We start from the raw sequence: 573,209 nt of genomic DNA, 5'->3' as shown, positions 1-573,209 counted from the left end.
GAGACTTCCCACAGGTAAACAGGTTGGGTTCTTGCCCTGTGCAGCCCATTCACGCTGCAGTTTCATGTCACTGTATCCTGTGGCCTATAAGGATCTCACTGTCATATAGACACTGTCTTGGGGAAATACTACTGAGAGTCTGACATTGCCTTTCACCTTGAAGCAGAGTGCAGGCGTACTGCCAAGAATGTGAAGTCAGCCTGAGAAGGTGGCATCTTACTTAAGAAAAGTTTCTACATAATCCAGTGCTGGTGTAATTAACCTTTCCACTCTCTCTATACAGCCTGACTCCTGAACTTGCATGTCCAGGATGCATCTCTGTACTATATTAAGGTTGCAATTTGGAAATGAGGTAGGAAAAGGGTGTAGGACCCATAGGAAAGGTGAATATGTATCAGTGATTGGAATGAAATTCAGTCTCAGTGTTAATTTATGAATAGTCATTTACTTTTATGTTCTGTAGAAACTTTATTTAAACCAAGACCCACAGTTGTTTGCATTTATCGTCTGGCTGGAGTAGATTACAGAAAAGCTTCAAGTTAAAGGACTAAATTTGATTCATTTTGGAAGTCACTAATTGTTATTGTTCCCAGAGATTTCATCCTACTGTAGTACATTAATTAAATCTCTATATGTACATTTGGAAAATAGTTTGAATATAGAGTATATTTAAATGTCATAAAACATGCTTTTCAGTGACAGAAGAAAAGTATGTTTTAATGGGAAAAGAAAGCCTAGGTATTAGATTATATTCTTCCATTCTTTCTCTGGCTTCTTAGTCTTGATAATTTCTGCCAATATTTATTCTATCTTGAAATTTATTATGCGTGTCATTCGGTTAAAAAAATTTAAATACTGTCTTAAAATTTTTCCTACTTTTCTTTGAGTTTCACAGTGGTATTGACTCTGTTGTGTGGTGGCAGAGGTGCCGCACAATCTCTCCACCAATATGTCAGGGTCTGTCTCACAGATTCCATCACTGTCTCATTACCTACTAAACAGCCTCAGTTCTCAGTATATGCAGTTTGAAAGCTTTTATTTCTTCTCTTAAAGAAGTAAAGAACTACTTAAAATAACTGTGGAGTCTTCAAAATGTTAGCCTGAAGATTAAAATAAAGAGGTTCCACCCTGATCATAGTGTATCAATAAATCTATATTTGGAATTTATTATTAACAAGAAGTGGTTATTCTCAAGCTGAATGAGAATGCTAATTTGAAAAGAAAAAGGTACAGGAAGAGAAACTGTGATTTGAATGGCTCGTAACCTAGTGAAATAGGCAAATGACAATGTTCATAAGGGATGACACTGACGAGATGTGTTTTCATCCTTGTGCATGCTGCTGAGTGATTTTAGTGACCAGCTCTTACTCTCTGACTAGTGTGCCATCCAAACTCTGTTCATTATGTGAGTATAGGCTACTAGGTTCACATACGTTTACTTTGCCAGTAAGTATTTCTCAGATAAAAGGGAAACTCATGACTGGGTACAGTGGGTGGGAGCCAGGTTGGGGAGCCCTTCCCCCTACCAAATCACCACAGCTCCCACTTCACCTTCTAAGGTTTCTGGAACCTAGTCGGGCACTCATGCCCCGTAAGACTTACGGAATACAGAATAGACTGTCTTTGTTACTTTTGCCAGATATGTAATGTTTTCTTTTATACTTTTCTTGTGGGCTTCACTATAAGTTATATTTGTGTAATGTGATGTGTTAAAATTTCAAATGTACACCTTTATGCATAAAATTATTTCTTCTTTGTTTTTTCCCTTGTAATTAAACTATTTGAGAATGTCAATTATATCCATTATGTTTGTATGGAAAATATTCTAAGTGTGCTCCTACCACTAACTGCTTATCACTTTTCTTATTCAGATTTTATTAACATTTATGTTAGCCAATATTATACTAGTGTTTTATACACATCAATGAGATTATATTCAAACCTGATTAATATTTTAAGAATTTTAGAATAAACTAGAAATGATCGCATTGTATAAGAACTGAGTGCTAAACGTAGGTAAAGTGACATTCCTAATAACGTTTCAGAACTGTATTGCAAACCACAATGCCCAATAGGGAAAGAGAGAGAGAGACAGAGAGAGAGAGAGAGAGAGAGAGAGAGAGAGAGAGAGAGAGAGAGAGAGGAGAGAATGAGTCATAGAGGCAGACTGGGGGTGTGGGGTGGTGGGAGGGAAACTGAGGACACAGGTTCTGGGAAACTTACACTTCTGGAGGCATGGGTGTTGGAATGCTGAATGACTGAAACCTAATCATAAACAGCTTTGTAAGGGTCTGTCTCACAGTGATTCAATTAAAAAAATTTTTATTGTTATAATAATTAAATTACTTAATGCATAAACATATGAGTATAGTTTCCAGTGATCTGATGCCATGTATTTTGTCGTATGACTGTGCTTGTGAGTCTGAAGTAGCTGGATGAAGTGCTAGTTCCTAAACCTTATTCTTGGCAATACTTGGGCTGTGTAACAAACTCCTCAGAGAGCTCCCAGAAAGATACAGATACGAAATAAACTAATGATGGGTATTGTCTTTTAACTTTTATGAACTAAAATGTTATTTTATATATTCATTGTTTTGTAATACTTTTAAATTTTATGTGTATATCTTTGACCTGCCATAGCTTTGACAGCATATGTATGAATATCTCTGTACATTTATCTTTTGAAGCATTTTATCTTAGGGTAATGAAATGGCTACTTTTTGAACTTAGATTTCATAACTGGATATATTAAAACATTTTTAAATTGATAAAAGTTTCATAGGCTACCATCTCACCTCCATCAGGAATTCCATGAATCCTATTGTAAGTAGCACTATAAAACTGTCCTCCCGTTGTACATCAATTTGATCTAGCGGGCACCAGTAACAGCTCCCAACAAATTGTTAGATTTGTTACTGTTTTTGGCATATCGAATGCGTCATGTAGCTTTCAAGGCTTTGCCATGCGAGCAATATACTCTTGGTAGCTTGCTGTATTCTTTGAGAGGGGTAGAAGAATTATACCCAGATCTGCTGCGTGCAAGGCAAACGCCCTACCCACTGTGCTATTGCTCCAGCCCCCTATTGTTAATACTATGTGAAAATGAAATCAGAAGAGAATGAATTTGTTGGTTACTGGATTTTTGAGTTCTTATTCTAAGTGACTATGTATAGTCAATGAATTTTAAGAGTTGTTCCTAAATTGCTATTGTAGCTGTAGGCATCTTGAGGACAATAGTTAGTGTAATTGAATGGTGGTATTTTCAGATTCTGTCATAATATTCACTTATAAATACCCTACAGAAGATCAGGGTAGCATGAAAAACATAGTAGATTAGCTGCAGCAATGAAGAAAAAGAGTTAAAGTTATATATAAAGAACTATTAGTGATAGACATGTTAAAATTTATTAGAGGTCAGGTAGTTACAATATTGTTAACGTTTATGGCTTAGTATAGGAAATTACGGCACCCCACCCTCACCAAAGTGCCCATGAGCCTTCATCAATGCTACTAAATCGTCTCTAGTCTGTTCCCTCCCCTCCCACAAGTGGTTTCGTGTTCCTGTGCCAATAGTTGGCTATTGTTCAGCACCGTCAATTCATTTGTTTAGTGAATTGTACTCCACAGATGAGTGAGATCATCTGGTATTTATCCTCTCTCTGATTTATTTTGCTTAACATTACACCCTCCAGTTCTGTCTACATTGCAGTGAACTGCATGATTCATATTTTGTTACCGCCAGATAGTACTCCAAGTGATATTTTGAATGCAATTTGATTCCTGGTGTGAGTATATTCTAGGTTATGAATTTGTGATTTTTAAATAGAGATTATTTTCTATTACATTTTTTGCCTGTGACAATTATAAGATAAACACTTAAAATCTTCCTTTTCTGTAGCTCCTTATTTTTTCAGATCTTGCTTTCTGTTTTTTTCATCATTTCCATTTTCTTTAAACTAGACTGTAGCACTGTCCTCCCATTGTTCATTGATTTGTTCAAGCGGGCTCAGTAACGACTCCATTGTGAGACTTGTTTTTACCGTGTTTTGGCATATCCAATACGTCACGAGTAGCTTGCCAGGCTTTGACATGTGAGCGAGATACTCTCAGTACCTTGCCAGGTTCTCCCAGAGGGGGGGAGGAATTGAACCCAAATCGGCCAGGTTGGTCGCATGCAAGGCCAACACCCAAGGCTGTACTGTAGTCTATATACATTAAATTCTATTAAGTGCAATATGAACATATATTTCATGTCTATGATTGATACTAATAAATTTCTACTGTTCAATATTCTTATATAAAATGTCAATAATAATACTTCTTGTGATAAAGTACAATTAAGTTGATGTTAGTTGAACTAAGCTACCACTTATTCAATAGTTACGTATAAATCAGAGCTAAAACTTTTTGGTTTGTATGTTTTTTGACTACAGCCAGCAGAGTTTATGGCTTACTCTTAGCTCTGCACTCAGGAATCAGTCCTGGCAGGGCAGGGGATCAAACTCAGGCCGGACACTTATAAGGCAAACACCCTAGATATGCTGCAGCGCCAGGGCTAAAACTCTTCCCATGATGGATTACTTTCACTCACTTTTATTAGAAATCCCACTGCCCTTTTGTGTTGGTTTTACAAGGTTATAAGAGATCAAAACACAGGGCACTGCATAGCCTGGGCACTGCATATACTACTACTGGGACTACATTCTCACTCCTGAAGATACTTTATGAAAATTGTGCAATCTTTCTCTTGACAGGAGATATGTACTTTTAAAGGATGGAACAGAAAAATGGAAGTTCTTTCACTGGATTTATCCTATTAGGATTCTCTGACAGGCCTCAACTGGAGTTCATCCTTTTTGTGGTTCTTTTAATCTTTTATATCTTCACTGTGCTGGGGAACACCACCATCATTACATTGTCCTATCTGGACCCAAATCTCCACACCCCAATGTACTTTTTCCTCTCGAACTTAAGCTTTTTAGACTTGTGTTATACTACCAGCACTGTCCCTCAGTTTCTGTTTAATCACAGTGAATCTGATAAGTCTATCTCCTATGCTGGTTGTGTGGCTCAGCTGTTCATCTTTTTAGGGTTGGGATGCACAGAATGCATGCTCTTAGCAGTCATGGCGTTTGACCGCTACGCCGCTGTGTGCAGGCCCCTCCACTACACTGTCATTATGCACCCCCGTCTTTGCTCCCTGATGGCTTCAGCCTCATGGATCTTTGGGTTTATCAACTCCTCGGTGCAGACAGTTCTCACCTTCATTTTACCACTATGTGGGAGGAATAAAATAGACCACTTCCTTTGTGAAATTCCTGCACTGATTAAGATTGCCTGCGTTGACACCAGTAGCACAGAGTCTGAGATGTTCTTTGCCAGTGTTGTTATTCTTCTCATACCTGTTTCATTGATCATGTTCTCCTATGGTCAGATCGTGAGGGCCATCTTAAGAATTAAGTCTGCAGCGGGAAAGCGTAAAGCCTTTGGGACCTGTGGCTCCCACTTCATCATGGTCTCTCTATTCTATGGCACAGCCATCTATGCCTATCTCCAGCCCACCAACAACTACTCTCAGGATAAGGGAAAGTTCACATCTCTCTTTTATGGTGTTTTCATCCCCATGATGAACCCCATCATCTATACACTGCGGAACAAGGATGTGAACGGAGCAATGACGAAAATTCTTTGGAAGATTCGTGGCTTGATGTGTGTGTGAGAAAGACACTTAATGGAAGGATTTTTGAATGCCAGAGTCTGTAAGATGTAGATGTTAATGTATCCTATCAAAATTACCCTAACAATTTTCATTTGCTGTCATATATAAAAATCAGAGTTGGAAAAACGTAAGGTTGTGGATTCATTTCAATTTCTAGAGTTGCTGGGAATCTGTTCTCATAGCATTGTATTATAGTTATCATTTTAAACTGTGCTACAGGTCTGTTTATTTATTTTTACCTTGTTGATTCCCGTTTGGGATCATTATTTCATTTGACTGGCAAAAAGATATAAAATATATACTAAAAAGAGACGGTTAAAATTGGAGTATGGGTCACTAAAATGCTTTGTTGAGTATTAACATTTTAGCATTTATTCATGGCTCTATTCTAGGCTCTATTCTAGGCTTGATCTCCAGCACTAAATAGAAAAAATAAACACTCATGCATTGCTGGTGGGAATGCTGTCTGATTCAACCCTTATTGAAAACAGTATGGAGATTTCTCAATAAAATCAGCACTGTAGCACTGTTCTCCCCTTGTTCATCAATTTGCTAAGATGGGTACCAGTAATGTCTCCATTGTGAGACTTGTTGTTGCTGTTTTTGGCATATCGAATATGCCATAGGGAGCTTTCCAGGCTCCACTGTGGGAGCGGACTTAAAAAAATTAGAAATGAGCAACCATACAGATGGAAAGGAACTGCGGTTGGGAGGAAGGCAGGGGTCAAGGATCTTGGGCACATGGGTGGTGTAAAGGAATGACTTAGCTCTTGTATACAAACTACAGAGTCAACAACACTGAAAACGCGAGATTCAAACGATGACAACCAAACTTAAAAATGTGCCTGTCAAGGTAGCACTCTGGGAAGCTGGGAAGGAACTGGAAACGCTGGTGAACGAAAGCTGACATTGGTGGTGGGATTGCTGTTAGAATACTATATAAAACTCAATTATCAGCAACTTTACAAATCACAATTCTTTAATAATTTTTTAAAAAATAATACTTGTCATGATCTGAAATATCCAGGTTTCTCATGGAGTTGGGGATGGGTTTCCTCCACCCATCTCCCTGTTCTTCCAGAGCCTGGAACTCATGCCCAGGAAATGCCTCTGGACCAGATAAGCTCATTAACAGGCCATGATCCAGGGACTCAGAAATAAATCTCAAAAGAGATCAACAACTTGCAGAGATGCATCCAGAACCAGCACCAGGGTGCTGAGTCATCGAGGGTACCCATAACCACTATCCAGTTAAAAATTTAACTCCAGCCGTAGTTCCCCATTCAAAAATTTTGAATTCCTGGACCATGCTGCTGCATGACATCCAAACTCTACACCACTGATGCACCAGGGGTGGCACATGAGATTGGATGGGATATAAAGTAGAAGGCAACCAATCTCCATTAAGAAGATATAAACAAAAAAAATGAAAAAAAAATATAAACACACAAGGTTAAACCATGTAACAACATGTTAGTAATGTGTTTCTCTTCTACAAGGGTTTAATGGCTCCATGCTGAGATAAAACAATATTCACACACCTTTTTCTAAGGAAATAATTTTTAATCAGTTTTGGTGCATTAAAGCAAGCAACATAAAATAAATCATTCAGAAACTGCGATAGGGGCAGCCTTGAGGAATGGTTGGGAAAACTGAAAATAATAATAGTGGGAAGGTGCACTGGTAGTGGAATTGTTGTTGGAATATTGAATGTAACAAATCCTGAACAACTTTAAAAAGATAAAATAATAAAATAAATATTAATAAATAAAAAATTAAAATGCTACTGTGATAATAAAAAAAAACCTGTCACGTCAACAATGATCATTTCAGAAGTTTCAAAACCCAGGATGTTGTATGTTAGCTGTCAGGATAGAAAACCACATTCTCATTGTTAAGTTTCTGTCATTATGTAGAAACAGTGTGTTTATCTGAATCAAAACCTATATTTTTATGAAGTTTTTATTTTTGGGGGGTGGGGGTGTCACACCTGACGTTGCATAGGAGTTATTCCTGGATTTTCACTCAGGAATTACTCCTGGCGGTGCTTGGGGGACCATATGGGATGCTGGGAATCGAACCCGGCTAGACTGTGTGCAAGGCAAATGCCCTCCTTGCTGTGCTACCGCTCCAGCCCCTGAACTTTTCATGTAATGTGATGGTAGTAATGCCAAAATTCTAACCTCCATGGATATAAACATTGTTCATGATGTTAAACATATACAAAGGCCAGGAACCAAGCTTCAAAATAAACTTACGCTCATTTAAGCTTGAGTGCATGGCATGGGAATTAAATATCAGATTTAATTTCTCTAGGATGCTTATATTAATACTCACGGGCCATAATTTAATCATAGTTATTTTTTTATGAGATCAAAAGATCAACTTTGATGTAGGATTAATTAATTTTTAATTAATATGCATTTTATCTATTCTATAAAGTTTCTTCTGGTGAATCTAAATAAGCATCAGATAACATGTAACAGTGCTGACTCCTGTTCTGCACTCAGGGATCACTCCTGGTGAGTTCAGGGGACCATATCGGATGCCAGGAATTAAACTTAGGTCAGCCACATGCAAGGCAATGATCTGCCCATTGTATTATCACTCCAGCTCTAAAAGTATTTTTTAATTGTTTGTTACATTGCTTTTCTAAGGGGACCATTCAGTGCTAAGAACTGAACTCAGGGGTCCTATAGTTCCACTCTAGAAAATCAATTTAAAAAAGGAAGGAGAAGAATATGGCTCACAAACTTAAAGTAACGAATTCGATATTACACATACCTCTTCCTCTAGCTATGTACAAATATGTCAAAGGACAAACAAAAAAGCCACTCCCTTTGTGATTACAACTTACATTACCATTCACTGGTAACAATAATTTCTTCACCTAATGATTCTCATGCATAGCTTGTGAAATTAATAGTATGATATATGATTATTATGAGGAAGTCAAAGATAGACTAATTTCTGTATGGCTTTATCAAGATTCACTGGAGAAAGTTTTGCTGTGAGCTTATATTTTGTATTTTCATAGGACATTCAACTAATTCTGGGAAAAAACTCAGAAAACAGTCAACACTTTTTAAAAGAGAGCCATGTACATGAGAAAATGCTCTACATCATTAATCATCAGGGAGATGCAGATCAAAATAACAATGAGATATCATTTCACACCACAGAGAATGGCCCACATTCAAAAGAACAAAAGCAACCTGTGTTGGCGCAGATGTGGCTAGAAACGGACACTCCTTCACTGCTGGTGGGAATGCCGACTGGTTCAACCCTTTTGGAAAACAGTATGGACGACTCTCAAAAAATTAGAAATGGAGCTCCCATTTGACCCAGCAATACCACTTCTGGGAATATACCCGGGAGAGGCTAAAAAGTATAGTCGCAGAGACATCTGCACTTGTTTGTTCATTGCAGCACTGTTTACAATAGCTAGAATATGGAAAAAACCTGAGTGCCCAAGAACAGATGACTGGTTAAAGAAACTTTGGTACATCTACACAATGGAGTACTATGTAGCAGTTAGAAAAAATAAAGTCATTAAATTTACATACAAGTGGTCACAGATCAGATCACAGATCATCCTGTTATTCGTCGATTGCCTCGAGCAGGCCCCAGTAACGTCTCCTTCATCCTAGCCCTGAGATTATATTCAAGGCTCTTTAGGAGAATGAGCCCCATCATTGTTACTGGTATTTGGCATATTGGGTACACCACGGGGAGTTTGCCAGACTCTGCCCTGTGGGCAGGCTACATACGGTAGCCTGCCTGTTTGTCAAAGTAGGAATGAGATGTCATAATAAGATGTAGCGCGGCCGCATTTGCGGCCGCGCGGTTCCAGGAGCTGGTTTTTACAGTCTCAGAGTCTTGGCCGCTGATGGGATTACACGGCGCCAGGGGGCCAGTTGGTGGGTGTGACCCCCGCCTACTGGAATTTGGAGGATCTGGGTGGAGGATGCTCGACTCCAGTCCGAGTAGGCTTGGAGATCTCGGCCCCAGAACCCACATGGCTTTGTCCCTCTGCCGGTACCTTCAGGTGTGCGGAGAGTGGTCTCAGCATGGTGGTGGCTGGTCCTGGAGGTCTTCGGCTGCCGGGGCCCTGGCCAGGCGGGGAGGAAAGCTCAACCCGCTCCCCTCCAAGGGCCCGGGGAGGAATAGCCAGGCACGGGGGCAGGAGACTGCACTGTTCTCCTCCGGGAGCTGGTTTTTATAGTCTCAGAGTCTTGGCCGCTGATGGGATTACACGGCGCCAGGGGGCCAGTTGGTGGGTGTGACCCCCGCCTACTGGAATTTGGAGGATCTGGGTGGAGGATGCTCGACTCCAGTCCGAGTAGGCACAAAAATAAATATATTTAAAGAAATTATATATTATATATATCTTCTCAAGTGATCAGGTGATATATATTCAGACCGGAGTTCTGTCAGAAGTGAAGTATCTCGTGACTCTGATAGTTAAGAATTAAAGCCTTAAGGATCACTGAAAGACTTTAGAAAGCACGATTAGATCCCATCACTTAATCACTTAACTTCCCGTTAGTCGTCGATTTGCTTGAGCGGGCGCCAGTAACGTCTCCATTTGTCCCTGTCGCGTGCTAGTGTAGCCCAATGGCATCTCTTTGCTCCGGGAACATGGAGGGCCTCAAACCGATCGTTCATGACCTTGACAAAGAAGTCTGACCATCTGGTAGGTGGGCGGCCACGCGGTTTCTTGACATCCCGTGGAATCCAATCAGTAACAGCTCTAGTCCAGCGGTCGTCTTTAAATCTCATTACGTGACCAGCCCATCTGATTTTCGACAACTTGGCAAATGAGACAGCGTCCCTGATCCTTGATCGTCGACGGATGTCAGAACTCCGGATTCGTTCTCTCATTTGAGTGAAACGTGATATTCCAAGCATAGCTCTTTCTATTCTTCTTTGGGAGACCTGAATGGCGTTCTCATCTTGTTTGTGTAGGGCCCAGGTCTCTGAGGCATATGTTAATGCAGGAAGAACAGTGGAATCAAAGAGATGTGCCCGGAGCCGGAGGTTCTTCGTCCTCTTAGCTATTTCTTCGACGTTCTTGAAGGCGTTCCAAGCCGCTCTCTTCCTCCTGCGCAGCTCGGGTGCCAGGTCATTTGTCATGTTGACCTCTCGACCTAGGTACACATAGCTGTTGCATTCGGAGATGGTCGTTCCATTGAGAGCGAATGGGGCATCAGGAACAAGGCTGTTTCTCATAAACATTGTCTTCGTAAGATTCAGCTGTAGTCCTACCTTTCCACACTCACGGTCAAAGTCGGCCAGCATTGGTGCCGCTTGGCTGATGTTTGGTGTTATTAAAACAATGTCATCAGCAAAGCGGAGGTGGTGTAGTTGCCGACCATCTATCTTCACTCCCATTCCTTCCCATTCCAGTCGTCGCATGATGTTCTCGAGGGTGGCACTGAAGAGTTTTGGTGAAATGGTATCACCCTGCCGCACCCCTCTCTTGACATCAACGATCACTTCAAGTGGTACTACATGGAAAATATTATGCTATGAGTCAGAAAGAGAGGGGCAGACATAGAAAGATTGCATTCATCTGGGTAACATAAAGTAACAAAATAAGAGACTAACACCCAAGAACAGCTGTGATAAATACCAGGTTGTTCACTCCATGGCTTAGAGGCCAGCTGCACACTCTAGGGGTAAAGGCAGCTCAGATAGAGAAGGGAGCACCAAATAAAGGGTACTGGGAAGATCTGCCCAGGATGGGAGATACCTGCTGAAAGTAGTCTATGGACCGAACATGATTGCCACCCAATGTCTCGTCTGCAGACCACAGCATCCAAAAGGAGAGATAGAACAAAAGGGGGTGCCCTGCAACAGAGGCAGGGTGGAGTGGGGGGTGGGGGGTGGGAGGGATACTGGGATTGGTGGGGGTGGGGAATGGGCACTGGTGGTGGGATGGGTACTCGAAACAAACCCAAGCACAACAACTTTCTCACACACATATCAAATGCTTGTAAGTCTACAACTGTACCTCATAGTGTTTCACTAATAAAAAAAGATACATTCGATAATTAAAGGATATAGATTTTATCATGAGGCCCAAAGAAAGGCAACTTTTAAAAATTGACCAGAAAACTGCCAATCAATGCCCCTATTTTAGCTCACTCAAATTCAATAGCATATTGATAGTGAATCAGCTGTACTCAGAGATAGAAGTAACCAGAGTTGATCCATATATCAGAAAGAAGTCAGAAAAATAAAGCAATTTTATTTGTAAAAAAAAATTTAAATAGCAGGAAAAGCCGTGCTTTGTGTTGTTTATGTAAAGAATATACTCAGGGTAAAATGCCAGGATTCAGATTATCTGTGTGACCACTAGTTCCTATGTAGACTTACATGAGGTCATAACATAGACATAACAGAGCGGAACAGAACAGAACAGAACCATAACATGATTGGCTGCACTGGACTTCAATTGACTTGATTTGAGTATCAAGCAAAATTGGATTTCACAGTGTGTCTGTTGTAAATGCTTCTATACATTACATCTTATATATTGTACATACATTTTAATTTTTTCTAAATAAATACTCAATAATATCAAAAAAGAGAGCCATGAATAAATGCTAAAATGTTAATACTCAATACACCATTTTAGTGACCCATACTCCTATCTTAACCATCTTTTTTTAGTATATATTTTATATCTTTTTGCCAGTCAAATGAAATAATGATCCCAAATGGGGTTCAACATACATAGAAATAAATAAACAAACCTGTTGGACAGTGTAAAATGATAACTATAATGCAATGCTATGGGAATAGGTTTCCAGCCACTCTAGAAATTGAAATGAATCCACAACCTTACATTTTTCCAACTCTGAATTTTATATATGACAGCAAATGAAAATTTTTAGGGTAGTTTTGATAGGATACATGAAGATCTACATCTTACAGATTCTGGAATTCAAAAATCCTTTCATTAGGTGTCTTTCTCACACACATATCAAGCCATGAATCTTCCAAAGAATTTTCGTCATTGCTCCCTTCACATCCTTGTTCCGCAGTGTGTAGATGACAGGATTCATCATGGGGATAAAAACGCCATAAAAGAGAGATGTGAACTTGCCCTTATCCTGAGAGTAGTTGTTGCTGGGCTGGAGATAGGCATAGATGGCTGTGCCATAAAACAGAGAGACCACGAAGAAGTGGGAGCCACAGGTCCCAAAGGCTTTGCGCTTTCCTGCTGCAGACTTAATTCTTAAGATGGCCCTCACGATCTGACCGTAGGAGAACATGATCAATGAAACAGGTATGAGGAGAATAACAACACTGGCAAAGAACATCTCAGACTCTGTGATACTGGTGTCAACGCAGGCGATCTTGATCAGCGCAGGAATTTCACAAAGGAAGTGGTCTATTTTATTCCTCCCACATAGTGGTAAAATGAAGGTGAGAATCGTCTGCACCAAGGAGTTGGTAAAGCCAAAGACCCACGAGGCTGAAGCCATGAGGGAGCAGAGACGGGGGTGCATGATGACAGTGTAGTGGAGGGGCCTGCAAACGGCGGCATAGCGGTCAAACGCCATGACCCCTAAGAGAATGCATTCTGTGCATCCCAACCCTAAAAAGATGAACAGCTGAGCCACACAACCAGCATAGGAGATAGATTTATCAGGTCCACTGAGATTAAACAGAAACTGAGGGACAGTGCTGGTAGTATAACACAAGTCTAAAAAGCTTAAGTTTGAGAGGAAAAAGTACATTGGGGTGTGGAGATTTGGGTCCAGATAGGACAATGTAATGATGGTGGTGTTCCCCAGCACAGTTAAGATATAAAGGATTAAAAGAACCACATAAAGGATGAACTCCAGATGAGGCCTGTCAGAGAACCCTAGTAGGATAAATCCAGTGAAAGAACTTCCATTTGTCTGTTCCATCCTTTATAAGAACATATCTCCTGTCAAGAGAAAGCATTGAACAATTTGCATAAGTATCTTCAGGAGTGAGAATGTAGCCTCAGTAGCAGTATATGCAGTGCCCAGGCTTTGCAGTGCCCTGTTTTTTGATCTCTTATAATCCTCTAAAACCAACACAAAGGGGGGATTTCCAATAAAAGTGAGTGAAAGTCATCCATCATGGGAAGAGCTTTAGCCCTGGGGCTGGAGCATAGGGAGGGTGTTTGCCTTGTAAGTGTCTGACCTGAGTTTGATTCACTGCCTTGCCAGGAGTGATTCCTGAGTGCAGAGCTAAGAGTAAGCCATAAATACTGCTGGCTGTAGACCAATAACAAACAAACCAAAAAGATTTAGCTCTGTTTCATATGTAACTATTGAATAAGTGATAGCTTAGTACAACTGACTTATCAACTTAGTTCTACTTTATCACAAGAAGTATTATTATTGGGGCTGGAAAGATAGCACAGCAGGAAGGGCATTTGCCTTGCACACAGGCAACCCAGGTTTGATTCCCAGCATCCCATTTGGTCCCATGAGCACCGCCAGGAGCACTCCTGAGTACAGAGCCAGGAGTAACCCCTGTGTATCGCCAGGTGTGACCCCCCCAAAAAAGTATTATTATTGACATTTTATATAAGAAAATTGAACAGTAGAAATTTATAATAATCAATCATACACATGAAATATATGGCTCATATTGAACTTAATAGAATTTAATGTTTATAGACTATAGCATTGCGGTAGGGCGTTTGCCTTGCATGCAGCCAATGCGGCCGACCAGGGTTCAATTCCTCCGCCCCTCTTGGAATGCCTGGCAAGCTACTGAGTGCATATCATTCGCATGTCAAAGCCTGGCAAGCTACCCTTAATGTATTCGATATACCAAAACACAGAAAAAACAAGTCTCACAACGGAGTCGTTACTGAGCCCGCTCAAGCAAATCAATGAACAATGGGCAAACAGTGCTACAGTCTATTTTAAAGAAAATGGAAATGATGAAAAAAACAGAAAGCAAGATCTGAAAAAATAAGGAGCTACAGAGAGGGGAGAGGGGATATTTTAAATGTTTATCTTATAATTCTCACAGGCAAAAAAGGTAATAGAAGATATCTCTAAAAATAACAAATTCATAACCTAGAATATACTCACACCAGGAATCAAATTGCATTCAAAATATCACTTGGAGTACTATCTGGCGGTAACAAAATATGAATCATGCAGTTCACTACAATGTAGACAGAACTGGAGGGTGTAATGTTAAGCAAAATAAATCTGAGAGAGGATAAATACCAGATGGTCTCACTCATCTGTGGAGTACAATTCACTAAACAAATGAATTGGTGGTGCTGAACAATAACCAACTCTTGGCACAGGAACACGAAACCGCTTGCTGGAGGGGAGGGAACAGACTAGAGACGACTTAGTAGCATTGATGAAGGCTCATGGGCACTTTGGTAAGGGTCGGGTGCCGTAATTTCCTATACTAAGCCATAAACGTTAACAATATTGTGAGTACCTGGCCTCTAATAAATTTTAACATATGTCTGTCACTAATAGTGCTTTATATATATAACTTTAACTCTTTTTCCTCATTGCTGCATCTAATCTACTATGTTTTATATGCAACCCTGATCTTCTGTAGGGTATTTATAAGTGAACATTCTGACAGAATCTGAAAATACCACCATTCAATTACACTAACTATTGTCCTCAAGATGCCTACAGCTACAATAGCAATTTAGGAACAACTCTTAAAATTCATTGGGTATACATAGTCACTTTGAATAAGAACTCAAAAATCCAGTAACTAACAAATACATTTTCTTCTGATTTCATTTTCACATAGTACTAACAATAGGGGGCTGGAGCAATAACACACTGGGTAGGGCGTTTGCCTTGAACACAGCTGACCCAGGTTTGATTCTTCCGCCCCTCTCGGAGAGTACAGCAAGCTACTGAGAGTATCTCACCTGCATGGCAAAGCCTTGCAAGCTACCCATGACATATTCAATATGTCAAAAACAGTAACAACATCTCACAATTTGTTGTGAGACATTACTGGTGCCCGCTCGAGCAAATCGATGAAGAATGGAGGACAGTGCTACAGTGCTACTCACAACAGGATTCATGGAATTCCTGATGGAAGTGATATGGTAGCCCATGAAACTTTAATCCATTTAAACATGTTTTAATATATCCAGTTGTGTAATCTAAGTTCAAAAAGTAGGCATTACATTACCCACTAAGATAAAATGCTTCAACAGATAAATGTACAGAGATATTCATACATATGCTGTCAAAGCTATGGCAGGTCAAAGATATACACATAAAATTTAAAAGAATTGCAAAACAATGAATATATAAAATAACATTTTAGTACCATAAAAGTTAAAAGACAATCCCTATCATTATTTAAATTCATATCTGCATCTTTCTGGGAGCTCTCTAGGGGAGTACGTTATACAATCCAAATATGCCAAAATTAAGGTTTAGGAACTAGCATTTCATCCAGATACTTCAGACTCACAAGCATAGTCACATGACAAAATTAATGACATCAGATCACTGGAAACTATACTCATATGTTTATGCATTAAGTAATTTTTAATTATTCTAACAATTAAAAAATTTTTTTATTGAATCACTGTGAGACAGACCCTTACAAAGCTGTTCATGATTAGGTTTCTGTCATTCAGCGTTCCAACACCCATTCCTCCAGAAGTGTAAGTTTCCAGCAACTGTGTCCTCAGTTTCCCTCCCACCACCCCATACCCCCAGTCTGCCTCTATGACTCATTCTCTCCTCTCTCTCTCTCTTTCTCTCTCTCTCTCTCTTTCTCTCTTTCTCCTTTAGGCAATACAGATTCTGAAAGGTTATCAGGAATGTCCCTTTACCTACATTTAGCACTCAGTTCTTATTCAATGTGATCATTTCTAGTTTATTCTAAAATTCTTAAAGTATTAATCACGTTTGAATATAAGCTCACAGGTGTGTAAAAAAAGATAATATTGGCTAACATAAATGTTAGTAAAATCTTAATAAGAAAAGTGATAAGCAATTAGTGGTAGGACCACACTGGGAAAATTTTCCATACAAATAATGGATATAATTGACATTCTCAAATTATTTAGTTACAAGGGAAATAATGAAGAAGAAATAATTTTATGCATAAAGGTGTACATATGAAAGTTTAGCACATCACATTTCACAAATATAACATAGTGAAACCCACAAGAGTAGTATGAAAGAGAACATTATAGATCTGGCAAAAGTAACAAAGACAGTCTATTTTGTAGTCCGTGAGTCTTAAAGGGCATGAGTGCCCCACTAGGTTCCAGAAACCTTAGAAGGTGAAGTGGGAACTGTGGTGATTTGGTAGGGGTAGGGCTCTCCCCAACCTGGCTCCCACCCACTGTACCCAGTCATGAGATTTCCTTTAATCTGAGAAATACTTACTGGCAAAGTAAATATATGTGAACCTGGTAGCCTATACTCACATAATGAACAGAGTTTGGATGGCACACTAGTCAGAGAATAAGAGCTGGTCACTAAAATCACTCAGCACCATGCAACAAGGATGAAAACACATCTCATCAGTGTCATCCCATATGAACATTGTCATTTGCCTATTTCACTAAGTTACGAGCCATTCAAATCAGTTTCTCTTCCTGTACCTTTTTCTTTTCAAATTAGCATTCTAACTCAGTTGACAAATAACCACTTCTTGTTAATAATAAATTCCAAATATAGATTTATTGATACACTGTGCTCAGGGTGGAACCTCTTTATTGCAATCTTCAGTCTACCTTTTTAATACTCCACAGTAATTTTAAGTAGTTCTTTACTTCTTTAAGTAAAATTTCTTTAAAAGAAGAAATAAAAGCTTTGAAACTATATATACTGAGAAGGGAGGCTATTTAGTAGGTAAAGACACAGTGATGGAATCTGTGAGACAGACCCTGACATATTGGTGGAGAGATTGTGCGGCACCTCTGCCACCACACAACAGAGTCAATACCACTGTGAAACTCAACAAAAATTAGGAAAAATTTTAAGACAGTATTTAAATTTTTTTAACCGACTGACACGTATAATAAATTTCAAGATAGAATAAATATTGGCAGAAATTATCAAGACTAAGAAGCCAGAGAAAGAATGGAAGAAAATAATCTAATACCTAGGCTTTCTTTTCCCATTAAAACATACTTTTCTTCTGTCACTGAAAAGCATGTTTTATGACATTTAAATATGATCTATTTTCAAACTATTTTCCAAATGCACAGATAGAGGTTTAATTAATGTACTACAGTATGATGAAATCTCTGGGAACAATAACAATTAGTGACTTCCAAAATGAATCAAATTTAGTCCTTTAACTTGAAGCTTTTCTGTAATCTACTCCAGCCAGATGATAAATGCAAACAACTGTGGGTCTTGGTTTCTACTGAACGTAAAACTAAATGTCTATTCATAAATTAACACTGAGACTGAATTTCATTCCAATCACTGATACATATTCACTTTTCCTATGGGTCCTACACCCTTTTCCTACCTCATTTCCAAATTGCAACCTTAATATAGTACAGAGATGCATCCTGGACATGAGAGTTCAGGAGTCAGGCTGTATGGAGAGAGTGGAAAGGTTAATTACACCAGCACTGGATTACGTAGAAACCTTTCTTAAGTAAGAGGCCACCTTCTCAGGCTGACTTCACATTCTTCACATGGTAGTACGCTTGCACTCTGCTTCAAGGTGATAATAGTTGTGAAAGACAATGTCAGACTCTTGGTACTATTTCCCCAAAACAGTGTCTATATGACAGTGAGATCCTTATGGGCAACAGGATACAGTGACATGAAACTGCAGCGTGAATGGGCTGCACAGGGCAAGAACCCAACCTGTTTACCTGTGGGAAGTCTCTAAGGATGTATCTCCTGTACTGCTAATTAGCTGGTGTCACCAAGCTGTCCAGAGATAACAATCCTCAGGGATAGTAGATATCAAAGAAAATGCCACCAGATAGCTAATCTGCCTCTTCTATAATATCATATATATCACAGAGAAATGTCATATATTTCATCATTCCTTAAACTTGACAGTTTCCTTACATCTCTTCTCTAAATAATTTCAGTGTCTTTTTGAGAAAGTCATTTTTTCTCACATTTTAAAAATAGTTTACACATGGCTATAAATAAATGAAGATCTTGACTTAATTAAAGTTAAATTAGATTATAGTACAGCGGGTAGGGTGCTTGCTCTGCACAAGGCCAACTCAGATTCAACCCTAATCATCCCAGATGGTCCCCCAAGCCCCCTCAGGAGTGATTCCTGGGCGCAGAATCAAAGACCACGCCTTGAGCACTGCCAAGTGTGTCCCAAGAAGCAACAATAAATAGCACTGTAGCACTGTAGCACTGTCCTCCCATTGTTCATTGATTTGTTTGAGTAGGCACCTGTAATGTCTCCATTGTGAGACTTGTTGTTACTGTTTTTGGCATATCAAATACGCCATGGGGAGCTTTCCGGGCTCTGCTGTGCAGGTGGGATACTCTTTGTAGTTTGCCTGGCTCTCTGAGAGGGTCAGAAGAACCAAACCCAGATTGGCTGCGTGAAAGGCAAAGTCTGTGCTATCACTCCAGCCCACAAAAAGAAATAAAATTTAAATTTAAGGTAAATTTTAACATTAAAAACTTAAATTTACTCATGTGCCTTTTAGCCATTCGGATTTCTTCCTTGAGAAAGTTTCTATTCATTTCATGCCCTGCCACAGAGGTAGGGTGGAATGGGGGGGTGGGGGGTGGGAGGGATACTGGGATCCGTGGTAGTGGGAAATGGGTGCTGGTGAAGGGATGGGTATTTGATCATTGTATAATTGAAACCCAAGCACAAAAATTTGTAAGTCTACAAGTGTACCTCATGGTGTCTCACTAATAAAAATTTTTTTAAAAATTTTAAAAAATTTTTAAAAATTAAAAAAAAATATTCTGCCTCTCACTTTCTGTCGCCTAAGCTGAGCTGGTCTTTTCTCCCCACCCAGGCCAGTTTTTCCGCTGCTTCTTGAACCCGGATCTTGGATTTCACCCTGCAAGCCCCCAGGAGCCCCCCTGACGCCAGGAGACAAAGCAGATCTGAGCATCTCTGCCTCTCCCTATCCGTCGCCCAAGCTGAGCTGTTCTCTTCTCCCCACCCAGTCTTTACTCCCCCAACACACACCAGATATCCGTGGGGGTGTGGCCACTTTAGAAGTTGGCATGGCTTTTAAGAAGTAGGCGTGGCCTAATTTTGGGCAGGCGGCTGCTCACTTGGCCGCAAGTTGTTTACTCATACCAAGAAATCTAAGCCCTACACCTACACACCAACATGAAGAAACAAAGCAAATCCCCGCCACAGGGAGAGGACGAGGAAACAAGTTCAGAAGCCTCAGTAGGTGCTAGCCACCTAAGACCTCTCTGACAAAGAATTCAGATATGAAGTCATCAAGGTGTTCAATCAACTCAATGAAACAGTCAGACAGATATCCAGAAATTGAAAGGGGACATGAAACAAACAATCAATCGCACAATTGACAAAATAAAGGAAGAAATGAGAGCAGAAATTGAAAAGCTTCGCACAGGAATGGCACAGATCAGAGATTCCATAGATGAAATAAAAAACTCAGTCTGTGCCCTCAAAAATAGGATGACCACAGCTGAGGAAAGAATCAGTGAGCTGGAAGATCAGCTGCACCAAGCCAACTCGCAACAACAAACAGTGGCAAAGGACCTCAAAATAGCTCTACAGAGAATCAGAGTCCTAGGAGACGATTCCAAAAGAAACAACATTAGAATCATTGGACTACCAGAAGCTCAGGGAAACAATCCTAGTGAAAAAGCCATGGTTAAACAAATCATCGCGGAAAAATTCCCAGAGCTCCACAATGCAGCCATTCAGATTCAAGAAGCCCAAAGGGTGCCAGCTAACATAGACCCGAACAAAAATACTCCAAGACATATCACAGTTCGAATGACGAATGCTGCCGATAGAGACACAATACTGCAAGCAGCAAGGGCAAACAAGGAAATCATATACAAAGGAGCACCCCTTAGATTCACAGCAGACCTATCAGAGGAAACCCTCCAATCCTGAAGGCAGTGGCGAGATGTAGTGAAAAAACTCAATGAAATGAATGCTTCACCAAGAATACTCTTCCGGCTAAACTCTCACTCAAAATCGAAGAAATGGTACATTATTTTCTAGGAAAACAGCAGCTCAGTAACTTCATAGACTCAAAACCAAACCTAAAACAAGGGCTAAAGGGAATTCTATAAGACAAGACAAACCCTACAACCACAACACACCCTTACAGAAAGATGACACAAAACCCCATAACAATAATCTCTCTCAATGTCAAAAGTCTAAATTCACCAGTTAAGAGACACAGAGTGGCAAAATGGATACAGAGACAGAACCCAACATTCTGCTGCCTACAAGAAACTCATCTCATCAGTCAGAGCAAACACAGACTCAAAGTCAAAGGATGGAAAACAATCCTGCAAGCAAACAGCTCCTTCAAAAAAGCTGGGATGGCCATACTAGTATCCGACAACATTAATTTCACCTTGAAAAAGATTAGAAGGGACAGTGAAGGCTATTTTCTCTTCATCAAGGAATACATACAACAGGAAGAAATCACACTCTTAAATGTATACACACCTAATGAGGGAACAGCTAAATATTTAAAACAGCTGCTAACAAATTTTAAGGAGGACACTGCTAGCAACACAATAGTACTTGGAGACTTCAACATCGCCGTATCACCTCTGGATAGATCAACAAGAACAAAACCCAGCAAGGAATCATTGGCTTTGAAAGAAAAAATAGAAGAGAAAGGGCTTATAGACCTATACAGGGTTTTACACCCCCAAAAGAAAGAATACACATTCTTCTCCAGTGCGGACGGAACATTTTCGAAAATAGACCATGTTCTAGGACACAAAACATACCTCAACAGAATCAGTAAGATAGAAATAGTACCAACCATCTTTTCAGACCATGATGCACTGAGGATAGAAGTGAATCACACACAGACACGGAGAACCAAATCAAACACCTGGAAATTAACTCAATGCTGAATAACGAGTGGGTCAGGAACGAAGTCAAGGACAAAATCAAAAGATAACTGGAAACAAATGAGAATGAAGACACGAGCTACCAGAACCTATGGGATGAAGCGAAAGCCATGTTAAGGGGAAAATTTATAGCTCTGCAAGCATATCTTAGGTCTGTAGAAAGGATGCACATAAACAGCTTGACCTCACAGATCAAGACCTTAGAAAAGGACCAACAGAAAGAGCCTAAATCAGGAAGAGGAAAGAGATCATAAAACTTAGAGCAGAAATCAATGACATGGAAACCAAGGAAACAATCCGAAAGATCAATGAAACCAAGAGCTGGTTCTTTGAGAAAATAAACAAGATAGATAAACCACTAGCAACACTCACAAAGAAACAGAGAGAGAGAACCCTAATAAACCGAATCAGAAATGAGAAGGGGTATATCACAACAGAAACCAAAGAAATCCAAAAGATCATCAGAGACTACTTTGAAAGTCTGTATGCCACAAAACAAGAGAACCTAGAAGAAATGGATAAATTCCTGGACTCCTATAATCTCCCAAAGCTGAGTCAAGAAGATCTAGAGTACCTGAATAGACCTATTAACATCAAGGAAATCGAAACTGTAATCAAAAGTCTTCCCAAAAACAAAAGCCTAGGTCCAGATGGATTCACTAGCGAATTTTTCCAAACATTTAAAGAGGACCTACTGACAGTCCTTCTCAAGCTTTTCCAGGAAATTGAAAAAATGGAAACTCTCCCAAACAGTTTCTATAAAGCCCATATCTCTCTAATACCAAAAGGAAACAAAGACACCATGAGAAAAGAAAACTACAGGCCGATATCCCTGATGAACACGGATGCGAAGATCTCAACAAAATACTAGCAAATAGAATTCAACTACTCATCAAAAAGATCATACACCATGACCAAGAAGGATTCATCCCGGGGATGCAAGGCTGGTTTAACACTCGGAAATCAATCAACATAATCCATCATATCAACAAAAGAAAAGATAAAAATCATATGATCATATCAACAGATGCAGAGAAAGCATTTGACAAGATCCAGCACCCATTTATGATGAAAACCCTAGCCAAAATGCGGATAGAGGGGACTTTCCTCAATATTGCTAAAGCCATCTCCCACAAGCCTACAGCAAGCATCATCCTCAATGGGGAAAAACTGAGAGCCTTCCCTCTAAGATCAGGGACGAGACAAGGATGTCCACTCTCTCCACTGCTGTTCAATATAGTACTGGAGGTACTTGCAATAGCGATTAGGAAAGAAAAAGATATTAAGGGCATCCAGGTAGGAAAGGAAGAAATCAAGCTCTCATTATTCACAGACGATATGATACTATACTTAGAGAATCCTAAAACCTCCACCAAGAAACTTCTAGAAATAATAGGCTTGTATAGTAAAGTGGCAGGCTATAAAATCAATACCCAAAATCCATGGCTTTCCTATGTGCAAATAGTGAAAGAGAAGAAAGTGACATGAAGAAAACAATCCCATTCACAATTGTGCCCCAGAAAATCAAGTACCTAGGAATCACCTTAACTAAGGAAGTAAAGGACCTGTACAAAGAAAACTACAAAATGCTACTTCAGGAAATAAAAGAGGACACGAGGAAATGGAAAAATATCCTCTGTACATGAATCGGGAGAATTAACATTGTTAAAATGGCAATACTTCCTAAAGCACTGTATAAATTCAATGTGATCTCCATTAGGATACCCATGACATTCTTCAAAGAAATGGAGCAAACACTCCTGAAATTTATATGGAACAATAAGCCCCCACGAATAGCTAAAGCAATTCTCGGTAAAAAGAAAATGGGAGGAATCAACCTCCCTAACTTCAAACTCTACTACAAAGCAGTAATAATTAAAACAGCATGGTACTGGAACAAAGGCAGAGCTGTAGACCAATGGAACAGAATTGAATATACTGACATCTCCCCCCAAGCATACGAGAATCTAATCTTCGATAAGGGGGCAAGAAAAGTGAAGTAGAGCAGGGAAAGCCTCTTTAACAAATTGTGCTGGCAAAAATGGATGGCTACATGCAAAAAAGTGGACTCAGATCTCTGCCTAACTCCATGTACAAAAGTAAGATCAAAGTGGATTAAAGACCTCAACATCAGACTGAAATCCAGAAGGTACATTGAGGAAAAAGTTGGCAAAGCCTTCCATGACATAGAAGCTAATGGTGTCTTCAAAGATGTCACACCACTGGCCAAGCAAGTGAAAACAGAGAGAGACAAATGGGACTATCTTAAACTAAGAAGCTTCTGCACCTCAAAAGAAACAGTGATCAAAATACAAAGACAGTCTACAGAATGTGAAAGGATATTTGCCAAATACACATCTGATACGGGGTTGATATCAAGGATATACAAAGTACTGGTTAAACTCCACAAGATGAAAACATCCAATCCCAACAAAAAATGGTGAGATGAAATGAATAGAAACTTTCACAAAGAAGAAATCCGACTGGCTAAAAGGCACATGAGAAAACGCTCCACATCATTAATCATCAGGAATATGCAGATAAAAACCACAATGAGATATCATTTCACACCACAGAGACTGCCCATATCCACAAGAACAAAAGCAGCCAGAGCTGGCACGGATGTGGTGAGAAAGGGACACTCCTTCACTGTTGGTGGGAATGCCCACTGGTTCAGCCCTTTTGGAAAGCAGTATGGACTATTCTCAAAAAATTAGAAATTGTGCTCCCATTTGATCCAGCAATACCACTGCTGGCAATATATCCGAGAGAGGCAAAAAAGTATAGTTGAAGTGATATCTGCAATTGTTTGTTCATTGCAGCACTGTTTACAATAGCCAGAATCTGGAAAAAACTTGAGTGCCTGAGAACAGATGACTGGCTTAAGAAACTTTGGTACATTTACACAATGGAGTACTATGTAGCTGTTAGAAAAAACGAAGTCATGAAATTTACATAGAAGTGGTACTACATGGAAAGTATCATGTTAAGCGAAACGACTCAGAAAGAAAGGGGTAGACATAGAAAGATTGCATTCATCTGGGGAACATAAAGTAATAAAACAGGAGACTAACAGCCAAGAATGGCCAATATTAGTACCAGGAATTTTACTCCATGGTTTGGAGGCCAACCACACTTGCTAGGGGAAAAGGGAGCTCAGATAGAGAAGGGCACACCAAGTAAAGATGTTGGGAGGATCCTCCCAGGATGGGAGAAGCATGCGGAAAGTAGACTATAGACCAAACATTATTGTCACTCATTGCCTCTTTTGTAAACCACAACACCTGATAAGAGAGAGAGAGAGAACAAAAGGGAATGCCCTGCCACAGAGGCAAGGTGGGATGGGGGTTAGGGGGGTGGGAGGGATACTGGGATCCGTGGTGGTGGGAAATGAGCACTGGTGGAGGGATGGGTATTTGATCATTGTATAATTGAAACCCAAGCACAAAAATGTGTAAGTCTGCAACTGTACCTCATGATGTCTCACTAATAAAAATTGAAAAATAATTTAAAAAATAAATAAAAAGAAAAAGAAAAACCCTTAAATTTAATTAAAATGCAAGACAATCTCTAGGGTAAAAAGATGCACCACAGACTGGAATAAAATACTTGTCCACCAACTAGTAAATCTTGATAGAAACACTTATAAAACTCAGCAAGAAGGAAACAAACCGCCCCAACAAAAAATGAGAAGAGATGAACAGACATTTCTGTAAAGATACAGATCAAACACAATGACCACTCAATGTCTCTAGTACATACTACAACACACAAAAGGAAAGAGATAACAAAAGGGAATGCCCTGCCTCAGGGGCAGGGTGGGGTGGGAGGAGTCGAGGGGGGGTGGATGGAAGGATACTGGGATCATTGGTGGTGGAGAATGGGCACTAGTAAAGGGATGGGTACTCGATTACTGTATGACTGAAATGCAAGCATAAAGTTTGTAAGTCTGTAATTATACCCCAAGGTGATTCACTAATGAAAAATTAAAAATATTATATACGGAGGGTCAATAAGCACATGAAAAGATGCTCTTACCATTTATTACCTTATCCGATGGCAAATCAAAACAACAGTAGGTTATCATCTCCCACCACAAAGACTAGCATACATTGAAAAGAACAAAAACAAACAGTGCTGGTGTAGATGTGTGGAGAAATGAATCATCATCCATGTCAGTGGGAATGTCAACTGGTTCAACCTCTTTGGAAAACAATACAATCTCTCCTTAATAAACTAAGAATTGAACTTCCAGATAACCAGCAATTCCACTTTTTGACATCCAACCTAAGGCTCAAAAGCACTATTTTTTTAATGTAGGAGTATTGCTATTTATTCAGCCATTGATTAGGCTGATTGAATTGGGCAGAAATTCCATCGTATTTTTCCCCCCTTTTTGTAATTTTATTTATTGAATGACCATGAGAGCAGTTACAAAACTCGGGTTTAAGTCTTAGTCATAAAATGAAACACCCATCCATTCAACAGTGCCCATTTTCCACCATCAAAAACCCTAGTATACCCCCATCCCACACCCTGGGGTGGCCCGGCGACAATAACCTACTACGGGGTCCAGACACATTTCTGCCAAAAGCCACTGGGTTTCGAGATTTGTTTCTGACTCTGGGATCATGGCCGTTAAGCAGCTTGATCAGGAGCCAGAGAGGCCATTCGTGGGTGATGACTTGGGGTCTGGTTGGGGTGGGGAGGACAGGCCCGGCTCCACCTCCATCCCGTGAGGCCCAAAATGTCTCGTCCCTGCAGACACAAACCTGACTGTCCAACGGCCTCTGGGCGATGACGGCCACTAAGCCGCCAGGGGGTAGCAGGTGGAGGGACAACACCCATTCCTCCCTGGGGTGGCCCAGCAACAGTAACCTACTGTGGGGTCCAGACGCATTTCTGCCAAAAGCCACTGGGTTTCCAGATTTGTTTCTCAGTTGCTGGGATCATGGCTGTTTAGCAGCTTGATCAGTAGCCAGAGAGGGCGTTTGTGGGCGATGACTTGGGGTCTTGTTGGAGTGGGGAGGACAGGACTGGCTCCACTCCCATCCTGTGAGGCCCTGCGTGTCTCGTCACTGCAAGCCCAAATCTGACTGTCCAGTGGCCTCTGGAGGATGGTGGCCACCGGGCCGTCAGGGGGAACAGGCCAAGGCACGAAACCTATTCCCACCTGGGATGGCCCAGTGCCGGTAACCTACTGCAGGGACCAGATGCATTTCTGCCAAAAGTCGCTGGGTTTTGAGATTTTTTTCTGAGTCTCTGGGATGATGGCCATTAAACAGTTTGATCAGGAACCAGAGAGGCCATGCCTCCAATTACATAGCTGAGCCAGAGGTGGTTTGTGGGTGTGTTTCCCACATACCTAACTTTAGGCCATTTACTTTCTAGGTAAACTTTGCCCCAAGTTTTTGGGGTCTGGCCAAAGACACAACAGCAATTTTGGGGTATCTGAAAGTCTGACGTTGCCATCAGGCTGCTGATGCACTCGCCTCACAGGTACAGATTGACTTGCTAGCAGAACTATACCCCCAAGATTGTATTGTTTACCAAAGAGGTTGAACCAGTTAACATTCCCAATGACAGTGGATGATGATTCTTTTCTCCACACATCCACACCAGCACTGTTTGTTTTTGTTCTTTTTAATGTATGCTAGTCTTAGTAGTGGGAGATGATAACTTACTGTTGTTTTGATTTGCCATAGGATAAGATAATAAATAATAAGAGCATCTTTTCATGTGCGTGTTGACCATATATATTCTTTTTTAATTTTTCAATAGTGAATCACCTTGGGGTACAGTTACAGACTTACAAACTTTATGCTTGCATTTTAGTCATACAGTAATCGAGTACCCATTCCTCTACCAATGCCCATTCTTCACCACCAATGTTCCCAGTATCCCTTCATCCCTCCCACTCAACTCCTCCCACCCCACCCTGCCCCTGAGGCAGGGCATTCCCTTTTGTTATCTCTTTTCTTTTGTGTGTTGTAGTTTACACTAGAGATATTGAGTGGCCATTGTGTTCTATCTATATCTTTACAGAAATGTCTGTTCATCTCTTCTCCTCATTTTTTGATGGGGCATTTTTTTCCTTTTTGCTGAGTTTTACAAGTGCTTTCTATCAAGATTTGCTAGTTAGTGGACAAGTTTTTCCTTCCAGTCTGTGATGCGTCTTTTTACCCAAGAGATTGTCTTGCATTTTAATTAAATTTAAGTTTTTAATGTTAAAATTTAACTTAATTTTGAATTTTTATTTATTTTTGTGGGCTGAAGCGATAGCACAGACTTTGCCTTGCACGCAGCCAATCTCAGTTCGATTCTTCCAACCCTCTCAGAAAGCCTGGCAAACTACAAAGAGTATCCGAACCGCACAGCAGAGCCTGGAAAACTCCCCATGGCGTATTTGATATGCCAAAAACAGTAACAACAAGTCTCACAATGGAGACATTACAGGTGCCCACTCAAACAAATCAATGAACAATGGGAGGACAGTGCTACAGTGCTACAGTGCTATTTATTGTTGCTTCTTGGGACACACTTGGCAGTGCTCAAGGCGTGGTCTTTGATTCTGTGCCCAGGAATCACACCTGAAGGGGCTTGGGAGACCGTCTGGGATGATTAGGGTCGAATCTGAGTTGTCCTTGTGCAGAGCAAGAGCCCTACCCGCTATACTATCTCTCCTGCTCCAATCTAATTTAATTTTAATTAAGTCAAGATTTTATTTATTTATAGTCGTATGTAAACTATTTTTAAAATGTGAGAAAAAATGACTTTCTCAAAAAGACACTGAAATTATTTAGAGATGAGATGTAAGGTAACTGTCAAGTTTATGGAATGATGAAATATATAACATTGCTCTGTGAGATATATGATATTATAGAAGAGGCAGATTAGCTATCTGCTGGTATTTTCTTTGATATCTATTATCCCTGAGGATTGTTATCTCTGGACAGCTTGGTGACACCAGCTAATTAACAGTACAGGAGATACATCCTTAGAGACTTCCCACAGGTAAACAGGTTGGGTTCTTGCCCTGTGCAGCCCATTCATGCTGCAGTTTCATGTCACTGTATCCCGTTGCCCATAAGGATCTCACTGTCATATAGACACTGTTTTGGGGAAATAGTACTGAGAGTCTGATATTGCCTTTCACCTTGAAGCAGAGTGCAGGCGTACTACCATGTGAAGAATGTGAAGTCAGCCTGAGAAGGTGGCCTCTTACTTAAGAAAGGTTTCTACGTAATCCAGGGCTGGTGTAATTAACCTTTCCACTCTCTCCATACAGCCTGACTCCTGAACTCTCTTATCCAGGATGCATCTCTGTACTATATTAAGGTTGAAATTTGGAAATGAGGTAGGAAAAGGGTGTAGGACCTATAGGAAAGGTGAATATATATCAGTGATTGGAATGATATTCAGTCTCAGTGTTAATTTATGAATAGACATTTAGTTTTACGTTCAGTAGAAACTTTATTTAAACCAAGACCCACAGTTGTTTGCATTTATCGTCTGGCTGGAGTAGATTACAGAAAATCTTCAAGTTAAAGGACTAAATTTGATTCATTTTGGAAGTCAGTAATTGTTATTGTTCCCAGAGATTTCATCATACTATAGTACATTAATTAAACCTCTATCTGTGCATTTGGAAAATAGTTTGAATAAAGAGCATATTTAAATGTCATAAAACATGCTTTTCAGTGACTGAACAAAAGTATATTTTAATGTGAAAAGAAAGCCTAGGTATTCTTTCATTCTTTCTCTGGCTTCTTAATCTTGATAATTTCTGCCAATATTTATTCTATCTTGAAATTTATTATATGTGTCAGTCGGTTAAAAATATTTAAATACTGTCTTAAATTTTTCCTAATTTTCTTTGAGTTTCCCAGTGGTATTGACTCTGTTGTGTGGTGGCCGAGGTGCCGCACAATCTCGCCACCAATATGTCAGGGTCTGTCTCACAGATTCCATCACTGTCTCATTACCTCTAAATAGCCTCCCTTCTCAGTATATGTAGTTTTAAAGCTTTTATTTCTTCTTTTAGAGAAATTTTACTTAAAGAAGTAAAAAACTACTTAAAATTACTGTGGAGTCTTCAAAACGTAGACTGAAGATTGCAATCCACCCTGAGCATAGTGTATCAATAAATCTATATTTGGAATTTATTATTAACAAGAAGTGGTTATTCTCAAACTGAATGAGAATGCTAATTTGAAAAGAAAAAGGTACAGGAAGAGAAACTGTGATTTGAATGGCTCGTAACCTAGTGAAATAGGCAAATGACAATGTTCATATGGGGTGACACTGATGAGATGTGTTTTCATCCTTGTCCATGCTGCTGAGTGATTTTAGTGTCCAGCTCTTACTCTCTGACTAGTGTGCCATCCAAACTCTGTTCATTATGTGAGTATAGGCTACTAGGTTCACATACGTTTACTTTGCCAGTAAGTATTTCTCAGATAAAAGGGAAACTCATGACTGGGTACAGTGGGTGGGAGCCAGGTTGGGGAGGGCAGCCCTGCCCCCGACCAAATCACTGCAGTCCCCACTTCAACTTCTAAGATTTCTGGAACTTAGTGGGGCAGTCTTGCCCCTCAAGACTCACGGACTACAGAATAGACTGTCTTTGTTATTCTTTCAGGATATATGATGTTCTCTTTCATACTATTGTTGTGGGTTTCACTATAAGTTATATTTGTGTAATGTGATGTGTTAAACTTTCATATGTACACCTTTATGCATAAAATTATTTCTTCTTGGTTATTTCCCATATAATTAAACTATTTGAGAATGTCAATTATATCCATTATGTTTGTATGGAAAATATTCTAAGTGTGCTCCTACCACTAACTGCTTATCACTTTTCTTATTCAGATTTTATTAACATTTATGTTAGCCAATATTATCTATTTTTTACACACCTGTGAGCTTATATTCAAACATGATTAATACTTTAAGAATTCTAGAATAAACTAGAAATGATCACATTGAATAAGAACTGAGTGCTAAACATAGGTAAAGGGACATTCTTGAGAACCTTTCAGAATCTGTATTGCAAGCAGGCTGGGGGTGTGGTTTGGTGGGAGGGAAACTGAGGACAAAGGTGCTGGGAAATTTACACTTCTGGAGGGATGGGTGTTGGAACGCTGAATGACTTGAAACCTAATCATGAACAACTTTGTAAGGGTCTGTCTCACAGTGATTCAATAAAAAAATTTTAAAAATTGTTAGAATAATTAAAAATTACCTAATGCATAACATATGAGTATAATTTCCAGTGATCTGATGTCATTTAGTTTGTCGTATCACTGTGCTTGTGAGTCTGACGTAGCTGGATGAAATGCTAGTTCCTAAACCTTACTCTTGGCAATATTTGGGCTGTGTAATGAACTCCTCAGAGAGCTCCGAGAAAGATACAGATATGAAATTAACTAATGATGGGGATTGTCTTTTAAGTTTTATGGTACTAAAATGTTATTTTATATATTCATTTATTTGAATTCTTTTAAATTTTATGTGTATATCTTTGACCTGCCATAGCTTTGACAGTATATGTATGAATATCTCTGTACATTTATCTATCTAAGCATTTTATCTTAGGGAGTAACGTAATGCCTTCTTTTTGAACTTAGATTACACAACTGAATATATTAAAACATGTTTAAATGGATTAAAACTTCATAGGCTATCATCTCACCTCCATCAGGAATTCCATGAGTCCTGTTGTAAGTAGCACTGTAGCACTGTCCTCCTGTTCTTCATCTATTTGCTCGAGCGGGCACCAGTAACGTCTCACAATAAATTGTGAGATGTTGTTACTACTGTTTTTGCCATATTGAATATGTCATGGGTAGCTTGCAAGGCTTTGCCATGCGGGCGAGATACCTTCGGTAGCTTGCTGTACTCTCTGAGAGAGGTGCATGAATCGAACCCGGGTCAGCTGTGTGCAAGGCAAACGCCCTACCCACTGTGCTATCGCTCCAGCCCCCTATTATTACTACTATGTGAAAATGAAATCAGAAGAAAAGAAATTTGTTGGTTACTGGATTTTTGAGTTTTTATCAAAGAGACTATATATACCCAATGAATTTTAAGAGTTGTTCCTAAACTGCTATTGTAGCTGTAGGCATCTTGAGGACAATATTTAGTGTAATTGAATGATGGTATTTTCAGATTCTGTCAGAATGTTCACTTTTAAATACCCTACAGAAGATCAGGGTAGCATAAAAAACATGGTAGATTAGATGCAGCAATGAGGAAAAAGAGTTAAACTTACATATATAAAGCACTATTAGTGATAGAAATATGTTAAAATTTATTAGAGGTCAGGTAGTTACAATATTGTTGACATTTATGGCTTAGTGTAGGAAATTACGGCACCCCACCCTCACCAAAGTGCCCATGAGCCTTCATCAACGCTACTAAATTGTCTCTAGTCTGTTCCCTCCCCTCCAGCAAGCGGTTTCGTGTTCCTGTGCCAAGAGTTGGTTATTGTTCAGCACCGTCAATTCATTTGTTTAGTGAATTGTACTCCAAAGATGAGTGAGATCATCTTGTATTTATCCTCTCTCAGATTTATTTTGCTTAACATTACACCCTCCAGTTCTGTCTACATTGCAGTGAGCTGCATGATTCATACTTTGTTACCGCTACATAGTACTCTGAGTGATATTTTGAATGCAATATGATTCTGGGTGTGAGTATATTCTAGGCTATGAATTTGTGATTTTTAAATGGGGATTATCTTCTATTACCTTTATTGCCTGTGAGAATTATAAGATAAACATTTAAAATCTCCCCTCTCTGTAGCTCCTTATTTTTTCAGATCTTGCTTTCTCTTTTTTGCATCATTTCCATTTTCTTTAAAATAGACTGAAGCACTGTAGCACGGTCTGCCCTTTGTTCATTGATTTGCTTGAGTGGGCTCTGTAATGTCTCCATTGTAAGACTTGTTTTTACTGAGTTTTGGCATATCAAATATGTCATGCGTAGCTTGCCAGGCTTTGATATGCGAGTTAGATATACTCGGTAGCTTGCCAGGCACTCCTTGAGGGACGTAGGAATTGAACCTGGGTCGGCCAGGTTAGCCACATGCAAGGCAAACACCCTATGCAGTGCTATTGTCTATATACATTAAATTCTATTAAGCTCAATAGGAACCATATATTTAATGTCTATGATCGATACTGGTTCTCATTCTCCTAAAGAGCCTTGAATATAATCTCAGGGCTAGTATGAAAGAGACGTTACTGGGGCCTGCTCGAGGCAATCGACGAATAACAGGATGAAGAAATGAAATGAAAAATGAAATGATCGATACTAATAAATTTCTACTGTTCAATTTTCTTATATAAAATGTCAATAATAATTTTTTTTGTTGTTTGTTTTTTGGGTCACAGCTGGCAATGCACAGGGATTACTCCTGGCTCTGTACTCAGGAGTACTCCTTGGCGGTGCTCATGGGACTAAATGGGATTCTGGGAATCAAACCTGGGTTGGCCGTGTGGAAGGCAAATGCCCTACCCACTGTGCTATCTCTCCAGCCCCAATAATAATACTTCTTGTGATAAAGTAGAACTAAGTTGATAAGTCAGTTGTCCTAAGCTATCACTTATTCAATAGTTACATATAAAACGAGCTAAAATTTTTTGCTTTGTTTGTTTTTGGTCTATAGCCAGCAGTATTTATGACTTACTCTTAGCTCTGCACTCAGTAATTACTCCTGGCAGGACCAGAAATCAAACTCAGGTCAGAAACTTACAAGGCAAATGCCCTACCTATGCTCCAGCCCCAGGGCTAAAACTCTTCCCATGATGAATTTCTTTCACTCACTTTTATTGGAAATCCTCTTGCCCTTTTGTGTTGGTTTTACAAGGTTATAAGTGATCAAAACGCAGGGCACTGCATAGCCTGGGCACTGCATATACTACGACTGAGGCTACATTCTCACTCCTGATGATACTTATGCAAATTGTGCAATCTTTCTCTTGACAGGAGATATGTACTTTTAAAGGATGGAACAGACAAATGGAAGTTCTTTCACTGGATTTATCCTCCTAGGGTTCTCTGACAGGCCTCATCTGGAGTTCATCCTGTTTGCGGTTCTTTTAATCCTTTATATCTTCACTGTGCTGGGGAACACCACCATCATTGCATTGTCCTATCTGGACCCAAATCTCCACACCCCAATGTACTTTTTCCTCTCGAACTTAAGCTTTTTAGACTTGTGTTATACTACCAGCACTGTCCCTCAGTTTCTGTTTAATCTCAGTGGACCTGATAAGTCTATCTCCTATGCTGGTTGTGTGGCTCAGCTGTTCATCTTTTTAGGGTTGGGATGCACAGAATGCATTCTCTTAGGGGTCATGGCGTTTGACCGCTATGCTGCTGTGTGCAGACCCCTCCACTACACTGTTATTATGCATTTTCGTCTGTGTGCGCTGATGGCTTCTTCTTCGTGGATCTTTGGTTTTTCTAACTCCTTGGTGCAGACGGTGCTCATCTTTCTTTTACCACTATGTGGGAGGAATAAAATAGACCATTTCCTTTGTGAGATTCCTGCACTGATCAAGATTGCCTGCATTGACACTAGTAGCACAGAGTCTGAGATCTTCGTTGCCAGTTTTATTATTGTTCTCATACCAGTTTCATTGATCGTATTCTCCTATGGTCAGATCGTGAGGGCCATCATAAGAATTAAGTCTGCAGCGGGAAAGCGCAAAGCCTTTGGGACCTGTGGCTCCCACTTCATCGTGGTCTCTCTGTTCTATGGCACAGCCATCTATGCCTATCTCCAGCCCAGCAACAACTACTCTCAGGATAATGGCAAATTCACGTCACTCCTTTATGGCATTTTTATCCCCATGATGAACCCTGTCATCTACACGCTTCGGAACAAGGGCGTGAAGGGAGCAATGACGAAAATTCTTTGGAAGATTCATGGCTTGATGTGCATGTGAGAAAGACAATGGAAGGATTCTTGAATGCCAGAGTCTCTAAGATGTGTATATCTTCATGTACCCTACCAAAATTACACTAACAATTTTCAGTGGAATTTTTCTTTGTTGTAATATAGAATTCAGAATTGGAAAATGTAAGGTCATGGTTTCATTTTAACTTCTAGAGTGGCTGGGAACCTGTTCCCATAGCATTGCATTGTATTTCTTATTTTAAACTGTCCTACAGATTTATTTATTTTTATATATGATGATTCCCATTTGGGCTGGAGTGATAGCACAGCGGGAAGGCATTTGTCTCGCGTGCAGTTGGCCCGGCCCAGCTGGGTTCGATTCCTCCGCCCCTCTCAGAGAGCCCGGCAAGATAGTGAGAGTATCTCACCTGCACAACAGAGCCTGGCAAGCTTCCCGTGATATACTCAATATGTCAAACACAGTAACAACAATCTCATAAAATGGAGACATTACTGGGCCCGCTCAAGCAAATCGATGAAAAACGGGAGGACAGTGACAGTGATCCCCATTTGGGATCATTATTTATTTTGACTTGCAAAAAGACATTAATACACACTATAAAAGACATGGTTAAAATAAGAGTATGGGCCACGAAAATGCTGTATTGAATATTGACACTTTGGCATTTATTCATGGCCCTTTTGTGAACTAAGTTTGACTGTTTTCTGAGTCTTTTCTCAGAATTAGTTGAATGTCCTATGAAAATACAAACTATAAGCTCACGGCAAAACTTTCTCTAGTGAATCTTGATAAAGCCATTCAGAAATTAGTCTATCTTTACCCTCCTCCTCAAAATAATCATATATCATGTTATTAATTTAACGGGCTATGCATATGAATCACTAGGTGAAGAAATCATGTTGCCAGTGACAATGGTACCTTAAGTTGTAATAGCAAAGGGAGTGGGTTATTTGTTTTTCTCTTTGACATATGTGTACATAGCTAGAGGAAGAGGTATTATAATATCGAATTGGTTACTTTAAGTTTGTGAGCCATATTCTTCTCCTTCCCCTCTTAAAATGATTTTCTACAGTGGACCTACAGGAGCCCTACGTTCTGTCCTTAGCACTGAATGGTCCCCTTAGAAAGTAGTGTAACAAACATTTAAAAAATGCTTTTAGAGCTGGAGTGATAGTACAATGGGCAGGTCATTGCCTTGCATGTGGCTGACCTAAGTTTAATTCCTGGAATCCCAAATGGTTCCCTGAATTCATCTTGAGTGATCCCTGAGTGCAGAACAGGAGTCAGCACTGTTACATGTTATCTGATGCTTATTTAGATTCGCCAGAAAAAAATTTGTAGAATAGATAAAATGCATATTAATTAAAAATTAACTAAGCCCAAATTAAAGTTGATATTTCAATCTTATAATAAAATATCTATGATTAAATTATGGCCTGTGAGTATAAATATGAGTATCCTAGAGAAATTAAATCTGACATTTAACTCCCATGCCATGGACTCAAGCTTAAATGTGCATAAACTTATTTTGAAGCTTGGTTCCTGGCCTTTGTATATGTTTAACATCATGAACAATGTTTATATCCATGGAGGTTAGAGTTTTTGCATTACTACCAGCACATTACATGAAAAGTTCAGGGGCTGGAATGATAGGACAGCAGGGAGCACATTTGCCTTGCACGTAGTCTACCCGACTTTGATTCCCAGCATCCCATATGGTCCCCACTAGCACCGCCAGGAGTAATGCCTGAGTGCATAGCCAGGAATAACTTCTGTGCAACGCTGGGAGTGACGAAAAAAAAAAGAACCAGTGAAAAGTTCATATACATATAGGTTTTGTACATTCAGATAAACACACTGTATCTGCATAATGACAGAAATTGGACAATGATCATGTAGTTTTCTATCCTGACAGCTAATACACACCATATTGGGCCTTTAAACTTATGAGATGATCATTTTTGACATGACAGGTTTTTTTTTATTCTCACAGTAGCAATTTAATTTTTATTCATTTATATTTATTTTATTATTTTATTTTTATAAAGTTCAGATTTTCTTACATTCAATATTCCAACCACAGGCATGAAGGTACCGGCAGAGGAACAAAGGCATGCGGGTTCCGGGACTGAGATCCTCAAGCCTGCTCAGATCGGGGCTGATTATCCTCCACCCAGATTCTCCATATTCCAGTAGGCAGGGGTCACACCCACCAACTGGCCCCCTGGCACCGTGTAATCCCAACAAGGGCCAAGACCCAGAGACTATAAAACCCAGCAAATGCGTCCGTGCGACATCTTATTATCTCATTCTTACTTTGGACAAACTGGCAGGCTACTGAATGTAACCTGCCCACACGGCAGAGTCTGGCAAAATCCCCGTGGCGGACCCAATATGCCAAATACCAGTAACAATGATGGGTCTCATTCTCCTAACCCTGAATGAGCTTTGATCTCAGGGATAGGATGAAGGAGACGTTACTGGGGTCTGCTCGAGGCAATCGACGAACAATATTCCAACACCAATTCCACTGCCAGTGCACCTTCCCACTATTATTATTTTCAATTTTCCCAACCATTCCTTGAGCCTGCCCCTATAGCAGCTTCTGAATGATTTATTTTATGATGCTTGTTTTAATGCGCCAAAACTGATTAAAAAATATTTTCTTAGAAAAAGGTGTGTGACTGGAAAGTATCATGCTAAGCGGAATGAGTCAGAAAGTGAGGGATAGACATAAAAAGATTGCATACATCTGGGGGACATAAAGTAACAAAATAGGAGATTAATAGCCAAGAATAGCTGAGATCAGTACCAGGAGGATTACTCGATGGCTTAGAGGCCAGCCGGGCACTCTAGGGGAAAGGGCAGCTCAGATAGAGAAGGGAGCACCAAATAAAGGGTGTTTGGAGGATCCTCCCAGGAGGGGAGATGCATGTTGAAAATAGATTATGGACTGAACATGTTTGCCACTCAATGCCTCTTTTGCAAACCACAACACACAAAAGGAGAGAGAGAACAAAAGGGAATGCCCTGCCACAGAGGCAGGGTGGGATGGGGGGATAGGTGTGGGAGGGATACTGGGATTCATGGAGGTGGAAAATGGGCACTGGTGGAGGGGTGGGTACTTGATCATTGTATAATCGAAACCCAAGCACAAAACTTTGTAAATATACAACTGTACCTCATGGTGTTTCATTAATAAAAATTTTTTAAAAAGGTGTGTGAATATTGTTTTATCTCAACATGGAGCTATAAAATCCTTGTAGAAGAGAAACACATTACTAACATGTTGTTACAAGGTTTAGCTTTGTGTGTTTATATTTTCTTTTCCCTTTTTTGTTTGTTTGTTTATATCTTCTTAATGGAGATTGGTTGACTTCTACTTTATATCTCATCCAATCTCATGTGCCACCCCTGGTGCATCAGTGGCATAGAGTTGGGATGTCATGCAGCAGCATGCTCCAGGAATTCAAAATTTTTGAATGGGGAACTACTGCTGGAGTTAAATTTTTAACTTGATAGTGATTATGGGTACCCTTGATGACTCAGCACCCTGGTGCTGGTTCTGGATGCATCTCTGCAAGTTGTTGATCTCTTTTGAGATTTATTTCTGAGTCCCTGGATCATGGCCTGTTAATGAGCTTATCTGGCCCTGAGGCATTTCCTGGGCATGAGTTTCAGGATCTGGAAGAACAGGGAGATGGGAGGAGGTAACCCATCCCAGACTCCATGAGAACCTGGAGATTTCAGATCATGACAAGTATTATTTTTTTAATTAGAGAATTGTGATTTGTAAAGTTGTTGGTAGTTGAGTTCTATATAGTATTCTAGCAGCAATCCCACCATCAATGTCAGCTTCCATTCACCAGAGTTTTCAGTTCCTTCCCAGCTTCCCAGAATGCTACCTTGACTGGCACATTTTTCAGTTTGGTTCTGACGGTTTGAATCTCACATTTTCATTGTTGTTGACTCTGTGGTTTGTATACAGAGCTAAGCTCTTCTTTTACCCATGTACCCAAGATCCTTGACCCCTGCCTTCCTCCCAACGGCAGTTCCTTTCCTTCTGTCTCCTCTTCTGTCCTTGAAGTCTTTCCTTCTCTGTCCCTCTCCTCCCTATAATCTGGGGTCAAGAGTGATCTAGGTATTCCTCTTTTATTACATTGCATTCCTGTGCCCAATTACTATGTATATCACTGATAAGTGAGATCATCTTGTGTTTATCCTTTTTCTGGTTTACTTTACTTAATATAGTATCTTACAGGTAATCCAAACAGTTGCAGGATTTCATTGTTCCTTGCAGCTTTATACAATTCCATTATATGTGTGTGTATATATACATGTATATGTCATATACATATATGCCATATATATACATATATGTGTGTGTGTATATATATATATATATATATATATATATATATATATATATATATAGGCTGGAGCAATAGCACAGTGGGTAGGGCATTTGCTTGCACACAGCCAACATGGTCGACCTAAGTTCGATTCCTCCGCTCCTCTCGGAGAGCCCGGCAAGCTACCGAGAATATCTCACCCGCAAGGCAAAGCAGGGCAAGCTATCCGTAACGGGTTTGATATGCCAAACACAGTAACAACAAGTCTCACGATGGAGATGTTACTGGGCCTGCTCAAGCAAATCGATGAATAACGGGAGGACCATGACCATGATATATATAACTGTGGCTACGTTCTGGAGGTCTTCAGCTATAGTTCAGAGACTATAGAACCAAGCTCCTGGAAGCACACGACAGCATTCATGACTGCGTGACCTCTTATTGTCTAGTTTTCACTCTCAGAGAACCCGGCAGGCTACTGAGAGTATCTGGCACACATGGCAGAGACTGGCAAGCTCCCTGTGGTATAATCGATATGCCAAAACACAGTAACAATGATGAGTCTCATTCCCCTAACCCTAAAAGAACATCCTATGTGGCACTTGCTAAAATCTCAGGGCTAGGACGAATGGAGACGTTACGGTGCCTGCTCAAGGAAATTCATGAACAATGGGATGACAGTGATATAGTGATACAGTGATATATATATGGCATATATATGCCACATCTCCATAATCCACTCATCTATCATTGAACATCCAAGATGATTCCATATCTTAGCTCTTATACTGAGTGTTGTAATGAATAATGATGGGAACACATCCTTCAGAATGAGTGTTTCTGTGTCCTGGAAGTATGAGCCCAGAAGTATAATTACTGGTTTGTATGAACACTCAGTTCTGACTTTTTTTTTTCAGGAATCTCCATACAGTTTTCAATAAGGGTTGAATCAGACAACATTCCCAGCGGCAGTGCATGAGTATTTATTTTTGCATTTATTTAGTTTGCTTTTTGAATCACACCAAGTGGTGCTCATAGCTTATTCCTGGCTCTGTGCTCAGGAATCACTCCTTGCAGTGTCTTTCACTGCACTACCACTTTAGTGCAAGGATTCTTCTTTTTTTTTAATGTAGGAGTACTGCTTTTTATTCAGTCACTGATTAGCTGATTGAATGGGGCATGAACTCCACCTTACTTTTTTCCCCCATTTTATATAATTTTATTTATTGAATCACTGTGAGAGCAGTTACAAAGCTTTCGGGTTTAAGTCTCAGTCATACAATGAAACACGCGTACCTTCATCAGTGCCCATTCTCCACCACCAAAACCCCAGTGTACCCCCATCCTACACCCACCCCTTACCTGTGGGGCAAATGATTTCCACATTACTCTCTCTCTACTTTGATTACATTCAATATTTTGACACCAGACCCACCATTAACATTTGGGATTTCACCCCAACACTCAGATCTGCTGAAAAGGCAACAGTAGACAATTTTTTTCTATTGATGGTTATAAATAACATATGATGTCGTGTGGTTGCAGTATTGGCCACGCGATTTTGAAATTTCAAAATTTTAACACTTAAATCTGATGGGATTTCTGCCAAAACCTGCTGGGTTTCAAGATTTGTTTCTGAGTCTCTGGGATCATGGCCGTTAAGCAGCTTGATCAGGAGCCAGAAAGGCCGTTCATGAGCGGCGACTTGGGGTCTCGTTGGGATGGGGAGGAAAGGGCCGGCTCCACCTCTCTCTCGTGAGGCCCCTCGTTTCTCGTCACTGAGGGCCCAAACCTGACTGCCCAATGGCCTTGGAGGATGGCAGCCACCGAGCCGCCTAAGGAGAGCAGGTGGAGGGACAACACCCATTCCCTCCTGGGGTGGCCCTGCGACAGTTACCTACTGTGGGTCCAGACACATTTCTGCTAAAAGTCACTGGGTTCTGAGATTTGTTTCTGGTCTCTGGAATCATGGCCATTAAGCAGCTTGATTAGCAGCCAGAGAGGCTATTCATGGGCGATGACTCGGGGTCTCATTGGGACCGGGAGGAAAGTGCCGGCTCCACCCCCATCCCGTGAGGTCCCACATGTCTCGTCACTACAGGCCCAAACCTGATTGTCCAGTGGCCTCTGGAGGATGTCAGCCACTGGGCCGCCAAGTGGAACAGGCCAAGGCACGAAAACCATTCCCTCCTGGGATGGCCCAGCGCTGGTAACCAACTGCAGGGACAGGACGCATTTCTATCAAAAGAACTGGGTTTTGAGATTTGTTTCTGAGTCTCTGAGATTATGGCCATAAAGCAGCTTAATCAGGAGCCATAGAGGCGTTTCATGGGCAGCGACTCGGGGTCTCGTTGAGGTGGGGAGGAAAGGGCCGGCTCCAACCCCATCCCGCGAGACCCCACGTGTGTCATAACTGCAGGCCCAAACCTGGCTGAAGGATTCCTTTTTTATCACATCAGCAATGGCACAAATTACTCCCATTATTTTTGATATCTGCCATTCTCACTGTTGCCTTGATTTGGATATCTCCCCAATAAAAATGATGATAACACTGTTCTTTTTCATGTGCCTAATGGTCAAAAATTTACTTTCCTCAGGGAAATGCCTGTTTATTTCCTTTTCTTAGTTTTTGGTAGAGTTTTTGGATTTTTTGTTGTTGTTGTTCATCTTCATTAGTACTTTATATAGCCTGGATATTAACCCATTATCTGATGTTCTGAATGTTAGTATTTTCTCCCGTTCAGTTAGCTGTCTTACTTTTAGCTCATGCTTCTTTTGCCATAAAGAGACTCTTTAATTTGATGTAGTCCATTTGTTTATTCTTGAACCTACTGTTATCCCACATTGTATCATAACATTGAGGACCCTTTACAGGTCCAAATCTTAGGGTGTTCTACCTTTATTTTCCTGAATGTATGTTATAGATTCCAAACTGATCTCAAGGTGTTTGACTCTCTTGAGTTGACATTTATGTAAGGTGTGAGATATAGATCCAGCTTTAATTTTTTACACATGGTTATTTAGTTTTCCCAGTTGCATTTGTTAAAGTGACTGTCTTTAATCCTTTTCATGCTTTCAACACCTAAATCAAAAGTTGGCTGACATATGTATAGGGATATGATCTTGGATATATGATTCTGACCCATTGGTCAGAACGTACAGCCAATCCAGTGCCATGAAGTTTTGGTCGCCCTAGCTTTACAGTCTAGTTTCAAGTTAGGTAATGGGATACCTCTGAGTTTCTAAATTTTTTAGTATGGCTAAGGCTATTCAGGGCATTTTATGATTCCCTACAAACTTTATTTCTGTTGTAAGTTCATGAAGCATGTGATATGAATTTGGATAAGGAGTGTATTGAATCTATAGTAGTCTAGGTGGTATGGTCATTTTTACTATATTTTTCGTTCAATCCATGACCATTGAAAGTTTTTCCATTTCCTGTGACCTTGTCTTTCTTAAATGATTTAAAGTTTTCAAGATCTAGATTTATCACTTCTTTTGTTATGTTAATTCCTAGGTAGTTGATGTTTTGGGGTGCTCTTTTCAATAGAATAGATTTTTCCATCTCTTTCTGCTCTGATTCATTGTTTGCAATTAGGAATGTGACTGAATTGTATGTATTAACTTTGTAGTCAGCCACTTTGCTATATTGATTTATTGTTTCTAGGAGCCTTTTTTGGTGAACTCTTTAGGATCTTCTATCACTGTAATCACTGTCATCCCATTGTTCATTGATTTCTTTGGGCAAGCACCAGTAACATCTCCATTGGTCCTAGCCCTGAGATTTTGACAAGTGCCACATTGGAGGCTCTTTCAGGGTCAGGGGAATGAGATCCATCATTATTACTGGGTTTTGGCATATCGAGTACACCACGTATTCAGCAGCTTGCCGGACTGCTGTGCGGGCAGGACACTTTTGATAACATGCCAGATTCTCCAAGAGTGAGAACTAGACAATAAGAAGACTGCAATTGCAGCCGCATGATTCAGGGAGCTTGGTTTTATAGTCTCTGGGTCTTGGCCATTGATAGGATTACATGGCATCCAGGGCAGTTGGTAGGTGTAACGCCTAGCTACTGGAAGATGGGGGATCTGGGTGGAGGAGGCCCAGTCCAATCCAAGTTTCCTTGGAGATCTCAGTCCTGGGTCACACACATCTGCGTTCCTCTGTGAGTTCCTTCATGCGTGAGGCTCATCCAAGCATGTGGAGAGTGGTCTTAAGCATGGCTGTGTCTGGTTCTGGAGGTCTTCAGTTGCCTGGGCTTTATTTCAGGCAGGGAGGGAAACTCAACTAGCCCCCCCCCCACCACAAGGGGCACTGGTGAGGACAGCCAGGGGCAGGGACAGATCTTCTATGTGTATTATAATTTTATTTGCAAATACTGATTAATTTGGGATCTTTTAAATTTGAATCTCCATGATTTCTTTTTCTGATTTGATTGTTGGGCTGGAGAGATAGCACAGCAAGTAGGGTGTTTGCTTTGCATGCGGCCGACCTGGCCAATCTGGGTTCGATTCCTCTGCCCCTCTCTGAGAGCCCAGCAAGCTACTCAGAGTTTCTTGCCCACACGGCAAAGCCTGGCAAGCTACTCATGACGTGTTCGATGTGCCAAACACAGTAACAACAAGTCTCACAATGTTACTGGGCCCACTTGAGCAAATCGATGAATGAAAGGACAGTGGTACATGCTACAGTGGTTTGATTGTCATTTCTAGGACTTATAATATTGAAGAAAAGTGGAGACAGTGGACATTCTTGACTTTTACCTGTTCTCACTGGGAATGACTTCATTTCTTCTGCCAGTAAGAATGATAATGGTGGGTCAGAAGTGATAATAAAGTAAGTAGGGTGTTTGCCTTAAAGCAAACCTGGGTTGGATCCCCAGCATTCCTATGGTCCCCCAGGTTCACCATGAGTGATTTCTGGGTTGAGAGCCAGAAGTAACCCCTAAGCATTACCAACAATGACCCATAAACCTAAGAAAAATGTTTGTGTGCTTGTTATAGATGGCCACTACTATATTGAAGAATTCTTACAACAATATTTTATTGAGTTTTTTTAATCATAAATGGATAGTGGATCTTGTCAAAAGCTTCTGTGCATTGATTGAGATAATCAAGTGACTTTTGACTTTCCTTTATCTGATGTTGTATATTATATTAATTTATTTGTGCACATCAAACTATCCTTGTATCCACGAGTCTTACTTGATTATGGCATATGATTTTTTGATATGCTGTTGGATTCAGTTTGCTAATATGTTATCAAGAATTTTTTTCATCAATATTTATTAAGAATATTGGTCTGAGATTTTTTTTCTGAAGTGACCCTGCCTTGTGTCTTAGTGTAATGTTAGCTTTGATTCTTCAATATTTTGGAAGAGCTTAAGAAGTAAAGGCAGTAAGTCTTCTGTGATATTTTGCTACTATTCATCAGTAAACCCACCGAGAGCAGGACTTCGGTTCTTGAGGAGATTCTGAATCACTGTTTTGACTTCCTTCCTTGTGATTGGCCTTTCTACTTCCTCTTTGTTTAGTTTGGATTCTAAGCACCTTCCCATTTCTTCTAGATTGTCTATCTTAACTTAAGCAGAAAGTTGTTCTTAGTATTCATAACATCTTGAAGTTCTGAGGGGTCTGCTGTGATTTCTCTTTTTTTTTTGCCTTTAATAGGATTTATTCGAACAGTTTCTTTTTTGTTCTTCTAAGTCTTGCTAAAGGTTTGTCTATCTCAGTTATTCTTTCAAAGTACTGCCGCTTGGTTCAGTGATTATTTGCATTGCTTTCTTGTTTTCTATATTATTAATTTATGCTCTAGCTTTTATTATTTTCTTCCTTTGACTACCTTTTGGGTTTGTTGTTCCTTCTCTAGCCATATGTGATAACTGGATCACTATTTCACATCATGTATAAAAATTAAGAAAAAATGAATTAAAGATCTGGATGTAAGGCCCCAAGCCTTAAAATGCATTGAAGAAAAACAAAGGTAACACTTCAGTATAATGGGCTCTGTGATATATTTGGGTATTTGGTTCCAACAACAGAGAAAATAAAAGAAAAAATGAACAAGTGGGAATGCATCAGACTGAAAAACTTCTACACAGTCTTGTTCTGAACTAGACTGCCTGATATATATTATGACGAGTTTGTGTAGTAAAATAAATAAGAAAATTCTCACATAAAAGCATTTTTAGCAGAAGATGCTTTCTTTAGGTGAACATTGTAAATAAGAATGGAAGTTAAGTGTACTTGGAGGAAATGCATTTGTAGATAGTAAATTAATTATCTCTACAATCCCTCTAGGTTGGTTATAAAGAAAGGTAAGTTAATATTCAGTTTCAGTTTTATTGAAGCAGCTGAGTGAATTTTAATTTAAAATGTTCTTCACTTGAAAATTTTTTGTTTAAAAAAACATCTAAAGCTTTCTAAGATGAGCATTATGGTCCCTAGAACTTCCAAGGAATGCTTGTACTCTCCCAAATGTATGAAGTCATAAACGAGAGTGATTAAGTGGCCTCTGGCACTCTCCTTGATTATTACTTCTTTCTCTTAGGATTATCATCTCTGGACAGCTTGACACCGCAGCTAATTAACAGAATAGGAGACAGATCCCTAGATACGTTAGCCTGGTAAACAACTTTAGTTTTCTGTGCAGCAACTCCATAGTGCAATTTCACACCATTTTCATCTACTGCCATTAAGGATCTATCTGTCATATAATCAGGTCACTGTCTTGGCGAAATTTATACACCACATTCAATATTGATTTTACTCTTCTTCCTATCAGTTAGAGGCAGAATACAGCTGTAGAATTCCATGTGAAAGATAGACATATTTATCATGAGAAAGCATCATCCGCTCCGTACAAATTTCTGCCTAATCTGATGTTTGTGCTGTTCCCCTTTTCTTTCAATGCATATCACCTAAATCTTGTTTCTTCATATCTGAGCTATCCAAGCTGCAATCTCAGTACTATATTTAAGGTGAAAAAATTGCAAAACAGATAGAGGTATTGCTTAGCACCCAGTGACATGGTGAATAAAGGTGAGTAGAATGGAAGTAGATCTTTGTGCTGCTGTAGAATTGTAACTTACTATCTAGTCCTAATACTTCTCTGTCAAAAAGCTATATTCCTTTATATTATGTTCATGGGAAAAAGGAACATGGTCTCTCAGTTCACCAAAAGTCAGAACTGAATTTGAGCGTTCATTTTAGAAGCAAATAATTCAATATTAGACATTGAATCCTACTATATTCATCCTATCTCAACATATCCATGTGGAAAATAATTTAGGTTAATCTTATTTGAATATACTACAATTTATCCCTCAACTAACATCAGTAGTGTTTGTCAAAGTAGTAGACTTTAATTCTCTTCCCTTGGCTCCTTGTTCAATGTGAAATGACATAATTTTTGTTTTCTATGCTTAACTGTTTTGTTTGTGTCAGTGGTCTTTAAATATTTTTACTCCCACAAAGAGCTACACAACCAGTAAATGACATATGGAAATTCAGAATGCTAGGTTGAAAGTTACAATTAAAAGGAAGTTCCATTTTTGGCTACTCTGTCATTGAACTTTTATGTTGAGTTTATTGAGAAATGATGATCCTTCAACTGATTGTAAGCCCATTGAAGAGCAAAAATGATAGGGAGAGAGAAAGTGACTGAGTTTTTAAGTAAAGAGTGAGTTAGGCAAGTGACAATGTTTCTGGTTGTACTTATGTGAAGAGCAATGCCCATCAGGACCATCCCAGTACTGCTACACGAGCTCCAGAATGGATCCTGTCAGTACCCTATTTGTATAACACAGTGTTGGGATTCGGTGACATCAATTTCTTCTTTGACTCGACCAGCCCTCAGGTCAAGAGGGAATTCTTTCACAGGAGGTTTTTGAAAACTAGCCAAAGACTTATTAAGTGATACCAAAAAATGCTCATTTCCCCTCAGAATAGAAGTCTTCTGCTGAGATCAGTGCTTTATAGCTGTGCTATCCAATGTAGTAGCACCTAGACATTTGTACTTAAATTTAAAGGAATTACAGTGAATTGAAAGGTAGAGATCTGTGGAGTTTATGCCCAGTTCAATCAGCTTAATCAATGTCTGAGTAAATAGCAGAGTTCCTACATTAAAAAAGAAAAAAAGGTAGTATTCTGTTCTTTGCTTTTCTGGTGAAAATGGTCAGATATCATTAACTATTGTGAATTTTTATTAAGTATTGAATATGAATATTATCTATGATATTTGAAGTGAAGATAGATTATTTTCCCGTCATAGAGACTTCTGTTCAAGAACATTTTTTCTGGTGTTTATGGTATTAGTCTCCTGCTGAATTACTCTCATGATCATATCTCTTTTATTTTGGTTTCTTTTTTCTCACCTAGAGTACTCTATTTGGCTTGCTTCACCACCTTTACCATGAACAAGCCTCTTCAATAACTATTATGCCTTGGAGGACTCTTTTCAAACTCTTGTTTCATAAAACTTGGTCCAAAACACCATCCTTATTCATTAGACTTTCATTTAACATATAACAATAGGTTTATTTTCCCTACTTTGTACATCCTTGAATACTATCGAGGGTATCCTAATATGTCTGAATTCAGATCAGGCCTATGAAACAAGAACATTATTAAGGTAAAGGTAAAGGTAAAGGCCCTCCCGTTGATCGTCGATTTGCTCGAGCGGGCCCAGTAACATCTCCATTGGAGACTTTGTTGTTACTGTGTTTGGCATATCGAATACGTCATGAGGAGCTTGCCAGACTCTGCCGTGTGGGCGAGATACTCTCGGTAGCTTGCCGGGCTCTCCGAGAGGGGCGGAGGAATCGAACTAATTTAATAATATGTTATATTATTTAATATCGCTCCACCCTTTAATATGTTAATAAGAACATATTAAAGCAATAGATATCTGTTACAGAACTATTTGCTGTATTTGAAAATTTGGCAGTATTTTTTTAGGATTCATTCAGAAACAGGGCTGGAAAATTTCAAAGTATTCATTCTTTAAAACAAACCATGAAATTAAATACGTAATTTTATGTCAATCTCAGATATTAATTACTTGCTTTTAAAATCTTTAATTCCTATACTTTTATCTATTTATGCTTTCTTTGAAAATTTTAGAATTGCACATTTAATCGCACATTTAATGTATTATATACCATTTATATATTGATATATATATCATAATGCACAGTTAATGTATCATATACCACTTCACCTCCATCTTGCTATGTCAATAGTATTTCCACTTGGTAAAAAATCTTTCATTTGAAAAATTTTCTTTCATACTATTGTAAAATTGTGTTCTCATGAGAATAAGCTGTCATTTCCCATTATTTTCTTTTATGGCTGAAAAATAATATAATAATGCCATTTTTGTGCTTTTTATTGTTATTTTACTTAATTTTCTACATATTTATGGTTTTATTATTTCAAGCTTTTATATTTACATAGGTAATTATGTATAATTTTCATAATAGTGTTTGTGATATGACACATTTTATGATGGTTTTTAACGACAACATCCTCTCTTCCTGAAGCTGCAATGAATGGGTTTAGTATTCCTAGTCATCATTATTTATAGTTTGTTACTAATGACCTATCTATCCTACTACAGTTTTTCATTTGCTATTTACTTAAATATAGGTGAGGACTTCCAACAAAGCTTATAATTCTTTAAAGGAATGGGAATGAAATTTCTTTTTGGTTGTTTATTTTTTCTTTGTTTTGTTTTTTTGCTTGTAACTTTTATTTAATTATTTATTTTTAATTTTTTTTATTAGTGAATCACCGTGAAGTACAGTTACAGACTTGCAAATATTCGTTCTTGCGTTTCAGTCATACAATGATCAAGTATCAATTCCTCCACTGGTGCCCATTCTCCACCACCAACAATCCCAATATCCCTCCCACCACCCCTATCCCATGCCCCCCTCACCCCACCCCACCTCTGTGGCAGGGCATTCCCTTTTATTCTCTCTCTCCTTTTCAGTGTTGTGGTTGCAATAGAGGTATTGAGTGGACATTGTGTTCAGTCTATAGTCTACTTCCGGCATGCTTCTCCCATCTTCCTAACACCCTTTACCTGGTATTCCCTTCTTTATCTGAGCTGCCTTTTCCCCCAACATGTGGGACCGGCTTTTAAGCCGTGGAGCAAGCGTATACTGGTACTTATCTGTACTATTCTTGAGTGTTAGTCTCCCATTCTGTTTCTTTTTATTCCACAGATGAGTGCAATCTTTCTGTCTGTCCCTTTCTTTCCTACTCATTTCACTCAGCATGATACTTTCCATGTTGATCCACTTATATGCAAATTTCATGACTTCATCTTTTCTAACAGGTGCATAATATTCTACTGTGTAGATGAACCAAAGTTCCTTTAACCGGTCATCTGTTCTCAGGCACTCGGGTTTTTTCCAGATTCTGGCTCTTGTAAACAGTACTGCAATGAACATACAAGTGCAGGTGTCATTTCCACTATATTCTTTTGCATATCCAGGATGTATTCCCAGAAGTGGTATTGCTGGGTCAAAGGGGAGCTCAATTTCTAATTTTTTGAGAAGCGTCCATACTGTTTTCCAAAATGGCTGAACCAGTCGACATTCCCATCAGCAGTGAAGGAGAGTCCCTTTCTCTCCACACCCACGACAACACCAGTTGCTTTTGTTCTTTTGGATGTGTGCCAGTCTCTATGGTGTGAGGTGATATCTCATAGTTGTTTTGATCTGCATCTCCCTGATGATTAGTGATGAACAGATTTTTTCATGTGCCTTTTGGTCATTCGTATTTCTTCTTTGAGAAAATTTCTGTTCATTTCAAAAATTGTTCCTGGGCTGGAGCTAGAGAACAGTGGGAAGAGAACTTGCCTTGCATGGGTCTGACCTGGGTTCGGTCTCCAATATTGCCCCCTCATGGAAGGACTGATCCATGAGTTCAGAACCAGGATAAGCCCTGAATACAGTCCCACACTCCTCATAAAAAAAAATCCCAAATAAACGCAAGAGTCTGAGATGTTCTTTGCCAGTGTTGTTATTCTTCTCATACCTGTTTCATTGATCATGTTCTCCTATGGTCAGATCGTGAGGGCCATCTTAAGAATTAAGTCTGCAGCAGGAAAGCGCAAAGCCTTTGGGACCTGTGGCTCCCACTTCATCGTGGTCTCTCTGTTCTATGGCACAGCCATCTACGCCTATCTTCAGCCCAGCAACAACTACTCTCAGGATAAAGGCAAATTCACGTCTCTCCTTTATGGCATTTTTATCCCTATGATGAACCCTGTCATCTACACACTGCGGAACAAGGATGTGAAGGGAGCAGTGACCAAAATTCTTTGGAAGATTCATGGCTTGATGTGTGTGTGAGAAAGACACTTAATGGAAGAACTTTTGAATACCAGAACCCCTCAGATGTGTATATCTTCATGTATCCTACCAAATTACCCTAAAAATTTTCATTTGCTGTCATATGTAAAATTCAGAGTTGGAAAAATGTAAGGTTTGGATTCATTTCAATTGGCTGGGAACCTGTTACCATAGCAATGCATCATAGTTATCATTTTGAACTGTCCTACAGGTTTATTTATTTTTACATATGATGATCCCCATTTGGGATCATTATTTCATTTAACTGGCAAAAAGATACAAAATATATACTAAAAAAGACATGGTTAAATAAGAGTATGGGTCACTAAAATACTGTATTGAGTATTAACAGTTAGCATTTATTCATGGCTCTTTTATAAATTAGGTGTTGAGTATTCTCTGAGTCTTTTATCAGAATTAATTGAATGTCCTATGAAAATACAACCTATAAGCTTACGGCAAAACTTTCTCCAATGAATCTTGATAAAGCCATCCAAAAATTAGTCTATCTTGACTTCCTCATCATAATAATCATATATCATAGTATTAATTTCACAAGCTATGCCTGATAATCACTAGGTAAAGAAATCATTGTTACCAGTGAATAGTAATGTAAGTAGTAATCGCAAAGGGAATTTTTTTTGTTTGTTCTTTAACATATTTGTACATAGCTAGAGGAAGAGGTATGTGTAATATCTGATATGGTTACTTTAAGTTTTTGAGCCATATTCTTCTTCCCTTTTTAAAATGATTTTCTAGAGTGGAACTAGAGGACCCCTGGGTTCAGTCCTTAGCACTGAATGGTCCCCTTAGAAAATCAGTTTAACAAACATTTAAAAAATACTTTTAAAGCTGGAGTGATAGTACAATAGGCAGGTCACTGCCTTGCATGTGGCTGACCTAAGTTTGGTTCCTAGTATCCCCTATTGTCCTCTGAACTCACCAGGATTGTTCCCTGAGTCCAGAAAAGTAGTCAGCACTGTTGCATGTTATCTGATGTTTATTTAGATTCACCAGAAGAAAATTTATAGAATAGATAAAATGCATATTAATTAAATATTAATTAATCCTAAATTAAAGTTGATCTTTTGATCTCATAATAAAATAACTATGATTGAATTATGGCCGGTGAGTATTAATATGAGCATCCTAGAGAATGTGGCGGCTGCGCGACACATCAAAAAACACTTAATACCCATCCTCCGGAATTGTCGTACCATATTTGATAGAGTTCAAATATGGTAACACCTACGAGGACGATTAGAGGTCGCCCCAAAAGCCTCTATCCCTCTCAGAAAGACTGGCAAGCTACCGAGAGTATTCCGCTCGCACAGAAGAGCTTGGCAAGCTATCTGTTGTGTATTCGATATGCCAAAACCAGTAACTACAACTGATCTCATTAACCTGACCCTGAAGGCTTCACTGACATGGCAGCACTGAGAAGGATGAGAAACGAGAGGCCGATAAAATCTCAAGGCCAAACTAGGCTGCCACAATGAAGGAAGACAAAAATGATTGTCTGTACTTTCAATGCACGTACGAAAGCATCAGATGCATCCATCGAGGACCTGATGGTACAAGCACGAATGATCAAGTACGATATCATTGGTCTGACCGAGACAAGAAGGCACGAATCTCACCATGCCGTTTTCGACACCGGAGAAGAATTGTTCCTCGGAACATGTGATAAAAGAGGTGTCGGAGGCATGGGTGTCCTTGTCAACACAAACTTGGCCATGAGCATTGATTCATTCGAATGCCTAACAACCCGAATCAGACGTTTACATTTGAATAGATGTGACTCAATGCCGGCAGTTTCTATCTTCGTTGTCTACACACCAACATCTAATTATGGTAAAGGTAAAGGCCCTCCCGTTGATCGTCGATTTGCTCGAGCGGGCCCAGTAACGTCTCCATTGGAGACTTTGTTGTTACTGTGTCTGGCATATCGAATACTCTCGGTAGCTTGCCGGGCTCTCCGAGAGGGGCAGAGGAATCGAACTCGGGTCGGCCATGTTGGCCGCTTGTAAGGCGAACGCCCTACCCGCTGTGCTATCACTCCAGGAGAAATTGAGAAGTTCTACATGGAGCTGGAGAAGTTCTATAAAGAAGACCACACCTTCTACAAGATCATTGTGGGTGATTTTAATGCCAAGATAGGACCGAGAAGATCAGCTGAAGAACTTCACATCGGGACTCATGGCCTAGAATGGAATGAACAGGGTAAGAGACTGTCTGAGTTCATCATGTCGACCAAGACCATCTATGGTAACTCACAGTTCCAGAAGGCAGAATCTAAACATTGGACATGGGAGTCTCCCGGTGGACGATTCCACAACGAAATAGACCACATCATATTCAATCGACAGTTTTGCCTGACCGATGTTGCTGTTGTCCCAAAATTCTGAACGGGATCGGACCACCGTCTCCTTCGTGCAAAATTCTACTTCACAGAGCAGGGAGAAAGGGCTGCAAAGTTTAAAAAGAGAACTCCCAGAACGACCACCGACTGGGAGCTCTTTGGCACTATTGCGGCAACATGGGAAGATGCCATTGTTGACAACATTGACGAGGAATACAATCGACTGGTATAGCACCTCCATGAACGAGGAACGCCAAGTGCGAGGAACGCCAAGAGAAAGATAGCCACAAAAAACCGCCTGTCTTCAAAAACTCTTGAGCTTATTCACCAGCGTGGTTTGGCGCATGCCTCAGGCAACCGCAAGCTAATGTCCGAGCTCTCAAAGCAGTGCAGAGATGCGATCAAGGAAGAGCTCAAAGAGAGAAGAGCAGAAGTGCTGGTAGATGCGGCAGAAGCCAGGAAAAGTATTCGAAACGGCCGTCTGTCCTTTGCGAACTACACGACCAAGATGACTGCCCTCCAACGTCCTGATGGATCTATCACATCCTCCAGAATGGCAAATGGAGAAGATTATCCATGACGTCTATTCAAATCTCTTCGATAGCCATGTCCACTTGCCGACATACCAAATTCCATAGGATGGATATGTCGTTCCCAACGTTCTCCCTTCCGAAATCCGACATGCCATTTCGTCAGTAAAGAAACGAACAGCACCCAGCCCAGACAAGGTCAGACCTGAACACCTGAAGAACCTGCCATCAGTACTCATCGATACACTGGCTCGGCTCTTCACATGCTACCTGTCTGAATGCAAGGTTCCGTCCCAATGGAAAACCAGCAGGACCGTACTACTGTTCAAGAAGGGAGACATCCATGACATTGGCAACTATCGCCCGATCTGCCTATTATCTGTCATCTACAAGTTGTTCACTCGAGTCATCCTAAATAGGATTGGCAGAACACTAGATGAAGGACAACCATGCGAGCAAGCCGGGTTCTGCAAAGGATTCAGCACCATTCACCATATCCACACGATAACCAAGCTCATTGAGGTTTCTCGGGAGTTCAAGATGCCACTCTGTTTAACGTTCATTGATTTAAAGAAGGCCTTTGATTCTGTTGAGACAGAAGCGGTCATTGAAACTCTAGCCAATCAGGGCATTCAAGCCCAATACATCAAGATCCTCCGTGAGCTGTATTGCGCATTCACTACCAGTATCTCACCATTCTACAAAGAAGTAATCGTTGATGTCAAGAGAGGGGTTCGGCAGGGTGATACCATTTCACCGAAACTCTTCAGTGCCACCCTCGAGAACATCATGCAACGACTGGAATGGGAAGGAATGGGAGTGAAGATAGATGGTCGGCAACTACACCACCTCCGTTTTGCTGATGACATTGTTTTAATAACACCAAACATCAACCAAGCGGCACAAATGCTGGCTGACTTTGACCGTGAGTGTGGAAACTTAGGACCACAGATGAATCTTACGAAGACAATGTTTATGAGAAACACCCTCATTCCTGACGCCCCATTCGCTCTCAACGGAACGACCATCTCCGAATGCAACAGCTATGTGTACCTAGGTCGAGAAGTCAACATGACAAATGACCTGACACCCAATCTGCGCAGGAGGAAGAGAACGGCTTGGAACGCCTTCAAGAACGTCGAAGAAATAGCTAAGAGGACAAAGAACCTTCGGCTCTGGGCACATCTCTTTGATTCCACTGTTCTTCCTGCATTAACATATGCCTCAGAGACCTGGGCCCTACGCAAACAGGATGAGAACGCTATTCGGGTCTCCCAAAGAGGAATTGAAAGAGCTATGCTTGGAATATCACGTTTCACTCAAATGAGAGAAAGAATCCAGAGTTCCGACCTCCATCGACGATCAAGAATCAGGGACGCTGTCTCGTTTGCCAAGGTGTCAAAAATCAGATGGGCTGGTCACGTAATGAGATTTAAAGACGACCTCTGGACTAGAGCTGTTACCGACTGGATTCCAAGGGGTGTCAAAAGACCGCGTGGCCACCCACCTACCAGATGGTCAGACTTCTTCATCAAGATCATGAACGATTGGTTTGAGACTCTTCATGTTCCCAGAGCGAACAGATGCCATTGGGCTACACTAGCACGCGACAGGGACAAATGGAGACGTTACTGGTGCCCGCTCGAGCAAATCGACGACTAATGGGAAGTTAAGTGATTAAGTGATTAAGTGATCCTAGAGAAATTAAATCTGACATTTAATTCCCATGCCATGGACTCAAGCTTAAATGAGCATAAGTTTATTTTGAAGCTTGGTTCCTGGCATTTGTATATGTTTAACATCATGAATAATGTTTATATCCATGATGGTTAGAGGTTTGGAATTACTACCATCACATGACATGGAAGTTCAGGGACTTGAGCAATAGCACAGCAGGGAGGGTGTTTGCCTTGCACATTACCTACCGGGGTTTGATTCCCAGCATATCATGCGGTCCCCCAGAGCACCGCCAGGAGTAACTCCTGAGTGCATAGCCAGGAATATCTCCTGTGCAACGTCAGGTGTGACCCCCCAAAAAACAGGAAAAGTTCATATTTTTAATATAGGTTTTGATTCAGATAAACACACTGTATCTACATAAAGACAGAAACTTAACAAGGAGAATGTGGTTTTCTATCCTGACAACTAACATACAACATCCTGGGTTTTGAAAGTTCTGAGATGATCATTGTTGACGTGACAGGCTTATTTTTATTTATTCTCACAGTAGCATTTTAATTTTTATTTATTAATATTTATTTTATTATTTTATGTTTATAATGTTATTCAGGATTTGTTACATTCAATATTCCAACACCAATTCCACTATCAGTGCACCGTTGCACTATTATTATTTTCAGTTTTCCAACCATTCCTCAAGGCTGCCCCTATAGCAGTTTCTGAATGATTCATTTTATTTTGCTTGCTTTAATGCACTAAAACTGGTTAAAAATATTTCCTTAGAAAAAGGAGTGTGAATACTGTTTTATCTCAACATGGAGCCATTAAACCCTTGTAGAAGAGAAACACATTACTAAAATGTTGTTACAAGATTTAGCCTTGTGTATTCATATTTTCTTTTCTTTTTTTGTTTATATCTTCTTAATGGATATTGGTTGCCTTCTACTTTATATCCCATCCAATCTTGTGTGCCACCCCTGGTGCATCAGTGGCGTAGAATTTGGATATCATGCAGCAGCATGCTCCAGGAATTCAAAATTTTTGAATGGGGTACTACGGCTGGAGTTAAATTTTTAATTGCATAGTGATTATGGGTTCCCTTGATGACTCAGCCGGATGCTGGGTTTGGAAGCATCTCTGCAACTTATTGATCTCTTTTGAGATTTATTTATGAGTCCCCGGACCATGGCCAGTTAATGAGCTTATTTGGCCCTGAGGCAGATTCTGGGTGTGAGTTCCAGGATCTGGAAGAAAAGGAAGATGGGTGGAGGAAACCCATCCCCAACTCCACGAGAGCCTGGAGATTTCAGATCATGACAAGTATTATTTTTTTTAAATTATTAGAGAATTGTGATTTGTAAAGTTGTTGATAGTTGATTTCTATATAGTATTCTAGCAGCAATCCCACCACCAATGTCAGCTTCTGTTCACCAGAGTTTCCAGTTCCCTCCCAGCTTCCCAGAATGCTACGTTGATGGGCACATTTTTAAGTTTGGTTGTAATCGTTTGAATCTCACATTTTCAGTGTTATTGACTCTGTGGTTTGTATATAGAGCTAAGCTATTCCTTTACACCACCCATGTACCCACGATCCTTGACTCTGCCTTCCTCCCAACCCCAGTTCCTTTCCATCTGTCTCCTCTTCTGTCCATGATGTCTTTCCTTCTCTGTCCCTCTCCTCTCTATAATCTGGGGTCAAGAGTGATCTAGGTATCCCTCTTTCATTACATTGCATTCCTGTGTCCAATTACTGTGTATATCACTGATAAGTGAGATCATCTTGTGTTTATCCTTTTTCCAGGTTTACTTTACTTAATATAGTATCTTCCAGTTAATCCAAACAGTTGCCTGATTTCATTGTTCCTTGCAGCTTCATAGAATTCCAATATGTGTGTATATATATTTATGTATATACATATATTCATAAATATGGCTCATCTCCATAATCCACTCATCCACAACTGGACACCCAAGTTGATATCATATCTTAGCTATCATACTGAGCGTTGTAATGAATAATAATATAAGCACATACTGCTGAATGAATTTTTTTGTGTCCTGAAAATATATACCCAGAAGTATAATTTACTTTTTCTATGGTTGCTCATTTCTAATTTTTTAAAGTCTGCTCACACAGTGGAGCCTGGAAAGCTCCCCATGACATATTTGATATGCCAAAAACAGCCACAACAAGTCTCACAATGGTGACATTACTGGTGCCCGCCTTAGCAAACTGATGAACAAGGGATGAACAGTGCTACAGTGCTGATTTTATTGAGAAATCTCCATACTGTTTTCAATAAGGGTTGAATCAGACAGAATTCCCACCAGCAGTGCTTGAGTGTTTATTTTTCTATTTAGTGCCGGAGATCAAGCCTAGATTATCTGTGTGCAAGTTGAGCACCCTACTTGCTGTATTATCTTTTTGCCCCTCCCCCATTTGTATTCATGTAATGTGATTTATAATTCAGTCAATGATAGTTTTTTAAATGATAGTTTCTTTTGTACAATATTACAACACCATATATACCACCAGATCACCTCAGAGACCCCTCCAAACCTCTCCCTTACCCCTGTTCAACCCAGGGAAACTCAGTTGAGTAGACCAAGCCTTTAATTTTTTTGGTCATTTGTGGTTCCTTTACAGTGTTTCTTAATATGTGAAACATGAGACTTCATTCTGTGTTTGTTCCTCACATTCTGACTGATTTCACTCAGCAATATACCTTCCAATTCCATCTATTAGGTGGCAAATATCATATAATCTTTTTTTTTAACAGATGAACATTATTTTGTTGTGTATATAAACCACAGTTTCTTTATCCAATTTTTTGTTTTTGGAACTTTGATTTGTTTCCAGATCTGAGTTATCATGGGTGGTGCTGCAGTGATGAGAAGGGCACAAATGTCTTTTAAAAATAGTGTTTTTAGGGTTATTGCTGGTCAATCTGTACCTGTGAGGCAAGTGCATCACCAGCCTGATGGTGCCTTCAGACTTCCAGATACCCCAAAATTGCTGCTGTGCCTTAGGTCAGACCCCAAAGACTTGGGGCAAAGTTTACCAAGAAAACAAAAAGCCAAAATATATAGGTATGTGGGAGACATACCCAGACACCACTTCTGGCTCAGCTATATAATTGGAGGCAATGCCTCTCTGGTTCCTGATCGAACTGCTTAGTGGTCATGATCCCAGAGACTCAGAAACAAATCTTGGAACCCAGTGGTTTTGGCAGCAATGTGTCCGATCCCCACAATGGGTTACCGGTGCCAGAACACACCAGGGGGTAAAGGGTGTTGTCCCTCCACCTGGTCCCCCTTGGAGGCTCGTTGGCCACCCTTCTAGAGGCCATTGGACAGTCAGGTTTGGGACTGCAGTAACAAGACAAGTGGGGCCTCACAGGATGGGTGTGAAGCTGGCCCTGTCCTCCAGGCCCCGACAAGACCCGAGTCGCTGCCCACGAACAGTCTCTCTGGCTCCTAATCATGTTGCTTAATGGCCATGATTCCAGAGACTCAGAAACAAATCTTGGAACCCAGAGGCTTTTGGCAGAAACGTGTCCAGTTCCTGCAGTAGGTTACCCGCGCAGGTCCATCCCAGGGGGGAAAGGGTGCTGTCCCTCCACCTGCTCCCCCCTTGGTGGCTCAGTGGTCACCATCCTCCAGAAGTCATTGGACAGTCAGCATTGGGCCCACAGTGATGAGACACGCGAGGCCTCACTGGATGGGGGTGGAGTCAGCCCATTCCTCCCCATCCCAACAAGACCCCGAGTAACCGCCAATGAACGGCCTCTCTGACTCCTGATCAAGCTGTTTAATGGCCATGATCCCAGAGACTCAGGAGCAAATCTTGGAACCCAGCAGGTTTTGGCAGAAATCCCTCCAGATTTAGTTGTTAAAGTTTCGGAATTTCAGAATTGCACGGCCACTACTGCAGCTGAACGACACCATATGTTATTTATAACCATCGATAGAAAAAAAAGTGTCTACTATTGCCTTTTTGGCAGATTTGAGAGTTGGGGTAAAATCCCAAATAATAATGGTGGGTCTGGTGTCAAAATATTGAATGTAATCAAAGTAGAGAGTAATGTGGAAATCATCTGCCCCACAGATAGGGGAGTATGTGGGATGGGGGTATACTGGGGTATTTGGTGGTGGAGAATGGGCACTGGTGAAGGGATGGGTGTTTCATTATATTACTAAGACTTAAACCCGAAAGCTTTGTAACTGCTCTCATGGTGATTCAATAAATAAAATTTCAAAAGAGGGGAAAAAATAAGATGGAGTTTCTGCCCAATTCAATCAGCCTAATCAATGGCTGAATAAATAGCAATACTCCTACATTTAAAAAAAAAAAGTGTTTTTGAGCCTTAGGTTACATGTCAAAAAGTGGAATTGCTGATTATCTGGAAGTTCAATTCTTATTTTATTGAGGAGAGATGATATTGTTTTCCAAAGAGGTTGAACCAGTTAACATTCCCACTGACAGTGGATCACGATTCTTTTCTCCATACATCCATATCAACACTTGTTTGTTTTTGTTCTTTTCAATGTATGCTAGTGTTAGTGGTGGGAGATGATATCTTACTGTTGCTTTGATTTGCCATAGGATAAGATAATAAATAATAAGAGCATCTTTTCATGTGCGTGTTGACCCTCCATATATATTCTTTTTAAATTTTTCATTAGTGAATCACCTTGGGGTACAGTTACAGACTTACAAACTTTATGCTTGCATTTCAGTCATACAGTAATGGAGTACCCATCCCTCTACCAGTGCCCATTCTCCACCACCAATGATCCCAGTATCCCTTCATCCCCCCACACTCAACTCCTCCCACCCCACCCTGCCTCTGAGGCAGGGCATTCCCTTTTGTTATCTCATTCATTCCCTTTGTGTGTTGTAGTTTGCACTAGAGACATTGAGTGGCCATTGTGTTTGATCTATATCTTTACAGAAATATCTGCTCATCTCTTCTCATTTGTTGATGGGGCATTTGTTTCCTTCTTGCTGAGTTTTATAAGTGCTTTCTATCAAGGTTTGTCACTGGGTGGACAAGTTTCTTCTTTCAGTCTGTGGCACGTCTTTTTATCCTAGAGAGTGTCTTGCATTTTAATTAAATTAAAGTTTTTAATGTTAAAATTTAACTTAATTTTGAATTTTTATTTATTTTTGTGGGCTGGAGCGATAGCACAGAGTTTGCCTTGCACACGGCAAACCTGGGTTTGATTCCTCCAACCCTCTCGAAGAGCCTGGAAAACTACCAAGAGTATCCCACCGGCACAGCAGAGCCTGAAAAGCTCCCCGTGGCGTATTTGATATGCCAAAAACAGTAATAACAAGTTTCATAATGAAGACGTTACTGGTGCCCGCTCAAGCAAATCAATGAAGAATGGGAGGACAGTGCTAAAGTGCTATTTATTGTTGCTTCTTGGGACACACATGGCAGTGCTCAAGGCTTGGTCTTTGACTCTGCGCCCAGGAACCACTCCTGAAGGGGCTTGTGGGACCATCTGTGATGCTTATGGTCGAATCTGAGTTGGCCTTGTGCAGGGCAAGCGCCCTACCCATTGTACTATCCCTCCTGCTCCAATCTAATTTAACTGTAATTAAGTCAAGATATTTATTTATTCATAGTTATGTGTAAACTATTTTTGAAATGTGAGAAAAAATGACTTTCTCAAAAAGACACTGAAATTATTTAGAGACGAGATGTAAGGTAATTGTCAAGTTTAAGGAATGATGAAATAAATGACATTTCTCTGTGAGATATATGATATTATCAAAGAGGCAGATTAGCTATCTGCTGGCATTTTCTTTGATATCTACTATCCCTGAGGATTGTTATCTCTGGACAGCTTGGTGACATAAGCTAATTAGCAGTCCAGGAGATACATCCTTAGAGACTTCCCACAGGTAAACAGGTTGGGTTCTTGCCCTGTGCAGCCCATTCATGCTGCAGTTTCATGTCACTGTATCCCATTGCCCATAAGGATCTCACTGTCATATAGACACTGTTTTGGGGAAATAGTACCGAGAGTCTGACATTGTCTTTCACAACTATTATCACCTTGAAGCAGAGTGCAGGCGTACTACCATGTGAAGAATGTGAAGTCAGCCTGAGAAGGTGGCCTCTTACTTAAGAAAGGTTTCTACGTAATCCAGGGCTGGTGTAATTAACCTTTCCACTCTCTCCATACAGCCTGACTCCTGAACTCTCATGTCCAGGATGCATCTCTGTACTATATTAAGGTTGCAATTTGGAAATGAGGTAGGAAAAGGGTGTAGGACCCATAGGAAAGGTGAATATATATCAATGATTGGAATGAAATTCAGTCTCAGTGTTAATTTATGAATAGACATTTAGTTTTATGTTTAGTAGAAACTTTATTTAAACCAAGACCCACAGTTGTTTGCATTTATCACCTGGCTGGAGTAGATTACAGAAAAGCTTCAAGTTAAAGGACTAAATTTGATTCATTTTGGAAGTCACTAATTGTTATTGTTCCCAGAGATTTCATCCTACTGTAGTACATTAATTAAACCTCTATCTGTGCATTTGGAAAATAGTTTGAATAAAGAGCATATTTAAATGTCATAAAACATGCTTTCCAGTGACTGAACAAAAGTATACTTTAATGTGAAAAGAAAACCTAGGTATTAGATTATATTCTTTCATTCTTTCTCTGGCTTCTTAATCTTGATAATTTCTGCCAATATTTATTTTATCTTGAAATTTATTAGATGTGTCAGTCGGTTAAAAAAATTAAATACTGTCTTAAAATTTTTCCAAAGTTTTTTTTTATTTTCACAGTGGTATTGGATTGCTGTTGTGTAGTGGCAGAGGTTCCGCACAATCTCTCCACCAATATGTCAGGGTCTGTCTCACAGATTCCATCACTCTCCAATCACCCGCTAAACAGCCTGAGTTCTCAGTATATGTAGTTTTAAAGCTTTTCTTTCTTCTCTTAATGAAGTAAAGAACTACTTAAAATATCTGTGGAGTCTTCAAAATGTCAGACTGAAGATTGCAATAAAGAGGTTCCACCCTGATAAAGTGTATCAATAAATCTATATTTTGAATTTATTATTAACAAGAAGTGGTTATTCTCAAACTGAATGAGAATGCTAATTTGAAAAGAAAAAGGTACAGGAAGAGAAACTGTGATTTGAATGGCTCGTAACCTAGTGAAATAGGCAAATGACAATGTTCATAAGGGATGACACTGACGAGATGTGTTTTCATCCTTGTCCATGCTGCTGAGTGATTTTAGTGACCAGCTCTTACTCTCTGACTAGTGTGCCATCCAAACTCTGTTCATTATGTGAGTATAGGCTACTAGGTTCACATACGTTTACTTTGCCAGTAAGTATTTCTCAGATGAAAGGGAAACTCATGACAGGGTACAGGTGGGAGCCAGGTTGGGGAGGGCAGCCCTACCCCTACCAAATCACCACAGCTCCCACTTCACCTTCTAAGGTTTCTGGAACCTAGTGGGGAAGCCTTGCCCCTTAAGACTCACAGACTACACAATATACTCTCTTTGTTACTTTTGCCAGATATATAATGTTCTCTTTTATACTACCCTTGTGGGTTTCACTATAAGTTATATTTGTTTAATGTATTAATGTTTCATATGTACACCTTTACACATAAAATTATTTCTTCTTGGTCATTTCCCTTGTAATTGAACTATTTGATGATGTCAATTTTATCCATTATGTTTGTATGGAAAATATTCTAAGTGTGCTCCTACCACTAACTGCTTATCACTTTTCTTATTCAGATTTTATTAACATTTATGTTAGCCAATATTATACTAGTTTTTACACATCAGTGAGCTTATATTCAAACATGATTAATACTTTAAGAATTTTAGAATAAACTAGAAATGATCACATTGAATAAGAACTGAGTGCTAAAATTAGGTAAAGGGATATTCCTGATAACCTTTCAGAATAAATATTGCAAACCACAATGGCCAAAAGGAGAGAGAGAGAAAGAGAGAGAGAGAGAGAGAGAGAGAGAAAGAGAGAGAGAGGAGAGAGTGAGTTATCGAGGCAGGCTTGGGGGGTGTTGGGAGGGAAACTGGGGACACAGGTGCTAGGAAACTTACACTTCTGGAGGGATGGGTGTTGGAACACTGAATGACAGAAACCTAATCATGAACAGCTTCGTTGGGGTCTGTCTCACAGTGATTCAATAAAAAAATTTAATTGTTAGAATAATTAAAAATTACTTAATGCATAAAAATATGAGTATAGTTTCCAGTGATCTGATGTCGTTAATTTTGTCATATGACTGTGCTTGTGAGTCTGATGTAGCTGGATGAAATGCTAGTTTCTAAACCTTATTCTTGGCAATATTTGGGCTGTGTAACGAACTCCTCTAGAGAGCTCCCAGAAAGATACAGATATGAAATTAACTAATGATGGGGATTGTCTTTTAACTTTTATGAACTAAAATGTTATTTTATATATTCATTGTTTTGCAATTCTTTTAAATTTTATGTGTATATCTTTGACCTGCCATAGCTTTGACAGCATATGTATGAATATCTCTGTACATTTATCTATTGAAGCATTTTATCTTAGGGAGTAATGTAATGCCTTCTTTTTGAACTTTAGATTACACAACTGGATATATTAAAACATGTTTAAATGGATTAAAGCTTCATAGGCTATCATCTCACCTCCATCAGGAATTCCATGAGTCCTGTTGTAAGTAGCACTGTAGCACTGTCCTCCTTTCTTCATCGATTTGCTCAAGCAGGAACCAGTCACTTCTCACAACAAATTGTGAGATCTTGTTACTGTTTTTGGCATATCGAATATGTAATGGGTAGCTTGCAAGGCTTTGCCATGCGGGCGAGATACTCTCGGTAGTTTATTCTCCAAGAGGGGCAGAACAATCAAACTGGGGTCAGCTGTGTTCAAGGCAAACGCCCTACCCACTGTGCTATTGCTCCAGCCCCCTATTGTGAGTACTATGTGAAAATGAAATCAGAAGAAAAGGAATTTGTTGGTTACTGGATTTTTGAGTTTTTATTCAAAGTGACTATATATACACAATGAATTTTAAGAGTTGTTCCTAAACTGCTATTGTAGCTGTAGGCAACTTGAGGACAAAATTTAGTGTAACTGAATGGTGGTATTTTCAGATTCTGTCAGAATACTCACTTATAAATACCCTACAGAAGATCAGGGTAGCATATAAAACATAGTAGATTAGTTGCAGCAAGAGGGAAAAGAGTTAAAGTTATATATATAAAGCACTATTAGTGACAGACATATGTTAAAATTTGTTAGAGGTCAGGTAGTTACAATATTGTTAACGTTTATGGCTTAGTGTAGGAAATTATGGCACCCAACACCCACCAAAGTGCCCATGAGCCTTCATCAATGCTACTAAGTCGTCTCTAGTCTGTTCCCTCCCCTCCAGCAAGCGGTTTCATGTTCCTGTGCCAAGAGTTGGCTATTGTTCAGCACCGTCAATTCATTTGTTTAGTGAATTCTACTCCACAGATGAGTGTGATCATCTCGTCTTTATCCTCTCTCTGATTTATTTTGCTTAACATTACACCCTCCAGTTCTTTCTACATTGCAGTGAACTGCATGATTCATATTTTGTTACTGCTACATAGTACTCCAAGTGATATTTTGAATGTTATTAATTCCCAGTGTGAGTATATTCTAGGTTATGAATTTGTGATTTTTAAATAGAGATTATCTTCTATTACCTTTTTTGCCTGTGAGAATTGTAAGGAAAACATTTAAAATCTCCCCTCTCTGTAGCTCCTTATTTTTTCAGATGTTGCTGTTTTTTTCATCATTTCCATTTTTTTAAAAAGTAGACTGTAGCACTGTCGGCCCATTGTTAATTGATTTGATCGAGCGGACTCAATAATGTCTCCATTTTAAGACTTGTTTTTACTGTGTTTTGGCATATCAAATATGTCATGGGTAGCTTGCAAGGCTTTGACATGCAAGCAAGATATACTCGGTAGCTTGCCAGGCACTTATAGAGGGAGGAATTGAACCGAGTCGGCCAGGTCGGCCGCATGGAAGGCAAACGCCCTACTGCAGTGCTATAGTGTATATACATTAAACTCTATTAGGCTCAATATGAACCATATATTTCATGTCTATGATCGATACTAATAAATGTCTACTGTTCAATTTTCTTATATAAAATGTCAATAATAATATTTTTGTTTTTGCTTTTTGGGTCACACCTAGCGATGCACAGGGGATACTCCTGGGTCTGTACTCAGAAATACTCATTTCGGTGCTCATGGGGCCAAATGGGATGCTGGGAATCAAACTGGGTTGGCCGCGTGCAAGGCAAATACCCTACCCTCTGTGCTATCTCTCCAGCCCCAATAATAATACTTCTTGTGATAAAGTAGAACTAAGTTGATAAGTCAGTTGTCCTAAGCTATCACTTATTCAATAGTTACATATAAAACAGAGCTAAAACTTTTTCTTTGTTTGTTATTTGCCTACAACCAGCAGTGTTTATGGCTTACTCTTAGCTCTGCACTCAGGAATCACTCCTGGCAGGGCCGGGAATCAAACTCAGGTCGGACACTTATAAGGCAAACACCCTCCCTATGCTCCAGCCCCAAGGCTAAAACTCTTCTCATGATGGATTTCTTTCACTATCTTTTATTGGAAATCCCTTTGTGTTGGTTTTACAAGGTTATAAGTGATCAAAACATAGGGCACTGCATAGCCTGGGCACTGCATATACTACTACTGAGGCTACATTCTCACTCCTGAAGATACTTATGCAAATTGTTCAATGCTTTCTCCTGACAGGAGATATGTTCTCATAAAGGATGGAACAGACAAATGGAAGTTCTCTCACTGGATTTATCCTACTAGGGTTCTCTGACAGGCCTCAACTGGAGTTCATCCTTTTTGTGGTTCTTTTAATCCTTTATATCTTCACTGTGCTGGGGAACACCACCATTATTGCATTGTCCTATCTGGACCCAAATCTCCACACCCCAATGTACTTTTTCCTCTCGAACTTAAGCTTTTTAGACTTGTGTTATACTACCAGCACTGTCCCTCAGTTTCTGTTTAATCTCAGTGGACCTGATAAGTCTATCACCTATGCTGGTTGTGTGGCTCAGCTGTTTGTGTCTCTGGGGTTGGGATGCACAGAATGCATGCTCCTAGCAGTCATGGCGTTTGACCGCTATGCCGCCGTGTGCAGGCCCCTCCACTACACTGTCATCATGCACCCCCGTCTCTGCTCCCTCATGGCTTCAGCCTCGTGGGTCTTTGGCTTTACCAACTCCTTGGTGCAGACGATGCTCACCTTCATTTTACCACTATGTGGGAGGAATAAAATAGACCACTTCCTTTGTGAGATCCCTGCGCTGATCAAGATTGCCTGCGTTGACACCAGTAGCACAGAATCTGAGATGTTCTTTGCCAGTGTTGTTATTCTCCTCATACCTGTTTCATTGATCATGTTCTCCTATGGTCAGATCGTGAGAGCCATCTTAAGAATTAAGTCTGCAGCGGGAAAGCGCAAAGCCTTTGGGACCTGTGGCTCCCACTTCATCGTGGTCTCTCTGTTCTATGGCACAGCCATATACGCCTATCTCCAGCCCAGTAACAACTACTCTCAGGATAAGGGCAAGTCACGTCTCTCTTTTATATTGTTTTTATCCCCATGATGAACCCTGTCATCTACACACTGCGGAACAAGGATGTGAAGGGAGCAATGACGAAAATTCTTTGGAAGATTCATGGCTTGATGTGTGTGTGAGAAAGACACTTAATGGAAGGATTTTTTGAATGCCAGAATCTGTAAGATGTAGATCTTCATGTATCCTATCAAAATTACCCTAACAATTTTCGTTTGCTGTCATATATAAAATTCAGTGTTGGAAAAATGTATGGTTGTGGATTCATTTCAATTTCTCGAGTGGCTGGGAACCTGGTCCCATAGCATTGGATCATTGTTATCATTTTGAACTGTCCTACAGGTTTATTTATTTTTTCATATGACGATCCCCATTTGGGATCATTATTTTATTTAACTGGAAAAAAGATATAAAACATATACTAAAAAAGACATGGTTAAATAAGAGTATGGGTCACTAAAATGCTGTACTGAGTATTAACATTTTAGCATTTATTCATGGCTCTTTTATAAATTAAGTGTTGAGTATTCTCTGAGTCTTTTCACAGAATTACTTGAATGTCCTATGAAAATACAAACTATAAGCTCACGGCAAAACTTTCTCCAGTGAATCTTGATAAAGCCATCCAGAAATTAGGCTATCTTTGACTTCCTCATCAAAATATCATAGTATTAATTTCACAAGCTGTGCATGAGAATCACTAGGTGAAGAAATCATTGTTACCAGTGAATGGTAACGTAAGTTGTAATAGCAAAGGGAGTGGTTTTTTTGTTTGTTCTTTACATATTTGTACATAGCTAGAGGAAGAGGTCTGTGTAATATCGAATTGGTTACTTTAAGTTTGTGAGCCATATTCTTCTTCCCTTTTTAAAATGATTTTCTAGAGTGGAACTACAGGACCCCTGGGTTCAGTCCTTAGCACTGAATGGTCCCCTTAGAAAAGTAATGTAACAAACATTTAAATAATACTTTTAGAGCTGGAGTGATAGTACAATGGGCAGGTCATTGCCGTGCATGTGGCTGACCTAAGTTTAATTCCTGGCATCCCAAATGGTCCCCTGAACTCATCTGGAGTGATCCCTGAGTGCAAGGAGTCAGCACTGTTACATGTTATCTGACGGTTATTTAGATTCGACCAAAGAAAATTTATAGAATAGATAAAATGTGTAACAGTCCTCCCTTTGTTCATCAATTTGCTCGAGCGGGCCCAGTAACGTCTCCATCATGAGACTTGTTGTTACTGTGTTTGGCATATTGAGTACATCACGGGTAGCTTGCCAGGCTCTGCCGTGCAGGCGAGATACTCTCAGTAGCTTTCCGGGCTCTCCGAGAGGGGTGGAGGAATCGAACTCGAGTCGGCCATGTTGGCTGCATGCAAGGCAAACGCCTTTCTGCTGTGCTATCGCTCCAGCCCATAAAATGTGTATTAATTAAAAATTAATTAAGCCCAAATTAAATTTGATCTTTCGATCTTATAATAAAATATCTATGATTAAATTATGGCCTGTGGTCTCGTCCGGGAGCTGCATTTTGTAGTCTCTGAGTCTTGGCTGCTGATGGGATTACACGGCGCCAGGGGGCCAGGTGGTGGGTGTGACCCCCGCCTACTGGAATTTGGAGGATCTGGGTGGAGGATGCTCGACTCCAATTCGAGTAGGCTTGGAGATCTCGGCCCCGGAACCCGCGTGGCTTTGTCCCTCTGCCAGTACCTTCATGTGTGCGGAGAGTGGTCTCAGCATGGTGGTGGCTGGTCCTGGAGGTCTTCGGCTGCCGTAGCCCTGGTCGGGGTGGGGAGGAAAGCTCAACCCGCTCCCCTCCAAGGGACCCCGGCGAGGAACAGCCAGGCGCAGGGGCAGGAGACTGACTGCACTATGCTGAGACCACTCTCCGCACACATGAAGGTACTGGCAGAGGGACAAAGCCACGCATTTGCGGCCGCGCGACATCTTATCTGAACATCTTTTTATGATATCTCATTGTCTCATTCCTACTCTGGACAAACTTGCAGGCTATCGAATGTGGCCTGCCCACAGGGCAGAGTCTGGCAAACTCCCCGTGGCGCACCAGATATGCCAAATACCAGTAACAATGATGGGTCTCATTCTCCTAAAGAGCCTTGAATATAATCTCGGGGCTGGGATGAGGGAGACGTTACTGGGGCCTGCTCGAGGCAATCGACGATTAACAGGATGATGAATGAATGAATGAATGAATGGCCTGTGAGTGTATGAGCATCCTAGAGAAATTAAATCTGACATTTAATTCCCATGCCATGGACTCAAGCTTAAATGTGCATAAGTTTATTTTGAAGCTTGGTTCCTGGCATTTGTATATGTTAACATCATGAACAATGTTTATATCCATGAAGGTTAGAATTTTGGCATTACTACCAGCACATTACATGAAAAGTTCAGGGGCTGGAGCGATAGCACAGCAAGGAGGGCATTTGCCTTGCACACAGCCTAGCCGGGTTTGATTCCCAGCATCCCATAGGGTCACCCCTAGCACCGCTAGGAGTAATTCCTGAGTGCATAGCCAGGAATAACTCCTGTGCAACACCAGGTGTGATGCAAAAAAACCAAAAAAAAAAAAACATGAAAAGTTCATATAAATATAGGTTTTGATTCAGATAAACACACTGTATCTGCATAATGACAGAAATTTAGCAATGATCATGTAGTTTTCTATCCTGACAGCAAATATACACCATCCTGGGCCTTTAAACTTATGAGATGGTCATTTTTGACATGACAGGTTTATTTTCTTTTTATTCTCACAGTAGCATTTTAATTTTTATTCATTTATATTTATTTTTATTATTTTATTTTTATAAAGTTGTTCAGATTTTCTTACATTCAATATTCCAACACCAATTCCACTACCAGTGCACCTTCCCACCATTATTATTTTCAATTTTCCAACCATTCCTCAAGCCTTGTTCCTATAGCAGCTTCTGAATGATTTATCTTATGATGCTTGTATTAATCCTTCTCTCTCTTGACTTTCCTCACACAACCATGGAGGTGCTGAACCAGTCGATCATATTCCTTGTCAATGTTGTCAACAATGGCATCTTCTCATGTTGCCGCAATAGTGCCAAAGAGCTCCCAGTTGGTGGTCATTCTGGGAGTCCTCTTTTTAAACTTTGCAGCCCTTTCTCCCCGCTCTGTGAAGTAGAATTTTGCACGAAGGAGACGGTGGTCCGACCCCTTTCGGAATTTTGGGACAACAGCAACATTGGTCAGGCAAAACCGTCGATTGAATATGATGTGGTCTATTTGTTTGTGGAATCGTCCACCAGAGACTCCCATGTCCAATGTTTAGATTCGGCCTTCTAGGACTGTGAGTTACCATGGATGGTCTTGGTCGACATGATGAACTCAGACAGTCTCTCACCCTGTTCATTCCATTCTAGGCCATGGGTCCCGATGTGAAGTTCTTCAGCTGATCTTCTCTGTCCTATCTTGGCATTAAAATCACCCACAATGATCTTGTAGAAGGTGTGGTCTTCTTTATAGAACTTCTCCAGCTCCATGTAGAACTTCTCAATTTCTCTTTCATCATAATTAGATGTTGGTACATAGACAATGAAGATAGAAACTGCCGGCAGTGAGCCACATCTACTCAAATGTAAACGTCTAATTCGGGTTGTTAGGCATTCAAATGTATCAATGCTCATGGCCAAGTTTGTGTTGACAAGGACACCCATGCCTCCGACACCTCTTTTATCGCATGTTCCAAGGAACAATTCTTCTCCAGTGTCGAGAACGGCATGATGAGATCGGTGCCTTCTTGTTACGGTCAGACCAATGATGTCGTACTTGATCTTTCATGCTTGTACCATCAGGTCCTCGATGGATGCATCTGATGCTAGCGTACGTGCATTGAAAGTACAGACGATTATTTTTGTATTGTTTTAATGCGCCAAAACTAATTAAAAAAATTTCCTTAGAAAAAGGTGTGTGAATATGTGAATATTGTTTTATCTCACCATGGAGCCCTTAAAACCTTGTAGAAGAGAAACACATTACTAGCATGTTGTTACAAGGTTTGGCCTTGTGTGTTTATATTTTCTTTTTGTTTTTTTTGTTTGTTTGTTTATATCTTCTTAATGGAGATTGGTTGCCTTCTATTTTATATCCCATCCAATCTGGTCTGCCACCCCTGGTGCATCAGTGGTGTAGAGTATGGATGTCATGCAGCAGCATGCTCCAGGAATTCAAAATTTTTGAATGCGGTACTACAGTTGGAGTTAAATTTTTAACTGGATAGCGGTTATGGGTACCCTTGATGACTCAGCACCCTGGTGCTGGTTCTGGATGCATCTCTGCAACTTGCTGATCTCTTATGAGATTTCTTTGAGTCCCTGGATCATGGCCTGTTAATGAGCTTATCTGGCCCTGAGGCATTTCCTGGGCATGAGTTCAGGCTCTGGAAGAACAGGGATATGGGTGGAGGTAGCCCATCCCAGACTTCATGAGAACCTGGAGATTTCAGATCAGGACAAGTATTATTTTTTTAATTATTAGAGAATTGTAATTTGTAAAGTTGTTGACAGTTGCATTTTATATAGTATTCTAGCAGCAATCCCACCACCAATGTCAGCTTCCGTTCACCAGATTTTCCAGTTCTCTCCCAGATTCCCAGAATGCTATGTTGACAGGCACATTTTTAAGTTTGGTTGTGACAGTTTGAATCTCACATTTTCAGTGTTGTTGACTCTGTGGTTTGTATATAGAGCTAAGCTATTCCTTTACACCACCCATGTACCCACGATCCTTGACTCTGCCTTCCTCCCAACCCCAGTTCCTTTCCATCTGTCTCCTCTTCTGTCCTTGATGTCTTTTCTTCTCTGTCCCTCTCCTCCCTATAATCTGTGGTCAAGAGGGATCTAGGTATTCCTCTTTTATTACATTGCATTCCTGTGCCCAATTACTGTGTATATCACTGATAAGTGAGATCATCTTGTGTTTGTTCTTTTTCTGGTTTACTTTACTTAATATAGTATCTTCCAGTTAATCCAAACATTTGCATGATTTCATTGATCCTTGCAGCTTCATACAATTCCATTATATGTGTGTATATATATACATGTATGTATTTATGTCATATACATATATGCCATATATATGTATATATATATATACATCTATATCTGGGATGGAGCGATAGCACAGCGGGTAGGGCATTTGCCTTGCACGCAGCCAACATGGCTGACCTGAGTTCGATTCCTCTGCCCCTCTCGGAGAGCCCGGCAAGCTACTGTGACGTGTTCGATATGCCAAACACAGTAACAACAAGTCTCAAGATGGAAATGTTACTGGGCCCGCTCGATCAAATCGATGAATAACAGGAGGACCGTGACTGTGATATATATAACTGTTGCTACATTCTGGAGGTCTTCAGCTATAGTTCAGAGACTATAAAACCAATCTCCTGGAAGCGCATGGCAGCATTCACGACTGCGTGACCTCTTATTGTCTAGTTCACACTTTCAAGAACCGGCAGGCTACTGAGAGTATCTTGCACACATAGCAGAGTCTGGCAAGCTTCCCGTGGCATAATTGATGTGCCAAAACAGTAACAATGATGAATCTCATTCCCCTAACCCTAAAAGAGCATCCTATGTGGCACTTGCTAAAATCTCAGGGCTAGGATGAATGGAGACGTTATGGTGCCTGCTCGAGGAAATTGATGAACAATGGGATGACAGTGATATAGTGATAGTGATATATGTATGGTATATATATGCCACGTCTCCATAATCCACTCATCTATCATTGAACATCCAAGATGATTCCATATCTTAGCTATTATACTGAGTTTTGTAATGAATAATGACGGGAACACATCCTTCAGAATGAGTGTTTCTGTGTCCTGGAAGTATGAACCCAGAAGTATAATTACTGGTTTGTATGAACAGTCCTTATTTTTTTTTCAGGAATCTCCATACTGTTTTCAATAAGGGTTGAATCAGACAACATTCCCAGCAGCAGTGCATGAGTATTTATTTTTCCATTTATTTGGTTTGATTTTTGAATCACACCAAGTGGTGCTCATGGCTTATTCCTGGCTCTGGGCTCAGGAATCATTCCTTGCAGTGCTCTAAGCACCATGGGGGGCTGGGGATCAAATCTAGGTCAGTCACATACAAAGCAGGTGTTTATTCACTGCACTACCACTTTAGCTCAAGGATTCTTTTTTTATAGGAGTACTGCTATTTATTCAGCCACTGATTAGCTGAATGAATGGGGCATGAACTCCACCTTACTTTTTTTCCCCCATTTTATATAATTTTATTTATTGAATCACCATGAGAACAGTTACAAAGCTTTCGGATTTAAGTCTCAGTCATACAATGAAACACCGGACCTTCATCAGTGCCCATTCTCCACCACCAAAAACCCCAGTGTATCCCCATCCCACACCCTCCCCTTACCTGTGGAGCAAATGATTTCCAAATTACTCTCTACTTTGATTACATTCAATATTTTGACAACCAGATCCACCATTAACATTTGAGATTTTACCCCAACACTCAGATCTGCTGAAAAGGCAACAGTGGACAATTTGTTTTCTATTGCTGGTTATGAATAACATATGATGTCGCGTGGCTGCAGTATTGGCCACACAATTTTGAAATTCTTAAATTTAACACTTAGATCTGGAGAGATTTCTGCCAAAACCTGCTGGGTTCCAAGATTTGTTTCTGGTATCTGGAATCATGGCCGTTGAGCGGCTTGATCAGCAGCCAGAGAGGTCATTCGTGGGCGATGACTAGGGGTCTCGGTGGGACAGGGAGGAAATGGCAGGCTCCACCCCCATCCCATGAGGCCCCATGTGTCTTGCCCCCACGTGTCTCGTCACTGAAGGCCCAAACCTGATTGTCCAGTGGCCTCTGGAGGATGGCGGCCACTGGACCGCAAAGGGAAATTGGCCAAGGCATGAAAACTATCCCCCCCTGGGGTGGCCCAGCGCTGGTAACCAACTGCAGGGACAGGATGCATTTCTGCCAAAAGCCGCTGGGTTTCGGGATTTGTTTCAGAGTCTCTGGGATTATGGCCGTTAAGCAGCTTGATCAGGAGCCAGAGAGGCCGTTCGTGGTCAGCAACTCAAGGTTTTTTTGTGGTGGGGAGGAAAGTGTCGGCTCCACCCCCATCCTGTGAGATCCCGCATGTCGTAACTGCAGGCCCAAACCCGACTGAAGGATTCCTTTTTTACCACATCAGCAGCGGCAGAAATTACTCCCCTTATTTTTGATATGTGCCATTCTCACTGTTGCTTTGATTTGGACATCTCCCAAATAAAAATAATGATAACACTGTTCTTTTTCATGTGCCTAATGATCATAAACCTACTTTCCTCAGAGATATGCCTGTTTATTTCCTTTGCCTAGTTTTTGGTAGGGTTTTTGGATTTTGTTGTTGTTGTTAATCTTCATTAGTACTTTATATATCCTGGATATTAACCCATTATCTGATGTTCTGAGTGTTAGTATTTTCTCCCGTTCAGTTAGCTGTCTTAGTTTTAGCTCATACTTCTTTTTCCATAGAGAAACTCTTTAATTTCATGTAGTCCATTTGTTTATTCTTGAACTTACTGTTATCCCAAATGGTATCATATCATTGAGGACCCTTTGCAGGTACAAATCTTAGGGTGTTCTATCTTTATTTTTCTGAATGTATGTTATAGATTCCAATCTGATCTCAAGGTGTTTGACTCTCTTGAATTGACATTTATGTAAGGTTTGAGATATAGATCCAGCTTTAATTTTTTACACATGGTTATCTAGTTTTCCCAGCAGCATTTGTTAAAGTGGTCACGGTCACGGTCCTCCCGTTGTTCATCGATTTGCTTGAGCTGGCCCACTAACGTCTCCATCATGAGACTTCTTGTTACTGTGTTTGGCATATCAAATACGTCATGGGGAGCTTGCCAGGTTTTGCCGTGCAAGCAAGATACTCTTGATAGCTTGCCTGGCTCTCTGAGAGGGGCAGAGGAATCGAACTCGAGTCTGCCATGTTGGCTGCTTGCAAGGCAAATGCCCTACTGCTGTGCTATCGCTCCAGCCTTGTTAAAGTGACTGTCTTTAATCCTTTTCATGCTTTCAACACCTTTATCAGAAGTTGACAAATGTATAGGGACTTGATCTTGGATATATGATTCTGACCCATTGTTCAGAACGTACGGCCAATCCAGTACCATGCAGTTTTGGTCACTCTAGCTTTATAGTCTAGTTTCAAGTTAGGTAATGGGGTACCTCTGAGTTTCTAAATTTTTCAGTATGGCTATGGTTATTCAGAATATTTTATGATTCCCTACAAACTTTATTTCTGTTGTAATTTCATGAAGCATGTGATATGAATTTGGATAAGGAGTGTATTGAATATTTAGTAGTCTAGGTGGTATGGTCATTTTTACAATATTTTTTGTTCAATCCATGATCATTGAAAGTTTTTCCATTTCCTGGGATCTTGTCTTTGTTAAATGATTTAAAGTTTTCAAGGTATAGATTTACCACTTCCTTTGTTATGTTAATTCCTAGGTATTTGATGTTTTGGGGTGCCCTTTTCAATAGAATAGAGTTTTCCATCTCTTTCTCCTCTGATTCATTGTTTGCAGTTAGGAATGTGACAGAATTGTATGTACTAACTTTGTAGTCACCCTGTTGCTATTTTATTTTTTCTAGGAGCCTTTTTTGGTGGATCTTTATCACTGTAATCACTGTCATCCCGTTGTTCATTGATTTCCTCGGGCAGGCACCAGTAAGGTCTCCATTGGTCCTAGCCCTGAGATTTTAGCAAGTGCCCATTGGAGGCTCTTTCAGGGTCAGGGGAATGAGATCCATCATTGTTACTGGGTTTTGGCATATCGAATACGCCACATGTTCAGCAGCTTGCCAGACTGCTGTGCGGGCAGGACATTCTCAGTAACCTGCTGGATTCTCCAAGAGTGAGAACTAGACAATAAGTAGGCCACAAATGCAGCCACATGCTTCCAGGAGCTTGGTTTTATATTCTCTGGGTCTTTGCCATTGATGGGATTTCATGGCATCCAGGGCAGTTAGTGGGTGTAATGCCTAGCTACTTGAAGATGGGGGATCTGGGTGGAGAAGGCCCTGTCCAATCCGGGCTGCCTTGGAGGTCTCAGTCCCGGTCCCACACACCTGGGTTTCTCTGCTGGTTCCTTCAAGTGTGAGGCTCGTCCAAGCGTGTGGAGAGTGGTCTTAAGCATGGCTGTGGCTGCTTCCAGAGGTCTTAAGTTGCTGGGGCTCTACTCCGGGCAGGGAGGAAAATTCAACCGGCCCCTCACCCCCCACTGCTCCAAGGGGCCCTGGTGAGGACAGCCAGGTGCAGGGGCAGGAGATCTTCTATGTATATTATAATGTTATATTCCAAATAGGGATTAATTTGGCATTTTTAAAATTTGAATATTAATGATTTCCTTTTCTGGTTTGATTGTTGGACTGGAGCGATAGCACAGCGGGTAGGGTGTTTGCCTTGCACAAGGCAGACCTGGCCAACCTGGGTTTGATTCCTCTGCCCCTCTCAGAGAGCCCATAAGGTACCAAGAGTATCTCGACTGCACGCCAAAGCCTGGCAAGCTACCTGTGATATATTCGATATGCCAAACACAGTAACAATAAGTCTCACAATGTTACTGGGCCTGCTCGAGCAAATCAATGAACGGAAGGACAGTGCTACAGTGCTACAGTGGTTTGATTGTCATTGCTAGGACTTATAATATTGAAGAAAAGCAGAGACAGTGGACATCCTTGACTTTTACCTGATCTCACTGGGAATGACTTCATTTCTTCTGCCAGTAAGAATGACAATGGTGGGTCAGAAGTGATAATAAAGTAAGTAGGGTGTTTGCTTTAAACAGACCTGGGTTGGTTCCCCAGCATTCCTATGGTCCCCCGGGCTCACCATGAGTGATTTCTGGGTTGAGAGCCAGAAGTAACCCCTGAGCATTGCCAACAGTGACCCAAAAACCTAAAAAAAAGTTTGTAGGCTTATTACAGATGGACACTACTATATTTAAGAAGGATTCTTACAACACTATTTTATTGAGTTTTTTTTATCATAAATGGGTATTGGATCTTGTCAAATGCTTTCTGTGCATTGATTGAGATGATCAAGTGATTTTTGTCTTTCCTTTTTCTGATGTGGTATATTATATTAATTTATTTGTGCACACCAAACCATCCTTGTATCTACTAGTCCTACTTGATCATGGTATATGATTTTTTGATATGCTGTTGGATTCAGTTTGCTCCAGCCCAACAATCAATCCAAATCAAGAATTTTTTCATCAATATTTATTAAGAATATTGGTCTGAGATTTTTTTTGTCTGAAGTGACCCTGCCTTGTGTCTTACTGTAATGTTAGCTTTGATTCTTCAATATTTTGGAAGAGCTTAAGAAGTAAAGGCAGTAAGTCTTCTGTGATAGTTTGCTAGCATTCATCAGTAAACCAACTGAGAGCAGGACTTTGGTTCTTGGGGAGATTCTGAATCACCGTTTTGACTTCCTTCCTCGTGATTGGCCTTTCTACTTCCTCTTTATTTAGTTTGGATTCTAAGCACCTTCCCATTTCTTCTAGATTGTCTATCTTAACATAAGCAGACAGTTATTCTTAGTATTCATAACATCTTGAAGTTCTGAGGGGTCCGCTGTGATTTTTCTCTTTTTGCCTTTAATAGAATTTATTTGAAGTTGCTTTTTTGTTCTTCTAAGTCTTGCTAAAGGGTTGTCTATCTCATTTATTCTTTCCAAGTACTGCCTTTGGTTCAATGATTATTTGCATTATTGATTATTTGCATATTTGATTATTTGCATTGCTTTCTTGGTTTCTATATTATTGATTTATGATCTAGCTTTTATTACTTCCTTCCTTTGACTTCTTTTTGGGTTTGTTGTTCCTTCTCTAGCCATATGTGATAAATGGATCATTATTTCATGTCATGTATAAAATTAAGTAAAAACTAAAAGCAAATAAAATAAAAAAGCAAAAAGGAACAAGTGGGAATGCATCAGACTGAAAAACTTCTACACAGTCTTGTTCTGAACTAGACTGCCTGATAAATATTACGATGAATTTGTGTAGTAAAATAAATGAGAAAATTCTCACATAAAAACATTTTTTAGCAGAAGATGCTTTCTTTAGGTAAACATTGTAAATAAGAATGGCAGTTATGTGTACTTGGAGGAAATGCATTTGTAGATACTAAATTAATTATCTCTACAATCCCTCTAGGTTGGTTATAAAGAAAGGTAAGTTAATATTCAGTTTCAGTTTTATTGAAGCAGCTGAGTGAATTTTAATTTAAAATGTTCTTCACTTGAAATTTATTGTTTTAAAAACATCTAAAGCTTTCTAAGATGAGCATTATGGTCCCTAGAACTTCCAAGGAATGCTTGTACTCTCCCAAATGTATGAAGTCATAAACGAGAGTGATTAAGTGGCCTCTGGCACTCTCCTTGATTATTACTTCTTTCTCTTAGGATTATCATCTCTGGACAGCTTGACACCGCAGCTAATTAACAGAATAGGAGACAGATCCCTAGATACGTTAGCCTGGTAAACAACTTTAGTTTTCTGTGCAGCAACTCCATAGTGCAATTTCACACCATTTTCATCTACTGCCATTAAGGATCTATCTGTCATATAATCAGGTCACTGTCTTGGCGAAATTTATACACCACATTCAATATTGATTTTACTCTTCTTCCTATCAGTTAGAGGCAGAATACAGCTGTAGGATTCCATGTGAAAGATAGACGTATTTATCATGAGAAACCATCATCCCGCTCCGTACAAATTTCTGCCTAATCTGATATTTGTGCTGTTCCCCTTTGTTTTCAATGCATACCACCTACATCTTGTTTCTTCATATCTGAGCTATCCAAGCTGCAATCTCAGTACTATATTTAAGGTGATAAATTGGAAAAGAGGTAGAGGTATTGCTTAGCACCCAGTGACATGGTGAATAAAGGTGAGTAAAATGGAAGTAGATTTTTTGTGCTGCTGTAGAATTGTAACTTAATATCTAGTCCTAACACTTCTCTGTCAAAAAGCTATATTCCTTTACATTATAATATTAGTGATGAACAGTGGGAAAATGGAACATGCTCTCTCAGTTCACCAAAAGTCAGAACTGAATTTGAGCGTTCATTTTAGAAGCCAATAATTCAACACTAGACATTGCATCCTACTATATTCATCCTATCTCAACATATCCATGTGGAAAATAATTTAGGTTAAGCTTATTTGAATATACTACAATTTATCCCTCAACTAACATCAGTAGTGTTTGTCAAAGTGATAGACTTTTATTCTCTTCCTTTGGCTCCTTGTTCAATGTGAAATGACATAATTTTTGTTTTCTATGCTAAACTGTTTTGTTAGTGTCAGTGGTCTTCAAATATTTTTACTCCCCCAAATTGCTCCACAACCAGTAAATAACATATGGAAATTCAGGAAGCCTGGTTGAAAGTTACAGTACGGAAGTTCCAATTTTTGGCTACTCTGTCATCGAATTTTTATGTTGGGTTGAGAAATGATGATCCTTCAACTGATTATGAGCCCATTGAAGAGCAAAAATGATAGGGAGAGAGAAAGTGACTGAGTTTTTAAGTGTAGAATGAGTTAGGTAAGTGACTATGTTTCTGGTTGTACTGATGTGAGCAGTGTCCATCAGGACCATCCCAGTACTGCTACACAAGCTCCAGAATGGGTCCTTTGAAGAATGGATTATCTGCCTCATGGATTCTTTATACTGCCCAGTGCCCCTCTCAGTACCCTATTTGTATATCAAGGTGTTGGGATTCGGTAACATCAATTTCTTCTTTGACCCAACTAGCCCTCAGGTCAAGAGGGAAATTCTTTCATAGAAGGTTTCTGGAAACTAGCCAAAGACTTATTAAGTGATACCAAAAAATGCTCATTTTCCCTCAGAATAGAAGTCTTCTGCTAAGATCAGTGCTTTATATTTGTGCTCTCCAATGTAGTAGCTTCTAGACATTTGTGTTTACTTAAATTTAAAGGAATTACAGTGAAATAAGTGGTAGAGATCTGTGGAGTTCATACCCAGTTCAATCAGCTTAATCAATGTCTGAATAAATAGCAGCGCTCCTACATTAAAAAAGAAAAAAGGTAGAATTCTGTTCTTTGCTTTTCTAGTGAAAATGGTCAGATATCATTAACTATTATTAATTTTGATTAAGTATTGAATATGAATATGATGTATGAAATTTGAAGTGAAGATAGATTATTTGTACAATCATAGAGAGTTCAGTCCAAGAACATTTTTTCTGGTTTTTATGGTATTGGTCACCTGCTTAATCACTCTTATGATCATATCTCTTTTTTATTTTTTTTTTACCTAGAGTACTCTATTTGGCTTGCTTCACCACCTTTACTGTGAACAAGCCTCTTCAATAATTATTATGCCCTGGAAGCCTTTTTTCATACTCTTGTTTCATAAAATTTGGTCCAAAACACCATCCACGTTCACTAGACTTTCATTTAACATATAACAATAGGTTTATTTCCCCCACTTTGTACATCCTTACATACAATACTATCAAGGGTATCCTAATATGTCTGAATTCAGATCAGGCCTTATGAAACAGGAACATATTAAAGCAATAGATGTCCGTTACAGAACTGTTCGCTGTCTTTGAAAATTTGGCAGTATTTTTTCAGGATTCATTCAGAAACAGGACTGGAAAATTTCAAAGTATTCATTCTTTAAAATAAAACTTGGGGCCTGGAGCAACAGCACAGCAGGTAGGGCGTGTGCCTTGCACGCGGCCAACCCAGGTTCGATTCCCAGCATCCCAAATGGTCCCCTGAGCACTGCCAAGGCTGATTCCTGAGTGCAGAGCCAGGAGTAACCAACCCCTGTGCGTCGCCAGGTGTGACCCAAAAAGCAAAAAATAAATAAATAAATAAAACTTGAAATTAAACACGTAATTTCATGTCTTAATCACAGATATTAATTACTAGCTTTTAAAATCTGTAACTTCTATACTTTACTTAATTTTATCTATTTTTGCTTTCTGTGAGAATTTTAGAATTGCTGTGTTAATATTGCACATTTAATGTATCATATACCACTTCACCTCCATCTTGCTATGTCAATAGTACTTCCATTTGATAAAAAATTTTTCATTTGAAATTTTTTTTGCATATTATTGTAAAATTGTGTTCTCATGAGAATAAGTTGTCATTTCCCATTAATTTATTTTGTGGTTGAAAAATATTATAAGAATGCCATTTTTGTACCACTTATTGTTATTTTAGTTAATTTTCTACATATTTATGCTTTTATCCTTTCAAGCTTTTATATTTATCTAGGTAATTATGTAAAATTTTCATAATAGCGTTTATGATATGACACATTATGATGGTTTTTAAGGACAACATCCTCTCTTCCTGAAGCTGCAATGAGTGGGTTTAGTATTCCTAGTCAGCATTATTTATAGTTTGCTACTAATGACCTACCTATCCTATTGCAGTTTTTCATTTGCTATTTACTTAAACATTGGTGGGGTCTTCCAACCGAGCTTATAATTCTTTAAAGGAAATGGGAAGGAAGTTTCTTTTTTTGTTTGTTTGTTTTGTTTTGTTTTTTGCTTGTAACTTTTATTTATTTTTTTATTTTTAATTTTTTTATTAGTGAATCACCGTGAGGTACAGTTACAGACTTACAGATTTTCATGCTTGCATTTCAGTCATACAATGATCAAGTACCAATCCCTCCACTGGTGCCCATTCTCCACCACCAATGATCCCAGTATCCCTCCCACCACTCCTATCCCCATTCTCCCCTCACCCCACCCCACCTCTGTGGCAGGGCATTCCCTTTTATTCTCTCTCTCCTTTTCAGTGTTGTGGTTGCAATAGAGGTATTGAGTGGCCATCGTGTTTGGTCTATAGTCTACTTCTGGCATGCTTCTCCCATTCTCCAAACACTCTTTGCTTGGTATTCCCTTCTCTCTCTGAGCTGCCTTTTCCTCCAGCATGTGAGATCGGCTTCTAAGCCATGGAGCAAACCTCCTGGTACTTATCTGTACTATTCTTGAGTGTTAGTCTCCCATTCTGTTACTTTATATTCCACAGACGAGTGCAATCTTTCTATGCCTGTCCCTTTCTTTCTGATTCTTTTCACTTAGCATGATACTTTCCATGTTGATCCACTTATATGCAAATTTCATGACTTCATCTTTTCTAACAGCTGCATAATATTCCACTGTGTAGATGTACCAAAGTTCCTTTAACCAGTCATCTGTTCTCGGGAACTCGTCTTTTTTTCCAGATTCTGCTCTTGTAAACAGTGCTGCAATGAACATACGAGTGCAGATGTCCTTTTGACTATACTTTTTTGCATCTCCGGGATATATTCCCAGAAGTGGTATTGCTGGGTCAAATGGGAGCTCAATTACTAATTTTTTGGGAAGCGTCCATACTGTTTTCCAAAAGATCTCAACCAGTCGACATTCCCACCAACAGTGAAGAAGAGTCCCTTTCTCTCCACACGCATACCAACACCTGTTGCTTTTGTTCTTTTGGGTGTGTGCTAGTCTCTGTGGTGTGAGGTGATATATCATAGTTGTTTTGATCTGCATCTCTCTGATGATTAGTGATGAACAGCATTTTTTCATGTGCCTTTTGGTCATTCATATTTCTTCTTTGAGAAAATTTCTGTTCATTTCAAAAATTGTTCCTGGGCTGGAGCCAGAGAACAGTGGGAAGAGAACTTGCCTTGCATGGGTCTAACCTGGGTTCGATCTCCAATATGGTCCCCTGTGCACCACTAGGAAGGACTGATCCATGAGCTCAGAACCAGGATAAGCCCTGAACACAGTCCCATACTCCTCACCAAAAAAAAAAAAATCCCAAACAAACCCAATCCTGTTCTTTCTCCTTCACCAACCTTTTTGTGTTGGTGAAAATAGTGTTAGGAGACTAGATGCAGAGTAGGAAGAACAAGTAACCCAGATCAATAGAATGTACACTTGATCATCAAAGGAATAAAGTGGTGTAGTCTTAATCTTTGCCATATGGAGATTTTTTTAAAAAGGAAATACTCTTGCTTAATTATAAAAAAATACTTAAAGTTTTGTATGATATTGTAAAGTAGCAGATAGATGACCTTCATCAAGTAATCTTAGAGCTACCAATGTGTTTGTTATGGTGTTAAAAACTCTACAGTATAGCTCCAACAAATGGCATTGCCTAGGAACCTCTCATTGTGGTTGCCAGAGTGGACTTGAAGCATCTATAACACACAGAGGCAAAATTTAAAAAATTACTGAGATATCAAGACTAAGAATAATATCAATAATCCGGACATACAATATTACTGTACTACACTCATCAGTAGAGAAAAATCCCATGGGAAATTTCTATAAACAAGTAATAGTGCATCAACGCGGAAATGTTTTTTAAATAAACCATTAAAATTACTGTAATTTAGACATTATTTTATTTTAGTAGTGTTTTATTTGCCTAATATTTTTTTTTTTTTGCTATTTTGATCACACCCAGCAATGCTCAGGGGCTACTCCTGGTGGTTACTCAGGAATTACTCCTGGCGGTGCTTGGGGGACAATATAGGATGCTGGGAATCAAAACCAGGTCAGCCATGTTCAAGGAAAATGCCCTACCCACCGTGCTATCGCTCCAGCCCCTTATTTGCCTAATTTTAAAAAACAACCTAAACTTTCATTTATTTCTTATCAGTCATTGTCAGATAGCTATTCAGTTTATTTTTTTAATAAATTTGTTTCCTGTAAAACACCAAATCATTTGTACATTATTTTGCCTGTGTTTTATATTTTATCAACTGCTTTTTTAGTCCTTACTATATGAAAATAACAAAACATGTCCTATATCTTATATTATCTATTATTTGTGAGCTATGTCAAATACAGCCATGTGTAATACATAAAATAACCTCTCTATATGAAATTTTATTTTTTCTGATTTTTCCTTTTGTTTTCCCTGACTCCATTTTCTCTGAAACAGTTTAAATTTAAAGACCCATATTTTATGGGTCTTAAAATCCTGTAACACATAATCTAATATATATATTTCTTTTATACCTACGAATGATGCAAGGATGTATTTCTTAAATTGACTGTCAATGATATTTCTTATATTGACTATCAATGATAATACCATTTGTGAAGTTGTTGAACTAAGTTGATGTCCAATAGTATCAATGACTATGAGTTTATCATTTGATTAAACAGTCTTGTATGAATACAGCTTAAACTTTTGCCAAGATAGACTGTATGTACCTACTTAATTGAAGAACCTTCTTTTTGGTAGTTGTATGGTTCACACTAGTGCTATTGTGGAGGGTTGGGGGGGCATGTGTGAACAGGTTCAAAGCTGGATAATGTGCTTTACCACTGAGCAACATTATAAACTGGAACGATACTGTATAAAAATTTTAAATACTTTGTGTTGACAGGAGACATATAGTAACAAATGATGGATGAGAAAAATGGAACTTCTTTCACTGGGTTCATCCTACTGGGCTTCTCTGACAGGCCTTGGCTGGAGCTCATCCTTTTTGTGGTTCTTCTAATCCTTTACATCTTCACTCTGCTGGGGAACACCACCATCATTGCACTGTCCTATCTGGACCCAAATCTCCATACCCCCATGTACTTTTTCCTCTCCAACTTGAGTTTTCTGGACATGTGTTATATTACCAGCACTGTCCCTCAGTTTCTGTTTAATCTCAGTGGACCTGACAAGTCTATCACCTATGCTGGTTGTGTGGCTCAGCTGTTTGTGTCTCTGGGGTTGGGATGCACAGAATGCATGCTCCTAGCAGTCATGGCGTTTGACCGCTATGCCGCCGTGTGCAGGCCCCTCCACTACACTGTCATCATGCACCCCCGTCTCTGCTCCCTCATGGCTTCAGCCTCGTGGGTCTTTGGTTTTACCAACTCCTCGGTGCAGACGATGCTCACCTTCATTTTACCACTATGTGGGAGGAATAAAATAGACCACTTCCTTTGTGAAATTCCTGCACTGATCAAGATCGCCTGCATTGACACCAGTAGCACAGAGTCTGAGATGTTCTTTGCCAGTGTTGTTATTCTTCTCATACCTGTGTCATTGATCATGTTCTCCTATGGTCAGATCGTGAGGGCCATCTTAAGAATTAAGTCTGCAGCAGGAAAGCGCAAAGCCTTTGGGACCTGTGGCTCCCACTTCATCGTGGTCTCTCTGTTCTATGGCACAGCCATCTATGCCTATCTTCAGCCCAGCAACAACTACTCTCAGGATAAGGGAAAGTTCACAACTCTCCTTTATGGTGTTTTTATCCCCATGATGAACCCCGTCATCTATACACTGCGGAACAAGCATGTGAAGGGAGCAATGACGAAAATTCTTTGGAAAATTCATGGTTTGATGTGTGTATGAGAAAGACACTTAATGGAAGGACTTTTGAATACCAGAATCTCTCAGATGTGTATATTTTCATGTATGCTACCAAAATTACCCTAACAGTTTTCAGCGGTATTTTCTTTTGCTGTCATATAAAAATCAAAGTTGGAAAATGTAAGGTCATGGATTCATTTCAATTTCTAAAGTGGCGGGGAACCTGTTCCCATAGCATTGCATAATAATAATAATAATAAAGTATTTATTATTTTAAACTGTCCTACAGGTTTACTTATTTAATTTATATAAGGCTGACCTAAATTCAATTCCTGGCACACCATATGGTTCCCCGAATATGCTAGAAGTGATCCCTGAGCTCAGAGCAGGAGTCAGCACAGAGTATTGCTGGGTGTGGCCTGAAAACCAAACCAAACAAAAATATCATATGTTATCTGCTGCTAATTTAGATTCACCAGAAAATGATTTAAAGAATAGGTAAAATGCACATTAATTTTAGAAATTTGCATAGTCCTAAAGTTGATCTCATCACAAAATAACTATGATTCAATTATGAATTGTGAGTATTAATATGATCATCCTAGAAAATTTGAATCTGACATTCTATGTCACTGATTTCCAAGCCATGACTCAAGCTTAAATGCAACATAAGTTTATAAGTGTATTTGGTTCCTGACCTTTGTATATGTTTAATGTCATGAACAATGTTTATATCCATGGAGGTTAGAGTTTTGAGACTCTCATCACTACATTACATGAAATGTTCATGTAAATATAGGTTTTGATTCAGATAAACACACCGTATTTGCATACTAACAGAAGCTTAACAATGATCATACAGTTTTCTATCCTGACAGCTAATAGACACCATCCTGGGCCTTGAAACTCTGAGGTGGTCATGCTCATGACAAGATTTCTATTTTTTTTTTACCACTCCTGGGAATATATCCCAGAGAGGCAAAAATGTATAGTCGAAGTGACATCTGCACTTGTTTATTCATTGCAGCACTCTTTACAATAGCCAGAAACTGGAAGAAACCTGAATGCCCAAGAAGAGATGACTGGTTAAAGAAACTTTGGTACATCTACACAATGGAGTACTATGTAGCTGTTAGAAAAGATGAAGTTATGAAATTTACATACAAGTGGTACAATATGGAAAGTATCATGCTAAGCGAAATGAGTCAGAAAGAGAGGGATAGACATAGAAAGATTGCATTCATCTGGGGAATATAAAGTAACAAAATATGAGATTAATACCCAAGAATTTAGGAGAAATTTCTCCTAAAGAGCCTTGAATATAATCTCAGGGCTAGGATGAAAGAGACGTTACTGGGGCCTGCTCGAGGCAATCGACGAATAACAGGATGATGAAATGAAATGAAATGAAAAACCCAAGAATAGCTGAGATCAGCACCAGGAGCATTACTCCATAACTTAGAGGCCAGCCGGATATCCTAGAGGAAAGGGCAGTTCAGATAGAGAAGGGAACACCAAATAAAGGGTGTTTGGAGGATCCTCCCAGGAGGGGAGATGCATGTCGAAAGTAGACTATGGACTGAACATGTTTGCCACTCAATGCCTCTTTTGCAGACCACAACACCCAAAAGGAGAGAGAGAACACAGGGGATTGCCCTGCCACAGAGGCAGGGGGGGATGGGGGGATAGGGGTGGGGGGAATATTATCCATGGTGGTGGAAAATGGGCACTGGTGGAGGGATGGGTATCTGATCATTGTATAATCGAAACCCAAGCACAAAAAATTGTAAATCTACAACTGTACCTCATGGTGTTTCACTAATAATAATAAAAAAAAAGAATGATAATGGTGGGTCAGGAGTGATAATAGAGTAGATAGGATGTTTGCCTTGAAGCAGACCTGGGTTGGATCTCCAGCATTCTATATGGTTCCCCAAGCTCACCAGGAGTGATTTTTGAGAATAGAGGCAGAAGTACCCCTGAGCATTGCCAGCTGTGACCCAAAAACCTAAAAAAAAAAAAAAGGTTGTGGGCCACTACTCTATTGAAGGTTTCTTACATCACTATTTTATTGAGATTTTTTTAAATCATGAATGGATATTTGATCTTGTCAAAAACTTTCTCTGCATCGGGGCTGGAGCAATAGTACAGTGGGTATGGCATTTGCCTTGCATGCGGCCAACCTGGTTCGATTCTCAGCATTCCTTATGGTCCCGTGAGCACCGGCAGGAGTAATTCCTGACTGCAAAACCAGGAATAACCCCTGTGAAACACTGGGTGTGACCCCCCCAAAAAAAATGCTTTCTCTGCCCAGCACAGCAGGAACAAAGCAAACAAAATGGGGAAGGTGCATGGAATCCCACCAAGCTCACTTAAATCACTTAACTTCCCGTTAGTCGTCGATTTGCTCGAGCGGGCACCAGTAACATCTCCATTTGTCCCTGTCGCATGCTAGTGTAGCCCAATGGCATCTGTTCGCTCCGGGAACATGAAGAGCCTCAAACCAATCGTTCATGATCTTGACGAAGAAGTCTGACCATCTGGTAGGTGGGTGGCCACGCGGTCTTTTGACATCCCGTGGAATCCAGTCGGTAACAGCTCTAGTCCAGCGGTCGTCTTTAAATCTCATTACGTGAACAGCCCATCTGATTTTCGACACCTTGGCAAATGAGACAGCGTCCCTGATTCTTGATCATCGACGGAGGTCAGAACTCCGGATTCTTTCTCTCATTTGAGTGAAACGTGATATTCCAAGCATAGCTCTTTCTATTCTTCTTTGGGAGACCTGAATAGCGTTCTCATCTTGTTTGCGTAGGGCCCAGGTCTCTGAGGCATATGTTAATGCAGGAAGAACAGTGGAATCAAAGAGATGTGCCCGGAGCTGGAGGTTCTTCGTCCTCTTAGCTATTTCTTCGACGTTCTTGAAGGCGTTCCAAGCCGCTCTCTTCCTCCTGGGCAGCTCGGGTGCCAGGTCATTTGTCATGTTGACTTCTCGACCTAGATACACATAGCTGTTGCATTCGGAGATGGTCATTCCATTGAGAGCGAATGGGGCGTCAGGAACGAGGCTGTTTCTCATAAACATTGTCTTCGTAAGATTCAGCTGTAGTCCTACCTTTCCACACTCACGGTCAAAGTCGGCCAGCAAACTCACCAAGCTCAGTGAGTTTAAATAGTATCACAGAAGGCTCTACCAGTACTAACCAACTCTTCAAACTCTGAGTAGCTAGTGACATCACGTTGGGGATGTTTAATGAGCTCAAAGAAACAATGGCACAAGATAGTCAGAAAAACACAATAAAGTATGAGAACAGAAATGAGAATACTACATTCAGAAGGGTGGTTTTTGATACAGAAACCCAATAGAGGTTCTCAGCAACACAATAACAAAAACTGAATAGCTATAGTATGAGTAACATGGCTAGAATAATGTTAATGGTTTTGATATTCAACTTTATTACAACTTCACCACCACCACCAAAGTTCCCAAGATCCTCAATCATGCGTTCAGCAGCATGACCATGATTTGAATTTCTGGCATCGTGCATAGTCCCTGGAACACTGCTAAGGGGTCGCTTCGGAACACAGTCAAAACTAGTCCTAAGCACTACAGGGTCTGGCCCCCAAACAAACAAAAAAGTTCCTTAAGTATTTCTTAGAGAAACAGTTTAATGGGAATAAATTATTTAAATTGTTTTTAGCCTGAAGAGCTCTCTATTCATGCATAAATCTGAGAGAAAGCTTAGCTGGACAGAGTACTCCTGATTGGATGCTTTATCCACTCATTACTTGTATATATATATATATATATATATATATATATATATATATATATCATGCAACTCCTTTCAGCCTGCATAGTTTATATGGAGAAATATGTCATCCTAGGAGACAGGGTTCCCTTATATGTGGCTGTTTTCTCATACTGATTTTAGGATTCCTTTTTTGACTTCTGCTATTTTAATTATAATGTGTCTATGTCTGTGTCTGTTTTGGAATTTTTTTCTGAACTCACTGAGCTTTTTTGGGTCATACCCGGAAATGAAGAGGGGTTACTCCCAGCTCATACACTCAGGAATTACTCCTGGAGGTGCTCAGGGGACCATATGGGATGCTGGGAATCAAGAAGAGCAACATTCACATGATAGAAGAGATAGGAGCAGAATTTGCACTTGGAAACTTCATACGAACAAACCTCCAAGCAAGAAAAAGGTTAAACATACAGATTTAGGGCATGAATCTTTGTATTTAGGTTTTTCCACCCCATGGCTGTCACATGGTTACTCACTTCACCATTCAGGAGATGTATCCAGTGGAGAAGATGGTGGAAGTGGTTGTGAATCGAGGCTGCTTGGACTTCAAGTTGACTTTTTCTTTTAAAAATTTTAATGTACGGTCCAAAAAGATGGTACATCGGGTAGGGCACTTGTCTTGCTGGCAGTCAACCTGGATTCGATCCCTGGCATCCCATAATAGTCCCCATCGCACTTCCAGGAGTAATTCCCGAGTGCAGAGCCAGGGATAATCCCTGCGCATCACCAGTTGTGACCCACCTTCCCCCAAATTAAATACAAATTTTAATTTAGTATAAATAACATGATTAGAATAGTGTTAATATTAATAGTTTTGATGTACAAATATACGGTACCTTCACCACCACTAAAGTTCCCAAGACCCTCTACCATTTTCCATTTTCCTTATGTCACCTGTAGTCTTCTCTTCCTTCCCCATCACCCCTTCAAACACTGTTGGATGATGTTTTAAAATGAACAGTTAAGGGTTTGCCACTTTATATTGTCCTTTCTCTTATTTTATTTCTCTGTATACCACTCTCTCTCTCTCTCTGACTCATATCCCTTAACATAATGCTCTCCAATTTCTTCTACATTGAAACAACTACAATCTTTCATACTTTCTTATGGTTGAGTAGTTTTCTTTCTCCATTTTATTTGTTGAATACTTGGGTTGTTCTCAAATTCTAGCTATTGCAGTAAGTGCTGCAATACTTATAGGTATTCACGTATTTTTTTGAACTAATGTTTTTATGAGGGGGTGTAGATGCCAAGAAGTTGAGTTGCTGAGTCATATGGGAGTTCTATTCATTAACATCTTTTATTGGAGGTGGGGAGAGTACTCTGCTGCTCAGGGCTTACTCTTGGCTCTGTGTTCAGAGGTCACTCCTGGTGGGCTCAAGGATTGAATCTGGGTCAGCTGCATGAAAGCAAGAGTCCTACCCTCTGTACTATCTCACCAGCCCTACATTTTGAGAATTCTCTGTACTGCTCCCCACTGGTATGGAACCTGATGACACTCCCAAGAACAGTGAAGAGTCTGGGGAGATAGTGCTTGCCTTGCGTGTGGCCAACCCATTCTCATAGCCCTTCAAGAACTTCTGAACATTGTTGGGTTGGATACAACCCCTCAATCCCTATTTTTTTTTTGTTTTTTGGGTCACTCTAGGTGATGCTCAAGGTTTAACTCCTGACTCTGCCCTCAGGATTACTCTTGGTGGTGCTTGGGGAACCTTATGGGATGCTGGGGATCGAACTCTGATCTACAGCATGTAAGGCAAGTGCCCTGTCTACTGTACCATCTCTCCAGCCCCAATCGCTCACCCTATAGTTTTTAAAAAGAAAGAAACAAATTCCCATAAACAGTGAATGAAGATTCCTTTTCACCACATCCCCACCAACACGGGTTGTTTTCAGTCTTTTTGAAATACGCCATTCTCACCACTATATGATAACATCTCGTGGTGGTGGTGAGGTGAAGGGACTGTGTATAAGACCATAATGTCAGCACTATTGTAAACAAATAGCCTAAACTGGAGTTAATTTCAGAAAAAAATTACATATGCTTTGCAATGCTATTACAAGAGACGAGCAAATGGAAACACCACAACTACCCAGCAAGAGTGGATAAAGAAGTTGTGGTATGTATACATAGTGGGATATGGATTAGTCAAAAGAAAAAATTGCCTTTTGCATCTATAGATTGAACTAGAGAATCTATTTAGTAACCTAAGTTAGAAAGAGAAAAGTGAATGCCTGGTGATCTTATCCATATGTGGCATATTAGGGAAGCAAAACAAAGGAATGGATATAACCAAATGTATATACCCAGGACTGTGGTCAAGAGGAGGGAAACCGAATGACTAGGAATTAGTACTTTGGAGGTAGGAGTAGTATAGTACATGTGTTTATAAAAGGCATAAAATTATATCTCCTAACATCATATAGACTAATATTTCCTCAAAAATTATGTAAACATGCTACATTAAGTGAACAAAACAAAAGTGAACTTAAGTGACTTTAAATTTTTTAACGGGGCTGGAGAGATAGCACAGCGGGTAGGGCGTTTGCCTTGCACATGGCAGACCCGTGTTCAATTCCCAGAATCCTATATAGTCCCCTGAGCATCGCCAGGGGTGACTCCTGAGTGCAGACCCAGGAGTAGCCCCTGTGCATCGCCAGGTGTGACCCAAAAATCAATCAATAAATAAACAAACAAACAAATAAATATTTTAAAATGAGGCATAGAATGTTATTATATTAAATTTCTTCCCAATTAATACAAACACACAAGTGTCATCGCAGTATTTACTTAAAGGAAAAAACTTTTGTGGCAGTGTTCTGCACATCCTAGGAAGTCGTTGCTCAACCACAGCAGTAGGTTTTGTGGTTTCATGACATCTTGAGTCTCTTCATCAAAGTGTTTCATTAGCAGGGTGATTCAGTGACAGTTTCATTTAACAATGAGTGTTTCGTCAATAGTAAAAAGCAGGAGTAAGTAATACCATCGGAGTAAGTAATATTTAAAGCTTTTTTTATAACAGTGTATATTAAATATTTACCATGTCAGATTATAATTTTCCAACTTTCATGCCAATTATGAATAATAATAAAATTCTGGACTTAGAATAATTAAAATGTGCTGTATGCCTAGATATTTGAATATGGTGGACTAAATTATTGGCACTGATGTCTTTCCTTACATTTCTATGTTTGTTTGTTTTTTTTTTACGTTTTGCATTTGAGCAGCAGATGGCCCCTTCCTTCTTCCCTGCTGCTAATGGTGGTATTTATTCTGTTGCATGGCATTCTTTTTCTCTGGGGTTTTCTCTGCGTTCATATGATATCATCTATTGCATTTTTCTTGCTCCCTCTTGTGGTAGGATTTTAAATGTGTCTTTTCTGTTTCTTTTCTTTTTTTTCAATTATTTTATTGAACCACCTTGAGAGTTACAAAGCTCTCATGTTTGAGTTTCAGTCATACAATGATTGACCAGTGCACATTTTCCACCACCAATGTCCCCAGTATAGCCCCCACACACACATCCCACCCCTCTCTCCCTGCTTCCATGACAGAGAATTTTACAGTTATTTTGATATTGCCATTCTGAGGCTGGAGCGATAGCACAGCAGTAGGGCGTTTGCCTTGCATGCAGCCAACATGGCCGACCCTAGTTCGATTCCTCTGCCCCTCTCAGAGAGCCTGGCAAGCACGGCAGAGCCTGGCAAGCTACCTGTGATGTATTCGATATGCCAAGCACAGTAACAACAAAGTCTCCAATGGAGATATTACTGGGTCCGTTCGAACAAATCGATGAACAACGGGAGGACAGTGACAGACCTTAATAGTAAAGTTACTTTTAACTTGCCTTGCATGTTGCCAACCTGGGCTCAATCCCTGGCACCCTATATGGTCACCAAAGCCCTCCAGGAGTGATCCCTGAAAGCCACACCAGGAGTAAACCCTGAGCACCACCAGACATGGCCCCCAAACAAAACAAGACAAAATAAATAAAGGTGCTTAGGAAAACTGAAAAAAAAAATAGTAAAGTTACCTTTAATGCATGTAAGTGGATGGAGACTCTTTTTCTCTAGGGACTTTCCACTCCCCAATGACAGGAAATTCCATCACAGGAATAATGACATCACCTTTGTAATCCTTACTAGCATTAAATGGCAACACTGAACAAAGTGTTCTGGGCCAAAATTGGATCAGAACAGAACTTCAAAGGAAAGCATCAGACTGTATCAATACAAAGATAAATGCCTCTGGAAACTCAGCAACTTAATAACTCTAAAGTAACTCAAAAATTTTAAATACTAAAGGACGAAAGCTTTATGATTTTTTTTCTTTTTGACTCTTGGGTCACACCAGCCATGCTCAGGGGTTACTCCTTGCTCTGCACTGAGGAATTACTCCTGGAGGTGCTGGGGGACCATATGGGATTCTGGGGATCAAACCCGGGTCAGCCATGTACAAGGCAAATGCCCTATCCTCTGTACTATTGCTCCAGTTCCCTAGCTTCATGTTATATGTAATATTTCTGTATGTTAGATATGAAAAGAGACTATGAGAGAAATAACACTATCTGATGTGTGTAAGAAAATATTGACTTGATGACATAAACATGTTCATATACATATGCATAATATTGGCCAAATTCTTGCAAAATATATTCTTTGGAGAATATTAAATGAAATAAGTATAAATATATTCATTTTCTTCAGGAGGCTTGTGGATAAGGTGAGTGAAGTGCAAAAGGACTAGATATATATTTAAAAATATGCAAAAGCACAAAGTACCTATGTAATATCTCTTGGCTTATTTTGTTCATTTTGGTTCATAGTCTTGCATCAAAGCTAAAGCAATAACGTCTACTTGAAAATTTTAAATAGAAAAATTACCTGGGAAAGGCTCACTGGAGCTGGAGAGATAGTACAGCCAGGAAAAGCATTTGCCTTGCATGCAGCTGACCAAAGTTTCAATCCCCAGCACTGCATATGACCCCCTGACAATCCCCAGGAGTGAACCCTGAGTGGAGAATCAGGAGTAAGCCCTGTACACAGCCAGATATGCCCCAAATGGGAAAAAAAAGGAAAGAAAAGAAAAGAAATTGAAAGGTCTCGCTAGAACAAGATCCAGGTACTTAGGATGAATCATAGAGACAAACACCAGTGAATATATTCCTAAGTGAAAATCACTTACAGTTTTTCATACCATCATAATGCTCGCACACATAAATGGATATGCATGCAGGTTGTTTTCCTTTTATACCTATTTCTATTATCACTTAGTAATGCCTTAAATAAGAATTGTATTGGGGCTGGAGGAATAGCACAGTTGGTAGGGCATTTGCTTTGCACGCGGCCGACCCAGGTTTGATTCCCAGCATCTCATAAGGTCCCCCTGAGCACCACCTGGAGTAATTCCTGAGTGCATGAGCCAGGAGTAACCCCTGTGCATTGCCAGGTGTGACCCAAAAAGAAAAAAAAATTGTATTTGAAAGATGAGGTTATTAAAATTTATCCTCATATGCCCAGACACTTGTTTTAAAATCCTAGCTTTGCTTTTTGTGCCCATTTGATGATAAACACATGTCACCATGCTTCAACTGGCTAATCTGTCAAAGGAAAGGGCACCTTGTGAACATAAATCCATGTAAGAACAGCACAAAACTCCCACATTTATTAAATATTGAACTTTGTGGTCAACATTTGTGAATCTACATATAAAACAAACAGAAATACTAAAAATAATTTAATTCTGCTTCATCGTGAAATAATGTTGAGTTCTAACTTAGATGCTATTATTGATTCTACCCTGGCTAATGATTTATTTATCTTCTCCAGATAATGACATTTAAAGATATCAAAGATAAAAAGCGTTGTATTTTGGCACTCCGTATATTTCAACTTCATAATAATTACATAAAACATCAATGGGAAAGAAATTATTATATTATTTCATTTCGCTTAACTGCTTCCAGTCAATTTACACAATTTTACTGGATATTTATTAGATATCGCCAATTTGAGCAGTAGGAAAAAAGATGATTTGAAGTGCAGACCAAAAAAGATGCCGTGAATTAAATTTTACCTAGGATATAGTTAATCACCAGCCTCATTTTTGTAATACATATACCCGAACGCTATCCCTAGATGTTTTTATTAAATAGATTGGGATGCTTCAATGAATTTAAAATCGTTAACTTGAGGAATGATTGGTTCCTATTCACCAAATTTTTATTTTAAAAAATGCTGGTGCTGAAAGTAGACTATAGACCAAACATGATTGCCACTCATTGCCTCTTTTGCAAACCACAACACCCAAAAGGAGAGCGAGAACAAAAGGGAATGCCCTGCCACAGAGGCAGGGTGAGATGGGGGGGAATGAGGGGTAGGAGGGATACTGGGATCCGTGGTGGTGGAAAATGGGCACTGGTGGAGGGATGGTTACTTGATCATTGTATAATTGAAACCCAAGCACAAAAATTTGTAAGTCTACAACTATACCTCATGGTGTCTCACTAATAAAAATTTTTAAAAAAAACCCACACAACATTACCTGTGTAAGGGAATAAATAAAAGATTGGAACAAAAAAAATGCTGGAAAAGATCACTGACTCTTATTTTCTAGACCCCAGTCTCTTCAGTGCCTCCTTAACATCCTTATTTCGCAAGGTGTAGATGAGAGGGTTCAACATGGGAGTCACCAAGTTATAGAAGAGGGTAAGGAACTTTCCCTGGTCCTGAGAAGAATTATTTCCCGGTTGCATGTACATGTAGATAATATTCCCGTAAAACAAAGAGACAACGGTGAGGTGGGACCCACAGGTGTTGAACGCCTTTCTCCTTCCCGCTGCGGACTTAATCCTCAGCACGGCCACTGCGATGTAGCTGTAAGAGATGAGGATAAGGGACAGGGGTACCAGGACAATGATGACGGACAAGATGAACACGGTGCTCTCCACGGCCACCGTGTCCACGCAGGCAATCTTTATCAGAGCGGGCATCTCACAGAGAAAATGCTTCACCGTGCATCGCCCACACCGCGGGAGCTTCATGGTCACTGGGGACATCACCAGGGAGTTGAGGAGGCCGATGCCCCAGGCCACGGATACCAGCTTCCAGCAGAGCTGGGGGTGCATAATGACAGAGTAGTGGAGGGGCTTGCAGATGGCAGTGAAGCGGTCATAGGCCATGACTGCCAAGAGAACGCATTCGGTGCCACCCAGGCCCAGGAACATAAAGAGCTGGATGGCACAGCCGATGGCGCTGATGGTCTTGTCGGGGCCACCCAGGTTGAAGAGGAGCTGCGGGATGGAGCTGGTGGTGAAGCAGACGTCGAGGAAGGACAGGTTGGTGAGGAAGAAGTACATGGGCGTGTGCAGGCTGGGGTCCAGGCGGGACACCAAGATAATGAGGATGTTGCCCACCAGCGTCACGAGGTAGAAAATGAGGACGAACACAAAGAGAATCCGCTCTAGCCAGGGTCTGTCTGAGAAGCCCAACAAGATGAACTGATCCTGGCAACTCTGATTGGTCATGGCAGTGGATCCTCAATCCCCTCCCTGTGGAGAAGAGGATGGGAGGGCACCGTGTTGACAACGAAGCCCACCAAGAACCCAAGAGAGAGATGACCGTCGCCTCAAGAGATCATGCACAATTAAGTGCATAGGATTCCAATATTCTCTGAAGATATAGATTGGATTTGTTTTAAATGAATATGGCTTTCTATTGCCTTTATTTACTTATTTATTTATTTATTTATTTATTTATTTGTGAATACCAAAGCAGAACAGCCTAGTAGAGCAGAACAGCTATGTATAAAAGACAGGAGAAGATTTTGGCCAGGCCCTTGAAACAGCCATCATTGGTTTTCAGTCATAGCAACATAGCCAAACCAGATGCTTCCACTTTATTTATTTAGATCCTGGATTTCCTTCTACTCAATTCTAAATTTTGAGAATTTGTTTTTCTCAGAGATCCCAGCAAGCTACTGAGAGTATCTCGCCTGCACTGCAAAAGCCTGGCAAACTACCCACGACGTATTCAATATGCCAAACACAGTAAAAACAAGTTTCACAATGGAGACGTTACTGGGCCCGCTTGAGCAAATCGATGAACAACAGGAGGACAGTGCTACAGTTTTTCTTTAAAGCTTTTACAAAAAAAATAATAATAATCATTAACTTCTGCATAACATCCTTTAAAATAGCTATGCCATCATTTATAAAACATTTCTCCATTGTTGGTGGTTAACGGTATTTATAATACTTTAAAGGTCTTGAGAGGGGTCTGGAGCAATAGCACAGTGGATGGATACCCTGCACGCAGGCGACCCAGATTCAGTCCTCAGGATCCCCCAAGCACTGAGTACCACCAGGAATAATTCCTGAGCTCAGAGACAAGGGTATCCCTTGAGTGTCACTGGGTGTGGAGCAAAATCCAAGACCTTTAAATAAATAATAAAGGTCTTGATAGAGAAATTGGGGGTCAGGAATCAAGCTTACAGAGGATGGAATGCATGCCTTGAAAGTGGAGGTTCTGGGTTCAATTTCTGACACTGGGTGTTTCCCTGAGCATTGTGGGAGTAACGCCAAGAGGCCTACCACTTCATTGCACATCTGGAAATGATCCTCCGGATCTCTTGAGGAGAAAGAGATGGAAGTACTTGTTTTGCTGCATTCTAAACAGCAAAAATCTAAACATTCAGATTTCTTCCTGTATCTGGTAATTTTTTGATTTTCCAAACAAGTTACTTAAATTCTCAGCTATTAATCATGAAGTTGACTAAAGTGTTTATATTTAATAACTTTTCACAATAGGGTCAACATTCCTTTGTCCCTGAGCTAACTCAAGATGGGTCATGGAAACAATAGAACGCAAATTCTTTATACCTTATGATTTTTATGCAAAATAGAAGTTAGGACTGATTCCTTTTCTTTGTTTTGCTTTACTCCCAGTTCCTGACCATGAGGGTCACTCCTGACCATGCTCAGAGAACCCTGATATACTGAGGCTAGAGCCTGGGTATATGGCATCGGAAGCATGCGCTCAGCCCATTAAACTCTCTCTCCAGCCTGAGGCTGATTTCATTTTATTTATTTATTTATTTTCATTTTACTCACTGATTTTATTTTATTTTATATACCTTTATTTTATTTTATTTTATTTATTTACTTTTGTATTTATGATGTGATCCCTGCTTCCACTTTATCCTTTATGTGAAATAATTCCCATCTACAACTATAGACACATATTTTAGGAAAGACAGAATTATGTAAAGTTTTCAGTGAGTATATTTTGACTATTTCTTATTGTTTTTTAGGGGTTTGTTTGTTTTGTTTTGTTTGGGGCCCCTACCCAGTGGTGCTCAGGGATTACTCCTGGCTCTGTGCTTGGGGATCACTCTTGGTGCTTGTTGAGACCATGCTGTACTGGGTTCGAGCCAGGCTTAGATGCTTGCAAGACCTTAACCCCTCTGTGATTTCTCTGGCCCTACAATTTCTTCCTTTTATGGATAATGCTCATACTTATACTTTTAATTGGCTGTAACCATAAAGGAGACATAGTTTTTAATAAGCCAAAAAAATTACATTGTAAAAATTATAAAATAATTAAAATTAAACTTAGGTTAGTATAAGACATAATGAAATATAAATGTTATAAAATTATGTACTCATTTACATCATGCATAAATTTATATTGGGTTGGAGCGATAGCACAGCGGGTAGGGCATTTGCCTTGCACGTGACCAACCTAGATTCAATTCCTCCACCCCTCTCAGAAAGCCTGACAAGCTACCAAGAGTATCTCGCCCGCACAGCAAAGCCTGGCAAGCTACCCATGACATATTTGATATGCCAAAAACAACAACAACAAGTCTCACAATTTGTTGTGAGACATTATTGGTGCCCGGTCAAGCAAATCGATGAACAATGGGAGGACAGTGCTACAGTGCTACAATTTACACATAAAATTAAGTTTTATGATCTCAAATTTTTAACATTAAGAGAATGCTATCAAGTTACTTTTTTAAAAAAAAAAGTATAATTTCTTATCTCCAACGGCTAAATGTCAAAGAAATTTCCAACAAATCAGGATTTCCAACTTTCAAACTGGTGGGTCAATCCAGTCTTAAATAACTATTTTATAACAATTTTTCTGTTAGCCAAAAAGATAATACACGGGTAAAGAGCTTCATGAAGCTCACCTAGGTTTGATCCTTGGCAGCATATATGCTCCTCCAAGCACTACCAGGAATGATCCCTGACCAGAGAACCAGGAGTCAACCCTAATTGCTGGGCTTGGCCACAATAAAATAAAACAAAACCCATTTTCTATCCATAAGAAAGATCTCAAAATCCTTTTAGTACTTCTTGAAACCAAATATTCCTTGATTTCATTCAATAATTGCAGAAGTAACATTTCTGGTTCATTTGAATATATCAAAGACACCTCCCAAACCATACAGTGTGAAACACTCCAAAGATGTGTTGGTAACTGTCATGTATCAGGCTGTTTCCTGTAATCTATACAGGATGTGGTATATGTGAGTCACAAGACCTTGATTTAACATTACCATTCTGTGACGTCACAATTGTCTCATAGATCTCACAGATTTCAGTGCTACCTCCAGTTTAGGTACATAAAGAGTTTTATGAGTCTACCAGTTATCCCTTTAATGACTGTAACTTGTTCCAGTGACTTTTTCTGACCATCTAACTACGAAATTGAGATCCAGAAATGTCTGAGATACATGAAGACATTGCATCTCCAATTCCACCTTGTACCACTGTTACTAAAATTAATATGTTGGCTTTTGGAGGTTTTTGTTTTGTTTTGTTTTGTTTGCTTTTTGGGTCACACCTAGTGAAACACAGGGGTTACTCATGGCTCATGCACTCAGGAACTACTCCTGTCGGTGCTTCGGGGACCATATGAGATGCTGGGAATCTAACCTGGGTCGGCCATGTACAAGGCAAGTGCCCTACCTGCTGTACTATCACTTTCGCCCCACCCACACTGTTATTTTTTTAACCAAAAAAAAAATACATTATTATGAAATGAATTCACAAGTTGTTAGATTATAAATTTTAAAATTAGGGGCCAGACAGAGGTAGGGGGGTAGGGGGAATGAGGGGATGGGAGGAATACTGGGAACATTGATGGTGAAGAACGAACACTGGAGGAAGGATGGGTACTCCATCATTGTGTGACTGAAACATAAGCACGAAAGCTTATAAGTCTGTAACTGTACCTCACGGTGATTCATTAAAAAAATAATAAAAAGTAAAACAAACAAACAAAAGAAATATTTAGACAAATGCTAAAATAAATGAGGGACTAGAGCGATACCACAATGGGTAAGGCTTTTGCCTTGCAAGTGGCCAACCCAGGTTTGATTCCCAGTATCCCATATGGCCTCCTGAGCACCGCCAGGAGTAATTCCTGAGTGCAGAGCCAGGAGTAACCCTTGTGCATTGCTGAGTGTGACCCAAAAAGCAAAAAACAAAAAAAAAAATCGACCCGAGTTCGATTCCTCTGCCCCTCTCAGAGAGCCCGGCAAGCTACCGAGAGTATCTTGCCCGCATGGCTGAGCCTGGCAAGCTCCCCGTGACGTATTCGGTATGCCAGACACAGTAACAACAAAGTCTCCAATGGAGACGTTACTGGGCCCGCTCGAGCAAATCGATGATCAACGGGAGGGCTGTTGACCAAGAAAGTTGCTAAAAATACCTTTTTATTTTATTAGTGAGACACCATGAGGTACAGTTGTAGACTTGCAAATTTTTGTGCTTGGGTTTCAATTATACAATGATCAAGTACCCATCCCTCCACCAGTGCCCATTTCCCACCACCACGGATCCCAGTAACCCTCCCACCCCCCATTCCCCCCATCCCACCTTGCCTCTGTGTCAGGGCATTCCCTTTTGTTCTCTCTCTCCTATTGGGTGTTGTGGTTTGCAAAAGAGGCAATGAAGAAAATGGATATTGCAAATATAACCTTAAACAGTATTGAAAGGATTATGATGAAATTTATGAGAACAACGTGATATTTTACTTTTCAAACTGTTGATTAACAATAGTTAAAATATGTAAAAAATTCAGATGAATGAGCTGAATGGTTATTTATCCAGATAATTTTGAGATAATTATGATATTATCATAATTATACCTGCATGGTACTTACTTACCTTGCATGAAGCTGTCCCAGGTTTGATCCCTGGGACCTTAAAGGGTTCCCTGATCCTCGCCAGGAGTGATCCTTGAGCACAGAGCCAGGAATTATCCTTTATAATAGGAAGATATGTCCCCTCAGAAAAAAATGATGCATTTTTCAAATTTTTAAAAAATTTTAGCATTTTCCAAATAATTTAAATTGATCATTATAGATAGTATATGAGGCATATAGATATACATATACAGTGGCAGACACTATAATTCTCTTCTTTTTACTTTTTTCTTATATATTGCATACTAGTTGTTGGGTGTCAGGTGGATGGAAATGAGCTTGGACACATAGACATGTGTTCTGCTATCTCTGCAGTATAAGCCAGGTATTATAAAACTAAGGTTAGTTTTAGTAAGGTTGAAGTTGTTGAAAAGATCTGGAGGTGTATGATCTTTTCAAGAGGAAAAAAGCAAACAAGATACAGGAAGTAGTCTAATGGGGTGAAACAATTTGTAGACAGCTAGGGTATGTTATAAAATTTTATACAATATTAGAAGAAAGATAATAAAATAGCTAGTAATATCAGTTAAAGCACTATTAGTAAATACTAAATTTGAAAGACCAAAGAACCAAAATATAGGTATATATTTAAAATTGTTAAAGTGAACTAAATCTGAAAGTTAACTTCTTCATCCCTGGAGTGCATATAAGTAGATAAAGATTTGGGAACTGGGCTACATTGCACTGATGGATGAATCTGTCTGAATGATACTGTCCCAACAAAAAGTCTGTCACCAAATTCTCTGTGTTGGGAAGGCAGTGAAGGGATAGGATCAGGGAGAGTTCTCTATGGTTGAATCAGTCTTAGTTTTAAGGCTCTGCCCTGGAACGTAGCTTTGTGGCTTTACGCAAGTTAAATTCAATGGTATTCTTATCTGCCCATCAGATCACAGTATCAGCAAGTATTTTCACTGATAGAAAACTGAAGAAGCAAACTTATGAAATGGTGCTTACTCAGCCTAATAATATCATTCAAGATTTATTATCACAACTGTTATATTCCTTGTGAGTAAATGGTTACAGGCAGGTCAGTAATGGTATGCTTTAGAGGAGAATGACTGTTGTGTTTATATGGAGTATTTGTGTTCTTTTTATCTCCAGTGACCAGCTCCATCATGGAAGAATGCCAGAAGGGACAAAAGGAGGGAAGTTCACTGTGTCCTGGAAATAGGGTGAGTGAATTTTTAGCTTATAATCATAGGGATCAGAGAAATGAAGAAAATGACCATTTCCAAGTTCCTTTTGCCCAACATATCTACACTCATAGAATCTTCTTTCTCCTCTCTGCTATTGCCTGCCTATTGCAAAGAGCAACCCTGCTTGTCTGTTTAGGGAAACTTTGAAATGTATTCACTTTAAAATCAACAGGTTATAATTAATCTATTTTGATAGTCTAATGTATTCAACAACCTTGGCAGTTTTATCTACTGCTTTTGTCCTACTTGCCCAGATTAAAAGTTTAAAATGGAGGGAAGGGGGGAAATTATAGGGAATTTGGGGGCATAATATGTCAAGTATGATAGATAACCCTGCCTTCATGGAGATTATAGTCCAGTATAGTATTAGGAGAATAAAAATATGCATTCGTAATTTAGGGATTAAATAAAATTATGGATTTGTATCTACAAAGGCATCCGTATATTGTGATTGAGGGTGTAGAAACAAAGATGCAGTCGTACCTGAAACCAGGGAATGAAGGATGTATTGTTCTTAGAAGATGTACCTCAGGGTAGGGGATGTAGCAGATGCTTTGCTTGTACGGACTCTGAATTCAACCCCTGGCGCCACATAGAGACAAAATCAAGCACTTGGTTTTGAGGATGTTAAGTGAAATAAGTACATAAGCAAATAAGTGAAATCAATCACCTGCTGGTCTCACTCTTATGGGGAATATAAATCACTAAGAAACTGACAAAAATCAGCAACAGTAGAAGTAATTCTGAGACTTTTACAAGGTTACGAGGAATGGGTAGGCAGATGGTTTTGGTGGTGGCATGATCCTGGAACTTTGGTAGTTGGTACGTGAAACGAACCTCCTGAAATTCCAGAACATTGTGAACCAATGACAAATAAATGAAGCACACTGGGAAAATATATATAGAAAAGGAAAACCGAGAGAGGTGGGGATCAGGGAGAAGTTTTATAGATACAGGCTTTAGCATAAAGTTAGAGACAAAAAAAGTGGCCTGTGGGAGAAACTAGTGTGGTATTGTGGAATATTTAAGGGAGTGACATTCACTCACATTTACTCAGCTATAAAGTGTAGCATGTACATGGTCTTGCGGCCCATGTTCAAGACAGTTGGGCTGGGGTTGAGGAGGGCCTCAGACACTGAAAACCACTGAAAACAGGAGAGCAAAGTACAACCAAACTTCAAAAATGTGCCTGTCCAGGAGACAAGCTGGGGACATTGGTGGAAGGAAGCTGACGCTGGTGGTGGGATTGGTACTGGAACATTGTATCCCCAAAATACAACTTTGGATAGCTTTGTAAATCATGATGTCTTAATTTGAAAAAAAAAAAAAACTGTTGATGTTTTTGGGCTACACCCAGCAGTGCTCGGGGCTTCCTCCTGGTTCTGCACTCAGAGGTCACTCCTAGCAGGCTTGGGGGGACCATAGGGGTGCTGGGATTGAACCCCGCCCACCTGCATGCAAGGCAAACACCTTACCCACTCTGGCTCCAGTGAACAAAATTTTAAATGAAAAGAAAAAATAAACTTGTGGAAAACATACAGGAGGAATTCCTAGGTGATTTAAAGCAGATTCATGAATGTGAATTGGAAGTTAGAACTCACTCAACCTGCAGTGAGTTAGAATACAGGGGTACTGGGAAATGGGAACGAGTCGTGATTTGGCTCCAGTAAATCTAGGTGAAAAACTGAAGCTATGCTAGGTCGTGAGAGCTGTGATAAAAGGAGCGACGTGGACGAGGTCGTGCTGGAGACCGTTGGCCGTGTCGAGAGAGGAAACTGGGATACAAGACCTCATGTCTGTCTGGCCGTCCGCACAGCTGCTTGGGGGAAGGGCAACACAGGATCAATTGGTTGGTCCAGAGAAGGGGTTTAATTCGGAGGTCAAGTGAGTATGAGGGCATGATGCTCTATGCGTCTCTGTGACGGACACCCACATCCTTTCTAGCTGACCAAATATGGATACACAATTGCCACCATAGTGTGAGTGAGCCCAAAGCACTTTATAACTTAAAAAAATGAAAATGAATAATACTTTTAAAGTGTTATCAGTTATAGATTTTTGCAAAGCTCTAGTAAGCAACTCTTTTTTTTTTTTTTTTTTTTTTTTTGCTTTTTGGGTCACACCCGGCAATGCACAGGGGTTACTCCTGGCTGTGCACTCAGGAGTTACTCCTGGCAGTGCTCAGGGGACCATATGGGATGCTGGGAATCGAACCTGGGTCGGCCATGTGTAAGGCAAACGCCCTACCCGCTGTGTTATCTCTCCAGCCCCTCTAGTAAGCAACTCTTAATGTGCACTTTTTTTATTCTGGATTAGTGATTGAATAAGATCCATCATTTATTACTGTTTAATACCTCTAAAATAGTCAATTTATTCTCACAGCCGTCAATGATATGAAGAAATTTATCATCCCAGCCCACATTTTTAGAGAATAATATTAATATCCAGGAAAGTCAGGACTTTCTTAGTATCAACATAACTGATTTTACTTTAGCTTGAATTAGTTGAAATGTTAAATTAATAGGAATTTTATTCAATGTGGTTAGCAAACCATTATTGAGGGATTTTTTTAAATATATAAAATATTTGATATTATTATATATCATTTTCTTATGGGATTACAAGTCAAAGAAAGCATTTATGAAACGTGTTATATCATGTTATATCATGTCCATACATGTTATATCAAAGCACATGGATCTTCTACATATGATTAATAATATCTAAATTTGGCCTCCCCAAATGAAAATTGCTGAACTTTAATATCTAAACATTTTGACATCATCATTAATATCTGATCCATATGTCGGACTTTTGAAAGTTGAGTAGAAGTTCTGTATTGGAATCTAAGAATCCGAACATTGTGAAGAATTTTATAAGCATGGATTTGTATTTGAAATTTATTTCTATGATTATATATCTTTTCACAATTATCAATGATGTTAAAAATTATGCTTCAGCTCAGTATTTCCTTCCTTATGCAATTGTCCCCTCTATACTCTTTTCCTAGATATTTCAAAGGAACTTATGCCAATAATAACATTATTGAATATGACTGACAATCGTATTTTCATAGTTGAGAGTCAAGTAGATAGGAGTAAGAAAAAAATGTATTGCTAGAGAATAAATAATTAAAAGATTACTTGCCTCCTCTTTAAGAATCCATGAAGAAATAGTCAGGACTTAATTCTCTTCTAATCGTCTCTTACTCCTCTCTCTGTCTCTCTGTCTGTCTCTCTCTCTGTCTCTGTCTCTGTCTCTCTCTCTCTCTCTCTCTCTCTCTCTCTCTCTCAAATTTTTTCACTTCTAGGACTCTGGGTTATGGTCTCTGTTCTTCAGGATACTTGCCCTCTGTGAATTTACCTTGTCAACTTGCTTCTGAATTTGCAAATAAAATCTGCATGGAGGCCCAAGTGTGGGAGCACCTGGTCTCCAACCAAATGAACACTTTCCACGGACAACCCCGACCCACAGTTTGTGTAGAGCTAAGGCACAATGGCAGGATTCCTAGGAAACTGGCTCGCTTTCCAATTGTGAGGCCATACTGAGCTTTGCTAGGCTTTAGCACCAAGGGTCTAAGATCAGATCTTTCGACTCCTAAAGGACTATTTTGAAGTCATAAAGGCCATTTATACCTTAAAATGTTGCCAAATGTCTCAAATGAAGAGCTAAACAGGTATTCTCTTCACTAAAGCCTTTGGGAATCTGTGTTCCACAGAAGTAATTAAGACAAGTTTGCTGCTCTGTCCAGAAAGGAAGGCCAGTGGGAAATGGGTAAGAAAACTCACTTCTGAGCTTCCTTCAGAATTTGAGTGTTGGAGGGAGAGATAGGGCACTGAACTTCATTTTGAATAAGATACCTCTCTCCTTTAATTGGTCTTTGAGGCTCAAGAGACTTTGTTTTGCCTAAGACCATTCAAAAATATTTAATGTCTTTTTCAGGTGCTTGAGGATTTTAACGTTTTTATTTATTTATTTTTGGGGTGGGGTTTGGAGCCACACCCAGTGGTGTTCAGGGCTTACTCCTTTTTAGTTTTATCATGATTCAAACTTACAGAAAACTTGCAGTATTAAAAACATTTATTTCCTGAATCATTTGAGAGTCATTTGCACCATTACACTGAAATGCATTTACTACTAGGTGACCACATACAACCACCAGCATTATGAAATTTGCCTTTACACATTACTATCATCTAATATGCATACTTTCCAGTTAAGCTTTAATTTTTATTTCAATATTTCTTAAAACAAAAAGATCCAATTCAGAATAATGTCTTGACATTTATCAATCATATTTCTTTATTCTTCTTTAAGACTTCTTTTGGCTTCTATGTCTTTGATGCCTTTGAAGAATATAGATGTTCTTTTATAAAATAGTCCAAACATCATAACGTGTGTTAACCTGGTAAGTTGATTTGAGGTGATTGTAGTCTAAGTTTCTGCACAGTGAAGTTGCTCCCCTATGTAATTAATAAGTATTTTTGCAGGATGATAAATATAAGTAAACTTTACCTCCTGAAACTTTTCTCTCTTTTTTGGCACTCACTGATGTTTCTTGGCTGAATTAATTATAATTATAGTCTTCTAATTTTTCATTCTCTTTCTACAATGATCAGATGTATTCTATTAAGGGGGGGTGAAAGTTCTTCATTCTCTCCCCCTTTCCTTCAAATCTCCCTATCTTCCCTTCTTTCATCATAAATTACCCTTTATTTAATATGTTACAGTATATTCCTAGAGCAGTTTATCAAATAATCTTACGTGATTAGAATGTAATTTTCAAGAACCTGCACATATGCTGCCTGAGCCCATGTGCTGCTTGTGCCTTCATAGCCGAGCACATGTGGTGCCTGAGCACATGTGTCGCCCACATCTCCCCTCTTGAGATGTGTACTTTTATGCTTCCCTATCTAACACTGGGATGTGTGTAGGGGCTCTCCCCACCCTTAGAGAAGCCCACATTCTCTCTTAAGCACGTTACTCTTTCTCCCTCTCCACTCTCTCCCACTTTCTCTTCCTCCTTCCCTTCAAAAATCCTCCAAATAAAATCTATTTTACTTCACACAAAAAAAAGAACCTATTGACAGTGTTACAGGAGGATTTGCAGTCTCATTATTTATTTTATTTGTTTGTTTTGGAGGGCACACCCAAAAGTGTTCAGGGTTTTTTCCTGGCTCTGTCGTTAGAGGTCATTCCTGGCAATGCTGAGGGGACCATCTGTGATGGTGGGATGGAATGAGAGTCAACTACATTGCCAGGCAAGTTTCTTACTCCATATTATCTCTCCAGGAAAAATTATCCCCTCATTGAACAGAAATCCCTTCAGCCTGATTTTATATCCATTTTAAAGAAAATTCTTATGGTGAAAAATTTGTAGGTTTATAAAAAAGATGCAGTATTGTACAGAGAGAAGTTTTTTATATCCTTTACCTATTGTTCTATGTTCTTCTTAATAATATGTTCCTTAAATATTTGTTACATTTTTTATCATAAAACATTCAGGCTAATCTTAACACTAATCATGCCCTGGCTTTGGATTTGACCGTTTCTCCAAAGAGCCTAACCCACAGAGATCTATAGCAATTTGTCTCTATTTTATAGGAAAAAAGCCTTTGACCACCTTCCAGTGATAATGCTCACAAGATTTAAAAAGAGACCAGGGGCTAGAGAAAAGGTTAGAGGGTAGGGCATTTGCTTTGCACACAGCCATCCAGCATTTGATCCCTGGCGTCCCATATGGTCGCCCAACACCAGCAGGAGTGATCCCTGAGTGCAGAGTGAGGAGTGAGCTCTGAGCATTCCCATGTGTGTCCCAAAAACTAGGGGGTGGGGAGGGAAGGGAGAGGGAGAGAGTAAGAGAGAGAGAGAGAGAGAGACAGAGAGAAATAGAGAGGGGTGGGAGAGGGAGAGAGATTATCTCCCACTATGGAAGGTTGTACAATGCAATATTAGGCATCTGAACTTGGTCTTGGTCTTCATAGAAAATTCCCTAATACCTCCCAGAACAGCTCTGCAGTTATTTCAGTATGGCTGTATAATGGGGAAATGGTCACTGTCACTGTCACTGTCCTCCCGTTGTTCATCGATTTGCTCCAGCGGGCCCAGTAACATTGTGAGACTTATTGTTACTGTGTTTGGCATATCGAATTCGTCACGGGTAGCTTGCCAGGCTTTGCCATGCAGGCAAGATACTGTTGGTAGCTTGTGGGGCTCTCTGAGAGGGGTGGAGGAATCGAACTCAGGTTGGCCCGGTTGGCCACGTTCAAGGCAATGCCCTACCCGCTGTGCTATAATTCTCAAATTTTTCTAATGATTTTTGAATAGAAAGACCAAGATAACATTGATCTAGGTGCAAAAATGCCATCATGGACCTTCCTTTGGAATGGATCCACATTTAAGTTAATTAATGAATGAAGATCTGACCTAAGTCCATCTCAGGATGTGCTGTATTAATTTTATATTGTATCTGTAATAGATTGTCAGAAACTTAGTTTCTTAAAATTCTGCCTTGTGATTCCCCCATATCCATTCTCTAAGTTAACAATATCTGGCTGATTCTGTTTCATGTTGTATCTTTTTGGCTTTTGGGTTTTCTTCTTGTTGTTGTTGTTGGCATTACATCTCTCTGATCACAACTGTGAAAAACTCTTTTTAAGGGGCTGGGTTATTAGATTTGGTCCACTTGGAAAATTTGAAATAATATCCCATTCTCAAACTCCATGTCCCTTATTGCATTAACAATCTATTTCTGGCACTGTGTAAGGTGCCTTGAACACTCACCCCCAGGAGTGATCCCTGAGCACAGAGTCAGAAGTAAGTTCTGAGTACCACTTGGAGTGGTCCAAAGCAACCCCCCCCCAAAAAAAGCACAGATTCACACAAACTTCAGTATTTATCATATATTTTTTATCTTATTGATAAGAATGCATTCTTATCAACAAAAGCAGTAGGGACAGTAAGAAGTAATTTGCATTGCTTGGAACATTTTTGTCCTTATTGATGGTGGAGAGAGGGAAGGAATCTTGATTCTCTGGACATTTTGTTTTTTGTTTTGTTTGGGGTGGAGGGTACACCCAATGGTACTCAGGACTTAATCCTGGCTCAGTGCTTAGGGATCAGTCCTAGTGGGACTCGGGTTACCATATATGGTGCCATGGATCGAACAGGGGTCAGTCACATGCAAGGCAAGTGCCTTAACTCTTGTACTATCCCTCCAGCCCAATCCTCTGGACATTTTGAAAAGCTCTATACTATTTGCCATATACAATTTTAAGTTAAATAAAGATAAACTGAAAATGGCTACTAGTCTAGATGTTCTTTAGTTGGATTTCTGAGGATCAGAGATAAACACGAGATTCGGAATTCCATTATACCAGTCCAGTGGTCCGAGTCAGAGAGGTGGGCAAGATTCCTATGGACCCACTTTTATTTCACCAATGCCTCACTCACCTTAAACCAACAGTTTCATAGGGGTTCACTAGAGTCCCCTGGAAGAGGAAGAAAGATACAGACCTCTAGGAAGATAATGTTCTTGCCAAAACTAGACTGTTTCTCTCTATAGTTCCTCTTGGGATGTCCCAGAAATCCACCAATGAGAGGAAATGGTCAGGACAGACAGGACTTCGAGCAGTTCATCACTTTATACCAAGACAACAGACGTCAAAGGGAAATAGAGGTCAGGACAGTGGGATTGGCTCATTTCTCAGGGATCCATAAGGACCCACAAGATTTGGAGTTTAAAGACAAGGACATCTGAGGAAAGTGTATGCATATAAATGGTCACATGGTGCATGCAGCGTTTTGTCACATGGTTGTGAGCACTGAAGAAATCAACTACAGAGGAAGCAACAAACAGAAGACATGCACAGCCTGCTGTTAGAGTCTCCCTCTCACCAAGGGTCAGCTAGGTTCTGCTACACTGAATCTGTGTATCTGAAAACACCCCAGAGCATGCTTTGTGATAAATTTCAGATAAAAAGACATTGAAGTTACAATCTAATTAAATCATTCTATATAAATATCTCTTGACAAAGAGACCCTCAGAGGAAATTTTGTAGCATCAAGAAACCAAGAAAAATAGGGGATTAAGAGAGGGACAAAAACAGTAATAACAAGTCTCACAGTGGAGATGTTACTGGTGCCCACTCAAGCAAATCAATGAACAACAGGAGGACAGTGCTAACAATACTAAGAGGGGGAACTTAAGTGTCAATTCAAAATGGTAGGAGATAAAAAACAAACAAACAAACAAACAAAAACAGGAAGTATTGGGAGACAGATGCCACAGAGGCTTTATTCTCTAGATAATGATATGAGGAAGGTGAGTTTGAGAATTCCCTGACAAGGCAAAACATTTATTAATAGTGGAAAGGGAAGGAAAACTTCCTTCTTCAGGGTTCTGAACTTTTTCAAGGTGGCAATATTCCCAATTCCCTACAAATCAAACCATTTATGAAGGAAGTTTTTCTAATTTATTTCTATAGAACTTACAGAGACTGAAATCAAGCCAAAGCCTTCTTACCAAACATTACTAAACACAAGTGACAGAAAGTCTGTTTCGTGAGAGAGCAGAAAGAAGCAGATGGATTTAGTTACTCCAAGATGGCAGGGTTTGGGGTTGCCGGGTACCATCAAATCCTTTGCCATCTTTGCCTTTGATTTTTCCTCACCAAAATCTTAAAAAACTTTCCTGACCTCTCCTGGGTCAGGAAAAGCTAATGGCCAGAGAGGCCTGAACCTCGTGGACTGGGGGATGTGACAAATTCTCTCCTTAAATCCTCCTGGCTCAGGCTGTGTCCAGACAGAACCAGAAGACAGAACTGTCTGCATCACAATGCCGCTGGGCCTCTGGGCGACGATCTGGTGCCATCTCAAGTGCCTCAATCAGTTCTGCTCACTGGAATGTCTTCACCCAAGAACTCCCCCAACTCTTGCTTAGCAGTTTTCCACTGATGTCTGAATAGTAAGTGTGCCAGAGAGCCCTTAGAAATAAATCTATAACCTTGTAAATGCATACCAGACAGCTTGACTACTACTTAATTTTCTAACTCAATGTAATAGATAAATGACCATTAAAGGTAAAAATAGGTCTGAGACTTCTGGTTTCTATTCCAAGATTCAGAGAGCTTAAAAGTGAGTTGTTATCAACTTTAAAATGAGTAGAGAGAGAGAGAGAGAAAGAGAGAGAGAGAGAGAGAGAGAGAGAGAGAGAGAGAGAAACCAACTTGAATAATAGCACATTTACTATTTATTTAGTTTTGGGGCCACACCTGGTTGTTTCAGTTGTTTCGGAACATACTCCTGGCTGTGCGCTCCTGTCTCGGGGAACCATACGGGTGACAGGGATAGAACCTGGGTTGTCTGCATGCAAGGCAAGCATTCACCTGCTCGTCAACCTCCCTGACCCCAGGCCAGTCTACCGGAGTTTAAGAGATCATATGTTTTCAAAAGTGAGTTGTTATCAACTTTAAAATAAGGAGAGAGAGAGAGAGAGAGAGAGAGAGAGAGAGAGAGAGAGAGAGAGAGAGAAACCAACTCGAATAATAGCACATTTACTATTTATTTAGTTTTGGGGCCACACCTGGTTGTTTCAGTTGTTTCAGAACATACTCCTGGCTGTGCACTCCTGTCTCGGGGAACCATATGGGTGACAGGGATGGAACCTGGGTTATCTGCCTGCAAGGCAAGCATTCGCCTGCTGGTCAACCTCCCTGACCCCAGGCGAGTCTACCGGAGTTTAAGAGATCATATGTTTTCTTGTTCCATCTCTCTCAACATTTGATTGAAATATTGGATTCCCTTTATTGCTTATACTATTTAATCATTATTTTTTTCTTCAGTTCCTGTTTGCTTCTCTCCATTTTTATAGAAGGTTGCCCACCTTTGAAAGGGACAGTAGGTTCTGTGACTACACAAGTGTAGACTGCATGGATCTAACAGGTTCTCCTCTCCTACTCAAATCTGGTAGGCAGGTCTTCACTCCCAGGCATAATGCTTCATTCACTGTGAGTCGAAGTTCGATCAGATAGGGTGATGGCACATCCTGTTGACAGTTTTAACATAAAGCTTCAAAAACGGGTGTTGGGAAAATAGTAGAGCTGGTAGCGCGATTGCCTTGCAAGCAGATGGTGCGGCCGCGTTCAACCTCAGAATCTCATATGGTCCCCACGCACATACCAGGTGTGAGTCCTGAGTCGAGAGCCAGGAGGAACCCCAGAGTTTCGCCAGGTATGACCCCAAACAAAAAAACACAACATAGTTGAAGCTTCTTGCTTGCAACTCAGCCCTGTTCCATCCCACAAGAGAATTTCCCCCACCGGCAAGCACTGTCTGGGCTCAGGAATCTTACTATTCACCAGTTACTGTGTCTAGTTAGAACTACTTCAAGAATGAAGAAATTTTCGTGTCTTCTGCTATGTTTTGTTGCTGTTATTCTTTGTTTGCGGTCACATCTGAAAGCGCTCAGAGGTTATTTCTGGCTCGGTGTTTAGGGAGTCACTTCTGGCAGTGCTCAGAAGATCATGCAAGGCTGGGAAGCAAACCTTCGTCCCCTGTATGCAGTGCATGCCCTCAACCCTCTACTATCTCTCTGCTAGGCCCACTTATCTTCCGTTTAACCATACTAGCTAGGAAAAGCATTCCTCAATCAGAAATATCATCCATCCCCATGCTACAAGTAAGAAAAATGCAAATATTTCACACAATGTCTCTTCAAACACGCTAATTCTCCACTGTAATTCCATCAACCTAATTTTGTTCCTAACTATGACCGTTTTTAGAACTTCATCCTCAGAGTTTGATTTTTGCAATACTAGGAAGAAGAAGTGTTCTCCGGACAGACATAATATTAATAATGAACAATATCACCATTGCTCACTGGGCCATCTCCCACTTCTACCCCTCACCCTCTCTGTGCTCTAAGTTCATGAATTTGTTTTCGTTTGTAAACTTTTATGGTCTTACTGGTTCTCACATTTTTATATTCATTTAGTTTAACTGTAGCTAATAAGCTTTCTGATGCATATTGATAAGGTTATAAAGTGTAGTTAATGTTGAGGCTTAATCAGTGAGTTTTAGTGCTACAGTACACATGGATCCCTTATTAGCGAGTCCCACAAATGTCTCTTCTCCATCTCCATTTTTATCACACTCTTGTGCAAAAGCTTTTGGGTCCCTAGTGAGGAGTTGAGTCAAGGGACCCTGACCCTTTTGACAATCTTTCACTGAATTAATATGCTTAACCCATCACAGTTCGCCCTACAAGCGGCCAACATGGCCGACCCGAGTTCGATTCCTCCGCCCCTCTCGGAGAGCCCGGCAAGCTACCGAGAGTATTCGATATGCCAGACACAGTAACAACAAAGTCTCCAATGGAGACGTTACTGGGCCCGCTCGAGCAAATCGACGATCAACGGGAGGGCCTTTATCTTTATCTTATCTTTAACCCATCACAGTGATTGCTAGTCAGTTTTCTCACTCTAATCTTTAGCTTTTGGCTTTTAAAATTCTGGATTTAAACAGAGATAAATAGACTGAATTTGTTTGGGGCACTTTATTGCTAGGGGACCCGCTGAGGGTCCCTTTGACCCACACAGTTTCTAGTTGTGCTCTTTTAAATCTTGGTTTTAATGTCATCAGTGGTGTGTGTCGGGGGGGGGGGGGGGGGAAGGAGAGAGAAAGCGAAGGAGGGAAGGAACAAGAGAGAATACAGATGTCTAATTTCATTAATTAATTTAAGAACAATAATCACCCCCACAGACATTGAAAGCATGAAACAGATAAGAGAATGTTGTGAATGGCACCATGATCATTATATTCAGTTTGCTACTAAATATTGTTCAAATTTTAGCATTTTAATATTAGTTATTTGTGAATGCTTCAGATAATTCTACCATCTGGTGCTCTATGTAAGTAAGTTTGATTCTTATCATTGCTTTGGCACTTAGGAATGCAGTATTTTATTTCATCGTTTTTTTAAGTAAATGTTTTGTGAAACTAACAGAAAATACAAAGATAATTTCAATGCCTTGATGACCAAGAAGTCCCTCTGTGGCAATGAGAAGTCTGACCTAAGGATTAGTTCTTGCTCTCCCCGACTCCCAGGGTATATTTGCAGAGAGATACTCTGCCTGGAAAATTCAGGAGTCCCAAGAGTATTGTAATGGAGTTCACTGATTCAATCAAGTAATGCATCTCAATCAATTCATGTAAGTGTGTGTGTTGGGTGTGTGTGGGAGGGGAGGGGGTTCAATGGCCAGTTCATGTTTTTTCCTAAGTGTAACATATTCCTCTGTATTCATCACACTTCCTCTCCTAGTTGTCCCTGTGTGTCTCCCATCTTGGAATGCATTAGATTGTAATGTGATATTTGGGGGGTGTAGATAAGTAATAAACCAAAGAGGAATTAAAGAGGGTAAATAGCTTATGCAAGGGTACACTTTTAAAATGGAGCAGAGGGGCTGGAGCAATAGCACAGCGGGTAGGGCGTTTGCCTTGCACGCGGCCAACCCGGGTTCGATTCCCAGCATCCCGTATGGTCCCCTGAGCACTGCCAGGGGTGATTCCTGAGTGCAGAGCCAGGAGTAACCTCTGTGCATCGCTGGGTGTGACCCAAAAAGCAATAAATAAATAAATAGATAAATAAAATAAAATGGAGCAGAGCTGGGACTGAAGCTATAGTAGAGCAGGTAAGGCACTTGCCTTGCACACTGTTGACGAGGATTCGATCCCTGTCTCAACACATGGTCACCTAAATCCTTCCAGGAGTGATCCGTGAACTCAGAGCCAGGAGTAAGCCCTGAGCACCTCAAAGTGTGAGCCACTCCTACCCCCCCAAGTAGATCAGAACTATGATTCAGCTGTATGCTTACTGGGCCCAGACTAGGCCTTCAGGATGAGCCCATGTAGACTGTCCTGCAAATGGGAAGGAACACAGGACCCATGAAAATGGACAGGATTACTCGTGTGTCCAGACTGGTTTGGATGAGGCTGAACATCTCTTTCTTTAAGCTGCCTTCAGTAAATAACATAAATTTCAGGATACCAAAAGAGTCAGTCTTCCTCTTCTCACAGATCCCAAGTGCTTACCTAGCCTGTTTATTTTCAGTATGCAGATCTCAGGTACTTAGGTGGTGTGTTTTCAGTATGTAGATCTCAGGTACTCAGCCTGTTTGTTTTTAGTATGCAGAAAAGCTTTAGGCTTTGCATGTTCTTCCTGTAACTTCTTTATTGATGACCTCACTGTATTGAGTCCTTTAGAGGTGTGTACAGTAGGATGGTAATAGAAGAGATCTCAGGACACTCTACCTTTGTCACAGGATCTGAGCGAATCTGGACCCTCCATGAAAAAATAATTTCTCTCGTGTTCCTTGTCTCAGCCCCTCCAACAACAAATATTCACACAATATATGCTATTTGTGCTTTTCCTATTTACTTCATTGAAATAAAATAAAGGTAAGGTAAAGGTAAAGGTCCTCCCGTTGTTCATTGATTTGCTCGAGCAGACCCAGTAACGTCTCCATTGGAGACTTTGTTGTTACTGTGTTTGGCATATCGAATACACCACGGGTAGCTTTCCAGGCTCTGCCGTGCGGGCGAGATACTCTTGGTAGCTTGCCGCTGTGCTATCGCTCCAGCGCTATTTATTGTTTATTTATTGAAATAAAATAAAAGTAAAGTAAAGGCCCTCCTGTTGATCATCGATTTGCTCGAGCGGGCCCAGTAACGTCTCCATTGGAGACTTTGTTGTTACTGTGTTTGGCATATCGAATACGTCACGGGGAGCTTGCCAGGCTCTGCCTTGCGGGCGAGATACTCTCGGTAGCTTGCCGGGCTCTCCGAGACGGGTGGAGGAATCGAACTCGGGTCGGCCATGTTGGCTGCGTGCAAGGCAAACGCCCTACCACTGTGCTATCGCTCCAGCCCTATTGAAATAAAATATTTTGTAAAATATATTTTGTAAAATTGTAAATATTTTGTAAAAATAAATTGTTTATTGAAATAAAATAACTGTTAAAAACCAGAAAGGGAAAAAAAAGTTCTAAAACTTAGAACTAAATCTGAATGATAATCATTAAATATACCTTAAGAAATTAATGACATACAGAACTGAGTTTACCATGGTGGGGGGTGGAGCAGTAGGACTGAGGGGGAGACATCTCTGCAGGAGGGGGGATGTTAGAATACTGTTCGCATGGAGCCCCATTATTTCACTGTCACTGTCCTCCCATTGTTCATCAATTTGCTTGAGCAGGCCCAGTAACATTGTGAGACTTGTTACTGTATTTGGCATATCAAATACATCATGGGTAGCTTGCCAGGCTTTGTTGTGAGCGTGAGATACTCTCAGTTGCTTGCCAGGATCTCTGAGAGGGGTGGAGGAATTGAACTTGGGTCGGCTATATCGGCCACATGCAAGGCAAATGCCCTCCCACTGTGCTATCGCTTCAGCCTTCCCCCCCTCCCCCCATTATTTACAGTATTGTAAATCACAGTGCCTAAAAATAAAAATATTTTCAAGAAATTAATGACAAGGGGCCAGAGTGATAGGACAGCAAGTAGGGTGTTTGTCTTGCATGCAATCGACCTGGGTTCGACCCCGGCATCTCATCTGGTCCCCCGAGCACCATCAGGAGTAATTCCTGAGTGTAAAGTCAGGAGTAACCCCTGAGGCATTGTTGGGCGTGACCCAAAAAGCAAAAAAAAAAAAGAAAAAAGAAAAAAGAAATGAATGACAAGAACTATTCACAAGGGGAAGCATTGTCTTCATTTCTGGAGTATCATATTTTCATGAAAAAAATATACCCATCCAATAAAGAGGATAGGGTCGTGTGCAAATGAGTTACACAACCGAGGTGGTTAAGAACAGACAAACCAGAAGATGCTTGGATCAAACAAAGGCAGCAACAATGGGTGCCAGGGGTAAGGGTGCATGCCTTCTGGCTCTCACACGCAACCATAGGCCTACTGGGTGAGTATCACCAGGAAAAGTGCCAGGCCCCCTGTGCCCTTGCCCCCAAAGAAATCTTGTACCTTGCAAGTTAATTTGGGCATAATCTCTAAATAAGATAATGCTGATGGTGAAAGCTTTATTGTTTAATAGGTAAGTTTTGATTGGAAAGGAGGGAGGCTGGGACACACTTGGTGATGCTCAGGGACTTTTCCTCGCTCTGTGCTCTGGAGTGCCCTCAAAGGTGCACAGGTTGAACAGGGCCTGGCAGCGTATGAGACAAGTGTCTCACCCTGGCACTAACTCAGGCCCCTGCTTACTCAGTCATAAAGGGCTTCTGCCTCAGTGTGACTAAGACTTTTTCTTGTGTGTTTTCAAACAGGTAATTTGGTCAGTCTTCTAATAATTAAGGCTAGAAGCAGTCAATTTCTACATGAGACTCACCTCCTATCTGTGGAATACACTGCAAATTTTTATTTCAATTATAACCAACATTCTTTAGCAAATGAATGCAATAAATCAATAATCATTTTTCAAAAATATGCCAAGTGACACCTTGATTCACATGTCTAAGAATAAGCATACCATACATGTTGTTTTTCAGCCAAACTTGAAATTATAGGCTTGAAATTGAAAATAGTGAACTATAAAATATATGCAATATAGATAGTTCTATCATCTTAGCTGGGTATTTTAATATATCAGTTGTTTTCTTAGTAATTGATAGATTTAAAAAAAAAATCAGTAGACATAGAAGTTCTGAACAGCACGAATAAGATCCTTGACCTAACTGATAATGACCTCTCACATCACCTTTGTCACAAAACTGTCCCTCAAATATAAAGCCACCATTTGCTTTTGTCCCTGCAAGTTATAGCAGATAATAGTATTGGGGCCTTACAGCTTCTACAAACAAGACACTCATCTTTCCTGAAGCATTTATCAAAATAAAAGGTTGACTCTGTGGGAAGATTTTCCAGTGGGTGGTGACCTTCTAGAACTTACATGGAAATACCCACATGAAGTTTCTAAGGAAACCCCTGACTAAAAGTTTTTTAAAAAATGCAGTATTCTAATTTCTGGAATTAGAATAGATCTGGAAACAAGCCCACTTACTTGACTTAATTGAGATGCATTACTTGAGTGAAGAGATTAAATCCATTAAAGTAATCAAACTTGGGTAAAATTCATGTTCTTGAATTTGCCATGGCAGAGTATCTCTCGGACGAGCACATCCTGAAAGAGAGTGAGAGCAAGAACTAAATCTTAAGTTGGTCTCAGAGCCACCGAGACCCTTGGTCAGCGCATTTATGTTGGAATTACTTTTATATTTTCTCTTCACTCTGCAAAACATTCACAGTAAAATACTCCAGTAGAAAGTTGTTAATTTGTTTATCCTTTGGTTTTATCACTTCTAAAGATAGTAAAGACTTCTGGCGTGTTTGGCTCCATAGTAGAGACAGGTAAATAGGTGTCAGAGAGATAGTACCATGTCTAAGCCTCTTCCTTTGCACACAGCTAACCCAGATTCAGTCCCAGTACTAATATGGTTCTCTGAGCACTACCAGGAGTGATTCCTGAGCATAGAGCAAGGAGTAGTCTCTGGGCACTTCCAGGTGTGGCCCAAACTTCCCTCGCCTCACCCATCAAGAAGAGAGAGAGAGAGATTGAGAGAGAATACCAGGAATAAAAGGGAGATCATATAGAATTTAAAAATCCATATAATATTTATGTGACATTTATTCCATATATTCCATATTTATATTTATTGTAATATCTTTATAAATTCTTTCAGCTGATGTTTGGCCTTATTTAGTGAAATAGACACTTTAATAAAGCTCCCAGTTTTAAGAATACTCTCGGGGCTATGGTGCCGCCAACAGGTCAACCTGTACCTACTAGGCCAGTGCATCAGCAGCCTGATATTGCCTTCAGGCTTCCTGATACCCCAAAATTGCTGCTGTGCCTTTGGCCAGATCCCAGCAACTTGGGATCAAGTTTACCAAGAAATTGTAGCACTGTAGCACTGTCCTCCCATTGTTCGTCAATTTGTTCGAGTGGGCCCAGTAATGTCTCTATAGTGAGACTTGTTGTTACTGTGTTTGGCATATTGAATACATCACAGGGAGATTGCCAGGCTTTGCCGTGCAGGCAAGATACTCTCTGTAGCTTACCTGGCTCTCTGAGAGAGGTAGAGCAATCAAACTCAGGTGAACCGGATAGGCGGCATGCAAGGCAAACGCCCTACTGGCTGTGCTATCGCTGCAGCCCACCAAGAAATTAAATGGCCAAAATTTAGGTATGTGGGAATTGCACTCACAAACCACCTTTGGCTCAGCTATACAAGCTCACTCAGAGTTGGGATAGGCTACTGCCCCCACTTCCCAATACATGGAAAGCATTGGCAGTCACCCCCACGAAACAACTCCAGCACCACCCTGTAAACTCTACTAGCGGCCTTGCCTCAGAGATCCCTAAATAAATCTCAAAAGAGATCAAAAGCCACAGTTAAGCTTGGACCCATATATGGCTGAAGAGACCAGAGTAAATTGGAGGGGGCGGGTTTGCCTGTGCCTGCCCAGGCAGAGTCCCCGGCAGCCACTTGCTTCCACAATCTAAAATTGCTGCAATACTCCAAGCCTGACTTCACTGTCTCAGAATGGACCTCACCAAGATATAATCTGCAGAAAATTTTGTGATGTGGATCTTAGCGCACCAGCAGCCCTAAACCGGGGACAAGGGTAAATCCCGGTCACTCCCACAATTTGCCTTCAGGCGCCATTTTGGAGCACCAACAACCCTGGTTCAGAGACACAGCAGCAAGTCCCAGAAGACACCACAGTGCCAGAGACTTCCCCGGGCCCCATACCGAGCCAATATCACTGGGGCACTCCAGATGGAGCAGGTGCAGTCTCCCTGCCTACAACAGATGGAATCCCAGTGACCAACAACTTCCACAAACAAGGCCCAGGTATGCATGTTCTAGGATTAAATCTCCAGGCCGCATGGCGGCAGAGGACCTGAGCTGTCCCTCCCCAGGTGTCCGCCCACCCAGAAGACTAGCCGTTATGCCCACAATTAGCCTCCAGACACCATCTTAGCACACCAACAGCCCTGGCCCAGAGACTCTCAGTTGAATCTCAAAATGGATTAATGCCGTAAAAGATGTCTCTGGAACCCAACCATTTACAATCATGGCCACGCGAGCTCTCATGATATTCGAAATCAACTATGGAAAATATATTTTCTAGAGTCTGCCCCTAGGAGGTAGGCTTGAATGGTGGTGGGAAAATTCAAGCAAAATTAGTGCCCAAAATTAGAGAGAGTATTGAGGAAATTGTCTGCCATAGAGGCAGGGTAAGGACTGTAGTGTGTGTGTGTGTGTGTGTGTGTGTGTGTGTGTGTGTGTGTGTGTGGTGGGGGTGATACTTGGGACATCAGTGGTGAAAAATGTGCACTGGTGGAGGGATGGGTGTTCCATCATTGTATGGCTGAATCTCACACAGGAAAGCTTTGTAACTCTATCTCACGGTGATACAATAAAAGAAAGGTCATGAGTTGCCCCCCACGAGCGGCTCTCCGGCACAGCCATGGCTCCAGAGCCACAGATACCAATCTTGTAATTATCTAGCTCTTGGTAGAAATACCTCCAGGCTTAATAAGTAAAAAATCAGAAATCCAAATTCTATCATATGGTTCTCATAACTAACTGTAGAAAACAAATTATTTCACAATGCCTTTTCAGCAGTTCTGATTGTTGGGTGTAAACTGTAAACAATAATGGTGCATCTTTTGTCGAAATAATGAATCTAACCAAAGTAGATAGAGTGTTAACTAGAATTTATCTGTCTCACAGGCATTGGTAGGGTTGGGGGGGTATATTGGGGTTCTTGGTGGTGAAAAATAAGTACTGTTAAAGGGGAAAAAAATAAAATAAAATACATATGTGAAAAATAGGTGAGCCTTTATAAAATATATAATTACCATTAATATTTTCTTTAGCAAATACGGAAGAGAAAGGAGCAAGAAAACCAAGACTTTTGGAAGTGGCCAGATTTATAACTATATAATGGAGGTTATACAATCCCAAGGGTAGAATTCTGGAAGTCACCTTATTTAAACCTTTGTTGTCTGGCAAAATGTTATAGGCAACTCTGCAGCATAAACAGAAACAATGTTTGTATTCTTTATTCATTCATGAATTCATTTTGATGGCAGGAACTGAATCAAGGACCTCCTACATTTGAGACATACATTCAGCCATTTAGCTTCCTCTCCAGATGGTCAGGGTTCATTTTATAAATAAAACAGTCTGTAGTTTTCTTACAGAAAATGTTTGCTTGATTTAATTTTCACCGAGTCCGTCCTGACATGCTTCTAATGATATCACAATGAGTGATATGTGCAGACTCTAGTATTTTCCACATGCTGTGCTCAATGTATTATTGCCACTGCAATGATGGACCCAGTATTGGCCAACGTGGTATAGAATATTATTTCTCCAGATTTCTCAAGGGCCAGGCAGTTGGCGAGGATGACTGGCTTGGCTTTGCTGGATCCCGTTCATAGTCTCTTGTACACCAGTACTCATTTCCCACTTTTCACAATGAACTGGAGTCTAGAGTCGATCAACTTTGGCAACTAATCCATCTTCTTTGTGGCTACCAAATTCCCACTTAGGTGATAGCCCCAACCAAGAGCAAGCTCCAAGGTTCTTTAAAGGCAGTCTTGCACATGACCATATATTTATTAAAAGATCACTATTTCCAGTATGAATTTAAGTATTATGTAACATAGTCATGATTCCCGACCTTTACAGAGACTGTCCTCTAATTTTCCAGCATACCTATTGTTCATAAACATATTTTCTAGTTCATATTTTTTTAAGTTTTTTTAAAAATATATTCACTGGACATCATAGTGTTGACTTGCAATGGAAAATGGATAACAAACTTGAAATGTAGAACTGGAGAACTGGGCATTGCAAGAAAATCATTTTAAAGAAGGAAGTCCTAAGTCAAGTTGAAGCACTATGGTACTGTAGCACTGTCCTCCCCTTGTTCATCAATTTGCTCAAGCGGGCACCAGTAATGTCTCCATTGTGAGACTTGTTGTTACTGTTTTTGGAATATTGAATATGCCACAGGGAGCTTGCCAGGCTCTGCCTTGCAGGTGGGATACTCTCAGTAGCTTGCCGGGCTCTCCAAGAGGGGTGGAGGAACTGAACCTGGGTCGGCCACGTGCAAGGCAAACACCCTACCCATTGTGCTATAGCTCCAGCCAGTTTGGGCATTTACCAAATAAATAAATAAATAAATAAATAAAAATAAAAACCATTTACTTCAAGAGATTTTTGTATATATGTATATATATATATACACACACAATGGAATATTACTCATTCACTTCAAAAATGGATTATTGCCATCTTCAGCAACTTGGATGGATTTGGAGGGTATTATACTCAGGGAAGTCAGTCAGACAGCAGGAGACAGGCATGATTTCACTTTTGTGGTAGAGAGAACAAACAGATGAACTAAAAATAGAACAAAAAAATAAATGTTAAGCCTGTAAGACCAATTAGTGGTTACCAAAAGAGAGTAGGTAAATCACATAAAAGAGTCACCTATATCATGAAAGAGATAATGGGACTTTTACTGAATATAATGTAGATTATATACATGCTGATTTTTAAATGGAGCATATTTGAAATTTCAGATTATAAGGCAATGTTATAGCATGTCACACTATCCTCCTGTTGTTCATTGATTTGTTTGAGCGGGCACCAGTAACATCTCCATTGTGAGACTTGTTGTTACTGTTTTTGGCACATCAAATACACCATGGGGAGCTTACCAGGCTTTGCCGTGCGGGTGGAATACTCTCGGGAGCTTGCCGGGCTTTCTCCCTACCCCCTGTGCTATCACTCCACCCATGCTATCGCTCCCCCGATGAAGGCAATGTTACTTCAATTAGATTAAATAAAAATTTAAAAGTAAACATAATTAAGCTTGAGTTAAATATTTATATTTGACCCTAGAACAATCTTAGCCTACAAAGTATAGATCTTTACATCTTATTCCTAAAGCATATAAATATTTGTGGTTCTCTTATATAGATTTTACAGAGCCAATGAATCTGTGTTAGTGACAAGGACCACATCTGTCGCAGTCTTTCCAGCTCTCCCATTCTCATCAATGCAGTCAGATCATTAAAATTTATCATCCATTATTTCTTCAAAACACCCAGGAGTTTGGTAGGAAATAATTTTGCCTCTTTCGCAGATTTACTTTTCCTGTGGATAGGGGGAAAAAAGCTTTTCAAAATTAAAGCAAAAAATAATTTGTAGAACCGAGACCAAATCACAATTTGATTGATAAAATCTAGTGGGTCCTACTATATATTTATATGTCCCCTCTAAATTAAACCTCCCTGGGGGTATGGTGCCGCCAGCAGGTCAATCTGTACCTGTGAGGTGAATGCATCAGCAGCTTGATGGCAACATCAGACTTTCAGATACCCCAAAATTGCTGCTGTGCCTTGGCCAGACCCCAAAAACTTGGGGCAAAGTTGACCAAGAAAGTAAACGGCCAAAAGTTAAGTATGTGGGAGACACACCCACAAACCACCTCCGGCTCAGCTATATAATTGGAGGCATGGCCTCTCTAGTTCCTGATCGAACTGCTAAATGGCCATGATCCCAGAGTCTCAGAAACGAATCTCGGAACCCAGAGGCTTTTGGCAGAAATGCGTCCTGTTCCTGCTGTAGGTTACTGGCGCTGGGCCACTCCAGGTGGGAATAGGTTTCGTGCCTTGGCTTATTCCCCCCGGCAGCCTGGTGACCACCATCCTCCAGAGGCCACTGGACAGTCAGGTTTGGATCTGCAGTGATGAGACACACGGGGCCTCACCACATGGGGGTAGAGCCGACTCTTTCTCCCCATCCCAACGAGACCCTGAGTCGCCGCCTACAAACGGCCTCTGTGGCTCCTGATCAAGCTGATTAATAGCCATGATACCGGAGACTCAGAAACAAATCTTGAAACCCAGCGGCTTTTGGCAGAAATGCATTTGGACTGCCTACAAGATGGCCGCCAGCTCAGAGCTTATTGGAAAGCCAGGAATGAGCCGGAGATGACGGGGTAACTACAGTCTCATAGGAAGGGGGCCGTACTGGCTCGTCCTTCACGCCCTACCAAGGTCACGAGTTGCTCCCCATAAGCAGAGGCAAAAGGACTTAATCCAGAGCCCGGAAGCTTGCAGCAGAAAAGTGAATGGACCATGCATTAAACTACAGCTCCTTGCCTCCCCGAGAGGGAAAGGGTATTGCTCCCTTCCGCCTTTTTTCCCCCTGGCAGCAAGGTGGCTGCCACCTCAGAACTTACAGGAAAGCCAGGTATGAGCTGGCGGTGACGGGGCAACTACAGTCTCATGGGAAGGGCGGGCAGTACCAGCATGTCCTTTATGCCCTATCAAGGTCACGAGTTACCCCTCACGAGCGGCTCTCTGGCACGGCCATAACACCAACAACCCAGCAACCAATCTCTTAATTATCTGGCTCATTACAGAAATCCAAAATTGTGGCCATGTGACATTATATGATTCCCATAACCAGGTATAGAAAACAAAATATTTCACAATGCCTTTTCAGCAATTCTGATTGTTTGGGGGGAAATTCTAAACAATAATGGTGCATCTTTTGTCGAAATAATGAATGTAATCAATGTAGAGAAGAGTTAAGTAGAAATCATCTGCCTCACAGGTATTTGGAGGGATGGGAGGGGTATACTGGGATTCTTGGTGGTGAAAAATGAGTACTGGTGAAGGGAAAGGTGTTTGATCATTGTATGACTGAGACTGAAACCTGAAAGCTTGGTAACTTTTCCCACGGTGATTCAATAAATAAATATAAAAAGAAAAAAAATAAATAAATTAAGGTGGCGTTCATGCCCAATTCAATCAGCTAATCAGTGGCTGAATAAATAGCAGTACTCCTACAAAAAAAAAGTAAAATAAAATAAAATAAATTAAACTTCCTATTTGATCTTGTGAGACCAAATGCAGTCTTTTAACACGGCTTTACAAAATCAGATTTACATAAACTCTAGGTTTTCTCTGTTTAACAAATTAATTTTTTCTGTTGCTTTTTCAAGATAATGGTAAATTTGTATAGAAAAATGGTATATATAGCAGCTTGTTGCTTTTCTCCTCTAAGTATTTTGCAGAGTTTTTTTTTGTTGTAGGATAAGTTTTGGGCCATGCATGGCAGTGCTCAGGGGCTACTTCTGACTTTGTGCTCAAGAGTCTCTCCTGGTGGTGCCAGGAATCAAACCAGGGTTGACTACATGCGAGGCAAAGTCCTTAACCCCTATACTGTCTCTCCAGGCCCTGTTTTGCTCAGAGTGTTGCAGTACGTGCTCTGTATTCAGGAGCCCTGGGTTCAGTCAGTCCCTGGCACTGGGCACTTCATGGTCCCCTGAGTACCACCGGTAGTGACTCCCCAAGCACCAAGCTGGGAATAGCCTTCCACTCCCCACCCCCAAACAGATTAAGAAGAAAATGCCGGATTCTGAGTAAATATTTCTCATTTCCCCTGCTTTTTCAAAGAAATCTGTCAATTCACTAAACAATTGGCATTATGTCCTAAAAGAAATGAGACTAGAAAGGTGGTTATTAAAGACTGGAAGATGGAAAACGTTTGGATCTGTGGGTTGGGTTTTTTGGGTGTTTTTTTTTTTCATCTTAAGGGATTCTGGATGATGAGGTCAATGAGGAATATTTACATCTAGAAGGAAAGAGGGTGCTTTTTAACCTGGTAGTTCTTTAAGAAGTTACAAAGAACCCTGGAGATCTCATTATAATGGTAATTAGAACGAAGCTAAGATAACAATGATGTTGTTTTCTCCCTGTCCACAGGGATCTGGCTCTTGAAAGAGTAGAACTGATTAAACATGTTCTCCCCACCCTGCATACAGCTATTAAAAAGTTTCAGAAGAGTTTCATAATAATTCACAAAATGGAACACTCTCTCGGGCTATCTGTCTGGGGGGAGAAGCTCTCAATTAAGGGCTGATTGCAGCGGGAGTCATTTCTTGTAGCTGTTGGACTCCCTGAGCAGTTGACACTTGGCATCTCTGGGAGTCGATGCAGTTATGTCCCTGTCACCATCCACTTTCCCAGCATACGTAGAAGAGTCATCTGCTCGCTTTGGGACCACGTTTTGTTGAGCAGGGATTTCGTGAAATATCTGGAAGAGCTATTCACAGTTGATGACTTGTTTTGGTTCTCTCCTTCCTACTTACTCAGCGATCTTGCTATAAAAACCTCTGATGCAGTTACTCTGGCAATGCAGTGTACTTTTTTTTTTTCATCAAACATATCTGTAGGCTTTATGAAAGATATTTGGTATATCAATAAATGTTATGTATCTGCCTATAACAATCTCATACAATCCAAGAAAGGTTATTTTTCAATACCTGAGTAATGGTTCTTTGTGTATAAAAACATAACATACCTTTAAAGCAAAGTAAATCAGAAAGTGAAAGGCAGTGACTAGATGGTTTCTCTCATGTATGAGATAAAAATTACCAAAGCAAAGAAACCACAACTCATAACTGAGGAAGGGAGGGGAGGGGTGGTTAGAAGAAAGGTGTAAGGTCCCTAGGGACCCTGAGGGAGATTCCAGAGTTAAAACTCTACAAATTAGTAACTCTCCCTTTCCTGCCCCCTCCCTAGCAGAGCTTTAGAGTGAAACCATTCCTTATTGGAATGCAAATTCTGAAACCATTTGTTGACTCTTACCTGTTGGGATGTAAATTCGGGAACCATTCTTGGGCCTTCCTTACCTATTACCTCTGTTAGGAACTTTGCCCTTATCCACCTCCACTGGAATGCAGGGCTGAGAATCAAAGGAAGCCAGGTGATAACCAAATGTCCCAGTTACCAGATGCCCACTAGCCACAATGCCTATGTAAGTAAATGCTGATCTTTGAATCTATAGGCTAAGGAGTGATGCCCTTTTAAATGGATTGGTTAAGAAAGTATATGTTGTTACAAATCTATTGGCTATGAAATGCGCGGGCTTTGCTGTAACAGCCAGTGAAGGCCTATATAAGATCCACTTTGAAGAAGTTTGGGGTCTTGCCTCACCTATCTGACCTGCGAGTCTGTGTAGGCGGCTTGACCCTGGCTAGCCAGTCTTACAATAAACCTTGCTTGCTGTTTGCAGTCTCTGGAGTCTCTTTGTTGTTAAAGGGAGATCACGGGGCTGGAGAGATAGCACAGCGGGTAGGGTGTTTGCCTTGCATGCGGCTGATCCGGGTTCGATTCCCAGCATCCCATATGGTCCCCTGAGCACCGCCAGGAATAACTCTTGAGTGCAGAGCCAGGAGTGGCCCCTGTGCATCGCCAGATGTGACCCAAAAAGCAAAAATAAATAAATAAATAAATAAATAAATGGAGATCACGATCCGCGTCCTAACAAAAGAATGGCATGAAGGTACTAATGATAGAGGAATAAAGCTTTTAGGTGGATAAAATTCAAAGGAACTCCAAAAATATGTATAGCATTTTATCTGGTGACATGAAACAAAGCAAAAATTTATAGATTGAGGGAAAGAATAGCCAAGCATCTGTTTGATAAAATATTTGCATACAAAATATAGAAAAGATCCTGTTTTGGGCTTAAAGAACAGATACTTATTTTTCATTATATAAGGAACTTTCAACTTTATAATATGATAAGCAATCAATTTGATGACTGGGGGAGTGTTTTAATAAACATTCACCAAAGGAAACATGAATGACTAATAAGTATATGATTATATGCTAAATACCATTAATTCATTGGCATATGAAAATTAATACACAATAGATACAACTTTAGAATTATTATTATTATTTTTTTTTTGCTTTTTGGGTCACAGCTGGCGATGCACAGGGGTTACTCCTGGCTTTGCACTCAGGAGTTACTCCTGGCGGTGCTCAGGGGAGACCATATGGGATGCTGGGAATCAAACCTGGGTCGGCCGCGTGCAAGGCAAATGCCCTACCCACTGTGCTATCTCTCCAGCCCCAACTATAGAATTATTTTAATCTAAAAATCTCTTGTTGAGGGTGAAGAGAAATTAGAACCTCATATGTTTCCGGAAAGAAGATAAAATGGTAAAATTACTTTGAAAAGTAGTATGATAAGCTATTGAAAAGTTAGAAACAGACATGCCATTCAACCTAGTATTTCTACCCCCAAGTTGTTTGTTTGTTTGTTTGGGGGCAGGGGACACATTCAGTGGTACACATTCAGGGCTTAATCCTTACTCTGTGCTCAGGAATCACTCTGAACAGGGTTAAAAGGACCATCCGGGGTATTAGGAATCAAATCCAGGTTGGTTTCAAGGGCCTTACCCATTGTACTATCTCTCCAACCTTCCTACCCCTAAGTTAGTTGATTGCAAGAAATAGAAATATATATCTATACCTGGCGCCATGGGCTGGAGCGATAGCTCAGCGGGTAGGGCATTTGCCTTGCACGCAGCCAATATGGCTGACCCGAGTTCGATTCCTCTGCCCCTCTCGGAGACCCCAGCAAGCTACTGAGAGTATCTCGCCTGCACGGCAAAGCCTGGCAACCTCCCCATGACATATTCGATATGCCAAATACAGTAACAAGTCTCACGATGGAAACGTTACTGGGCCCACTCGAGCAAATCGATGAGCAACTGGAGGACCGTGACAGTGACCCGGTGCCATCTTGCTGCACTCAGCAGTGAAGAATCCCAGCGGGCTCCACAACACCAAAGAATTCTCCGGGCCCCAAACCAAGCCATATTACCAGAGTGCGCCCTGATGGAGCAAGTGCAGTCTCCCCGCCTTCTCCAGATGGTATCCCAGCGACCATGAGCTTCTACAAGCATGACTGCGGTATGTGGAGACCAGGACTATTACTCCAAATCAGACCTTTCCTGATATACAAAGTGAGCAATGGAAAATAGATTATCTAGCATCTGCTCCTAGAAGGCAGGCTTGAATGGTGGTGGGAATATCCAAGCAAAATATAATATCCAACCAAAACTATAGAGAGAGTTTCTGAACAATTGTGTGCCATAGAGGCAGAGTAAGGACTGAGATGGAAATGGAGGGGGTAATGGGGATATTGGTGGTGGAAAGTTTGCTCTGGTGGAGGGATGAGGGATGGATCATCGTATTGCTGAATATCAAACATGAAAGCTTTGTAACTGCATCTCATGGTGCCTCATGCTTCTGAACTGTGAATTAAGCTATGGCCCTGTGCCACCTCGGGGGGTGGGGGGAAGGGCATTGTCCCTTCCGCCTTCTTCCCCTCAGTGGCATGGTGACCGCCATCTTTCAGAGCCTATTGGACTGAGAGGTACGAGCCTGTAGTGAGGAGATATGCTATGCCTCTAGGGATGGAGGCTGGAACCGGCCCTACTCCCAGCCCCAATGAGACCCCGAGTTGCCGCCCACAAACAGCTCCTTCAGTTCCTGAATGGCCACAATCCCAGAGGCACACAAACCAATCTCGGAACCCAGCGGCTTCTGGCAGAAATCCCTCTGGACTAAATTACTAAAACATCAGAATTCAAAATTTTGCAGCCACTTTTGCGGCCACACGGCATCATATGCTCTTCATTATCAGCTATAGAAAACAAATTATCTAATCATGCCTTCTCGGCAGGTCTGAATGTTGGGGGAAAATTCCAAATAATAATGGTAGGTCTTCTGTCGAAAAATTGAATGTAATCAAAGTAAAGAGTAAAGAGAGTAAAATGGAAATCATCTGCCACACTGGCAGGGGGAGGGTTGGGATGGGGGGGTATACTGGGGTTCTTGGTGGTGGAAAATGTGCACTGGGGAAGGGATGGGTATTTGATCATTGTATGACCGAGACAAATCCGAAAGCTTTGTAACTGTTCTCACGGTGATTCAATAAAAAAAAAGAAATATCTGCACCAAAAATGTGAATTTTTATATAGTTGAATAATTTAAACTGAAAATAGGCATAGGGAACATCAACTGAAGAAGTATATAAATTATTAAATATCATCATATAAATAATGTTATTCTTCTTAATGGGAGGAGAATAGACTTTCTTGCCACTTTAAGGAGTCCATCTCTCTCAGTTTCTTGGCATTTTCATAACAGTGTGTCTTGATGTTGTTTTGTTGAGTGTGTTATGTTTGGTACTCTTTGGGCCTCCTGGATCAGCTGCACAAGCCTCTTTCCACAAATGGGGAAGTTCTCAGCTATTATTTCTTCTGCCAATCATTTTCCCCCCATTTTCCTCTCTTCTTTTGGGATTCCTATAATTCTGAAATTGTTCATCTTGCTATTATTCACTAAATATGGTATATTTTCTGTCAATATTAGATGCTTTATCATTAAGGTCTCTAACTGGAGTTTTAGCTGCTCCATTCTGCTGCTGAGAGTTGTGATTGTATTACTTGGTCCCTTCAGTTCTATCTGAATTTTCTCATTTTTCCCCCCATCAATATATTTTAAAGTTTTTGGAGTTTCTCTTCTTGTGTTGCCCTTGCTTCAGTGAACATTGTCAGGATCATTGCTCTGAAGACATCGCAGACTGCACTGGAAGTTCTAATATACTTGAGGACTTAGCAGCTCTTCTATACCCAGCTATTGAAACTGCAGATTTCCCTCATTTGTTCATTGTCCCTGGTTCTTTGTGGGTGCTGTGGTTGAATCTCTTTGGGAAATCATAAAAAGCCCAAGGATGGGGATATGTTCCTATGTAAAATTAGTCTAGGTCTTAGAATACAAAGGGTTTGCACATGTGCACCCAGGAAAGAATAGCATAGCAGGAAAGAACAGAATTGAAGCCAAATATCTGTCCACAGAATAAGACTGTTTAAAGCCTTTATCATGTGTAGGGGCAGCATGAGGAAACTGTCAGTACTTTATTTTGTTTTATTTTATTAGATTTTTGAACCACACCCAGCAATGCCCAGGGATTCCTCTTGACTTTGACTTAGGAATTACTCCTGGTGTTGCTCAGGGGACCATATGGGATGCTGGGGATCGAACCTAGTTGTGCAAGGCAAATGCTCTATCTGTTATACTATCCCTCTCAGGTCACTAGGGATTTATTTGTAAAGGCAACTGCCCATAGATTGTGTGGAATACCCCCGCCTCGGCTCTTTACCTGAATGTTGACATGCTTACTGACTGTCCTTAAGGTCTCTGCCATCTTCAAATAATGTCTCAGCTGTTGGTAGCTGTTTGGAGGTGAGGGATGGATATTGCATTGAATATAGCTGTGAGCTCACTGAGGGCTGCCCTGGTGACCCTAAGGCTTGGACAGTCCAGCTGAGTTTGTCTCCTTATGTGTTTGCCTCATTCTCTGTAACTGACCCCCTCTGGATGGAGGTCAAAGGAGCCAAGGCGATTTGGCATTCGACAGAGCTCCAAGTTCCCATAGCCAGAGCAGGTCCAGGGCTCTGAGCAGTTTAGGCCAGTGTTTTCGATTGCTGGCAGCCCCTGCCCACTTGCGGGGCTTCTCATCTGACCTGCAGGGGGCAGATGCTCCAACTCAGTGGGAGTCAGGGGCCCAGTAGGGTCACAGGAAGATCCCAGGGAGACCCTCAAGGCCCAGAGCTTCAGTGGCTGCCCAATAGCAGAAAGGGGATGAGAAGTAAGGCAGGGGGCGGGGACAGTGGAAAAGGCAGATAGGTAACATTTTAAGCAAGAGGACTGAGTTTGCATTAACAATGTATTTTAAAAAGTATTGACCGAACAAAACTATTCTTCTAGATAAAACAAAGGCCTCATGGTCTCAGGATTCTATCCTTTCTTCTTCAACCTCTGTTACCTCAGAAAATCACACAAATATCATCAAACTCATAGAATCTAAATTAGTTATGTTTGGTGTGGAGGTAAATAAGAATTCGATTATTGGATCATTTGTTTTGCCTCTCTTAGGCATTTTGGCACAGTAAAAACACGTTTGCATGCTCTAGAGGGAAAAAATTAGTGCTTTTCTGTACTCTTCTGGGTTCGTTCTTTTCTTATATGTTGGAGCCTTCTGAGATAAATCATTTCAATGGACATTGACTTAGGTACAAAAATTTCGGGTCTATAAATATTGATGGTAGGTATTGACAAGCATAGATCATGTTCTTGTTTGTTTGTTTGTTATGATAGGGGTCACCCCAGCAGAGCTCAGGGGCTAGCTATAATCTGACACTTCTGTGGGTTGGACCACCAGCAGATGTCACCCTGACAGGTCTTGGTGGCCTTGTAGGGCAAGAGACCAAATTGGGGAAGTCACCTGCTCTTTCTCTCTCTCTCTCTCTCTCTCTCTCTCTCTCTCTCTCTCTCTCTGGCTCTCAATCATGGTTTGACCCTGGATTGGAGTAGACCTAGGACAAAAGCTTGAGTCAGGAAAGGTAAATACAAGTGACCAGCCACCCAAAATTTTCTCAGCTTTACATTAAATCCTACTTCGCCAAATACTCTTCAGTTTATAGTGTCAGAACATCCCCTTTTTGGGCAGGGCTATCTTATATAGAGGACTCAAAAGCTGATTGCACAATTCATCACTTTTTATTATATTTCCGCGCTCGCCTTGCCTAGCACTTTCTTCATCGCCTCTTTGACATCTTTGTTTCGCAGGGTATAGATCAAAGGGTTAACGCTGGGAGTGACAATTGTATAGAAAATGGTAAGGAACTTGCCCTGGTCCTGAGAATAAGTGTTTGCGGGCTGAAGGTACATGTAGATAATGGTCCCATAGAAGAGACAGACAACAATGAGGTGGGAACTGCATGTGTTGAAGGCTTTCTTCCGCCCAGAGGCTGACTTGATCTTCAGGACCGCTCGTGCGATGTAACCGTAAGAGATGAGGATGAGGATGAGCGGTGCCAGGATGATGAAGATGGCCAAGGCAAAGGCCAGGGCCTCGAGGTTCATGGTGTCGACACAGGCCATGCCAATCAGGGCCGGCATCTCGCAGAGGAAGTGATCCACCCGCCGGTGCCCACAACGGGGCAACATCAACGTCTGCGGTGCCATTATGAGCGAATTACCAAAGCCGCTCAGCCATGCCACGGATGCCAGCTGCCCACAGAGACGTGGGTGCATGATGACGGTGTAGTGGAGAGGTTTGCAGACGGCCACGTAGCGGTCATAGGCCATGACAGCCAAGAGAATACACTCCACCCCACCCAGAGCGAGGACGAAGTAGAGCTGAACGGCACAGCCCAGGTAGCTGATGGTCTTATCTGGGCCCCAAAGGTTATAGAGCATCTGAGGGATGGAGCCGGTGGTGAAGCACATGTCCAGGAAGGAGAGATTGGCCAAGAAGAAGTACATTGGTGTGTGTAGCCGAGAATCCAGAGCTGAGAGCAAGACAATGGTCACGTTGCCAAACAGAGTCAGCAGATAAAAAGTCAGGACGATGACAAAAAGGGCCAGCTCCAGATGGGGACGATCAGAGAAGCCCACCAGGATGAAGCCCTCAAAGGAGCTTGTGTTGTCGTTGTCCATCACCTGGAGCACAGATCACCTGTTCAGAGAAAGAGACTTGTCTGTGGAGGGCGATGGCCCTCATAAGGAATGATGGGGAAACGGAGGAATGGAAGCTGCCTTAGAAATGCCATGTATTTGCTCCAGATTTCAGGAGATCCTGGGGTTGGAGCTATGGCACAGCGGGGAGGGCGTTTGCCTTGCATGTGGTTGGCCCAAGTTCGATCCCCAGCATCCCATATGGTCCCCTGAGCTCCGACAGGAGTAATTCCTGAGTGCAGAGCCAGGAGTAACCCCTGAGCACCGCTGAGTGTGACCCAAAAACAAAACAAAACAAAAGATGAATTTCAGGAGGTCCTAAATCATCATTAAATCCAAGGGGCACAGTACTGGGGAATTTTTCATGCTCCCAACTGTGACATTTTTTTCCAAGGGGCACAGTACTGGGGAATTTTTCATGCTCCCAACTGTGACATTTTTTTAACTCACATTTTGTATCTTTCTTTGGGGTTTTGCAGAATATTAAAAAATGACTTTCAAATTTGATTATAAGAGAAATTCAAAATTATCCATTTTTAAAACTAGGAAGCACCGAATTTTTCTAGTCATGGAATAATTACATGTGTCTAGTGGTTTGTGTTGGTTTGTGTCTCTGGGTCAGAGAACCATTATTGCTATAGGTGGAATTTTATTCTAAATATTGTCTCATAAATGAAAATTTTATTCTAAATATTGGGAAACCTGGAGACTAGTCCAGAATCAGCAGGGGACAAGTGATCAAATGAAGTCAAGGATAGACACCTTCTCTGCAGATAAGGATATTTTCCAATGAAGATTCTAAAAAAATAGCACAAGAAAAATGATTCCCAGAACTCAATCCCAATTCTGAAAGTTCTTTTATTAGCTTTTTCTTTTCTCTTGTTTACATTTTATTCTCATGAGAAATTTTGGTTCCAGGAAACCTGCACTATTATTTTATTCCTCTGTCTTGTGATTTTATAGAACTGGAAGATTTTTAACCTTCCATGATGCTTTACACTTTCAGTTATTTAGCAGTGACTTAATGTCTTCAGAGTATTGTAGAATAGAATTGAGCTACAGATAACAATTTTGTTTTAATATTTTTGCATGTTTTCCTAAGCAGTTACTAAGAAGTAATAAAGTTGTGACTCCTAAAAAAACGGGAATGATATCTCTCCAGTGCATTTGGAGCACAGAATAAGTTTTAAATAAAACACTTGGGAGCAGAAATGTAGCTCAGCGTTAGGGCACTTCACTTCCATATGTGACGCTCTGGATTTAATTCCTGGAACTGCAAAATAACCCAATAAAACGACTGTTCTAAGAATGCTTCACTGTAATCTAACCATATTGTATCATGTGTTCCTAACAATAACTTTAGAATTTTACTTGTTGAAGTTTTGACACTTGTTGTACATGTGGATTGGCAAAGTCATCACTCCAAAGCAAGCTTCTGTAGTGTAGTAAACAGATGTGATAATGGCCAGAGACCACCCTTGGGTACCTGAGGATTAGCACATACCCAATTCAGCAGGAAGGTACAGTGGTGGGCCAGGGAGTAGTTCAGTCGCAGAGCAGAGCACTTACTTGCCTTAACTGTGTGGGGCCCTGGATTCAACCTCATATATAGCATAAGTAAAGGTACATTGGAGGCCAGCTGCACATGCTAGGGGAAAAGACAGCTCAGAGAGAGAAGGAAGCACCAAATAAAGGGTGTTGGGAGGATCCTCCCAGGATGGGAGATGCATGCTGAAAATAGACTATAGATCGAAAATGATTGCCACTCAATGCCTCCTTTTCAAACCACAGCACCCAAAAGGAGAGAGAGAACAAAAGGAAATGCCCTGCCACAGAGGCGGGGTGGGGTGGGGGGATGGGGTGGTGGGAGGGATACTGGGATCCATGGTGGTGGAGAATGGGCACTGGTGAAGGGATGTATACTCGAACATTGTATAACTGAAACCCAAGCACAAAAATTTGTAAGTCTACAACTGTACCTCATGGTGTTTCACTAATAATAATTAAAAAATAATAATAATAAAATTAAAAAAAAATTTGTTTAATTTTTATTAGTGAAACACCATGAGGTACAGTTGTAGATTTACAAATTTTTGTGCTTGGGTTTCAGTTATACAATGTTCGAGTACCCATCCCTTCACCAGTGCCCATTCTCCACCACCATGGATCCCAGTATCCTTCCACGCTCATCCCCTCCATCCCACCCTGCCTCTGTGGCAGGGCATTCCCTAATAAAATTAAAAAATTTTTTAAAAAAGGTATAGGTACAGTAGTGTTAAGCAGATATTGATGACCTCAGTTCTAGTTTTTTAAACTGTGACATTAAAATCTTTGTTCTAGAGCCCGAGAGATAGTAGAGGAGATTAGATTCTTACCTCTGCATGTGACTGACCCTGGATGAATCCCAGCATCAGTTTTGGTCTCTCAGCACAGCCAGGAGTGATTCCAGAGCACAGAGTGAGGAGTAAGAGCTGAGCACTGTTTGGTGTGGCCCCCAAACAAAAAAAAAATCCTTTTTTGTTTTCAAAGAAAAGGAGTAGTGTGTATAGAAAGTCTAAGAAGTTCTGGTCTAAATGAACAGAGAATTTACAACTGGGTAACTAGGACCAACAAAAAAATCAATTAAGGTCTTTCCCTCTACATTGGTAAAGATGTAGATTTAACAGTATATATCATAAGGGCTAAGAAAAACCATATGTGTATGTATAGATGAACTGGGAGGATAAGTACCAAACTGATTACTGTGAATCTCACTGGGAAGGAAATTAGATCAAAACAGAGACTGTCTCGCTACCTATGTTCTATTTCTTTCAAAAGAGCTGGGTGGAATTATGACCAACAGGATCCAATCATTAATTCTGAATGTGATGGAGTATGCATATTTTCTACTAGTCTTGTAAACTTCTGTATGTTTAAGACCTCTGAAAACATATAAAAGGAAAGAAAATAATATGATTTATGGGGGGGGGACCTCTTGGGATATAACTAAGCGGTAGAATTTGCTTTGTGTGCATGAAACCCTATGTTCATTACCTGGCACCCCCCAAAGCCCCAAACAATATGAATTCTGTTATTTAAATAATAACATGGCTAATAGTGTTTATGAACTAGACGCCTATGTCAGCTTTGGCATAGTGTACCTTAAATTCTTTTCAAAGCAGTTCCAGTAGATTATCAGTTTAATTAGTCAGCAGCACAGATTAAGGTGAGAACAACTTGCCTCCATCACATAGCTGGTCCAACTGCAACCCTGGTGGTTTCACTCTGGAGATCTCTCCATTAACCTCAACTTGACCGCTGACTAAGGCAGCACATTAGTTATATTAAATCTGCATGTGAGGACATAAATAAATTGTAAAACTGAGACTCATTTTGCAACTCATTTTTGTTGTACAAAATTTAAGAAGTTTTATTGCTTATAAATTGAAAAAAGCAGGTTGCTATCATATATCAGGAAAAGATGAAGCCAAGTAGGTCAAATCATGTGCTTTACATACAATCAGCCTGGTTCAGTCCCCAATACCATCCATGATCCCCTGAACACCACCAGGAATGGCCCCTGACCACAGAATCAAGAAGAGTGCCACAAACACACACACACACACACACACACACACACACAGCTGTGAGGTTTGCTCGGCACTAAATGGTGGCCGGTGGATATAATAATGACATTCCCAGAATCAAAGATAACCATGACCTCAGCACAGAAGATAGGACTTATGGCCCACCCGGCGACAGAAGCCATTAGGCTGCATTCCATGATTCCTCACATTCATCCCACACAGACAATAGGCCACACCCAGCACACCAGTTCCTCTGGTCTTTGTTCCCTTCTGCCCCTTTCCTGTCCAAGACAACTTAAAAGCCCTCTTCCTCTCTCCCAGGGCGCGGCTCTACCCTAGCTTCAGCAGAGGCTTGTGACCAGGAGCAAACCCCAATACACTGCTCTTATTTCCTTCACTTTATTCATCTGTCCCTCTGTCTGCACTGGGCAGGATCCTCAAATCTATCAAAAACATATCGCTTTTAGTCTTGCACACACCCTACCCCAGTTTGATTTCCAACACTGTACGCGGGTTCCTTGAGCACCACCAGGAGTTATCCCTAAGCACAGAGCCAGGAGGAAATCCGGAGTACCAATGGGCATGGCCCACACTCCCCTGCCAAGCACTGCACTGTAGCACTGTCCTCCCATTGTTCATCAATTTGCTCGAGCGGGCACCAGTAATGTCTCACAATAAATTGTGAGACTTGTTGTTACTGTTTTTGGCATATTGAATATGTCACGGGTAGCTTGCCAGGCTTTGCCATGCAAGCGAGATACTCTCAGAAGCTTTCGGGGCTCTCCAAGAGGGGTGGAGGAATCAAATCCAGGTTCACAGCATGCAAGGCAAACTCCCTATCCTCTGTGCTATCTCTCTAGTCCCCCCAGAAAATTTTTAAAAGATGAAGACACATCATATTTTTTCGCATAATGAAAAACACAGGTAAAATTTATCTCCCAGAATGTGTTAACATTAAAAGTGAACCTTCTGTCATCTTAGTATGTAGGTTGACTGTGGTCAAAATTAACTGTCTCACCTCTTGATTAACATACTTAGATTTCCCCCTATGATTATAAATATACATACGGAGGAATCGAACCCAGTTTGGTGGGGCTGATGGCTTGCAAGGCAAACACCCTACACTGTGCCATTGCTTCCTCCAAATAAACAAATATATATATAATATGTATATATAATATATATCTATTAAGGCATTTAATGCATGTGATTGGATACATATGAATATTTATCAGCTAAAAATTTAAGTATAAACTCATTATTTAATCATATTTCTCAGATCAACCAAAAAGCCCTCATAACATGAGATTATCCAAGTGGGATTATTCCCATGAATTTGCATTCTGATTGAGTTTTTCTATTGGTTCAGTCATCCATTCATTGTCTGCCTTTCTCTTTTATCATGGCAGAAGTATTCAATCACTAATTTTTAACAAGTTTTCCACTTGCAATACAGGGTCACATTCTTGCATTTCTGAACTTTAAATAAACAATAGCAAAACAAGTGTTCTACCATTAAACCATATTCCATATAACTAGGAGCTTTGTTTGCTAACTGTTTGCCAAGAATATTTCTTTGTTTATTTTTGGATCACACCCAGATGTGCTCAGGGCTTACTCCTGGTGCTTCTAGCATTACCCAGGGAAACATATATGGTGTCAGAGATTGAATCCAGAGGACTGTGTGTATGGCAAGCATCTTACTTACTGTACTATCTTTTCACTGAAAAATATTATTTTAAATGATCTGTGTGTCTCTTCATATTTAAACACAATAAAATGCTTTAAAACACAGTTATCTGATGGGTTCTTAACTGATTTAATTGTAGGATGCAATTTGCCACTGACTGTATTTCAATTGTTATGGAACATAGGACACTTTTGTATACTCTCCATGGCTTTTAGATCCTAGATCAGGTTATTTCAATTTTACAAGATTTTTTTAAAAAATGCTTAACCAAATAACAGCTCAATATTACCTATTAGCTAATTCATTGACAACGAGGCAAAATGGGAATTTAGTGCTGTAACTACAGGGAAAAATTGTGAAGTTCCAGGGTTAATAGAGATGAGGATATTCCATACCTAAATATCTGCTTGTTCTATGTCAAATATAAAATGAAGTACTTGCAAAGTCATAGGAAACCCAGAAGAATATTGTATGAGTTCCATTCATTGACTCTCTGCTGGAGTTCCAAAGTCCTGGTGTTTATCTTCAAAACTCACAGTTCCTGAGAGCTCATTATTAAATTTATGCTCATATCGTACAGGACCATGATTACTACTTTAAAATTTTTTTACTTCAGTGGATTCCGACTCTCCTTAAGTTGTTTTATTTTCTGATTTTGCGTAAGAACTCCATAACAGTTCAAAGATCTCTCTCAGCCTTCTCACTGGTATTAAGCTATACTCCTTGAAACTTGATCAAACCTATTAAACACAGTGCATAGCCATTTAGACTTGTGAGGCATTAATATCATAATCTAATTGGCCATGCCTACGCCATAGTATAAAGTTTTTTAAAAGCACAGACACAAAGTAACAACAAAACTAGCATTGGCTAGATGCCTAGCTCACATTTCTTCCTATGTGCGGCCACTAACTTACCAAATTTGACTGCAACCTCAGAAATTCCATGTGATTGCTCCTTCTCTTTCTGGGACTTCACTTGGAAGTCCAAGAGGGGTGACCAGAGTCAAAATGAGGTGAAGATAAAGGTGACATTTTGTAATTCTATGGGGGGTGGAAATGCGATCAATACAGCCTAGTGATGCTGAGTGTGGGTGGATAAAGAGAGGGTGTTAATGAACACACCAAAATTGTATCATCGTTGGACCCCAGATACCCACATCCACCCATGCTTCCAAGATAAAAAGCAGCATGAGGGAAGCTGGGGTGCTTCTGGCAGGGGACACAGTGATCAAAGGATGCAAGTTGGAAAGGAAGAATATCTTATAGGCTTCAAAGCTGTTATAGAACTGGCTACTTCCTTTTCAGCATCACCCTAAGGAATAAAACCTTATTTTAAAAATTCCCTGAACTAATTATCTCTAACAAGGGTTCAGATTATGTGTTGTCTCAAAGGAAATACCACTATTCCCAAAACATAGGAGCCCACCTGTGTCTGAGCACACACACACACACACACGCACACACGCACACACACACTGTAGATTAACCCAAGAGATAGAGCAAGACAATTGCCTTAATAAGGCTCATCAAGATCAGTCATTAGTAATGCATGGTGGGCACAGAAAGTGACCATCTCTTATTTTTCAATTCCGAATGGAAGCTGAAATCAATGAAAAAGATGTACTGGGATCTATATGCCTCTGTTCCTCTTTGTAATTCATGAACTCTACCACTTGCTTAATGCAGTTATTGCACTGCAAAGGAGTGTTATTCAAAGTTCTTTGCCACCTTATACAGTTAAGATTAAGTTTCCAGGGGCTGAAGAGGTGGCTCAAAGGTCTAGAATATGTACTTTGTATGAGGGAGTCCTGGGTTGGATCCTCATTACGGCCTCATAGAGTCTCTCGAGTACCTCCAGGTGTGATCTCCAGTACCATGGAGATCTTCCAAAAACAAAACAAAAAATTTTAATTCTATTCAATTTTAAGGTCCATAATAATAAAATGTCATTTATTTTTCCATTTAAGACATATATTTAAGGTGGGATATTTAACAGGGATGAATGGAGATGTTACTGGCACCCGCTCGAGTAATTCAATGAATAACGGGGATCAACTATTCGATATGCCAAACACAGTAACAACAAAGTCTCCAATGGAGACGTTACTGGGCCCGCTCGAGCAAATCGACGATCAACGGGAGGGCCTTTTAAGACATATATATGAAGAGGAAGACATATTTTTACATGGTTTTTACATTTAAAATTAATATGGGGGGCTGGAGCGATAGCACAGCAGATGGGGCATTTGCCATCCACACGGCCAACCCAGATTCAATTTCCAGCATCCCATACAGTCCCTTGAGCACCGCCAGGAATGATTCCTGAGTGCAGAGCCAGGAGTGAACCATGAGCATCACCGGGTGTGACCCCAAAAGAAAAAAAATTAATCTCGGTCTGAAGAGAAAGCCCAATGCATTGAGCACATATTTTGTGGGGAGGGACGGAGGCCAGGGATTAATCCCAGACAACATGTAGTTTCCTGCACACAGAGTCAGGAGTATCCCCTGAACACTACTGGATGTGGCGCCAACACCCCCCGCCCACACACACACATTAAATTAATGCAAAAACAAAGTGTATTGAAATAAAGCTTGCCTTATCTAGGAAATTTATATCAGGAAATTTATTATTACCTGACTGACAAAAGCTAAATCATAAGAATAAATGAACAGATTTTGTCTGTTTGTAAAAAAGATATAGAATGGCATTTATATATTATAGTAGCTCACATTACTGTTGTAATCATAAGGTGAATAATGGGGAAATAACTGCATCTCAAATGTATATTTTCTATATTTAACTGTCCAAGATTCTGAGGCAGATGATCTCACATTAAACCTCTAGCAGCAGAGATTTTAATTGATACTCATGAGATTCTACGTTTAACTGTTCCGTGCATTTAAAATAGTAATCAAATTTTAATAATGATTCTCCTTTATATCCTTCGACTAATTTCAGGGACCATTTCTGAACATGTTGGCCAAAAAGAAACAGAACAGCTGATCTTTATCATGTCAAATAGTATGTTTTAAACCTACACAGTCGTTAAAGGCAGCATAATCTTAATACTACTGAATCTACTGGAAGAGATGAAATATATCAGTTGGAAACAATGAAAACATCATCACTACTTGTTTAGAAATGAACAGCAATGATTTTTCCCCTGTTGCTGAAAAGATATAGATGGGCAGTAAAACTCATCAATAGTCCATCTGTATTCCAGCAAATTCTTGGCACAGTCAAACAAGCGAGGCAACTGAGAATTGCTTCTTTTACTTGAACTAGGTTATTAATTTGTATTACTATCCCTGTCTACTATTTTCTCCTGGAAACTGGGAAAAATACCTAGAGAATCTGATGCTTTCAAGAATGTCCTGAGTTAATGTGTCCCTCTGAGAACTGAAGATGAAATCTTCAGGGAGTGGTTAACTCAAGAAAGATGTAGACATCTTTGCCATTGTTAGACAAAGAAGAGAGATTTAAAACTGTCTTTGTGGGGGATTGAAGAGGAAGTGAAGAGGATAGAACACTTGCCTTGCACACAGAGGACCCAGCATTGATTCCTGGCACCTAATACGGTCCCCCAAACACTTCCAGGAGTGGTCCCTGAGTGCAGAGCCAGGAGGAACCCCTGAGCATCTCTGGATGTAGCCTCAAAAAAAGCAAACAAAAACCCATTTTTGTGGGGCTCGGAGCAATAGTACAGCAGGTAGGGCGCTTGTCTTACATGCACACGGCTGACCTGGGTTCAATCCTGGGCACCCTGTATGGTCCCCCAACCCCACCAGGAGTGATCCCTGAGTGCAGACCCAGGAATAAGCCCTGAGCATCACTGGGAATGTCCCTCACCAAAGGAAACAGTGTTTATTTTTTTTTCTTGCCACCTCGTTCCTACACTTTTTACTCACACCTGGCCTGTCTCCACTCTAACACATTTCAAATACATTTAAACTAGTAAGTGATGAAAACATTAGATATTGTTTTACAAAATTGAGCAATATAATTCAAGGATTATAAGTAGCTGAAAGAACAGTTACCCAGAGTGTTACCCTATGATATGATCAGAAAAAGAAATCTCTAAATTTGACGGTCACATCTTCCAGTAAATGCAATTGGGTTTAGACAGAGTATTTTATTGCGAGTTAATCTAACTTATTTTCATTGTAGTTCATGTTTGTAGAAGCAAACGACAGGTGATTTATAAAAATCTATCACATGTATTGGTAAAAGCTTATGTCAACTGTCCATTGCTGGTCCAGAACGGTGTTACAGCATATGCACTGTCTGCCTTGCACGCACCTGACCCAATTCAATTCCTGGCACCATGTATATAGTCCCTCAAGCACCACCATGAGTGATCCCTGAGCAGAGTCAGGAGTAAGCTCCAAGCACCACTGAGTAAGGCCCAGAAACAAACCCCCCAAATAAAGCCATTGTTTCTTTGAATCTTATTTCTCCAATCTGCTTCTCTTTATTGAAATTGTTTCTGGCCTAGCAGAAAAGCTCTTGAGTTTCATGTCAGTGTAAACATCTATAAAGAATTTATATTCTGTTGATGGTGATGAAGTGTTCCAAGAATGTAAATGTAAATTAGGTCCAAAGATGTAAGTTAGGTCCAAAATTAGATGTAAGTTTTTTCAAGCCCTCTTGTTCTGTATCATTCATCAGGATGGAGAGAGTGGAGATGAGAATCTTTCGTTGGTAGATTGTCTAATTTTTCCTTCTAAGATGCTCAGTTTCTTTGGCTGAAATTTCTGGGAACAGAACTCTTTTTCCCAGAGCTTATTGGAAGAAAGGGCTAGTGGCAGTATGGGGTTGGGGTGTGGAGCCTCAGTACAGAACAGGGTTAGGGACTCCCCAAATTGACCGTGGTCAGGCACTTTAAACTCTTGCACACGGGATTCAGAAGCATCTTCCATCTGTTCACTCCCTTGACCTAAGTGGTTAACAACAGGATTTGTGCATGCACCTCAGTCCTCACTCATGTACTGGACCTCAGGGGGTTCAGGCCTGTGGCCGAGTTGGGGGAGCTGCTCCTTACCGCCATCCCAGAAAGGCTTAAAGTGACAGGAGCCAAGGTTAGGAAGTTCCCCTGCCCTTGTCTTGAAAAGCCATATTAGCCTACAAGGATTTGTAGGCTGGGCAGTATTTTACTTCTTTCTTTACTTGAGGCAGATTCTCTGAGGCATTTGCAGGTTGGGCTTCTTGACCCAGGGTGAAGGACTGAATCCAGTTCTCTTTCTGTCTCACTGCTCTGTTACTGGGAATACACAGGAGAGTCATGTTTTCCAAATGAATTGATTCAGCTCTCATTGAGGAAATGCTTCTTTTCATCCTGCGTTTTTTTTTCTTTCTTTCTCTTTCTCACTTTCTTTTTTCTTTTTCCTTTGGGTCACACCAAGTGATGCACAGAGGTTACTCCTGGCTCTGCATTCAGGAATTATTCCTGACAGTGCTTGGGGGACCATATGGGATGCCGGGAATCGAACCCGGGTCAGTCACATGCAAGGCAATCGCCCTACCTGCTGTGTTATCGCTCCAGCCCCTCTTTCTTTCTTCCTTACTTTCTTCTTTATTTCTTTCTTTCTCTCTCTTTTTCTTTCTTTCATTATCTCTTTCTTTCTCTCTCTATTTCTTTTTCTTTCTCTCTTCCTTTCTTCCTTTCTTTTTCTTCCTTTCTATCTTTCTTTCTTTCTTTCATCTTTCTGGGATGTTCAGATTTACTCCTGGCTCTGCACTCAGGAATTACTCCTGGCAGTGCTCAGGGGACCATACGGAATGCCGGGGGTCAAACCCAGGTGTACAAGGCAAAGACCATCCCCACTGTACTATCACTGTGGCCCAAATTCGGGGTTCTTTCTTAGTTGTGAACAAGACATCCACGTTTAGGGTGAGTCGTACTTGCACGGCATACTTGTTTTCCGTGAAGGGGGCAGCTTTGGCCTACACCCTGCAGTGCTGGGAAGATTACTCTCGGTTTTGTGCTCAGGAGTGTTCCCTGCTGGTGCTCTGGACCAGAGGAGGAGCCAGGAATAGATCCCGGGTTGGTGCATGGAGACAAGCGTCTCCCCTCCTGCCTGTCTCCATCATCTGTCCAGTCTTTCACTCTGAAGCTTCTTGGAATTTCACAAGTGTTCAGACCCTCTCTCTGTCTCTTCATTGGGGTTTTATGAGACTTTACATTTTATGTTACTGTGAGGGGATACAGAAGTAACGTTAGGTGCAACATTAGGAGACTGAGGTAAGAGGGAGAAGCCAACTGGGCTCACACATTTCTCTGGTGTTGAACCCAAATGTCTACAGGGCAATGCCAGGGCCAAAATATAGTAAAGAGAAAATTGCCCCCAGTTCTATGCCACCCTGCAAGGTCTCTCTCCCTTTGTTACTGTCTGAGGGAGCACATGTGGGTCTGCCTGCAGTGTTTGCTGAGCCAACTCTCACTCATGCACCATCATTTTAGTATCAACATGTAAAAGGGCTGGAGCGATAGCACAGCGGTAGGGCGTTTGCCTTGCACGCAGCCAACGTGGCCGACCCGAGTTCGATTCCTCCGCCCCTCTCGAAGAGCCCGGCAAGCTACCAAGAGTATCTAGCCCGCATGGCAGAACCTGGCAAGCTCCCCGTGACGTATTCGATATGCCAGACACAGTAACAACAAAGTCTCCAATGGAGACGTTACTGGGCTCGCTCAATCAAATCGATGATCAATGGGAGGGTCTTTACTTTTACTTACTTTAACATGTAAATATCACGCCCACTTCGCACTGTGACAGTTTCCCAGTTATGGTGGCAACGCATGGTCTGGGAGTACCCAAAGAGTAAATGGGAGGTGATGGGAAAAAGGGAAGTCTAAATGCAAGACTAAAGCCTGTTGAGGTATTCCAGTCATCCCCACCCATCTTTAGGGTACCGGTCCTCTTTTTCTTTTTTCAATAATGACTCACTTTGGGCAGAGCAATAGTACAGTAGGCAAAGCACTTGCCTTGCACACCGCCAACACAAATTTAATCCCTGGCATTCCATATGGTCCCCCAGCACAGCCAGGAGTGATTTCTGAGTGCAGAGCCAGGAGTAAGCCCTGAGCATCTCTGGGTGTGGCCCCAAACAAAAAAAAAAACAATGCCTTACTTTGTTGATTGCCTCGAGCAGGCCCCAGTAAAGTCTCTTTCATCCTAGCCCTGAGATTATATTCAAGGCTCTTTAGGATAATGAGACCCATCCTTGTTACTGGTATTTGGCATATTGGGTACGCCACGGGGAGTTTGCCAGACTGCCGTGTGGGCAGTCTACATTCAGTAGCCTGCCAGTTTGTCCAAAGTAGGAATGAGATAATAAGATGTCATAATAAGATGTCGCATGGCCGCAAATGCAGCTGCGCAGTTCCGGGAGCTGGTTTTTATAGTCTCTGAGTCTTGGCCATTGATGGGATTACACAGCGCCAGGGGGCCAGTTGGTGGGTGTGACCCCCACCTAATGTAATTTGGAGGATCTGGGTGGAGGATGCTCAGCCCCAATCCGAGTAGGCTTGGAGATCTCGGCCCCAGAACCCACGTGGCTTTGTCCCTCTGCCAGTACCTTCATGTACCTTACTTAAACCCCTGGGGGTGTCTCCTCTACCTTCATAAATACACACACACTGTGCCATTACTCCATCCTCTCTGTGAAATCTTTATTGAGGAAACACAAGAGTCAAATAGAGGCCTATGCGCTCCCAGCTTTGAAATCAGGGCTGGGTGTGTGTCTGCACTGATGTTTTTATTGCTATTGGTTTTTAACTCACGCCCTTTCTCAGTTTGAACATTTTTTAAATGTTGTTTTAGACTGAATATTTATTACATGTTATCTCTATTGTTTATTGTATTTCTTGGTTCTTTAAGGTTGACAATGGACATCTTTAATGTTTCATTGTCTGTTTTTGGACAATTCCCCTTTTCACATAATGGAAAACCTTTTCAACAACCTGCTCTCATTTCCCTCTCTCTGGCTTCGTGCCCTTATTGTCATAATTTTAGTTCTACACATGTTGCAAACTCCACAAAACAACCCTCATCATACGCTCTTTTCTTGATGTTTGCTTCGTGGTTGTTTCAGTCACCAAGCAAAAAAGCCAAGTTTTGCTCCCTAAATGTTTCTAACTCTACTCATAACATCTTCTAAGGTTGGGTAGGGCCTCCTGGCAATAAATTTCAGAGAGCCAAGAAGCCATCAAATAACCAAAGAAGGACCAAAGAGAGAGTACAGGATAAGTCGCTTGTCTTATATCCCGAAGACCCCAGTTCAAATTCCCAAATTCATATCCTCAAGACCCCTGGACCTCCTATGGTCTCCCAAGCACCACCAGGGATCATCCTGAGCACGAAACTAGGACTAATCCCTGAGCATTGTCAGGTACGACCCTCCCTTAACTCAGAAACAAAAATCAAACAAGAAATAAACATACATGGAATGGGCCAGGGAGGTAGCTTAAAGGGCTCCGCAGTGACGAGACATGTGGGGCCTCACTGGATGGGGGTGGAGCTGGCCCTTTCCTCCCCATCCCAACGAGACCCCGAGTCGCCGCCCATGAACGGCCTCTCTGGCTCCTGATCAAGCTACTTAACAGAGACTCAGAAACAAATCTCAAAACCCAGTGGCTTTTGGCAGAAATCAGTCTGGAACCCACAGTAGGTTACTGTCGTCGGACCACCCAGGGGGGAAAGGGTGATGTCCCTCTGTCTGCTCCCCTTTGGCGGCTCGGTGACTGTCATCTTCCAGAGGTCATTGGACAGTCAGGTTGAGCCCACAGTGACTAGACACACAGGGCCTCACGGGATGGGGGTGGAGTCGGCCCTTTCCTCCCCACCCTAACGATACTTCGAGTCGCCGCCCACTAACGGCTTCTCTGGCTCCTGATTAAGCTGCTTAATGGCCATGATCCCAGAGACTCAGGAACAAATCTTGGAACCCAGCAGGTTTGGGCAAGAAATCCCTCCAGATTTAGTTGTTAAAATTTCATAATTTCAAAATCCGTTATTCATATGTTATTCATAACCAGCAATAGAAAACAAATTGTCTACTGTTGCCTTTTCGGCATATCTGAGTGTTTGGGTAAAGTTCCAAATAATAACGGTGGGTGTGGTGTCAAAATGTTGAATTTAATCAAAGTATAGAGAGAGTAATTTGGAAATCATCTGCCCCACAGGTAGGGGGAGGGCATGGGATGGGGATATACTGAGGATTTTGGTGGTGGATAATGGGCACCTGTGAAGGTATGAGTGTTTCATTATATGACCAAGACTTAAACCCGAAGGTTTTGTAGCTGCTCTCATGGTGATTCAATAAATAAAATTATTAAAAAATGGGAAAAATGTAAGGTGGAGTTCATGCACAATTCAATCAGCCTAATCAGTGACTGAATAAATAGCTGTACTCCTACATAAAAAAAAAAAAAAGGCTAGAGTACATGCTTTGCATTGGCATGCAAGGCCCTGGGTTCTGTTCCCTACACCACGCGGTCCACCACTCCTGGGAGTGATCTCTGCACAGATCCAAGAGTAGACTGTGCCTCTCCTCCCTGAAGAAAAAAATGAAATGCTTGAAGATACAAGATACCGAATAATAATAATAATAATAATACCTTGCCATCAACTCAGAAATAACTGAGTTATTTCAGTCCAGAAATGATTCTGATTGGGGATATGCACTGATAAGAATGCAGGAACTAAGACACTCCCCAAACTAAAAGTTCTCCTGGACAAACCCCTAGCAACAACCCTAGGTACACGGGCATCTTAAAGGGTTTTAAAGCTTAAACGTCTGCCTCGTAAAGCAGGCTGGGGCACACAAGCAGGGAGCTGCTGTGTGACCTGTCTCTGCCATTCTCCTCTCTGGGCTTGTTCATGCCATCCTGCAGGGCATGGCCTTCCCTTAACAGGGGACCTCCTCTATGTGTCTCTGCCGCCTGCTTCTCTCTGCCCTGTCTCTCGCTCCTTCCTTCTCTGTGTCTGTCTCCATCATGGGTATGTGTCTCTCTGTCTCTCTCCTCCCCTTCGTCCTACTTCACTTTCCATCTTCTCCAGAAATTCTTTTCTGTGACATAAAAGCAAGATTCTGAGCCCAGGAGGAGACTGGATCCTAGCAGGCACACCCCCCCACCCCCAACAGAAAACACTTTCACAGCTCCACCTTCCTTATCATTGCTAGCTCTCTCTCTCCCTAGCCCAGGACCTCACTAACTTCATTAACTACTATTTAGTTCCACTTTATCAGTAAGGAACCTTTCTTAAAATAGAGATTTTACAAGGCCAGAGAGATAATACAGTGGATAGGGAGTTTGCTTTGCACGCAGCTTACCCAAGTTTGATTCCTGGCCCCTCCAGGAGCTGGCAACCCAAACTATTATCATTAACCTTGAAAACGTGCCTGGTAAGGAGCAGGTGGGGGGGGGGGGGGGTGTGAAAGAGAACTTGGAAACATTGGTAGAGGGGTGCTGGTGGCAGGGTGGAAGTTGGAACATTGTGTGTCTGAAACTTTACTATTGACAACTTTTTTTTGCTTTTGCTTTTTGGATCACACCCGGCGATGCTCAGGGATTACTCCTGGCTTTGCACTCAGAATTACTCCTGGCGGTGCTTAGGGGACCATATGGGATGCTGGGAATTGAACCTGTGTCGGCCGCGTGCAAGGCAAAAGCCCTACCCGCTGTGCCATCACTCCAGCCCTATTATTGACAACTTTTAAAGCGAGGTGCTTAAATAAATTTATTTATCAGCAAACTCCTGAGTTCTTTAAGTATTTAAGGACACAGCATGAGAAATCTGTGACCTTTCTTTGTGGAGCTCTGCCAAGATGACCCTGTGGGTCCTAAATGTCCCTCTCCTAGGCACACTTCCAGGCAAATTTCCTCTCCTCATTCAAGGTTATCCCGGTAGACCTTCCCTGGCCACCTTAGACACTTGGTGGGTTTGAAGTTATTTCCATGATAGCAACCGCTGCAAGGCATTGTGGCTATTTATTTAGTCTTTTTCTTCCGCCACACTATGTCCCTCTTCTTAGCCAATATTGTATCACAAATCACGACGAATCACAACCATCCTGTTATTCGTCGATTGTCTTGAGCAGCCCCCAGTAACATCTCCTTCATCCTAGCCCTGAGATTTTTAAGGAAGTGCTATATTCAAGGCTCTTTAGGAGAATGAGACCCATTAGTGTTACTAGTATTTGGCATATTGGGTACGCCACGGGGAGTTTGCCAGACTCTGCCGTGTGGGCAGGTTACATTCGGTAGCCTGCCAGTTTGTCCAAAGTAGGAATGATATAATAAGATGTCATAATAAGATGTCGGTTCCAGGAGCTGGGTTTTATAGTCTCTGAGTCTTGGCCGTTGATGGGATTACACGGTGCCAGGGGGCCAGTTGGTGGGTGTGACCCCCGCCTACTGGAATTCGGAGGATCTGGGTGGAGGATGCTCAGCCTCGATCCGAGTAGGCTTGGAGATCTCAGCCCCAGGACCTGCTTGCCTTTGCTCCTCTGCCGGTACCTTCATGTGTGCGGAGAGTGGTCTCAGGATGGTGGTGGCTGGTTCTGGAGGTCTTCGGCTGCCAGAGCCCTGGTCGGGGCGGGGAGGAAAGCTCAACCCGCTTCCCTCCAAGGGGCCCCGTTGAGGACAGCCAGGCGCAGGGGCAGGAGACTGCCGCCAATATTGTAAATCTTCTAAATTTTTATAGAAATTAAATATATGTAACAGATCATGACACAGTACAATTATTTTCTTATTCACCCCTGGTTAATATTGACATAGAACTTATTTTCTCTTATCTTCATTGATATCAGTATATCCTTTAGATACTAAGAATCCAAATCATTTTCAAATATGCTCTTTTGATTCGTCTTTTTGTTAATTGGAATTTTTTTTTAATTTTTGGACCACATCTACCAGTGCTTGGGGCTTACTCCTGGCTCTGTGCTCAGGGATCATCCTAGTGGGCTGGGAATTATATGTGGTGTTGGGAATCAAACCCAGGTTGGCCTGTGCAAGACCTACCCACTTTGCCCTCTCTTCTGCCCCAATTGGGATTTTTTTTTTAATCCAGGATCCTATTCATAGTTTCTCTTCAGATTTTATCTATACTACTAAATTTTTGGTATCTGCTTATAAGCTATAGGAAAAATACAAATTGAATGATTTCTGCACTCATACGATTTTGTCCGCTTTCTATTTCATTAATTTATCTTACAGTTGGGGCTGGAGCGATAGCACAGCGGGTAGGGCGTTTGCCTTACACACAGCCAACATGACCAACCCGAGTTCGATTCCTCCGCACCTCTCGGAGAGCCCGGCAAGCTACTGAGAGTATCTCGCCCGCACGGCAAAGCCTGGCAAGCTACCCGTGATGTATTCAATATGCCAAGCACAGTAACAAGTCTCACGGTGTTACTGGGCCTGCTCGAGCAAATCGATGAACAACGGGAGGACCATGACTGATCTTACCGATCTCAAATTTCAAAAATAAATTCAAAGATGAAATAGGTAGCACTGTAGCACTGTCCTCCCATTGTTCATCGATTTGCTCGAGCGGGCACCAGTAACGTCTCCATCGTGAGACTTGTTACTGTTTTTCGCATATTGAATACGACACGGGGAGCTTGCCAGGCTTTGCCGTGTAGGCGGGATACTCTTAATAGCTTGCCAGGCTCTCCGAGAGCGACAGAGGAACGGAACCCCGGTTGGCTGTGTGCAATGCAAACTTCCTACATGCTGGGTCAATTTGGTGGTGCTGCTAGAACTTTGGTGGTGGATGTGGTGTAGTATATACCACAGATATAGGTGTTAGACTATACTTTCGAAATATACAGAGTTACAAACCAGTAATAAGTCCAAAACTAAAATGAAATAAAATAAATCTGCATAACTTTCTGCCAGAATTCACAGATGGCAGTAGGGAGCACCCTGCATGTAGGGATGAGGAACTCTGCATTTCTCACTGTTTTTTTTTTCTTCTTATATTTATGTATTGAATCACTATGGGAAAAGTTACAAAGCTTTCAGGTTTAATTCTCAGTCATACAATGATCAAACACCTTTCCCTTCACCAGTACTCATTTTTCACCACCAAGAACCCCAATATACCCTCCTCCCACCCCTCCCAATGCCTGTGAGACAGATGATTTCCACTTAACTCTTCTCTACATTGGTTACATTCATTATTTTGATAATAGATGCACCATTATTGTTCCCCCCCCACCAACAACCAGAATTGCTGAAAAGGCATTGTGAAATACTTTGTTTTCTATAGCGGGTATGAGAATCATATAATGTCATATAACGACTTTGGATTTCTTCAAAGAGCCAGATCATTACAAGATTGGTTTCTGTGCATCTGGTGTTATGCCTGGGCTGGATAGCCACTTGTGGGGGGCAACTCGTGACCTCAGTAGGGCGTGAAGGACAAGCTGGTACCATCCCCTTTCCCATGAGACTGCAATTGCCCTGTCACCGCCAGCTCATACCTGGCTTTCCAAAAAGCTCTGAGGCGGCGGCCACCTTGCTGCGGGGGGGGGGGGGGGGGGGGGGGAGGAACAACACCCTTTTCCTCGTGGGGAGGCATGGCGCCATAGTTTAACACATGGTCCATTCACTTTTCTGCCGCAAGTTGCCGGGATCTGGACTAAGTCCTTTTGCTTCTGGAGCCATGGCCGTGCCAGAGAGCCACTCAGGGGGGGCAACTCGTGACCTCAGTAGGGCGTGAAGGATGAACCGATACAGCCCCCCCTTCCCATGAGACTGCAGTTGCCCTGTCACCGCCATCTCACACCTGGCTTTCCAATAAGCTCTGAGGCAGCGGCCACCTTGTATGCAGTCCAGATGCCTTTCTGACAAAAGCCACTGAGTTTCAAGATTTTTTACTGAGTCTCTCGGATCATGGTCATTAATCTGCTTGATCAGGAGCCAGAGAGGCCATTTGTAGGCGGCTACTCAGGGTCTCGTTGGGATGGGGAGAAAAGGGCCCGTTCCATCCCCATCTGGTGAGGCCCCTTGTGTCTCATCACTGCAGGCCCAAATCTGACTGTCCTGTGGCCTCTGGAGAATGGTGGTCACTGGGCTGCCAGAGGGAACAGGCCAAGTCATGAAACTTATTCCCACCTGGATTGGCCCAGCGCCAGTAACCTACTGCAGGAACAGGATGCATTTCTGCCAAAAGCCTTTGGGTTCCGAGATTCGTTTCTAAGTCTCTGGGATCATGGCCGTTAAGCAATTCGATCAGGAACCAGAGAGGCCATGCCTCCAATTATATAGCTGAGCCGGAGGTGGTTTGTGGGTGTGTCTCCCACATACCTAACTTTTAGCTGTTTACTTTCTTGGTAAACTTTGCCCCAAGTTTTTGGGGTCTGGCCAAAGGCACAGCAGCAATTTGGGGGTATCTGAAAGTCTGACAGTGCCATCAGGCTGCTGATGCACTCGCCTCACAGGTACTGCATTTCTCACTGTTTTATCTGAGCATTGGAATACACTTTTCTCAATGTCAGGTGAGTTTTATCATTTATTTGAAAAAACATTTTTTCATTCATTTTTATTATAGATTCTCTATTAAATCTCTAAAATATGCTTCCTCATTGAATAATCATGGACCCATACTTTAAGGCTTAGGCAACAGCATAATTTCTAACTGCTGGCCACTGGTAAAAAGGACTGTTAGAAGGAAATAAAGGGTGGCAAGGCGTTGAGAAGAAGACATAAATTTTTCATTGAAAAAAGCAAATAAAAAATATCCTTAAATACCAGATATCCTTTAAATATATTTGATCCATAAAAATCTATGTCAAACACCTCTAAAGAGCACAGTTGAACTGTTTGAAATCTTTTGTATTGGAGTGATTAAGGTTTGGAGTTACTGTCTAACCCAAGAGAAGACCCATGGTTAAGACAAGACTATCTCAGTTGAAAGTCCTCAAAGACTTTCATAAGAAAAGGGTCAACAATAATGCCCAAAAGGAGAGAGAGAGAGAGTATTGGGAAAATTGTCTGTGATAGAGGCAAGAGAGGGTTGGGAAAGGGTGGGTATACTGGGGATGTTGGTGTTTGAGAGTGTGTACTGGTGGAGGGATGGGTGTTTGATCATTGTATGACTGACTGAAACATGAAAGCTTTGTAACTGCATCTCACGGTGATTCAATAAAAAAGGGGGGAAGGAGTCAACAGGAGCCTGAACGATAGTATAGTGAGTAAGGGACGTGTCTTGCATGCAGCACTATTTATAGAGACTATTAACAACAGCGGTAGGGCGTTTGCCTTGCACGCAGCCAACATGGCCGACCCGAGTTCGATTCCTCCGCCCCTCTCGGAGAGCCCGGCAAGCTACCAAGAGTATCTCGCCTGTACAGCAGAGCCTGGCAAGCTCCCTGTGATGTATTCGATGTGCCAGACACAGTAACAACAAAGTCTCCAATGGAGACGTTACTGGGCCCGCTCGAGCAAATCGATGATCAACGGGAGGGCCTTTTTTCTTTTGGTCTTTTGGACCACATCCAGCTAATTCTCAGGACTTACTCCTGATTCTACACTCAGGAATCACTCCTGGAGATGCTTGGGAGACCATATGGGATGCCGGGGAGCAAATCTTGGTTGGCCATGTGAGAGACAAGCTCCCACCCACTGTTCTATAGCTCCGACCCTAGCAATCACATTACGTCAGTAAATTTCTTGAAATGTTCATTTTTAAAGGAATAGACCTGCTCCCTGCCCTGACAAGACCCCGAATTGCCACCCACGAATGCCTCCTCTGGCTCTTGAATGACCATGATCCCAGAGGCACACAAACCAATCTCAGAACCCAGCGGCTTTTGGCAGTAATCCCTCCCTATGTATTACTAGAATATCAGAAATCCAAAATTGTGTGGCCACAATAGCGGCTGTGTAACATCATATGCTCTTCATAATCAACAATAGAAAACAAATTATCTAATGATGTCTTTTTGGCAGGTCTGATTGTTGGGGAAAATTCCAAATAATAATGGTGGGTCTTTTGTCATAATATTGAATGTGATCAACATAGAGAGAGAGTAATGTGGAAATCTGCCACACAGACAGGAAGCGGGGGGAAGGGGGGTATACTGTTGTTCTTGGTGGTAGAAAATGTGCACTGGTGAAGGGATGGGCGTTTGATCATTATATGACTGACCAAACCTTAAACTGAAAGGCTTTGTGACTGTTCTCACAGTGATTCAATAAATAAGAAATAAAAAATACAAAGGAATAGAAAATCTGAATAGTTTTCCAGCATGTTTCTAAGTCGTATGACTTTACCTCCAAGCAAAACTCTAAGAACATCATATAATGTTAAAACAGCCTCTATAATCAAAACTATCTGGATCAAAATCTTGGGGTTTTTTGGGGGGGTTGGTGGCACACTTGGCATGATTAAGGGGTTGTTCTGGCTCTATACTCAGAGATCATTCCTGGCAGTGCTTGGGGGGTGCTGACCCATGTACAAGGCAAATACCCTACTCATTGTGCTCCAGGATCATACTCTGTTATTGAGTATGTCAAACACAATTTCTATGAGAGAGAGAGGGCGGGAGGAAATGGGGAGAATAGAGAGAGAAAAATAATATTTCCAAAGAATTCAGCTCACTCTCCGGCTACTAAAAAATTTAGCACATCCATTCTACTTCTAGGGTGGGCTGGAGCTATAGCACAGCGGGTAGGGCGTTTGCCTTGCACACAGCCAACATGGCCGACCCACGTTCGATTCTTCCGCCCCTCTCGGAGAGCCCGGCAAGCTACCGAGAGTATCTTGCCCACAGGGCAAAGCCTGGCAAGCTACCCTTGATGTATTCGAAATGCCAAAACACAGTAACAAGTCTCACAATGGAGACGTTACTGGGCCTGCTCGAGAAAATCAATGAACAACGGGAGGACCATGACAGTGATTCTACTTCTAGGATAAGGGGGCATTTCTTGGTAACTTCAAAGTTTAAGGACTTCTAAAACAATTTCAAATTGATGTACAATTGTTCCACCTGCAGAATAAAATTTATCTTTATTAATTATTTTGAAGTCAGTGCTATGTTTTCTTTCTCCTTTATTTTTGTTCGATTTGGGTCACTCAGACAGTTCTCAGAGCTTACTCCCAATCCTGTATATAGGGATCACTCTCGTATGCAGTGCCAGGGATCAAACCAGGATTCACTGCATGTCAGGCAAGCACCTTAACCCCTATACTATTTCTCTGGCCCTGACGTTCTTTTAAAACTGTGACTTTGGTCATTTAATTGAAAACTTCTTAAAAATATTGAAAAATGTGTCATATAGTTGTATTGATTGTATATTGGTACAATCTTTCTATGGATTATTGTCAACCTTCTACTCTTCTTTCCAGAAGTAACCTTTGCTATTGACTGAATAGTTTAAGAGGCTGGAGAGATGGGACAGTATTTAAGCCTCTTGCCTTGCATCAAGTGGACCTTGGTTTAATTCCTAGCACCACATATAGTCACCCAAGCATTGGAAGGAATAATCCCTGAGCCCAGAGCCAAGAGTAGCTTCTGAAAACTCCTGAGATTTGCTCAAACCCACCTTCCAGTTTTGTTCAAATATACATAATCTGGGCCAGAGTGACAGTACAGAGGTAGGGCACTTGCCTTGCATGGGACCAACCCGGGTTCAATCTCTGGTACAACATATGGGCATTTCCTGCAAGGAGTGATCCCTGAGCACAGAGCCAGGAGTAAGCCCTGAGCGCCTTCCCACTGCCTGTGCTCCCCGAACCAATATATAATACATATAAACTTAATATTCCAGTTTTGTTCCCTTTCCTCCTCTTCCTCCTCTGCCCTCTCCAAATTGTTCCTGTGAATAACTAACAATTAACCTTTGTTTTTATTCTAGAGAAAAACAAACGTATTTTTTGATGTAACCTCACTCAGACACACAATACATTAAAAATCATATTTAAGTTTTTATTTGACATGTTATAACATTAGAACTGTATTCTGTGTTTTTTCTGCATCTTTGTTCATTCAACAAAACCTTTAGAAAGTACCTTTAAGCCTTTAGAAAGTACCCATAATTTCTTGTCTGAGATATTGGATAATAGCCAGTTTGGTGGACATAAATATGTTCCACACGCTGGACATAGTAATCATGCAGTAAAATCCCCCTCAAAAGCATAGTTTTCACCATATATAGCTATTGAATCTCTACACAAGCATGAATGTCCACATATCCTCTCCGTGGGAAATACTCCTTGGAGATATAGCAGTAGGTTAAGATCTTCAGAAGTGATTGTCATGTTTCCCCAAAAAAAGCTGCAACACTTTTCTTTACCCCAATAACCTCTGAGTGCCCTTTCCCGTTCATTGTCCTTAGCAATAGAATTCAACTCTCCTTTTGATACTAATCCACTGTAAAGTTTAAAGCACTGCATTATCATTACAGCTTTTTTTTGAGAATTTGTTTTTTGAGAATTTATATTTTCTTATTCCTGTTAGTCACTTGGATTTGCAGTTTTTGTAATGCCTATGTCTGTAATCTGTCACTTTCTTATTAGCTTGCTTGTGGTACTTTTAATTTAAATTTGCTAAAAGCTTTAAAATATTTATCTTAATTTTTCAGAATTATGTTTTTCAAATCTATTCATGTGCAAAAGAAATTGAGATAAATCTACAGACTATGACACATAAAAGTACGTGACTGGAAGTAATTCTATAACTTATTTAGAATTTTGCCATGCAATCTGTACATTTTTGAACTTGAAAAGCTCTTAATGAGAAAACCTAGGAAATTCAAAAGTCCATAAAAGATAACATGGTTTCTTATCATAAATCAAATTTATAAGCATTTTAGTAGGATAAATTAAATAAATTTATAATTTAAATTAAATAAATTTTATATACATATCAAAGGCTTCATAACATGATCTTAGAAGGAATAACAGAGAATTTACAGGTGGAGTAAAATTTCCTTCCAGATAGAAATCATTAAATGACCTTAGAGAATCCAAGTCATTTGCCAAAGAAAATAAATCCAAATTCAACAGCATAAATTTCAAAGTTTGATAAGATATTTAAGTTCTGTGGTAACTATCTTGGAAAAAGTTGAGGATTTGGTCCCTGGAGAAGGAGTTGGCAAAGCAAATCACAAATGGGAGAACAGCCCAAACGATTCCCTCCCTCTCCTTCCCTATTGGGTCTGGTCATTATTATAAACTCTAGAAAGAGAGTTCCACAATTCAGTGTTTGATATTTCTTCCAGAAACCAAAATATACTCTAATATTGGTAGAGAAATGATACATGCACCCGATATGCACGACTCTGGGGAAATTCTCTGGAAATAGTAGTGAATGCCTCAATTCCAAATAGTGTGATTCTTCCACCCCACATCTGTTCACCTTTATCTTCTCTTTCAGATGACTGGGAGATGCCCTGACTGGCCCGCATAGTACTATAGCTGCAAGAAGCTGAATATGTTTCACCAAACGAGTCATACAACTAGAAGTACCAGATGAGGATGGCTTTGTAGTTGTGTGTTTTAATCCTATTTGAATTCAAGATTTCTCGGACATAATATTGATATCCTTTCATTGCTTAACATGGAGGTAAGTGGAATGCATCTCAGAAAAGTATTCAAAAAAATCACAGTGATGTTTGGGTGTTCATGTTTCATGGACTGCTTTTATTTCAAATCTGAACAGTGACCAAATTATCTGCTAGGAAAAATCAGGTTTATTTAATTTCAGATTCTAGAAGTCTTTATATATATTAATTTATAATGCATTTTATGTAACTACATATTCTAATAACTTTATCTTTATATATTCAAGTGTATCTTTGAATATGTTTATAAGGTCTGTGGGAACTTCAGAACAGGACAGTCTTAGATTCTTACCTTGAACCAACTATTTAGTTCTTCGGAAAATAATTTCTCTGAGAATATAATTTCAGAATGTGAAAATTTTCTTTCATAAATTGGATTTACAAAATTGACAGATTTTTTTGTATTTGTAAGCCAATCAGCAATGTCTTAACTGCCAAAAAATCCGTCCTATTGTTTATTCTTACACTATTGCAACAAGAAGATATTTGCACAATGTTTTGAAGCTTATTACATAGGACATGAAATAATTTGAAGTAATCTATAAAGCAAGTTACTTTAGGCTAAAAGGAAAAATATCAACTTTGTAATATTTCAAAAGATATAATTAACACCAAAACCTATTAATTTATCTCGTTATACAATGATAACTGGCAGATTGGAACTAAAACTCTGGTTTTTTAGGTTCCATGGTTTACAATATTGTTAATGATAATTTTATGAAGTTGATGGGTTTTATTGTATTCTTCAAGTACCATTTACTTTTAAATGTAATATAAAGCAACACAGTAATAATACAGCATGCATATATTCCTTTATAAATTGATGGAATCATGGTATCCAAATTTGTTTTCCTATTTCAAGATACTTTTGAATATCATTCAATTCTTATGATTATGTATTTTTTAAAAATTTAAGCTTTTTGGGTCATCCCTGGCAATGTTCAGGTGTTACTCCTGCCTCCCTCTGCACTCAGGAATTATTCCTGGCAGTGTTAGGGTGGACCTTATGGGATGTGAGAGACTGAACTTGGTTCAGCCATGTGCAAGGCCGTATTACTACCCACTGTATTATCATTCTGACCCCTGCATTTTAAATTTTTGTCAGATGAGAGGGGAATAGCAGTCCTAGAATAAATAAACTTATAGAATATGTAGGAAAAATTGGATACATGACATTCTGGTGAATATAAATAATAACCTAAACATTCTGATATTGATCAAATAAAATTATTTGGAGTGTTCTATTATGTTTGTTGGGGTGAATAGATCGCTTTAAAAATGAATTGACTTCATTATAATAGTGTGAACATTAATGTTTGGGGAATGTAATGTCACTGCATCACACTTGGCAAACATTTTCCCACCCCTGTCACCAGCTTCCTTCTGTTCGTCCCCCTCCAGATTATGCCTCAAACTGGCATTTAGGGAGGAAAATCTGGGAAGTGTTGGGCTTTCAATGGCGTCTGTCAACAATTTCCACCTCCCTTTTGTCTCCTCACTAACTAGCTGTGTTTCCATGCACCAGCAATTTATACTTATTCCTTCCAAAACGAAGGAAGTAATTATACTGAAGACAATTTATACAAATAGGCAATTTTCACTAAAGATCCAGGTAAGCACATAGTAGGAGCTTTCTAGACTCTTTGGGGTTGAGATTGATGGTTTGGAGGTTCAGCTGATCTGGCTGGGAAGGCAGTTTTTCAACTAACAGAGCCACTTCTCTTTGGAACCTTCAACCATTTCAAGTCGTAGGGGCCAGGGAACTAGTATAGTGGGCAAGGCACTTGCCTTGTGCACAGACATCCACATTTGTTCCATGTGGTACCGCGAGTTTGTTACCACATGTTGGGTACATATATGCTTCACGTGAAGGCAGTTAGAAAAGCGTTTTCCTGTTTCACATGGGAAGAGCCAGGAGCCTCTAGGACAATGGGACTAACTGGGTAAGGAATCCCCAACCGGTCAGATTCCAAATTCCATGTTATCAAATAACCCTCTATGAATTCTGGACTTCTAATTGGGGGAAAAAATTATATCTGCCAACTTAGCAGATACTGTCTGCATTGTCGGTTTGGGTGAGAGGAGGAGTGACAGAGAACGGTGGGAAGGAGGGGGAACAGAAGGAGATCTCAGTGATTTTAACGGTTCACACAAACAAGGATACTCAGGGCATTTGGAATGCTGAGTGTCCCTCGCTGTGTCTGTCCCGATGACTGTAGTCAACTACAGAGAAAGAAGTGAGATCGGTGAACTTGCAGGATAAAAAGACCCAAAAAAATGACTCCTGTGCCTGTGGAAACTGGTGATAGACTCGGAGATGTTCGAGTTCATTTTGCAGAACCACTTTAAGATACTTACAAAGATATATTTTATCAATGTATTGTCTGTCATGGGCTGGAGCGATAGCACAGAGGGTAGGGCATTTGCCTTGCACGAGGCCTACCTGGTTCACCTGGGTTTGATTCCTCCGCCCCTCGAAGTGCCCAGCAAGCCACTGAGAGTATCTCACCTGCACGGCACAGCCTGGCAAGCGACCCGTGACGTATTCAACATGCCAAACACAGGAACAAAATGTCTCACAGGGGAGACATTACTGGGCCTGCTGGAAGCAAATGGATGAACAACTGGGAGGACAGTGCTATCATCTGTCACGGTATTTTACATGTTTTACAAGCTAGTTACCATGTGCTGTGCCCATGCTGACTTTCTCTGTTTCCAGCAGCAGGTGTGGTGGCATCCAGCATGAGGCAGGTCAACGAGAGTGTCCCTCGGGAGTTCATCCTCTTAGGCTTCTCAGATCGGCCATGGCTGGAGTTCCCTCTCTTTGTCGTGTTCCTGGTTTCCTATATCTTGACCATCCTAGGCAATCTGGCGATAATCGTGGTGTCCCGCGTGGATGCCAAGCTCCACACGCCCATGTACTTCTTCCTGACCAATCTCTCGGTGCTGGACCTCTGCTACACCACCAGCACCGTCCCGCAGATGCTGGTAAACATCCGCAGCGCCCGCAAGGTCATCAGTTACGGGGGCTGCGTGGCCCAGCTCTTCATCTTCCTGGCTCTGGGTTCCACGGAGTGTCTTCTCCTGGCCGTCATGTCCTTCGACAGGTTCGTGGCCATCTGCCGGCCCCTCCGGTACTCGGTCATCATGCACCAGAGGCTCTGCGCCCAGCTGGCTGCGGCGTCGTGGGTCAGCGGCTTCAGCAACTCGGTCTTGCAGTCCACCCTGACCCTGGAGATGCCGCTCTGTGGCCACCACGAAGTGGACCACTTCTTCTGTGAGGTGCCCGCCCTGCTCAAGCTGTCCTGCGCCGACACGACGGCCAACGAGGCGGAGCTCTTCTTCATCAGCGTGCTCTTCCTCCTCATCCCGCTGGCGCTCATTCTCATCTCCTACGGCTTCATCGCCCGGGCGGTGCTGAGGATCAAGTCGGCCGAGGGCCGGCGCAAGGCGTTCGGGACCTGCGGCTCCCATCTCGTCGTGGTGTCCCTCTTCTATGGCACTGCCATCTACATGTACCTGCAGCCCCCGTCCCCTGCCTCCAAGGACCGGGGGAAGATGGTGTCCCTCTTTTATGGCATCATCACGCCGATGCTGAACCCCGTTATCTACACACTAAGGAACAGAGATGTCAAGGGAGCCTTTAGGAGGCTGATGGCAAGGACCTTCTCACTCAAGAGATGAGGAGCACCGGGGGCCGGAGCAATAGTACAGTGGGGAGGGCGTTTGCCTTGCTTCTGGCCCACCTAGGTTGGATACCCAGCATCCCACGTTGGGAGTAGGCTCTGAGCATTGCCGGGTGTGACCCCAAAGGCAGAAACAAACAAAAGAAACAGAAACAGCCAACAGCAGGCCTGGTTCAAGACTTCAAGTTGACATCTTTTACTTTATTTTATGTATGAATTTAATAAAGAAATTTGTTAACGCAAGGAGAGAGTAAGTCAACATTTAAGAGACAATGGGGACTTCTCTACAAGGAAGAGAGAGCCCCACGAAATTTAAAAAGAGAGAGGGGGGGCAAGAGAGAGACAGAGAGGGGAAGTGTACCCCAAGTTGGGCTGGCGGGCCAGGCCAGAGTGGAAAGACAATTTTGGATTATTTTAATAATTTAATTCTCTATGAGTTGCTTTATTCTCACTCCTCTTAGAGCTATGTATGAAGCAGATCACCTTCAAATAAATTCATAAAGGGCTACCTTATTTTCTCTCGCCTAAATATGTCCCTTATCCAAGTCACGATGTCACGAGGATTGGTCTATTATGATCCCTTAATAGTATATTTAAAATATTTAAAATTTCAAACTTTATATCACAGGTTTGTATATTGGTGAAGAGTCTTAAGCTTCTGTGTGAGACTAAAATAAAAGCTTAGGAAACAGAACATTTTTGAGTACAGATAAGAGCATTTGCACAGACCACACTATTTTTCAAACTTAGCTTTAAGAATATGTGGAAAGTGTAGAAACAAGAGGATAGAAGCTCTGATAAAAACTGGACCAAGAGCCATCGTTGACCTTAGGAATGTGTTATTGTCGGAACAGCGTGTTGTTTGCTTATTGGTTTTCACCGTGCAAGTGTCAAAATCTCATAGATGGGATATCCTACACAGACCCACATTCCTGCAGAGATGAATGGATAGTTTTTTTAAGCTAAAGCCCCAGGCATTTCCCTGGATGCCTATCATTAAAATAAGAGGCTCTGCATTCTTCCAAGGATTTCTATTCTAAGGCATGTGAAGAAAGCCAGGCTTAGTTCCCGTGTTATTGCATCCACGTTAGGAGAGAAAAAATTAAAACGAAGGATGTATACAAAACACAGAGAAGAATTTTGACTTGCTTCACTGGGATGAGAATTCAGAGCAAAATGCAAGGTATGACATGGTTTAACCTCCAATCATTCAGCAATAAAGTGGCCTGAAAGCAAAGAGTGATGTGTGAAGATAAACAATGTTCTCTCAGAGAAGTGACACTCAGAGCAGGAAGATGCGCTCACAAGGTGAATGTGGAGAGAGATCTAACTGCTCCATCAGAGAGCAAATTTGGTTTTTCGTGCCATAAAAAATTCCCCAGCAAATGGTGGTATTCTCTGCCAAGTTAAGGAAATGATTAACCAAATGATTGAGGAGCCAGAGAGATAATACAGCAGGTAGGACACTTGCCTTGCATGCTGCTGACCCAGGTTCGACCCCTGACACCCTATATTGGCCCCAGAGCCTGATAGGCGCGATCACTGAGTACAGAGTCAGGAGTGAGCCTGGAGCACTTCCAAGGGTGTCCCAGAAACCCACAGCAAAATAATAAATGAAGGTCAAGCTGAACAGTGAAAAATCAGTTATATCCTCATTTTTAGAAGCCTTGTTTTTTGTGCTGTACTATTAGTTTAAGGGAAATCCTTTGGTGCTTCTTGCATTTAATTCAGTCTTATTTAAAGAGCTGAAAAAAAATAAAATGCAGTTTCCCATAGATGGCAAGCTTTTTTCGATAGTTACTAGTCAACAGATAGCATTTAGTAGAAGTTTTATATTTATAGAATTTTGCCTCTTAGCACAGCGGGTAGGGTGTTTGCCTTGCATGCGGCCGACCTGAGTTTGATTCCTCCGACCCTCTCGGAGAGCCCGGCAAGCTACTGAGAGTATCCCGCCCCGCAGAGCAGACCTGGCAAGCTCCCAGTGGTGTATTCATATGCCAAACACAGTAACAAGTCTCATGGATATGTTACTGATGAAGAAGGGAAGGACAGTGCTAGAGTGCTACAGTGTTTATATATATTAGGGGAAGTAAAGCTATGCTCATGTCTGGCTATGCGCATGGCTTACTCCTGCTCTGTGCTCAAGATTCACTCCTGGGGTTCTCAGGGGACACATGAGTGAGTTAGAAGCACAGGGAAATGACAAATGGTACTAGAAGTGGTGCTGGGAATTGAACTAAGGTCAACGTGCAAGGCAAGTGCACTAACCACTATACTATCTATCATTTCTATTTTGGTTTGAAAAGTCTTCACAATTTGTTCAAACCCTGCTTTTGCAACTAAATTTTAATGGTAAATTAAAAAGTAGAAAATTTTAGAAATGATAAAAAAGGAAGAAACTTATTTTTCCACTCCACTTATCCTACAAAAGCAATTTACCTCCACATCAAAATGAAAGTTGTCTCTTGAGGATCCAGAGCCCTAGTACAGAGGGTCGGGTATTTGCCTTGCCATAGGACCAACCCACATTCAATCCCCGGCATCCCATGCGGTCCCTAGACCGCTGACAGGAGTAATTCCTGAGTGCAAAGCCCGGAGCAATCTCTGAGCATCACCAGGTATGGATCCAAAACAGCAGAAAAGTTATCAGTTGCCAGTAATGGTGCTAAAACAAAAAGATAAAAATTGTTTTTGCCCTGAAGGTGCTCCTAATTCAAGGATTGAAAGTGAAGGTTCATGGGGCTGGAAAGACAGCACAGCGGGTAGGGCGTTTGCCTTGCACGCGGCCGGCCCAACTTCAATTCCCAGCATCCCATATGGCCCCCTAAGCACTGCCAGGAGTAACTCCTGAGTGCAGAGCCAGGAGTAACCCCTGTGCATCGCCGGGTGTGACCCCCACCCCCAAAAAAGGGGAAGATTCATTATCTATTGGCACACACTTTAGTGGCATAGAATTCCAATTCTGTATGCTCCTGGATTCCACAGGCGAATTTGGACAGGGCATGGAATAGATGGTTTGTCTCTACCATGTCTGGGAGCTCATCTAGAAAAATTCAAAACACTTCAGACCAGATTATTTGTATGTCTTGTATGTCTGAGATCAAATAATTCTAAACACTGTTAGATGTCAAGGTGGCAAGTTGGGGATGGTTGGTTGGTTGGGTGGGTGGGAGCCCTGGTGGAGAGAATATGACACTGGTGGTGGGATTGGTGTTGAAACATAGTATGTCTGAAACCCAACTAGGAATAACTTTGTAAACTTTGATGTTGTAAAAGATAAAATAGGGAAAATGTGAGCTTCTCCAGAGGGTACAGAGCGCAGACATTATCCCATAAAGTAAAAGGACACATCCCAATCTGAGATTCAAGTGACCCCAGAATGTGGTCATGAGCCGCGTTTCCAAAAAATTACTTTTATGGTGTTTAAGTCTGCCTGCCTTCTCCAGGTATACTCTTAGTTGAATCCGCCACACATCCACAGAGCCCCTCTTTGGCTACGTGCGGAGGAGAGACCACCACCAATTTGGACAAGAAGTGAGGGGTCCCAAATGTGAGCTATTTCTCCCCGATTGTCTTCGTCCTAACCCTCTACCTAAATCACCTAACAGTAACTCAGGACACTAAATAGTTGAAGAGGAAACCAAAGTGCTCAAGGCCAGCATATGACTTAATTTCATGGACCCAATATGCCAAGCCAAGGTGTTATGTCCAAGGTTTGCTCAGGATGACACAGGACACATGACATGCTTCCTAGTGTAGTATGTTGGGGAAGTCACTTGAACCAAATGTGAAAACAGAATCCACAAAAATGACCAGATGATTTTATTTCATTTAGACAATAATCACAGTTCAGGAAGCTTCTTTGGGGCCAAAGATTCTGTCCTTCTCAGTTGCTGTGGTTTTACATTTGTGTGAATTTCTGTGCAATTTGTGGTCTTGGAGTGCCTTAGACTTCTAGATCTTTGCGTACGTCAGAGCATGGGAATCTCTGCTCCCCGTAAACCTTTGCATCTGCCTGCTCTGACCTGTTCCTAGTTTCCTTTTTTTTCTTGAAATCAAGACATATTCCTGTTTGTCGTTTTATTTTTAACGTTAATTTTCTTTATTCAACAGAATCTACATAGTACTAGAAAAATGATTTATGGAAATGGCCTTTTTTTGGCTTGATAAATTTGACGGCTAAAAGATTAATTTCTCTGGAAGATCTTAAAGATTGGATGAAGGCCACCTTTAGTGAAGGCCATGGCCATCTAAATCTCTCCGGTGAGCAGTTTCACCCCGTGACTCCCCCCAAACTTTCTGACCGACCGACCACTCTTGCTTCACAGTGTAAGCTCTTCTTAGGCAAGACATACTTAAGGTGGCCCCTGAAGCCACGTGGGGGAGTGACCAAGTTTTTTGAAGTATCTGTCCTATATACAGGAGATACATACATTGGTATGCTTCTTTTTACTTTTTCTCTTAACAATCTGTCAAATGCTTGGTTATTCGAACCAGAAGAGTATGGGGCTAATTTCTTTAGCAAGACAGAAGGAAATGTTTTGTGCCAAATGATGATAGCAGAAGCAGCAGTTGAGACCATCATCTCAAGCTCTCTAAATGCTTCCAGAGAGGAGGGCGGCATCTGCAGTGCTCGTGGGAGAATTATTTCAATCTTCCATAGGCTCTGGAAGAATTGCTTAGAGAGTAAATCTAACTACTTCACCTTCTTACTGGGACATCCAGTTGGCTGGGGACAGTTGTCCTCACGCTGCTTGACACTCATTTCTGAGCTCAGTGTTGAGTAATGTTAAATAATGCCTCTCAATATGGCAGGCATCATGGAGAGGCGCTTACAGAACAGGCTTTGGATTGAATCGAGGCCCCACAGGATACTGTTTTCTGTTACTGGTCAACTGAACCCCCAGACACCTCCGTTTCCTCTTTAGGAAAGCAAAGATAATAGAACCCTACTTCACAGGATTGTTGTGAAGATCAAATCAGGACATCTGAAGCATGCTAGCCCCCTGACTTTAGAGAAGTGACCATTTTCATCTTTTACACTGTTTGACACGGTGCTCATAACAGACTTAAGTAATTCATATCTGATAGAAACTGATCAGAGCTCACATTCTTCTCGTGATGCATTCAGCAGAGTTTGCCTGACTAAATCAGGAAAACTGTAATCTAGTCTTCAGGCCGGTGAAGTTCAGCTGAATCAACAATGTTGAGTCACTATTATAGCTAAATTTCAAGCTCTGGCTCAGCAAATCGTGACTATTTTAGGACTTGCACAAGCCATTTTTTGAGGCCTGTCAAAGGCCCAGCTCAATCAATGTGGTGGGCAATAAAAAAAAAATTTTTTTTTTAAATCATAAGGCAAGCAAGCCGTAAGTATAGAGATTTGAGGGTTAGAGGTTAAGAGATTTGAGGGTTAGAGGTTAAGAGATTTGCATATCAAAGAGCATGAAAGTAACCAATTCATAGTCAAAATCCTGTAACAATTCCCAACCCAGTTTTCTATTATAGACCTTGATCTCAGTCTTGTTTTCTTAAGGCGAGAGATCCAGAAGTCCATTATATCCGGAGGACGGATCTTGCTGGGACAGCACCTACCGAGGGTTAGTAATGTAGAACGCTTGGAAAGACACAAAGTAAGGGGAATTCCAAGATCTCTGCCAGAGGATCTGTTCTGGGAACAGCCAAACTTCTGGCCAAAGGTCCATGTTAGTGAAGATTCAAGTTTGCATTGTACAGCTGGCTCAAGCAATCACCAGTAGTTAACTGCAGAGTCTGTGAGGGCATCCTATTGACTGGGCGGCTGTGGGAGCCGCGTGGCTGGGGGTGTTTATCCTGCTTTCCAGGGTGTGGCTGGCACCTTCCTCCTGACCCAGTGACCACCTGGCTCCAGGATCCCCAGTCTCACAGTCTGAACAAGAATGTTATCTTGGAGATTACATTTGACATCTGAAGTTACATTTGAAGAAAAAATGAGCTCACATTTGAGCAGTTCACTGTTTGTGTCCGCCAGAACATATAATGCTGTGACCTCTTACCCAGAAACAGTATCAGTTACTGAACACCAAATGCTACCAGGGGATTTGAGAGGCATAAAATCTTAGATTTTTTGGCCTCGGGTGTGGGCGATCCAGAGGGTTCAATCTCCGACTCTGAAATATAAAATATTGCTTATTAAAATTCTTGAAGTCTATGAAGACTTTCTTCTAATGTTTAGTAATAAGCGGTATGATTTAATAAACTATAGCTTTAATATTAAAAATATAAACCCTCACATTAAATATAGGAATATTAAATACTTAATATTTATAATGTAAATGTTTGAGATACTGATAATTATTAATATTACTAATATTCATTATATTACAAGTATAGTATTAATAACTAGAAAAGAATCTTTAACCTTGCCCCTAGTCCATTTATTTTTAAAGTCCATCCCCTTTTCAGTTCAAGTTTGTGAGAAGTTATTCCATGTATAGCATCTAAAGTAATTTTGATTTCAAAATGCCATGTTCATCTTGACTTTTATAAAGAACTTGAAACTTGGGGTCGGAGAGAGAGTACATTGTGCAAAGTGGTTGCCTTGCTCCTGGCCGATCCAGGCTTGAACCCCAGCATGTGCTATGGTCTCCAGAATCAGGAGCATAGCTGGGTGGGTGTACACCCAGCCCCATCAGACACCCCCCTACCCTCCACCCCTGCCAAAAAAAAAGAAAAATAGAACATGAACCGCTAAATTCTAATTTTAAGAAGAAATCTCCTCATATGGGCATGTTTTCTGATTGTCTTTGGCAACATACCAATATTATAATTGTTTTACCAAGTGCATATATACCAAGATAGAAGTGGGATAATGGATAAATAGACATAAAAAGTCCTACATTTATATGTGAAGTGAAAAAGGTAAAATGATAGTGGCTCTTATAACAGATTATATTGACTTTCATTTTGTCCGTGGTATACTTTTGTGTTCTATCACTTTCTATCGTCAAAATAACTTGGAAAAAAAAGTAGCTGACTAAGATGAGGGATTATAGATCTTCCCTCTAGCCCCAGTGTTGACTTGGGAGTTTCCAATACCTCACTTTTTACACTTGCTTTCCTCATAACGCTGCACCCTGGGTAATGACAGCTCATCAAAGTTATTCTAAGAAATTTAAAAAAAAATTCTGGGGCCAGTCCATCAGGTAAGGTGCATTCGCCTTGCATGGTCAACCCTGGCTAGACCAGGAATAAACCCTGGACCCATCAGGGTAGGGCTCAGAAACAACTGAGATACTATGTCATTGGTATAGAATCAGTATTTTAAAGGGTTCAGAGCTATTGGACAGTGGGTAAGGAGCTTGTCTTGTGTGGAGTCAACTCAGGTTCAATCCCCAGCATCCCATCTGGTCACCAACACTGCTAAGAGTAGTTCCTGAGTGCGGAGCCAAGAGGAAGCCCTGAGCACGACTAGGTGTGCCTGTGATTCGGAAAACGTCTTTATATCTTTTTGTTTGTTTGTTTGTTTGTTTGTTTGCATTCAATGTGCTCATAGGATTTGAGTGACTGTGTTATAAAATGACACTGACTTTCATTTTGTCCAACATATACTTTTGTGTTTTTCACACTTTGAGTGTGCTATTTTTTGTTTGTCTGTTTGGGGGGCTGTGCCTGGCAGTGCTCTAGGTTTGCTCTGGGCTCTGGGCTCGGGGATCACTCCCGGGGGGTGCCCAGGGGATCGTGTGTGGTGCCGGGGATGGGACCCGTGTTCTCCAAGTGCGAACCAAGCGCCCTACTCTCCGCACCCCAAGCGGAGTCAGCAACAAGGAACCTGTGTTCAGTTTCTGATTTTACCAATGATCAGGATCAGTAGTTTAAACTCCTGAGAATGGGGAGGCCGAGTTCCCTGGCCTAAGACGTGCTTCCCAGGTACTCCAGGAAGTCTGCCGGGAAGAGTCACCCTGCCCTTCCATAAGCAGTTACCTGCCAAAGAGAATCTCCTCCCGCGCAGAGGGAGCGGCTCCTTCAGGCAGTTCAGTTTCCGCCTTGCAGGGAAGCTCCAGCGTGGCTCCAGGATCGGGAAACCCTCTCCCCGCAGAGCCCCCACACTCTCCCGGGCCGTGGCTCCGTCCAGTCCAGCCTCTCCAAACCCGTCTTCAGCAGAACCACCGCGATGGCCCAACGGACTCTTCTGGGGACCCTAACGGTCCGCCCTGCCTCTTGCAACCGTTCTGGCCTCGAGGGCCCCACCCGGGCCAACTGCCGGGGAGGGGGTGGGGGTGGGAGGGGCCATTCCAGGCTCGCCCTGGGGCTAGACGCTGCTGTCCACCTGCTAGGCTGCCCAGACCAAGCCCGCCGAAAGGGCAGGCCACTCTGTCCTGGCCGGGTTGGTTGTGGATTAGGAACCCAGTTGGCTGTGCATCTGGGACCCGCTTTCTGCCTTGCCACCCAAAACTTCCAAGGAGTTTCCTCCCATCCCACCGGAGTACTGGTTTTTCTCCTCAAGTTTTCTCCCCTACATTTGTCAGTCATTTGGGGGGTAGCACCCCAGTTACCCTTAGATTTGCTTTCTACAGCTTCTATTATCCAAGGGCAACTGGAGTCCAAAATTAAGAGCAGTGTGTGTGTGTGTGTGTGTGTGTGTGTGTATGTGTGTGTGTGTGTGACAGAAAGGGGGGAAGAGAGGGAGAGAGAGGTGTGTGTGTGTGTGTGAGAGAGAGAGAGAGAGAGAGTATATACAGGAGTGAGAAAGCAAGAGGACGCAAAAGCACATTGATTACCATGTATTCTGACGGTTGTTCCATTTTTATTTCTTACTGGGCCTAAATTACAAATTGAACTTTAGCATGATCTGTTTGGGTTTCAGGCAGGCAGAGGGGCTACTGTGGAAGTAACGAGTGTCCCCTATTCTGTTTATTTCATCTGTTGGTTAGTTTAGCAATACCACACTTTTAAATAGTTTATAAGAAATCTTACTATCAGGTCACCAAGACCTTACTTTTGGCTATGCATTATGGGTGAAGTTGTATTGCTCTTTGGGGCTCTACATCCTTCCCCAGGAAAGGGCTGAGTTTATCACCCCCAATTATGCCATTCTGATCAGAGAAATTATTCAGGCTTCAAGGCAACTGAGAAAAAGAAGTCGCGAGAAAGCTATTTCTGGGCTGGAGAGAGTTCAATGGGGAGGGGCTGGTGACATAGGAGCCATTGCGGGTCTGTCCCAGGCCACGATTCCCAGGTTCTCCAATATTTTCAAGAAGTAAAATACTGACCAACAAGATGCTCAGACTCAGAATCGGAAAGTAGAAAAGTTTATTGGAAAATAGAAGAGAAAGGAAAAGGGAGTCCCCAAGTGGGAGTTGCTAAGTATAGGACCAAGTTAAAGATATTGTTTTGTGTAGGCCCTTCTAAAGGCTCCTTGCATTTCTTACCAGTTAGCAAGTGTACAAAATACACCCAAAAGTCACAGAAAAGTCACAGGAATGTCTGGCGGGCCTAACTCTCCTGGCATTCACTGTATGACTGTATCACTATCACTGTCATCCCGTTGTTCATCGTTTGCTCGAGTGAGCACCAGTAACATCTCCTTTTGTCCCAGCCCTGAGATTTTAGCAGCCTCTCCTTACTCGTCCTTCCCAATCATGCTATATTGGAGGCTCTTTCAGGGTCAAGGGAATGAGACCTGTTATTGTTACTATTTTTAGCATATCGAATACATCACAGGGAGCTTGCCAGGCTCTGTCGTGCCTCCTGGCATTAGTGCCCCTTTTATCAGTCTCCCTGTCAGCCTGGCTTCAAGGCAGAACTTTATGGTCCTGGGATGTTCTGGGAAGTTGCTGAGACAGGACCTTGGATGAAATGTGTGTCAGGTGCATGGCAAGAGGAAACTGTGACTTCTTTCCCTGGCTTGGGGAAACTGATCTCCACATTATTGCCATCTGTCAGCCTAGGCTCCAGGGCAGAGTTTTATGGTCAAGGAAAATTCAAGGAACACTGACACATGGCCTTGATGAAATGTGTCTTGTGGATGGGGAGAGATGGAACCGTTGCAAGTCAACACTGTGGCTGCCTCTTTCAGCACTCTGGCAGGTGGCTAACCCCACGTCCTGCATACAGTTCGTCCTTGAGCCTGAGCCCAGAGTCAGGAGTAACCGGTGGGTGTGGCACAAAAACACAACCAGTTTCTCCTCTCTGCTGGACAGAAAAAAAAAAAGTTGTCATCTGAGACAACTCTTGAGAGAGTTTCTCCTTCCCAGCAACTACAAACAGCTTCATTTGAGTTGTCCCCATCCTAGCTTTTTAATACTCTTTTCGAGACTGGGAACTTCACAGTTTTCCAAGATCATAAATTCACACCCCTGACCTTGCACTCACCGGAGAACTAAGAGATAAAAGGGCAGCATCTCGGCCTATAGTGAAATATAGAACCCAAAAGGCTTTAAATAATCAGGCAGTCCCCACCAGCCTGAGTGGGAATGCAAGGTGTTAATCTGCTCTTTTTTTCCCCCATTTTATTTATTTTAATTTTTTTAACTGAATATCCGTGAGATAGACCATTACAAAGCTGTTCATAGTGGGGTTTCAGTCATACAGTCATACAATGATCCACCACCCAGCCCTCCACTAATGTACATTTCCATCACCAATGTCCCCTGTTTCCCTCCCACCATCTCCCAACACCCCACCCCCACCCCAGCCTCCCTCTACGCCAGGCACTTTCTCTCTCTCTCTCTCTCTCTCTCTCTCTCTCTCTCTCTCTCTCTCTCTCTCTCTCCTTTTCCTTTTGTGCATTATGTTTTGCAATACAGATGCTAAGAAGTCATGGTGTTTGTTCAGAGCATTCAGTATTTTTATCAGGACGGTAAAAATCAGATGGGCTGGTCACGTAATGAGATTTAGAAACGACCCCTGGACTGGAGCTGTTACCGACTGGATTCCAGGGGATGTCAAAAGACCGCGTGGCTGCCCACCTACCAGATGGTCAGACTTCTTCGTCAAGATCATGAACGATCGGTTTGAGGATCTTCGTATTCCTAGAGCGAACAGACGCCATTGGGCTACACTAGTACGCGACAGGGACAAATGGAGATGTTACTGGTGCCCGCTTGAGCAAATCGATGATTAACGGGAAGACAAGTGATCAAGTGATCAAGTGATCAGGACGGTAAGGCTGAAGTAGCTTTTTAATTGTGTGACAACTTTTTGGTGTGAATGTCACTGCCGAAGCTTCCGGAAGTACAGGGAGATAGGAAGAGGTAGCCCATCCTGACCCAGAGAAAGGCTGGAGATTTCAGTCACAAAACACACATACCAGGGGAGTATGATGCCGCCAGCAGGTCAATCTGTACCTGTGAGGTCAGTGCATCAGCAGCCTGATGGCAACATCAGATTTTCAGATACCCCAAAATTGCTGCTGTGTCTTTGGCCAGACCCCAAAAACTTGGGGCAAAGTTGACCAAGAAAGTAAATGGCCAAAAGTTAGGTATGTGGGAGACACACCCACAAACCACCTCAGGCTCAGCTATATAATTGGAGGCATGGCCTCTCTGGTTCCTGATCAAACTGCTTAATGGCCATGATCCCAGAGTCTCAGAAATGAATCTCGGAACCCAGAGGCTTTTGGCAGAAATCCGTCCTGTGCCTGCAGTAGGTTACTGGCGCTGGGCCACTCCAGGTGGGAATAGGTTTCGTACCTTGGCCCATTCCCCCTGGCGGCCTGGTGATCGCCATCCTCCAGAGGCCACTGAACAGTCAGGTTTGGGGCTGCAGTGACGAGACACACGGGGCCTCACCACAGGGGGGTGGAGCTGACTCTTTCTCCCCATCCCAACGAGACCCCGAGTCGCCGCCTACAAACGGCCTCTCTGGCTCCTGATCAAGCTGATTAATGGCCATGTGTGTTAATCTTATTTTAACACAAATGGGTCTTAAATTAACATCTCTGGGAAACAAATGGGACTTTGTTTGATAAGTAACACAAAGGTCCAACTTTTCTATAAAAAAAAAACCCACAAACCATACTTAACTTAGTCCTTTACTATGTTCCTCCCTGGCTGGGGAGTTTCTTTCTCTTCATCTTTTTAATAAACATTTCTATCTTTCCAACTCTGAGTCTGAGTATCTATTACCAAATATTTTCGTTCTGAAAAATATTGAAGGATTTGAGAACTGTGAGCCCACCCAGAGACCCACCTCCACACCACTGCTGAGTGAAAGAAGGCGGGAAAGATAGGGAAGGCCCAGGATTATGGGGGCTCCTTTTATATCCTTGTAACAGTGGAGGGTGAGTGAGCACTTTTCACTGAGTTTAAAATTAATGCAGGAGGGCTTGAGCAATAGTACAGTGGGTAGGGTGTTTACCTTGCACACAACCCACCTGGGTTTGATCCCAGCATCCCATATGGTCCCGGCGTACCGCCTGGGGTAATTCCTGAGTGAAGAGCCAGGAGTAACCCCTGAACATCACCAGCTATGACCCAAAAGTCCATTGCTAGGACTTTAGGATGACCGTAGGATGGTATTTTGACCTTTAGTTTTACTAAAAACTTCTTTCCTACTTTTTTCTGATTGATTTTTCCCTCCCAGGAAGTCATTATTTACATCCCAAAGGAATGTGGTCTTCATGCCTTTGGGCTGTTTCAGGGTTGAAGGTCCTGGTAACTTCTTTTAATCACTTTTAGATTACTGAAGGAAAAACTCACTTTACTAATGAGGGCCCCATCTATCTGCTACAAGAACGTGTTTTAAGGTGACAAATTCTGCTCCTGGGTAAATATCTTTCTTCTCATATATCTCAGAAAAACTGGAGCAGGGATACTTGTCCTAGGCCAAACCTAAAGCTGATGAGATATATGTGTGTGCACACAGGTTTCTAGGGAATACACCCAGCTTTTCAACACAACTGCTAAAGCCACAACAAAAAGAACCAAAATGGAGTCCTTCATGCCAAGCTCTGCCTAAAGTAACTGAAGTTCCAACTTCTCCCCCAAAGGCAACACTAAACCAACTGAAGGATGTTCAGTGCCAACACTCCCAAAGCCTAGCATTTTGGGCTAATTAAATGCAGATCAGTTCATGCTAAGGCCAATGGAGCAGATTGGCTCCCTTAATTAGCAGAGTGAAAATTGGGGGTGTTTATTAACAGCATATTGGGGTCGTGAACCGAACTAACCTTTCTATCAGGGTTACTTCGGCAGTAAAAACAGAACACCTGGTGCTGGTCATAAATTACCCTGCCCTGTCCTTGTCCTGTTCCCTTCTGGGAGGCCGATCCCCTGTCCAATCCCTTAGGATATACCCCTTCCCCAATTTGGCTTTAGTCTACATTTTACTTAAATTATTTAATATAACGCATCTACGCTTACTAGATAGTTGATTTGACTGCTGGCCTGAGGAGGGGTGTGGGGGCAGTCCCCCAGGTCACCGTTGGGCGGTCATCTGCAGGAGAAACGGCCCTATCCGCGCCCCCCAACCCCCTAAAACCTTCATTGTCCCGCCACTCTCCTTCCCGACCATCAAAAGCCTCCGTTTTGCACAACGCCTAGTGCATCTCCTAGAACAGCGCCTCCCGTCACCCCCCAAGTCTCTCCCGCCTCCCCAGCATGCCGGGGGCATTCAACTCGGGGACCCCGGGATCCCCCTGGCTCCGCCGCGGCGCCAGGAAAGCCGAAACCCGAAGCTGCGAGGGCGCGCGTCGGCCGGGAGGGGGCGCTGGGCCCGCCCGCGTCCGGCAGTTTGCAGCATCGTCGTGTCGCGCCCGGCCGGAGGGGCAAGGAAGAAGGGAGCGGGCGCGCGCGAGGGCGGGTCGGGAAGAGGGGAACTGGGAAGCGCCATCTAGGGAGGGGCAAAGTCGGGCCCAGCACGCTAGCAGGTAGGAAGAAACTTCAAGGGTTTCTAACATTCTTCCACTATCGAAGCATTGGTGGTTCAGTGGTAGAATTCTCGCCTGCCACGCGGGAGGCCCGGGTTCGATTCCCGGCCAATGCAACGCTGAAGCTTTTCTTTTTTTTTTTTTCCTCAAAATTAACTTCAAACCTCGAACTTCAGAAAATGCCCTTTTTGAACTCGGATCTTTTTTTTTAAATTCCAATTTTGCCTCACTCAAACATTCGTGCCTCTAATCAAGTTGCTATTGCTGTGTGAGAGCGGCAGTAGGGCGACGGACTGTTTTCCTGCCAGAAGCACTGTGATTTGGGACTCAGGCGATTTGGAGGTGAAATACCGATTGATTAGTTCTGTGGTTTAGAGCAGGAATAATATCAGCGGCAGGCTTTGAAAAGGAAAATAAAACTATTTCAAAGGACTTGCGACCTTTCAAAGACGATCTCTCAAAGGAGCTACTTAAACCCCCGATGGCGGAAGTCAGCAGAGTGGCGCAGCGGAAGCGTGCTGGGCCCATAACCCAGAGGTCGATGGATCGAAACCATCCTCTGCTAGCTGTTAGTTTTTTTCCAAAATCTGGAGAACCAAAATTTTCCAAAGTCTGGAGACCTGAAACTTAATCTTTTTAAGAGACCAAGACTGTATTTAATCAATGACGGCAGAGGTGAAAATATCACACCAGGGAAATTTAAAAAATAAGTATTTCACAACCAGGTATCTATCCGCATTTTGGAAGGGAGTTACAATGTGGAAGGAAGTGGTCCCTCCGGAGGAGGGGGGGGGGTGCTGAAGGGTGGGAAAGTGTTGTACGTGAAATCATATCAGTAACAGGACTGTAAAACACAGAGTCTGAATTTATACACACACACACACACACACACACACACACAAAATGCCTGTCATAAAGACAGACTGGTGGGTGGGAGGGAAATTGGGGACACTGGTGGAGGAAAGTTGACACTGGTGAAGGGACTGGTGATGGAATGTTGCATGCCTGAAACCCACTCATGAAAAATTGTAATGCACGATGACTAAGAAACTCTGCACAATGTCGTGTATAGAGCATTTATTTTTATCAGTATTATCTCCCATGTAGGATAAATACTCACGTGGAAAGATTTTTATACTTTTTGTCTGGTTACTGTAGTATCTGGAACACGGTTTGACACCTCTTAGACCCGGGTTGTGTAGACACTGGTGATAGGTGCTGGCTGTCTTCCCTCCACTCACACCTCTTCCTCCGCCTTCCTCTTCCTCTTTGTCTCTCCGGACCCTCCACCCCCTCCCCTCCGATTAGTGTCTTGGATAAACTTAGTTAAATCTTGCCTTAAAGGGAGACAAATTTTTCTACCCAAACTTACCCACTTAGTAGAGAGTTGAAACAACTTGTGAAGTGCCAGGGAACTGCGCTTCTGCCTTTCTGCCACGAGATGGCAGACGAGGGCAGCAGTTCTCGTCCGCACCCGCCGAGGGCACTTAGCCTCGGCTCATCTGAGCTGCAAATTTCTCTAACCGCAAGAAGAAAGGGAAGGGGCTCGGAAGCCACCAGCAAATTCAAAGTACAGGATGCAGTGAAAGGAAGGCTCTCTATCCCTCGGGTATCTTGTGGGCCGGAGGAACCGGGCAATTGAAAACCTCATTTTAGAGATGTGACCGATAGACCTGCACATTTTACATAAATTTTCAGTGACATCGTGGCTGACCGTAGATGTGACGGGGACTTATCCACACCCACTTATTCACACCGGGAGTATGTTTGCGTATTGTAAAAACAATTAAAAACAATATACGGACCAGGGAAAGACTTTTTGGCAGAAGACGCCAAAGGAGCTAACAACGCTTTAGAAACTCTGCAGAAAGACGCAGGAGAGGAAACGGAAGGACTTTCCCATCACGCCCCCTGTTTCTGGCTCCTACCTAGCCCGCGCTTTTATTTAACGTTCCCACTTCATCCACCATCTCTGTGGCCTCTCTGGGGTCCATTTCTCCTTGAAAACGACTTTCTAACTTCTGTCCAAGTTTCCTAACCCTGGGCTCAAACCTCAAGGTTAAAAGCTCTCTCCTGCCTGGCGAGTACTTGCATATTTCCCTCCAAACATCCTGGCGATTAAACACTGGCTTTCCCAACTAGCTGAGCTCAAAATTTTAAGGATAACTCCTTAATTAGCTTCCCACAGTTTGCATGTTCCTCTGGTTTAGCACTCCCGCCGCTCAGCTCGTCTCCGTAGGGCAGTGCCTAACTGAATGAACTTCTTCCAGGATCCCCAAAAAAAAAACACAGAACCCTGAATTTACAAGTGGCTCCAGAGGCCGGTGCTGTGTGGCATTGTTAAAATTACTCACCTTTTGCCTTGTTTTTTTCAGCGGGAAACTTTCAAAAGAAGCAAGCGGACTCGAATCTGGCAAACCGCGTTTAAAGGCGGGCTTTTCAAAAATTGCCGCTAACCAATTAGAAGCGGCCGGGAGGGACGGGCTCGTTTCAGTAAAGTGAAACCAAAAACAAAGTGAACTAAAAAGTATATGTACTTAGGTACTTCTAAGTTACATCGCAGACAAAACTAATTACCCAAGTAATGCACGATGTGCACTTACTGTCTTGTGCATCCCCTGACCTTAAAGGCAGCCGATTATAAAACTCGTGCCAGCTATTTTACTGCAACTGTGAGTGGCTCTGAAAAGAGCCTTTGGTTTGTGATGTGAAGACGCTTACTTGTAGTTTACTTGGAGCTGGTGTACTTGGTGACGGCCTTGGTGCCCTCGGACACGGCGTGCTTGGCCAGCTCCCCGGGCAGCAGCAGGCGCACGGCCGTCTGGATCTCCCGCGACGTGATGGTCGAGCGCTTGTTGTAGTGCGCCAGGCGGGACGCCTCGCCGGCGATGCGCTCGAAGATGTCGTTGACGAACGAGTTCATGATGCCCATGGCCTTGGACGAGATGCCCGTGTCGGGGTGCACCTGCTTCAGCACCTTGTACACGTACACCGAGTAGCTCTCCTTGCGGCTGCGCTTGCGCTTCTTGCCGTCCTTCTTCTGCGCCTTGGTCACGGCCTTCTTGGAGCCCTTCTTGGGGGCAGGAGCGGACTTGGCGGGTTCAGGCATGGTGCAGAAAACCTGAATGGGATCAGGAAAACGAAGTGACGATAAGCCAGGCTCGCCCCTTATATGCAAAACTTTTATGTAAATGAAGTCTCGTAATACGTGCATGTGATTGGAGGCCGCTTGAATGACGTTGCGTCAATATTGGCCAATCAGAAAAAGCGTAAGAAGCCCTTCAGCTTAAAACGGAACTGCGAGTTTAGCCAATGACTCAGCTCCTTTTTCGCGCCTTGCTGCAACTATAAAGGGTGCGGTTTGCAACTCAGGCTTCAATTGCATCTGCATCTCATCGTACCACACCATGTCTGGACGCGGCAAGCAGGGTGGCAAGGCTCGCGCTAAGGCCAAGACCCGCTCTTCCCGAGCCGGCCTGCAGTTCCCCGTGGGCCGCGTGCACCGGCTGCTCCGCAAGGGCAACTACTCGGAGCGGGTGGGCGCCGGCGCCCCGGTCTACCTGGCGGCCGTGCTCGAGTACCTGACGGCCGAGATCCTGGAGCTGGCGGGCAACGCGGCCCGCGACAACAAGAAGACGCGCATCATCCCGCGCCACCTGCAGCTGGCCATCCGCAACGATGAGGAGCTCAACAAGCTGCTGGGCAAAGTCACCATCGCGCAGGGTGGCGTCCTGCCCAACATCCAGGCCGTGCTGCTGCCCAAGAAGACCGAGAGCCACCACAAGGCCAAGGGCAAGTAAAGACTGAAGCCGAAGCCCTACTTACACCAAAGGCTCTTTTCAGAGCCACCCACAATTTCGGCAAGAGATCTGAACACTCTGAAGTTCTAGGGATAAGTAGCCCATTAAGTTTTAGGTATAAAAATGAATTTATTCCATCTCCCATTTAGTTTAATTCATCCAACAAAACTTTAGTAGTTTCATGAAAGCACTCATCTGTCCCTCGCAGCACCCCACTTTGCCACTGAAACAAGCTTCATAAAATGTACATTTAAAAAAGTACTGAAAATGCCATTGTTTGCAGAGCCTGGAGTCCCATGAACTGAAACCGGGAAAATCAGCTACTTTGTGGGGACTATAATTGACCAATGAAAATCCATTATAATGGTGATAATCTCGCGATTTACATATTACGGTCCTAGTAGCTGATGCAAACAAAGCTTTATCCTACAGTGACCAAAATAGCTTTGGCCTTTAACTATCGCCTCCAGCGAACCAGTGCGCTAGTTTATTTAAATTGCTCTATGTGTTGGTACAACTATTAAAAAAGCCTAAGGCAATGCAATTGTGAAGCAACTTTTTTGGAGACAAAATGAATATATTTTGCTGTAGTTTCCCCTTGCTTCACCTAGAAAGAGAAAAATGCGAAAGAAAAATGCACTTATTATCAATTTGGGCGCAGGCTTAGACCGAGTCCAGGTTAGATCCTAGTTTCACGTACACGCTTTATTTGAAAACAGTCAGCTCACAGGGCGTATGGCCACAAGTTCTTGTAAAAACAGACGAGAAGAAGCACAGGAAAAGGAAAGCGGTGTCTGAGATGAAAAGAGCGCCGCTTGAAGGAAAGACCAATCAGATTACTCCTGCGACACAGTTCTGACCAATCAGGATCGGATGGTGAGTATAAAGCCGGGTTCAGGCGCCAACTCCAAACGCTTGTTCCAGAAGCGCAGAAGAGGTTGCTATGGCCCGCACCAAGCAGACGGCGCGCAAGTCGACCGGCGGGAAGGCGCCCCGCAAGCAGCTGGCCACCAAGGCGGCCCGCAAGAGCGCGCCGGCCACGGGCGGCGTCAAGAAGCCGCACCGCTACCGGCCCGGCACCGTGGCGCTGCGCGAGATCCGCCGCTACCAGAAGTCCACCGAGCTGCTCATCCGCAAGCTGCCGTTCCAGCGGCTGGTGCGCGAGATCGCGCAGGACTTCAAGACCGACCTGCGCTTCCAGAGCTCGGCCGTCATGGCGCTGCAGGAGGCCTGCGAGGCCTACCTGGTGGGGCTCTTCGAGGACACCAACCTCTGCGCCATCCACGCCAAGCGCGTCACCATCATGCCCAAGGACATCCAGCTGGCCCGCCGCATCCGCGGGGAGCGGGCGTAGATTCTTCCCCGACATCCCCTAACCACCCAAAGGCTCTTTTCAGAGCCACCTTCATTTTCATTTTGAAGACTGTTAACACTAGACTCATTATTACGCAAATTTGGGGCAGAGCCGAGGCATGTGGGTAAAAGAATTGGGTCTATTTTGCCCTTAGCACAAGTAACATCTCCGGTTTAAAAACCCGCGCTTGGTGGTTGGAGCGGTAGCACAGTGGTTAGGGCTTTTATTGAACACGGCAGACCCGGGTTCGATTCCCAGCCTTCCCGAAGCACGGCTAGGAGTAATCCCTGGTGAGACCCAAAAAGCAAAATAAATATACAATTGTACAATTGTTAAAAATAAAGGTTGGACGCTTTGTTCTTGATCTTACTCATAATCATAGCCTGTATGGAACCTCGCGGACTGATCAGGCTGGGCCGGGCAATTTCAGTTCATTGAATTTTTTTTCCTTTTTGGGTCACACTCTGCGATGCTCAGGTGTTACTCCTGACAGTCCTCGGGAAGCCATATATGGGGTGCTGAGAATTTAACCCAGGTCAGCGGCATTCAAGGCAAACGCCCTACCCGCTGTGCTATCGCTCCAGCCCGCCTTTGAACATTGTATTAATTTTCTCTCTCTCTCTCTCTCTCTCTCTCTCTCTCTCTCTCTCTCTCTCTCTCTCTCTCTCTCTCTCTCTCTCCTTTCCCCCTCTCTGCCTCCTTCCCCTGTACTATGTCAGTCTGACCAGCGGACTTGGCCTGCTGTTTTGCTTCTAGTAAAAACTTATACCACCTCACATCCCACCCCACCTCACAGCTGGGTCCATCCAGCAGTTTGATCACCTCCAGCAAGTCCCTGGAGGAGAAAAACCTCTTTCTCTTGCCCAAACAGGACTCTGACATCGTTGATTTTGTTTGTTTGTTTAGGGGCCACTCCCTGCTGTACTCAGGATTTACTCCCAACTAGGATTATCAGATTACCGTTAATTCTTCCCCACCCCTCCCAGGCTGTCCCTTAAGGACCGGATTTGAATTAGGCCCATTCAAACCTAACAACACAATGAATTTGCCAGTCCGGATGTTGAGAACCACTAGGAGGAGGGGCTTGAGCCATAGTACAGCGGGTTGGGCGTTTTCCTTTCACATGGCTAACCCAGGTTGGATGCCTAGCACGTCGATGGACTCCTGATACTAAATCGAGAACACTGTCAGGTGTGGCCCAAAAACCAAAAGCAGAAAAGAGCTCTGAGGTGGCATTGTATATATTAACCAAAATTCTTTTACTTGTTAAAGTTATTGCTCTAATTCTTAAAAACATCACTTAAATAAGGACAAAAACATCCTTGTAAGTAACCAAAAAGTTTAAAAAAAAAAAACAGAATCCATATGCGATTTGGTCTTGAGTAATCAGAAGCTGCAGTCTCGATGCTGACTAAGGGACTGACAGCAAATATCGTGCCCAAAAGAGTGGGATAAAGTGTCCCAGACCCCAAGCAGCGTAAAGGGCCATTTGTTCCCAGGTGAACTAAATCTATCTAATTCTCTCTCTGATGAAATTGTTCCTTTCCCCGGCACCCATTCTGGCCGCATCGCGCTCTCCCTTTGGACAGATGGATGTAATGGTATCTCATTTTCCTCATAAATCCATAGGATGTGGGGAAGTTGCTTTGATTTTGATGTAAACATAAGTGATAATTGCAGCTAATCGTGCATGATGTAATTGACACTGTGGACTGTAGTTTTGGAGTCTGAAGCAGCCTCAGTTTTTGAACCATTTGTCGAGTGGGGTAGAGTGCCACGACCGTCACAATCCCTGCACCCACCGCAACGAGCGATGAGATGAACTCCTGTCCTGCTTCCCTCTGCGTCTCTGCTACCGTGTCACTGAACTTGGACGTGACACCAGCACCATCGAGGGGGAGGCCGTCCTCGTCAGCCCACCCCCCCCCAAATACACACACCATTCTCTCTTGCAGGGAGACTGAAGGAAACAAGAGCGCCCATCCTTGCAAGGAGACTGGCTGGTGCCCATCATCCTTGTTCCCTGTGGCACGGGTGTCATCTTAGTTGTGTGCCCAGGAAGCTGTGGCTGGCAGCTGAGGTTGGAGATTGCAGCAGGCACCACCACACTGGGCAACTTTGATCCCATCACCGAGATCTACAGGGATCTCAACAGGCCAAAGAACCCTAATTGGGGTGATATCCCAAAAGTTAAAGATTAAGAAAGTGGTGGAATTTCTCCCAAGCTTGCAATAATTTGAAATAATCTGCATGCATGCTGAAGTGACAAATCTGGACATCTGGACATCCTTAAGAACATGAAATAAAAGTAAAGCAGTGAGCTTACTCCCCTCCCTTTCTTCCCCACAGAAACTTTAGAACTTTCACTCCTCCACTTCTACCTTTCCCCTGATGGTAAAAAAAAAAAAAAAAAAAAAAAAAATCCTATAAAAATATATTTAAGAGACTGGCAAAATATTAGAGTGGGCAGAGAGCCTGACTTCCAAACAGCCTACATAAGTTCAAATCCATGCTCCCCCTATGGTGCTCCAAGCCCACCAGGAGTGATCCCTGTGTACAGAGAAATAAATTCTTAGCACCACCTCTTGTGCTCCCTCAAAAAAAAAAAAAGGAAAGAAAGAAAGAAAGAAAGAAAGAAAGAAAGAAAGACCACGATGTAGTTAAGCAATGAAATAGGGTTCCAACCATGAACTAGAAAAAGAGAGAAAATAGATGTTTGGTTCCTGATGGTATCCCATAGACCACTGAGGGCAATGTTGCAGAGGGGACTGATAGATTTGGGAACCCAGTCTGGCACAGACGAAGGGACAGAGATGAATAAAGTGAAGGAAATAAGAGAAGATTATTGGGGTGTACTCTCAGGTGGAAAGCGATGAACCTCTGGTGAGTCTGGGGTAGAGTCACGCCCTGGAAGAGACTGAGGGGGCTTTTAAGTTGTCTTGGGCAGGAAAAGGGGAGAAGGGAACAAAGACCAGAGGAACCGGTGTGCTGGGTCTGGCCTGTTGTCTGTAGGGGGTGGACGTGAGGAATGTGGAATGCATCCTGGTGGCTTCCTGTCCGGGTGGGCCCTGAGTCCTGTCTTCTGCGCTGGAGGCAGGGCGATCCCTGATTCTGGGAATGTCGCTATTACATACACCGGTTGCCATTCAGTCCCCAGCAAACCTTACAGGGACCTTATCTTGAATGTTAGAAAAAAAAAAATCTGTGTACCCCAATGACTTCACCAAATCAATAATAGGGCAGGCTGCCAGCCCATTCCCCTTTTCTGCTTTTGCTGTTTCCTTCCGGTGCCAGCCTTTCACAAACTCTGAGCCCAGCCTGAGACTAAAATGGTTTGGAGACAAGCCCATCAGTTTCTCAGGCTGCTGGCACCTGAATAAATGTTTCTGTGGGTTTTTTTGTTTTGTTTTGTTGTTTTGCATTTTGGGTCATACCCGGTGATGCACAGGGATCACTCCTGGTCCGCACTCAGGAATTACTCCTGGCGGTGCTCAGGGGACCATATGGGATGCTGGGAATCAAACCCAGGTTGGCCGCGTGCGAGACAAACGCCCTACCCACTGTGCTATCGCTCCAGACCCAAATGTATTTTTCTTACATCAACCATTTCTTCTGAAGTACTGGCTGGCCTTCGTCTGATGAGCAACAGAATCAATGGGAAAACTAATTTTCTCTGCACACTTCTTGGTCCTTGACTGAGACTCTTACACTATTTAAGAAAAGAGGGAGAAAGCAAATTTAGTGTTTCCATAAATGTTTCTCTGATCCATCTGTTAGCATGCAAGTGAATAATCTTCCCATAAAGATTATCTCTGGGTACAAAGAAGTGTACCCTCTATCCCTCTGGTTCTCGTAAGGTTGGACAAATACACAAGCTTCAGACAGAGTAACTCACTCTCAGAGCTTTAGGTGTTCAGAGATCAATTTAAAAACCTTAGCTAAGGGGCTGGAGGGATAGTACAACTGGTAGGACATTTGACTTGCAAGCAACTGCCCCTGGTTCAATCCCCAGCATCCCATCCAGTCCACTGAGCACCTGCAGGAGTAATTCTTGAGTGCAGAGCCAGAAGTTAGCCCTTAGCATCTCTGGGTATTGCCCCCAAACAAAAACAATAGCAACAACATACCCTTTGCTAAAATGGAGGAAGCAAGATCCTCACCACGGAAGATGCAGTAAATAAAAACATGCAAATTTATTTTTTTGTTTTGTTTTGTTTGCTTTTTGAGTCATACCTGGCGATGCACAGAGGTTACTCCTGGCTCATGCACTCAGGAATTGCTCCTGGTGGTGACTCGGGGGACCATATGGGATGCTGGGAATTGAACCCAGGTCAGCTGCAAGGCAAACGCCCTCCCCGCTGTGCTATCGCTCCAGCCCGCAACGTGCACATTTAAATGTTGCTTTCTCCATTTAAAAGACCGATTTGGGGAGAGAGTTCCCCTTAAAGGAGAGTCCTGTGGCTGTTTGCAAGTGTCTTTCAGGGAGTCGCTTTCATTCAGTGTGTGAAATAAAACCTTTATCTAAAACACATTTTTGTAGTTCAGGGGTCTGATGTTGTTTAAAGGGGAAGACAATACACAAGGTGAGAATAGGAAACATTTGATAAACAGATGATGATGATGATGATGATTGCCATACTTTGCAGCTGCCTCTCTGATGAAAAAGACATTTCTGGCAAGTTTTGTTCCTGATGCAGTCCTCCCGTCAAAATTCTTTTTGTTAAAGAAGTACAATTTCTCCCGAGTTGGCTGGCTCTTGATTTGCTTTTGTTGAAGGTGGCTTTGCAAAGAAGAAAGCAAAGGAGATAACCCACCTCTATGACCCAGCCTACTGGGATTGGAGTCGAGCATCCTCCACCCAGATCCTCCAAATTCCAGTAGGCGGGGGTCACACCCACCAACTGGCCCCCTGGCGCCGTGTAATCCCATCAGCGGCCAAGACTCAGAGACTATAAAAACCAGATCCCGGAACTGCGTGGCCGCGAATGACATTTTATTATGACATCGCATTCTTACTTTGACAAACTGGCAGGCTCCCGAATGTAACCTGCCCACACGGCAGAGTCTGGCAAACTCCCTGTGTCGTACCCAATATGCCAAATACCAGTAACAATGATGGGTCTCATTCTCCTAAAGAGCCTTGAATATAATCTCAAGGCTAGGATGAAAGAGATGTTACTGGGGCCTGCTCAAGGCATTCAACGAATAACAGGATGATCTGTGATCTGTGATCTGTGATGATCCATCTGTTAGCATACAAGTGGATTTCCCCCCTCCCCCCCTCCGGGCTGGTGGGTTCTAAAGAATTGTAGGATAGCACAGTGGGTAAAGCGCTTGCCTTGCACGCAGCTGACCCGGGTTCAATTCCCAGCATCCCATATGGTCCAGGAGTAACCCCTGTGCATTGCCGGGTGTGACCCAATAAACAAACTAAAAAATTGTATGAAAGATCTGCATATAAAAAACCACAGATGCTCAAGAAGTTGAAGTTTATTCTACAGCACAAGTAAATGAGTCCAGGTTCCTCAGGTACGTTGTCACTGTCTCTCTGGTCTGAATGAATTACTGCATCCTGGTGCCTCTGGTGCATCATCTGGTCTTGTCCCTACACTGTTCTTACATTTCCTGTAGGCGTTCTGGATCTGGAATCCTCTGGCAAGGAAAACTGTTACCTGTCTCCTGGTTGGTGCTTTGCTATACTGCACCTTGTCACTGGACGGCTCTAGTCCTGTACGCCAGCAGTTCCCTGTTGTCCTGGCTTTCTTGGCACTTGGCTCAAATCACTGTGCTCAGAACCTCATCACTGGGTGTAGGATGACATTGCTTTGTCCTTTCTCCCTTTCTCCACAAGGAGCTTAGGTTTATCTGGTTACACCCATCACAGTGCTTCTGAGGCACTTCCATTCCATTGTGTTTATCTGTAAAATCTTCATATGCTCTCCTCCCCACCCAGTTAATCAGCTTTCCCCCTAATCAGACTCTGTTAATTTGTAAGGTCAGATTCCTCAGAAATCTATGATTTTATATGTATGAGTGAAATATTGCCTTTCTCCTCTCCTTATGTCTTATGAACAGTTTACTTTAAAGCAATGCCCTTTTTGTATGGATACAGGAAGACCGTTAACATTATGCTTTGTAACTTAGAATTTAATTGGCTTTGAATATTGGAGTGATAGCACAGCGGGTAGGGCGTCTGCCTTGCACGCAGCCAACATGGCCGACCCGAGTTCGATTCCTCCGCCCCTCTCGGAGAGCCCGGCAAGCTACCGAGAGTATTCGATATGCCAGACACAGTAACAACAAAGTCTCCAATGGAGACGTTACTGGGCCCGCTCGAGCAAATCGATGATCAACGGGAGGGCCTTACTTTACTTACTTTACTTTATTGTTCACTCCCAGGCATCTGCTTTTTCGACTTAAGCCTCAGTTGCCCTTAGTTCCTAGCACCCCAAAAGCAGGGTCCCGATGAGGGACTGAATGGACCCAGGACAAGCGGTGAGCGACCCTGGCATCGAAATGGGCCAGGCCAAAGTGCCACGATTCTTAATATAAGTTAAGAGTTTGATCATAGACAAATGCTGTCATGATCCAAAAGTAACGACGAGACTAGGATCCTGCTAGGGAAAGACTATCTGGCCTGAGCACTGTGGTCTGAGATCAAGATGGCCCTAGGAGGGCAATTCTATAAGTTTGAGGTATTTCTTACTTACTGTATCCATACAAAATGATTTATATTATATATGCTTATATGTTCGTTGGACAAGGAGAGGAGAAACACACCCAGGGGAATCCTAGAGCAGATCTGATAATGACGATCTGTCCTAGGAGCAGATGTCCCCGAGGGAAAGCATTCTACCCCTATTGATTGTCACCACACCTATGTGTAAGCCCCAACCCCTCATGCTTGGGGATTTAACTAGACTGCGAGAGTGGGCTGGGGGATCAGTATCCAGATTCCAGAGCAAGAGGAGAAAGGGGATCAGGATCAGAATCCAGACTCCAGAGAAGGAGGATGAAGGGGGATTGAGAAAGAGAATGAAGTAGCATGGGGGAGGAAGAAGCAGGAGAGGGAGAGGAAAGAGACAGGAGTGGATTGAGAGAGGATTGGAATAAACTGCAACTAAGACCAACCAGCTGGGCCCTTGTTTCCTTCCTTTACCTGCCCATCACCATTGACCTCCCTGGGGTGGGGGAAGCAGAGTGAGACTACTGAATGCTGGCGGCGGGACAGATAGACCGCTGCTGCTGCTGTGCTGTGCTGTCGTTTTAGAGTTTACACAACTGAGGGTAAAAGCCCTGCCTGGTCGTGCTGTCTGTCTGGGTTCCAAGAGCCTACTTGGGCATAGGTAAGGAGAGAAAAAGAGGAAAAGAGATAATCTTCCTTCCATCCTTCCTTTCTGTTGTTTTTCTGGCTGGGCCTTTAATCTGCTATTCTTCCCCACACCAGTCATACCATTAGCTATTCTTTATTGGACGTCTTCAGGCTGTTGAGATTAAAATGACAGGAACAGGGGCTGGAATGATAGCACAGCAGGTAGGATGTTTGCCTAGCCTGAGGTTCAATTCCCAGCATCCCATATAGTCCCCCCAGCACTGCCAGGAGTAATTCCTGAGTGCATGAGCCAGGAGTAACCCCTGTGCATCACTGGGTGTGACCCACAAAGAAAAAAAAAGATGTAATGAGAGAGAGAGAGAGAGAGAGAGAGAGAGAGAGAGAGAGAGATCATGTCCACGAGAAAAATCAGGATTCTCACAGCAGAAAAGCCAAGAATGGCATTTGGGAGGTTCCAATATAATCCTGGTGGGAGTTATCTGCATATTGGAAAGCTAAACTGGCTGGCCCTTGTCACAGGAATGCCATGGACTCTTGAGGGACCACGAATATCCTTATCACCTTCCATTCTCCTGTAGCTTCTTTTTGATTTTGGATCACATCCAGCAGTGCTGAGCCATTAGTATTCAGGAGTTACTCCTGGTGAGGGTCAGGGTGATGTAGGCAGGTAGATAGGGAAGGTCCCCTCTCAAGGCAATGGCAAAAGCCAACCTTGCAGAAAACAGGAAAAACAGGAACTAAGGCCTGATAAGACCCTCACCTGGCGCCACCAACAGATCCAGAGAAGCTCCTGCAGGAAAGAAAGGCACAGGGCCAAGAAAGAAATTTCAAAGACCATCACCATTCCCACCCCGCCCCCCCCAGGCCCAGCCCTCACCCCCTAACCTCCTTAGCAACGGACTTTGACCTAGGTGGAATGGGGGCAGGTTGGAGAAACCCTATAAAGGCCACCTTGAACAAAGGAAGGGCGGGCATATACTGCCCAAGCCCAGGTGCTGCTTGGGCCCAAGTGGCTGAGCAACATATGGTGCCCAAGTATGTGTGTTGCCTGCATCTTCCCTCTTGAGATGTGTACTTTCATATTTTCGTGTCCAGTGCTGGGATGTGTCTTCTCACAGGGGCTCTTTCTGCGCCCTTAGAAAAGTCTGTGTTCTCTTGAGCGCCCCTCTCTCTCTCTCTCTCTCTCTCTCTCTCTCTCTCTCTCTCTCTCTCTCTCTCTCTCCCCTACCTCAAAAACCCTCCAAATAAAATAACATCTATTTACTTCGCTGCTTGTCTACTCCTGAAATTCTTTTCTGCAAGGCAAGACAAGAACCCAATAACCCCGGGTCCCTGGTGGTGGAGGCAGATGGGGAGAAAGTGACCGTCTTTCTCCTCCCCGCTACACATAAGTCACCCGTGGGGCCCACTGACATCAAGGGGACATATGGGATGCCTGGGGATAGAACCTGGGTCGGTGAGTGCAAGGCAAGTGCCCTACGTGCCCTACTCTGACCCTAGTTGTAGCTTGTTCTCTGAGGGGACCCACCACTCTGTGTGGTGCCTCAGTCTCCCTCTCTTCAAGAGGCCAGGATTTATCTCTCAAGGATTGACCACACACATCCTTTATCTCTTTCTTCTTCCCTTCTATTTCTCAAAAGTCCTTGCCCAGGGGCTGCCCTAGCTATCTGCCTTCAGTACTTTCAGAGTAGTCAGTTCCTAGAGATAAACAAGGTGACCCATCCACACCCCTTAGAGCCACAGGGAAGTCTTGGGGGTCCTCATTACTGTCTAGGTCTTTAAATTTGGAGCTTCTGTCCTGAAGTTCAAAGCAGTTTCTGGTGGAGATTTCCCAGTTTAACAAAAGAGGAAGCTCTTAATCCACAGGTTCCTTAAACGCGGATAAGCAACATGGGGAGAAAAAAAGGGTAAAGTTATTCTGCCCAAATGTGAGTCACTAAGAATTAGAAAAGAAAAACAAAAGCAACTACATGAATAACAAAAGAGTAAAAATAAATGCAGAAGAGCCAGGAGACCTGCAACGGCCCTCCAGGGAAAGGGTAATTGCACTGCCAGGTTTCCTGTGGATTCTATGGATATTTAAGCAAACCCACTCTGCATAACAGGAAAGCAGGAATAGCGAGTCCGCATCTAGGATTTTTCCTTCCAGCTAGGACAATGGATGTTTAGAGACCAGAAGGAAAAAATATCTAGAAGTTACAGTTTCGCCTGAACTGCTGCACACAAAGGCACTGGGGCAGGAAATGGGGAAAAAGAGAGAAACTAACACACCCGAGGCATTTTCTTGCCTGCCTTTCTCTCTCTCTCTCTCTCTCTCTCTCTCTCTCTCTCTCTCTCTCTCTCTCTCTCTCTCTCTCTCTCTCTCTCTCTCTCTCTCTTTCTCTCTGTATGAGATAGAGCATTACAAAGCTTTTCACGATGGATTTCAGTCATTCTACGTTCCAACGTTGCTAAAAGGTTTTTAAGCCCCGCCTTTCCCGAGGTCCCGGGAGTGGGCGGGGCCTCGGATCCGGGAGACGCTCCGTGCTCGTAGTTCCCAAACAGGTCCGACATGGTACTATATAAATCGCTGCTGGCTGGCTTCGAAGAGGTAGTTGTGTCTTTGGTCCGAACATGTCTGGTCGCGGCAAAGGCGGGAAGGGCCTGGGCAAAGGCGGCGCCAAGCGCCACCGCAAGGTGCTCCGCGACAACATCCAGGGCATCACCAAGCCCGCCATCCGCCGCCTGGCCCGGCGCGGCGGCGTCAAGCGCATCTCGGGGCTCATCTACGAGGAGACTCGCGGGGTGCTCAAGGTCTTCCTGGAGAACGTCATCCGCGACGCCGTCACCTACACCGAGCACGCCAAGCGCAAGACCGTCACGGCCATGGACGTGGTCTACGCGCTCAAGCGCCAGGGCCGCACCCTCTACGGCTTCGGCGGCTAAGTGTTCTACGATTCATTTTCTAACAAACTAAAGGCCCTTCTTAGGGCCGCCCAAAACATCAGTTTCAAAGAGTTGGAGACACAATTTGCTTTTTAGACTGGGGAGTGGAAAACTTTTAAGTTTTCACGAAGGGCAGGGGTAGAGCACTTTCATACTATGAACAGCAAACTGTCTAAACGTGTCGGTCTAAACCAAAAAGTCCATGTCTCAAATCCCCGTGTTGGTAACACAAAGCAAATTTAGGGAAACTGAGCAATGATATGCACACCATAACTGCTAGAGAAAAATAAATCGTCCCTCAAACTCTGCAGTAGCGCAGTGGAGTATTTAAAGCCACTTAGTCTACGTTTAAGTGCATTTTATTTTACATAAACTATTGTTGGCATCCTAGAGTTCATTGATACCTTTCAACGTTTTCAGGTTTTCAGTTTTAGATGCCTTCTACGAGAGAGAGAGAGAGAGAGAGAGGTGTGTGTGTGTATGTGTGTGTGTGTGTGTGTGTGTGTGTGTGTGTGTGTGTGTGTGTGTGTGTATCAGGGACGGGAGATTGTTGGTGGCATTAGCAGTACTCAGGGTTTATTAGCTTCTGGCTGTGTGCTCAAAATCATTCCTGACTTCAGAGCGGGGCCGTATGTGGTGCCAGGAACCGAATCCAGACCGTCCGCGCGGGCAAAAGAACCGCCCTCCCCAAAGTTCCATTATGTTTTTCTTTAACTTTTCAAGATTTTTCTTCCTGTACATTGTCCTAACCGAAAAGGCGGGAAGCCGCTTCCTTTCCCTACAAGATTAAACAAAGAACCAATCATGTGCTGGGAAGGGCGGGCACAGACTCTTGTCCAATCAGAACGCGTAGGCTGCCTATAAATACCGGGGCGAGCCGCAGCTTTTTCCATTCGTCTTTCTCTGCACTCTCTTGTGATGGCTCGTACCAAGCAGACGGCTCGCAAGTCGACCGGCGGCAAGGCGCCCCGCAAGCAGCTGGCCACCAAGGCGGCCCGCAAGAGCGCGCCGGCCACGGGCGGCGTCAAGAAGCCGCACCGCTACCGGCCCGGCACCGTGGCGCTGCGCGAGATCCGCCGCTACCAGAAGTCCACCGAGCTGCTCATCCGCAAGCTGCCGTTCCAGCGGCTGGTGCGCGAGATCGCGCAGGACTTCAAGACCGACCTGCGCTTCCAGAGCTCGGCCGTCATGGCGCTGCAGGAGGCCTGCGAGGCCTACCTGGTGGGGCTCTTCGAGGACACCAACCTCTGCGCCATCCACGCCAAGCGCGTCACCATCATGCCCAAGGACATCCAGCTGGCCCGCCGCATCCGCGGAGAGAGGGCGTAAAGTTTTCACTGGAAACCCTCCCAAACCCCTCCCAAAGGCTCTTTTCAGAGCCCCTAAATTCTCACCAAGGAGAGCTTGACACCGAGTTAAGAGCAAGTGCATAAATTGTAACCCTGACACGGTTATTCAGTCCATGAGTAAGTCCCATATCAGTGACAGTCTTTGTATGCCTAGGTGCTGCACAGGGTTTCTTTTGGAATACCTTTTATTTTAGTGACAGATGACCCATTTCCTGTGTTATGCTAACTAAATCCAGGGAAAACATACAGGATGCTGTTTTTCATAGCAGATTTTTTTGACAGGTTACTTAACCCTCTCTATTAATAAAAGTAAAATGTGGCAAGTGACGTAAATGCTGCAAAGAGATCTGAGCTCTCCTGCCCTTAAATTCATGGAGCGTTCCTATCCCCTTTAAAGATAGGGAAGCTCTTTAACTGAGAATAGCCAAGACAAGTGGAGCTATTTCGTTGTTTTCTAACAATTTAGAAATCAGAAAGCTATTCTTAGCTAGATTAGATTATAACAAGCAGTCATTCAGCTTGTTCATTGTTTCCTTGGAGAACTTTCCAGGAGGGAAGAGGCAAGGCAGTTCTTAAACCTGTATTCCAGTCCTCCAGGAGAAAGTGCATTAGCCACACTAAAGAGATTACCCAGACTCTCCACTGGAATAGCTGACTGCTGACTGCTGGAGAGAACCTAATAATCATCACTACATCTCCCTTAGTATCCACAAAACATGAAGACAAAAGTCTGTTCATTCTCCACCCACCCAATAAAGAGCAAACTTTTCCAACCTACTCCTTTCCAATCTCACTTGTATTGCCTCTATTTCCGTGTATTTTGTAATGTTTCCCCAGAATTATTCTGAGCCTCTAACCTCCAGTTCCTCAACCCCTAATATTCCTTTTTTTTTACATAGATAATGAATTCTTCTAAAACAGGTCTCTAAGAGAATTATTCTTCTAAAACAGGTCTCTAGTAAAACAAAAATAGTCACACTGACAACTCCTGGCTGCTTACCGGAGAAAAGAATTTGTTAAATGTTATGAAAGATGGGAATTCAGGAAGAATATCTTGAAAATGTGACAAAAGTCCCATGTAATAACTAGTTTCTGAGATGCATTAAGAGCCCTTAAACAATTGTCAGCATATATCCCCTCCTAAATTATGTTTTCTAGGCTGAGCACTTTTCATTCTTATTTTATGGATTTGCCTCAGAAGAGACTGAATCTTTAATAATGATGATAACAAATAACTTGGAAGCCAGATGATTGACACCTGTAGTCATAGCACTATGGACCCCTGCAAGACAGAAGTCACTTTGGCAACTGGGCTCTTCCAAGCTGCAAAATACCAAAAGACATTGGTGCATGGAAAATGCAGGGAGGCCGAACCGGTTTTTGAAGTAAGGTCTATGTGATTAATTTGCAGCTGTGGGCAAGGGGCCGCCCCTAACTTGTGTTACTCGCTACACTTAGGAATAAAGCTTCTGCCCAAACTAAAATACCTAATGTCCTTTCTCTTGAAGAAATCAAAGGACGAAACGAAAGGCAACGACTTGGGGTAGAAAAATTCACTTACTAGTTAGTAGAAATTTACACAACACGCCACTAAGCAGCAGTTATGTCCTAAATCCGGCGGACGCCTCGGGAAAGCTGGAGGGATTTTTAAAAATATCTTTCCTCGTTTGCACGAATTTCCTAAAAACACAAACCAGACCGTGAGCCTCGGGGCTCTTTTCCTCCTTCAGGACCTCCAAAGGACCAATTCTCAACTGTTGTATTCAGCATTTAAGCAAATTTCGGGGGCGAACAAACACAACTTGGAGGTCCGACGGCGGGAAGCGGCGGGCAGAGGGCGGTGGATTGGACGCTCCACCAATCACAGGCCGGCGCCGGCTTATATAAGCCCGCGGCCCGCGGCCGGCAGCATTGCAAACTTTGCTCTTTGCATCGGTAGTTGCTCTCCTCTCGGCGTCCTTTTCCCGTCGCAATGTCGGAGACGGCACCAGCTGAGACCGCGGCCCCCGCGCCGGTGGAGAAGTCCCCCGCCAAAAAGAAGGCCACCAAGAAGGCGGCGGGTGGCGGCGCGGCCAAGCGCAAGGCGGCGGGACCCCCGGTGTCCGAGCTGATCACTAAGGCGGTGGCCGCGTCCAAGGAGCGTAACGGGCTGTCCCTGGCCGCGCTCAAGAAGGCGCTGGCCGCGGGGGGCTACGACGTGGAGAAGAACAACAGCCGCATCAAGCTGGGGCTCAAGAGCCTGGTGAGCAAGGGCACCCTGGTGCAGACCAAGGGCACCGGCGCCTCGGGCTCCTTCAAGCTCAACAAAAAGGCGGCCTCCGGGGACGCCAAGCCCAAGGCCAAGAAGGCGGGCGCCGCCAAGGCCAAGAAGCCCGCGGGGGCCACCCCGAAGAAGCCCAAGAAGGCGGCGGCGGCCAAGAAGACCGTCAAGAAGACCCCGAAGAAGGCCAAGAAGCCCGCGGCAGCCGGCGTCAAGAAGGTGACCAAGAGCCCGAAGAAGGTGAAGGCGGCCGCCAAGCCCAAGAAGGCGGCCAAGAGCCCCGCCAAGCCCAAGGCGGTCAAGCCCAAAGCGGCCAAACCCAAGGCGGCCAAGCCCAAGGCAGCCAAGCCCAAAGCCGCAAAGGCGAAGAAGACCGCGGCCAAGAAGAAGTAGGAAGGTCACTTTGCAAAAGTGACACAACCCCAAAGGCTCTTTTCAGAGCCACCCAAAAGATCTTGCAAATTAGCTGGGCACTGCACTTGATTTTGGTTTCGCCAACCCTCTCTTCCCTGCACTGAAGGAAACCCTAGGAATGTTTCATGTAGGTTTCCCGCTCGGCGGGTCTTTCCCACTAGTTGTTCCTGGCTGCGACTTCGAAGCTCGCGCGCCTGCATTTCATTGGTCGGGGCCTGAGGACGTTTTATCTAAGCGCCACGATGAGGCGGTCCTGCAGGTTCCGTGTGTGAACAACGGGAGGGGAACTCTACTTTTAGGAAACGGTCTATTTTTTCCCTGCCAACAATAAAAATTTAAAAACCGTTTGTTTTCTTTTTAGTTAACCAACATTCCCACATGCTCAGGGGCTGCTGTAACTCTAGCTCTGATCATTGACTTGCGTGCTGTGTAGGCGCGCGTACAATTCACCCCGCTGTCTCCACACCGGACCATCAGTTTTATTGGTGGATGAATCGATAAGCGAAGGATTTCACATGCTTTTTTAGTAATGCATGCATGCAAAAAGTGGTTCAACTCCTCCAAGAATTTGTAGGTGGCTCTGAAAAGAGCCTTTGGATGGTTTGGACGGGAGACTGAGAATCAGATTACGGTATTTCTATTTGCCCTTGGCCTTGTGGTGACTCTCGGTCTTCTTGGGCAGCAGCACGGCCTGGATGTTGGGCAGGACACCGCCCTGCGCGATCGTCACTTTGCCCAGCAGCTTGTTGAGCTCCTCGTCGTTGCGGATGGCCAGCTGCAGGTGGCGCGGGATGATGCGCGTCTTCTTGTTGTCGCGGGCCGCGTTGCCCGCCAGCTCCAGGATCTCGGCCGTCAGGTACTCGAGCACGGCCGCCAGGTAGACCGGGGCGCCGGCGCCCACCCGCTCCGAGTAGTTGCCCTTGCGGAGCAGCCGGTGCACTCGGCCCACGGGGAACTGCAGGCCGGCCCGCGACGAGCGGGTCTTGGCCTTGGCGCGCGCCTTGCCGCCCTGCTTGCCGCGTCCAGACATGACGGGAGCTGCTCGGAAACCTGCCTGCGCTCTGAACCGGCTTCGCCACAGCCGCTCTACTTATAATCGTCACTAAGCGCGAAAAGGAAGCTGCACAATTGGTTTAAACATTATGCGGTTTGAAATAAGTTCGCGATGATTGGATGCGAGGGTGACGTCATAGGCCACAGCCGTCACCACGATTAGACGTAGGCATCTATGACACTCTTTGCATAAAGAACTGTGAATTAAGAGGACGCCTAGCGCCTACATTTATTCTTTTTGGATGTAGTTAGTGCTTTTTATCTCATATAGCCCAGAGAAGTCCACTCCCTCCCCACCAAGGGCTCCTTTTGTTCTAGAATAATCCTCAACTCGTGAATTGAGCAAATCGCTAGGAAACTCACCCTCCTCTTAGAACAGGTCGATCGTCGTCCAACTGGGACCACCAGAAACCACAAGAATAACAGCTGTGACAAAAGGTATTCAGATGTTAAAGATATTAAGAGCTTGTTTGAGGCATGTGTCCATAGGAAATTCTAGTGTTAGGTTTATTTTTAACTTTCACTGGCTTGATTTTCATTCTTAGCCAAGAGAGCAAAACTCTTTATTTCCTCTCATGGTGCATAATCTACATGACTTGGGAATAATCACGTAGCCACTGGTCACTTGATCAGTTTTATATTCTGGTGTCTTACTCTTCTTGCATCCAATGGGACTCAGTTTTAATTATTTTCGCCTTAATTTATTCCATTGTAATTTAATCCATTCGTGTATCTGGTTTAAGACAGTATCTGGCAGTACTCTGGGGATACTCCTGGCTCAGTGCTCAGAGGATGTGTCCTATAATGCCCTGGAGGCCACGTAGTGCTGGGGCTCAAACCCGGACTCCCAGCCTACCAAGTATCCACTCAGCCCAGTGAACTGTCCTCTCATGCCCCTAATTATTCATGCATCAGAATTGCTGGTAGAACTTTGGAGATGTTCTGTCCTTGCCAACGCCCCACCCACCAGATTCTGACTCACCTAAAGGACTCTGCCTCTTCTATGTGTGAAACTCCAGGTGCTGCAAACGGATATGAAGATGCACAGTTTTGTGAGAAATGTTGGAAGCAGCCACTAAGCTGGCGCCCCTGACCTCAACCACTGAGGTTTGTGCTGTGATGATTCTTGCCACTTGGTGCCAGTGTTGGGTCAGGCTCTAGCTGAAATGATATGCGAGGCCTAGTGAGGAGAGAGGCGGCCTGCTAGTTGGCTCTGGCCCTCTTGACGGCAGAGGCAGAAAGTCAGGACTTGTCAGAAGTTCCTTTCTAAAGAAAGAGAAAGGAACCCCACCTGGAAAGTAGCTGAGGCCTCCAGCCTTTGAGGGAGCTTTTCCAGCCGCTAGGAAGCTCCTGCTTCAGGTAAGCTCTTACAACCCTCGCCCTTGCCTCGAGAACGCAAACCACCATCCAGGCTGCCCTCACGTTCCTGACGGTCAGACCCCTAGGAGGTAGCAAATACCTGCTGGCTTAAGATGCTAAATTTTGGAATCAAGTATTATACACACATTGAGTTGATAAGGCACCAACAAAAATTTGAGCTGCTCTCTGGCTTTTACGATAGGCGAGGAGATAACAGGAGCCCTGGGTTGCCATTGAGTGTGAATGATGTTATAGGCACTTTTTTTTTCTTTACTTTTTGGGTCCCACCCTGCCATGCTCAGGGCTGACTCCTGGCTCATGCACTCAGGAATTACCCCTGGCGGTGCTCGGGGGACCATATGGGATGCTGGGAATCAAACCTGGGTCGGGCCGCATGCCAGGCAAACTCCCTTCCCGCTGTGCTATCGCTCCAGCCCCTGTTATAGACACTTTTTAAGACCAACGATGTAAGTGTTCGTGATAGCTTGGGCCTACAAGTAGACTTGGTAGTGCAGCATTATGGTAATGGACTGGCCTCTGTAGAGCTTGGGGTGATTCCTGTGTCGAAAGGTGCCTTCCCAAAGATGTTGGCAAGGTTGTTCCTAGAGTCTGTGAATGACCTCGTCCAGGCCTCTCCCTAGCATCACAGAAATTTCCATCCATCTTCACATCTCCCCCTACATATGTCTGTGTCCAGATTTCCTTTCCTTTTAATTTTCCTTTTTGGGAAACGGGGATGAATGTCAGGCCCCGGTGTCCATCCCACCCCCATCCCTTGTGGTGCTCAGAAGTTATTCCTGGCTTTTGTGTCAGGAGTGGCCTCTGGTTCTCAAGGAACAATATGTGGTGCTAGGAATCTGGATATTCAGGTCCTGTACTCTCTCTGTCCCTGTCCCTGTCCCCTCTCCACCCCTGGATTTCACCTCCCGCCCTTGTTTTGTAAGTTATTAGGTCATAACCAGTGATGCTCAGGGCTTTCTGATGATTCTGCATTCCGGAATTAGTCCTGGCAGTGCTCAGGGGACCATATGTGATGTCAGGGATCAAAACTGAGTGGACTGCTTATTAGGCAAAAACCCTAATCACTTATACTGTGTCAGCCCATGGCTTTCTCTTTTTTTTTTTTTTTTTTTTGGTTTTTGGGTCACACCTGGTGATGCACAGGGGTTACTCCTGGCAGTGCTCAGGGGACCATAATGGGATGCTGGGAATCGAACCTGGCTGGTCAGGTGCATGCAAGGCAAACACCCTACCCACTGTGCTATCTCTCCAGCCCCTGGATTTCTCTTTCTTAAAAGGATTCTTATATGCCCAAAATCAGATGACTGGATAAACTATGGCACATCTACACCATGGAATACTCTGCAGCCACCAGGAAAAATGAAGTCATGAAATTCGATTATAAAATGGGTGGACATGGAGAGTATCATGCGGAGTGAAGTGAGTCAGAAGGAGAGGGACAGACATACAAGGATTACACTCATTTGTGGGATATAAAAAAAAGAATAGCATGAAACTAATATCCAAGGACAGCAGAAATCCTGAAGTCCAGGATTGGTCCATGTTTGGGAGCTTGTCTCAAGTACTGGAAGGAGAAGGCAGATGGGATAGGGTAGGAACTTCTGTGGTAGTTTGGAAAGAAATGATCACTCTGGATAAGAACTGCATGGTGAATGGAGGTAAGGGAGCAAACATGATAACCCTCAGTACCTGTATTGCAAACCACAATGCCTAAAAGGGGGAGGGGGAGAGAAGAGAGAGATAGAGACAGAGCCAGAGCAGAAAAGTGCCTGTCAAAGAGGCAGGCTGGGGGCTGGAGCAATAGCACAGCGGGGAGTGCGTTTGCCTTGCATGCAGCCGACCCGAGTTTGATTCCCAGCATCCCATATGGTCCCCCTGAGCACTGCCACGAGTGATTCCTGAGTGCAGAGCCAGGAGTCAACCCTGTGCATCGCCGGGTGTGACCCCCAAAATCAATATATAAAAAAGAAATTTAAAAAAAGAGGCAGGCTGGGGGTGGGGTGATGGGAGGGAAACTGAGGACATTGGTGGTGGGAATTGTGCACTGGTGAAGGGATGGGTGTTGGAACATTGTATGACGGAAACCCAATCATGAACAGCTTTGTAACTGGGTAGCTCATGGTGATTCAATTAAAAAAAAAAATACTTACATTCGAATGTGGGCTAGAGCGATAGCACCGCGGTAGGGCGTTTGCCTTGCACGCAGCCAACATGGCCGACCCGAGTTCGATTCCTCCGCCCCTCTCGGAGAGCCCGGCAAGCTACCGAGAGTATCTCGCCCTCATGACATATTCGATATGCCAAACACAGTAACAACAAAGTCTCCAATGGAGACGATACTGGGCCCGCTCGAGCAAATCGACCAACTGGAGGGCCTTTACCTTTACATTTGAATGCATCCCACTCAAGTGACATTTTAATTTCATTACCTTTTTTAAGATGCCTCTACAACCAAATGTGGTTCCAGCTGAAAGCTAGAACTTGGATAGATATATTTTGGTGGACAGAGAGAGAAAAACATTTTTTAAAGGGCATCTTAGAGGCCAGAGCAATAGTACCGCAGGTAGGGAGTTTGCCTTGCATGTGGCTGACCTGTGTTTGATCCCCGTCACCCCTCCTCCCAAGCCCCCTCAGGAGTGATCCCTGAGCACAGAGCCCTCTGGGTACAGCCCAGTGTGGCCCAATAAACAGAACCAACAAAGAAAGATATCAAAGATAATGCGCAGGCTTTGAACACCTGAGCCCTGCCTTCAGGGCCTGGCAGAACCTGGAGTAGCCCAGGAGCACTGTAATATGTGCCCTGGGGTTGAGAGTTCAATTCTGCCCAAATATTAAAAAAAAAAAAGTAATGATAAATATGAATGGCTTCCATTGCCCTTAAGTCATTTTATTTAGGAAATATGAAAGAGTCCCACAAGAGAAGTTATATACTGCAAGTTAAGATGTCAGACACTCAAGCTGAAGTGTAGAAAGGATTTTAGCTCCATGAGAACCAAAGACCACAGAATTGATCATTTTTACAGGGAGGGCCACTCCACTACCATGATGTTTAGAAACCGGCTCAGTCATTGACCTTCTTCGAAACTCTATTTGTGTTCATCAGTCTGGCTTATCTGTGAAGTAGCTATAAGAATGGCAGCAGCCTCAAGGAACTAGCTCCATCTGTGACCTTCCAACACAGAACAAAGGAAGCGCAGGTCCAGGAACAGAGGGGCATGGTGCACTTGGGATAAACACGTGTGAGGAAGTGTTTCTATAGGTTACACAGTCACTGGAACAGCCTGACAAACCCTCAGGCAGCAGCTGTGAAACTTTTCCCTTCTCACACCCATTTATACTCTGCAAATGTTCAAGTGTGGGTTTCCAGAGGTTCCGACTATTGCTATTTACTTATTAGACTATAACTGGGAAAATGATTCATTGAAAAATTACAAAAATTGGGGCTAGAGAGATAGCACAGCGGGTAAGGCGTTTGCCTTGCACGCGACCGACCTGGGTTCAATCCCCAGCATCCCATATGGTTCCCTGAGCACCGCCAGGAGTAACTCCTGAGTGCAGAGCCAGGAGTAACCCCAGTGCATTGCCAGGCGTCACCCAAAAAGCAAAAATAAATTAAATAAAATAAAAATTACAAAGATCAAGGGCCAGAGATCGTACAACAGGTAAGGTATGCTGGCAGTTGAAAATCAGGAAGGTTGGAAGGTCGGGGAAGCAGCTCAGTAGCTGCCTAGCATGCAGCCATCCTGGGTTTGATCCCAGGAACCCTATATACAGCCCCTCCCCTCCCCACCACCACATCAGCAGGTGTGACCAAAAAAAAGAAAAAGAAAAAAATTACTAAATTACAAGCATCCGTTCTCTGTTAACATACACATTTTATGAAAAGCTGCTATATTTTCAAAATAGCAAAATTCTGTGAGGCAGACTGACCTAATTTTACAAATATCTGGCTTGAGACCATTGTAGTCTTTACTTGTTCCTCCATCCAATGAAACTGGCAGTTGAAAATCAGAGGAGGGGTTGGAGCAATAGCACAGCGGGCCGGGAATTGCCTGGCACGCAGCCAACATGACCAACCCGGGTTCGATTCCCAGTATCCCATATGGTCCCCCGAGCACTGCCAGGAGTGCATGAGCCAGGAGTAACCCCTGAGCATCGCTGGGTGTGACCCAAAAAGCAAAATTTAAAAAAGGAAAGAAAATCAGAGGAAGCAGCTCAGCAGCAGTGCACTCACCCTTTATGTGTGAGGCCCTGGGTTCGATCCCTAGCACTGGGGGGCAGGAGATGAAAGTAGAAAAGGAAAATCATCTTTAGGACTATTATGAATATGATTTTAGCCCCACTCACTCGACAAAATGGCCTCAAAAGGCTCTCTCCACAAGTGTGGTCTGGGACCCCAAGTTTCCCAGACAACATTTGTGGAAATTTCTGTCCTCAGGACAAAAAGAGTAAGACGAACATCTCCTTTGTGAGGTCAGGGGCCATGGGGGAACAGGTGCTGTTGACTTGACTGTGGGATTCCAGAATGCCGTGGGATCTAAAATTAGACTCCCAACAGTGGGAAGGTATTAAAATGAAAAATCGGGGTTTCTGGGGGATAAGGGTCACATTCTACAGTGCTCCAGGTTATTCCTGACTCTAGTGCTCAGGTACCAGAGATTGAACCGGGGTCCGCCATGTGCAAGGCCAGTGCCCTAACTTTCATCCTCTCTCTCTCTCTCTCTCTCCCTCTCTCTCTCTCTCTCTCCCCCCGCAGCAGCCTTTTTGTTGCTTTTTGTTGTTAATCTTTGTTTGTGGGGGCAGTTGGGGAGGAGGGGATGCCACACCAGCAGTGCCCAGCGCTTACTCCTGGCTCTGTGTGAGTTTCAAAAGAAAAGGCGTGGGCAGGCAATGGACGAGTGTTCAGTGGCCGAGAACCGTTCCCCTGACCAGACCTTGCCACGGATGGACAAAAGTCCGGGCGAACGGAGAAGAAACAGGGTCTGGGCCCCAGGCTGGTTGATAGTCTATTTCTCTCCCCCACCGTCGTCTGATCTCTCCCATTACAGCATGGTTGTACTTGTAGTTTTGGTCATAGTCACAGTCATCATCCTAGTCTCCTCGTAGACCTCTAAATCCTCTACTTCCCTATCTCATCCTCATCCTCATCCTCTAGTCCTTACCTTCCAGTCATCTGAGTCTCTTTATAACTATATCCCCCTCTTTCCCCTTACAGCACAGTTAGATGGAAATCATGAAGGGTGGGGCTACACAGAGGTGGGGTTAAACATTGTCATGTAAACAACAAACAGAGGTCCAGCTATTCCTGCAGGGGAAGTTCTAGGGGATTAACTCCAGGACAAAAATCTCATCTGCGGGTTCAGCACTCCAGATTACTAGGAAATCCGCTCAAGGGCGGGATTCCATCCAGGGTAATTGCTTTATCCTTTCCTCAGCTCCTAATCCATTTAAACGCTGTAGCACTGTCCTCCCTTTGTTCATCGAGTTTGCTTGAGCGGGCACCAGTAATTTGCTTGAGAGGGCACCAGTAACGTCTCCGTGGTGGGACTTTTTGTTATTGTTTTTGGCATTCTGAATACACCATGTGGAGCTTGCAGGCTGGGCTGTGCGGGCAGGATACTCTCTGTAGCTTGCCAGGCTCTCCAAGAGGGACAGAGGAATCGAACCTGGGTTGGCCGCGTGCAAGGCAAACGCCCTACCCGCTGTGCTAATGGCTCCAGCCCACCCAGGGCTATTGCTTCCTCCTTTCCTCAGCTAGTAATCCATTTAAATAATCATAAGCAAATTTACTTCTTGTAATATTTCTAGTCATTTTATATGAACACAGTTAAGAGATATATTAAGCTTCAAGGGTGGCTCTTCTGGCAACATCTCGCTCTATATTCCAGACCACAGTCCCCAAGCTTTGGGGTGCTGGGGAGAATGGAGACTAAAGCAGCCTGGGGATAGGGGCCAGGCCGTAGGTGACAGAGGACGCAGACCCCCTTGTGCCTAGAATTCTGCCCCGGAAACGTCTTTCCCAGGTTCATTACCGTCACAGCTCTACATAATAGTCTCTAAAATGTCATACTCCGGGTCCGAGAGATAGAATAGCGGGGAGGGCACTTGTCGGGCATGCTGCCAAGCTGGCTTCAATTCCTGGCACCCCACAGGATCTCCTGAGAGCCACCAGGCGTGATCCCAGAGCACAGAGCCAGAGTAAGCCCTGAGCACCATCCTAGGGCCCCAAACAGAAAATACAAACAAACAAACAAAATGAATCAAGAGAAAGTAATTAATTAGCTAAGTATCACTTTTCTGGGGATAGTGATTACACACTTTCCTTGCATGCAGCGGGCTCCAGTTCAATCCCCGGCACCATGACACTGCCGGGAGTTAATCTCGGCACAGAACTAAGAGTGACCCCGCCGCCAAGGACCACTGGCTACAATTCAAAAGCACATTCAAAAACAAAAGTCACTCTCTGGTAAAATCTCTTTTCCCAACAATACTTCCCTTTTCCCACAAGTAGTGTCAGTCCTGCGGCCCTGGACGCTGCCTCCAGAGCCCTGAATGCTGGTGTTCCCTGAGAAGCGCTTGTCCAGCTCGGAGCAGGCGGGTTCCACGGTGGAGTTTGGCCCAGTCCCTCAGCAGACAGCCTGCAGAAGGCTCCAGGGGGTCCATTGGAGGGGGGGGGGGTCTCTGCTACCCGGCACGGCCTTCAGGACCGTGGGCAGGTTCCTGCGTGTTTCTGCATTCAGGAATGTGCTCAATCATCTCTAGGCCATCAGGCCCATCCCCCATGCCTGTGACCATCCCCCCACCCACACCCTAACCACCACCCCCTCCCCGCCAGTGCACTCCCACCCCCTCCCACTGTAGCGTCTATCCTCTAGCCTGGCCAAATAGGTCAGCAAAAAGGGAACAGATCAGACAGTAAATTGGGGGACAGCAGATGCAGGACGAGCAGCCGAGTGTCCTTGCCCATTCCGAGAACACGTTCAGTTTCACTCGTAGCCACAAAGCCCAGGAAGGGGATTCTTCGATGCGCCCAGCCAGTGGTCCAGAGAAGACGCCTCTGTGCGTGGGGCAGAGCCAGTGGAGGGGGTGTGGGGCTTCTGAGCCGGATGTGGGGGCTCCTTCCCTCTTGGGATCCCCATGAGGAAAGTGGAGTTCCTTGGTGTCCTTTGTGTTTTGGAGACCACACCTCGTTGTGCTCAGAGCTTACTCCTGGCTTTGTGCTCACAGATCAATCCTGGAAGGCCTCCGGGCATCATGCAGGGTGCTGGAGACTTAAACCTGGGTCGCAGCCTACAAGGCCAGCACTCTGCCTGTTGTATGTTGTGACCCCTCTTCTATGTTTTGAAGATCTAGGGTTCACGGGCCTGAACAGCACACCCCAACACACGGTCCACTGTGTGGCAATGTTTTCCTTGCAGTGTCTTTTCTATGCATCAGGCTGACGCTGCATGTGAATTTCAAGGCTGCTGCTAAGTTGTTGTTTTTTATATTTTATTTATTTATTTATTTATTTATTGCTTTTTGGGTCACACCCGGCAATGCACAGGGGTTCCTCCTGGCTCTGCGCTCAGGAATTACCCCTGGAGGTGCTCCGGAGACCATATGGGATGCTGGGAATCGAACCCGGGTTGGCCGCGTGCAAGGCAAATGCCCTACCTGCTGTGCTATTGCTCCAGCCCCCTGCTGCTACGTTTAAAGCCATGGGGGTGGAGTCGTGGCAGTCTGAGAACCTGGAGCAGGATTCTGGGTTAGGTCTCTCATCATGGAAAGTTACCCATTTCCGGGAATGAGAAATAGTCCAGGAATAAGTCACTTGCCAGTTACTTGAGTTTGTGTCATCAAGCCTGATTCAAATCCCCTGGGGAGCACTGCCAGGGGTCACTCCTGAGCACAGGGTCTAGAAATAGCCCCTCGGCCCTGCTGAGTGACACCCAACCTTGCTGTCATCACCACCCACCCAATAAAGCTACCCACCTCTTCTCAGCATTACTCAGTCACATGATCTTCCTCCACCAGTGAATTACAGGAAAGAGAAAGACTTGATCAGGAACAGGGACCAACTGGGTTATCTCCCTGGGAGGCCTTAAGTTTTTTCTTCTGAGACTGATCATCAGCACCTGGCCAACAGCCGGCAGCCTTGGCACCTTTCAAACACTTCTTGTCCACTGGTAGCCTCTGCAAAAGAAGTGAAAAGAAACAACATTCGAACAAACAGTCCCAAAGGGGACAATCGGGTTGGGTTTTCGTGGCAATTCTGATGTTTGGGCAATGCACTGCTTGCAGAAAGATGCCCTGGAGTAAATTCGAATGGTCTTGTGTCGGGCACAAGTCAAGAGGTCTCAAAGTACATCTGAAGGTGAAAATGGTTTTCCAAGTCCTAGAATCTAACTTTATTTACAAATAAATAAGGCATTTGTGTGTGTTCAAAGGCGTGTGTGTGTGTGTGTGTGTGTGTGTGTGTGTGTGTGGCCAGGTGTGAAAAGAATTTCCTAACTGTGAGTCAGTCTCCTTAGCTTAAGTTGCACCCAGAGCGATTCTGCAGGTTCAGGCTGTGATGGCTGGTATGTGTGGGCTTGGCAGATCTCTAGATAGCAGGCTGACTGGTCAGACCAAACACAGAGTGTTTAGAGGATGAGATTAACATTTAAATCATTAGTAGAACCTAATGCAAAGGCTATGCAGCTCCAGAGTAAGACAATTACTCCTCCCTCAAAGTTTTTTTTTCCTTGTTACTTGTCTGTTTTTTGTTTTGTTTTGTTTTTGTTTTTCAGGTTTTTGGCCTGTTTTTTTGGCTTTTGGGTCACACCCAGCGGTGGTCAGAGCTTACTCTGGGCTCTGACCTCAGGAATCGCTCTGGCAGGGCTCAGGGAATCATATGGGGTCCAGGGAATTGAACCCGGGTTAGCGGCAGGCATGTAAGGCAAGTGCCCTACCTGCTATACTATCACTCTGGCCATTGCGTACAAGTTTTTGCAGTGGGACACTGACTTTTCTCTTGTTCTCCTGCTTGCCAACTCACCTTATGCATCTTGGAATTGCCAATTTTTCTTCATATAATCAATTCCGGGGTCTGGAGCAATAGCACAGCGGTAGGGAGTTTGCCTTGCGCGCAGCTCAGCCCGGCTGAGCAGGGTTCTATTCCTCCGCCCCTCTCAGAGAGCCCAGCAAGCTACTGAGAGTATCCCGCCCGCATGGCAAAGCCTGGCAAGCTCCCCGTGTTGTATGCAATATGCCAAACACAGTAACAACAAAGTCTCAAAAATGGAGACATTACTGGGCCCGCTTGAGCAAATCGATGAGCAACAGGAGGACAGTGACAGTAACAGTGACGATCAATTCCATACAAGAACATAGCTACGCACCTCATTTTGTGTTCTAGGAAAGGGCCTCATTTACATGTGAAATCCTCTCTGTTTTTTAAAATAACACATAGATCTTAATAGTAAAGGTGCTGTAGTAATTTCTGTCACACAACATATATGTCTGGCAGGGATGGCACTAGTGGGAAACCACATGCTTCCAATTCATGTGAAAAACAGGTTCAATCCTTAACACCACCACCAAGAGAAAAAATGTGTACACACTTAAATAGGAATGGCTAATGATTTACTTTTAGCCAGGAAAGGGGCCAATAAAACAGTAGACATAAAAAGGGAGTCTTTGGGGGCTGGAGCAATAGCACAGCGGGTAGGGTACTATTGCTTGCACCTGGCCGACCCAGGTTCGATTCCCAGCATCCCATATGGTCCCCTGAGCACCACCAGGAGTAACTCCTAAGTGCAGAGCCAGGAGTAACCCCTGTGCACCAAAAAGGGAAAAAAAAAAAATAAAGGGAGTCTTTGGGATAAAGAGCCACTGCTTTTTATAAATTCTCCTCTGTAGCCCCCAGAAATGTAGCCCATTGAATGAATTGCCACAGGACTTCCATGAATGGATCACAACTTCCACTTGGCCATCAGTCTTTTTCTCCTAAGCTTTAATGAAAAGTAAATACATCCTAGAAATCCCCCCCCCCCCCCATTTGACTTTTCGGTGGCATAGGATTCAGTAGAGAGAGAACACATGCAATTTATATTTAAATGTAGCAAGCTGGGGCTGGAGCAATAGCACAGCAGGTAGGGGGTTTGCCTTGCACGCGGCCCGGCCGACCCGGGTTCGATTCCCAGCATCCCATCTGGTCCCCTGAGCACCGCCAGGAGTAATTCCTGAGTGCATGAGCAAGGAGTAACCTCTGTGCATTGCCGGGTGTGACCAGCAAAAAGCAAAAAAAAAAAAAAACCATAAAATAAAAAAATAAATGTAGCAAGCTAACTTCATCATTACCTGCTGCCTCCGTGCCTCTTGGCCCCTGCCTGTCAGGAAAGTCGCCACTGCATGTTTGTAATATGTTCATGAAGCAAGCTCCTAAAGCATCTTAAAAATCATACATGCCAGGAAATATGCTTAAATAATAGGTCATTTGGTTACACTCTTTTTTTTTTTTTTTTTTTTTTTTGCTTTTTGGGTCACACCCGGCGATGCTCAGGGGTTACTCCTGGCTCATGCACTCAGGAATTGCCCCTGGCGGTGCTCAGGGGACCATATGGGGTGCTGGGAATTGAACCTGTGTCGGTCATGTTGGCTGCGTGCAAGGCAAACGCCCTACCCGCTGTGCTATTGCTCCAGCCCCTGGTTACACTCTTAAGGCTTCATAAAATGATAAATCTTTGGTGTGGTGACTGATGTCTCTGAAATTCTGAGTAGCTTGTGTTAACAATAATTTTTCTCTGCTTTTTTTTTTTTTCACTTCAAGTGCGCTTGCTCTTCTGGCTATAAACTTGTTGCTAGTGTTCTCCTAAGCAAAAACTAAAAATAAAAGCCAGCCATTCCCTTCATCCAAGTCTCCTAGTACATAATATTCTCATGCAGAAACTGGAAGCTTATTCAATCGGATAAAAGTATCATCAATTCACTTCAGTCAATGAAATGTGGAAAGATCTCCAGGCTGATTTCTGGAAAATATCAAAATAGTTGAGTAAGACATTTCTAAGGGCATTAAAAAAAAAAATTTCCTAGATTTGGGGTAAAATTGGGCGCGCGGCTGGGAAGGGCTCCGAGCTGCTTCCAAATGTTTACTTGCTAATTTGTATGTCATCCGTTCAGCAGAGAACAATTAAGTACGAGAGAAAGTAAACCTAGAGATTCCCAGCATCCCCTCTGAGCCACGGCTTCTCATCATCGCAGACCCTAGAGATAAGGCTCTCCAGGACTACCGCAAGAAACTGCTGGAGCACAAGGAGATCGACGGCCGTCTCAAGGAGCTCAGAGAACAATTAAAAGAACTTACCAAACAATATGAAAACTCTGAAAATGACCTGAAGGCCCTACAAAGTGTTGGACAGATTGTTGGTGAAGTACTCAAGCAGTTAACTGAAGAAAAATTCATTGTTAAAGCTACAAATGGACCAAGATATGTTGTGGGTTGTCATGGACAGCTTGACAAAAGTAAGCTGAAGCCTGGAACAAGAGTTGCTTTGGATATGACTACTTTAACTATAATGAGATATTTGCCAAGAGAAGTGGATCCACTGGTTTATAATATGTCTCACGAAGATCCTGGAAATGTTTCTTATTCTGAGATTGGAGGGCTCTCTGAACAGATTCGGGAATTAAGAGAGGTGATAGAGTTACCTCTTACAAACCCAGAATTATTCCAGCGTGTAGGAATAATTCCTCCAAAAGGCTGTTTGTTATATGGGCCACCAGGTACAGGAAAAACACTCTTGGCGCGAGCTGTTGCTAGCCAGCTGGATTGCAATTTCTTAAAGGCTGTATCTAGTTCTATTGTAGACAAGTATATTGGTGAAAGTGCTCGTTTGATCAGAGAAATGTTTAAGTATGCCAGAGATCATCAGCCATGCATCATTTTTATGGATGAAATAGATGCTATTGGTGGACGTCGGTTTTCTGAGGGTACTTCAGCTGATAGAGAGATTCAAAGAACTTTGATGGAGTTACTAAATCAAATGGATGGATTTGACACTCTGCATAGAGTTAAAATGATCATGGCTACAAAGAGACCAGATACATTGGATCCTGCTTTGCTTCGTCCAGGAAGATTAGATAGAAAAATACATATTGATTTACCAAATGAACAAGCAAGATTAGATAAATTGAAAATCCATGCAGGTCCCATTACAAAGCATGGTGAAATAGATTATGAGGCAATCGTGAAACTTTCTGATGGCTTTAATGGAGCAGACCTGAGAAATGTTTGTACTGAAGCAGGTATGTTTGCTGATAATGATTTTGTAGTGCAGGAAGACTTCATGAAAGCAGTCAGAAAAGTGGCTGATTCTAAGAAACTAGAGTCTAAATTGGACTACAAACCTGTGTAATTCATTATAAGGTTATTTTTGATGACTGCATGACAGATGCTGACTTCATGTAAAAATAAAGGAAAATGATGTATGTATTGGCAATGATTTCATTAAAAGTATACGAATAAAAGTATGTATGAATAACATAAAAAAAAAAAGTAAACCCAGAGGGAAAACTGGCAGAAAAATAGAAACGAGTGGCCCCTTATCCAGAATATGAGAAATTAGACACGGAAGACGCCCTTAATTTCAAATTCCGCGCGCAGTGTCGGGATTGGCCACGACCGCAGCGCCGGCCGCGTGATTCCCGCTACAGTCCTTACGTGCATATGAATTCGAATCCTTCTGCCTTTCTAATAATATGTCATGAAATGGAAAGTGATCAAGTTAAATGTTCTATTCCGGTGTATCAAACTGCTCTTTTAAGTAAATACGTGAAACCCTGGCTCAGGGACTCGGAAATTCCGAACGGAACCTTGGGACACGTTGACGATTTTTCAGACCGGGGACTTTGAAAGACACACAAGAAAGGAGGCGTCTCTGACAAGCCTATTCTTGGACAGCAGGCCCTGGGAAGAGTCCCAGCGCCGACTACCGCTTGAATTGCAGTTAAAGTACTTTCCAACAGGACCTAATCAAAGAAACGCAGGACTTGCTTCTTTAGAGCAAATAGCACTTACCCGGCAGGAAATGCTGAGTGCCAGTTCTCTTTAGAAGATTGAGTGGCTCTAAAAAGAGCCTTTGGGGTGACACGGATGGGGCCTAGCGCACCGAGGCAGAGGGCTCACTTGGCGCTGGTGTACTTGGTGACGGCCTTGGTGCCCTCGGACACGGCGTGCTTGGCCAGCTCCCCGGGCAGCAGCAGGCGCACGGCCGTCTGGATCTCCCGCGACGTGATGGTCGAGCGCTTGTTGTAGTGCGCCAGGCGGGACGCCTCGCCGGCGATGCGCTCGAAGATGTCGTTGACGAACGAGTTCATGATGCCCATGGCCTTGGACGAGATGCCCGTGTCGGGGTGCACCTGCTTCAGCACCTTGTACACGTACACCGAGTAGCTCTCCTTGCGGCTGCGCTTGCGCTTCTTGCCGTCCTTCTTCTGCGCCTTGGTCACGGCCTTCTTGGAGCCCTTCTTCGGGGCGGGCGCGGACTTGGAAGGTTCAGGCATGTTCCTGGTAAAACCTGCGGATAGGCAGAGGGGGAAGAAATGTGTGTGAACCTAGAAGCGATCTCTATTCACTGCACGTTTAACAAAGGAGGCAGTGAATAAGCCCTTGTGTCTGATTGGCTGAGAATCCTGAACTCGTCATCCAGTCGCCCAATCAAAGTAAAGTATTTCAAACCCCTGATTTGATTGGTTGACGGTCCGCTGTCTGCTAACCAATAGCACAGTAGCCTTTTCGAGCCCAGTAAAGACTATAAGAATGTAACCCCAGGGCTGCCGAGACGAGTGCTCCTGCGCTTAATTGCTAATTATAATCATGTCTGGACGAGGCAAGCAGGGCGGCAAGGCACGCGCCAAGGCCAAGACCCGCTCCTCCCGAGCCGGATTGCAGTTCCCCGTGGGCCGAGTGCACCGGCTGCTCCGCAAGGGCAACTACTCGGAGCGGGTGGGCGCCGGCGCCCCGGTCTACCTGGCGGCCGTGCTCGAGTACCTGACGGCCGAGATCCTGGAGCTGGCGGGCAACGCGGCCCGCGACAACAAGAAGACGCGCATCATCCCGCGCCACCTGCAGCTGGCCATCCGCAACGACGAGGAGCTCAACAAGCTGCTGGGCAAAGTCACCATCGCGCAGGGCGGCGTCCTGCCCAACATCCAGGCCGTGCTGCTGCCCAAGAAGACCGAGAGCCACCACAAGGCCAAGGGCAAGTAGATGGCTTTCCCATAGTTCGCAGCGTTTTTGCTTCCTGACCAAACCAAAGGCTCTTTTAAGAGCCACCCATCTTGTCACCAAAAGGCTGTATACTCTGATATTAGATGTCGGGATAGTGTTGAGTATAAGTCGTTTAATACTTTGTGCTGAATATAAAAATGCTCTATACAAAGGCATACTCATGAACTCGAATGCTAACCCTCACCCACTTTACTCACAGCCACTTCAAGTCTAATGAAGGAATTTCAGTTTCCATTCGCAGCTGTTTCTCCTAATGATGGAAATGCTAAGCACGTGAAATGAAAAGTACCAAGAAGCCTCATGGGTTCAAGTTTAGACTGCAAGGCTGGAGCAACAGGAATGTTTGTTCATGGTGGGCCCTTGTTTCAACCTGGCATTCCCATCTGGCCACCCACACACCCCAACCACCAGAACCTTGCTTGAGTACCAAGGCTGATCCCTGAGCCAGGAGTTACACCTAGGCACAGCCACATGTGTCCCAAATCACTGGCACCAAAAAACATGCCAATGCTGATTTTGATGCATTACATTCCTAATTATATTGGTTTATCCCATCCCACACTTCTACCAGGAAGAGGCACCATATTCATTACATAACTGGTATGGGGTTTGTATATCAAATCAATTAATGCCTAACTCATGAGCTTGTTTAAAATATAACATTCATGTAAATATAGTTTATGCTGTTGAGTTTATGTTCATGAGAGATAATATAGCAGATTTATTTTTGGTTGCTGCTGGCCCACACCTGATGATGCTCCTGGCTGGGGACTGAACCCAGGTTGAGTGCATGCAAGTTTAGCACCTTACCCATTGTAATATCACTTCAGCCCCATGTGACAGATTTATAGAAGTATTATTTGAACTTTTCTTTCTGGAGTTGGTCTCATTGATTTTTCTCTCCACAAGATCTGGACAATTGGGAAAGCTGTCATTCCCTGATTACCAAATGAAAACTTGCATATGTTCAGATTTCCATCTGTCCTCACTGACAAACCTAGAAACATGAACACACTACTAATTTTGTAATAAAAATCTTTATAAAGTAGGTGATCTATGGGCTGGAGAAATTGTACTGGCCTTGCAAGCAATTGGGGTTTGATTTCCTGTAACCTGATACTGTTCCCCAAGCATTTTAGGACTCCCTGAGCATAGGACCAAGAGTAAGCTTGGAGTACTGCCAGGTGTGACCCAAAAGCAAAGCAAAACAAAACCAAAAATAAAAGGTGTCACTAAAACAAGTAAGTCAAAAGGTAAATGAGGATATTACTTGGAAGAAAATATAAAGCATTGCTAAATATGTAATTTTACCGTAAAATTGGAAAGAGTCATCAACAGCCAAATATTTTGTTTTTCGGCAACATTGTGAAGCTTTGTTGAGAACCCAGATAGGACTACATGCAAGGCAGGTGCCCTTCCTGCTGTACTATTGCGAGGGTCCCTAACTATCTAGTATTTAAATAACTGCTAGTACAAGAAAGGATGTTACTGGGCAGGACAATGGAAGAGTTTTTGTGATTTAGGGGAGCAGTTATTTAAAGAAAAGCAGAGTCTGAGCAAAGTTGTTAAAACGGAAGTGTTCTGAATCAAGGAGCCATGAACAAATGAGATTTCTGTGGTTCCCACAAAATAACTTTTGCCCAATGACTGTTTTATGTGATTTCTATAAATGTAGAATATGGATAAAAAGCTGTTGGTTCAAAAGACTTGATGGAGAGCCAAACAATGCATGGTGAAGATCCTACATGTTCCTAAAATCATCAGAAATGACAGTAGGTACTCGACGGCTGATGCAATAAATATTCTACCCCAAAATGACAGTAAATATCTAATAGGACAAGGTTAAAATAAAAATGGATTTAATATTTTTTAACAGTAACTGTATTAGAAGTAAATATTAGTTATTTTAATGGATAATTTAAAGTCTACTTTTTCTTCAAAGATAGCTAAGGGGTCAATAGTGATAACACAGTCGCTCTGGCCCTTGCCTTGTGAACGGTCTGCCTGGGCGTGATCCCCAGCATCCCATATGGCCCTGTCAGAAGTGACCCCTGAGTGTAGAGCTGGGAGTAAGCTCTAAAAACAGCTGAGGGTGTTTTTTGGGGGAAAAAAAAAAGACTCAAAACAAGCCTTTCTCAATAGGCAAATTATAGGCCAGCATAATCTGATTATCCTATAGAAATGTTCTTATAGTGAATACCAGTGCAGTGGGTAAAAACCTAATTAAATGTGGATAAACTAAAACAAAACTTTAAAAAAAAAAAACCTTGCCACGTAGGATTTCGGTTAAAATTGTATTAAAAATAATTTATAGAGGAACGCCTGGTAAATGTTAAAAATCTCTGTGGAAACTGAGGGAAAATATCAAAGTATTACAAATGATAATATGTAGCATGGTCCAGCATGATATAGGTAGTGGGATAATGGGTTGATTTAAAAGCATGATCACAATAAATAAATAAATACAATTTTAAAATAAAAACAGCATGATCGCATTGAAAAGCAACTATTTAAAACTCAGTACAAGGGAGAAAGCAGTGATCAGTCTGAGGCTAAACATAACCCCAACAGCAGTACAATTTTTTATCTTATTAGTGCTACAATATAAAATATTTTCTATGTCATATAAACTGCAGAGATTGCAAAAACGGTCACATATGCATTAAACAAAATTAAAGAGATACCTCTAACAGTTTCCCAGAATACCAGATACCTCACATCTTTGTGCGGCAAGAAAATGGATTTTATTTCTCATCTCCCTGGATTTTCTGCAATCTGCTCTCAAAAGGAATTCTAAGAGCCTTATTAGGTGGCAAAACAGTTTCTCAAAAGAGAAAAACGACGGAGCGGTTTTTTTTTTTTCTAAATAACTTCCCCTCCCCCACCCGGAGCGATTTCCCGCCTCCCTCCCTGGGGTTCTCAATTCGGTCCGCCAACGGCCTTATAAAGGCCTGCAGCGACGGAGCCCGGCCACTGAGCTCCCGAGACTCACAGTCAGCAGCATGTCCGGACGCGGCAAAGGCGGGAAGGGCCTGGGCAAGGGCGGCGCCAAGCGCCACCGCAAGGTGCTGCGCGACAACATCCAGGGCATCACCAAGCCCGCCATCCGCCGCCTGGCCCGGCGCGGCGGCGTCAAGCGCATCTCGGGGCTCATCTACGAGGAGACCCGCGGGGTGCTCAAGGTCTTCCTGGAGAACGTCATCCGCGACGCCGTCACCTACACCGAGCACGCCAAGCGCAAGACCGTCACGGCCATGGACGTGGTCTACGCGCTCAAGCGCCAGGGCCGCACCCTCTACGGCTTCGGCGGCTAAGCTCGCACCCCATCACCAACCCCCAAAGGCCCTTTTCAGGGCCCCCACTTGATCTGCTAAAGAGCCGCAATGCTGACTTGTCCTCGGGAGCCTCTTGCAGTTTCCCCGCGGTTCCCTTAACGTCCTGGACTTGATTAGGTGCTTCGAAACTGAAAGCTTTCAGGTGGGTCTCGTGCCACGCGCCTAACCGTTTCCTGCAGAAGCCTTTTGCGGGAAGATCACGGGAACGGTAATAGTCTGTAATTTACACAGTACTTAAGCTCACAAACTACAGCTGGCTCTCTGAAACATCGCGCTAAGCAGAGAACTGCACGTCATTGTGTCGTGCAGTTTCACAAGGGATTTTGCTTCTGGTTTAATGTTGGCCCTGTCGGCCTCCCCGGAAAAACAATAAAAGAAATTGAAAATTGGTGTGTGTAAAATTACTACTGCAGGTGAAACCACCAATCTACGTATTCTAAAGCTGACACCCTTAACTGGTTAATGCTCCAGCCGACCTATCTGAAAGTTTTCTGCAGGTCCTAAGCTGTGTGTTCTATTGGTTCCCTGGGAGATGGGCCTAACTGTAGCTGCCTCCTGTAGGACAATGTTTTGAATTGGTTGTACCCACTTAGCTGTAATCCTGTCGGCAATGTTGCCTCAGCCTCGCACCCTACTAACCGCTTGGCACGGCGTGTTGCCTCAGGGGTCTTCTATTTTAAACCCATCCTGCCCAAATCCAGATATCCTCTATCATTTAGTGTTGGGGGTCCACATTCTGCCTGAGGTGTTCAGGATTTATTATTGGCTGTATTCTTAGTTCTGCGAATGCTGGTATCAAACGGTTTAACTGCGTGCACAGCAAGCACCTTAAACCTGTACAATCTGACACCTTTTAACTTTTATTTTTAATGACATGTATGAGGGCTGGTAGAACTGGAGGAGTGTTTGGGCCACACCAGCAGCGCACGGGGCTTCTGGTTCTGCACTCGAGTCACTACTGGCAGGGCCCCATGAACCAGATGTGAAGGGAATCACACCCAGCTTGACCAGGATGATGTAATCAAGGCAAGAACGCAGCATGCTGTATTATCTTTTCAGCCCCCTTAAACTAGTAATTTTTGGCTAGTATTTTGGTATTTTTTTTTCTTTAGAAATCTGCAACTAGAGTCCATCACCAGATATATGAGACATTCGAAACTTTTTGATTCCTTTTTGTAAATATAAGCCCTGATGTTTGAGTAATACAAACTTTTGTAATCTTACTACCAAACCACACATAAATTTTATTTCATAACAATTTGTATTAGAAATTAGCCACACATTGTGAGACCTGTTCTGTTACATAGTGTATATATAATGTGGAAAATAAGGCTGCTCAGAAAAGGGAGCCCTGTGTTAACCAGATAGAATATTATAAATGCTGAATATTTCAACGTTGAATCAAACCTAATCTAATTAACACTAATAAAAAAGACAAATCTTTTGTTGGCAATAATAGCAAGTACTTTATGAAATTCATCAGAAGGCCTTTTGCTGGTCCTCACTATCATCATTCCTGGATAATCCTATCCTTTTTTGTACTGATAATAGTAGTCAATTAACCGGACATGCCATTAACAAATATTTATTCTCTATAAACTTTTCTCTAAAGCCTCCCTCACAAAATACAAGATCTGATATTGAATGTTCCAGAAGCATCAAAATAATGTGTTACGCCATCAATGACTGTATTTTAATATACCAGTTACACAGAGTGATTATAATATACCAGTTAAACACAGGACTGACTGATTTTCAAACCACCCAAGATCAACAAAAGTAAGAAGTAACCACTTGGAACAGAATGAACTCACAGAACTGTGATTAAAGTTACTGTACCTCATACATCCTTATACTTTCAGCTTTTTTTTTTTCTCAAACATATTCTTCCAATTTTAGAAATATATCTTAAGAACTGATAAATTGGCAGGTATTTTTAAGAATCGGGCTATAAGGGCTGGAGAGATAGTACAGGGGATGGGGCACTTGCCTTACATGTGACCCAATTGAATTTGATACCTGGCACCCCCTGTGATCCCTGAGCACAGTCAGGAGTACACCCTGCCTGAGCACTACCAGGTGGAGCCCGAAAAGCAAACCAAAAAGAAGACAGGCCAGAGCACAGGAGCAGGAATTTAGCACCTTGGACACTTGCCTTACACATGATAGACCCAGGTTCGATCCCCAGCATCCCCATATTCCTGCCCCCCCCACCCCGTTTCGCCCCCAGGGTTGATCCCTGAGTGTTGATGAAGGACTAAGCCCTAAGCACTGCCGGATGCCGCCCATAAACAAACATAAGACAGTTGAGGCCAGGCAGAAGGCTCAAAGGACTGGTTGGAGTGCATGTTTCATATTTGGGTTCGATCTCCAGAACCACCAACAGTGACCCCAAGCACAGTACCCAGTGTGGCTAAAATGCAAAAAATAAACCAAAAAGAAGACGGGCGAGAACACAGGGGCAGGAGTACAGCACATTGGGCACTTGCCTTACACATGACAGACCCAGGTCCGATCCCCAGCATCCCCATATTCCATATTCAATCGCTAACACCAGGTCACATGCCTAGTGAGTTCCTTTTGGCACTTGTTTGCAGAAATTTAAGTGAAATCGATCTAGAGAGGGAAAATGTTTCTTTAATATATAGATTGTGTGTTAAGTATATAGAGAAAAAAATGCCAAGCTAAGCTACATTGAATATAGAATTTATGAGGCATGATTTAATATTTCATACAACGCTGAACACTAAATATGCTAAGATACATGAATGCACTCATGATTCACTACAGACTATGTGGTACTTTAATTCGGTCCCCCACTGATAACTATTCTGGCTCCATTATCCTTTAATCAAAAGCAAAATGCATCGCTATCTGGCAAGTAAATTAGTGAACAACACCAATGGAGCAGACATAGGGTATTCTGCTAAAAACAAGAAAGGTCTGCTTCTGTCCTGTGCTTTTTTGGCTGAATTCTGTAACCTTTGAGGGCACTGGCATTTAAAGCTGAAATTCACAAGCTGATATTCAGCATGAAGCCACCTTCCCCATTTTGAAAGAAAAGGTCTGTGGGACCAGTATCATTAGCTGATGTTCCTCATGCCCGTCACTTAACACCTGAAAAGGTAAGAATTTTCAAGGCAATTATTTCCATCTGAAGAGTGTTTGGGGAGGGGGTTGCATATTAAGTTATCTCATTCCTCCACTAAACAAGGTAGCACCTCTGAAATAATCATGCAATTGTTGGCATAATGCTCAGTAGAATATGGCTGCTTAGAATAAGGATTTGCTTGGAGGTCAAACTCTGGTGGAGCAAGCACCAATTTAGACTTCCCACAATTTCACAAGAAAAACTTAAGTTTCTCAGAGGCAGCAGTAACAGACCTGAGGCTGTTATACTTAAGGGTTGACAAGTGACTTAACCACTCGGCACTTTTAGCCACTTCACGAAACCTCACTGCAGCCCTTTGAGCTGGAACCAGTATCATAGTTCCAACAATGTGTGTGTGGGGAAAAACAGTGAAATAAAGGCACCAAAAAACGTGGTTTAAATGAGATAAATAGGGGCTGGAGAGATTGCACAGAAGGTAGGTGTTTGCCTTGCACACAGCCAACCCGGGTTCGATTCCCAGCATCCCATATGGTCCCCTGAGCACCAAGAGGAGTAACTCCTGAGTGCAGGGCCAGGAGTAACCCCGTGTATCGCCAGATGTGACCCAAAAGGCAAATAAAAATTTAAAAAAATTTTTAAAACATGAGATAAATTTGACCCCTAGCCATCTGCCCCAAATGAGCGTGCAAACGTCAACTTGTATTGGTTTGTTTACCAAAAGCACAAATTAAGATACTGTCACGTTGGAGCAGAGAGAACCCACAGCGAAGCGTTTGCCTTGCACCCGGCCGACGTGCTTTCTGGAACCCGCGGAGGTGAAAACCCGCGGGGGGTGATGGATCCCTGAGCTGGAGTTTAGTACAAAGTCACAAAGCTCCCCGCTAATACAAACCCACAAGGCCACTCAAGCAGCCTGGCTTTTCTGGTCTGTGGCAAAAACCTTCCGACATTCTTTCTGCTGCTGCTGCCGCAGCAGGAGCCGCGCCCTGCAAAGTGCTCCCCGGCCTCCGACCCCACCACCGAGCATTTGATGCGAGACCCGTGCCGTGGCTCTTTAGGGATAAAGTGGTGGCCCTGAAAAGGGCCGTGTTGAAGTTTCGAGTGGCACCAAGTGCACTTAGCCGCCGAAGCCGTAGAGGGTGCGGCCCTGGCGCTTGAGCGCGTAGACCACGTCCATGGCCGTGACGGTCTTGCGCTTGGCGTGCTCGGTGTAGGTGACGGCGTCGCGGATGACGTTCTCCAGGAAGACCTTGAGCACCCCGCGGGTCTCCTCGTAGATGAGCCCCGAGATGCGCTTGACGCCGCCGCGCCGGGCCAGGCGGCGGATGGCGGGCTTGGTGATGCCCTGGATGTTGTCGCGGAGCACCTTGCGGTGGCGCTTGGCGCCGCCCTTGCCCAGGCCCTTCCCGCCCTTGCCGCGTCCGGACATGCTGCTGACTGTGAGTCGCGGAAGCTCAGTGGCCGGGCTCCGTCGCTGCAGGCCTTTTATAAGGCTGTTCGCGGACCGAATTGAGAACCCCAAAGACTGAAGGCGGGAAATCGCTCCGGGTGGGGGAAGGGAAGTCTGACGTTTTTTGTTTGTCTTTTTCCATTTCCCGTAGATAGGCATTTTTGTTATTTTAGAAGCGTTTCCCACGCCGACTAACAGAATGTTTATTCATAGTACAGATGTTACTGAATGCGAATGCAAAACATAAATATGGAAAATGCAAAAAAAAAAAAAAAACACATTCTGGTATTTCATGGCATAAGGGTTACTGCTGCCAGCAACTGGGATCATTGAATGAACAGACACGTGCATATAGTTTTTTATTTGTAAAGTGCTCATACAGCTTTGTACTCCTTTCCTTTGTTTTTATTACTGATTTTCATTCCCTTTGAATATTTATTAAGGCTTCATTTTAAACTTTCTACCGCTGATGATTTCCCGGTTTCTCAATCAATATGCATAATGGGAGCGGGTGGGCACACTCCAGAGTGCTTAGCCCCTACTCCTTGCTCTGCGGAGGTCAGGGTGCTCTCGGGGCACCCTCCCCCTCCCCCCATAGCATGGCCCAGGTATCTCTGACCCTGAACGTCGAGACTGTTGTCTCTTATTCTCTATTTTAATGTTATCTTTATTAAAGGGAATCTATTCAAAGTTTAAAACATACAAAATTTCCATGTGTTGGGACTGGAGTGATAGCACAGCGGGTAGGGCATTTGCCTTGTACGCGGCCAACCAGGGTTCGATTCCCAGCATCCCATGTGGTCCTCTGAGCACTGCCAGGAGTAATTCCTGAATGCACAGCCAAGAATAACTCCTGTGCTTTGCTGGGTGTGATGCAAAAAAAAAAAAAGAAAGAAAAATTTTTCTATGTGTCTGTGTAGTATTCCATCATGAACATTTTCAATGCTTGTGTTTTCCTTGAACTCCTATAGTATTTAGTAATGCATTTTCAGGGCTGGGGAGAGGACAGTGTTAGGCCCTTGCCTTGCATCTGCCTAGCCCAGCTTCAATCAATCTCATATACTCCCTCAAGTGCCCCCTACCAGAAGTCCTGAGCACAACTGAGCATGACCCAAACCTCTCTCAAAATGGTATGTACCATTTTTTCTGTTTTAAAGGGAACCTATATATAATTTATTTCCTAAGGACAATCTAAAATTAAATGCTTTGTCATAGAAGATGCAGATTTTAGGGTGTTTGATTAATGTATTTATCATATTCTCCTATATTAAGCACCAAAGTTTCTTATCACATTTTCCTCTGCCCCCATATCCATGAAAGGGTTTTCTGTGGGGTTGGGTGGGCGGTGGGTTGGTTTTCTGGATCACGCTTGGTGGTACTCAGACATCACTCCTTGGGTCCCTCTGAGGATAATTCTGGGGATTTACAAGGGTTGGTAGTATGCAAGATGAAATACCATAACCCCTGTTTTCTCTCCAACTATGTATTTGGATTTTTTTGCCCCCATTTTTGCATTTTGATACTCATAATAAATTACTTTCACCCCACATTCTTAGAAAATTACCAAATTTTGAGGAAGTAAACCTTGAATTTGCCCTTCTTTCATATGTGGCTGGACCCTAGAAACAGTAAAACAGGATTAATCAGAGAAAAAGCAGAGGTGATTCACATGTAGGACACACATCACAAGGAGAAAGCCAACCCAAAATGACAAAGCAGATGCTTTTTGAACTCAGGTCGAACACGCAGTTATTCGACCAAGTGATGCATCTGTACAAAAGTGCCCGTGTTGGAGAATCACAGACCTTCAGGTTCTTTTTGAAAGAAGAAAGAAATTGAAGGCAAGGAACAGAAAAACAAGTGGCTGAATTCTGTAAAAGACCATTTAGGAAAAGGCAGAGGGTGAACTCCCAGATTATGGATGGGGTCTCCTAAAGCAGGATTCCAAAGACCCTTCCTCTTTTATACATGTGGGTGGGGGAGCATTTCTTTATTATGCTCTAAAAATAAAGGCCTCTAAACCAAGGATGTCCACAGGCAGCTGGGCCTGTCATCCAGGTGATCGAGGCTCCACCTATGCCTCCCTAGTGGCCTTATCTTGCCTGGCCCCTGTTGTGTTTCTCTCTCTCTCTCTCTCTCTCTCTCTCTCTCTCTCTCTCTCTCAGGAAAAAGAAAATCTGAAGGCTGCAAAGGCAACAAATTGGGTGGAGGGAACTGACTGCAGTGAGGAATGGTATTGGATTTGTCCATCGTTTTCTGCGGGGCCTCTCCAAACTAATCTGAATCTGTTTCTAGTACTGACCGAATCCATTTTAGACAGCAAGGGGGAAGTTTGTTTGCATTTGGTGCATAATTCCCTTAAGCTCCAAATACAACTTGGTGTCAGAGAAACATAGCTTGGGTTTCCTTCTCAAGATGAAAATAGCTGTCAGTTTAATCAGTATTAGGTTTCTTGTGTACTATTTTTTTTAATTCACTGGCGTTTGGGGGTAGGGGGAAGATGGGGTGGGAGGTGTGTCTTAGCAATAGTACAGCGGGTAGGGAGCTTGCCTTGCAGGCTGCTGACCCAGATCATCTGGGCACCCCATATTTTCCCCCCCAAGCACTGCCTGCAGCAATTCCTGAATGCAGAGCTTGGAGTAAACCTTAAAAATGTAAGGTGTGGCCCCATAACAACAACAAGAAAAACAGGGGCAGATAGGTAGTTTAGGGGCAAAGGCTTGCTGAGAGCCAGTACCAGTTCCCTGAGCACTGCCAGATGCAGTCCCCAGACCCTGACCCCGACCCCCAGTACTTCCGGAGGGTGGCACAGTAGTTTCCAGCACCAGAGCATTAAACCAGGCCCTAGGTCTCCTCCAAAGGTTAATGATCCTGGGAAAGGAATAAAGACCTGGGGCTTCAAGAAAAAAGAACACTTAACCAGTGTGTAAACTTAAAAAGACACACAGTACAGCGGCAGTGGTGGCTCTGTCTCTCCCGCCGCCCGCGTTCGGTAGTCTCACCCTGCTTCCCCCACCCTGGGGAGGTCGATGGAGATGGGCAGGTGAAGGAAGGAAACAAGGGCCGGGCTGGTTGGTCTTGGTTGCAGTTTATTCCAATCCTCTCTCCATCCACTCCTGTCTCTCTCCTCTGCCTCTCCTTCTGCTTCTTCCTCCCCCATGCTACTTCATTCTTCTTCTCCATCCCCCTTCATCCTCCTTCTCTGGAGTCTGGATTCTGATCCTCATCTCCTTTCTCCTCCTTCTGATCCCCCAGCCCACTCTTACAGTACTGTTAAGTCCCAAAGCATGAGGGGTTGGGGTAATAATTACACATAGGTGTGGTCACAATCAATAGGGGTAGAATTCTTTCCCTCAGGGAAAACCACTCCTAGGACAGATCCTCTCTCAGCAGGACGACCCACCCTAGAGCAGAATCCCATGGGTGTGTTTCTCCTCTCCTTGTCCGACAAGCATATAAGCATATATAACATAAATCATTTTGTATGGATACAGTAAGAAATATCTTAAACTTATAGAATTGTTCTCCTAGGGCCATCTCAATCTCAGACTACAGTGCTCAGGCCAGATAGTCTTTCCCACCCCTAGCAGGATCCTAGTCTCATCGTTACTTTTGGATCATGACAGCATTTATCTATGATCAAATTCTTAACTTATAGTTAAGAATCGTGGCACTTTGGCCTGGCCCATTTCGATGCCAGGGTCGCTCACCGCTTGTCCTGGGTCCATTCAGTCCCTCGTCGGGACCCTGCTTTTGGGGTGTTAGGAACTAAGGGCAACTGAGGCTTAAGTCGAGAAAGCAGATGTCCGGGAGTGAATAATATTCAAAGCCAATTAAATCCTAAGTTACAAAGCATAATGTTAACGGTCTTCCTGTATCCAAACAAAAAGGCCATTGCTTTAAAGTAAACTGTTCATAAGGCATAAGGAGAGGAGAAAGGCAATATTTCACTCATACATATAAAATCATAGATTTATGAGGAATCTAACCTTACAAATTAACAGAGTCTGGTTGGGGGGAAGCTGATTAACTGGTTAGGGAGGAGAGCATAGGGAAGAATGTTTACAAATAAACACAATGGAATGGAAGTGCCTCAGGAGCACTGTAATGGGTGTAACCAGATAAACCTAAACTCCTTGTGGAGGAAGGACTAAACACTGTCAATCTACAAACCAGGGGCTGGCCCAAGTCCTGCAGAGGAAAAAAAAACTCTTAAAACAAATGTTTTGTTGCCTTCTTGTTCTTTTCTTGATTCCTTCCCTGTTCCCTTTCTAATGTAAACTTCTTTTAACAGTGTAGATTCCCATCCCTCAAACTTAAACCAGTCCCTTAACTAATTAAAAGACTCAAAATGCCTTGGGTAGGGCATTGAGAGTTAAGACTTTTATCAGAAGTAGTGTTTCTGTTGGAGAAAGCTCTGGATATGGCAGGACAAGCTTCGAATTACAAAGCATGCTGTTCCCCAGAGTCCCCCTACCCATTTCTTAGCTCGGTATAGATCTCATTTTTCCCAGTTGGTTTTAAAATAAATTTGGATTCCACCACCCCCGTGCCATTAAAACTGTTCTTTGCACCTACTGATTTATTGAGTTGATTAACAGGTTGAAAAGAACTGTAAGGGGAAAGGGACAGTTCCCGGCTGTCCCTACAGTTTGTTAATCGGATTAAAAGAAACTTTATGCCAGAGGCATATTCGATTACCTTTCAGTATAAAACTGGGCAATATCTTAATCTAAATCTTTCTCTTTAATGTAAGTCTTAATTCTAAACAAATTTTTTAAATATATATATATACATATATATGAAATCATACAACAATTTTGGTCTCCGAAAGGAAGATTCTAAAGTCTAATAATTACTGAATAATGGGAGTTCTGGGAGTTCTGTATTATTCATGAGCTCCTTGGGTCACACCCAGTTTATGCTTAGAAGACTCGGGCAAAAGGCTGGTTCTGAGAAGAGCAAAGGTCAGGCTTTGGAAAAGCAAAAATAACCCCACTCCGAAATATAAATGAGCTAAAAATCAATCCGAGTTATATATTCTACAGATTTTGAGTACAATCTAACTTCTCCCTGAATAGAGGCTTGCCAGGTCTTTTCAGGTCTTCAAAACTCCTAGCTAGTGGCTGGAGCCCTCTCATCCTGCTTGATATATCCAGCAACTGTCAGTAGACAAGCCCTGGACAGGACAGTGTATACCCACCAGCTTCTAGCAGCGCAATCCTCCACTGTAGGATGCCTTCCAGAACAGGGAGGCTTTTTTTGTTCACACCAATTATCTTTTAAATTCCCACACTCCTTTTCTTTTGGACTGGTACTGCAGTAACAGTTCTTAGCATCTTGTAAGGTACCCATGAAAGCAAGAAACAATGCATGGATTTTAAAGTTCTAAATTGGCCTTAAGAATTATAATATATTGTACCGGCCACATTTGTACTTTTCTGTAGGTTTTCCAATCTCTTACTCACAAATAAATGCAGAAAACTTCCCCACGTGCGTAAGTTTCCTCCAACTTATAACAACCTCCAGCTAGACAGATCTACTATTTTGGTTTACCTATAAAACCAGCCAGATCTGGCAGATGCTGTTCTACAAAAACTTTAAAGCAGAAATTTAAAAGGTTATACTCTTAATTTAAAAAATACAAGCATCTAAATATTCACTTCCTACATATTACTAGAGGGATTTGAGACCTAATTTTTAAATGGGAAGTGAACTAAGGATTTTTAAGGTTAAGACCGTTTCCAATAACCATGTGTTAAAGGATCAATCCTTAAGTCTCTTCCAACATAAAGCTAATTTCAAAATATAAAAATACATCATTATTAGGATTAATACAAAAACTATGACCCAAAAACAAACTGCATAGAATTAGAGCTTGTGTTTATATAAGTAAAATCTTTCTAGAATGGCCCCTCTTGATTGTACAAACCAAAAGTTACATAAGACTCACAAGGAAATAAAAAGGACTTTGAGAAAACACAAGATACATCCAAAGCAATTAACATGCTCTCTTTTTGAAATAGTAAGTGGCTCTGAAAAGAGCCTTTGAGTTCACTACCAGACGGTGGAGGCAGAAGGATCTACTTGGAGCTGGTGTACTTGGTGACGGCCTTGGTGCCCTCGGACACGGCGTGCTTGGCCAGCTCCCCGGGCAGCAGCAGGCGCACGGCCGTCTGGATCTCCCGCGACGTGATGGTCGAGCGCTTGTTGTAGTGCGCCAGGCGGGACGCCTCGCCGGCGATGCGCTCGAAGATGTCGTTGACGAACGAGTTCATGATGCCCATGGCCTTGGACGAGATGCCCGTGTCGGGGTGCACCTGCTTCAGCACCTTGTACACGTACACCGAGTAGCTCTCCTTGCGGCTGCGCTTGCGCTTCTTGCCGTCCTTCTTCTGCGCCTTGGTCACGGCCTTCTTGGAGCCCTTTTTCGGGGCGGGCGCGGACTTGGCGGGCTCAGGCATGATGCGCAGCTCTGGCTCTGCAGCGGTGAGACGCCAGCGGAGCGGGCACCTCCTTTAGTACAAGGTGCTATGCAAATAAGGTGAGGGGAGACCCTCTGCCGATTGGTCGGTTTCTTTTGTGACGACACAAACGCTTTCACCCAATCGAAGCGCGCGGTCTCCGGGCTCGCGTTTTCATAGGACCAAATGAAAATGACCTCTCGGCCAATCGGACGGCTTCCTTTTCGCGCTCAACAAGGCCTATAAAAACTTAGTGTCGCGGGGTCCTTTCCGTGGCTTTGAACAAGCTAAACGCATCGCTGAACATGTCTGGACGCGGCAAGCAGGGCGGCAAGGCGCGCGCCAAGGCCAAGACCCGCTCTTCTCGGGCCGGCCTGCAGTTTCCCGTGGGCCGCGTGCACCGGCTGCTCCGCAAAGGTAACTACGCCGAGCGGGTGGGCGCCGGCGCCCCGGTCTACCTGGCGGCCGTGCTCGAGTACCTGACGGCCGAGATCCTGGAGCTGGCGGGCAACGCGGCCCGCGACAACAAGAAGACGCGCATCATCCCGCGCCACCTGCAGCTGGCCATCCGCAACGACGAGGAGCTCAACAAGCTGCTGGGCAAAGTCACCATCGCGCAGGGTGGTGTCCTGCCCAACATCCAGGCTGTGCTGCTGCCCAAGAAGACCGAGAGTCACCACAAGGCTAAATAATCTCTAAATCCTTAAGGCCCACACAAAAGGCTCTTTTCAGAGCCACTTATATAATCACAAAAAGGTGACACGGGCTTTCAACAAGTTCCTTGGCAACTTGTGAAAGTCAAAGTGGATGAATCTTCAGTATAATGTTCTTAAGCCTGAAGTTTGTTCTCCAACTTGAGGCTAATATGATAGATCCAGTCATGAGGTTACGCAGAAGCCCTTGCTTTCCCTTACATCTAGAGCTAGAATATAGATGTTTAGGGTGCTTACTTACACAGCTAGTTTTGATCCCTAACAGTACAGCCAGGATAGCTACTGATTAATGTGGCTCCCAAGCTAAATAAACTCAAGTGTATGAAAAAAAAAAAATGAAGGTTTCGGAAGGGCTGTCATGGCAACTGAATTTTGCACAAGTTTATCAGTTTGTCCTTATTAAAACAAGGCCCTCTGGGGCAACCTTATGCAATTGTTTTTCAGATTTTCCGTGTATTCCTTTCTGCAATGACCTGCCATTAAACATTGGCCTTCCCAGGGTATAAATGGGAAGCAGTATATTTTCCACATGACTACACTAGTTTATCTATTACTTGAATAGTTAAGTTCCAAACTGCCAAGAATGAAGATAAATTGTGGGTGCCCTGAAACAGCACTTAACCTGAACATCTTCAACAACCAGTATAGGACATGGACATAAGGATATCCCGACCTTCACCAGATATAACTCAAAATGACTAGAAGCGGTTACCTCATCCCTCCGTTTATCACATACACTCCCAGAAATGCTTTCTTTAGCCACGTGAAGTATTTACAGTATGAAGTAACAGTTCTTTTACGTGCGAAAGTGGTGGCTCTGAAAAGAGCCTTTATGATTTAGTTTTGAGCTTAGGCCCGCTCCCCGCGGATGCGGCGCGCCAGCTGGATGTCCTTGGGCATGATGGTGACGCGCTTGGCGTGGATGGCGCAGAGGTTGGTGTCCTCGAAGAGCCCCACCAGGTAGGCCTCGCAGGCCTCCTGCAGCGCCATGACGGCCGAGCTCTGGAAGCGCAGGTCGGTCTTGAAGTCCTGCGCGATCTCGCGCACCAGCCGCTGGAACGGCAGCTTGCGGATGAGCAGCTCGGTGGACTTCTGGTAGCGGCGGATCTCGCGCAGCGCCACGGTGCCGGGCCGGTAGCGGTGCGGCTTCTTGACGCCGCCCGTGGCCGGCGCGCTCTTGCGGGCCGCCTTGGTGGCCAGCTGCTTGCGGGGCGCCTTCCCGCCCGTCGACTTGCGAGCCGTCTGCTTAGTCCGAGCCATCGCTTCACTTACACGGTTTTCAGAGCGCGCCCGCACCCATTTATAATGCATGTTAGAAGCTGATTGGACAAGACGCAAGGCCCACCCAACCTCTAACTGGATTGGTTAAACAAGCAAGATGGTATTTCCGCTGTGCTCAAATCCCCATACTGTTCTTCATATCAATATTTTCATTCTATTTTTCTGTAAGTTGACTCCGGTAATTACGAGAAAGAATAGTTGGGTCTTACATTACAATTTTTTTTCTTAAAGGAAAAAATTTAATGATTTTACTCACACTAAGACCGTTATACAACCAGGAGAAATTCCTTTTCATAATATATTACATAGCCGAGTAGTGTAGTAGAGCTGACACATGTTTCAAGATGAAAACATAATCAGCTGGAGAGATAATATGCTTTTTTTTGAGTTTATATCCTTTTAAAAAATATTTTTAACAGCACACGACCAACACGACCTACACTAATGTCCTTTCATCTAATCTCCCTCCATACCGCACGAGACAAATTTACTTCATGGTGCTTGTGCCAACGAAATGCCACTTTGTCCATTTTTCTAGCATTAACTTTAAAATCCAGTGAGGTTTACATGTATAAAAAAAGTCTTAATTCAGAAAGGCCACCTGTGAATGACTCACCCGCTGCTAACCAACCAATATAATATGGTTGATGCTTACTACATTGGACATTAGACTCCGAATTTTTTGTGCTCTGAACATAAACGTAGGTTTTTATTTTTTACAAAATTAATTTCCTTGAGGTATTCAATAACTATTAAATTCATTAGGAAACTTCCCTTCCCATTGTTTTGACCTTATAAAGCAATTACATGGTGTAACTTTCTACTAATCTGTTTTAAAATGCATTTAATTCAACAAATGTATCAATCATGATCTTTAACACAGTAAAAGATCAAGAAAGGGGCAATCAAAGAAATTATAATTTATTCTGAAACTTTTCAGCAAAAGTGTCAACTTCCATTGCTGTGAGCAAGGGAAAATGGGGTACTTGAGAAAACGCAAAGATAATCATATATCCTTCTTTTAAAAAAATCAAGACACCTCTAACTTTTGCTTTTTAGAAGGGACTATGTTGTGTAGTCAAAGGAACCCAGACCCTAACAATCTTCCCTGGCCTTCAAATTTGTTCAGCCCATATAAATATGTAGGCTTGGCTTCTCAAAGTTCGTATTCTCCTTTCACACAAACAAAAGTGGGGGAGGCTTCAGAGTATTCCAAATTCTGAGTGACAAGGGTTAGGGAATCTAAAATGATGTCATCATATTGCCAATTGCAGCAACAACAACAACAACAAAAAAAAAAATCAGTGGAACTTTCATTGCTTAGGTAGATTGCAATGCACCAGAAGCAGCTTGGAAGACAACCCGGTCCCTCTATCCCAGGCCTCAGGTAGTGTTGTTATCCAGCACCTGTTACAGTTCTTTTAATGAGACGGTAGTTGGCTCTTAAAAGAGCCTTTAGTTTATAGTGGAGATGGAATTAATTCACTTGCCCTTGGCTTTATGGTGACTCTCGGTCTTCTTGGGCAGCAGCACGGCCTGGATGTTGGGCAGGACACCACCCTGCGCGATGGTGACTTTGCCCAGCAGCTTGTTGAGCTCCTCGTCGTTGCGGATGGCCAGCTGCAGGTGACGCGGGATGATGCGCGTCTTCTTGTTGTCGCGGGCCGCGTTGCCCGCCAGCTCCAGGATCTCGGCCGTCAGGTACTCGAGCACGGCCGCCAGGTAGACCGGGGCGCCGGCGCCCACCCGCTCGGCGTAGTTACCTTTGCGGAGCAGCCGGTGCACGCGGCCCACGGGAAACTGCAGGCCGGCCCGAGAAGAGCGGGTCTTGGCCTTGGCGCGCGCCTTGCCGCCCTGCTTGCCGCGTCCAGACATGTTCAGCGATGCGTTTAGCTTGTTCAAAGCCACGGAAAGGACCCCCCCGACACTAAGTTTTTATAGGCCTTGCTGAGCGCGAAAAGGAAGCCGTCCGATTGGCCGAGAGTTTATTTTCATTTGGGCCTATGAAAACGCGAGCCTTGAGACCACGCGCTTCGATTGGATAAAAGCGTTTGTGTCGTCACAAAAGAAACCGACCAATCGGGAGAGGCCCTCCCCTCACCTTATTTGCATAGCACCTTGTACTAAAGGCGGTGCCCGCTCGGCTGGCGTCTCACCGTTGTAGAGCCAGAGCTGTGCAACATGCCTGAACCCGCCAAGTCCGCACCCGCCCCGAAGAAGGGCTCCAAGAAGGCCGTGACCAAGGCGCAGAAGAAGGACGGCAAGAAGCGCAAGCGCAGCCGCAAGGAGAGCTACTCGGTGTACGTGTACAAGGTGCTGAAGCAGGTGCACCCCGACACGGGCATCTCGTCCAAGGCCATGGGCATCATGAACTCGTTCGTCAACGACATCTTCGAGCGCATCGCCGGCGAGGCGTCCCGCCTGGCGCACTACAACAAGCGCTCGACCATCACGTCGCGGGAGATCCAGACGGCCGTGCGCCTGCTGCTGCCCGGGGAGCTGGCCAAGCACGCCGTGTCCGAGGGCACCAAGGCCGTCACCAAGTACACCAGCTCCAAGTAGATCCTTCTGCCTGCCCCGTCTGGTAGTGAACCCAAAGGCTCTTTTCAGAGCCACTTAAATTATTTAAAATAGCTGTGCATTTTCCTTTGTGTCTTTAAACCTTTGTATCAAGTTTCAAGAGGACATTTCGTACGGTCTCTAAGGCGTTAATGCCTAGCCTTTATGTCATGATTGATCTTTAGTGAGTCCTTACCTCGGCATCAGCAACCTCCAATGTCTCTGGCTTGAGTCTTAATGTTTTTTTTAGGGTGTGACAGTTAAACGTCCTGGCTAACGCAAATATTCCTACTATCAAAAATCCTTCATGCTTGCCAATGCCCTGGTTCTCCCGAGTTATTTTTGGCACTTGAGTGCCTGTCTTGACTTCATTCATTTCCGTGTCAGACGAAAGTCAAAACTGCAAAGGAAATTGGGAAAAGAATTGCAGAAAAGCGGAGGGGAATTGAATCGCGGACCAGATCGGGCAAAGCAAAACCGGGAATGCTTAGGCGGGAAAGCGGGAGGTTCTCGCTCCGCCCCTTTGCTTTTTCCAAACCGATAAAGGAAGTTACCTCCGGGCTGCTCAGAGGTTGCCCTGCCGTTTTTAACTAATGTTGCTAACCCAAGTGTTCTAGAATTGCAGCCACTCAGGTTCCTATCCACAAGCAGTAAAGATGAAACGCAAGAGAAGGAAAATCCAAGGCCAAATTTAGAAAAGTTTGTTTGGGGGAAGGAAGGGTTTGAAAAAAAAGGAGGGAAGCTAGCTTATGGGAGGAAGTCTCCTAAAAAGATTCCAGAGAAAGGCACAAAGGTGGGTGTGTGAGCATTCCTTTTTTATGGCTCAAGAATGTAGGCCACTAAAACGGGAGAAGGGTGAGGAGGTGATTGTCTTCTGGTCTCGGGTTGTCTAGATTGTCCAGCTGATCACATTCCTAATGCTGCTTAATTCTTAGCCCAGTGAAGTCATATTTTTCACGGCTGTGCCTTGCAGTAAGTTACGCAAGGTGTCCACCTTGCCTCTGTTGACAGAAAAAAATGAAATTCTAAAGGGAGTTCAGGCAGGTCTGAGCTACTCCAGCATTTTTTTTTTTTTACTCCAGTATTTTTTTTGTGTGCACCTTTTTTGTCCTGCATTTTTGCTTCTCCAGAATCACGTGAGATAATACATGGGCAGACACATGACAATAGTAATGCATTTACTAGCCAGAAAGCCAGTGAAGCCAACAGAACGTTAGTGGTATTTTTTTAGCCATCTTTTTCCTCTTTGTTCCATTATGGCATTCGCAAACTCCAGTATCTAATCACTGTCTTCCTGGATCTAAAAGTATCTAGGCAAGTGAACACACTCAAAGTAAGCCATAAGTGAGTTATTCCTATCTTGCCTTCGTTTTAATAATCTTCCATGACAGTAATAAACAAGATGCCAAAGCGCATTTAAAGTTGTTCGGATTGTCTGTTTATTTTGACACCCAAAATGCCTATTTAGTCTTGGTATTGGCTTAATTGCCTAAACCATTATCCATCCAGTTAACATTCAGCACCTACTATTGCACTGTAGCCAGTTGCTATAAACTGGGGTATGAATGGACAACCTCAATAAATCTTCTTAACCTTAATTTTCAGCAACAACTGGTAACCCTCTCTCCTAAGAGAGAGGTGCAGCCCACCTCGTTGCACCCTGGTATCACAGATGATCCCCCAAGCGCTGCCTGAAGTTAAGTCCTGAGCACCGCTGTGACCCAAAACTACAGACACGGCTTCTTTTTTCGCTTTGTTTTTCCAAAAGCTTAATTTTTTAAATTTACCCCATTGCTTGAGAGTTTGCCAAGGAACCGCAGGGAAGAAAGCAGTGAACACCTGGTGGGAGCGGGGCACCGGGTACAACTGCAATTTGATCCGTTTCGCCTCTGGTTAGTTTCACCTCTGATCAGTTTCACCAGCCAGTCCTGGAAGAATCCCTCCCGGAAGTCCCCCGCAGGCCTGGGAGGCTGTGCAGGCAGAACATAGGCCTGCAAACCCCAAAGAGCCGGGGAAGGTTCTTCCCCAGGACCCGGGCGCCTCCCACCACCTCAAGGATTCTGCCCCCCACGTCTGGGGAAGGCCCCTGGAGGTCCTGGGAGAGAGCGCAGTCTTGTCAAAAGGCTCTAAAGAGCGTCTCCCCCAGCTCGTGGGAAAGAGGGTCCCTGTCCTCCAGAGCCACGTGACTTCGATGAACTAGAAGGTAGAGGTGGGTGCAGGGGCCCTCAGATGGTGGTTCACCAGGCCGTTGGCGGCGCCCTTCGTGTATTAATTGACGGATCTGGGAACTCATAGTTGACTGCAGTGAGAATTTAAACTCAAAAAATTGGTTGGGGGGCGGGGGAGTGGGGAGACTGGAGAGACAGCACAGCAGCTAGGGTACTCGCCTTGCACGAAGCCATCTCTGTTCTATCCTCCCGCACATCGCCCAACTGCTACAGTGTTGCCCAAAAGGTTAAAAAAAAATCGGATTGGGAAGTTAGGTGCTGGGGGAGGGAGAATGGTGAAGAGTGTGGTATTAGAACCACATGCATGAAACCCTCTCACTAAGTCACCGTGCCTCAAATAAAAAAAATATATATACATATATGTGTATGTGTGTATGTTGCTCTGTAGAAGTTAAACTAGTCCTACTTTGAACTTAAACTGCTTTTGTTTGATGCTTTATCGTATCAAAATAGTTTGTGTATTTAAACTACTAGTCCTATCTTTAACTCATAATTGCCACTAGATTATGTTTTATTAATTATATGCCCCAAAGCTCACCCCACCCCCCAAAAGAAACTCAAATCCATCCTCCTTCAATGAAGGATCTAAATAAGTATTTTAAAGGGGTGAGGGCGAAGCAGTAGTACAGCCGCTCAGCGGTCAGCGTGGGTGCGACTCTAGTTTTCTCACACTCTAGTGGCCTGGGAAAGGTCAGGCTTCTCTTGTGGTAAGTCAGGACTCTCAAGATCTTCCACTGTATTGCCAGTGGGTGCGAGATGATTCCGTGGGCGAGTGCAAAGGTGGGCGCAGAGATTTACTCTTTGACAAGGCCCTGATCATCCAGGGTCTTCACCAGCTGCGGGCAGTCCTTGGTATCTCGGGTCCTCTCCCAACAAAACCACGCAGACATTTTCCAAAATGCCCCTCTAGGGGGCGGTCTAATGCTGGTGGAAAAGGTTTAGGATTTCGAGTTATAGGAAAGCAGAGATAAAGATGTGTCACAAGAGATACATGTCAAGTGTCACCACTTGTCGGCCCCATGGTGTAATGGTTAGCACTCTGGACTTTGAATCCAGCGATCCGAGTTCAAATCTCGGTGGGACCTCTACAAGTATATTTTTTGGTGTTTTTTTTTTTATTTTGTCCTAGCGATCCCCTGCCCTAAAGAAAATCTCCCCATTTCCCTCGTACACATGCTCACACTTAATACTCATTTTCTGCTGACAAATTGGTTCCGCCCTACCGGCTGCCCTCATGTAGGGAGAGTTCATTCTCTGCTCAGTCCTCGAATAAGTAGTAGCTGAAGACGTTTCCTTCGCTGATTCCCTGGATCTAGGCTGTGCAGGAAGCAAGTCTGTTTCCACGGCAGCCGCAAGTCCCAGCCCCGGCCCACCCACCACTTGTTTTAATAAGCCGTAAGCCAGCAAGCTCACGTTGAAAAGCATCTCTTAGGAGGCTTGTTTGTGTCTCCTCCAGGTTTTGGCAGTTGGAATCCCAAGTGAAAGAGGTTTACGCCCTTCTCCTTATGCATCCTAAACCCTCCCCCATACCCCCCAGTCCCCGTGCACACCCCCAACCTTCCCCACAACCAACAAATTGGCTTTAACCATCCTCCACCCGTTCTAGGCAGGGAGAAACTCCCAGCCCAGCTTTTGCAAAAAAAAAGAACCGACTTAATGACCCAGTACAGCCCCATCTGCAGAATATCCTGCTGCACGGGAATTTGCCTGTGTGTGTGTGTGTGTGTGTGTGTGTGTGTGTGTGTGTCGTTTGGTTTGGTGTGTGTGTGTGTGTCGTTTGGTTTGCTTTGGTCCGATTCGTATGTGTGTGTGTTTGTGTGTGTGTGTGTGTGTGTCGTTTGGTTTGCTTTGGTCCGATTCGGTTCAGCGCCGTCCGGGTGTGTGTGTGTGTGTGTGTGTGTGTGTGTGTGTGTGTGTTTGTGTCGTTTGGTTTGGTGTGTGTGTGTGTGTCGTTTGGTTTGCTTTGGTCCGATCCGGGTGTGTGTGTGTGTGTGTGTTTGTGTCGTTTGGTTTGGTGTGTGTGTGTGTGTGTCGTTTGGTTTGCTTTGGTCCGATCCGGGTGTGTGTGTGTGTGTGTGTGTGTGTGTGTGTGTGTGTGTGTGTTTGTGTCGTTTGGTTTGGTTTGGTGTGTGTGTGTGTGTGTGTGTTTGTGTCGTTTGGTTTGCTTTGGTCCGATTCGGGTTTTGCGCTTTCTCGCTGCGGCCACGAGGGGGCGAGCCTGCCTGGTCCAGCCCCGCCGGGTTGGAACTGGAGTCGGGCGAAGTGGCCTCCGTTGGGTTCTTGGAACCGTTTCAACCAGGCGGGCAGCGTCGTGCTCGGGAAGGCGAGTCCGGGAACGCCCCCTGCAGCGAGGCCGAACTCCCCTGTGCCACACGGGGGCCGGGACTCCCGGGACAGCACGAGGAGGTGCGGCCACGCATGAAAGCGACTCGTTTGGCGGCTGTCCGTGAAGTGCGGGCCGCGGTGTAGACCAGCCCGGCGGGAGCGGGGTCTCTGGGCTGGGCCCTTCTCGGAGCCCCCGGAGCGCGTGCTGTCTCTGTTGGGGTCGGGCACCGGGGGGCGTGGGGAGCCTCGGGGCCGTCGTCCGAGCATCTTTCTTCCCGTTGGGCGACCGTAAGGACCACGGTCTTGAACGCCGCCCCCCAAGTCCCGGGTTCCCTGGAGAGAAAAAGGCGGGGGCGGCTGGGTGCAGGGGAGGGGACTCTGGATGTCGGGGGTCGGTGTCCCCTGCAGCAGGGAACTGCGGGCTGTGATCACTGCACCAGAGAACGTCGGGGTGTGCTTGCATGGTCGTGAGAGGGAGACCGAACTATGTCATCACGCGATTTAGGAATCGCAGTAATAGCGAGGGCCCCATGGTGTAATGGTTAGCACTCTGGACTCTGAATCCAGCGATCCGAGTTCAAATCTCGGTGGGACCTAAGGCTGATTCTTTTTAACTAACCATCACCAGGGATAACTTCCCATTCTGTCCCTGGAAATTTTCATCCCCAGAAATATGTGAGGAAAAACTCATGTTCCTTTTACCAAATTTCAGTAACATTTTATTCTATGAGGTGTTAAGTGTTTTCACAACTACCTTTTGTTGGTTAAGAACAAGGCAAAAAAACTACTAGAAAAATATTCAAAATACAGGCGTCTAAGCACTAGAAAGAAGATCCTATCTCAATTTTTATATCTTTCTGATCAGAAGAATGTCATAGTTAACTAATCAGACTTTAAACATAAATATAAAATAATTTTGGGATAAAGGTTTTGTACGGTTGGGTCGGACGCTGAGGCAGTGAGGGGGCAACAGCACCCCCTTAACTGCTGGAAAACTTCACCCGGGACTGAATTTCTGGAATTGTCACAATGAGTGCACTATATCCAGTAAAACGGGATCTGATAACCAAAAACGGACCGAGAAGACCAAACGAAACGGTGCCCAGTTCTTGGCACACACAAACAACCCTGGTTTTGTTCCAACCCTAAGTCCTACAGGTTTGTGCCCACAGCACAACTTTGTGGCCTCTGCAGTGACCTTAAACTCTTCAGCTGAACCCTATTTTCCGCTCATTTCATTGACCTTCTGCCCTACCTTACAAGTTTGTGGCAGAGATAGAAGTTACTTTAAAGATCACCACAATCACGACCATCCTGTTGTTCATCGATTGCCTCGAGCAGGCCCCAGTAACGTCTCCTTAGTCCTAGCCCTGAGATTTTTTAAAAAGTGCCATATTCAAGACTCTTTCAGGGTTAGGAGAATGAGACCCATCATTGTTACTGGTATTTGGCATATTGGGTACGCCACGGGGAGTTTGCCAGTCTCTTCTTTAAATATAAAAAAAAAAAATTCATGAAAATGTTTCAAATGTTACATCTGCCAGGTACATTTTGAAGGATGGTTTGGAGCAAGGCTTGGGGTCCCCAGATGCGCAGCGCGAGGCTTCAAATTCCCAGGAGACTAGTTTGTTGTTTATTTATTATTATTATTTTTAATTAAAATGGCATCACTATTTTCTCTATTGAAATTCTGTGCAGCTATCCATTGTTGAAAATGTTGTGTGGATGATTTTTTTTCCTTAATAAATACCTAAATTGGGGTGGGAGTGGTCGTGCAGCGGGTAGGGCATTTGCCTTGCAAGCGGCCACAAGGAACTCCCACACGGAAACCCCACCCCTACACACACCCCGCCCCCCCCCACCCCCCCCCACCCCCCCACACACACCCCAGCACTGCTAGGAGTAATTCCCGAGCCAGAGCCAGGAGTAACACCTCAGCATAGTCAACTGTGGCCCAAAAACAAAAAACAAACAAACAAACAAACAAAAAAAAGGTCAGGGGGACACACCAAATCTGCAGATCCAAGGCCCATGCAGTTCTCTGCACAAACACACCTGCACAGCCCGGCCCTTAGACGGGAGCACCTTCCCTTTGGGATGCCTGGTCCAAATCCACAGAGATGAAAAACTGCAAAGATGAAGTAGGATGAAAGTGAGCCTGTGGGTTTGGTTACAGAGATCGCCCCTGGGGTCACATGCCAGAGTCCCTCCTTCTCACTTCGCCCCACTTCCAGCCAGCTCCTTCCTGTTCCCCCAACATACAAAGCAAGAAGCCACTTTCTCAAGCTCCACACGGAGGAGGTTTCTGTTTGATGCGTTTTTTGTTTTGGTTGTGAAAAAGGAATGACTTGTTCCCAAGCCAATGTTTTTTTTTTTTTCAAGTTTATTGGTGGTGCTGGGTGAGCCCTGGAGGTGGGTCACACAAGAGAGGGGACAATGTCTACTTTATGAGGGTCACATGTTAAGTGACTCGGTGTGAAGATTTAAAGAGAACATAACGTCTTTTGTTAATGATTATGGTGACTGATGACATTCGAGGTTGGTTCATGCCCTTGCTGATCATGCTAGCGTCTAATTTTATGAGGAAGAAGAGGAGTAGGAAGAGCAGGAGGGGAGGGGGGGAGGGAGAAATGAGGATATCAGTATTTTTATGGAAAATCTCTGCTTTGCTACAGGGGCAGAAAATAGCCACTAAGTTCCCTGCTGGGATCAAAGAGGAACCCAGCACTGCACAACTGCAGACAGTTCCCTGGCCAGCCTCACTCTAAAATGTGCGAGAAGATCACATGTGCGTTGGCGTTCACAACTACATTTCACTTAAATGGAGACTCTAAATGGGCAGAGAAAGAAGGAAAGCCAAAATCCAGGAGATAAATACATGTTTCCGCCCAGTTTCGAACTGGGGACCTTTCGCGTGTCAGGCGAATGTGATAACCACTACACTACGGAAACACCAGCAGAAGCAAAGGCCCAAGTAGCAAAGGCATGTCCAGAAACTCCAGCTTTGGGAAATTTTTTGGTTTATTTCCTCCCATTCCTCTCTCTTTCCTTTTAATAAAACTAACAGTGTCACAACCTAGACAAACTAATATCTGTCTAGCAGAAATCAGGACATTTATAACCAGAATATTTGGTTAGAATGTCCAGAAATTCAGAATGTCCAGAAACTTATTCAAAGCAGTCAAAGGAACAAAAATGTCCAATAATCTATTCAGGATAGTCAAAGGAACAAGAAATTTCCCAAGTGATCATCTGCAGTCTTGTAAACAGCTTCACATTAAAAAAAAAATAAATAAAATAGTAAGAAGAACAAGAATGGAATTAAAAAAGAACAATCTAAAAACAAATTACAGGGTTGAATAAAATGGACCAAAGAAAAAAGCAACAACAAACTATACAGGTGATGCATACTGACTGACCTGCTGTCTAAAAGAAATCAGACGTGAAAGATGATGTCCTCTGGCCCAGATGTTAAAATTACAAGATAAACAAGAGTTCTTCCACCGTTAGAAGTTAGAATATTATTAGGCATGTGTGTAAGCAGCATTTTTTCAGTATAAAAAAAAAAAACAAGACAAACATTTCTAAATGGGTGACTGAAAAAAATATAAAATAAAATAAATAACTGATTGGAGAAATTGGCCTGTCTCAACTGTGGGACTAGGCTAAAGTAAGCTCTAAATTCAAAGGGCAGATTGTTGAGTAGCACAGATCATCAGGGAGTTCAGATTGGCAACGTTCAAAACATTAGCATCTGTTAAGTCATATACCTGAGAACGGGCTAATCCCCAAGAAATGAAGAACATTTCAGCTCGGTTAACAAAAAAAGTTAGGAGGATAGCTTTTTAAATGTACTATAGGTATAGAAATTCCTCCAAAGAAGACGAATGTGGCCAATTAAGTATATGAATGAACATCAAAACCACCATCACGCTTACTAGACTGTTAGCAAAATAATAAATACTGGACATGGACCGGTGAGGATACAGAGAAATGGAACCTTTGCATCCTGTTAACAGGAGCATAAGATAGAGCAGTCACTGAGAAAAATACATGGAGCTTCACTTCTTAAAAATCATAGAGCTACAATATACTTTAGTCCCACTGCGGGGTATTAATCCAACAGAACTAAAACCAGAACGCTGTGTACAGGGCTGACAAGAGCCAGACTCAGCAAACAACTCACATGGCCATCAAAGGGTGGTAACATGAAGAAAATGTTGTGCGGACATAAAATGGAGCAAAAATGGAAGGAAATTCTGCAACATGCAACAAGAGGGATGAACCATGAAGACACTATGCTCAGAGAAATGGAGTCACAGAGAGAAAATGGCCCGATGACCCACTTCTCTGAGCTCTCAACATTGGACACATTCGAGAAGTGGGGAGTGGGCCTGGCACAACTGGTTGCCTGCGAGGGGTGAGGAGGCAGAAGTCGGGAACTGATAATCAACGTGAAGTTCCCTGGAGCCCGAGGAACAGTCAGGTTCTGGGGATCTGCGGGGCCTTCTGTCCCGATTCACACTGCCCGGGGTAGCGCCCAGGTCCAGCCTGCAGCATCTTCACACCACTGGAGCCTTATCCCTCCCATCCCGGAATCTGATGCTCATCTTGGTTTCCTGAGCTGGGTTCTTCAGATCACTGCATCTCCTGTGGATGGGCTCCAGGCGCGCCCTGTAGAGCGCTAGGTCCAGGCCAGGGGACAGGGCTACAGCACAAGCCAGGCATGTGGAGGCCCAGCTACATGGTCCCTAATGACCCTGGTGTCCCCCAGCACTGAGCAGCTAGGAGTGGCCCCAGGGTTCCCAGAGCACTGTTTGGAAGACGGAAAAAAAAATCTTTAGGGCATTATTTTCTGGTTTAACTCCCACCATAACTCACCAGGGGTCTGGGAAAAGATTTTGTAACTCCACTCTTGACTTCGTCAGACCACGTTTGTCTGGCAGTGTCCTGGGTTTAATCTTTGCCTGGAAGTCACTTCTTAATTTTAACACCATTTTCCATCTAAAGCAGCCAGGAGTAACAGTCTCTCTCCTCCCTCCTTCCCTCCCTCCCTCTCTCCTTCTCTCTCTCTCTCTCTCTCTCTCTCTCTCTCTCTCTCTCTCTCTCTCTCTCTCTCTCTCTCTCTCTCTGCCCCCTTTTCCCCCCCCTAGCTTTCCTTTCAAACCTAGGGCTGGAGCAGTACCACAGGGAGTAGGGCATTTGCCTTGCACACAGCCAACCCAGGTTCAATCCCTCTGTCCCTCTCGGAGAGCCCGGAAAGCTACTGAGAGTATCTCACCCTCACGGCAAAGCCTAGCAAGCACCCCGTGGCATATTCAATATGCCAAAAACAGTAACAATAAGTCTCACAATGGAGATATTACTGGTGCCCGCTCAAGCAAATCGATAAACAACGGGAGGACGGACAGTGCTACAGTGCTTCCTTTGAAACCCAGCGAATTCTGGCTAATTAGTACATACAGTTATTTTAACTTAAATCTTAAATCTGTCATCTCACGTTACTATGAACACTCAAAAAGGCTGATAACACCTTCATCACTCTGTAAATCATATTTGCTAAATCACTTCATAGATTTTCTACATTGTGTGATTCTGTATGCAGTAGTGTTTCTCAGCCTTCTGCTTCCTCACTAAGGATCCCTTTTTTTCTTGGTTATGTTCTTCCTCCTCCAGAAAACCCTCATTTCCCATCTCGGTGGGAGATTTCTTTAAAATTCCTTATGACAACTTTTACCTCCCTTGGCTGAGTTCAGTAGGCAAACAACTAACACTTGGAATGGCTGGGGGTGCTTGGTGCTTGGTACGCTTAAGATTCTAGGGCTACACCTTAGTAGCTCTAGTAGGGATCACCACAGAGGACTCTGAAATGCCTTTTTAATAACTAGGGCAAATGGGAGGCAGGAACACATCCACACCAAACACAGGATTTTCCATTGTAAACAGCCGCTGGGTCTTGTGAGAGCGTGGCGTTCGGGGGCGCTGTCTTGCCGGGGTGGTTTAATATAAAGTCCCTCGGGTTCCAACCCTGTCTCCTCTGAAGCGTTAGTGGGTCTGGGCGGTGGTTTGAATTCGGCAGCCGAATGGTGGAAAGTTGAGACAGCACCTTTGGGGAAGCAGAAGCAGAGGGTGGCGTTAGCGGCATTCCCATGCTCATTTCCCTCCCTCTCGGTTCACACTTACTCCTACCCCGACTCACACTTCTTCTTCATCTTGATTCAGGATCAACTGGTTTCTCTGGCACACAGGGACTTTCAAGTAAGAGGAGCTCAAAGAAGGTGAGTTTTTTTTTTTGTGAGAGCTCAGAAAGAATGCTGTCTATCCTCTATCCTAATCCTCAGAATTCAATACAGTTCCCCCCAAACATGAATTCAGTGTTTCCTTTAAAGGGCAGTAAAAATGCATAGTGAGGGGAGAGAAATATAATCACCAAGATAGCCAAGTGTCTGAGGCATCGGACTGAAGAGCCAAGAGATACGTGCCCACGTGGGTTCAAACCCCATGCCCAGTAGCTTGGTTTTCCGTCTTGAGCCCACTTGGAAACAGTGCTCACTGAGAGGGTGCAAAGAAAGAAAGCCCTTGGGTTTTGGCTTCGGGCCTGAAGACATTGCTTTAGCAGGCAGCTGGTGGTGAGGGACAGCACACACACACACACACACACCCGTACTGGCTTTCATGCTTCAGGACTGTGAGGGACAGTACACACACACACACACACACACACACACACACACCCATGCTCCAGGACTGTGACTCACACATACACACACACAAACACACACAGTTCCCGGGAAGCCTTACTGTGGATGCAGGAAATAGCCCCAAGACACGCAAACAGGGTGTGTAGAATAGTGCCTGGTAAGTAGTAAGTGATCAACGAATATTAATTTCATCATCCCATAGCAGCCAGAGAGAGGGCACAGCAGGGAAGATGCTTGCCTTGTGCACGGCTGACCAAGGTTTGGTTCCTGGTACCCCGTATAGTCCCCTGAGCCATGCCAGGAGTGATCCTTGAGCACAGAGCCAGGAATAAGCCCTGAGCACAGCTAGGTGTACCCCCGAACCAAAAAGAAAAGAAAGAAAACCATTCTCTTGGAGCCAGAGTGATAGGACAGCAGTTGCAGGGTCTTCCTTGCAATGCGGCTGATCCGGGTTCGGTCCCTGGCACCCCATTTCTTCACCCTGGGGTGGACAGGGCGCAAGTCCAGCCCGACAGTCCCCGAGGGCCACAGGCGTGTTTGCCCACTGCAGTGGGTTGGTAGAGAGCAGGGCCAGACGGGGCGACCCGGGTGCCATCGCTGACCAGACCTCACCAGCACACCCAAAGTGGCCCACCAGGGGCATTTGATGGTTCCCATCCCCAAGACCCCAGATGGGAGTGATCTCTGATACTGGCGTGATGGGGGTGAGGTCTGAGGTCAGGAAAACGGTACACATGGAATTGGATCATGGCTGACTGTAAAGTTGGGTGCTGTGAATCACTTTGTAAATTACAGTACCTCAATTAAAAAATATTTTAAAAAATCACTCTCATAAATTCTCCAAAATGGTGGTCTTCCTAATTTCCATTACCTTCTAAGTCACCCTAGGGGGTAGAGAGATAGCAAGATTACAGGGCTTGCCTTGGGCATGGCTGGGATGACCCAGACCGCTCCTCCTGATTTTCTCTAATTTTTTTTTTTCACGGACCCCACCAAAAAAAGATGTTTTAAACATAAATTTGGAGGGGGACACACCTGGCAGTGCTCCGGGTTTATTCCTGTCCCTTGAGCGGATCTCCTAGTAATCTAAGTGCCAAGCCTCAGATGAGATTTTGTCCTTGAGTTAATCTCCTGGAACTTCCCCTGCAGGAGGGCTTTATCTCCGTTTTTGTTGTTATGACAATGTTCAGCCCCACCTATGTGTATACCCCCCCCCCATTCGTGGTTGCTATATAACTATGCTGTAAGGGGAGGAGATGGAACGAGGCTAGGGAACAGGGAAGAGAAAGGATGACGATGGGGAAGAGAGGAGAAATTATTATGCTGCAAGGGATGAGGTCACACTACGCTTGGGAGAAGAAATCACTATGCTGTAAGGGGAGAGATCGAACTCCACTGGGGAGGAGTAGCCAGGACAACGGGGGAAGGCTGTGGAGTCGAGGAGAAAGGTTTCAAGGCCCTGACAGAGAAAGCGGCTCAGAAAAGGCAATGAGGAGCAAGAGAAAATCCACCCACCTCCAGCCCAAAACAAACAGAACCAGGGGCCGAAAGAAAAACCAGTTTCCAATAAGAAGGGCAAGCAAATCGATGAACAACGGGAGGACAGTGACAGTGTCCTGCTGTGGAGGGTACTTCCTTTCGCCTGTTGAAATGTAAGCCTCGGGGCCAAAGAGAGAGTGCAGTGGGGAGAGCCTTGAATGCGGCCTCAGGTTTAAGGTCTGTGCTCCCGTTGTTCATGGACTTGCTTGCCCTTCTTATTGGAACCTTTTCTTTTATTGGCGGGTCAGAGGCAGAGCCTGGCAAATTCCCCGTGACTCCAAACACAGTAACAAGTGTCACAATGTTACTGGGCCCGCTAGAGCAAATCGCTCAGACATCAGTTGGAGCCAGAATGCGAAAGGAGCCGAGGAGACTGGGGGTCTCTGCTGCCTGCCCTCTGTGGGAGCATTTGGTGACATCATAAAAGCAGGCCCAGGAGAGCGGGTGGGGAGAGACAGCAGGGAGGGCGCTTGCCTGGCATGCAGGTGAGCAGGGTCCAATCCCTGCTTCGTATACGGTCCACAGAGCCCCGCCAGGAGCGATCCCTGAGTGAGACCTGAGCACAGGCCCCAAACCAGACGGACATGAAAGCAGGCTCTGTTAGCAACGAACCTTCCTATGCTACCTCAGAGGGGTCCGGACTCTTCAGTATTCAATCCAAAGCCAGGTGTGTCCCTGTTTTCGGATCCAGGAGTAGGAAGAAACCCCACACTCTGGAAGGAAGATCAGAGGGGACTAGAGGAGGCGGCAGATTCTCCACCTGTCACTGTCCGCCTGCCCTGCCTCACTGTGCCTCGCTGCTCTCTAGCAGAGATGGCGGCTTCCCTCCATCTGCTTCCACTGGCCGCCTCCACTGCCGAGAAGAGCTCCTGGCACGCAGCCACCTCCCTCGAAGGCTGCAGTTAGTGCCCTGATAAGTGCAAGTGACAAGGCACAAGTGGAACGTTCAACACCGAAATGGCCCAGCGGCCAGCTCGCCTCTCCCGCAGTGACAGACTCGGAACTGTCACCTCCATCCGGGTCATCGGAGTGACGCTACTAGGAGGACTAAAAAGGCCCCTGTGGACACGAGAGTCTCACTTGAGAGCTCGGGGGATGGGAAGGGCAGACGCCGCAGAGTACTGGGTCCAGGCCAATGGGATGAGCACTCCTTAGTCCCCTGAACACCACAAGAGCGACCCCCCCACAAGCCCTGAACCCTCCTGGGTGTGGCCCAAAAATCCAAAAATACTTTAAATTTTTAAAATTTTTTTTTCCTGGGGCTGGAGAAATGGCACAGCGGGTAGGGCGTTTGCCTTGCACACGGCCGACCCGGGTTTGATTCCCAGCATCTCATATGGCCCCCCAAGCACTGTCAGGAGTGATTCCTGAGTGTAGAGCCAGGAGTAAACCCTGAGCATCAGCTGGGTGTGACCCAAAAAGCAAAAAAAAAAAAATTTCCTTTTTTTTTTTTTTAAATAAAATGAAATTACAAAGCAGGGTGGGTGCAGGCAAGGCTAGCACCTGTCTCTCTCTCCAGACCCTTGTCCACCTTTTTGAGGGGGTCCCCCCCACAGCACTGGAGGAGTGGAGCACCAGGACAGGGACGCACCCCCCACTCTGAACCACCTCCCAGGCCCCCACCATGTGCTTCCAAGGAAGCGACTTCCACTCCTTTCCCGTTCCTGTAGGTTTAACCACATGCAGGCTGACCACAGCCCTGGAGGCGCAGAGCAGCAGGCAAAGCTCAGGCTGGTTCAGGGACCGAGAAGGGCTGCAGTTCGAATCCCCGCTCCCTCATACCGCTCATTCACCTGGTCCAGAATCATCCATCACCCAGGTCTGCTCAGAGCAGGTCGCCTCGTGGGCCCTACCTGGAGCTCACGGGTGTCCCTCCCTCGCAGTTGCGCCCAGAAATGGTCACTTCGAGCTGTGCACGTGGCCTGGCCGCCTTGGATCCTGGGGGAGTCCGGATCTGTGCCCAGGGCCATCGACAACTGGGAACCTGTTGCCTTCATTACAAGACACTCAGGGCGCGGCGCCAGCACCCAAGAGCCTCCCAGTCGCCCTGACACCTGCGGATTCTGCCCTCAGCGGCTTCTGAGTAAGACTGAGCACCGGGCAGAGTCGGGGGAATGCAGATTCAGACCTAAGTTTCTTGACATTTCCCTGTGTTCCACGGGTGTCGGGTTGTAGACTGAGAGCTCTGGGCCTCCTCGACCTGCCTGAAAACAGGTACTGACTGGAGAAGGAAGGGAAGGAGGAAAGGAAAAAGGAGAGAGGAAGAAAGGAAATGAATGCAGAGGCCTATGGAGAGTTTTTTCTGAAAGTCTTGCCCTTTAAGAGAGTATCTCTTATGATAAGAATGTTTATAAGCCAGTGGCGTTCATGCACAATTCAATCTGCTTAATCAGTGGCTGAATAAATGGCAGTACTCCTACATAAAAAAATAAAGAATGTTTATAAGCCACATATGAAAGAAAACAATAAGGAGCTGATAATTGAGGTAATTTACAACTCCCCTGGATTCTTCCAAGTCTCTTTTTATTTTGCTTTTTGGGTCACACTCAGCGATGCTCAGGGTCCTGGCTCTGCACTCAGGAATTACTCCTGGCGGAGCTCAGGAGACCATATGAGATGCTGGGAATCAAATCCGGGTCGGCTGTGCAAGGCAAACGCCCTACCTGCTGTACTATCTCTCCAGCCTCTCTTCCAAGTCTCTTAACTGATTTTATCGCTTGGGTCATTTCCCTCGCCCCTAACATAGGCACTGTCTGCAGTTTAACTCTAGGGCAACGTCGCTAAGCTAGAAGTTTTGTGTTCTACCTTCCTTCTTAGAACTACAACCTAACATTGTACTGTCCAACATAGTAGCCACCAGCTAAGGATATTAACAAAATTCAGTAAGACAAAAACTCAGTAGACTGTGTCTAGCAGTCATGTGGCTAGAGACTTCTGTGCTGCATCACCCAGAGGAGGTCATTGCCATTGTTCTAGAAAGCCCCATGAGACAGCATTCAGTTAAACATGCACATCGAAACCCCCCACCCAAGACTTACAGGCTTCCTCAGACTTACCTGCATAAACACTAGGAAAGGCACCAGGCATCCCCAGCGAGCTCCCTCGGCCTTACGTTTTTTTATAATCCTGTTGAGAATTCTCTCTCCTCCATCTTCTCATCTGGGAAAACAATTTATTTTTTTAATTGTTAAATACATACGTGACACCCTCCCCCCAGGAAACGGACTAAAAGTGATTCAGTAATTAATTCTGAGCGTCCCTTCTCTTTTATTTACTTTCAGTGCAGTCTTTTGCTGAGTGTGGTTTCTTGGTGAATGTGAGCTCCAGGGACCTTCTGCAGGCTGGGAACTGAGGTCAGCGCTACCTCTCCAACCCATGGACATTTTTCATTTTTAACACTCCAGCAAGGGCCAGGGGCGAGGACAGGATTGCAGGTGCTTGCCTGGAACTGTATACGGTCCCTGAAAACTGCCATGAAGGACCCCTAAACACAGAGCCAGGAGGTCCCTGAGTCCCTCCATGTGAAGTTCCCCCTAAAAAACAAAGAACAGAAGCATTCTACTCTAAGGTTGCCTTCATTCCAACTCTGGAGGAATCTCACATCTCTCCACCCTGGGGCTGCCCATGTCATTCTCTCTTGGGGGGGTGGTACCCCGCTGTGCTCAGGCGCTACTCTGGGTCTATGTCTTGACCCAGTGTGGCACTTGGAGGACCCTCTGTAGTACCCCAGCGACAGTCACAAGGCCACAGGCAAGGCAAGTGCTTCATCCCCTGTACTATCGCTCTGGCTCCTAATTTATCTGCTTTCACGGGGCAATATAAAAGTAAAATGAGAAACTAGCAGAAGCACGTGTCAAAGCATTTTGACATGTGCTATAGATCAACGCCAACTCTTGATTCTGCAGTTTACTACCCATCTATCACTGAACACAGTATCACGTTAAATTCCCCAAGCCTCAGATTCACCGCTGAAAAAAGTAGCACTTTTCACACGAAGAAGTGAAGATTTAAATAGCAGCATCTCTAAGGTGAGTTAGCAGTAACTTACACATAATTCAGGAACTAGCAGTCATCGCAACAGGACCAAGATCACTTGCAGGATCCTCCCAAGTCATTAGAACTATTGAGAGCACCATCGACAATTTACACAACCGGCTAATGGAAACACATTTGAATTGAAGTCTAGCATTTTAAGTTCCTGGTCACTGTCACTGTCACTGTCCTCCCGTTGTTCATCGATTTGCTTGAGCAGACCCAGTAACATGGTGAGACTTGTTACTGTGTTTGGCATGTCAAATACGACAAGGGTAGCTTGCCAGGCTTTGCCCTACAGGCAAGATACTCTCCGTAGCTTGTCAGGCTCTCCAAGTGGGATGGAGGAATCCACCTTGGGTCCACCGGGTCAGCCGTGTGCAAGGCAAATGCCCTACTCGCTGTGCCATCCTGGTAGTGTTTAAAAAATGAAAAAAATTAAAATGAAAGGCTCTTAAGAGGCCAGAGGACAGTATAGTAAGTAGGTGCTTGGCTTGCTCTCTGCCAACCGGGTTCGAGCCCCAACACCCCATGTGGTCTGCAGCCTCATCAGGAGTGCTCCCTGAGCACCAGGGGTGCGGCCCATCAGCCAAAAAAAAAAAAATCCTTAAGAACTTATGAATGTTCTTGCTGTTAAACTCTGGTGAGGAAAAAGAAATATTTTGTTGAAAATAAGCTGAATCACCGCCAGGAATAATTCCTGAGTGCAGAACCAGGAGTAACCCCTGAGCACCAACGGGTGCGACCCAAAAAAAAAAAAAAAAGCTGAATCCCTGAAATCTGATGATTGCAAGCTCCATTTACTCCCTCCCGTTCATTCCTCGAAGTTTCAGGGGATCCAGTGCCCGCTGGCCGACTTTACTGGGAGGAGCACACGCACGAAGGACGAGAAAGGAGAGCCGGTCTGGGGACTGCACGGCCCCCTCACACCGCTCATCCACCTGGTCCAGAATCATCCCATCATCCAGGGCTGCTCGGAGCAGGTCGCCTCGTGGGTCCCGCCGGGAGCTCACGGGTGTCCCTCCCTCACAGACGCGCCCAGAAACGGTCACTTCGAGCCGTGCCCGCGGCCCGGCCGCCTGGGATCCTGGGGGCGTCCGGGTCTGTGCCCAGGGCCACCGACGCCCGGTCGCCTGTTTCCTTCCTTCTAAAAGACACTCGGGGCGCGACGTCAGCGCCCAAGAGCCTCCCACTCGGCCTGACGCCCGCGGATTCTGCCCTCAGCGTCTTCTGAGCAAGACTGAGCACGGGGCGGAGGAAATGCAGACCTAGATCTAAGTTTCTCGACGTTTCCCTGAGTTCCACCTGCGTCGGGTTGTAGGCTGAGAGCTCTGGGCCTCCTCGACCTGCCTGAAAACAGGTGCTGAGTGGCCACAGAGCGCGACACGGCCGAGGACAGGGTCCTGGGCTCACAGTCACATCTCGGTAGTCGGCCTGAAGTCGGGACGGGCAGTTTCTTGCCTCCCAACGTCACTTCCTGGTTCGCTCTAGGAACCTGGGAGGGCTTCTCGTCTCTGTGATTAGTTCTCAGCTCTTAAAGCGCCGCGAGCTTTAAAATGCGTTGGAGGGTTTTGAGTTTAGGTTTTGGATTTTACGACTAATACTGACATATATTCGGTCAGAAGTGCAAAATAGTACAAAACTATGTCCTCTTCAATCTGTTGCGCCAATTGTGACTACATTTTCTATGTTGATTTGATTTTTTTCTTCTTTCTTCGTGTGTTATATTCTTTTCCTTACACATTTGAAAGTTGTTGGAGAGTATTTTTAGAGATCATATTCTCTTGCAACATATTTTAGTATTCCGAGTAACATTTTCTTTTTGCGATGGATAATAGTTGCCATGTTGGAAAGTAATAGACCAATGACTATTAAAATGACACCGTTCCTTATAATCACTGAACAGCTTGAGAGTCCATGTTCAAACCTCTTTGAAGATCATAACACTGAAGAAAGACACTTTTTGCTCATACATATGAAAAAAACCAAGGCTATCGCCTTCGCCTGCTTCTCTGGGTTGAAAAACTCTACACTTCCTGAAAGTGGTTGTATCAAACCATTTGTTGGTCAGCTCAGTTCACTTCAAAATAAAGCCTGATTTTGATAGCGCAAAATGCTGAAAATATACAAAAAAAAAAAAGAGTGCCAATGAGAAACCGAATACAACCCTGAATTGCAATACGTGTATGTAACTGAAGAAACAGTAAGAAGCCAAGGGCAGTTTATATGGGAGGTTAGGGGACTGAAGAGAGAGATGAAAACTTCATGAAAATCTCTTTGTATTCTTATACAGGAAAAAGCAGAGTGGGGAATAGTGAGTGATATGAAATGTAGGTTATCAAGAAATCACAAAAACATTTTCCCTCCAACAAACTATTTCTCGCAGAAAACCAACAACAATTAAAAAAATTAAAATAAAAAAAAAAAAACTCCGAACACAAAAACCTGCCTTTTGTTTGGGCTTTTTCTTGCGAAAGAGGCGTGGGGTCGGCTAAGATTCCCAGACAGCCCGCTAAGAAGTTAGCTTGAGAGAAAGTAGAAAGGGAAAGTTCAAGCCAAAGGCTTTCTCCGTGCGGTTCAAACTCTCGGCTTGGAGGACAAAGAAAATAAAAGAACCACGTTGGCCCGTACGGGGATCGAACCCGCGACCTTGGCGTTATTAGCACCACGCTCTAACCAACTGAGCTAACCGGCCGGGATACCACGGCCAGCGCTCCGAATTGTAAACGACTCAAAACAAACTTTTTTTCCCCTTTCTTTTTTGGTTGTTTGGTCTAAGAAAGTGGAACCGTGCTCAGGCCTGTCACCATCTTTCCGCGTCGGCAGGGGGAGGGAAATTTTCATATTCGGCCTCGAAACACTTTTCTTGTCCCGGGCAAAGTCGTCCGAGTCGCCCCGGCGGGCGCGGTCGAGTCAGGCCCGCGGGGCTCGCTGGGGTTCGCGGCCGCCGCGCTGCCCCCGAGGAATTGACGCGCGCTCCGAGCTCGGACACCGCTGCGGGCAGGCCAGTTCCTTCCGGGACGCTTCGCGACCCGGAACCTGCCACCTGTCGCCATCTGGCTTGGGGGATTGGGGGGCTTTGGGGGGAGCGGGGGGCGTTGCAACGAGACCCTGAATCCATCCATTGTCCACACGGTCCCCGGCGCTGCAGAGCGGCCGTTGGACACCAGGGGGCGCCCGGGAGCCGCTCTGGGCTCCGCGGAGGCGGGGCCGCTCCTGGGCTCCCAAAGCAGAGACCACGGGTGACGTCACCAGACCGGTCCCGAATTGGGGCCGTTTTCTGCACTGGGAACGCCTCAAACGCTAAGTTAGGCGCAGGGATGTTTTTAGAGGCCAGTTGACTTGTTTGTATGTCAAAGCCTTCTTGAAGCTCCTTTATTCACAAGTAAATAGTCTTCTCTTGCGTGCCAGAGTGTTGGGTACTTGTTATTCACTTTTTTTCCCCCCACTCTAGAAATGTGAATTAAATTCTGTGACAAGCCAATTTTGCTATTTCCCTCCTAACTTTTCATTTCAGTTCTTTGCCTCTATTATCAGGGTCCCCGCCCTCTCCTCTCCCCAACCGTTTGGTAGCAACATTTTTGCACATCTTTAGAAGTAGGTATCTTCGTGTTGTTGGGGGGCCGGGGGGGATTGCGAACTCTTGAGATCAGAATGTTACTGTCATTCTTGTTTGACTGGAGCGCTGGCTTTGGTCCGTGATTTCTGAAGGCCTGGGCCGCGTTCAGACTTGTTTTGAAGTTTAGGAATCAAGATAGGCCTCCGGCTTCTGCTCTGGCCATAGGTCATTCTCCCTGGGGAGCAATACGCCGAGAAGGCTCTTAGAATGCGCAGCCAAGAGAGATCGCGGGAAGCGCTATTTATTGGCAAGAGGTGGAGGCTGCCCCCGATGAGATCATCTGATCCCGAAATGGCCCTTTGCAGCTGCCACCCGGACGAAGATCCCTTTGAGCAAGGTACAGCTGGGGAGATGCCCGAGCCCTGTGTCAGATACGAACCCATCCTTTGAATAGGGGCCCTCCCTGCAATCACAGAGCGCCGAGGTTGTTTCTACAAAGCGAGGACGAGCAGAAAGTCAACTCCTGCTTCCTTAATGATTGAACGTAAGTGCCGCCCTCGCGGGAGGGATCTGTCCGTGGAGGAACCTTTTCCTGGAGGAAATAGTCTGCAGTTCTTGTGTTTATCGTTCCAGAAGGACATCTGCACTTGATTGACACCAAATGTCTGTTAAAACCTAAGGAACCGACTAGTGGGATCATTGACAACTGAGAAATGGGACATTCTCTCTAAATAATTATGAATCCAAAGGCCCCAGCAGCTTGGCTCCGTGGCTTAGCTGGTTAAAGCGCCTGTCTAGTAAACAGGAGATCCTGGGTTCGAATCCCAGCGGGGCCTCTACTGATTTGTGCTTTTCATTATATCTGCCGCGGAAGGAGAAAAATAATGCGAACGCAGATTATTTATTAGGACCAAGATGCTGTTGCTCTACTCTCAGTCCTACTTTGTCTTACCATTTGAGATCAATGTACATCAAATAATTGCATTTAAGCACATCTTAAATATCATGTGATTTTTCTTCTCTTTCTAATGAAGGAATACTGCTGTTTATTCAGCCACTAATTAAACCTGTGGATTTTCTTGATTACTAAAATTAATTTGTGTTTACAATCTCAGGGTCCTCAGTACACTTGAAATAAAATCAGCACTCAAACTCTTTGTTACACTGCACCATTAGTGGTCATGAGTTCTCATTTGAAAGTCATATGTATCATATTTATCAATAATCTTCTTTAAGGTACACCCGCCCCTCTCGGAGAGCCCGGCAAGCTACCGAGAGTATCTCGCCCGCACGGCAGAGCCTGGCAAGCTCCCCGTGATGTATTCGATATGCCAAACACAGTAACAACAAAATCTCCAATGGAGACAATAACTAATACACTAGAAAAACTGACCCATGGTTATGGTGGTGAGTTAAAATTCTTGAATCTTTCTGCTCCTTACCACACTTTCTAGTAAACCTGCAATTTCCCTATGCACTCTTGGTCTTTCTTCTATTCTAAAGTGAAGTTTTAGGTTTTTTTTTCTAAAGAGCTTTTAAAAAAAACTAAACTTTAAGTGTTAGATTATCTGTTTCTACTTTTTAAATAATCTGAACTCTACATCACTCCTGAAATTTTCAAAAAGAGGAAAAAAATTGATGGATCCTCAAAGAAGAATGGTTAGTGACAAAGTAAAGTATCTAACAAAAGCCTGGAAGCTAGTGAGATCTTGGATTCTTTTCTAAACAGATTTTTTTTACATGAAAGTTCTAAGAAAGACATCAGATCTGGAAAGCTAAACTAGCTCCCTTTTAGCTACTCTATTTCACTTGTCATTCTAAGATCTGGCTTAAGATTGTCAAAACTCTACAAATTCTCGCTCTCCCACTCTTAATTCTAGGCACAGATTTCTCTGAGAAATGGACTGCATCCTCTGCAGTTCCTCACCAGAGATCCCCAGATGAGCACACCTGTGTTGTATATATCTGGGAATTTCACTGTGTCAGAAGACATTTTCAAAGAATCGCTATGAATGGAATTGAATTGATGACATATCCCTCCAGAAGAGTTTGAGTATGTAACGGTACAAAATGATGAAAGGCTACTACTGCATTAAAAATTACACAGAACATACTTCCAAATGCTTACTTATTTTCGGTTTCTGGGTCATACTTGGCTTTGCTTAGGGATCACTCCTGGGGGTCTCGGGGGACCCTATGGGGTGCTGAGGATTGAACTTGGGTCAGACACATGCAAGACAAGGGCCCTGTCCACTATTCTCTCCACTCCCTTCCAGCTGTTTGCTAATTCAGCATTGTTTTACTGCCCTATCCGAGTATCTGGAGCAGAGCTTCACACCTGTACCTGTAACACAATTCCCACCATCACGTTCTAGGGCTGGTCACCTCTACCTAATCCACACCTCTTCGCCTTGGCCTCTGACAACCACAATCTTTTTCTCATAACCCAATACTTATTTTGTGTCCATAAACCATTTTTAAACAAGTTCTTGGCATCTCAATTTTGCTTTGGCCAAGGGAACTTCTCTCTAAATGAAGTATTTTTATTTTTGGCCTAAGTCATTTTTTATTCAAGCCCACCTGACTAAATGCAACCTGGTCTGGGATACACAAATGGACCATGAGTCCTTCATGCTCTTAATGGAAACCGAGGTCTCAAGTCACATTCTCAGGCTAATGGCCGGGTTCTTTCTCCTGCCCCGCTGAGTATTCATTGAGCATTGGATAAAGTTTGGTGAAAAGATTTGAACAAAATGTTCCTACAAAATTAAAGGATAATAATGATGGAAAATGCTGGGAAGGGAGAAATTAATGTTTCAACTTGGGACGGAGGAGGAGGGGGTCCAATCAAGTTAAGTGTGTGAAGTGACTGTGATAACTACTTCAAAATAGTGCTACTATCAGACAGCTATATGGTCTGGATTCTACAGTACTTTCTACATTTTCTCACACTTTTTTCTCTGAGCTGGGACTGTTCAATGGTGACTCTATTTATATAAAACCACAGAAGCAGCACACCAAACTTAGGAGTGTCAAACCCCTACAGGCTGTTAAAATAAAAGTTCTCTGAACCTTCTACTACGGTGTCACACATGGAAAAGCTCTCAATCACCTTGATACTTTCCACAGATGAAAGTTACATTTTGACACATTGCTGAGTCTCTCGGGGTTAATCTTTCCTTAGAACTCTCAAAATTTCTTCAAAGTATTCAGTCCATTTCATTACCGAACAACAAATCCTCTTTCTAACTGTTCTGCAATCCTCTTCTTTCTTCCATCTATTAAGTCTTAGATCTGGCACCATTTTTCAGGAATACAGACATAAAGAACACTGGGATATTTTTTTAAAAAGCTTTTTACTTTTTCGAGCAGATGCGGTGAACATCATAATAAATGTATTTCCTGTGCCATAAGGGTATAAATTGTTAGTTTGAATAGCAAGAAATGTTAAGATAATTTTAAGATCTGCTGAATTAACAACCTTTAGCACTACTTTTGAGACCAAGGCCAGCGTTTCCGTAGTGTAGTGGTTATCACGTTCGCCTAACACGCGAAAGGTCCCCGGTTCGAAACCGGGCGGAAACAGGTGGGATATTTTTACTTCGCTACTAAGCGAACCTTTACTTTCTTTTTGCAGCCACAGACCTAAAAATGTACCTGAACTTTGCTCTCCTTTTGGGATTCTGAGATTAAAGACAAAAAACTGCCTTCCTGGGGGTGGAAAGTAGGGGAATGGTGCCGGGAGAGAAACTGGGTACTTTGGTGGTGGGAAATGCACACGGTGAAGGGACGGATGTTGGGACACTGTAGGAGAGAAACCCCATCATGAACAACTTAGGAACTGTGTATCTGGAGGTGATTTTAGGAAAGGGAAGGCAGGGCAGGGGGAGGGGACGGGAACTGCTCCTTTCACCTGGAAACCCAAGTCTCTCTCCCCCATCCCCGCCCCTAACCTTGACACTCTCCACTTAGTGCCCAGGGGCTGGCAGTGACGGGGGCTGGGGGAGGGGGCTTTGAAGTGCAGGGGCTGCCCCGGGAGCAGCCCCCCGAGAATCCTGAGCACGCAAACGGGTTTCAGCAACAAAATAACTCTCAGGAACTTAAAGGGCCCCACTTGCAAACTGAGGAGCCCCGCGGTTTGGAACTGACCCAGCTGGGCCCCACGGTGGGGACTGAAAGGCCACAACCGCCTCCAGAGATGACGATGGTGTCATCTCCGACGACTGGTACAGGGCAATGCCGCAGTTCCAAAAGCCGGACCGACGTGGACCCGGCTGGAGCGTTACGGGAAAGGCGAGGTCCTGAGCAAGAGGGTCGTATCCTCAGTAGCCCGGGTCACTGTGTCCGACAGAGAGGCTCACCTTCCCGTCACTTCCCGCAGGAGGAGCGGCTGGGGCGGGCCTGGATCTGCATCTCGGTGCATCCCACCTCGCCCCCAACCCCACTCCGCGCCTTGGGTCGCAACGGGGACTAAGCCTGGCTCTGGGCGGGACCCGGACACGACCCGCAACTCCAGACCTCGGGGGAACCCAGAGCCTCGCTGGTTGCCAGAAATCATCCCCTTCCGCGGAATCAAAGCGACTCTTCCGGAACTCAGTGCCTCCAACAGCAAAACCTCTCCCGCAGCTTCTACTCAGTTCATCCTCTACCTGCATCTCCTCAGAGTTCTGTCTTCCTTCTAGAACACTGCAGTACTGACGGACACAAGCTTCAGACGCTCAGGCATACAAATACGAGCTCCAAAATTTTTACCTTATGTGTGTGATTTTTTTTTTCGAAAATGACTCGATCTATCCATGCCTCCGCTTCTGCAGCAAAAAATCAAGTACATGATTGTCAGCAACCATAGCAGCTGCCTCTTCGACATGTTCATTTATAGTTGGAAAACTAAATCTTTGATTTAACAGCTGCTAATAAATGACAACTGCTCGAGCATTTAGTTCCCATTTTTGCTTCAATAAATTAACGGATTAAGGGGATCAGAATAATATGATTACGCATGTATGTATATAGAAATAATTATTTTGATTTGGGGCCACGCAGCTCTGAGAATGGAGCTGGGCTATTTCTGACTCAGTGGACCAGATAAACCTGGATCTTCCTACAAACCACAGAGTCCAGTCCACTGGGCCATCTCAGCCCATAAGGATGATTTTAAAGGTCACTAAAATGAGGCAAACTCAAGAAGGGCTGTCTGTTCTCTCTGTGTCAAAAGAAAGTCTGCAGTTCCCTGGGTGGAGGCATTTCCTCTCTGTACTCTGTTATCAGGGAACAAGCCTTATCATCAGCGTGGGAAGCTGAAACGAAGATAAACTAAGGCAAACCAACCTTCCAATTCCAGTTCAGAAATTCATCTGTTACCCTCCTTCCTATAGAAGCCCAAATCACCCTCCTCTCCCCACCTTTTTTTTTTCCTTTGTCTAGTCACTACTCTACAACGTATTGCCTTTTCCTAAAGTGACATAAAAGCTTCAGTATCTGATAGTTTCTTTGAATGTTCACTTCTTTTCTGTGAAGCCTGTCAGGTAAAATTTTAAATATTGTATCAATAACAGATACGGACTTTCCCTCTTCTGTCAGTTGAACTCGTAGCTTTAGTTCATGACACACACTGGGGTAGAGGAGAGAAAAGCGTTTCCGTGCTCACATGGAAATAGCAAAAAAAAAAAAACAGGGTTTTGAGAAACGATTAGAGAAAAATATACCCTTGTCTAATTGGATAAAAACGCATCATGCGCAGCCTGGAAGATTCATGTTTGAATCATAAATCCTGTGCAGAGAGATTTATTCAAATAACAGACATTTGTTCATTGGCCAAAATCAGTTACTAAGCACCAAACAAGTACCCAAGCAGAGTCAGCGTAAGTGAAGGTTTATGTTTGTCAATGAAATAAATGACTCTACGTAGGTATATATTTTTGCTAAGCAAACTAAGGAATGCTTTTTGAGAGAGTGAGCAGGTTTTCGATTCTAATCCCTGTTTTTAGAAACAAACGAAAAGGCCTCTACCGTACCGCTGAGTATATTAAGGAAAGGACATATATCGAGGAGGGTGTTTGTCTGCGGGCCAGTGGCGCAATGGATAACGCGTCTGACTACGGATCAGAAGATTCTAGGTTCGACTCCTGGCTGGCTCGTTAAGACACCTTTTGTTGCCGGTGTTTTTTTTTTTTTTTTTTTTTCTCAAAAGAATGATGAAACCATTTTCAAAAGTCCTTGGAATAAATGTATTTTCCTGGAACTCCGATACCTGTAAGATTTGTTTCCTCCCGCCTTTGGTGTCTTCCTGAAAGGACCCCTTTGCACTCCAACAGCTCCATCAACGCCCCGTCTGCAACACCCCCAGTTCCCGGGGAGCCCCGGCTCCCAGGGGTGCGCCCTGCACAGCTTTTTGCCCGCGTGGCTACTGCCAACAGAGAAAGGGACGTCTGTCTCCTAGGACCAGCAGAAAGCCCAGCGCCGTTGGCGGCTCCCTCGCCTCTGCAGTGTCCGCACGCGCCCGCCCCGCGGGAGCTAAGAAACGGTCAAAGCGAAACGCCCCCGGCGAAGAGGCGGGAGCCGCGGGGAAGAGGCCGCTGGGGCGCCGGGCGCTCTGAAGGGACTTGGGGTGCTGCCGGAGTTTGCGGGGCAGGCGGGTAGTCCCGGGAGAAACTCCTGACACTCTCCCCGAGGTGCATGTCAATCTGTGGATCGATTTCCGACCTCAGTGTCCTGGCCGTGCCCCGCCCGGATGAGCGCAGACACGGGCGCACGGTTCGGGGTGCAGCGGGGCGCGCGGCCGCCCGGCTCCCGGCGTGGGGTGCTGGAGCAGATCTGGAGGCGCAGCAAACTCTCTTTCCAGCGAGGGGAGAGGCTTTTCCCCGAAAGCCAAAGTGCACAAGTCCTTCCAAGCTCGTGGAAAGAACTAGAAGGAAGTGGTGTTTCTGGGAAGCAGTTCCTGATTGAAAAAGAAACCCAGCACAGAGGCAGAAATCCTTGTGGGTGCAGTGCAAAAGTGCCCCAGTTTTCGATTCTACGTAGTGAGTTTTATGAGGGTTATTAGGGAGTTGGAAATCAGGGCCAAAACAGCAACCTCCTGGCCCGTACGGGGATCGAACCCGCGACCTTGGCGTTATTAGCACCACGCTCTAACCAACTGAGCTAACCGGCCAGAGCTGCTAGTTTTCTCTTTGAGGAAGTTGGTATTTCTTAACATGAAAACTTTTTTCTTTTTTTTCTTTGTGTTTATCCAAACAAAAACAAAAGAATTATCATTCATCTTCTAGTCAAAAGAGAGCTTCAAGCCCTATCCATGAATTTCAACTAAAATAAAAAGAAAGAAAAAAGTAAACCACTTAGTTTCTACAATACTACAGATTTCCAGGAGAACTCTCTGTGCAGAAACTGCGTCTAACTCATCAGAGCAGACTGAGCTGAAATGGCATTTTCAGTCCTCAAGGAAGAAGGCCCTCCGTTATTTTTCCGTGCTGGTTTACACCTTGCAAACTTCTCTTGACCGGCTTGCGACGTCTTGACCAGTGATTTTCACATTGATTCGAGTAACTGCAAGGAAGCCGAGGGCGGGGTTGCAGAGAAGAACTCAGCGTTCCCGGGCTCGCACGAGGCGCGGTGAAATGTCCACACTGAGCTCCTGGGCAGCGACACCCGCGCTCGGACCCTGGGCGGCCGAATACTCTGGAGCCTCTGGTCAGCCTGGCGTGTTCCTGAGGCCGGTCCAAAGCGGCGGTGACTGGAGACTGTTGATTGCGCTCTGCAACATTTTTCTCATCCAGGGTCCTGGGACCACAGGTGGTTCCCCGAGCCCCGCCAGGAGGGGGTCCCTGAACACAGGGCCAGGAATAAGCCCGGGGGACATCCATAGTTCACTCGGGGTGTCACTCAAAATTCCATCTTGTGAACCAAAGGCTTCAACTCGGTGCGGGGGGCGAGGGGCCGAGGGGTTTGCAGAACGAAACCTTCAGTCCTTAGCCGGGCGATTGGTTTCCTCCCTGGATCACGCAGATGCAAAAAAAAAAAAAATCCTCCTACCTGACAGCTTCTCCCTTTCCCTCTTTCTGGGCGGTATTGCTTCTTTGGTGTTTTCCCAATTTTCAAGCCCGCTGACGTCTAGCAAATGTGATGTCACTGTCACTGCAAATGTGATGATGCACAAAAAAACTCTAAATGTTAAGTTTTGATCGCAAGCCACGTGGTCCTCAGGGTGGCAAAGCAACTCTCCCCGACCTTCCCCGACTTTGCCTCAAGTTGACCATCCAGACCCGAGGCAAAGCCGGGCGCTCGTTCCTCCTCTGAAGCAAACACCTGGGTCTAGAAAATCCAACGTTTTCCCAGTTGATAAAATCGAAGATTTAGATCTCCTGTTCTCACCACCTTCATTGTGCTACCGGGTAGAATGCAGGATCCCCCCACAAAGTTCAGTCTTTTCTTAATACGTTTCTGAATGAAATCATGTGTGGATGTTACTGACAGTGAGTCCCCAGGTCACTCAACATCTAGTAGGAAAAAAAATCAAAGCCGGTTGTGAAAAGAAAAAGCAACTGCCGAAACCCGGGATTGAACCAGGGACCTTTAGATCTTCAGTCTAACGCTCTCCCAACTGAGCTATTTCGGCGACGAATGAGCAAGGGATCTTTTTTGTTAGTTGCTCTTAAGTAACCTTCTTTTAACGCTGTTTTCGGGGTCTCAGAGAGATAGCGCAGTGGATAGGACGTTTGCCTTGCACGCCGTGGACTCGGGTTCAATCCCTCAAATCTCTTATGGTAACCTCCGCACCGCCAAGAGCGGTTGCGTAAAACCAAAGTTAGGAATACGTCCTGAGCACCACCAGGTGGCCCCTGGCCCAAAGAAGTGACTTTTGGATGATAATATTGGGTGCTGGGGCAGGGTAAATGGTCAAAGAAAATTCATAGCTCCTTCCCTATAAAGGAAATAAATCCATACTTTTTTTTTCTGAAAAGGAAATAAAACGTTTTCTCCCTTCAAAAATAATTGGGGGCGGAGGGGAGGACTTAAATCAATATAAAGATCAGATTATGGGGAAATATAGTCTATGTTTCTTGAATATGTTTGGGGAAACAAAAAATTCAGAGTGAAGTCAAAGGGAACAGATGATTCTACACTTTCTGGCGGTATGAATGGATGTTTCCTAGAGCTCATAAGACCACTTGGGATCATTTTTAGTTTGGCATTCAAATATCTTTTATTATTTCTGTTGTTTTTATTCTCCCCCACACCATTTACTCTATTAAAAAAAAAAACTACATTTTTTTTTGTTGTTTGTTTCGTTTTTGGTGACACTCTGGGGTTACTCCTGGTTCTCGCTTAGGAATCACGCCTACCAATACTCAGGGGACCATATGGGATGCCAGGGATTGAACCCAGGTCAGTTGCCTGAGAGGAAAGTACATGAAACAAGCTCCATCTTAACAGCTTGAGGAGACAGAGCGATAGTACAGCAGGTGGTTATTCCGCATCCCATATACTTCCCTGAGCACCACTAGGAGGAATTCCTGAGCGCAGAGCCAGGCGTAACCCCTGAGCAATTCCAGATGAGCACCCCGTCCCCGGAAAAAGTACAGCTTGATGAAATTTACAAGTTTATACTAAACTCCTTGGAGTTTGAGAACCTCCCAGTTAGTCACTATTGTAAACTTTCTCTCCATGTATTATATTGTTTTTCAACTTCACTGAATCAGTCAATAATCTTTTTCTTTTTTTCAGTCAGTATTCTTATAGTGTGATGAGGTGGCCCAAAGTTTAGCAGGGAAAGCTCAAAAGAACAGCCGAGAAACAGGATGTCTCCAAAGCCAAAGGTACAGGATGCCTGGACAACGCCCACCAAAGAGACATCGCACATTGCTCTCTTCAGCAGTCAAATACAAATTTTTTTTAACCATTCAAGGTTAACGGCAAACATCTGGCTTCTGTACTGAAAATATGCTTGCTTAGCTGGTAGACAGCAGATTGACGTTGCCAAGCAGGGAGTGATAAGGGATGTTTAAAACCCTTGCCTGGCCGCAGGCTCAGGGCTGTTCAGTGCACTGAGACCCTCGCTCGCAGGCCGGACAGCCCCTACAGGCTAATAAAGGCTCCTCAGTTTGGCTAACAAGCTCGTCAGACTTCTTCCGTCATCTCTCACTCCACAACGGTATCTGGGCTGCTTCTACTCATGATGGCCTTGTCCGTAATCTATGTTCTTATTTCTGTAAAAAAAAAAAAAAAAAAAAAAAGCAGTTTATAAACTTGTCCTCATTCCAGTTTATGGCCGCAGCTGTGGCCGAGCAGTCTGGGGCCCAAGCACCAAAAGATGGGGGTTTGGGGCGTGCCTCTGCACTTCCTCAACGCTGCTGGAGTGGCTCCTACTGAAAATGAGAGTTAAAAGGCTGGAGAGATAGCAAGGAAGGCACTCGCCTTATGTGCTGACGACCTATGTTCAATTCCAAGCACCTCTTGTGGTCCCCACGTGCCACCAGGAGTGATCTAGAATGATCCTTCGTTTCATGTGGCATAGAAGTATTAATAATCTTTTTTGGTTTCGTTTTGCTTTTTGTTTGGGGACCACCCCACCCCCACCCCCCACGCTCTGCAGCCTTCAAAAATGCATTCTCGGGTCTGGAGCAATAGCACAGCGGGTAGGGGGTTTGCCTTGCACACAGCCGACCTGGGTTCGATTCCCAGCATCCCATATGGTCTCCCGAGCACCGCCAGGAGTGATTCCTGAGTGCAAAGCCAGCCAGGAATAACTGCTGAGCATCGCTGGGTGTGACCCAAAAAGAAAAAAAATGCATTCTCAAGGTGTAGCTTCTTTTTTAATAAAGGGGAGGAAAGGATAGAAACATCAAGATCACGATCACAATCACGATCATCCTGTTGTTCGTCGATTGCCTCGAGCAGGCACCAGTAACGTCTCCTTCGTCCTAGCCCTGAGATCTTAAAAAGTGCCATATTCAAGGCTCTTTCAGGGTTAGGAGAATGAGACCCATCATTGTTACTGGTATTTGGCATATTGGGTACGCCACGGGGAGTTTGCCAGATTCTGCCATGTGGGCAGGTTACATTCGGTAGCCCGCCAGGTTGTCCAAAGCAAGAATGAGATAATAAGATGGCCACGCGCTTCTGGGAGCTGTGTTTTATAGTCTCTGGATCTTGGCCGTTGATGAGATTACACGGCGCCAGGGGGCAGTTGGTGGGTGTGACCCCTACTACTGGAAGATGGAGGATCTGGGTGGAGGATGCTCAGCCCTGATCCGAGCAGGATTGGAGATCTCAGCCCTGGGACCCGCATGCCTTTGTTCCTCTGCCAGTACCTTCATGCATATGGAGAGTGGTCTCAGCATGGTTGTGGCTGGTTCTGGAGGTCTTTGGCTGCCGGAGCTCTGCTCAGGGTGGGGAGGGAAACTCAACCTGCCCCCCTCCAAGGGCCCCTGGCAAGGACAGCCAGGCACAGGGGCAGGAGACTCTGCCTATAATGTTATGGTATAAAAGTCCCTGACTTTTGAGAGAGTTGGGACCGCCTGTTCTGAGAAGGCTGCCACTGTGTCAGTGAACCGAATGGGGCCCCAGCTCGAGCTAGCCAATAAAGACCCATTGCTTATTGCATTGCAACTTGTCTTCATATGATGTTGGGGGAGATCTCGGCCCAGTTTAACAGCCTCCAGTTTGACGCCTGCACCCTCACTCAGGAATGGGACTCCCGTATCACAGGGTGCAAAGAACTAATTCTATAAACCCCAAGTATCTCTGCTTGTATCCCTCCTTTGACCCCCTGTGAGTCTCATCATTCTTTCCTTCTTGCCCCACGTCTCCTTAAGTTTATCCAGCCTTGCATCCAAGAAACAGCCCCCGTAACCCAGCTGTTCCTTCATCATACCCGGGGCTCTCCCAGCTGACCCCGTTCCTGACTCTTTCCAGCCTCACATCACCCTGACTCTGCAGGAAGTAGCCCAGGGCTGGCCCGCCTCTGCCCCTTTTATAAAGAAAAAGCCAAAATGTTGGGTCCGAGGAAGGGGCTCAAGGTAGGGCACCTTGAAACCACCCGTGGGCGTCGCCTGCGGGTTTCTTACCATGGTTGTAATTCCTGGAAGTTGCTGGAAAGCCCTATCTGGTGACAATAGACCGTGCAGCCAGCCTACACCTCCCCACCCCCCTCTAACCTCCTATAATCCCTTCCCTAGACCTCCTGCACTTCACTGTAAACTCACCCCAAAACGCATGCGACTTCACTGGCCTCTGTGGAGACCTGTGAACCGGGCCCAGGAGCACCCCAGTATATCTCCCCAGACCCCCACTATGTTTATTTTTTTTAATGGCTTTGCTAGTGATTTAAGGATTCTACTAATCAAAAAATTAACATTTTTGCTTTGTTCCTTTTAAAACGAACTTTTTTGCTTTGTTTCTCTTATTTTCTTTGGGGGCCATACCCAGCGGGGCCTTACCCTGGCTCTGGGCTCGGGGGTCACAACTGGCAGTGCTCAGGGGCCCATATGGGGTGACAGGGATTGCGCCTGGATCACCCGTGTGCAAGGCAAGCACCCAACCCGCTGGGCCATCATTTCAGCGCTAAGGTTTGTTCACTTTTAAAACGTAACTTCACTTTCGGTCTATGAATATTTTTCTCTTACTTCCAGTATCTCCTTCCTTTCACTTTCTTCAAATTCATTTGCTCTTAGCATCTTGAAATGAAAGTGTTGCCCATGGCTCAGTAATGTGGGGCGCCAGCAAGGAGGACTCAAGGAAAGAGTGCTCCCACCCTGGTCTGCTCCACCCTGCTGGACACCCACTGCAGGGCAATGCCTGGTGAACCGCAAGCACCTACCCTGGCACAGCCCCTCACGCCCTGCCAGCCCCACGAGGTGGTCATCCAGCCGAGCCCGGAATCCGCTTGTTCTGGTCTGGGGTTGGGCGGCGGTGGGGGGGTATCCCGGCATCTGATTTCTCAGAAGCTCTGGACTCAGGCTGGCACAAGGACCTGCTCTTTGCAGGAAAGGAAAGTCAATCCTAGACCCTTCCAGGTCCCACTGTTGGACACAGAGCGCCAAGAACAACTCCATTTTGCCTGCCCCTGATCTACGTCTTGTTTTCTTAAAACCCCGCCCTCTCCCCCGCCCCCTTGACCAGAAGGGCATCTGGGTGGGCTGAAAACCGCCTTGACGAATAGTTTCATAACCCAAATATCAGAAGCCACCCTGATGCGGTGGAGCAAGGTTGAGGGGCGGATAGTCGCCAGAACGTTCTGGAACATATCCAGATGACCAATCCGTAACTTTTTTTTTTCTTTTTTTTGCTTTTTGGGTCACACCCGGCGATGCACAGGGGTTCCTCCTGGCTCTGCACTCAGGAATTACTCCTGGCAGTGCTCAGGGGACCATATGGGATGCTGGGAGTCGAACCCAGTCGGCCACGTGCAAGGCAAACGCCCTACCCGCTTTTCTTTCTCTCCAGCCTCCATCCATAATTGTTTATACTGTCTGAAACTATGTTTCCTTTTGAATCAAGAAACTCGCTTTGCTTACTTATGCTTTTCTTTGAATTTGTAAGCCACGCCTATGATGTAAGCACTGACTATAAAACTTGAAGCATCTCCCGTCCCTTACTCAGGGTCTCGCTTTGGCCTGCGAGCCGGAGAGCTTGACCCCAGATAGCTGGTTTGAATAAACTCCGTTTGTATTTTGCATTACTGACTGGACTCTCTGTGTGGTTTGAAAGAGGGAGTATTGACCTCAGACCCCAACACCATCAGGCTGAGCACAGGGCCAGGAGAAAGCCCTGAGCATGCGAGGTGTGGGAACCAATGTTTGGTGTGTGTGTGTGTGTGTGTGTATAAATATATATATGTGTGTGTGTGTGTGTGTGTGTGTGTGTGTGTGTATCACTGTGCTCGAGCTGGCCCAGTAACGTCTCCATTGTGAGACTTGTTGTTATTGTTTTTGGCATATTTGGCTTGCCAGGCTTTGCCATAAGGTCAAAATACTCTCAGTAGCTTGTCGGACTCTCCAAGAGAGGTGGAGGAATCGAACCTGGGTCTGCTGCGTGCAAGGCAAATGCCCTACCCACTGTGCTATCTCTCCAGCCTCTATATATATATATATATATATAACTCTTGTGATGAAGCACATATTTCAACATCCTCTTCTCCTGGTTCTATTCCGACTCTGCCTTGGGTCACACATGTGGGCTCTTTTTTTTTTTTTAATGTAGGAGTACTGCTATTTATTCAGCCGCTGGTTAGCTGATTGAATTGTGCATGAACTCCACCTTACTTTTTTTCTTTACATTTATAATTTTATTTATTGAATCACCGTAAGAGCAGTTACAAAGCTTTTGTAAGTCTAAGTCTCGGTCATACAATGAAACACCCGTGCCCATTCTCCACCCCCAACAACCCCAGTATACCCCAATCCCACACCCTCCCCCTACCTGTGGGGCAGATGATTTCCACATTACTCTCTCTCTACTTTGATTACATTCAATATTTTGACACCAGATCCACCATTATTATTTGAGATTTTACCCCAACACTCAGATCTGCTGAAAAGGCAACAGTAGACAGTTTGTTTTCTATTGCTGGTTATGAATAACATACGATGTCGCATGGCTACAGTAGTGGTCCCGCGATTTTGAAATTTAAACACTTAAATCTGGAGGGATTTCTGCCAAAACCTGCTGGGTTCCAAGGTTTGCTCCTGAGTCTCTGAGATCATGGCCATTAAGCAGCTTGATCAGGAGCCAGAGAGGCCGTTCGTGGGTGATGACTTAGGGTCTCATTAGGGTGGGGAGGACAGGACTGGCTCCACCTCCATCCCATGAGGCCCTGCGTGCCTCGTCACTGCAGGCCCAAACTTGACTGTCCAGTGGCCTCTGGAGGATGGCAGCCACTGGGCTGCCCAGGGGAACAGGTCAAGGCACAAAACCTATTCCCACCTGGGTTGGCCCAGCACCGTTAACCTACTTCAGGGACCGGACGTATTTCTGCCAAAAGCCGCTGGGTTTTGAGATTTGTTTCTGAGTCTCTGGGAACATGGCCATTAAGCAGTTCAATCAGGAACCAGAGAGGCCTTGCCTCAAATTATATAGCTGAGCCGGAGGTGGTTTGTGGGTGTGTCTCCCACATACCTAACTTCTGGCCGTTTACTTTCTTGGTAAACTTTACCCCAAGTTTTTGGGGTCTGGCCAAAGGCACAACAGCAATTTTGGGGTATCTGGAAGTCTGAAGGCGCCATCAGGCTGCTGATGCATTCACCTCACAGGTACAGATTGACCTGCTGGCGGCACCATACCCCCGACATATGTGGGCTCTGATTGATGCATCCCTCTGCCTGACCCAAGACTCTCCCCTGTGGCCTTCTGCCTCTGCTTGCTCAAGGAGACAGGCGCTGCCAATCCTGCATGGATCCGCGCCACCAGCACCTACCCTGGCTGTCACCCCCTCCTTACTCATCCTATTTTTATTTTCCATTTTCTCTGCAAAACTATTAAGTCAGGATGCGCCTGAAGAACAAAGCGCATGCCTTGTTGGATAAGACTCGGACCAATCCCCAGTGAGCAAAAACAACAACAACAAGAAGTAACGCTTGTCACCATGGGTGGGAGGCGGAGGTAGTTAGGACAGAGAGGAGACCATTATGACAATGAGACTGGGAAATGATCACTCTGGACAAGAACTGAGTGCTGAGAGGAGGTGAAGGGGTATACATGAGAACCTCTCAGTACCTGTATTACAAACCATAGTGAGAGAGAGAGAGAGAGAGAGAGAGAGAGAGAGAGAGAGAGAGAGAGAGAAGAAAAGTGCCTGCCACAGAGGCAGGTGTGGGGTGGGAGGGAAACTGGGGACACTGGTGGTGGGAATTGTACACTGGTGGAGGGGTGGGTGTTGGAACATTGTATGACTGAAACACTATCATGAACAGCCTTGTAACTGTGCATCTCACAGAAATTCAATTAAAAAAAAACTTATCACCACATTTCTTAGTTGCCCATTAAAAAAAATCATTTGAAGAATACTTTTCTTTCAAGAGATTTGCACATAGAACCCTGCACACGGTCAATGCAGGTTCGATCCCGGGCACTCTCCACGGCCCACCAAGCCTCGCCAGGAATGATCCAGCAGTCCAGAGGCAGGTGTGGCCCAAACTCATCCCCCCCCAAAAAATAATAATTAATTAATTAGGGGTTGGAGACATCGTACAGCAGATACGACACTGCCCTGCCCTGTGATCAATCTCCGGCATCCCATCTAGTCCCCAGAGCACTGCTAGGAATGACCCCTCAGTGTCGAGCTAGGAGTAAGCCTGAGCACTGCTGGGTGCGCCCTCTCCCTCACCTCCCCCCACTGAAAAAGAGATTTATTTAGAGAGTTGTAAGGAGGGAGAGAAATACTGTGCTCAGAGGTCACCAACTGACTTCTCCAGTGAGGACAAAAGCAGACTATGTACTTCAACCGGAGACTGGCCAGTTGCCGGGCCATGAGTCTATTTATTATAATGATTAATTCACTGTGTGTTTTAATTCAAGCTCTAGAGTGTCCTCTTTGTAATTATTTATTTGGAGGGGAGGCACACCTCTTTTTAATTTAACCCCATAGCCTTAGCACAGAGAATGGTCCTGGCAGGAAGTGGGTACTGGGTACTGGGTACTGTGTGTTGGGGCATGGCAGCACCTGGTCGGAAGGGGCCGGGAGTGCTGTACCTGAGCTTGGTCACTTCCCCCACCTGTGGACGGTACCAACCTGTCGGAATTGTCCTCGGGCAGAATTGTCCAGCGGTCAACAAATCGCAGAAATGAGTGTTCAAAGGAAAGAACTGGGTGAAGATATTCCAGTCCTGTGTTTCGAGATACTGTGATGGGGGGTGTCTGGGATCGTGTTGGGGGACAGATGGTGGCAACTGCCCGTGGAAGGGCCAGAGAGGCAAGGAGGGTCTAGGGGTGAACCAGAATCCTGGAGAGACTGGACAAAACTGGGCAGTCTTGAATCTTTTGTTCCAGACATGGTGTAGGATGAATGAAACTCTCCAAACACGTGCATTTATTTTCTGATGACACTGGGAGACAATTCCATAGCCCATCACCTGCGCCTGATGCATCAGGAAAGTCCGGTTCCTGTGACCCTGGGCGGTGGCACTCTGGCCAAAGCACCCATTGCAGGGTGCACTCAGGCCCCCTCGCTGCTGCAAACCGGGTGCAATTAAAGCTAGGCTGCCCGGGCTGCAAACTGGGTGCAATTAGAGCAAAGCTGTCCGCGTGCACCTTGGCACAGCAGGGAGCCTCCTTGAACGCTGCAGAAATTGGCAGAGCCCACCTTCCTGGCTGGGTCTCCAAGAGGGCGGGAACGGCCTGTGATCCAACAGCACGTGGCTAGCAGGGGTTCGACCCGGCTCCTCTCGCAGGGTGAAAACGGGGTTTCCCTCCAGTCTGTCTTCTTCACGGAAAAGAGAACCATGTTCTTTTTCTTCTTGCGGGAAGGCAAACGTTTGCAAGGGGGGGGGCAGGGAGGGGAGGATGAGCGGCTCTGCTTGGGACCACTGACACCGCAAAGGGAAGAAAACATGCTCCAGGTGAGGCTCGAACTCACAACCTCGGCATCACCCGCACATATACTGCTGTATAAGTACCGCGCGCTAACCGATTGCGCCACTGGAGCATGCTTTCCCCGCGCTGGCGGCGCGCTCTCTACACTCCCGCGCCAGGAGGCGACCCCCCCCCCCACCACACGCCGCCTCCCGCGTCCCCCCTCCCCCCGCCCCCCACCCTCGCGAACGCGCGCGGGGCTCGTGATCGCGCCTCGGGGCGGCCTCGGCGCCCACCTGGGCGGGCGGGGGGGGTCCCGCATGCTCCCGGCGGCGCCCCCACATCCTCGGCGCCCGCGGGCTCTGCGCACTGGAGAACCTCGAGCCGCCGGCACTAGGGATGGGGGGCGTGGGGGGGGGGGGGATCGAGGCCCGGCTCCCCCCCCCCCAAACACACGCCCCCTGCCCGCCCTGCGCTCTGGTCCCCTCGGGTCCAGCTGCCCGGTCTGGGTCCTCCTTCCCGGCACTGGGCTGCATCAGGGCCACGAGTCACTTACAACCCTTCGCGGTTAAGACTCTGCACGGGGGGATGCAGAGTCTCGGCGGACGAGACCCCAAGGAACCTGCAACAACTGGATGGTGTCCGCGCAGCTGCCCGGTTTCCCCCACTGTCCCGCGCCGGCCGGAACTTGCATCCTTATGGACTGAAGTGACGTGCATTAGCAACTGTGTCCTTCAAGGTCACTCTAGTTCTCTAGGGTGTAAGAAAAACTTATCCAAGGACAGATAAAAGCCACACCCAGTAGGGTCAGCATCGTAATGCCCGGGCACCCGCGGCATCCCGGTGGAAGGATGCGTCATTCTCTCCCGTCTATTTCAGCCTTCCACAAGATGTTTCATTATCAAATAAATGATTTCCGCTTAAGCGAAGCCCAGTAGCAGCGAATGGCATCTCTCATCTTTCCTTACAGGCGAGAAGTAGGCGCCGTGTGCTCAGTCACCCACACTAGGGTGCTTGGTGCTTGGGTTCTTTCCCCACTACAGATTTTTTTAAATCATTATTTTTATCATTATTATTATTATTTCTTTTTTTTTCTTGAATCACTGTGAGATAGACCCAGCGGGTAGGGCGTTTGCCTTGCACGCAGCCAACCAGGCTGACTCGGGTTCGATTCCTCCATCCTTCTTGGGGAGCCTGGCAAGCTACCGAGAGCACTCGCCCCCGTGGAAAAGCCTGGCAAGTAACCCGTGACATATTCTATATGCCAAACACAGTAACAACAAGTCTCACAATGGAGACGTTACTGAGCCCGCTCGAGCAAATCTATGAACAACGGGAGGGCAGTGCAGACAGTGCAGACCTTTACAAAGCTGTTCATGATTAGGTTCGAAGTGTGTTCCAACACCATCCCTCCACCCATTACATTTCCCAGCCTCCCATCACCCCCACTCCCAGCCCCAGCCTGCCTCTATGCTCTATGCTCTCTCTCTCTCTCTCTCTCTCTCTCTCTCTCTCTCTCTCTCTCTCTCTCTCTCTCTCTCTCTCTCCCCTCTTGGGCATTGTGGTTCGCAGTACAGATACTGAAAGGTTCTCTGTCCCTTTACCTACTTAACTCAGTTCTTGTCCAATGTGTTCATTTCCAACTAGTATTACCATCCCGGTCCCTTCTCTATCTGTGGGCTGTTTCCCCACAGATCTCGGCTATCTTGAACAACGCTGCAATGAACACGGGGAACACAAATATCTTGCTTAGGGGCCACACCCAGAGTGCTAAGGGCTTCCTCCTGGCTGAGCTCCAGGATTACACCCAGAAGGGCTCAGCAGGGGTCCCGCAGCATGGTGTCATGTTACGCTCCCTTCAGGGAGAGAAGAACCTGGGACTCAATGATAAAGATCTTTTTGTTCTCACTTACCTGTTGGCAAACAGGAAGAAATGCTATTTTCATCCTTAAATATCTCAGGATGCCTGTTCTGTAGCAATCTTGTTACTTCTAGACGTAAACTCAGAAATTCCAAGTTTTTCTGGAGTCTTACCCCGAGATCAAACTCCAGTCAGGTTTCCTCTGAGAGCTCTTCTAAATAAGGCCTTCCCTTGGGCCCTGCCTTTGGAATGTGAGCAAAGATTAGCAGAAACCCCCCACCCTTGATATCTGGCAGATGCCTGAGGCTTCACCTTGGTTGTCTAAATTCTAGGCCAGTTTAGGAAGAATTCCTGAGGGCTTAGTAACTCTCCACCCACCAACTCCTCACCTGTTTATTGGTCATAAATCACCAGTTATTGGACTATATTTGGAGAGCTTCCTCTATCCTCTTTTGTAATCATCTTAATAAACTCTTACTTTTTGCTTGTTTGTTTTTGTTTGGGGGTTACTAGCTCTTCAGGCCAGCCCTTACCACTTTAATGAGTATCAGAATAATTTCTTTTTAACCATGCTCATGAGCGCTTTGGGGTTTGGGAAGGGTAAAAATTTCTCACCCAATTTACAACTTTCCCTTTTCCCAGCTGAGGACTTTCACTCAGTCCCAGTGAAATTTTTGGTCACCCTCATGCCTACAGGCCTGTAATCCACTTTTCTGGAGTCTACTGACAAAGACACTTTCCTTGACCAAACTATAGTCACAGCCCTTTGAGGCTGCTATTTAATAAAGATACATGAAGAATAACCACGGCCCGGAGCGGTAGTACAGAGGGTTAGCCACCCGCCTTGTATGCAGCTGACCAGGGTTCGAAATCCGACACCCATATGGACCCCAAACCCAGACAGGAGTGCAGCCAGGACTCGCTCCTGAGCACCGAGCACCACCAAATGTGGCCCCCCCAAAATACAAAAGAATAAGGAGAAAATGGGCCAGAAAGATAGGACAAGAGTTAAGATGCTTGCCTTGCTCGTGGCTAGTTTGATCCCTGACAATGGTCACCTGAATTCCAGGGCTTACAGAGCAGCCCCAGAGTATCACCAAGTGTGGCCCAACCCTCCCCAAAGAACACACAGTAAGGCTGAAAGATAGTGCTGTAGGCACATCCTTGCACACAGAAGACCTGGGTTTAAACCCCAGCACCGCATCTGGTTCCCTGAGCACTGCCAAGAGTGAGCACATGTGGGGAATGGCTTAAAAAAATAGGAATTCCACTCACATTCCTGGAGGGGAATTTTTTCTTTTGGGGAGACCCCAATCAGGGATTAATCCTGGCTCTGTGCTCAGGGATCACTGCTGGTAGTGCCCAGGATTAACCCCTGTGCAATCTCTTCAGTCGTCCTGGGGGTTAACTCTCACAATACTGTTCGGGGCCCCTAACAGTTTTTAACTCTGTGAATTGGCCACACGCGACCTCCAGAAATTCATTAGAGTCTCGGGCCATACCACCCTGGACGCGTCCAATCGTGTCTGATTTTTTGAAGAAATTCAGCAGTTCACCGAGTTTGGGTTTTCTGATTACTGTTGATGTCCCCTGCAGTATCTGGTTCTCCGTGAGAGGACCGTTTATCGGTCCAATCGTGGGGGTAGGGTTTGAATGCTGTAGTCTCAGGATGAAGGAGAAATGTAGCCAGGTTGGGGGCAGGGTTGGGGCGGAGAGAGGCGGGTCCAAGGGGCTGCGCAGAACGGCTCGCAGGAGGCCCACTTGGCTCCTGGTACCATCTGGTTTGTTCCCTCCACCTGATGTAGAATACCATCGCAAAGGGCGGTCAGGCTGGTACCTTTGGCTCCGTCCTGCTGGGAATGAATCAGACTGGATGGACTGTCATCTTGTGAGGTCGGAGCGGGGCTATCACAGGCCTCACTTTAAGGCCGAAACAGGCAGGAGGCCTAAATTTTTGTTTCCCCCTGTCCCCTCCCCAAAGAATTCCCTGAGACTGTCCTTGGCCGAAGCAGGAAATCCCCTAGATGCCTCTAGCCAGACCTGTGATAAGTAGGATATCTCTGGGTACAGGAGGGGGGCAGGGGATTGACCAATTAGCTCACAGACTTGTGACTGCTTCGCCAGCAACTCCTGGGAAAACTGCCAACGTTGCTTATGTAACAGTATGCCAGCTAATGTTCCCTGCAACCTGGGTCGGGGTCTCTGTCGAGACGCCACTGCGTTGGATGAGACTCAGACCCTAGCTTGAGCTATCAACAAAGAGTGCCTTGAATTTGCATCCTTGCATCTGGTCTGGTCAGCGTGGGAGCATAACTCCCTTTCCGGACAGAACGGTGTAAGTAATAAGTTAGCCTGGACACCGCAAAAGAAAGGGTTTCTCAGCCTTTTATTAGATTCAACCCTAACCCTCCCGCTATTCACATGTAAGTAATAAGTCAGTCAGGGAACAAAGGAGTTCTGCTAGCCCTGTGGGCACGGAAACCGGGAGACTGGTTTTGAGCTCCAGGAAATACTCTGCTCCTTTTCACTGAACTTTCTCTGCAGGATTGTAGTTTGGCTACTTCAGATCTCTGCAAATCTGTAAGCCTCTACCCTAACAGTCTTTTTTTTTTTTTCTTTTTGGGTCACACCCAGCAACGCTCAGGGGTTACTCCCGGCTCTGCACTCAGGAATTAAGGAACTACTCCTGTAATTACTCCTGGTGGTGCTTGGGGGACCATATGGGATGCTGGGAATCGAACCCGGGTCGGACGCATGCAAGGCAAAAAAAAAAGCTCCTCTACCCTAATAGTCTTCAGGCCCACAGTTTAGGGGCTGATTCTCCACATCCACCCCAGCAGAGCAGGCCCTGAGCACTGTGGGTGGGTGTGACCCCCAAATTCATGCAAACAAATGCAACTTCGTTTCCAATTCCTTGGCTTCCATGTCAATCATCATCTAATCACACACACACAAAAACACAACAGACTGAAAAAGTCCTTCCCTCCCTTCTGCTTCTTCTTCCCTTCCTCCCTCACTCCCTCCCTCTCTTTTCTTCCTTTCTTTATTTTCCTTTTGTTTTGTGGCCACACCTGAAAGTCAGTAGGTCAGTGTTGGTGTTGATGGGCAGGGGTGGTGGGGACATACCTGCCCAGTCCCAGCTCCATGTGTTGAAATTTTTTAATTACCAAACATGACACCATAAAAATAACAGCTTTTTTCTCATCATGCAAAGTCCAGTGTCAGTAGACCAAGTGCAGACATTATAGTTATTAACCCAACAAAAATATTACAGAGATGGCCTTCGTTCTTTACCACTGTAGCACTGTCCTCTCGTTGCTCATCGATTTGCTCGAGCGGGTACCAGTAATGTCTCCATTGTGAGACTTGTTACTGTTTTTGGAAAATCGAATATGCCACGGGGAGCTTGCCAGGCTCTGCCATGCGGGCGGGATACTCTCGGTAGCTTGCCGGGCCCTCCGAGAGGGACGGAGGAATTGAACTCAGTTGGCCGCCTGCAAGGCAAACGCCCTACCCGCTGTGCATCACTCCAGCCCTAGTTAGTTCTTTACTAAAAAGAAATTAACTTCTAATTTAATTTACTAAAAGGAAACGAATCTTATTAAATTATCTCCCAAGATTCCAGACACCTAAGTTTCTACTTTTGACAGGTCGTGTGTCTAGGTTTTGGCGTCCAGGGAACCACCGTCCAGTACACCACCCGACACTCCCACTTGCTTAAAAAACCAAACTTCCCAGGCCCCAGTGAGATTCGAACTCACGACCCCTGGTTTACGAGACCAGTGCTCTAACCCCTGAGCTACGGAGCCCCAGTGAGCACATTCTTAGTCACTTCTCCTAACACTGAGCCTAAGCCCAACTCTGCGTTTTAGTTTCTCGGGCTAGTTTTTAATTGGTTTCTAAAAACAGGGACACTCAGTCGTCCTCTCCTTCCCGATAGCTGAGCATCTGGGGCTGTAGCGTCTTGATGAGAGGGCAACCTGATTTACAGCCACAGCCTCCACTCCGCTGTTCTTTTGCAGATTCACTCCCCAGTGTTCCAGACTTGGGTTCTGAGTGCTTTGGGGAAAAGGAGTTGGCGTGCGGGGTCGGGGGCGGGCGGAAGGCAGTGACCTCAGGGGACACCGAGGAAGGGAGAGGCCGGCTGCTGTAGCCGAGTCTTCGGGGCTTGAAAGCTTCTTTGGAGCCTCGATCAGAGACTTGAAACCGTCCCACATTCTCCACCGGGCGTCGCTGAAATCCAAACAAGAATTCTGGCCAATGCACTGTAGCAAAGACGCCAGAAAACTGTGGGGACTGTGACCCAGTGGTTGGACTGAGCCCAGACAAGCCATCACAGGCCAAGATCCAGCCAAGAAACTGCAAAGTCCCCGATCTCCTGTCTCAGATTCTGGGCTCTGAGTATCTCAACCCAGCGCAGGCCTCTCCCTGCTGGCTTACCAGCTGGATCATAAAGAAACAGCACTGCTTAGTTGCAAACACCCCAGTCACAGCCACAAGGCTACTGATCACTTGATCACTTGACATCCCGTTACTCATTGATTTGCTCGGGTGGGCGCCAGTAATGTCTCCATTTGTCCCTGTCCTGTGCTAGTGTAGCCCAATGGTGTCTGCTCGCTCCAGGAACAGGAAGAGCCTCAAACCATTTGTTCAGGGTCTTGACGAAGAACTCTGACCATCTCATAGGTGAAATTTAGTGAAACAGCTGGGAAAATGAGGGTTCCCTGCTTGAGAAGTGTGGGGGGCGGGGGGGGGGGGCAGCAGTCTGCTGATCTCTGAACACAGTCCTCCAACTCCTGACTCGAAGGCCAGAAAGAAGGTCTCACAGAGTAAGACAATCATTCACTCCATCCACCATACCACCCCCCAAAGCCCAAAGCCAAATAATGTCTCTGTATAATCAGGAGTAAACGAAATAAACAAGAAATGGACGTATTAATGAAGGCTTGAGCTACGGAGGGGAAGGGAATGTGAGGTCAATTATCCCAGTTTTCCATCAGTAATTTCCTGAACCTCTTTAGAATTAAAGGTTCATCTCTTGCTTACTAAAAGAATGTGTTCGGGTTCTCCAGAATCCTAAACTTGCCTGAAGAGAAAACATCCTATCTACTGAAACCCACCCAAATATTAGAGGAAAAGTGAAGGCAGCCTCAAGAAAAATATCACCGGGGTATGGTGCCACTAGCAGGTCAACCTGTACCCGTGGGCTGAAATGCATCAGCAGCCTGATGGTGCCTTCAGACTTCCTGAGATCACAAAATTGCATCTGTGCCTTTGACCGGACCCAACAACTTGGGGCCAAGTTTGCCAATAAATTAAATGGCCAAAAGTTAGGTATATGGAACCAAACCATCTCCGGATCAGCTATATTAGCTCATTTATTGGCCTTATTTCAGAGACTCAAAAATAAATCTCAAAAGAGATCAAAACCATAGTTAATCACAGACCCATGCATGGCTGAACATTCTGGGGTAAATTGGAGGAGGGCGGGTTGGCCAGGGGCCCGTCCAAGCAGAGCCCCTGGCAGCCACATGCTTCCACAATCCAAAATCGCCACTATACCCCCGGCCTGATTTCACCGGCTCAGGACGGACCTCACCAAGATATAATCTGCTGTGCAGGTTTTGTGACTGAAATCTCCAGGCTTTCTTGGGGTTGGGATGGGCTACCGTCCCCCACCTCCCTGTACTTCCAGAAGCCTCTAAGTCACATCCACACCCCAAAGCGACCACCAAACTGAAAACCTACTCCAGGCTTACCGTCCCAATAAAAATACCAAATGCCCTGAACAAAGACCATGACCTCTTAGCACCTGTACTGCAAACCATAATGCATAAGAGCAAAAGGAGAGAGAGAGAGAGAGAGAGAGAGAGAGAGAGAGAGAGAGAGAGAGAGAGAGAGAGAGAGCACGAAAGAAAGTACCTCCCAGAGAGGAAGGCTGGGGATGTGGGGGTGGGCTTTGGGGGACATTGGTGGTGGGAAATCATCTCTGGTGAAGGGATGGGTGCTGGATCATTATATGACTGAAGCCCAATTGTGAACAGCTTTGTAATGGTCTATCTCACAGATATTCAATTAAAAAAATTTTTTTAAAAGTAATGTGGAGTTCATGCCCAAGTCAATCCGTTTATTCAATGACTGAATAAACAGCAGTAATCCTACATTATTAAAACATTATTAAAAAAAATCAAGTCCCAACAAACCTGGTAATTTGCAGTTTTTGCATATTTCATTCTGTGTTTTGAGTTTAGCGTTTGTAAAAAGCTTTCTTCTAAAGTTTTTTTTTATACAGAGAGGCAGACAGACAGACAGACAGACCCAAAGAGAGAGAGAGAGAGAAAGAGGGGGGAGGGAGAGAAGTGCCTACCCTAGAGGCAGGTGGGAGTGTGGTGGGGTGGCAGGAGGGAAACTGAGGACATTGGTAGTGGAAAATGTACGCTAGAGAAGGGATGGGCGTTGGAAGATCATCTGACTGAAACCTAATCATGAGCAACCTTGGAACTTTGCATCTCATAGTGATTCAATAAAAGTTTTTTTAAAGAAAATTGTCACTGTCCACTGTCCTCCCGTTGTTCATCGAGTTGCTCGAGCGGGCCCAGTAACGTCTCCATTGGAGACTTTGTTGTTACTGTGTCTGGCATATCGAATACGTCACGGGGAGCTTGCCAGGCTCTGCCGTGCGGGCGAGATAAAAAAAATTTTCTTGGTGGAGTTTATGCCCAACTCAATCAGCCTAATTAGTAGCTGAATAAATAGCAGTACTCCTACATAAAAAAAGAAAAAAATTAATTTTCTTTAAAAAACTGTTTGTCTACTTTGGACAAACTTGCAGGCTATCGAATGTAGCCTGCCCACAGGGCAGAGTCTGGCAAACTTCCCGTGGCCTACCAAATATGCCAAATACCAGTAACAATGATGGGTCTCATTCTCCTAAAGAGCCTTGAATATAATCTCAGGGCTAGGATGAAAGAGACGTTACTGGGGCCTGCTCGAGGCAATCGACGAATAACAGGATGATGAAATGAAATGAAAAATGAAATGAAAAAACTGTTTGGGGTGAAAGAAATAGTCCAGTGAGTAAGGAGCTTTCACTGTACATAGCCCTCCTAAGGGTCAATTCCCTGGCACCCTATAGGTACTCTATATGGTCCCCTGAGCATCTCCAGGAGTGGTCCCTGAGTATAACGCCAGGAATAAGCCCTGGGCACTGCCAGTTGTGCCCCCCCCCCAAAAAAAAAACTGTTTAACTTTAGGAAAATACAGTTCTGTTATAACTAAAGGAAATGTCTTGAACATAATGTCATTATATACATAGTTTAAAAGTGAGGCCAAGGGCACAGCTGTAAAAGCTTAGTTGGATCTGAGAAAGACTTAAGGTGGCACCTTGAACAGATTCATGGATAAGTGAGCTTCCAGCAACTGTGGCCCTGCCCTTCAATCCACATGACTGAATAGAGCCCAGTTAAGTATTCCATCTCATTCCTGCTCAGGTTACAGATCTATTATAAATTAAAATTTTTTCTTTAGTAGCTCAGATAGAGAAGGGAGCACCAAGTAAAGGATGTTGGGAGGATCCTCCCAGGATGGGAGATGCATGCTGAAAGTAGACTCTAGACCGAACATGATTGCCACTCAATGCCTCTTTTGCAAACCACAGCACCCAAAAGGAGAGAGAGAACAAGGGGGAATGCCCTGCCACAGAGGCGGGTGGATGGGGGAGGTGGGGATGGGAGGGATACTGGGATCATTGGTGGTAGAGAATGGGCACTGGTAGAGGGATGGGTACTTGATCATTGTATAACTGAAACCCAAGGACAATTTTTTTTTTTTTTTGCTTTTTGGGTCACACCCGGCGATGCACAAGGGTGACTCCTGGCTCATGCACTCAGGAATCACTCCTGGCAGAAGCACAAAAATGTTTAAGGTCTACAAATGTACCTCATGGTGTTTTTACTAATAAAAATTAAAGATAAATAAATAAAATAAAAGCAAAGAAAAAATTTTTCTTTAAAACTTATGTCAGGCTGGAGAGATAGCACAGGCTGTGAGGTAGCACCCTGTCTTGCCCGAGACTGACCTCAGTTCCATCCTGGCACCATATATTGTTGCATAACATTGGTATGTCCTTTTCCTCCCACAGGGAGCCTAAGGTTTATTGAGTTACTCCCATAACAGTGCTCCTGAGGCACACCCAATTCCATCAAGCACTAATAATCCTATATTGCTTTTTCTCTTTCCTTTATGTCACTCGCATGGTTTATTCAGCAATGTCCTTTTTGTGTAGACACAGGAAGACAGTAGATGCTATGCTTTGTAACATGGGAGTCAACAGACTCCAAATAATATCTATTCCTGGGTATCCATCATATTTACTTGACTTCAGTCTCAGTTCCTTACTTCCTAATACCCTCCAAAGGAGGGTCCCAGCGAGGGACAAGGATGGACCCAAGGCAAGCTGTAAGCTACCCTGGCATTGGAAAGGGACAAGCTACGCGCCATAAGAAGTATAAGTTAAGAACATGGTCATGGAACAAACTGTCATGACCCAAATAGAAGATAACTGAATAAGGACCCTGTTGGGGTTAGGAAAGACTAACCTGGCCAGAGGCCTGTAGTCTGGTATATATAGCAAGATGTTCCCAGGAAGAGCCAAACTTTAAGATTAATACATCTCTTACTGTGTTCATACAAAATGACTAGAAATATTATAAGTAGATTTACTCTGATTTTTGTTTGGTTTTTTCTTTTTTGGGTCACAGCCGGAAATGCTCAGGGGTTACTCCTTGCTCTGCACTCAGGAATTACTCCTGACGGTGCTAGGGGACCATCTGGGATGCCAGGGATAGAAACCAGGGACAACGTCTTGCAAGGCAAACACCCTACCCGCTGTACTATCGCTCTGGCCCCTACTTTGATTGTTTAAATGGATTACTAGCTGAGGAAAGGAGGAAGCAATACTCCCTAGATGGAATCCCACCCTTGATCTTATTTCCTAGTAATCTGGAGTGCCGAACCCTCAGATGAGATTTTGTCCTTGAGTTAATCTCCTATCGAATGTAGCCTGCCCACAGGGCAGAGTCTGGCAAACTCCCCGTGGCGTACCAAATATGCCAAATACCAGTAACAATGATGGGTCTTATTCTCCTAAAGAGCCTTGAATATAATCTCAGGGCTAGGATGAAAGAGACGTTACTGGGGCCTGCTCGAGGCAATCGACGAATAACAGGATGATGAAATGAAATGAAAAAAAAAAATCTCCTAGAACTTCCTCTGCAGGAGTGGCTTTACCTCTGTTTGTCATTATGACAAAGTTCAACCCCACCTATGTGTACCCCCGCCCTTCGTGATTTTTATATAACTAGGTTGTAAGGGGAAGACTAAAAGGAGGCTAGGGAAGAGCAGAGAAGCGACTATGAAGACGATGGGGAAAAGAGGAGGAATTACTATGCCGTAAGGGGAGAGATCGAGCTCCCTTGGGGAAGGAAGAGAGAAAAATTAAAAACAAACTGTCTACCAACCAGCCTGCAGCCCAGTTTCTCCATTACCCCCATCCTTCATCTGTCCATTGCTGTGGGCCGGCTAGGGGGACGGTTCTCGGTCACTGAAACGCTCTCACCCTGTGCCCCCACGCTTTCTTGAAACTCACAACATATGATCTCCCAAGCACCACTGAGTGGCCCTTGAGTACCACCAGATGTAACCAGAGAGAGAGAGAGAGAGAGAGAGAGAAAGAGAGCGAAGACATATAGCAATTAAATTCATGTTCCTGAAATAGAATGCATTGGCAAGCATATGGTCATGAGTTCAAATCCCTGGTCTCCCACACGCACCAATCCTGGTAACTATTCTATGAGTAACTATCCTGGCATCTCTCAGTCTTGCTCATGAAAGGGAAACACGTCTCAGAACAGCTGCAACGCCGGGGAAGGGCGGGCGACCAGCGGCGTTTCCCGGGAGCAGAGGCAGGGGGCAGTGATGGTAACTGAATGATCCCTGAGCTCCGAAGGTCGAGGGGAAGTTTCAGTTCGAGATCCTTGGGAAGTGCCTAGACACCCACGTCACCAACTGTAGATCAGTCGCCGGAGAGGGCTGCCCCCACGCTGAACCTGTGGGTTGAGGATCTGAGTCCAAGGAACCCAGGGATGCTTCAGTCAGCTCAATCAGTGGCTGGATAAACTGCAGTTCTTGTACATTAAAAAAAAAAAGAAGAAGAAGAACCTGGGGTCTGGGTGACAGTCGGGGATCTGTGACATAGGAAGGGGATCTGTGCAGCGGCTGGTGGCCCAGGGCAAGGTCCCCAGGCAAGGGGAGGCAGCCGGAAGGGCATGTGCTAATACTCTGCTGTCGGTTCTCCAGGTCGAAGGTGTCATTCGGGTGGCAATTATACGCGCGCTCTTTTGTCTTTGCATCTCGCAGTCAGCGGATCCAGGATTCCTGCCTGCTCTGACTCATTCCAGGAATAATTTTCCTCCGGAACGCCGCCAGGCGCTGATGTAGGTAAAGCAACAGTCTGCGAGCAGAGTGTCACCGCCAGTGTGTCAGGATGGCCGAGTGGTCTAAGGCGCCAGACTCAAGTTCCTACTTCCCACTACGGGGTCTTCTGGTCTCCGAATGGAGGCGTGGGTTCGAATCCCACTTCTGACACATCTGTTTTTTTTTTTTTTGCTCATCAGTATCACACATTGAACTGTAACAATCCTATCATAAGAAACTTCCCTATGGAACACTGAGTTTTTGGGGATTTTGAGGCTCTTTGACCCTCTATGTTGTCGAGAGATCTAGTTACAGGGGAAAAAAAAGATAGCACGTCTTCATTGCATTTGTGCACAAGGAAATAGGATCTATGGGAAAGTTATCAGAAAGTTTCCTGTGTTGCTTCTAAAATAAAACACCTCCTCAAGATTATAGCACTTAAAAAAAAAAAGATTATGGCACTTAAAAACCGCACCATACAGAAAAGCTCATGCTGTCAGAATAAAATTATTAGCTCCCCTGATATTGGTATGTGTGTTTGGGTATTTTTCAAAGAAATTATAGGGGCATCATGGCTTACAAACTGTTATTAGTAATATTTCATACATGAACTATCCCGGCATTATATCCACCACCCACGCGTTCTCTTCTCTCCACTACTGAGGTAAGTCTTTGTAAAGGGGTAAGTGCATTTTGTGAATATCTCCATAGATCAAGCTCTGTTCTAAAATTAAGATCTGAGGCTTTCAGGGGCTGGAGCGATAGCACAGCTATGGTCCCCTGAGCACCGCCAGGAGTAATTCCTGAGCCAGGAGTAATTCCTGAGCCGGGTATAATCCAAAAAGAAAAAAAAAGAGAGAGAGAGAGAGATCTTTGTAGCTTCGGTACTGAATGACTTTTCTTCCTGTGTAGCATTTTGATTATTATGCAGCGATTTCTCTCCTAAGAAGGTACCTGACCACAGTCCTCAGACCTGCCCGCCTTACCCTTGACTAGTATATAATCTTCGTAGCTTAGAGGGAGCAGGTTGTTGAATGAAACCTAGACTTGCATCAGGTGTACTGCAAAAGCAAATGTAAGATGGTGCATTTTCCAAACTTTTAAGTAAAAGAAAAATTTCTAAATTAACTACCAATGGTAATTAAAATCACGCAAAGCAGCAATACACTTGCTGGTAGTTTCCCCCCCTTAAAGAATAAATATGAAGTACTTTATAAGGAGATCTTCAGATTGAAGGGGTGGAAAGGACTGAATACCAGGCATGACAGGGAGAAAACAGACTCAAGGCAGAAGTCAGACTGACAGATTGATCTTCTGTGGGCCAATAGCAAAAGGGATTAAACCACAGGCACTGTGGAATCCCTTCCCTTCCCTTTCCTTCCCTTCCCTTCCCTTCCCTTCCCTTCCCTTCCCTTCCCTTCCCTTCCCTTCCCTTCCCTTCCCTTCCCTCATACCACTATTTACACTTTCCTATATTCCTCCTAAGCACTGTTTACTTTTCCTTTTCTGCCTTTCCACCAAAGAATCTCTATCTTGAGACCCCTGATGCAGTAACCAGGAGGTAACTGAGAACCAGTTTCAGACGTTCTAGTTTCAAATGCAACAAACTCAGACATCTTAGAGGTCGGCTTGTCAGTTGCACTTATGACAAAGGAACACCGGGCTGTCCCAGGTTGGGAAAGATGAATATGAAAGAAAGAACTAAAAAAAATAATAATAATTAGAAGTGGAGACTAAGACGTGGACAAAATAATAAGGAAGAGAAAAATCAAGACCCTTCTCAGGCAGAGTGTTTCAGCACAATTATGCTGGGTCCATGGAGAGGCATCGAGGCCGTCTTCTGCTAGAATTAGGGTAGTTTAATCTAAAGTGGAGGCATTGAGGCCAGCCTTTACTGGAGTCCCTATTTTATGTCAGAACAGCTGGGATGGGCTATCTCAGTCCTTTAGTCAATTTCTAAAGAAACTAAGTTCCCCTTGTCACAGCCACGCTACACTCTTACGTCTCTTGTTCCCTTTTCACCCCTACAGCCTTATACCTCTTGTTATCTTTCCTAGGGTTTGATAAAACGTGGCCCCTGATCCTAATGGTGTTTTGTTCAATAGTTTTGTCATGACAAATAAGAAGCTGAATGTCATGAGAATTAGGAAACTGTAATGTAATGAGAACTGAGATGCTGAAAGCAACCCCAAGGTCAGCCTGAGAAAGGAGGAAGGGTCCTTGCTCGGTTTGAGCCTAATCGGGCCGAATAAGGGCCTCCCCCTTGACAGGTTGTGTTCTCAGCAAAACTCCAGCGAGGCCTGAGTTTCTATTTCCTGAAACATCTTGTGACTTTTCAACCAGCCCCAGACCAGAGCCCACCAACTGCGACAGTGTGGATGAAAAGTCACGGGCCCAGCAGGTGGTTGAAGGGCTGGATGAAGTAACACAGAACAAGACCCTTTTCCCCATCAGTCCCTAACCGCTTACATCAATCAGAATGAAAGAATAAGTTTTAAAATATAAGACTTGGGTCAGTTACGCTGCCAGAAGAAAACATCATGATAGGTTTTAAAATTAGCTAGGCCCCAGTTTTGGGAACGAGCAGTTGCGGTTTCCCCGAAATGAGACAATCATCACAAGACAAATCCCAGGACCCAGCGGGTGGGCCTGAGCAGCCATCAGGTGCTGCATCAGCAGCTTGTGTGCTAAGAATAACAGCGGGTGGGCCTCACCGGCAACACGCTGTATCAGCAGTTTGTGCACTAAGCATAAGGACTATTAAACCACAGAGTATGTGCAACTTATGTAACCACACGCCTGCAACTAGAGTCGGGGTTCTTGCCAAGACTTCACTGTGTCGGATGAGAACTGGACTCTAGGTCGAGTTAGCAATAAAGGTTGCTTTGCTTTTGCATTCTCACGCGTGGAACTGGTCTCTCTACAAACCGGAAACCCTAGACCCGACTATCACAGCGACAGCACAACAGTCTGTCAATTTACAACACATTGGGGAAATGCAATATGCCAGAGACAGCTTCTTTGACTCGGCAGATGCGCTAAAGTCACATGAACCCAAGAAGACTTCCTGTTGACAGATGCCCCCAAGGGTCTCCGACAACCTCGTGGTTCTTCTTGTATTTAGCTAGAAAAATGTGGGTTAAAAATTAAATATCATCAGGATGATCCTCCTCCCTTGTGCGAAGGGAGGAAACTGATGCCATGACAGGCGGCAGAAATGGGAAAAATCAGATAAGCCTCAGGCTGAGTTCCTGGAACTGAAACAGATTCAGTTTCCCAGCAATGAAGCAATGCACAACTAGCCAACCTGAACCCACCTGGGAAAGTTCCCAGGCTCAGCAAGTGGGCTCAGTTAATCAATTCTCACAATGCCCCAGAAGTTGCCTTTTGTTAACCCTAAAAGAAAGAGAAGTCTATGTAATCATTCAATTAGTACTGATACTGGAAATTATTGGTTGTTGCCTGATCACTGTTACCCTAGACACTTGCCAAAACACCTTTGTTTGGTAACTAAGTAAGATTCTTTTCTGAAACAATAAGACATTCAGGTGTAATCGAACAATAAGGTGTAATCAAACACCTTAAGACAATAAGGTGTAATCAAACCCTATATAAACAGCTTGCTGTCTGAAGTCAGGGTCGCTATCAAGAGACCACTCTGCGGGTGAGATAGTTGACCCCAATATACTGGAATAAAACTCCTACTGCTTTTGCCTTATCATGTTTATGTCTCTGTCTGTCCTGGGAACCCAGAATCCCGGGCTTGGAACTCCCACCCTCAAGTCTGACATATATAAAAATTTTAAAAAGAATAGGAAGAGGAGAAAGTAGCCTCTGCCCGTGTGGGTGGTGCTTTTCCTGGTGAGTCCATTGTCACTGACAACTTGGGAGATCCCAGTAATTTCCAAGATCCTAAGTACCACAGCCAGGTATTCCTCATCATTTTGGATAGTGGATTAGGTTGCTGCTGTAGGGCCTGGGTGGTTCAGTGGTAGAGCACCAGCTCTTTCATCTGAGGGTCTAGGTTTCGAGTCCCTGTTCAGGTGAGCTGAGATATTTCACTTTGGGAGGGCTAAAAGCTGAAAGCTAATACACTTAAAGGCTTTGCCCTAAGGGTTTACTGAACTTTGGTTTAATTACCCTCTTCCAACAATTTCCTTATGAGAAAATGTTAAACTAGTTAATAGGGTTATTGAAAAGTAAGTCGTCACTGGTGGAGGGACGGGTATTTGATCATTGTATAATTGAAACCCAAGCACAAAAATTTGTAAGTCTACAACTGTACCTCATGGTGTTTCACTAATTAAAAAAAAAGAAAAGTAAGTCGTTTTGAAATTTCCTGGAGATTTCTTATAAAAAGGGAGGAGAAGGGCTGGTTGTAGGGAGAGGGATTTAGGTGGACCCTTCTGGAACGTCTTCCTTAGAAGAGGGTAGTGGTTTTCCTAGTGTAGACCAGCTTTTCTCTCAAAATTTGTAGTGCCTGGTAAAATTCCTGCTTGAAAAGCCCACATCCAAATACAGTTTGAAAGAATCCTCCTTTGAGTATTTGCTCTGAAAAGTTTCTGTGGTTACCCAGGGTTTTAGGTTAGGATTGAACACTCTGACACAGGTTTGTAGTCTAGAGCTGAGAGCACCGTGTTAAATCAGGCCCATGAAACCACGGTACAGAGAATTCACTGCTTATAGGTAAATTTCGTCTTTCGCCTGATGATGTATAGTCCAGATCCTGCATACAAGAGTTCATCCTTCTCATTTTCACCTTTGCTTTTCTTGGGGGTTGTGTTATATTATTAATTTGCAATAATTAGATAGATGCCACTTTGAATCTGTTCCTGACCCCTGTAGGCAGATGAAAGAGATGTAACCCTTATTTTGAGAGGGAATAAAGTAAAACTCAATAAAAAATGCAGTGAAAGGCCATCCGCACTCTAAAGAATGGCCTGGTTTCTACTGATGGAAGGCCTTATTATTGGCAAAGGTGCAGGTTTTAAGATTCCTCCTATTTTCCCACCAGATTTCTCCTTCATCCCCCTAAATGAAATTCATTACAGAAATCTAGCACCCGTGTTGTTGAAAGCAACCGTACTTGGTGTGTCACTTCTATGCTAGTACATGTTAGAAGCCCAAATTTGGGGAAATCAGAACGAAAATCACCTGCATGCAGGGAGTGGGGGAAACTGTTTTCTTTAATTAACAACTTCACTTCTTTCAAGGTTTCCATTTGAGAAAGTGACATTGTTTCCCCCCAACTCCTTTTCCCACTTATTGCCAATGTCAGTGTTGACAAACGGAGACAAAACTAAAGAAAAAACAGGAGCAAGTCTGGGCTAATAGAAATCGCAGTTTGGGGAATATAGTCCGTGTCAAACGAGAGTTGATCTGGGGATTTCCAGGTTTAACAGGCACTCTGGTGTAATTGTTCCCACCAGCTAGGATTCTCGAAAATTCAAGTAAAAAGCCCCTGTGTGTTTGCTCTAATCTCTCTAGTATCCTACAATGGCGGGTATCCTGTTTCCAGGATGTTACATTAGAGCCTGGAGGTGAGACCTGTGTAAATTGCACTTCCTGTGTAAGTTACTTTACTTCCTAACAGCTTGTCCATCTCCAGTTCAAAATCCCTTGACAGGCGTTATTCATTTTTGCCTCATTTCCACCCACTAAGAAGCTCTGACTGTGTGTCAGTTTAAAAATGGTTTTGCATGTTGAATCCCAGTACACTGCTTCAACCTGCAGGAAGAAATGCGAGAACTGTATACAGCATCACATAATCCCGATGGTATGTACATACAAATACACCAGGTTCCAAATCATGCCTACATACTAACAATAAAAAATGAAAAAGCGACAGTTTCGTAAACTTGATGTTAGGGTTCTGTCCTCATGTACAGTTTTTTCACAGCATAATTAAATTTTACCAATTAAAAAAATAAGGAGTAAACTTGAGGTGGAGGGAAATTGATTTGAAGGTTTTTGTTACAAGGTTAAAAGCATTCCTTGCTATGAATACGCATTTACTTGTTCTTAATAAAATTACTTACAGCCATGCCAAACTTTATGTGGGGCTGTGGTTCTTAGACTTTGGCTGCAGCTCGGGGATACTCATTGTAGAGAACCTTGTAATAGATTACTTTTTTTTTTTTTAAAGATAAATTGAACCGATCTACTTTTCTTTTTCCAAATTTTATTAGATTCCATTTTTGAAGTTCGGCTTTGCCCAGACATATGACCCAACAATTATACTCCCGAGGTTGGCTGCCAGCTTCCTCGTTAGTATAGTGGTGAGTATCCCCGCCTGTCACGCGGGAGACCAGGGTTCGATTCCCCGACGGGGAGGAATCAAGATGACTTTTTGGTCACTGTTTTAAACCAATTCCTGCATGGTAGTTACCAATGTCTTCCACCAACGTGAAACTGAGCTTTTCGACAGCAAAGGCAGCGCCAAGACAGGCTGCAGGGCAAGAAACATTTTAGAGCTGGCCTCAGTTTCCCGTTCCTAGAACAAGCACTTGTGAATTCCCCAAAGTAAGGTGGAGAACTCTAGACCAATCAGAAAGGGCTTCCAAAGTCCCGGGCCAAGCCCAGGGGCCCAACCAATCACCGCGTGCCGTCTCAGCAACCTGTGCGCCCAAACCAATGCTGGTAGGAAACTGCAGTCGTCCTGTGGCCGCCGTTGTCGGTGAGGACTTGGACCCCTAGCTCGGGCTAGCAATAAAACTCCTGGCCTTTTGCACCACCCTTTTCCTCTGGGGGCTTGTCCGGGACAAAGGAACTAAGACCCTCCGTGTGCAATTTTGCCTCTGGAAACCTGCACGGTGTCTGGAGGGCCCGGTGGCAGTGACTTGCATTGGCCCAGGAGAGAGCTGGAGAGTTGGGGGAGTGTGGAGACGCCCCTCACTCTCCCCTGAGGGTCCCGTCGCCGTGGAAGCCATTTGGTGGAGGAGACGCCCCCAGCACCGAGCGTGGGGTCAGTAATTTTCGGCCAAAGTCTGTCTGTCCAGTTCCGTCTGTGTGGTTGCCTGTGCTCTCATTTTGTCTGCTCTGTGTCTGATCAACTTTGATCCTCTTGCCAGTTATCTTGTCAAAATGGGGCAACCTCAGGCCACTCCTCTGGGTCTCAGGGAGAAGCCCGCAGTGTCTGTCCAAACACAGAGAGGAAGCTTGATCGCCCCTGTGGCGCCCAGTGGCCCTGCTTCGGCGCCGGGTGGCCGTCAGGTGGGACTTTTGAACTAATCACTGCATCTGCAGTCGAGAATCGCGTTTCTCCGCGGTGCTGGTGGTCATCTGGATCCGATTCCTGCACTCGGGTCTAGCAAGGCCCCCTCTCTGGCTAAAGCCTTTTCCTCCCCCTCAGGTATCCCAGATTCTAGTCAGTCTCTGAAGAAGGTGCCTCCAGTTCCCACCGCGCCCCCTGCCCTACTCGAACTCTTTATCCTGACCTCAGAGATCGGGACCCCCCCATCCCCGCACCCCCCCTCCACCAGTCTGATCCCCCTCAGGGCAGCCTGTAGGCTGGGTGGGGCTCCTTTTGGTACCCACCAACTTCTCCAGGTCGCAGTCCTGATGCTCTTCCTCCCTCAGCGCCTCCTGGACCCTGGGATGAGAGCAGGGTGCAGACCCTTCAGTACTGGCCCTTCTCATCCAGTGACCAGTAGAACTGGAAGGCCCAACACGCCTGATTTTCTGATAATCCTAAAACCCTGATTAACCCTTTAGATTCCATTCTTTCACCCACCAGTCTACCCTGGACAACTGTCCGCTCCTTCAGGTCCTTCACCACTGAGGAGCGGGAGAGGATCCAGGTGGAGGCGTGGAAGTGGGTCCCTGGGGCAGACGAGCGACCCACTCACAAGCCTGACGTGATCGCCCCAGTCTTTCCCTTGGCTCGACCCCAGTGGGGTTACATACACCTGCAGGGAGGGGGTGACTGACAGCTCCGTGTCCCCGAAAGCTGACTCATTTGGCCAAGGCAGGTGCAGTTAAACAGGGACCAGAGGAAAGCCCCTCTGCCCTTCTGGAATGTACTATGGAGGCCCTCAGACAATGTACCCCTGTGGGTCCAGAGTCAGAGGAAGTAGGGCGGCAGGAGTCTGGCAGCACTAGGTATTAACAGGAAGCTGCAGGAATTAGATTGGGGAAAAGACAATTCAGGACTTACTAGGGGTGGCAGAGAAAGTTCATAATGCCAGAGAAACCCCAGAGGAAAGGCAGGAAAGATTGAGGACGGAAGACAGGAAGCAGCAGGCGGCTGCGAATCGGAGGCAGAACAGGGAAGTGGTGAAAATCCTCCTGGCAGCGACTCAATCAGAGAAGCCCCGGGAGAGCAGGGACACAGTCGAGACAGAAAGATGGACAAACTGACCGCAAGGAGAAAGGGCACTGGGCGAGAGACTGCCCCGGAAGAAAGGAAAGAGGGGTGGACCCCCTCACACACCCAAGTTTTGACTGGTCTCGGGGGAGGAGAGGGAATAGGGGTGACAGGACTCGGAGCCCCTCCCTGAGTCCAGGGTAATCCTCGGAGTGGAGGGGACGACCCCGCAGACTTCACGGGAGATACAGGGGCAGCACTCAGTTGTGAATAACGATCAAGGGAAAATGTCCTTAAAGGTCAGCTGGGTACCAAGGCAACTGGGTCCCAATCTGATTGACGGACTTGGGTGGATCTCAGTACTAGCCAGATTTATCGCTCCTTCCTGGTCATTCCCGAATGCCCAGCCCCTCTGCTGGGCAGAGATCTGCTGACCAAATGGAGAGCCAGAATTTATTTTGAAAAAGAAGGAATAAAGGTGACTGACAGGGAAGGACGCCTGCGCCAGGTAACGGTTGTGTCTCTAAAGGACGAATACAGACCACCAAGCCCCCTCGGCCCGGATGAGGGAAACTGATACCTGGCTGAACCAATGGGGGCCCAGGATGGAATCTTCATGGAACTGAAATCAGGGGCAGATCTTGTCAGGGTCCGGCAGTACCCCATGTCCAAGGATGCCAGGGAAGGCAACGCCCCCCCCACCCTAGGAGGTTGCTGGCTGCAGGGATCCTCAGAAAGTGCCTCAGAAAATCCTCCCCTCCTCCCTGTATGTAAGACAGAGGGAAAGACTTTCAGACCGGTACAGGATTTACGTGAGGGTCTTAGACACCCATACATTCTGCTGAGCGCACTTGCACCGTCTCTGATCTGGTATACAGTTCTGGACTTAAAGGATGCTTTCTTCAGTCTCTTGCTGGCCCCAAGGAGTCACGATATATATATATATATTTTTTTTTAATTTAGTTAATTTATTTATTTTTGCTTTTTGGGTTACACCCGGCGATGCACAGGGATTACTCCTGGCTTTGCACTCAGGAATTACTCCTGATGGTGCTCGGGGGACCCTATGGGATGCTGGGGATCAATCCCAGACTGGCTGCATGTAAAGCAAACGCCCTAACCGCTATGCTATCCCTATGGCCCAGTCAAGATATTTTTGCCTTTGAGTGGCAGGACGAGGAGATGGGAATTAGTGGACAATTGACGTGAACAAGGCTGCCCCCAGGGTTCAAGAACTCACTGACTCTCTTCAGTGAGGCCCTTCATAAAGACGAAAGTGAGTACAGAAGGAAATTCCCTACGTTGCTCCTCTTATGGTACGTGAATGACCTGCCACTGGTGGCCCCCACAAAGGAAGAATGTGAGGAAGGAACAGGAGCCTGCCCGAGACTCTGGGTGAGTTGGGGTACCGAGCCAGCGCTCAGAAAGCCAAGACAAGCCAGTCAGAGGTCACTTATCTGGCTGGGGTCCAAGCTGAAAGACGGACAGAAATGGCTCACGGATATGAGAAAGACTGCTCACCACACCAGCCCCAACAGGCCAGGAGGTGAGGGAATTTGGGGGGGGGGGTCCATCGGCTTCTGCTGATGATGGGCACCTGGCTTTGCTGACAAGGCTACGAGGGAGAAGGTACCCCAGGAATGGACAGAGGAGGCATATGGGGCTCCCAGGTGCCTCAAGGCAGCCCCCTTGGAAGCCCTGGCTCTGAGTCTTCCTGACTTGAGCAAACCTTTCAGCTGGTCATGGGCAAAAGAAGAAGGGTAGCTGAAGGGGTGCTGACCCAAGCCCTAGGGCCGTGGAAACGCCCGGTACCCTGGCGGTCAAAAAAATTGGATCCCGGGCTGAAGAGATAGCACAGTGGGTAGGGCGTTTGCCTTGCACACGGCCGACCCGGGTTCAATTCCCAGCATCCCATATGGTCCCCTGAGCACCGCCAGGAGTAATTCCTGAGTGCATGAGCCAGGAGTAACTTCTGTGCATCGCCGGGTGTGATTCCCAGCATTCTGTATGGTTCCCCGAACATCACCAGGGGTAATTCCTGAGTGCAGAGCCAGGAGTAACCCCTGTGCATCGCCAGGTGTGGCCCAAAAAGCAGGAAAAAAAAAATTGGATCCCGTGGCAGCAGGAAGGCCTCTCCGTCTCAGAATCACTGCCTCGCAGCAGTGATGGTAAAAGATGCTGACAAAACCACCCATGGACAAGCCGCGAGAAACCACCACCCCGCACGCCCTCTGGGAAACGGCTTAGCAGTGCCAGGCTTACCCACGAGCAGAGCGTGCCGCTAGCTGCTCCCAAGTGTGCTCCGAGCCTCCCCACTGGGAACCCTGCCCCCTCCTACCAGCCCCTGGCCTAGAAGCTGCCCATGGACAACTGGCAGGAGATTTGATCAGACTTGCAGAGGGTGAGGAGCGCCCGCACCGAGCCCTGATTAACGGTAACTTTGTGCGGTTTACTGGTGGTAGCAGCTTTGTGCATGGGGTTAGGGGGGATAAGACGTGCCACAGCTCCGAGGAGATGGGGTGGGTGACCGCCCTGCAGCCTGGCACCAAAGCACAGAGAGTGAAATTCATCGCACTGACGCAGGCTCTCTGGCTGGCGAGAGGCAAACGGCTGACTGTGTACACCGACAGCAGGTCCGCGTCTGCCACTGTATGTATCCACGGAGCCATGTCTCAAGAAAGGGGCTTCGTCATTGCAGAGGGAAAGGACATCAAAAACAGAACCAACTGATGCCCTACAGGAGGCCATGCTGCGCCCATTATTATTCATCGTCCCAGACACCAGAAGGGAGATGGGCTGGTGGTGACTGGGGGCAATCCGACACTGCCGCCACCCCAGTCTGCAGTGGAGCCCTGGCCATGGGGGTCCCAGGAATGGGTGACTTGCCCCCGAAGCCTCTTGTTCCCCGCAGGATGTATTGTGGACCCTGATGAAGTCTGGTGAAGGGACAGTGGCGGGAACTTGTCACTCCCGGAAGAATTAGGAGAATATTTGTTTCAGAACCTGCATCTGACCACACATCTGGTAGTCCAGAAGGTGACTCAGCTCCTGCACACCGCGAGGGTGCCGTTTCCAGCTCAGAACAAAATAGCTCAGTACTCAGGACTTAGTACAGCGGTGCCAGGCTTGCCAACAGATGAAGTTGGGAAAGGTTAAGGGTTACCATGCAGGAGTGAGGAAAAGGGGGGAGATGTCAGGGGTTTCACGGAACATGGACTTCACCGAGGTAAGGCCAGGAAAGTACAGGTACAGATACAAACGCTAGTATTTGGGGACACTTTCTCGGGATGGGAGGAAGGCTTCCCCACTAGAAGAGGAACTGCCGGAGTGGTAGCTAAAAAAACTATGAGAAGAAATCGAACCTAGATACTAGGTATTTCTAGAAGAAATAGAACATAGATCCGGGCCTCATCGGGAGTTAGGCCCCAATACTGGGCCCGCCTTCGTGGCACAGGTATGTCAGGCTGGAGCCCGAGAGATGGGGACTAGTCGGAAATGACATTGTGCATAGGGCCTCCGCATTGCAGGGCAGGTAGAAAGAATGAACCGAACTTTTAAGGAGACTCTCAGTAAATTGGCCACTGAAACTGGCGGGGACTGGGTGGTCCTCCTTTCCTTCGCCCTTCTTCACGCTCGGGACACTCTTAACCTGACTCCTCCTGAAATCACGTATGGATGCCCCCTCCCATTACCCCTCTGGAGCAGGATCGGGGCAGGCAACAGGGGGTCTTTTGGAAACTATGAAAGCACTGCAACAGGTGCAGTGTGAAACTTGGCCAGCCCTGCCAGAGGTGTATGATCAGAACCTCAGGACCCCCGGTGTGTGTGTGGGGGGGGGGGGGGGGCGCAGTCACTCTTACTCCCCGTTGGGAGTCTGCATAGAGGGACACCACTCTCTTTTTTTTTTTTAAGTTTTATTTATTGAATCACCACGAGAAATCACAAAGCCTTTCAGTTTAAGTCTCAGTCGGTCATACAATGATCAAACACCCATCCCTTCACCAGTGAACATTTTCCACTACCAAGAACCCCAGTATACCCCCATCCCCCTCCTCCGCGCCTGCCTGTGTGGCAGATTTCCACTTTGTTCTGTCTCTACGTAGATCACATTCAATATTACGACAAAAGACCCAACATTACTATTTGGAATTTTCCCGAACATTCAGACCTGCCAAAAAGACATCATTAGATCACTTGTTTTCTATTGCTGATTATGAAGAGCCTATGATGTCGTGTGGCCGCAATAGCGGCCACGCAATTTTGGATTTTTGATATTTTAGTAATAAGCCTAGGGGGATTACTGCCAAAAGCCCCAGGGTTCTGAGATTGGTTTGTGTGCCTCTGGGATCATGGTGTTCAGGAGGCGTTTATGGGTGTCAACCTGGGGCCTTGTCAGGGCAGGGAGCAGGTCTGATTCCACCCCTCATCCCACAAAGACAGGCCCAGCGGTGCCTAGTGACAGGGACACCATTCTAAGACCTTGCAGCCCAGGTGGAAGGCCCCATTTCTGATTGTTCTCCCCGCTCTTGCCTCTTTGAAGGTGGATGCTCACTGCCTGGACCGGCCACTGGCGCATGAGGCCGGCTCGGAAGGAGGACAGAGCCCCCAGGAGGGGACAGCATCTGCAGATCCCAGCAGCCGTCGGAAGGCCCGTCTCCCTCCCCATGGCGCGTCCCCTGTGCGGGATCGTGGTCCTGCTCATACTCCGCGCCACGACGGCTGTCCAGGGCAACGCAAGCCCAGGGCAGCCGTATGGCCTCACCTGGCAGGTTCTCAATGGCGAGACCAACGAGGTGCTCAATGCCTCCTACCGCGAGGCCCCCGTGGGGACTTGGTGGCCCGACCTGGTGTTTGACCTGGAGACGCTGGTGGAGAGCGTCACCTACGACCCGGGCTACATCCGGAAGATTGGCTTCTTTGCGTGCCCGGGACATCGTGGTGAGGAGCAGCTTGGCACCTGCGGGGGCGCCGAGCGCTATTACTGCAAGGCCTGGGCGTGCGTGTCCGCTAACGACGGCAAGTGGCGGTGGCCGTCGCCGGTCAAGGACGACCTCATCCGCTTGGCCTTCCTGCGCCCGCTGCTTGGGAACGTGGGCCTCGGGCAGTGTGAAGGGTGTGCCCAGGTCCGGCTTTCCTTCACCGAGCAAGGCAGACGGGATGGGCGCTGGGGTGGTGGGCTCACGTGGGGGCTACAGCTGTACGAGGGGCCCTTCTATTACCCAGGGGCCCTCCTCACTGTAAGGCTGAAGGTAGGAGATGCCGGGACGCCGGCAGGCCCGGAGGAGGTGGGAGAGGGAAAGAGAGGCCAAGAGCAGTGGCGCCCTGCGGGGTCTCCAGAAGGGTGGGAACCAACAGAAGTGACTGTCACAAACGGCTCTCCCAAGGGGACCACCCCACCCCCTCCAGAACAGGCCTGACCCCATGTGCTCACGACCAAGGGACTCATCCCGCCTCTGAATTCTGTGCACTGCCAAGGTTGCTTCCCAGGGGTTCTTCATCACCCAGAGGGGGAAATGGAGGGACATCTGCGGGCAGGGGAGAGTCATGGCTTCAACGGGGAGGTCCGCAGGGCCCTCACCACCGCAACCCTGTTCGTCTGCGAGCTACAGCTGTAGGGACCGGGGTAGCCTCTCTGGCGACACACAGTAGGAGCCCAGCAGGGCCCAGAGCGGCTGTGGATGAGGACACAGACTTTCTAGAAAACTCCATCTCCCACTTAGAAAAGCCCCCACCTCTTTATCCGAGACTGTGCTGCAAAAGAGGCGAGGTCTGCAGCTAGTATTCCTCCAGCGAGGGGGTCCGAGTGCCGCTCTTGGCCAGAATGCTGCCTTCATGCAGATCACACAGGAGTTGTCGGGGGTCAGTGGCCAAAGCCAGAGAAAGACTCGCGAGAAGAAAACGCCAACAGGAACAACAGGGATGGTTTGAGTCACGGCTGGACTCCCCTCCGTGGCTCACGACCCTACTACTCTCCTCCTTTGTGATTTTACTTCTGACTCTTACCTTTGGACTATGTGTTCTGAACAAGCTAGTGGCTTTCGTTAAGGATAGAATAAATACTGTGTAGCTTCTGGTTGTCACTGTCACTGTCCTCCCGTTGTTCATCAATTTGCTCGAGCGGGCCCAGTAACGTCTCCATTTTGAGACTTATTGTTACTGTATTTGGCATATCAAATACGTCACGGCTAGCTTGCCAGGCTTTGCCGGGCGGGCGAGATACTCTCGATAGCTTGCCCTCTTCTCTGAGAGGGGCGGAGGAATCGAACCCGGCTCGGCTGGGCTGGCTGTGCACAAGGCAAATGCCCTACCACTGGCAGCAATATCATGAGTTGGCTAAGGGGACCCCTCTTTCGAGGAACTAGGGTACCAAGGGTATGATTGCTCTTGAAATGCACAAGAAAAAGGTGGCAGGGGGGATGAGAAACTGAGCTTCTTGAAAGCTAAGGCAGTGCCGTGACAGGCCTCAGGACAAGAATATTTTAGAGTAGGCCTCAGTTTCCCCAAAGTAAGGTGCAGCATTCTAGACCAATCAGAAAGGTCTTGCAAAGTCCTGTGGCCAAGTCGAGGGGCCCAACCAATCACCATGTTCTGGCTCAGCAACCTGTGTGCCCTAACGCCTGTTGGAACTGGAGTCAAGGTCCTTGTCCTGTGGCCCCTGCGTCGTTGGGGACTGGGACCCTAGCTCGAGCTAGCAATAAAATCCCCTGCCTTTTGCATCACGCGAGTGGTCTCTTACTTTTATCCTGACCCTGGTAGAGCAACGGGAGTGGGGTTTTGAAAATAGGTGCTGTTGACTCTGGAAATTTTACTCTAGAATCTTTAACTGAAATTTTTATTTGGCGACTTTTGGAATTGCCAGAAGCTGTTTAACAATCTTGGAGTTATAGAAATACATGACAAAGAAAGGAGATATGTTCTTTTTAAATGAATTTTCTTTATTACAGAAGGAAAATACAGTTAAAATGGCCTGAGTAATGAAATGACCTTTAACTTAAGTGCAAGACCTACAAAATGTTTTCAGATGTTTTTGGATATAGTGCAGGATTCTTTTTCTGCAAGTAGCTGGATAAAAGCCAGACTACCAGAACAGGGAATTGAACTCTGGACCCTCAGATTGAAAGTCTGGTGCTTTACCATCTGAGCTACTCGGCCCCTAATTTGGGATGCCAAGTCTTTCTATAAATTATTAAATTCCCTACGTAATTTAGATCATTAAAAGTTGCTGAGAAAACCCATGATTGAAGGGCTCTCCAAATGTGTGTGGGGGTCTTTTAACGATTAAGAAAATCGTTTAACCTCTACCCCATTGCAGGGAGAACGAGGATTACCCCGAAACTCCATGATTTCGAAAAGAACTGAGGATTTCAGACTGAGGTTTCAAAAGGCTCAGGCCTGGGGAACCGTAAATTAAAGACCTGACTTGCGGGTTCCCTGACAACCTTCGAGATAAAAGGGAGGCCACCAGCGTTTTTAGCAGCGATGAAAGTCTTGGAGAACCTGAGAGAAAAGACGGACACAGGAAAGTTCTAGCTTTGGTAAACGCCGGGGAATGCAGTCGGGGGAACACTCCAATGTTTCTCCGAGTTTCCAGAATCTATTTGGGCCCGTTTTGCTCACTGTCCAGAAGCTGGAAGCCCCGGGCTGCAGCCCAAATGTGGGAACGAGCTAGAACCATCAAGTCACATGGATAATAACCATCAGGCTAGACGCTTCCGCCACGCAGTATTGGCCCCAGCCTGTTTGACGCGAGTGTCCCCTACTGGCTGTCATGTAAATAGTTTCTCAAAGGGCCGCAGATGCTCTCCTTGTCCGTAGGACTTTGGGGTTTGAATTGTGGGGACCCTGGGACGGAAAAATAATGCTGACGGCGACGATGACGGTGTTCGTGGCGGGGATGTTGATCGAGCCCAGGTCTCATTCCCGGTTCGTTAATGATGTTTGGTTTGTTGGGGAGGGGGCGAGCACTGCAGAAGCCCGGGCCCCCCATCCCGGCACCTTCCTCCTCCGTCACTGCATCGCTAATGAACTTCGGCCCCAGTTTTTTGCTAACCTGGATTTTAACTCTAACGTTGCCAAGCTGGCTGTGGCGGGTGCTTCAGGCTGGAAGGGGATGTGTGTGGTTGCGAATCGTACCAATGGGAAGTCCAAGAATCCTTTTTCTTTCGATTTCTGGGAAACTTTAAAATATATATTAGCTATTCTTAGCATCAGATCATAAAAAAAAAAAACACCCAAGTAGCGGGTGGATTTGGCCCAGAGGTGTGTGTGTAAATCAACAACCTTGGTCCTATATTTATTTTTATAATACATTCAACCACTTTTTCTGTCCATCTCTCCCCACATCCCTTATTTACCTCTGTTGCTGGCAGATGGACAGGGAGGGGCCCCGGCAATATGATTTTAAGGAAGAAATAACACAAAATGTGATTTGAAGGAGTTGCTAACCCATCAGCCCCTAAGAAGCCAAGGCACGAAGGGAGGAACCACTCGAAACGGCAGGTCCAAGAAGGGGGGAAAAAGTAATGGAAGATTCTGGAACAGATTATCAAGATTCCTCCTCTGGCCACACCCTAAGATCCCAGCCCCAGGTGGGGCAGTTTGGGAAAGTCCTGGAAACCATCTTTGAGAGGCAGGCAGCATCACGACTGGGATGTGCCGGCTCTCTCTGACTACATTTCTCTCTACATTTCTCTAAATAAAACTATTTGGCTTCACTACTCGCCTCCTGATATTCTTTTCTATGAGGACAGGTAAGGAGGGTCTTGGAAAACCCTGGGCAGGAGTGAGGGCGGGCTTTCCTTTTCCTGCCAAGAGCAATTCCTCACTGGAGCCTTAGTCCAGACTTGACCAGTCCTAAGCCATGTCAGGTGTTACTCTGGATGACCAAGGTGGGTGGAGCGGACCGTGGACGCTACCTTCCTGGCTCCCCACTTCTCCCAGGTCACCTGCAACAACTGGCGAGATATCCAGGATTCAGGTGACCCCCAGTGGAATCTGTGAACCACCCAGGAAACAGGAAGCCCTCTTCCACCTGCAACAACTTCTATCCTCACTATCCACTTATACGCCATTCCTGGTGTCTTCCCTACCATAGCGAAGAACCAAATAAACCTCTAGAACTTTTGTGAGTGGAGAAGTCAGCGCGTTAAATCTGCAGAACGGTGAGGCCACCACCAGGTATGGCCCCGAATTAAAAAAGTATAATGTAATATAATTAAAGAATATACTGGCTGGAACTTCAAACAAATTAGCAAAAAGAATCAAACTGGTAGGGTAAGATATCCTGCAGAAATTGTAAAGTTTTTTAAAAAGTGAAATAACAAGAGCAGGAATCTAGCTCCTAGAGGTTTACCTGCTAATTTATTATCCAGAATTATAAGTGAGATTCTGCAAAACAGAAAAGAAAACAAGGCATTAGGACCCCAGGGACACAGAGGAGAAAGAAACCGTTACTCTCCAGTGCTGAGGGGCTTCCGTGAAACCAAGTCGAGATCCCAAAGCGTAGGCCAACTGTGCCTTGCATAAACTGAGGAGTGGCTGACTAAGTCCATTGAGCATCTCGTGGCAGTCACATGGTCCAAGACAGAGAAATGCAGAATAAACACACTAGAGCCAACATGGCTTAAGTTGGGAATAGAGGCTTAATCTTCTGTTGACAGGAGTTACTCACTTTGGAGAAGGTATGGAAGCTGTAGGAAGCTGAGAATTGGGATAATGACGATGTTTATTTAATCCTTGGTGAGGTACTGCATCATGACAGCACACTTCCGTAGGCTCACGAGTCCATTGTCTGTTTTCTGGGTCAGTGCAGCCACAGGTGGCAAGGTCTCCATAACAACAAACTGCGGGGAGATCTAACAGGTGCAGAAACAAAACAACCCTGACTCTGGCGGGACTCGAACCCGCAACCTTTGAATTTCTTTTCACTCACGCTAGAAGTCCAATGCGCTATCCATTGCGCCACAGAGCCCGCTGGGGGAAGGGGTGGCCAGGTGGAACCTTAAGATGGTGCGTTACTCTTTCGATTGTCTCTTATTACCATGAAATTACATTTCCAGGAAAACTATTCTGTTCCAACATCCCGACAATGTAAGAAGCACCAGAAGCTAGATAAGACCACGCGGGAATCACGCAATATCCGACACGGGAGACATCTGGTATTCCACTGACATTGGTCTCCAAGAGACAAGAAGGACTTTGTCCTAAGAGCAAAAACAAACACACACACACACACACACACACACAAATGTTTAATTTTATCTGGCCTCTACAATTCTCCTCTCAGGACCGTGCGTTTGGAGAAAACAGAATTTGATGATGCTCGAGGAATTGCCTTTGGGAGAGATTTACCACCTGTGGTGCCTCCCCATTGTAACTCGCCCCGCCCTCGATTTTTCTCTCTGGGAGAAAGAGACCCACCCTTCTAGCCGCTCTCCTGTCAATGGGTTTCCCAAGCAAGCTGCCTCTCTCCTGAAATGCAAATCCACCGTTGCCTCTCTCCAGGGAGAGAGTCGAGGTTTTAGAAACTAGGAAATATCCCCAGGGTTGTTACTCAGGAACTTGCTTTTGGATGACCCACTTGGGGCTGAGATGCAAAAGGCACCTTCTTGGCTTTCACTTTCCGTGGAAGTGGGGTCCTGCCGTTCTAGGTTTGCTGGGTCACACCTGTCATTCTCTGAACCTTAGGAACCAGCGTTGCATTGAAATATTTTGTGGGGAATCTTTTCTGTGGAGCACCTGAAAATTATGCTGACGGGATCAGTGAGTTGCAAAAGTGAAAAGATCAGAAAATGGATAGTGACTCATTTAGAGAAAATGAGTCCATCCGTAAAAATAAACCCCGGTGACATAATCCATTTTTTAAAGAAAGCAGCTAGGATCTCACAAGAAATAGAAATTCACGGACTTGCCACACTTTTAAAGTTTCTTCAACTGCTTGGAAACACAAGCACACACGGCATTTATTTGCAGATTCCTTCCGCCAGCAGAAAGAAGACTGAGTACTGATCCTAGGCTCCTGGGAAGTTTCCAGTATTTTCTCTCCTTCCACCGTCGACTTTCCCTTTGCTGCCAGGGAGCAGCTGACCCGATATTCACTGGAAAGGACTATGGTGAGCGCCTGCCCTGAGTATTCTCAGACTGGGGGTGCAGGAGACAGTCTGGTCTTCAAGTCCTGCTCACCTGAAATGGTCCTATTTACTAAGCCCACTTTATCTTATGAGTACTGACTTTATATCTATTACGTTTCATTTTATAAATTGAGAACATCTGTTCTTTATCTGTAGTCGTGGCCGAGTGGTTAAGGCGATGGACTAGAAATCCATTGGGGTCTCCCCGCGCAGGTTCGAATCCTGCCGACTACGGCGTCTTTTGCCCTGGTGTCCCACCCCTTGTCTTTCATTCTTACCTCCTAAGGCAGCAGTGTAGGTGTGTATTTCTTGTCTACAACTGAATCTCCTAGGAAACCCCAAGAAAAAAAACAAATACGAACGCCTCTCCAAAATTTTGCTGATTCCCCTAAGCCCAACAATGTACAAGGCTCAAGGGTGTGTGTTTTTACTCCCCAGATGTTGTTCCAAGAAAGCTATTTTGAAAAGAGAAAAACCCTAGGAAATGACGAAGATTAGAATTTAATATAGGAAAAGTATCAATTGCTCCCAAAATTAATCTGCAGAGTATTATCACTTTAATTTCTAGTATTCAAAAATGTTTTCACTAATTTAGTTCCTATTCATATAAATTCTTAGCAACAGCTTTACCCTGAATAATAATAATTTTTAAAAAAGCAAGCAAATAAGATCCATCTGGGATTTTGATACAACTGCATTTGATTTACAGATCAGCCAGGAGACCAGGCGGCTGATTCTGGGTCCACATGCCCTATCCTCAAATTTGTTCACGAAAGAACACAGACCAGCACTTTCTGCAAAATAGCATTGTGAATTTTTGTGCAAGCCCCAAGTTTTCATTTTAATTTGTATTTAAGTGCTTTATTTTCTCTGTACCTTTGGACATATCTTGCCATTTAGGGCACTTTCTCCCACCTATGCCCAGTTTTTTTTTTTTATATATATATTGATAAAGTTTTTTTCTGAGTAGAAACTTCTCCAGGGCGGGAACTGTCCTCTCATCTTATATGCACCGTGCACAACTGATTAAGCAACTAACAGGAGTTTGGTCAATTAAGTTATACAAATGATCTTGAAGAAGGCATCAATCGAATGACCTCTCGCCACAATAAGAACTTACGTATTACTGTTTGAATCATTCTATTTCAGTTCTAATTTCTTCTCTTCCCAATTTCTTTTTTCCTGCTTTCCATAGATGTGTATTTATATAGTACGCATATATACATATTTTTTCCAGCCACCAGCACAGATCCGTAGTGAGAAGACTTACTAGCGACAGGGACGCAGGCAAGGAAAGCATCTTACACCCCTGCAAAACCACCGGCCCAAATTCTAAGGCGCAAATCGATTCCAAAAGTGCAGTTGAAATTTTGCAGAAAACTGGAGACTGAGCGGGTTATGCAGAGTATGGAGGGGGAGGAACAGGCAAGGTGTGGGATCAGCATCGACACTCCAGAAATTCCACGACGGTCGGAGCCGAGACGGGTGCTCTGCGGAAAGGCGACCTGGCAGCCTCGGGAAGGCTGAGCCCGCGACGGGCACGCGTGCCCAGCTCCTAGAACACAACACTGGACAAACCCCAAAATTTCCTGTAAGCACACCTGTGCTTTTGTTTCCTCTCAAACTTGGATTTTTCTAGAGGCAACAGACCTGAGAACCCATCCAGTGAACCAAGGGGCAGATAAGATGGAACAAGTCTAAGCTGAAGCTTCCCAGTCTGTCTAGAAACTCAAAATACCTACTCCCTTCACCGATTTTTTTAAAACTTGAATCATACTGTGAGTGTCACGGTTGGGCTCAGTGCTGGCGCGTAGGTGAATGAGCGCTCCCTGTTTTTCAGAAGGATGAAAACAAGAGCAAGGACCACTAAGCTGAGGTCCTCGGGTTTCTGGATTCATGGACTTGTGAAACCGAAGACAACGATGCCTTAAGGATTTTTTGAGGTAGAATTTTGTCAAGTATACAGAAGAGAAGAATCTGCAATTGATCGGACTGAATGACTTCAGCAGAGTCTCTTCCTGGCTATTTGGGAGACCCCCTCCATGTGCGGTTCCATGGTGTAATGGTTAGCACTCTGGACTCTGAATCCAGCGATCCGAGTTCAAGTCTCGGTGGAACCTGCTTAACCTTTTCTTTCTTTCTTCCATCTTGATTTACCTGAAAGTCCTCACAAGGCTAATTCTGAGGAACAAACCTGAATAGGAATTCATTCTGATCAAATGTAGTGTATTTTTTAAGGAAGAAGAGTCATTCAAGGTAAACACAAGAGGTAGACAGCAAAAGCCCAATGCCAAAAAAGAGAGGGGAGAGAGAGAGAAAGAGAGACAGAGAGAGAAAGAGAGAGAGAGAGAGAGAGAGAGAGAGAGAGAGAGAGAGAGAGGCAGACAGACACAGACACAGACAGAGGGAAGAGAGAGGGAGGCTGGGGAGTGATGATGGGAGGGAACCTGGCGACATTGGTGCTGGGAAATGTAGACTGGTGGAGGGGTGGGTGTTGGTACACTGTATCACTGAAACCTAATCATGAACAGCTTTGTAAGGGTCTATCTCACAGTGATTCAGTAAAAAAATTAAACAAAAACATAAGAAAAGCACTACACTCTGCTCCCACTAGAAGCCAATTTGAACAAAAAGCAATAACCAATCCTATGGGAGTATTTTCTGTGCACATTAAAAAATGTTTGAAACTGTCATATATTTCAAATACGGCACATCAATAACTTGAATGCTACTGGAGAATACATGAGCAATCATACGTTTCTCTTCTACCCGTAATACTGAGCTGTTATTTACTCCATGTATAATGTGGGGGGGGATCATATATTATATACTTACTGTCTGAGTTAAAGGGTGTGTGTGTGATTTTTAAACATCTGTAGGTTTTTTTTTAAAGTGTTAGATTTGACACACTTCAAAGTAAAAACTTGGGGAAACACTTCGAGAAATGTTTTACTGCAATCTGACCACTGTGCCCCTGTAAACGCCCATCAACTCCTTCTTAGCTAAAATGGACACCGTTAATCTACAAATTACTTTTATTTAAAAAGCCTTCTTTTCAATTTTTTGCTCTTGTAATGCTTTTCATTTCTTTCTTTATTTTTAGTTCACTGTATCTGTCAGTGACTAGAGGATTTATTACACTGATTTACTGGGTTGGGGGTCACGCTGAGGCCAAACTTGTTTCAACAAAAAACCTGGGTGGTCTGTGAGTAGAAGGAAGAGCACCACACGGTGCTAGGGCACAAGGCAGTGGTTGGACAAAGCTCAGAGAGAGCGAGAAAGTCCCCGACGCTCGCTCCACCTGCTTTCGTGGATAACCATAATGTCCCCGTCACTGTTCTCTTACCAAAGTCACTTTGGCTCACGGCCAAGCCACCAACACGTGGTTCCATTTAGACTCTCAGTGGGGCTATGAACATTAGTAATCGATTCATCTGGAAGCCTGTTGTCCGGGGAGGTCTTCTCAAGGTACCGCCCCCACCCCAGTCCATACATAGGCATCCCCTGAGCATTTAGGAGAGAGGCTTATTGGCAGGCCAGATTCGGAGCTCTTCAATCAGAAGGTGCAGGAGGTGGGGAGGTCCAACTGTTTCTTTTTGTTTTTCTTTGCGGGTCACATGCAGCAACGCACAGGGGTTACTCCTGGCTCTGCACTCAGGAGTTACTCCTGGCGGTGCTCAGGGGACCATGTGGGATGCTGGGAATCGAACCCGGGTTGGTCGCGTGCAAGGCAAATGCCCTACCCGCTGTACAGTCGCTCCAGCCCCCAACTGTTTCTTTTTTTTTTTAATTATTGCTTTTGTTGGGCCACGTTAGGCAGTGCTTGGGAGCTACTCCCAGTTCAGTGCTCTGGGTCACTCCTCTGGGTGCTCAAGAAGCAAGAGAGAGAGATGGAAATCAGGAACCTGGCATCCCACCAGCCCTGTGAGCTATTTCCTGTTCCCAGCTGTTGGCCATAACAGGAACCTCCTTCCGCCCTCACCCCATGCCCAGTGTTTAGGACCATCTGGAGAATGTTAGTCAAAGAAAAACGAATTGCATGGATGCAGTTTTAAATTTCTTCTTGTGACTGACCTCAAGGAACGTCATTTCACAGAATAAATGAGTAAATATCCTGGTTTCGTCTGTCTATGAGATCATTATGAAACCAATTGAAATGACATCTTTGGAAGACCTAGTAATTGCGCTGGGAAAGTGCTCACGATGGAGTGCTCCCTGGCAAGTGCTGGATGCAACAAAAAGGGACTTTAACTACAAAACATGTCAGAGCCTCCCGGTGGCTGCTGCCCACTAATTGGCCCCTTTTAACGGCACCTGCACACTGGCATCACTTTACCACCCTGTTCACTGCATCTTCTGTCATATCGATGTCCCCACTTCCATTTGAAAAACCGACAGCCACTTCAGTTTTCCAGTCTTCGCTCTCTCATGATTCTGCTATCAACTTCGAAGCACGTCCCAGTCCTGTGTCCCACTCGTGGGCTCCCAATGAGAAACTGAGCCCCGGGGGAGGCTGCTCTTGCTTAGTCTCCGACCCAGGCTCTGTGCTTGGGGCCGTCAGAGGGAGGGGCCTGGCCCAATGCTACTTGACCCCGAGCTAACTCAGTGTGTGAATCACTTTGATGATGGAAGCTGGGAGGAAATTAAGAACAAATGTGTGGGTAGAAAATGAGACCTTTGGAGAGAGCGGAAGGGCTCCCCTTGGAGTAGATCTTCCAGCTATTTGGATAGAGACACACTCTGTGTCTTATGTAGTCGTGGCCGAGTGGTTAAGGCGATGGACTAGAAATCCATTGGGGTTTCCCCGCGCAGGTTCGAATCCTGCCGACTACGACACCTTTTGATTGTCCGCACACACCTCCTGACTCCTCAGGCTGCTTGATGCAGCGAAATGGGCCAGGCCAAAGTGCCACGATTCTTAACTATAAGCCTTCACACCCACACACTCAAACCTTCCCCAACCAGCTGCTTCACATTCCCCTTTAGTCCTTTGGGAACCTATGCCCACACAGTGCTCTTGCTCCTTTTCCTCCCCAACAACACCCACCCTCCCCTGGCCTCTCTTATGCCCTGTTGGGAACGCGGCCTTTCCTACACCAGAAGCCGGACAGCAGCTTGGACTCTCTTCGTCCAACTGTGCCCTTATCACCTGCTCCTCTCCAGGCCTGGACGCCCTCCTGGGCGAGGAAACCCAGGAAAGCTGAGCTCAGATTCAAGTGCTCTGCTTGCCAAGTGGTCCGGGCACACCGGGTGGGTCTGTCTGAACAAGGGCCCTGGGGCCCAGGAGGGACATGCAGGAAGAGCCATTTTCTTTGTGATGCGGTCCCAAAGGCAGGGATGATGTCACACAGGTGGGCCGGTTCTGGAGTTCAGGGTGCTGGAGAGAGAGAGACTGAAAAGGAGGTTTGATGAGTTCTGGGCACAAAGTGAGTCCCAGCACACAGCCACTGGCCGGGAAGTGTGACTGATGGGGCCACTTGCTATCGGTGACGTTAACCACCAAGGCCTTCTTCCTGGTGTGAGGCCGAGAAAGAGCCTCATATGCACCATGACAGGCTGCACTTCAGCAAAACAAGCAGTAGGCCTAAGTTCCTGTTTCCCCCCAAAGAATTCCCTGACACTGTCCTTGACCAAAGCTGGAAATCCCCTGGACACCTCTAGCCAGTCCTGCGATAAGTAGGATATCTCTGGGCACAGCGTGGGGGCGTGACCAATTAGCGTACAGACTTGTGACTGCTTCGTAGCAATTCTTGGGAAAACTGCCCAACATTGCTTAGGTAACCATATGCCAGATCATGTTCCCTGCAACTTGGGTTGGGGTCCTTGTCAAGACTCCACTGCTTTGGATGAGACTCGGACCCTAGTCGAGCTAGCAATAGAGGTTCCTTTGCTTTTGCGTTCTCACGTGTGGAACTGGTCTCTGCAAATGGGGAACCCAGGACCTGAGTATAAAACTGGCTCTGCGCTTCTCACTTGAGTTCCGAAGGGGATCTCCTTCCCTGGAGCCTTTAATCCAAGGGCTTAGCAATTTTTTTTTTCTTTTCAGATAAAATTTTTCTTTTTTCCTTCTTGGTTTTGAGGTCACACTTGGCTGTGCTCAGGACTTACTCCTGGCTCTGTCCTCATGGATCGATCACTCCTGTGATGCTCAAGAGAACCGTATGTGGCGATGGACGGCAAAATGGGGTTGGCTGCATTCCAGGCAAGCACCTAAACCTCTGTCCTATCTCTCCAGTCCTCAGAGAGAATTTCAGTTCAGGGAATTGATGCTTTTGAAACACTTGCCTTGCACGCAGTTGAGTTAGGTTCGATCCCCTGTACCCCACCTGGCCCCCTAAGTACTGCCAGGATTGATCTCTGAGTAAGGACCCTGTAACAGGAGTAAGCTCTGAGCATCACTGGGGTGTGGCCCAAAACCCAAGGACCAAACAGTAAATTTGGAATTTCTTTGGATGTTTGCATATTACTCTCCTTTTATTTGTTTTCTTTTGTTTTGTTTTGTTTGTCTTTTGGGCCATACTTGGCAATGCTCAGGGGTTACTCCTGACTCTGCACTCAGGAATCATTCCTGGTAGTATGCTCAGGGGATCATATGGGATGTCGAAGGTTGAACCTGGCGTCGTAGTACCTGTTATACTATGTCTCTGGTCCCCTATTTGCTGATGATTTTCTAATGAACCATTAGATCATGCTGCTCAATTCTCTTCTTTTTTTTTTTAATTTGTTTTTAAATTTAGCCTCCGTGATTCACAAAGTTATTGCTGGGTTTCAGGTATACAATTTTCCAAGGCCTCTCCAGTCCCCAGAATCAACTTCTCTCCATCAGTGACTCCCCAAATCCTCCCACCCCACAGCCTGTCTCCTCCACAGGTACATTTTTAAGTTGGGGGTTGTAGTTCGGATCTCCTGCTTTCAGAGTGGTTGGTCCTAAGGTGTGAATTCACAAAGTAGTGCGGGGTGCTGTGATGGCCCAAGGCCGCCCGTGTGCATCCGGTGAGAGCTGTTTCCAACCCTCCCCAGTGGAGAGACAGGGACAGGGGCCACAGACCGATGGTGAAAATGGCCCCTTTGTTGGGTAACATTGCTTTGTCCTTCAAGAAGGTTAGGTTTAATCTGGTTACACCCATCACGGTGCTCCTGAAGCACTTCCACTTCCATTGTGTTTATCTGTAAACAATCTTCCCTATGCTCTCCCACCCAGTTAATCAGCTTTCCCCTTAATCAGACTTTGTTAATTTGTAAGATCAGTTTCCCAGAAATCTATGATTTTATATGTATGAGTGAAATATTGCCTTTCTCCTCTCCTTATGCCTTATGAACAGTTTACTTTAAAGTAATATCCTTTTTGTATAGATACAGAAAGAACGTTAACATTATGCTTTGTAACTTAGGATTTGATTGGCCTTGAATATTATTCACTCCCGGGCATCTTTCTCGACTTAAGCCTCAGTTGCCCATAGTTCCTAACACCCCAAAAGCAGGGTCCCGACGAGGGACTGAATGGACCCAGGGCAAGCGGTGAGCTACCCTGGCAGCGAAATGGGCCAGGCCAAAGTGCCACGATTCTTAACTATAAGTTAAGAGTTTGATCATGGACAAATGCTGTCATGATCCAAGGTAACGACAAGACTAGGATCCTGCTAGGGGTGGGAAAGACTATCTGGCCTGAGCACCGTAGTCTGAGATCGAGATGGCCCTAGGAGAGCAATTCTATAAGTTTAAGATATTTCTTACTGTATCCATACAAAATGATTTATATAATATTTTATATGCTTGTCGGACAAGGAGAGGAGAGGCACGCCCATGGAATTCTGCTCTAGGGTGGGTCCTCCTGCTGAGGAAGGATCGTCCTAGGAGCGGTCTTCCCTGAGGCTAAGATTTCTACCCCTGTTGATCTCCACCCCTATTGATTGTGACCACACCTATGTAATTATCTTCCCCAATTGCTCTTGGAGGGAGATATAGGGACAGTAGATTGGGCAAAAGGGGGGAGAGATAGAGAGACAAGGGGAGAAGAGGAAAGAATCAGAATAAACTACGACTAATACCAACCAGCCTGGCCCTCGTTCCTTCCCCCGCCTGACCATCGCCATCGACCTCTCCGGGGTGGTAGAAGGGTGAGACTACCGAACGCAGGCGGCGGGAGAGATAGAGCCACCGCCGCTGTGGGTGCCGAGCCCCCAATTTGTGTGAGTTTACACACCCCTTTAATGCAAAGCTGCTGGCATCCTTACAGAGCATCTGAAGGGGGTCAAGGTAAGGACATAGTGATGTAGGCAGGTAGAAAGGGAAAGTCCCTTTGCAATGAAACAAAGTTTCATGGAAGAATTCTAGGAATGACCCACCTTGTGGATACAGAAAACAAGGGCCTGATAAGACCATCTGCAGCGGACCCTGAGGATATAGGCCTCCTCTCCACGAAGTTCCTCTTTTTGGACCTCCCTGGTAACCTCCTTTGCAACGGACTTTTACCTGGGAAGAGGTCCCACGTGGGGGCAGGCTGGAGAAACCCAATAAAGGCCACCTTGAACCAAGGAAGGGCGTGTATATCCTGCCCGAGCCCATGTGCTGCTTGCGCCCACGTGGCCGAGCACATGTGGTGCCCGCATCTCCCCTCTTGAGATGTGTACTTTCATGCTTTCATGTCTAATGCTAGGATGTGTGTAGGGGCTCTCTCTCTCTGCCCTTGGAGAAGCCCGTGTTCTCTCTTGAGTACGTTACTCTCTCACTCCATACCTAAAAATCCTCCAAATAAAATCTATTTATTTCACTGCTTGTCTACTCCTGAAATTCCTTTCTGCGAGGCGAGACAAGAACCCAGTAACCCTGGGTCCCGGGTGGCAGAGGTGGATGGGGAGAAAGTGACCGTCTTTCTCCTCCCCACTTCACATAAGTCACCTGTGGGGTCCACCGACATCAATAGGTGTGATTGATCATTTACACAGATAAACATTTGGAGGAGGAAATTCTCTTGGGGAGATTAACTCAAGGAGACTCTCTCTCTCCCAGGGACATCTACATTGCTTTTGTCTTTTCCTCTAGTTGTCTAAGTTATCATACTTGCAGGTATCTGGATAAGAGACAAAGATCCCAACATTTAGTTTTCTGGGCTGGGAGCAAGCAAGGCTTTTACTGTAAATCCCAGACTAAGTTCTCAGGCCAGTTCAGCTTGTCCTTCCCCATGAGGGTCCTATCTCTTAGGTTGTAACAGTTTGCATCAAGACCCCGCATTTATACTTTCTAGAATGTCCCGTTTCGATGCTGGGTAGCTTTGCCACTCACCCCAGGTTTATCCCAATCTCATGGTGGGACTTCTTTTTTGCAGTGTTAGGAACTACAGAAACTGAAGTCTGAGTCAAGTAATTATGACCAAGTAAGTATGCCCAGGAGTAGACATATTTCAGTCAATCAACTCCCAAATATTGGGAGCATAGCATTAATGATCTTTCTGTGTTTAACTAAAGAACATTACTCTATAATAAAATATGAAAAAGGCTCCAGGGGAAAAGAAAAGCAGGTACCAATACACAGCTCTTCCAATACAAGGCAGTTCAAATACAAAGTTCAGAATTACCGGAAAGTTTTGACTTATAAGTCATCAAGACTGACTTGGGGAACTGTGACAATGAGAGGGAAAATACAAAGGAAAGGTTAAAGATAGACTAAGTAAATCAGGGATGCCAGCAAGAGCAAGTTAAGCTTCTTTGGAGGAGAAAACCCTTCACTACTGAAGACTAAAGCACTTAGGGTTAATATTCAACACAAAGGAAAGGTTAAAGATAGACTTTAACTAAATTCGGATGTTAGCAAGGGCATGACAAGCTTCTCTGGGAGGAGGAAAAGGAACAATTCACCTGTGAAGACCGAAGCACTTAGGGTTAATATCTAACACTATGGTTCAACTTTGTTATTTTAATGCAAGTTGAAACATCTAAGCACATCTTTGAGGCATATCATAATTTCATGTGAATTCTTTTGGATGATAATCTTTTATTTATTTTATTATTATTATTATTATTATTTTTTGCTTTTTTGGGTCACACCCAGCAATGCACAGGGGTTACTCCTGGTTCATGCACTCAGGAATTACTCCTGGCCGTGCTTGGGGGACCATATGGGATGCTGGGAATCGAACCTGGGTTGGCCGTGTGCAAGGCAAACGCCCTATCCGCTGTGCTATCACTCCAGCCCCAATCTTTTTTTTTTGAATAGTAGTTTTTATTAAATTTCATTTAGAAAAATGTAAGGGCAGAGAAAGAGAGAAATAAGTGAGAGAGAATCCAGGCTTCTCCGGAGTGGATATAAGGTAACCAAGAAACAGAGTGAGACACAAGCAAACCTTAATGTTAATTTTTTCAATCCAGTACAAATTCTTACTCATGGTATTTTTATTTCTCTGGCTTTGGGGTGACACCCAATACTCCCAGCTGAGTGTCTGGGGGCTGCTGGGTGGAGATGGTGGGGGAGAAAAAATGGTACTGGAGATCAAATGGTACTCAGGCATGAAAAATACTCCCTCTTCAGGCCTAGCTCACGTCTTCAACTTACACGCATATTTACCTCAGAAACATTACAATTTTCCACGCCCTGCAAAATGTAGCACTGTAGCACTGTCCTCCCGTTGTTCATCGATTTGCTCAAGCGGGCACCAGTAACGTCTCCATTGTGAGACTTGTTGTTACTGTTTTTGGCATATTGAATAAGTCTTGGGGGAGCTTGCCAGGCTTTGCCATGTGGGCGGAATACTCTCGGTAGCTTGCTGGGCTCTCCGAGAGGGATAAAGGACTCAAACCCGCTATGCTTTTATTTCTTACAAGTGTTAGAACTCTGATAACTTGCTCTGCAGTTGGCAAAGCAACAGTCTCTTTCTCAAAGTTTCCCCCTGTGCTTGAATATGAAGTTCGTCCTCAGAAGTTAGGGTGGTGTTATCTATATGTAAGTTAGGTCAAATTTAGGAATTGTAGTTTGGGTTGTTTGAGGTGTTGATCCAGGGATCGAATGGGGGTCTACTGCATGCAAGGCAAGTGCCTTCACCTCTCAGCCCCAGGAAACTTTCGTATTATTGTTTGAAACTTTCATATCCTCATGGATTTTCTTCTATTTTTCTTGTTCTTTTCGGTTGTGGTCTTGTTCTGTTTGGGGTCCACACCACCCAGCATGTCCAGGCTCTGCACTCAGGAATTACTCCTGGTGGTCCTCAGAGGACCATATGGGATGCTGGGGATCAAACCTGGGTGGGGGTCCAAAGCCCTGCCCAGAGAACTATTGCTTTTTTTCTTGAGGGATGCCTGTTGTGTTAAATTCTCTTCTGACTCTTAGTATGATCTTATCTCTATTTTCAGTTTTGTAATTTTTTTTTCGCCTTATACATTTTAAAGAATCTTTGGTCCTCCTTCTTTCCATTTGTCTTCCAAAGTAACAAATTGTTCTAAAGAAAATGCTCCTTTCAGGTGGCAAGTGACATCTCTCTATGATGTGTATAAGGAACCAGAAGCCAACCCTTGAGAAAATAGCTGGGCTTAAGTTACAATTAGAAGAGGCTAGTATTAACAGCACCGGGAGACAATTTTGTTTCTGTGGGCATTTTTCCTGGTGTAGAAAGAAGGAAAAACCTCCTGGCCAAGAAGGAATAAAGCTAGCAGAGGATGGTTTCGATCCATCGACCTCTGGGTTATGGGCCCAGCACGCTTCCGCTGCGCCACTCTGCTCCACAGAGATAATTCCTGCATTTTTCTCTCTTGGTTCTAATCCACTTATCCAAGTCCTTCCGATAACCCAAGGACAGCGGATTCTCAACCATTCTTCATTATTTCCCTCCATCCTCCCCCTTTCTAACCATCTGCGCTGAATCAAGATGACTAGTGGGTCAGCCTTTCACACCAAGGGCCCAGCAAAATACTCTCTCGGGAAAGGGGAGGTTCTAGCCAAGCCCCTAGGAAGGATTTGGGAGCCGGGACATGTCCGGGCTCTGCTGAGTCAGCGCGAAGCCAGGCAATTCCCTGCACATGTTCTGAGCTTGCCTGCACCCTCTGATGAGAAGTTCGAAGCGTCCTTTTCTTGCCCAGAGGTGCGACAGCTGCAACGCATGAGACAAACCGCACTCACTGAGGCTGAGCTCCCCAGCATTCTTCAGTCTAGCTCCCCAAGGGGTCCCATCCACATCGCCTCCCCATCCCCCGTTTCTATAGCAACCTCAAGTCTTTTTCTTTTTTGCAATAGGTTTATTGGAAAGTGAAAAGGAAAGGAAAAGTAACCCCCAGGCGGGAAGGAACTTAGCATGGGGCTAAGCTCACAACCTTTATAAGCTTTCCCCGGGATCACAAAATAGAGCTGGTCATTTTTTCTTTACACTACTCAACGGTCAGAAAATGATGAAGAATTTGTTTTTCTGAGCCCGGCACAATGGCTCCGGAGAAGAAGGAAGGTCAGGCTGTCGCCAGTGAGGGATTACCTGAGGGTACCCGTCCACAGCCACGAGCGCATCGAGGGTGCGTTTCAAGAAGCACCTGGGGCACTGGAAGAGACGAGAAATTTGACAAGAAGGGGCACACCAGGCTCAGCCACGCTGTCTGGGCCACAGGATTAAGGACCGGCCTGTACAGAATCCTCGAATGAGGACAAAGTTGCGCCAAGCGAACGTTATCCGATGGTTACTGATGCATGCACCCATCACCACTTTCAAGAATCTACAGTCGATGTGGGTGAAAGATAAACTGATGATGGAAGAGTTATAAACTCACACACACACTCGTCCTTCACGCCCTACCGAGGCCACGAGTTGCCCCCCCCATGAGTGGCTCTCTGGCACGGCTATGACACCAGACACACAGAAACCAATCTCGTAATGATCTGACTCTTGGCATACCTCCAGACTCATCTAGTAAAATATCAGAAATCCCAAATCATATGGTTCTCATAACCAGCTATAGAAAACAAATTACTTCACAATGCTTTTTCAGCAATTGATTGTTGGGGGGGAAATTTTAAACAATAACGGTGCATCTTTTGTCGAAATAATGAATGTTATCAAAGCAGAGAGAGTTAAGTAGGAATCATCTGCCTCACAGGCATTGGGAGGGATGGGAGGGGGTATACTGGGGTTCTTAGTGGTGAAAAATAAGTACTGTCAAACTGTCATGAGCAGCATGATGTGATCAAAGTATAGAGAGAGTGATTTGGAAATCATCTGCCCCACAGGTAGGGGGGAAGTTGTGGGATGGCGGTATACTGGGGTTTTTGGTGGTGGAGAATGAGCACTGGTGAAGGGACGGGTGTTTCATTGTATGACCGAGACTTAAACCCGAAAGCTTTGTAACTGCTCTCATGGTGATTCAATAAATAAAATGATAAAAAATGGGAAAAACATTAAAAAATAATAATAATTGAGGACCCTCTACACGGCCAAATCTCCTTGACGTCCCGGAACCTGATGACGTGGGTACGTTTCAGCATCACTAACTGACAATTAGGAGCAAAGCCGCATCTGTGGCACAGTGAGTCACTCACCTTAGCCAGGAAGCAGAAGCCAGCCGACTGGTCAGAGCAGTCAGGCCAGTTCCTGTCAGACGTGAGTTCCTCCCAGGGCACATCTGGGGTGCTGGTGGGGCTGACACTCTTGTTTTCTTCGCCTTTTCAACTCCCCCGACCCCCCCCCCCCCCACTGCCTCCCTGTGCTCTAAGGTCTCTGCTGAGAGGCAGCTGAAGTGCGATGCTCGCCGCTGCCCACTGAGCTAGGAGGCCTGCAGGACGGAGGCAGGGCGGGGCACTCTGAGTCCTCGCCTGGCCACTCGGACACGGCGCTCGCTGAGCTGCAGCAGGCAAGGTGCTGGCCGTGTACAGGGCGGACCTGGATTTGATCCCTGGCACCACAAAAAGGCCCGCGAGCACTGCGTGGAGTGATCCCCGAGCACAGAGCCAGGGATAAGCCCTGACCACCACTGGTTGGTCCAACCCATCCACCACCAACACCCTCCCCTCCCCCCCAAAAAAATTTTGTATTTCAAGTCATTGTCACTGTCACTGTCCTCCCGTTGTTTATCGATTTTGCTCGAGCGGACCCAGTAACACTGTGAGACTTGTTACTGTGTTTGGCATATGGAATACGTCACGGGGAGCTTGCCAGGCTTTGCCATGCGGGTGAGATACTCTCAGTAGCTTGCCGGACTCTCCGAGAGGGGCAGAGTCATTGATACATTACAAATAGCATTTTACTTAGGATGTTCTGTCACTGGGGGCTGGAGTGATAGTCCAGTGCGCAAGGCACTTGCCTGACAAGCACCCCGAGCACTACCTGCCTAGAGTGATTCGTTGAGTGAAGAGCCAGGTGGAACCACCCCTACCCTCCCCCAGCATTACCGGATGTGGCCCAACAAACAAACAAACAAAACAAAACAAAACAAAAACTATGTCTATCGCTGCTAAACTAACAGATAGGGCACTGGGAAACCAAAAGACTTTTTATTTTTTAAACTTTTTTTTTTTTTTTTTAGCTTTTTGGGTCACACCCGGCAATGCACAGGGGTTACTCCTGGCTCATGTACTCAGGAATTACTCCTAGCAGTGCTCAGGGGACCATATGGGATGCTGGGAATTGAACCCCAGTCGGCCGCGTGCAAAGCAAACTCCCTACCCGCTGTGCTATCGCTCCAGGCCCCAAAAAACTGTTTAAATTGGAGGAGCCTGAGAGAGGGGTCAGATGTGCGGCTGATCCCGGTTCAGACTCTGGAACTACCTGCCCCGCCCCCATCCTCCACAGCGCCAGGAGTGGCTGTGGCAGCTCCTCAGATGGGGCTCCTGAACAGCGTTTGTGCTTATTTCTGTCCCCTACGGGGGGGGGGGGGGGCAAGAAATAAGGAATTAGGGGCTGGAACAATAGCACAGCGGGTAGGGCGTTTGCCTTGCACCTAGCCGACCTAGGTTCGATTCCCAGCATCCCATACGGTCTCTAAGCACCGCCAGGAGTCATTCCTGAGTCCATGAACCAGGAGTAACTCCTGTGCATCACCGGGTGTGACCCAAAAAGCAATAAATAAATAAATAAGGAATTAACTACTCCTCTACTTTATTGAGACTTTTAAGTTGGTGCCCAAAACAGAAAGAGACGAAAGGACACACATGCTATCCCATGTTTAAATCATTTAAAGTGATGTCAGCTTTAAAATACCCAGCTCCCAAGAGAGCAACGCAGCAGAGTCTCCTGCCCCCGCGCCTGACTGTCCTTACCGGGGCCTCTTAGAGGGGGGCGGGTTGAGTTTCCCTCCCCGCCCCGAGCAGAAGAAGAGCCCCGGCAGCTGAGACCCCTGGGACCCAGCCACGGCCATGCTGAGACCACTCTCCACATGCTCAGGCGAGCCTCACGCGTGAAGGAACCGGCAGAGGAACCCAGGTGTGTGGGACCTGGGGCTGAGATCTCCAAGCCTGCTCAGTTCCTGACTGGGCCTCCTCCAACCAGATCCCCCATCTTCCAGTCGCTAGGCAGTCACACCCACCAACTGCCGTGTAACCAACCCCATCAACGGCCATGCAGAGACTATAAAACCAAGCTCCCAAGCTCACGAATGCGGCCGCGCAACCTCTTATTCTCTAGTTCTCACTCTCAGAGAACCTGGCAGGCTACCGAGAGTCTCCTGGCTGCATATATGCCTGACCTGGAACACCTGTAAAGGTGATTAGAGGCTGCCCCAAAAGACTCCATCCCTCTTGGAGAGCCAGTAAGCTACTGAGAATATCCCACATGCACGCAGAGCCTGGCAAGCTACCCATGGCGTACTTGATATGCCAAAAATGGTAACAATGATGGTCCTCATTCCCCTGACCCTGAAAGAGCCCTCAATATGTCACTGGACTACACTAGCACATGACAGGAACAAATGGAGGCGTTACTGGCACCTGCTCGAGCAAATTGATGAACAACGGGGTGATGATGATAGTGAAAATGGTGTCAGAGGTGGGAGCAAGTACAGCGAGAAGGGTGCCTGCCACTGCAAATGGCTGACCCGGGTTTGAGTTCCTGGGACCCCACATGGTCCCCTGAGCCCACCAGGAAGAAAAGTGAGCTCCTAACTGGGCACCTGGAGTAGATCTTCCAGCTACATGGATAGAGATGCATTATGTATCTCATGTAGTCGTGGCCGAGTGGTTAAGGCGATGGACTAGAAATCCATTGGGGTTTCCCCGCGCAGGTTCGAATCCTGCCGACTACGATGCCTTTTAATTGCCCGCACACACCTCCTGACTCATCAGGCTGCTTGATGCACCCCGCCTTTGCAAACCTTCCCCAACCAGCCTAGTCACACGTCCCCTAGTCCTTTGGGAGTCCATCCTCACACAGTGCTCCTGCTCCTTTTCCTCCCCAACAACACCCACCCTCAACTGTGTTTTCCCAGAAGGGCCTGAAACATGTCCTCAGCTTTGACATTCTAGAGGTCTCTAAGTTTCTCACAGCCAAAACCATCACTGCGCTAGATGCGAGTAAAGGAAAAGTGATGAGTTTTGCAGAAGATCAAGTTCACCTTGGCGGAGTCCAAGTCTTAGTGAACAGAGCCCAGGCCTGTGGGCCTGCACGCGGGCGTGAGGGCTGACCCCGCCGGGAGCGTCTCACTCCAACTCGGGCTTCTCCTGGCTCTCACTGCACGTTGTTCAAAGTGGGCCTAGATTTACCGACCAGGAGGCCCACCATGAAGAATTACCAGAAGCATTTCAGCATAAAGTGCTAAACATAAGTTTGAAATCTCTGCAAGAGTGAGGACTAACTCCACTGAGCTAGTGGTAATAGTTCTCCCAGGAACAAATTCCTAGCAAGGCACTCGCTTACCTACATCCTTTTTTTTTTTTCTTTTTGGGTCACACCAAGCGATGCTCAGGGGTTATTCCTGGCTCTGCACTCAGGAATTACTCCTGGCGGTGCTTAGGAGACCATATGGGAGGCCAGGGATCTAACCCAGGTCGGCCGCGTGCAAGGCCAATGTCCTACCTGCTGTGCTATCGCTCTGGCCCCCATGTACATCCCTTTAATACGTTAGATTCTCACATTAGCACACACTTGGCAATCACGCGATGGGACTTTGGGTCTAATTTCTGTGTCTGGAATAAGATAAACTCTTACCGGGGTCGCCAGCTGCCCCCCACGAGCGGCTCTCCGGCACGGCCACGGCCCCGGAGGCACAAGGACTTAGCACAGAGAACCAGCCGCTTGGAGCAGAAAAGCAAATGGACTTGTGTTGATCCGCGCCACCAAGCCTGCCCGGAGGGGGAAGGGCGTTGACCAGCCCGCCCGCTCCTCTCTGGAAAGAAAGATGGCGGCCGCACGGGAGCCTTGTGGAAAGCGGGTTTGAGCCGGGCTCGGGGGGGGGGGGGGGGGGGGGGGGGGGGGGGAGCAGCGGGGACCTCATGGGAAGGGGGGCTTTGTGGGCCGTCCCCCACGCCCCACCGAGGTCGCCAGCTGCCCCCCACGAGCGGCTCTCCGGCACGGTCACGACTCCAGGACACAGAAACCAATCTCTTAACTAGCTAACTTTTAATAGAAATTCTTCCAGGGTCAATAAGTAAAATAGCAGAAATTCAAAACCGCGCGGCCGCTATCGCGGCCGCGCGACATCATTTTATTCTTAAACCAAGTTGTAGAAAGCAAATCATTTCACAACGCTGTTTCAGCATGTCTGATTGGGGGGGGGTCGTAAACTCTTAACAATAATTGTGCATCTTCTATCGAAATAATCTATCTAGTCAAAGTAGATAGAGTATTAACTAGAACTCATCTGCCTCACAAGAATTGGGAGGGGTGGGAGGTGGGGGTCTATTGGGGTTCGGGGTTAAAAATGAGTATTGGTAAAGGGAAATGTGTTCGGTATCTACATGACTGAGACCTAAACCCGAAAGCTCTGTAACTTTTCCCACAGTGATTCAATAAATAAATAAATTATTAAAAAAAAAAAGAAAAAAAAAAAAAAGATAAACTCTTAAACCTTTCAGTCCCTCTCTCTCCAGCACCCTGGGCTCCAGAACCAGCCACCTGTGTGATGTCACCCCTGCCCTGCCTCTGGAACCGCATCACAAAGGAAATGGCTCTTCCTGCATGTCTCTCCTGGGCCCCAGGGCCCTTGTTCACACAGACCCAGTGTGCACAGGAGAGTTGGCAAGCAGAGCACTTGAATCTGAGCTCAGCTTTCCTGGGTTTCCTCACCCAGGAGGGTGTCCAGGCCTGGAGAGGAGCAGGTGACAAGGACACAGTTGGACGAGGACAGTCCAAGCTGCTGTTCAGCTTCTGGTGTAGGAGAGGCCGCCTTCCCAGGCCACAGAGAAGAGGGACCAGGCAAGGTTGGTGTTGTTGGGGAGGAAAAGGAGCAAGAGCACTGTGGGGAGATGGGCTCTCAAAAGATTAGGGGGCATGCGATTAGGCTGGTTGGGGAAGGTTTGCAAAGGCGGGGTGCATCAAGCAGCCTGATGAGTCAGGAGGTGTGTGCGGACAATCAAAAGGCATCGTAGTCGGCAGGATTTGAACCTGCGCGGGGAAACCCCAATGGATTTCTAGTCCATCGCCTTAACCACTCGGCCACGACTACATAAGATACATAATGCATCTCTATCCATGTAGCTGGAAGATCTATTCCAAGCGGAGCCCTTCGGCTCTCTCCAAAGGTCTCATTTTCCACCCACACACTTACTCCCAACTGTCACAGTAAAGATGACTCTCGGGTTGTGAGAGCAGGAAGGCAAACACCAACCGCCCACCCCTGCAGAGGTTCCTCCTGACGGCTTAACAGTCATGATCCCAGAGACTCAGGAACAAATCTCGGAATGCCCAATATACTCCCATCCCACACCCTCCCCCTACCTGGGGGGCAGATGATTTCCATATTACTCTCTCTCTATTTTGATCACATTCAATATTTTGACACCAGACCCACCATTATTATTTGGGATTTTACCCTAACACTCAGATCTGTCAAAAAGGCAACAGTAGACAATTTGTTTTCCATTTCTGGTTATGAATGACATATGATGTCGCGTGGCTGCAGTAGTGGCCACACGATTTTGAAATTCCGAAATTTTAACAACTAAATCTGGAGGGATTTCTACCCAAACCTGCTGGGTTCTGAGATTTGTTCTGAGTCTCTGGGATCAGAGGATGGCGGCCACCAAGCTGCCAAGGGGGAGCAGGCGGAGGGACAGCACCCTTTCCCCCCTGGGGTGGCCCTGTGACTGTAACCTACTGTGGGGTCTGGACACATTTCTGTCAAAAGCCACTGGGTTTCGAGATTTGTTTCTGAGTCTCTGGGATCATGGCCATTACGCAGTTTGATCAGGAGCCAGAGAGGCTGTTCGTGGGTGGCGACTCGGGGTCTTGCTGGGATGGGGAGGAAAGGGCCGGCTCCACCCCCATCCCGTGAGGCCCTGCGTGTCTTGTCACTGTGGGCCCAAACCTGACTGTCTACTGGCCTCTGGAGGATGGCGACCACCGGGCCACTGGGGGAACAGGCAAGGCTCGAAACCCTTTCCCACCTGGGGAGGCCCAGCGCCGGTAACCTACTGCAGGGACCTGACACATTTCTGCCAAAAGCCATTGGGTTTTGAGATTTGTCTCTGAGTCTCTGGGATCATGGCCATTAAGCAATTCAATCAGGAACCAGAGAGGCCATGCCTCCAATTATATAGCTGAGCCAGAGTTGGTTTGTGGGTGTGTCTCCCACATGTCTAACTTTTGGCCGTTTACTTTTTTTTTTTGCTTTTTGCTTTTTGGGGTTACACCCAGCAGTGCTCAGGGGTTACTCCTGGCTTTGCACTCTTACTCCTGGCAGTGTTTGGGGGACCATATGGGATGCTGGGGATCGAACCCTGGTCGGCCACTTGCAAGGCAAACGCCCTACCCGCTGTGCAATCGCTCCGGCCCCTGGCCGTTTACTCTCTTGGTAAACTTTGCCCCAAGATTTTGGGGTCTGACCAAAGGCACAGCAGGAATTTTGGGGTATCTGAAAGTCTAAAGGTGCTATCAGGCTTATGATGCACTCGCCTTATAGGTAGAGATTGATCTGCTGGTGGCACCATACCCCCAAAGTCATATTTTTCTATTTTAGATGTAGATGTCAGAAAGTGGAAGTACTGTGTCACATGGGAACTCGGTTCTTGTTTTCTTGAAGAACCTCTGTACTGTTTTCCAGACAATCCTCCCAGCAGTGAATGAGGGTCCTTTTTCACAGCATACCTGCCAACACTGGTTGTTTCCAGTCTTTTTTTTTTAATCTTATGTACATCACTTTAATACATTAGATTCCCACATTAGCGCAATCACGCGATGGGATCACTTAATCATTTAACTTCCCGTTAGTCATCGATTTGCTCGAGTGGGCGCCAGTAATGTCTCCATCTGTCCCTGTCGCGTGCTAGTGTAGCCCAATGGCATCTGTTCGCTCCGGGAACATGAAGGGCCTCAAACCGATCGTTCATGATCTTGACGAAGAAGTCTGAACATCTGGTAGGTGGGCGGCCACGTGGTCTTTTGACATCCCGTGGAATCCAGTCGGTAACAGCTCTAGTCCAGCGGTCGTCTTTAAATCTCATTACGTGACCAGCCCATCTGATTTTCGACACCTTGGCAAATGAGACAGCGTCCCTGATTCTTGATCATCGACGGATGTCCGAACTCCGGATTCTTTCTCTCATTTGAGTGAAACGTGATATTCCAAGCATAGCTCTTTCTATTCTTCTTTGGGAGACCTGAATAGTGTTCTCATCTTGTTTGCGTAGGGCCCAAGTCTCTGAGGCATATGTTAATGCAGGAAGAACAGTGGAATCAAAGAGATGTGCCCGGAGCCGGAGGTTCTTCGTCCTCTTAGCTATTTCTTCGATGTTCTTGAAGGTGTTCCAAGCCGCTCTCTTCCTCCTGCGCAGCTCGGGTGCCAGGTCATTTGTCATGTTGACCTCTCGACCTAGGTACACATAGCTGTTGCATTCGGAGATGGTCGTTCTGTTGAGAGCAAATGGGGCGTCAGGAACGAGGCTGTTTCTCATAAACATTGTCTTCGTAAGATTCAGCTGTAGTCCTACCTTTCCACACTCACGGTCAAAGTCGGCCAGCATTTGTGCCGCTTGGCTGATGTTTGGTGTTATTAAAACAATGTCCTCAGCAAAGCGGAGGTGGTGTAGTTGCCGACCATCTATCTTCACTCCCATTCCTTCCCATTCCAGTCGTTGCATGATGTTCTCGAGGGTGGCACTGAAGAGTTTCGGTGGAATGGTATCACCCTGCCGCACCCCTCTCTTGACATCAACAATCACTTCTTTGTAGAATGGTGAGATCCTGGTAGTGAATCCGCAATACAGCTCACGGAGGATCCTGATGTATTGGGCTTGAATGCCCTGATTGGCTAGGGCTTCAATGACCGCTTCCGTCTCAACAGAATCAAAGGCCTTCTTTAAATCAATGAACGTTAAACAGAGCGGCATCTTGAACTCCCGAGAAACCTCAATGAGCTTGGTTATCGTGTGGATATGGTCGATGGTGCTGAATCCTTTGCGGAACCCTGCTTGCTCGCATGGTTGTCCTTCATCTAGTGTTCTGCCAATCCTATTTAGGATGACTCGAGTGAACAACTTGTAGATGACAGACAATAGGCAGATCGGGCGATAGTTGCCAATGTCATGGATGTCTCCCTTCTTGAACAGTAGTACGGTCCTGCTAGTTTTCCATTGGGACGGAACCTTGCATTCAGACAGGTAGCGAGTGAAGAGCCGAGCCAGTGTATTGATGAGTACTGACAGCAGGTTCTTCAGGTGTTCAGGTCTGACCTTGTCTGGGCCGGTGCTGTTTGTTTCTTTACCGACAAAATGGCGTGTCGGATTTCGGAAGGGAGAACGTCGGGAACGACATATCCATCCTGTGGAATTTGGTATGTTGGCAAGTGGACATGGCTATCGAAGAGATTTGAGTAGAAGTCATGGATAATCTTCTCCATTGCCATTCTGGAGGATGTGATGGATCCATCAGGACGTCGGAGGGCAGTCACCTTGGTCTTGTAGTTGGCGAAGGACAGGCGGGCGTTACGAATACTTTTCCCGGCTTCTGCCGCATCTACCAGTACTTCTGCTCTTCTCTCTTTGCGGTCTTCCTTGATCGCATCTCTGCACTGCTTTGCAAGCTCGGAGGTTAGCTTGCGGTTGCCTGAGGCATGCGCCAAACCACGCTGGCAAATTAGCTCAAGAGTTTTCGAAGATAGGCGATTTTTTGTGGCTGTCTCTCTCTTGGCGTTCCTCGCACATTCATGGAGGTGCTGAACCAGTCGATCGTATTCCTCGTCAATGTTGTCAACAATGGCATCTTCCCATGTTGCCGCAATAGTACCAAAGAGTTCCCAGTTGGTGGTCATTCTGTGAGTTCTCTTTTTGAACTTTGCAGCCCTTTCTCCCCGCTCTGTGAAGTAGAATTTTGCACGAAGGAGATGGTGGTCCGATCCCATTCGAAATTTTGGGACAACAGCGACATCAGTCAGGCAAAACAGTCGATTGAATATGATGTGGTCTATTTCGTTGTGGAATCGTCCACCGGGAGACTCCCATGTCCATCGTTTAGATTCTGCCTTCTGGAACTGTGAGTTACCATGAATGGTCTTGGTCGACATGATGAACTCAGACAGTCTCTCACCCGGTTCGTTCCATTCTAGGCCATGGGTCCCAATGTGAAGTTCTTCAGCTGATCTTCTCGGTCCTATCTTGGCATTAAAATCACCCACAATGATCTTGTAGAAGGTGTGGTCTTCTTTATAGAACTTCTCTAGCTCCATGTAGAACTTCTCGATTTCTCTTTCATCATAATGAGATGTTGGTGCATAGACAACGAAGATAGAAACTGCAGGCAGTGAGCCACATCTATTCAAATGTAAACATCCGATTCTGGTTGTTAGGCATTCGAATGAATCAATGCTCTTGGCCAAGTTTGTGTTGACAAGGACACCGACGCCTCCAACACCTCTTTTATCGCATGTTCTGAGGAACAATTCTTCTCCAGTGTCGAAAATGGCATGGTGAGATTCGTGCCTTCTTGTCTCGGTCAGACCAATGATGTCGTACTTGATCATTCGCGCTTGTACCATCAGGTCCTCGATGGATGCATCTGATGCTAGCGTACGTGCATTGAAAGTACAGACGATCATTTTTGTCTTCCTTCGTTGTGGCAGCCTCGGTCGGCCTTGAGATTTTGTCAGCCTCTCCTTTCTCATCCTTCTCAGTGCTGCCATGTCAGTGAAGCCTTCAGGGTCAGGTGAATGAGATCAGTTGTAGTTACTGGTTTTGGCATATCGAATACACTACGGATAGCTTGCCAGGCTCTTCCGTGCGGGCGGAATACTCTCGGTAGCTTGCCAGTCTTTCCGAGAGGGATAGAGGCTTCTGGGGCGAACTCTAATCACCCTTGTAGGTGTTACCATATTTGAACCCTATCAAATACGGTACGACAATTCTGGAAGATGGGTATTTAATGTCTTATGATGTGTCGCAAGGCCGCTTTGCGGCCGCGCGGGTCCAGAAAGTGTCCTGGAGTGTGGCGACGGCTGGGTAGTGGAAGTAGTGTCGAGAGTGGAAGTCTGCCAGTGGGGTATTTATCTGGGTAGGGTGGGTCTCCTGTGTGCAATTCGATCCCTGGGTGGTTGATGGAAGCAGACAGGGCAGGGTAGGGTGGGGCTCCTGATTAGAATCCCTTTGTCACCTGTGGTTGGTGGGAGCAAGCAGAGTAGCTCCGTCCCTGGGTCCGCCGAGCCTGGAGTCCAAGATCTCAGAGAGTTCCGCTTATCTTGTTCCGCGATGGGACTTTGGGTCTAATTTCTGTGTCTGGAATAAGATAAACCCTTAAACCTTTCAGTCCCTCTCTCTCCAGCACCCTGGGCTCCAGAACCAGCCCACCCGTGTGACGTCATCCCTGCCTCTGGGACCGCATCACAAAGAAAATGGCTCTTCCTGCATGTCTCTCCTGGGCCCCAGCCCTTGTTCACACAGACCCAATGTGCACAGGAGAGTTGGCAAGCAGAGCACTTGAATCTGAGCTCAGCTTTCCTGGGTTTTCTTGCCCAGGAGGGTGTCCAGGCCTGGAGAGGAGCAGGTGACAAGGGCACAGTTGGACAAGGAGAGTCCAAGCTGCTGTCCGGCTTCCGGTGTAGGAAAAGCCGTGTTCCTAGCAGGCCATAAGAGGGGCCAGGCGAAGGTGGTGTTGTTGGGGAGGAAAAGGAGCAAGAGCACTGTGTGGGGATGGGCTCTCAAGAGCACTGTGTGGGGATGGGCATGCGATTAGGCTGGCTGGGGAAGACCTGCAAAGGCGGGGTGCATCAAGCAGCCTGATGAGTCAGGAGGTGTGTGCGGACAATCAAAAGGCATCGTAGTCGGCAGGATTCGAACCTGCGCGGGGAAACCCCAATGGATTTCTAGTCCATCGCCTTAACCACTCGGCCACGACTACATGAGATACATAATGCATCTCTATCCGTGTAGCTGGAAGATCTACTCCAAGCGGAGCCCTTCGGCTCTCTCCAAAGGTCTCATTTTCCACCCACACATTTACTCCCAACTGTCACAGTAAAGATGACTCTCGGGCTGTGAGAGCAGGAAGGCAAACACCAACTGCCCACCCCTGCAAGGTCCCTCCTGACGGCCCCAGGGAAGAAGACTGAGCAGGAGACATCGGCAAGGGAGGTGCCCTTAACATTAAACGTGTTTTATTCTTGTTTAGGCAACATGGTTAAGATAATGTTAAAGTTTATGATGCAGATGCACAAAGTTTCTGCCACCCTGCCACCTTACCACCTCTGGTCCAATCTTCCTTCCTCCCTCTTCCCCCATTTCTGTAATCTGTTTTGTACTCCAAGGTGTCAGGGGTTCTCATTGTTTGATACCATCTAAAATCTTGTTTCGTTTCAGATACTTCACAGAAAGTGAGATCAACTGGTATTGGTGCTTCCTCATCTGACTTATTTTGCTTAGGCCTGTACTTTCCAATCCCATCCACATTAAAGTAAACGTCACTGTTTCATTTTCATTCCACTTTTTCTTAGAGCTGTATAATATTCCATTCTGTGGATATGTGACAGCTTGATCTAGTCATCTGTCATTGGACGTTTGGGTTGTTTCCATATACTGGCAGTTGTACTTAGTGGTGTAATGAACAGAAATGTGCATTTATCTCTTCAAAGTCATGTTTTTCTTTTCTCTTTTTTTCATTTTTTTATAATTTTATTTATTGAATCTGTTCCTCACCGGGGCCCGTTGGAGGGGAGCAGGTTGAGCTTTCCTCCCCGCCCTGACCAGGGCTCCGGCAGCCGAAGACCTCCAGGACCAGCCACCACCATGCTGAGACCACTCTCCGCACACATGAAGGTACTGGCAGAGGGACAAAGCCACGTGGGTTCCGGGGCCGAGATCTCCAAGCCTACTCGGATTGGAGTCGAGAATCTTCCACCCAGATCCTCCAAATTCCAGTAGGCGGGGGTCACACCCACCACCTGGCCCCCTGGTGCCGTGTAATCCCATCAACGGCCAAGACTCAGAGACTATAAAATCCAGCCCCCGGAACCGAGCGGCCGCATTTGCGGCCGCGTGACATCTTATCAGGACATCTTTTTATGACATCTTATTATCTCATTCCTACTTTGGACAAACTTGCAGGCTATCGAATGTAGCCTGCCCACAGGGCAGAGTCTGGCAAACTCCCCGTGGCGTACCAAATATGCCAAATACCACTAACAATGATAGGTCTCATTCTCCTAAAGAGCCTTGAATATAATCTCAGGGCTAGGATGAAAGAGACGTTACTGGGGCCTGCTCGAGGCAATCGCCGAATAACAGGATGATGAAATTTATTGAATCACTGTGAAAGCAGTTACAAAGCTTTTGGGCTTAAGTCTCGGTCATACAATGAAACACCCGTCCTTTCACCAGTGCCCATTCTCCACCACCAAAACCCCCAGTATACTCCCATCCCACACCCTCCCCCTACCTTGGGGGCAGATGATTTCCACATTACTCTCTCCCTACTTTGATCACATTCAATAGTTTGACACCAGACCCACCATTATTTTCAACTCATTTGAAAAAAAAAAAAAGAAAGAAAAAAGAAAATGGCTCTTCCTGCATGTCTCTCCTGGGTCCCTTGATCAGACAGACCCAATGTGCACAGAAGACTTGGCAAGCAGAGCACTTGAATCTGAGCTCAGCTTTGCTGGGTTTCCTCACCCAGGAGGGTGTCCAGGCCTGGAGAGGAGCAGGTGACGAGGACAGTCCAAGCTGCTGTCCAGCTTTTGGTGTAGGAAAGGCCGCCTTCCCAGGCCATAGAGAAAAGGGGCCAGGCGAGGGTGGGTGTTGTTGGGGAGGAAAAGGAGCAAGAGCACTGTGGGGAGATGGGCTCTCAAAGCATTAGGGGGCATGCGATTAGGCTGGTTGGGGAAGGTTTGCAAAGGCGGGGTGCATCAAGCAGCCTGATGAGTCAGGAGGTGTGTGCGGGCAATCAAAAGGCATCGTAGTCGGCAGGATTCGAACCTGCGCGGGGAAACCCCAATGGATTTCTAGTCCATCGCCTTAACCACTCGGCCACGACTACATGAGATACATAATGCATCTCTATCCATGTAGCTGGAAGATCTACTCCAAGCGGAGCCCTCTGGCTCTCTCCAAAGGTCTCATTTTCCACCCACACACTTACTCCCACAGCAAAGATGACTGTCACAGTAAAGATGACTCTCGGGCTGTGAGAGCAGGAAGGCAAACACCAACCGCCCACCCCTGCAAGGTCCCTCCTGACGGCCCCAGGGAAGAAGACTGAGCAGGAGACATCGGCAAGGGAGGTGCCCTTAACATTAAACGTGTTTTATTCTTGTTTAGGCAACATGGTTAAGATAATGTTAAAGTTTATGATGCAGATGCACAAAGTTCCTGCCACCCTGCCACCTTACCACCTCTGGTCCAATCTTCCTTCCTCCCTCTTCCCCCATTGCTGTAATCTGTTTTGTACTCCAAGGTGTCAGGGGTTCGTCGTTCTTTGATGCCATCTAAAATCTTGTTTCTTTTCAGATACTTCACAGAAAATGAGATCAGCTGGTATTGGTGCTTCCTCATCTGACTTATTTTGCTTAAGACTGTACTTTCCAATCCCGTCCACATTAAAGTAAACTTCATTGTTTCATTTTCATTCCACTTTTTCTTAGAGCTGTATAATATTCCATTCTGTGGATATGTGACAGCTTGATCTAGTCATCTGTCATTGGACGTTTGGGTTGTTTCCATATACTGGCAGTTGTACTTAGTGGCCTAACGAACAGAAATATGCATTTCTCTCTTCAAAGTCATGATTTTTTTCATTTTGTGTAATTTTATTTATTGAATCACTGTGAGAGCAGTTACAAAGCTTTCGGGCTTAAGTCTTGGTCATGCAATGAAACATCCGTCCCTTCACCAGTGCCCATTCTCCACCACCAAAACCCCCAGTACACTCCCATCCCACACCCTCCCCCTACCTGTGGGGCAGATGATTTCCACATTACTCTCTCTCTACTTTGATCACATTCAATATTTTGACACCAGACCCACCATTATTATTTGGGATTTTACCCCAACACTCAGATCTTCCAAAAAGGCAACAGTAGACAATTTGTTTTCTATTGATGATTATGAATAACATATGATGTCGCGTGGCTGCAGTAGTGGCCGCACAATTTTGAAATTCTGAAATTTTAACAATTAAATCTGGAGGGATTTCTGCCCCAACCTGCTGGGTTCTGAGATTTGCTCTGAGTCTCTGGGATCATGGCCGTTAAGCAGCTTAATCAGGAGCCAGAGAGGCCGCTCATGGGCAGCGACTCAGGGTCTCGTTGGGATGGGGAGGAAAGGGCCGGCTCCACCCCCATCCCCTGAGGCCTTGCGTATCTCGTCACTGAGGGCCTAAACCTGACTGTCTAGTGGCCTCTGGAGGATGGCGGCCATTGGGCCACCAGGGGGAACTGGCCAAGCTACGAAACCTATTCCCAGCTGGGGTGGCCCAGTGCCAGTAACCTAATGCTGGGACCAGACGCATTTCTGCCAAAAGCCACTGGGTTTTGAGATTTGTTTCTGAGTCTCTAGGATCATGGCTGTTAAGAAGCTTGATCAGGAGCCAGGGAGGCCATTCGTGGGCGGTGACTCGGAGTCTTGTTGGGACTGAGAGAAAAGGGATGGCTCCACCCCCATCCCATGAGGCCCCTTGTGTCTCATCACTGTGGGCCCAAGCCTGACTGTCCAGTGGCCTCTGGAGGATGGCGACCACCAGGCCACCACGGGAAACAGCCAAGGCAAGGAAACCTATTCCCATTTTGGTGGCCCAGCGCCAGTAACCTACTGCAGGGACCGGACGCATTTCTGCCAAAAGTCACTGGGTTTCGAGATTTGTTTCTGAGTCTCTGGGATCATGGCCATTAAGCAGTTCGATCAGGAACCAGAGAGGCCATGCCTCCAATTATATAGCTGAGCCAGAGGTGGTTTGTGGTTGTGTCTCCCACATACCTAACTTTTGGCCATTTACTTTTTTTTTCTTTTTGAGGTCACACCCAGCAGTGCTCAGGGGTTACTCCTGGCTTTGCACTCAGGAATTACTCCTGGGGTGCTTGGGGGACCATATGGGATGCTGGGGATCGAACCCAGATTGGCCGCCCTACCTGCTGTGCTATCACTCCGACCCCTGGCCATTTACTCTTTTGGTAAACTTTGCCCCAAGATTTTGGGGTCTGGCCAAAGGCACAGCAGCAATTTTGGGATATCTGAAATTCTGAAGGCGTCATCAGGTTTATGATGCACTCACCTCACAGGTGCAGATTGACCTGCTGGTGGCACTATACCCCCAAAGTCATGTTTTTCTATTTTAGAGGTAGATGTCAGAAAGTGGAAGCGCTGGGTCACATGGGAACTTGGTTCTTGTTTTTTTGAAGAACCTCCGTATTGTTTTCCAGACAATCCTCCCAGCAGTGAATGAAGGTCCTTTTTCACAGCATACCTGCCAACACTGGTTGTTTCCAGTCTTTTTTTTTTTTTTAATCTAAGGCATTTTCTCTAGTATGAGATTTTTTTTTTATCTTACTGTTGTTTTGATTTGTATTTCAATGACATTAAGTGATGATGAACACTTTTCACATACATTATGTACATATATATCTTTATAAGTCTACCTATCTACTGGCTATCTGTCAGTCTTCAGACAAGTGTCTATTCATCTCTTCGCCCCATTTTTGATGGGATTATTGTTTTTTCTTGCTACTGCTGCTTCTACGACATTTGCTGTGAAATTATAGTGTTGCTGAAACGTAATGAGGTATACTTACGTGTATCAATTAACTTACCCTGGTGTTTCTTTCTTGGTCTACAACATTAAGATCAGAGACCAAACATCTATTTATTACTATCACTAGGCCTGAGTCTAATTTACTTAAACAATTAATATCACTGTTCAGAATTTTGAATGAAATTTACTTTGGAAAACTAAGTCAGCTATCTATGTGAGAGTCAGGCTTGTAAGTGGGACCAATTATCTCTTCTCACAAGGGGGTTTTTCATCTCGAATACTCTTCACATGATTAGAATCCTTTTTCCCATAGAATATGATGAGGAAGACTGTGATAGTGAGGAAACTGAAGATAAAATTCCAGGGAAGACAGCAATACGATTCTCCAGGCCAAAATGGCACAAAATCAAACCGGAATGCAAAATGTCTATGGAAAAAAATGGTAACACAAGATCAAGAGGTCAAAATCCTTAGAAGAAAACAGGAAAAGAACAGTAACACCAAGAGGACTCGTCTCTGTAGAAGACTTTAAAGTAAAAATGCAAGCAAGGACAGGAAAGGTGGAACTCTGGTGAAAGGAAGGTGTCTCGGGAGGAGGAGGTACTGAAAAATGGTAAAGTTTCTGACGAAACAGTACTGTAAACACAGTGCCAAGAGGAAAAAGGTGTTTCCTACAGAGGCAGGCTGGCAAGGGTCAGGGAAACTGGGGACACAGTTGGAGGAAAGGGGACACTGGTGAATGGATTGGTGCTCGAGCACTCTCTGCCTGAAACTCACTCAAGGATAACGTTGTCATTCGCAATGACTCAGTTACGGACAAAGAAAGGTGGATGGATGGATGAGATACACAGACACACAGGATCACTGAGGCTGTCACAAATGGATGAATGCCGCAAGAATGAATGACAGGCGGCTTCCTGCAACAAGAGAAAATTATTTTTAGCTGTGTGTGTGTGTGTGTGTGTGTGTGTGTGTGTGTGTGTGTGTAAAAGAGCCATAAGGTTGCTTATCAGGTGCTCTGTAACTGAAATTAAAATATACAACTTTTAGAAAGACAAATGGGTAAGATGAAACCAAGGAAAGCATATGGACTTAACTTCTGGAGGGTGCTGTAACTTCACAATTTGTTAGAAAAAGTACTCTCTATAATAGAAATCTTTCTTTTCTGAAGATAAAACAATTACAGTGACATCCTAGGATATGATCTGAAACTCTTTCTGTGGAACATGTTTATATCCTAGGCAGCAGTTCTAGGTACAGATTATTGTCACTGGAATGCCCAATTTCAAGGCTCTCCCCAAGCTCTAAGAAAATGCTCCAAGATGTTGACTGGCCTGATCAGGTTCTCATCAGCTTCTCATACCTGAGAGAGGTCAAGATCAAGAAACTCCTTAATTTAAATACTAGATGCTTGCAAATCTCTACAAGGACCTACAACTGCTGGTCCTCCTCCTTCACACGCACTTCCAAGTCTCAGTGTCTCTGGCCCGAACAGTATCACATCCATCAGCAGTTCCTCCCTCACAGCCGAAAACCCTAGCAAGGCACTCGCTATAGAGATAGAGATCCCTCAGCTTTGCCGGATCCTTTTGTGCATATATGAAGTGAGTTTGCTCCATCTCAGAACAAAGCAGTAGAGCAACAGAAAAATTTAGCCCAACTGACTCCAAAGGCTCGGAAATACCAATTACGTGAGAAATTCGACAAGGAGGAGGGATGATCCTAGCCCTGGACTTAACGCAGGAAGCCCGTGGGGCTGACGGGAACGGGGTCCCGGTCCAGCGTCTGGGAACCACTCTGGGTTCCTGTGATCCAAGGACTAGCTGCCAACCATCATCCCTAAGGCAGAAACCTGCAGGATGGGAAGAAAAAAAACACCTAAAAAGCTACAGGTTCCACCGAGATTTGAACTCGGATCGCTGGATTCAGAGTCCAGAGTGCTAACCATTACACCATGGAACCCCACGGAGGGATGCAGGACAGTGCTAGCCCTCGTAGGACACATGCCCGTTTCGGGTTCGGGGTGTTTCCCCCCCCGCCCACTGCAGCCTGGCCGTCACCCCCCCTGCCACAGCCCCTGCCCTGCGCGCGGCAGCTGCTCGGGGGTCGCGGCTTGGGAGCCACTTGGCGTCTCGGCCGCGCGCAGGTGTCCCGAGGCTGCTCGGCGCGGGGCGCCCGCAGCGTCTCGAGAACTGCTCCCACCCGGTCTTCTCCCAAGGGGCGTGCTTGCAAATTCACGGTAGTGACATGTAAACTGCGGCGAAACCGTCTCACTGTGGGTCCCCCACGATCGGGGCAGGAGGAATCCCCAGATGAGAAACGCCCCCGCCTGCCGCGAAGGCGCCACCTCGTGGAGACCGAAGGTAAATGCACGCTGAGGCGCGCAGGCCCGCCCTGGTTAATTCAAATACTGGACAACCAGGAGGAATTGTTGGAGCAAGTTTCCCTTGCCCTCGGTTACCAATATTAATGAAAAGGGGTGGAAAAGGGAACTTTACACTTTTTTTTTTGCTTTCACACTTTTTACGGTATAATTAAACAGAGCTACTGTCTGAGAAAACTGGGAAATTGGGATGAAGCTTCTTTGTTTGAGCCAACCTAATTGCACCTGTGATTTTTTTTCCCTGCTAGAATCTAATTGCTTTGTTCAGAAGCACTTGTTTAAAAATAATAGAGTGGCCTATCATAAAATGTCTCCGTGCTCTGCGGCAGTTGGTCAAATAGGTAAGGACTAGTAGATGTGTCACTTTAATGGATTGGATTTAGCCTGTAGATACCCTCTGTGTGTGTGTGTGTGTGTGTGTGTGTGTGGTGGTGGTGGTGTCACTGAACCATTCGTGACACATTTAGGTCACTGACAATAAAAAAAATAATTGTTGGCTTGATAATTATATAAGTATTAGTTTATCATGCTTTAATTGTGCACCCTAACGGAAGGTGAGTGGCTCTTGTAAGTCCTGTGGGTTTTCTGTTAGAAAGATAAGTGTTTCTACTGCCATAACCTTATTAATTCTAGGATGTCGCGCTCGGTAAGTTTCCGAATGTCCTTACACATTTCCACACAAGAACAACACACAGTGTGAACCCGCTCAGTTTCTTGACCTTTTTCTCACCGTGGCCCCCTTCCGACCCTCTCCTTCCTGTGCCCCCCGCCCCTGTCTCATTCTGTTACACTATTCCTTTTACTCTATTTTCACCTGTGGCCCCTTGGAATGTCCTGGAAGTAAATAAGAATAAATAAAAGGGGCACACAGCTATTTGGGGGAGACGCAGCGTGCCCATGGGTGCACGTGAAGACGGCCACCGGCTCCTGGACCGGAAGAGTCCCCGCTGCAGGCGAGCGCCAGAGAACCGAACTCCGGCTCCAGAACTGCGGGCTCTGCGGTGCTAAGAGCAAAGGTGGACAGAACCCACAGACCCTCCCGACTGCAGCAGGACTCTGCATGTGACAGCTGATACTCGACACAAAATGGCAGCACGTGACAACTGTGGGCGTCCTTCCTCCAAAACCTTAAACCCGGCCTGGCTGTGAGAAAAATACCCAAGCCTGAATGGGGGACATTTTGCAAACATCTGCAGAACCCTCCAGATCAACAAAGACAGAGAAACGGCCGGAAGCAGAGGAATGGCAGGAGACAGACGGACAAGCCTGTCATGTGGAATTCTGAAGAGGACCCGATTGGAAAACGACCCATCAGGCCAAATGGAAGGACCCTGGAATAGTTTTTGGAACTTAATAATAATGTATAAACATTTGTTCATTAATTATAGTAAGTGTGCGTTACTAATGTAAGAGTAGAGGCTAAATCAGGGAAAATGGAATGTGAGAGAGAATCCAGAACAAGACCATTCCATCTTCCTGAAGTAGAAAATTTAGAAGCAGTTCCACTTAGCGACCCATTCTAGACGGTGGGCAAAGATGACTCGGTCAGAAATCACAGTTCCAACGAGAACAGAACAAGTGGGCAAGCCAGACAGGCTCTGCCTGGTCACAGAAACAATCAGTAAATGAACTGCATGGGACTTAAGGCAAATTGTATTCATCACTGATCGTACCAAACACTGTATATATTAGTAACCACTGTGTATGTTAAATCAAAAATACCCACCCTGGAAGCAACATAGCCTGTATGTAGCCTATCGAAGCTCTGGATGAACTGCATTCAGGCGCGGATCCTTTCTGGCAGTGACCAGGTGGAATCCACAAGCGGGGGCCTCTCTTCTCTCTCTCTCTTGTGCTGTTCCTCCGGCAGACTCCTGGAACATCAGAAAGTAGAAAAGTACAGCTCATGGGAGGAGGGACGAAACCCGGAGTAGCTGAAATGATCTTTGTGCCTGTAGAGCGCTGGCCTGCCTGTCCCCAGGGCCACCTGTGACTGAGAAGCCGCAGTCCCTGAAAGGGAGCATGCGTGACCCCGGCCTGCACCGAGTCCAGCTGGAACCAGAAAGGAGAGAAAGTGTGCTGGACACAGGACTGGGCGGGAAGCAGACAGCGGCCCTGCTCTTGCAGACTGGGGTTTACTGCTGAGATGTGGCCTTGTGGTGACGATGCTGGAGTGAAAATGGAAACAGGATATCCTGGGAGGGGGACGGGCCTGCAAGGCACTGTGGATGCCCAGCATCTGAGCAGAGCTGATACCGCTGAGAAGGGAGACTTGGTCCCCACTGGATCAGAGGAGGTGCCACCCAGAGGCCAGCCGCTGGCCTGGGCGCAGAGTCGTGGGCTAGGGCAAGGTAGGATCTTTCTAGAGACGATGAGGGAGAATGTGTGTCGTGACTCGCCCCTCGTTCCTGCATGGACAAAGACCCAGAATGTTCCTTGGTGGGTAGCTCCAGTCTGTCTCCCTCTCGCAGGGCCTCTGTCCCTGCATGTCTGTGTTTCTGTTTGCCTCCAACACTCCCTCTCTCGGGGCTCCAGTCCACTGATGTTGGGCCAGTGCCAATCTACTGACACCTCATCATACATCCGCTTCCTTGGCAAAGACTGTTTCCAAAGATGCCACATTAACAGGCATGGCAGGTTGGAACTTCAGCTCATCTCACAGGGCACTATGGGAGCAATTCCTCTTTCTTCCTGCTCCAAATGAAAATAGAGTTCGAGTCTCTTAACATGAAAGGTTTGCCACTGGATTTGAAAAGCCTTCCTAAATATACTGAGTGCTTTCCCAAAAACACTTCTATTCCCAGGACTCAATGACAGTTCCCAAACTCCTTGTTAAGACAGCTACAGTTCTTTGGTCTCACTGAATCAAGTCTCTAAGCTTGATTAGAAAGAGCACTATCCATCGAGATTCAGTGTGGTCTTCACGGTCTCCGATGGGGTTGGGGAGACAGGGGTCGAATGTCCTCAGCTGGAAACTGTTTCTGAAGTTGCTCCTCCCTTTTATCCAGGATGTTGGTGCTACAGACTTTGCTTTGTTGCAGAGCTCTCAAGTTTAGAGGCATCCTGTGTGCTGAACCCTCTTACTTAACCTCCTGTACCTAGAGCCCTGCTCAGATTGTCTTTTGAAGTTCTTGTAAGGCAAGGAAAAGGTAAAATAATTAAGTCGTCAGATTTCCTTCAGGTCCATTATAGAATGTAATCATATCATCATTCAAAGGTACTCACAAGAAGCTAACAGGTATGGGTAGTCGTGGCCGAGTGGTTAAGGCGATGGACTTGAAATCCATTGGGGTCTCCCCGCGCAGGTTCGAATCCTGCCGGCTACGTTTTAATCAGATCATTACCTCAGCATTAGTCATACCTTGACTAACCACTTCAGCTAAATTAAGTCCCGCTCATTAAGGAACCCAGGAACCAACAGCTATCAACAGTTATAAGATGGCAACCATCTTATAACATTCTTATCTCTGGCACCGAACTGTCATGCATGATCTCATAGAAGATGTTAGGTAGTTTTAGACCCATGTGAAGATGAAAAAGAGGCTTGGCTGCCAACACCACATAATAAATTCTCTCAAGCTCCAGGCCTTCATCTTAAATGAAGTTGGGAAGTCAGTTTTCACAAGCACCTCAGAGTTCACACTTTTTACAAAGGAGTGCTTAGCAGACCCAAGTCTAGCAGTTGACAGAAATGATTCTAGTGTCAGCCCCCTAGCAGCAAGAATCATATTCTTCCAAGTGCACTATTGATGCTACCTTGTATAACCCTCATGCCATTTGTATAAAGTAAATACTATTACCCTCATCTCATAAATCTGGAAACTAACCCCTAGGAGTAAAATATGTAAAATTTGATCAAGCCCACCCAGCTAATAAAGGGAAGGATTGACCTTGAACACTGCCGGGATTTATATTTATTTATTTATTTTTGCTTTTTTGGGTCACACCCGGCGATGCACAGGAGTTGCTCCTGGTTCATGCACTCAGGAATTACTCCTGGCGGTGCTCAGGGGACCATATGGGATGCTGGGAATCGAACCTAGGTCGGCTGCGTGCAACACAAGTGCCCTACCGACTGTGCTGTTGCTCCAGCACCAGGATTTTTATTTTTAACCCAGCAATGCTCAGGGGCTATCCTCGACTCTGCACTCAGGAATTACTCCTGGCGGTGCTTGGGGGACTATATGGGATGCTGGAGATCGAACCCGGGTCAGCACACTGTACTATCGCTCCGGCCCCATCTGCTGGAATTTTTAATCTCAGGTCAGAAAGTCAAACAGGTGGGGCAGGCCAGAGTTAGATCAAGGAGGCCAACTGGTGCCAGCTGAAATGAATGTTACGGCCTGATTCTCTTAGTTTTGCCTTTACAGAAGTCTGAGCTGCTGGACTGGAACAGGGGTCGGTTTGTCCAAATTCAGGGATTATCACTCAAAAGCAATGAGGCTGGGCCTGTTTCTGAGCAATAACAACAGCGGCTGGGGTGGCAGCTGCACCCGTGTGATTTGTTTTTAAAGGGCAACGTACCCCGTGTTTCTTCTTGCCTGGAAATTTGAGGGTAAGGTTGGTTCAACCACAGAAGTAGAGAACAAGAATATCGGCTGCTGAGCCTGTGAATAATTCTTGCTTGAAAATAAAAACAATATTCACGTTGAATCCCACACAAAGACTCATTGATCCTGGTACACAGGGTGTAGCACATTGGCTCTGAGTTTCATTCTGAGATTCAACGTTTCAAAAGGAGGCATTAGAGAGGGGGACCTATAAGTCTGGAAGGCCCGGGGAAGTCACAGGATGATTTTTGGCAGGGTGGTTTTAGATCTCAGAGATGACTAAAGGAGGTCTGTGGCTGTAACGGAATTTGAAAACTAAGCAAATGGCTACAATCGTTGTCAGAGGTTGAGCAGTAGATCTTGCAGTTTTACTTTGCTACAGTTTTGTAGGGCATTTGCAAATTCTGGTCTGGTTATTCAGCTGTCCGCGATAGAAGTGAGGACCAAAACATGGAGGTAGAATTGAAAAATAAAAAACAAAACTCGCATGAGGGAGAGAAAAAGCTCACTAAGTTTGGAGCACAGATTCCTGCTAGCACCGTGTTCAGTACGAGCGTCTCACCCGAAAGGTGCAAGGTAATGTGCTCTGGCTCAGACCCCCATCCTTTCTGCCCTCCAGCAGGAGCCGAGCCTGCCCAAGGGGACCACGTGGACCACTCGAGAACGAGGGGCAATTCAGAGCCAAGTTCTGTGGTTCCCATCACAAGGAAGTGGGAAGGAAAGATCCAATTAGGGGCATAGAACAAGTGAGGGGGAAAAAGACGTGAAAAAGGAGGGAGGGAGGGAGGCAGGGAGGGAGGGAAGAAGGGAGGAAGGAAAGGAGGAAGGAAGGAAGGAAGGAAGGAAGGAAGGAGACAAGATGGAAGGGGTCGGGAGAGGAGGCCCGCCAGGCTGCCAGTCCTGCACCTCTCAGTCCTCCTGACCCCCAGGGCAGCCCCTCCATTCTCAGTGGCTCTTGCTCGGGGACATCTTCCTTCCGGCTCACTCCTACAAACAGCCAGGGCTCAGGGAGACGGTGCGAAGGGCAGGAGAGAGTTAATATGTTCATGCAGGCGCCTCCAGGGTGTGAGCCCCCACACCACCATCAGGGACCCCAATCTCTCCTCCTGCCAAACAAACAAGCATCCAAACAGCCCCAGGTGTCAAGGCATTTCTTCAAGTCCGTGTCAGTGTCATTCTGTAGTTGTACTCCATGCCATCTGCAACATGGTAATGTAAGTGGGGCGTTTTGCCGAGCAGATAACTGTATTTGGTGATCTGTCACGGTTGCATGGTTTCCCCAAGCGATTGCACCACTTCATATTCCCAGATATGAAGTGTAGTTAAGCTCCACATAATTGAAAACACTGGTTCTTCTGCCTTTAATCTATTCATTTCCTAGGAGCTAAGTAATTGTGACAGCCAGTTTTATGTGTCTGCTCTGACAATGTTAAGCAACCTTTGATTGGTTTCTGTGGGGCTTCTGGGGGGTGTTCTTGGGTAAAACCGATGGACTCAGAAGTCAGACAGCCCTCTTTAACATGGGCGGTCCTGTCCCTAGGTCCCCACTGCTGGGACTTGGCAGGCAACTCTATTTATGACCTGGGCTTCTGTTTCAACGGACTGACTTGTTCATCCCAAGCCAAATGCCCCAATGTTATGGTATGCGAAGGAGTTAGAAAAATAAGTTCTGCTCCTTTCAGGAAAAACATTGAACTCATGTAACTGCCACCCATCCACAGTGCCTGGCTTGCAGCTTCAGATCGTGCTGCATTTCTTTAGAGACTGTCGGTGACAGGGTTTCAGATATAACCTCTTCAACATCAGTGCTGATTGTGCCTGTGTGCCCCCTGGGACCAGAGGATCTCCTCTTCCTGCGAGGCTGTTGGCACTTGGCCATCTCCACACATTTGATCTGCATCTTGTTGATGCTGTGGTCCAGGGACACCAGTTTGGAGCTCCCTCGGTCAACCGGATCCATCCAAAGGAACACACACACGGTCCCTAACTGTGCTAAGCCTGAATCATCCCAGGAGAGTCGAGGGGAATGAAGGACTTGACCTAGAATTTGTATTTTTTGGGGCGAGGGAAGAGGTGTGAGGGGGCAGGTAGAAATGTTCAGGGGCTCCTCCTGGCACAGTGTTAGGGGGTCGCTCCCAGTGCTGCCCCTCTAGAGAGCCCCCGCCCCCACCACCTTGCAATATTGCCTCAGAAGTTCTTTGGGCATGTGAATGAGAGACAAGAGCCAGACAATCATATTCTTCTTAATCTGTGTCGTTTAAATTCAGAATCGCACTGAGTTGGTGCTGTGCCCACAGCAGCCTGGCCCAGGAGGGCAAGGAGAGGAGGGTGGGGGAGTCCTTCACCTGGCTCCCCCAGGGGCCACACCCAGAGGCCAGCTCCAGAGGAAATCAGCCACCTGGAACTGGCTCCATCTTGAGCACCACCCCAGGAACTGGAGGATCCCTGCTCGTTCATCAGCGTTGAGCAGCTTTTCAATTTTCCATTTCACACGTTCTTTAGGGACTGTGGTTTTTCAGTAGTCAGTGACAGGGTTTCATACATAACACATTCAACCCTTCCACCATGCCCCCCAGTCGTGCCTGTTACCCACTCCCTTTCCCTTAACCCCTCCTCACCTAAGAGTAAAGCAGGGATGGGCTACAATAAGTAGGAAAATCACAGAAATTTTAACACTGGGCTAGTATAAAGGGAAGGAAAAAAAAAAGATATCTTATCTCCCCGTCGGGGAATCGAACCCCGGTCTCCCGCGTGACAGGCGGGGATACTCACCACTATACTAACGAGGAAGACGATGATGACGGTTGACTCTTGGAAGTACTTAATAAATGAGAACCCTCTTGTCTGCGTTCTAACCAGTAGCCGGGCGTTCTCGGAGCCCTTTAGCAAATGAGGGCCCAACGACAGCCCCACCTAGTTTCTCCCGGGCCCTCTGCTCCCCCCCCCCACCACGCCCCCCGCACGCCGGCCAGTTCCTGGGCCCGTGGAGTCTTTCCCGGACGAACCTGGCAAGCGGGAAGCGTGGACAAGCAAAGTTCACTGAACCTTGATTGATTCTGCGGAAACTCCGTGTTAATGACCCGAAACCGCGATGTCTAGGAAATCGGGCCCATCTCCGTCGGGGAAGAGAACGGCAGCTGCCGCCAAGCGGGCTTGGTAGGGCAGGGAGACCCGGGGCAGACACTCCGACGACGGGAGAATGATCAGGATCCTTCCGGAGGCCCCTTTTCTTTCAATAAAAGTGGAACGTGATCGACTTCCTCTTCCCCATTGCTGGGGAGTTTAGGTCTGGGCAAGGACCCAAATAAAATAAACGCAGGACGCGGAAGGAACCTTAAGAGGAAATTTCGACTTTCCTCCCTGCCAAAAAAAAAAAAAAAGAAAAAGAAAAAAAAAAGGCTACCGTAGTCGGCAGGATTCGAACCTGCGCGGGGAGACCCCAATGGATTTCTAGTCCATCGCCTTAACCACTCGGCCACGACTACACAGATGTAGGCTGTTTTTTTTTCTCCTGTTACAGACAAGAAGAAAGCGACTAAGCAACGACTCAGACGCCAGCAAGATCGGCGTCGGCCCGGGGACAGAAACCTTCGCAGAAAATCCAAGTTTGATGCAAGTGGTTAACAAAACAAAACAACGCCCTCCCTTGTTGCCTAGGCAACCGTTACGTCGCGCTCTGCCCGTCTCCAACCAATAAATCATTTCCGGGAACTCGAAAGCGCAAAACTGTCGGCTCTTGCGACTACCGGATTCCAAGTTTAGGTCTTTCGAGACCAAATCTGGCTCCCCGCAAGCCCTGACTTCCAGCCCCACTGAGTCCGGCTCTCAGGAACTCCTCTTCAACAGTGCTCAGAAGCCCAGGGAAGGAAGAGAGCGATGAAAAAACTTGGGGAGGATCGCCACTTTCACCAAGGTTAGAGAAACCGGCAAAAACGCGGTGATTTACATAGTTACGATGTCAAGTGCCCTGCAGTTTTGTTTGTAACAGAAAACACAAGGGGAAAAAAAAAGTAGACGCACGCTAATCATTAAGGAAGTAGCACGCACCCTAGAAGAACGAGACGTTTAGGATTTAACGTGGATGATGTGTGAGCATTAATACAGAGAAGATCAAGTATAAAAGTCCTACTCATATAATATGAAGCCACACATTAAGCCAGTTTTACAAAACTCAAGACATGTTGAACGATGTGACGAGGAAGTAAATAAGTGGAATGGGGGATGAGAATGTCCATCTCAATTACTTCCGTATTATTTACAATTTTCAATAATAAACCTTGCTTTCTGAATCGTTTATATAATTGGAAACTAAAAATCGCAAAATGCAAAATATGACCTTACATGCTCTTACATAAAAAGCTGCATTTCTTTTCCAGAAACTGCATTTATGTAAAAAAAAAAAATAATAAACACTAGCTCCATAAGCGACTGATGGCTTTCTCTTTCAAATTGGGCAAGCGTGTGCAGGGAGAGTCCAAAAAATTACAGGAAAAACATATTTTTTTCATATCTGGATTTAAAATGTCCTCACATCCTCACATTTCTTTCAATACCGCAAGATTTAATCCTCAGCATTATTTACCTACCAAAAAGGGTTTGAACGAAAAGATTAACCTGCCTCCCCGTCGGGGAATCGAACCCCGGTCTCCCGCGTGACAGGCGGGGATACTCACCACTATACTAACGAGGAGAGAGCTGTTATAGTGTTTTCAAAATCACCTTATAAATGGGAACAATCTTGCCTGCTTTGTTTTAAGCGAAGGTTTTGCAATCTAAGAAACTCAAGTTATGTGGTAGAGTAAAATGCTCCAGCAAAAATAGTTCTACCAGTATTTTAACAATTCTAAATTTTACATTTTTAGAAAATGCTTTTATTAATAATTTCATTGTACTACTATAATCAGCATTTACAAAGAAGAAAAATGTGCAAACAGGAGTCCCTAAATTCCTATGACTGCTGAGTAACTAGAGCGTCTTTCCTGAGAGACATATGGAAACTGATTGAGAACCGGAAAGCAAAAATTACCGGTTATTTCTGCACCATGGTTTATCAATAGGGAATAACAAGATGCATTCTTATTGCAGGATGCCATGCAGCCATTACACAAATTTCCTAGTGTGGAATTTAATTTGTTAAATTTGTTGAGAATATGATCAATCATTTTCATGGGGATCATGACCTATGATTTTTAATTTCTCACAGTTTTCAGCTGATCTTGACAAAGAGTAATGCTGACCCTATAAAATGAGTTTAGAAATTTATGTGGATGTTCTTTCTTTTTAAAACTTTGGTCGAATTCACCAATTTTTAAAGTCACCTGGGCCTGTACTGTTACTTGTGAGAAGGATTTAAATTTCAAATTCTATTTCAATATATGTGCCAATTTATATTATTTCTTCTGGAGTGAGCTTTAGTAGTTTGCCTTTTAAGAAATGGATCCATTTTATTTGTCAAATGGCATAGCAATATGTATAATCCTTCGTAGTCTGTGGAGTCTGAGTAAACGTCCCCAGTGTCTTTCCTGATTTCGCTAATTTCTGATACTTTCTCTTTTGATTTTGTCATCTGCCTACAGGCTTATCAAGTTTATTCATCTTGCCAAAGAATTAGATTTGGAGCTTTATTGAATTTTTCTTGTTTCAATTTTCTATTATCTCGAACCTTGTTCTAGTATTCTTTTCTTCTGCTTATTGAGTCCAATTTGCTCTTCTTTTTCTAGTTTATTTTTTAAGAGTTTCTCCAAACTTTTACTGTAATATGGCTACAACAGGGGCACCCTCTGTGTACAGAGTGACAGCAGCGTGACCTCCGCCCACGCCCAGCCCAGGACTGTCCGCCACTGGCCACTGGCCTCGTGGCTCCTCCCCCACCTCCTCCTGCCCCTCTCCTTGGTAATCTGTAACCCAGCACAAAAGCTTTATCATCTTTCAGTATTGTCTCATCCTCTGTTTTATCTACATACCACAGAGAGACCATCCAGTATTTGCTCTCCTGCTGACTTATTTCGCTTAAGGAGATGCTCTCCAGTTCTTCAACTTGCTGTACACGAAGATTTCATCATTTCTTATAGTTGTGTAATATTCACTCCATTGTGCTGATATACCAATGTATATATGAACATGTTTATAATAATCTTTAATTGAATTTATATATGTATATATAATTTTTAGTTAATATTTTTTGTGTTCTTAAGGTAATGCCTTAAGAAGTAAAATCGCTATGTCATATGGAGCTGTATTTTTCACTTTTTTGAGAAGTCTCCATACTGTTTTCCATAGATGCTAAACAAGAAATCATTCCCACCAATAGTGAATAAGAGTTCTTTTTTCACCGTATTGCCTCAGACACTGGTTGATTCCAGTCTTTTTGATATATGTCATTCTAGTAAGATGTAGTTTCTTACAATGGAAGTATAATTGATTTCAGCACTTTTTTTAATAAGCATTCTTTCTATAAATTACATCTCAATATAAACTTTAGAGCATCTCATTTTCCATTTTTATTTAGTACCAAAAAATTAGACTTCTTTTGATATCATTTGATCTGTCAATTATTTTGTCATATTCTATTTCATTTGTTATTAATTTCTGGTTTAAATCTATTGTAGTTCTGATATTATATTTTCTATTATCTCAACCCTTTAGAACAAGGCTTGTCTGATAACACATAATATGGTAGCAGTTTTTAACTGAACACTATTTCATGACTCTTACTCAGTTTCTAAGTTAAAGTAAGAAGATCTGTTTCCCTGTCACCCCACCACATTAACAAACAAATCCTTTTGGTACAAGTCCCTCCTCCTGATTTTCAATTTTGGTGAAAATCTGAAACAGAACAAACAATTGGTGGGACAGGGGGAGAGGATGGGGGAGGGGGGTTAGCCCTCCCGGCTCCAGGGCCGCTCCCCAGCAAGGACAGCCAGCAAGTGATTGTTTGCAAAAGCTACCAAATGAATGGCTGCTACTTGGTTGACTTTCTCTCTACAAACATCCCACAAGGCTGTCTTTTGGAAATTATCCAATTAGAAGCATTAAAAAAAAGGGAATTCCACGGAATGCGGCTCAACCTGGCCAAGTTGAGATCACAGGTAAAAAGATGGTTTTTTTTTTTTTCCTTTTTGGGTCACACCCAGCAATGCACAGGGGTTACTCCTGGTTCATGCACTCAGGAATCACTCCTGGCAGGGCTCAGGGGACCATATGGGATGCTGGGAATCAAACCTGGGTCGGCCGCTGTGCTATTGCTCCAGCCCCTAAAAAGATGTTTACTAGTTTATTAACCCAAATAGAGTTTTAATTCAAGTATATCTCATATATGTCTTTCTGTATGTATATGGTCTTAATGTTGTTCATTTATTCAATATCCTTATTTTTAAAGTTGTTCTACATTTTCAAATCTTTTTTGAGACTGAAGTAGTTTTCATAAAATACATATCTGGAGGGTTCTTCGGGATTTTTCTAAATTCTCTGAGCAATTAAAAAATGATTTGTTATCTTGAAAATTTGAATCTTCAGAAAACTAAACACAATTTTTTCTTCCACTTAATTTCTACCAGTAATACTTTACAGTTTTAAATATTTTATAGTTTTTAATGATTTCTTACATATCTCGTTAAATTTTACCTAGACTTTAAGTTTTTTTGCTGCAAATAGCACATTTTTATTTAAATGTACTTAACTACACACATATATTTTGTATAGTCAATAATGGAAAAAACAAAAAATATTGTTCAATCTTAGCTGAAAGTGGGTATCAACATATTTACTTTAAATGTAGAATGACTAAATAATAGTGAATAACTGCATAATATCACTCTTTTAAGTTCTCATCAGTATGGTTTAGAAGAATGGTAGTAAGTGATGTTTAAATTTTAATGATTAAAATTTCAAGCTGATGTGATTTTATCTTCACCTGATAAAAAACTGAGACCTCAAGAAGGTTTGATTATAGTCACACTGTCCAACCACACATAAGCCTTCTGTGTAATGCTTCCATTCATTTGTTAAATATTATTGAAAGTGTTTGGACTGTATGGCGTCCTGGGGTTTGAATTCTAGTCAGCCAGGTGCAAAGCAATCGCCTACCCACTGTACTATGGCTCCAGCCCTTTCAAATTTTAATTTTGACAAAATGCTATAATAACAAAGAATTTTTAGTAAATCATTTACCTAGGATCTCCAACTGTTAACAAAGTACCACCTACACTTAATTTTCTCTATAGATATTAATTTATACAAACACATTTTTCTTAATTTTTAATAACAGTTAAGATATTAACATTAGTTAAGAGGACCCTTTAGACTCGTAGCTACTTTATTTTGTGTGTGTGTGTGTGTGTGTCCTTTTTTGTATCACACCCGGCGATGCACAGGGTTTTGCACTCAGGAATTACTCCTGGCGGTGCTTGGAGGACCATATGGGATGTTGGGAATCAAACCCGTGTCGGCCTTGTGCAAGGCAAATGCTCTACTCGCTGTGCTACTGCTCCAGCCCTTTTTCTTTTTAATTTTAACTTTTTTTGATGACTCTCGGCTCAGCACTCAGGAATTACTCCTGGTGGGGCTCCAGGGACCATATGGGATGCTGAGTATCAAATAGAAGCTTGCCTTGCATGCCACGGACCTGCTGTACTATTGCTCATAAAATATTCATATATTCATAAAATATATGAAAAATTGCGTATTTTCCTAATATAAGCACTCTGCTGTTGCTCCATCTCCGTATTGGTTACTTCTGGCTCTGCACTCAGCAATTATTCTCCTGTGGTGCTTGGGGGGGTCATGTGGGATGCCAGGGGTCGAACCCACATGCAAGGAAAACACCCTACCCACTGTACTATCGCTCTGACCCCTTCAACTTTTTTTTTTTAATCTACAGCAATCCTAGTTAATATTGTGTGAATTGTATGACTCCTTAAAAAAATACTCTGCATCCACGATCTCATTTTAAAATTCTATAATCTGGAAGAGCCGATCAATCCTTTTGTCTTTTATTTCAAATTGAAATATTAATAGCAATAATATGAGAGATAGCTCAGTGGGCTAAGCACAAGAGCTGGGTTCGATTCCCAGCGCTGCCCAAGGGTCCAGAACACTGCCAGGAGCACCTCCCAAGCACCTTACCGTCAACAAAAAATTAAATTCAGAATTAGGCCAGGACTTTTTTTTTCTAGTTTGGTTTTAAGCCATACCAGCTGCACGGTGAGAATTAGGGAACCATATGGGATAGCGGGGAGTGAACCCTGGTTGACCGCCTGCAAGGGACGCACACCCGCCGTCCCCGCTGTACTATTGCTCCGACCCCCAGGTCAGGAATTTTCCAGGACACCGCTTGGATGTGGGGGTTGGGGGTCGGGAGACACGACCAGCAGTGCTCAGAGCTCACCCTAGTTTCCGAGCAGCTTGCGGACCAGACGCCGTGCGGGGGAACTGAACACCCGCAAGCCGTGGTCCTCCGCCCGCTACAGGTGTTGCCGCAGTCTCCATGAGAATCTGTCTGACGTTTCTTGCATGTTGGATTCAGACTGTGCTTCTTTAACCTGTCAGGTTGCTCCTTCCAAGGCGATTTTTGGTTTTTGGTTTTGGTTTTGGCGGAGGCGCAGCGCCTCCCAAGCGCTCTTAGGGCGCTGGGCCAAATGCGGGTGGCTCTGGGCTATAGCGCGGGGATGCGGTGCCGGGTCCACCAGGTGTCTCACAGGGTCACCCTGCGATGCTCGGGACCGGATGGGATGCGGCGGTCGAACCCCGGTTGGCCGCGGGCAAGACAAGCTCCCTGCCGGCCCCACGGCTGGCTTCTTACTCATGATACTAGTGGTCTTGGAAAGAATTAAAGAGTCAAGAATCTGAACCCACATTCCGTGACAGGTGAGGACAGACGCCAAAAGGAAGACGGGGACGTGCGGGTAGGGGGGTCTCTTAGCTCCACCCATAACCTGGCCCATGGTTACTGGATGGTCCCGTAATTTGCCAACTGATGTGGCAGCTCTCTTATTCCAACTGTCAAGGATTCCAAGTTGACTTCCCAAGCAAATTAAGATATCGTTGATTGTGTGTGTGCGTGTGCATGTGCGCACGTGTGTTCTCCAAAAGCACACGATTCTATTGAAGAAAATGGTTTAAGAAATGAAAACGAGGTGATATCTCTAAGACGTGCGGTTAGTCCGAACAAACAAATAACGGTCGTGTGGTTTTGTTGTTTATGGAGGCGACTTAAAAAAAAAAAAAGGGACCTTACGATGGGAAATCTGTGCAGGAAAACCTGGCGAAGCGGCCACCTCCTCGCATTCCATCATTCCGTTTCAGCGAATTTTAAGCAAAGGAGAATGAGGGGTGGCGCGGGGTGCCAGATGCAACCGAGTCTCCTAAGGGAGCCGATCGCCTTACCCGCCCACCCTGACGACACCCACAAAGCCCGAAACACGCCGGCGAGGCTCGCTGGGTTGGTCTGCACAGATGAGAGAGCCTCATCTTCGGTGGGGGCCCACCAAGTCGGCACCCCAGGAATTACGAGCCCTGCAGACAAGAGGCTTGGTCCTCCGAGCACCTGGGCCCTGGGCACCGCGCCCGGGAGCTGAAATGACCCGCAAATTTCGGTGCGTCGGGCCGGGATCTGGGCCTCGGTACTCACCATGCGGTTCCGGCAGCGCGAGCCCGTCCACACGGCAGTGGGCTCGGAACGTCCTCCCGGACCTGGGTCCGCCTGCAGCCCGGGCGGCTCGATGCCGGCCGCTGCGCGAGGTGGATTCTGGGCAGCGGAGCCGCGGACACTGTGCCCGGTCGCTGCAGAGACAAAGCCGGGAAGGAAAGATGCTGCGGCCAACGCCGACTCGATCCTGCTCTGCCTTTGCACTCACGTCCACACTTGATTTTTGGCAGCGCAGGGGCTGTTTCTTCCTGCTTAAAAGGTCTTTCTGTATGTCTTTAGTTTCCTTCTGTCTGGGGCGGGGGGTGGTCATACCCAGTGGTGCTACTCTGTACTCTCAGTACTCTGAGAGCACTCCATAGAAACACTCGTGATGGAAACGCGGTTGGCCCCATGCATGGGCTTTCTGATGGTAACCACCTGACTCTTATTTTTTTTTGGTGGGGGGGGGCGCTTTTTGGGTCACACCATTGATGCTTAGGACTGACTCCAGGCTCTGCACTCAGGAATCACTCCTCGTGGTGCTCGGGGGACCATATGGGATGCTGGGGATCGAACCCAAGTCAGCTGCATACAAGGCAAACGCCCTACCTGCTGTACTATCCCTCCAGCCCCACCACCTGACTCAAAGTAAAATAATCACAATGTCTATTTCCCACCTACTGCTGGTAATTTTTCAAATCTGTAACACTATTGTTTAGGAGCTCCATGCTGTAAGGATTATTGTGATTACTGCGATTATTTTCTAACTGGAAAATAGAACTTCTCAGTCCCTTCAGCCCTGACACCCACTCTCCAATCCTTCTCCCCTCAGGTAACCCCTAATCTGCTCTCTGGTGTCTTGGAGTTTGGTTTTGTTATCCTTAACTCTTCTTTCTTAGCTTTTTGGTTACAGTGTTGTTGGTTTTTTTTTTCAAGTCTTTAAATGAATTTTTCTATTATATTTTGAAAGGCTTAAGAGATTAAGAAGGGAGGAGCAGGTTGAAGGAGGCTAGAGGAACAGGAGAAAAGGGAAGACAGAGGGACCTGGGATAACATCTAAACAGGAAAAGAGGGGGATGGAGAGATTCAGTGAGTAGGGAGCTTGCCTTGCATCTAGCTGATGTGGGTTCAACCCCTGGCACCCCATCTGATGGTCCCTGAGCTTAGCCAGGAGTCAGCCCTGAGCACAGTCAAAAAGAAAAAAAATAAGTAAGCAGAACAGAAGAAGAAAGGTGAAGAGTGAAGGGGCAGTAAAGGGAGATAAGATTGGTTTTCCAAGGATCAAATAAACTCTAAGAAAACCCATGGCTTAAAGGAGGGGGGTCTGCTCTGAGGTAAGTCTCAATTTTGGACAAAAGGAGCAAGCCTCCATAATTAACTAAACAATTATTCGAACACCTCTCCTATCAAGCTTTATTATCAAAGAGAGCTGGGGAGAGCTCAAAGTGCTGGCACCAGCCTTGCATGTCTCAGGCCCCGAGTTCAATGGCCCAGACATCCTGGCATCCTTTCCCTGACACTGCCACGCACAGCCCTAGAGACCCCCATTCCTCTGGGTGTGCTTGGTCCCCAGCACCCATAACTGGATGGATCCGAACATTAAATTCAGCTGGTTTGGCAAAGAAATGAATAAAGGCAAGTAAAATGGAAGTTGTGATACAAGTTCCATATGTAGACATAGTATGGTTCCTTTTTTTTTTTTTTTTTTTTTTTGCTTTTTGGGTCACACCCGGCAATGCTCAGGGGTTACTCCTGGCTTCGCACTCAGGAATCACTCCTGGTGGTGCTCGGAGGACCATATGGGATGCTGGGAATCGAACCTGGGTTGGCCGCATGCAAGGCAAACACCCTACCCACTGTGCTATTGCTCCAACCCCAGTGTGGTCTTTTTATTTGGTTTACTTTTGAAACAATTGAATATTAAGTATTTAAGCAAAGTTCTTTGGAATTCTAGTTTGAAAGAAGGAAAATTCTGAAGAAATATTTCCTGCTTTAAAAATAAATCTTGGGGGCAGGAGCGATAGTACAGTGGGTAGGGCATTTGCTTTGTACACAGCCAACTTGGGTTCGATCCTTAGCGTCCCATAAGGTCCTCTGTAGGATAATACTGGCTTGTCCTTTCTCTCTTGCCACAGGGAGCTTAGATTTATCAGGTTACACCCATCACAGTGCTCCCAAGTCACTCCCATTCCTCTGTGCTCTCCTCCCCAGCCAGTTAATCACCTTTCCTCCCTAATCAGATTCTGTTAGCTTGTAAGATCAGATCCTCTTAAGGACACTGAACCTGCATTGTAAGTTATGTCTTTCGTATAGTTTACCTTAAAGCAATGTCCTTTCTGTATGGACACAGGAAGACAGTTAATATTATGCTTTGTAACTTGGGAGTTGATTGACTCCGAATAATATTTACTCCTGGGCATCTGCTTTCTTGACTCAGTTGCCCTTAGTTCCTAGCACCCCAAAAGCAGGGTCCTAACGAGGGACTGAATGGACCCAGGGCAAGCTGTGAGCTACCCTAGCATCAAAATGGCCAGGCCAAAGCGCCGTGATACTCAACTATAAGTTGAGGGCATGATCATGGACAAATGCTGTCATGATCCAAAAGTAATGATGAGACTAAGACCCTGCTGGGGTTGGGAAGACTAACCTGGCCTGAGGACTACAGGGCGGTCCTATATATTATGGAATATATAGTGAGATGTCCTCAGGAAGAACCAAAACTTAACTTCATATCTCTCACTGTGCTCATACAGAATGACATTGCTAGAAATATTAGAAGTGGATTTACCACAACTATTTAAGGGTATTACTAGCTGAAGAAAAAACACACCCTCATTGGGATCCCACCCTTGAGCCGATCTCCTAGTAATCTGGAGTAATCTCTTTAGGTGAGATTTTATCCTTGAGTTAATCTCCTTGGAGGAGTGGTCTTACCTTTCTTTGTTGATTTATTAATGTTCAACCTACCTTTGTGTCACCACCCTATGCGTGAGCTGTAAGCTGGGAGGGGGCTCCCGCTCCAGAGGGCAGAGTCAGAAGGGAGAGGGAGAGAGGGAGAGAGGGAGAGAGGGAAGGAGGGAGGGAGGGGGGGAGAGAGGGGGAGAGGGAGAGAGGGGTGAAGATTGGAATAAACTACAATTGATACCGACCAGCCTGATTGCCTTTGGCCTCCCCGGGGTGGGGGAAGCAGCCAGGGACCACTGAATGCGGGTGGTGAGAGAGATAGAGCGCTGCCGGCCTTTTGAAAACACACAGTCCTCCAAGTACCACCAGGAGTAATTCCTGATGCAGAGCCAGGAGTAACCCCTGAGCAATGCCAGGTGTGACCTGAAAAGAAAAAGATAATAATAATAAAATAAAATAAAAATAAATTTAGCAAAACAGAAAGATGGCTGTGCTAATGCAAATAGCTTTATTTAATTTTGCTTAAAATAGATTACTGCTGTGCTATAGGGCGTTTGCCTTGCACGCAGCCAACATGGCCGACCCGAGTTCGATTCTTCTACCCCTCTCGGAGAGCCGGGCAAGCTACCGAGAGTATCTCGCCCACATGGCAGAGCCTGGCAAGCTGCCCGTGATGTATTCGATATGCCAAACACAGTAACAACGAAGTCTCCAATGGAGACGTTACTGGGCCCGCTCGAGCAAATCGATGAACAACGGGAGGACAGTGACAGTGACAGGATGAAAATAGATTAACTTGATGGTTTCAACCTTGTTAATTTTTTTCTCATGAACTAAAAATAAAGATGTGGCAGAATATATTTGGATAAAAAGTAAATTAGGGTCATAGAGATAGCACAGTAGGTAGGGGCATTTGCCTTGCATGCGGCCAACCTGCCAGGGTTTAATGACCAGTACCCCATATGGCCCCTGAGCCTTGCCAAGAGTGATCCCTGAGTGCAGAGCCAGGAGTAAGCCCCAAGAACTTCTGGGTATGGCCCAAAAGAAAAAAAAAAAAGAAAATCCTCCAAAAAGACATAAATTGAAGTCCAACTGTATGAAACAAAACCATTCTACCCATTTAGATACCAAACTGGGAACAATTCAAAGCCCATCAACAACAGAAAAGATATAACTTTCCAAACACAGGAAGAGGAACCTGTGTTGGCTCATGAAATATCTGAAATTTATTCACATGAAATATTATTCACATGAAAATAAGTGAATTTCAAACACACATGATATGGAGGGCGCTCACAAACACAGCATTGAAGGGACAGTGGATACAAAGGCACGCAGACCTTAGGATTCTATTTAGAATGGACAAAACAAATCGACAGTGCTAGAAGCCAGAGACAAAGAGCTATTCGAAACCAGAGCCAGAGGGATTAATGAAGAATGCGTCTTGGGAATTGGGGGAGGGAGATCCCGGCTCCAAATCAAACTTGTCGCCAAGATGGGGTTGGGGTGGGGGGATCAAGATGCCACAGAAGAGATGGTGGCTCGTGGGCTTCTCCTGCCTGGAGCCTGGTGCAGGAGTCTGAAGATTTCTACAACAGCAATTTTCTAAGCATGAATGCTTTCTACCAAGACAGAAAGCAACTCTCAGGGATTTACGCCAGGGCCTTCACTTCTCGAGGTGACTGAGTTATTCACAGATCTGCTAGAAACCACAAAGACCCAAAACGCGGAGGTACCTAGTAGACCAGGATGCAGGAAAAAGAGCCAGGGGTAGGGAGGCCTAAGTGCCAGTCTTCCCTGGGATTCCCCACAGGAAGGGAAAGCAGATCAGCACCACAGTTTAACAGCAGCTAACCTGAGGGGCGCTGTGTCCCTAGGAGTCTGGGACCTGACCTTGGGCTGAGTTAGGGCAGGAAAAATAACCATTAGGTTGCAGGAACTAGAGATGGGCTCTAGGTAGCAGAATAGGCCTGGATCGGGAGGCTCCCGTGCCCTGTGACTAAAGGATACCATATGAGGCTAAGAGTCATTGACGGCTCTGATTAGGGCAGTAAAGGCTGTGGCAGCTACTAACGGGAACCACCCAGCCGCCTGAATGGGAGTAAAACAGCTGGTGCTTGGCACCTCGCGCCCGTCTTGTGAGAAATCACAAGTAGAACCACGGAACCAGAAGACCCTTTATTTCTACATTTGAAAGCCGCAGCCAATGCGGAAACCATGATACCCTGGACTCTAGCTGCAAGTGATCTAGGGAAGTGCCGTTTTAACCTCCCAGACTGTGGTGAGGAAAGACTTGCTTGAAGGAGATGAAGTAGAGGATTACTGCCCATCTACTATATCCTGAACAGATCCCGAAGTTGAAAGTTCTGACTAAAATGAAGCGCCTTTCACAGGATTATACCAGGCCGAGAGGTTGGACAGGGGTTAAGCTGCTTACCTTGCCTGTAGCCACGTGGTCAAACCTGGTTCAATCCCTCATTTCAACCTGGTTCAGTACCAGCACTGCACACGACTCTGGTTATTGCTGACACCCCTTGAGAGAGTCCCCCACGTTACTGAATAGCTTGGCAGCCGGACCCCAGTCCTGCCTTCTCATTTATTGGTGCTAGTCTTTTTTTTTTCTTCTACTTATTTTGAGGAGCTCTTTCCCATATTCTAGACAAAATATTTTTTGTTTTGTTGGTTTTGGGGCCACACCCAGCAGTGCTCAGGGCTTACTCCTGGCTCTGTGCCCAGGGATCTCTCCCAGGGGTGCCTGGGAAACCACCGAGGGTGCCAGGGACAGAAGCCAGGCTGACTCCATGCAAGGAAGCGCCCTGCGTGCTATACTGTCACTCTAACCCTTTTATTCAGATCTGTACATTACAGACTTCTCTCACTCTATTCCAAACCTCTTTTTTCACATGATTACTGGAGCTGGAGGGATAGCACAACGGGTAGGGTGTTTACCTCACGTGCTGCCGACCGGACCAACACAGGCTCCTCTGCCCCTCTTGGAGAGCCCAGCAAGCTACCGAGAGTATCTCGCTAGCCAGCCTGGCAAACTGGCAAGTTCCCAGGACTTATCGAATATATCATATGCCAAACCCAGTAACAACAAGTCTTACAATGGAGACGTTACTGGGCTCGCTCAAGCAAATCGATGAACAATGGGAGAACAGTGCTACTGGTGACTTTGGGTTTATTAAAGTTCTTAAATTTAAGGAAGTCCAATCTGTTTCATTTCATCATCCTGTTATTCGTCGATTGCCTCGAGCAGGCCCCAGTAACGTCTCTTTCATCCTAACCCTGAGATTATATTCAAGGCTCTTTAAGAGAATGAGACCCATCATTGTTACTGGTATTTGGCATATTTGGTACGCCACGGGGAGTTTGCCAGACTCTGCCCTGTGGGCAGGCTACATTCGATAGCCTGCAAGTTTGTCCAAAGTAGGAATGAGATAATAAGATGTCATAAAAAGATGTTCTGATAAGATGTCGCACGGCCGCATTTGCGGCTGCGCAGTTCTGGGAGCTGGATTTTATAGTCTCTGAGTCTTGGCCGCTGATGGGATTACACGGCGCCAGGGGGCCAGGTGGTGGGTGTGACCCCCACCTACTGGAATTTGGAAGATCTGGGTGGAGGATGCTCGACTCCAATCCGAGTAGGCTGAGAGATCTCGGCCCCGGAACCCGCGTGGATTTGTCCCTCTGTCAGTACCTTCAGGGGTGCGGAGAGTGGTCTCTGCATGGTGGTGGCTGGTCCTGGAGGTCTTCGGCTGCTGGAGCCTGGTCGGGGCGGGGAGGAAAGCTCAACCCGCTCCCCTCCAACGGGCCCCGGTGAGGAATAGCCAGGCGCGGGGGCAGACTGCACTGTTCTCGTCCGGGAGCTAGATTTTATAGTCTCTGAATCTGTGGAAATTTTATTAAGGTTCTATGTACATTTCCAAAAGAAAGGGGTGCGATGGCATTCGTGTGCAGGACTTGAGTGTTTGGTGGCTGAGAACCGCCTCCCGAGGCCAGGCCACGGTGGTGGCAGACAGATGGGCGAAGGATGGGGGGAAATGGCGACACAGGAACCGGGCCCCAGGCTGGTTGGTAGTCCGTTTATATCTCTCTCCTCTCCGGCGTCATCCTATCTCTCCCTTTATGGTGCAATCGTACTCGTCATTTTGGTCATAGTCCCCATCATCAGAGTTCCATCACCCTAGTCTCCTTGTAGAACTCAAAGTCCTCTCCTCCGTTATGCTCTTGCTCTTCTCATCGGGGTCTCACAGTCCTCTACTTCCAGTCATCTGGTTCTCCTTCTTGTCTTGAATGTCTCATCATCGACTTTCTGGTTCTCAAAGTCCAGTCCTCAGTGTCTGGTCTTCAGCACCTAGTTCTCAGCATCTTGTCTTCAGAATCTAGTCCCCCAACATCTAGGCCCGACTTTCTCGTCTCCAACATACTATGGCTTCAACGACTCATTCCCTCTTACCCCTTAAAGCATAGTTATATAGAAATCATGAAGGGTGGGGATACAAAGGTGGGGTTGAAAATAATCATGACAACTGCCACCTTCAGGAGATTAACTCAAGGACAAAATCTCATTTGAGGAGATTACTCCAGATTACTAGGAAATCCACTCAAGGGCAGGACTCCTTTCCACAGCTAGTAATCCATTTTATCATCACAGTAAATTTACTTCTTGGAATTTCATGAAATAACAGCATTTAGAGAAATGGACATTTTAACTATATTCAGTCTTAGCAATCAATAAAGTCGCCTCTTTTTTTTTTCTGTTGTTTCTGAGTCATACCTGGAGAGGTTCAGGTGCTACTCGGGACTCTGTGCTCAGGGGTCTTTGGCAGTGTTCGGGGACCAGGCGGTGCCAGGGACTAACGCAGACCTCCTCCATGCAAAGCACCTTGACACATCTTGCTGACCTCTCTGTTTTTTTTTTTTTTAATTTTTATTAGTGAAACACCATGAGGTACAGTTGTAGACTTACAAATTTGTGCTTGGGTTTCAGTTATACAATGATCGAGTACCCATCCCTCCACCAGTGCCCATTTTCCACCACCACAAATCCCAGTATCCCTCCCACCCACCCTCATCCCACCCTGCCTCTGTGGCAGGGCATTCCATTTTGTTCTCTCTCTCTCCTTTTGGGTCCTGTGGTTTGCAAGAGAGGCATTGAGTGGCAATCATGTTTGGTCTACAGTCTACTTTCAGCATGCTTCTCCCATCCTGGGAGGATCTTCCCAACACCCTTTATTTGGTGCTCCCTTCTCTATCTGAGCTACCAGCATGTGTGGCTGGCCTCCAAGCCATGGAGTAAACCTCCTGGTACTTATCTCAGCTATTCTTGGGTGCTAGTCTCCTATTTTGTTACTTTATTAAGGTTTGTGATTTTCTTCATATACATTCTGTATGCTTCTCACTATAATTGCTTCCGGTTATTTTGTACTTTTATATTGTTGTGAATGGGTAGAGCGATAGCACAGCGGTAGGGTGTTTGCCTTGCGTGCAGCTAGCCCGCCGAGCCGGGTTCGATTCCTCCGCCCCTCTCGGAGAGAGGAGAGCCCGGCAAGCTACTGAGAGAATCTTGCCCGCACGGCAAAGCCTGGCAAGCTACCCGTGATGTATTCAATATGCCAAACACAGTAACAACAAGTCTCAAAAAAATGGAGATGTTACTGGGCCCGCTCGAGCAAATTGATGAACAACAGGACAGTGTTTTGTTTGTTTGTTTGTTAATAAAATCCTTTCCTCTCTTAGTGACTCTTTTTTTTTTTTTGGAAGGGGTTTGTTTTGTTTTTGGTTTGGGCCATACATATCTGACAGTTCTTGGGGATTTTTGACAAACTGGCAGGCTCCCGAATGTAACCTGCCCACACGGCAGAGTCTGGCAAACTCCCTGTGTCGTACCCAATATGCCAAATACCAGTAACAATAATGGGTCTCATTCTCCAAAAGAGCCTTGAATATAATCTCAGGGCTAGGGTGAAGGAGATGTTACTGGGGCCTGCTCGAGGCAATCGACGAATAACAGGATGATCTGTGATCTGTGATCTGTGAGTAAATTTACTTCTTATGATATTTCTAGTCACTTAAATGAGCACAGTAAGATTGTATTCTTTTTTTTTTTTCTTTCTGAGTTACACCCGGCAATGCACAGGGTTACTCCTGGCAGTGCTTGGAGGACCATACGGGATGCTGGGAATCGAACCTGGGTCGGTCACGTGCAAGGCAAATGCCCTACCCACTGTGCTATCGCTCCAGCCCCAAGATTGTGTTCTTAAAGTTTGGCTCTTCCTGAGGACTTTTAGCTATATATTCCAGACCATAGTCCTCAGGCCAGATTAGTCTTTCCTAATCCCACCAGGGTCCTTACTCGTGACCTCTTTTTGGGTCATGACAGAGTTTGTCCATGATGATGCTCATAACTTATAGTTAAGTATTAAGGTACTTGGCCTGGCCTGTTTATAGCTCACAGCTTGCCCTGGGTCCATCCAGTTCCTTGTTGGCACCCTGCTCTTAGAGTGCTAGGAACTAGGAGCAACTGAGGCTCACTTCAAGTAAATATGGATGCCCAGGAGTACATATTATTTTGGAGTCAATTAACTCCCACGTTACAAAGCACAGCATGTACTGCCTTCCTGTGTCTATACAAAAAAGAACATTGCTAAATAAACCATGCAAATGACATAAAGGAAGGAGAAAAGCAATATAGGATTATTAGTGCCTGATGGAACTGGGTGTGCCTCGGGGCACTGTTGTGGAAATGGCTCAATAAACCTTAAAGCTCCCTGCGGGAGGAGCAAGGGCAACCCAATGGTATCCAACAGTTATAGTTCTTTGTGCTTATTAAACAAGAAATCTTTGCCAACCCAAGTTTTATGAAGATAAGTCTTCTGTTTTCTTCAATAACTTCTATTATTGTACCAGGCACAGGTAGGTTATTCATGGATCCTGAATTCGAGAGGGAACAATCTACAGACGTGGTGAGTACAGTGTTTGTAGTAAGTCCAGGTGACCCAGCCTCGGCCGTCATTTCCCCTGCTGAATTGCAGTGCTCCTTGATTAGATAGGTGTGGTTCCTACATACTTATGTACATACCTATGCAGGTGTTCTAGGACATGGTCCACTATTTTTCAAACCTACTAATATGTTGCTTAATAAAGCTCCTTTACTAGGTCACTTTTTCTCTCAATTGACTGGCCTCTTCAACTGGCAGTGAAACCAGATCTTTGAGGTTACAATAATCATTCTTGAAGGGTCACAAATAACAAATTATTAGGAACTGACACCTGAGCTCAAGGCCAGCAGTAAGCCTTGAGCATTGCAGGGTTTGGCCACCAAACCAAAATAAAAGAACATCACAGAATGTTCTTTTTTTATTATTATTTTTTGGTTTTTTGAGTCACACCCAGTGATGCACAGGAGTTACTCCTGGTTCATGCACTCAGGAATCACTCCTGGCGGTGCATATGGGATGCTGGAAATCGAACCTGGGTTGGCCACGTGCAAGGCAAATGCCCTAGCCGCTGTGCTATTGCTCCAGCCCCACAGAATGTTCTTAATGATGTACTTAACCAATTGTTTATTTTGGGGTAGTGGTAGATATTTGGTCTTTTGGGTAACATGGAAACAGTTCATGGATCTTATTGTAAGAATGCATTTAGTTCTGTAAGAAACTTACCAAACTGTCTTCCAAAGTGGCTGTACTATTTAATCCTTCCTCCAAGAGTGAATGATATATGTCCCTTCTAAGGCACTGGAAATGGCTCACCTCTTAATTAGAGATCAGAGTTAGAGATTAAAAGTGACAGAGTTAGAGATTAAAAGTGAGACTTGGATGTGGAGTCGTGGAGGTTGGGAAGGGCTTAAGTGGCAAAGCACATCTTACTGGTGTTAAGTTTTGTGTGTGATTCTTGGCACTGCATGGTCCCCTGAGCACTGATGTGACCCCTATTTAAAAAAAAAAGAAAAAAAGAGCTTTTGTCACATACACAAAATAACCCAATTACATACTTACCAGTGTTAACGGACATTTGTCAGCTAGATCTACTACAGTGCTGAGCACTACCCTGTAATATACACAAAGATAAAAGTCATTCTGAAACTATTGTAATGTTCGATGTCAAATATATCAGTTTCAAAAAGTTAAGAAAAAAATGTGAACATGGGGCAGAAATCACTATATTCAAGGTCTAGCTTCTTCATTTAGTGGCTAAGTGACCTGGAACAAGTTACTCAATTTACATTTCTTTAAGTGTGTGAGAACCCACGCGTGCAAAGCACAATGGATTAGCAGTCCATCGCCTTAACCACTCGGCCACCTCGTCAGGGGCTGGAACGATAGCACAGCGGGTAGGGCGTCTGCCTTGCACGCAGCCAATCGACCCGAGTTCGATTCCTCCGCCCCTCTCAGAGAGCCCAGCAAGCTACCGAGAGTATTCGATATGCCAGACACAGTAACAACAAAGTCTCCAATGGAGACGTTACTGGGCCCGCTCGAGCAAATCGATGATCAACGGGAGGGCCTTTACTTTTACTTTACTTTACTAAGTGTGTGAAAAGCAGCAGTTGTGGGGCTGGAGCGGTAGCACAGCCCGGGTGCTACCACTTTGCTTTGCACGTGGCCAACCTGGGTTCGATTCCCAGCATCTCATATGGTCCCCCGAGCACTGCCAGGGGTAATTCCTGAGTGCATGAGCCAGGAGTAATCCCTGTGTATCCCGTGTGTGCAAAAAGAAAAGAGAAAAAAAAAGCAGCAGTTGTGAGGCCTTTACAGAGATACTGTGTTACTGGCCTCTTCTGAACTATGACAAAGAACTACGACAAAGGGGCCAAAAAACAACTTTTAAAGAAAACAGGGGTCTGGGCGACAGTACATTTAGTAGAGCATTTGCCTTGCATGTGGCCGACTGAGGTTCAATTTCCTGCACGTAATTATGATCCTCCTCCCCCCAGGAATGAGAGCAGAACCAGGGGTAAGCCCTGAGTATCACCAAGTGTGGCCCCCAAACAAAAAAGAAGCCATTCATTCATTCATCATCCTGTTAATCGTCGATTGCCTCGAGCAGGCCCCAGTAACGTCTCTTTCTTTTTTTTTTCTTTTCTTTTTCTAAGGCTAAAAAAGAAGCCATCAAGGAACAATTGTCTGCAAAGTCATCTGAATCATAAAAGTGGATATTAAGGATTTTTGACAAAGAAAAAATCTAACAAATTATAGAGAATAATCTGTCACTCTAAAAGTCAGTTTTCACCATTTATTTCATCTTCCTCTTTTCCTTCAGAATCGTACTCCGATTTGGACACTATTTTGAGGTTGTGTGCCCAAAGCTGTGCTCACAAACTGATTCTTTGATCCCAAATAAAAATGTACTTTACCAGTTAAGGGTCTCTAACAGCTGATTTAATTGGTCTCTTTCTATTCTTATCACTTTCTTTAAATTTCATTCTTCTTTTGAAATGTGGAGAAGCTTTAGGGGAATATCCAACGGAAAACTGATCTGCTTTCTACAGTTTCTTCCTGGAGTATATCTTTAATTATAGCATTGTATTTTATATACTTGCAGAATGCTTTTTATCTCTTTGCATCTACTGTGTTTTTATTTCAGCCTTTTGCCTCTTTGCTTTTTTTGTAATCGGGCTACATCTTGACATACCGAACTGTTTTCCGCAAGTATTCTAGCGCCTACAGATCTTTTCTGCAGTCTGCTCTTGATACTCAAAATTGTTCTTTTGTTTCTCCGATCCTCGTTGCTGCCAAGATTTCCAAGTAGAATGTCTTATTAGTCAACAGCATCACATGACTAGACCCAGTTCCCCCCCACCCCCTGCGACCCTCCCCCGCCCAGCGCCCCATTCAAACTCCAAGGACACACCGCAGCACAGTAAAATGCCTGGGTCGGGGTCGTACGCTTTAAAACAAAACCTGCCGACTTCTGTTCGATTCTCGAAGTAAAGCAGATAACTGACAGGCCAGCGTCGGCTTCCATTGGGCACTACGTATGAACTGACGTAGTCACACACAATGGACGACCTCAATCCTGAATCCGATATGACATTTCAAAACTGTGGCTCATGACCATTCCGAGCATTATCAAGACAATGTAACAAACGGTCACCGGACTTTTTTAAAGGAACAAAAGGCAGAGTGCGGGGAGGGTAGTAAGGCAAGTCATGCACCGCGAAACGCCACGTCTGCGCCTTATCAGTGCGCTGACATCCTACAGTCCGCCGGGTCACACAAGCCCCCATCCCGCGGTAGGCTTGTCCCATCCCGGTCCCGAGCGCTTCCCGAGCGGAGGCCCGCGGGCCTGGCAGGGGATGCGGAGGCTTCTGGGAAACGGAGTCCGGCGGCGTCCCAGGCCCGAGGGGTTTGACGTAGCGCCGGGCGCGGGCGGGGTCCGCTCCTCCACCGGAAGTGGCCGCTGAAGCTGCTGTCGGTGTGACAGGGGCTGGACGCTGGGGACGGCTGGACGCTTTGGCTCCCTTCGCTAGGTTCGGTGACTGTCCAGCGCCTCCGGACCGGGCCTGGGAGCTCCAGATCGCGGGGGTGGGAGGGAAGCCCAGGTATCACCATGGCAACCGCTGGCCTTCGGGCAGCGTGACGTCACCTTGCTGCCTACGTAGGAACTGGCCTCTGCAGGAGGGAGCTGGGGAGTCCTCGAAGGGGACGCCCCCCAGCCTCCTCGGTGCCGGGAGGATCCGCCCTGATCCCCGGGAGCGCTTTGTTCTTTTGTTCCCGTCTGAGGCTGGGCCCCGGCCGCTCCGCCCCGTCTGTCCACCTTGTCCACCTTCCAGTCTCCGCACCGCAACAGGTGTGTCTTCCCGTGGCCCAGGCGCATGCAGGTGATGGCCCGGTCGTGGGCGCTGCGGGCCGGACCCTCGGCTGGGCATCCACGGCCTTTTGAACTGGGACTGAAGCAGAGCACTGCATCACCACTCAGATTTTGTTCAGCGGAAACGCCAGATGCCTGCCGGGAGCTTGGGAGCACTGAGCCTTTCCTGGGTCTCTAGGGTGTGATGCAAAACTCAGCGGTGATAGGGTGACAGATGCGACTGACCCCATCTATGTCTTTTAGGGCGGCCAGCGGCAGCGTGTGGCAGGTTCCTTACTGGACGCTCAAGACTCAGACCGAAGTTCCAGCTGCCTGGAAGGACGTTGCCTGGGCGACCCGTAGTGTGCAGGTTCCAGAGGCGTGGCATGAACTGAGATGGAAGGTAGGGGGTCGGCTGGGCAGAGGGGGCGGCCGGCGCAAAAGAACAGTCAGACTGGCAGGTGAACGATGGAAGGAGGGAGCCCTGTGCCTATGTTGGGGAAAAGAAACCGAGTTACAGCATGGAGACGCACTCTCAACTTACCGGAAAAATTTCCTGGATCCAGGAGAGAAAGTAAATTCACAAAGTCTGTGATTCCCACATGCCTTCTGCTTAGAAAATATTGGAACGATAATGATGCAGGGAGGGAAAATACTGGTTAAGATAAGTATCAGTTTTGAAATCTAAATGGTTCTTTGTCAAAAGCCTGTTCCCAAAAACGCGTGGCATGAACTCTCCACTTTGGATGTACACAATGTCCTTGTCTGCTCTCTGTTTAGTTCCTTATAACTTTGGTGCTGATCTTAATTCTTAGTTCCCCAAAGCAAGAGACAGCTCTTACACTGCTAAACCTAGAGGTCCCGCCCCCAGGATAGCACAGCTGCTATGGCCCCTCCGTCCCTGCCAGGAGTGACCCCTGAGCACAGGCAGATGTACACCCTCCCCCCCCAAAAAAATTATCATAGCTTGTAGTCATCATTTTTGTTGTAGTTTTTGTTTTGGGGTTATACCAGTGATGTTCAGGGGTTACTCCGTTAGACCTGGTGCTGCTGGGGGACCGGAAGCAGGTGCAAGGCAAGTGCCCTCCCCTGTACTATCGCTCGGACCCCTCCTATTCACATATTGTTTTCTAAGCCAAAGAACCTGCATTCCTTTGGTGGGTTCTGAAATGCATCTCCTTGTCTCATGGCAGCATATTCTTAGAATTCACTGCCTCGGGGCTGGGGAGACAGTTCAGGGGATTAGACTCCTGACCAGCGCGGGGACCAGGTCCTCTGAGCTCTGGGAGTGGCCCCCAAAAAAAAAACAAAAATGCACGACCAAAAACTACACAGTTCTATAGTTGTGCTTTGAAAAATGCCTAAAGTTATGATGTACTCTTAAAAAATGTAAGTTATACTTCTATTTCTCGGTATCAGATGGTATCTGCTTTTTAAAAAAAATCAATGATATTATACTTTATTTCGAGGAGCTTTGGGGCCGCATCCGCCGTGCTTGGAAGTTGCTCCTGGCTCCGTGCTTCTAGGTCCTGGTGGTGCTATTGCCCTGCAAGAGCCTTCACCCACGTACTACCTCTTCAGCCCCCAATACTGTACTTTAAACTGTGTATCTTACATTAATTTCAGTAAACTAGATTTGTTCTTTTCTTTCATAATGAAACTGTGCTGTTTTGTGTTTGCTTTTTGACCACAGCCAGCAATGCTCAGGAGTTACTCCTGGCTCTGCAATCAGAGATCACTCCTAGAGTGCTTGAGGGACTGTGGGGGATGCCGGGGACTGAACTTTGGTTGGCCAAGTGCCAGCAAGCACCCTACCTGCTGTACTATCCTTCTGGCCCCTGAAACTGTGTTTTCTCCTTGATATTGAAGGCATACGATTTTATGCACTGTACTGCTGAGCCACGGCCCTGGCACTTAATCTTTTTTTCTTTTTTTGGCAGGGGGTGGGCAGAGGGCATGCATACCTGGTGGTGTGGGGGGTACATGTGCCAGGTATTGAACCCTGGCCTTACAAAGCATGCACTCCACCCACTGAGATATCTCTCCCTGTGTAAGAGTCTTGTTTCTTTCTGTTAGTGTGTTTTGTGTTGCAGTTTGTTTCAGCTGTGTTCAGGGCTTACTTCAGGGTCTGCCCTCAGATTTTACTCCTGGCAGTACTCAGGGGACCAAATGGGATGCTGGACATCAAACCCCCATGCAGGACAAATGCCTCCCCCTGTACTCAGGCGCCTGAGGTTGTTTGTTTCTGTTTTGGAGCCAGAGGGCTGTGCTAAGGGCTTCGTCCTGGCTCTGAGCTCAGAGTCACTCCTGGTAGGCTTGGGGGGAACATACGGGGTGACAGGGATCGAACCGCACCCCATCAGTCAAGTGCCTTACCCATTGTACCATGTCTCTGGGCCCTGGGTTCTTAACATTAAAGTATTTATGTAGGTTTATGCTTTACCATGGTTTTGCCTGGTAAATTCTTTTTTCAGTTTAAGATACAAAGTATGGTGGAGTTCATGCCCAATTCAATCAGCTTAATCAATGGCTGAATAAATAGCAGTACTCCTACATTTAAAAAAAATACGAAGTATCTTATTTCTTACAAAGTATCTTAATTCTCATCCTTTTTAAGATACTCTCACTGTCACTGTCCTCCCATTATTCATCGATTTGCTGTCCTCCCGTTGTTCACTGATTTGCTCAAGCGGGCCCAGTAACATTGTGAGACTTCTTGTTACTGTGTTTGGCATATCAATATTAAATACGTCACGGGTAGCTTGGTAGCTTGCCGGGCTCTCAGAGCGGGACGGAGGAATCGAACTCAGGTCGGCCGCGGTTGGCCGCCTCGGCCAGTGGGCGTTGTGTGCAAGGCAAATGCTCTACCTGCTGTGCTATAGCTCCATCCCTTTAAGATACAAAATATCTTATTCCTTACAATTGCATATATACTATTACCTTAAAGTCAAAAGTTTAATTTAACAGATCAACTACTGGGCCAGGGAGGTGGTCAAGGGCTGAAGAGCAGGCTGCCAGCATGTACCCAGCACGGCCTCCAAGCGCCATATGGAAACAAATCGAAGTAATCCTCTCACAATATCACCCAAAATAGAAAGTAGGAACATGATCTATATGAATGTGCAGAATTGCTAAGGAAAATTGTTGAGATACAATCAACCAATAATTCTGCTGGCGGTAAAGCTGTCCAACGTGATGATCTGGCTACGTACGTATTTCAAAATGATTCACAATAATACATGTCACCTCACATATTTGCTGGATATGTGTATAGGGATGGAAGAACACTTGAGACTGACTCTCTTAGCAACTCTCAGGTATGTAACAGAGAATTAACAATAACCAGCATGTTGTACATTAGATCCCAGGGTACCTTCCTACCTCCTGGAAAAGACTATCCTACTCATTGTTTCTAAGCACTCAACCTTTTATAATTCAATATATAAGTGAGATCTTTCTGTAACTGTCTTTCTCTGTCTTACTGCGCTTAGCATACTGGTCTCCAGAACCATCAATGTTGTCATAAATGATAGAATTTCCTTTAGATGACTGAATAATCGGTTATGTATAAACACAAACACCCAGTGTTAGGAATGCAAATTTATAAAGCCACTATGGGACAACAATATGGAAATTAAGAAATTTAAAAATAGGGATGGGGATGTGGCTTAGCCATGGACCCTGAGTTTGATTCCTGATGCCACACACAGAAATTAAAGGGTCGAAGAGGTAGCTTAAGGGTTATAGGTGCATGCCTTGCAAATAGCCCCCTCTGGGTCAATCCCTGGTCCTCTGAGCATCTCTGGGTACAGCCCCAGAGGTTCCCAAGCTCTCAGGTGTGGCCCAGGTAATCATTGGAACTACATGGGCTTGAATAGCATCAGTCATGATACTGAACTGCTAGCCTGACTGGCAGAGAATTGTTGGGAGACTCCCCTCTCCCCAAATTAAAATCAAACTATTATATGACTGCCCTGTCCTGCTTCAGCTATGTATCTAAAGAAAATTAAGTCACTATTTCAGAGAGGTAACTGTTTTGCAGTGTTAGTCACAGTGCCAAACCATGCAAACCTAAATTATTTCCATTCATCAAGTTAATAAATGTGTATGTGCTGGGTCAAGAGCTAGAGTATAGCAAGTAGCGCGTTTGCCCTTCACACAGCCAAACTGGGTTTGATCCCCGACATCCCGTAAGGTTCCCTGAGTACTGCCAGAAATAACCCCTGAGGACTGCTGGGTGTGACCCCAAAACAAAACAAAAAATGTATGTATATATAATTTCTTGGGCTGGAGCGATAGCACAGCAGGTTCGATTCCTCCATCCCTCTCGGAGAGCCAGGCAAGCTACCGATAGTATCCAGCCTGCACACAGAGCCTGGTAAGCTCCCCATGGTGTATTCGATATGCCAAAAACAGTAACAACAAGTCTCACACTGGAGATGTTGCTGGTGCCTGCTTGAGCAAATCGACGAACAACGGGAGGACAGTGCTACAGTGCTATATAGTTTCTTAGTAGCATAAATTTATGTACATTCCCATCATCGGTGAACAGCAGTTCCTTTGTCCAACAACCTCACCAACACTTCCCTTTTTGATAATCTTTTAACTGGTATGAGAGGTGATACCATTTGGGTGTGCTTTTATCTGATTAGTGATGTTGGGGACTTTTACATGTACCTAAGGCCGTTTGTCTGTCTTTAGAAAGACTTTTTCTTTCAGTTCCTGTGCCCATCTGTTTGTTTCTTTAAATATTAAGTTACTCCTTATCATATTTACAAATATTTTCTCCCATTCTGTAGGTTATGTCATTTTTCTTTCTCTTTTTTTAAGCTCTTCAGACCTTTTAGTTAGATGTAGCGCAGCTGGTTGATTTTTGCTTTTTATTGCTTGTGCTTTTGCAACTATTTTGAAAAAAATAATTATTATCAAAATCAGTGTCAGGGAGCTTTTTCCTCTTTTTCTTCAGGAGTTTTATAGGCTTTAGTGTTTTGTTTTGTTCTTTCATAGTGCCCAAGGCTCAAATCTAGGAATGCACACACACAAGGCATGTGCTCTATCTGAGCCCTATCCCCAGCCCAGGAGTTTTACAATTTTGAATATTAATCCATTTCATTAATTTTTATGACTAGTAAGAGTCTTATACTTGTGCATATAATTAACTTTTTATCCCTTTGAGTATTGTTGGTGCCTTTGTCAGTATTAATTTATTCAAGGGTTTACTTTGGGTTTTTGTCTATTTTTGTCTGTGTGCCCTTTCTGCATCTGTTGAGATGAATGTTTATCATATATTAATATGATAATGTACGCCTTCTTGAGTCTGGTATAAGCAGACTTATAGGCATAGACAATCCTATTGGGTATAGGATCCTTTTGGGTTTAGCTTGCTGAATTTAGCTTGCTAATATTCTCTTTAGAATTTTTGTATCTGTATCTATCAGAGATATTGGCCTGTAGTTTGCTTGTATCTTTATTTTGCTTTGGTATCAGGATGATGCTGATCTTGGGAAACGAGTTTATGAGTTTTCACTCTTTTTCAATATTTTGGAAGAGTTTAAGAAGAACTGGTGTTGTTTCCGATTGCAGTGTTTTGAGTCTACCAGTGAAATCATTTTTGTCTTTGTTAGTCGTTTTATTTACTGATTCATTCCCCTTTTTTGTGGTAATCATGGTAAATATTAATTATGGTAAATTACTGTTTTTAAAAATTTAATTCCATTTGCTGTATTCCATTTGTTTATATTAATCTTACAATCCTTTGATTTTTGTTTCTTGGTTATCTAAAGTTTGTTTTTTCTTTTATGTTCATTTTTTGTTTTATGGTCCCTTAAAATCTTAGGAGTCATGACTGAAGGGCCAGAGAGAAAGTACCACATGTAGGTGCTTACTTGTATGAGGCCGATTGTGGCACCGAATCCTGTTCCCCAACACTGCCAGGAATGATCCCTGAGTTATGGGGGGGGGGGAAGGTGGCGATGTCCACATCAGGTGGTGCTTTGGGGCTATGCTTCGCTTGCTTCCAGTGGTTCTTGGGGGACCATGTGTTGCTAAGGACCAAAACCCCCACCCCAAAGCATGTACCCTAGCTTTTTAAGCCACCTCCCCAGCCTCTATGTTGGTTTCTGTTATTTGAAATCAAAAGCACCTTACCTAAAACATTTATCTTGATTCTATTTTCCTAAAGTCTAACATATATGTCTGCTCATATACATTTCCCTTTATTATTAAAAACTCTAAGATAACATCTTCATTTTTTCCTTCAGATTTCTGTTTTCTCATCAAAATAAAGTCAAAATAGTTTCCTTAATCCTCCCTCTCCCAGGCTTTCATGAGAAAAATTATTCTGAAAAGATTATCTCCCTAAGAGTAAAAGAGTAAAATTTGTATCATGATCACGATCACCCTGTTGTTTGTCGATTGCCTCGAGCAGGCCCCAGTAACATCTCCTTCGTCCTAGACCTGAGATATTTAAAAGCGCCATATTCAAGGCTCTTTCAGGATTAGGAGAATGAGACCCTTCATTGTTACTGGTATTTGGCATATTGGGTACGCCACGGGGAGTTTGCCAGACTCTGCCATGTGGGCAGGTTACATTCGGTAGCCTGCCAGGTTGTTTATATATATAAAATTAGTATATATATATATATATATATATATATATATAGAGAGAGAGAGAGAGAGAGAGAGAGAGAGAGATAGATAGCACAGCGGGTAGGGCATTTGCCTTGCATGCGGTCAACCCGGGCGACCCGGGTTCAATTCCTCCGCCCCTCTTGGAGAGCCCGGCAAGCTACTGAGAGTATTTCGCTCACACGGCAAAGCCTAGCAAGCTCCCCATGAGGTATTCGATATGCCAAACACAGTAACAAGTCTCATGATGGAGATGTTACTGGGCCCGCTCAAGCAAATGGATGAACAACAGGACAGTGATAGTACATATATTATATATATATATGTTACATAAAGTACACAGATTTTAAGTGTATACCCTAGGACTCTACCTTGGTACATTAAGTAACAGTGTAACTCCACACACAAAGAATCAGATTTTGTTTTCTTTTTTGGTCCAGGCTCAGCAGTGTTCAGGGCTTACTCCTGGCTCTGTGCTCAGGGATCGCTTCTGCCTGCACATCTGTGGACTGTGTGCAAGGCAAGCGCCCTACCCACTGCACTATCACTGCCCAGAATCAAGTTTTTAAAGCTCCTGAGTCTTTCTCAGGCGTCTGCTCCTTCAGTCACCATCTAGATAGGCAGCTTCTATTCTAATTTCATCCAATCTGTCAGTTTTGCTGATCTGAATGCACTATAAATGGAGTCAGATAAAAGATATTCTTTCATGTCTGGCTTATTTTCATTTTTGGTCTAGAGTTTTTGAGGAACATTCATGTTTGACAAGTTTTAATATATATTGTGTAATACTAATTCTGTGGAAATATCATGTATGATAATGTCATAAATATCTAATTTTCCCACTGACAGACACTGGGACAGTTTGGGGATACTAATACAGATCCTATGAACAGTCTTGTACAAGTGTTTGGGGGGATGTAGGCCTCATTTTTCTTTTTAAAAATTTTTTGGTTTTTGGGAAACACCCAGCAGTACTCAGGGTTTACTCCTGGTTCTGCACTCAGGGATCATTGCCAGTGAGCTCCAGGGACTACAGATGATGTGGCTCGAACACAAGTCGGCTGAGTTCAGGGCAAGTGCCGTACTCACTGAACTGTCACCCCAGTCCTAAACCTTATTTCTGTGGTTATGCAGAGGAATGAAACTGCTGATTCACTACAAGGGCATATGTTTAGTCTTGGTGCACACTGCCAAATAATTTTCCTAAGTTATTGGTAAGTTTACACCCCCACAGCAGTGTACGAAACTCCCAACTGCTCTACATTCTTGCCAACAGTTGGTATTGACCCTGTCTACTTAAATTAAATTTTCTGGTGGGCGTGTAGGATCAGTGAAATGTCACTGTGATATTTATTTAGCACTAATAGAAAGTTTCAAAGAAAGGTTTGTGAAGTCTTTTGTAATCTATTCATATTTTATTTGTAGCAGAGAAGGCAGAAATATTTTACATGACAATGAGGAACATAAAGTGAGTTGTATGATTCATGTAATTCTTAAGTATGTAGGAGAAAAACTATGAATCTTAATTTTTTTTTTTTTTGGTGGAGGGAGGGTGGGATTCACACCCAGCAGTGCTCAGGAATCATCTCTGGTAGTTCTCAAGGAGCCATATACGGTGCCAGAGATTGAACTGGGATCCGCCATGTGCAAGGCAAGTGCCTTAGCCCCTGTACCATAAATCTTCAAGTAGTGTTTCATATCCTGAGCCTACTGATGAAAGCACAGGGCCTTCATTCATTGGTTTCTTTTTTCTTTGGTTCTGAAAGTAAAGCAAATGGCCTAATTCCTTGTATTGTCATATAAAAAAAGTAGATTCCTCAGATTTCCTAGGATGAGATTCATATGGTTTCTTATTCCTGCCCTAGATCTGTCCTCTCCCAAGTCAGCCCATCTCCAGGAGGGACACCAGTCAGCCAGTTTTCAGGTAAGCTGGTTTCTTGAATGCCACTTTGGTCCTTGGTTTAGGACTGTGCATTGTTTTGCTGTTGGGCATGTGCATGCGAAATGTAGTATTGGCAATTTATTGTGACATTCTGGGTTCCCATCTGCCTGGCCACCATCTAGTCTCTAGCTCAGCTCTCCATCTTAACAAATATCTTCACTATTTCCCACCACTGGCGGTACTCAGGAGCTATGCAGTGCCAGAATGGACTGAACTCAGGGCCCATACATGTAGGCATGTGCTGTACTACTTAAACACTCTCACAGCCCACTAAAGTAGTTTTTGTTTCTGCTTTTTTGAAACAGTCACTTGGTATCAGTCTTTGACTTATATTCAGGCACCAAATTTAAGCTTATTTGGTTCTAAATCCTTTTTTTAAAAAAAGTCCCATAATAGACTCTTCAGCCTTTGTCAGAAACAGTTAAAATACCTGCAATTGTGGATTCTTTCTGATCTTAATTTTAAAAAAATTCTTGGAGGGGGGAACATCCAGCAATACTGAGGGGCAACTCTGAGTTCAGTGCTTGGGGAATGATGTGGTGTTGGTGATGTGACCCAGGCCTTCTATAATGGAAACACGTGTTCCGGCCTGTTGGGTGCTAGCTCTCCAAGACACAGTCTCTCAGAGATGTTAGGCGAGTTCAGAATAGACAGTCTAAGGTCACTCATTCCCTGTGACTGAGGTGCAAGCCATTTCGGCTTGAATCCAGTGCCACGAGCACCATTACTGTTCTCTGAATCCTTTTGCACCATTACTGTTCCCTGATACTTTCCATGGCTGCCACAGTCTTCATAAACCTGCTCACTGGTTCTTTCCAGAATACTCAAGAGGAACCTCTAACTCTGACTGTTTTCCCTGTATAGTTTTCTCTCCTATAGTATTTCCCTGGGAATTCCAGTCACCTTGATTTCCCCAAACTCTCATCATTCTCTCTTAGTTCAGGAACCTTACCAGGCAGTGTCCTGGTTCCCTATCCCAGCATGTCAGCCTGGAAACTGAAGGCAGTAAGATGAAGAGCTTCACCTCATTTGTCTGAAATAGGATTCATCCCGCAACTATATCCAGATTTTCATGTATCATTTTTAAAATTTGATTTTAGGAATTATTGTTTCATATATTTTGTTCAGTGCGGGGGGATGGCGCCGGCTTTTTCAGGAGGCGGCCACGATGCACCCCTCCCCTCCCATGTGGACCAATGCGGCAGCAGCGTCATGGGTGGCAGGAATAGGGCTTTCGGCTTGCCCGACAGGCTGGCAATCTCGGGGTCCTGGGCTTCGTAGGACTTGACCAAGCGGGCAAATTTAAGGACACCTTCCCCATCACAGCTGAAACCTTACACTTTGATGACCTCCCGCTGGATCTGTGTGACCACTGACAGCACGAATTGCAGCATCTTGCCCATGTCATTGCACGCGTTGTCTCGGGCCTCGTCCATGCACACGGCGTTTTCTGGGATGGAGAACGCCTGGATCACCTCGGCCAGGACCACCTAGTCTGCTTGGTGCTCAGGGCCACAGGAGGGACCATGGCAGATGCCATGGGGGTGACAAAGGCTGCACCGCACACGTGGGGGCACCGAAGAAATGATCAGGAAGAAAGGATCAGCCAGACCAGCAGAGGCAAAAGGGAAGCTGCATCAGCTCTGGCCGGAAGCGCCTTGTCATAACCCCGGCTCCCCAACTCCTGAGACGAAACGCTCCCAGATGCATTAACTGTATAGAGTAGGCGGAGTACCCATAACGCAGGGTATATGTCCCTAAACTACACCCAGTTAGACTGAGTGACTCTATTGCTAGGAACCGTGTGCGTTAGGAGGGGGCTTTCTGGTAGACACCAGAAAGCCTGCTAGACAAATTCTAAAAGAGCTGTAGCTCTTCGATCCTCTGCCTGCTCCCAGCAGCCTGGCAGACCTCCACTACCTCCACTACCTCCACTACCCAGCCGCCCCCACACTCCAGGATGCTTTTTGAATCGCTTTGCGGCCGCGTAACACATCATAAAACACTCAATATAAGATTACCGCACCATATTTGATGGGTTTAAATATGGTTTTAACCATGGGAACACCTGCAAGGACGATTAGAGGCCACCCTAAAAGCCTCTATCCCTCTGAGAGCCTGGCAAGCTACCGAGAGTGTCCCACCCGCATGGCAGAGCCTGGCAAGCTATCCATGGTGTATTTGACATGCCAAAACCAGTAAATACAATGGGTCTCATTCCCCTGATCCTGAAGGAGCCGCCAATACGGCAGCATTGAGAAGGATGAGAAAGGAGAGGCTGATAAGATCTCAGAGCCAAACTAGGCTGCCAAAACGAAGGAGGACAAAAATGACTGTCTGTACTTTCAAGGGACGTATGCTAGCATCGGATGAATCCATCGAGGACCTGATGGTGCAAGCACAAAAGATCAAGTATGGCATCTTTGGTCTGACTGAGACAAGAAGGCATCAATCACATCATGCTGTTTTTGACACTGGAGAAGAACTGTGCCTCAGAACATGCGACAAAAGAGGTGTTGGAGGTTTCGGTGTCCTTGTCAATACAAATTTGGCCATAAACATTGATTCATTCAAATGCCTAACAACCTGAATTGGACGATTACACTGAATAGATGTGGCTCACTGCTGGCTGTTTCTATCTTCATTGTCTATGCACCAACATCCAATTATGATGAAGGAGAAATTGAGAAGTTCTACATGGAACTGGAGAAGTTCTATAAAGAAGACCACACCTTCTAAAGATCATCGTCGGTGATTTTAATGCCAAGATAGGACCGAGAAGATCAGCTGAAGAACTCCACATTGGGACCCATGGCCTAGAATGGAACGAACAGGGTGAGAGACTGTCTGAGTTCATCATGTCGACCAAGACCATTCATGGTAACTCACAATTCCAGAAGGCCGAATCTAAATGTTGGACATGGGAGCCTCCCGGTGGACAGTTCCACAATGAAATTGACCACATCATATTCAATCGATGGTTTTGCCTGACCCATGTCGCTGTTGTCCCAAAATTCCAAACGGGATTGGACCACCATCTCCTTCATGCAAAATTCTACTTCACAGAGCGGGGAGAAAGGGCTGCAAAGTTTAAGAAGAGAACTCCCAGAACGACCACCAACTGGGAGCTCTTTGGCACAGGGAAGATGCCATCATTGACAATACCGACGAGGAATACGATCGACTGGTTCAGCACCTCTATGATTGTGCAAAGAATGCTGAGAGAGAGAGAGAGAGAGAGAGCCACAAAAAGACGCCTGTCTTTGAAAACTCTTGAGCTCATTCACCAACGTGGCTTGGCGCAAGCCTCAGGCAACCACAAGCGAATGTCCGAGCTCACAAAGCAGTGCAGAGAAGCGATAAAGGAAGACCAAGAAGAGAGAAGAACAGCAGTTCTGGCAGGTGCGGCAGAAGCTCAGAAAAGCATTCACAGTGCCCGCCTGTCCTTTGCCAACAAGACCAAGATGACTACCCTCCAACATCCTGATGGATCTATCACATCTTCCAGAAGGACAATGGAGATGATTATCCATGACTTCTACTCGGATCTCTCCGATAGCCACGTCCACCTGCCCACATACCAAATTCCGCAGGATGGATATGTCATTCCCAACGTTCTCCCTTCCAAAATCCGACACACCATTTCATCGGTAAAGAAGTGAACAGCACCCGGCCAAGACAGGTCAGACCTGAACACCTGAAGAACCTGCCGTCAGTACTCATCAGTACACTGGCTTGGCTCTTCACACGCTACCTGTCTGAATGCAAGGTTCCATCCCAATGGAAAACCAGCAGGACTCTACTACTGTACAAGAAGAGAGACATCCACAATATTGGCAACTATCGCCTGATCTGCCTGTTGTCTGTCATCTACAAGCTGTTCACTTGAGTCATCCTGAATAGGACTGGCAGAAAACTAGATGAAGGACAACCATGCGAGCAAGCCAGTTTCTGAAAAGGATTCAGCACAATCAGCCATATCCAAATGATCACCAAGCTCACTGAGGTTTCTCAGGAGTTCAAGATGCCGTTCTGTCTAATGTTCATTGATTTAAAGAAGGCCTTTGATTCTGTTGAGACTGAAGCGGTCATTGAAGCCCTGGCCAAACAGGGCGTTCATACTCAATGCATCAGGATCCTCCGTGAGCTGTATTGCAGATTCACTACCAGGATCTCACCATTCTACAAAGAAGCAATCATTGATGTCAAGAGAGGGGTTCGGCAGGGTGATACCATTTCACCGAAACTCTTCAGTGCCACCCTCAAGAACATCATGCGACAACTGGAATGGGAAGGAATAGGAGTGAAGATAGAAGGTCGGCAACTACACCACCTCCGCTTCGCTGATGACATCATTCTAATAACACCAAACATCCGTCAAGCGGCACAAATGCTGGCCGACTTGGACTGTGAGTGTGGAAAGGTTGGACTACACAAAGACAATGTTTATGAGAAACAGTCTCGTTCCTGACGTTCCATTCACTCTCAACAGGACAAACATCTCCGAATGCAACGGTTATGTATACCTAGGTCGAGAAGTCAACATGACGAATGACCTGGCACCCAAGTTGTGCAGGACGAAGAGAGCCACTTGGAACACCTTCAAGAGCATCGAAGAAATAGCTAAGAGGATGAAGAATCCCCAGCTCCAGACACATCTCTTTGATTCCACTGTTCTTCTTGTATTAACATACGCCTCAGAGACCTGGGCCCTACGAAAACAGGATGAGAACGCTATTCAGGTCTACCAAAGAGGAATCGAAAGAGCTATGCTTGGAGTATCACGCTTCACTCAAGTGAGAGAAAGAATCAGAGTTCCGGCCTCTGTTGACGGTCAAGAATCAAGGATGTGGGTTGGAGCAATAGCACAGTGAGTAGGGTGTTTGCCTTGCACACGGTCGACCTGGGTTCGATCCCCAGCATCCCATATGGCACCCCAAGCACCACCAGGTATAATTCCTGAGTGCAGAGCCACGAATAACCCCTGAGCATTGCTGGGTGTGACCCCCCCAAAAAAAAATCAAGGACGCTGTCTCATTTGCCAAGGTGTCGAAAATCAGTTGGGCTGGACATGTAATGAGATTTGGAGACGACCCTTGGACTAGAGTCATTACCGACTGAATTCCACGGGACGTCAAAAGATCGTGTGGCTGCCCACCTATGAGATGGTCAGACTTCTTCCTCAAGACCCTGAATGATTGGTTTGAAGCTGTTCCTAGAATGAGCAGACAGCATTGGGCTACACTAGCATGCGACAAAAATGAATGGAGACATTGTTGGCGCCCGCTCGAGCAGACTGATGAGTAATGGGACGTCAAGTGATCAAGTGATTTTTTTTTCAGAAATTTTTGTTGTTTTTTTTTTCTTGGGGTTACAGTCAGCTGTGCTCAGGGCTTACTTCTGGTTCTATGCTTGGGATCACTCCTGGCCCGGGTCATGGAACTGTTTGTGATGCCAGGGATTGAAAATGGGTCGGCCACATGCAGGGCAAACAGGCCACCCACTGTATTATCTCTCCAGCTCGATACTGAACACTTTTTTTTCTCCACCTTGAACAATTCTTATTAGAATATTCAAATCTGTGAGTGATGCCATTTTACATCTCTTTGACAACAGAGGAAACATTAGAATCACTTTTTAGAGCTCAAAGCTTGTTTCACTTCTTTTAGCACTGCTAACTTCTTCCCTTCTCTAGGTAAATGTTTTGTGACTGAGCAGAAATATGTTTGGTGTTTCAGGGATCAGTGACCTTCAAGGATGTAATAGTGGACTTTACCCAGGAAGAATGGAAACAGTTGGATCCTGGACAGAGAGATTTGTTTAGAGATGTGACATTAGAAAATTATACACACCTTGTCTCTATAGGTAAAGACTTCTCAATTCAGTATCTGGGAGTGTAGCAAATTCTTGTATGCTTATTCAGTTAAGGATTCAAAGATACTTAAATTTTGAAAAATATGTTATGATTACTATAGTCTATTAGCACTTTGATCTAATGATTTTTCTTAGTCAAGTTCCCAAATTGTTGTGATTTTGTCTTGGGATTTTTAACAATCCTGTTTATGATTTTAAAAAAAAATTGTTTTCTTTCTGGGCTACACCAGGCAGTATTCAGGGCTTACTCCTGGCTCTGCACTCAGTGATCACTGCTGGTAGGCTCAGGAGATCATGTGGGATACCAGGAATTGGACCTGGTCAGCAGTGTATAAGGTATATAAGGCAAGTGCCCTGCCCACTGTATTACTACTCCAGTCCATGTGAAATTTTTAACATTTAAGTTAAAATTGTCCCACATTTTTTCCTCTAAAGAGAAAATAGACTCTAACATGGCATTTTCCCATTACTGAGACTGTGTTCTTCTGCCCCTCTGAACAGGACTCCAAGTTTCCAAACCTGATGTGATTTCACAGTTAGAACAAGGAACAGAGCCTTGGATTGAGGAGTCAAGCTTTCCAGTGATTGCATTTGGAGGTACGTAATGGGCAACGCACAGATGAGTGTCCTAACATTAAGCCTGACTGGAAATTTCCTATGCAGAATGTAGACACGCTTGCTTCTCTTTAAAATATCTCCTGGCTGGAAAAGGAGGGTATCGTGCTGAATGAAGTCAGCCAGAAAGAGACTAGACAGAGAGAGAATGACCTCTCTTATGTGGGATATAAAGAAACACAGTATGGAAATCACAAATGGTCAAAGAGAAAAGAACCTGAGAATTGGTTTATGACCTGGGCCTGACTTGCGCAGGGTGGGAGAGGCCAGGGGGATTAGTTGGGAGGGGATACTTTGGCGGAGGCTGTGGTGCTGCAGCATGTTCACATGACATGTAGTCGCTGGCGGTACCGTAACCCTATAGAGCTCTAGCCAAACAAAAAGGAAGTATCCCCTGTAGAGAAATGGAAAGCCATTATCATTCTCCTTCGCTACTTCCAACTTTCTCCCCAAATCAGAGGGTAATTTTTAAAGTTTCCAGAATGTTCTAACAGCTTTATATTTAGTTTCATTAGGTCGCTCCCACAATAGCAGATTTCCCTCACCTCTTCATTCAGTAGACACTGATGTTTTCTTTTTCTTCCAGACTGGGAGAAAGGATCAGGAAACAATGTGTCAGTTCCACAGCTCAACACTGCTGAAGTAGAGACATCTCCAGAGGCAATAGCAGAAAAACCCAAAAGGGATGATCCTGGCTGTTCCAACTTCTTAGCTACTTGGGAATCTGACAGCAATCAAGAGAGGCAACAGAAAACCCCCCAGACACTGCCCAGGGAAGTCAAAACAACAGAAATGACAGTGTCCACCTGTGAAAGAGGCCCTGAAAATAACCCTGAAAACAGCATCAGTATGAGTTCAAACCTTGGGACACAGCAAGAAAAACCAGCAGAAAATACCTCTACTAAAACCAGAGTCAAAAAGAATCCAGTTAAAAAAGAGAAAACTTGTAAGTGCAATGAATGCGGGAAAGCTTTCAGTTACTGCTCAGCTCTTATTCGCCATCAGAGAACACACACTGGAGAAAAGCCCTACAAATGCAACGAGTGTGAAAAAGCCTTCAGCCGGAGTGAAAACCTGATAAACCACCAAAGAATTCATACTGGAGACAAACCATATAAATGTGATCAGTGTGGAAAAGGCTTCATTGAAGGTCCATCTCTTATTCAACATCAAAGAATTCACACAGGAGAAAAACCCTATAAATGTGACGAATGCGGGAAAGCCTTTAGTCAGAGAACCCACCTTGTTCAGCATCAAAGAATTCATACTGGTGAGAAACCATACACTTGTAATGAGTGTGGAAAAGCCTTTAGCCAGCGAGGCCATTTCATGGAACACCAGAAAATTCATACAGGAGAAAAGCCTTTCAAATGCGAAGAATGTGATAAAACATTCACGAGGAGCACACACCTCACTCAACACCAAAAAATTCATACTGGAGAAAAGACCTATAAATGTAACGAATGTGGGAAGGCCTTCAATGGGCCCTCAACATTCATCCGTCATCACATGATTCACACTGGTGAGAAACCATATGAATGCAATGAGTGTGGGAAAGCCTTCAGTCAGCACTCGAACCTCACTCAACATCAGAAAACACACACTGGGGAGAAACCCTACGATTGTGCTGAATGTGGAAAATCTTTTAGTTACTGGTCATCCCTTGCCCAGCATCTAAAAATTCACACTGGAGAAAAGCCTTACAAATGCAATGAGTGTGGAAAGGCCTTCAGTTACTGCTCGTCCCTTACACAGCACCGGAGAATTCACACCAGAGAAAAGCCTTTTGAGTGCAGTGAATGTGGAAAGGCCTTCAGCTATCTCTCCAACCTTAACCAGCACCAGAAAACTCATTCCCAGGAGAAAGCCTATGAATGTAAGGAATGTGGGAAAGCCTTTATTCGGAGTTCGTCTCTGGCTAAGCATGAAAGAATTCACACCGGTGAGAAGCCCTACCAGTGCCATGAATGTGGGAAAACCTTCAGTTATAGCTCATCTCTTATTCAACACAGGAAAATACATACCGGAGAAAGACCGTACAAGTGTAATGAATGCGGGAGAGCCTTCAATCAGAACATACACCTGACACAACATAAGAGAATCCACACAGGAGCAAAGCCGTATGAATGTGCCGAATGTGGCAAAGCCTTTCGACACTGCTCATCTCTGGCTCAACATCAAAAAACTCACACAGAAGAAAAGCCCTTCCAGTGTAATAAGTGTGAGAAGACTTTTAGTCAGAGCTCCCATCTGACGCAGCATCAGCGAATTCACACTGGAGAGAAACCCTATAAATGTGATGAGTGTGACAAAACATTCAGCCGAAGTACTCATCTGACTGAACATCAGAACACTCACACGGGAGAGAAACCTTATAACTGCACTGAGTGCAGGAAGACTTTCAGCCAGAGCACTTATCTCATTCAGCATCAGCGAATTCATTCAGGAGAGAAGCCTTTTGGCTGTAGTGATTGTGGAAAAGCTTTCAGATACCGATCTGCTCTCACTAAACACCAGAGGCTGCATCCAGAGCTTTCTAAGAACATCCTAAATGGAGGGGATACATTACTCTAATATGTCTTTCTTAAGTACTGAAGAATCAGAGTGGAGGAACTGCTTTCCATTTTGATAGTGTGGAACGGAAAGTACACTGGGCTGAACTAATTCAATTACACTGTTAAATAATTTTGTTCTATTGGAAAACTCAAGAATTATGCTTCAATTTCCTCTGTGAAATGAGGGTTTAGTGAAGATTATTTTAAAGGTTTAGAGTTTTATATTCAGTTTTGTATATTCACAATATATTCCAAATAGGATTATTATACACTGGCATTTTGCTGTGTTGCATCTATAGTGTGCATGCATGTTTTGCCCATAGGAAACATCTATGCTTCAGTAACTAGGTGGGATGGGGGTTGTCTATTATGTTCCTGTTCTAATACTGAAGTAAAGTACTTGGTTCCTAATTTTAAAAAACAAACACACTCCAAATTAATGATTCGCTAACATATGGCTTAACTGAGTACAAATATTAAAACCCTTTCTCTTCTATTATGTCTTAACATTTTCTAAGAATTTATTGTAACTACCTCTGCATTTTGAACAGTGTTCCTTAAATCTGAGGGTTTACCTTAAACCTAGATGCACAATGGAATCACTTAAGAGGCTTTATAAAGTTCTACTGCTAAAACTACACACACAGATTTTAATTCAGTTGGCCTAGGGAGTACAACCCACGTGTCAGTAGTTTCCTAAACTTCTGTGTGCATCTCAGAAAGAACTACATTAAATTAGGAAATTGAGCCTCATTAGATTAGGTTCAATATGTTTCCTCACCAACATGAAAAAATTATATGACTTTGTCAAAACAGTGGGGTCAATAGGCTGGAACGATAGCTCAGAGGGTAGGGCGTTTGCCTTGCATGCAGCCGACCCGGGTTCAATTTCCAGCATCCCATATGGTCCCCTGAGCACTGCCAGGAGTGATTCCTGAGTGCAGAGCCAGGAGTAACCCCTGTGCATTGCCCAAAAAGAAAAAAAAGATGGGGTCCAGGCAGAGCAATAGTACAGCAGGTAGGGTGCTTGCCTTACACATGGCCAACTGGGGTTCTATCCCCAGTACCCCATATGGTTCCCCGTGTCCCATCAGGAGTTATTCCTGAATGCAGAGCCAGGAGAAACCCCTGAGCACTGCTGAGTGTGCCCCTCCCCCCAAAAAGGAAAAAATGATGTGGTCATTTCATTTGCGTTTCCTTGGACATCTGCTATCAAAGGAAAATAACACTTAGTGACACTGGTAAGGTGCAAACCCAGAACCTCTGTGGCTTTTTGTTCCAGTCCTGGTCAGGCTGATGTTTAAGCCAGAAATAAATAAGGGTTAGTCACGAAGGAACATATTTTCTTCAGATATTATCAAGTAATCGAGCCAGTTCTTTTAAGAGAAGTTGATTTCCCAGCCTAGCTTCAAGAACGAAATCTCTGCGATCAGAAAGTAGCAGAGAAAGGATCATTATTTATATAAAACAAACTATATATTCTTCCACACATTTTATCAAGAGTAATAAAAAACAATAGTCCTTTTTGCTCAAATGTCAGTGACTAGTAGTAGAGTTTTGTCACCTCCTTAACTAAAGGAAGTGTTGAAACTAGAATTTAAGAAATAACATGACCATGTTCTTTCATAAATTAAAACATCCACAATAGAATGCTGTCTTGGCATTTCCTGGGGCCACCACTCTGGGCATACTAACACTATCCAATCCACAAGGAGCAATCTCTAGTGGTGGGAATTAGATGAGAGGAATGGATATCAGGTTATAGGATAAACACTGGTTGGGAACTGAGCCAGTCCCACAGAACAAGGAAAGGAAGAAGTTTCTGTGTTCACATGCAAATTCCTCAATTCTGATGGAGATCTATTTTTGAGGTGCAGAATGCTAAGGAAGGAACAGGTTCACAGAAGGGATAAGGAATTATTCAGTTTTGAGACTTACTAAACAAAGAAAAGGAACACAAGTCCAAAGTCGACTGCATTTGTATACGACGACCCTGATGAAGAAATGGAGGATCACCAGTATTCTTCTAGTTACAACCTCTTTCTTTTTCCTCAAAAGTTATCACTAGGGCTAGAGAGATAGCACAGCAGGGAGGGTGTTTGCCTTGCACGCGGCCCACCCGGGTTCAATTCCCAGCATCCCATATGGTGCTCTGAGCACCACCAGGAGTAGCTCCTGAGTGCAGTACCAGGAGTAACCCCTGTGCATCACCAGGTGTGACCCAAAAAGAAAAAAAATAGTTATACCTAGCCTGAGTTACAATTCCATAGATTTGTTTGGTCTGTATTTGATATCTGGTTGCAGTTTACTTTTATATCTACTTTTAAAATTTTATTTAGAATGTATATGACATTAGTCTATGTTGTTGCAAGTAGCTACAAATGTAACATTATTTATTTAACCTTCTGCAGATAGAGCATTTTAATTCTTCCATGTTGATGGAGTAACATATCTAAGTATGAAGGACAGAGTCTGCTGTCAGACTTGAAGCAGTCTTCTTCCCAGCTACAGGTCTTCTGTCCGGCATACCCAACATATTACAAACTTACCTCTCTTAGGAGGGCCTGGAGCGATAGCACAGCGGTAGGGCGACTGCCTTGCACATGGCCAGCCAGGCCAGCCTGAGTTTGATTCCTCCACCCTTCTCAGAGAGCCCAGCAAGCTACCGAGTGTATCTCGTCCGCACGCCAGAGCCTGGCAAGCTGCCCGTGATGTATTTGATATGCCAAACACAGTAACAACAAGTCTCACAATGATGGAGACGTTACTGGGCCCGCTCAAGCCAAATTAATGAACAACGTGAGGACAGTGCTAGAGTACTACTCTCTTTTTTCATGCAAAAGCCACTTTGTTCTTAGTCTATTTCTACCTTTTGAGAAATGAAAATAGTTAATGTCTTGGTACCATGGGTCAAAACTAGAGCCTCATAGCAAGCACATGCTCTGCCAGTATGCTTCATCCCCCAAGCCATATTTCTATTTGTTCTGTGTATTAGGGCTGGAGCGATAGCACAGCGGGTAGGGCGTTCGCCTTACAAGCGGCCAACATGGCCGACCCGAGTTCGATCCTCTGCCCCTCTCAGAGAGCCCGGCAAGCTACCGAGAGTATCTTGCCCGCACGGCAGAGCCTGGCAAGCTCCCCATGACGTATTCGATATGCCAGACACAGTAACAACAAAGTCTCCAATGGAGACGTTACTGGGCCCGCTCAAGCAAATCGACGATCAACGGGAAGGCCTTTACCTTTTACCTTTACCTGTGTATTAGCAGCTTTCATTGGGGGGCAGGGCGACCCCCTACAGTGTTTAGGAGCTATTCCTGGTTGCGTGGTGAAGAATGATCCCTGGCAGTGTTCAGGGGACCATTTGTGGTGCCAAGGATCAAACTGGAGTTGGCTATATTGGAAGGTAAGCTTCTTAACGTCTATATTATATTTCCGCTTCTCCCCAACTTTTTTTTTTAATTCTGGGGATCAAACTGAAAGCCTCACACACAAAGGCAAAGGTCCTGCCACCTAGAGACATTCCCCATCCTGTCAAAACCTTTCAGGCCACATGAAGACAAATTAAGAAGCAACCCCGGTGAGCCCCTTCTTGATATGGTTCAGATGTAAAAACCGTCATCCCAGGTCCTGAGCAATAGTACAACAGGCAGGTTCAAACCCTGCCACAGCATATGGTCCCCCGAGCCTGCCAGGAGTGATCTCTAAACACCACGGGTGTGCCCCCCACCTCGGACCTCCAAAACATCCCCCATCCCAGCCCCACTCCTTACCCATCATAGGATTACACTGGACTCCTATCCAAGTTAGGAGTCCTGCCTGCTCTGTCAAGCTGTCTCGGGGAGTGTGAAGAGGCTGCTCTGCTTTCCCCCAGAAATCCTCATTATATGGGCAACAAACCTTTTAATACCTTCTTGGTATAGTGTAGAGTCACCAGCCTTGACCGCTGAACCAAATTTCGGGAAGGGGCAATCCATTCTGCGCATGACGTGACTATACTATCCCCGTCACGACCCTCCTTTGGGTTCCTATATGAACACGGCACAGGTTTCCTCTAGCAATATTCAGGCAGAGACTTAGGAACAAAACTGTCTCCCTGCGGAAATAATGACTCTACTACAAAACACATTGCGAAATTAAAATTCATGCTTGCTTGCTGGACTGGACCAAGATGAACTGTGGAAACCCCACGATGGGCCAGAGCAGGGAAAACACCCAGGTCAGCCACATGCAAGGCAAACTCTCTGCCCACCAGATATAATGTACTTTTAATTTCTTTTAAATAAGAGATGTCCTAGGCTTGTTTAAAGAAACAGTATTTTCTCATCTTATTTAAGATGAGAAAAGGAGAGACTGAAAATCAAACAGCATGAGAGGAAAATTCTAAAGGAGACAGAAAGAAATGGTATCACTGCCAAAGTTGGGACGAACAGGAGCTAAGGGTGGGTGTGGAAATGTGTGAGGGACAGAAGGTTGTGGGTGGGCGCAGATGGCAGGCACCTTTGAAAGGCGGAGGATGAGAACTTTGGGGAACAAGAATTCAAAGGAAAACGGTGAGAATCACCGGGAGGGAAGGAGACCACAGCAGCACATGCTGATTGCCCACATGTGTGGGGAATCTTCCTGCCAAGACACCAGCGTTCTGGGTAAAGGGCAGGATGCTAGCTGCGTGTCTCACCCATGTGCAATCTGACTGGCTCAATAAATATCTACTGAACATCCACTCAGAAACTTTATGTCATCCCGATGACCCAAGGCGTGAATTAGAGCAGAAGGCCATCTAAGGCTGATGATTTCAGAAGTGGACTGTGCTGAGAAGAAAGCGCATCCCTATCTCATCAGATGTATTGATCAGAAGTACATCAGATACACAAGAAACACTGTTCACTGCACAATTACTCTGACAAGCATCCTAGCTGCCAAGCATTATTTCCTTATGAAATAACTTCGAGGGGGGCTGGAGAGAGAGTACAGCAGGTAGGAAACTTGCCTTGCATACGGCTGACACAGGTTTGATCCCAGCAACCCCGATGGTTCCCCAAGCACCCAAGTAGCACCAGGAATGATTCCTGAGTGCAGAGCACAACCCTTAAGGATCACTGGATGTACCTTCACCTCCCCCAAAAGAAAGAAAACAACTTCTAGGGGCCAAATAATACTGTGGGTAGGGTGCTTGTCTTGCATGTAGCCTGTGTTTGAACCCCAGCAACCCATATGGTCCCCCAAGCACAGATCCAGGAGTAAGACCTGGGCACCACTAGATGTGGCCCAAAAGCAAAAGAAAGAAAGATGGAAAGAAAAGAAAAAAGAAAAGAGAAAAGAACTTTTTAAATTGCATTGTAATTTAACTTGTAGTTTTACAAAGACGACCGCTGGACTAGAGCTGTTACCGACTGGATTCCACGGGATGTCAAAAGACCGCGTGGCCGCCCACCTACCAGATGGTCAGACTTCTTCATCAAGATCATGAGTGATCGGTTTGAGGCTCTTCATGTTCCCAGAGCGAACAGATGCCATTGGGCTACACTAGCATGCGACAGGGACAAATGGAGATGTTACTGGCGCCCGCTCGAGCAAAGGGAGGACTAACGGGAAGTTAAGTGATTAAGTGATTAAGTTTTACAAAGAAGAGTTCTGTAGTTCTGTGTGTGATGAGTATTTTGTATTCAAGGCCCAAGGATACAAATCTTTTTTTTTTTTTTGGTTTTTGGGTCACACCCAGCAATGCACAGGCGTCACTCCTGGCTCTGCGCTCAGGAATTACCCCTGGCAGTGCTCAGGGGACCATATGGGATGCTGGGAATCAAACCCGGGTCGGCCGCATGCAAGGCAAACGCCCTACCCGCTGTGCTATCGCTCCAGCCCCACAAATCAACAAGTATTTTTTGTTGTTGTTGTTGGATCATACCTGGTAGTACTCAGAGCTTACTCCCGACTCTGTACTCAGAGATCATTCTCAGTGGTACTCAGGGGATCAAATGAGAGCCCTACCCACTGTACTCTCTCTCCAGCTCCAGATAGTTCTTAAAATATGTGGCAAGCACCGTTTTGAAACTGGGAGTAGAAAGAAGAGTGGGGAAAAATAAGTGACTTGCTTTCCCATGTTTGCTTTGGTTATAACGGTTAGTCTGAATGTTTGGTTAGCAAGCACTGTAGCACTGTCCTCACACTGCTCACTGATTTGCTGGAGCAGGCACCAGTAACGTCTCTATTGTGAGACCTGTTACTGTTTTTGGCATATTGTGTGCAAGGCAAATGCCCTACCAGCTGTGCTATCATTCCAGCCCTTGGCAGACTTTAATCAAATAATCATATAAACTAGAAATTGTGGAGGGTCTTCCTGTGCAAAATGACCTCCTCTAGGAAGTCATAGAAGCCTCTGTGACGCAGTGACTCTGGCGCTGAGAGCTGATGCTTGAGAAAGACTGGGCGGGCTGTGTGAACCATGTTCTTGAGTTTCAGTGCTCTCGAGGGTCTGGTTTCTGAGGCCTCTTCCAGGATTATCTAGTCCCAGAGGAATCAAACAACTCTCGCTGACCCCAATGTGCCTTTCTTATGCAAACGAACCAATGGGAATGCGACACCCCTCCCCACAGCCTTTACCCCCAGGGAAGGTACCTGACACCTCTGGGTAGTCTCCACACTCCAGAATCTGCTCAATGACTCAAACTACCTAATCCTGAACCTCTCTTGCCTCACCTGCCCGTTGCCACAGAAACCACCGTGAAGGCTCCGGAGGGGAGAGAGGACAGCGGGTCTGTGCTCACCCTGCAGTCCTGAGCCACATCCCTTAGCCCTCAGACAAGTTTTTCTATAGTTTCTCCATAATTTACAAAAATAATGTGGCTATTATTGTCAGCTGGTTGGCAACCAAAAGAAATACAAAATGGAAAAGGTAACATTCCCTTAAGCAACTTATTAGAGAAAAGAAGATGGTCTAAGAGCCCTCTCCTCTGGGTCTTTCAAACCAACTGCACAGTGGCCAAGCTGTGGCACGCTCAGCCAGAGCTCATTCACGGCAGAAGTTTCCAATGCATTATGGTCTTTTCACGTGACCTCAAAACATCCTGTAAAGTAGGAAAATTATTTTAACAATTCTTTACATTTGTAAAACGAAGAAACTCAGAGGGATAACCTTACTCTGGTTGTTAAAGGTCATAAGGGGACTGTTGGGGGGATTGTTCAGGGTCATAAGGAAGTCAAGAGCGAGATTCCACATGTTTGAGGTATTTTCCGACATCTCCTTTCACAGGAAACCTCTCAAGAGCTGCGTTTGTCAACATCATCGCTGGGCAGGTTCCCCTCCCACCAAGTGATCTTACAGGCTCCTCCAACCCACAGCTCACAGGATTTAAGTAAAGTCACACTCAGGATTAGTTTGCAAGAGTAACCAGATCCACACCAGGAAAAACAAATTCACTAGCAAATTTATAGCACAGTTTCATTAAATGAGGCTGATGGCCAGGAAACAAAAACAACCTAAGAATTCACTAATGAATACTGTTTACCAAAGCTGTATTCATACATTAATGAACTAAGAGCCAGGATCTTTTCTGAGAAATGCAGTAAGGATTTGGTCACTGAGTGACTGTGATGGAATGTGATACATAGTGTGATTTTATCTAGATGGTAAAACCTAATACTCGCTTTGGCTATAACCACTGCATATATAGTCCTCTGTTGACCAAAATGTCAATAGATAATGCAAAAATCATTACAATGGAACACTATTCAGCCACAGAAAAGAATTATACCTTACCATCTGTGACAATGTGAATAAACACAGGTTCAATCAACTAAGTGAATAAGTCAGACAAATACTGTATTATCTCATTTGGAATTTCAGAATTACAACAAAAAAACACAGAAAATAGGATGGTGGAGTAGGAGAAATGGGCGGTTAAGAAGAATTTGAAAGTCCTCATCAAAAGGAAAAATATCCTGTAATTTTATATGAAGACAAATAGTAACTAGATTTATTGTGATGATCATTTTGGAGTATCTACAAATACAGAATCATTACATTAAAGATCTGATCTTAAAACGTCTTAAATCTCAATTATAACTCCATTTTTAACCTACAATTGAAAGAATATATTGCAAAAAATATATTACAAATTCTTTATATTGCAAACACTTTCCATTACAGAAGTCAGCAGATCCAAACCAAAGAAAACCACACAACTCCTTCCCGATCATGCTTCCCCTCGTTCCCCCCCCCCCCACCCTGTTTACATTAACTCAGGTCCACATCCTTAGAGGCAGCAAATCGAGAATTAGAATGCAACCTTGAGTTCATCTAAATTCATTCTGTCATTAATGAAACTTGAGGAGGGGCCAGAGAGAGAGAGAGAGAGAGAGAGAGAGAGAGAGAGAGAGAAACACACCGCCCACCCCTCCCCACCTTTAGGCTGGACCAGGTACAGTGCTTGCCAGGCAGAGCCTGGTGGGACCCCAACAGCCCCCTCCCAACCTGCCACCCCCGCCAAAAACCAAAACCAAAACCACAAACGTTTAGCAAACGTTTGCTTTGAAAAGGCTGCCCTAAGCAGCTTCGCCTCCTGGGGCCAGGCACCTGGTGCCACGTGGCTGAGTATCCCCATGACGGCGGCGTACCCCGAGAGGTCCCCAGCATCGCTTCGGATCGCCGCCCCCCCCCCCCCCCAACACACACCACCAAAGAAAATTTCCTAAAAGCGAAAAGCATCAAGAGCGCATGCGCCGCAGCCTGGGCCTACCTATCCCACGCGGCCTCGGCCTCGAGTGCGGCGCGCGGCCCACGGGGCTCTCGCGGGGCCGGCGGGGAGTTCCGGGCCCAGCGCGCTGTCCTCGTCCTTGGCCTTGGCTCCAGAACAGAAGTTCTTCTAGGAGCAGAAGTTGGAGTTTGGGGCGAAGCTCCTGGGTTCCCGCTGTGGCTTCGAGGCGCAACCTGGAGGCCAGTGCGGGGCGAATGGCCAGAGACAACGGTCGACGCAGCCTACGGGGGCCGGGAAGGGCCGAGCGCGCCGCGCGAAGTCACGCCGCGCGAAGTCACGCGGGATCTCACCGGTCGCGCCCCCCCCCCCCCAAGCAAGCCCCGGAAGGGCCACGACCGCCACGAGGCCTTTTCCTCTCCTGATCCTGGAGGACTCGCATCATGGAAGGTAAACGATTTAAAGATCTTGGACTTCATTTTGGGTGGGGGGTTGAGGGCCACTCCTGGCCCCGTGCGCAGGGGCCACTCTGGACAATGCCCTAAAGATGCAGTTCAATCTCTTTTTTTTTTTTTTTTTTTTTGCTTTTTGGGTCACCTGGTGATGCACAGGGGTTCCTTCCTGGCTCTGCACTTAGGAGTTACACCTAGCGGTGCTCTGGGGACCATATGGGATGCTGGGAATCGAACCCAGGTCAGTCGCGTGCAAGGCAAACGTCCTACCTGCTGTGCTATCTCTCCAGCCCCAGATGCAGTTTAATCTTAGTCAGATATTCCATTTCTGTCTTGTGTTTCTCACTGCTGATTGGGTACCGGATCATCCCCATGCGTGCCCTAATATTTGACACGAAAGGGAATGGTGGTTAAAGTGGAGAAGTTTCTAGAATGTTCTTCCGTTTCCATTTCTAGTCATTGTTTTCATTGCAGCTCTACCCTGTTCTTCAGACGCTTGCTGTTCTCCATCTCCCCAAGGTGGAAGATTCCAGTCTTCCACCTAGTTCTACCCATTTTCTCTTTTCTAAATTATCCCAGCCCCTTTACCAAATTAATTTCCCCAACAAAATATTACCATAATAAAAACACTCCATAATTCTCCTTTGCCTAAAATATTAAACCTACGCATGATTTAGTTCCTCAAGCCTTCATCATCTAGTTATCTAATTCTCACCAACTTTCCAAACCAACTATCCAAACTATCCAAACCAACTTTCTCAGCTTACCCAATTCCCATTCAACTTCCTTATTTTCCACTTTGTGAGGACCCTGACACAGACAGTGCAGATCATCTACCGGAGAAACTTGAGGACAGAAAAGTGAGAAAATGCCCTGGCTTGCTCTAATAGATGTGCTGTGTCCTCTTTCTTTTGTTCTTGGGCTCCTCCTGACCATGCTCAGGGCCAGCCACACGCAAGACAAATGCCTTAACCCCTGCAGTATCTCTCCTACCCCCTCTTGAGTCACTTCGGACACATGATAGTTATAATAAAATGCATGGATATTATCTGTTATGGACGTTAAGAGAGTTTTTTTCTAGCTATATTTTGATCTGGTAATAAAGAGTCTTTAGGAGATGAAAGACTTCAGGCAGATGTGAAGCAACACAATCATGGTTAGCATTTATTGAGCTCTTACTAAATGTTAGGCACTGCTTATTTTATTTAAATGTTATTATATTTTTATAAAGTAGTTCACAATATTTGATTACATTTAATATTGGAACTCCGCACAGCGGTAGGGCGTTTGCCTTGCATGCAGGCAGCCTGGCCGAGCCAGGTTCGATTCCTCCGCCCCTCTCAGAGAGTCTGGCAAGCTACCAGAGTATTCAGTATGCCAAACACAATAACAACAAGTCTCGCAATGGAGACGTTACTGGGCCCGCTCAAGCAAATCGATGAACAACGGGAGGACAGTGACAGTGACAGTGACAATATTGGAACACTAATCCCACCACTTTTATACCTTCCCACCACCATATTTTGAATGTTTCCATCCCAAACCACAACCCTTGACACAAAGCAGAACCGAAATAATTTGTTTTGTATTGTTTGTTATGAATAAATCACATAAACCACTGAAAATGCTCAAAAACACTTTCCTTAGAGGGCTGGGGGAGCAATAGCACAGCGGGTAGGGCGTTTGCCTTGCACGTGGCCCAGCAGGGTTCGATTCCCAGCATCCCATATGGTTCCCTGAGCACCACCAGGGGTAATTCCTGAGTGCAGAGCCAGGAGTAACCCCTGTGCAACGCCGGGTATGACCCCCCCCAAAAAAAAACTTTCGTTAGAGTGTATGAAGATTGTTGTATTTCACCCAGGGGCCATTAAGTCCTTCTATAAGAGATTACTAATATGTTGTTAAGGGCCGAACCTTACATGCTTTTATATGTAAGTTCCATGGTGTAATGGTTAGCACTCTGGACTCTGAATCCAGCGATCCGAGTTCAAATCTCGGTGGAACCTGTAGCTTTTGGGCTGGAGCGATAGCACAGCGGGTAGGGTGTTCGCCTTACAAGCGGCCAACATGGCCGACCCGAGTTCGATTCCTCCGCCCCTCTCGGAGAGCCCGGCAAGCTACCGAGAGTATTCGATATGCCAGACACAGTAACAACAAAGTCTCCAATGGAGACGTTACTGGGCCCGCTCGAGCAAATCGACGATCAACGGGAGGGCCTTTACCTTTACCTTTATGTATGTATGTAAAAATATATTTCCCTCTAATATTGGTTGCCTTCTACTTTAAAACCACCAAATTTTTGTGGTGTGCTACTCTTGGTATATTGGTGGTGTAAAGTATGAGACGCCCAGGAATTGGTTTGCTTGTGGGTGAGGCCCGTCCAAGCGGGTGGCGAGTGGCCATGAGTGAGGCAGCTTTCATGTTTGGGTTACAATCACACAGTGATCAAACACCCACCCCTCCACCAGAGGCACTGTTTATTCTTTTTACTACAGTCTTGCTAAGCGGAGGGTCAAGAGGCAGCTTCCCAGCAACACTAAAGAAGTTAGTTAATGTACATAGGTAATTAATTAATTAATAGGAGTTAATTAATTAAGTAATAGGAGTTAATGTACATAATCCAAGGGAGGACCCACAAAAGATTCGTGAGGTCTCAGCATTTAGAAGACTAACGATGTATTATTAAACGGAACACTCCTCATTTAGCTTATAACAGGAGTCCCACCTTCCAGGTGGGGCTTCAAAGTGATTTCATATAATTTCTAACTTTAAGGTCATTTCTGGGAAAAAAACCACTCGAATGAATCAGAGAAGTAGGGCTGGAGAGATAGTACAGTGAGTAGGGCGCTTGCCTTGCACTGCGAGGTGTCACCCCAAAACCAAACCCAAACAAAAAGAACCAGAGAACAGGAGCTGGGCTGGGGTGATAGCACAGTGGGTAGGGCATTTGCCTTGCAGACCCAGGTTCGATTCCCACGGTCCACGGTCCTCTGGTTGTTCATCGATTTGCTCGAGCGGGCCCAGTAACGCCTTCATTGTGAAACTTGTTACTGTGTTTGGCATATCGAATACGTCACGGGGAGCTTGCCAGGCTCTGCCGTGCGGGCGAGATACTCTCGGTAGCTTGCCGGGCTCTCCGAGAGGGGTGGAGGAATCGAACTCGGGTCGGCCATGTTGGCTGCGTACAAGGCAAACGCCCTACCCGCTGTACTATCTATCGCTCCAGCCCAGGTTCGATTCCCAGTATCCCATATGTTCCCTTGAGCACTGCCAGGAGTAATCCCTGAGTGCATGAATGCATGAGCCCCTGAGCATCACCGGGTGTGACCCAAAAAGCAAAAGCAAAAAACAAAACAAAACAAAGCAGAACAATAATACAAACAGTCACGGTAAAAAGACTTCTATGAAAATATCAAGAGGAAGCAGGACTTTTTTTTTTTTTAATTGAATCACCGTGAGAACAGTTACAAAGCTTTCAGGTTTAAGTCTCGGTCATACAATGATCAAACATCCATCCTTTCACCAGAAGAGGAAGCAGGACTTGAGCAGGGACTTTTTTACAAAGTGTGGATAGGATTTCTGGAGAAACAAGAAAGAATAGAATATGTAAAGGATGTAGTGAATAATTTGAAAAGCAGTCAAGTATGAGAAGGGTACAGTAGAGTTAAGGCTAGAACTGCCTACCTGCATTGTGGAATCGTGGAAAATAGGTAAATATAGCTGACCTTTGGAAAAAAAGTAGTTTGAACTTCATAGAACCATACAAACACCTCTCGTTCCTCTTGCCCTTCTTGGATTTTCTTGGAAACAGAAGACAAAAGTACTTATCATTACCCAATTGATAAATACAGTGAAGTACTCTGAGTATATTTTCCTCCTAATTTTCTTCATAAAACTTGTTATATATGTTGTATGTGTGTATAAATATGAGTAAATCGACTGTTTATGTTATCCATAAGGATTCTGGTTAACAGCATCATTTAAGACTTAAGTTTGGGGGAAACTCAGAAGTTACTTACGGACTTTTCAGCATTGTGATGGTTGCCAGCCTTATTCCACGCTTCATTCAAGGGCCACTGTAGATCCAATTATAGAAGACTTTGAAGGTAAAGTAGCTTGAACTTTTTCTTTATTTTCATATCAGTTTTTGGGACATACCTGGTGGTGCTCTGTGCTCAGGGAACACTCCTGGTGGGTTTGGGGGGTATTATGGAGTGCCTAGGATCAAACCCAGGCCAGCTGCATGCAGGGTAAGTGCCCTACCTGCTGTACTATCTCTCTCACCCCTAGCTTAAACTTTTTATTGGGGACAATGAGCAACTGAGACCTTTTTTGTTTTTGATTTTAATATAGTGGTAATTTAGTCGCTACAGAACGAAAAAGATAGGGGCCGGAGTGATAGTACAGCGGCTAGGGCGTTTGCCTTGTGTGCGGCTGACCTGGGTTCGATCCCTGGCATCCCATATGGTCCCCCAAGTGCCGCCAGGAGTAATTTCTGAGTGCAGAGCCAGGAATAACCCCTGAGCATCACTGGGTGTGACACAAAAAGCAAAAAGAAAAAAAGATAAAACGATAAAGTTAGCAATGATGTTTACTCTTGTAATTTAGGCCTAACCTATGATGATTTAGCAGTAAAACTAGGAGCAAAGAAATCAAGGATTAAGCCACTAGATTAAGATAAAGTCTAGCAATTGAATTACAAGAGATCAAAAGAAATTCAAACGCCATAGGGCATTTAATGTACTTTGTGATGTTTTATTGGGTTATTAAGGCCTAATAACCTCATGTATTATTACCCAATAAAGTGAGATGCATGAACTCTCCTCTTGGCCCTTTGTCGCAGAGCTAATAGTTGTCAATCAAAGAAGTGTTGTTGGAAGGTGGAAAAACATTCTAGCACAGAATCATGCATGCATATGGAGGATCACTAGCACCATATGCACACACACACCAAGAAACTGGCCAAAATTCCAATTCTGCAGATTTTTTTTTTTTTTTTGCTTTTTTGGGTCATACCTAGTGATGCTCAGGGGTTATTCCTGGCTCTGCACTCAGGAATTGTTCCTGGCGGTGCCTGGGGGACCATATGGGATGCTGGGGATCAAACCCAGGTCGGCCACGTGCAAGGCAAACGCCTTACCCGCTGTGCTATCACTCCGGCCCCCCAATTCTGCAGATTTTAAATATGAACAGGACTGAGAAGTAAGCACTGAGTTTGTCCTTGGAAGATTGGTGTGGTTGGACCGGAGAGATAGTAAAGCAGGTGGAGGTACTACCTGTATCTAATCCCTGGCATTATATAGGGTCCCCCCAGCCCCACCAGGAGTGGTTTCTGAGCATAGCTGGGCGTAACTGAAACTCTCTCCTCCCCGTTCCCCCCCCAAAAAAAAAGAGAAAAAAATATTGGCATTATAAGATTGCTACGGTAAAAGCCAGAGGATATTATATATGCTTCATGAAGTCTGTAATAAAAGAAAAAAATTCAGTAGGAAAAAATTTTGCCATTGTTCAAGCTATTGGAAAAACTAAATGTATTATTTTTACCAAGTCATTCTTGGTAAGGATGAGATAAAATAACACAGGAGTTCTGGCTGGAGCAGTAGTACAGAGAACAGAATTTCAAAAATGCTAACTGACCCTGCTGAGCTTCAGTCCTTCTCCAGGTTAAATATTTTGGTTTACCTTTTTTTTGGTCTTTGGGCCACACTCAGCTGTGCTCAGGTTGGCAACTCCAAAAACATGGCAGGTAACACTGTTCCATAGGCTTATGCCTCCCTGAACATGCCACTCGCCTTTCTGGAAATCCGTTCCCACACTCGATTGGCATCCCTGGTTCCTGCTTGTCTTTCCTCACGAAGCTTCTGTGAGTGCTACAGGTTTAAAATGGCAAAGCAATTACATGAGAGCATATTGCACACAATATACAATTACAATGTTTCCGCCCTTATTTCAGTTTAATTAATTTTAAAAATTGTGATAGTAAGGGCTAAATAGATAGTCCGGCAGGTCAGGTGCTTGCCTTGCAGGCGGCTGACCTGGGTTTGAATCCTTGATCCCCAGTATGGTTCTCTGAGCCCACCAGGAATGATCCCTGAGCACAGAGTCAGGAGTAAATCCTTAGCAAATGGGAGTTGCGATTGTGTGCGTTTAAGGAAAGAAACTCTTGGATGATTGGTTGTGAGGTGTCCCTCAGGAACTGCTGCTCTGGGCTGGTGCATTCCTTTTCTCTTAGGAGGCAAATGAAAGTGAGCAGGAAGGGCAGGCTTTCAAGATTCACCCATGTCATTGCTCCTAGCAGTTCTTCACTCCCTTTTATGACAAGTAATGCCCCATTGTATGTGTATGCTGCATCTGCTTATCCATTCCTTTCTTGTTCACGGTCATCCTGTTGTTCATCAAGTTCCTCGAGCAGGCCCCAGTAATGTGTCCTTCATCCTAGCTCTGAGATTTTAGAAAGTGCCATATTCAGGGCTCTTTCAGGGTCAGGAGAATGAGACCCATCATTGTTACTGTTTTTTGGCATATGGAATACACCATGGGGAGTTTGCCAGACTCTGCCGTGTGGGCAGGATACTTGCGGTAGCCTGCCAGGTCCTCCAGAGTAAGAACTAGATAATAAGTGCATTTGCAGCCACGTGCTTCAGGGAGCTGGGTTTTATAGTCTCTGGGTCTTGGCCGTTGATGGGATTACATGGCACCGGGGGTAGTGGTGGGTGTAACGCCTACCTACTGGAAGATGGGGGATCTGGGTGGAGGAGGCCCAGTCTGGATCAGAGCAGGCTTCGAGATCTCAGCCCCGGGACCCGCATGCCTGGGTTCCTCTGCCGGTTCCTTCATCCTGTCTTATTAGGAGCAAATTATTTCAACCTTGCTCGCTGTTATGAATTCTGCCACTTTCAATTATTAGTATGTGAATCACTGTTTTCAGTTCTTTTGATAACATAGTAAAATTACGGTATCAGGTGGTAAGGTAAAGGTAAAGGTAAAGGCCCTCCTGTTGTTCGTCGATTTGCTCGAGCGGGCCCAGTAACGTCTCCGTTGGAGACTTTGTTGTTACTGTGTTTGGCATATCGAATACGTCACGGGGAGCTTGCCAGGCTCTGCCGTGCAGGCAGATACTCTCGGTAGCTTGCCGGGCTCTCCGAGAGGGGCGGAGGAATCGAACTCGGGTCAGCCATGTGGGCTGCGTGCAAGGCAAACGCCCTACCGCTGTGCTAAAAATTATCAGGTGGTAATTTTTCCTATTATTTGAGGAACCCCCAACTTCTCACATTTGGTAGGATCATTTTGCATTCCAGACCAAAATGATGAAGTTTCCAGTTTCTTTCATCTCTGCTAACACTTGTTTCCTGGTTTTTTTTTTTGGCTACTTTTGTTGTGTGTATGTGTGTGCACGCACGTGTTACAGCCATCCTAGTGTATTAAGTGGTATCTTGTTGCGTTTTTATTTGTGTTCCCATAATGGGTAGTGATGCAAAACATCTTGTTACGTACTTATTCTTATATCTTCTTTGAAGAATTCTATTCAAATTCTTTGCCCACTTTTGAATGGGGGGGCATGTTGAGCTGGAAGAGTTTTTATATATTCTAATGGTTAATCCTTAGATAAATGATTTGCAAATATTTTCTCCCATTCTGTGGGTTATTTTACTTTTTCTTAAAGTTTTTCTTAATTCAGAGAAGTTTTTACTTTGATGATGTTAATTTTAATTGCCAGTGCTTTGTGGTGTCAGGCTTACAGCCAGTCCCCGTTTGGTCCCACTCACCATATGTCCCACCGCATCTGGCTTTCATGGTTCCACGAAGCGTGTGTGACTGAGAATCACTGGGACAATTTCTTAGGGTGTCTGAACCCACTTGATACATACCCACCCCTACACTGTCACTGTCACTGTCCTCCCGTTGTTCATCGATTTGCTCGAGGGGGCCCAGTCAGGTCTCCATTGTGAGACATATTTATTACTGTGTTTGGCGTATCGAATACGTCACGGGTAGCTTGCCAGGCTCTGCCGTGCGGGCGAGATACTCTCGGTAGCTTGCCGGGCTCTCCGAGAGGGGCGGAGGAATCGAACTCGAGTGGCCCATGTTGGCCGCTTGCAAGGCATACGCCCTACCCGCTGTGCTGTCGCTCCAGCCCCCCACCCCTACACATACACACAAAACGCAGCTGTCGGCTAAGAAGGTAACTGTTGTTTTACAAACCACTGCATGTGTGAGGCCCTGCAGATAAAATCCTATTGCAATTCAGAAATTGTCTTTAGTGCTGGAGAGGTAGTACAGCGGGGTGGGCATTTGCCTCACGCTGGCTGAGCCAGATTTGATCCCGAGCACCACATATGCCCCCTGAGCACCACCAGCAGGAAGCCCTGAGCACAAAACCAGGTGTATTTCATCTTATTTCAGTTTAATTATATTTTCAACTTGTGTATTTAAATTTGCATGTCACATGTTGCAAGTTACATAATTAAATAATTAAATTTAAACATACAGCTGCATGCGGCAGATGCTACTGGAGTGGACCACACAGTTGTGTATGTTAAGTGGAGTAGCTGACGTCAATACTGACTTCAGTGCTACCATCTCAAGACGAATTTCTCATGGGAAGAGCCGAGGAGAAGAGAAAATGGCCAAGAACAAGTGAGTTGGGTTTCCTTCTCAGTTTTGAAAATGTTGTCGTACATTTTTCTCTCTTCATTCTGGTGTTTTATGTCCCAAGAAAATTCAGTTCAGTCCTCTGAACCCACTTTTCTCCCGAGGGACAAGAGCTCTTATCATTGACCGTGACTTTGTGAAGCTTGCCTTTTGCCTTCCCATTGTTTTTCTTTTATTCAGTAAGTAGTCAGAACTGTTTGCGGCTCAAACAGGCATTGTCAGTAGAATTTAGCCCTTCTGGAGTTTATGATCTAATCAGGGACTTAAGGGAAAATTCAAAGAAACTCGATTTCTAGAGAGAAAGAGGATCCGCCCTGTAGATCTTCAGTGGTAGGTGGGGGCGTGTCTCAGATGGGAGGGTCCGTATTTTGCATATGTGAGGCCTCAGATTTGATCCCTAGCACTTCCTCACCCCCCCAGCACAACCTGGATTGGCCCCTGGATCACCACCTTTCCCCAAAAAATAAATAAGTAAATAAAATTTCAGAGACATAAAAGAGTCTTATTGGGAAGATTGCATGAAACGGATAGAATTTTGGTGGGAACTAAAAGAAGAACACAGAGCCAGGAGTAAGCCTTGAGGTATGCCCCTTCCCCCCCCCCCAAAAAAAAAGAACAAGGGGAAAAAAACCACCCAGAGCTCAGGATCACTCCTCGTGCACAGGGGACACTTTGCCAGGCCGGGGATTGAACAGCCAACAGCCACGTGCGAGGCAAGCGCCCGATCCTCGGTACTATCTCTCCTAGTCAGAAAAAAAAAAAAAAAAGATTGCTTTTTGAGAGGCTACGTTATGACCCTCAGAGACCCTCAGCTCTGCTGTGTTGAAATTCCGCATCCCCAGGACTCCAACGCAGCTGTCAGGGGGCTCCCCGAAGCCCCCCATCTTCGCTCTGTGCCAGGGTGGAGGAAGGGCCCGTTCTGATTTGTTTGGTATTTTTTTGTTGGGCCAAGTCGGCCCTCCACCCAAAGGATTCAGTCGAAACTCTGCTCACCATGGAATAAATTGGCCAAATAAATTCGGTTGGTTCTATTTTTTTCAGAGAAATCTTCCTTTTGAAATCAGCCTGGAAATTAAAAACAAAAACACATCTCTTTCATCCAGCTGTTTTCTATGCGATCGGGGCGGGGGTTCTGGGAAATAAATAAGATTCTTGACATGATCCCCCAGCGGTCACGACCAGTGTGGACTTGACTGAGCCCGGGCAGGCTCCGGCACTCTCTCTCCCGGTGCTCTGAATGGGGAGATATTTCCAGCTTGGACTTTTATTTTTGACCAGTTGAAAATCAGAGACCCAGAAGAGCTGTTCTCCCAGGAGGGAGAGGCAGCAATGAGACCAGGAAAGGCAGGGATAAGAATTGGGGCTAGACAAAAGAAACGTATCCTAAGCCAGCTAAAAGGGATCTTGATTCTCTAATAGGAGCTTGGTGACATCTAGGGACAGCTAGCAGAGTGGCGCAGCGGAAGCGTGCTGGGCCCATAACCCAGAGGTCGATGGATCGAAACCATCCTCTGCTACAATTTGTTTTTCACTCGCTTCCTGCTATAATAAAGCTAATTGCTTTGAAAACTAAACCGATTCCAGATCTACATTGAACTCAGAAAATCCGCCTAAGAATTCTTCTATAGTTCAGGTTTTCCCTTCCATTTTCTTTTCCCATCGCTTGCTGTGCAATTTCAAAGCTCATCTATCTGCTGAACTGCAAAACTCCTTTCCCTGTTGTCTAGCAAAAGAACAAATACAAATCCTCTTTCAGTTGGAGTGGTCTTATATGTCTCTTTCATGGGAAAGAAGGTGACAGGTTCTACATCTACTTCCATTATGTCTTCCAGCAAACGGATTTTCAAATGCACTATGTACTTCTGGTATTTTAATTGGCTGCCTGCTAGTAGAACATGCAAATTAAACGCAAAAAATGTTATTACCACATACTTTTGGTACTGAAAACAAAAATTTTAAAAACAATGTTTCTATGTATTTAACTATTTAGTACAAACAGGTATAATAGACTGATAAGATTAAGAGTTGAAGCAATAGTACAGCAGATAGGGCACTTTCCTTGCAGGTGACTGATTTGATTGGATCCTCAGAATCCCATATGGTCCTGTGCGCCCACCAAGAGTTATTCCTGATCCCTGAGCAAACTGGGTGTGGCCCAAAACCTTAAAAAAAATTGGTAAGATTAAGACTTTAAGCATACATTATATTGGCATAGAATTCTATGAATACATAAATTCAAGGAAAGGATCAATACAGAATTCCCAACTGTATAGAAGGCACAATTTTCTGCTCTTTTTTTTTTTTCCGGCTTTTTGGGTCATACCTGACGATGCACAGGAGATGCAATTACTCCTGGCTGTGCTTAGGGGACCATATGGGATGCTGGGAACCGAACCAGGGTCGGCCGCCCCACTTTTCTGCTCTTAAAAGGCCTGTTGACTTGATTGCCACTCAATGCCTCTCTTGCAAAACACAGTACCCAAAAGAAGAGAGAGAGAACAAGGGGAATGCCCTGCCACAGAGGCAGGGTGGGATGGGGGGGGGTGGGGATGAGGGGTGGGAGGGATGCTGGGACCCGTGGTGGTGGAGGATGGGCACTGGTGGAGGGATGGGTACTTGATCATTGTATAACTGAAACCCAAGCACAAAAATTTATAAGTCTATAACCGAACCTCATGGTGTTTCACTAATAAAAAAATTTTTTAAAAAGGCCTGTTGACAGATATTTATCACAATGATTTCAGTCTATTTGCTATAATAAATATAATGGCACTCTTTTAAACATATTTAAACATTTAAAATATGCTATTTATTGCAGTCTTGGTAAGTACCTGAAAAAAGATACATAGTTAGGGATCCAATAGAAAAGTATACCCAGGGGTCCCAAGTTGAAAAAATTTCTGTAGAAGGTAAAAACAGGGGCTGGAGCAATAGCACAGCGGGTAGGGCGTTTGCCTTGCACACGGCCGACCCAGGTTCAATTCCCAGCATCTCATATGGTCCCCTGAGCGCTGCCAGGAGTAATTCCTGAGTGCAGAGCCAGGAATAACCCCTGTGCATTGCCAGGTGTGACCCAAAAAGCAAAAAAAAAAAAAATTAAAAAAAGAAGGTAAAAACAGCCTAAAATTAGTGAGGTTAAGAGACTGAAAGCAGACATACCAGACATTCTCTTCGTTGTGAGTGAGTCATATTTTTCTTTCAGTAAATATTTTACAAAAAAAAAAGTTCTAACTACTGCTCACAACTGATTGCTTTCCACTTTCCCTGCTTGGTTTTTAGTTTTGCTTTGTTTTGTTTTGGCTGGTGATGGTGGTGGTGGTAGTTTGGGTTTTGAGGGATGCACATGGCAGGACTTAAGGCTTACTCCTGGCTTTTGAGCACCTGGTGATGCTCAGGGTTTACTCCTGACTCTGCACTCAGGGACCACTCCTGGTGGGGCCGGGGACCCTGTAGGTGCCAGGGATTGCTCCTGGGTGGGCCATGTGCAAGGCAAAAGCCCAACCCACAGTACTATCTCTCTAGCCTCCCTGCTTGGTCTGTGTTACCCTTATTCGTCATCAGAAAGGTTGATGGCCAGTGATCAGATAGATTCATATTGAGTTAATAGCTTTTACTGAAGTTAATCAGTAGGCGTTGCCTTTGACAGACAAGTAAACAAGGATTGTGTTGATGCTAGTTATATCCTTTATGTAGATTAGCACGCCCTTTTAGACTTGTACAAACAGAACAAATAACAGCCCACCAATGAATGCCATTAACACTCAGAATGTGTGACTCGCTTTGTGAAAACCGTTTCTCAGTTGCTTGCTAAAGCATGCAGGGGTAAAGAATCAGACGTCTGGAGTGGCATGAGGCCCCGTCCAGGTTGGTAGTATTACTCCCTTGGGGTACAGTCTTCCTTTCTCACTGTACATGAAGGGAGACGCTCAGGGAACTGGACGCAGACACTTCATCCACATCTGAATATGAGATCCGTAGGGAATTCTGAGACCTTCAAGCTTCTCTCGCCGAGGTGTTTTGCGTGGGGGAGGGCCAGAGGGAGTGACTAGTCCCTACATCTCGATGACACTCAGGTACCGCCTCTTGCTGTTTATGCTTGGATCTCTGTGCCAACATGCAGTATCAGAACTGGTATTTTGTCACCAATAAAAGGAATCTTGTTTCTGTACCACACAGGCTCCCTCTCAGGCTGCTCCCTGCAGTGCTTGGGAGACCAGGGTGAGGGGGATGGCACCCAGGGGCCAGCGTGTGCTCCGGCCCTGTGAGCTGTCTCAGCCTAAGTAACAGCTCTGACTTTACAGGGACACAGGTGCTTGGCTGTCAGGCTGTGTCACAGTCACCAGAGAGTTTGGAAGAAGGACATCCTGCTCCAGCCAAGAGAGCCGTAGCAGGTTCTGTGATTGCAACATCCTGGGAGCCCCTGAGGTGGGATTCCTGAGGTAAGACTTACCACACTTGGTTGCTTGCCACACTTGGTTGCTTGAAACCAAGGAATTCGGAGTCAGTTGTCTGTTACGGCACTAGCCAAGTGATATGAAACTCCAATGAGCTGAATGACTTGAGACTTCCTGAGTACCTCAGGAAATCTAGATCCAGAGTGTCAGCATACCAGAGGTGCCTGTTGTGGCTTTGACTTTCTGGCCTTGGGGTATTTCCCACTTCTTTCACGCCAATGACAAGACAAAATGACAAGACTTCATTTTTTCTTGCAGTTCACTGTGGGTTTTAGATATTATTGATCCAAGCATTTTCCACTGGAAATTGCGCTGATGTGGGCTGTGAGGGTGTGGGCCCCCATTCTGAGCTGCTCCGACTGACTTCACTTTCTCCCGGTTTAAAAACTACTGAAATTCAAATCTAATTTTGCCTCTATGAATAAGTGCTCCAGAAAAAAATGCATCTGGCTACAGATTCTCTCTGTGTTCTCATTACTTTTCAGAGGGTTTTTTGGTTGTTGTTCCTGTTCGTCTACAAGCCCCTTAGGTCTCTTTAATGCTTCTACCGTATTTCTCTCTTCTAAGGTAGCTTACCATAATTCTCATTTCTGCTACCAAAGGTTAGTTTTTCTTGTCTCTGAAATTGGACTCAGGCTGGAGAGAGAGCGTAGGGACTGAGGCACTTTGCCTTGCCTTCAGCCAGCCCTGCTTTGATCCTTAATACTGCGTAGGGTCCTCCAAATTCAGGAGACCACCCCAAAAATAAGTGAATCAATTGATGTCAGTAAGATCATTATCTGTGCACTTTCGTGTATGTCTTGTTCAGTGTATGTGATTAAATGTGACAGTCTCTTATTCGTTTCCAAAGCAGTAGGATATTCCAGTGTATATATATTATGTGATTGCCTAGTCCACTGTTCAGAGACATTCATATTGTTGCTATTCTGAGACTCTTACAAGTAAATGACAAAAACTAGTATTGTCTTGTTTTTATATGGAAGTGGGACTATTGGGTCAATGGGTATGTAAGAGCCCAACATTATAAGATCTACAGATATGGATATATGTAATGTATATTTGGGGAAGGCTGGGGCCCACCGACCATGCTCACGGGCAAATCCTGGCGGGAGGGGTGTTCAGGGGGTCGAAGGTTTGACTCAGGTGCACTGTGTGCAGGGCAAGCATCTTACCCACTGTGTCTCTCTCCCACCCCAAGATACTACTTCTTGTTGTTGGTGTTTTGTTTCAGGGCCACGTCAGCAAAATTCAGGGCTTACTTTTGCATCTGTACTCAGGGATCACCCCTAGCAGTTCTAAGGGAACCATCTGGGGTGCCGGAGTTGCCCAGGTCGCCCCTATGCAAGGCAAGCACCCTACTGGCTGTACCATCACTCCAGCCCACTTTTTAACAGAATTTTCAAACAGACTTCTAAAGTAGCTGTAGAGGCTGGAGCGATAGCACAGTTGGTAGGGCGTTTGCCTTGCAAGCGGCCAACATGGGTTCGATTCCCAGCATCCCATATGGTCCCCTGAGCACTGCCAGGAGTAATTCCTGAGTGCAGAGCCAGGAGTAACCCCTGTGCATTGCCAGGTGTGACCCAAAAAGCAAAAAAAAAAAAAAAAGTGGCTGTAATGATTTCTGCACTTTTTTTTATTCAACATTCTGCTAGGTGTTTAGTAGTAATTCAGTGTGTTTTAACTTGCATTTGCTTTTCCAATATGAAGCTTTGGTCATTTGTTGTTCCCCTACCTTTCTTTTAATTTATACAAAACTTTAATGTCTCAAAAGGGAAATCTGTGTTAAATGCAGTGGTAATCCCTAAACTGTCCTCACCTTCTGGAAACTAACTGTAAGCCCATTAGAGTTTCATTTTCTGAATAAAGTTATTTTAAGTTTATCCATATATTTCTGATATTGAAAAGGGAGTAAACCCATTTTGATCAATTAAGAAATAAGGAAATATATTAAGTTTATCTGATTTATCAAACAAAATTCACAAGTTATTCAGAAGAATAAAATGTCATCTACGTCTATTCCCTTAAAGAAAGAAAGCAGTTCTTGTTTGATGCCTGGGGGTTACTTCCGGTTCTGCACTCAAGAATCCCCCCGGGTGTGGTCAGGGGACCATAAGGGATGCCAGGGACAAACCCAGATCAGCCACGTGCAAGGCCAGTGCCCCGCCCACTGTACTGTCACTCCCATCCCTAGCAGGTCATTTTCACAGGTAAAATCAGACGGCAAAGTTGGGGCAGTTAATGTGGAGAACCCAGATAACCGGGTTTCACACCCCAAAGCTGAGTATTCTGGCCAAACCAGGGTCACTCAGCTAGTCGAGTGACATTCTAAAATCCCAAACCAGATAACCTGTAGGGACCCCCAGAGCGGTTCCTTGGAAGTAGCGCGAGGACGGCTGGCTTTCTCGGGCAAGGCGCGCGCCCTTCCGACCCGTGCTTCGGACTGTCCAAGTGAGTCGGAATCCCTCCCCTCCCCGCTGTCCCGAGGCTTGCGGGGGGCTGCGGGGTGCAGCCGGCAGGCACCCCCAGACGGCGACCGTCCGTGCGCGCGGGAGATGGGACTCCTTGGGAAAGGAGAAGCGCGGACGTACTTCAGGGTCTGGAGCCTGGAGCCCTGACAGCTGCCCCGGGACCCCTGGGATGACCACGGACCCGCCCCGAGCGCCCGTGCTGCTGCCGCATCCCTAGGGTGGGGGTGGGGGTAGGGTCGGCTCTTGGGGCAGACGAGGGGGCGGCGCGCGCCTCGGTCCCGGCCCTGGAGACCCTCGACCTTACAGCGCGCGGACATCCAACCGTCACCAGAACGCCTGCCCGTCGGGGGGCTGAGGCCGCAAACGTCAGAGACCAGAGCTGGTGGCGCCGAGACCCACTCGGAGGCCCCGGCCCGGCCCCCTCGGTCCCCATGGGCACTTACCTGGGCAGGCCGGGCCCGCCGTCGGGGCCCGCCCAGGTGCGCACCGACCTGCCCGAGCGCCCCGTGACCCGCCGCCCGGCCCAGCCGCTTCGCCCCGTGCACCGGGTCCAGCACGTCCACCGCGCCCACCCTGAGCCCCGGCACCGGCCTGCCCGACGGCCGCCCAACTGGGACCCCGCCCAGCCCACCGCCAGGAGGTGCAGCGAGGCGTGGAGGCGCTTTCCCATGCGGAGGCCCGCGACGTCCATCCTGGGGCCCCAGCCGGCCGACTGGTGGGAGAGTTACCTCAAGCGCAGCATCTGGTCCCTGCGGCACCCGCGCGCCGTCTGGAGCCCCGTGACCGTCAGGATCGCACCTCCGGAGCCCCGCGGGCCGCCTGCTCCGCCGCCGGCCGAGGTCATCACCCTGGCGGGCTCGGCGACCGCCGAGAAGACGCCTAGCCCAGACCCGTGTGCCAAGGAGACGGTGCTGACCGCCCTCCGGGAGAGCCGGCCGGAGAGGGTATGGCTGGTGGAACCCCTGTTCGCAGAGAACGTGGACCCCCAGAGCCCAGTGCCCAGACCTTCCGCCTTCAGGACCCCGAGGAGAAGCGGGGACCCTCCTTCCTACGCGCCCCGGCCTGGGCCCCTGCTGCGGGGCTGCCCTCCCCGGAGCTCGGGCCGCGCCTTGCGACAGAGGCCCAGCAGCTCTTCTGTCAGCTCCGGGGCCAGCAGGTCTCCGCTGGGCCCAATCCGGGGCCCGAGGAACGCCATCAGCAGCTCCTACAGCTCTGGGAAGGAGGCCTCCGAGCCTCGGAAGACGAGCACATTCCCCGCGGCCCCAGAGTGGCCCGTGAAAAGGCCAAAAAAGGGCCGTGGCGGCCACTCTCCAGTGCCACTGGCATCAGACACGCCCGTCGGGGACTCAGGCGGCTCCTGGCTGCCCACACCAAAGGCTCTGCCACTGCCCTGTAACCCCCGGGTCACTGCAGCCGCGGCTGCAGTATCCCCGCTCAGCAAGGCCTTCCCTGCCGGAGACCCCACTGGGGAGAAGAGAGCTGGACCCCAGCTGAGCCACCAAGCCCAAGAGGTCACAGCTCACACCACCACAGACGGTGACCCTGAGAAGCCACGTCCCCTGCCTCACACCTTGCTCTGTGTGGAGACAGTGCCAGCCCTGACTGCCCAGCCAACGACGCTGGAGAGTTTACAGGAAGGCCAGCAGCCCCCCGACACCCCACTGTGCCCCCCAGCTCCCGCAGGTGCCATCACCGTGACCCAGTCACCTCCGGAGGCCCCCAGCCCACTCACCCCTCCGGCTGCCGCAGAGCCCAAAGCTGCCTTGGTCCTCCTGACCCCGGTGTCTGCCAACTCGCTGGCCACGGACGCCCTGCGGCCACCTGCAACCCCAGAGGCCAACGGGTCTGCCCAGACCCAAGGCTCCCTGGGCGACGCGCCTGGGCCCCCCACTCGTGAGCTCAGGGGGCCGAGTCACCCCGCACCTCCGGCTGCAACTTCCGCCGACCTGGGGACCACAGCCATCTCGGGGCTCCCCCCTGGTAGTGAGCCCAGAGGCCCCCCGTCTCCTGGAGTCTCCCCAACTCAGAGCAGCCTGACTTACACCTTCAAGCCTATCTTTGGTGCCATGGGACCGCTGCAGGCCGGCTCCGTGGGGACACCCCTCTCTCTCGGGCAGAGCTCACCCTCAGTGCCCCCCACCACCCCTCACCCCATCCAGGGACTGGTCACGGCTTCCTCAGCGGCGGGGATCCCCAGCCCCGCGGACGCCTCCCAAGCTGGTGCCTCCCAGTCCCCGCTGGATCCGGGTCGCGTGATCGTCACCAGGGCCGTGAGCTGCACTGTCGCCACTGGCCCACTCAGGGCCACGCAGGTGGTCAGCACCAGCCTCTCCTGCACCGCGGGCTTTGTCTTCCCGCCACCCGGGCCCCCCGGTGCCTCCGCCCCGCGCACCATCCCCGTGTCCAGCCAGGTGCTTCCTAGCGCTGTGCCTATTTCCAGCAGCGGCGCCACCAACCTGCAGACCCTCGGGAGCCCCCTGGCCACCGCACAGCCAGCGTGGTCACCCAGCGTCGCCAGCGCGGCCCCAGCACTAGCAGGTCCCACGCTACCCCAGCCCCCCTCCGTGGGAGCCGCGTCCCGGCCAGCGGGCGGGTCGGCCCCCAAACAGAAGCCCAAAGCGCCCCCGCCGGGATGCTCTGCGGGGACCATCCCCACGCCCGGCTTCGGCAGGACCACGACCCTGGGCACCAGCATCCGGCCGGACGCGGGCAGCACGGCGGCGGGGTCTTCCCTCCAGGCCGGCTCGGCTGCTTTGGGGGCTGTTGCGCTGGTCCCCCACCATGGGGCTGGCGGCTCCGTGTTTGGCAGCTCAGCCCCGAGACCTTTTGCCTTCGGGGGCTTAGAGACCCCGATGGACTGTGCGGAGAGCGGGCCTGGCGGCGGAACGGCCCAGAACTTGAGCTCCACGGCCCAGGCAGGCGCGTTCATCGTGGGATCCGTGCCACCAAGCGGCACCACGGGCCTGGTCACCGCCTTCGCGGGAGGCTGGAGCCAGAGCATCCCGGGCCGGGGCAACCAGGGCTCAGCATTCGCCTCGGGAAGAGCCGCGTTTGGCGGCCTCGTCATCGCCCCTTTTGCCCCGAACTCCACTGGCCCCGGCCGAGCTCAGCTCAGCACCGGCCTTGGCGCCGGGGTGCCCCCTCCACCCACGCAGGGCGCGCTGGGCAGGGGCTCTTTACGCTCGGCGGCCCCTTCGTTTTCCATTGGCGCCAAGTTCAAAACCCCAAAGAGTCGTGAGCACGGCCACTCCCGGAGGCATCATGGCCACAAGAAATAGTCCATGCCGGTCACCCGCACCCTGATCGCGACCACTGCACTGCCCGGAGAAGCCTCCGTTTCACATCTCACTCATTGTCCCTCCACGGTTCCAGTCCACATTAGGATAACCACGGTCTTCACTGGTGAGAGAACGAACCGGGTAGAACCCACTTGGCCTTCCAGCCCTGTCTGGCAAGGGCGCAGGACTCTCCCGGGGAGCAGACTGGGCGGGCAGCCGGTCACCCAGGCCCTCTGGCCTCTTCGGAAGGAGGAATAGATTCTCTCAAAATCTAACTGGCTTTCATGTGGCCTTCAAAAGTGAGTCCCCTTTTGGGGCCAGCGTGGTTGTACAGAGGTAGGGTGCTTGTCTGGCAAGTGGCCGACCAGGGTTTGATTTCTGGCAGCCCAGATGACTCCCCAAGTCGGTACTCCATATGGAACCCTAAGCCTGCCAGGCTGAGCCAGGAGCACCGCCAGGTGTGGCCTCAAAACTAAAAGCAGTACCCTGGGAAAGGCCAGTTCCCCTTTCCTTGTTGCTTTCTTCTTTGATGATTTCTTTGGTGTCACTTGGTCTTTTTGTTTGTTTGTTTGTTTTGCTTTTTTTTGGTGGGGGGGTCACACCCGGTGGTGCTCAGGGGTTACTCCTGGCTCAGGCACTCAGGAATTACTCCTGGCGGTGCTTGGGGGACCATATGGGAAGCTGGAATTTTAACCCGGGTCGGCGAGTGCAAGGCAATGCCCTACCCAGTGTGCTATTGCTCCAGCCCCGGTGTCACTTGGTCTTAACCCAGCTTGTCTTTGAGGACCAATGCAGTCCTTTGCGGGCACCCGCAGACATTGCTCCCAATGCGCCAACTCCTCACATCGGGTTTTTGGCATCTTTCCCGCAAACATATTTGAACCCCACCTTTCACTTTACCGATTAAATCCCTGGCAGACTGGCAGGCCTGTAATTAACCCCGGCCCCCAGATCTGGCCATTTCCCCTCTCCCCCAGCTTGGCTGACAGGTCAGCCATTCCTGCTGGCCCTGGCTAGTTCGCCACTCACCAGCGAGTTCACCCAGACCCTTGTTCTCTTCTCTTGGCTGCGGGTTGTGTTTCATGCTTCACACAGAGTGTGCTGGAGTTCTGACTTCCGGGAGGTTGAAAAGGTCAAGGTTTCTTGACCCAGCCAGTTGTGAGGGCAGCCCCCCGAACAGAGGCCAGGACTGACCCTTGGGACTGCAAGTAGAATTCTGTCTTAAACTGTTAATGTGAGACCAGAGTGTTTCAGACGGGGGAACTTCACAGCAGATGGGAGAGGAGGTTTTGGGGGGCGGGGAGCCTCGCAGGAGCTGCTGGTTTACCATCATTCAGGCTCCTTCTAATGCAAGCCAGGCTCAGGGAGGGAAGCAAACTCACTCTTCACCTTTCCTTTTAATCTGGACCTTGTAAAATCACACACTCCATTCAGTCTCTTCCAGAGGGGGTAAAAAGGCCAAAGTACCTCTTGGATCTCCAAACAAAAAAAAGAGAGAGAAGATACCTAAGCTGCCCTCTGCATTCTATATTCACTATATTTAGGGGAGGCCTAAGGCCAAACTCTGACATCTTCCTAAGCACATGTCATCAGATGGGGAAAAAGACAAGAATGACTGTCACTTCTTCAAGGTCCTGTTTTCTGGATATCTGGGGAGAAGCCTAATAGGAAAAAGCAACCAGAAACTGGCTGACGAAAACAAATTGCTAAAGTAGGTATGATACAGGAATTACTATTAAACTCATGTGGATGCAAAGACATATTTAGGAATTTACCATCGGCCACCCAATTCATTCACAATTGCAACTCCAGCGGCTGCAGAGTGAATGCTCACTTACACCTCATCGTAGAAAATCAAAGAATTCTAACCCAGGTATTTCTGACCCTCGGTATCCAGCCTGCTTAACTTTTTAGGACATTCCTCACATTCTTACTTTGGACAACCTGGCAGGCTACCGAATGTAACCTGCCCACACGGCAGAGTCTGGCAAACTCCCCGTGGCGTACCCAATATGCCAAATACCAGTAACAATGATGGATCTCATTCTCCTAACACTGAAAGAGCCTTGAATATGGCACTCTTTAAAATCTCAGGGCTAGGATGAAGGAGACGTTACTGGTGCCTGCTCGAGGCAATCGAAGAACAACAGGATGATCGTGACTGTGGTTCACAGTCCTGTTCATGACAGGGTTTCTTAGAAAACCATCCTAGAATCACACCCTCCACGGGAGTGGCCACTCTCCACCATTGCCCCGGTCCCCCCATCTCCCCGTGTCAATCTGAGTGGATTGTTTGTCATCAGCTCATGGACTTTTCTGCAGATTAGGAAATGAACGGAATATGGCGGAGATACTCAACAGAATGTCCAATCATTCATTCAGAAAACAATGGGCAGCTGGGGCTGTGGAGGTGGCTCAGGGGTCAAGAGCACATGCAAGACCCCCTATTCCATCACTAGCACTCCATGGTCCCCAGACCATCACTGGGCATGGCCCTGGTGACACCCGCCCACCTCTGATCCCTAGCAACACTCATTGGTTGCCCCTTAGCTCCAGGAACAGGACTTTGGAGTCCCCCCAATCATAATAGGCAACTGTTACTGCTTATTAGACACTCTTAATGTCTGATATTTTGGCATGGTGCGGAGAGTTGAATGTAAGGCCTCAACCGTGCAAGGCTTGTGTTCAACAGTTACGCTATATCCCTGGTCAATATTGAGATATCACAATAAGTGACAAAATTGCTGTAGCAAGGGGCAGGAGAAATGGGGAGAAAATCAAGAATGGGAAATAAATGAATAGCTACTAACCCCACCCAAAAGAGGTTACAGCGTATTATAAAAATAGACCAAACAGGATATCAGAAACCGCACTGAAGGTTCCTCTGAAGTCTTTGCCAAAGTTGACATCTAAGCAGTAACCCAAAACCACGCATGTGTATGAAAGAAGAGGATTCCAGCAAAGACAATGGTTGATGCAAGGCTCCAAGAGGGAAATATGGAGGGGCCGAAGAGATAGCCCAGCAGGTAAGGTGCTCACCTTGCACACGTCTGACCCAGTGTCCGCCTGGGATTGGAGTTAGAGCGAGCGAGGCTCTTCCCTGGCAAGTGGCAGGCCTGGCTTCAGTCCCGCACGCAGGAGGTGGACCTCCCAAGGCCCGCCAGAGTGAGCCCTGAGCACGACCAGGTGTGGCCCCAAAGGCAAAAGCAATTACATTGGGAACAGATGAGATCTCTCAGAGAACAGCAGACGAGAGTAGGAGGGCTGAGTTACGTCTTTTTTAGCTTAGCAGCAAGTAATGAGCTTCTCAAAGGTAGCTAGTAGAAATAGCTAAACTCTACCCATCCCCCCTAAATTCTGCATCATCAGACAAAAATGATCTATTCCAAATGGGTTCATGGATCTAATAACATGAAAAATATAACTTTAAAAAGTCAAGAAAATGGGGGCAGAGAGAGAGTATAACAGGTAGGTACTTGCTTTGTGTATAGCCAACCCAGGTTCAATCCCCAGCAGCATTTATGGTCCCTGAAGCACCACCAGGTTTGGACCCCCTAATAAAAACCAGAAGAAAATAGACTATATTTAATCCTTTTACAATCAAAAATACATCTGGCTATTAAAATAAAAAAACTTCATAAGAACAGTACTGTAACGCAAAGTTAAGACTTCTTTTGAAACCAAGAATATTTTCAGCAGGTATGTATATACAAATACATTCATCTGCATACATGTAACTATACATACAAATACATCTAGATAGATGTGTATATATAAAGAATTTCATGAACTGGGGAGATAGCTCAAAGGGCTGGATTGTATATTTACATGCGGGAGTACTGGTTTTGAATCTTGGCTGCGTATAACCCCTTGAGATGGTTGGGATTTCTCCCCTCACCGCCGCCCCCACCAAAAAAGAATTTCATCATGAAGACAAGAGAAAAATACTGTGGAGGCTTATAAATACCGTATTTAGAAAAGAGACATTGTCCGACAAAAATATAAGGACACAATGGGCCGAAGTGATAGTACAGCGGGTAGGGCATTTGCCTTGCATGCGGCCGACCGGGTTTAAATCCCGGCACCCCATATGATCCCCAAAGCACCAGCAGGAGTAATCACTGAGCATTTCTGGGTGTGACCCAAAAAGCAAAAAAATACATACTATTGGTGGAAATGTAAGTTGATTACTGATCTACTGACTGAGACTACAGTTTAACTTGTCTTCTACCAAACCAGGAAGGTAATTACCCGGAAGGATATGGTCCACAAGGGAAAAAAACAAGACCCCAAAACCCCCAAACCCAGCCCAAACCAAACACAAATAGGAGCCGGTAGAGAAGGCTCGCGGGGCGTCTGGCGTCTGCGCCTAGAAAGAGCAGCAGCGCCCTCTAGTGGCAGAACCTTTGCCGTGGGCCAGGAACGCGTTGCAGCTGCGCGCTGGAGACAGCGGAAGATGTTCTTGAAAGTTGGACCAAGACTCTAAGCCAGGCTCAGTAAGCAACCTCCTCTTTATCATCATTTTACAACCATCATCGTAAAGACTGGTTCAGGTCTGTGCCAAATCTGAGATGCAGTTGTTACGGAAAGCAGAAAACAGACACGGCCCAAATGTGGAGCGTATTTCTGTTCTGTTTTTAAAATATGAGTGGTAACCTTATTCTTGAGAGAAAAAGTCAATGTCATAAAATAGAACGACTCTGGAGATGTTCCAGATTAAAGAAAACTGAAGGGTAATGAACAACGAATGCAATACCCGAGGCTAGACAGACTCTTAGGGTGGGAAGTGGGGGATGGGGCGGTTTACAGAGGACATTGTTGAGTCAGTTGGCATCATTGAAATACAAGAGGGTTTTTAGAAAACATTTTATCAATACGGAATGTAATGAGGTTATACATAACGACTGTCTTGAGTCTGGGAGGTAACTCAAAGGACTAGAGTGTGATACAGCATATGCACCCAGATTCAATCACAGAACGGCTGAGCACCAAGCCAGGAGTAGCCCTGAACATTGCTGGCGATGGCCCCAAAGTATCTGTCATATACTTTCTCAAATATTAAATATTAAAGGGTGATGATACGTACAATTTTCTGTAAAAGGCTATGAAAAAGATAGAAATAAAGGGCTAGAGAAAAAGAATGGTATAAAATGTTAAGGGAATCCCCACCGCCACCAAAAGAAAGATGTAGGTGATCTTCGTATTATTATTTATACTTTTTTTATTCGTTTGTAATTATATTCAAATTAAATATTTTTAAATCCTGGTGTATGCACAGTTTGGTAGCCATGTGGTGCCAGAAACCAAACCCAGTGTCTTACACAGGTGAAGCACATCTCTGCCACTGAGTCACTTCCCTGGCCTTCACATTTTATTTCCATGAAGCAAGATAGTTTTAATTGAAAAAGGTTTCCTTAGACATGAGAGGAGAGAAAGAGGAGAAATGTGCTTAAGAGAGAACACAGTCTTCTTCAGAGTGGAAATATGCGAGGAAAGAAAAAAACAAACAAGCAAAATATGTGTTCAAGGGAGAACCTGGGCTTGAAGAAAAAGCCACGCCTTCGCTTCTGAAAGTCTTTGCAGTGCAAATTTTAAAAATTCTTAGTGTTCACTAAGTCAATAATGGGTGGAGGGATAGTTCCGGATGGAAGATGTGTGCTGAAAGTAGATAAAGGACCAAACCTGATAGCCTCTCAGTATCTGTATTGCAAATCATAATGCCCAAAAGTAGAGAGAGAGTATGGGGGAAATTGTCTGTCATAGAGGCAGGGGGAGGGGTACTGGGGATATTGGTGGTTGAGAATGTGCCCTGGTGGAGGGATGGGTGTTCGATCATTGTATGACCGAAACTCAAAAATGAAAGCTTTGTAACTGTATCTCACGGTGATTCAATAAAAAAGAAAATTCTTGGTGTTCAAATAAAAATTTCATCTTCAACAAAAATTATTTTTTCTTTCGGTTTTGGGACTGTGCACTCCAGCAGTGGTAAGGGGGTAATTCCTGGCATGCGCTTAGGACTTGGGGGCCTGGAGTAAGGCAAGGTAAGCACCCTACCCGTTTAACTATCTATCCAGTCCCCCAATTTTTTCTTTCATAGGCTGTTAATATGGCATGTAAGAAATCTTGGCCTAATCCAAAGCCACAGATAATTATTTCTGTTTTCTTCAGGTATTTTATAGTTCTAATTCTTAAAACAATGTATAATTCTGTGATCTGTTTTGAGGTCATTTTTGTTCAGTTGCAAAAGTTAAAGCTAATTCCAGGTGATTTTGTATATAAGTCAAATTCATGTTTTCTTACTCCGAGTATTTGGGGCTTGGGGGTTGGGATCGTTTTGTAGTGCCTGGAATGGTACCCAAAGCCTAGAGAAGTGCTCTACCGTTGATCCATATTCCTGGCTCCAAACACATATTCTTCAAGAAAATGTCTCCATCTAATTGTCTCTGTGATTTTTGTTGAAATACCTATCTTTTCCCTCACTGAATTCTCTGGGCATTTTTATTGAAATCAGTTGACAACGTAGGAACTTATTTTTGAGTCTTGAATTCCTTACAGGTGATCTGTAAGTTTATCCTTATTGCCAATATCACAGTCTGGGTTACTGAGTTTACAAGTAGTTTTCAAATCAAGTGTAAAACTTTCAACTTTGCTTCTTTCTTCCTCAAAACTATTAGTCCTTTACAGACCTTTTTTTTCCCTCTTGCATTGTTATATGAATTTTAATACCAGCTTTTTCATTTCTGCAAAACCAAGCAAAGTAAAGGAGGAGATTTTGCTACTTTTATATTGAATTTACAGATACATTTGAAGATGACATTTGATACAAAAATCAATGTCATCTTATTTGTATCTTCACTCTAGATCAGAGAATGCGTCGTGTATTTAGATCTTTGCTTCTTTCTCCCAGCTGTTTGTTCCAGTATGTGTGTTTGTGTGTAGTGTGTTAGTAGCACAACTCAAAGCAAGCAGGTTCTTCTCGAAATTTCCTCCAGGAGTGAAATAGAACCTGCACAACTGTGAGTCCTTTAGCACTGAGGAGGCTTCAGTTCACGCTTTCTGGGACCGAAACTTTTTCCGGTTTTGCCTCTGCCGCAGATTTTTTCTGGGAAAGAGAGAAACAGAAAGAGGCTTCCCTGGAGAATCCCTGGAGAAAGTTTCTCAGTGTCTTTTCGACTAGGGGCAAAATCTCTCAGAATATGTGGGGTTCATTCTTGCTGTAAATGGAGTTTTTCTCTGCATTGTTTTAAAGGAAACAGGAGTCTTTCTCTAAACTACTGTGGGAAAAAAAACAACCCTTGGTATCCTGGCCGGTTAGCTCAGTTGGTTAGAGCGTGGTGCTAATAACGCCAAGGTCGCGGGTTCGATCCCCGTACGGGCCAGCTAGTTGTTTTACCACGTGCGACTTACTTAAATTTAACATGCGAAGATATGGTTACGCAATTCTAGCTACTAAATATACTTTTAAAACTCAATGTTGCCCACTCCTTCCAGCAGTGATTCATGAGTGCAGAGCTAGGAGTAAGCCCCCAACACTGACAAGTGTGACCCAACCCTCCCGCCCCCAAATAAATAAAAAAATCAACTTTATGTGGTCGGGAGGCAGTTACAGCGGTTGTATTCTTGGCACAACAAGTTTCCCTGGGCACCACTGGCTTGGCCTACGAGGCACCAGGAGCACAACTCAAATGTCCACTAGCACCAGAAGGGCTTTAAATTACGGAATATTCAGTGACATGCCATCAGCTACTTACAGAGCCAAGAACTTGAATGAATCTCACAGGTGTAATATTGGTTGAAAGAAAAAACACACAAATGAGTAGAGCTTCTCATTGAAACAACACACAATTAGTATGAGCATCTAATTTGGAAAATAAGTCAGAACAGAGATTTTTGTTTTTAATTTTTTTTTTTTGAGAGAGAGAATGTGGCGAGGGGTAGCATTGACCTTGGAAAACGACCAGGAGATCTTTGGGGCCAACTGAACTTGGTCTATAGTGATAGGAATGTGTTTCTCTCTCAAAATTTGTAGTTGAGATTCAGTCTTCCTGATCCTCTTACAACGGGACCCGTGAAAAGAACTGTAAAAATAATAACAACGAAGTGGCGAATAGGTGAAGATAAAGATGAAACTGGTAAACTATTGATCATCCTTGACGCTGAATGATGGATCGCATAATGGGGTAGGTATCCTGCGTCCCATGTACGCAACTGCACATACCCAGAACTTTAAAAATAATCCCACGTGCGTGTTTTAAAAAGGAACGGAATGCACACAAATATAACTCCATTCTGCATCGGAGTCTGATCTTAGTTTCGACACGTTCCACCTGCGTTTTTGGGGGGTGAAGGAAAGTGAGCGTGCGGTGATGTGGGGGGCGTTTGGGCTGGAGACCCAAACCAGGAGAGCCCCCTTCCTGCACACTTTTGCGACCGCCCCAGAATGAAACCTTCTAAAGTGAAAGCGTGTTCACGGATATAGGTATTTCTCCTCCCACTGGGCTTTGGTTTTGCGCGGCAACTCGAACTCCGTGCTCCAGCCGCGGAGCTAAAATAGAGAAAGTAAGAGAAATCCCGAGAAAGGACGGACACGTCGTTCCAAGTGACGTCGCCCCCCGAGTCCGTTCTCCCAGCACCGCTCCCGGCGGTGTGAGCTCCATCCCGGATCCGTCGGGATCTACTCCCCTTTCCCGATCCCGCATTCTCCAGCGCGTCGGGGGGTTCGCAGGATTGCCGGGAAAGTCAAGGCCGAACCCCCTGCACCTCACCTGAAGCCGAGGGGCGCCCTGCACCACCGTCTCTCTTGATGCAACTTTTCCTGCCCCGACGTCACTTCTCAGACTTCCTTCAGAGAGAAATAGATCGTGCAGATACAACTCCCTCCATTGCTTCCTTCCATTGCTTTCTGTGAATGAAGAACCTCTTTGATTTAAAACTGTAGGTCTGCAGCTGTAGAAAACAAATTATTTCCCAATGCCTTTTCAGCGTGTCTGATTTGGGGGTGTAAACTCTAAATAATAATGGTGCATCTTTTGTCAAAACAATGAATCTAGTCAAAGTAGATAGAGTGTTAGAATTCTTCTGCCACACATGCATGGGGGGGGGGTTATTGGGGTTCTTCATGATGAAAAATAAGTATTGGTAAAGGGAAATGTGTTTGATATTTGCATGACCGAGACTTAAACCTGAAAACTTTGTAACTTTTCCCACAGTAATTCAATAAATAAATAAATAAATAAAAAAAAAAATAAAAAAACTGTAGGTCTGTCTGATGATCTCCCCCATCATTAGATTTGACAGTTAAAAAATTGTCTTGGATTATTGTGGGATGGGGGGATGGGGGGTGGGAGGGATGCTGGGACCCGTGGTGGTGGAGGATGGGCGCTGGTGGAGGGATGGGTACTTGATCATTGTATAACTGAAACCCAAGCACAAAAATTTGTAAGTCTACAACTGTGCCTCATGATGTTTCACTAATTAAAAAAAATTGTCTTGGATTATGAAGGTCACTCAGGACTGATTCCTTGTTAACGCTGCAACCAAGACTTGATTGTGTGCGGTGGGGTAGCAACAGGAAAAGGGCCCTTCAGTCATTGGAAACTCAACGTCCTTTTCCAGTGTCTGCAGGGGCAGAGGGAGGGTAAAGGGGGGAACAGGCAGGGGACGGCGCAAACTCGGGGGAAAAGGTCATTTTGGCTAAGCCACATCGTAACTCGCAAAGACATTCAAGTAGCAAAAGAAACGAGCCAGCCAGGAGTCGAACCTAGAATCTTCTGATCCGTAGTCAGACGCGTTATCCATTGCGCCACTGGCCCAACGGAACAATGCTTGTTAGTTTTGGGCTTTTATGATGAGGCTTTAATTAGCAGTACAAAGAGAAGTCTTAAGTCTTGAAAAACAACAAAAAGATTGCTGTTTTATGTACGAAAATAGAAACCAGAGCCACAAAACTGGCTTTTTGTAATTGGTTTACTTGGTACGCCTTTGCTTTCAATATTCGCTCCTAAAGTAGTAAAGTCTGAGGCCAGGAATGTATAGCTCAGTAGTAGAGCACATATGTAGGTCGGCCTGAGTTCCGTTCCCATCACCTGCTAATAAATAAAACAGGATGAAAAAGAAAGATTCCATAAAAGAAAACTAATAACATACATACAGAAGCAATGTCTGTGGTAGAAGGACGTTACTGGTTTCAAGCTTATTTAAAAAAAAAAATCTCCATGTATCTTTTGGGAGAACTTGTGAACTAACCTCTCTAGCTTTTGCAGTTTAATAATCCGCATTGTTTCTACCTTGATTATATTTTTATATACTTAAGTTGGGCGGTGATGATGTATGCATGAATCAGTAATGAGTATCTGTGTTATTTAAATGTCATAAAATATATCATTTCATTTGGAAATATTTTTGATTGTAAGAATCATATCTTTTTCCTCTTACTGTTAACAGAGCGAAAACTCAGGGTGAAGGAGAGCGTCAAGAATCATGGCAAAACCGTGTGTTAAATTATGCAGCAGATAAAAGCATGCAAAAAATTAGTAAAACCCAGGAAGGGCAAAATGAGGCAGTAGCTAGGTAAAGGTGCCGATATTTTAAACACATTTGACATAGAATCTTGGAATCTAAGAACAGATTTCTTAACTAAATATATAAAACATGCTGTCGTTAGACAACTTCGTCCTTATTTATTTTCTTTTCCCAAGTCGGCAAAATAGACACCCTAGGAAGTAAAAGAATAATGCAAAAGAAGGATCTTTGAGGTGGAGAGAGGGAGTTGATCTTAATTGCACTAACGTGCATGAGGTCCCGGCTCGGACTCCTAGCGCTCTCTCCTGCCGATTCTCCCTCGGTAACCTTGAACTGAGCTGGATCAGAATCACTGGAAATAAATATTAGGGGAGCAGCAGTGAATCCGGATGCCCCATTCCGTGGACGTTTCTGTACCCAGCTTTTGACGTTGGCCAGTGCACTCTCGAAGCCGTCCTCACGCCTCCAGCACCCACTGGAGCCCCCTGCAACACCCGGGAACCCCGGATCAGCAAATGGGGGTGGAGCAGTTCCCGCCGCCTGGGATCCCTCGAAATTCAATGTGGGTCGGTTCTGAGTGCGTGGTGGAGATCTGGAAGTCGATGGACAGCATGTCCTGGCCCCGGGAGGGATGTGGGGGGCTTGGAACACAGACGGTGGGAAGCGGGAGAAACAAAAGGTGATTGAGCCACGGTCTTCGCCAACACCGTGTAGCTCGGAGGGTCAGGACGCTTGGGTTAGTCACCCCTTCTCTGCACCCCCAGTTCCATTCCATTCCACCTTCTCCACGCACAAATCCTGCCCCGAAGGGTCTGCTCTGGCAAGGAACAAACTCCGTCAGCTTGGGTTTCTTAACATTTTTTGCCAGAGTCACGCTGTTTCATTTGCTTGTTGGGCTCTCTGGATCGATGGCATATTTTTGCCTATTTATTTATTCACAATTGTAGTATGCCCTATAAAGAAAATTTAGAAATTTCATAACTAGTGTGCTGTATTGAGGAAAATTTAGAAAAACACATTTTCAGTCTTCGAGATAAGCACAGATGTCAGAGACAGGACACGAGCACTGAGCATCAGAGTAAAATTAACGCTGTTCTGGATATTCTTGATTTCAGATGACAAAAAGAATACCCAGAGTCCAAGAGTAACTGATTGGGTCACGTTGAGATCTGCCAACTTTGAATTTTCTGCCCCCGAAAGCTCCTACAAACCAGGAATCAACACGAAATGAAGTTGTAGGTCAAGGAGACACTATTGTGTAGAGACTTGGGGACAGTCCTAGAGCTAGCAAAAGAGATGTTTCCGCCCGGTTTCGAACCGGGGACCTTTCGCGTGTGAGGCGAACGTGATAACCACTACACTACGGAAACTCCTGTTTGGCTACTTTCTTCAAGGTATCGGATCTAATGCTAATTTCTACAGCTCTATATCTGATTCATATTTTCTTCTACTGTCTTTTCATTCACATGCGTTTCTTTCCCACCTAGATACAGTAAAAGCAGTGTCTGAGTTCCAGAGAGATCCGTAGCTAGGTGACCAGCTCTAGTCCTAGAGCTAGCAAAAGGGATGTTTCCGCCCGGTTTCGAACCGGGGACCTTTCGCGTGTGAGGCGAACGTGATAACCACTACACTACGGAAACTGCTGTTTAGCTGCTTTCTTCAAGGTATCGGATCTAATGCTAATTTCTACAGTTCTATATCTGATTCATTTTTTCTTCTACTGTCTTTTCATTCACATGCGTTTCTTTCCCACCTAGATACAGTAAAAGCAGAGTGTCTGAGGTCCAGAGAGATCCGTAGCTAGATGACCAGCCCAGGGACCGAGCAGAATCTCAGCTGAACCTGATCAGTAAGAGGAAGGCATGACATCGACAAAAAAGAATCACATTTATTTGATATTCAGAATGCCAATATTCACAAAGAGAATTATCATCATCCATTTACATTTACATGATCCTTGGAAACAAAACGCTTTTGGTTGGTCAAGATGCTTGCAGTCAGCTGGAAGTGAACAGGCGCTGCGAGCAGATTCCTGAAAATTGCCTTGTTCAAAAACAAGCCGCAGCCCTACCAGCCAGTGGAGTGAACAGATCCAGGACTGAGATGGACTCGCAAGGATGGGCTCAGACCCCATCCTCCACCTGGCTTGGCTTTGCCAGTCGGAGCCAGGTCTGCAGCTGCTGGACGATGGTCTGTGGAGGGGCGGAGAATTGAAATCAGGCAGCGAGTGATTAGGGGTGTGGCATGCAAATGAGGATGCAAATCACCCAGCGCTCGTCCTGCCTCACCTGGCGCCCCAGACGGAGGCTGGGGGAATCTGAGGATCTCTCAGGTGCCATGTCCAAGCAGTGGGAGCCATTAGGGATGAGAAGGGCTGACTCCGTGGCTCCTAAGTTCTGGGTTACACTTAGCACGTGCCAGGGGTCTGTGTCTCCTGGGAAGAAAGGAGGGACCCACCTGTGAGCAGGCGCAGTGCAGGCTTGAGTCGGTGCTGGTGTCGCCGTACTCACCGTTCACAAACAGCACCCGGCTGGCTCCGGGCGTCTGGCCACCGTAGAAGGCGTTAGTCCGGGCCACGGCCAGGGCTACGGAGGACAGGAAGAGCCCGAACACCTGCTCACAGAGCTCCAGGTGGGAGGGCAGTGCTGGGAGCTGGGAGAAGGGGCATCGCGGGCCCTCACAGGTGACATCTGCGGAGACAGGTACCGCTAAGTGTAGGGTCATGACAAATGCACCATCTTCTCGGTTTGCTGGCACCTGAATCGACCCTTCTCATTGCCTGCACCAATCCTTCTCGGGAGTTACTGCTTCTGAGCACCTGAGCCTGGGTTCAGTAACACTTTCAAGGCTTGAGACGGGGCGCGTGTGACACACCGTGAAGAGCAGTTCTGTCCAGGATTAAGTGTGTATATGGGAGTCTTGTGACCGCCACTTAGGACGTCAGCTTCTTGGTCCCTATTCCAGCCACACTCTGGAAGCTCAGCAGTCGGGAGAGTGTCCAGGGAACTGAGATCGCGGTGGGCACCTGTGCAATGGCTGGTCCAGGCATTGCAAAGAACAACTGCTTTGGGGTGAGGGCTGCCCCAGTTACTCACAGAAGCCAAACTCGGTACAGGTCTGATACAGCCACTGCCGGTCACCCACGCCTGACACTTGGGGTTTTGTGTCTCTCAGCTGTGCCACGGTCTCTGCTCGGGAATAGCTTAAGCATCTCTGGCCCAGGCTGTTCGTAATAACCTAGAGGACAATACAGTTACATACAAACATCCTCCCTTCAAGTCACGACCTGGAGGCATACACAGCCATACACACAAGCCAACAGTCAGAGTTCTGAGGTCCTGAGCTCTCCTGGGTGGCATTTTTTTTTTTAGATAACTGTAACCGATACTCTCTTGGACCTCAGTTTCCTCAACTGTAAACGGGGCGAGTCAGAGTGCCTCTCTCCTAGTTACTGTGAGTGCAATGAAGTCACATATGGCCCAGACAGCGCTGGACTGAAGGATTGCAACTGTGGATTTCGAAGCTGAGGGTTTCGGTCTTTAGGAGAACTCTGCCTCCGAGCTACACTACTCCCCATTCGTTCTAGAAGGAGTAAATGAGCCCTTGATATACAAGGAACTGTTATTGGTCCCAGAAAGAGGTCGGAACAAGCGACTCAAAAGAGACAATCGGGGTTGGGAGGGATACTGGGATCAGTGGTGGTGGAGAATGGGCACTGGTGGAGGGATGGGAACTCGATCATTGTATAACTGAAACCCAAGCACAAAAACTTGTAAGTCTACAACTGTACCTTATGGTGTTTCACTAATAAAACTTTTTTTAAAAATAAAAAAAAATAATAAACTAAAAAAAAAAAGACAATCATGTTAATCTCCAGCAACCTCATCCAGTGGGCGGGCTCCCTGCAGAGCGCGTTACCTGCCCTCCAGGGTTTCGCACCCCCTCCCCGCCCCCCGACGCCATTCCCATTTTACAGATAAAGGAAAGTGAGACTCGGGAAGGGTCCCCGCCTGCCCGGGTTCACACAGTGGAGGTCGATCCGGAATCTGGGGACTCACCTTCACAGCCCGACGAAGCCCTCCGTAGGGCGCGGAGCGGCTGCAGTTGCCCCCCTCGGGGAGGAGGAGTCCGCAGAGTTGCCGCACGCTCAGCGGCGCCCCCGCCTGCCCGTCGTACTGCACCGCGCCGCCCACCAGCACCTGCAGCGCCTCCAGCAGCTCCGCCTGGTCCTCGGCGCGACCCAGGTCCCCGCAGGCGCCCAGCTCGGTCCGCAGCGCCGCCAGAGCCGCCCCGCCCGCGCGCAGCCGCCGCTCCACCTCCTCGAAGGCAGCCGACACGGCCGTGCGACACTGCAGGGAGGGAGCGAGAGGTGGCGCTCGCCAAGCCTCGGGGCTGGGCTTTTGGGCCCACCAATCCCAAGCATCCGCTTTCTGGGTGGACGAAGCCAACTCTTACCCGGTACCGTCGAACCCGCCTCGGCTCTCGGCCCCGCCCCTCTGGACACGGGCCCCGCCTTCCCCGCTTCAAGGCCACGCCCCTTACAACCTTTTTGGAGCTCTTTTCTCTTCAAGGCCCCCATTGGAGCTCCACCCTTCTGAAGGCCCCGCCCATCGATGACGCCCCGCCCCCGTTGGAACTCTTCCCTTCTCAAGGCCGGGTCCATCCGTGACGCCCCGCCCCCGTTGGAGCGTCTTCCTTCTCAAGGCTCATCGACCCCGACGATGCTCCTCCCCTTACAGAGCCCCACCCATCTATGACTCGCCCCGCCCTATTGAAGCTGCTTCCATCTCAAGATCCCGCTTCTGGCTCGGTCCGCCCCATTGAAGCTCCGCCCTTCTCAAGGCTCCGCCCGTGACTCGCCACGCCCATTGGCACTCCTTTCTCTAGGCCCCGCCCATGACTCGCTCCGCCCTAGTGGAACGCCTCCCTTCTCAAAGCCCCGCCTATGACTCGCCACGCCCCATTGGAACTCCTCCTTTCTCTAGGCCCCGCCCATAACTCGCTCCGCCCATTGGAACTCCTCCCTTCTCAAGGCCCCGCCTACTACTACTCGCCCCGCCCCCATTGAAGCACCGCCCATCTCAAGCCCCGCCTATAGCTCGCCCCGCCCCATTGGAACTCCTCCCTACTCAGGGCCCCGCCCCATTGAAGCTCCTCCCTCCAAGACCCCGCCTCCCATTGAAGCTCCTCCCTCTCGAGACCCCACCCCGGCCCTTCCCAGGCCCGCCCTTGTTGAGGATCGACCTCTTCATGACTCCTCATTCCACCGTCTTCAAATCCGCCCTCTTTCCAAGGTCCTGATCTTAAGATCCCTCGACGTTGCAGGCTTCACCCTCTTTTCCCGGGTCCCCAGGGAACCTCTTCGCGAGCCTCTGCCTACTGGTGCCGGACTAGAGTCCACTTCCTACCTCGGGGGATCCGCCTATCTCGGTGTTCGCCAGGCTCCGGGACACCACCTGGAGTTGGGTCGTGGGCACAGGTCTCAGGGGCCTCCATGCTTCCCTCCTCCCCCTCTTCCCCGGGCCCCGCCGCCGTCATCGCTGCTGCCCTTACGTCGTTGTACTCGGAGAAATCCAGCACCGCCCGCACCGGGGCGGAAGAGGCAATCGAGGCGAAGACGAGGTTGGGGAACTGCAGGGGGAGATGCCGTCAGCCTGGGGGCGGCGCTGGGCCCGGGTACCCCCTAACCCCTCGCCTCTGTGTCACTCGTGGGATCTTAGACTCGCCCCGACCGTCTGTGCACCGGGATGTTGTGAGGACCGCCCTGGGGGGCCGGGGAATGGGGTGCGGGAGCCCGTCCCGCTGTCTGAGAGGCGCCCCCCGAGCCCGATCTCCTGCCCCTGCACCTTCAGCCGGGCCCAGGCCGCCAGGGAGCCGGCGTAGGAGCCGCCGAAGCAGATCCAGGGGCTGGAGGCCGAAACGTTGAGGAGGCGAGTGAGAGCGAGGCGGGCGGAGGCCACGTCTGCCAACCTGGGGGCGGAGGGACGGTGGGTCATCCCTGGAATCCTGCAGGCGACCCCACCATCCAGGCGCGCAGCAGACAGGCACGGGCACGGTTTGACCCCCAAGCCAGCGCTCTTTCCTCACGAGGACCCCCGCATCGACGCCGAAGGGACCCCCTCGGCGCCTGGATCTCCCCAAACCTTCCCTTCTGAGCTAGGTGGGGGAGGGAAACCAAGGCAGTTTCAGTGGGAACTTCACAAGCAGATGGCAGGGAGTGGGGGAAGGAGGCGCAAAGAGCAGCCGAGGAAGAGGAGGGGCCCCAGGCTGGGCGGACTGAAGTTCCTGGGGGAAGAGGAGATACATCAGAGAAAGAGTGTTGGGTTGTTTCCTCCTTCCCTGTTTCCTTCCCACCCCAAGATTTGCACTGTGTGCTAGCCCTGTGTGCAGAACCTCAGGAGCACTGGAGCCCGCTGAGAGTGAGAGTGTGAGACAGTGGAATGGGGGACCAGAGCCCATCAGACCCCATGACCACAGTGAAGATCAGACAGGTCAGAGATTGGGGGAGGGGGAGAGAGAGACAGAGACAGAGACAGAGAGCGAGGAGAGATCCAGAGACCCAGAAATGACCTAAAATATCACAAGGGGAGGAATCACAGGATCGCAGAGGGGCACTGTGGGCTGGGGGGGAGGCGAGGCGACGAGGCGGAGATGCTGGGGTGACACAGGTGACCCGCAGACAGGTCCCACCCTCACTCACGCATGGCGACTGGACAAGAATCGGAGCTGGGCCATTTCCAGGCCCCCAGCGGGTACGCTCAGGCCGTAAAACCTGTGTTCCAGGCCGATCACCAGGGCCCCCCAGGCTGGGGCCAGGGCTGCAGGATGCCCTGCGGAGAGCACAGGACGCGAGCGAGCAAGTGAGCCCGGGAGCCCGATTCCCGGTACCCAGACAGGCAGCTCCCCTGGCTGGTACCACCGGCGTCCTGGGGCTCTTTCTCCCCTCCCCCAACCCGCTCTCACCTCTCATCACTGATCCAGGCCCGAGGCTGCTCTCGCCCCCCAGATGCAGGAACACGGGGCCCCCCGGGCTGCTCCAGTGTTGGTTATTCACCCAGTAGCGCTGAGAGGGGATGGGAGGAAGATATGGATTTGAGGACCTCTTGATCTTTATTCTCTGCTGGTTCCAGTCTCTACCCTCTGCGTTGTTCTTTGCATCCTTCATAGTATGTGGGATTCACACTCTAGTGAAATTCATTCTAATTCATAGTATGTGGAATATAGTATATGCCTGGGGTTATTCCTCTATTTCTCTCCTCTTTGTCCCTCCTAGCTAGGCTTAGGATTTACTAAAGCAGATCTTTTTTTTTTTAATGGTCTTTCCTCTAGTTTTCAGGATGAAGGAGGGTGGCTAGCATGCCATAAATAGAAAGAAGATTTGTCCAATAAGAAACAAAGACAGATGATTTTAGGAGTAGCTGAAATGCCCTTGGAGACTGTGGACTGAGATAATGTGAAAAATGGTAGAGTTGTTCACTTCTTTTTTTTTTTCTTTTTTTCTTCTTTTTTGGGTCACATCCAGCGTTGCACAGGAGTTACTCCTGGTTCATGCACTCAGGAATTACTCCTGGCGGTGCTCAGGGGACCATATGGGATGCTGGGAATCGAACCTATGTCAGCTGCGTGCAAGGCAAACGCCCTACCTGCTGTGCTATTGCTCCAGCCCCTGTTCACTTCTTAATAGCTATTTTCTTCTTTTTTCTTTCCCTCTTATTGAGGCACTGTGATTTACAATCCTGTTCATGGTGGGTTCATGCATCTCTTATTTCTCCACCACAGCCACCACCAGAATCCCTCCCACAACCCGCCCCCCAGGCAAGCTCAGTTTTGTAGGCAAACTCTCTAGCTTAGATGTCTCTGGCCCTTTATTCTGATTGTGTTTCTTTATATCTCACATATGGGGAAGATTTTTGTTTTGTTTTGTTTTCCATGGAGGAGGTGACGGCTACACATATCACAATCACAATCACAACCATCCTGTTATTCATCGATTGCCTTGAGCAGGCCCCAGTAACGTCTCCTTAGTCCTAGCCCTGAGATTTTTTGAAAAGTGCCATATTCAAGGCTCTTTCAGGGTTAGGAGAATGAGACCCATCACTGTTACTGGTATTTGGCATATTGGGTACGCCACGGGGAGTTTGCCAGACTCTGCCGTGTGGGCAGGTTACATTCGGTAACCTGCCAGGTTGTCCAAAGTAGGAATGAGTTGATAAGATGTTTATAGTTTAAAGCTATAAATTGCTGAACTTTACAGAATTGTAAATGATGTTCAAAAACTCTGTTTTACAGATATGTAAATTAAAATGAATGATATAAATAATTCTATGTGGATACTTTTAAAAAAATATTTACTGGAAACAGATCGATTCTACAAGAACACAGTTTAGCAATAGTGAGGAGAGGAGAATTAAGAACAACGAGAGGAAAATCCGAATGGCTCATGCACCTATACAGGTGAACTTTATCCCCCAAAGGTCTCATTAGATTGTCTCAAGTGAGTCATACTAAAGGTGGATCTGAAGGACACTGGAAAGAGGAGAGATGGAGAGAGTGACAGAGTGAAGAAAAAGACCAGAGGACAGAGACTAGGGAACCAAAAAAAAAAAAAAACGAATATAGGAAAAATAAAGAAGACGAGGGGACGGAGAAGTATGATGAAGACACACTCAAGGGACACTCACCAGGGACATAGGATGAGTGAGGGACAGAGACAGGGACTGAATTGTGGTAAGAGGAGCAAACGCGACCTGAGGGCCAGGAAAGGGCGGCAAGGGGCAGGGTAACCCGGGCCCTCACCTGCAGGAAGGACCGGCCATCAGACGCGTTGAACGGGTCCAGGGGCTGCTCCAACCATCCCTCTTTGGGGAGCGCCCCAGGCCCAGGGCCCAGGCCCAGGCCCACGGCAGAGGTGACCTGGAACTGCTGAATGTGCTCTCCCAGGCGCCTTAGAAGGAAGGCTGGGGGACACCGCGGGGGGGGGGGGGGGGGGGGGCAGAAGTCAGGCCAGGTCCCCTTGGGGACCCTGCCAACCCCCCAGCCTCTCCTACCTGGAGCGGAGGAAGCCCAGGTGGACACCCAGAGGAGAAGGCCCAGCCACAATGCAGGCCCTGACGCCATGCTGTCCTGTGAGCTGTGTCACGGGGCCCTGTCCCCAGCTCACTGAGGACCTTTATCACAGCCCCAGGACCATGCACCGCATAGCAGCAGATGCAGGTCCATACACCGCATACCCGCATGCAGCCTTCCTGGAGCTCGGGTTTCTTTCCAGACGCCGCCACTCCTGTCAAGCGTCTGTGGGGGTCACTAACGCGGGGCAGAGACACCTGAGAAGCCTGCTGGAGTGGCACCTCAACAGCCACTTATTTTTCTTTCTGCCCCTGAACTGCTTCTTTCTTGGCACTGTGCTCTCTCTCCCTCCCGTAGGCGCTCGGTATCACGCTTCGGGCCTCAGTTTCCCTCTTTCAACCTCACACTCTCACGTTCTGTGCCGTATCTCCCTGTCCCCTTTCTGTGCTGGGGTTTCTTGCTGTCCTTTCTCTCCGCCTGTTGGTTCGTGTTCAAGTCCTCTTCGTTGCTCTGCTCCGCAGTCCTCCCCCTCCTTTTCAACCAACTCCTCCCTACTTGGGTTTCTCTGCTTCTCCAGCCCATCCGGCTTCCTAAGCTCTCCCTCTTCCTGTCCCCCGCAGACTCTCTTGCTCACCACCGGCCATGGTTGTCCTTACTCCGCAGCCTGGATGACTGTTCCCTTCACCTCAATCTGGCCTCCAGTCAGGCGTTATCTGTTCTGAAGGGGCTTCAGGATGACCACCCAGTAACCCTTTCCTGGTCCTTTCCTGATTTATTCTTTACTCTTCAGAGCACTTTAGCAATGCAAACTTGATGTGGTTACAATAGTCCATTAGCAGTTGCCCAACGAGAATGGAGGTATGGGCGGTCATCTCTCTCTGTGACTCAATGCGCTTTCCCACCAACGACAAAGAGAAGGAACAGGACGCACAGATCCCAAATCCAGCTCTTCCCACATCCAAAAGAACAAAAGCAACCGGTGTTGGCGCGGATGTGGTGAGAAAGGGACCCTCCTTCACTGCTGGTGGGAATGCCGACTGGTTCAGCCCTTTTGGATAACAGTATGGACGATTCTCAAAAAATTAGAAATTGAGCTCCCATTTGACCCAGCAATACCACTCCTGGGAATATATCCCAGAGAGGCAAAAAAGTATAGTCGAAGTGACATCTGCACTTGTTTGTTCATTGCAGCACTGTTTAGAATAGCCGGAATCTAGAAAAAACCCGAGTGCCTGAGAACAGATGACTGGTTAAAGAAACTTTGGTACATTTACACTGGAGTACCCCATTACAATGGAGTACTATGTAGCTGTTAGAAAAGATGAAGTCATGAAATTTACATACAAGTGGTACTACTTGGAAAGTATCATGCTAAGCGAAATGAGTTAGAAAGAGAGGGATAGACATAGAAAGATTGCATTCATCTGGGGAACATAAAGTAACAAAATAGGAGACTAACACCCAAGAGTGGCCGGGATTAGTACCAGGAGGTTTGCTCCATGGCTTGGAGGCCAGCCGCACATGCTAGGGGAAAAGGCAGCTCAGATAGAGAAGGGAGCACCAAATAAAGGGTGTTGGGAGGATCCTCCCAGGATGGGAGAAGCGTGCTGAAAGTAGACTATACACCAAACACGGTTGCCACTCAATGCCTCTTTTGCAAACCACAACACCCAATAAGAGAGAGAGAACAAAAGGAAATGCCCTGCCCCAGAGGCAGGGTGGGATGGGGGGGAAGAGGGGTGGGAGGGATACTGGGATCCGTGGTGGTGGGAAATGGGCACTGGTAGAGGGATGGGTATTTGATCATTGTATAACTGAAACCCAAGCACAAAAATCTGTAAGTCTACAACTGTACCTCATGGTGTTTCACTAATAGAAATTTTTTAAAAAATCCAGCTCTTCCTCACCTCTCGCCCTCCATCTTCTAAGCCACCATCCTCTTCCTCCCTCACTGTGGAATATCACAGAAACCTCTCCCTACATCTGCCATGTGATCCAGTCTCCGTTCAGTCTCCACCCCATAAGTTCACTCATTTCACTCCTTGTTTTAAAACTTTCTTACTTTGTGCAAAGTAAAAAATCTAAAGTTTCAGTCTAACGAAAATCGAAAGTTTTGGTCAAGTGAAAAAATCGAAAGAAATGATCTTCGAAGTTCCCCATGTTCGATTCCTCTTTGAGGTCATGGTTTGATTTCCTACCTCTCCCCAGGACTCACTGCTACACACACACACACTGGCTTCCTTTAGACTCCATCGTGGGACCATCCATTCCTTCACATTCCAAAATAATAAGTATTGACCACACAGATCGTTCAGTCTTCACTCTCACAGGGGTGCTTCTCCTCCAAACACTTGCAAATCTTGTTTTCTCATACTATAGTTTCCTTTCTCACCTTACCAGGTGGATGTTATTGTACCACGATCATAAAATAACACAATTTCTGTCCCTGCCCTCTGCCGTCACAGCTGGATAGAGATTATTTGTCAGTACAGTTCTTACCAAAAGTTCCCAGGATCAAAGTTTACGAGAGGCAGTTTTTTTTTTTCTGTTGTGTTTACTGCTTCATCTGTAATATCTAAACTATTTGAAAGTGAGTTTGGGGACCTGAGTGATAGTACAGGAGGTAGGGGACTTGCCAGGCATTTTCTCAAATCGGACCAAGGTTCATCAGTTCCAAATTCCAACCCAGGGACAGGTGGAAAGGACAGGGTCTGAAAAAGGAAGCTTCTCCTAAATGTTTATTATAAGTGTTTTCTATAGTTGGGTTTGAGGACTTAATTTTTCACTGAAGATGAGAAGTTCTTTTTTCTGTCACACGTAGTTTTGGTTTTATCTTTTTCCTTTCCGCCAGTGCAGAAAGAGAGATTTAAAAAAAAAATGGTGAAGCTTAAAGAAGCAATGTTAGTTGTTTGTAAAGTTAAATAAATAAATTTTAAAAAAGATACCTTTGAAGAGGAGAAAGAATAAAATTTATGTTTTTTTGTTTTTGTTTTGGATACAGAAACGTCCACAAACTTCACTCTCATTAGGTAAAACCTACTTCTCAAGTGGGGCCGGTTAGCTCAGTTGGTTAGAGCGTGGTGCTAATAACGCCAAGGTCGCGGGTTCGATCCCCGTACGGGCCACTCCTTTTTATGGTCCTTTCATTTATAACTATCAAAAAAACAGAAAAAGATCTTTTAAACCATTTCTAAACCCATTTTTAACACCACTCATGAAAAATATTAAAATCATTATCTCTTATTGATAAACTAAGCAAAATTAAGCATTATGCACATCTTCCCTTTCAATTTAAAAAAAATTAGCAGTCAACATCCAGAAGAATTTCTTTTTCTTTTTTTTTAATGAATCACCATGAGATACAGTTACAGACTTACAAACTTTCGTACTTATATTTCAGTCATATAGTGATGGAGTACCCATCCCTCCACCAGTGCCCATTCTCCACCACCAATGTTCCCAGTATCCCTCCCACCATCCCCCCCAGCCCCACCCACCCCCTTGCCTCTGTGGCAGGTGCATTCCCTTTTACACTGTCTCTCCTTTAGGACGTTGTGGTTTGCAATGCAGGTATTAAGTGGCCATCATGTTCCGTCTTTAGTCTACTTTCAGCACACATCTCCCATCCCAAGTGGGCCCTCCAAACATCCTTTACTTAGTGGTCCCTTCTCTATCTCAGCTGCCTTTTTCCCCAGCATGTGAGGCCGGCTTCCAAGCTGTGGAGCAATCCTCCTGGACCTTATCTTTACTATCCTTGAGTGTTAGTTTTCCATTCTGTTACTGTATATTCCGCAAATGAGTGCAGTCCTTCTATGTCTGTCCCTCTCTTTCTGACTCATTTCTCTTAGCATGATACTCTCCATGTTGATCCACTAATATGCAAATTTCATTACTTCATCTTTTCTAACAGTTGCATAGTATTCCATTGTGTAGATGTACCAAAGTTTCTTTAACCAGTCATCTGTTCTCGGGCACTCGGGTTTTTTCCAGATCCTGGCTATTGTAAACAGTGCTGCAGTGAACATACATGTGCAGGTGTCATTTCTACTGTACCTTTTTGCATCTCCGGGATATATTCCCAGAAGTGGTATTGCTGGGTCAAATGGGAGCTCAATAAAGAACTTTTTCCCACAAGGGTAGACTGCCTTCTTGTGGATCTTCCTGCTGAGAAAGTTCTGAACCCAAGGTAGGCATTCAGTAGATGTTGGTGAAGTCCCTATTTGCTGTCTTGTCATCAGAGTGTTTACAAATGTTGAGATTTTGTTTGCCAAACCTGATGATGGCTTCCATAGAAAGACCCTGAAGTCAAAACAATATGGTTTAAAAACAGAAGAGTTTCAGATATGAAAAGTAATAACAAATATAATTCTAGTTTACCCTCAACCGCCATCTCCAAACCCCCCACCACCCCCTCCCGCCTCCCACCTCCCCAGTAACTCTACATGGTCCAGAGGTAGTTTCTTAAAGCATGTCTAAAATGAAATTCCCTGCTCCTCCCTAAGGATTCCGCTACACGCAGTCTTCCTCATTATAGTTAGTGTCTCCATCCGTTTTAGATTTTCAGCAACAAGAGAAAACACGAACACCCTCGGTCATCTTGATTCTGATTTCACTCACTCCCCCCCCCCCCCCCCACCACCACCATTTTCTCAAGGATCCCTCGGATGTGTCCTTAAACTATATGTGGAATGTGCCTATTTTTGCTCCTTTGACTGCGACCGTCCAGTTCGTGAGTTCATGTTTGAAGTGATTTCTTCTAGGCATCATGGTGAAAGAAACATAAATTTCTTTGCTTCCATCTCTCTTTCCTCCCAAAAATGTTCCTTATAGATCTGGCACAGGATCCCTTTTTAAAAACAAAAGATTTTCTTTTCTTTTTTTTAAGCATCCTTTTAAAAAGGAAGTAATATAAAGTCTGAAAGGCATGAATGGAAGCATTCAGAAGAGTATCTGAGTACAAGAATTCCAGTTCACATCCGGCCCGCCCAGCCCATGCAGAGCCCACGTGCAGGGAAGGGAAATTCCAAGGCTCAGTTTTGCACTTGTGACAAAATTCTTCTAGTTTAAACTGCTTAGATGTAGAGAGGGGTGAAAACGACAGTTTTTGTTGTTTTGGGGCCACACCGGGTGTCCTGGCTCCCCACGTAGGCACTCCTGGCAATGTTCGGGGGCGAAATAAAATTATCCCAGCTGTTTCCGCCCGGTTTCGAACCGGGGACCTTTCGCGTGTTAGGCGAACGTGATAACCACTACACTACGGAAACCCTTGCTTGGTGTCCTCGGTGCCTTTCTGGATGGGTAAAATCCACGGCTCAGTGGAGCTTTAATCATTGGAATGTATTTGAATTTTGTTTGTGTACCCTAACCGCTTTGTCCTAAATTGCTCTTCTTGACCAAAAGGCAGAAGTGATCTGCCTCCTTTTGCGTTCTAAGTCTGGGTTCCTGGGAAGGGATTCAATTACAAAAAAAATTGCTCGCCTCCAAGTTGCAGTGAGAAACGGATTCCGTTTAGTGGCAGCTAAAAGAGGCAATTGTCAAGAGTCACAGTAGACTAATATAAGGCCATGCACACACCCCTCTTTGACAGCTCCTTCTCGCATCCCCGACTTAACTCCTCACAGTTCACCTCTCACCCGACGACTGACCGGGCCTAGATTCCGGTTCTCCTCAGTCTATAAAGGCAGGTTGGGGGGCAAGAGGGAAACTGTGAACATTGGTGGAGGCAAGTAGACATTGGTGAAGTATTGGTGCGTTGTAGTATGAAACTCAATCATGTTTGCAACTCGGTCATTCACAGTGGTTCAATTTTAAAGTTTTTCAAATGTGTGGGCGTCACAATCAAGTGTGAATGCACCCCTTGATCAGCCCAACCACAGTATCTTATTGTGACTCAATAGTATTTGAGATCAAAGTTCTTAGCCGTTACCGGGATGGCCGAGTGGTTAAGGCGTTGGACTTAAGATCCAATGGACATATGTCCGCGTGGGTTCGAACCCCACTCCCGGTAGTTGAAGCGTACAGCTTGTTTTTAACTGAAAATAACTTGTGACACAGAGGCAAGTGTTGGATACTTTACTATTTCAAGCAGAAGCTGATGGATTTACATAATTTACAAATAGTGTTACTCTCCTGTTGGGATTAAAAGCTACTATTGGTTCACGTATTGAGGTAGTTATAAGCTTTGTTTTTCCGACCTGTCTTTGAAATAAATGAATATTTTACATTTTTTAATTTTAAGTCTTCATTATTTAATTTTAATTCTTTAATTTTAACTCTTTAACTCTTCATAATAATATCACTATTGCCTTGTTTATCTGTATTTTATAAGACAATCTCTAGTGCTTTCCCTAAGGTTTCCTCTATACCTTTAATCAAATTCTATTTTCAAATGAAATTATGCTGCTTCTTGCATAATGCGAGAAGTTTCGGCAGTATACTCCTATCTGTCGTGTTATTTAAGAGTTTTGCCTCCGAGTGAAAATAACTATAACCACATGTCACTACTACTTTGCTTTAGGCAATTATACTTGAAGTAAAAATTGCTTTATGCGATAGTATCAATTATTTTTGCAGTGATTATAATTGGGAGAACACATTATTTACGCCATCACCATTTCTATGGCTATTTCTTTCTTAGCATCTTCTTGATTCATTTCTTCTTTCTGCAAGAGAATTTATCATCTTTCGTCTTCATAAAATGTATATATGCATAAAAATATATGCACATATATATGTACACACATGCATATGTATGACACCACCACCAACAGACAGACACACACACAGTTTTCCAAAAAGTTATGTATGTCCCATCCCTGCCCTTCCTTAGAACGTCTAGTTTTCCATCTCCAACACCTACTTAACCCTCACACTGCTTATTTGTTGAATTTATTAACCATTTTCCCAATTTCCCTCAAATTGAAACTCGTCCATGAATCTTTTCTGAGTTATCCTCCTGATATTTTTCTTTAAAAGAATGTAATTATTATAGTTTAAGTCCTGAGAGACTTTCAAAAAATTAAATTATTACTATTATTATTTTACTTTTTAAAACTCATTTTTGATGTCAATATAAAAATAGATAAATAATGTATTTAAAAAACATGAAGACAATGCAGGGAGAGAAAATTATATCCTGTTGCTTTTGAAATGACATATCAAATCCATCTCTATATAAATCAGGACAAAGTGAATAATATTATAGCAGCGAAATCTTTGCTCACTTAACTTATCACTGATCTGTTCACATGATTATATACAAAAAGTGTCAACAAAATGTCTACTTAGCAAGCTTAGCAATTTAGGAAGAATGAATTAGCTTCAATCTTTTGAAAATAATTTTTTAAATAATATTCAATGTAATTATTTGAGAAAAAGAAAAGAAAGCACCAGGGTAGAATTAAAATGGTCACCAATCGTAAGTATTTCTGTACTCAATGGCTAGCATGCACAAAATTATCAAGTACAAATAAGTGATTCAATAAGTTCTGGGACTCAAAGATCAATATAGTAAATTTTTCAACTATCCTAATAGGGTTGCTATGTTTAATTTTTTGCATATACTCTTCATGTATATTCTAACATATTTATATTTTAAGAGTTTGTTTATGCTCATATACTTATGCACGCCTATTTGTCACATTTACACACATATATATCTACATGTGTCCACGGAAAATAATTCTTTTAGCTTATATGAGAAAGAAATGTTTATGAGAAATATTTAGCTAAACTGTACTTGCATTCTTTCCTTATTATGGCCAAATAATATTTTCTACTTGATTTTCTTAAAAGTTGCTCTTCCCAAAGATATCTTTTGGCCAACTCCCTCTTTAAGTATCTGTAGAAAAAAATAGTTTTTATTCTTTTATTTATTTATTTTTATCACTGTATCACTGTCATCCTGATGTTCATCGATTTCCTCGAGCAGGCACCAGTAACGTCTCCTTCGTCCTAGCCCTGAGATTTTAGAAAGTGCCACATTCGAGGCTCTTTCAGGGTCAGGAGAATGAGACCCATCATTGTTACTGGTTTTTGGCATATTGAATATGCCACGGGGAGTTTGCCAGACTCTTTTATAATTATTTTATTTTAAATATATTCCTGAGTTGAATTTCCCATGATCACAATGCTATATTGCACTGTACTTATACTCTGCCACACATTATATATGAATCTAATATGAACATCTTTGGCCCAACATTACTAGATAATAGGTCCTGGGATATAAATAAAATATATATATTTGACAAATATCTATTTAGGACATGCTTCAAAATACATGAATTTACCTATTTTTTTTTTTTTTTATTGAATCACAGTGAGGTAAATCACCACAAAGCTGTTCATGACTGGGTCTCAGTCATACAATGTTCCAATATCAAAAAAAAGAGTTTTTAAAAGGGCATTTTCAAAGAGAGATTCTTTGCGCATCTACTTACACTTAAGGAATTACCCAGATGGTGCTTTGTGGAAGCATTAGACCAAAGAGCAGGGGCAAAGGTATTACTTTCTGTAGGGCCTTATAAATTCTTTCTTTTCTCAATTTAGAAAGTTCACCCAAGAATGTATTTTGCTAAAAGAAAATGGGACAAAAGTCAAGAGAGCTAGGAGTCAAACTTGGAGTCTCTGATCTGATCCAGTGCTTTCCTTTGGAGTCTCTGATCTGATGCAGTGCTTTCCTAACTTCTCAATGACCATAAATTGTCACTGTTCATTCTGACATTGAGAAAACAGTTGACTTCCTATGTTCTGGTACAGAGAATTGAATCAAAAAGACCTGCAGATTCTGGTAAAGCTAAGGGTTAATTTATTGAAATTAATGACTCATTAAATAAGTTAGAATTCCTTACAGCTCCCATAAATGAAATTCCTTTAAGATATTTATAATAGAGCTTTCTATTTCTGGGGGGCTGGAGAGATAGTTCAGTATAGTCCAACAGGTAATGTGTTGCTCTTGGCCCACCAGGTTTGATTTCTGCCAGCCATATAGATCCCTGAACAACGCTAGAACTGATCTCTGAGCTCAGAGTCAGTAATAAGACCTATGCACAGTCAGGGGTAGTCAAACAAATAAATAAATAAATAAATAAATAAATAAATAAAAGTTCTGTTTGGGAGCATCATACATGCGATAGAATTACTCACTCATTTCCCTCCATCTGCGTATATTCTTATTTCTATTGTTTTTACTAAACTACAAGCATGTAATGTAAATGCTTCATTAATTTATGCAGTTCATTCATCAGTGTCATTTGCCTGATTTACTTTTTAATGCTGTATGATCAATACTTAGTGGTTCATGTCATTTTTAATTTTGGCATCAGGAAAAAGAGTGGATTAAAGGGCCTGCCTGAGGTATTAGAGCATATGTTCGCCACCTCACCCTCCATCGGACCATCTCTAACTATAGAGGAAACAAATCAGTTTTTACTTTCAGGAATAAGGTCTGAATTTTCAGAGCAGAACATTCGGAAGCGCTCACCCTTCCAAATTAGACCAGATGAAGGCAAGAATTCAATAAAATTAAATATTTTAAGAGCCAAATTCACCTAAGAATCTAGGAGTGCAGCGAAATGACGAAATTACTAAATTAAAGAATATCACTCATCATTACATAAACTGGCTATGTTTAAGGGATCGACTTAGGCGCAGCAGGCGAGTGGAAAGAGAAAAGTGAGATACATGAGAATCTCCCCTCCGAGAGGGATGCACAACGGTCTGGTCCGAGGGCGGTCAGGGTGCAAGAAAACCTGGATCCAGATGCCTCTTTTCAAGTAGATTCATTGCCTTTTGTGTACGTCCTCTACCTCAATTTCCTCATTCTCCCACAAAGCCTTGAGAGAGAGCTTGATGAGTCCAGATCTTTGCAGTTCCCGCCGACTCGAGGAACTGTATTACAAATGTAATGTTGCTGTTTGCCATTGGCATCTGTCGCTCCTTGCAGCTGAAAGCAAATCTTGCTGCAATGCTAGTGTCAGTTCTGGCGGCTCAGCTCCAGGCTTCGAGCTGCCTGCGGATCACCCGAGAGGGCAGCTTAGATTCAGAGATGCTGGGCCAGCAAGAGGTCAACGCAGTGAGGGGTGCAAATTCCGGGGAGCAGCGAATCCTGCCCAGGGGCAGGGCCAACGGAGGGCCAACGGGGAGCTCAGGGTGGAAATTTTGCCTTCATTTACGTATATTTTTATTTCTGTTCTGGTAGAATAAGAAGAAAGACGGATTACCTCCAGGTGTGTGATTTAGAAAAATGCTAGCATCCGCTGTGAGCAGGATTTGAACCTGCGCGGGGAGTCCCCATTGGATTTCGAGTCCAACGCCTTAACCACTCGGCCATCACAGCTCGGTACTTGCCTATTGGCTGCTATCTGAAGAGCTATATACATATATGGTCCAGCCGCTGTACTTCTTCCTATTGATGTTGTCTCTTTTAGTTTACTTGGTAAATTTAGAGCGAGCAAACAGCAAAAGGAGGTCACTTCCCAAGGCGTCTCATCAGATATCTCCACGTGGCCACTGCTTGGCCTCTTTAACTGGACCTGTTCTCTCTAGCCCCCCACTAACATCATAGTCTTTATAAACATCATTATTCCTGCATTAATTATAAGAATCCTTCTATCTTCAGTGTTTTCTGCAATTTTCATGGATTGCCTAGTGAGCTGTATAAAATGGGCCTGAGATTCTATTCATCATGTTCTCCAGAGATAAATGCGCTCTACTTTGTCTCCACCGAGGACAGTGTGGCAGAATTCATCAACATTTCCCAAGCCTTTGTCTCTTGATATAGCATCGCTACAAATGCCGGGGATCTACTGGCAGTTGGGAGATTGTATTATGCTCAAGTTTATACTTGCAAGAGTAAAACTAGAAACCTAAGAGTTCAGAATCATTTTATTAGATAAACTTATGGCATAACTGCTCAGTGGAATACGGTGCACTTTTAAGAGAAAGAAGACCACTAAGTGCCTACACATAAGTAAAACCTGGTGTGTTCTTAGGAGATTATCTTCAAGTGGAAGGTCAGGCTGTTCTGGAACGGTCTTAAAACAATAACTGTCTTCCATCTAATCTCTAGCAGTCAAGAACTAAAGACCAAGGATCAAGCCAAGGGAATTTTTCAGGTCCCTTAGCGTGATATTCTCTGATGTTAATTCACAAATCCATAGAAGGGGATCCAGGTCCCATTGCTTCCTCAGTAATGAAGAGTCAGATGCAGTGACTCATCCTGTTTTAAGCAGCTGAACCCTTAGAGTTTCACAGGGTGGTAAGAATTACTTTTTGTGAGATTATTTCTCACCTTCTCACAAACAAATGCCTTAACAATATTCTAGAGTAGGTGTTATTATCTTCCTGTCAAAACTATCTCTACAGGGTACAGGGTACAACTTTAAGTTCCAATGGTAAGGTATAAAGTCTCTTTAGACTAATTTAAAGACTTGATCTGCCTCTGAGATAGAACATATTAGGTACACAGCTGATTTGGCTAAACAAGAGCAAATTCACAGTTTCCAATGATTAAGCAGGGTATTCGATATGCCAGACACAGTAACAACAAAGTCTCCAATGGAGACGTTACTGGGCCTGCTCGAGCAAATCGACGATCAACGGGAGGGCCTTTACCTTTACCTTACCTTTAAGCAGGGTGAATGCAAATTGGTGCCTGAGACTTGTATGAATATTCTCCAGTAATAAAATGACACCCGAAAGAGCAGATTTATCTGATCCCTTTAAACCACATCTCCCTCCACAGTTCATTTGTACACAATTCGTTTACCCTCTGTTGCTGAATCAGTGAATTGAACAGAGATAGAATGTGAACCATTTCTCCTGCAAATTGAAAGGACTTGTAAGTTCTTGGTGCTCTAACCTCTGTAGTCTGCCCAGAATAGAGTATTAGTTTTGATTTATTATTGCTTTAGAGGAATTTCAATGCTCCCACTTGGCTTTGTATATCCTAATTATCTTTATTCCATTCATCGCAGGAACAAGAGAGATGCTTGTCTAGATTTGGAGAAATCACCACAAGGTAGGCTCAGGGACCCCACGATGCCTATAGTAAAATGGACCAGGGGCCAAACTTCATTGATTGTTCGTCCTTCATTGTCTGGTAGACAGTGTTTTGTATCTCTGGGAATGAATGCCAGGTCCTAGTCATTGACTAATCCCTCAAAAGTTTAATTATTTTCCTCATTTTCCCGACTGCACTATTACTTAGGTATATGGACTTCCAGGAAGGCTAGGAAGAATAATAATATAAATTTGGGGGGATATAGGGGAGTCAATGTGCCTTTGTTCTTTCTGGACTAGGCTTTTCTCTACACTGACTTGATTCTAGAAAATTCTTCTGTCTCACAGATCACGTCCTAGATAAAAATTTCCTTAGGGTGTGCTTCTGGTAAGGGATTCATTGTGACTTGCAGACAGACTCCGTCTCAGTGTCCCCTCCTGTGACTTTTTGTCTGTGCACTGTGGAGGAGGAGAGCATTCTGGTGTTCCTCTCTTGCTATAAGGACTTTAATCCATGTGACTTACCCAATTTATTAACTCCCCACAGGTCTTCCTGGCTTGTCACCAAGTTGAGGCTTAAGACTTCGACGTATCCATCCTGAGGTATCACAGTACATTCTCTTATAACACCCTTCTGTTCACAGGGAATGTGCCAGGGTTGGACCCGATCAAGGTGGAGACACTGTGTTTGGGAAACCCAGCTCAGAGCCCACAGATTGCACCGTAATTCCGGTCTATAAGGAAGAGCCATTACAGAATCACCAAGCTCTGAATCCGTGTATTTATCATGGAATTAAAAATTAACAAATGGCAATTCGTCCCAGTTAATCTCAATCCCAATTAGTCCCCCTTGAGTTTACACATCAAATCAGGTATCTCTGTTGAGTAACACCTTATCAGTGCATTTAGTCTGATACCGTTTTATATTCCTTTCACCTTGATCCTTTACTCTTTAGATCCATTCCCAGGTTTCAGTTTTCCAGGTTTCCATCCAATTGGCAAGATTGAGCAGTTCTTTGGTTGTGTATCAGACCTACTTCTGGGTTACACTTTGTATTTGACCATCTGAAGTATCAAAAAAAGGGGCAGAAGTAGTGAGAGTGATACATCTCAGAGAATCTTACAAGACAACCACCTCAGGAAGGCCACAAGAAATTCCTCGTGCAGGGCATGCTAACCTCAATCTGTATCTACACAGGTACTAGGGATTATAGTCCGGAAGTGTAGAGTAATTATAATATCCCTGAAATGTGCTTGAGATTGTTTTCACCTTTTTAGTTTATTTCATTCCAGAAAATAAAGATCTTCAGGAATCTCTATTTTTAGCAAGATTCCTGACTAAAATACAAACCCTGATGTTAGTGAATTATTATGCAGATTCTTCTCTTCCTTTGTCTCTATCCTATTCCTAACCTTTACCCAAGATAAGAATTTATGTTTTTCCTAAGTCAGTTTTCTTCTTAGCAATCACTTTGGAAAGACTTTGTTTGTTCTTGGTCTTATCAAGAGCAATTGGATTGCTTGCACTTTATTGCCAAATATTGCCAATTTGGCATTTATTCCTCAGACCAAAACAAAAAAAAAACTTTAATAGAGTGTTTTTGTTCAACTCTGATTAAAAAAAAATAAGCATGGTATCCAGAAGTGAAATGACTTAGAATCTGGTCTTGATTCTTGTGTGAGTGAATTTGAGCAGTAAACCAAGAGAAAAAAGTTATCCTGACTATAGCAGGAAGGCTTATAAAAAATTGTTATAATTTGTGAGGAAGTCTTTGAGTTCCTGTCAAGCAAAGAAAGACTATTTTATTTGCCTTTTTGTGCATTTATTGTATTTTTAAACTTTATTTAAACACCCTGATGTACAAAGTTGTTCATAACATAGCTGTTTCAGGCATTCAATGTTCTGACACTGATCCCACTATCAGTGAGACCTTCTCTCCACCATTGTCCCCAGTTTCTCATTTATTCCCAAGCCTAGGCAGGCACAGAATAGTTTAGTTTTTATTGCTTGTTACAACACACACTAAAAAATGACTCTTATATTAATAATTCCCTTTGTTGTGAGGATTGTTGCTTGGATGTATGGGATGGCATATGCATGCTGGCACTCTGAGGTCACTACATAGGTGTGGGCTCTCTGAGGTTGCACACGCATGCTGACTCTCTGAGGCTGTGCATTTGTTTTTGGTGTCAAAGATGGTGGTTGTGTGTGGGAAGCTGGCCCTTTAACTTACCAAGAGCCTACGTCGTGCTTGTGCTATGTATGGTTATCTTGGCCTTTGTGACCCTGAACAAGCGGGTCCTGACTTGCGTAAATCTGGTACTGCATCTGCTCTGACCACAGCCTATGCATATCCTGAGCTATGTATGGTTATCTAAAAGAAAACATTTGTCACAGCTAGCCCAAGAATAAGAAGTGACTGACACTGACTAACCAAGCATATGAAACATATAGTCTTTGTAACTCTCCTAACCATATATGATATGACCTAGTGATGTAATTGCCTTCTGTGATGTAAGCATAGTTTCCTGCTCGCAAAGTATATAATACCCCTGCTGCCCTGAATAAAGTCCTGTCCTGTCCTGTCTGCTGTCCTATCTGCTCTGTCCTGTCCCTTTTTCTCTCTGCTTCTAAACTGCATTATGTCTCTTCTGTCTTGTGTTCATTCGGTCAGTCCCTCCCTGCACCTATGGACCATAGGGCCACTTCCGTGGGCCGGAGAGTGGTCTGGCGGAGGCCCCCCGCAGTTGTCTGCAGAGGCAGAGACAAATGAAGTTATGGAGAAAGTGCTGGTGGCTTGCTACCATCTCCTGAGCTCAGGTAACCTAATTCCAGTTCCCAGGGTTATTTTCTGTCATCCAATGATAAGTGTCAGAGGGAATGGCAGGGACAGAGAAATGGGTGAAGGATGACAACATGGGAAGGTTTTGTACTCCAATCCTCCAGGCGAGCTAATCATTTCACAGAACATATAAGTTAAATCATTATGCTGTGCCTCTTACATCTATATAGGTATAGGTGTCAGGTATACTCATGTCCTACATTGGAAAAAAAATAAGGAAAAAATCATTAATTCACACCCATACAATACATTCTCCAGGATGCTACTCAGGCTTTCCAAGCTTGGAGTCTGTGCAAGAATTGGGGTCACAACTCAGTTGATAATCCAGACCACGCTGGTTTACTGATGGCAGTGGCCTAGTTAATGAAGGAACTCAAAAAGCTGCATATACTGTTGTTAGTCTTACCAGGACACTGGAAACTGAAGTCTTACCAGGGGATCTTCAGCGAGAAGAGAGGAGTATTTACTCTCATCCAGTTGGCGAAGGACTTAGGGTAAATATCTATGCTGATTCTAAATATGCTTTCTTAGTCTTAGATGCTCATGCTGCAATAAGCAAGAAAAGGGTAGAGCTAACAGGTAAAGAGAATTCAATAAAGTATGGAGAAGAAATCTTCAAGCTATTGGAACCAGCACAGGCCCCAAAGAAATAGTAGATATGCACTGCAGTGGTCATCAAAAAGGGGATACTGAGTTAGCCCAGGGAAATAGTCAAGGGCATTCTATGGCTAGACAGACTGCCCTTAATTGTCCAATTATAGGATTTATAATACTCCTAAGGAGAGGAATGATGGGCATTGAAACAAGGTTTTCAAAAAGAAAATAACTGATAGTCTATTAACCAAGTTTCTCCTCCACGGCCTAATATCAAAAACAAAAAAAAACGAAAAATACTCTATTTGAGTTACTTTTCAGACTGACAACTCTAAAACCTAGTAAACTATTGTCTGGGGCCCACTGATAGACTAACTTATCAGAATTGGTACCCTGAGTCAAACTTTTATTTGGTAGTCAGTTGTTTATTACTCAGAACCGGGAAAGAGGAAAGAAATGCATCCCAGCGATCCACAAGCCCTGGAAGAACCGTTAGTATAACTCTGGGGCCTACGGGCACAGTTTCTTCAATTACCCTTGGGTGGGGCTGGCTTGGCCAGCGGCAGTTTCCGTAGTGTAGTGGTTATCACGTTCGCCTCACACGCGAAAGGTCCCCGGTTCGAAACCGGGCGGAAACAACGCTGAGCTCGTAGTTTTTTTCTGTCCCCACTGAAAAATCCTTCCGAAAAATCTGACCTGCTTTTATTTACAAATAACTAAAGCCAAACTAAAGCCACAAACGGTTGCCCTCGCCCTGGATTTAAAATCCGGAGTCACACGAGAGTCCGTGATGCGGCGTGGCTAGGCTGGACCGTGTCCTCCCCCTCGTGACCTCTGCGGGTTCCCCGAAATCTAAAGACCCCCCCCGCGAGAAAAGTAACCGAGGAAATAGAGGCCGGCCCTCCCCGGGTCCCCAGTTCCACGAACCACGTTGGTTTCATTTGAAGTCTCGATGGCCAGCAAGGGGTTAAAGATCCCCCCCACACCCCCCTCGCGGCCGCACAGTTTATTCCTCGAGGAATGAGCACGCGCCTCCCCGCAGCGTCGCGGCGCGAGTGGGAACGGCCAGTGCGGGGGCAGCAGTCGGGGAAGGGACTCTCGGGCGCCACCACGCGCCCGGTGGCGGGACTGCGGCGCCAAGTCCGACACTTCCTCATTCCCCAAGGCCAAGTTCCAGGTCGCGGGCCCACCGCGAGGTCCGGGCGGCGGGAGGGTCTCAGGTTCCGGGGTCCCCCAGGCCCCGATCAGCGGAGCTGCCCTGAGTTATTTCCGAGAAGCCGCGTCCCGCCTACGGAGCCGCGTTCCTCGGGGGGCTGCGCGGCGGCGGCGGCTCGGCCCGCGACGGTCACGGGCTCGGGACCTCCTCGTCTGTCCCGAGCACTCTCCGGGCAGCTGCAGTGAAACCCCGCGCCGGGACTTCTGCAAGTTTTGTTTGATCGGTTTGGGAAAAGCCGTTTTTTTTTTCAGGCAGAAGAGCAGCCCGCTTAGAGCGGCAGCAGAATTTCCCTTTGACGAAACTGAAGAACTAGAACTTTCTATAAGGAAGAAAAAAGTTAAGGTGCCTGAGTAAAAGTCGCTGTGCAGGCTGGCCGGTTAGCTCAGTTGGTTAGAGCGTGGTGCTAATAACGCCAAGGTCGCGGGTTCGATCCCCGTACGGGCCACTAATCCTTTTAAATCAAAACTTCCAATTAAGCCTATCACCCAGGGAAGTGCTTACTTGCTTGTTTCCAGCAAAAGATATTTCCTAGAGTTTCTGAGTGATCCGATTGTAAGGTTCCTTTGAGCCATACATTTTTCATTTTTCTGGAAATGTACTAGAGTCAGGATGGATTTCCCAAATTAAATGTCAGTAAGGCCCGGAGCATCTAAGCAGCCGGAAATAGGAAGAACGAGAGAGTTGTCTTGTATTCTGGAGAAATGGAAGCAACAGCATTTTGATGAAGCTAAAATTGTCAAAATAAAAATCACCTTCCCTACCTCACTCCCCCCTTTATGTGGTGTTAGGGTGCTCACTTGGTTCAGACGTCATTTTTACAGGGTTAAGTCGGTAAGTTACATCGTCCTAGCATATTCAGGAAATGGCCTTTCATTTTCCGTTTTCTCTGCCTGGGAGTTGTTCTGGAGATGCCTCCAGCAGGCCAACAATTGCGTGTACACAGCGTTAACATGGAGTGAGTTGGCCTTTGCCAAATGGTCATTGGTTGACAAAGTGCTGAACCTTCTACAAACCGGTAGAGCGCTTTGGAAATCCTGCTAGTATTTAAATACTCAAGGCTATTGTGTAATCAATAGAGGACTGGTAGGTAGCCGTTATGAATCCATTCTAGGGAAAACGTATTTTCAGATTCCAACACTGAGTCAGTCACTGTTCTCCATGGAAGGATGTAGCCCTCAAAAAGGATGCGCACGCATTGGTCCCTGCACCATGTTTGAGTTATTGCTTCCTTAGTCAATCTCACTTATATTTCCATAGTAATCCTTTTTTTTTTTTAAGCATTGGAAGGAGTGAAAATATTTTGGGAGCTTAAGGAAAGCAAAAGGTGAAGGAAAAGAAAAGAAAAAAAAAGAAGGATAAAGGCGGTGTGTGGGGGTGGGTGGTGGTGGCACACGGACCCAGTGGCCTGACTTCAAGGAAGACCAGGGTGGGAGAGGTGGCAGGCAGACTGGGAATAGACCAGGAGGCTCTGGTCCCCAGTTTGCACTTATTTTTATCTTTCAGATCTCAAATTTTGCTCTTGATGAGTGTGTCACAATCATCCCGTTGTTCGTCGATTGCCTCAAGCAGGCCCCAGTAACGTCTCCTTCTTCCTAGCCCTGAGATTTTTTTTTAAAAAGTGCCATATTCAAGGCTCTTTCAGAGTTAGGAGAATGAGACCCGTCATTGGTAGTGGTATTTGGCATATTGGGTATGCCACGGGGAGTTTGCCAGACTCTGCCGTGTGGGCAGGTTACATTCGGTAGCCTGCCAGCTTGTCCAAAGTAATGAGATAAGATGTTGCACAGCCGCAAATGCGGCCATGCGCTTCTGGGAGCTGGGTTTTATAGTCTCTGGGTTTTGGCCGTTGATGGGATTGGGGGGGGTGGCAGTTGGTGAGTGTGACCCCTGCCTACTGGAAGATGGAGGATCTGGGTGGAGGATGCTCAGCCCCAATCCGAGCAGGCTTGGAGATCTCAGCCCCGGGACCCGCATGCCTTTGTTCCTCTGCTGGTACCTTCGTGCATGTGGAGAGTGGTCTCAGCATCATGGTGGCTGGTTCTGGAGGTCTTCGGCTGCCGGGATTCTGCTCGGGGCGGGGAGGGAAACTCAACCCTCTCCCCTCCAAGGGGCCCTGGCGAGGACAGCCAGGTGTGGGTGATGAGTGTGTAATGCTCATATTAAAAACAATACATTCAAACAGACTAATTGAAGAACAGACATAACAAAAACATACAGACAAATTTTTTTTTGGGGGGGTCACACCAGCGATGCACAGGGGATTTCTCCTGGCTCATGCACTCAGGAATTACTCCTGGCGATGCTGGGGGACCATATGGAATGCTGGGAATTGAACCGGGGTTAGCCACGTGAAAGGCAAAGGTCCTACCTGCTGTGCTATCGCTCCAGCCCCCAGACTATTTTTAAAGAAGAAAATGAACGCTTCATCACATTTATAGAAGCAGTAAACATTTTTTTTTTTACAGAGAAGACAATTTGGAGATCTAACATTATAACAAGTCATGAGTATGCAAATATTTTCATTTCATTTCATTCAAATTCCATGCAAATATACAGTAGGAATATGCCAACAATTTGCAGCAGAGAGGTTCACTAAATCTAAAGTAGACCACACTTCATTTTTATTCATATCATGCTAAGACCTCATAGAAAAGTGATGGACATCTCCAATTGAAGTAGAGGCCTTAAGGAGACTAGATTCAATTTTGCAACCAACGTGAGACTTTAAAAACTGAGAGTGTAACCGATTACATTCTATTACTGTTGTCTGAAAACAATTGTCTGTTACTGCTATCTAAAACCAGCTAGAACACCACTAGGATTCCGACAAATAAAAATAGATTCTATATGATGAAACATTTCTTCTCTCCCTCTTTCTTCTTGCTCCTCGTCTACTGCCATTTTATTTCCCAACTTCTCCTTCTCTTCCTTCTTCTCTTCTAACATTTCTTTTTTGTTTCTGGGCCGCACTTAGCTGTGCTCAGTGTTTATGGTTCTGAGCTCAGGGATCACTCAGGGTTGCCCAGGAGACTATATTGACTTCATGCAAGACAGCATTTCACCCACTGTATTATCTCTCCAGCCTCTGCCAGTATCTCTCTGTCTCTGTCTCTGTCTCTGTCTCTGTCTCTGTCTCTCTCTCCTGCTGCAGGGGTGGGGGGCACACTTACTGTTGCTCAGGGATTATTTCTGGCTTTGCCCTCAGGAATTACTCCTGGTGGTGCTCAGGGGACCATGTACTTGGGGGACCCTATGGGGTTCCGGGGTTCAAACCCTGGTCTGCTAAGTGCATGGCAAATCATGACACCATGATTTACAAAGTCATTCACAATGGAATTGTCTCAGGCATACAATGTTCCAACACTAATCCCAAGATCAGAGTGACCTTCACTCCACATGTCCCCAGGTTCCCTCCCGTGTGCCAGCCAACCCCAACTCTTGGCAGGCACATAATAACTTTTTTTTTCATATCGCTTGCGCCAAAAAAACTTAAAGGAATGACAAATGGGATTATCATACAATAAATCAATAAAAGTCAATTTATGATGATGAATTGATGTGGAGCATGGCGACAGCCACCAGAGCTGATAAAATCTGTCCCCGCCTAGCAGATAAGACCTGTCCCTGCATAGTGACCCAGTAGGGAGTGTCTGGGCATATTTTACAAGCACCAGGAGTCTGGTGTTTGGTCTCATCCCTTAAGAATTGTCACCTAACTGCATTCCTAACTGCAGCATCTAGCCTTAATTGGGATTGGGCCTGGGCAAAGCAGGCCTGGGAAGGTGATAGGTCAGTCATGCTAAACTTTGTTGCTTGGACCGTCCTCTTAAGCCGAGACCCTCTATAAAATATGTGTGTATTTGGCAATAAAGTGAGCAGCCATCAGCTGTCTCCCAGGGTAGGTTTCTCCACGGACCCGTCATCCTTTGCCCCACATCTGCCCCGACCCAGTGCACTATGTGTTGGGGAAAACAGTTCCCTAACACGCTGATAAGGAATTTTAATCTATGTAAGGAAATTCAAATCACTTAATACAATCTAATATAATGCCTATTATCATTTACATAAATAAATTTTCAACTCTGGCATCTAAAATACATTGCATTAAATTTTATTTTGTACTTGGATCTCATTGTGGTAATTACCATGTCTTCCCTGTGATTAAAAAACTTCAACAAAATTTTTTTGTTCTAATACAGAGTCCCCATGAAATAGGTAAAACTTACAAACATAAAATTTAGTAAGAGTGAAGAGAATTAAGAGAATTTAAGGGAAAACATATGAGTAAGCCTATAAAAGTAGAAAGTATTTTATCTTAAGAAAGGGCTAGGTGAGTAATGGATTATGAAATAACAAGCACCCAGTCTAGTTAATTTTAAAGATAATGACATAAAACAATCTATGGATCGGGCACAATCCCATCTAGCAAGTAGAAAGGCTCTAAAGGACTGTTCAAAATTCAAATATTTTTTATAGGTAGAAGAAGTGTTAGATAAAAGAAAAGGCCTTTCTCAGGCTTCGGTGAATGGAAGCAAGGCTTTTTTTTTTCTTTAAAAAAGAAAACCTTTTTCTTTTTTAATGCCTTTGTGGCTGATGTTCTCAGCTTCCTTTGGGGAATAGAAAAGATTCCATACTGATCAGCTGGGAAGGGTTCCTGGACGAGGTTGAATCCGGAAGTGTTGGTAGCCTTGGCATAAGCAGCTCCATTTTGGATCTGATGTTCTCCATAATAAAAGTTCTCACTCCCTCCACTGTTTGAGTTTGAATTAGCTGACAGGTGGCAGTAGATTTTGGAATTCGTGTGGTCCACTTAGTGTTTCAGATAAGATCGTTTGGGGTCACTTGATATTTGAGAACATACTTGTCCCTCCCTAAGTTTCTGTCAAGTACAGGACAGGTATGACTGCATGACTTAGTTTATAAGTGTGTGTATAAAATATATACGTATATACACACACACTTATTTTCAATATATGTGTGTACATATACGTACATATATATATATATACACACACACACACACATATACACACACCACACTTATTTTCAACCATCACTAGATTTAGCTTGTGACTATAGGGAGGAAAATTAACTTTCCTGCTATTCCTTGGAGTTGTTGGTTAGTTGGGGTCTCCTGGAATGAAAGCAATCCACAAGAGAAAAACAAACAAGTTTATCAACATGTACACACATACGTGTGTACACATGAGCTAAGCAAGGAAACAGGAGCATGGCCAGGAGGTGAGAATCTAGTGACAGCGAGTTACAGAGGACTGTGCATTTGTGTATTGTGGTGAAACCACTGGACCCTAGAAGGCATTTTTAGCTTCCAAGCAAGACAGAAAGTCAAGTTTGTTACTTTAATTCTAAGCTGGTAGGGCCCAGGCTAATGTCTGGTGATTATCCTTCTTTATCTTCCCTGGTAGACATCTCAAAGTCCTGCGTTTAAAAAGATCAGCTAAATGAACAGGAAAACTTTTTCTTTTTTAATACCAAAGTGGTCGATTTGGGGGTGGTATCAGCCAATCCTCTTCATGCTCCTTTTTCTTTTCTCCCTCAATTCCTTTGGAGGTGGATGGCAGGGGACAGCTATACATAAAACAAAGAAGATAACATGAAATTTACTGTGAAGTATAAAAAAGAATTAGCATGAGACAGGACTCTTATTTGTAAGTGAAAACACTGCGAATCTTGGTAGGCCAATCGTAGCCTTGGAAATCTCTTTCGATCAGAAGGCGAGGAATAGAGTGGAGGCAGGTGATGACAGAGCATTGGATCCCAGGAACTACAATGCCAACTAAGGTCCAAGAAGGTGATCATTTTGGGGTTCTCTTCTCAAAGGGTCTTTGAGCTCCAACTGCCCCCAGCTGACCCTCAGTAGCCTCTACCTGATACACAAATGTCTTAAGGTTCTTTAAATTGTAACAAGTGGTGAGAGTCTCTCACCAGGCCTCTCTTGTTTGTTAGCAAAAATAAGTTTGGCTCCAAACAAAGGCAACAAAACTCCATGTTCTGTTGCCTGTCAAGGCTAAGGGAACTGAGATAGAACTTCAAAAACAGACATGAACATATAATCATCTAATTTTTGATAAGGGGGCAAGAAAAGTGAAATGGAGCAGGGAAAGCCTCTTCAACAAACTGTGCTGGCAAAATTGGACGGCTACATGCAAAAAAGTGGGCTCAGATCTCTGCCTAACACCATGCACAAAAGTAAGATCAAAATGGATTTATGACCTCAACATCAGACCAGAATCCATAATGTTTATTGAAGACAAAGTCGGCAAAACTCTCCATGATATTGAAGCTAATGGTATCTTCAAAGATGTCACGCCACTGGCTGAGCAAGTGAAAACAGAGATAGACAAATGGGACTATCTTAAACTAAGAAGCTTCTGCACCTCCAAAGAAACAGTGACCAAAATACAAAGACAGCCTACAGAATGGGAAAGGATATTCACCAAGTATACATCCGACAAGGGGTTGATATCAAGGATATACAAGGTACTGGTTAAACTCCACAAGAAGAAATCACCCAACCCCATCAAAAAATGGGGTGAGGAAATGAACAGAAACTTTCGCAAAGAAGAAATTCGAATGGCAAAAAGGCACATGAGAAAATGCTCTACATCACTAATCATCAGAGAGATGCAGATCAAAACCACAATGAGATATCATTTCACACCACAGAGACTGGCCCACATCCACAAGAACAAAAGCAACCGGTGCTGGCGCGGATGTGGCAAGAAAGGGACCCTCCTTCACTGCTGGTGGGAATGCCGGCTGGTCCAACCCTTTTGGAAAACAGTATGGACGACTCTCAAAAAATTAGAATTTGATCTGCCATTTGACCCAGCTATAGCACTCCTGGGAATATATCCCAGAGAGGCAAAAAGGTATAGTCAAAGTGACATCTGCAATTGTTTGTTCATTGCAGCACTCTTTACAATAGCCAGAATCTGGAAAAAACCTGAGTGCCCAAGAACAGATGACTGGTTAAAGAAACTTTGGTACATTTACACAATGGAGTACTATGTAGCTGTTAGAAAAGATGAAGTTATGAAATTTACATACAAGTGGTACTACATGTAAAGTATCATGTTAAGCGAAATGAGTCAGAAAGAGCGGGATAGACACAGAAAGATTGCATTCATCTGGGGAACATAAAGCAACAAAAAGTGAGAGTGACACACAGGAATGGCTGAGATTAGTACCAGGAATTTTGCTCCATGAATGGAAGGCCAGCCACAGGCTCTAGGTGAAAAGGAAGCTCAGATAGAGAAGAGAGTACCAAATGAAGGGTGTTGTGAGGGCCCTCCCAGGGTGGGAGAAGCATGCTAAAAGTAGTCGATAGGCCAAACATGATTGCCACTCAAAGCCTCTCTTGCAAAACACAGTACCCAAAAGAAGAGAGAGAGAACAAGGGGGAATACCCTGCCACAGAGGCAGGATGGGACGGGGGGGGGGGGGGGGGGGGGGGGGGGGGGGGGGGGGGGGGGGATGAGGGGGGGGGGATGCTGGGACCCATGGGGATGGATGACGGGCACTGGTGGAGGTATGGGGACTTGATCATTGTATAACTGAAACCCAAGCACAAAATTTGTAAGCCTATAACTGTACCTCATGGTTTTTCACTAATAAAAAAAAAAAAAAAACAGACATGAAATGCTACATTCTCTTTTACTAACATTATTTTTGCTCAGTTAATATTCTAGTCTTATCAAATCATCAGCAGGCCCGTTACTTTCTATCAATTCAGAGACCCTGTTTCTTTTTCCAGTGTTCCAACTTGGAGTCTGACCTGGACAGGAATATGAAATCACTGTTTAATTCCCTGGTACAAGGTGCTTCACAATGGAGGTAACATCTCAACACAGACAGACTACATATGTAAATATGTATATATATTATTCCTCTGTGTATCTACAATATACCGAAAATACAAAATCAAACACAGAAGGGAAGGCCCCGCTGGGATTCGAACCCAGGATCTCCTGTTTACTAGACAGGCGCTTTGACCAGCTAAGCCACAGGGCCCCCTTTAATACTAGTGATAAATTAAATTACCTTTGTAAGTTTTACTGTGAAATGTAACATTTGACAGAAATTTACTTGACAGAGAACACTTTGGTGTTTCTAAACTCATAGAAAATTAGCAATTTCAGTGCTAAAAAAAATAGGAAAGAGAAGAAAAGGCAGTCTTTGAATGTAAGGTTTCAAAAATGATTTCAAATGGAAATTAATAAAATTTCGATTTTATGGTGACTATCGCCCTCTAGAGGAAATATTAGATATTGCAAACGTGTTTCTGCATTATTCATTAAGTTTCCCCTCAACTGTGATCACTAATGTATTAAGGCGCTTTACTAGATAGTGGAGAGGGAATAGTTAACAATAACAACAACACAAGTTCTCCGCTTACAGAAATTTGCATCCTAGCGAGTGTTAAAGAGATTTTAAATTTGTTGCATTTCATTACTTCCAGGTTACAACACCCCACGCACTTTTGACCAAGGGCCCCATAAACCGGCTCTCGAGCCGAGTAAAAGTGATCCCTGAGCACAGAGCCCATGGAGGAAGCTCTCAGCACAGCTACATGTGGCTCCCACACAAAACCAAAAATCACGCAATGAATTTCCCATCAAACATCCTTCCCAATTAAAAAAATAATAATAATCATTTTGTAAGCCTGGGCTGCTGTTTCATGGACCTATGAAGTCAACCCCAAATTGTACGCAGGTAGTGTGACTGTTACAAGAAACATATGACAATGAGGATCTTATGTTGCTGCATGATAGAGTGAATGAGATTTTAAATTTTAAAATCCTTAGTGTTTAAATCCTGCTTTTGGCACGTGATTCTGTTTTAATTTGTCTGTTTCAATAAGAACTAGAAACCAGAGGCCCGAGGTTAGCGCCGTGGTAAAGTCCACGCTAAGCACGCTAACCAGTGAGAAATGAGAAGCTCCGAAGCTTCAGGAAACCAGCCAGTTTCTCTTTTCTACCTGAGATTTTGGACTATTTTTATCTTCTGTAATCTCGCAAATTAGTTTTAGAATTTGGGAAAAGAATTCTAGTGGGCAGCAGTTAATAGGTGCATGCTTGAATCTTTCCCCACCGTTGCAGCCCTCCATGATCTTGGCATCACTCCGCGTCTATTGGCTTCTAAGTTTGCTGTAAAACCCATCTGAATAAATGCAGAGTCTCAGCTGACTTTACCAGACAATTCATGAATTAGTTGAACATATCCTATCGAGTTAATAGAAAAGGTACTGAGAAACAAAGGACTTCAGAGTTAGACAGGAGAGTGGAATAGAAAAGAAAGATAATTTTCAGTAAGCCGTCTTCCTTTAGGACAGCGTAGGTGGGGTTGTTGACTTGCTGACTTCCAGACTGAGTGATTTAAGTATTTGTGGAGGTTGGCCTAAATGACTCTATCTTGAATTTCCTTCCTTCCTTCCTTCCTTCCTTCCTTCCTTCCTTCCTTCCTTCCTTCCTTCCTTCCTTCCTTCCTCCCTCCCTCCCTCCCTCCCTCCCTCCCTTCCTCCCTCCCTCCCTCCCTCCCTCCAGAGAATGCTTCAGAGTGAATGAGACTTGTCAGATCAAAATTATGTCATAAGGGGAGGACGGAGGGAAGAGAGAGATTGTTGTGGGAGTAAAATCCTTCCTCGGCTCTATTAGGATCCCTGTCTGTCTGAGCCACAAAATTAAACCGATATTTAACAGGGTGAAAAACACAGGCATTTTGCGTGATTTTTACATGTACATGGATGGGAGCCTTCAAGCAAAAATAAGGTCCTAAAGCTGCAATGTCCAACGCTTCACTAACTTGGATAAACATTGTGAAATTTGACAAGACAACGAAATTTAGTGATAATGATGGGAAAATAAGGTTTGTTGAAGGGGTTGGCAGATCTCTCCTCCCTTGGAGTGTGTTATTATCTCCTGCATTCAGGGGGAAAAGGAAACAGAGAGCTCTCTGCTGTTTCTCATTTTTTTTTTAATTTAAAATAATCAACATGCTAAAAACAGCATAATTTGGTGGTGGACTATTTTGGATCTCTACAATTTAAAATATCTTAACACACAAATATCCAAAGCTTAACTGAATGAACAATACTTAATTGACCTGACCAAGGACACATAAAATGAAGAGTGCTAGAAACTCAAAGGAATCTTTGAATAAAATGACTGAATTTTGATTAGTCTAGATTTTAAGGGACAAATAAAGTACGCTGACTTTTTTTTTAACTGTGTATTCACAGATGAATCAACCTGAAGTCGTTTAAAGCTAGTGAGTGAAACACTCTAATGTAATTCAAAATTTAAATTTTTTCTGTTTAAAGTTAAACAACCCTTAAACTTGGAAATACAACCAGGTACTAGACTTTTATATAGGACGACTTAGGAGAACGCAGTAGCTTGCGGTTCCATAGTGTAGTGGTTATCACGTCTGCTTTACACGCAGAAGGTCCTGGGTTCGATCCCCAGTGGAACCAGTAGTAACAGCGTTTTACCACTTTTCTCTTTCGAAGTCAAGCAGAGCCGGGAAAATGTTCGTTTTGGGAGAGCTTATTGTTAGCCTACCTATCTATTTTTGAAAGTGAAAATGGCAAAATAATTGCTGCTACTCCCCGGCTTTTCTTTGGGAGATTGATTCACTCTCACACACTGCAGGAGCACAGTGGAGCAGTAGGGGTTAATCCTGTTCTGCTCTGAGATCGCGGGGAATCCCGAGGGCCTGGAGCTAGGGAACCGTTTCTCAGCCGAAGCGCGAGACCCTAATCCTAAAACTTCTCAGAAGTTTGAAACTGCGCAGAGCGGAGCTGGGGTGGGGTCGAGGCTTAGGGATCCGACTCTAGGGCTGGTGGGGACGGAGGCGGGTCCCCCAGGAGGGTGGGGCGGCGGGGCGCGGGGGCCCTCACCCTCCCTTGCTTCCAGAAAGGGAAGTTAGGCGACAGGTTTCTCCTTCAAAGAGGATAAGGCAGGATGTATCTGGCTAGGTGACAGATGAACCATTTGATGGTTCCATTGTGGACTGAAAGCAGGAGCGAGCCTTCTCCCTGTCCATCCCAATAAACAAGTTGCATGGACAGTCCCCCAGGATCCAATCAACAGGGCAGCATCCTGCCCTCAGCTCTGAGTGGAAAGTCAGAATCCTCATTTATCTCGAATATTCTCATACCTAAGGGTTGGGAAAGCAAACCCAATCAAACCGGAAACAGCATCTTGAGGGATGAAAACTGCACAGAGATAGCAATGCTTTCTACCGATATTACTATTCTCAGAGGTGGGAGGTAATATTGATCAGTAAGATAAAGATATATTTTTACATGAGGCTTAAAAAATGGTGTTAGGTCAGTGTTCACTCATTCATAAAAGAATATCATCGCCAAAATGTGAACCTGGGAACTCTGAAGTCGTCAGTTTAGTTAAACCAGATTTATAAGAGCTGTCACCCAAATCTGTGTGGTATTGTGGTCAGAGATGGCGATAGAGCTGGTAAGAACATGCACTCGGTGCCAAGCACCATATGGTACAAGACAAGCAAGTTCTCTCCTTTTGAAGTATATCACAGATTGACTATAGATTCTCTTAGACCAGAGGACCACTGTGGACACATCAAAGACCTCGAGTCTCACCCACTTCCTAAGAACCAGCCTGCCTTCTGGCCATCATCCACGAGTTTCCAGTCAGCCTCCGGGCCAACATCCATAGGTTTCTGCATTCAGGTGAGTATCAACAGGAGAAAATGTGTTCCAGAGAACTGCACAGTTAAGATTTTGTCACCAGAAAGAAATTGGAAATAAGCTCAAGTGCCTAATAACAGGGGAAAACAAATTATATCATCACTGAGCAAGTTGTTATTTTGCTGTTGCAGATGACAGATGTGTTTCTTTTTTAAAAATCTACGTATGAAAAACATAGGAAACTGCATCAAACAAAGACAGACACCAAGAACTGTGCACCTGGGTATGTATACTGATGAATTCGATAGGGACACTTGAAAAGGTTGAAGTTATGTGTTGTGCATTATTTTATGAAAAGGATGAAATTTTCATTTAAAAAACTGGGGAGTGGGAGAGTTAGGCCTCACCCAACTGTGCTCAGGGCTTTGTCCTGGCTCTGTGCTCAGGACTACATGTGGTGCTGGAGATCCAAGCGCGGTAAGTTGCATGCAAGGCAAGCACCTTCCTGCTGTCCTATCTCTCCAGCCTTCAATAAAAGCAAAGATGTTTTCAGTGCTGTAATTTGTTTCTGTACATTAGTGTTGGAAATTTAAGTTTTCTCAAATAGCGATGGCAGAAGAGTTGAGAGGAGCTGGACTTTCCAGGCAACGCATCCTTGATCCCTGATGCCGCCCATGGAGAGGAAGAGAAAAGGGAGGAGGTGAGTGATACAAACGCACAGGGAAGCCTGCCCTGAGGAGCTTAGATCTGTGGGAACAGCCTCACCCCAAGTGCAGACTGGACCCAGGACAGCGGAAGCAGAAGACATCTTATCCTGTCTCCAAAGTTCTGTTAGTGGCCGTTTCCGGTTCCATGTCTAGGACACAACAGGAGAGGGAAGGGAGGTGATTTTAGCCCCCTGAAGCAAAAGCAAGCAAGCTTCAGGATGAAACTCCTAATCAGCTGCTAAAAAAATATGTGAAAGACATAGGAAAGCAATATATAATAAATGGATTATAATTCATTTAATAAGTGAACTATAATTATAATCTGTAACATTAGTTTTAGCTTCTCCCCCATCTCATGGCCTGGTCCCTCCCTCTTTCTCCGTCTAACTCATGGTGCAAACACAGTGCCAGTCTTGACCTGCCCCTCCAGATGTCCCTCGACTTTCCCCCAAATTATTAGTTTATAGGGTTCCTCAAAACATGGAAACATCCTGAATGAGTCCTCTGTGGACAGGCAAAGGTTGTCACAAGATGCCTGCATCTGCCATCTGCAATCATTTTCTTGTGTCCAAATGGAAAAATTTTCCTTTTCTTAAAATTTCAGTTTCTCCCTCCTGGCTTCTGGTCACATGCCAACAGGATGTTGCACTTAGGTTTGGCTGGGAAAAGAAGCAAACAAGTTTTGGCTGGGAAGAGAGAAAATACCAAAGCAGAGGTACTCCGGGGTTGGGGTTGGCTAGCTACTGGAAGAGAGTGTGTTCCTGGGAGGGCGGTCAAGAGGAGATCAGAGCATTGGTGGGTTCGAAAAGGTTTGGGTACGACACCCCAGCGGCAACTCCCTGCCGTGACTCGGATTCGAACCGAGGTTGCTGCGGCCACAACGCAGAGTACTAACCACTATACGATCACGGCGCGCCACCAGGAGTCACCTGCGTTGTCACCTGGACTCTGTTCCCTTCTCAGGAACAGCGACTGCTTCTTGGCCGCAGGAGAACTCCCTAAGGGCTCCCCAGGTCACTGCTCTAGTCAGTCCCGCCACCCGCAAGGGTTGACGTCCAGCAAAGAAACCAGAGAGGACCAACAGAAGTGAAGTTCCACTGCCCGGACTGTCCCCAACCCGGAGGCTACTCCTGGGGGGCTGGGAAACTCGGGGGCACTCACGAGCCCACTTCTCAGCACGCGCCCCGCGGGTCTGGGGGCTCCAGAACTCAGTGCAGGGGGACTTGCCAGCGACCCTCCGTGCGGCCCTGGGGGAATCCCGGCGTGGGAGGGGGTGGTCTGGCGTGGAACCCCGCACCTGAGCGAGTAGGGCTCGGACCCACAGACCCTGGAGAAGCAGCAGGGCCCCTCGAACCTAGACCCCACCTTGGCGAGCTGGGGGTCTGGGAAAGGAGGAGGGGGCAGTGTCACCGCGCGCCGCAGCCGCGGGGAACGAAATTGACGAACCACGTGAAATTGACCCGGGGCCGCGGGCCCTGGGTGGGGCTAAGGGTACTGGATGGTGCGGTGGGCTACAGGGGAGAGGGATCGGGAGGGGTGGGGGGCTTCGCCTTCAATCTCAGCTTGCAAGCCGCGACTCCAGGGCCCGGGACAGCTGCCGAGGGGCTGACCAGTGTGGCCAGCGCGGGAGGGGGACGGCGACAGGCAGGCGAGATTTGGGGGCTGGTGGGGGCGTCTCTGCGGCTCCACTTCTCGGTTCTCCCCCTTTTCTCTCCCCCTGGGGTCGGGACCCCAAACGCTTGCGACCCCAAACGCCGCAGCGCCACCAGTTGCAACTTCCCGGGCCGATTTCCAAACTGTCAACGACTGGCTCCCCAAAGGGCCAGTTGAGAGCGCACCAGGCTCTGAATAACGGGGTGGGTGCCCCGTTTCCAGATCAGGCGTCCCCAAAGCGTCTGTCTCCCTTACCTACCCCGGCTGGCCAAAGGGGCAGCGGAGAAGGAGCTTCTGGGGTGACCCCACCCCGCACCCGCCCGTGGGTCTCTGCCACCAAGCCCTGTCCAGCCAGGTCGGGCAGGTGCCCTTGGCTCCAGGATGCAGCTCAGGGGCATCTTCCATCTCCCCAGGGGGAGTTTTCTGGATTCCTTCCTCTCCCTGCACCTCCACTTTCTTCCCCCCTCCAGGTCAAATTTGATCTTCTCTGCTCTGTGTTTCTGGTTAGTTTTCCCAGGCTTCTTTCTTCTCGGGACACTTTGCCTACTGACTTTTTCTTCTTTCCTTTCAGTGAGCAGCAGGCTTCTGGGAGCACAGGCTTGGGGAAAGGCTTCTTGTGTTTGTTAGCTGAGAATTGAAAGTTTTAAACGAGTTTACCAAAAGAAATTTTATCTTTTTTATCTCTCTGAGAATGTTGCCTGTGATTCTTTTTATTTGTTTGTTTGTTTGTTTATTTATTAAGGCTCATCAGTCGTACAGCGGGTGGGTGCTTGCCTAGCACCTGATGGAGTATCCCAGTATCCCATATTGGCCCCGCTGGAAACCCTTCATGAATAATCCCTGAGCACTACTAGGTGTGGGACAACCCCCCCCCCCAAAAAAAAAAAAAAACAAAGACAAAAAACTTTCCTATATAAGTAGAATCTTTCCTCACATCAGAGAAGCTTTGATTTTATCCTGTTTTCCAGTTTATAGTTAGATTTCTTCAGTGTCATCAAACATTTCTTTCAGTTCATTGCTCTTATTTATTTCAGCTTGACACAGTTGGTGACTCCCTCCTCAGAGAGACATTTCTTCATCTGGAAACTTAAGGCTTTTTTTTTGGTGAAAATACTTAATTTTTAAATTAAAGGAAGACTTTATGTAAAGCATGTGACATCCAAACATCTTTATTGTATTTATCAATTTTTGTGTTGACTTATTCATTAAATGTTATGAGAAAGCAAAATATATAAAGATTTTTATTATTAATAGCTTACTTTTTAAAAATTTTTTATTAGTGAGACATCATGAGGTACAGTTGTAGACTTACAAATCCCTCCACCAGTGCCCATTTCCCACCACCACGGATCCCAATATCCCTCCCACTCCCCCATCCCCCCAAATTTGTAAGGCTTGGTTTTCTGGACCCATTTCATTTGCCTTCACCTGAGTCTCTCTTACTGTTCTGTTCGCACTTCCTCTGGTCCTTGTGCTTTATTCCTCCATCTCCTCTGATCCTGGGGTGATTTTATCCGGGTGTAGCTGTTTGTCTGGAGTTTCAGCAAAGATCTGGGATCCCAGACTCTAAATCTGATATTCACCTTCCCGTTGAAACCTCCTTGTGTGTTTGCATAAGAGGCATTTCCGGTGCTCAGGGCTTAGTTCTGGCTCTGTTGCTCAGGCTGTGCTTAGGGTCGCGATGTGGTACCTGGGATTTGGATCTGGGTTGGTTGGCCCAGGCGTATGGGGCACCGCGCGGGTGCAGGAAGTCACCCAGGGAGCTCTCACTTGTTACCCACCCTCGGGAGTAGCCTTCGGGTTGGGGAAAGCCGAAGGTGGTTGTGCTCTTTAGTTTATTTGCTGGAAGTCAACGGCGGGGGATGGGGGTGGAGAACAGAGCCAGGAGCCAGCAGTCGGTATTCCTGAGAAGAGAACAGAGAACCGGGCTCAGGTGTCTCTCAGTGGCGCGCCGTGATCGTATAGTGGTTAGTACTCTGCGTTGTGGCCGCAGCAACCTCGGTTCGAATCCGAGTCACGGCAGTTAACACTTAAGGAGGCTTTCCCATCTTTTTTCTGCCCTTCTCTGCTGTTAAAAACCATCCCTCTTCCAAAGTTCTGGTGACTGAAGCCACTGGACTTATTTTTATTTTTTAAATTTTTAAAAAATTTTATAAAGTAGGGGCTGGAGAAATAGCACAGTGGGTAGGGCGTTTGCCTTGCACGCGGCCGACCCGGGTTCGATTCCCAGCATCCCATATGGTTCCCTGAGCACCGCCAGGAGTAACTCCTGAGTGGAGAGCCAGGAGTAACCCCTGTGCATCGCCAGGTGTGACCCCAAAAAGCAAAAAAAAAAATTTATAAAGTAGTTCACAATATTTGGTTATATTTAATATTCAAACACCAATCCCACCACCATTACACCTTTCCACCTCCATATTTTGGGTGTTTCCATCCCGAACCCCAATCCCTGCCCCGAAGCAGAACCGAAATAACATAATAGTTCCCTTTAAGGTTGGTTGCCTCCTACTTTTTTTTTTTTAAAATAAACATTTTATTTGGAGGATTTTTAAGGTGTGAAGGGGGTAAGAGTGAGAGAGAGTAACGTGCTCAAGAGAGAACACGGGCTTCTCCAAGGGCGGAGAGAGCCCTACACACACACACACACCAGCATTAGACGCAAAAGCATGAAGTACACATCTCAAGAGGGGAGATGGGCGACACATGTGCTCAGCCACCACATGTGCTTGGTCACATGGGTGCAAGCAGCACATGGGCTCGGGCAGCATATGTGCCGGTTGCCTCCGACTTTTATTTATTCATTTATTTATTTTTAATTTTTATTAGTGAAACACTGTGAGGTACTGTTGTAGACTTACAAATTTTTGTGCTTGGGTTTCAGTTATACAAGGATCAAGTACCCATCCCTCCATCAGTGCTCATTCTCCACCACCACTAATTCCAGTATCCCTCACACCCCGCACCCTTCATCCCCCCCTGCCTCGGTGGCAGGGCATTCCCTTTTGTTCTCACTCTCCTTTTGGGTGTTGTGGTTTGCAAAAGAGGCATTGAGCGGCCTATAGTCTACTTTCAGCATGCATCTCTCATCCTGGGAGGATCCTCCTAACACCCTTTATTTGGTGCTCCCTTCTCTATCTGAGCTGCCTTTTCCCCTAGCATATGCGGCTGGCCTCCAAGCCATGGAGTGAACTTTCTGGTTCGTATCTCGGCTATTCTTGGGTGTTAGTCTCTTATTTTGTTACTTTATGTTCCTCAGATGAATGCAGTCTTTCTATGTCTGTCCCTCTCTTTTTGACTCATTTCACTTAGCATGATACTTTCCAAGTAGTACCACTTGTACGTAAATTTCTTGACTTCATCTTTTCTAACAGCTGCATAGTTCTCCATTGTGTAGATGTACCAAAGTTTCTTTAACCAGTTATCTGTTCTCGGGCACCTAGGTTTTTTCCAGATTCTGGCTATTGTAAAGAGTGCTGCAATGAATAAGCAAGTGTAGATGTCACTTCGACTATACTTTTTTGCCTCTCTGGGATATATTCCCAGGAGTGGTATTGCTGGGTCAAATGGGAGCTCAATGAATCCCATCAAATGCCACTGGACTTCTTTTTCTTTGACCTTAGTTCCCTATAACTAGGTGACATTTAGTCAAAGAGACCAGTTTAGGCCTATTGAGAAAAGGGGGAAAAAAAATAAAAAAAGGGCACCGCTATCCTATTGGGTGCTCCAGGCTCAATTGTCTTTCCTGAAGAGAGGTAGGCGGTAAGTCTCTGGTTTCTTTCTGAGGACAGCACAAATCTTATATGATTCTACCAAACCTACCTCATTGAAAAACAAATTACCTTCCAAGGCCCCAACTCCAAATCCTGCTGGGAGTTATGATTTTAATACATGATGCCGGGAAGGGCACAGACCACAGTATTTGGTCCATGGCATTTCTTTTCTAAGCTGGAAGAATTAAATAAATATATTCACTTTTTATACATGGTCTGTATGGAATTGCTTTTCCGTGTTTTCCTTTCTTTTATGGTTCACTAGATTTCAGGTAGCTGACTCAGACAGTCTTAAAATCAAAATACATTTGAGAGACGAGATGTACTCTAAAAAGGAGTGCCCAGCTGCTGTCTCGGGGTGAGAAGCAGACCCTGCCTAGAGATCATGGATGGCCAGGAATAATGCCTGAGTAGACTGAGGAAAGAGAACCCCAAGACCAAAAGCTTTACCCTTTGAAACTCCCTAGCAGTGACCGAAGGCAACTCCAGGAAGAGACAAAAATCACCTTTGCAGGGAAATCACTGTGCATTTGGAGTTGCCCACAGGCTCTATAACTTCTCCCCTTTAAGTGTGGTCTCTCTGGAATCTCCCACTCCCCAACTTTATTATGTCTGTAATTCCTTTCTTGTATTTTCACAGGTTTCTTTCTCTTCTCTCCTATTTCCTTAATAAAATGACTTTCTTTTCCAGAAATTCTCTTCTGTGACATAAAAATATAAGAGCCGAAATCTAGGGGCTGGAGAGATAGCACAGCTGGTGGGGCATTTGCCTTGTACGCGGCCGATCAGGGTTCGATTCCCAGCATCCCATATGGTCCCCTGAGCACCACCAGGAGTAATTCCTGAGTGAAGGGTCAGGAGTAACACCTGTGCATCGCTGGGTGTGACCCAAAAAGGGGGGGAGAGCAGAAATCTAGGGGATCTAGGAATGGGCATTTTTCTTTCAGTCCTAGGCAACCCCAACACACACCCGCCACCAACACTTTTCTTCTTTACATCATGTTTAAAAGTTTAATCTGCCAAGATATACAAATAGATATGCAAGTTGAATTTGTAGAGCATGCTTTCCCTGAGCTGCCCAGAAAGCAGAGACTTCTTGAAATGATCACAGGGAGGGTTGAAACATCCAGTCAGAGGGGAGGGACCAAGGCCCCAAAGGGAAAGCATCGTGTTTACTTAAATGCTGGTCGGGTAGAGAGGGAAGGTGAGCATCAAAGAAACTATATACAAGTGGTTGAGAGGGCTGAGTTCTCGTGGAACAGCAGCATTGATCTTTATTTCAGACAGCCTCTATCAGGAACTTGGCAGGCAAAGTCATCCATTGTAATTGCAAAAAGACATCGTCCCCAGATCATACCTTTCTTTGATCATAACAAACACAGGAAGCATAATATAATGAAAACAATGTTACTTAGGTCAGTAACAGGAAATAAGAACAAGGTAAAAATAATAGCAAAGTACACTGGAAAACACTCTGACCCTTCCTGTGTACTTTTCATGATTTACCAAGGTGTTATTTCCTGCATATGCCACAAAATCACAATGCATCCATTTCTTATTAACTTTTCTTGCAAACTGAGGATGTAGGCTTGAGTTAGCGACATAATGACTAGTAGTATTAGATAATGACTACTCCACGTATCAGAGGTGGCCAAGTACTTGGCCCTCTGAATGAGGCAGCTTCCAGAGCTAGGTCCACTTAAGGACTCTGCATAAGCAGGCAGCTCCCCGCACTTAAAAACTCACTCTCTCTTCTTTGGGGCTCCACTATCAATCCTGAAGCTTTTTGTGCAAAGGTGATGATTTCCCAATGCAGTAAAACAATACATATGTTAAGTAATTATTATTTAATATAAAGTAAAGTATGTAAGTATTTAACTTAATATGCAAGTAAAGTAATTTCCTGGATCTGGAAGAGAAGAACAGTGGAAGATACTCTCATATTTTTAATGATTATTTTATGATTATTTATTTGGGAGGGCCACACGCAGTCATGCTCACGGGTCACTCCTGGTTCTTCACTTAGGAATTACTCCTTGTGGACATGGAGTACCAGATGGGATGCCGGGGATCAAACCACAATCGGCTGCTTGGAAAACTCTACCTGCCTGCTCTGTTATCTCTCTTGCTACTCTTAGAATTTTTTTTTTTTTTTGCTTTTGGGTCACACCCGGCGTTACTCCTGGCTCTGATGCTCAGGGGTTACTCCTGGCTCTGCACTCAGGAATTACTCCTGGCGGTGCTCAGGGTACCGTATGGGAATCAAACCCAGGTTGGCCGTGTGCAAGGCAAACACCCTACCCGCTGTGCTATCGCTCTAGTCCCTATGTTTAATTTTTAAAAAGTGCTTTGCATTGGGACTGTACCTGGTGGTGCTCAGGGTTTTTTTTTTTTTCATTTTTTTCTTTTTGGGTCACACCCAAAATGCACAGGGGTTACTCCTGGCTCATGCACTCAGGAATTACTCTGGGCGGTGCCCGGGGGACCATATGGGATGCTGGGAATCAAACCCAGGTCAGTCGCGTGCAAGGCCAAAGCCCTACCCGCTGTGCTATCACTCCAGCCCGGGTGCTTAGGGTTTACTCTTGGCTCTCTGTTCAGTAATCGAGGACCCTGGCGGGGGTGGGGGGCCCTATAGGGCAAAGCAGGTGCCTTCCTCGCTGTGGTCTCTCTTTAACCCTCCTTATGATCGCTTTGTTCCACCTTCCACTTGCTGTGTTTGAGACACTGGCACTCTTACAAGAGTATTTAAGTTAGTAGAGTTTTGAATTGATCTTTTCTTCTTTGGTTTGGATGTTGGGGTTCACACAACATTTTCAATTGCAGTCCTCGGTGGAAGTTGCTCAGTACTCAGCTACAGTGCTCACTGGGTTTGCTCCTCTATAGTTGAGATGCTTGCACACATGCTCTTAATTACTGAGGGTGCTCATACATGGGCTTGCCAAATGTTGCCCTTCCTGATGGTGACACAGCACATCAGTTTAGTTGTTGGTACTCAGGGCTACACCCCTTTTTGTGGTTCTTCCACACACCTGACTGCACTGCACCAGGAAATCGCTTGCAGAGTCAGGGATCATAAGAAGCACATGTGAGACCCTGGGGATTTGGCCTCATTACCATTTGCTTGACAGGCCAAGGTGCTCAAAGTCACTATGGTAGATTTTCTGAGTCTCTAGATTTATCTATTCCTTTGAATTCTGAAAGTAAAGCAAGACCAGCTAAAAGTGTATTTCTCTCCACTCAAGGTCATTTCCTTCCCTGGGGTGACTTACATCCTGTGATATTAAGAGCAGTTCAAGGACAATACAATGGGGGATAGCTCTGATAGGCTCCCCACGTTAGGCCTGTTTCACTTGACAACCTCCTCTGTCCAGTTCTCTTGGATAACATAGGCTTGTCCTTTCTTCCTTGTCACAGGGAGCTTAAATTTGTGTTACTCCCACCACAATGCTTCCGAGGCACTCCTATTACTCTGTGTTTATTTTAACTTCTCCTTTGTGCTCCTCTTTCCCTATCTGTTTATCACTATATCCCCAAATCAGACCCTGTGATTTTGTCAATGCAAGTGAAATATTGCTTTTCTCTTTCCTTTATGTCCTTTGCCTAGTTCAGAGCAATGTCCTTTTTGTATAGACACAGGAAGACAGTTAATGCTGTACTTTTGTAGTTTGGGAGTTAATTGATTCCGAATAATATTTACTCCTGGACATCTGTCATATTTACCCAACTAAGCCTCAGTTGCCCTTAGTTCCTAACACCCCAAAAGGAGGGTCCAGTGAGGGACTTGGATGGACCCAGGGCAAGCCTATAGCTACCCAGACATCACAAAGGAACAAGCTGTAAACTAATCTGCCATTGGAAAGGGACCGGCCAAGCGCCATAAAATATATAATAAATTAAGAGCATAGTCATGGACAAACTCTGTCATGACCCAAAAAGAAGTAACTGGATAAAGACCCCACTGGGGTTAGGAAAGATTAACCTGGCTTAAGGACTGTAGTTTGGAATATATAGTGAGATGTCTCTAGGAGAGCCACCCTCTAAGTTTAATATATCTCTTAACTGTGTCACACTTTTAAGTTTAATATATCTCTTAACTGTGTCATATACATATATTAGGTTTAATATATCTCTTAACTGTGTCATAAAGATTATTAAGAAGTAAATTTAAGATGATTGTTTAAGTGGACACTGGCTAAGGAAAGGGGGAAGTAATACACCTTATACGGGATTCTGCCCTTGGGCAGATCTTCTAGCAGGATGAGATTCTAGAAGAAGCTTCCCCCGGACGGAAGGGTTTTACAAATTTATTGATTGTACAACCACACTGTGTGTAATTGCTACCCCCAACTCCAGAGGATTTTCTTTATAACTAAGGCTGTGAGACTGGAATGGGGGGAAGACTGGAATAAACTGCGACTGGTGGCCCCTGTTCTCACCTTCTTGTGTCCATCACCTTTGGCCGGTCAGGGTGGGAAGGTGGCTCTTGGCCACAGAACGCACGAATCACGCACCCATAATTTTTGACTCCCACAATTCTAGTTCCTTTTCTTCTCAGATACTGCTTGCTTGCTTGCTTTCTTTCTTTCTTTCTTTCTTTCTTTCTTTCTTTCTTTCTTTCTTTCTGTTTTTTCCTTTTTGGGTCATACCTGGCGATGCACAGGGATTACTTCTGGCTCTGCACTCAGGAATCATTCCTGGCAGTGCTCAGGGAACCATATGGAATGCTGGGAATCGAACCCAGTCGGCCGCGTGCAAGGCAAACACCCTACCTGCTGTGCTATTGCTCCAGCCCTCAGATACTGGTTTCTAATAAACACTGTGCACCCAAAACACCATCTCATTAATCTTTCTCTGTATTTTGCCCCCTCTCCTCGGTGCTTTTTTTTTTTTAAATGGAAACAATTTTTATTTGTAGGTTTTTGAGGAAGGGGAGTAAGAGCCCCAGTACAAATCAGTACATTTCCCAGCAATAAATATGAAAGTACACATCTCAAGAGGGGTGATGAGCATGACATATGCTCAGGCACCACGTGCGTGGGCTGGCATCTCACATGTGCACAGATGGCATGTGTGCTCGGGCAGGACATGAGCCTGGTCACTTGCATTTAACTCACTTTATTCAACAAGCTTCTGTGAAAATTAGCAAGTTAAATTTGTATACCAAATTACACACTATGTATGTTCTTTTAAATCTTTCAGATTGTGAATCACATAAGGCCAATACTAATTTTTTCTGTTTCTAGTCACACCCAGAGATGCATAAGGGGCTGTGCTCAGGGATCACTCCTAGCAGTGCTCAAGGGGCCATATGGATTTAAAGGTCAGCCACGTGCAAGGCAAGAACCCCACGCTCTGCACTCTCCTTCTGATCTCAGGTCAGTACTTTTCATGGTGTCTTGCTGGGCATTTTTCTACTTGAAGGAATTGAGTGCTACTTTCTCATTCAACTGTTTAAGAAAGTCCATGGTAGTTCAAATTTAAAAAAAAAACAAACAAAAAAACCCAAAAAGTCAGTTGGAGTGGTGTACTACACTTATTCAGACATTTTTAACACTACCATGAGTATCAAGTTAATACCTTGAGATTGCTATTGTTATTTCAAGCATATGTATAGCTATGTATACAGATACACACCATGCATATAAATATACCCAATAATTATATAGTCACTCCTCCCTCCCATTTCATAGTCCCATGGCCTGAATAATTCTCAGTACTAAAGTCTTAAACCCTATGCTCTTTAGTTCCTATGTATATACATAATTTAATACTCTTAATATTTGCCTTTTCCTCACTATCTAGACTTCTATGATTAAATAACCTTAAAGGTTATTAGGGCTTATTCTCAATCTAAAGTGGAAATACCTGTCATATTAAAGCTTTCCTTACCATTGTCTCAAGACTTAAGAGCTGGCACGTGTTTATAATCATCCACTAAGCCCATAGTGAGTAACTCCACAGAAGGTTGGCTGTTTACTAGCTGTGATCTGAGAGTGAGAATTCTTGTTTCAAAAAGTGGAATCAAGGACTTTCCATGAAGTCTCAGATCCTGAGTTAGGAAGTGACAGTTAGGGCTGGGGTAGGCATTTGCCTTCAACTGGGCCTAACCGTGCTTGCTTCCTAGCATCCCATATGGTACCCCGAACCCTCGAGAAGGGACCCATGAGCGCAAGGCCAAGAGTAATCTGAGTACGGGCGGGCGTGGACCTCCCACCCCAAATTATTTTAAAAAGTCCTTACTGCAGAGACTTGTCCACACGATTCCCCCTGGTACTTTCGACATGCATCTGTGGATTTCTGAAGTGCCCTGTGCGTTAAAAACCCTTTCAGGAAGTCGTTGTGCTTCTACAAGCAGCACGTTAATTTCCAAAGGTCACAATAGAACAAACTGAATGCAGCAGCTCCTTCTGGCAAAGTTGGTGGCTCTGAAAAGAGCCTTTGTTTTCCAGTATCTTTGACCTCTCTCACCTTACTTAGCCTTGTGGTGGCTCTCGGTCTTCTTGGGCAGCAGCACGGCCTGGATGTTGGGCAGGACACCGCCCTGCGCGATGGTGACTTTGCCCAGCAGCTTGTTGAGCTCCTCGTCGTTGCGGATGGCCAGCTGCAGGTGGCGCGGGATGATGCGCGTCTTCTTGTTGTCGCGGGCCGCGTTGCCCGCCAGCTCCAGGATCTCGGCCGTCAGGTACTCGAGCACGGCCGCCAGGTACACCGGGGCGCCGGCGCCCACCCGCTCGGCGTAGTTGCCTTTGCGCAGCAGCCGGTGCACTCGGCCCACGGGGAACTGCAGGCCTGCTCGCGACGAGCGAGTCTTGGCCTTAGCGCGCGCCTTGCCGCCCTGCTTGCCGCGTCCAGACATGATGGCTTCACGAATACGCTAAGCGAGAAAACTAAACGACCAGTTTTATAAAGCTTTTTCGGCGCGAAAAAGCAGATGTGTCATTGGCTAAGAGTTAAACTCCACTTGGACCAATGGGAACGAGCCATTTGGAGTCCTGCATTTTGATTGGTCGGACTAGATTATGACGCGACTCCGAATAACCACCAATCAAAAGGGGTTTTAAGGCGTCGCCTTGGTTGCATAGGACGTTCTGTATAAAAGGGACACGGGCCCGCTTGCTTTCACTCGACTTGTTCTCCGGAGCTCGTTCGTTGTCAGCAATCTTAGCCATGCCTGAACCCGCCAAGTCCGCGCCCGCCCCGAAGAAGGGCTCCAAGAAGGCCGTGACCAAGGCGCAGAAGAAGGACGGCAAGAAGCGCAAGCGCAGCCGCAAGGAGAGCTACTCGGTGTACGTGTACAAGGTGCTGAAGCAGGTGCACCCCGACACGGGCATCTCGTCCAAGGCCATGGGCATCATGAACTCGTTCGTCAACGACATCTTCGAGCGCATCGCCGGCGAGGCGTCCCGCCTGGCGCACTACAACAAGCGCTCGACCATCACGTCGCGGGAGATCCAGACGGCCGTGCGCCTGCTGCTGCCCGGGGAGCTGGCCAAGCACGCCGTGTCCGAGGGTACCAAGGCTGTCACCAAGTACACCAGCGCCAAGTAAAATGTCCCAGGGTGTGTCTTTGCACCTAAACCCAAAGGCTCTTTTCAGAGCCACCAAATTCTCAGTATTTGAGCTGTAAATACAAATACCGAGTCGACATTTAGGCTCCGGTGGTTACTTGTGGGTTATGGGAAACTGCACTGGTCAGAAAAATTTTCTGGCCACAGTGCTCGAAGGTCAAGAATGTGCAGTGCTGGCTTGGTTCCTTGCTTGCAGCGAACACCGGCCCCTTAAGTTTTATAAGCCTGGTGTCTTAAAGCTCTAAGTTGTAATTTAAGTTTCCACCCAAATTTATCTTCCACCCAGGTACCTGCCACCGATGTTTCCTTAGGGATCCAGTAACTTGGATCTAGCTTTTTTTTTTTTTTTTTTTTGCTTTTTCGATCCATTTGTGATAGTAACTGTTAAGAGGGAATGATATATCCTTGAGTAAACACTGACATTGGCAAGAATAAACATCTTAGTTTGCTAGTTATGGTATGGTGGAGACAAAGTACAGTCATTGTGAATTTTCACTCTTTGCATAAAAACATTGGTAGGAGCCTTGACACTTTAGCATCTAGAGTACCGTATGATACACATGCAATGAGAATAAGTATAAACGCAGGCGCACAAGCTGGGCGTGCAGAATATAAATAAAATGTCAGTCTCCGGACACTTCACCAAATGCTCTATTAAGGTCTCAAAGGATATTCCCTGAGTGACTAAATTCTTATCTGGCCATTTTGAAATGAATCACCATGTAGAAAACTACATGAAGCAGCACAAAGCTTTGTCTTTGATAAAAAAAATAAATTTGTTTACAATAAAAAGTAGTTTATTCTTATTCTTTGGGCGGGGTGCCCAGGAAGCTATGCTACTCAAGGACTAGGAAGAATCCCTAGCGTTACTCATTAAACCAGCTTTGTACTCAGCTAAACATTTAGATGTCTTACACAAATGGAGATTAAACAGTTTTTAAACCGACAATATGCTACTGACTTTAAGTAAGGGGTCTGTGATTGCCGCACTACATGGTCAGTTAAATAATAGCTTCACCTAAATTCCGTTTAGAGTAGCTGCTCTTAGCTAGTCAGCAACCAACGGTTTCCCTGAGCAGTTTTCCTGAACCATACCGAGCACAATTGTCACAAGCTCTTTTGATGAAAGCGTGGGGGGCCCTAAAAAGGGCCTTTTTTGTCTTTGCTTTGGGTGGATCAGATCGCGGTCTGCTTAGCCGCCGAAGCCGTAGAGGGTGCGGCCCTGGCGCTTGAGCGCGTAGACCACGTCCATGGCCGTGACGGTCTTGCGCTTGGCGTGCTCGGTGTAGGTGACGGCGTCGCGGATGACGTTCTCCAGGAAGACCTTGAGCACCCCGCGGGTCTCCTCGTAGATGAGCCCCGAGATGCGCTTGACGCCGCCGCGCCGGGCCAGGCGGCGGATGGCGGGCTTGGTGATGCCCTGGATGTTGTCGCGCAGCACCTTGCGGTGGCGCTTGGCGCCGCCTTTGCCCAAGCCCTTCCCGCCTTTACCGCGACCAGACATGATGAGAGAGAATATAGGAGTGAAGTGCTGCAGCCGGCCGCGGCTCCTCCTTATAAGCAGCCCTGGCGGACCAGAGTGGAAACCGCCCTCTGTGGGGGAGGGGAAGGGGGCGGGGCCTGAGCGCGGCGCGGGCCGGAGGCTCCCGCCGCTTTTGGTCTTCCTGCTTTTTTTTTTGAGTTTTCAGACTCCACTCCTTTTTTTTTTTTTCCCCCAATAATTTTCCACGCCCCATCCTCCTTAAACCGGGAAACTTTACTAAATCAGAAGAGGTATCAAATAAGATTCTTAAGATTTTTATTGCTGCATCTATTTTCCGTGAAAGCACTTATTCTGAAACGTTTTTTCACCTTAGTACATGGGAAAAGTAAAGCCCACGTATTAACTTCTAAAAACACAAGATACGGTAATAAAATGTTGGGTTTTAAGGTCTTTTGGGAAAATAAGTTCTTTTTTTCTTGATGTGTATGCCTTTTTTACTATTTCATTTATATATAGTAATAAACCAAACTAAAAACCGATAATAATCAAAATAAAAACTTATTTTGTTGATTTAAGACTCTCATCTAAAAATTCAGTAATGGCTTCTTCATCTGCTGATTGAAGCAGTTTTTGAGTTAGTTAATCCAGGCACTTCTCCCCACATAAAAATCCCTGTCTGTGCTCAGGTATTACTCCTGGCTCTGCATTCAGGAATTCCTCCAGGCAGCGCTCCGGAGGTCTTATGGGATGGCAGTGACTGAATCCAAATTGGCCATCCTACCAGCTGTACTATGGTTCTGGTCCTAGAATTCTACCTAAGTTCTTTTCTTAAGGAAGGCCAATTTTAATTTTCAAAAGCAGTTCCATTAGCTCTTACCAATAATGGGCAAAGCTATATAAAAGTCTATATCTAGGATTTTAACTTTAGTTACTTTTTTCTATTAATACTTTAAAAAAATGAGATGATACTCTAATGCAAGTGTGATTTCTTGTAGAGAAAACTTATTTTTTTAAAAAATTAATTTACTACTAATAAGTCACGGGTAGCTTGCCAAGCTCTGCCATGTGGGCGAAATACTCTCAGTAGAGCCCGGCAAGCTACTGAGAGTATCTCGCCCACACGGCAGAGCCTGGCAAGCCACCCGTGATGTATTCGATATGCCAAACACAGTAACAACAAAATCTCCAATGGAGACGTTACTGGGCCCGCTCGAGCAAATCGATGAACAACGGGAGGACCTTTACTTACTTACTTACTTACTAATAAGTACAACATATTGGGGGAACAAAATCTGGTGACACCCTTCCCTCCAATATTTCTGACATGAGCAATTGGTTCATAGGACCTCTGAAAGCTGGGTGGAGGGAGACTCTACAGACCTTTAAGGGGATAAAGAAAGTCTATAAATTATAGAGTTGGAGGAACATCTTTCTAAATCTAAATGAAAAGAACTCATTTGTGGTTTTTATCATATGCTGAATGCTTCATTTAAGTTTGTATTGTCTGGATCAGTGGGAGGTGGGGTGGGAAGAGAGTTGGTGAGAAAGAAACCCAAGAAAGAGCCTAGCCAGGTCGCAGGCACTGAAGATCAGGTCCCTTTGAGATGGGAAGATTCAGCTCTTCAGAGTAGGAGAAAATGAGCCACCTTGCAGCACTCAGGACCCCTCAGAAAAGGAGAAGCTAAGGGTTAATCTAAAGGACATAAGAATATGAAAAGACCTCCTAGAGTCCACGACTTTTGCCTATGACAGCACCCTAATAATTTTTCTGTGTTCTGAGAACTTGGCAGGACAGTTTGGGAAAATCTATAAACTGGACTGACATTTAGGGCACATGATGCTGATCCTCCCAGCTGAAGCCTGGGCCTGCGTTTCAACCTGTTCTGTGTTATAAAATATGCCCTTGGACGCTTGAACTTCTCTTGCTCTGTAACTTATTGCTGCCAGGAGAGGTCGCGTTGGAGCGACTTTTCCTGCATACAGCAATTCCTTGTTCCAGGCTGAGTCCCAGAAGGTGGGTTTTCAGTTCCCATGCCCTGCAGACCAGCGTAGCCTGGCAGTTGCCTTGTGGGGTTGTGGGGCTGGTGGGACTCCAGTGTCTATGCCACACTGGTGCTCATAGCCGACTTTCATGCCAGGCCTTATCCCATGGCAGAGGTGGGTCAAGCACAGAGGTGAAAACAGTCTATTAATTTGGGGTAGGGTAGGGGACATACTCAGCTGTGCTCAGGTATCACTCCTGGTGGGTTCAGGGGGATTGAACCGGAGTCAGTGGTGTACAAGGCAAATGCCTTAATCTCTCTACTACCCACTCTCCTAGAGACCACCTTCCCTCCTTGTGCTCATTTTCACCCTAGCCATCTGTAACCCAGCTCCCGGGAGAGAACAGCTCAGAGTGTCCTGCCCCCCGCGCCTGGCTGTCCTCGCTGGGGCCCCTTGGAGGGGAGCGGGTTGAGTTTCCCTCCCCGCCCCGACCAGGGTTCCAGCAGCCGAAGGCCTCCAGAACCAGCCACCACCATGCTGAGACCACTCTCCACACGCATGAAGGTACCAGCAGAGGAACAAAGGCATGCGGGTCCCAGGGCTGAGATCTCCAATCCTGCTCGGATCAGGGCTGAGCATCCTCCACCCAGATCCTCCATTTTCCAGTAGGCAGGGGTCACACCCACCAACTGGCCCCTTGGCGCCGTGTAATCCCATCAACCGCCAAGACCCAGAGACTATAAAACCCAGCTCCGGACATCTTATTATCTCATTCTTACTTTGGACAAACTGGCAGGCTACCGAATGTAACCTGCCCACACGGCAGAGTCTGGCAAACTCCCCGTGGCGTACCCAATATGCCAAATACCAGTAACAATGATGGGTCTCATTCTCCTAATCCTGAAAGAGCCTAGAATATGGCACTTTTTAAAAAATCTCAGGGCTAGGACGAAGGAGACGTTACTGGGGCTTGCTCGAGGCAATCGACGAACATCTGTAATATTTGTCGAGACAACCTGAACAGTTGAAGCCAATCTATGGATGAGTGGCTGAAGTGAGGCAGAGAGGAGAGAGACAGAGTCAATTTCTCCTGATCTGCCTCTGGCACCCAGGCTGCCTGAGAAGGTTAGGACTGAGAAAGTCTGCAATGAGCCCTAGTGCTCCAGAGGCCAGAGCACCCCCGCCCACCACTGCCAGCCCACCAGGTGGCTGTCAAGCCACATCTGATGTCCCTTTGGTTTTCTCGGCATGGGAGTTGATCCCCGCCACCCAACTTCTTGGGGAGCCACAGACTCAGGTTAGAGTGAATAATTGCTCTTTGCAGGAAAGGAAAGTCAGACGAGGCCTTACCTAGGGTTACCAGCTCCTTGCCTTGCAGAAAAGAATTTCAGGAGTAAATTATCAGTGAAGGAAAACAGATTTTATTTGGAGGGTTTTAGGAAGGGGAAGGAGAGAGTGAAACAGAGTGACATGCTTAAGAGAGAACACCGGCCTCTCCGAAGGCAGAGAGAGCCCCTACACACACCCCAGCATTAGATACGAAAGCATGAAAGTCCATATCTCAAGAGGGGAGATGCAGGCGACCTGTGCTCGAATACATGTCCTTGACCACGTAGTCACAAGCAGCACGTGGGCTCAGGCAGCATATGCTCACCCTTCCTTTGTTCAAGGTGGCATTTATGGGGTTTTCCCCAAGCCACCGCATGTGGGGTTTTCTAGCTAGGTAAGAGTCCGTTCCTAGGGTAGTTGCCAAGAGGATATAATTAGGGGTGGTTGATGATCCTCACTGAAAACTCCTTTTCTTGACCTTTGTTTCTGCTGGATCTTTTCTCAGAGGGTGGGTGCAGCCTTCTCTGGTCTGGACTAGCTGAGTCTTAAGGGTTAATTAGATTAAAGAAAGGAATTGAAGGGTCTTGAGTAATTTTCTTCAGGCCCTTTACATAGGGAGGGGTCCAGTATCCTTAGGGTCTGCTGTTGGAGAGTCTTAATCAAGTCTAGCTTTCTGTATCCACAAGGTGGGTCAGCCTTAAGACTCACCCCAGGGCTTTATTTCTTTGCAGAAATTTCACTGCTATGATGGGGGGGGGGGGGCATCCTAACCTACCTGCCCACATCAAGGTGCAACAGAATGTACTGCAGAAGTATTAGGATTTGTAATTAAAAAAAAAGTTACTATATGGCAGGAAGTCCCCACCTCCACTTTATTTATTTATTTTTTAAAATAATTTTTGGTTATCACTCATTATCCTTGACATTACAAGTTATTTTAACTAATTGCAAGAGAGAAAAACTTTTAGTATTTTCTTCAAGCTGTTAAACCTATGCACTTATTAGGCATTTTGTTATCCTTGGAAAAATACTAAGGTTTTCTTTCAAGTCAGGTGTTTAAATGTTTCTCACTCTAGAGTTTTTGGTCTAGATAACATAATTTAAAAAATTAAGTTTGCATTAAAAGAGCAGTTTTTTTTTTTTAAAGTATGAGGTGCAAATAAACTGGAAAGTATACTTGTATCGAAGAATGATTATGCCCTAGAACACCCCCAAAGTAGTCTTCCTACTTCTGGTACTGAGGGAGCAGACTGGAGACATCAGGCCGTAACACTAAAATGTCCCTCCTCTTTGGCCAATGAGTACCCCCAAATCACTCAGCATTCTACCCCTTTCTCTGCCTCCCTGGAATAACAAACCTGCAGCATTTTTTTTTTGGTAGTATATATTTAATCTCTAAGGATATATAGAATTTTCTAAATTTCTCAAAGTGTGAATCACTTTTAGCAGTAGCTGTCATGGGCACTCGTGGAGGGATGGGTACTGGATCATTGTATAACTGAAACCCAAGCACAAAAATTTGTAAGTCTACAATTGTACCTCATGGTGTTTCACTAATTAAAAAAATAAAAAAAAAACCCGGAGTTGGCTACGGGCAAGTCAAATGTGATACCTATTGTATTATGTTTCTGGCTCTTAAATACAAGTTTTAAAATGAAAAAAAAAAAAAAAAAGTCTTGCTTTAGGCTGAAGTGATAGCACAGCAGGTAGGGCGTTTGCCTTGCACATGGCCAACCCGGGTTTGATCCCCAGCATCCCATATGGTCCCCTGAGCACCGCCAGGAGTAATTCCTGAGTGCAGAGCCAGGAGTAACCCCTGTGCATCGCCGGGTATGACCCAAAAATTAAAAAAAAAAAAAAGAGATCTTCTTGGTTTATTTATTTTTTTGTTTTTTTAAATGAGCAACTATGGCACGGCTTCAGTACAGTATTGTCAAAATATTTACTTAAACTTCCTTCATAAAATAAAGAAGAAATTATTTAAAATATTTCAAGATTTATCCGTATTTAGACTGCAGCAGAAAGTTATTTGAAGAAACAAAACATTCAGCCAGAGGAGTAGATTTCAATATTTTAGAGTGGGGGTTATCTAGCATAGCTTAATTCTACAAGTTAGTGGTAGTGCAACTACAACGTGAAAATCAGAAGCTTAATCCTCCCTGAAGCTTCTCTTTCTTTTTTGTCTTACAGAATTTCTTTGACAACTCACAATCACATGCAAGCAATCTTGATGGTAAATAGGTCCTTTGCTACTCTACTTACAGTAAAAGGTAAAGGTAAAGACCCTCCCGTTGATCGTCGATTTGCTCGAGCAGGCCCAGTAACGTCTCCATTGGAGACTTTGTTGTTACTGTGTCTGGCATATCGAATACTCTCGGTAGCTTGCCAGGCTCTCCTAGAGGGGCGGAGGAATCGAACTCGGGTCGGCCATGTTGGCTGCTTGCAAGGCAAACGCCCTACCGGCTGTGCTATCGCTCCAGTACTAAGGAATATTTCCTGGGGGCTCTAGAGTCCTCTTTTCAAAATAATCATTATATAAATAAAAGGTAAAGTGGTCAAAGTTTTTCTTGAGACTGCAGGGCCTGGAGGTTTAAGGTGATCTGCACTCCAAGGTAGCACGTCCTGGGAAGCTTGCTCACAACCCTTTCAGTTCCACTGTCTAGAACGTTTCCCCTTTCTGAAACTGGCCTGGTAGCTGGGAGAATTGAGTGAGAGACAAAATAAAGTAAGGAATCTACTGCAGCTTACAGGTTGTAGGCCTGGAGGCCCTAGTCTCACAGGCACTGCTGACTGCCTCTGGAGGCTTCCAACTATCACTGGCTGTGATCAGCTGGGCCTAAATGGTCCCATCATTTATTGAGCACTGCTTAGGAGCACCTCCCAAAGGTACTGTGGTAACTATATTTTTCGCCTCCAAAACTTGAAATGTTATCCTCAGTTTTCCACAAATGCCAACACCAGTTCAAAGCATTCAGAAGTGGACAAAGTAGAAGGTAGAGCCTGCAACTATGAGCAGTGTACTCATTTGGTTACCTGTTATCGGCAGTGTCACATATAGCCCATCAGGAGGCCACACCGGTTCCTTCAACATCCAAAAGAACCTTTTTGTGGAATTATATACATTCTTCTAATTCTGTGAGCCAGAGGTGTAAGAGTTTACAGTGAAAGCAAAATGAAGAGCGGCCATTTTACCCTTGAGCGTAACACTGCACAACCATTGTTGCAAAAAATCTCCTCAAAGCCTAACTAGGTTTAAGGATTGTGAGGTAGAGCTACTTGCTCAGGTGCTCCATAGGTAACACCTTCAGATTGTAGGCGCGTGCCTATTCCATGCTCAGGGCTCCAGAGTGGTGTCACACCTACAGATAAATGATAACTGTGTCATAATGAGGGTAGCAGAGGGAGTGCCTCATAGCACTTGGAGACAAGGTGTTTGGGACAGCCTCGGGTCTGAAATTGCTGATCTGGAGAATTAACGTCCTTGGGCATGATGGTGACGCGCTTGGCGTGGATGGCGCAGAGGTTGGTGTCCTCGAAGAGCCCCACCAGGTAGGCCTCGCAGGCCTCCTGCAGCGCCATGACGGCCGAGCTCTGGAAGCGCAGGTCGGTCTTGAAGTCCTGCGCGATCTCGCGCACCAGCCGCTGGAACGGCAGCTTGCGGATGAGCAGCTCGGTGGACTTCTGGTAGCGGCGGATCTCGCGCAGCGCCACGGTGCCGGGCCGGTAGCGGTGCGGCTTCTTGACGCCGACCGTGGCCGGCGCGCTGTTTACCCAAGCGGTTCGGCTAAAATCGAGCTAAGGGAAAATCAGTTTACTTCAGAAACAGGATGTAGGGACTCCCCGTGGGAGAAGTTTAAAAAGAAAAACCGACCCTAATGCTTGTTATTCCCTGCAAAGGATTGAGACTAACCCCTTTCCACTGGTCCTTGCAGTTAATTTTTACACTCTATGACGCTTTAGTTTTTGCTAGTTGGGGAATCTGCGATTTTCCAGCAAAACTCACTTTTACACTTTTTGAGCCAATGAGCATGAAGTGTTAAGTTCTTTTGCAGAAAATGTGGGTGGCTCTGAAAAGAGCCTTTTGGGTTTGGAGTATTTAAAGTTCCGGTGGATTTAGATACATTACTTGCCCTTGGCCTTGTGGTGGCTCTCGGTCTTCTTGGGCAGCAGCACGGCCTGGATGTTGGGCAGGACGCCGCCCTGGGCGATGGTGACTTTGCCCAGCAGCTTGTTGAGCTCCTCGTCGTTGCGGATGGCCAGCTGCAGGTGGCGCGGGATGATGCGCGTCTTCTTGTTGTCGCGGGCCGCGTTGCCCGCCAGCTCCAGGATCTCGGCCGTCAGGTACTCGAGCACGGCCGCCAGGTAGACCGGGGCGCCGGCGCCCACCCGCTCCGAGTAGTTGCCCTTGCGGAGCAGCCGGTGCACTCGGCCCACGGGGAACTGCAGGCCTGCCCGCGACGAGCGGGTCTTGGCCTTGGCACGAGCCTTGCCGCCTTGCTTGCCGCGTCCAGACATGACGAGCTCCGAAGGTAGGTACTGGAGCAGAAAGCCAAAGCTGCAGGTTTTATAAACCTTTTTCGGCGCGGAAAACAAGATGTGTCACTGGTTACATTTGCGTTTCATCCTAGCCAATGGGGACAAGAACTTGGGGGCTCTTACATTCTGATTGGACAAAGGCATCTATGACGTAATCATGCTAATCAACCAATCAGACGCAGAATTTCAATCACCTTATCTGCATAAGACGTTCTATATAAACGCTGTCCTGTTTGTGTCGCAGAATTTGTCTGTCATCTCCTCTGCTTCAAAACCATGCCTGAGCCCGCCAAGTCCGCTCCCGCCCCCAAAAAGGGGTCCAAGAAGGCGGTGACCAAGGCGCAGAAGAAGGACGGCAAGAAGCGCAAGCGCAGTCGCAAGGAAAGTTACTCCATCTACGTGTACAAGGTGCTGAAGCAGGTGCACCCCGACACGGGCATCTCGTCCAAGGCCATGGGCATCATGAACTCGTTCGTCAACGACATCTTCGAGCGCATCGCCGGCGAGGCGTCCCGCCTGGCGCACTACAACAAGCGCTCGACCATCACGTCGCGGGAGATCCAGACGGCCGTGCGCCTGCTGCTGCCCGGGGAGCTGGCCAAGCACGCCGTGTCCGAGGGCACCAAGGCCGTCACCAAGTACACCAGCGCTAAATAAGTGAGTTTGGCTGCAAAAGTTGATCTTAACGGCTCTTTTAAGAGCCACCCATAAATCTCATGAAGAGAGCTGATGACGTTTATTTGCCTTAACTCCTTTCAACTTGCTATGATTACCCTGAGAAGCAGGGCAGTCATTCAACTATACTAAATTTAGAATTTTACCGTCGGTGGCAAACTCGAGAAGTACTTCAGGCAGAAGTAACGTTGCCTGACCCGTGGAAACTCCTGGGTAAATAATCCTTAGAGCTTTGTGTTGTTGGGAAACTTGCTGAATTGATGTGGGCTCCCCCGATCGCTATTAAGGTTAGGTAACGAATGGGAGGAGAAGTCTTAGGCTTGAAGCAAATTTGAACATTCTCGGATCCCCAACTGGGATAAAGGGGCGACCTGGACCCAGACTGGGCAGAGGCCGCGCGGGCTGTTTGCATCTACGGGCGACACGCTACATTTCCTTCTTGTTTTTGATTGGCTGCCGCCCAGGCTGCCTCGCGGGGGTTGGTGCGACCGGTTGGTCCCGCCTCCTGCCGGTCGGTCCCGCCTCCTGCCGCCTAGAGCCGCGCTCACACTTAATAGATAATTATTGGCTGGGTTGTGCCTCTAGCGGTCCTTTCTTATCCTGTGTTTTGATTCCTTTAGGGAACGAGCTTTATTATTGTTTTAAATAATATCATTTTAAGTTAATTTATTTTGATTTGGGGGTCACACCCAGCAGTGCTCAGGGCTTACTCCTTGCTCTGCGCTCGGGGCACCATATGGGACTGAACTCGGGTCGGCTGCACGCAAGGCCAGTGCCCTAACTATCACTCTGATCCCGAGCTTTATTATTTCTTAAAATGTTATTGGAGATGGGGATTTGAAGGATGTAATTTTCAGTCGAGAAGTGCTAATGACCGGGTTTGAATTAGGATACTCCGTTGCTTTGTCGCTATCTAAAAAGAAATATATGATGTATGAGGACCTTTGGAGTCCAGTGAAGGCAAAGGAATTTGAGGACGTTTAGGTAGTTTCTTTTCTAAAACAAAAGCCAGTTTTTTTTCACCCCCCCCCCACTCCGGGTGGGGGCTTTTTGTGACCCGGTGACACTCAGGGGTTACTCCTGGCTCTGCACTCAGGAATTAAGTCTTGGCGGTGTTCTGGGGACCATATGGGATGCCCAAGATCGAATCCGGGTCAGCTGTGTGCAAGGCAAACGCCCAACCCACTGTACTGTCTTTCTGGCCCCACAAAGGCCAGTTTAAAGTTCCTCTAAAGAATCGCTGATGTTTTCTATTTCCTCATCCACTTTCCCCCTAACCCCCATTTTTTTCCTAGTCTGGGTGTGGGACCCAGGTCTCTTGCATGGAAGGCTTTTATGGCCAACCCACCTTCCCATCTCACTATATCCTATTTTAAACTTCAATTTGAGCCAGAAAGAAGAACTGTCATCTGCCATTTCAATTGTCCATTTTCAAGAGAACAGCAAGTCTGCATTGATTCTCTATAATTTCAAAATGCTGCCTCTTTTAGGTAAAAGGTAAAAAATTTCCAAGCTTCCATTTCAGGTTTTGTTTGACTGAGATAATCATTTTAAGTGACTCCAAATGAAAGGCTATCTAATTTCTCTAATTGGGTCCAGATGTAGCACCGTTTAGAACAATGTTTTGTAATATCCACATCAAATATAATTTCCCTTGGTCCTTTCAAACCCTACTCATGGCTTAACAGCCTCTTTAATTGTCTGCCCTAACATTTCTTCCCCTTTTTATGATAGAGTGTCCAGCGCCTGGAAGCCACCTGCGTGTCCTTTCTGACATATGTATCTGAGTTGCGGCTGCATGTTATGTTATATAAGTTTCACATAGAGAATACATATTCATATGACACAAAAAATAGAGGATCAATGACCTTATAAGTTCTCTCTCTCTCTCTCTGAAGTTACAATATATAGAGTATATATATATATAGCCTACATATAATATATATATATATAACTACTCCTACTACTGTCCCTAGTCATAATAGCACGATTAGAAATGAATGGCAATGATTGTGTACCACATAATAGCATCTGTGGAAGATATTAGAGAAGGGGGTAGTGCAGTTGCCCTTGGGAGCATTGCATCTGATTTTTTTTCCCCTAGAAGCAGTTATGGTTTCAGATATGATCTCAACTGATATATATGCTTGCTTATGATTTTTCTGAATAGGCAGGAATTTGAATGGGTAAAACTGGAGGTGATTGATGAGAAATTTTGTGGAAAAGGGTTTTCTGAATGATTTTTTTTGTCCCAGAATATAAGAATAATGTGTTGGGAGTGGGGAAGAAGGAGATGGCTGAATAGGCCCAAGCATACATTTGCCTGTGGAAGGCTTAGGTTCAATCCCTGGCACTCAAAGGGGAGAAAAAAAAGGAAAAAGAAACTATTTGGAGGGGCTGGAGCAATAGCACAGCGGGTAGGGCCTTGAGTGCAGTCAACCTGAGTTTGATTCTGATCATCCCGTATGGTCCCCTGAGCATCGCCAGGAGTAACCCCCTGTATATTGCGAGGGCCAGGCTTGTTGCAGTTTATTTATTTTAATCCTCTCTCCATTCATTCCTATCTCTCTCTCCTCTGCCTCTCCTCCTGCTTCTTCCTCCCCCATGCTACTTCATTCTCCTTCTCAATCCCTCTTCATCCTCCTTCTGACTCTGGAATCTGGATACTGATCCCGATTCCCTTTCTCCTCTTGCTCTGGATTCTGATCCCCCAGCCCACTCTTACGATACAGTTAAATCCCAAAGCATGAGGGGTTGGGCTAACAATTACACATAGGTGCGGTCACAATCAATAGGGGTAGAATTCTTTCCCTCGGTGAAAGCCGCTTCTAGGACAGACGCTCTCTCAGCAGGACGACCCACCCTAGAGCGGAATCCCATGGGTGTGTTTCTCGTCTCCTTGTCCAACAAACATATAAGCATTCATAATATAAATCATTTTGTATGGATACAGTAAGAAATACCTTAAATTTATAGAATTGCTCTCCTAGGGCCATCTCGATCTCAGACTACAGTGCTCAGGTCAGATAGTCTTTCCTACCCCTGGCAGGATCCTAGTCTCGTCGTTACTTTTGGATCATGACAGCATTTGTCTATGATCAAACTCTTAACTTATAGTTAAGAATCGTGGCACTTTGGCCTAGCCCATTTCGATGCCAGGGTAGCTCACCGCTTGCCCTGGGTCCGTTCAGTCCCTCGTCGGGACCCTGCTTTTGGGGTGCTAGGGACCAAGGGCAACTGAGGCTAAAGTTGAGAAAGCACATGCCCAGGAGTGAATAATATTCAAAGCTGATTAAATCCTAAGTCACATAATATCATAACAATATTATAATTATAATAATATAATTTATTTTATTAATTATCAATGATATTATATTACAACAATAACATTAATAATGAACAACAATAATATTAATAATTTAATATTATTATAATTATAACAATATTATAATTAAATATTATAATTAATGATATTAACGATCTTCCTATATCTATACAAAAAGGACATTGCTTTAAAGTAAACTATGCAAAAGACATAAGGAGAGGAGAAAGGCCATATTAACTTACAATACAATTTCAGTGTCCTAGAAGGATCTTACCTTATAAATGAACAGATATTGATTAGGGGGGAGAACAGATCTGATTAACTGTTTGGGGAGGAGAGCATAGGGAAGAGTTTACAGATAAGCACAATGGAATGGAAGTGCTGCAGGAGCACTGTCATAAACCTGAGTTCCTTATGGCAAGGGAGGAAGGACGAAGCAATGTTATCCTACAGCTGGATATGACCCAAAAAAGCAAAAAACAAACAAAAACCAAAAAGTTATTTGGAACTGGAGAAATAGTCCAGGAAGTCAGGTGCATGCAGTCATGCATATGCAGTGCATATGGCCCCCTGAGCACTGCCAGGGACCACTCCTGAGCACCCCTGCACCGCCAGTTGTGGCCTAAAAGCCAAAGTAAATAAATAAAATCTCGTGTGTGGGAGATGTGACTTAGAAATAGAACACAGGCCTTGCTTGAGACATCCTTGGCATTGCCAAACCAAAGTGAAAATTGGTATTGAAAAATACAAATAATGGGACTGAGGAGATAGCACAGCGGGTAGGACGTTTGCCTTGCACGCGGCCGACCAGGGTTCGATTCCCAGCATCCCATATGGTCCCCTGAGCACCGCCAGGAGTAACTCCTGAGTGCAGAGCCAGGAGTAACCCCTGTGCATCGCCAGGTGTGACCCAAAAAGCAAAAAAAAAAAAAAAAAAAAAAAAAAAAACAAATAATGTCCCGGGTAAATGCCAACCCGAAGGTCCAGTCTATCCACAGTCAAGGTCCACAATGTTATTTTCTCCCTCATCACGGTGGGCTGGTCAGAGAGAACACAGGAGCCCCGTGGCCATGGTCGCATCAAGCTGAGCTGGATATGAGACACTCAGGGTCCCTAGGGCTAATGGATTCTCTATCCAGTTTGGCCTGAAAAAGGCAGAGATTTGTTTTCTTAACCAAGATAACCTTTTGCTTAGATTTGGATGTGTTTTACTTCCTCAGGCTGTTGCTAGCCAACAGTTACAGAATATTTTATGTCTAGTTTCTCTCATAGCTGTTGTTTTCTTTCCACTTCACATTGTAATGAAAGGTGGCTCGCAGAAGGTCTGGAATCACGAGTCTAGTGTCCCATGTTGTCCCATGTACACTTAAGCAGTGGCTCACTGGAGGGCTGCTCCATGTGGTCCCTCCAAGTCCGACAGGTTAGTGCAAGCCCCGCAACCGAGTGCTGTATGTATGCTGAAGAGCGACAAAGAATCGGAACAGTTTCCCCTGCTCCCAAAACACTTTAGTTAAAGGGGACTCGTGCAGAAATGGAATGATACCTCCACTCTGACACTCAATAGGCGACTCAGAAGGTTGACTCTTATCCTTGTACCTTAGGGCTCATTCTGCTGAATTGGTTGTTTGTTAAGACTTTTTCTGTCTACAGAGGAATGCTTCTACCAGTGGGTACTGAGCCACTTTCAATTTTGTTATTGTCTTATCAAAAATTATGCAAAATTAAAGTCTTATGGATTTGGGTCTGTTGCATGAATATTCATTCAGTAGGAGGCGCTGAGACAAGGAATGTGAAAGAAATTTATGTCATGAAGGGCCCAGGTTCTCTCAGACCTGTGACAAAGGTAGAGAGCCCCGAAATCTCCTTTTATTACCATCCTACAGTTCAATACAGTGAGGTCATCAACATAGGAGTTCCAGGAAGAACATGTCCAGGCCTGGTCTTTGGGATGTAGATGCCTGGCTCCAGGCTGGCTGATTTTGGAGATGTAGATTCTAGACTCTAGCAGACTCGTCTTTGATGTGCTAATCCAAGTGCTTGTAGCTTGTAAAAGGTGAGGCCACAATGTATGGTTTGCCCCCTCAAATGTTCTTTCTGTAACTCCTTTTGATGACATCACTATATTGCGCCCTTTAGAGGTACTATGATCTATATAAGGGAGATTTCAGGGCTCTCTGGGGGGACATGTGCTTCAGAGAACCTGGGAAGATGGGGCTGAGGACAGAAGCTGAGAGAACAAAGGTGCACGTGCTTGAGAGATCCTGGGGCCTCCATGACATACATCTCTTCCATGTAATAAACTGCTGCTAAGACCAACCAGCCTGGCCCCCGTTTCCTTCCTTCGCCTGACCATCGCCATCGACCCCCGTGGAGTGGGGAAACGGTCTGAGACTACCGAACGCGGGCGGCGGGAGAGATAGACCGCCGACCCTTTTTAATTTTTGTGTGTTTACACATAGATCCTTTGGAATCCCATTCAGACAAAATATTGCAAAAACACTCGAGGCACTTGAGGAGTTTTTGAAAAAAGGGATTAGAGATTGGATGATGATGAAATTGTTAAAATTTTTCTTTGTGTTTTGTTTATGTGTATCTAGAAGGACATTGGTCAAAGTATTCATGATTGGAATAACAAGTTTGTCATTTCTTGGGGCACAGCAGGTAGGGCGTTTGTGTGTTTGCCTTGCACGCGGCCGACGCAGGGCTGACGCAGGTTCGATTCCCAGCATCCCATATGGTCCCTCCGGGCACCGCCAGGAGTCATTCCTGAGTGCAGATCCAGGAGTAACCCCTGAGCATCGCCGGGTGTGACCCAAAAAAAAAGCAAAAAAAAAAAAAAAAACCCAAGTTTGTCATTTCTTACCCAGTCCCTCTCATCCAGTGTAGTCTAGGATAAAAAAACAGTATTGGCGAAATGCTGGGAACTGCTTTACCCTGTGAGATGGGCATTTACAGGTAAATCAAACACCTGTGTACCTTAGCATTTGCTTTTGTGTGTTTGCTGTGTAACAAGAGTGCTTGTCTCTGTTATATGTCCATAATTCACGTATTCCTCCCCCCACCCCAAAGAAAAACCAGCAGTTCAATTAACTAACATACTTCTCTTTTGGCCAACAAAAGGTGGCAGTAAGAGAAATCAATTACCTGGACAGAACTAAAGGCAACGGGGTCGGAGGTCGCGGGGCGCCCTCAGCGGTTCCTACCCACCTCACTAGTGGGAGAATCTTATCTGCTACCGCCATCTTGTGGCTATGTGACGTATTGCAACTTTCGTTCTATTTAGGAGTCGACTTTTAATTTTTTTCTTGTGATTGAATCTTATCTATGAGAACAATAGGGAAAATGTTTGCAGAAAGTAATTCTAAGATAAAAGAAGAATTAAAGAACAAAACTTGGAAAATTGACCATTTTTACCATGCCGCTTACTAGATATATTTAAAATATGAGTAGATAGCATTTTATCTATATAAAATATATAAAAATAATAATTCCAACTTGTCAAGTGCCTGTGGAGAAAGTGGATATCTCCTATATTCGTGATTACGTCAAAAGAGAGATAACATAAACTGAAACAGCATTGGCTAATTATTAAAAACAGCCATAAGATGTTGAAAGCTTTGCTTTCTGAAAGAATTCTTTGAACCCACAAATTTTCCTAATAGAAAATAAACAATGAAGAAATGCGATCAAGAATGGCTAAAGTAGATTACAGTGTGTCAACTTCTTTGACTACACAAGGAAACTATTAAAAATGATCATGAAGAAAACTGAGTTAAAAGAAAATTCTATTTTACATTGTTAATTAGAAAAGGCGTCCCCACCCCCTGCCACCGCTGAAAAGCCCGTGTTCTCTCTTGAACACTTTCTCTCCTCACATTTCTCTAAATTTCTTCCAATTTTGTAAGGAAAAAAAAGGAGAGAGAAGGAGAATTTTAATTCTTGGTTTAGTTGTTAAGGGATCCGAATGTTACAAGAATAAAGCTTTTGGCTTGCATGGATGTTCCTGGAAAGGAAACTGTCTAAATTTTGTAATCATCATGTGAAAATTGTGTCTCTCTTCAGTGTTGCAGTTTTCCCCAATCTTGGTCAGGAGATTTGTCTTGATAGAAATTGCGTGCGTGCGTGCGTGTGTGTCATTGAAATTGCGTGTGAGATCTCATTGGCTTTTTCGTTTCAATGAACTTTATTGATCAGAGCAGTAAATAATCCCTCAGAAGGCTTTGGGTAACCAAAGTCCTGTCCTACCTTCCACCCTTTCTCTCACAGCAGATAGGCCGGGTACGAAGCATCCAATCACACAATCATGCTCATTTATGATGCAAGCAACCAGAAAAAGAGATACATTGTTACTTTTCCTCCTAGCTCTTCCGCACTAAAATAAACCAACCGACGAGGATGGGATTCGAACCCACGCGTGCAGAGCACAATGGATTAGCAGTCCATCGCCTTAACCACTCGGCCACCTCGTCACGGCGGGGCCCCTTGGACCTCCTTCCTTTCAGAAGGCGGCCCGGGAGCCGCGGGGCGGGAGGGAGGGGAGGACGCGCCGGGTCGCCTGACGCCGCGCGGGCGACCTGAAACCCGCACAAACCCGGCGCCCGGCGCGACCGACTCGGAACAGAGACTCCGCCGCCGGGTCTCGGCTTCCAGCCGCCACCGATCGCCGCGTTCCCGGGGCGAATCGGGCTCCGAAAACGGGGCTGGGCGTGGGGGGGTAGGGGGAGGAGGGAGGGGGGAGGAGGGGGGAGAGGGACGCGACAGTCCCCTTAGCTGCCCCCGTCCTTGGCCTGCGACAGTCCCCTAGGCTCCCCTGTACTCGGCCTGCTATAGGCCGTCCGTTGGTTGCCTCTGTGAACTCCAGAGTCACCGAGAATCTTGCTTCTCCCTGGAAGTCTCTAGACCTTTGGGGGTCGCTGCGCCCGCCTGCCGGCGCCTTCGCGGTCAGTGTCGCTCCCCCCAGTCTCGGTGGAACTGACTTTCCGGCAGGGAGCGCTCCGAGTCCAGCGCCCTTGCCTCCTCGCCTGGCTTATTCCAAGTAATAAACCTTTGCTTCCACGAATTCTTTGGGTCTGTTCATTGATTCATGCATGCATATTAATACTCATACGAATACATACGAATCATGCTAATACATACTAATGCATACATTAGAGAATATATTATGATACCGCGAGGGCGGAGAAAGAGCTCGCTTGTAAGTGGCGGTCTTATTAATTGTTTTCTAAGAAGCAAATGGATTTAAAAGCTTCAGACTCCCCTCCTTCCTTTTCTTGCGTCTGGGCCAGACACCGTCTTCCCCACACAGGGGAGATTCTACAGAGGATCCTCCCTGTAACCGTGAGATGCCCATGATCATAGTTCTTTCATTTTTCCTTGTTAAAAGAAGGCTTTTGACCTTGGAAGAACATGAATTTTGCCCCAATATTACTCAACAAGGGAAGTTGAACAAAGTAACTCTAACTCAAGGTTTGCTCTTGGCTCTGTGCTCAGGGAGCCCTGCCGGCAGGCTCATCGAGAAATCATGACGTGTCAGGGATGGAACAGGGGCAGGCCATGTGCGAAACAAGCACCTTACCCACTGTACTGTCACTCTGGGTCTCTCTCTTTCTCTCTCTCTCTTTCTTTCTTTCTTTCTTTCTTTCTTTCTTTCTTTCTTTCTAAAAACACATCACCCCCCCTAACTAAAACCCCATTAATCTTTAGCAAATTACTCTTTTCTGGAAAAAACTAAAAGGCAAGAATTTCCTTCCTTCGTTCCTTTGTTCCTTCTCCCTTCCGTCCTTCCTTTCCTCCCTTCCTTCCTCCCTCCCTCCCTCCCTCCCTTCCTTCCTTCCTTCCTTCCTTCCTTCCTTCCTTCCTTCCTTCCTTCTCTCCCTCCCTCCTTCCTTCCCTCCCTCCTCCCTTTATTCCCTCCCTCCCTCCTCCCTCCCTCCCTCCCTCCCTCCCTCCCTCCCTTCCTTCCTTCCTTCCTTCCTCCCTTTATTCCCTCCCTCCCTCCTCCCTCCCTCCCTCCCTCCCTCCCTCCCTCCCTCCCTCCCTCCCTTCCTTCCTTCCTTCCTTCCTTCCTTCCTTCCTTCCTTCCTTCCACTGTTATGAGCAGGAAACACTTAAAACATAACAGGAGCAGGATTTTTTCAAACTTCTCTCATCTACCTCAAGATAGATCCTCCACAGGGCACAGCCTGGTAGATCCCTCCCTCGCTCTCGCATTAGCCCGTGCACGAAGGGTGCCGTTCTCAGAGGAGAGAGAAGAGGTGAACACACACTCAGACAGTAACAGCCACACTCTTTCACACCTCCTCTCTATTTCAGTGTGCGTACTTGCCTGCTCCCCTAACTCTTAGGTCATCTGTGTTCTCCTTCCCTTTAAACTGGTAAGTGCAATTGAGTTTGAATTTTCCACAGGATTTTCCCTGTAATCACGAGATGCCCATGATAATAGTTGTTTCTTTTTTTTCTTGTTAAATGGCCTTTTCTTTCTTTCTTTTTTTAAAAATTTTTATTAGTGAAATTTTTATTAGGGCTGGATTGATAGCACAGCGGTAGGGCGTTTGCCTTGCACGCAGCCAACATGGCCGACCCGAGTTCGATTCCTCTGCCCCTCTCGGAGAGCCCGGCAAGCTACCGAGAGTATCTCGCCCGCACGGCAGAGCCTGGCAAGTTCCCTGTGACGTATTCAAGAATGTGCCAAACACAGTAACAACAAAGTCTCCAATAGAGACGTTACTGGGCCCGTTCGAGCAAATCGATGATCAACGGGAAGGCCTTTACCTTTTACCTTTATTAGTGAAACACCATGAGGTACAGTTGTAGACTTACCAATTTTTCTGCTTGGGTTTCAATTATACAATGATTGAGTACCCATCCCTCCACCAGTGCCCATTTTCCACCACCACTGATCCCAGTGTCCCTCCCACCTCTCATCCTCCCCATCCCACCCTGCCTCTGTGGCAGGGCATTCCCTTTTGTTCTCTCTCTCCTTTTGGGTGTTGTGGTTTGCAAAAGAGGCATTGAGTGGCAATCATGTTTGGTCTAGAGTCTACTTTCAGCATGCATCTCCCATCCTGGGAGGATCCTCCCAACACCCTTTATTTGGTGCTCCCTTCTCTATCTGAGCTCCCTTTTCCCCTAGCATGTGTGGCTGGCCTCCAAGCCATGGAGTGAACCTCCTGGTACTTAGCTCGGCTATTCTTGGGTGTTAGTCTCCTATTTTGTTACTTTATGTTCCCCAGATGAATGCAATCTTTCTATGTCTGTCCCTCTCTTTCTGACTCATTTCGCTTAGCATGATACTTTCCATGTTGTACCACTTGTATGTAAATTTCATGACTTCATCTTTTCTAACAGCTACATAGTACTCCATTGTGTAGATGTACCAAAGTTTCTTTAACCAGTCATCTGTTCTCGGGCACTCAGGTTTTTTCCAGATTCTGGCTATTGTAAAGAGTGCTGCAATGAACAAACAAGTGCAGATGTCACTTCGACTCTACTTTTTTGCCTTTCTGGGATCTATTCCCAGGAGTGGTATTGCTGGGCCAAATGGGAGCTCAATTTCTAATTTTTTGAGAATCGACATACTGTTTTCAAAAAGGGCTGCCACAGAGGCGGGGTGCGATGGGGGGATGGGGGTGGGAGGGATACTGGGATCCGTGGTGGTGGGAAATGGGCACTGGTGGAAGGATGGTTATTTTATCATTGTATAATTGAAACCCAAGCACAAAAATTTGTAAGTCTACAACTGTACCTCATGATGTCTCACTAATTAAAAAAAAAAATGGTGAACCAGTCGGCATTCCCACCAGCAGTGAAGGAGGGTCCCTTTCTCAAAATGGCCTTTTCTTTTTTTTTCTATTTTTGCTTTTTGGGTCACACCTGGCGATGCACAGGGGTTCCTCCTGGCTCTGCACTCAGGAATTACCCCTGGTGGTGCTCAGGGGACCATATGGGATGCTGGGAATCGAACCTGGGTTGGCCATATGCCGGGCAAACGCCCTCCCCACTGTGCTGTCACTCCAGCCCCCAAATGGCCTTTTCTTACAAGGCTCTTGACCTCAGAAGAAAATGGATTTTGCCCCAATAACACCCAACAAGGGAATTTGAACAAAGTAGCTCTTATCTCTACACAGTCTCTGGAATGTGCTCAGAAAGCGGATTTCTGGTGTAAGACAATATTAGGATCTTGTGGGCATGAAGAAGGACTGGAGGAAGGAAAAGAAGTGACGTCCTGTATTTCAGAAAGGAGTCTGAATTCTGATCCAAATTCTGCACTCATGAAAAGTTAGAGTGGACTGGAATGACAAGAAGCTTGAGTAGTTCACTTTCTCTCTGCACATCCTTCTCATTAATGTAACTGAAGCCTCATTAAAAAGTTCTGAGCTGAACCCTTGTAATTGTGGAGGGAGAGGGAAAGTTGTGCTTGAGGGACCGGGAATGCGCAAAGGAAAACGTCTCCCTGACAGGTGGCAACTCTGAGACTTGAAGTCTGGGCTGGAGCTTCTGTTTGCCAAGAGATCCTCATGTCAGGAAGGTATAAATAAGGCCCAGGATGCCATTGGAGCAGGACTAGCGAAGAGCCTGTGAGCAGAGCAGGGAGCAGGTGGGTCCCCCTGACTGATTCTCTCACTGACTCCAGCTTCCACAGAGAAACCCGTGAGACTGCATCTTCCTTCTCTCTTACTAAGCACAGGAATGTGTGAAGTGAGGAGTCCCACTCTGCATGGTGTGTTCCTGGACAGAAAGGGAGAGTGGGCTCAGTTTCGGGGCGTATGACTCGGGAAATGCTTGAGTCTCTGTTCTGGGTTCAGAGGTGTGTGGTATCTGGGTGTGTGTTCACCTCTGCTTGCTCCTCTGGGCCTTTTCCATGCTGATGAGAAACCAGGAAGAGGGTCTAACCCGAGGTGCCCTGGGGAGGGCCTGCATTGAGGCAGGTAGGGGGATGCAGAGAAATCTTCTTCTTCCATGTCCTCTGTTGCCCCTGGGGTTCTCTGGGTGTTCTCATGTAGGTCCGACTTACTCTTTTAAATTTTGGGGATCCAAGGATTTTATTGTGGGATTTTGGGGATAGATCGACAGCCAATGTCCTTGGGTAACAGGGTCTCACAGCAGCATGGCTGTAGCGGTGCCAATTATTCTGATAGAAATGGGAGAGAAGAATTTTTTAAAGATTATATATTTTAAAAAAATTCATTCCAGACTTCATTTCCACCTGAATTCGTTATGTTTCCTCATTATTAGCTTTCGTAAAATTAAGGTAAAGGTAAAGGGCCTCCCGTTGATCGTCGATTTGCTCGAGCGGGCCCAGTAACGTCTCCATTGGAGACTTTGTTGTTACTGTGTCTGGCATATCGAATACTCTCGGTAGCTTGCCGGGCCCTCCAAGAGGGGCAGAGGAATCGAACTCGGGTCGGCCATGTTGGCCGCGTGTAAGGCGAACGCCCTACCTGCTGTGCTATCACTCCAGCCCTTCGTAAAATTATCATACCTTATTTTGGATGAATTTTTGGATGAATGTCTTACCTGCATCCAACCCTAATGCCTTCTCAGTGCTAAAAAATCTTAATACCAAGATTCCTGTAGGTCACTTGATAGGGACACTTTTTGGTGATCATAAAGATTTAAAATCTCTTTGCTCTTTTGCAAGTTTCTCCTTTTAATCTCTTGGCTGTGAGATAGGATAACTGAGGTGTAACTTTCCCAAATCTTATTGAGCCAAAGCACTAATTTCATTTCTTCCTTTGTTAACAGCACAGAGGAATAACATTGCTTGCCTAAGCTGACAGGTGATAAGTGAGCTGTGTCCGGAACATCTAAGGGACTGTATGGCTTTTTAAATTGTTGACTGTAACATTACAAAGAAGTGATGGGGTCAAAGAGGTAGTGCAGCAGGTAAGTGCTTGCCTGGAGCCTGGTGCTGGGTTCAATCCCAGGCCCCCATATAGTCCCCCTGAGACCACCAGGAGTAATCCCTGTGTGTAGAGCCAGGAGTAAGGCCTGAGCACCGCCAGCGTGGAACCAAAACAAAGAACAAAGAAAAAAATGACACTGAGTTACGTTGTCTCCTAATGTAATTTTTGTTATTCAGGATGAACAGAAGGACAGTTTGTTTTTGATTAGCCAAATACCTACTTCTGTGCTGTTTCAGACCTCAGTTTATTGAGGAATATTAATAAAGCCAAAAGAAGAAGAGAGAAAGGAAAAAACAAAATTGTAGACAGAGATAAACAGAAACAAAGGAGAAATACTTGGAAAGTCACTAGGATTGAGATACATTGAATATAGGCATTTTGAACAGATTCAGAAGAAATTTGATGGGGCTGGAGTGATAGTACAGCGGGTAGGACGTTTGCCTTGTACGTGGCCGACCCGGGTTTGAGTCTCAGCATCCCCTATGGTCCCCTGAGCACCACCTGGAGTAATTCCTGAGTGCATGAGCCAGGAGTAAACCCTGTGCATTGCCAGTTGTGACCCAAAAACCAAACCAAACCAAAACAAACAAAAAAAGAAACCTGGTCCCATTACAACTTTATTTAAAAAAAAAGGAGAGAGAAATTTGATGTGATATAGAATGAATTGTTTACTTTTTCAGATAAATTGGTGCAATTGATTTGGTACTTATACCGTTAATTTAGTTGGTGAAATGCTGGGGATCTAGGAACAGGAATCAGTGTTTTGTTTTGTTTTGTTTTTGACACTTAATCTAGGTCTTCGTCCCTTCATTTGTGAAGGAGGAAAAGGGCACTGAAAAGCAAGAAGGAATTGTCTCCACGCATGAAGCCCTGCTGCCAAACTGGGTGCAAGTCTGGGTCCTGAGCTTCACGCTGCCAGATCTTCCAGGCAAGGTGAACACTAATGTGAGTCCTTAATTGTTTGTTGGCGACAAGCCCAGGAAAGGAGTGAGACGGCTTCCAAGCATTTCAGTGACAGATGTGGAGTAAGGTCAGACATCCTGGTATTGTTTTTGGAGGAAGATTACTAAAATTATACTACTTTGATCTTTCCTCTTTCTTTCTTTCTTTCTTTCTTTCTTTCTTTCTTTCTTTCTTTCTTTCTTTCTTTCCTTCCCTCCTTCCTTCCTTCCTTCCTTCCTTCCTTCTCTCTTTTTTCTTTTTTGCTTTTTGGGCCACACCCAGCGATGCACAGGGGTTCTTCCTGGCTCTGCACTCAGCAATTACTCCTAGCAGTGACCAGGGGACCATATGGGATGCTGGGAATCGAACCCAGGTCCACCACATCAAGGCAAATGCCCTACCCCCTGTGCTATTGCTCCAGCCCCTCCTTCCTTCCTTCCTTCCTTCCTTCCTTCCTTCCTTCCTTCCTTCCTTCTTTTGTTCTTTCTCTCTCTTTCTTTCTTTCTTTCTTTCTTTCTTTCTTTCTTTCTTTCTTTCTTTCTTTCCTTATTTCTTTTGTCCTTCCTTCCTTCCTTCCTTCTTTCTTTCTTTCTTTCTTTCTTTCTTTCTCTTTTTTTATAAGCATCAATGCCCCAGTCCTCTTTCTTTTTTCAATGGAATCCCGAATCCACTAGCAGCTCAGCCTCATGACGACACCCAAGAATCAGCTTCCCCAGTTCCCCTGGGGAGGAATCCATATATGCTGAAGGACTCCTCCCTTCCCTTAGAACCTACTCATAGCCTTCAATAGGACCCAGACCTCTGCTAAATGCCTTTATTACCCAAATTCCCGCAGAGGACAGCAAAGCTAAGTTCTGTCTCTGGATCTGACACATTCAGCTCACTGCCTCGGGAGGTGCTTGGCTGATCAGACTCTGAGGTTAAGATTCCATGACAAAAAATCTGAAGTTATGGGCTCGAGAGATAGTACAGCGGGTAGGGCGTTTTCCTCGCACGCGGCTGACCCGGGTTCGATTTCCCATATATGATATACCATATACCGCAAGCACTGCCAGGAGTAATTCCTGAGGGCATAAGCCAGGAGTATCTCCTGTGCATCGCCGGGTGTGACCCAAAAAGCAAACAAAACAAAAAACAAAACAAAACAAAGACTCTGGAGTCAGACTCTGGAGTCAGTCCTAACCCTTAATTAGGAAAAGGAATAAGAGTTTAATGACCGGTGAAATTACACAAAGGGTTTTGGTTTTACAACACCATGGTAAAAATATTAACATTTATGGATGTCAGAGGCTGGAGCCAGGAGACGAATGAGGAAAAGCTACAGAGCCCTAAAGGAATAATGGATGTTGGTAGGAATATCACAGGATGAACAGAAACACAGATAGATGGTCTTTCTGGAGTAATTTTTATTTTAATCATCACTTCTTAAATTTTGGTGTGTGTGAGATGCATATGAACTGAAACAAAAAAAAACCTGTTTTTTCCTGCATGGAAAGCCAGCAAACCAGTCTTTGCACATATAGATTATTGAATACTCATCTGCAAGTCAGCATTTCAGGACACATAGTTTCACCCATGAGGGATGTCAATCAGAAAGGAGTTCTGTTCTTTGGTATAAACTTGATCCATCACATAGATCATATAAGCCCTGGAAAGATGTCCCTTGCACACTGAAAATTCTATGATATTTTCTAGGTACATATAATAAAATAAAATAAAAAAATAAATAATATTTATTATTATTGTTACTTTCTTCAAGGTGTCTTTGCTGCGTTCTAAAATTTGAAATCCATGAAGCAGAAATGGCTTTGATCACTTCTAAAGGAACCATATTCCTCCTTCTCACTGGGCCCGGCATTGTGGGGAATACCTTTGTTTTTGTAAATTATCTCTGCATTTTCTTTGGGGACAATGAAAAGAAATTTATACATTTAGTCCTCATGCACTTGAGTTTTATAAATATTATGATGCTTTCCTGCAAAGGATTAACAAAGACAGTTGCAGTGTTTGGTTTGGGGAACTTCTTAGACGACAAAGGTTGTCAAATTGTAGTTTTTCTGGAGAGGGTGGGCAGGGGCCTCTCAATCTGCACCACCAGCCTCCTCACCACTGTCCAAGCCATCACCATGAGTCCCAGGTCCTCCAAGTGGGCGAGGTTCAAACCAAGGTCCTCATGGCACCTCCTTCCCGTTTTTTCCTTCTTTTGGATCCTCAGCTCCTTGATTAGCGTGAACTTACTCTATTACATCAGAAATGTCAAGAGCCTAAACAAATCTGCAGTTAATGAAAATGACAGTTACTGTTATTTCATCCCAGATACCCAGGAAATGCAATGGGTGCTTCTTAGTTTCATGGCCCTTCGCGATGGCCTGTTTCAGTCCCTCATGGGCTGGGCCAGTGTCTACATTCTGCGTCTGCTCCACAAGCATCACAGACAGACCCTCTACCTTCAGAGCTCCAGGATGCTCGACCAAACTCCCGCTGAGATCAGAGCCGCCCAGAGTGTTCTCCTTCTCATGTGTTGTTTTCTGTTTTTTTACTGGACAGAAACTATTGTTTCTTTATATTTGAGGTCTAACTTTGAGAACCAAACCGTAGCATTAAATTCTCTAGACACTCTCTCCATTGGTTACGCAACACTGAGCCCATTTGTGCTGATTCACAGAGATGCCCAGCTGACTCGAAGCTGGTACACTTGAAACCAGCCGGAAGAGATTAAGAGTTGAAGCAAAGAACTAGCCAGCAGACCCTGTGGGGAGGATTGATGCTCTTCTCCTTCCCCAGATAGTCCAAGATAAGGTTGAACCCTCAATCTGAACATTGCTGATGTTTGCAAAAAAGATGGAGTGTCCACTGGAGTCAAATTACACCAGGTGGGACCTTTATTTTAATGCAGTGGATCCCCAGCACACCTGATGGTTCCACGAATCTCCAGGAGTGACCCTCGGCCCAGAGCCCCTGAGCAGGACAGATATGGCCCAAAGCAAAACAAACAAAACAAAAATGTGGAGTGTTCCGCAAGGAAGTTTATTGACCTCTCTGTTGCCCACTAGCCTGCACTAAGGTTCTAAATGTGTGTCTCCATATTCTCTTTTTCTTAAAGCTGCTTTTAATTTTCTAAAAAGAGAGGTTTAATTTGCTTTATGCCAAATGGTGCTCTGGGAACATGAGTCTATCATCTCACAATCTGCCTGCTTGGTTCCAAGAAATCTCTTTCTCAGTCATCTATTATCTGCATTGATTATTTCTGGAATTGCAGGCAAACCAGACCTTCAGGGTTCCTCTCCCATTAAAACCTGAGACATTGTCTGTTTCATCAGTTTTTTGTGTACCAAGTTGACAGTAAAAATTCTACTATGCTCTGTGCATTAAGGAATGAGGTAAAGGTAGCAATCAAGACTCCTAGTAGACCGTCACATAACAAACCTGACGCCCTACAATTCTGGGCAAACACAGAGGGTCAATAATGAGAGAGAACAGCAAGTGCCTGGAATACGTTAGGACTATTCACCTGGCCTTGTTGGGGAATAGTCCCCTTTCTGCAGGTGCCCAAATTCATATATATTTTATGGTTTAATAACTACCCATTGCATTATTGAACGGACAGGTTTAATTATTTGCTTATTCAATGGGATTATGTCCTCTTTTCTTTGTTGATCTGGGCTTCTTAAACTTTTAACTTCACAACAAAGGTATCTTTTCTGACAGTTGGCTTCTTTGAACAAACAAAATTTCCCTTAACTCCAGTGTCTTTCTTTCATTTTTTAAATTTTTGGTGCTGGGAATTGAACCCAGGGATGTGTCCATGAAAGACATTGAGCCACATTCAAGGCCCCATCTGACTTTCAGGGCTTCTGGAAAATTCAGCCTGGACAATTGGTTCTGCCTGAGGAACTAGATTCATGACTTTATTTGAGGAAAGATTTTGAGGATTATTCAGAAAAATAAAATACCCCAAATCGTTTATTAAAGTAAAGTATATGCTTAAAATCAGTCTGTATACACAATTGAAAGAGAATACCATTGATTCTAAGTAAAAGAATTTCCTGGATTTCAGAGTCAGTGTCTACAAAATTCTAAAGAGGGTATCATTATTTATTTTTTTAAAATATTTTTTTAATAAAGTAGCTCACAATATTTCATTGCATTTAATATTCAGACTTGTTACTGTGTTTGGCAGAGCCCGGCAAGCTACCAAGAGTGTCTCACCGCATGGCAAAGCCTGGCAAGCTACCCGTGATGTATTCAATATGCCAAACATAGTAACAACAAGTCTCAAAATGGAGATGTTACTGGGTCCGCTCGAGCAAATCGATGAAAAACGGGAGAACAGCGACAGTGACAGTGAATATTCAGACACCAATCCCACCACCATTATACCTTCCCACTACCATATTATGGATTTTCCATCCCAAACCCCAATCTCTGCCCCAAAGCAGAACCAAAATAATATATTTTGTATTTTTTGTTATGAAAAACCGCTGAAAATGCTACAAAAAAGTATCCATAGAAGAAAGAGTGTAAAGACTGTTGTATTTCACCCAGGGGCCAGTAAGCCCTTACATAAGAGATCATTTACATGTTGTTAAAGGTTGAACTTTGTGATATATATGATATATATGTAAAAATGTATATTTCCCTCTAAGATTGGTTGTCTCCTACTTTTAATGCAACAGATGTGATGCAGTAAACTTAGAGTATGGGTAGGGTGTGTGGTTTGACGTACCATGCGGCCGCTCTTGTGGCCGCGTGGTCCAGGAATAAATTCACTCATGGGTGATGCTCGCCTGGACGTGCAGAGAGCAGCAGTGAGCATGGCAGCAGCTGGGTTCTGGAGGTTTTTGGCTGCCGGGTCTGGGTCCCTTTGGTGGGGAGGGGTCTCCCCTGTCCCCCTCCAGGCGCCACAAGTGAAACAGCCTGGTGTGGGGTCGGTGGCATGGTTATGGCGAACGTGTTGTTATGTTCCCTTCCAGGAGAGAAGGACTTGCCATCTGGATGTAGCTAGCCAATGACGAAATTATCTGACGCCAGCCAGAGGTGGCTTATGGGATTGACTGCTGAGTCGCCAGAGACAAGGTATTTTGGGTAGAGGATCTATGTTCCCCGTCCTGGTGAAACCAGCGGTCTCAGTCACAAAGTCCCACATACCTGGTTTATTCCAGAGAGTCCCTCAGGGGTGCGGCCTGGCCCGAGCATGTATAATTATTTCTACATAATTTTTTTTGTTTTTGCTTTTTGGGTCACACCCGGCGATGCTCAGGGGTTCCTCCTGGCTCTGCACTCAGGAATCACTCCTGGCGGTGCTCGGGGGACCATCTGGGATGCTGGGAATCGAACCCAGGTCGGCCACGTGCAAGGCAAACACCCTACTTGCTGTGCTATTGCTCCAGCCCCTACATAATTTTTAAGTGATTGAATTTCTAGGTTTTAAATGCATGCATTGATAGATTAATCTTGTGTATTTAATAAAATGAATGATGCGGGGCTGGAGCAATATCACAGCAGGTAGAGTGTTTGCCTTGCACGCGGCCAACCCGGGTTCAATTCCCAGCATTCCATATGGTCTCCTGAGCAGCGCCAGGGGTAATTCCTGAGTTTAGAGCCAGGAGTAACCCCTGTGCATCGCCAGGTGTGACCCCAAAAAGCAAAAAAAACAAAACAAAAAAACTAAAAAAAAAATAATAAAATGTATGAGCGGTGGTGTGGTCTCTCTTTCTGGCCACGTGCGTTCTGTGGTCACGAGCCGCTTTCCCACCCCGTTCCCCAAACCGGTCTGTTCCCACCACCAATAGATGCATGAAGGAACAGGGCTACCAGGCTGATTGGTGATCAGTCGCAGTTTATTCCAATCTCATCTCCCTCTGCTTCATTCCGATCTCACACACTGCCATATTCCTTCTGTCCCCCATTCTCAGCTCTTTGTGCTCAATCTTACAACCTTAGTCTAGAGCTCAACTTCCAAGCATTGGGGGTACCAACTACACCTAGGTCAGAGAGCACACTCGACAGATGTAAAGCCCTTTCTTCTGGGGAATATCTTCTAAAGAAAAAGATCTCCTTTAGGATATCCACTCAAGGGCATGTTTTGTTTTTTTTTTTTCTTTTTGGATCACACCTGGCAATGCACAGGGGCTGCTCCTGTCTCTGCACTCAGGAATTACTCCTGGCGGTGCTCAGGGGACCATATGGGATGCTGAGAGTTGATCCCGGGTGGACTATGTGCAAGGCAAACCCCTACCGCTCTGTTATCTCTCCAGCCCCTTAGATTTAATTCTTAATCAATTTTCTAGTCATTTAGTTTTTATTTTTAATTTTTTTTTTATTTTAATGAAGGGCTGGAGCCATAGCACAGCGGTAGGCCGTTTGTCTTGTGTGTAGCCAGGCCGGCAGAGCCGGGTTTGATTCCTCCACCCCTCTTGGACAGCGCAGCAGCTACCTAGAGTATCTCGCCCACATGGGAAAGCCTGGCAAGCTACCCATGACATATTCAATATGCCAAACACAGTAACAAGAAGTCTCACGATGGAGTTGTTACTGGGCCCGCTCGAGCAAATCAAATCACAGTGATTTTAATGAATCATTGTGAGATAAATATATAGACTTACAGACTTGCATGATTGCATTTCAGTCAAGCAGTGTTCAAGTACCCATCCCTCCACCAGTGCTCATTCTCCACCCCCAATGTTCCCAGTATCCCTCCCCCAACCCCACCCCTTGTCACTTCCTGCCTCTGTGTCAGGCACAATCCCTCTTACTCTCTCTGTCCTTTTGGGTGTTAGGGTTTGCAATACAGGTAACAAGCAGCCATCATGTTTCGTCTATAGTCTACTTTCACATGTATCTACTACTCTGAGCGATCCCTCCAACCATCATTTATTTAGCGCTCCTCTCTCCATCCCAGATACCTTTTCCCCCAGCACATAAGATTGGCTATCAAGCCATGGGGCAGTTCTCCTGATCCTTATTTTAACTGTCCCGAGGTGTTAGTCTCCTATTATGTTACTTTTTATTCTACGAATGAGTGCAGTCCTTTTATGTCTGTCCCCCTCTTTCTGACTCATTTCACTTAGCATGGTACTCTCCATGTTGATCCACTTATATGCAAATTTCAGGACTTCATTTTTTCCTAACAGCCACATAGTATTCTGTTGTGGAGATATACCAAAGTTTCTTTAACCTGTTGTCTGTTTTTGGGCACTTGGGTGTTTTCCAGATTCTAGCTATTGTATATAGTGCTGCAATCAACATACAAGTGCATATGTTATTTCTACTGTACTTTTTTTTGCATCTCTGGGATATATTCTCCGATATTATTTCTGGACCTGGGCTTTTGTTTTGGGGAAGATTTTTAATTACTGTTTCAATTTCCTTGATGGTGATAGGTCTATTTAAGCATTCCAGATCTTCTTGGCTCAGTCTTGGGAGATTATAGGAATTCAGGAATTTATTCATTTCTTCTAGGTTCTCTTGTTTCGTATAGACTTTCAAAATAATCTTTGACGATCTTTTGAATTTCTTTGTTTCTCTTGTGATGTCCCCCTTTTCATTTCTGATTCGGTTTACTAGGATTCTCTCTCTCTTTCTTTGTGAGTCTTGTTAGTGGTTTATCAATCTTGTTTATTTTCTCAAAGAACAAGCTCTTGGTTTCATTGTTCTTTTGGATAGGTTTTTTGGGTTTCTATGTCGTTAATTTTCGCAGTTTTATTATTTCCTTCCTTCTGCCTGGTTGGGGCTCCTTTTGTTGGGCTTTTTCTAAGATCTTGAGCTGTGAAGTCAGGTTATTTATGTGGACCCTTTCTTCCTTCCTGAGAAATGTTTGCAGGGTTATAAATTTTCCCCTCAACACCATTTTAGCTGCATCCCACAGGTTCTGGTAGCTCATATCTCCATTCTCATTTGTTTCCAGGTGTCAATTGATTTCTTCCTTGATTTCTTCTCTGACCCACTCATTGTTCAACATTGAGTTGTTTAATTTTCAGGTGTTTGATTTGATTATCTGTTTCTGTGTGATTAATTCCTATCTTTTGTGCATTGTGATCTGAAAAAAGAGTTGATATAATTTCTATCCTGATTCTATTGAGATATGTTTTGTGGCCCAACACATGGTGTATCTTGGAGAACGTTCCATGTGCACTGAAAAAGAATGTGTATTTGGTTTTGGGGGGATGAAAGGCTCTGTATACATTCGTCTTTTCTCTTCCATTTCTTTGTTCAAAGCCAGTACTTCCTTGCTGAGTTTTAGTCTGGTTGATCTATCAAGAGGTTATAGGGCGGTGTTGAAGTCTTCTATTACTCTTGTGCTGCTACTAATGTCCTCACTGAAGTCTATTAGCAGTTGTTTTAGGTATTTAGCTGGTCCCTCATTGGGTGCGTGTATGTTTAGGAGCATGATTTCTTCTTGTTGTACATATCCCCTGATTATTAAAAAATGGCCTTTGCTGTCCCTTCAGTCTTTTTCAGCCGGAAATCTATGTTGTCGAATACTAGTACGGCCACCCATTCTCCCCACGCGCCTGCCCCAGTCTCTCTGAGCCTTCCATTCTAGTCTCCACTGCTCCTCATTCCTGTCTCCTCCTGTCTCTCCCGCTCATCTCTCTGCACTCTATCTTTCAGCCTGTATCTCTATCTCTATCTCTCCACGTGCCTGCTCCTGTATTCTTCTTCTGCATTCTTCGCTCTCTGTCCCCCTTGCTAGTTCATCTTGTAGCCAGGCTCTCTCTCCTCTCTCCAGCTCTCTTGCCTCTCCAAATCCCCAGCACTCTGGGCTGACACTGCACCCAGCCAGGTAGCCAAATCAATATAAGAAAGTCCTTCCTGAGGACCCACCAGGTGTGAAGGCAACACCACCTAAAAGGTATTTCAAAGCCCTTCCTGACTGCCCAAGGGCAAATACCTCCTAAGGTGTTTTTCTCCTTTCCACAGTCCAATAACTCAATCAACGTCTCAATATTAGTTATTTATTTTTTTAATGGACACAGTAAGAGATAACAGTGGGGAAGCTCTCCTGGGAACATCTTGCCACAGATTCAGACTAGCCCTCAGACCAGATTAATCATTCCTAACCCTTGCAGGGTCCAAATCTAATTACTAATTTTTGGATCATGACAGCATTTGTTCATGACCAAGCTCTTAACTTATAGTTAAGCATTATGGTACTTTGGCCAGGCCCATCTCGATGCCAGAGTAGCACATAGTTTGCCTCTTTCCCTGGTTCCATCCACTCCCTCATGGGTGCTTGCTCTTGGGGGCACTAGGAAATAAAGGCAGCTGAGGCTTAGGTGAGAGAACAGATGCCCAGGAGGGAAATATCACTGAGAGTCACATTACAAAAGCATAGCATAGACTGTCTTCTTGTGTCCATACAAAAAGGACATTGCTCTGAATAAACTATGCAAAGGACTTAGGGAGAAGAGAAAAAAAACATTTACAAGTCAACTGAGCACAAAGAAAGAAGTTAGAAATAAACACAGAGGAATGGGAGGACTGTGATGAGAGCAACCCAATAAATCTAAACTACCCGAGGCTATGCAGGAAGGACAAAACAGTGTTAACCTACGGTAAACCATGCAAAGAACATAAGGGAAAGAGAAAAGCAATATTCACTTAGAAATACAGAACCAGATTCTTTAGAAGAATCTGACCTTAATCACTTAATCACTTAACTTCCCGTTAGTCGTCGATTTGCTTGAGCGGGCACCAGTAACGTCTCCATTTGTCCCTGTCGCGTGCTAGTGTAGCCCAATGGCATCTGTACGCTCTGGGAACATGAAGAGCTTCAAACTGATCGTTCATGATCTTGACGAAGAAGTCTGACCATCTGGTAGGTGGGCGGCCACGCGGTCTTTTGACATCCCGTGGAATCCAGTCAGTAACAGCTCTAGTCCAGCGGCCGTCTTTAAATCTCATTACGTGACCAGCCCATCTGATTTTCGACACCTTGGCAAATGAGACAGCGTCCCTGATTCTTGATCGTCAACGGATGTCAGAACTCCGGATTCGTTCTCTCATTTGAGTGAAACGTGATATTCCAAGCATAGCTCTTTCTATTCTTCTTTGGGAGACCTGAATGGCTTTCTCATCTTGTTTGCGTAGGGCCCAGGTCTCTGAGGCATATGTTAATGCAGGAAGAACAGTGGAATCAAAGAGATGTGCCCGGAGCCGGAGGTTCTTCATCCTCTTAGCTATTTCTTCGACGTTCTTGAAGGCATTCCAAGCCGCTCTCTTCCTCCTGCGCAGCTCGGGTGCCAGGTCATTTGCCATGTTGACTTCTTGACCTAGGTACACATAGCTGTTGCATTCGGAGATGGTCGTTCCGTTGAGAGCGAATGGGGCGTCAGGAACAAGGCTGTTTCTCATAAACATTGTCTTCGTAAGATTCAGCTGTAGTCCTACCTTTCCACACTCACGGTCAAAGTCAGCCAGCATTTGTGCCGCTTGGCTGATGTTTGGTGTTATTAAAACAATGTCATCAGCAAAGCGGAGGTGGTGTAGTTGCCGACCATCTATCTTCACTCCCATTCCTTCCCATTCCAGTCGATTTGGGGATGTAGGTGATTAACAGATGGGGGTGGGGGAAGAGAGCACAGCTAAGAAGTTAATGATAAACACCGAGGAATGGGAGTGCCTCTGGAGCACTGTGATGGGTGTGTCCCAATAAACCTAAACTTTTTGCATCAGAGCTGGAGGAGAAAGGATAAACCAACATTGCACCTAAAATGTTTAGGGCTCTATTCCAACAAGTCCAGGTGATTGGACAACACCTTGTATATGGTAAAGGATGAGAACCTGAGCTAATGGTCACTGTGATCAGAAAAAAATCAGGAGGAACGTTTTCTTGAAAAGGACGTAGCAGGACTTTTGCTGAATTGGATTTACCAGAAGCTCACAGAGGAGCCTGGAAAACTCACGCATCTGGTCAAAGTGAACCAAGTAATGAAATAATGAATCTTTGTAGTAACTTTATCTCACTCATAGGCAATGAGGGAGACTTAGAACCAGAAGCTGCTTCCTAGTCCAGCTCACTGCTATTCTTGCTTTGATCCTTTCCCCTAATCTTATTCCTGGGGCTAGAAAATAACTAAAAAGTGTTCAGAAAAGATGAAGTCATGAAATTTACATACAAGTGGTACTACATGGAAAGTATCATGTGAAGCGAAATGAGTCAGAAAGAGAGGGATAGACATAGAAAGATTGCATTCATCTGGGGAACATAAAGTAACAAAATAGGAGACTAACACCCAAGAATGGCTGAGATTAGTACCAGGAATTTTGGTCCATGGCTTGGAGGCCAGCCACACATGTTAGGGGAAAAGGCAGCTCAGATATAGAAGGAAGCACCAAATAAAGGGTGTTGGGAGGATCCTCCCAGGACGGGAGAAGCATGCTGAAAGTAGACTATAGACCAAACATGATTGCCACGCAATGCCTATTTTGCAAACCAAAGCACCCAAAAGGATAGAGAGAACAAAACAGAGGCAGGGTGGGATGGTGGGTATGGGTGGTGGGAGGGATACTGGGATCCGTGGTGGTGGAAAATGGGCACTGGTGGAGGGATTGGTATTTGATCATTGTATAATTGAAACCCAAGCACAAAATTTGTAAGTCTACAACTGTACCTCATGGTGTCTCACTAATAAAAATTAAAAAAAAAAGTGTTCCGAGTCTTGTTAATGAAGTTTATTGGGGCAGCAGTGACTTATTTTAGCAATTAAACAAAAATCCAAAGGGTCCTTTTAGTTTTCGAGTTCCGTTTGTTTCTTATTAGACAAGAAGTAAAAGAGCCACTTAAAGGCAAGATTGTGCACTCTCTGAAGTAGGTTACCAAAATTCTGGATACTTCAGCTCATTCAGTGACTCAAGGCACTGTTGAAAGCAAAAATTTAGTAGTTGGAACAAGGAGAAAGTCGGAGATAGATCGAATGCATTATGTCGCTGTAAGCCAGCTCCAGGAGTGGGTTCATTTTTGTTTGATTGTTTTTTTGTAAAGGGGTTCTAAAAGCAGTGGCTAGTAGAGTCCACGGACCTCTCCTAAAGCTGTGCTCTGCAAAGGGGAAGTTGAGTACTTAGGCTGTCAATGTGATGCCTCTTGGTGTCTGGTTCTACTGGGTCCGCTAGAATTCAGCTAAAGTGCCCATGCAATGCCAAGACTGAACTTGGAACTCCGCATACAAGGAATGCACTCCAGTCCTTAGAGTTACATTATGGGAGACATTTTATACTATTTTGCTTCTAAATGCAGAACTTGGAGGTTGGGTGATCATGTGATCACCGGGCATGGTGAGGACTTTTATTGCATGAAAATTGAGAATGACAACACCGCTCATTCTACCCAATGCTCAGACAGTGGCATTCTCACATGCTTGCTGAGAATTGGTGTGGGAGAATCCCTAGATCACTGTTTGATAAAGCAGTCTCTGGTGCCTGATGAAGAAGCTCTAGATCTTACTGGGACTCATTTTGTTTGAGCGATGTTGGGTATCTGAGGGGGATGGACTTTTGGACTTTGATTAGTATGAGCAGGAAGCTCTTGGAACACGCAAGAGAAAGATTTCTCCACATATCCATAGCCCACTTCCACAGAGACCCTCCCCAGGGCATCACATGGGTAGATCCATCCTTGGCCATCTTATCACCCCGAGAAGGGTAACCATCCTCCGAGGAGAGAGCAGAGGTGAACATACACCCAGACAATAAGAGCCACACACTATCACACCTTGTGTCTACTTTCAGTGCCCCATACTTGCCCAATCCCCCATCTCTTAGGTCATCTGCGCTCTTCTTCCCCTTAACCTAGTCAGTCCAATTGAGTTTGAATTTTCTCACGGGATCTTCCCTGTAACCATGAGATGCCCATGATAATTATGGTTTCTTTTGCCTTGTTAATTGGCTTTTTCTTACAGGGTTCTTGGCCTCAGAGAGAGAAGAAAATGGTTTTTGCCCAAATGATACCCAATAAGGGAAGTTGAACAGAGTGACTATTACACTATCCACAATCTCTGGAATGTGCTCAGAAAGCGGATTTCTGGTGTGAGGCAATATTAGGATCTCGTGGGCATGAAGGAGGCCTGGAGGAAGGAAAAGAAGTAACACCCTGTATGTCAGAAAAGAGTCTGAATTCTGATCTAAAACTCTGCACCAATGGAAAGTTACAGAGTGGACTGGAATGACAAGAAGCTTGAGTAGTTCACTTTCTCTCTGCACATCCTTCTCATTAATGCAATTGAAGCCTCATTAAAAAGTTAAGAGCCAAACCATTGTAATTGTGGAGGGAGAGGGGAACTTGTGCTTGAGGGACTGGGAATGTGCAAAGGAATCCTTGTCCCTGACAGGTGGCAACTCTGAGACTTGAAGTCTCCTCTGAGCTTCTGTTTGCCAAGAGCTCTGCATATCAGGAAGGTATAAATAAGGCCCAGGATGCCATTGGAGCAGGACTAGCGAAGAGTCTGTGAGCAGAGCAGGGAGCAGGGTGAGTTCCGCTGACTGATTCTCTCACTGACTCCAGCTCCCACAGAGAAACCTGTGAGGCTGCATCTTCCTTCTCTCTTGGACTAAGCACAGGAAGGCGTGAGGAGTCCCCCTCTGAAAGGTATGTTCCTGGGCAGAAAGACAGAGCCGTTATCTGGGTATTCTCATGTAAGGTCCATTTATTCTCAATTTCTCAATTTTAGGGCCTTTGATTCTGGAAATGCTTGAGTCTCTGTTCTGGGTTCAGAGGTGTGTGGTGTCTGGGTGTGTGTTCACCTCTGCTTGCTCTGGGCCTTTTGCATGCTGGTGAGAAGCCAGGGGGAGAATCTACCCTGAGGTGCCCTGAGGAGGGTCTGTCTGCATTGAGGCAGGTAGCGGGATGAAGAGAATTCCTCTTTTTGAGTGTTCTCAGTGTTGCCCCTGCGGTGATCTGGGTATTCTCACGTAAGGTCTGTTTATTCTACTTAATTTGGGGAATCCAAGTATTTTGTGGAGAGGTTTGGGGACGATCAACAGCTGATTGCCTTGGGTGACTCACAGCAGCACGGCTGTAGCGTTGCTACTTATTCTAATCAGAAATGAGAAAGCGAGAACAATTTCTTTAAAATTTTATTTTAAAGACTCCATTCATTCCAGTATTCGTTTTCACCTGAGTTCATTGTGTTTCTGCGTTATTACCTTTCCTAAAATTATTACACCTCATTTTGGGGGAATGTCTCTCTTTCACATATGCGCCAATTTCACTTTTGCATCCATCCCTAATGCCTCTCAGTCCTAAACTATCTAGTGTGCAAGATTGTTATAGGTCATTTAATAGGGACACTTTTTTTTCTTTTTGGATCACACCCAGCAACTCTCAGGGGTTACTCCTGCCTCTGCACTCAGGAATTACTCCTGGCGGTGCTTGGGGGACCATATGGGATGTTGGGAATGGAACCTGGGGTCGGGGCATTGGTCAGGGCATTGCAAGGCAAACGCCTACCCGCTGTGCTATTGCTCTAGCCCCAATACGGACACTTTTTGTGATTATAAAGATTTAATGTCTCATTGCTCTTTTGCAAATTTCTCCTTTTTATCTCTTGGCTGTGAGGTCGTATTACCTGGGGTGTAACTCACTTAACTTTCCCAAGTCTCACTGAGCCTAAAGCACTAATCTCCTTTCTTACTTTGTTAACAGCAGAGAGAACTAAAATTGTTTGCCCAAGCTGACAGGTGATAACTGAGCTGTGTCCTGAACATCTAAGGGAATATTAAGGCTTGCTTTTTAATTGTTGGCTGTAACGTTACAAAAGGAACTATGGGGCCAGAGAGGTAAGGTAGCAGGTAAGTGCTTGCCTGCAGTCTGGTGCTGGGTTCAATTCCAGGCCCCCATATGATCCCCCCTCAGAACAGCAGGAGTGATCCCTGTGTGCAGAACCAAGAGTAAGCCCTGAGAACCACCAGTGTGGACCCAAAACAAAGAAGAAAGGAGAAAATGACTGTGGGGTGGGTTGCATTATCCCCTGATATTACTTGCATTATTAAGGCTGAACAAGAGGAAACTTACTTTTTGTTAAGCAAAAAACCTAGTTCGATGCTAATTCAGAGCTGTTATTTGAGGAATCCGAGCAAAGCCAAAAGGAGAAGAGAAAGAAGAGACAAAGAAAAAATAAAATTCTAGACAGAGATAAACAGAAACAAATGAGAAAGATTTGAAAAGTCACCAGGATTGAGATGTATTGAAAACAGGCATTTTGAACAGATTCAAAGGAATTTGATGTGATATAGAATGAATTGTTTGTTTTTTCAGATAAATTGGTATAATTGGTGTTGGTACTTATACCGGTAGTTTAATTGCTGAAATGCTGAGGATCGTGGAACCTGGATGAATGTTTTGTTTCATTTTTTGACACTTATTCTTGGTCTTAGTCTCTCCATTTGTCAAGGAGGAAATGGGCACTGAAAAGCAAGAAGCATTTGTTCCCAGGCATGAAGCCCTGCTGCCAAACTGGGTGCAAGTCTGGGTCTTGGGCTTCACCAGGCTTCACGATGCCAGATCTTCCAGGCAAGGTGAGCACTAATGTGAGTCCTTAATTGTTGGTTGGTAACAATCCCAGGAAAGGGATGAGAGGGCTTCCAAGTATTTAGGTCACAGGTAGTATGTGGAGTAAGGTCAGACATCCTGGTATTCTTTTTGGAGGAAGATTACTACAAATTATAGTACTTTGATCTTTCCCTTTCTTTCCTCCCTCCCTCCCTCTTTTCTTTCTTTCTTTCTTTCTTTCGTTCTTTTTCTATCCCTCTTTCTTTCTTTTGTTCTTTTTCTATCCCTCTTTCTTTCTTTCTTTCTTTCTTTCTTTCTTTCTCTTCTTTCTTTCTTTCTTTCTTTCTTTCTTTCTCTTTCTTCTTTCTTTCTTCATTTTTTCTCTCCTTTATTTTGTTCTTTCTCTTTCTTTCTTTCTTTCTTTCTTTCTGTCTGTCTGTCTGTCTGTCTTTCTTTCTTTCTTTCTTTCTGTCTTTCGTTCTCTCTTTCCTCCTTTCTTTTGTTCTTTCTCTTTCTCTTCTTTCTTTCTTTTTTCCTCTCTGTCTGTCTTCCTTTCCTCCCTCCCTCCCTCCCTCCCTCCCTCCCTCCCTCCCTCCCTTCTTTCTTTCTTTCTTTCTTTCTTTCTTTCTTTCTTTCTTTCTTTCTTCCTTCTTTCTTTCCCTCTTTCTTTTATTCTTTTTCTTTCTTTCTCCCTTCCTTCCCTCCCTCCCTCCCTCCCTCCCTCCCTCCCTCCCTCCCTCCCTCCCTCCCTTCTTTCTTTCTTTCTTTCTTTCTTTCTTTCTTTCTTTCTTTCTTTCTTTCTTCTTTCTTTCCCTCTTTTATTCTTTTTCTTTCTTTCTCCCTTCCTTCCCTCCCTCCCTCCCTCCCTCCCTTCTTTCTTTCTTTCTTTCTTTCTTTCTTTCTTTCTTTCTTTCTTTCTCTCTCTCTTTTATAACCATTAATGACCCAATCCTCTTACTTCTGCCCAGTCTTTTCTCACTGGAATCTCGAGTCCACTAGCAGCTCTGTCTCTTAACAGTACCCTGGAATCAGCTTCTCCAGTTCCCCTGGGGAGAAATCCATATATGCCGAAGGACTCCTCACTTCTCATAGAGCCTCTTCACAGCCTTCAGGAGGGCTCAGACCTCTGCTGAAATGCCTTTATTACCCAAGATTCCCGCAGAGAACAGTCCAGCTAAGTCCTGTCTCTGAATCTGACACATTCAGCTCACTGCTTCGGGAGGTGCTTGGCTGATGAGGCTGAGGTTAAGGTTCCAAAGCAAAGACTCTGGACTTGGATTTTCTGTCCTTAATTAGGAAAAGGAATGAGAGTTTATGACCGGTGAAAATGCACAGTTTTGGTTTTACAACCTTATTGTAGAAACACTAACATCTATGTATGTTAAAATAGAAGTTGGAGTAAGTAAGTAAAGTAAAGGCCCTCCCGTTGATCGTCAATTTGCTCGAGCGGGCCCAGTAACGTCTCCATTGGAGACTTTGTTGTTACTGTGTTTGGCATATCGAATACTCTCGGTAGCTTGCTGGGCTCTCCAAGAGGGGCGGAGGAATCGAACTCGGGTCGGCCATGTTGGCCGCTTGTAAGGCGAACCTATAGTACCACTGTGCTATAGGTGTCAAATGAGGAAATGTTACACTGTCTTAAGGTAATAATGGAGGTTGTTAGGAATATCACAGGATAAACAGAAACACAAGGAGACAGTTATTCTGGAGTAATTTTTCTTTTGATATGACTTAGTAAATTTTGGTGTGTCTGAGATGCATTGAATTTAAACAAATAAACCTGTTTTTCTCCACATGGAAAGCCTGCAAACCAGTGTGTTGCAAATGTAGATTATTATATGCTCATCTTCAAGTAAGCATTTCAGGCCACATACTTTCACCCATGAATAGTGTCAATCAGGAATGAGCTCTGTTCTTTAGTATAAACTTGATCCATTACATAGATCATATAACCCCTGGTAAGGTAACTAATATACAAAGAAATCATCATGATCACGATCACGACCATCCTGTTGTTCGTTGATTGCCTCGAGCAGGCCCCAATAAAAGTCTCCTTCCTCCTAGCCCTGAGATTTTTTAAAAAGTGCCATATCCAAGGCTCTCTCAGGGTTAGGAGAATGAGACCCATCATTGTTACTGGTATTTGGCATATTGGGTACGCCACGGGGAGTTTGCCAGACTCTGCCGTGTGGGCAGGTTACATTTGGTAGCCTGCCAGTTTGTCCAAAGTTAGAAATGTGATAATAAGATGTCCGGTGGTGGCTGGTTCTGGGGGCTGGGTTTTATAGACTCTGAGTCTTGGCTGTTGATGGGATTACACGCGCCAGGGTGCCAGTTGGTGGGTGTGACCCCTGCCTACTGGAAAATGGAGGATCTGGGTGGAGGATGCTCAGCCCCGATTCAAGCAGGCTTGGAGATCTCAGCCCCAGGACCCGCATGCCTTTGTTCCTCTGCCGGTACCTTCATGCGTGTGGAGAGTGGTCTTAGCATGGTGGTGGCTGGTTCTGGAGGTCTTCGGCTGCCAGAGCCCTGGTCGGGTCGGGGAGGGAAACTCAACCTGCTCCCCTCCAAGGGGCCCCATTTTTTAAAAAAATGAAAAAGTAGATAATTACTATCATTGTTACTTTCTTCGAGGTGTCTTTGCTGCATTCTAAAATTTTAAATCCATGAAAGAGAAATGGTTTTGATCACCATTAAAGAAGCCATATTCCTCCTCCTCATTGGGCCTGGCATTGTGGGGAATATCTTTGTTTTGGTGAATTATCTCTGCATTTTCTTTGGGGACAATGAAAAGAAATTTATACATCTAGTCCTCATGCACTTGAGTTTTATAAATATTATGATGCTTTTCTGCAAAGGAATGGCCAAGACAGTCGCATTGTTTGGTTTGGAGAACTTCCTAGAGGACACAGGCTGTCAAATCCTGGTTTTTCTGGAGAGGGTGGGCCGGGGTCTCTCAATCTGCACCACCAGCCTCCTCACCACTGTCCAAGCCATCACCATGAGTCCCAGATCCTCCAGGTGGGCGAGGCTCAAACCAAGGTCCACATGGCACCTCCTTCCCTTTTTTGTCTTCTTTTGGGTCCTCAGCTCCTTGATAAGCATGAACTTACTCTATTACACCAGAAATGTCAACAGTCTAAACATATCTGCAGTTTCTTACAATGACAGTTATTGTTATTTCATGGCAGATACCCAGGAAATATATTGGGTGCTTCTTTGTTTTATGGTTCTTCACGATGTCATGCTTCAGTCCCTCATGGGCTGGGCCAGTGTCTACATTCTGCGTCTGCTCTACAAGCATCACAAACAGGTCCTCTACCTTCAGAGCTCCAGGATGCTCGACCAAACTCCCGCTGAGATCAGAGCCGCCCAGAGTGTTCTCCTTCTCATGTGCTGTTTCCTTTTCTTTAACTGGACAGAAACTATTATATCTTTATATTTGAACTCTAACATTGAGGACCAAACCATAGCATTAAATACTCTAGACACTCTCTCCATTGGTTATGCAACACTGAGCCCATTTGTGCTGATTCACAGAGATGCCCAGCTGACTAGGAGCTGGTACACTTCACTCCAGCCTAAAGAGACTAAGAGTTGAATGCAGAATGACTAGCCGGCAGTTCTCGTGGACAGGATTGTTGCTCTTATCGTTTTCCAAATAGCCCAAGATATGGTTGAACTCTTACTCTTACACCATTGTTTATGTTCTCAGAGAAGTGGAGTGTCTCTCTGGAGTGAATTTACAGCAGGCAGAACCTTTATTTTTATGTGGCTGATCCTTAGCACACCTTATGGTTCCCTGAGCCCTCAAGAAGTGACCCTGAACCAAAAGCCCCTGAGCAGGGCAGTTGTGGCCCGAAACAAAATAAAGAAAACAAAAAAAAAATATGGAGTGTTCCACAAGGAAGTTATTGACCTCACTTATGCCCACCAGACTACACTCAAGGTTTCTCAATGAGTGACTCCGTGTTCTCTTTTTCATTTTTAAAACAGCTACTTTTAATTTTTCTAGAAGGGAGGTTTGATTTATCTGTGCCAAATATCTGCTCTGGGATCATGAGTTTATCATTTTTCAATCTGCCTGCTTGGTGCCAAGAAATCTCTTTCTCAGTCATCTTGTGTCTCCATTGATTATTTCTGGAGTTGCAGGGAAACCAGACCTTCACCGTTCCACACCCGTTAAAACCTGAGAAACTATTTGTTTCATAAGCTTTTTGTGTAACAAGTCAACAGTAAAATTTCAGCTATGCTCTGTACATTAAGGAATAAGGTAAATGCAGCAATCAAGAATCCCAGTTATAATAATAATAATAATATAATAATAATAATAATAATCTGACGCCCTGCAATTCTGGGCTAACATGGAGGGTCAACCATGAGAGAGAACAGCAAGTCCTAGGAAGAAGTTAGGGCTGTTCATATGGCCTTGTTGGGGAATAATCCCCTTAAGATATAATACAGGAGACTAAATGTATATATATTTTATGGTGTAATAACTATGTATTGCATTTTTGAAGGGACAGGTTTTATTATTTGTTTTAGTCAGTGGGTTTATGCCCAGCTATCTCCGTTTGATCTGGGCTTCTTCATCTTTTAACCTAACAGGAAAGATCTCTTTTCTGACATTTGGCTTCCTTGAACGAATAAAATTTGCCTTAACTCCAGTTTCTTTCTTTCATTTTTTAAATTGCTTGTGCTGGGAATTGAACCCAGGGATGTATACATGAAATTCATTGAGCCACATTCATGGCCCCATCTGACTTTCAGGAGTTATAGGAAAATTCAGTAAGGACTATTAGCTCTATCTCAGGAACTAGATTCATGGCTTCATTAAAGGAAAGATTTTTTTGTCCCCCTCTTTAACTTTTATTTATTTATTTTTCAATTGCTGGAGCGATAGCACAGCGGGTAGGGCGTTCGCCTTACAAGCGGCCAACATGGCCGACCTGAGTTCGATTCCTCTGCCCCTCTCGGAGAGCCCGGCAAGCTACCGAGAGTATTTGATATGCCAGACACAGTAACAACAAAGTCTCCAATGGAGACGTTACTGGGCCCGCTCGAGCAAATCGACGATCAACGGGAGGGCCTTTACCTTTAATTTTTAAATTTTTATTAGTGAAACACCATGAGGTACAGTTGTAGACTTACAAATTTTTGTGCTTGGGTTTCAGTTATACAATGATCAAGTATCCATCCCTCCACCAGTGCCCATTTTCCACCACCACGGGTCCCAGTATCCCTCCCACCCCCCATCCCCCATCCCACCCTGCCTCTGTGGCAGGGCATTCCCTTTTGTAAAATACACAAAATAGTTTATTAAAGCAAAGTATATGCTTAAGAATCAGTCTGTGACACTGAGGACAGTAGACACAAGAGCCAGGAAAATTGCCCCATAGGTGGAAGCCTGTCTCATGAGTTGGAGGATAAGGCAACTGGAATAGAGAAGGGATCACTGAGACAATGATGGTTCAAGGACTTGTTCAGGGTGGGAGATGTGTGCCGAAAGTTGATAAAGGACCAAACTTGATAAATCCTCTGTATCTGTATTGCAAACGATAATGTCCAAAAGTAGAGATTATAGGGGAAGTTGTTTGCCATGGAAGCAGGGGAGGGTTGGAAAATGGGGGTATACTGGGAACATTGGTGGTGAGGAATGTGCACTGGTGGAGGGATGGATGTTTGATCATTGTATGATTGTAACTCAAACATGAAAGCTTGTAACTGTATCTCACAGTCATTCAATGAAAAAAATTAATTAACAGCAACAACAACAAAAGAATTAGTCTGTACCCACAATTGAAAGAGAATAGCATTGATTCTAAGTAAGAGACTTTCCTGGATTCTCAAAGAGTCAGTGTCTACAAAATTCTAAACAGGGTATCATTATTCCTCCATAATTTTAAGTGATTGAATTTCTAGGTTATAAATACATGCATTGATAGGTTAATCCTGTGTTTTCAATAAATGAATGAGCGTCAGTGCGGTCTCTATCCCCCGCCACATGCGTTCTATGGCCATGAGTCGCTTCCCCATCCTGTGCCCCACCCTGGCCTGCCGCCACTGCCAACAGATGCATGAAGGAGGGAACAAGGCCTCCAGACTGGTTGTGATCAGTTGCAATTTATTCCAAGCTCATCTCCCTCTGCCTCCTTCCAGTCTCACCCCCTTCCATATTCTTCCTGTCCCCCATGCTCATCTTTCCTTGTTCAGTCTTACAGCCTTAGTCTAGTACCCAACTTCAGAGCATTGAGGGTAGCAACTCCACCCAGATCAGATAGCACAATCAACAGATGTAAAGCCCTTCCTTCTGGGGATGCTCTCCTGATAGGAGGTCCACTCAAGCGCATGCTTATTTTTTAATGTAGGAGTATTGCTATTTAGTCAGCCATTGGTTAGGGTGATTGAACTGGCCATGAATTCCACTTTACTTTTTTTTCCCTTTTTTATAATTTTATTTATTAACAAGGTCATGTTTTTAATCTAAATACATACTTCACCTTTTCTTAGTCCACAATCATCTTAGATTTATTCCTTAATAAACTTTCTACTCATTTTGTATGGACACAGTAAAAGATATGTCAATCTTACAGGGTGGCTCTCCTGGGAACATCTCACTACAGAACCCAGACTAGAATTCTTAGGCCAGAGTCCTTCCTAACCATAGCAGGGTCCTTTTTCAATCACTTCTTTTTACATCATAACAGAATTTGTCCACAACCATGCTCTTAACTTATAGTTAAGTATTTTGGCACTTGACCTGTTCTGTTTCAATACCAGTGTGTTCACTGCTTGCCCTGGGTCCATCCAATTCCTTCGTCTGGGACCCTGCTTTTGGGGTATTAGGAACTAAGGGCAACTGAGACCTAAGTGAGGTAAATATGACAGATGCCCAAGGGTAAATGTCATTCACTACATCACTGTATCACTGTCATCCTGTTGTTCATTGATTTCCTCAAGCAGGCACCAGTAACGTCTCCTTCGTCCTAGCCCTGAGATTTTAGAAAGTGCCATATTTGAGGCTCTTTCAGGGTCAGGAGAATGAGACCCATCATTGTTACTGGTTTTTGGCATATTGAATACACCACAGGGAGTTTGCCAGACTCTCTTGTGTGAGCAGGATACTTTTGGTAGCCTGCCAGGTTCTCCAGAGTAAGAACTAGATAATAAGATGTCTTGGTCTTGGCCGTTGATGGGATTACACAGCGCCGGGGGCAGTTGGTGGGTGTGATGCCTACATATTGGAAGATGGGGGATCTGGGTGGAGGAGGCCCAGTCCCAATCCGAGCAGGCTTGGAGATCTAGGCCCCGGGTCCCGCACACCTGGGTTCCTCTGCTGGTTCCTTCATGCTTGAGGCTCATCTGAACATGTGAAGAGTGGTTTTAAGCATGGCTGTGGCTGGAACCGGAGGTTTTCAGCTGCCGGGGCTCTGCTCGGGGTAGGGAGAGAAACTCAACCCACCCTCCTCCAAGGGGACCCAGTGAGGACAGCCAGGCGTGGAGGCAGGAGACTCTGCGCTGTTCTCTTCCGGGAGCTGGGTTTTATAGTCTCTTGGTCTTGGCCCTTGATGGGATTACATGGCCAGGGGGCAGGGTGGGTTGAGTTTCCCTCCCTACCCCGAGCATAGCCCCGGCAGCTGAAGACCTCTGGTTCCAGCCACAGCCATGCTTACGACCACTTTCCACACGTTTGGACGAGCCTCATGCATGAAGGAACCGGCAGAGGAACCCAGGTGTGTGGGACCCAGGGCGTAAATCCCCAAATGTTATTCAAAGTCAGTTAATTCACAGTTTACAAAAAGACAGCATCAGCTGTCTTCCTATGTTTAAAAAAAAAAAGGACATCGCTCTATGGCAAACTATGCAAAGGACATAAGGGAAAGGAAAAAAAATATTTCACTTACAAATACAAAATCAGAGTCCTTAGAAGAATCTGACTTTACAAATTAAAGGATCTGATTTGGAGATTTAGATGATTAAAGATGGGAGAAGAGAGCACAGAGGAATCACGATCACAATCATCCTTTTGTTCATTGATTGCCTCGAGTGGGCACCAGTAACGTCTCCTTCTTGCTAGCCCTGAGATTTTAAAAGAGCCATATTCAATGCTCTTTCAGGGATAGGAGAATGAGACCTATTATTGTTACTGATATTTGGCATATTGAGTACAACACGGGAAGTTTGCCAGACTCTGCCATGCTGGCAGGATACTCTCAGTAGCCTGCTAGGCTTTCCAAAGTAAAAACGAGATAATAAGATATCACGCGGCAGCAAATGCGGCCGCGCTTCTGGGAGCTGGGTTCTATAGTCTCTGGGTCTTGGCCATTGATGGGACCACCTGGCACCGGCAGCTCTGGTGGGTGTAACACCTAGCTACTGGAAGATGGGGGATCTGGGTGGAGAAGGCCCAGTCCCGATCCGAGCAGGCTTGGAGATCTCAGCTCCGGGACCCGCGTGCTTGGGTTCCTCTGCCAGTTCCTTCATGCATGAGGCTTGTCCAGACGTGTGGAAAGTGGTCTCAGCATGGCTGTGGCTGGTTCTGGAGGTCTTCGGCTGCTGGGGATCTGCTCGGGGCGGGAAGGGAAACTCAACCCGACCCCCTCCAAGGGGCCCCGATGAGAACAGCCAGGCGTGGGGGCAGGAGACTCTGCCCACAGAGGAATAGTTAAAGATAAACAGAGGAATGGGAGTGCCTCTGGAGCACTGTGATAGGTGTATTCCAATAAATCTAAACTGCTTGTGCCGGGAGTGGAGGAGAAAGAACACACCGACGTTGAACCTAAAATATTTAGAGCTGTATTCCGACAAATCTAGATGATTGGACAACAACATCTTGCTTATGGTAAAGGTTGAGAACCTGAGCTAATGGTCACAGTGATCAGATGTCACAGGAGGGATGTTCTCTTGGAAAGGGCTCTTGCTGAGTTAAATTTGCCAGAAGTCCACAGAATAGCCTAGAAAACTCATGCATATGGTCAAAGTTGACTAAATAATGAAGTACTGAATCTTTGTCAGTCACTTCATTTCACTCGTAGGCAAAGAGAGAGAGAGAGAGAGAGAGAGAGAGAGAGAGAGAGAGAGAGAGAGAGACTTACAACCAGAAGCTACTTCCTAGTCCACTCACTGCTATTCTCACTTTGATTCTTTCACCTAGTCTTATTCCTGGGGCTAGAAAATGACTAAAGGTGATCTGAGTCTTGTTAATGAAGCTTAGTGGGACAGTAGTGACCTGTTTTAAAACTAAACAGAAATCCAAAGGGGGCCTTCTAGGTTTTGAGTCCTACTTGTTTCTTACTATTTTTAATGTTTTAAATTTTATCTTAATTTCATAAAGTTGTTCACAATAATTGATTCACTATTCCAAGACCAATCCCACCACCACTACACCTTCCTGCCACCATATTTACAATTATTCCACCCCAATCCTCAACGCCTGCCCACAAAGTGGACCTAAATAATTTACTTTCTATTGCTAGTTATGAACAATCCACTAAAGATGATCCAAAAAAGTGTCCTTAGAGGAAAAATGTGTGAAGATTGTTGTATCACCCTGGAGCCATTAAGCCCTTGTTTCTAGTATGAGATGTCGCCCCAGAAATTCTAAGATTTTAAATAGGATGATACAGCTAGAATTAAATTCTTAACTGGATGGTGACTTTTGGTCCAGAGACATCTCCGCGGTGTGTTGCTCTCTTCCTCTTCTGAGGTTTATTTGTGAGACTCTGGATCAGGGCCGTTCGTGAGCTTTTAATGTGTCAGAGGCAGTTCATGCGCCTGATGCCAGGTTACTGGGAAGCACAGGGAGATGTTGGTGGGGGGAGCGTCACCCATTCCATACTTCGTGTAGACCTGGCGATTTGGGTCAGAGTCCCGCATATCTGGGTTTCTCAGTAGATACATTCATGGATGAGGCTCATCTGACCCTGTGGAGATTGGCTGTGAGGATGGCAACGACAGAGTTCTGGAATTTTTCGGCAGCCAGGGCTCCTTTGGGGTGGGTGGTGGCCTCACCTGTCCCCTCTGTTTTTGCCCAGATGAGAACCTGGCGCGGAGTCCAATGGCATCTCTGTGGTATGTTGCTCTCCTCCTCTTTCCGAGGTTTATTTGTGAGCCATTTGTTTCTTATTAACAAGAAATTAAAAAAAAAAACACTTAGAGGTAGATTGTTAGCTCCCTGAAGTAGGTTACCTACTATCCATCTTGGGAAGCTTCAGCTCATTGACTGACTCAAGGCAGCGCTGAAAGCAAAGTTTTATTGGTTGAAACAAGGAGGCTAGATGGGATGCATTATGTCCCTGAAGCCAGTTCAGGGAGTGGGTTCATTTCTGCTTGATATTTTTTTTTTGTAAAGGGGCTGGCCAAGTGGAGTCCCTGGGCCTCTCCTACCGCTATGCTCTGCAAATGGGAAGTTGGGTTCTCAGGCTGGCAATGCGATGCCTCTTGGAGTCTGGTTCTACTGGGTGCACTAGGATTCATTTAAAGTGCCGTGCAGTGCCAGGACTGAACTTGGGAACTCCGCATACAAGGAATGCACTGCAGTCCTTAGTGTTACTTTCTGGGAGACATTTTACACTTTTCATTTTTAATACAGAAGCTGGAACTTGAGTGACTTTAGGAGCCGGGCATGGTGAGGACTTTCACACATGGAAATTGTGATGGACGAGGCTGCTCCGTACACCCAATGCTCAGACAATGGCATTCTCACTAGCTTGGTGAATTTTCATGCAGTAAAAATTCTAGATCATTTTTTAGTATCCGGTCACTGCTGCATGATCATGAAGCTCTAGGTCTTCCTGGGACTCATTCTGTTATGGGTGAGGTGGCTTCTGAGGGGTTGGGCTTTAGGATTCTGATTAGTATAAGCAGAAAACACTTGAAACATGCAAGAGGAAGATTTTCTACACTCCCAGCACACCTCAACATGGACCTTCCCCAGCGCACCACATAGGTAGATCGCCTCTCTGACCCTATCTTCATCCCGGGAAGGGTAACAATCCTCAAAGGATAGAGCAGAGGTGAAAACACACCCAAACAAACAGAACCACACACTTTCAGTCTCCTGTCTATTTTCAGTGCATATACTTGCCCCCCTGGGCTGGAGCGATAGCATACTGGGTAGGGCGTTTGCCTTGCACGAGGCTGACCGGGTTCCATTCCTCTGTCCCTCTTGGAGAGCCCAACAAGCTACCGAGAGTATCCCGCCTGCACGCTGAGCTTGGCAAGTTACCCATGGTGTAATTGAAATGCCAAAAACAGTAACAAGTCTTAGACGTTACTGGTGCCCGCTCAAGCAAAACCAATGAACAATGGAAAACAGTGCTACAGTCCACCAGTGATACTTGCCTGCTCCCTAACTCTTAGGTCATCTGTAATCACCTTCGTCTTAACCAGATTAGTGCAATTGAGTTTGAATTTTCCCACAGGATCTTTCTGTAACCGTGAGATGCCCATGATAATAACTGTCTCTTTTCCCCTGTTAAATGGCATTAAAAAAAAAGATAAAACAAGGGTCTTGACCTCAGAGACAGAAGAAAATGAATTTTGCCCTATTAAGACCCAACTAGGGAGTTGACCAAAGTAACTCTTACTATGTCCACAGTCTCTTGATGTGCTCAGAAAAATATAAGGCAACTTTATGATCTCGTGGGCAAAAGAAGGCCTGGAGGAAGGAAAATAAGTGACATCCTGTATGTCAGAAAGGACTCAGAATTCTGATCCAAAACTTTGCCCCAAGCCCATGGGAAGTTATAGAGTGGACTGGAATGTCAAGAAGCTTGAGTAGTTCACTTTCTCTCTGCACATCCTTCTCATTAATGTAATTGAAGCCTCATTAAAAAAGTTCTGAGCCAAACCCCTGTAATTGTGGAGGGAGAGGGAAAGTTGTGCTTGAGGGAGCGGGAATGCGCAAAGGAATCCTTGTCCCTGACAGGTGACAACTCTGAGAGTTGACATCTCCTCTGAGCTTCTGTTTGCCAAGAGCTCCTCATATCAGGAAGATATAAATAAGGCCCAGGATGCCATTGGAGCAGGACTAGCGAAGAACCTGTGAGCAGAGCAGGGAGCAGAGTGAGTCCCCCTGACTGATTCTCTCACTGACTCCAGCTCCCACAGAGAAACCTGTGAGGCTGCATCTTCCTTTTCTCTTGGACTAAGCACAGGAATGTGTGAAGCGAGGAGTCCCCCTCTGCAAGGTGTGTTCCTGGGCCAGAGAGACAGAGCAGGTTCAGTTTTGGGGTGTGTGACTCTGGAAATGCTTGAGTCTCTGTTCTGGGTTCAGAGGTGTGTGGTGTCTGCGTGTGTGTTCACCTCTGCTTGCTCCTCTGGGCCTTTTCCATGCTGATGAGAAGTCAGGTAGGGGGTCTAACCCGAGATGCCTGGGGAGGGCCTGCATTGAGGCAGGTAGTGGGATGCAGAGAAATAAAACAAGGATCTTATCCTCAGAGACAGAAAAAAATGAATTTTGCTCTATTAATACCCAACTAGGGAGTTGACCAAAGTAACTCTTACTCTGTCCACAGTCTCTTGATGTGCTCAGAAACACTAGCCAGGCAAAATATAAGGAAACTTATATGCAGAGAAATCCTCCTCTTCCATGTTTCAAGTATTGCTCCTGGGGCAAAAGCGGTGTTCTTGCCTAAGGTCCCACTTATTCTTTTAAATTTGAGGGATGCAAGCATTTTATTGGGGGAAGATCAACAGCTGATGTGCTCGGGTGACCGGGGTCTCACAGCAGCATGGCTGCAGCGCTGACACTTATTCTGTCTGATCAGAAATGGCAAAGAGAAAAGAATTTTTAAAAAATTATATTTAAAAACCCCATTCATTGAAGACTCCATTTTCACCTGAATTCATGGTGTTTCTGCATTATTCGCTTTCTTAAAATTATTACACCTCATTTTGGGGGAATATCTGTCTTTCACACATGAGCCAATTTCAGTTTCCTGCATCCATCCCTAATACATCTCAGTCCTTAAATATCTAGTGTGCAAGATTCTTGGAGGTGACATGAATGGGATACTTTCTGTGATTATAAAGATTTAAAGTCTCAATGCTCTTGAAAATTCCTCCTTTTTTTCTCCTGGTTGTGAGGTAGTATAACCTGAGGTGTAACCCACTCTACTTTTCCAAGTCTTATTGAGCCAAAAGCACTAATCTCCTTTCTTACTTTGTTAACAGCAGACAGGAATAAAATTGCTTACCTAAACTGAGAGGTAATAACTGAGCTGATTCCTGAACATCTAAGGGACTGTAAGGCTTGTCTTTTTAAATTGTTGACTGTAACATTACAAAGAAATGATTGGGCCAGAGAGGTAGTGCAGCAGGTAAGTAAGTGCTTGCCTGGAGCCTGGTGCTGGGTTCAATCCCAGGCCCCCATGTGATCCCCCTGAGACCACTAGGAGTGATCCCTGCATGCAGAGCCAGGAGTAAGGCTTGAGCATCGCCAGTGTGGAACCAAAACAAAGAACAAGAAGAAAATGATGGTGAGGTTACAGTGTCCCCTGTTGTAATTTTTGTTATTCAGAATGAACCGAAGGACAGTTTCTTTTTGATTAGCCAAATACCTACTTCAGTGCTGATACAGAGCTCCAGTTTATTGCGGAATATAAGCACAGGAAGAAGAAGAAGAGGAGGAGGAGGAGGAGGAGGAGGAGGAGGAGGAGGAGGAGGAAGAGGAGGAGGAAGAGGAGGAAAAGAAAAAACAAGCTTATAGACAGAAATAGACATAAATAAATGAGAAAGATTTGAAAAGTCACCAGGTTTGAGACATGTTGAAAACAGGCATTTTGAACAGATTCAGATAGAATTTGATGTGATATAGAATGAATTGCTTGCTTTTTCCAGGTAAATTTGTAAAATTGATTTTGGTACTTATACTGGTAATTTGACTGTTGGAATGCTGGAGATCTAGGAAGAGGTATAAGTGTTTTGTTTTTGACACTTATTCTAGGTCTTTGTCCCTGTATTTGTGAAGGAGGAAATGGGCACTGAAAAGCAAGAAGCAATTGTCCCCAAGTCATGAAGCCTTGCTACCAAGCTGGGTGCAAGTCTGGGTCCTGTGCTTCACACTGCCAGATCTTCCAGGCAAGGTGAGCACTAATGTGAGTCCTTAATTGTTGGTTGGTGACAAGCCCAGGAAAGGGGTAAAAGGGCTTCCAAGTATTTAGGTCACAGGCAGATATGTGGAGTAAGGTCAGACATCCTGGTATTGTTTCTGGCGGAAGATTACTGAAAATTATAGTAGTATTCCTTCCTTCCTTCCTTCCTTCCTTCCTTCCTTCCTTCCTTCCTTCCTTCCTTTCTTCTTTTTTTTGGGGGGGTCTCACCCGGAGATGCTCAGGAGTTACCCCTGGCTCTGCACTCAGGAATTACTCCTGGTGGTGCTCGGGGGACTGTATGGGATGCTGGGAATCGAACCCGGGACGGCTGCGTGCAAGGCCCTACTCTCTGTGCTATTGCTCCAGCCCCTTTCTCTCTTTCTTTCTCTCTTTCTTTCTTTCTTTCTTTCTTTCTTTCTTTCTTTCTTTCTTTCTTCTCTTTCTTTCTTTCTTTCTTTCTTTCTTTCCTCTCTTTCTTTCTTTCTTTCTTTCTTTCTTTCTTTCTTTCTTTTTCTCTTCCTTATAGGATAACATTTGTTTGTCCTTTGTCTTGCCAGAGGCAGTTTAGGTTTATTGGGTTACACCCATCACAGTGCTCCCATTTCTGTGTTTATATTTAACCTCTTTCTTTGTGCTCTGTTTCCCCAACTGGTCAATCACATTTATCTCCTAGTCTAACTCTTACCTTGTAAATATTGCTTTTCTCTTCTCTTTAAATCCTTTGATAGTTAATTCAGAGCAATGTCCTATTGTATGGACACAGGAAGACAGTTAATGCTATGCTTTGTAATTTGGGAGTTAAATGATTCTGAATGATATTCATTCCTGGGCCTCTGTTTTCTCTACTTGAGCCTCAGTTGCCCTTGCTTCCTAACACCCCAAAAGCAGGGTTCTGACAAGGAACTGGATGGACCCAGGGCAAGCTGTGAGCTACCCAGGCATCAAAATGGCAAGGCCAAAGCACCATAATACTTTTTTTTTTAATTTTAAAAAAATTTCAGTGAATCACTGTGAGGTACTGTTACAAACTTACAAACTTTCCTGTTTACATTTCAGGCATACAATGATCGAGTACCCATCCCTCCAACAGTGCCCATTCTCCACCACCAATGTTCCCAATATCCCTCCCACCACCCCCAACACCATAATACTTAATTATTCCTTAAAATCATGGACAAATTCTGTCACGATGCAAAAAGTAACAACAGGATTAGGACCCTGCTAGGGTTAGGAAAGATTAATCTGGCCTGAGCACTGTGGTCTGAGATCTATAATGACATGTCCCCAGGGGACCACCCTATAAGATTAATGTCTCTCTTTCTGTGTCCATACAAAATAGCAACTATTAAGAAGTAGAATTAAGATGTTAATCAAGATGTTAATTAAATTATTGGATTAAGGAAAGGAGAAAAACTGCTGTGGTATTTTGCCCTTGAGTCTGATCTTTGATCAGGAAGAGCTTTGATATGTTGATTGTGCTACCCCCAATACTGGGGAGTTGGAGTTGGAGAGGGACTAGAGGGAGGCCAAGGTAGTAGTCTGAGCTCTGAGAGATGAGCGAGGGAGACAGGAGGAGACGGGAATGAGGGGCAGTGTGAGACTAGAATGGGGAGCTTAGTGAGACTGCAACAGGCGCATGGGGAGAATGGAACAAGTGGCATCTGATCACCAACCAGGCTGGTCCTTGTTCCCTCCGTCTGCCCTTTGCATTGGCCATACTGGGTGGGGAACTGGCCCAAGCCCACCAAAGGCAGGCGATGAGAGAGAGCCTTGGGCATTCCTCAGTCGCATGGTGATTACACACTCCCTCATTCTTTTTTCCTTTTTTCTTTGTTTCTTTCTCTTTTTTTAATAACCATCGGTGCCCCAATCCAATCCCGAGTCACCAGTGGCTCTGTCTCCTGACAGCATCCAAAAATCAGCTTCTCCAGTTCCACTGGGGAAGAACCCACACACCCAGAAGGACTCCCCGTTTCCATTAGAGCCTCCTCACAGCCTTCACTATGACTCAGACCTCTGCTAAATGCCTTTATTACCCAAGATGCCCGCAGAGGACAGCCCACTAACTCCTGTTGCTGGATCTGATAAGTTCTACTCACTGCCTCAGGAGGTGATTTGGCTGATCAGACTCTGAGGAAAAGATTCCAAGGGAAAGGCTCTGGAGTTGGATTTGCTTTTCTTAATTAGGAAAATGGATGAGAGTTTATGACCAGTAAAATTGTGCAAATGATTTTGGTTTTACAACACCATGGTAGAAATACCCACATGTTTGTATGATAGTCAGAAGTTGGAGCCAGGAGACAAATGAGGAAATGTTCCATTGTCCTAAAGCAATAACGGATGTTGGTGGGAATATCACAGGATGAAATGAAACACAGGGAGATGACATTTGGAGTAATTTCTATTTTAATCATCAATACTTAAATTTTGGTGTGTGTGTGTGAGAGATGCATTGAATTTAAACCACAAAACTGTTTTTCCTAAGAGGAAAGCCAGCAAACCAGTGTGTTGCAAATGTAGATTACCGAATACTCATCTGCAAGTCAGCCCTTCAGGCCACATAGTTTCACCCATGGCGGGTATCAATCAGAAAGGAGCTCTGTTCTTTGGTATAAACTTGAGTCATCACATAGATCATAAAACCCTGGGAAGGTAACCCTTATACACAGAAATCCTATGATAAGTATATTTCAGGTACAGATAAATAAAAAAAATTTTAAAAGCAAAATAAATAATACTTATTATTATTGTTACTTTCTTCGAGGTGTCTTTGCTGGATTTGAAAATTTGAAATCCATGAAGCAGAAATGGTTTTGATCACCTTTAAAGGATCCATATTCCTCCTCCTCCTTGGGCCCGGAATTGTGGGAAATATCTTTGTTTTTGTGAATTATCTCTGCATTTTCTTTGGGAACACTGAAAAGAAATTTATACATCTAGTCCTCATGCACTTGAGTTTTATAAATATTATGGTGCTTTTTTGCAGAGGGTTGAGCAAGACAATGGCATTTTTTGGTTTGGGGAACTTTCTAGATGACACAGGCTGTCAAATTGTGGTTTTTCTGGATCGGATGGGCCGGGGCCTCTCAATCAGCACCACCAGCTTCCTCACCACTGTCCAAGCCATCACCATGAGTCCCAGATCCTCCAGGTGGGCGAGGCTCAAACCAAGGTCCTCATGGCACCTCCTTCCCTTTTTTGTCTTCTTTTGGGTCCTCAGTTCCTTGATTAGCATGAACTTACTCTATTATATCAGAAATGTCAGCAACCTAAACAAATTTGCAGTTACTGACAATGACAGTTATTGTTATTTCATCGCAGATAGCCAGGAAACACACTGGATACTTATTGGTTTGAAGGCCCTTCATGATGGCCTGTTTCAGTCTCTCATGTGCTGGACCAGTGTCTACATTCTGTATCTGCTCCACAAGCATCACAGACAGACCTTCTACCTTCAGAGGTCCAGGATTCTCGACCAAACTCCTGCTGAGATCAGAGCTGCCCAAAGTGTTTTTCTTCTCATGTGTTGTTTTCTGTTCTTTTACTGGACGGAAACTACTGTTTCTTTATATTTGAACGCTAACTTTGAGAACGAAACCATAGCAGTAAATACTCTAGACACTCTCTCCATTGGTTATGGAACACTGAGCCCATTTGTGCTGATTCACAGAGATGCCCAGCTGACTAGGAGCTGGTACACTTCACACCAGCCTAAAAAGACTAAGAGTTGCATGCAGAATCACTAGGCGGCCGTTCTTGTGGACAGGATTGTTGCTCTTATCCTTTCCCAAGTTCTGGCAAACTCCCCGTGGCGTACCCAATATGCCAAATACCAGTAACAATGATGGGTCTCATTCTCATTCTCCTAACCCTGAAAGAGCCTTGAATATGGCACTTTTTAAAAAATCTCAGGGCTAGGAAGAAGGAGACGTTACTGATTGCTCGAGGCAATCGACGAAAAACAGGATGGTTGATCATGATCGTGATCCTTTCCCAAATAGCCCAAGATAAGGTTGAGACCTTACTTTGAAACCGTTGTTGATGTTTGCAGAGAAGATGGAGTGTCCCTCTGGGGACACTTTATTTTCGTAAGAAGCTGGGACCTTTATTTTCATGCGACTGTTCCCCTGCATACTCTATGGTCCTCTGAACCCTCAAGGAGTGACCCTGAGCCAAGAGCCCCTGAGCAGGACTGTTGTGGCTCAAAATAAAACAAACAAAACACACAAAAAAATATGGTATGTTCCGCAAGGAAGTTTATTGACCTCTGTGGTGCCCACTATCCTGAACTCAAGGTGACTAAACGGGTGTCTCCATGTTTCCTTTTTCTTAAAACTGCTTTTAATTTTTCTAAAACAGAGGTTTGATTTATTCTATGCCAAATAGCTGCTCTGGGAACATGAGTCTATCATCTCACAATCTGCCTGCTGGTTCCAAACATCTCTTTCTCAATCATCTATTGTCTCCATTGATTATTTCTGGAGTTGCAGGGAAACCAGACCTTCAGGGTTCCTCACCCATTTAAACCCTGAGACATTGTCTGTTTCATCAGTTTTTTGTGTACCAAGTTGACAGTAAAAATTCTACTCTGCTCTGGGAATTAAGGATTGAGGTAAAGGTAGCAATAAAGAATCCCAGTAGACCGTCACATAACAAACCTGATGCCCTGCAATTCTGGGATAACATGGAGGGTCAACAAAGAGAGAGAATAGCAAGAGATGAGAAGAAGTTAAAACTATTCACCTGGCTTTGTTAGGGAATAGTCCCCTTAAGATATACTGCAGGTGCCTAAATTTATATATATATTATGGTTTAATAACTACAGATTCATTTTTTAAGTAAGTTTTTCATTATTTCTTTTGTTTGTATGTTTGTTTGTTTGTCTTATGTAGGAGTACTGCTATTTATTCAGCCACAGATGAACTAATTGAATTGGGCATGAACTCCAACTTACTTTGTTTTTTTCATAATTTTATTTATTTATTTATTTATTTATTTTCTTCTTATATTTCTTTATTGAATCACTGTGGGAAAAGTTACAAACTTTCAAGACTAAGTCTCAGTCAGACAATGATCAAACACCTTCCCCTTCACCAGTACTCATTTTTCACCATCAAGAACCCCAATATACCTCCCCCAACCCTCCCAAGCCTGTGAGGCAGATGATTTCTACTTAACTCTTCTCTACATTGATTACATTCATTATTTCGATAAAAATTCACCATTATTGTTTAGAATTTCCCCCCAACAATAAGAATTGCTAAAAAGGCAGTGTGAAATACTTTGTTTTCTATAGGTGGTATGAGAATCATATAATGTCACGTTGCCGCTTTTGCAATTTTGGACTTCTGCAAAGAGCCAGATAATTACGAGATTGGTTTCTGTGCATCTGGTGTTATAGCAATGCTGGAGAGCCACTCATAGGGGGCAACTCGTGACCTCAGTAAGATGTGAAGGACGAGCCGGTACCGTCCCCCCTTCCCAGGATACTGCAATTGCCCCGTCACCACTGGCTCACCTGGTTGTCCAATAAGCTCTGAAGCGGCAGCCACCTTGCTGCCAGTTGGGGTGGGGAGAAGCAGAAGGGAACAACACCCTTTCTCTCCCGGGGAGGCATGGCATCGTAGTTTTACACATGGTCCATTCACTTTTCTGTGGCAAGCTGCTGGGCTCTTGACTAAGTCCTTTTGCATCTGGAGCCATGGCCATGCCGAAGAGCCACTCGTGGGGGGCAACTCATGACCTTGGTAGGGCGTGGAGGACGAGCTGGTACCATCCCCCCTTCCCATGAGACTGCAGTTTCCCCGGTCACTGCCGGTTTATACCTGACTTTCCAAGAAGCTCTGAGGTGGTGGTCACCTTGTATGTGGTCCAGATGCATTTCTGCCAAAAGCTGCTGGGTTTCGAGATTTGTTTCTGAGTCTCTGGGATTATGGCCGTTAATCAGCTTGATCAGGAGCTAGAGAAGGGTTTTGTAGGCGACGACTCAGGGTCTCGCTGGGATGGGGAGGAAAGGGCCGGTTCCACCCCCATCTAGTGAGGCCCCGCGTGTCTCGTCACTGCAGGCCCAAACCTCACTGTCCAGTGGCCTCTGGAGGATGGTGGTCACCGGGCCGCCAGGGGGAACAGGTCAAGGCACAAAACCTATTCCCACCTGGAGAGGCCCAGCCCCAGTAACCTACTGCAGGAACAGGATGCATTTCTGCCAAAAGCCTTTGGGTTCTGAGATTCGTTTCTGAGTCTCTGGGATCATGGCCGTTAAGCAGTTTGATCAGGAAACTGAGAGGCCATGCCTCCAATTATATAGCTGAGCCGGAGGTGGTTTGTGGGTGTGTCTCCCACATACCTAACTTTTGGCCGTTCACTTTCTTGGTAAACTTTGCCCCAAGTTTTTAGGATCTGGCCAAAGGCACAGCAGCAATTTCGGGATATCTGAAAGTCTGACGTTGCCATCAGGCTGCTGATGCACTCGCCTCACAGGTACAGATTGACCTGCTGGCGACACCATACCCCCTCATTATTTCTTAAATTAGCAGGATTATGCCCTGTTTTCTCTGTTTAATCTGTGCTTCTTCAACTTTTAATTTAGCAATAATAATCTCTTCTCTGACATTTGGCTTCCTTGAACAAATAAAATTTGCCCTAACTCCAGATTATCTATTTCATTTTTTAAATTTCTGGTGCTGGGACTTGAACCCAGGATGTGTACATGAAAGACACTGAGCCACATTCATGGCCCCATCTGACTTTCAGGAGTTATAGGAAAATTCAGTTTGGATTCTTGGCTCTGTCTCAGGAACCAGATTCATGACTTCCTTCGAGGAAAGATTTTGAGGGCTAGTCAGAAAAATAAAAAAGGTAAAGGTAAAGGCCCTCCTGTTGATCGTCGATTTGCTCGAGCGGGCCCAGTAACGTCTCCATTGGAGACTTTGTTGTTACTGTGTTTGGCATATCAAATACTCTCGGTAGCTTGCCGGGCTCTCTGAGAGGGGCGGAGGAATCGAACTCGGGTCGGCCATGTTGCCGCTTGTAAGGCGAACGCCCTACCGCTGTGCTATCGCTCCAGCCCTCAGAAAAATAAAATATCCAAAATATTTTATTAAATCAAACCACATTCTTTTTTCCCCCTAAAGTTTTATTATTGCCTGATTTCACCTTTGTCCTATGTGCAAATGGCAGAGAACTTTGATAGACACCAAATATTAATTACCCTAAAGTTGACAGCAAGCAATACAACAATTCAAAAACAATTTTGTATCAGAATTGTCTAAACTTAGGCCAAGGGCAGCCATGTTATGACTATGAAACTTCTTTTTTTTTTCTAATTTCTTATGTTTTCTTTTTTTTCCCTTTTTTAAAAAAAAATTTATCACCATGAGGTACAGTTACAAACTTTTGTGCTTACATTTCAGTCTTACAATGATCGAGTACCCATCCCTCCAAAAGTGCCCAATCTTCAGCACCAATGATTCCAATATCCCTCCCACCAACATTATCACCCCATCCCCACCCCTCACCGCCTGCAGGTACGGCAGGCACATTCTCTTTTGTTCTCTCTCTCTCTCTCTCTCTCTCTCTCTCTCTCTCTCTCTCTCCTTTTGGGTACTGTGGTTTGCAGTACAGGTATCAAGTGGTCATCACGTTTGGTCTATAGTCAACTTTCAGCACATATCTCCCATCCCAAGTGGGCTCTCCAAACAACCTTTACGTGGTGGTCCCTTCTCTATCTTAGCTGCTTTTCCCCCTGGCATGTGAGGCCGACTTCCAAGCCGTGGAGCAAACCTCCGGGTCCTTATCTCTACTATCCTTGGGTATTAGTCTCCCATTAAACAAAGTACGTTCATTTTTTTTTCTTCATTTCTTATAATTTTATTTATTGAATCACCGTGAGAGCCGTTACAAAGCTTTCGGGTTTAAGTCTCAGTCATAAAGTGAAATACCCAAACCTTCACCAGTGCCCATTCTCCATCACCAAAAACCCCAGTATACCCCTATCCCACACACTCCTGCTACCTGTGGGGCAGATGATTACCACATTAGTCTCTCTGTCTCTACTTTGATTATATTCAATATTTTGACAGCAGACCCACCATTATTATTTGGGATTTTACCCCAACACTTAGATCTGCTGAAAAGGCAACAGTAGACATTTTTTTTTCTATTGCTGGTTACGAATAATATATGATGTAGCGTGGCTGCAGTAGAGGCCAAGGGATTATGAAATTTCGAAATTTTAACACTCAAATCTGGAAGGATTTCTGCCAAAACCTGCTGAGTTCTGAGATTTGTTCCTGAGTCTCTGGGATCATGGCCATTAAGCATCTTGATTAGAAGCCAGAGAGGCCATTTATGGGCGGCGACTCAGGGTCTCGTTGGGATGGCTCCATCCCCATCTCCTGAGTCGCCATGTGTCTCACCACTGTGGGCCCAAACCTGACTGTCCTGTGGCCTCTGGAGTATGACGGACATCGGGCCGCCAGGGGGAACAGGACAAGGCACGAAACCTATTCCCTCCTGGGATGGCCTGGCACCTGTAATCTACTGCAGGGACCAGACATATTTCTACCAAAAGCTGTTGGGTTTCGAGATTTGTTTCTGAGTCTCTGGGATCAGGCCATTAAGCAATTTGATCAGGAACCAGATAGGCCATGCCTCTAATTACATAGCTGAGTCGGAGGTGGTTGGTGGGTGTGTCTCTCACATACCTAACTTTTGGCCATTTACTTTCTTGGTAAACATTGCCCCAAGTTTTTAGGGTCTGGCCAAAGGCACAGCAACAATTTTGGGGTATCTGGAAGTCTGAAGGCACCATCAGGCTGCTGATGAACTCGCCTCACAGGTACAGTTGACCTGCTGGCGGCACCATACACCCAAACAAAGTACATTCTTAAGAATCAGTCTGCACACACAATTGAAAGAGAATAGCATCAATTCTTTATTTTTTCTTGTTTATTTTGTAAAAAATCTTATTTTTCCTAAACTTGTTCACATCAGTTGATTACAATCAATATTTCAATAGTAATCCCACTCCCATATGCCTCCCACCACCATTATTTTGAATTTCCCCACCACCAGTCAAGCCTTCCCCACAGGCAATACTTGATAATTTATTTTGTATTTCTTGTTATGAATAGCATGAAATGTCAAGCGGCTGCCATTGTGGCCATGCACTCCTGGAATTCTAAAATTTTAACTAATTGGGGTCCAGAGACATCTCTGGGCGTGAAGCTAGTTTGCTAGATTCATTTTTGAATCTCTAGATCCTGGCCGCTAATGTACTTAAATGGCGCCAGGAGGAAGTTCATGGGCATGACAGCCAGGATCCTGAAGGGGCAGGGAGATGGGAAGGAGTGGTCCATCCCAGATCCTTTGTGGCCTGGAGTTTTCAGTCACAGGTCCCACATACCTGAGGTTTCAATTGGATTCTGGAGGTTTCCAGCCACCAGGATTTATATGGGGCAGGTGAATAGCATTGGTTCTGCACTGTAGCACCAGTAGCACTGTCGTCCCGTTGATTGCTCAAACAGGCACCAGTAATGTCTCCATTGTGAGACTTTTTGTTACTGTTTCTGGCATTTCGAATATGCCACAGGTAGCTTTCCAGGCTCTCCGAGAGGGACAGATTTGCTAGAGCAGGCCCAGTAATGTCTCCATTGGAGACTTTGTTGTTACTGTATTTGGCATATCGAATATATCACGGGGAGATTGCCAGGCTCTGCCGTGCAGGCGAGATACTCTCGGTAGCTTGCCGGGCTCTCTGAGAGGGGCGGAGGAATCGAACTCAGGTCGACCATGTTGGCTGCGTGCAAGGCAAACGCCCTACAGCTGTGCTATCGAGGAATCAAACCTGGGTCGACTGTGTGCAAGGCAAATGCCCTACCCACTGTGCTATCGCTCCAGCATTGATTCTAAGTGAATTTCCTATATTCTTGAAGAGTCAGTCTCTACATAATTCTAAAGAGGTTTTGTTCTTTCTCCATAATTTTTAAGTGATTGAATTTCTAGGTATAAATACATGCATTGATAGGTAGAATTTGGTAAAGGATAAGAGCTGAGCTAATGGTCAAGGTGATCGGATATTATAGGAGGGATATTCTCTTTAAAAGAACTTAACAGGGGTCTTGCTGAGTAAGATATACCAGGAAGTCTACAGAGGAACCTGGAAAACTCATGCATCTGGTCAAAGTGGAACAACCAATGAAGTAATGAATCTTTGTAGTAACTTTGTCTCACTCATAGGCAATGAGGGAGAGACATCCAGAAGCTTCTTCCTAATCCAGCTCACTGCTGTTCTCTCTTTGACCTTTCTCCTAATCTTATTCCTGGAGCTAGAAAATGACTAACAGTTATCCAAGTCATTAATGCAGCTTAATGGTGACCCGTTTTAAAACTAAATGGAAATCAAAAGAGGGCCTAGTAGGTGTGGAGTCCCCCTTGTTGTTTATTTTTAATCTCGCCCACACGGCAAAGCTTGGCAAGCTACCCGTGACATATTCAATATGCCAAATACAGTAACAACAAGTCTCAAAATGGAGACGTTACTGGGTCCGCTCAAGCAAATCGATGAACAATGGGAGGACAGTGACAGTGACAGTTAATTTTTTTATGTTTTAATTTTTATCTTCTTAAACTTTGCAGCCCTTTATCCCTGCTCTGTGAAGTAGAATTTTGCACGGAGATGGTGGTCCGATCCCGTTTGGAATTTTGGGACAACAGCAACATCGGTCAGGCAAAACCGTCGATTGAATATGATGTGGTCTATTTCATTGTGGAACCGTCCACCGGGAGACTACCATGTCCAACTTTTAGATTCGGCCTTCTGGAACTGTGAGTTACCATGGATGGTCTTGGTCAACATAAAGAACTCAGACAGTCTCTCACACCGTTCGTTCCATTCTAGGCCATGGGTCCTGATGTGGAGTTCTTCCGCTGATCTTCTCGGTCCTATCTTGGCATTAAAATCACCGACAATGAGCTTGTAAAAGGTGTGGTCTTCTTTATAGAACTTCTCCAGCTCCATGTAGAACTTCTCATTTTCTCCTTCATCATAATTGGATGTTGGTGCGTAGACAAAGAAGATAGAAACTGCCGGCAGTGAGCCACTCCCGGAACGACCACCAACTGGGAGCTCTTTGGCACTACTGCTGCAACATGGGAAGATGCCATTGTTGACAACATTGACGAGGAATACGATTGACTGGTTCAGCACCTCCATGATTGTGCGAGGAACACCAAGAGAGAGATAGCCACAAAAAAATGCCTGTCTTCAAAAACTCTTGAGCTTATTCGCCAACGTGGTTTGGCGCATGCCTCAGGCAACTGCAAGCAAATGTCCAGGCTCGCAAAGCAGTGCAGAGATGCAATCAAGGAAGACCTCAAAGAGAGAAGAGCAGAAGTGCTGGTAGATGCGGCAGAAGCCGGGAAAAGTATTCATAACGCCCGCCTGTCCTTCGCCAACTACAAGACCAAGATGACTGCCCTCCGACATCCTGATGGATCTACCACATCTTCCAGAAGGGCAATGGAGAAGATTATCCATGACTTCTACTCAGATCTCTTCGATAGTCATGTCCACCTGCCGACATACCAAATTCCACAGGATGGATATGTCGTTCCCAACGTTCTCCCTTCTGAAATCCGACACTCCATTTCGTCAGTAAAGAAATGAACAGCACCCGGCCCAGACAAGGTCAAACCTGAACACCTGAAGAACCTGCCATCAATACTCATCAATACTCTGGCTCGGCTCTTCACACGCTACCTGTCTGAATGCAAGGTTCCATCCCAATGGAAAACCAGCAGGACTGTACTACTGTACAAGAAGAGAGACATCCATGACATTGGAAACTATCGCCCAATCTGCCTATTGTCTATCATCTACAAGCTGTTCACTTGAGTCATCCTGAATAGGATTGGCAGAACACTAGATGAAGGACAACCATTCGAGCAAGCCGGGTTTCGCAAAGGATTCAGCACCATCGACCATATTCACATGATAACCAAGCTCATTGAGGTTTCTCGGGAGTTCAAGATGCTGCTCTGTCTAACGTTCATTGATTTAAAGAAGCCTTTGATTCTGTTGAGATGGAAGCGATTATTGAAGCCCTAGCCAATCATTCATTCATTCATTCATCCTGTTATTCGTCGATTGCCTCGAGCAGGCCCCAGTAACGTCTCTTTCATCCTAGCCCTGAGATTATATTCAAGGCTCTTTAGGAGAATGAGACCCATCATTGTTACTGGTATTTGGCATATTTGGTAGGCCACGGGGAGTTTGCCAGACTCTGCCCTGTGGGCAGGCTACATTCGATAGCCTGCAAGTTTGTCCAAAGTAGGAATGAGATAATAAGATGTCATAAAAAGATGTCTTGATAAGATGTCGCGCGGCCGCAAATGTGGCCGCGCGGTTCCAGGAACTGGATTTTATAGTCTCTGAGTCTTGGCCGTTGATGGGATTACAAGACTGGCTAGAAGCCCAGAAGCCCTAGCCAATCAGGGCATTCAAACTCAATACATCAGGGTCCTCCATGAGCTGTATTATGGATTCACTACCAGAATCTCACCATTCTACAAAGAAGTAATCATTGATGTCAAGAGAGGGGTTCGGCAGGGTGATACCATTTCACCGAAACTCTTCAGTGCCACCCTCGAGAACATCATGCGGTGACTGAAATGGGAAGAAATGGGAGTGAAGATAGATGGTCAGCAACTACACCACCTCCGCTTTGCTGATGACATTGTTCTAATAACACCAAACATTATCCAAGTGGCACAAATGCTGGCTGACTTCGACTGTGAGTGTGGAAAGGTTGGACTACAGCTGAATCTTACAAAGACAATGTTTATGAGAAACAGCCTCGTTCCTGATGCTCCATTTGCTCTCAACAGAACGACCATCTCTGAATGCAACAGTTATGTGTACCTAGGTCGAGAAGTCAACATGATGAATGACCTGGCACCTGAGTTGTGCAGGAGGAAGAGAGCAGCTTGGAATGCCTTCAAGAGCGTCAAAGAAATAGCTAAGAGGATGAAGAACCTCCAGCTCCGGCTCCAGGCACATCTCTTTGATTCCACTGTTCTTCCTGCATTAACATATGCCTCAGAGGCCTGGGCCCTATGCAAACAGGATGAGAACACTATTCGGGTCTCCCAAAAAGGAATTGAAAGAGCTATGCTTGGAGTATCACGTTTCACTTAAATGAGAGAAAGAATCCAGAGTTCTGACCTCCGTCGACAATCAAGAATCATGGACGCTGTCTCGTTTGCCAAGGTGTCAAAAATCAGATGGGCTGGACACGTAATGAGATTTAGAGATGACCACTGGACTAGAGCCATTACCGACTGGATTCCACGGGATGTCAAAAGACCACGTGGCCGCCCACTTACCAGATGGTCAGACTTCTTCATCAAGATCATGAACGATCATTTTGAGACTCTTCATTTTCCTAGAATGAACAGACACCATTGGGCTACACTAGCACGTGACAGGGACAAATGGAGACGTTACTGGTGCCCACTCGAGCAAATTGACGATTAACGGGAAGTCAAGTGATCAAGTGTGAATTTTTATCTTATTTATATAAATTTGTTCAGAATAATTACCTTCAATATTCCAAGACCAATCCCACCACCATTACACCTTCCTGCCTAACATATGACCCACCTTCGTGGTTCTAACTGTCAGGTTACTGGAAGCACAGAAAGTTGTGGGGAGGTTACCTTTTCCCTGCTTCATGCAAACCTGGCAATTGTGGTCAGAGTTCCCACATGCCTGGGTCTTTTAGCAGATACAATCAAGGATGAGGTTTATCTGACCCTGTAAAGATTAGCTGTAAGCCTGGCGGTGACTGAGTCTTGAAATTTTTCGGCTACTGGGGCTCCTTTGGACGGGTGGTGGGCCTCACCTGGCCCCTCTGTTTTTGCCCAGATGACAACCTGGTTTGGGGTCAGTGGCATCTCTGTGGTGTGTTGCTCTCTTTCTCTTTCCGAGGTTTATTTGTGACTTCTGCTATTTGTTTCTTATTAGACAAAAAAATAGAAAAAAAGCACTTACAGGTAGACTGTTAGCTCCCTGAGTAGGTTAGTTCCCATTTTGGGATGATTCAGCTCATTGACTGACTCAAGGCAGAGCTGAAAGCAAAAAGTTATTGATGGAAACAAGGAGGGGGGTGGGAGGATGATGGAATGCATCATGTCCCTGAGAGTCAGTTCAGGGAATGGGTTCATTTCTGCTTGATTGTTTTTTTGTAAAGGGACTGGCCAGGAAGTAGTGAGTGGAGTCCCTGGATCTCTCCTACTGCAGTGCTCTGCAAATGAGAAGTTGAGTGCTCAGGCTGGCAATGTGATGTCTCTTGGTGTATGGGTCTACTGAGTGCACTAGGATTCAATTAAAGTGCCCGTGCAGTGCCAGAACTGATCTTGGACCTCTGCATACAAGAAATGAACTCCAGTCGTTAACTGACATTCTGGGAGACATTTTATACTTTTTTTGTTTCTTAATACAGAAGCTGGAGTTTGAGTGATTTTAGGAGCCGGGCATGGTGAGGACTTTAACACATGGAAATTCTGATGGACGAAGTGACTCAGTACACCAATGGTCAGAAAATGGCATTGCCACAAGCTTTGCGCATTTTCATGTTGGAGAAACCTTAGATTATTGTTTGGTGATGCAGTCTCTGGTGTACGAATAGGAAGCTCTAGAACATTTAAAAAAATTTTTTAAGAGGACGCTCTAGAACTTACTAGGACTCATTCTGTTTTGAGTGATGTAGGGCATATGAGGGGATGGACCTTGGGATTCTGATTAGTATGAACAGGAAACATTTGAAACATGCAAGATGATGAGTTTTTAAATTAAATTTTATTTTTATAAAGTGGTTCACAATAAATTTTTACGTTTAATTTTCAAACATCAATCCCACAACCGTGCACCTTCCCACCACCATAAGAAAAAAAGTGTATGGAGATCATTGTATTTCATCCTGGAGCCATTTAAGCCCTTGGATAAGAAATTGCAAACATGTTAAGCCCAAACAAATGTGTGCTATTTTTTTGGTACACCAGTGAGATAGAGTATGAGGTTGCACCACTGCAAATTTCGCCACTAGCTCCAGGAATTCTGAACTTTAGGAAATAAATATAGAACAGATTCATGGTAGGGGTACGGTCTATGTCCTCTCTTCTGGGAGCTTTATTTCAGAACTCTGGATCTTAGCCGATGATGAGATTACAGGGTGCTATGGTAGTTTGTGGGCATGACTGCCAAGCTACTGGAAAACTGAAGGTCTGGGGGAGGATGCCCTGTCGAACTCTGGCGAATTTGGAGATTTCAGTCATGGGTCCCGCGTACCTGCCTTCTTCTGCAAGTCATCTTGTGGGTGAGGCTCGTCTGAGCTTTAGGAGGCTGGCCTTGAGCATGGCTGCCATTGAATTATGAAGGTGGCAAAAGGAAGATTTCTCCACACACCATATCCCACCTCAACACAGACACTCCCCAATGCTCCATAGAGGGGTAGATCCCATCCCTGGCCCTCGCATCATCACAGGAAGGGTAACAGTCCTCTGAAAAGAGAGGAGAGGTGAACACACACCCAAACAAAAACAGTGACACACTTTCACATATCCTGTCTATTTTCAATGCCCCATACTTGCCCAATCCCCCATCTCTTAGGTCATCTGTGCTCTCCTTCCCCTTAACCTACTCAGTGCAATTGAGTTTGAATTTTCTCACAGGATCTTCTCTGTAACCATGGGATGTCCATGATAACTGTTGTTTCTTTTTCCTTCTTAAATGGCCTTTTCTTACAAGGGTCTTGGCTTCAGAGACAGAAGAAAATGGATTTTGCCCCAGTGATACCCAGCAAGGAAAGTTGATCAAAGTAGTGACGTCCTGTATGTCAGAAAGGAGTCTGAATTCTGATGCAAATTCTGCACCCATGGGAAGTTACAGAGTGGACTGGAATGACAAGAAGCTTGAGTAGTTCACTTTCTCTCTGCACATCCTTCTCATTAATGTAATTGAAGCCTTATTAAAAAGTTCTGAGCTGAACCCTTGTAATTGTGGAGGGAGAGGGAAAGTTGTGCTTGAGGGACCGGGAATGCGCAAAGGAAAACTTCTCCTTGACAGGTGGCAACTCTGAGACTTGAAGTCTGGGCTGGAACTTCTGTTTGTCAAGAGCTCCTCATATCAGGAAGGTATAAATAAGGCCCAGGGTGCCATTGGAGCAGGACTAGTGAAGAGTCTGTGAGCAGAGCAGGGAGCAGGGTGAGTCCCCCTGACTGATTCTCTCACTGACTCCAGCTCCCACAGAGAAACCTGTGAGGCTGCAACTTCCTTCTCTCTTGGACCAAGCACAGGAATGTGTGAAGTGAGGAGTCCCACTCTGCAAGGTGTGTTTTGGGCCAGAAAGACAGAGCGGGTTCAGTTTCATGGTATGTGACTCTGGAAATGCTTGAGTCTCTGTTCTGGGTACAGAGGTGTGTGGTGTCTGGGTGTGTGTTCACCTCTGTTTGCTCCTCTGGGCCTTTTCCATGCTGATGAGACCCAGGGAGGGGGTCTAACCCTAGGTGCTCTGGGGAGGGCCTGCATTGAGGCAGGTAGGGGGATGAAGAGAAATCCTCATCTTCATGTTCCAATATTGCCACTGGGTGATCTGGGTGTTTTCACATAAGATTCCATTTATTCTTTTTATTTGGAGAATCCAAGATTTTATTGGGGGTTTTCAGGGGTAGATAGACAGTCAATATTTTTGATTGACTGGGATCTCACAGAAGCACGGCTGCAGTCCTGCCACTTATTCTGAACAGGAATGGGAAAAAGAATAATTTTTAAAAATTATATATTTAAAAACAGCATTCATTCTAGACTCCGTTTTCACCTGAATTCATTGCGTTTCTGCATTATTAACGTTAGTAAAATTATCACACCTCATTTTTGGGGAATGTCTGTGTTTCACATATGACCGAATTTCACTTTCCTGCATTCAACCCTAATTCTCCTCAGTGCTAAAATATCTAGTGTACTAGATTCTTGTAGGTCACTTGATAGGGACACTTTTCGGTGATCATAAAGATTTAAAGTCTCATTGATATTTTTTATGATTAATTAATTTATTTATTTTGAATACCCATCCCTCCACCAGTGACCATTTCTCATCACCATGGATCCCAGTATCCCTCTCACCCCCCCTCCCCCATCACACCCTGCCTCTGTGGCAGGGCATTTCCTTTTGTTCTCTCTCTCCTATTTGGGTGTTGTGGTTTGTAAAGGAGTTAAGCCTGATTTTCAGGGAGAAACGTTGGATGATTTACTTTCCATTGATCACTTTGTATATAAGGAGATGTCGTGCAGCCACGTAAGCGGCCGCACAGTTTGGAGTAAAAGTCCTGGTTCCCGCATGCCCAAGCTATGCTTGTAGAGGCTCATAGTGATCCTTAGCAAATTCCTTCTTTTTATTTCTTAGCTGTGAGGTAGTATAACTGAGGGGTAACCCTCTTAACTTTCCCAAGCCTTATTGAGCCTAAATCAATAACCTCCTTTCTTACTTTGTTAACAGCAGAAGAATAAAATTGCTTGCCTAAGCTGACAGGTGATTACTGAGCTGTGTCCTGAACATCTAAGGGAATGTAAGGCTTGTCTTTTTTAATTGTTGACTGTAACATTACAAAGAAATGATGGAGCCAGAGAGGTAGTGCAGCAAGTAAGTGCTTGTCTGAGCTTGGTGCTCCATATGGTCCCCCTGAGAGCACCAGGAGTGATCCCTGTGTGCAGAGTCAGGTGTAAGGCCTGAGAACCTCCAGTGTGGACCCAAAGAACAAAGAACAAAGAAGAAAATGATAGTGGGTTACATTGTCCCCTAATGTTATTCAGGATGAAAAGAGGAATGTTTCTTTTTGATTAGTTAAATACCTACTGTTTCAGAGCTCAGTTTGTTGAGGACTATATACAAAGTGAAAAGAAGGGAAAGAAGAAAGAAGAAAATGAAAACTAGAGAGAGAGACATAAAAGAAATAATGAGAAAGGTTTGAAAAGTCACGAGGTTGAGATATATTAAATACAGGCATTTTGAACAGATTCAAAAGAAATTTGATATGATATTGAATGAATTGTTTGTTTTTTCAAATAAATTGGTACAATTGATGTTAGTACTTAAACTGGTAATTTAACTGCTGAAGTACTGGGGCTCGAGGAACAGGGATCAGTGTTTTGTTTTGTTTTGTTTTTTTTTGACACTTTCTCTAGGTCTTAGTCTCTCCATTTGTCAAGGAGGAAATGGGCACTGGAAAGCAGGAAACAACTGTCCCCAGGCTTAAAGCTCTGCTGCCAAACTGGGCTTCACATTTCCAGATCTTCCAGGCAAGGTGAACATTAATGTGAGTCCTTAATTGTTGGTTGGCAACAAGCCCAGGATAGAGGTGAGAGGGCTTCCAAGTATTTAGGTCATATGCAGATGTAGAGTAAGTTCAGACATCCTGGTATAGTTTTTGGAGAAAGATTACTAAATATTACAGTAGTTTGATTTCTTTCTTTCTTTCTTTCTTTCTTTCTTTCTTTCTTCTTTTGTTCTTTTTTCCTTCCTTCTTTTTTCTCCCTTCCTTCCTTCTTTCTTTCTTTCTTTCTTTTTTTCTTTCCTCCCCTTTCTTTCCATCTCCCTCTTTCTTTCTTTCTTTCTTTCTTTCTTTCTTTCTTTCTTTCTTCCTTTCTTTCTTCTCCTTTCTGTTTTATCCCTTCCTTCCCTCCCTTCCTTCCTTTCTCCCTTCCTACCTTCCTTCCTTCCTTCCTTCCTTCCTTCCTTCCTTCCTTCCTTTCTCCTCTTTCTTTCTTTCTTTCTTTCTCTCTTTTTTCTTCTATCTGTCTGTCTGTCTTTCTGTCTGCCTTTTTTTTTTCTCTTTTTTATAACCACTGTGCCCCAACCATCTTACTTCTATGCAGTCTTTCCTCACTGGAATCCCGAGTTCACTAGCAGCTCTGTCTCCTGAAGCACCCAAGAATCAGCTTCTCCAGTTCCCTCCAGAACCCATATATGCCGGAGGACTCCCCACTTCCCTTAGAGCCTCCTAACAGCCTGCAGTAGGACTGAGACCTCTACTGAAATGCATTTATTACCCAAGATTCTCGCACCGGACAGCCCAGCTAAGTCCTGTCTCTGGATCTGACTTATTCAGCTCACTGCCTCAGGAGGTGATTGGCTGATCAGACTCTGAGGTTAAGATTCTTTATGACTGGTGGAATTGCACAAAGGGTTTTGGTTTTAAAAACACTATTGTAGAAATGCTAACATGTATGTATGATAGTCAGAACTTGGATGCAGGAGACAAATGAGGAAATGTTACACTGTCCTAAAGCAATAATGGATGTTGGTAGAAATATCACAGGATGAAGAGAAACAGGCAGACAGTCACTTGAAGTAATTTTTATTTTAATCATCACTCTTACGTTTTGGTGTTTCTGAGATGCAATCAATTTAAACCAAAAAGCTGGGATTTTTTTCCCTGCATGGAAAGTCAGCAAACCAGTTTGTTGCAAATGTAGATCATTGAATACTCATCTGAAAGTCAGCATTTCAGGACATATAGTTTCACCCATGGGGAGTGTTAATCAGAAAGGAGCTGTGTTCCTTGGTATAAACTTAATCCATCACATAGATCATATAAGCCCTGAGAAGGTGACCCGTATACACAGAAATCCTATGGTGAGTATTTTGTAGGCACAAATCATTTTTTATTATTATTGTTACTTTCTTCAAGGTGTCTTAGGTGAATTCTAGTACTTGAAATCCAAGAAGCAGCAATGGATTGGATCACCATTAAAGGAGTCATATTTCTCCTCATTCTTGTGCCTGGCATTGTGGGGAATACCTTAGTTTTTGGGAGTTATCTCTGCATTTTCTGTGGGGGAACTGAAAAGAAGTTTACACATCTGATTCTTCTACACTTGAGTTTCATCAATGTTATAATACTTTTCTGCAAAGGGTTGACCAAGACAGTCGCAGTTTTTGGTTTGTGGAACTTCCTGGATGACACAGGCTGTCAAATTGTGATCTTTCTGGAGAGGGTGGGTCGGGGTCTCTCAATCTGCACCACCAGCCTCCTCACCATTGTCCAAGCCATCACCATGAGTCCCAGATCCTCCAGGTGGGCGAGGCTCAAACCAAGGTCCACATGGCACCTCCTTCTCTTTTTTCTCTTCTTTTGGGTCCTCAGCTCCTTGATAAGCATGAACTTACTCTATTACATCAGAAATGGCAACAGCCTAAACAAATCTGTCGTTAATGACAATTACGGTTATTGTTATTTCATCGGAAATAGTCAGGAAATACATTGGGTGCTTCTTAGTTTCATGGCCCTTCGCGATGGCCTCTTTCAGATTCTCATGGGCTGGGCCAGTGTCTACATTCTGCTTCTGCTCCACCAGCATCACAAACAGACCCTCTACCTTCAGAGCTCCAGGATGCTCGACCAAACTCCCGCTGAGATTAGAGCCGCCCAGAGTGTTCTCCTTCTCATGTGCTGCTTTCTGTTCTTTCACTGGACAGAAACTATTTTTTATTTATATTTGAAGCTTAACTTTGAGAGGCATGTCATAGCATTAAATACTCTAGACATTCTCTCCATTGGTTATTTAACACTGAGTCCATTTTTGCTGATTCACAGAGATGCCCAGCTGACTAGGTGCTGTTAAACTTTAGCCTAAAGAAATTAAGAGTTAAATGCAAAATGACTAGCCAGCATATTTTGTTGGCAGGATTTTTGCTTTCTCTTCATATAGCCCAAGAAAAGGTTTAACACTCTGAAATCACTGTTGATGTTTGCAGGGAAGATGGCGTGTCCAATGTATCAAATTACAGTTGGCGGGACCTTTCAATTTATGAGGCTGATCCCCAGCACACCCTGTGGTCCCTCATGGAGTGAACCTGAGCCAAGAACCCCTGACCAGGACTGGTGTAGTCTAAAATAAAACAAATAAAACAAAACAAAAAATATGGGGTGTTCCACAAGGAAGTTCATCGAGCTCTCTAGTGCCCACCAGCCTGCACTCAACGTTTCTAAATTGATGTCTTCGTGTTCTCTTTCCCTTGAAAAGCTGCTTTTAATTTTTCTAAATTAGAGGTTTGATTTATTCTATGCCAGAGAGCCAAAAATGTTAAACTGGGCCAAGATCTCCCCAGAGGAATCACATGAAGACAAGTTGTGATGCAATAAGCAAAGGGTCTTTATGGCTGGCTTGGCTAGCTCGAGGTAGGGCCCTAGCCCAGCTCACTGACACAGTGGCAGACCTTTTGAAACAAGAGGCCTTGAGTCTCAAAAGTGAGGGCTTTTATACCCTAGCATTACATATCAGGGACTTTCCTCAGACTACCCTTTTGGTCACAGTCTAAGGGGCTTTCCACTACCTGTACTTACCTGATTGGTTATAAGTTGGAGTTACATAAGGGTTGCAAACAAGTTGCTCGAGCGGGCCCAGTAACATCTCCATTGGAGACTTTGTTGTTACTGTGTCTGGCATATCGAATACTCTCGGTAGCTTGCCGGGCTCTCCGAGAGGGGCGGAGGAATCGAACTCGGGTCGGCCATGTTGGCCGCGTGTAAGGCAAACGCCCTACCCGCTGTGCTATTGCTCCAGCCCTAAGGGTTATATGGGGGGCGGGGGGAGGGTCTTCCCTGCCTACGTCTGATTGGTAACCCTTAGTTGACCTTACCATGCCTATCTCACTTTGGGGAAATCATGACTCAATTCCAGGTATCTGTGCTCAATACCAGAATTACTGGAACTGAAACGTAGGCTTAGCTTCTTTGACTTCTTTAATGAGCCTGTCATGGCTCTGCCTTTGCTTCTCTTTCTCTCAGGAACACAAGTTTATCATCTTTCAATCTGCCTGCTTTGTGCCAAGAAATCTTTTTCTCAGTCATTTTGTGTCTCCGTTGATTACTTCTGGAGTTGCAGTGAGAACAGACTTTAACGGTTGCCCACCCATTAAAACCTGAGACATTGTCTGTTTCAGCAGTTTTTCCTGTACCAAGTTGACAGTAAAAATTCTGTTATGCTCTGTTCACTAAATAATGAGGAAAAGGTAGAAATAAACAATCCCAGTAGACCACCACATAACCAACCTGACCTCCTGCAATTCTGGCAGACAACAATGAGAGACAACAATGAGAGAGAACAGCAAGTGCTAGGAAGAAGTTAGGACTATTCACCTGGCCTTGTTGAGAAATAGCCCATAGCACAGCAGTAAGGGCATTTGCCTTGCATGCAGCCAACACGGCCAACCCGAGTTCAATTTCTCCACCCCTCTTGGAGAGCCTGGCAAGCTACTGAGAGTATCTCGCCCGCACAGCAAAGCCTGGCAAGCTACCCGTGATGTATTCGATATGCCAAACACAGTAACAAGTCTCACAATGTTACTGGGCTCACTCAAGCAAAAATATGGACAACAGAAAAACAGTGACAGTGATATATATGTGTGTGTGTGTATTTAGGCACCTGCAGTATATCTTAATATACTGCATATATAATATATATACAGTATATTTTAAGATATAATAATATTATATAATATATAATAATAAATATAATGGTTTCATAACTACCTATTGCATTTTTATTTTATGTATTTTTTTTTTTTTTTGCTTTTTGGGTCACACCTGGCGATACACAGGGGTTACTCCTGGCTCTGCACTCAGGAATTACTCCTGGCAGTGCTCGGGGAACCATCTGGGATTCTGGAAATCGAACCCAGGTTGGCCGCGTGCAAGGCAAATGCCCTACCTGCTGTGCTATCGCTCCAGCCCCCCTATTGCATTTTTAAAGGGACAGGTTTTATTATTTCTTCTTTCTAATGTAAGTGTACTGCTATTTATTCAGCCATTGATTAAGTTGATTGAGCTGGGCATGAACTCCACATTATTTTTTTTTTTAAAATTGGATATCCGTGAGATAGACCATTCATTACAAAGCTGTTCATAATTGGGTTTCAGTCATACAATGATCCAGCACTCATTCCTCCACCAGTGCACACCTCCCACCACCAATGTCCCCCATTTTCCCACCACCGTCCCCCACCCCTTACCCCCTACCCCCAGCCTACCTCTATGGGAGGCACTTACCTTTCTTCTCTCCCTCTCTTCTTTTCCTTTTATGCATTATGGTTTGCAATACAGGTGCTAAGAGGTCATGGTCTTTGTTCAGGGCATTTGGTATTTTTATCAGGATGGTAAAGCTGCGGTAGCTTTTCAATTGGGAGGCAGCTTTGGGGTGTGGACATGACTGCCAAGGCTTTTAAAAGTACAGGGAGGTGGGGGAAAGTACCCCATCCTCACCACAAGAAAGCCTGGAGATTTCAGTCACAAAACTCTCATACCAAAATTTTCAGCAATTTATATCTTGGTGAGGTCTGTCCTGAGATGGTGGTATCAGGCCAGGAGTATGGCAGCAATTTTGAATTGTGGAAGCAAGTGGCTGCCAGGGCTTGTTTGGGCAGGCACAAGGCAACCTGCCTCCTCCTATTTACCTCAGTCTGTTGCGACATGTGCGGGTCGGACTTATCTGCTGCCTCTAATCTCTTTCGATATTAATTTGTGGGTCTCTAAAGCAAGGCCGGTAGTAAAGCTTACAGGGTGGCACTGAAGTTGGTTCATGGGGGTGACTGCCAGTGCTTCCATGTGCATTGGGAAGTGGGGGAAGGTAGCCCACCCCAAATCTGAAAAATTCTTGGAGATTTCAGTCACAAGACCCACATACCAGAATTTCAGCAGCTTATATGTTGGTGAGGTCTGTCCTGAGACAGTGGAGTTAGGCCAGAGGTATGGTGGCGATTTTGAATGGTGGGAGTAAGTGACTGCCAGGGGCTGTGTTTGGGTGGGCACAGGCCAACCCACCCCCTCATATTTACTCCAGTTTGTTCAGCCATGCTCAGGTTCGAGTTTAACTGTGGCTATTGATCTCTTTTGAAATTTGTTTATGGGTCTCTGAAGCAAGACTGACAGTAGAGCTTACAGGTGGCGCTGAAGTTTGTTTGTGGGGATGACTGCCAGTGCTTCCATGAGTATTGGGAAGTGGGGGTTAGAAGTCCACCCCAACTCTGAGGAAGTCTGGAGATTTGTCACAAAACCCGCATACCAAAATTTTTAGCAGATTGTATCTTGATGAAGTCCCTCCTGAGACAGTGGAGTCAGGCTGGGGGTATAGCAGTGATTTTGGATTGTGGAAGCAAGTGGCTGCTGAGGGTTCTATTTGGGCAGGCCACCAGGCCAACCCACCCCACTCCCACTTACCCCAGTCTCTTCAGCCATGCGTGTGTCCAAGATTAATTGTGGCTTTTGATCTCTTTTGAGATTTATCTATGGATCTCTGAAATAAGGCCAATAAATGAGCTTGTTTAACTGAGCTGGAGGTGGTTAGTGGGCATGGCTCCCACATACCTAACTTTTGGCAGTTTAATTTCTTGGTAAGCTTGGTCCTAAATTGTTGGGATCTGGCCAAGGGCATAGCGACAATGTTGGGGTGTCAGGAAGCCTGAAGGCGCCATCGGGCTGCCAATGCATTCACCCTAAGGAACAGGTTGACTGTTGGCAGCACCATACCCCTGGTTTTATTATTTCTTAAGTCAGTGGGATTATGCTCTCTTTTCTCTGTTTGATCTGGGCTTCTTCAACTTTTAACTGAACAACAAAGACCTCTTTTCTGTCATTTGGCTACCTTGGACAAATAAAATTCGCCTTAACTTTAGTTTCTGTCTTTAATTTCCTTTATTTTTGGTTCTGAGAATTGAACCCAGCGAGCTATACATGAAAGACATTGAGCCACATTCAAGGCCCCGTCTGATTTTCAGGAGTTATAGGAAAATTTAGTCTGGACTACTGCCTCTGCCTCAGGAACCAGATTCATGACTACATTTGAGAAAAGATATTGAGGAGTTGTCAGAAAAATGAAATACCGAAAATAGTTTATTAAACCAAAGTATATGCTTAAGAATCAGTTTGTGGGGCTGGAGCAATAGTACAGCGGGTAGGGCATTTAACTCACAGGCTGCCGACCCAGGTTCGATTTCCAACATCCCATATGGTCCCCTAAGCACTGTCAGGAGTAATTCCTGAGTGCAGAGCCAGGGATAACCCCTGTGCATTGCCAGCTGTGACCCCCCAAATAAAAATAGAATCTGTTTGCACCCACAATTGAAAGAGAATAGCATTGATTCTAAGTGGAAGAATTTCCAGGATTCTCAGAGAGTCAGTGTCTACAAAATTCTAAAGAAGGTGTTATTGGTCATTATTTCTCCATACATTTTTAAATTTTATTTATTTTTGCTCTTTGTGTCACACCCTGCGATGCTCAGGGGCTAGTCCTGGCTCTGCACTCAGGAATCACTCCTGGAGGTGCTTGGGGGATCATATGGGATGCTGGAAATTGAACTTGGATCTGCCGCGTGCAAGGTGAACGCCCTACCTGCTATGCTATTGCTCCAGCCCCATTTCTCCATAACTTTTAAGTGATTGAATTTATAGGTTATAAATACATGCATTGATAGGTTTTTCCTGTGCATTCAATAAATGAATGAGCAGTGGCGTGGTCTCTCTTCCCTGCCACATGTGTTCGATGGCCATGTGTGGACTCCCCACCCTGTTCCCCTCCACGGCCTGCTGCCGCAGCTGCTGACAATCACATGAAGGAGGGATGAGTGCCGCCAGACTCGTTGTGACAAGTCGCAGTTTATTCCAATCTCATCTCCCTTTGTCTCCTTCCAGTCTCACCCCCACCGACATTCCTCCCATCCCCCATGGTCATCTCTCCATTCTCAGTCTCACAGCCTTGTCCAGAGCCCAACTTCCAAGCATTGGGGTAGCAACTACACCTAGGTCAGAGAGCACAATCAACAGATGGAAAACTTTTTCTTCCGGGGAAGCTCTTCTAAGACAAAGATCTCCTGCTAGGAGATCCACTCAAGGGCATGTTTTTAATCTAAGGATGGGCTTCTTCCCGTAGTCCATAAACAATCATCTTGTATTTACTTCTTAATAAATTTTTCTTGTCATTTTGTATGAACACAATAAGAGATATATTGATCTTACAGGGTATCTCTCCTGAGAACATCTTGCTACAGATCCCAGACTAGAATTCGTAGGTCATAGACCTTCTTACCCATAGCAGAGTCCTTATTTAGTTTCTTCTCTTTGGGTCATGACAGAACTAGTCCACTCCCATGCTCTTCACTTATAGTTAAATATTCTGGCAGTAGACCGTTCTATTTCTCACAGCTTGACCTGGGTTCATCCAATTCCTTCGTTGGGACCATGCTTTTGGGATGCTAAGAACTAGGGCAACTGAAGACTAAGTCGGATGAATGTGACAGCTGAACAGGAGTAAATGTTGTTCAAAGTCAATTAACTCCCAAGTTGCAAAAGCATAGCATTAACTGTCTATCTGTGTCCATACAAAAAGGACATTTCTCTAAGGCAAACTATGCAAAGGATGTAAGAGAAAGAAAAAAAAGAATATTTCACTTACAACTACAAAAATCAGAGACCTTGGAAGAATCTGACCTTACAAGCTACAGGGTCTGATTTGGGGATCTAGGTGAGTAACAGATGGTCAGGAGAGCACAGAGGAATAGTTAAAGATAAACACAGAGGAATGGGAGTGCCTCTGCAGCACTGTGATGGGTGTATTCCAATAAACCTAAGCTGCTTGCATCAGGAGTGGAGGAGAAAGAACACAGCGATGTTGAACCTAAAATGTTTAGAGCTGTATTCCAACAAATCTAGGTGATTGGACAACATCTTGCTTATGGTAAAGGATGAGAGCTGAGCTTATGGTAAAGGATGGTCACAGTGATCAGATATCACAGGAGAGATGTTCTCTTGGAAAGGACTTAGCAGAGCTCTTGCTGAGTTAGATTTACCAGAAGTCTACAGAGAAGCCTGGAAAACTCATGCATCTGGTCAAAGTGGACCAGGTAATGAAGTCATGAATCTCTGTCAGTCACTTCATCTCACTCGTAGGCGATGAATAACCAGAAGCTACGTCCTAGTCCAGCTCACTGTTATTCTTGCTTTGATCCTTTCCCCTAATCTTATTCTTTGTCTAGAAAATGAATAAAAGTGGTCAGAGTCTTATTAATGAATCTTAGTGGGGCAGCAGTGACCTGTTTAAAATTAATGAGAAATTAAAAAGAAAAAACTAAACAGAAATCCAAAGGGGGCCTTCTAGGTTTGGTGTTTCACTTGTTTCTTCTTATTTTTATTTTTCTTTATATTTTAAATATTATTTTATTTTTATAAAGTTGTTCACAATAATTGATTACATTCAATATCCGAGACCAATCCCACCGCCATTAGACCCTCCTGCCACCATATTTAGAATTATTACACCCCAGTCCCAAAGTCAGCCCCCAAAGCAGGACCTAAATACTTTACTTTGTATTGCTTGCTATAAAAAATCCACTAAAGATGATCCAAAATATTGTCCTTCGAGGAAAATGTGTGAAGATTGTTGTATCCTCTGGCGCCATTAAGCCCTTGTCTGAGTATGAGATGTCCCCCCCCCCCCCCAGGAATTCTAAGCTTTTAAATAGGATGATAGAGCTAGAATTAAATTCTTAACTGGATGGTGACTTTTGGTCCAGAGACATTTCTGCAGTGTGTTGCTCTCTTCCTCTTCTGAGGTGTATTTGTGAGTCTCTGGATCTGGGCCATTAATGAGCTTTTATTGTGTCAGAGGCAGTTCATGTGCCTGATGCCATGTTACCAGAAGCACAAGGGTATGTGGGGAGGTCACCCATTCCCTACTTTGTGCGAACCTGGTGATTTTGGTCAGAGTACCCCCATTCCTGGGGTTCTCAACAGACTCATGGATGAGGCTCATCTGACCCTGTGAAGACTGGTCGAGAGCCTGGCACCGACTGAGTTCTGCAATGTTCAGCTGCCGGGGCTCTGCTGGGGGGGAAGGGGTTGTGGCTTCGCCTGCCCCACCTCCATTTTTGCTCAATAAGAGCATGACACAGGGTACAATAGCATCTCTGCGTCATGTTGCTCTCTTCCTATTCCGAGGCTTATATGTGAGTGTCTGCCATTTATTTCTTATTGTCACTCATCACTTGTCATCCCATTGATCATCAATTTGCTTGAGCAGGTGCCTTTAACATCTCCATTTGTCCCTGTCTCATGCTAGTGCAGCCCAATGCCATCTGCTCACTCCAGGAACACGAAGAGCCTCAAACCGTTTGTACAGGGTTTTGGCAAAGAAGTCTGACCATCTAGTAGGTGGGCAGCCAGGCGTTCTTTTGATATCCCATGGAAGCCAGTCTGTAACAAACAGCTCTAGTACAGCAGTCATCTCTAAATCACATTACGTGTCCGGCCCATCTGATTTTTGACGCCTTGGCAAACGAGACAGTGTACCTGATTCTTGATCATCAATGGAGGTGAGAACTCCGGATTCCTTCTCTCACTTGAGTGAAATGTGATATCCCAAGCATAGCTCTTTTGATTTCTCTCTGGGATATGTTTACTGTATATGTATATATATGTATATATATGTATATGTATATATATATGTATATGTATATATATGTATATATATGTATGTATACAGATATGTATATACTGTAACACTATATCACTGTCATCCTGTTGTTCATCGATTTCCTCGAGCAGGCACAAGTAACGTCTCCTTCGTCCTAGCCCTGAGATTTTAGAAAGTGCCACATTCAAGTCTCTTTCAGGGTCAGGAAAATGAGACGCATCATTGTTACTGGTTTTTGTCATATTGAATACGTCAGGGGAAGTTTGCCAGACTCTGCCGTGAGGACTGGATACTTTTGGCAGCCAGCCAAGTTCTCCAGAGTAAGAACTAGATAATAAGATGTCGCTTGGCTGCAAGTGCGGCTGCACGCTTCTGGGAGCAGGGTTTTATAGTCTCTGGGTCTTGGCCATTGATGGGATTACACAGAGTGCCGGGGGTAGTTAGTGGGTGTAACACCTACATACTGGAAGATGGGGGATCTGGGTGGAGGAGGCCCAATCCCAATTCGAGCAGGCTTGGAGATCTATGCCCCGGATCCTGCATACCTGGGTTCCTCTGACGGTTCCTTCATGCATGAGGCTCGTCTGTACGTGTGGAGAGTGGTTTTAAGCATGGCTGTGGCTGGGACCAAAGGTCTTCAGCTGCCGGGGTTCTGCTCAGAGTGGGGAGGGAATCTCAACAAACCTTCCTCCAAGGGATCCCAACGAGGACAGCCAGGCACAGAGGCAGGAGAATCTGTGCTGGTTCTCTTCCGGGAGCTGGGTTTTATAGTCTCCTGGTCTTGGCCATTGATGGGATTACACGGAGTGCTGGGGGCAGTTGGTGGGTGTAATTCTTAGACTAGAAATTAAAAAACCACTTAGAGACAGATTATTAACTCCCTAGGTAATCTATCATGTTGGGAAGTTTCAGCTCATTGACTTACTCAAGGCAGCGCTGAAATCAAAGGTTTATTCGTTGAAACAAGGAGGATAGATGGAATGCGTTATGTCTCTGAGAGCCAGTTCAGGAAGTGGGTTCATTTCTGCTTCATTGTTTTTTGTAAAGGGGCTGGCCAAGCAGTGGCCAGTGGAGTCCCTGGACCTCTCCTACTGATGTGCTCTGCAAATGAGAAGCTGAGTGCTCACACTGGCAATGTGATGACTCTTGGTGTCTGGTTCTACCAGGTGCACTGGATTTTTTAGAGTGCCATGCAGTAACAGAACTTATCTTTGAACTCCACACACAAGGAATGCACTGCAGTACTTAGAGTTACATTCTGGGAGGCATTTTATACTTTTCATTTCTCAATACAAAAACTGAAGGTTGAATGATTTTAAGAGCCGGGATTGGTGAGGACTTTCACACATGGAAATTGTGATGGACAAGGCTGCTCAGTACACCCAATGCTCAGAAAATGGCATTATCAGAAGCTTGGTGAGTTTTCCTGTGGGAGGAACCCTAGATCATTTTTTGATAAGGCAGTCTCTGGTGCATGATCTTGAAGCTCTACATCTTAGTGGGACATATTCTGTTTAGAGTGATGTTGGGCATCTGAGGGGATGAACTTTGGGATTCTCATTTGTATGAGCAGGGAAAACTTGAAATATACAAGAGGATGATTTTTTATATTTAATTTAATTTTTATAAAGTGGTTCACAATAATTCATTTAATTTTCAAACACCAGTCCCACCACCGTGTACCTTCCCACCACCATAAGAAGAAAGTGTGTGGAGATCATTGTATTTCTTCCTGGAGCCATTTAACCCTTGTACAAGACATTACAAACATGTATGTTAAACCGAAACAAATGTGTGCTAATTTTGAAACTTAAGTAAAATAAGTAAAGGCCCTCCCGTTGTTCATCAATTTGCTCGAGTGGGCCCAGTAACGTCTCCGTTGGAGACTTTGTTGTTACTGTGTTTGGCATATAGAATATGTCACGGGGAGCTTGCCAGGCTCTGCCCTGCAGGCAAGATACTCTTGGTAGCTTGCCGGGCTCTCCGAGAGTGGCGGAGGAATCAACTCGGGTTGGCCATGATGGGTGCATGCAAGGCAAACGCCCTACCACTGTGCTATCGCTCCAGCCCCTGTTTGAAACGTAAGTGAGATAAAGTATGAGAGGTTGGGTGGCCGCAAATGTGGCCGCTTGCTCCAGGAATTCTGAAATTAGAATACATTTATAGGGCAGATTCACCGTAAGTGTAAGCCTGTGTCACTTTCTTCCAGGAACTTTATTTCAGGATTCTGGATATTGCCCAATGATGAGATTACATAACGCCAGGGGTAGTTTGTGGGTATTGGAAAAGCTACTGGAAAACTGGGGATCTGCGAAGAGGAGGTCTTGTCCTGCTCCTAGCAAGCTTAGAGATTTCAGTGACAGGTCCCACATACCAGGGTTCTTCTGCTGTATCTCTGGAATGTAAGGCTCATTAGAGCTTGGGGACAGTAGCCTTGAGCATGGCTGTGATTGAGTTGTGCAGGTTGCAATAGAAAGATCTCTCCAAACACCATAAACCACCTCAACACAGACTCTCCCCAAGACACTACAGTGGGTAGGTCCTATCAGTGGCCCTCTCATCATCCTGGGAAGGGTAACAGTCCTCAGAGGAAAGAGCAGAGGTAAACACATACCCAAACAAACACAGCCACCCACTTTCACGTAACCTGTCTATTTTCAATGCCCCATATTTGCTGTTTGCCCCAGGTCTTAAGTCACCTCGTGGGTGAGGCTCATATGAACTTAAGTAGGGTGGCCTTGAGCATAGCTGCCCTTCAGTTATGAAGGTGGCAAAAGGAAGATTTTTCCACACACCATATCCCACCTCAACACAGACACTCCCCAACACACCATAGAGGGTTAGATCCCATCCCTGGCCCTCTCATCATCACAGGAAGCGTAACAGCCCTCTGAAAAGAGAGCAGAGGTGAACACACACCCAAACAAACACAGTCACACACTTTCACGTATCCTGTCTATTTTCAATGCCCCACACTTGCCCAATTCCCCATCTCTTAGGTCATCTGTGCTCTCCTTCCCCTTAACCTACTCAGTGCAATTGAGTTTGAATTTTCTTACAGGATCTTCTCTGTAACCATGGGATGCCCAAAATAACTATTGTTTCTTTTTCCTTCTTAAGTGGCCTTTTCTTACAAGGGTCTTGGCTTCAGAGACAGAAGAAAATGGATTTTACCCAGTGATACCCAGCAGGAAAAGTTGATCAAAGTAAATCTTACTCTGTGCACAGTCTCTGGATGTGCTCCGAAATATTAGTCAGGCAAAATGTCAGGCAACATTATGTGCATGAAAAAACCCTGGCAGAAGGAAAAGAAGTGACATCCTATATGTCAGAAAGCAGTCTGAATTCTGATCCAAATTCTGCACTCATGAAAAGTTACAGAGTGGACTGGAATGACAAGAAGCTTGAATAGTTCACTTTCTCTCTGCACATCCTTCTCATTAATGTAATTGAAGCCTCATTAAAAAGTTCTGAGCTGAACCCTTGTAATTGTGGAGGGAGAGGGAAAGTTGTGCTTGAGGGACCGGGAATGCGCAAAGGAAAACTTCTCCCTGACAGGTGGCAACTCTGAGATTTGAAGTCTGGGCTGGAACTTAGTTTGCCAAGAGCTCCTCATATCAGGAAGTTATAAATAAGGTCCAGGATGCCACTGGAGCAGGACTAGTGAAGAGTCTGTGAGCAGAGCAGGGAGCAGGTGGGTCCCCCTGACTGATTCTCTCACTGACTCCAGCTCCCACAGAGAAACCTGTGAGGCTGCATCTTCCTTCTCTCTTGGTCTAAGCACAAGAATGTGTGAAGTGAGAAGTCCCACTCTGCAAGGTGTGTTTTGGGCCAGAAAGACAGAGTGGGCTCAGTTTCATGGTTATGTGACTCTGGAAATGCTTGAGTCTCTGTTCAGAGTTTAGGGATGTGTGGTGTCTGGGTGAGTCTCTATTCTGGGTTCAGAGGTGTGTGGTGTCTGGGTGAGTCTCTGTTCTGGGTTCAGAGATGTGTGGTGTCCGGGTGAGTCTCTGTTCTGGGTTTAGAGGTGTACGGTGTTTGGGTGTGTGTTCACCTCTGCTTGCTCCTCTGGGCCTTTTCCATGCTGATGAGAAGCCTGGGTGCAGGAGGTCTACCCCAAGGTGCCTTGGGGAGGGTATGAATTGAGGCAGGTAGGGGGATGCACAGAAATGCTCTTCTTCCATGTTCTATGTTGTCCCTGGGATTCTCTGGTCCGACTTATTCTTTTTTATTTTGAGGGATGCAAGCATTTTATTGGGAGGTTTTTGGGGGAGATAAACCGCTGATTTCCTTGGGTGACAGGTGCCAATTACTCTGATAGAAATGGGAAAGAGAGAAGAATTTTTAAAAATTATATATAGATAAACCCCATTGATTCCAGACTCTATTTTCACCTGAATCCATTATGTTTCTGCATTATTAGCTTTCCTAGAATTATCACAGATCATTTTTTGGGGAATGTCTGTGTTTCACGTATGATCCGACTTCACTTTCCTGCATCCATTCCTAATGCCTCTCAGTGCTAAAATATCTAGTGAGCAAGATCCTTGTAGGTCACATGACAGGGACAGTTTTTGGTGATCATAAAGATTTAAAGTCACAACGATCTTTTGCAGATTCCTCCTTTTAATCTCCTGCTTGTGAGGTAGTTTAACTGAGGGGTAACTCAGTTAACTTTCCCAAGTCTTACTGAGGCAAAAGCACTAATTTCCTTTCTTCGTTAACAGCACAGAGGAATAACATTGCTTGCCTCAGCTGACAGGTGATAACTGAGCTGTGTGCTAAACATCTAAGGGAATGTAAGGCTTGTCTTTTTAAATTGCTGACTGTAACATTGGAAAGAAATGATGGGGCCAGAGAGCTAGTGCAGCAGGTAAGTGCTTGCCTGTAACCTGGTGCTGAGTTGAATCCCTAGTCCCAGTGTGGTCCCCCTGAGAGCACCAGGAGTGATCTCTCTGTGCAGAGCCTGGAGTAAGGCCTGAGCACCGTGATTGTGGACCTAAAACAAAGAATAAAGAAAAGTAGTGACGGTGGGTTACATTGTCCCCTAACATTATTTCTATTATTCAGGCTGAACAGAAGGGAAGTGAATTTTAAGAAGCAAAAATACTAGCTCAATGCTGACTCAGAGCTCTGTTCATTGAGGAATATAAGCAAAGACAAAAGTAGAGAAAGAAGAAAGAAGAAAGTAAAAATAAAATTCCACACAGAGGTAAGCAGAAACATATGAGAAGTATATGAAAAGTCCCCAGGACATTGAGATATATTGAATGCAGGTTTTTGAACAGAGTTCAGGAATTTTATGTGATATAGAATGAATTGGTTCTTTTTTTTTTCCCGATAAATTGCTACAAGTGATGTTGGGACTTATACAGGTAACTTCATTGCTGAAATGCTGGGGATCATGGAGCAGGTAACAGTGCTTTTGTTTTGTTTGACATTTGGCTATTGGTCTTAGTTTCTTTATTTTTCAAGGAGGAAGTGGGCACAAAAAGCAAGAAGCAATTGTCCCCGAGCATGAAGCCCTGCTATCAAACTGGTACAAGTTTTGGTCCTATGCTTTACGCTGCGAGATCTTCTGGACTAGGTAAACACTACTGTGAGACCCTAATTGCTGGTGGTGGGGGGAGACCAGGAAAGAGGTGGGAGGGCTTCCAAGTATTTAGTTCACAGGCAAATCTGAGGAGTAATGTCAGACATCCTGATATTTATTTTGAAGATTACTACAAATTGTAATACTTTGATCTTCCTTCCTTCCTTCCTTCCTTCCTTCCTTCCTTCCTTCCTTCCTTCCTTCCAGATATTAATCCGAAGTGTTCTATGCTACATCAGTGAATTGCCCTCCTTTTCCCCCAGATAAGCCTATAGTGCTCTTGGGAGCACTTCTAATCCCCTTTATTTACCTTTAAATTTTCCTTTGCTTGTTACTAAATTCCGCAAGTTAATCTTGGTTACTTATAAGTCAAACCTTCTGGTGGCTCTGAAGTTTTTATTTGTATTTAATTATTTCTTTTCCTATTTCCCTTATAATCTTTTCATATTTAACTAGAGAGCAATGCTCTTTGCTTAAACATAGAAAGACCATTGATGCTGTGTCCCTAATATTTGGGAGTTGATTGACTCTGAAATGTATCTGCTCCTGGGCATCCATCATACTTATTCGAGTCAGGCTTCGATTGTCGTAGTTCCTAACACCCCCAAAATGGGGGGCCCACCATGAGACTTGGATGGATGGACCCAGGGCAAGCAGCATAGCTACACTGGCATCGAGTTGAACTTGCTGTCATTAATTAGGCAAACAAATGAGAACTTATGAGCAGTGAAATTGCCCAGAGTAGTTTTGAATTTAAAATATAACTTTGGAAACACTAACACGTATGTATATTAGTTGCAAGTTGGAGCCAGGAGACTGTATCGCCATCATCCTGTTCATCAATTTCCTCAAACAGGCACCAGTAACGTCTCCTTTGTCCTATCTCTGAGATTTTAGAAAGTGCCACATTCGAGGCTCTTTCAGGGTCAGGGGAATGAGAACCATCATTGTTACTGGCTTTTGGCATATTGAATACACCACGGGGAGTTTTCCAGACTCTGCCGTGCAGGCAGGATACTTTCGGTAGCCTGCTGGGTTCTCCAGATTAAGAACCAGGTAATCAGATGTTGTGCAGCCGCAAATGCGGCCAGGAGCCAGAAGAAAAGTGAGGAAATGTTACACTGTCCTAAAACAACATTGAATGTTGGTAGCAATACCACAGGATGAACAGAAACATGGGGAGACTGCCATGCTGGAGTAATATTAATTTCAATCATCACTTCTCAGATTTAGGTGTGTTTGCAATATATATTAATTTGGAAAAGACAACTGTTTTTGCCAGCATGGGAAGACAGCAAATCAATATGTTGCAAATGTAGATTCCTGAATATTCATGTTTAAGGCAGTATTTCAGGCCATATCGCATCACCCATAATGAGGGTCTTTATGAAAGGAACTGTTTGGGGGTATACACGTGGTCTATCACAAAGATAATATACCCCTTGGGAATGAGACCCTTATACACAGAAAATCCTATGATAAGCATTTTTTTAAAATATGTCATTATTATTGTTACTTTCTTCAAGATGTGTTTACTTGATTTGAAACTTGAAATTCATGAAGCTGAAATGATTTTGGTCATCATTAAAGGAATCATAATATTCCTCCTTATTATTGGGCCCTTCCTAATGGGAAATATCTTTGTTATAGTGAATTCCTTTGGCATTTTCTTTGGGGGAACTCAGAAGGAATTTACACATCTAGTTCTCCTGCACTTCATTTTTATAAATATCATAATACTTTTTTTGCAAAGGATTGCCAAAGTTGCTCTTCTGCAATTTTCTACTTTTTATTTTCTGGGTATGAGGTAGTATAACCAAAGGTAATCCATCTTAACTTTATCAACTCTTAACTGAAAGCACTAAACTCATCTCTTAGTTGAGAAAATAAGCATAGAGGAATAAATGGATTGCATAAGCTTATAGATGGTTAATGAGATTGTGTACTACAATCTATATGAAAGTAAGGCCTGTCTTTTTAAGTAGCTGACTCTAACATTTTTTAAAAGATGATAATGGGTTAAATCGTTCTGTAGCATTATTCCTATTACTCAGTCTAGAAGAAAGAGAAGTTACGTTTTAGGGAGCACAAAAACTGGTCCAATTCTGATTCAGAACTTTGGGATTTGAGATATGAACAAAAGCAAAAAAAAGAAGAGAAAGAAGAAGAAACAAAGAAAACTAAAATTCCGATGGCAATAAGCAGAAACAAATGAGACAGGTTCTAAAAGTCACCAGGACAGAGGCATAGTGAGTGAATTAAATTTGAATAGATTCCAGGGACGTGATGTGATATTTCATTAATTTTTTTCTGGATGAATTGATACAACCGGTGTTGGTAAACATACTGGTCATTAATTTTCTGAAATGCTGAGAAACTAGGAGCAAGGATCAGTGTTTTATTTTGTTTTGTTTTCTGACACTTTCTCTAGGCCTTAGTCAGTTCTTTTGTCAATGAGGAAATGGACATTGAAAAGCAATTGTCCCCATGTCTTGAAACCCTGCTACCAAACTGTGTACAAGTGTGTGTCCTGTGCTTCATGCTGTCAGATCTTCCAGGCAAGGTGAACCCTAATATGAGTCCTTAATTGTAGGCTAGGGACAAGCCTAGAATAGGGGTGAGCAGGCTTCCAAATATTTAGTTCACAGGCAAATCTATGGAGTAACGTCAGATATCTTGGTATTGTATTGGGAAGAAGAGTACTACAAATTATAGTATTTTGATCTTTCTCTTTTTTTCTCTGTCTTTTTATTTTTTTCCATTGTTCTTTTTTGGGTCACACCTGGGTATGCACAGGGGTTACTCCTGGCTCATGCACTCAAGAATTACTCCTGGTGGTGCTTGGGGGACCATATTGGATGCTGGGAATCAAACCCAGGTCGGCTGAGTGCAAGGCAAACGCCCAACCTGCTGTGCTATAGGTCCAGCCCCACGTTTTTCCTCTTTTTAATAACCATCGATGCCCCAGCTCACTTTCTTTCTATCCAGTCATTCCTCATTGCACCCCCAAATTCACTAGCAGCTCTGTCTCCTGAAGCACCCAAGAATCAGCTTCTCCAGTTCCCCTGAGGAAGAACCCATATATCCCCAAGGACTCCGCGCTTCCCTAGAGCCTCTTCACAGCCTTCAGCAGGACTCGAACCTCTGCTGAAATCCCTTTATTACCCAAAATGCCTACAGAGGATGGGCCCAGCTAAGTCCTGGCTCTGGATCTGACATAGTCAGCTCACTGCCTTGGGAGGTGATTGGCTGATCAGACTCTGAGGTTAGGATTCCAAGGCAAAGGCTATAAAGTTAGAATTGCTGTCCTTAATTAGAAAAAGGAATGAGAGTTTATTACCGGTGAAACTTCCCAAAGGGTTTTGGTTTTACAATAGTATGGCAGAAATACTAACATGTATGTACGATAGTCAGAGGTTGGAGCCAGGAGACAAGTGAGGAAATGTTACACCGTCCTAAAGTAATAATGAATTTTGGTAGCAATGTCACAGGAAGAACAGAAACACAGGGAGACTGTCATGCTTGAGTAATTATTATTTCAATCAGCGTTTCTTTGAGCAAGAGCATAGCGGATAGGGCATTTGCCTTGCATGCAACTGACTCGGGTTCGATTCCCAGCATCCCATATATTCCCCTGAGCACTGCCAGAATTCATTCCTGAGTGCATGAGCCAGGAATAACCCCTGAGCATCGCTGGATGTGACCCAAAAAGCAAAACACAAAAAAACAAAATGGAAACAAACCAATCAACATTTCTTAAATTTTGATGTGTCTGCTCGACCGGGCCCAGTAACGTCTCCATTGGAGACTTCGTTGTTACTGTGTCTGGCATATCGAATACTCTCGATAGCTTGCCGGGCTCTCCCAGAGGGGCGGAGGAATCGAACTCGGGTCGGCCATGTTGGCCGCTTGTAAGGCGAACGCCCTACCGCTGTGCTATCTCTGCAATACATAGGAATTTGGACAAGAAAAGTATTTTTGCCAATGTGGGAAGCCAGCAAAGCAGTGTGTCGCAAATGTAGATTACTGAATACTCATCTGCAAGTCAGCATTTCAGGTCACATAGTTTCACCCATGACAAGTGTCAATCAGAAAGGAGCTCTATTCTTTGGTATAAACTTGATCCATCACACAGATCATATAGTCCCTGGGAAGGTGACCCTTATACACAAAAATCCTACAGTAAGTATTTTTCAGGAACTTTTCTTTTTTTATTAGTGAAACACCACAAGGTATGATTATAGACTTACAAATTTTTGTGCTTGGGTTTCAGTTATAGAGTGATCAAGTACCCATCCCTCCACCAGTGCCCGTCCTCCACCACCACGGGTCCCAGAATCCCTCCCACCCCTCATCCCACCCTGCCTCTGTGGCAGGGCATTCCCTTTTGTTCTCTCTCTCTCTCCTTTTGGGTGCTGTGGTTTGCAAGAGAGGCATTGAGTGGCAATCATGTTTGGTCTATAGTCTACTTTCAGTATGCTTCTTTCATCCTGGGAGGATCCTCCCAACACCCTTTATTTGGTGCTCCCTTCTCTATCTGAGCTTCCTTTTCCCCTTGCACGTGTGGTTGGCCTTCAAGTCAAGGAGCAAAATTCCTGGTGTTAATCTTGGTCACTCCTGGGTGTTAGTCTCCCATTATGTTACTTTATGTTCCCCAGATGAATGCAATCTTTCTGTGTCTATCCCACTCTTTCTGACTCATTTCGCTTAACATGATGCTTTCCATGTAGTACCACTTGTATGTAAATTTCATGACTTCATCTTTTCTAACAGCTACATGATACTCCATTGTGTAAATGTACCAAAGTTTCTTTAACCAGTCATCTGTTCTCGGGCACTCAGGTTTTTTCCAGATTCTGGCTATTGTAGAGAGTGCTGCAATGAACAAACAAGTGCAGATGTGACTTCGACTATACTTTTTTGCCTCTCTGGGATATATTCCCAGGAGTGGTATTGCTGGGTCAAAGGGAGCTCAAATTCTAATCTTTGGAGAAGCGTCCATACTGTTTTCCAAAAAAGTTGGACCAGTCGGCATTCCCACCTGAAGTGAAGGAGGGTCCCTTTCTCGCCACATCCATGCCAGCACCGGTTGCTTTTGTTCTTGTGGATGTGGGTCAGTAACTGTGGTGTGAAATGATATCTCACTGTTGTTTTCCAGATCATTATTTATTATTATTGTTACTTTCTTTAAGGTGTCTTCGATGGATTCTAAAATTTGAAATCTATGAGGCAGAAATGGCTTTGATCACCATTAAAGGAGTCATATTCCTCCTCCTCATTGGGCCTGGCATTATGGGAAATACCTTTGTTTTGGGGAATTATCTCTGCATTTTCATTGGGGCCACTGAGAAGAAATTTATACATCTAATCCTCATGCATTTGAGTTTTATAAATATTATGATGCTTTTCTGCAAAGGAATGGCCAAGACAGTCGCAGTGTTTGGTTTGGAGAACTTCCTAGAGGACACAGGCTGTCAAATTCTGGTTTTTCTGGAGAGGGTGGGCCGGGGCCTCTCAATCTGCACCACCAGCCTCCTCACCACTGTCCAAGCCATCACCATGAGTCCCAGATCCTCCAGGTGGGCAAGGTTCAAACCAAGGTCCACATGGCACCTCCTTCCCTTTTTTCTCTTCTTTTGGATCCTCAGCTTCTTGATTAGCGTGAACTTACTCTATTACATCAGAAATGTCAAGAGCCTAAACAAATCTGTCATTAATGACAATGACAGCTATTGCGATTTCATCGGAAATAGCCAGGAAATACATTGGGTGCTTCTTAGTTTCATGGCATTTCGCGATGGCCTGTTTCAGATTCTCATGGGCTGGGCCAGTGTCTACATTCTGCATCTGCTCCACAAGCATCACAAACAGACCCTCTACCTTCAGAGCTGCAGGATGCTTGAACAAACTCCTGCTGAGATCAGAGCCGCCCACAGTGTTCTCCTTCTCATGTGTTGTTTTCTGTTCTTTTACTGGACAGAAACTATTTTTACTTTGTGTGTAAAGGGGAATTTTGACAACCGAACCATAGCATTAAATGTTATAGATATTTTCCATGTTGGTTATTCCACGTTTAGTCCATTTGTGATGATTCACAGAGATGTTCAGCTTTCAAAAGGCTGGTACTCTTCAAACCAGCCTTAAAGAAATGAAGAGCTGAATTTGAAATGACAGAATGGCAAATCCTGTGGGCAGGGAGAGTGACTTCTCTCAGTCCCCTGAATAATGTTGAGGTCTTATTCAGAAACCTTTCTTTATGCTTGCAGAGAATATGAATGTGCCTCACTGGACCAGCCCAGGAGGGAATTTATTAACCTCTCTCATATTCCCAGTGTGGACTCAACCTTTCTAAAGGTGCACTGAGGGGCTGGAGTGATAGCATAGTGGGTAGGGTATTTGCCTTGCACACAGCCAACCCAGGTTTGATTCCCAGCATCCCATATGGTCCCCTGAGCATTGCCAGGGGTAATTCCTAAGTGCAGAGCCAGGAGTGACTGCTGTGCATCACCGGGTTTGATCCAAAAAGCAAAAGAAAAAGAAAGAAAGAAAGAAAGAAAGAAAGAAAGAAAGAAAGAAAGAGAGAGAAAGGAAGGAAGGAAGGAAGGAAGGAAGGAAGGAAGGAGGGAAGGAAGGAAGGAAGAAAGAAAGAAAGAAAGACAGAAAGAAAGAAAGAAAGAAAACTGCAGTGAGAAGGGCACTACATTGCATAGGTCTGACCCGGGTTTGATTTCTGGCAAAACCATATGGTTCCCCTGAGCCTTCTGTGAGTGATGCTTGAGAGTTTAGTGAGCAGGAAGTAGCCAATTATGGCCCCAGATCTAAATAAATAAATAGACTTATGCTTTATTTTTCTCTTTTTTCTGAAAAAAAAAGTGCTCTTTTTCTACCTGAGAAGGTTGATGTTGTATAACTTACTTTCTGGTGGCTGTGGGGTCTCTTGCTCAATGTTCTGCAGTCCATCTGCTTATTGAATAGGGGTCTCTCTCTGTCTTCCTCTGCCTCTCCACTTACTGTTCTGAGCCAAGTGTAACCTGATCTTCATCCTGCCACAGCCACTGAACCCTGAGAGAGTGTCAGTTTCATCTGTCCTTTTTGGACCAAGTCTGTCAAAACAATTCTGCTCTGCTGTGTATCGGCAGAAATGAGGCCAGAGCAGCTTTAAGGAAAGCCGGGGTGGGTGCTATTGTGTAGCAAACCCGGCAGCCTGCAGTGCTGAGCTGCGTGATATGGGAGTCGAGTGTGAGTGAGACCAGCCAGAGTGAGGATGAAATTAGGACTAGTCACATGGCCTTTGTAGGAGTTAGTTCCCTTATGGTACACAACAGAAGCCTAAATTTAAAAAAAAGTATCCAGCTGTGTTTAATAACTATATTATAATTTTGAAGGAACACTTTGCTATATTATTTTTGAAGGAATACCGTGCTATGTTTCTGAAAGAACAGTTTGCTATATTGTTTTTTCATGGATATTGTGATTATATCCTCTTTTCTCTGATATCAGCTCCTTGATTTTGTCTCCTTGAGCAAAGAGAAGTTACCTTAACTTTATGCTTGAAAACACACACACACACACACACCACACACAAACACATACACAACACTTCTCTGATCAGAAATTCCCCAAACTATAGGGTCAACCCAGAGACAGAGGCTGAAAAGAATGTCAGTTAAAATCAATGTGTTGGGGCTTGGGGGTGGGGGAAAGAAGAGAAATGTGTCAAAAATGACAAATATCCACATTTCTAGCCATGATGGTTTATAATTGTGCTGAATGACAACCAGGAAAAGTGATCATTTTTCATTGAAATCTGAGCGGTGTCTTGGCTCTGAGAAGCAAAAGTGCCCCTCTCTCCTCTTCTAAGGACCGTCTTACCTGTATAACCTACACTTTTGCTTGGAAATTTGCTGCTCTCACAAGTATGCAGGTCTCTGATTCTTTGACTGCTTGCTGAGCCTTAAATAAATCACTTCCCTTTACTGGATTTTGAATTCTTTCCTGCAATCCAGCCTGGGCAGCTGAGATCTGATGGCAACCGTAGCCATGACCAATATGTTGTAGGCAGTTAGACTGGAAAGGGTCTCCATGGCAATGGAATTTCTAGGAATTCCATAAAACCAATCAGTCCATGGCTGCAAACGCAGGAACCAATGCTGATAAGACCCTCACCTGGGGGCTGGAGTGATAGCACAGCAGGTAGGGCATTTGCCTTGCACACGGCTGACCCAAGTTCGATTCCCAGCATCCCATATGATCCCCCAACACCGCCAGGAGTAATTCCTGAGTGCATGAGCCAGGAGTAACCCCTGTGCATTGCTGGGTGTGACCCCAAAAGAAAAAAACAAACAAAAGACCCTCACCTGGTGCCAGCAGCAGACCCAGAGAAGGCTGGAGGACCCTTTCAAGAGAAGACCAGTGACCACTCTCAACTCTATCCCCTTGGCAATCTCCCTAGCAACACACTTTTACCTACATAGAGGCCCCATGGTGGGGCAGGTTGCAAAAACCCAATCTTTTTTTTTAATTAATTGATTAATTTTTTTTATTAGTGAAACACCACGAGGTACAGTTATAGACTTATAAATTTTTGTGCTTGGGTTTCAGTTATACAATGAGCAAGTACCCATCCCTCCACCAGCGCCCATCCTCCACCACCACAGGTCCCAGCATCCCTCCCACCCCCCATCCCCCCCATCTCATCCTGCCTCTGTGGCAGGGCATTCCCTTTTGTTCTCTCTCTCCCCTTTTGGGGAAAACCCAATCTTGAATGAAGGAAGGGCACGCATATGCTGCCTGAACCCATGAGCTGCTTGTACCCACGAGCCCATGTGTCGCCCGCATCTCCCCTCTTGACACTCTATGTGCTCTCATGCTTCCAGATCTGATGCTGAGGTGTGTGTAGGGGCTCTTTCCGCCTCTGGAGAAACCTGTTCTCTCTTGAGTGCTCTCCTCTCCCCCTTTCTCTGCCTCCTTCCCCTTCCTAAACCTCCAAATTAAATGTGTTTGTACTTCACTGCTGGTCTACTCCTGAAATCCCTTTCTGCAAGAAAGGCAAAGAACCTGTAATCCCTGGCTAGGCCTCGGACTGACTTTCCAGACTTTGTCGGTCCTAACTCTCCCAGCCGGTCAGGGTCACAGAGAGGATCTGTTGAAAGTCGCCGTCTCTCTCCTCCCTGTCTCACATAAACCACCCATGGGGCCTCACTGATGTCAATTCCACCACACCCAAAGCCCCCTCGGCAATAGGCAGTCACTGGGTCCCCACCCTTTCATCCTGTCACCTTCGGGGTGTGCCTTAAGTTCTCCTACATGTAGAATGGATTTTACTGCCAAGCTTCCAGGCCTGAGAAGCAGAACAAGTCAGAAGTTTTGAAGCCACTAGGGAAGGACTCGCAGCTCCAGGTGACTTAAGTCAAGTGGGGACCGAGGGCAGCACTGCAGCCATTCAGCGGGGTCTATGTAGGGCAGCAGCGTGGCAGAGGACAGGGGTCGGGGCTGGTGAGGGTTTCCCCGAGCAGCTCCCCCGCCGCAGATGCTTGTGGCCTACCAGCCTCCCTAGGCAGCTGTCAAGGTCACCTGTGATCCACTTGTTCTTTATTACTTGGGGTTTTGTGGCCCGCAACTGAGCAACAAGAGTTGTGGGTTCAGGCTGCGAGAGCAGATTGGCTCTTTGCAGGGGGAGGTCGGGAAGTTTTGACAATGACCCTTGATACGAGGCGTTGTGTATCCTCGCAGAAAAGAATTTCCAGGAAGGAGGCAAACAGTGAGATTTATTTAGGAACTATGAGGAAAGAGGGGGGAGGGGTTCAGAATGTTCAGAGGGATGTTCAGAGGGAACACAGGCTTCTCCCAGAGGAAGAGAGCAGAGCACCCATCTCCCCTTGAGAGGCAGAGATGAGGGTAAATTCCCAAGATGTAACATGGGAATGTGTTGGATATTGACCCGAATTATTTTCAGCTTCCTAAGCGAGTTGCCCTTTTTCCTCGCCCTCCCCAGAAGCTTACAGTGCTCTTACTAGCACCTCTAGTCCCCTGAGCTTATCTTTCACCTTTCCTTTGTGCTTTATTTCTCATTGTTACATTCCCTAAGTCTTGGTTACTTGTAAGTCAAAACTTCTGGTGATTCTGGACTTTGTAGTGAATAACTTGCTTCTCTATTTCTCCTATAGCCTTTTGATTTGTTACTATAGAGCAATGTTCTTTGCTTAAACACAGAAAAGGTCATTAATGCTATTTTCCTAATATTTAGGAGTTGATTGACTCTGAAATAGATCTACTCTTGGGCATCCATCGTAATTACTTGACTCAGTTTATGTTGCCATAGTTCCTAACACCCTACAGAGGGAGGTCTCACATTGGCACTGGGTTGGACCAAGGGTGAGTGGCGAAGCTACCCTGGCATCAAAATGGCACAGTCTAGAAAGCAGAAAAGCACGGTCTTGATGCAAGCTATTATGACTTAAGAGACAGGACCCCTTTGGGGAAGGACAAGCTAAACTGTTGCCTGAGGACTTAGTCTGGGATTTACGGTAAAAGCCTTGCTTGCCCTTGGAGTCTAGAGAACTAAGGTTTGGGAATCTATATCTCTTACTGTGTTTATCCAAATAACTGCAAGTATTTTTAATAAGAAGTAAACTTAATTGTTTAATGTGCACAACCAAGGGGAAAGAGAAAAGCAATGTAGATGGGAGACAGAGTGTCCCCTTGAGTTAATCTCCCCCAGAGAATTGTCTCCACTGAAACGCTTTACCTGTGTAAATGATCAATCACACCTACATGCAGTCCTGTGCCTCAAACCCCCTCAGCTGTGCTATAAGTGTACTAGCGGCTTTGCATTATTATGGTTTAAACGGGCCAATTTGACCATCAGTCTGTGGTTCCCCGTCTCTTCGCTCCTCTTCCAAAAAGACTGTTTCAGCCACCGAATACTTGCGTGGCACACCCCACACTTGAACCCACAGAATGCACTCCGCTTGCCTTTGTAAAGTTAGCTTTATGCTGTTTTCCCAAACCGCCCCCAATGTGTTGCAGGCCTATAGATTGGGGGTGGGGTTCGTAATCAGCTTTTCAGGAAGTCGCCTAATCACAGGCCCTGAAGTAGCACAAAGGGATGAAGACCACGTCCCTTTGAGATGGAAATACTGAGGTCCTGATGATGGAGAACCTGAGGCACAATCCAGATACACGAAATGAAGCACCACCCAGAGAGAGGTGGAGCTCCTCAGAAAAGGAAAGACTGTGAAATTATAGTTGGGGGACGCATTCCAGAATCCAGGGCTCCTGAAGTCATGCAGACTTAGGATACCCAGAAAACCCTAGGTAAAGAGTTCTGGAAAAGCCCCATTATAAAACAACTGTGTGAAGGGACAGAACACACATTTTCCATCCTGATAGTCACCCACATCTCAACCTGAGATGCATAAACCCTCTCTTTACTGTTTGATGCATTCTCCATCTTGAAAGTTGCCTGTTTATCCATCCAAGAGAGTGTATTCTTAATTTTATCCTCTCTCTCTCTCTCTATCTCTGTCACAAACCCCCTCTATGTCTCTGTCCCTGACTCTATCTGCCTAGATCTATATCTATCTATCTCTTTCTCTCTCTCTCTCTCTCTCTCTCTCTCTCTCTCTCTCTCTCTCTCTCTCTCTCTCTCTCCCCTTATATATCTCCAAATGAATCTATTTGACTTCACTACTTGTCTTCTCACAAAGTTCTTTCCTGAGAGGAACGGAGACCTTCAGGAAAACCTGGGCAGGGGTTAGAACAGACTTTTCCTTTTCCAAAGAACAATTTCTCGCTCAGCCTGAGTCCACAGTTCCCTGAGGACTCGGGTAGTGGGACCAGTTCTTACACTGCAGATCAAATGGCCTTTGGGTGCGGATGAACAGTTGCACTTTGTGGAGCTGGGAGCACTCTAGGGCCCATGCCAAGTAGTGCTTGGAGCCAACTCTACCATTATGAACCCTTTGTGAGGAGTTTTGTGAGACACAGATGAGCACTGCACTCCCAGAGGCTGAATTATTCGACTTTACTACAGAAGCCACTGACCATAAGTAGACTAGCATCCTAAAGAACTCCTTGGCCTGAGGACAGTCAGGGACCAGTTTATAGAGACAAAAATCATGTACTAGTCAGACAATGGATTCAATGGGTAAGGGGATGCAGGAACTGTAATCAACAAAGGCAGTTACAGAAGCAAAATAAGGTAGTGAATAGCTAAGCTGGCTTGCCTTCATGATACAGCTGGCTTGCGGCTGTGGGGGACAACCACCATTTGGGGATCAGTGATTCTGGGATCTGAAGAGTTTATGGGCATACCCAGCTGTGCTCAGGGCTTACTTTGGCACTGTGCTCAGGAATCACGCCTATAGCAGCCTCAGGGGACCATATGTGATGGCTGGGGATGGACCTAGGTCAGATGCATGCAAGGTAAGTGCCTTACTTGCAGTATTATCTCTCCAACCCCAGAATTCACCCTTTTTTTTCAGAAGTGTAACAAATCCCAAGGTGGATACACAACTGAAAGTGTGTGGTTAGCACCAAAGTGAAAATGTATGATTAACCAAATTTTTACATAAAATTTTTCTTTATTTATTATCCATAAATGCTTGGTTATATACCTATGTTAGATACCAATTTACCCAAAATAGCTCTTTGTGATGCTTATTTACATGATAGTCTTAAAATCACCATTCAACATATGTTTCTACTGAAAATTCATGCAACAAATGTCTGCACAAACATCCTAATCAAGGAAGTGCTGAACTGGAGGGCCAATCCGTTAATATATAGCCAGATTTTTCACAATTGTCCTTCTACTCCTTACCACTGGCACTCTGGGTGTGAACCAGTCATTTCTGAAGCAGAAAAATTTAAGGTGACTTGGGGTAACTGGGTAAAAGACGAGAAGATGGCAGGAACCTTGTGACTTATTGTTTCAGGGGAAAAAGAAATCCTGGTTGTAGCTTCCAGCCCTGCCCTAGAATTACAGACTTGTCTGCAAGAAAGAATTCAAGAGCCAAAGGGAAGTCATTTATATGAATAGGGTGTTTGTATTCTTCTGAAAATATTTTTGGGTGCCTGCATTCTTCTGTGAATATTTTTCTAATAAAAATTTTAGGTTATCAGCACCAGGCTGTTGCCCAGGGATTCACTCCGTCTTAACTGAAAATATAAACCAAAGGATTCTGAGTAGAGGGTTTAACCTAGTTATTGGTTATTTTAGTCATTGTAGGCCTTTCGGAAAGGCCAAGATAAAAGCAAATCTCCTTGCCCAGAGACCTTCTGGTTTGAATTCTGAATTCAGCTCTTCATTTTTTTTAGGCTGGTTTCAAGTGTGCCTGCATCAAGCCAGGTGTCTGTCTCTGTGAATCAGCACAAATGGGCTGAGAGCAGCGTAACTAAGGGTTAGAATTTCTAGAGTATTTAAAGCTATGGTTTGATTGTCAAAGTTGGAATTTAAGCTTAAAGTAACAATACAGTCTGTCCAATAAGAGAACAGAAAACAGCACATGAGAAGGAGAACACTGTGGGCGGCTCTGATCTCAGCTGGAGTTTGGTCGAGCATCCTGGGGCTCTGAAGGTAGAAGGTCTGTTTGTGATGCTTGTGGAGCAGACGCAGAATGTAGACACTGGCCCAGCCCATGAGGGACTGAAACAGGCCATCGCGAAGGGCCATGAAACTAAGAAGCATCCACTTTATTTCCTGACTATCTGAGATGAAATAACAGTAACTGTCATTTTCATTTTCATTAACTGCAGATTTGTTTAGGCTCTTGACATTTCTGATGTAATAGAGTAAGTTCACGCTAATCAAGGAGCTGAGGATCCAAAAGAAGAAGAAAAAGGAAAGGAGGTGCCATGTGGACCTTGGTTTGAGCCTCGCCCACCTGGAGGATCTGGGACTCATGGTGATGGCTTGGACAATGGTGAGGAGGCTGGTGGTGCAGATTGAGAGGCCCCGGCCCACCCTCTCCAGAAAAACCAGAATTTGACAGCCTGTGTCCTCTAGGAAGTTCTCCAAACCAAACATTGCGACTGTCTTGGCCATTCCTTTGCAGAAAAGCATCATAATATTTATAAAACTCAAGTGCATGAGGATTAGATGTATAAATTTCTTCTCAGTGGCCCCAATGAAAATGCAGAGATAATTCCCCAAAACAAAAATATTTCCCACAATACCGGGTCCAATTATGAAGAGGAAAACTGTTCCTTTAATGATGATCAAAATCACTTGTTACTCCTGTATTGGATATCATTGTATCAGCAAACAACCCTTGAAGAAAACAATAACAATTATGATACGGTTCTCCCGTTGTTCATCGATTTGCTCAAGTGGGCCCAGTAACGTCTCCATCATGAGACTTGTTGTTACTGTGTTTGGCATATCGAATACATCACGGGCAGCTTGCCAGGCTCTGGCGTGCGGGCAAGATACTCTTGGTGGCTTGCCGGGCTCTCCGAGAGGGGCAGAGGAATCGAACTTGGGTCGGCCATGTTGGCTGCATGCAAGGCAAACGCCCTACCGCTGTGCTATCGCTCCAGGTATGATACACACCTGAAAAAAATTGTATGAGAAACTTTTCTTGGTCATAAAAGATACTTGGCAATACCAAATGGCAATAATATATGTGATGGAGCAATATTTTACCCAAAGTACTAAACTTCATTCTCTTTGGACACTCCTCAGTGGTTCTGTGTGGCCTAAGATACTACTTGGAGATAAGTATACAATAATCTACACTGCTAACACTTTGTTTCTCTGGGTCCTCATCCAACCAAAACAATAATACATTTGTTCAAATCCAGTATATCCCAGATATGGAAGGTTTTGGTTTGGGAACCCTCAATGGCCCTCAATGCTTACTCCTGGCTCTGCATTCAGGGAGCACTCCTGGTGTGGGGATCATATGGGATGTCACTGATAATCGCACCAAGGTGGCCGCTGTAAGGCAAATGTACCTGTTGTACTATCTCTCCAGCCCTATCAGATATTGGAAAACTTAAGAGATGAATTGAAGTACACATTACTGCAGTCTGAATGTGTCCCTACATTTTTATTTTATGATAAATAAAAAATCTCTCATTCAGGTTAATGTAGCGTTTCTCCATTTGTCCCCTGGCTCCAATTTCTGTTTCTGTGTGTTTTAATAGTTTATGTTTTAACATTTTACTGGTGTCTTTAAAACACACACACACACACACACACACACCATATACATACAATTTTCTGGGAGCTCATCACTTACAAATTTGTATCCCTTTTTGTTCCTTTTTGGGGTCATACCCAGCAATACTCAGGAGTTGCTCCTGGCTCTCAGGAGCAATACTCAGGAATTACTCCTGGCAGTGCTTGGGGAGACCACATGGGATGCCCAGGATTGAATGCAGGTCAGTCACGTGCAAGGCAAATGCACTACCTGCTGTACTACCACTCCGGCCCTTTATCCATTTTCTTAATTCTCATTATCAAACCTAACTGCAGAGTCTTTTTTAATTGGACCTTCAGCGAATGACCTCCTTGAACTCACAAATCTATGAGCTGAACAAAATCAGCTCAGATACCGGGCCAGGTCTGGAGGAACCTTGGGTCTGAACAGGTTTGAATAGAGGTTTGAGTCTCAGAGACTTGAGAAGACCAACGAGGCCTGGATGAGAATTCTAGGCCAGCTAATTCCCTTCACCCATTACCGTCAATCTCATTTGTGATCTCAAAATTCCCATCAAACTATTATTTTTGTTCTTTTTTTTGTTAGAGGCCTCAATGAACTTGCTCAGGGGTTACTTCTGGCTCTGCACTCAGGGATTACTCCTGGCAGGGCTTGGGGTGCCAAGGATCAAAACTCTCAAACTACTTTTATAGGAATCCAGATGATTGAGCTCATTCACACATTTCCCTGTGTTGTAGACCTTGGAAGATCTTTCCCCCCTTTTGTATCCTCCTTGTAGTTGATTGGCCTTTATGCACTTGCCTTAAGTTCCCCTGTCTTGCTGGTGTCCAGAAGCATGAAGTTCCGAAACCGGAGCTTGCATCCAGATTTCATAGCAAGGAGTCTTAGGATTTGGAGGAAACTGCTTCTAGCTTCTTGATGTCCTTTTCCTCTTTGACAATGATGAGGCTAATGCCTGCAGCAGGGTATTAAATAAACGTTATTACAGTTGCTTAATCCTTAGCATTTACCAATATTGGTACCAACATCAGCTTTAACCAGTAGGTCTAGAACAATTGTTCACAAAATACCTCAACGAAGCCCCAAAACGTGTTCAAAATTACATCATGCGGTTATGCCTCTCTGTCCTAAAGTCTTTTCAGATAGATTCCCTTTTGTTTTTTTCTGATACTGATTTAGGGTTTCATTGTTTGTTATTATTAGCCTTTTTTTTTTAACATCTCTTGAATCTCAATGCTCTGAATCAGAATTGTTCTGGTTTTTGTATTTCCTAGTAAGTCGCTTCCCTTTCTTTTAGGTTGAATAATTAATGTCAGGGAGGCAGGGTAATAACAATATCTAGTTCATTTGAGGGAGAAGTATAGAGTCAGTTACTTTAAAAGGCATGCCTTGCAGTCACTTTGATGTGCAATACCCACACTGAATACTCTGGAAGCTTAGGCAAGTAACCTTAAATTTCTCTGCCTTTTTGTCCACTAAGCATTTTGATTTGTGCTGTCTGCTAAATAAGGCTTGGTAAATTTAAAGTCTGTTACTTTAGGTTATAGAACGCCATAGTCAGCA

At 44.8% G+C, this 573,209-nt stretch overlaps 27 protein-coding genes, 1 long non-coding RNA gene, 47 other non-coding genes and 3 pseudogenes across 75 annotated transcripts; 39 read left to right on the top strand and 39 right to left on the bottom strand.

Annotated features, from left to right (window-relative positions):
• The first annotated feature begins 4,759 nt into the window (after nucleotides 1–4,759).
• LOC130040158 (putative olfactory receptor 2B8) lies at nucleotides 4,760–5,719 on the top strand (annotated as a pseudogene).
• A 6,980-nt stretch (nucleotides 5,720–12,699) lies between these two features.
• Nucleotides 12,700–13,659, bottom strand: LOC130040157 (putative olfactory receptor 2B8). Its single transcript, XM_056132170.1, is given in 1 exon segment — nucleotides 12,700–13,659. A coding segment is annotated over 1 exon segment (960 nt).
• Nucleotides 13,660–33,770: 20,111 nt separating this feature from the next.
• On the top strand, nucleotides 33,771–34,730 carry LOC130040156 (putative olfactory receptor 2B8; annotated as a pseudogene).
• Nucleotides 34,731–65,832: 31,102 nt separating this feature from the next.
• LOC130040155 (putative olfactory receptor 2B8) lies at nucleotides 65,833–66,776 on the top strand (annotated as a pseudogene).
• A 17,377-nt stretch (nucleotides 66,777–84,153) lies between these two features.
• On the top strand, nucleotides 84,154–85,107 carry LOC130040154 (putative olfactory receptor 2B8). Its single transcript, XM_056132169.1, has one exon. It carries the CDS (start codon nucleotides 84,160–84,162, stop codon nucleotides 85,105–85,107), a length of 948 nt encoding a protein of 315 aa, XP_055988144.1. The 5' UTR covers nucleotides 84,154–84,159.
• A 10,375-nt stretch (nucleotides 85,108–95,482) lies between these two features.
• LOC130040414 (olfactory receptor 2W3-like) lies at nucleotides 95,483–96,403 on the bottom strand. Its single transcript, XM_056132491.1, has one exon. The coding sequence runs from the start codon at nucleotides 96,401–96,403 to the stop codon at nucleotides 95,483–95,485; it is 921 nt and encodes a 306-aa protein (XP_055988466.1).
• A 36,416-nt stretch (nucleotides 96,404–132,819) lies between these two features.
• Nucleotides 132,820–133,761, bottom strand: LOC130040424 (putative olfactory receptor 2W6). Its single transcript, XM_056132502.1, has one exon. It carries the CDS (start codon nucleotides 133,756–133,758, stop codon nucleotides 132,820–132,822), a length of 939 nt encoding a protein of 312 aa, XP_055988477.1. The 5' UTR covers nucleotides 133,759–133,761.
• Nucleotides 133,762–161,350: 27,589 nt separating this feature from the next.
• LOC130040422 (olfactory receptor 2B2-like) lies at nucleotides 161,351–162,292 on the top strand. The gene has a single exon (XM_056132500.1). It carries the CDS (start codon nucleotides 161,351–161,353, stop codon nucleotides 162,290–162,292), a length of 942 nt encoding a protein of 313 aa, XP_055988475.1.
• A 13,896-nt stretch (nucleotides 162,293–176,188) lies between these two features.
• TRNAG-GCC (transfer RNA glycine (anticodon GCC)) lies at nucleotides 176,189–176,259 on the top strand. Its single transcript has one exon. It is a non-coding gene; the product is annotated as a tRNA-Gly (tRNA).
• Nucleotides 176,260–176,636: 377 nt separating this feature from the next.
• On the top strand, nucleotides 176,637–176,708 carry TRNAM-CAU (transfer RNA methionine (anticodon CAU)). The gene has a single exon. It is a non-coding gene; the product is annotated as a tRNA-Met (tRNA).
• Nucleotides 176,709–178,822: 2,114 nt separating this feature from the next.
• LOC130040251 (histone H2B type 1-C/E/F/G/I) lies at nucleotides 178,823–179,252 on the bottom strand. Its single transcript, XM_056132275.1, has one exon. The coding sequence runs from the start codon at nucleotides 179,250–179,252 to the stop codon at nucleotides 178,872–178,874; it is 381 nt and encodes a 126-aa protein (XP_055988250.1). The 3' UTR covers nucleotides 178,823–178,871.
• A 298-nt stretch (nucleotides 179,253–179,550) lies between these two features.
• LOC130040248 (histone H2A type 1-D) lies at nucleotides 179,551–179,943 on the top strand. Its single transcript, XM_056132271.1, has one exon. The coding sequence runs from the start codon at nucleotides 179,551–179,553 to the stop codon at nucleotides 179,941–179,943; it is 393 nt and encodes a 130-aa protein (XP_055988246.1).
• A 931-nt stretch (nucleotides 179,944–180,874) lies between these two features.
• LOC130040253 (histone H3.1) lies at nucleotides 180,875–181,297 on the top strand. Its single transcript, XM_056132277.1, has one exon. The coding sequence runs from the start codon at nucleotides 180,887–180,889 to the stop codon at nucleotides 181,295–181,297; it is 411 nt and encodes a 136-aa protein (XP_055988252.1). The 5' UTR covers nucleotides 180,875–180,886.
• A 9,946-nt stretch (nucleotides 181,298–191,243) lies between these two features.
• Nucleotides 191,244–215,897, top strand: LOC130040254 (uncharacterized). Its single transcript, XM_056132278.1, has 5 exons — nucleotides 191,244–191,529; nucleotides 192,176–192,184; nucleotides 192,433–192,804; nucleotides 194,500–194,509; nucleotides 215,261–215,897. Exons 1-5 carry the CDS (start codon nucleotides 191,244–191,246, stop codon nucleotides 215,574–215,576), a joined length of 993 nt encoding a protein of 330 aa, XP_055988253.1. The 3' UTR covers nucleotides 215,577–215,897.
• Nucleotides 194,877–195,557, top strand: H1-5 (H1.5 linker histone, cluster member). The gene has a single exon (XM_056132270.1). The coding sequence runs from the start codon at nucleotides 194,877–194,879 to the stop codon at nucleotides 195,555–195,557; it is 681 nt and encodes a 226-aa protein (XP_055988245.1).
• On the bottom strand, nucleotides 196,106–196,643 carry LOC130040250 (histone H2A type 1-D). Its single transcript, XM_056132274.1, has one exon. It carries the CDS (start codon nucleotides 196,606–196,608, stop codon nucleotides 196,216–196,218), a length of 393 nt encoding a protein of 130 aa, XP_055988249.1. The 5' UTR covers nucleotides 196,609–196,643; the 3' UTR covers nucleotides 196,106–196,215.
• Nucleotides 202,902–210,512, top strand: LOC130040097 (26S proteasome regulatory subunit 10B-like). The gene is made up of 2 exons (XM_056132119.1): nucleotides 202,902–203,004; nucleotides 209,169–210,512. Exons 1-2 carry the CDS (start codon nucleotides 202,902–202,904, stop codon nucleotides 210,386–210,388), a joined length of 1,323 nt encoding a protein of 440 aa, XP_055988094.1. The 3' UTR covers nucleotides 210,389–210,512.
• LOC130040252 (histone H2B type 1-K-like) lies at nucleotides 211,155–211,535 on the bottom strand. The gene has a single exon (XM_056132276.1). The coding sequence runs from the start codon at nucleotides 211,533–211,535 to the stop codon at nucleotides 211,155–211,157; it is 381 nt and encodes a 126-aa protein (XP_055988251.1).
• LOC130040249 (histone H2A type 1-D) lies at nucleotides 211,849–212,327 on the top strand. The gene has a single exon (XM_056132272.1). It carries the CDS (start codon nucleotides 211,849–211,851, stop codon nucleotides 212,239–212,241), a length of 393 nt encoding a protein of 130 aa, XP_055988247.1. The 3' UTR covers nucleotides 212,242–212,327.
• Nucleotides 215,898–219,785: 3,888 nt separating the features above from the next.
• LOC130040315 (histone H4) lies at nucleotides 219,786–220,172 on the bottom strand. Its single transcript, XM_056132347.1, has one exon. It carries the CDS (start codon nucleotides 220,136–220,138, stop codon nucleotides 219,827–219,829), a length of 312 nt encoding a protein of 103 aa, XP_055988322.1. The 5' UTR covers nucleotides 220,139–220,172; the 3' UTR covers nucleotides 219,786–219,826.
• Nucleotides 220,173–226,242: 6,070 nt separating this feature from the next.
• LOC130040312 (histone H2B type 1-C/E/F/G/I) lies at nucleotides 226,243–226,635 on the bottom strand. Its single transcript, XM_056132344.1, has one exon. The coding sequence runs from the start codon at nucleotides 226,621–226,623 to the stop codon at nucleotides 226,243–226,245; it is 381 nt and encodes a 126-aa protein (XP_055988319.1). The 5' UTR covers nucleotides 226,624–226,635.
• A 293-nt stretch (nucleotides 226,636–226,928) lies between these two features.
• Nucleotides 226,929–227,315, top strand: LOC130040309 (histone H2A type 1-H). The gene has a single exon (XM_056132340.1). The coding sequence runs from the start codon at nucleotides 226,929–226,931 to the stop codon at nucleotides 227,313–227,315; it is 387 nt and encodes a 128-aa protein (XP_055988315.1).
• Nucleotides 227,316–228,147: 832 nt separating this feature from the next.
• On the bottom strand, nucleotides 228,148–477,431 carry LOC130040153 (uncharacterized). The gene is made up of 9 exons (XM_056132168.1): nucleotides 477,405–477,431; nucleotides 476,879–477,196; nucleotides 439,745–439,756; nucleotides 384,696–384,731; nucleotides 331,249–331,268; nucleotides 300,654–300,715; nucleotides 241,144–241,177; nucleotides 239,668–239,692; nucleotides 228,148–228,692 (listed from the first exon to the last, which is right to left on the bottom strand). The coding sequence occupies exons 1-9, from the start codon at nucleotides 477,429–477,431 to the stop codon at nucleotides 228,186–228,188; spliced, it is 1,041 nt and encodes a 346-aa protein (XP_055988143.1). The 3' UTR covers nucleotides 228,148–228,185.
• Nucleotides 230,100–230,492, bottom strand: LOC130040306 (histone H2A type 1). Its single transcript, XM_056132337.1, has one exon. The coding sequence runs from the start codon at nucleotides 230,490–230,492 to the stop codon at nucleotides 230,100–230,102; it is 393 nt and encodes a 130-aa protein (XP_055988312.1).
• Nucleotides 230,772–231,244, top strand: LOC130040319 (histone H2B type 1-C/E/F/G/I). The gene has a single exon (XM_056132352.1). The coding sequence runs from the start codon at nucleotides 230,799–230,801 to the stop codon at nucleotides 231,177–231,179; it is 381 nt and encodes a 126-aa protein (XP_055988327.1). The 5' UTR covers nucleotides 230,772–230,798; the 3' UTR covers nucleotides 231,180–231,244.
• On the top strand, nucleotides 234,418–234,489 carry TRNAQ-UUG (transfer RNA glutamine (anticodon UUG)). The gene has a single exon. It is a non-coding gene; the product is annotated as a tRNA-Gln (tRNA).
• Nucleotides 236,254–236,325, top strand: TRNAQ-CUG (transfer RNA glutamine (anticodon CUG)). The gene has a single exon. It is a non-coding gene; the product is annotated as a tRNA-Gln (tRNA).
• On the bottom strand, nucleotides 238,609–238,681 carry TRNAV-GAC (transfer RNA valine (anticodon GAC)). Its single transcript has one exon. It is a non-coding gene; the product is annotated as a tRNA-Val (tRNA).
• LOC130040320 (uncharacterized) lies at nucleotides 241,660–248,352 on the bottom strand. The gene is made up of 3 exons (XR_008794987.1): nucleotides 248,018–248,352; nucleotides 247,026–247,128; nucleotides 241,660–241,835 (listed from the first exon to the last, which is right to left on the bottom strand). It is a non-coding gene; the product is annotated as an uncharacterized LOC130040320 (long non-coding RNA).
• TRNAI-AAU (transfer RNA isoleucine (anticodon AAU)) lies at nucleotides 250,623–250,696 on the bottom strand. The gene has a single exon. It is a non-coding gene; the product is annotated as a tRNA-Ile (tRNA).
• On the top strand, nucleotides 252,323–252,396 carry TRNAT-AGU (transfer RNA threonine (anticodon AGU)). Its single transcript has one exon. It is a non-coding gene; the product is annotated as a tRNA-Thr (tRNA).
• TRNAV-AAC (transfer RNA valine (anticodon AAC)) lies at nucleotides 255,073–255,145 on the top strand. Its single transcript has one exon. It is a non-coding gene; the product is annotated as a tRNA-Val (tRNA).
• TRNAR-ACG (transfer RNA arginine (anticodon ACG)) lies at nucleotides 257,625–257,697 on the top strand. Its single transcript has one exon. It is a non-coding gene; the product is annotated as a tRNA-Arg (tRNA).
• Nucleotides 258,637–258,710, bottom strand: TRNAI-AAU (transfer RNA isoleucine (anticodon AAU)). The gene has a single exon. It is a non-coding gene; the product is annotated as a tRNA-Ile (tRNA).
• TRNAF-GAA (transfer RNA phenylalanine (anticodon GAA)) lies at nucleotides 260,099–260,171 on the bottom strand. Its single transcript has one exon. It is a non-coding gene; the product is annotated as a tRNA-Phe (tRNA).
• TRNAI-UAU (transfer RNA isoleucine (anticodon UAU)) lies at nucleotides 269,102–269,195 on the bottom strand. The gene is made up of 2 exons: nucleotides 269,158–269,195; nucleotides 269,102–269,137 (listed from the first exon to the last, which is right to left on the bottom strand). It is a non-coding gene; the product is annotated as a tRNA-Ile (tRNA).
• Nucleotides 274,660–274,732, bottom strand: TRNAT-CGU (transfer RNA threonine (anticodon CGU)). Its single transcript has one exon. It is a non-coding gene; the product is annotated as a tRNA-Thr (tRNA).
• TRNAL-CAA (transfer RNA leucine (anticodon CAA)) lies at nucleotides 281,461–281,567 on the top strand. The gene is made up of 2 exons: nucleotides 281,461–281,498; nucleotides 281,522–281,567. It is a non-coding gene; the product is annotated as a tRNA-Leu (tRNA).
• Nucleotides 287,658–287,729, top strand: TRNAD-GUC (transfer RNA aspartic acid (anticodon GUC)). The gene has a single exon. It is a non-coding gene; the product is annotated as a tRNA-Asp (tRNA).
• TRNAR-UCU (transfer RNA arginine (anticodon UCU)) lies at nucleotides 299,583–299,671 on the bottom strand. The gene is given in 2 exon segments: nucleotides 299,583–299,618; nucleotides 299,635–299,671. It is a non-coding gene; the product is annotated as a tRNA-Arg (tRNA).
• Nucleotides 300,983–301,064, top strand: TRNAS-AGA (transfer RNA serine (anticodon AGA)). Its single transcript has one exon. It is a non-coding gene; the product is annotated as a tRNA-Ser (tRNA).
• Nucleotides 302,879–302,950, top strand: TRNAQ-CUG (transfer RNA glutamine (anticodon CUG)). Its single transcript has one exon. It is a non-coding gene; the product is annotated as a tRNA-Gln (tRNA).
• TRNAS-AGA (transfer RNA serine (anticodon AGA)) lies at nucleotides 305,582–305,663 on the top strand. The gene has a single exon. It is a non-coding gene; the product is annotated as a tRNA-Ser (tRNA).
• Nucleotides 312,467–312,538, bottom strand: TRNAM-CAU (transfer RNA methionine (anticodon CAU)). The gene has a single exon. It is a non-coding gene; the product is annotated as a tRNA-Met (tRNA).
• On the top strand, nucleotides 316,951–317,032 carry TRNAS-AGA (transfer RNA serine (anticodon AGA)). The gene has a single exon. It is a non-coding gene; the product is annotated as a tRNA-Ser (tRNA).
• Nucleotides 319,309–319,390, bottom strand: TRNAS-AGA (transfer RNA serine (anticodon AGA)). The gene has a single exon. It is a non-coding gene; the product is annotated as a tRNA-Ser (tRNA).
• TRNAS-AGA (transfer RNA serine (anticodon AGA)) lies at nucleotides 325,188–325,269 on the bottom strand. The gene has a single exon. It is a non-coding gene; the product is annotated as a tRNA-Ser (tRNA).
• Nucleotides 327,321–327,402, bottom strand: TRNAS-AGA (transfer RNA serine (anticodon AGA)). The gene has a single exon. It is a non-coding gene; the product is annotated as a tRNA-Ser (tRNA).
• On the bottom strand, nucleotides 331,999–332,070 carry TRNAQ-CUG (transfer RNA glutamine (anticodon CUG)). Its single transcript has one exon. It is a non-coding gene; the product is annotated as a tRNA-Gln (tRNA).
• On the top strand, nucleotides 335,736–335,817 carry TRNAS-UGA (transfer RNA serine (anticodon UGA)). Its single transcript has one exon. It is a non-coding gene; the product is annotated as a tRNA-Ser (tRNA).
• Nucleotides 339,759–339,830, bottom strand: TRNAD-GUC (transfer RNA aspartic acid (anticodon GUC)). Its single transcript has one exon. It is a non-coding gene; the product is annotated as a tRNA-Asp (tRNA).
• TRNAS-AGA (transfer RNA serine (anticodon AGA)) lies at nucleotides 340,445–340,526 on the bottom strand. The gene has a single exon. It is a non-coding gene; the product is annotated as a tRNA-Ser (tRNA).
• On the bottom strand, nucleotides 341,660–341,731 carry TRNAD-GUC (transfer RNA aspartic acid (anticodon GUC)). Its single transcript has one exon. It is a non-coding gene; the product is annotated as a tRNA-Asp (tRNA).
• On the top strand, nucleotides 361,666–379,473 carry ZNF184 (zinc finger protein 184). The gene is made up of 5 exons (XM_056132332.1): nucleotides 361,666–361,769; nucleotides 369,859–369,917; nucleotides 375,674–375,800; nucleotides 376,311–376,406; nucleotides 377,011–379,473. Exons 1-5 carry the CDS (start codon nucleotides 361,763–361,765, stop codon nucleotides 378,996–378,998), a joined length of 2,277 nt encoding a protein of 758 aa, XP_055988307.1. The 5' UTR covers nucleotides 361,666–361,762; the 3' UTR covers nucleotides 378,999–379,473.
• On the bottom strand, nucleotides 371,751–371,812 carry LOC130040532 (U7 small nuclear RNA). Its single transcript, XR_008795012.1, has one exon. It is a non-coding gene; the product is annotated as a U7 small nuclear RNA (small nuclear RNA).
• On the top strand, nucleotides 390,059–390,130 carry TRNAQ-CUG (transfer RNA glutamine (anticodon CUG)). The gene has a single exon. It is a non-coding gene; the product is annotated as a tRNA-Gln (tRNA).
• Nucleotides 398,222–398,293, top strand: TRNAM-CAU (transfer RNA methionine (anticodon CAU)). Its single transcript has one exon. It is a non-coding gene; the product is annotated as a tRNA-Met (tRNA).
• TRNAI-AAU (transfer RNA isoleucine (anticodon AAU)) lies at nucleotides 414,282–414,355 on the top strand. Its single transcript has one exon. It is a non-coding gene; the product is annotated as a tRNA-Ile (tRNA).
• On the bottom strand, nucleotides 416,716–416,788 carry TRNAR-ACG (transfer RNA arginine (anticodon ACG)). Its single transcript has one exon. It is a non-coding gene; the product is annotated as a tRNA-Arg (tRNA).
• TRNAV-CAC (transfer RNA valine (anticodon CAC)) lies at nucleotides 418,795–418,867 on the bottom strand. Its single transcript has one exon. It is a non-coding gene; the product is annotated as a tRNA-Val (tRNA).
• TRNAV-CAC (transfer RNA valine (anticodon CAC)) lies at nucleotides 419,065–419,137 on the bottom strand. Its single transcript has one exon. It is a non-coding gene; the product is annotated as a tRNA-Val (tRNA).
• On the bottom strand, nucleotides 419,621–427,207 carry PRSS16 (serine protease 16). The gene is made up of 12 exons (XM_056132118.1): nucleotides 427,198–427,207; nucleotides 426,294–426,454; nucleotides 424,461–424,560; nucleotides 424,198–424,327; nucleotides 423,344–423,467; nucleotides 423,051–423,128; nucleotides 422,906–422,953; nucleotides 421,556–421,846; nucleotides 420,593–420,734; nucleotides 420,008–420,187; nucleotides 419,786–419,931; nucleotides 419,621–419,689 (listed from the first exon to the last, which is right to left on the bottom strand). The coding sequence occupies exons 1-12, from the start codon at nucleotides 427,205–427,207 to the stop codon at nucleotides 419,621–419,623; spliced, it is 1,479 nt and encodes a 492-aa protein (XP_055988093.1).
• Nucleotides 429,615–429,688, top strand: TRNAI-AAU (transfer RNA isoleucine (anticodon AAU)). Its single transcript has one exon. It is a non-coding gene; the product is annotated as a tRNA-Ile (tRNA).
• On the bottom strand, nucleotides 431,755–431,827 carry TRNAV-AAC (transfer RNA valine (anticodon AAC)). Its single transcript has one exon. It is a non-coding gene; the product is annotated as a tRNA-Val (tRNA).
• TRNAL-UAA (transfer RNA leucine (anticodon UAA)) lies at nucleotides 432,488–432,570 on the top strand. The gene has a single exon. It is a non-coding gene; the product is annotated as a tRNA-Leu (tRNA).
• TRNAS-CGA (transfer RNA serine (anticodon CGA)) lies at nucleotides 436,821–436,902 on the bottom strand. The gene has a single exon. It is a non-coding gene; the product is annotated as a tRNA-Ser (tRNA).
• Nucleotides 442,569–442,641, top strand: TRNAV-CAC (transfer RNA valine (anticodon CAC)). Its single transcript has one exon. It is a non-coding gene; the product is annotated as a tRNA-Val (tRNA).
• Nucleotides 443,591–443,664, top strand: TRNAI-AAU (transfer RNA isoleucine (anticodon AAU)). The gene has a single exon. It is a non-coding gene; the product is annotated as a tRNA-Ile (tRNA).
• On the bottom strand, nucleotides 451,180–451,253 carry TRNAT-AGU (transfer RNA threonine (anticodon AGU)). The gene has a single exon. It is a non-coding gene; the product is annotated as a tRNA-Thr (tRNA).
• Nucleotides 453,642–453,714, top strand: TRNAV-UAC (transfer RNA valine (anticodon UAC)). Its single transcript has one exon. It is a non-coding gene; the product is annotated as a tRNA-Val (tRNA).
• TRNAH-GUG (transfer RNA histidin (anticodon GUG)) lies at nucleotides 456,453–456,524 on the bottom strand. Its single transcript has one exon. It is a non-coding gene; the product is annotated as a tRNA-His (tRNA).
• LOC130040318 (histone H2A type 1-H) lies at nucleotides 458,666–467,897 on the bottom strand. The gene is made up of 2 exons (XM_056132350.1): nucleotides 467,507–467,897; nucleotides 458,666–459,169 (listed from the first exon to the last, which is right to left on the bottom strand). Exon 1 carries the CDS (start codon nucleotides 467,892–467,894, stop codon nucleotides 467,508–467,510), a length of 387 nt encoding a protein of 128 aa, XP_055988325.1. The 5' UTR covers nucleotides 467,895–467,897; the 3' UTR covers nucleotides 458,666–459,169; nucleotide 467,507.
• On the top strand, nucleotides 459,216–459,287 carry TRNAH-GUG (transfer RNA histidin (anticodon GUG)). The gene has a single exon. It is a non-coding gene; the product is annotated as a tRNA-His (tRNA).
• LOC130040311 (histone H2B type 1-K) lies at nucleotides 468,206–468,597 on the top strand. The gene has a single exon (XM_056132342.1). The coding sequence runs from the start codon at nucleotides 468,206–468,208 to the stop codon at nucleotides 468,584–468,586; it is 381 nt and encodes a 126-aa protein (XP_055988317.1). The 3' UTR covers nucleotides 468,587–468,597.
• On the bottom strand, nucleotides 469,799–470,110 carry LOC130040316 (histone H4). The gene has a single exon (XM_056132348.1). It carries the CDS (start codon nucleotides 470,108–470,110, stop codon nucleotides 469,799–469,801), a length of 312 nt encoding a protein of 103 aa, XP_055988323.1.
• Nucleotides 477,432–477,523: 92 nt separating the features above from the next.
• On the bottom strand, nucleotides 477,524–477,916 carry LOC130040307 (histone H2A type 1-D). The gene has a single exon (XM_056132338.1). It carries the CDS (start codon nucleotides 477,914–477,916, stop codon nucleotides 477,524–477,526), a length of 393 nt encoding a protein of 130 aa, XP_055988313.1.
• Nucleotides 477,917–478,213: 297 nt separating this feature from the next.
• LOC130040310 (histone H2B type 1-J) lies at nucleotides 478,214–486,293 on the top strand. Its single transcript, XM_056132341.1, has 2 exons — nucleotides 478,214–478,594; nucleotides 486,204–486,293. The coding sequence occupies exon 1, from the start codon at nucleotides 478,214–478,216 to the stop codon at nucleotides 478,592–478,594; it is 381 nt and encodes a 126-aa protein (XP_055988316.1). The 3' UTR covers nucleotides 486,204–486,293.
• A 31-nt stretch (nucleotides 486,294–486,324) lies between these two features.
• On the bottom strand, nucleotides 486,325–486,406 carry TRNAS-GCU (transfer RNA serine (anticodon GCU)). The gene has a single exon. It is a non-coding gene; the product is annotated as a tRNA-Ser (tRNA).
• Nucleotides 486,407–573,209: the final 86,803 nt, after the last annotated feature.

Source organism: Sorex fumeus, unplaced genomic scaffold (assembly GCF_029834395.1).
Source record: "Sorex fumeus unplaced genomic scaffold, SorFum_2.1 ptg000094l, whole genome shotgun sequence".
Classification (NCBI taxonomy): Eukaryota; Metazoa; Chordata; class Mammalia; order Eulipotyphla; family Soricidae; genus Sorex; species Sorex fumeus.
Note: the sequence above shows the minus strand (reverse complement) of the source record. Positions and strands in the feature narration are given on the sequence as shown.

Coding starts and splice junctions, on each gene's coding strand:
- LOC130040248 (XM_056132271.1), top strand. CDS start 179,551: ATGTCTGGACGCGGCAAGCAGGGTGGCAAGGCTCGCGCTAAGGCCAAG.
- LOC130040153 (XM_056132168.1), bottom strand. CDS start 477,431: ATGCTCATTGGCTCAAAAAGTGTAAAA. Junction 241,178..300,653: donor TCTGCAAATAAATGCCGTGT/GTGCTTGTGTTT, acceptor TGTACTAATTAG/CCAGAATTCGCTGGGTTTCA. Junction 228,693..239,667: donor ATTATTTTGCTAACAGTCTA/GTAAGCGTGATG, acceptor TAACCAATCCAG/TTAGAGGTTGGGTGGGCCTT.
- LOC130040154 (XM_056132169.1), top strand. CDS start 84,160: ATGATGGATGAGAAAAATGGAACTTCTTTCACTGGGTTCATCCTACTG.
- LOC130040097 (XM_056132119.1), top strand. CDS start 202,902: ATGGACGAGTGTTCAGTGGCCGAGAACCGTTCCCCTGACCAGACCTTG. Junction 203,005..209,168: donor AAACAGGGTCTGGGCCCCAG/GCTGGTTGATAG, acceptor AGAACAATTAAG/TACGAGAGAAAGTAAACCTA.
- LOC130040249 (XM_056132272.1), top strand. CDS start 211,849: ATGTCTGGACGAGGCAAGCAGGGCGGCAAGGCACGCGCCAAGGCCAAG.
- LOC130040319 (XM_056132352.1), top strand. CDS start 230,799: ATGCCTGAACCCGCCAAGTCCGCACCCGCCCCGAAGAAGGGCTCCAAG.
- LOC130040422 (XM_056132500.1), top strand. CDS start 161,351: ATGAGGCAGGTCAACGAGAGTGTCCCTCGGGAGTTCATCCTCTTAGGC.
- LOC130040306 (XM_056132337.1), bottom strand. CDS start 230,492: ATGTCTGGACGCGGCAAGCAGGGCGGCAAGGCGCGCGCCAAGGCCAAG.
- LOC130040307 (XM_056132338.1), bottom strand. CDS start 477,916: ATGTCTGGACGCGGCAAGCAAGGCGGCAAGGCTCGTGCCAAGGCCAAG.
- H1-5 (XM_056132270.1), top strand. CDS start 194,877: ATGTCGGAGACGGCACCAGCTGAGACCGCGGCCCCCGCGCCGGTGGAG.
- LOC130040414 (XM_056132491.1), bottom strand. CDS start 96,403: ATGACCAATCAGAGTTGCCAGGATCAGTTCATCTTGTTGGGCTTCTCA.
- PRSS16 (XM_056132118.1), bottom strand. Junction 422,954..423,050: donor ATTTCTCCGAGTACAACGAC/GTAAGGGCAGCA, acceptor ACCCAACTCCAG/GTGGTGTCCCGGAGCCTGGC. Junction 419,690..419,785: donor GCCTCCGTCTGGGGCGCCAG/GTGAGGCAGGAC, acceptor GCCCCTCCACAG/ACCATCGTCCAGCAGCTGCA.
- LOC130040318 (XM_056132350.1), bottom strand. CDS start 467,894: ATGTCTGGACGCGGCAAGCAGGGCGGCAAGGCGCGCGCTAAGGCCAAG.
- LOC130040252 (XM_056132276.1), bottom strand. CDS start 211,535: ATGCCTGAACCTTCCAAGTCCGCGCCCGCCCCGAAGAAGGGCTCCAAG.
- LOC130040312 (XM_056132344.1), bottom strand. CDS start 226,623: ATGCCTGAGCCCGCCAAGTCCGCGCCCGCCCCGAAAAAGGGCTCCAAG.
- LOC130040309 (XM_056132340.1), top strand. CDS start 226,929: ATGTCTGGACGCGGCAAGCAGGGCGGCAAGGCGCGCGCCAAGGCCAAG.
- LOC130040315 (XM_056132347.1), bottom strand. CDS start 220,138: ATGTCCGGACGCGGCAAGGGCGGGAAGGGCCTGGGCAAGGGCGGCGCC.
- LOC130040424 (XM_056132502.1), bottom strand. CDS start 133,758: ATGGACAACGACAACACAAGCTCCTTTGAGGGCTTCATCCTGGTGGGC.
- LOC130040250 (XM_056132274.1), bottom strand. CDS start 196,608: ATGTCTGGACGCGGCAAGCAGGGCGGCAAGGCGCGCGCCAAGGCCAAG.
- LOC130040311 (XM_056132342.1), top strand. CDS start 468,206: ATGCCTGAACCCGCCAAGTCCGCGCCCGCCCCGAAGAAGGGCTCCAAG.
- LOC130040316 (XM_056132348.1), bottom strand. CDS start 470,110: ATGTCTGGTCGCGGTAAAGGCGGGAAGGGCTTGGGCAAAGGCGGCGCC.
- ZNF184 (XM_056132332.1), top strand. Junction 369,918..375,673: donor ACCAGTCAGCCAGTTTTCAG/GTAAGCTGGTTT, acceptor TTGGTGTTTCAG/GGATCAGTGACCTTCAAGGA. Junction 375,801..376,310: donor TACACACCTTGTCTCTATAG/GTAAAGACTTCT, acceptor CCCTCTGAACAG/GACTCCAAGTTTCCAAACCT.
- LOC130040251 (XM_056132275.1), bottom strand. CDS start 179,252: ATGCCTGAACCCGCCAAGTCCGCTCCTGCCCCCAAGAAGGGCTCCAAG.
- LOC130040253 (XM_056132277.1), top strand. CDS start 180,887: ATGGCCCGCACCAAGCAGACGGCGCGCAAGTCGACCGGCGGGAAGGCG.
- LOC130040254 (XM_056132278.1), top strand. CDS start 191,244: ATGTCTGGTCGCGGCAAAGGCGGGAAGGGCCTGGGCAAAGGCGGCGCC.
- LOC130040310 (XM_056132341.1), top strand. CDS start 478,214: ATGCCTGAGCCCGCCAAGTCCGCTCCCGCCCCCAAAAAGGGGTCCAAG.